Source organism: Colius striatus, chromosome 1 (assembly GCF_028858725.1).
Source record: "Colius striatus isolate bColStr4 chromosome 1, bColStr4.1.hap1, whole genome shotgun sequence".
NCBI lineage: Eukaryota > Metazoa > Chordata > Aves > Coliiformes > Coliidae > Colius > Colius striatus.
The window spans coordinates 171,698,786-172,275,501 of NC_084759.1; the positions used below are offsets into that span (position 1 = coordinate 171,698,786).

General features: G+C 41.2%; 9 protein-coding genes and 1 non-coding gene across 22 annotated transcripts; 4 read left to right on the top strand and 6 right to left on the bottom strand.

Moving 5' to 3' along the window:
- Positions 1-554: 554 nt before the first annotated feature.
- TBC1D30 (TBC1 domain family member 30) lies at positions 555-57,079 on the bottom strand. Of its 2 annotated transcripts, XM_062016723.1 has the most exons (14): positions 56,187-57,079; positions 53,727-53,891; positions 25,278-25,339; positions 24,846-24,911; positions 21,575-21,700; positions 20,299-20,484; positions 17,394-17,562; positions 15,793-15,961; positions 12,793-12,898; positions 6,888-7,000; positions 6,582-6,721; positions 4,732-4,938; positions 4,475-4,531; positions 555-3,166 (listed from the first exon to the last, which is right to left on the bottom strand). In XM_062016723.1, the coding sequence occupies exons 1-14, from the start codon at positions 56,440-56,442 to the stop codon at positions 2,385-2,387; spliced, it is 2,604 nt and encodes an 867-aa protein (XP_061872707.1). In that variant the 5' UTR covers positions 56,443-57,079; the 3' UTR covers positions 555-2,384. The 2 variants fall into 2 exon arrangements, with proteins under 2 accessions (XP_061872707.1, XP_061872714.1); XM_062016730.1 differs by lacking the exon at positions 4,475-4,531.
- A 404-nt stretch (positions 57,080-57,483) lies between these two features.
- On the top strand, positions 57,484-79,620 carry GNS (glucosamine (N-acetyl)-6-sulfatase). Its single transcript, XM_062016740.1, has 14 exons — positions 57,484-57,768; positions 58,366-58,425; positions 59,113-59,319; positions 62,341-62,406; positions 62,812-62,910; positions 65,274-65,441; positions 68,740-68,822; positions 70,038-70,156; positions 70,707-70,810; positions 71,189-71,290; positions 72,478-72,585; positions 73,221-73,331; positions 75,046-75,206; positions 76,028-79,620. The coding sequence occupies exons 1-14, from the start codon at positions 57,628-57,630 to the stop codon at positions 76,101-76,103; spliced, it is 1,605 nt and encodes a 534-aa protein (XP_061872724.1). The 5' UTR covers positions 57,484-57,627; the 3' UTR covers positions 76,104-79,620.
- Positions 79,621-93,746: 14,126 nt separating this feature from the next.
- On the bottom strand, positions 93,747-143,140 carry RASSF3 (Ras association domain family member 3). The gene is made up of 5 exons (XM_062016752.1): positions 142,830-143,140; positions 98,142-98,249; positions 96,546-96,813; positions 95,344-95,459; positions 93,747-94,625 (listed from the first exon to the last, which is right to left on the bottom strand). The coding sequence occupies exons 1-5, from the start codon at positions 142,938-142,940 to the stop codon at positions 94,476-94,478; spliced, it is 753 nt and encodes a 250-aa protein (XP_061872736.1). The 5' UTR covers positions 142,941-143,140; the 3' UTR covers positions 93,747-94,475.
- Positions 143,141-203,830: 60,690 nt separating this feature from the next.
- TBK1 (TANK binding kinase 1) lies at positions 203,831-235,207 on the bottom strand. 4 transcript variants are annotated; one of them, XM_062016795.1, is made up of 21 exons: positions 235,126-235,207; positions 230,401-230,522; positions 228,468-228,608; positions 227,555-227,684; positions 226,784-226,965; positions 225,826-225,986; positions 223,900-224,010; positions 221,918-222,097; positions 220,300-220,496; positions 219,019-219,077; positions 217,788-217,879; positions 217,277-217,378; positions 214,621-214,699; positions 213,980-214,101; positions 213,781-213,857; positions 213,382-213,421; positions 210,765-210,866; positions 210,586-210,682; positions 207,830-207,936; positions 207,438-207,509; positions 203,831-206,679 (listed from the first exon to the last, which is right to left on the bottom strand). In XM_062016795.1, the coding sequence occupies exons 2-21, from the start codon at positions 230,485-230,487 to the stop codon at positions 206,634-206,636; spliced, it is 2,184 nt and encodes a 727-aa protein (XP_061872779.1). In that variant the 5' UTR covers positions 230,488-230,522; positions 235,126-235,207; the 3' UTR covers positions 203,831-206,633. The 4 variants fall into 4 exon arrangements, with proteins under 4 accessions (XP_061872779.1, XP_061872788.1, XP_061872770.1 ...); XM_062016804.1 differs by lacking the exon at positions 235,126-235,207 and adding an exon at positions 234,599-234,689; XM_062016786.1 differs by lacking the exon at positions 235,126-235,207 and adding an exon at positions 234,525-234,608.
- A 6,504-nt stretch (positions 235,208-241,711) lies between these two features.
- XPOT (exportin for tRNA) lies at positions 241,712-270,780 on the bottom strand. 2 transcript variants are annotated; one of them, XM_062016765.1, is made up of 25 exons: positions 270,689-270,780; positions 266,940-267,073; positions 264,426-264,508; positions 263,227-263,283; positions 261,626-261,695; positions 260,829-261,047; positions 260,108-260,292; positions 259,574-259,742; positions 258,055-258,291; positions 257,692-257,730; positions 254,693-254,755; positions 253,604-253,728; positions 252,692-252,836; positions 252,415-252,534; positions 252,154-252,248; positions 251,258-251,327; positions 250,590-250,828; positions 249,005-249,290; positions 246,970-247,159; positions 245,972-246,088; positions 245,770-245,885; positions 245,214-245,261; positions 243,734-243,805; positions 242,254-242,310; positions 241,712-241,800 (listed from the first exon to the last, which is right to left on the bottom strand). In XM_062016765.1, exons 2-25 carry the CDS (start codon positions 266,997-266,999, stop codon positions 241,774-241,776), a joined length of 2,889 nt encoding a protein of 962 aa, XP_061872749.1. In that variant the 5' UTR covers positions 267,000-267,073; positions 270,689-270,780; the 3' UTR covers positions 241,712-241,773. The 2 variants fall into 2 exon arrangements, with proteins under 2 accessions (XP_061872749.1, XP_061872756.1); XM_062016772.1 differs by lacking the exons at positions 263,227-263,283; positions 264,426-264,508; positions 266,940-267,073 and having other exon boundaries at positions 270,689-270,768.
- A 1,960-nt stretch (positions 270,781-272,740) lies between these two features.
- Positions 272,741-276,324, top strand: RPL18A (ribosomal protein L18a). Of its 2 annotated transcripts, none has more exons than XM_062016025.1 (5): positions 272,741-272,820; positions 273,266-273,445; positions 274,046-274,175; positions 275,654-275,763; positions 276,182-276,324. In XM_062016025.1, the coding sequence occupies exons 1-5, from the start codon at positions 272,803-272,805 to the stop codon at positions 276,272-276,274; spliced, it is 531 nt and encodes a 176-aa protein (XP_061872009.1). In that variant the 5' UTR covers positions 272,741-272,802; the 3' UTR covers positions 276,275-276,324. The 2 variants fall into 2 exon arrangements, with proteins under 2 accessions (XP_061872009.1, XP_061872069.1); XM_062016085.1 differs by lacking the exon at positions 272,741-272,820 and adding an exon at positions 272,873-273,177.
- LOC133624724 (small nucleolar RNA SNORA68) lies at positions 274,758-274,889 on the top strand. The gene has a single exon (XR_009818075.1). It is a non-coding gene; the product is annotated as a small nucleolar RNA SNORA68 (small nucleolar RNA).
- A 1,583-nt stretch (positions 276,325-277,907) lies between the features above and the next one.
- On the top strand, positions 277,908-297,651 carry KICS2 (KICSTOR subunit 2). 5 transcript variants are annotated; one of them, XR_009820750.1, is made up of 6 exons: positions 277,908-278,230; positions 280,397-280,685; positions 285,249-285,867; positions 286,698-286,824; positions 296,719-296,855; positions 297,492-297,651. XR_009820750.1 is itself a non-coding variant. In XM_062016936.1 (4 exons), exons 1-4 carry the CDS (start codon positions 277,996-277,998, stop codon positions 286,812-286,814), a joined length of 1,260 nt encoding a protein of 419 aa, XP_061872920.1. In that variant the 5' UTR covers positions 277,908-277,995; the 3' UTR covers positions 286,815-287,143. The 5 variants fall into 5 exon arrangements, 4 of the variants coding, with proteins under 4 accessions (XP_061872920.1, XP_061872926.1, XP_061872916.1 ...); XM_062016936.1 differs by lacking the exons at positions 296,719-296,855; positions 297,492-297,651 and having other exon boundaries at positions 286,698-287,143; XM_062016942.1 differs by lacking the exons at positions 296,719-296,855; positions 297,492-297,651 and having other exon boundaries at positions 286,411-286,787.
- A 10,717-nt stretch (positions 297,652-308,368) lies between these two features.
- Positions 308,369-456,619, bottom strand: SRGAP1 (SLIT-ROBO Rho GTPase activating protein 1). Of its 3 annotated transcripts, none has more exons than XM_062016823.1 (22): positions 456,074-456,619; positions 384,203-384,398; positions 381,060-381,222; positions 372,709-372,771; positions 363,199-363,381; positions 362,638-362,766; positions 355,216-355,437; positions 354,348-354,449; positions 352,465-352,662; positions 352,258-352,342; positions 346,886-346,913; positions 343,824-343,857; positions 340,605-340,665; positions 340,365-340,442; positions 338,697-338,831; positions 327,566-327,671; positions 323,999-324,223; positions 322,690-322,769; positions 314,857-315,037; positions 314,150-314,284; positions 313,683-314,028; positions 308,369-311,406 (listed from the first exon to the last, which is right to left on the bottom strand). In XM_062016823.1, exons 1-22 carry the CDS (start codon positions 456,138-456,140, stop codon positions 311,029-311,031), a joined length of 3,195 nt encoding a protein of 1,064 aa, XP_061872807.1. In that variant the 5' UTR covers positions 456,141-456,619; the 3' UTR covers positions 308,369-311,028. The 3 variants fall into 3 exon arrangements, with proteins under 3 accessions (XP_061872807.1, XP_061872822.1, XP_061872815.1); XM_062016838.1 differs by lacking the exon at positions 343,824-343,857 and adding an exon at positions 344,368-344,470; XM_062016831.1 differs by lacking the exons at positions 338,697-338,831; positions 340,365-340,442; positions 340,605-340,665; positions 343,824-343,857; positions 346,886-346,913.
- Positions 456,620-490,952: 34,333 nt separating this feature from the next.
- RXYLT1 (ribitol xylosyltransferase 1) lies at positions 490,953-502,271 on the bottom strand. Its single transcript, XM_062016993.1, has 6 exons — positions 502,089-502,271; positions 501,481-501,651; positions 500,372-500,474; positions 496,040-496,354; positions 492,983-493,153; positions 490,953-491,893 (listed from the first exon to the last, which is right to left on the bottom strand). Exons 1-6 carry the CDS (start codon positions 502,231-502,233, stop codon positions 491,476-491,478), a joined length of 1,323 nt encoding a protein of 440 aa, XP_061872977.1. The 5' UTR covers positions 502,234-502,271; the 3' UTR covers positions 490,953-491,475.
- Between the last annotated feature and the right edge of the window lie 74,445 nt (positions 502,272-576,716).

The window sequence follows — 576,716 nt, forward strand, 5'->3', positions numbered from 1 at the left end:
ACACAGAGGTTTATGGCAGAGACTCCCACTACTGTGCTTCCCAACATCCTCAGTGCTGTAATACCACAAGCCCAGCTGCATCACCAGACCCTGTTTGCTGAAGGGGTTCTTTAGGGCAAGACAATTGGAAACTTCTCTGGAGTTTCCTGGTGCTTCAGACCTCGTCTTAATGTCCCACTTCAGTGCTGAGGGATGACATTGCTTTTACTTTGTTCAACGGGCAGACTTCAGGAAGAGTGAACATCCTTTGACGTGCTGAACAGCTAAAAGGACATTCGATTTTCTCATCTAGCAGTACTTCAGTTTCCTGCAGAAAACACCATCAGACCAATGCACTGAGTGCTGTGTGTAGTCTTTCACCTCAATCCGGAGGGTCCAGGCAGCGTACAAGACCCTCAGAGCACACTCATCAATTATTATTGTCTGAATCGCTACAATTAGCATTCTATTGGCATTTCTTTCCCCAGACCACTATCCATGCAGAGCTTGCTAATTTGCTTAATAACAACTTAATGTGTCTAAAGCCCATGCAGATACTTGCAACGTCTTAGCAGTTTGTGCAGAACCACAGTTCTTTTATTTGTCCCAATTCAGTATACAGCCACCTGATACACTGAAGCTAAGAAAAACTGGGGATCCACAGGAAAATTCTGAGAAGTCAATTTCTTCAAAATCAAGGCAGAATCAACTCTCATACAGTCTGTGATCAGTGACTAAATTCTACAGTATTTTAACGTACTGAGCGCTATAAATAATCATCTGTGACGAGACTACTATAGCCTGAAAATAAGGCTGATTTACATCTGGTTTATTTATAGTGTTCTTACTTGTCTATTATTTCATATGCATACACCTGTATAAAACAACAACAGATTCAAACTGTCCTGACAACAATAAACAGGGTATACTGTGCAGCTTATAAGTTATGGTATACAGTAAAACTGACATCAAGTCCTATGGGTCATGGGGTACATTAATAAATAGACAATGACACATGAATTTGCAAACTTAGCAAATAATTTTAAAAGGGGAAGTAAGATATTACATACCATGGGGCTGGTCCATCGTTACTGCCTTTACTCTGGTGTAAAACAATGGCACTTTGCTGTCGTGGGAGCCTTGGAAGCAGCACAGTAACATATCACAGTCAATACTCCCATTTTAAGAGCAACCTGAATTGCTTGAGTTTTAGTGCTTGATTTTGCAACCCTAAAGTTGAATTGTCCACATTAAATTTCTCTGCCTGCCTGTTCAATACACAGATTTTTAAAACTAAAACTTATCTGTCCTATAGTGTTCACCACCTTTGCTTTTTGATTTGTAAGTAGACGTTCAGCTTATTGCTTTGCTGTTGCTCTCTCACCAGGACCAGCACCAAGCTTTGGAAGCCCAAGGCAGTCCCACGGTCCACCCCACTTATGTAGCGGCTGAGTTGGCTTCTAATGGTAAGTGGCACCCTAAGTATCTAATCACTCTATTTATAGAATTTAAGACCCTAAACTACTTGGGAACGTTCATATATTTTACCTACTCCTAAGCTGGCAAATATGATTTTAATCACAACTCTGTGATCTAGATAACAGATAAATGCACTGAAGCCAGGACGTGCCGTAACAGCCATACAGCTGCACCTACAGTTGTACCTAGTTCCTAATTTTGCAGTGCTGCAACTTCCCAGCAGTAACAGAAATGCACTTACATATGTAACAGAAAAGGAGCAAACCCGTGCTGGGGATGGTCTTAGGTCTGCTGCTTTCATGCTCACTGATGACATCTGTATCAAACATGGTATCAGCAGAGGACTGCTGTGGGAAGAGAAGCACAAAATGCTGTTCAAGGACGTCTGAAGGCAAATGGCCCAGCAAGGGAGTGGTTGTGTCGGACACAGAGCGATGCTTGTGCTTGTGCTTCTGTCAGCCATGGCTTCTCCAGCCACCCGCGGAGCAAGAGGTCTAACGGGGAGCAGCACAACAGTTACAACTGCTACACATGTGTCGGCTGCACCAGACAATTTGTCCTTGGAGCTTGGAAAGAGGCAGGAGGCAGCTGTGGGGGGCTGAGGGGTTAAAGGCAGCTGGTGCTTTTACGCCCGAGTTAGAGTCAAAGGAATGGTATCCTCAGCACTGCAAATCAATGTTTATTTAACCCCAGAACCATCAGAATCGACACGAGGGTGCCAGAGTGCATCTTCACTAATCTATCCCAGAACAACACGGGAGCACAAGTTTCTAAGACACATATTTATACACCTGGTAACCACTTTTGTCCTCATCAGCTAAAGATCAGAAATGCTTTGGGACGCACACACACGTTAAAAAAAAACACCAACCAAAGGCAACAGAAATGTTTGTTACTGTCAGAAACAGAAAGTTCCGGGTAGAAGATCACCGTTTCCTGGTCCCACTGTTGCCGCTGGCAGACTTATTGAAACTTCTGCTCATCTGTGGGAAGTGTACAGTTGGTGTTCTTTCAGTGGGGCCATACAGCCCTAAATTCCTGGCTGTAGCTGACTTGCGAAGGGGCTTGACGCTGGGAAAAGGGTTGAAAACTTGTGGCTTTGGGTTCCCAGGCTGGGGAGACTTAGCCAGGTTTCCACTGTCACTGGATGAACTGGAGGACTCTGATAAACGTGGCTGCCCAGACGGATGGCACGTGGACTCAACCTCAGATTTGTCATCTGAGGTGAGATCCAGGGCCTCTAGTTTTAGCTGAACCACTGACACACTCGTGCTGCTGTCCGTAGAGGCTGTCTCAGATGTCTGCTGCTCGGCTGCTCCGGCAGTCCTGTCATCCAAGCCACATCCTTCTCCTTCTCCTTCGTCAGGCCCTTTGGAAGTCTCCTCCTTTGCCCCAGGACTATTTGTTTTACAGCTCTCGCTCTGCTCATCTATCAGTCCTATGGTATCCCCGTAGCCCAGGTGGCCTTTGGCCCGAGCAATGTTCTTCCGATGCACTCGTATGTGAGTGCGCCACGGGGAGTTCAGCTTCGTTCTAAGGTCTTCCTGAGCAACAGGGGACATCTTCCCTGTTGCGTGACTTGGGATGTGAATAACAGCGTTTTTCAGAGACCTGTTATTCAGTTTCATCTTCTTTCCTAAAAGGAGGTGGTTTATGACTGGAGAGTGGTTTACCTGAGACGGGAGGAGGCTGGTAACCGGCCCTTTGTCTGAAAGAAAGTGTTTAAAAGAAACACAGTATTGTTAAAGACCAAACCAATTTAACGTCCTAAAGATCCTCCACTAAATTCGATGTCTTTCTTGTGGTACAGCAAAGGTTTGTAGGACTGACTGCTATTTAATAAATACACAAATCAATTGCTGAATTTCTCTTACATCTTGGAGCCGAATGCAAAGCTGTAACTTCTGTAACAGAGACTTCCTGGCCTCCCTCCCTGCTTGGCCCTGAACCCGGAAAATGGCCCTGAACCCGGAAAATACACCAGAACACAAAAAGCTGCTCAATTTTTGAGACTGCACTGTAACTGACAGATTAATATTGGCTTCTGATCTGTCCCCTCCCCTTCATTTCTTTTCCAACCGTGAGAGGCAATTCAGTTCGCCCACACAAGGCCAGTCAAAAAGCCTCCCCATGAGGCTTGTGTGACTGGAGAATGAACCAATATCTTTTTAATGGAGAAGGCACACCAACTCTTTTCCAATAGATAGTGTTATGAAACCAGAGCAGTAGACTCAGAATTAGGTAATTAGACAGTTTGATTAAACCACAAACCCAGCCCCCTGCATTGTGATTAGTAAGATTAGAAAGGTTTGTGATTGGGGGTGGGGGTTGGCAGTCCTTGGGAATCAACATTTTACTGTTTGCACTGTTTCTGCTCCCTTTGTTCAAAGCAAATACTTTGCCAACATTTTCTTTAAAAATAATTTCCTCACACATGATGTTATTGAAAAATGTACAGGTCTATGTATTTAAATGTTCCTGCTAGGACAAGTTTAGACAAGCTAGAAGAGGAATAAAAAATTCTCCCCATTGACCCACCTGCACAGTTCAATGTTGACTTAGAAAGGCAACACCTAAGCAGGGAGGAGTGAGTGGGGTGGGCTGTGCTCAGCTTGCACCCCCTCCACGACCCTCAACTTGTGCTAGCCCCCACGTTGCTGAGTTTGCCAGCTGGGGACACAGACTCTGGCACAGGAGTTGCCAAGCAACAGACTGATGTCCAGCTCAATCCTCTCACAGCAGTATCATTATGGTGGGGTAAACTATCAGCCACAATGGACCATCTCAGCCAGTTCTTCAGCTGTGTAATTTGCCATGCCCAGATGAACTCAGAGGAGTCAGGAGAAAATGGACTAGCTAGGAATCTACCTGCCACTCAATCTGAAGTGTACTCATCTCCTCATGTCACTTTTTCCAGTGCATCAGTATGTCAATTCCAAGAACGCCAAAGACTTTAAAGTTTTGAATCAGAGAGATCAACACAATGCACCCAGAGAGCAAAGACACTTTTAAATACCATTGTTCAGCTGGTCCCTGGGACCTAAAAAAATCCCAGGGTCATCATCTTCAGATCCTGACAAAAGAAGAAAAAAACATCACCTTCTCATTTACAATCTGTTTGTATGAGGTGGTATCCACTCTACTACCAAGGTGTTCTATACTCCTCTTGCTTTGTCTATTTGGTTAAACGTAAAAGAATGTTATTTGCCTTGTCTCTTATGATGAAGCTAGCTTATAGAGACTCGGTAAATGAAGCACATTTTGATATGTTACCTGCTCTGATGTACACGTGGTGAACCTGCTGTTGCTGCTTCTTCTTTATCCTGGAATATTGCTTTTTCAGTGCATTAATATCCGTGGTCATGCGCTCCATCATCATGCTGTTAAAAGCAGCGTGATACTCGCTTCGGCAAGAGTTTATTGCTCCCGGGCTTAATTCTGCAATGTTACTGGAACCCAGACTTTGTTCTTCATTCTGATCTGCACACAGTGGGAATAAAGTGGAGATGAGGAGTAAATTGGCATACTCAGGAGCTCCACAGATTACCTACAAGGGAAGTCTATGGCTGAGTCCCATCATTCTATTGAACTGTGGCCTTTAATTAAAAATTTATTATTATAAGCATATTTAACAATGCTGCACTACTCACACTAACAAGTACTACATTTATAGAACTACTGCTGAAGAATACCAAGGGTTTGAGGGGAGTTTAAAGACTACAAAAGACAATTAACACAGCAATTCAAAGCTATAAGCAGAGTTCTTCAATTACCCCAAAGTAAACCAAACCATCACTGAACTAATTCAGAAGCTGATCATTTAAGACACTCAGCTGGTCAAAGAGGAGGTTAATGATGCAAGTTATAAAATACATTACAGCCAAGCAGGCACAACATTAAACAGCCAGCCTAGTGATACCAGCAAGGACTATCAAGAAGCAGTTAGAGCACCAGAGGGAGAAAGCTGCTAGTAGCAACAAAAGGGACAAGGCCAGAGCAGCTGAGGATCAGGGCACTTGAGAGCGTCTCTGATCAACAGTCGCAGAACAACAGCAGCAGTGCCATTTGTTTTCACAGCTGTTTCTGATGCACCACCAAACTGGCACTCCAGGGTCAAGGGGATAATTCTTTTTCAAGAGATGTTTATTTGTTTTTGGCTTAGTTTGCAACAGCTTTCTTAGTTTGTTTAGCTTGAAGCAGCAGGTAGAGACTTACAGTTCCTCATGAAGGGAAAAACAAAACATCACGGCAATCAAGAGGGAAATAGTAGCTTAAAGTTCTCAGCAAAATCAAGCCACAAGAAGGATGATGTGTAATTGGGCAACTGCTACCTCAGTCTGGGTTGGGAGCGGGGGGGGGAAGGTGGGAGTGGGTTGTGGATAAATAGCTATAGCTTCTCCAGGATATCATAAAATCACTGTTAATTCAGGACCATTTCATGAAGGCTGATGCAAATTAATAAATGATCTGCTTTTCTTGTATGTATCAGAACTTTGCTGTGGCTGTAGAGCTTGCACAGGTGAACATCCAATTCTGTCTCAAATTTTATTCTGACATGGAGGGATTGGAAAAATAGTGACATTTTGTCAGAATATCATAAACCTCATCCAGTTCTTTAAAAACGTGAATATATCCAAACCACACACCTGAAGGTTTGGCTAAAATGGCAAAATGACCTGCAGAATTCATTGCTGATAGGTTCCAACATTAGCCATAAATATGCTAATAAAGGTCAAGGTTATTTCTTACATGTAGTCTGCATTCTTCAAACAGTGATCCCTACCTAACAGCTGCCTTGGAAAAGAGCATGGATTGAGGGTGGACTTTTTTTTCTATGCATGCTTTTTTTGTTTGTGGGCAATACAGTGGGGTTGGGGATTTGACAATTACTGCAGCCAAGTCCTTAACACACACTGTCATTTACTGTACACATACAGCCTTCAAGCTTGACTTTGAAGTCATTTTCAAGGATTGCAGGGCAAGTCCTTTTGTACCTGCTGTAATCTCTGCATTCATGTAAAATACCATTTTCATAGCAGCTTTCACAGAGGAAGCTACAGATGATTTCTGCAAGGTCAGGCAGATTTAAGTACATTTGGCAAAATGAACAAAAGCACTTTTACCTTTCATCTGTTTTTGGTATTTTTGAAGCTCTGGTGCCAAAAACCCACTTAATGGTCCAAGACAGCCAATTGCATTAACAATTGAGTCTTCATCATCTAGGTCATTCTCCTCATCACTGTCTCTGGTTCTGCCTAGCCTTCTGTCAGACAACAACATAAGAGAAATAAGAGAAACATTCTTAAATATTATCATTACCAAACATCTTCTTTAGAAGCATGCAAAGGAGGATGCCACCTGCCTTTTCACTGTCTATGTCAACACTAACCCTATATGCCATAAGCAGTGCATTTCCATTTCAAACTTACCCTGAAAGTGAAGTTGATTTTATTGCTGCAGGGAAAGGAGTAATGTTGTATGTGTATTTTTCCCTTAGTTCTGCCAGTTGTGGGAAGGGAAACTGAGCCATGGTATAAACAGTCTAGGAAGAAAAAAAATGCAGCTTTTAGAATTTTTTCTTTAAGTAACAGTTCCACAAAAGATTTTTCCATGATCAGACTTTCACAGTCCTGCAGGATTAAAGGTTACATATTCTCATGTGCCGTAAGAAAATTTAAATGGTCCCTAGTTTTCTGATTCAGTCAGTGTTTTTTGTAAGGAAACTAGAAAAAAACATGGTTCAGAGAAAAAAAATAGTTAGAACCAATAACTTGAGCCGTAGGGTCCTTTTCAACTCCTATAGTTATTTACTAATCATTGTCAGTCCTCTCTTCTTGCCAGAATGCTGCAAATCCTCCTCCTCCAGTTATGATTTCACATACATAAATGCATCATTGAGGTTTTGGGGATCTCACCAGAACATATAAATTTCTGCTCAAGCGTTCAACAAGGTATTGACACTAGCATAGGTAAGAAGGAGCAGATCCTCACTTGCTGTGGACTGCTAACAGATCCGTTACTTCACCTGAGTAGCCTCAAGAGCTTCTGTGAAGGAAATCACTTTAACAAAAAAGTTACAGCCGAAGAGGAAGGACCTGACATTATCCAGTTGACTTTTCTCCTCTCAGTTTCTGGTTTTGATGGCTGGTTGAGGGGGTCAGCTGGGGGTGGGTAGCAGTGGTTGATTTTTTTAAAAGTGAATTTGGTCTAAGGTGAACAAAGACATCTCTCTTCATCCTCTCTGAACTCAACATGTAGTCCCTAGAACTTAACACAAGGACTTAAAGGACTCTAATAATTTCATTTACTTCAACATTCAGAGTTAAAGAAGATAAACAGTTGCAAATACATTTGCTTTCAGCAGTATTTTTGCTTTAAGTAATTTTGTAATAACAGAACACATGTCACCAGCCAATCTGGCATAAAGACACATGATATTCATTGCTCTGTCATTGCTGATTTGTTCATACCTATTTAAGTTGCTTTTGCTTTTTTTTCCTACTTTGGTACACTTACAACCATTCAGGACTTTCAAATAACTGACACACAATTCATTGGGATTCTCAATGTCAGAATGAAAGAGATAAAATAGCCAAAATACCATTTATTGTAGTTTCTCTGAAATATTACACCTTTTCATGTATATTACTGTATATTAATGTATATTACTGGCTGATTCATCAGAAGGCTGTGCTGCCATTCAGCGGGATCTCGACCGGCTTGAGAGTTGGGCAGAGAGGAACCTCATGAGGTTCAACAAGGACAAGTGCAGAGTCCTGCATCTGGGAAGGAACAACCCCGTGCACCAGTACAGGCTGGGGGTCGAACTGCTGAAGAGCAGCTCTGCAGAGAGGGACCTGGGAGTCCCGATTATTGATAAACTAACCATGAGCCAGCAATGTGCCCTCGTGGCCAAGAAGGCCAATGGCATCCTGGGATGCATCAAGAAGAGTGTGGCCAGCAGGTCGAGGGAGGTTCTTCTCCCTCTCTACTCTGCCCTGGTGAGGCCTCATCTGGAGTTCTATGTCCAGTTCTGGGCTCCTCAGCTCAAGAGGGACAGGGAACTGCTGGAGAGAGTCCAGCACAGGGCCACCAAGATGATCAGGGGACTGGAACATCTTTCATATGAGGAAAGGCTGCGGGAACTGGGGCTGTTTAGTCTGGAGAAGAGGAGACTGAGGGGAGATCTTATTAACATTTATAAATATCTAAAGGGTGGGTGTCAGGAGGTTGGGACATCCCTTTTTTCTATAGTAGATAGTAACAGGACAAGGGGTAATGAGATGAAGCTGGAACACAAAAAGTTCCACTTAAATATAAGAAAAAACTATTTCAGGGTGACAGAGTAGTCGAACAGGCTGCCCAGAGGGGTTGTGGAGTCTCCTTCCTTGGAGGTCTTCAAGACCCACCTGGACATGTTCCTATGCAACCTGATTCAGCTGAACCTGCTTCTGCAGGGGGGTTGGACTAGATGATCTGTAAAGGTCCCTTCCAACCCCTACCATTCTATGAGTCTGTGATTCTATGATTTCCTCATCTGGAAAATTAAATGTCTTCTGAAAGACAGCAGTGTAAAAATTTAGTTGTGACAGGAAAACTTCACTTTTTTTTCCTGTGCTCTTAAGTCAGTGACATTTTCATCTGAAGGCAAATGGCCTCAATTCAGATGAAAGGAAATTTGAAACAATTTCTACATAATCCATTTTTCAACCGTGCCTTGTCTACGCTAAATGCAGTAAGGAAAATTGCAAACATTAATTCAGTACTAAACCTCTCCTGACAGGAGAAGAGGAAAAAATTCATTTCTCTAAGAGCAATGGTGTAAGCGATGAGGAGCAGGATGGACTCTGCTGGTGGATGAGGCACAGGGCAACACTGCAGCTCAACAAGTCTCTGTGTGAAAGTGCTTTTACAGTTCGAGTCATGCACAGACTCTAAGGCACAGAGGATGCCTACAAAAATCCAGAGCATGAACTGAGGCTTCCTTAACCATCCCATCAAACTACGATGCCACTGTGAATGACAAACACTCTCTCGGGCCTGAAGACAGTTTGTTAGAGTCTATTGGATGAAGGAATTATATGATCTGGAGAAAGACTTGCCTCTGGCCCAACATGTCTGCCTGTTTGTTTCTTATTATCCTATCTGTGGATGCAAGGAACAGTTTCTGGGAATAAGAAACGAGACAAGGAAAAAATCCTCACTTCTCACCTTAAATCGGTAGCATTTGTCAATACTTTGCCTTACTCTAAAAATGCAAAGCCATCTACACCCTCAGCAGAGCACACACAGAAGGTAATTGCTTCCAAAGGAGGGTAAGTAGTTTCTCAGACAGCTCAAACATACCCTCTCTTTTCACTGTCACCAAGAAAGCAAAACAAAAAGCAAAGGCAAAGATAAAATAAAACAAAGCCCTCCTCAAGTAGAAAGTTAAGGGTGAATACCACCAATTCAGAGTAACTGTCTATGGGAGATAAACTAAAATGCTGGGGTACTACAGAGGGATTAATCCCTGTTCCCCTCCACCACAGTAAACAGGCACAGATGCCTCTCCTCCTGTTTGCTTCTCATCTCCTCTATGCTGCAATGTTTCTAGGTGTTCACACTGAGTTAGCTCAGCAGTTTACAAAAGGCTCACTGGCTGTGACTGGATGTCAGCGTGCACCCACTTGGCACCCACCGAACTTTCGGAACACCCGCACCCACCGGCAGTGTCCAAACCAGAGTTTATGCACAGGCCAGTTTCATGACATGACTCAATACCCTATTTGTTTAACTTCAGGTCCTGAACACATACCCAGTCTGGCCTCTCAGGCACACAGCACTTTCCTTTCATTTACCTAAACTGTTCAATCCGCAAAAGGAGGAAGCTGTAGGCTTGCCTGCTCTTCCAGTCCCTCTGTGCTCTCCTTGGTACAACACGGTATAAAATCTTGCCATGTGAGGGCCAAATATGCAAAGGCTTTAGGCTCTCAATCCTGGGTATACATACTGTCTGCACTGGAGGCAGGGAAGCATTTTTAACTATGAAATTGTACCAACTATACATGCTGGTGGACAGAATGAGGACAAGAGTTCTCTGATCTACTCTAGACATATGCTCTGTCAAAACTTGACCCCTGAAGAATCAGTTGCACTTCCCTCCCGGAACTCCCAAAGGAAACAGGCCTTGTAGAGCACAACTTGCTTTCCAGCGACCAAGAAGCACCTGTTACTCTTCACTGGCTTAAGTAAGCCTGAATAGATAGTTCAGATGCAAGTGTGTCATGTAAATCTAAATAAAAGTGAGATGATTGCCACCAGCATCCTTTACTGAAACATGTAGAGAAGGCAAAGTAGGATATTTACCCTTTCCCACAGTAGGATATTAATCCTTAAGCTACCTTGGAAAAGTGTTAGATGTGAATTCACCGTTATGGTTTTGATTAGGGGAAAAAAAAAGAAAGAATGTTTTGAAAATAAAACAGTCTAAATATTCATCTCTAGCTGACTCCTCTGAAAAAGCCAAAAGCAATTTAGCAAACAGCATCTTCAAGCAGCCTGAATCTTTTCCTTAATGCAGTGGTTCATATTTTTTATTTACTTTTCTGACACAGACAAAATTGCTCAAATCCAGCAGTCAGACACATGGTGGCATTCATACTCCTAATGGTAAACTCCCATAGTGCTTAATTCTCTCCACTTATGGTAAAGAGAGCCTACAATGAAGGGCTCAGAGAGAGATGGTTACACTACCCATGCCTGCCTTTGCCCTGAAGAATGCTACCTCAACTGTAGTATGGTTTCTTCAGCTGAGAGGACACACATAAACCTACACACTGCTTCTCTATGCATAAACCTTAAACCTGCCTCATGACCCGTATCAATGGCAATGCTATCCTACCTTAACTCTTCTGTCAGTGTCACAAAATACATATGGATGCTACGAATACACATCTACTTTGCACCAAGTGCTTATTTTTTCACCGAAGCACAAAAAGACTGCTAATTCAGCACATGTGTAATCACCACAGTGAAAAAATAAAGAATGAACCTTTCATCCCTCCCACCAGTATGTCATCTATGCCTTATCCACCACCACACACAGAGACAAGGAAACAAATCCACCACATGCATAAATGTTGGTCAGTTTTCCCAACATTATTCTTTGTCACAAATGCCACGTCTTGATTTGGTACTACACTTGAGACCAGGAACTGAAACATAATGAATATGAGAAGGCATCAGCTTGTGCCTCCTGCTGTACATATCCTCAGCATCTGAGCTGCATTGTGAGAAACCTTAACATTGATTTCAGAAGTTGCACTTCAAAATAAAGCCACAGTGCTTACCTCTCCCATTGCTAGAGCTCCCTCATCAGACAAAGCAACAATAAGAAAGCTAAAAATCTGAAAGTAACTCTTTGTACTTCAGGGTGGTACTTTACCAGAGCAGGGAAGTGTGCTAGCCCAGGCAGTCAACAAGCGCTTTCAATAACAGATAACAGAACTCACCCGCTAACTACTCTTAATAAACTCATGCAGCTTCACAGACTGAGACTGACTGCTTCTCCTTCCTCTAAGACCGGTAAAAACTATTTCAGGTGAATGCTGTGCTCTGTGTTTGCACCCATTTAATCACCATGGTCTGACTAATCAAAAGCAAAGTTCTGAAGCTGCAGCATGAAGTCTTTATAAAACATCTAAGTAGACAACACACGGAGGATATTACACGAAGGAGCGTAAGGGGGAATCAATACAATTGTGTCTGCAACACTAAAGGCCCTTTCCCATAACAGTGTGGATCTTTGTCCTCATATGGTGACGTATGCTTTACAAATTCAGGGACTGAAATTATCTACAAATGATTTTGTTTACAGTTCACTGTTCAAGGCTTCCTTTTTTTTTAAATCATGAAGGATTTGTTCTTTCCTTCTCACTTGATAAGCTCTTGTCACCCACAGGATCTGCAGAACGAAAAGGACACAGCGAAATAGATAACTGACCAAAACATAAAAACAAAATAAAGGAACATCCTAAAAATTGTGACTACTAAGAGATTCTACATCTTACTGCGTTAATCCAATTGGGCGTTAGATCACAACAGACTTTCAGCTGTCAATACACTATCAATTCTCATCAAATGGAGCCTAGTGGTTCTCTATACTTAACTCTAAAACTAGTGTTAACTGCAGGTCATCTGTTTCACTGACATACTAGCTCAACTCACACCTTAGACTCTATTCTCAGGGGAGTTTAGGTTTCTGCAGTCTCTGAAAAAAAATAATCAGTCAGAAATCATCAGCTGACGGATACAGAGAAAAACACAAACAATAATTACATCACAGTTACTCACCTGCATGAGTTCATTGCTGTCAATCAGACTGTCTTCCAGCATCTCCTGGGTCAGTTTGCCCATGGTACTATAAAACTCATCTGCAGTTTCACAGCACTCTATTTGCCTACATCAAAATACACATTGTTTTTTAATTTGGCTTTCACATGTGATTACTCACCCCAAATCAAAACTGAACTTTCTGTAATCTCAGAATATGTGCTTCCATTATTCACCTTAATTCTTCAATTTATTGCAATCCCCTCTATAATTCCAAATTAAAAAAACTGTGCATGTCATATTGGAAATGCTGGTGCAGTAACAGGATGTACTGAGCACAGCTTACTGTCCTGACTGCTCACAAGAAAGGATTCCTGCATGTCCAAGAAGGTTATTCCCACTTTCACTTGTACAACAGGAGAATCAATCAATCAGTTAATCCTGCATCCCTGCTAGCACATGGGAGCTCTCCAATCAGCTCAAAAAGGGAACATAAAGATTCCTCAACTCATCACCTATTCTTTACTATGCAGCAAACAGATGAATTCACAGGTTGAATTGGTTTTCTGCCAGACAGGAACATATCCACTGACCAGAACACGTTCTGGTGGATTAAGTATAGGTGCATTTATATGTGTCATTGTATTCAAAAGAGCAGGGGAGTTGGACTAGATGATCTTTTGAGGTCCTTTCTAACCCTTAAGATTCTGTGATTCTGTGAAGGAAAATTCAGTCATATCCTGCATATTTGTGAATGCTATTTCTAAACTAGAGATGCAGACTTATTTTGTTTGGTTGGTTTGTTGGGGTTTTTTTTGTTTAGGTGATGTGGGTTTGTTTTGTGGTTTTTAGGGGTTTTAGTGTTTTTTAGGAGTAATAAGCTTTTGTCAGTTTCTGTTCTACATACATTAGGGTCAACTATTAAACATCCTCTCCTGTCAAGTGAAAAATTTTTTACTTCTATTCCAAACAAGTGCATTTCTGGCTACACAGTGTAGCCTCCCCTGTAAAACACAGCTGCTGGAATAATCAAAAAAAGTACTCTGCCTTTTCTCTTACAGATTAAAAGAGGAAATAGTCCTTGATCTTCAGTGTCTATAGGGAACAATCATTGGACTATGAAACTCCTAATAAAATCTTAATAGCTCAGCTAAAAGAACAATTTAGCAGGAAAAAAATAACCAACAACGAGTATGTGGCCAATGATCACAGACATACTGCTTACCTTCCCCCAATACCTTTAGTCTCCCATGACCTCCACACACTGCTTTCTCTACAGCACCTATTTTTAACCTCGCCCTTCCTTCAGCCTCCCTCAAAAGAGAAGACTGAACCACTCACATTTTAGGAAAAGCACTTCACACCCCATTTTTATGTCTAGAAAAATAGTCTTGAGAAGTATGAAAATCACAAGACTATGATCACTGTTTCAGGCCCCACTTCTGTATATCCCCCTGTTCTATTTCTAGGGGAGAGAGGAATAAAATCAGTCTTCTCCCAAACCATGGAGCCCAATCTTTTACTTCTTCATCTCATCTGATATCATTACAAACTTACTATAGTTCAATTCTTGTTCAGCTTTAGCGACTCATCCTCTTCTGGATCTCTAGTTATCCCACATCTGCCAGCCCTTCTCCCCTTCCCCATTGACAACAGTTACAATATGCACAATGTGATTAGCTTATTCTTCTGGACATATTCTCATAGATTTCTTCCTTCTGTTTCAGTTTGTATAAAACACATTTCATTTTGGTTTTAAGATTTATGGCAAAATCTTCAAAGCAGTGATTTTTTTTATCATGTTATGAGCTGTAACATCTGTAATTACTGCTTTTAAGTGCACAGAGATCCACTGTAACAGGACCTTTTATCTAAAGGTATGGTACCAGGTAATAAAGCACAATGGGACTATATATAGCTTGATCCTAATGCAAATGTTTCATGACAAGTTTCATTCATGGACTGAACAAATAAAAGCTTTTAGGAAATTATTACTATTATTATTATTGTAATTAGAATTCTCCAGATTAAAAATTAAATATACTAACTAAAGTATCTTACAATGCTACTGGTTGCAGTGCTGATTTATACAGAAAGAAAAAAACAAAAAAGAAAATTCCAAGGGCAGAGCTGAACATAAGTCACAGTGCTTCAGTCTCAGGGGAAAAAAAAGAAAGTGAGTGTTGATAGGCATGATAAGAAAAATTTGAGGCAGATGCTGATGCCAGAGAAAAACAATTCCAGCTGAACTAACAACTGCTCAACCTGTCAGAGCCCACACCTCCCACTGAAATCAGTGACAAAACTCATTTCTGTGGGAGGGCTGTATGCTCTTTGGAATGCAAATATTTGCTATGACAACAGAGGAGTTGAGAGGAAATAACCACCTCTTGTGTTTTGTCCTATATAGTGACTTTCCAAGGCCATAAAGGACTGTAACAGAAATGTAGCTAAAAAGTGCTTAAAAGCAGAGAATTACAGAAAAAATTGTTTGCAGGCCTTAACAGAAAAGAAACATGTCACACTAAAGCATCGTCTTAGTAATACTGTACTTTTTTCTTGGGTATAGCCAATGGGCTCAATTCCTTAATTCTCCTAAAATGAAAAAAAGAGAATTACTATCCCCAGCTTCAGGTACCCAAATCAATTAGCTAGTCACCTTCAATCAAGCCTCTCTGCGTGTCCTTCCACAGAGTATTTACCAGCTCCTTCAGAGGTGTCTACTTTGGAAAATCCAACCAACCTTTTAGCACAGCATGAAGACACTATTCACAGAATAACACAATTGGAGACATTTTCTGCAGCAAGGGTCAGTTAATTATCACATCAGTTCTGATGTGATGTCAGGAGCACATGTTTTTGGGGAAGCTACAGACAGGCTTTGTGTAGCTTTTTCAAAGCAGAATCATTCTCCTGAAACACCACATGTTGTTTAGAAATGAGAACATGCTCTTCAGAGCAACGGAACTTACAAACATTGTTCATACTCAAAAGAAAAATCACGCAGGAATGACCACTTACTCTCCTAATTTTGCCCAGATAGCCAAAGCTACTCTCAGTATAATTTCAGAGCCTTCAAAGAATACTGAATCCCAGATCTTCAGAACTGTATGGTTAGGCAGACAAGTGGCAAAGAGGGTCAGAAACCACTGCATTGTGAAGACATTTGTAAGTGGGGGTTCATAGCCTCCTGAAATTAAAAAAAAAAAAAAAAAAAGCTTAAAGAAATTGTCATATACTGTTATTTTACAAGGAGTATAAACTGCATACTGAAATCCAGTAGACATTCTAGTACCTCTGTTAATACTCAAAACTCACGTAGCCTGCAGCTGTCCAAAGATAAGCAGAAAAGAAGAAAGTGATGGAAGAATGACATTCTTAATTGTCTTTCCTTCTGCCACACTGCAAAAAAGCTCTAAGCAGTAGCATTGTTTTTTGGATTGGAAACCTTTTGTCAGAAAGATTGCTTTTCCTTCCCCAAAGCCATATGAGTTAAAAAGCTGTTATTAAAAAAATCCAACAAAACAGAAGAACAAAAAATCACACACCCTCCAAAAAATCCTACATGAAAACACCTCCCAAAATCTTGCATTTCTTTAGAAACTAATAGCATAAGAAGCCTTTATCTACATGAAGGTGAAGGTGACTGTCTCTGTAAAGTTTTATCTATTGTTTTAATATCCTAATGCACTGACAGCTCAGCAGAATTGACTGTAACAAATTTAGTTTTCCTTTTGGCTTATTAAATTTCAAACAAGATTCAGTATTTCAGGCTGAAGCTCTGAAGTTTTCAGATAACACTTTGTGCATCTTAGTATCAACTAATGCACTGAAGCTGATAACAACAGAGGCTGCTGCCCATAACAATGTTTTCAAACAGCAAATACGACCTTGGCAGCATTTCTTTGGTTTTATCCAGTTTGGGCATAGTTGCAGTTTATTTACATGGAACATGCCAGCAGATCTTTTTTAAGATAGCACTCAGGGTGCACTTAAGTACTAGACGGAAAAACACTCCAACCAATCAACAACAAAACATGTATCCTCCCCAAAACATTCCCAAATACAAGAGCTGCATTTTGTTTTAAAAGAGAGGAGGTCTGGATGGAATGCTGTATAGCAGGGGGAAAAAAAAAGCCAGTTTTCAGGGAGCAACCCAAGAAGTACGTGTCGGTTTTGCACCTGTGTATTGCTAAGCATCCAGGTGAAGAAACACTAGTTCCCACATAGTAACTCTTCCCAGGAGAGCTACATAAGCTAGAAACTGCAAGGAGCTACGGTAGGACGGGTATCTTGAGCTAAGGCAAGAAACAATCTTTTCAAGGTAGCACTTACACTAAGGTGTGCGTTACAGTGTCGCTGCCCCACACATTTTAGATCCTTGTCAATATGACTGCAATTAGTGGTGGGACCAAATTATTTCCCTTTTTTCCTCCTGAGAATGCCACCTATTTATATTCAGGTTATCAATAGTGGAAAGGTCATCTTTCACCTTAAAAATTTAAAATATCTATTCTAAGCAATAAATTCATGCAAACACTTTAAAGGCTATCTTTTTAGAGCAGTGCTCAGATGAAACAACAGAAAAAAACCAATTTAATAGCATTTTCTGTTCAACCTACCTCCACTTTCTCTGTTAGCAGCTCTTTGCAGGGTGTCCAAGTGCTGGGACAGTTCAGGAAGCTTCATTCGTAACAGATCTCGGAAAACAGCCATATCCACAGAGAGAGCACGGAGATTATTGACAAAATAGCTATCAGGAAGCACCTTATCAATTAAGTAGATCATAATCTGTGGGCAAAATGAAATATAACCATGTAGGACTTACAGAGCCACTTATTTTCTAGGGACAACAGAAAAAAAAATACAGAATTTTAAATTTCTCTGTTCTCTAAAGAATGGGTTAGGGACAGTGGCAACACGAGCTTCTGGTATCTCCATTTACCTGGGGAGAAAACATTATCATTTTTGGCATCCACAAGTACTCCAGGCATCCACAAGCAATCAAAGTGCAAAGGCCTCATAAGCTGTCCAGAATTTATGAACCACTAATGACCAAAATTAATGCCTGGTAAGCTGTGCCCAAATTGGAAGCATTACACAAACCAGAGGCAGCTTTTAGCACTTCTGATGCTAGTCGTGTTGATGAGATTCTCTGCACTGTTGGGAAGTTCCACTGTCCCCTCTCCGAGGACACGTAACTGCCACAACTAGACCAGGGATGTTCCAAATAATCTTTTTCCTGTCTCCAAAATGCATGATACTGTTCTTAAAATAAAAATATTTCCACACATTTTACTGTGATGTGTTACCATGTGCTGCACTTCATCTTGTCACTTTAAAAGGTGTTAAATTAAGAAGCATGAGACATTTTAAACGTCTGTTTCAAGTAAGAGGGCTCAGCTACACGGGTGGTAATGTATTAACTGGATACCCTCAAACTTTTGAGAATAAGAAAATGCAACATAATAATGTGCAGAAGCTGGTGATTATCATCAGCCAAACAGAAGATGCTGAATTCTGCTTCAGGATCTTTCAAAACCTCTATGGTCACTCTACAAACTGTATCCAGAGAGCCTGCATCTGGTCATCTCGTCTGCTTCAGCTCTCTATTACTCTTTGTTAATATTTCAAATGAACATCTTTATCATCTTTTTCATACAGCCTCTAATGCTTGAGGAGAGCATAGTACCTTCACACATCAGAGACAATCCTCCTTCCAATCCCTCTCTTCATAAGATGCTCACAAAAATAGCTTGTCAGACACTGGACTTCCAAGACCACCACCTTATATAGTCTTACTGCTTCCTTTTCTTTCCCAGTTGCTTGTGACTACACACCACCACTTGTCCTTGCAAGATTTTTTTAGGCAATAACAGTCTTCAGGGATTTAACTTAAACATGCTTAATTAGTGCAGACTCAAGCATCCCTGGCTGGGCATTCACTGAGGTTACCCTGTTGGGTCTTGTGCTGTTAAAGCCCCATAGTGTCAGTAGCACCAGTTGTTTCCCAGTCTCTGAGAGACAATTCCCACACACGTACTTTTGTTTGTTTTCCAGAAAAGAGACCTGCCTGGCAAGCCCTGAGAATTCTGTTCCTCCCTTAAACTCCTAGACTCTGCAATAATCCAAACATAGTTTTCCCATAGCTCCAATCCTGAGGGCAGCTTTACAGGCAACAGCCCTTGCAGCTGTTCCTGTTCCCATCACTTGCTGTTCGAAGTCACCCATCACTTACTTTAGGCAGCACAATGCCTACAACAATGAAACAGTCACATGCTAATCCCCAACTCCTTTTTTATTACTGCTCCTGGCTCCTGGGGTTTTTCCTTCTCTTCCCTTTTCCCTCTCTCTTCCAGCCCATACTAAGCTTGGAAAACAAATTTCTTTATTATCCATTCTTATTTTTGCCAGGTAAGACTCACTTTGGTGCTAACAGCCTTCAGTGCTTTATGTCCTCAGGACAGTCCAGTGCCGTTCCACCGTCTCCTTTGCACAAGGAGACTGACATCATTCACGGTAAAAGAAATTCCAATAACACAAGGATACACACAGTTCTTGCAATCATTTTGAACTTCATAAACCTTGGGCAATCATATTTCCTATATTATCACAATGTGTTTTAGTTGTTTCTGGACAGTATAAGATCACAATACAATGTGACGAGTTACAGTTAAAAATACTGAGGACACTTTTAGCAAGAAATTTTGAAGTGAGATTTTACCCTCTGATATAAAGTAGTTGTATTATGGTATTCTTTTGTTATTACAGGCAGCTCTCTAGAGTGAACTATTAAATAACAGCTAGCTGAACTCTGTTACCACAAGCCCTGTATTTTAGGAGCTCTGAGTGAAATTAAGGCAGTAACAGCTCAGTATCTCGAGTCACAAGTCATCTTTTACTGATTTAAACCCAACTCACAAATACGAGCAAGTTTACCGGAGGAAATTTGACATGGTCTCAGAAAACATTCAACTGTAGTAAACTGTCTTTTCATTTTCTGACATATAATAAATTTCCCTTACGCTTTCTTTTAATTAGAAAAGATCAAAAAAAACCACTGCATGACTACTCCATCCCAGAAAGTAATTTACTTGTATTTTCATTAATTATTTTGTAGTTTTCTAGATTTTGCTTTAAAATGCAGCAGATTCATTAACTGTCTCACATGCAACTGCCACGTAAGAGGCTGATAATGGCATCTGAAGGTTTCAGCTACCTGTGGTGTTTGGAATTAGACTTGGGATTATGGGATAAGACATTCTAAAGTCAGTGGCAGCATTCCCATTTATTTTTATTATGGTCAAGCCCACATTGATTTCTGTTTAAAAAAAAAAAATGATAGTAATAACATTAAAACTAGTCATCTTAGCCCAGACAGGATAACAAACAATCTGCAGTTATAAGCTGGTTAACTCCTTTAAGTCCTGCTCTTTTAGGCTGTCTACAAAATTCACTCATTGCTTTATTATAAAGTTCACTAACTAAAGGCAATCTTCAACACTGAAAAAGAAATATTTTACTCACTTTCAGGGCATCCCCTTCATTGCCTTCCATTACTTCCAGAATAAGTGCAGCTAGTATGTTAAATCCTTGACAATAGCCAACAGATTTATTCCATCTGGCATAAGCCAGCAAAACACGTTTTAATACCACTCGATCTTGCTCTGCCTCCTGGCCACAGTAAGAACTGCAACCAGTTCGGTGAAGGTCCTGTAAAGAAAAACAACCAACCAAACAAAAAGAGGTGAATAGATGGAAAAGATGTGCATTTTCCTTCCTCTGTTAGTTCTCCTGCTTGTCCGGTTTTCCTTCCACCTCCATCCTCCCAATACATACCCTCAGAGTTGAAAACAACACTTCTTTTTTTAATCTCTAAACCTTTAGCCTACTTAAGAAAAACAGATTCAGCAAGCTCTTAAGTAAACATGTTACCTAAAAGATGTTCATACGAAGCTGTCACAGAAGATATTGACAGATAACTAAGTTTCAAAAAGGCAAGACATAACAGCTACTTAATCAAAGAAAAGAGCAACTGTTCTTATCAAAGAAGTACTAGGCAACTAGGTTTTCCAAAACATAAAAATCCAGAAACAGAGTCCTTGAGTTTCAAGTAATTTATAAGTGAAAGGCAAAATTTGTACAATGTTTAACAAGTAATGTCTATAAGCTTAAATTATGAAGTACAGATGACAATTGTTATCATTAGGAACACAAAGTATTTTGCTTTGCATATTCTAATTAAAGTGAAAAAAATCCCTCCCAAATAGTTATCTCCTAAACAGCTACATAGACTAATATTTAAGCCACTGCAGCAATAGAAATCTATTAAGCTCTTCCTTAAAACCGCCCACTGCTTTAAATATCAAATGTTTATTAGCTGAGACTTATACACAGATAAAGGTGTTTCACTTCTTAAAATAACTGAAAAATGCTCAATTGCTACGCTTTAAACATACTTTTTAATCCCAGTAAACATTTGTGTTTATTTATAGAGAATTAAAAAAAAACCCCACTTCTGTTCTTTTGTCTACACTTAACTCCAGTGTTTCTTGTAAAATTACAAAGTAACAATGCTGCAAAACAAACAAGTAATAGTATTTTTTTCCCCCAGCTAACACGAACCAGACCAGCACAGAAGAAGGATCAAGAAGAAATAATTTTGGTGGGCAAAAGGAATTAAGATTTAATTTTTTGCCAAGGCAGTGGCAGAGCACAAAATAAATCTAAAATCCATCAATTAAAAAAAAAAAATCAATTTTTCACTAAAAAGTTACAATCAAATCAGAAATAAGCTGTCTACCTTTACTATCTGGATGCCCATAGAGTCATCATCAGGATTACTTCTTTCATTGAACGTGAAACGCATGGTTTTATCCCAATCAATGGCTATACTGTGTAAGTACTGATCAGCCAGGGTCAGCCAAACCTAGAAATACACAATGCAAGTCAAAACAATTAATTATTTGTCAGATAAAATAAGGACAGTTTTTGATATAAACCATCAGATGAACCCCATCAGCTTCACCCATACATGATCTGCTGTTAGACTTGAAATATGCAGAAAAGGGCTAAACCTGAAACAATTTTTGCACCATTAAAGTAATAGTTTGCTCCTTAAAACAGAAAGGAAGGAAGGAAACATCATTAAGTGTCCAGGTCTGTTAACTGCTTACAAAGACGTCCACTGGGACAAACTGAATCCACAGGGGCCCTCCAAGACAGAAGCACACTCTCCTGCAAGGACTCTCTTTATCAGTTCAGCCATTCTAACCTCAGCAGCAGCAAGGAGTCTTATAAAAAGATAATGCTGCTGCAGGCTTTCTTCAATCTCAACCATGGATCCATCTACTGGGAATTCCAGAAAAGAAATCTAGTGGTGCTTGTCTAGCAGAAGTCTCTTCCACTCAACTTTGCAGAAGAAATCACATCTAGTATTAACCACTTGGGACTGATCAGAGTAACTTTTAAAGGAAGACTTCCTAAACTGTTGGTACTACAGGAGTCCTGAAAAAAACATTTTGACTATTTTTTAAGTATAATAATTACCAGTACAGATTTGTGCATATGTATCTAAGACAAAGGCTGGACCTTTACGAAATGTTTGAAAAGTTCCTGAACCATGACAGACATGTGACAGATCAGACAACGACAGTAGCAATAATGGATCTTTCTCTTCAGGAAACTGAAAGAAATCATGAAAGCAAATTGGTCAAGTTTTATATCAGCCATTTTCTCACCAGAGTAAGAAAAGAAATTCAGATGCTTCCCACAGACTTAAACACTTAGATAGTTGCATGATGAAGAAATTTATAGACAGCTCCCAGAATCTCATGTTTTCTGCATCTAAATGTCCCTTCCCACACTCCTGAAAAGCCACCCATGCGTAGGAATGCCTCTATTCTGCCTCCCAGCTGCCTTTGGCACTGCTGACATCCTACTGATGATGTTTGACTGAATTCTTTATCTCTGCCAGTCCCAGAAAACAAATGTCACATGCCACAGCAATAATGCAGATGTCACCCTGCTTCTTCTGCTGCCAAAGGAGGCAGTCAGCACGCCGTCCAACACAAAATGCTTCCTTTAATTTGGTATCAATCTTAAAATCATTGGGAAATCAGGGAATGGCAGTGAAAAGACTACATCCCGTTTCTTAATGCTACTTCTTTGTTTAGCATCATGTGCAAGCAAACAGAGATGGGCAGAATGAGAAGGAAAAGACCAAGATCTGAGTTGGATGACGTGGCGGAGCCTACCTTCAGTCAAGTCTGCTGATGACAAAAAACTGGGAGGAGTGTATGATAAGCCCAAGGGCACCTTGATAGGCTGGAGAAATGGGCTAACAAGATTCTCGTGAAGTTCAACAAGGGGAAGTGCAAAGTCCTGCACCTGGCGAGGAACGACCCCAGGTACCAGGTATATGCCAAGGACCACACAGTTGGAAAGTAGCTTTCCAGTGAAGGAACTGGGAGTCTTGGTGGACACAGTTGCTGATGAGCCAAGAATGTGCCATGGTGGCAAAGAAGGCCAACAGCCTCCTGGGCTGCATCAGGCAAAGCATCGGCAGCAGGCTGAGAGAGGCAATCCTTCCCCTCTGCTCAGCATTGGGTGAGACAATCCCGGAGTGCTGGGTCCAGCTCCCGACTCTCCAGTGCAAGAAGGCTATGGAGCTACTGAAGAGGATCCACCAAGGGGCCACTAAGAGGATTAAGGGACTGGAGCACCTCTCCTATGAGGAAAGGCTGAGAGATCTGGGGCCATTCAGCCTGGAGGTTCGTGGGGAGGGAGGTAGCAGATCTTATAAATACACGAAGGAAGGGTACAAAGAGGTCAGAACCAGGCCCTTCTCAATGATGCCCAGTGACAGGACCAGAGACAATGAGCACAAATAGAAACACAGAAAACACTTTTTTTACTGTGAAGATGACAGAGTGGTGACACAGATTGCCCAGAGAGGTTGTGGAGTTTCTATCCTTGGAGGTATTCAAAAGTCAACTAGACATAGTCCTGGGCAATGAGCTGTAGATAGCCCTACTTCAGGTGGGATGGACCAGATGAACTTCAGAGATCCCCTTCAACCCCAATCGTTCTGTGAGTTTGTGACCTTTGTCACTCAAGTACAACATAAAAGTGTCTGAAAGACTTATTGGAGGAACATTTCAAGAAAGAAAAAAGGCTGATAGGTGGATGTAACGATCCACTAGAGCTGTAGACTAAAAATAAAATCATAGTGGCGTAAGGAAAACGATACCATTATAAGTCCTTCATTTTCTTCCCCTCGATTTGTAAAGGAGAACATTTTGGTTTGGAAAGGTAGCAGAAAGAAAACAAGAAAAGGAAATTAACCTAAGGCATCAGAAATATACAGAACCACATATAAGGCTTTAAAAATACTCTTTTATTAAAATTGCATTTATACAGCTGAGATGGTTTGACTCAGCTACACACACAAAAAAAGAATCAATATGTCTTTTTTAGGCTAGGAAACTTCAAATGTTGTAGAAAAAAAGCAATAAAGTAAGTTTAACAAGGTCCCACTGGACCCTTTTCTACAACACTGACTCAGTGCAATTTCCCATTAATGGCCAACTGTACCATTCTACATCACTCCTGACTCTGAACTTTCCTAAGTTAGGCAATCTGCCTTTCCTCCATCAGAAGTTTCTATGAACATTCTTGTCAGTACTACCATCTATCATCTTCACCTTCATAAGATAAACAGCCCACACTGGAGATTTGCTCTCCTTTCAGTTGATCATCAGCTGCGGGAACAGCTTCACTAATGCAGTTCCCTGAGATTGACTGAATGAAGCAATAACATTTGCACCAGAATAATTTGCCTAAGCCTCAAGCAGAAAGACTATAACTATTGAACACATCAGCTTTACCTATGTCCTCAGTTTCCCCAGCTGACCTGTCAGGTTACCGCTGAACAATGTAAACTAGGACAAATCCCCAGTACAACTCAAACTTAAAAACTATTTGTTAAAAAACACTGATAAATATTGATGTCATTCATCTCTCCTCAGAAACTCACAGGCATTATGTCCCAGAAAGCACACCGGTGTACCTACCTTTCTCCGCCATTCTTTTGGTATGCCCGTCGGCAACCTGGCAACTGCTTTGAGTGCATCGTGCCACTAAAAGAAAAAGCATCCAAAAATGCATAAAATCCACCACTAGTTTAAGACAACAGTAGAGTAACATTTACAACACTGCACACTCGTTTCACTTTACTGCACACTTCTCAGCATTTAACTGCTTAATCCACTCACAGGGGAAAATATAGATGAATTGCTTAATGATGTAACACAAATATAATGAGATATATGAGTAAGCAATGAAAGCCTACTGCATTTTCCAGTTACTAATGGAACAGCTCTTGATGCAATTGCAAATAATATGCTGACATTATGATGACAGATACACTTTTTAACTAGGGCAAGTACCCTGAATAAAGAGAATCCAGTCCTTCATAAACTCAAGAGAAAAAAGAATCAAATTACCTGCTGAAAACCATTTTGACCTAAAGATGGTTCAAGAGTGAATTTCAATTTTGTATCAACACCTAGAAACAAAACAGGGGAAAAAAAAGCATTATCATTATTTTAATTTAGCCCAGATGGGGGGGAAAAAAAAGGCAACAAAATTTAAATAAAACTACAAGATTTCAGCTGAATGTTTGAATAACTATATTTCAACCCGTTTCTAGGAATTCTTGTCTTCACAGTGGAGTTAAGGCACAGGTTCAGAAGTACGTGGACAAAACGTTTTTGAAGTGCAGTAATACTTTCTTTAATGATGTTGTTTGGCACAACTGCACTAAAAATTATGTTGTTCACTATTCTACAAACTGTATTTGTACAATGCAAACTACCATATGCATCCACAGGAAAAAAAATATTTACAAACTGCTCATTTTCATCAACTTCTTGGCATTCAATCATTGAAAATTAGTTTCTACGTTTGAGGTGCTAAAACTATCTTATTCCTTAGACCATAAAGCACATTTCTCACTGAAGCTCAGATTTCATTTCGGCCGCACGAATATATTATTTTCTTTGTTTTAAAGCACGCCTGCTAATAGTCTGTAAGATACAACGTTGGATAAAAGGCCAGGACCTCCCGCTCGGCCCGGCCGGGATGCCGGGGGCGGCACTGCCCACGCCGAGCTGCGCCGCGGCATCTGCCCGAACCCCGACCGACGCTCCGCCCGCGCGCGGCCCTGGTCCCGCCGGTGCCGCTGTCCACAGCCCGGGTGCTGAACGCCGCGGGCCCGGGCCCCCTTCCCTGTTCCCTCAAGCCTTCCTCCGGGAAGAATAAAGGCTTTCGCCTTTTCTTTCCTCCGTAATTTCATACAATCTTATTGCTCCGTAGTTAAAATTAAGTTTTGCATAGTGTCTTGTCTTTCTAGAATATGAAGCCAAACTTTTTTAATATGTATTTTAATAGCCATACACATCTCTCTCAAAAATATTTCAATCAATATTTTAAGCACATAAAATCCAAGCTAATGGACTTGCCAGTAACACTCAGTGCTTTGGGGGACTGACCCTGCGAGTCTGACAGAAACCCAAACTGTAGTGGCATTTGCCAGCTATGACATGTAAAATGCCATACACTGATGTGCCATAGAGCGGTGATAAGTAATTTAGAAGCCTTACTGCCCAATAAACACATTTTTAAAGGCAAAATCCTCTCCTTCAAGGCCTTTTTTCATTTTTCTTTGGTGAGGGGAAAGGGTAAAGAAAGACATAAAATTCATACAAAATCCAGTATTGTTTAGAATTTGAGCATTTTTTAATTTCATCGCTGAGACTTGGGGATTGGTGCTTTCATTTCCTTGCTTCAGATTTAAAACACATGCTTGTCAAATCTAGAAAAATAAAAGCTTCATACCATAACAGATATGTCTTAAAAAACATTAAAGGATTAGCAGTTATTCCTGGAAGTAACTGTTTATTAGTATTCTTCCCCATGACTCCATGGCGCTCAGCAGGGACTCCTAATAAATAAACCTCTTTGTAATAATTCAAAGCAATGTGACAATGACAGTAAAGCTACTAAAATGAAATTGTATCACATTTGCTGAAAGTGCAAAAAGGCGAGTCTCATTCCCAAGCAATCTAGTGGTACATGCTGGAAAACTCTAATACATACAAAAAGATATCAGGATGAAGAACTCCTTTTGTTAAGGTAACTCATGTTGACATGTTACCTAGCACTGCCCTTGTAGCTGAGAAGCAATAGCCTTCCAAAATAACCATATTCTTTTCCAACTCAGCAGTCAAATAGTTAATCACTTCGCTTTTTTCTAAGACTTTGAGAGGCCAGTTACAACTCCTTTCTCTGTCCTGTAAGCTTCCCAAGAAAGGTGCAAGTAGAGACAGGCAAGTCCTCAAGAGATGAAGCACAATAAGACATAACCTCAGAAGGTGGCAAAATGTATCTATCATTCACGTGAACATGATGACCAGGGAGCTCACATGGGGCTCAGATAGGTGTCTCTCCTGATTAAATGAGACTGAAATTAGTCTCTTGAACCTCCATCTACAAAAGTGTATTAAATCATGGCAGATAATTAAGACAGGTATGAAAATAACTAGAAATATGAATAACATTGTGTGATAACCAGAGACTACACAGTGCACTCACTCTCTTCAGTATGACAAGAAACCTCTTGGTCAGGCCATGCACTGTATCCTCTTGTAGAAGTCACAGGGTTCTGTGCCCTTTTATTTGTTTCCAGGTAGAAATATTCCCCAAATCAATGGCTTTGTGACATGGGGAAGTGCCATAGGGAATGGGACACAGACCACACAGGAATGGTTCCTCATCCCCTTTCATTTTAAAGAATTTACATTTCCTAAAACAAACAAAATTACAACCTTGTTCAATAAGAATGCAGCAAGTAAATAGCTTTTTAAAAGCTGCAACATAAATATACCAGGCAGAGCAAGGAAAGGCTATACTCACCCAGGAACTTCCTGGGCATCTGCAGAAAGGCAAGCAGTGCAGCAAGCTGGGAGGAGCATTTAATTGGCCATTGCTTATTTCTGGCACAAGAACTATCTTGCCAACTGCAGTTTCTGCACTCCACTGAATTTGTCCTTGGACTTTAGTGCTTCAAGCAAATTAATGCCTATCCTTATTCCAACTTCTCCTGGTTTCCCAAACATTCCCACCTCCATTGTTTCCCTTTTCCTCACAAACCTCTCATCCACGCACATACTACTACCTTTTTTGTGGCTGTGTTTGCACTCAGTCCTGTCATTTTCATCCTGCCCACTTTTGCATGAAATCTGCCAGGGCTCCTTCCACATAGCGTTTTCTCCCATACACTTCCAACATCTGGTACATCCTATCATCAGTTCCCTTTAATTCCACATTCAGCTGCCTTCTTCCCACAAACTAACTCAGATTTCCCAACAGCTTCTTCCCCTCTCAGTACTCCACACCCATTCAGCCCTACCACCTCTGCACCCATTTTTACTGGACTTCCCCCTTTTTGTCAATCCTCCATCTCTGAGCTACATTCCTCTCCACTCCAAAAAGGCATGCTCTTCATGGAAAAGACCCTTTGGGGCCTTATGGGAACTTTTCTTCCCAGCTCCTCTGCATGGACAGCCTGGCAGAAATGTCCCGTATACACATCAATGGTTCCCACTCTCAGGGACTGTAAGCACTGTCAGTACAACTCAGTCCTTTTCACACCAAGCAGTCAGGCTGCTGTCTTATTCTATATATTATCACCTCTGGTTCATACACCTTTGTCTGATGCTTCATACCTAACAAGAGTATTAAACTCACATCAGCAGGAACGTGTTGGGAACACACATACATACAGGCTCACACAAAGGTATGTATGTTTGGCATCAGTCAGATTTCAGAGAGGCAGGGGAATGCCAAAATAAGGCCTGTTCAATGCCCTTGCAACCAGGTCACCAGAAATCATTGCAGAAAAACGACTTTAAGAAGAACAAGGGGGAAAAAGAAAAAAAAAGATCAAGCCTCACAAAACTCAGTCCTGTGAGCTTTTCTGTGTAAAATACACATTCTCTGTAAAATACACAAAAGGCTGTAAGAGGGAAGATTATACCCCTACAAATCCCAAACCCTAGCAGTCTTCCACTGCATAATGAAAATGTAACACAGAACCACAGAAAGAGTAGCAAGAGGGGAGAAAAATGTGGTCATCCAAGTAGCTGGGTGAAGGAATCAAATCCCTGCTCCTCAGCAACGTTAAACAAAAGGATGGGGCAAAGTCTGGGATTTTTTCAGAAATACTAAACCAGAAAGAGCATGGGAAGATCATCTGTCCTGATGTATGTATGTAAGCTATAAAGCTGTTGCTTCAAACTTACAAAGTTCATCACTGCAGGTTCTTGGCAGTGCTTAAAAGCAGCTGTTGAAACCTCTCCCATGAAAAGTCAATAAATATTTTATGGAAAACAAATGAGGAAAAAGGCCTAAAGCAGCTTTGTGTGCAGCGGGAATCTGAACTTGGGCAAAAAAAGTGGCAACGTAAACTACCACCTTGCTGTTGCTTGTTGTTTCAGGAAGATTCTTAGCCTTTCCTTGCAATTTATCTCTAAACATAGTATTCTTTCCCATCTGCAAAGTACGAAATAAAAGTAACATTCTGAGTAACTCTGCACAAAATCACTTTTGTCGGGAGCCAGAGCTCCCGATACAATAGGGATGTATCAAAGGATATCTAAAATCTGCAGTCTACAGGAACTTCTCAGTACAAACAGACAGTCAATACACACTCAGAAAAGCTGAAGGAAACTTTATTCAGTTCATTTTTTTGCAAGTTCATTAGGTGTCCCAGTTTCATCACTCTCTGAAACTACGTTACTGTATTTTTTTACATGCAAACAACATGGAAGTCCCAACCCAGTGGGCTTTCCTAGCTTTAAGACTATGGCATTTGTGGTTAAGCCTCTGATCATCTCCCCCAGTCTTTGTAGGAGTGCAAGTAAAAGAATGTCATCATCCATATAACACCATTAATCAGAATATTAGAAGACTATTGTAGGAGCTGGGGTCTGTGAGAATTCTGCGTCAAGAAAGCTCCTCTATAAGAGCAACCTCATAAACCTTCAAGAGAATATATCTGAGAGCATATTAATAATAGCATCTGAAACTCATCTCAAACACAGAAGCAGTCAGCATTGTGTGCCTGACATACACACGGCTAGTACAATGGGAAACTGAATTCTGTGTATTTCCATGCGTTGCTCTGTGTTTCAGTAGACGTCAGGCTTGCGTGTTTGCATTAGGCAACACATCAACATTTTAGCTACAAGTAACAGCTCTAACATTATAAACTGCATTTATATTTCCAATACTTCTCAAAAAAATAACCCAAATGATCAAAAATTCTGATGGCAGGCAAGTAATACCTAGCATTACCCATCAGCGTTTCTGCTGAGCACCTATGTCCCTGGAACAAACACATGCTATTAGTTGACGACCCACCCGGTCCTTAACAGACTTCGGTACCGAAACAGGATCTTGGAAAAAAAGCCGCAGAGCTGATGCCTTTTCTCTTTGGAAAGGCACGGTTGCGAATTTAGACAACACCCTGCCGCAGACAGACAAAGGCTGGGCGGGAGGAGGGCTCTCCGGCACGTCAAGAGTTAGGTTCAGCAGGAAAGGTTTGGTGAGGCTGAGTGGAGACCGCGCGGCCCTGGCGGCTCGGTCATACGGGGGGCAGCGGGGAGAGGCCGGTGGAAAGCAGCGGCCCCGGGTCCCAGGAGCAGGGAGGGGAAGCGGACAGCAGGGACAGGGCGCTGTTGAACGGCACAAAAGCGCTTCCAGGCGGCAACCCCGGATGGGTGCCGCGGCGAAAGGAGACAGGAGAGCTGCAGATCAGGGCCGAGATCCGCCGGGCTGAGTCCCCGGGAGCGGGTCAGCCCGTTACCTCCCGCGGGGCCCGCGGACGCCGACGGCCTCCCGCCGGGGCCGGCCTGGCTCCCCCGCCGCGCCTGCCTCGCACCCGCCGCTGGAACCTCCGCCCGCTCCCCTGCCCGGAGCGAGCTCGCAGGCCCCGCTCCCCGCCCGGGTACCCGCGGCCGCGCCGCCCGCGCTCCGCACACCCCGCGGCGCCTCAGGCCGCGGCGCCTCGCGCAGGCCGGCTGCCGCCGCGGCTGCCCGCGCCGCAGCGGCCATTTGCCTCGGGCCGCCGCCCGCCGCCGCCCGCGGGGCGCAGCCGCCCCTCGCCAACCCTGGGGGTGCAGCCGCCCCCTGCCGCGCCTACCCGCGGCCCTCATCGCTCTCCGGCCGCGTCCTCCTCGCCGAGCTTCTCCCGCGGGCAGTCGGCGGCTCGGGCCCCGGGCGCCCCCCCCCCCGCCGCCGTCCCGCTAAGCCGCTTAGGGGTTTGCAGGCGCCGGGCGGGTGCGGGGAGCGGGTTACCTGGCTCCAAGGTGCAGAGCAGGCGCGGCGCGGTCCGGGAGATGCAGCTGCGCTTCTTGAGGACATTGCTGAGGATGGTGCCGACGCCGCCGCCCGAGCTCTGCCGCTTCAGGCATCGCCCCCCGCGCCGCAGCGAGCCCGTCAGCCTGTCCTGCCGCATGGCAGCCCCGGCACGCCGCCCCGCCAGGAGCTCGCTGCCGCCGGGACCCCGAGCTCGCCCTAGGCTAGCGGCGGAGCAGCGGGCATGGCGCGGTAGCGGCTGCCCTGGTTAGCGGCGATCTGCAGTGCAGAGCGAAGTCGAGGTGCGGGAGAGAGGAGGGAGGACAAGGAGAGGAGAAAGAAAGAAAAAAAAAAAAAAGAGGAGAGAAAAGAAGGGGGAAAAAAAATCCAAACTTGCTCCCGCCCACAATCCTAGCATCACTGCCTGAATAAACCAGCAGCCTCCCTCCCTTCCTCCTCCTCCAGCACCACCTGGGATGCAGCAGCTCCGGTTAGAAATAAAGGCAGTCCAGGCGGCAGTGGTGGGGCGAGGGGCTGAAGCGGAGCTGCACAGCCCGGCTGCGCACGGAGCACCCGCCACCCGCAGTGCTGACACCCCTCTCTTGCCGCCTGTTAACCGGCAACGTTGACATTTCTGCGGAGAATTAAATGAAGTAAACATTCTGCCACGAGACTTCTCACGTGGGATTCTGGCCTACAGCTGGCCATGTTCCTGCTGCCCCTTTCAAAAAGCTGCCCTGGGAAGGAGTCCCACAAATGCTACCGGACCTCGGAGAGCAAGGGAAGAGAAATGGATGTTACGGCAGCTCAATGCCAGGGCAGGCTGGGGTCAGGTTCTGTGGCTGGGGTGGCGAGGAACAGCCGCAGCAGCTGCAAGAGCAAGCGGGCTGCAGAGTTTCTATGTTACTGACTCCAGCACACAGACTTTGAACATTCTCAACTAAAATAACAGCCTTTTCTATGAATCTAAACTACACTTACTACTAATGACATACCATGCACGAAACAGTTAAAAGAAGCTATTCAGCAGCATGTTATTAGATACATTTGTCAGTGCTATTTGACCTAACAGCATCCTAAAAGGGTTTGATACAGAATTTCAAACTAGTGGTTTGATAGCCAAGAAAGAAAAGTATTGGAAATAATAGTTTTACAATCTGAACCACTTAGCATTTCTGTGGGAAGAGTGGATTTATCACACCACATTAGTCAGGCTCAAAGACCAAGCTAGCAGAAGTCTGAGTCTACCTGCCAGCATCTGTAGATTTGAAACAACAATTTGCTTCTTTATTAAAAAGATGTTTATCTCGGCCACATTACAAAGATAGGAGAAAACTGGCAACAGATAAGCAGTGAAGCCAATTATGTGAAAGATATACAATTTAAACCACAGAAGCAAGCTCCTTTTTTTTTTCAGATCAGTTATAGCTATCTTTAGAAGTTACTGTTAAGCTTTCAGAGAAGCGTGATCTTGATCATGCCTCTTTAAATATCTGGTTGGGTTTTGGAGAAAAGTCACTACATTTGAGCTGCTAGCTTGCACTCTGAATAGATAATTAAGTCTGTGAGTCGGTGGTTCTTTTTTTAACAAAGGTGACACTTCCCTGCTGATGTAGATGATGCAAATCACTTCACTTCGGTGCCAGCTGGAGATGATGGCTTAGTGGTTAAAGCATCAAATTTGAAATGAATTAATCTCCCCAGGTGTACAGATTGTACCAATGGGACTGTAACAGAAATATTTAAATACAGAAATAACCATGTGATCTCTCTTAGTACTATTCTCCTCTTCTTTGAGCACCATACGCAAATAGCACCAGATCGTTCTTGGGTCATTTCAGTACCAGCAAACCTAGCACCACGTGCCATAGTCCAAAGTCTCAGGAGCCAGAGCCAAAGTGCCACGAATCACTCATTAGCCATACAGTCAGAGTCAGTCATACGACTAAACTGAACATAATCATATGCTGCCTTCAATGTTTAAACCATTACAAATCATCCTTAATACAGATATCAATATTTAACTGATGAGGATAACCAGCTCTCAAAGTGAGAGTTCAGTGTCCTCATTACTGCTATTTCTCCTATTTGTCATCTTGTCACTCTAAAAGAAAACTGGAAACAATCAGGACAATCATTCTGTGACCTGGGCTGTGTCTGCTTCGGAGGAGCTTTCCAGCATGCCAGCCAATTAACACAACATTGCTCTTAAGAAAAAAAATGCAAAAATGACCTTCTGGAGCCAAAAAGAATTCAAGGCATACTAATGGGTCTGATGACTCAGTGGATCATTAGCACAAATGGATTTAGAGACAGGGAGAAGCCTCCTATTAAGCAGACATATACATAGCTTAAGGCCAAGAGCCCAGCTTCTAAAAAAGTGGATGGCATTGGGTTCTAACCACTGATCAGACAAAAGCTATAATTTACCTGCGTCCAGATGTGTTCTGCACCACTCCTTGGACTTGCAGACATCTAAGCATGACACTGCATGTCACTAGCCTGTACACATTTGCCATATTCACCACTATTAAGCTGTAAATAATCTTCACCAATGATGAAATTTCAGACAAATCATCATAGTTCCAAGTTGGTGAAAACGCAACAGATTTGAACTCAAAGATGTCAGCAGCCATCATGAAACTAATTTGATCCACCAATGCAGGGAGGTCTGGCCATGTCTGTGAGTCCTCACTCACAATTACTGACAAGACAGATGACACTCAAAGGATTGGGGGCGGGGAGTGGGGGGGGAATCACAGCATTTTGGCTAGCCCAGAAATTTCAGCTCCAGATATTTTGTAATAATTAACCTGAGACTTTGCTTTTTCTACCTTGTAGTTCATTTTTCCCTCCCACACAACAGTTACTTTCTGAAAAACCTTATCTCATCATTTGGTATCTCTTTGCAATCTTACCACCACCTGGTAACTGGGCCTGTTTAAGGCCAAAGCATGCTTCATAAGAAATAGTAGTTCACACGTATAGCTTGCTGGATTGTTACCAGCAGCCTTATGGTGATTGGTCCTGTGATCACTGCCAGGTTTTGACATAGAGAAACCAGCTCCATTTACCCTAAATTTCCCCATTCAGCAGCCCACTTCTCCATCAGCGCTGGGGCAATGAGGTAAGAAACAGGCAGCTAGAAAGGGAGAACTGAGCACAAGCAGATGGCCACAGACCAATCTTGCTTTTAAAGAGAAGGATATGTTTGTTTGCACAGAGTTTTACTACCCAAATCAGGATTACTGGAATGCACAGTTCACTAGTTCTCTCCTGATGCATGTAAAGAAGACTGGGTATAATCAAAAGACCAAAAATGGTAAGACAACTTCAGCTGGGTCACTGTGTTTCATGAACTCCAGATCTTCCTCTTTATTTCCCAGAAAAGTGTATGGACCACCCATAATTCTGATTTGCATCACAAGATTCCAGTAAAATGCTGAACATTTGGGAAAAAAAACTTGTTTGTCATGCTTCTAGACACTTGTGTTAGCAAAACCTCTTAAAGCAACATGCAACCATGAAAAAAAATTCCCTAAGACATATTTTGTACAATAACATTGCAATATGTTTCATCCCAAAGCATTTCAGAAAGATGTTGACTATGATGACTACACCAACCACTGATAAAGCAAATATCAGAAAGAACTCTATAGCAATATGATGAGAGGAAAAAAATGTATTGCAACTACAAGCCAAAACCTATTGACATCAACAGGGCCATTGTCTGCTAAGGCCTAGAGTTGCTGGCGTTTACTTACTACGTTTAAGAGCTCACAAAATGTAGCTGGAAAATGTAACTCCATTAACACTTGGCTTCAGATAGCTCTACAGAAGTTAGTAAATCAAGAAATTTGAAATCTGTACCAACATATGTTCTGGTGTGCATTCTAGTTCATCATGAACTTATAAAAGATTTCACTTTCAAATTGCAGTGTATAAGAGAAAACACTCAGAGTGAAATATGTCCACTTTTCAAAGGCCAAAAGAATAAGGCAGTTTGAGAGTCTCCCAGGCAGACAAACTACTTTAAATACATTTACCTATTAAACCATCTTTACCACTGAAGCACAAAATTCCTATCCTACCCACCTCTATGTGTTCTATTATAAAACATCCTCTCTGCCAAAAAAAAAAAAAGGTTCTGTTTCCTTCTGTGTGATCCTAAAAGTCTAAAAACAAGCATGACCCACCTGGAGTTTCACACTCCTCCAACACACAAGATGGAGTCACTTCTGACAGGTTGAAAAGAGGCCTCTGGCTTGTTGGGTCCTAAACACTGAAAGGGCAACAGGTGCTACAGCATGAAAGCCTGAAAGCCTTCAAGGTGGCACAGCCCAGCACTCCTCCCACCTCAGCCTGCCAAGTACAATACTGCCTCCTGCACTGCCAGTACTGCTCTCTAGGCTCTGCTACAGACCACAGGCCTGTGGTTGCCACCTAGTTGACTGACCCACCACTCAGCTCTAACTACTGTGCAGCCACCAAGCACAGAGCCTGTAGCAAGCACTGTTTCGCATATCCACAGCTGCAGGAGCACGTGAGGAGGGAGTCTGTGGGTAAGAGTGAACAGATCTGTGGTACACCGAAAGAGAAACATAATTTTGGACTAATAGATTCACTTCTTTCACCAAGTTGGTCTGCTCTCAGACAAGTAATCCAGGGCTGTCTTTACTGGAGAAGAGCTGGTCCGAAAAACAATACAAAAATTAAGTTTTGCTACTGTATTTGTGCCTAGAGAAGGTTTCGTTTTACACAGTTTCAACAAGCAGGGCTCAGGAAAACGGCACAGTATGTTGACACACCACAGCCTCATCAACACAGCATTAATATTTTAAACTTTTCCATTGCATTAGTCATCATTTGTATCAGTACATAAATGCCACAAAAGAGGTCAAGCCCTCCAGTGTGTCCCATATTAGATGTCACAGATAAAAAAAGCAGAGCCAATCCTTGCCTACCAAGGCCTTCATCACCAAGATAAACTACACAATGGACAGGAAATAACATCTATGATTTTCAGAAACAGGATCAAGATCTGAATTATTACTCTCAGGAAGCGTGCAGCAGAGCTGAGAAACGAACGCAAACAAGTTCAGTTGTAGTCCAGTGCTTCCTGTTCCTTTAGACTTCAGGCACATTGCCTTCTTACTTATTTCCCCCTTCAAAACCTGACAACACAGTAACAGAACCTTCTCTGGGTGGAAGCCCTAAAACAGCCTACTTGTTCTTGGAGAGCTTAAGACAGAGGATCTTGGAAATTAAGAGATTTTTCTTATGTTTAAATGGAACTTTCAGCATTTGAAGGAGCATTTCTTATTTAAACATAAGAAAATTCTCTTACTAGAGAATGCTCTCTGGCCAATGGAGCTTTGTTTAGAGCTAAGATGTCTGAAAGAGAATACTGCCTGCACAATTGTTTAGCCATAACTATTGAGGACTGATATAGAGAATATAATTAAAATAGCAATGCTTAGTGTAGTGTATGTCTCTCAACAGGAAACTAATCAACGTTCCTCACAACTTTATAAACACCACATGATGCTTCAGCATATCACAATCAGGATTCAGCCAAGAGAAGATTTCAGACTCGAAATACTTTGTTACGACCTTTTAGTATTTTCTTGTTTTTCATTCTCCTCTTCTCTCCCATACCCACTATCCATGTCTGCCTCCTGTACTACACATGCACAAGACACTAGGACAGGACTGATGAGAAAACATAAAAGAGAAGGTCCCTCAATAGAGCCAGGTCTCCTTGACCCCAACAACACCTGCCCACAAATGTGTGTTGTACTTTATCTGTTGGGACTGATGGATAGTTATATCTAGAAAGTGTGTTTATAAGTTGAATAATACTCGTAATCGTAATGATGCTTGAAATTTTTAGCAGGTACGATACCAGACTCTTCCAGCATCAGCAAAAACAGTTGAAACATCATACATCTGTAATGAAGGCACCTGTATGCCAGTTGTGAAAGCTGTTTCTAGCAAGTGACAGCGCAACAGGGTGGAGTGGTGATGGGTAGCTTCTCAGCTAAGGAGGCACCACATTCGTAGGCAGTGGTGCAAACTGATGCAGTCCCTCAGTTTGTAGATTGCTGATGCACAAGATGATTATGCAATTGGATCACATGGGGGAGAAAAAGAAAGCCTTCAAAAGCATCACAGGTTGCTAAACCAGAAGCATAGACGTGCCTGTAGCCCCCTTGAACCCACCTATAACCTGTCTCCATTGGTAAATACATAGCTATTTCCATGAATGAGGGAGGTGCCAAAGGCTTTACAGCTGTACAGTACCAGGGTTAAGGCCAGCAACAGCAGAAATGCACATAGAATCATAGAATGGTAGGGTTTGGAAGGGACCTTTAGAGATAATCTAGTCCAGCCCCCCTGCAGAAGCAGGGTCACCTAGGAACAGGTCCAGGAGAGTCTTGAAGACCTCCAAGGAAGGAGACTCCACAACCCCTCAGGGCAGCCTGTGCCACTGCTCCCTCACCTGAACAGGGAAATAGTTTTTTTCTTATGTTTAAGTGGAACTTTTTGTGTTCCAGCTTCATCCCATTACCCCTTGTCCTGTTGCTAGCTACTACAGAAAAAAGGGATGTCCCAACCTCCTGACACCCACCCTTTAGATATTTATAAATGTTAATAAGATCACCCCTCAATCTCCTCCAGACTAAACAGCCCCAGTTTCCACAGACATCCCTGTCCCCCAGACTTAACATTTTATCTAGCAGAGCATGAAGCTACTATTTTCCTGAGTTTGTTAGGAAACCACTCAGCAGTAAGCTACAAGCTGTTCTTAAACCTGTCTCTACAACACAATCACAGTGAAAGGAAGGACTATCTTAATATTGAAATGCTTTACAACACAAATTATGAACTTTCCTATGTCACCAACTCTCACCATCACACCATTAAAAAGCTAGTATTCTGCAGCATCTGGAGTTCCTGGGTAAAACTGGTTTGAAGAACAAAATAATTACATTTGCTGATAATTCAGCAACCCCTCAATGTACCAGTGGTAGCGACCAGTGCCAATGGCCTGGGCACAAAGGGCGGCCTAGTCTACTCCACATCTATGGCTGGGAGTTGATTGTTCCCAGAGCTTAAGAAGAGATAATTGAAAGAATTCCTAAAAAGTAGAAACAGATCAGAGGCACTTAAAATATTTCAGAAGAAAAATTAAAAACTCTACTTTGCCATTACAAAACAGATGTGATGTGGAAACCTTCATCTTAACATAGGGCTTCACAGCTACACTGAAAGGACAGCGCAGAGATTTGACTCAGAACTATCCATGCAGGAAACAAAAAGGGACTTAAACGTGATATTGCTTGATCACAAGACAAAACTAAGTTACTTCCCCTTATTATGCCAGTAATAGAGGGCAAGAAGCTCAAACAACTGAGTGCACCTGATATTTTATCAAAGCTATTTGTATTCACTGCAGTGCCCATAAATCCCAATTCTGGGCTGCAGCATTATTGCAGCAGGTGTTGTACAAGCACAGCAAAACACAGACTACCTGCTTTAAAAGAAAGAAGTAATTAAAAAAAAGCACATCAGCACAAGGGAGACAGCAAGATGATATTGGAAAGTAAAATGGGCAGCAGTCTTAATATAGGAACTGCTGTTGTGTTTCATGGCTTTATGGCAAAGGTGAGTACCAAGGGACACACGTGAAGTCATAAGGTCAATAAGAGGGCTGAGGGATTAGGTTTTAATCAACTCAAGTTTAACATGGCTAAATATGTACATGGAAATGCCAACATGGGGGAAAATTGAAAAGGTGCTTGTTTTAAAAGAAGTCTGGCATGGAGGTAGGAAGCATGAGCTAACCTTGAATACTGAGTAAGAAATTACAAGGATGTGACAACAGGGAAGAGTAGGTTGTGAAGAGGTTTAGATGTTAATGAGAGCAAGACATTGGCTACAATGATTATAAGACACATACATAGGCACTTAGCACTCGTGTGAACACCTGTCTACAAAACTCTAAAATATAGGTGTGTTAATCAGAAGCTGAAGTCCACTGCTACATTTAAGTCTGTGTACATACACATGTTGTCTTCCAAAAGAACAAAAGTATACCCAGCAAAAAAAAAAAGTTGGCAGAAACTTCCTAGTCCATATGCTTCCAACAAGCTCTTAATCAGAGAAAAATGATAGATAAGTAAATGGATATAACTTTTAATGTTCTTAAATGTGTGGGTGTGGGGGGAGGTATTATAGTGTGTGAAGTTCAACAACAGCATCCAGGTTTCTTATTTTTTTCTAATTTGGTTCAACTGTATAAAGAAAGTCTAAGGTTACAATTGCTGTTTGAGGAACACAGTCATCTGTGTTGTCCTGATGAAGAAAATAAAAGAAATAGTAGGGGGCAGGGACCCAATTTATTTTACTTATTGCTTTCATGTGCCAACTATAATAGTAAAGCAAATGATACCCAATTAAATTAAACAGATAATTGCATCTCATGAGCAAGGGAAGAGACATATCATACAAGGACTGTTAAAGTCATCATGTATTTTAACTGTCATAGTAACCAGCAGCATAAAGTCTAGAGTTAACAACTGGAATAAAAGTCATAGCAATGCTTACATGCTGAATCAAATATATAGAGAGGATCTTACAAATTAAATACAAAGTAATTAATTGAAGGGAGGTTTCCAACAGCAAATGCCTTTTTTTTTAATTTAAGAGAAATTGCCTCTACTGAAGCATAAAATTTAAATTATTATTTTGGTAAGAAGCATATTATGAAGAAAAATCACTGAAGGGTCCTACATAAAAATGTTGCTGAAAATCATGATTATAAAGAAATATTCCCCAACATTGCTAAATAATATTAAGTACATGCACATCTTTGGCAGTATTCACACCCCAGAATCTTGCTTAAATGCTACATTGTCATTTTAAAAAGCAAATCACCAAGTTACCAGAAAAGCTAATGCAATATATGGAAAAAGAATTCTGACAGGTATGATTTCTAAGCATGCTTTGAGATAATATTTGCAGAAGAATGGAGGCCATAGCAGATTGCAGGCTTCTAGCTTTATAACTGAGCTGCTCTTCCTTTATTAGAAGCTCATTATTTGCTTTGCACCTAGCACAGAAATTGAATTTCACGGTGTGGATTGCCGTCTTCATTGGTATGAAGAGTTAGTTCAGAAACAGTAAGAATTTAATCCCCTCAATATAATTAAAGAAAGCAAATCACCCTATGTCCCCAAGACAAGATTTATCCACAGACAGAACACTTTCAAAGATCTTAGATTAAAAAGTAACTATCAAAGTTAGAAAAATGACTAACCACAAAAAGCCTTTGCTTTGGGCCAGGAAGCACTATGGGAACGGGACCATGTTTATACCTTGAGGTTTTTGTCTGCTGCTTAGTACTTCTTGTAATGCTGAAGACATCCATCAAAGGTATCTCAGGCTGTGCAAGGCTTTCATTAGATGTGTAACAGATACAGTTTGCTTCTACACTACCCAAGGAAAAGAGAATCATGCTTCAGCATGGATTCTCCCTCTCCCAGTACATGTTGTCTCTGCAGACAGAGCTCTGTTACATAGGAACAGAAACAAACACCTTCCTGGAGCAGGGAAAGAAAATGGGGTTCCCTCCAAGGGAGGTTCATATAAGCCCCATATAGGTCTTGGAATGACAAGAAGTCCTCTGCCACTACTCAAATTATCGGCTCCCCTTCCCCCAAAAAAGTACATACATTAGTAATTTAAGCACATTTGACAGACACAGGCTTTTTGCTGAAGTTTGTGGGATCAACAGGATAAAATAGTTCTCAGCCATGACAACATTACTACTCCAACCTTTTTTACTCAACAGTTAAACGACAAAAATTCAGTTCATAACCCACTCTCATAGGACAAGTTTATTGAACTGAATGTGTTTAGGATTAATCAAAGGCTCATTTAGTACTGAAGCCTTTAGCCATTAAAATTGATTTGGAACATGTACAACACCATGCAAGCATGAGTTTTGGTAACAGTAAAGCTCTGGTTGTTTATTTACTACTGTATAACTTGGGACAATTCACTTTCTGAACATGTGCTGCTTCTACCAGCCTTAAGTAGTCTTGTCTCATTAGAAGTTTGGTTTTCAGCGAGCCCTGTACCATGTGTTTGTGATCAGCTCATTAGGTTGCTGACTTCACTGGGCCCCTCTAGGCATTACTATAAATATTAATAGTATTTCATTCCTTAGATTAGTACTCTTCTTCAAAAAAATATCAGCTATGTATATTGATTACCTCCCTATTCTGACCTCCTTTAGTCTCACTGGATAACTGTTTTTCCTTCAGAGTCTAAGATCAAATAGCTATTGCTGCCAATGACCATTGGATGAAGTGAGAAATTAACAATAATATACTGAAAAAAAAGGCTACAAACCTCACATTAAACTCTTAGTTGTTGATGATGCCTGATCCAACCCCTGTGAATCAAATTTTGTTCATTCTCTGTATCTTGGCCATATGTTTTGTATGGATGGTAGGGAAAACATTGATCAGGATCAGGTTGCTGTGATTTTAGGGAGGTAACTATAACTTACAGGAAACTAAATTCAGAAGCTGTTTCACTGCTGGCAAAAGATAGCAAGAGGTTTCCAGTTTTTACTAAGAGACATAAATGGTAGGTTTCTGTGTCTCTTTTATGAAGTGTTTTAGTAAGGTGATGTAATGCAGTGATGGAACACAGACTTGACTTCCTTGGCCAGGGTGTGCGAGCAGCACCCATTTACTGCTCAGTAAGTCAAATTTAGGTTACTAACAGCTTCAAGGAGAAAAGCATTTTAAAATCTAAGGTTCTTGTTTAACTCTTCCTCCAGAGCTGCTTCAGCACAGAATTATAAACAGGACTATTGATTCAAGCAGTTCACAGCCCACTTTCGTAGCACCTTGTTTTTAAATGTCAAGCTTATCTCACAAAGCTGCAGAAATATAGCTGCTAGCACTGCCTGATGCTCCATAAATCAGTCTATTCCTAGTCCCCAAGCAACTGTTATCCTCCATTTGATCTTCAGTATCCAGGAAATCTTTTCTTCAAAGACTAACTCAAGCAAAGAATGTTTAGTGTGTGCTACATTCGGAGATAAAATGCATCTGTGTTACTTAAAGGCCATATACCCTATTGGGCATTTTCAGTGAAGCCCCATTAACCCTCCTACACGTTCACAATGGTAAGAAACTCAAAAAAGCAGCATTTCATTAGGTAAAAGAACAGCACTATTACTTGTACTCACGAAGAATAAAAGAGGAGGTAGTGCTAAGCTAGACAATTGTGAAACACTATGTGTACAATCTAATTGCACAACCCTTTCTCTCAGGCCATTCCCATATTCAAAAGCTTGTCAGAGAAAGATTAAAGATTGCAATGACATAGTATTACAGTTATGCAACTCACACAGCCACCCCTGCTGTGAGCTTACACTCACAAATAAACCCTTCCATCTTGATTTTCCAGCATTTGCCATAAACACTATGGCTTTCCACCACCTGCAGGAATCAGAGCAGGATCTGCAATTGGTTCAGAGGTGTCTAACAGATTTGTGAAATATGAATGCACTTGAGTACATCTCTTGCACATCACTCCTTCACAGATGGCTCTTGACAGCACCAGCTGTACAGCCAGCTTCCTCCCAAATGCTCAGGTCACGCAATGAACTCCTAGGTTATACCCTGGATGCTGACAATGCCTCACAGCAAAGCACACACAACTACTTTGGCTCACAGACCTGCCAGTTGAGCCGTTTGCTCAACTGGGCTGTGTACCCCATCCCTTCCTCCCTCCCTTCTAGCCAACACTCACACTGTCCCAGGGAGATGTGCTGGGTGGGAGTGGAATAAGCTCAGTTTCATGCTTTTCCTGAACGTACATGGAAATCAGCACCTCACCTCATTTAACCACAATAATACCAAAAGCCTTGCTTTTACAGTTTTTCAGGGAACTATTAGACTAACCAGACCTTACCACTGCTCAGGTATCCATCTGAAAAGCTGCAAATGAGCAGAGTGAACAGTGGTGTCTGACAGTTATCTCTGATGTCATGACAGACTGACAGGGACTGTAGGCAGAGAATAGGCTGTTCTGACTGCTGCTGTCAGCAAACAGCAGCATCCTTCCTTCGAGTGGGTGACTACATGCCTCCTCAGTTCAAACTGATCAAATCTCACCTTCCAAAGTTACTGCAGTACTAGAGGAATTAGGTATCACTGGTTTGAGAACTACTTTGCTCAGGCAAATCAGTATGTAAGTAGTACAAGTATTACCCGATAAGTACTACAAAAAAAACCCCAAACCCAAAAACCAAACCAAAAAACAACAAAACACACAGTAATCCGACATATTAATCCCTATTTCTAATACTCAGAAAGTATTTTATGTAACAAGTACTATCCAACACATTAGTTTTTCATGGCACAGCTGTTGTGAAAAGTGTAATTCAGTGCACTCAGAACTCCACATGCATAACAAAACTAATCCCACGAGGTCAGCTACCATTTTGCAATAGTAACAAGATTACGGTTACACAGAAGACTATGAAGAAGAGCCAAGCAGGCAACCTCTGAGCTGGGTATGCATATCCAAAATAAACACAGTCTCTAGGTGTAGCACTAATTCAACCATTTCACTGTTGTTGCAGCTGCTGGCACACTGACACAGTATTTACAGTCCTCTATACCTAACATTGTGGGACAAGAATTTGGTACTGATTCTGCGATCTATACATTCCTACACTGTTCAATCTGCATTTTCTGTCACAAACTGGGCCCAGATTCAGCAGCCAGGTTATTGCTTACAAAAGGACTTAATGAGTTTACTATTCAGTTCCACTATAAGAAATGAGGTATTTATTCTGCAAGAGTGATTTTTTTATACTGTAACCATATTCAGCTGTTCCTATCCCATCAAGTTTCTACATAATAATAAAAAAAAAAGTAGAAATATTTATTTGGGAGGTAGAGGAAGAAAGAAACCTAGTTTCAGTTAGATAAGCTGTGGCTGATGCTCTCACCACCTCAGGTGACCCTGAGGGTACCCCTTTCACCTTAGCAGCTGAGGCCAACTACAGCACATGTCTATACAACACACTGTAGATGATTCAGTTGATCCCGCCTTCATCTGGATGTCTGTCCTTTTCCAGGACATGTACTCAAAGCAGGGGTAGATGGAAGGCTGCAGGAGTATCCTGAATTCCACAGGGCCCACAACTTACACAGAAGCGAGACACCACAGCCAGCTGACCAGAGTCTCCCAGGTCCCCACCACACTTCTATGGGCAAAGGCTTGATATCTCCCAAACAGTAAATCACTGTACCACACAGCTGCTTGCTTCTGCGTGAGGCACATTTTGGGGCTAAGTTTGAGACTCAAGAGGTGGAAGAGAACTGGCAGCTGAAGGCTGTCTTCTCTCAGAGGCAAGTGTTTGAAGTCAGCTGCTCATTTTGCTCAGTTTCCACCTAGCCCTGAACTCCTTAACGTCTCCATTTCCCAGGAAAATCCCACCCCTCCAGAGAGACAGTGGCTCACTGAACTGGAAGAAGAGGAGCAACAGTGAGCCAGGAGGTAGCACCTTCCTCAAGGGGGTAATGGCCTCTTCATCAGCAGGCTCCACATTGTCCCCAGGAATTTAGCAGCAGTGACCTCAACTCTCAACACAGCCAAGTGGAATGATACTTAAAAGAAAGAAAAGGTCGGTCAAGTATATTCTTATATTCCCTGCTGATACCAAGCACTAGCCAGTGTCACTTGAATCTGAACAGACCCCCAGGGTTTGTAACAAGCAATCCTACCTCTGGATCCTGCCACTAGCAGAAGCAGCCACCAAGACAGTTTGCTTAGTCAGTCCTGAAGAATGTAGCTGAAGGAGCCCGCGACAAAAGCCATTTTTGAGAACTATTCAAGTTTAGTCAATGATAAAATATGAGATGGCATTTGTTCAGATGGGGCAGGGAGGTATTTTTGATGGAGGTAAAACACTTCAGCAGTGAAAGTTAGGGACAAAGAAGCATAGCATGAAGTATGTGACACAGAAAAGTAAGGATTCATATACTCCCTAAAGATATAGGAGGAAAATATATGGCTTAGGAATGTACATTGGCTCCTCAGCTCCTTAAACCAGCCTGGACACCCCAGTGTTGTGCAGCCAGGGAGTGAGCTGCAGAGGTGACTGGCTGCATGATTCCAGGAAGATCTCACTAAGAAAGTTGGTTAGAACCACTTTAATGGAAAACTCTGCCATAAAATACCAGCTTGTGGAGAGCAAAGTCCTTCACAGCAGAATGTTGTCTTTGCTGAAAACATATTTCCAAATGCTAAAAGCACAATTTTCACTCTTTTTAGGATTAAAATTTCAACATATTACTTGAAAATGGCACGTTACATAACACAAAATGAAAACAAAAAAGGGAAAGTGTCAACATCTGAACAAAGAATTTTAGTTCAAAATCTAAGTTTTCAGAATTTTGCTGAAAAAAAAGTCAATTAAGCAATTGACTTTTGTGAGTGGGTGTTTTATCTCATTCTGGAACAAGATATTTTAGTTGCTGTATTCTTAGAGCAGAATTTCCCTGTAAGTGAGGATTCCAGGTTCTGTACTGCTCTAAGCACTACTTTTTGCCATCTTTTGAATCTAATACTCTGCAGTGACACAGACCACAAGAAACTCTTCAGTTGAGATATGACAAAATCAGACAGCAAATCCAGCATGCTTCTTTCTAGAGAAAATATTATCTCCTTTTCAATACTAGAAAAAAAAAGACATTTTACTTCATCTTGGAAGTCAAGAAACTGAAATTAGCCCTAAAGTGGCCTCTGAGGAATACCAAATGTGCACAGTCACATGATTTGCCAAGTTTGTAAAGAAACTGATTGGACAGTTTGTCAATTTAGAATTTACAATGCAGCTTTTTCTTTTTTCTTTTTCTCTTTTTTTTCCAGTGGAGAATATCAACAAGAGAAGATGGCAGTCAGATGAAGTATTTTGAATTGAGCTTCTATGGACTCACACACCAGTCAGCTTTCTGAGGCTAGCACATATCATGCTGAAGACAGCTGGTTGGAGACAATGAAGTGGGGTGGTCTCTCCCCACAGAGCTTACTCATGCTACTACTCACCAAAGGATCAAAGATGTAAAAATTCATTACCTACAAGATCCATGCTCTGCATGCACATCCCATCAGCAGTACAATCACACTTTAAGTCTGGGAACTCAGTCAATAGTTTTCTAGAAGAATATCCCGTGAGAGGCAACGGAGCTTTGCTGTACCAGGTTTTTTGCTGCTCTGTTAAACTACTTTCCTCCACACTGCTTCCCTGACTCTCGGCATCCTGGCTGCACTGCTGAAAGATCAGCTCATATTGTCATCGAAAGAAAGTAACTCTGGAACTCACTACCTAAAAACTTCCCAGGATTATCCAGTTAGTGAATTGTTATCAGCCTTTAGCACAGACATGGCACTTTTCATGTGGATAATTTCCAAAACTGCATAAAATACCATGATAGTAAACTCCCAACGGCATTTAAAAACAATTGCTGCCTTTGCAAAACATCGACATCTTGTTCAGCGTTCCACACTGCTGGTATTATGTTGGTAACAATCACTTTTTTCTTCTTTCTCCCAGACCCACTAACAGTTATACAGCATACACAATCTAATTCACATTAGCAAATACTAAACATGACACACTCCTATTCATTGAAATAACTCTTCGTGACCTGATGCATGCCAATGAATGATGCTGTTTGCAATTGTCCTCCTCCAAGTCTACTGTTAAAAGGAAAATAATCCTCCTTAGTCCAAGCTCCCATTGCAATGGAATAAGCTTTCAGATTTCCCAGAATCTCAGCTGGCTGAAGCTGAATGAAATAGGATAATCAAACAACATTTACTTTTATATTCACCACTATAGGTGGCTCTTTTGAAGAGTTCTCCATCACTATTTTAAAGTATCACACAATTTACTAATGATGTTGGATAACAAGGAATAAGTCAGTTAAGACCACACTTACAGCTACAGTCATCTCCCCTCATACCCAAGGGACTGGCAGGTGAACTCTCCCATCCAGATCAAAAGAACTCCTTGCCAGTGGCCCAATGCAGCTTGTGGACCAAGCACACAGCTACCATCCCCACCAAGCCAGGCTCCAACATTCCTTCTATCTGTCTCACTACTTCACTCCTTGCAAATCAGCACAGAACATAGAATGGATTACAAAATCATTGCTAACCAACCCTCAGCCCACCTCCACATCTTGAATCATAAGTAACAGAGAAAGCCTTCACTCTATGCAGAATAACTGTTTGATGAAAATAGCAATAATTAAAAATCATTAGCAATATTCCATTTATTCACATATTTATTGCTACAAGTAGGAACTGACTAAAGAAAATTTGGCCTACTTATGGCAACAGTTCAAACAAACAAGATGACTATGACATTTTCAAGCTCATGATTCTATTTCATTACATTTCTCTTTCCCCACGACATGGCTTCAGAGGACAAAAGATTAGGTAGAACTACACTAAGAACAATTCATTAGGAAAAACAATAAGTAGTCACAAGCAACATTCTTAAGTGTGCATTTCAAAAAGTGTTGCATCAATTTAAGGGATCAAATTCATTAACATCAACGAAGGATAGAGACTAGTAATGTCATCAAATACACAAATACGGATGAGATAGTAGGAGAGCTACTGAACTGAGACATGCATCCAACTGAGTCATTTGAGGATGATTCAGATGAAATCAGACTCCATAAGAAGTAAATATCCTATTTTAACTGTATCAAAGGAGGAATATACTTTTGATAGATCAATTAGACATTTCTTGCTATAAAAAGTTACTGAAGTAGATTCATCTGGCTTCAAACATTAGAGCTACCAAGTTCAACTTAAAATGTACTAGACCAATGAAAATGAGATGTGGTTTTCTAAGTGAATGACCTGTTTCACATCCACTTGGAAATCGAAATTAGAGTTGGAGATGAACACTGCAAGTACATGATAGTCTCTCTTTTAATTACAAATGCAACACTGGAAATTTCAGAGACACTAATATGTTTGTTTTTTAATATGAAACATCCTCCTCAATATATACTTTGAATGTTAAAGTGGGGAATGTGAAAAGCAAGTATAAGCTTAAAATATGGCCCCTAATCTACAACATTGCAGATTTGGGAAGGGGGTGAGGACCAAGACTGCCACAGTAGCAGCATTCACTGAGTAACTCCTTTATAAAGAAAGAAAAAAGTTAAAGCAGAGTGACTGAGGTGTTCCTGGTGAAAGCATATCTGTACACCTGCAAGAGTACATCAGACTACTGGGAAGCAAGGGGGAAAAGACAGATAAACCAAATGTACGATTTGACCTGCATGAATTACTATACACGCACACAGGTATTTGGCCCATGTTACAATACATCTGATCCAGAGTGACAATCACAGAATCGTGTCATAGAACCATAAAATACCAGGTTGGAAGCGATCTCAAGGATTATCTGGTCCAACCTTTCTTGGCAAAAGCACAGTCTAGACAAAATGGTCCAGCAGCCTGTCCAGACAAACCTTACAAGTGTCCAATGTCGGGGAATACATCCCTTCCCTGCAGAGATTATTCCAATGGCTGATTGTTGTCATTGTGATAAATTTTCCTTTCCTCCAAGAACTTTATGAAGTTCAAGCTCAATCAAAGCACTATTAGCTATATTGACAGTCCAGAGTATAATATTGTATTAAGGATGTTATTTACACCTTTAATCAGGCTTTCATCCTATTAACTAAAATCTGTGAATGTCTGCCTTGGGTTTATACCAAATGTTGAGGGAAGAGAAAGGATAGAGAAAATGAGTGAGTAAATAATTAGTACATGCAGGAAAATGACAAGGAAGAACATATGAAAGAGACCAAATAACAATGTCAAGAAAACTTGAAGACAAGGAGTAGTCTGACTGAAAGCCAGTGGTAGACACTGCATGGTAAACAAGACAGAGAGGGGGAAAATGGAACAGGGTCAAGAAGTCCAATATTTAAAGACTGTGACAAGTGAGAACAGCTAATGAGGAGTTAGGAAGGGGGAAAAAAGGTGTAAGATGGATCAGAACACACAGATGCACAGGACCAAAGCTAAACAGAAACTGTAGAGGGAGAGGGCAAGAAGAGAGAAAACACATGCAAGTATGTTTGCATATCTAAGTTACGCTTATCCAGAGACACTTGATGGTGATCTTGCCTAGTCCTCTCCTAACCAACTCATAAAACCACATCAGGCAAGGCTTCTCCAGTTTCCTGAAGAAAACCATACCCTGTGAAGACAGTTGATGCTACAGAGACAGTAACACACTCTCAGAAGTTCAGGAGACTTCATAGCTCTGAATTTCTGTGGCTGGGTTCCAAAACATTCATTTCACTCAATCAGGAGCTTCTGAATAACCTCCACCACCATGTGGGAATTAATGATGTCAATTATAACTAAGAAACCATTTGTCATAACTCTTCAGCTACTTCACATATGGAACCTAATATTTCCTTTGCAAACAACATTTATTTGACAGCCTGACCTTAAATCTTTTCATCCAATTACTGGTTGACCACATTGGTAAAGCATTTCCCTTCATATATAAGGAAAGGATATGAAAGCCACGGACTTACTAAAACCAGAGCTACACGTCTCTCTCTGCACAAAATAAAATATTCTGTCTCCCTCTGCTGGCTCTGCATCAAATCAAACCAAAAGAAGAAAGAAAAACTGGAAAGCTTAATGTATATCATTATCTTAGAGAATTCTAAACAGGAGTCAATGATGAAATAGCAGAAGAACAAGACATCTTTAATCATAGTTTCTGAACAAGTATTACAACAGAGAATACTCACAGTTTTTCTGAACACAGCACGAGACCCATTTGAAGTTATTGTAAGTACAGAGCACCATAGCTATATAGCACTGAATTAATCATACAATCATATAATGGTAGGGTTGGAAGGGACCTTTAGAGATCATCTAGTCCAACCCCCCTGCAGAAGCAGGTTCACCTAGATCAGGTCGCATAGGAACATGTCCAGGAGGGTCTTGAATTAATGACCTCTTTGGGAAATTCTCTACTAAAATTATTTCTCCATTAAAAACACAAGAGATAATTAATGAACTTTCTAGCCAGACTCAGTTACCATTGAGACAGATTACTTCACTTGTAGGTAATTTATAGCTAATACATGCTTTTTTATTAATATGAAAATGTCAGGCAAGCAAAAGTTCCGATTCAAGAAACTTCTGGTTTGGAGTGTGATCAGTCACAACATATTTGGAAATATAAGCAAGCTGTCAATATACAAAATACTAAATACAGGAAAAGAGAAAAAAAATGTCTTTTGCATAGTCTTTAGACAGTAGCTGCAAAATCGTTATTTATTCTTTAGTGAATTCTGCTTTTTCAAATGATATAATTAAGCACATAAAGCACTTTGCTTTCTAAGATGGATTTGAAATACTTCACAAGGCTACAGATCAAACATATCTTGTTACCCCAAACAAGTGACAATCGCAAAAGTAAGAGAAATGTGTGCTGGGAAGTTACATTTGCCATCAGGCCATCACTGAAATTTCTCTCTTACTGCTTTCCTTCACTGGTGTTCTATTCAAATTTGTTTTTTTAAAAAGAGTTATTAAAATGAAACTAGTCAGTCATAGATATTCAAAATCAGAAGTACAGCATGTACTTCTAGTAAATTACTGTGGTAAAGCAAAACAGTATACTGCTTTTAGCATGTATCCAACAGAACAATTTATCCATTTCATCAGAAAATAAGGTATCAAATTTATCAGCCCTGTAATTTCCTAACTAACAGAAGCTACCACTAGGAGTGAAATTGTCAGGCAGTGTTCAAAAAGGGTCTGACAAAGCCAGAATTAAGCATCAAGCCAGAATTTCCATCTTTTCCTGAAACAGTATTTGTCTGCAATTGGTCTGTACAGATAGCTTAAAGGTAGCATTCAAATCTGAATATGAAACTGAGGTTAGTTTAAAACTAGAATCTACTTTTACATTCTACATCTATATAGAGATTTTATGATATGTGGTGGGGAAAAAAAAGTCCCAGTGCAACAACAGAATAAATGTACCATGAAACTCTATATAAATATATACTCTATATAAAGTTGAAGAATCACTTATTTTGGTAGAAGAATCACTTATAATGGTAGAATCTATGGAAACGTAACTCCAAAAAACTTTGACACTAAAAACATATCTTAAAACGAAAAATATTTTAACAACCTTTTGTTGGTAGAGATTTTAGTACCACAGGATAATGTCAGTGCTGTATGTGAAAGCAAATGATAAAGCTTTATGGCATACAACATTATTTTGCAAGTATAAAATTTCATCAGAAAAACCCGGAACAATAGAAACTTCTACAATTTTTTAATATTTAAAAATGACAGGGTAGTCTAAAGAAAATTCTATTTTCCAAGAGCCTTAGTGAGCAGAAAAACTCTTTCACATTTTTTGGATGGAGAAGGAAGTGTGCATTTTTTAATGTTCTATCACATTAATTGTTCTTTTTTTAAAGTTGAAAGAAGAGACAATAGATCTTTCCACTATCAGCATGACACTTTTGCTGAGACTTTAGGACTTTTCTACATACTCAACAGCCACACTTCTTAAGTTACTCTAAGCAACCACCTTCTCCTGTGCACCCACTTCTGCCACCCTCTCCAGAAACTGGAAACTGTTATGGAAAAGGAAAAACAAGTTGTCTTGCTGGATCACCCCTCCAATTCAATTCATGACATCCCACACCGGGATTCCTAAAATTATATAGGAAACAGTACAAAGGCAAGAATGAGTGATTGGAAAGAAGACAACTAGTGGTGCCTGCCTTTGGACAGCTGTTTATCAAATATTGCCTCAAAGGCACAATTACCAGGAAATTTGGAGTTGTATCTCCTACGGTAAAAGCTTATTCCCGCATTCTCTGTACAGTGCTAGTACCTTTACATTGACCAACAAAACCACAGTCTCAGTATATTGCAAAGCAACTGAAGTTATCAGAAGTCATTCAACAATTATATCTTAAAGCAAGAAATAACTAAGTTTTTGGTGCTCTGAAATACATACATCTAGATTTTCAGAAATACAAGCTAAAATTTAACACTAGGTAAAAAAATTATATTGATAGTAAAAATATCTCACTTAAAGAGATGTAATATACAAACCTACACACAGTCTTCAAAAATCTGCATGCACACACATGGACATTAGGCCATATCTCAGTCAAGAGGTTTATACCTAACAAATGAAGTCAGGATGCTCAAACTTTCAGAATGTATAGTCAAATCCTCTAAATATTTAAACACATGCAAAATTCAAACAGTCTTCTTTGCAAAGTAGACTACAGTATATGCTTAAGTATTAATGGTACTGAGGACTCAATAATCAAGTTGATGTTGAGAAAGAAAAAGAGCAAATGAAAAGAAGAAATATGCCTACACAGTGCATGACAGACAAGAACTTTCATGCTAGGTTTAAGTAACACACAGGAACATTTTTAAATGCTTAAAAATTAAACTTCACAGTAATAGACAAACCCTTAAAATCTACATTAGCACATGCCACTACAGTAAGATTCTTTTAATACAATGTTTACATGCACCTCAAAGCTCTTACAGGCATTTTTATGAAAAGACCATGCTGCTTTATTTACTGTACCTGAACATTTCTGTACCTGTCACGCTGCATGTTAATGAAAAAATAAAACAGTAAACATTAGGTTATTTTAATGCGTCTTTCTAAAGGTATCATTTACATTTATTTTTAGAGACAACATTACATACAGTTTCACTTTAGCAGAACTAACAAAAGCATTGAGCTTATCTTTAGATGACAACTCTGCCAAGTCAAATAAAAAAGTTTCATTGTGCTGGAAGAAAAGGCTAATTAAAGAGCAACGTTCTTCCTCATTCCCATGCACCCTCTCTGAAACCCCAAAAAAATCCCAGGTGCTGAGAAAGAGGTTTAAGGAAAGTATGTTTATTTTTTACTAGTATTCCAGATCTTGAACCAACTTGACAGAAAGGAGTTGCGCACTACTACCAACACTCTGGGAAGACAATTGCATTTGCCATCTATAGCTCCCAGTGAGAACTTCCACTTCTAGCATCTCCCTTATAACCATATATGAAAGCACATGGTTAAACAGAACACGTGCACCAAAAAATACAGCTTGGGCTTTCTGAAACTTAAAGCTGAAAAAGCCTGGCAGGCAACCTGTAGGAAGGGTGCCACACCAACACACAAAGCTGGGGCCAGGGCAGCAGACCTAGCAGAGCGGGTTGAACTTTTGCCTGTTCCCAGGTTCCATCGATAACCACTGGAATCCAGTCATACCTAAGGAACAGCACAGCCTGGCCTCCTGACTTTAAGTCAAGTGCAAAGGACTTAGTTGAAGCACTGCCCACATTAATGAAACAAACTACTTACACGAGTGCACCCATATACAGAAGGCACTTACATCGTTTCTGGGAAACGGCCTGTAAACAAGCTGTGATGATATCGCAGTTCTTCTGGACTTCCTGTACAAGCCTGTCTTTCTGTTTCAGAAGACGAAGCAACTTCGCTGATTGAACAGAAATTCTGTAATTCAGTTCTCGTTTTATAGTTGTCAATTCATCGACATCTGTCAATAAGCAGAGAAAATAACTTCAGCACAAGCCAAAACAGCTTATGGCAGTTGACATGTAAAGGGACTTGCCCCCACAGACATTTACGTATACAAACTTTGTATAAATTACAAGTCCTATTGCCTGGGATAATTTCAATTGTAAACACTTTCAGGATCTGAAAGTCTTTTATTTTCTTTTAAACTCAAGTACTTCAACTTGTATGAATCTTAATAATTACACTGTTACAAATTAGAAACATCATGATAGACATAACCAGAATATATCTGTAGTAGTGCAAGCAGGGGCTCAGTTTGAAATGTAGTACCTTTCAGAGGCTGCCTGTGGAAAATATGCATGGAGAATAAGCAAATGGTAACAGAAAAAAGAACATGTCCAAGAAGCTGCCTGCAAAGACAGAAACACAACTGCAGGATGAGTTCTAAGTAGGAAACTCTGTCCGCTAAGATGCAAACTAGGTGGCTTCAGTCACAGCCTCAACTGTTTCCACTGGTCACTCATGGTTTCATCGCACATTCTTAGTTCATCAAAATAGCTCAGCTTAACTTCTAACATTTCTGTTGTCCCCCATGTGGTTGACAGGTCCATCAGAAAAGGGAGTTGGTAAGGAGGTGTCTTAAGTTCATTAATTTTTGAGCTCTCGCTCTGTTCTCAGAGGCACAACCCACCAGTGAAAGCTGAGGTCTTGCCTATCACATGCTAAACACCTTCAGCTCTGCCCTGCAATAGTGTGGTACGGCTATTAGATGCAACCAGCATCTGAGCAGCTGGCTGTTTCCGGCAGCTAAGTTTTCAAATCCTGTTGCTTTCAATCCAGCCATGCCCACTGATGCTGGAAGGAAAATCAGTCAAAAAAAATCCATCCTTCAGTAAACTGATCCAATGAGAAAAGATATTTCTGTAGCCAGGAAAAGTTACTTTTAGTGGATGGTAGCTCAGGTCATACAGCAAAATTTTTTTAGTTATTGTGGAGAGCTTAAAGAAAAATGAGGCTGAAATGACAATTGGTTATGCAATAGTGAAGAGTAAGGTATGAGTGCAAGGGAAGAGAGACACTGATAAAACAGTGCTGTATTTTATAAACATTACCCTGCTTCAGCACCTGCTGCTCAGCTGAAACTACCAGTCACTATTACCAGGCAAGGTGGTTTAAAAACACGTCTATGCATTTTGAGAGAAAAAATAATTTATTTGTATTCCTACTGACTTGGTACAGTCACCACAAAAGTACTGAGCTGAACTTTATCCTTTCCTGCTCACGTAAATTATCTGATCCCGTAAAAACAATTCTCTTGGCATCAAAATTAACGAGTTTAATACTGCAAAATCTGTTCCTAAATAAGCAAATTCTTTGTTGAGTGCCAGATTGCCACAGTACACACAGAAGAACTTGAGCTACATCCTGTAACATCAGATGGCATATTATCCCATTAAAAAGCCAAACACGGAAGCAGAAAGCTGTTTGCCCAGGTCTGAAAACCAGGCATGTTTATTCACCTCTTGCTTTTTTTCCTAGTCAAAACCAAGAATGATTTGATGCCAGGAGACAAAAGGCCCTTGTACATCCCTCCTCACCGAGGTCAATTTAAGAGTTGCAAGTCTTGTTCTTTCACAAACATGCAGTCTTGGGGCTACTCAGATTTCATAAGAATTATTTCATAGTTTTATTTAGATTTTGATTAGTTGACTATTGCTTTTACTTTCTTTTATTACAACTTTTTTTTTCTCCTGTTAGACACGCCTACCTGCAAATAAGCTTTACAATTACCAGGTTTAGTTTAAGTCAACTAGAACTAAAAAGGATCTGAAAAAACCCCAGCTACCTCTTACGACACACTACATGTAGCATCTCTTCTAGCTTGGAAAGAAAACTGGTGATTGATTCATTACTGCAAGTGAAGAAAAATACTGAACTTACAGATGCACAAGAGCTTGTGCAATTTGTCACAGGAGCTCTAGTAGCAGGTGACCCCATTTTTGCTCCTACAGCACCTAAAATAAAGGAGGGAGGGAATGGCAGATGATACCTCAGTTTGAAGGCGGTATTGGCTAACTATTCACGGGAAGCTTCTGAGAAAGATGGCCATGCATAAAGGCTGCTATAAGAAACGAATGTGGATACACACATACACGTACGTGTGCGTGTAGCTGTGTGCAGACAGGAGGGAGAGGACTGTAAGTTTTAAGCAGGACCCGCTTGCAGGCACAGGGAGGAAAGCGAGGCGACAGAGGCAGCTCCCAGCCCGTGGGGAGCGGCGGCAGAGGGCAGTGCAGGGCAGGGCGGGCTGTACCTTTCAGCCGCAAGTACTTGACCCGGCTCGGCCGCTGGTGCAGCTCCCGGAGGACGCGGGAGCGCGCAGTGCCCGCGGGGGCGGCCGCCTCGGCAGCGCTGTAGAGCTCGGTGAGCAGCCCGCTCACCAGCGACGAGGTGCGGCTGGTCCGGCCGCTGCCAGCTCCCTCCTCGTCCTCATCCTCCTCCTCCTCTTCGGCCAGGCTGTCGGCGCTGCTGCCGGCCCTGCCGCCCAGGCCGGGCTCTCCCGCCTCCATCTTCCTCAGCCGACACCGGCAGCTCCGAGTTCCGGGCTCGGCCCGTTCCACAGCTAGACGCGGGGGAGGCGGGCAGGGAAAGGAGGCGGGACACTCCCGCGCAGGCAGGCGTGCCGCGCGCGGCTCAGCTCCCTCCCCACGCACCGCGCGGTGTGGTAGAGGCCGGCGGCGGGTGCTGCACCTGCCGAGGGGCGGGGAGGGCGGTCTGGCCTCGTCTCGCCGAGGGGCCGGGCCCGCAGGGGGTTGCTACCGTGCCGTCGGCTGTGCCGCCAGCCGTGAGCGGCGGCGCGGTTCTGCTAGCGCCCCGAGCCTCCTCAGAGGAAGGCTGAAACAAAGGCGTCAGGAAACGTAGGGTGTAATCTCAGTGATGCAGCCGAGAGACTGTAATTACGCCGCTGTAAGTCACCGTAAAACAACGTGAAAATCAGAGCTGATGGCAGGTCTGTGCAGCCGCGAAGCTGGGTGCGCCCCAGGCTTGGCCATTCTGGGGAACTCGTGGCGTTGCCGCCTCGTGTGATGCCCAGAGCTTGTGCGCTGCGCCGAGCGAGGAGCCGCTGCCGAGGCTGCCTCCCACGCCAGACCGGCCTCAGCGTTCCGTCTGCCTGCGGCGGGGCGACCCTGGCAGCGCCCGCCCCTCCGCAGCTCACGACCTGCGGCTGCCGTGAGCGTCCCAAGTGTCCGACGTACCCCATGCCCCCGCCCCGCTCCGTGTTTATTCTCGCCTTTTACTTCTCTTCAGTACCAATAAAATACTTTCCTTCAGGCCTGAGATGCACGAAGGCGATGGCACTGAAAGCAGGCGCGGGCCAGCTTTGCAGCTTCGGCTAAATTAACGTCAGGAGTTTGGTAGCAAAACGCAGCATTTCCCAACTGACACGAGCCCCCTCGGACCCCGGCGCGCTGCCGTCCCGCAGCCCGAGGGGCCGCCCCTCGCGCCCGCCCCCATGGCAACGGCTGCCCGGGGGCGGGGCCGCGCAGGGGGTGGGGCCGCTTCCCCGGCCGCGGCGGCCGTCAGGGGCACGTGACGCCGCCCCCCCGCCGCGTTCCCGGGTCATATGCCGGGGGCGGGGCGGCCCGCGCACTGTTCCGCGGGGCTTCGCTTGTCGGCCGTGCCGCGTCTTGTCGCGGGGTCGATCGGCACCGGCTCCTTCCCTTTCTCAGTTCGCTCGTCCCTGCCGGCGCGCCATGGCCCTCGCCGCGGTGGTCCAGGGGCTGGCGCTGGCCGCGCTACTGGTGCTGAGCCCGGCGGGGGCAGCCCGGCAGACGCGAAGGCCCAACGTGGTGCTCATCCTCACCGACGACCAGGACGTGTGCCTGGGCGGCATGGTAACGCCGCGGAGCGCTCGGCTCCCCGCCACCAGCCCGGCCGGCCTTGGGGTGCCCGCCGGGAGGGAAGCAGGACGCGCGGGGTTGTGCGTGGGGGCCAGTGGGAGTGCGGGTAGAGGCCTCCCGCGGCCGAGGGGCTCCGAGGCTGCATAGCCCGGCTGGGGGCCGGGGAGACCGAGTGAGAGCGATGAGGGGCCGGGGTGACGAGCAATGTCGGCCCGGGCCCAGCCCGTGGCCGCGGACAGGTTCTCTCTCCGCGGCCTCAGACGGGGTTGCCCAGCCAAGGGAGCGTCACGGTTGGCTTCCTCGCGTGGGTGAAGTTTCTTTGGGAAGGTGCTGATGTTCAGGTGGGCCCCGACTGGGGCTGCAGCGTAACCTCTGTAGCTGCAGGTAGTCCCTGAAAGCTCACCGTAGTTCGGGTCTCTTGGTCTGACTTGCGTAACTGCTGTGGTCACAGGCCGCGGTAGGGAAAAGGCACACTGAAAACCGTGCAGTGGGCCTTCTGTCAGGTAGTCCGTAGCGCTACTTCAACTCCCTTTCTTTGGCTGGCATCATTGCCAGTTTTCACTGATTTCCTTTTTGGTGTCTTTCTTCCAGACCCCACTAAAGAAGACTAATGCTCTCATTGCACAGATGGGAATAACTTTTCTGAACGCGGTAAGTGTTTACCTGAGCTCTTTGAACTTGTGAGAGATGTGTGTTTTTGTGGTTTGTCCCTTAGGTCACCTAAAGTCTTGAGACTGACAGTGGTTTTACAAAGGCTGTACAGACATGTGTATGAATTTTAAATTCAATCTCTAACAACTTTTAGGTTTACAAAATGAACGTAGCTCAAAATAGCGTTCAAAAGCTGAGAGGGAAAGTTTCGCTTCCTAAAAGTCCTTGTGGTAACTTGCTTAAGCTTTGACATAAAACCAAGTAATCTGACTATTTTTATTGCAAACTGAGAAACAATCGAGGAAGCTACTTGAACCTTCTGGCTTCATGCATGCTGAAAACCCACTCTTTTAATGTTCTAAAGTATTGCCATGGCTAAACTAATGGAGCAAATCAACTGGCAAACACTATTTTAATAGATACTTGCTGCTGTATAAAAGCCACATCTAATTTAGACGGAGGTGGTGGTCAAAGGACACATGCTGCAGGAACCTAAAACTGGTCTCATGTGCAGATTTCTGCTCCCGTGAATACTGGGGATGTAGTTCTGTGTGGCCGGAAAGAAGTATGCCTTAATGTTGGGGAACATTTTAACCAGCCTATTGGCTGATAATTCACAACTAAAAATTCAGTGGAAAAAAATATTTTACAATGTCAGTGTTTTATTTCTTCATCCTATCTTTCCAGTACGTTCCCAGTGCGCTTTGCTGTCCCAGTCGCGCAAGCATTTTAACAGGAAAATACCCACATAATCATCATGTTGTCAATAACACTCTGGAAGGAAACTGTAGCAGCAAGTCGTGGCAGAAGATTCAAGAACCGTACACCTTCCCAGCGCTGCTCAAATCTATGTGTGGTTATCAAACATTCTTTGCTGGAAAGTATTTGAATGAGGTATTTGGTGCTTATTTTCTTGCTGTGACGCGGTTCGTTTGCATTTCTCCTTCACCTTTCTGAAACAGTGATTTCTGTATTTGTAGCTGAGGGTGTTTTACGTGGTGTTACTTGGATGAACAGCTCTCTTTGCGGAGGTGGGATAAGTGAGATCTAAAGTTCAAGTCTTTAACTTAACTTTTTTAAAACCAAGTTCTGTAGGTATGTGCTTTGAAAACTGATTTTTTTGAAAGGACAGTGGAGTCCAAAGGCTTTTTTAGGATGTTCAGGTGTGTGAATTTTTAGAGATGAGGACTTTTAATGACCGGAGAAAAAGTCTTTTTTATCTCAATATTCCTGACTGATATATCTCCTGAATCAGGAGACACTTGTTTTTAGCAGTTAAAATGGTGTTTTAAATATTTTAACATCCACTGAGGCAAATTAATTGAAAGAAAAGATATTATCAGAGGTCTTTACAGAGGTTACCCAACTCTTTATTATCAAATCACTTGTATATGTGTGGGTTTGGTTTTTTCCTGGTTTTAACTGTGCTGTGGTGTGCAGTATTTCATGGTCAGATGTAAAACTCAGAGCTGAAAGCTGTAAGATCAGGCGTTCATCTCGTGTGGTGGAATGGTATTTGGAGCTAGATGAGTCACAGGGTTCTTAACGGCATTATTTTCCTTGTGCTTCTTTGTGGAAAATGTTGGTGATATCCTAGAACAACGGGACATGAGTTTTCATATGCAGGTTCAGATTTGTTTCTGCTGATGTTACAGAGGCAGACAGGGGAAGGGAAACTCTTCTGGCTTCCTCTGAGCATCCCTTGACTCAGCATAGTCTCCTGTCCCCACAGTTAGGCAAGCCGTGTAGTTGGGAGAGAGCAGCCTTGAGAAAACCCGTTGTATTGCTCTGAGGCTCCCTCTGTTTTGAGTTGGGCACTGATTCAGCAGCTGCTTGCCTTTTTTGCCGTCTTAAAGGCTCGCTGTTGTAGATTATTTGGTGCTGAGGTGACAAGAGGCTGGCATTGCTTCAAATTCAGACCCCCTTTTGCAGGAGGATGATGGAAGTAGGCGGTCTGTGTGAAATTTTCTTTAATGTGAAGTGCTATCACAAACCCTCAGAGAGTCTGGTCACACATGTGTTTTGATCACCTCTCATCACCTGATTGATGTTCAGTATGTTCTCTAGGATCTCTGCACGCTTTAAGGTGCAGAATGGAACAGGAAATAAAATTCAGGGGAAAAACCCCAGGGAATAAAATCTAAACTTTTGATGAATGTCAAGCTTTCAGTTACTATCTCTCTAGTTATTTAACCCCAGCTTTTCTCTAACAGGCTACATGTTTTGTATGCATTTACATTTGGGGTTTCCCATTCTGAAGCAGAATTTGGCGTAATGCTGTTTCTAAATGTGGTAGTTTGAGCCTGGCTGGATGCCAGGTGCCCACCACACCGCTTTACCCCCCACCTCCCGAGAAGCAAGCCAGGGAAGGGGAGAAAATAAGATGGGAATCTCGTGGGTTGAGATAAAAGCAGTTTAATAAATAAGCTGCAAAGCCGCTTAAAATGCCCCCTGAAGCGGCCAGTCCCTGGGTGGCAGGGTATGTGGATGAATTTAGGCAAATTCCTAGGACGGTTATCACCTCCTGTAATCTGGGATTTTACATCTGAACAGATAAAAAACCCTGCTTTACTGACACGCTACCTGATAGAAGGGTGTCTTACCTACCCTAATGAGGCCCATCAGGTTCAGGCACTATACTGGGGCCTAGCCTCTGCCTACCGAGCTGCATTCCAGTCCTCTCAGAGAACTGTGATTGAAATGGAAACTCAAACGGTACCTGAGACCAACATAGTTGAGTCAGTCGCAGTCCAGCCCTCTCAGAGAACTATGGCCGAGGTGGAAATTCAAACTATACCTGAGACTACCATGGTTGAGTCAGGGAACCAAACAACAACCACAGTGGTTGCCCCAGTAGTGAAAAAGAAGCAGTGGATAAGGAGGTCAAGTCCATATCATCGATTAGTAAGGGCAGACGAGGAGGAAGAGGAAAGGCTAGAAGAAGAAACTGGTCCTTCGGTAAGGAGATCAGGAGAAGTGAGAGAAATCGAAAAGGAAATGGAAACTACTCGGTCCCTCACCTCAACAGAACTTAGAGATATGCGAAAAGATTACAGTCGCCAGCCAGGTGAGCGGATTGGTGCCTGGCTGCTCCGATGCTGGGATAACGGGGCTGACAGTCAACAATTGGAAGGCAGAGAAGCCCAACAGCTAGGATCTCTTGCTAGGGACCGGGGAATTGATAAAGGCATTGGAAAGAAAACCTCAGTCGGTAGAGCATGGGACTCTTAATCCCAGGGTCGTGGGTTCGTGCCCCACGTTGGGCGCCAAAAGGGCTGTGGTAGTTTGAGCCTGGCTGGATGCCAGGTGCCCACCACACCGCTTTACCCCCCACCTCCCGAGAAGCAAGCCAGGGAAGGGGAGAAAATAAGATGGGAATCTCGTGGGTTGAGATAAAAGCAGTTTAATAAATAAGCTGCAAAGCCGCGCGCGCGGGAAGCAAAGCAGAAGCAGATAAGCTGTTACTCTCTACTTCCCATCAGCAGCGATGTCCGGCCACCTCCCGAGAAGCAGGGCTTCAGTACGCGTAGCGGTTGCTTTGGGAAGGCCAGAAATGAATCTCGCCTCCCCTTCCTGCTCCTTTCCCCCAGTTTATATTCCTGAGCTGACGTCATATGGTATGGAATATCTCCTTGGTCAGCCTGGGTCAGCTGTCCTGGCCATAGTCCCTCCCAAGATCATGCCCACTCACAGCTATTGGTGAAGGTGGGGGAAGGAATGCTGGAGGGACAGCCCCGATGTTGTGCAAGCGGTAGTCATAATATTGATATCAACAGTAAGCACAGCACTGCAGGACCTGCTGTGGAAAATCACTACCGTCCCAGACCCACTACAGTAAAGCACTTGAATATGAAACATAGTTTCTGACTTTTATTCATTGTAATTGAAACTGAGTCATGGTCTATCTTTTTTCAGTACGGAGCAGAGGATGCAGGGGGAGTGGGTCACGTCCCTCCCGGATGGAGTTTTTGGTATGCTTTGGTATGTGGCTGTTCTTTTTCTAAATTACTTCATTTTGATAGCTTTGTCGTCCAACTGGTGTTGCAACTTTGCTGGTCATGAAAGAGCAGGCAAAGAGCATTTGAAAACTTTATGGAAATTTTCTTCCCTTCTTTCTTGTTGGTGTATCAGATCCTTGGCTTTCACAAAGGCTGCTCCTACTAAAGTGCCTTGGGAAAAGCCCTGATGGGCAAAGCCAAAACAGCATAAGAGAGGGAACACTAATCTAGCTTTCATTGTTGGAGAACAGTTTTGAGAATCCTTGCAGTGTCCTCATGACAAATGCTTGTAGCCTATTTGAAAAATTCTTGTTTTCAGCTCATTTTGATTATTTCAAGGAATCATGTTAGGTTGTTTAAATATGCATGTGGCTTTTCTTTTTCACAGGAGAAAAATTCCAAATACTACAACTACACTCTCTCAGTAAATGGCAAGGCACGAAGGCACGGTGAGAACTACAGTGTAGATTATCTGACAGATGTACTGGTAAGAAATTTTGCAACACCTATGACCAGATAATGCCTCATGTTGGGGGCTTGGGGGAGCTTGGGGATGATATATTAAGCTTTCAGTTACTGTTAGGCTGTATTAGCTCATAAATACGTGATTGTGCTGTCATGATGGTGGGTGGGTGTTATCCAGAATCTTGCTCTGCTGGTTATATTTAGAAAGGGCAAGTTTGTGTGTAGGAGCTGTGGAGAGGGAAAGCACTTCCAGCTGCCCATTTGCTAGCCAGTAGCCTCGCTCAGAGGTTAGTAGTGACCACTGCGGTGCTTGAGGAACATGGTGTGTGGTAAGCAGTGACTTAAATTGCTAGATAGAGGTAATTCATTGCAGTGGACAGCTTCTGTAACAGATTAGCTGGGCCAAGATTTCAATGGGAAGTTAAGCATGTGAAAACAACTTTACACCATGTTTTGTTTGTAAGATATTACTATGTGCTGGTATCTTGTAATCTCTAACTACATCAAACTGCTAACTTGGAAATGGCAAAGCCTCATCAGTCCTCCATGATGAGAAATATATACACAGACCCTGCAACGTGTGTAGCTGACATGGGGAGTTTTTAGCCTCTTTACCCTTTCAAGGGAAAGAGAGGTAACAAGGATATCAAATACTTAAAGTTGGAAATGTTATTTTAGCTCTCCTGAGGCCCTGTTTAGCAAGCAGCATTAGCTTGTAGGTTTGAGGGAGGCAAGGGGAGAGGATGTTCCCTCTGCCTGCCAAGCTGGAGTCAATTTGATGGGCTGTTGGAGCATATGAGTTGGTGGTGCCAGGAGCTCACATGCAGCACTTGGGAAAACTCTCCTCTGGGAAATCTCCTCGTGCTGTGTATTGCTAGCTCTCTGCTGAGACCCTGATGTGTTTCATTCCAGTGCGTTCTTGAATGCAAGACAGGTGCTTACAGGAACAGACTTGATGGATGTTTCCCAGGACACTGAAGGGCTGTCTGATTAGATATAGATTTACACCATTTAAAGCTAGATTGGATTTGATAACCCAGAAGTGAGGCTGTTCTGTTACTGGCATTGTACTGGCCTTTTTTGATCCTTGAGCAGCTCATAAGCATTTTGATCAAACAGCTTATGGCCACATACACTGCCTGCTTGTGGTGTGTTACCTGCTGGTACAGCAGCGTGTTATGGCTTTCAGCGTGGTGCATTCTGCCTTCTGCCTGGAGTTGTCAAATATGCATTTGTTGTTTCACAGCTAGTGTTTGAGTTTCATTCACTTGATAAGCAGTGTACAGGAGTAAATTGCTTATGCAAAGTTGCTGTGTTCCTTGATATGATGCACAAGTTTTCTTGTTCTGATTAAAGACATCTGGCTACTTAAGGCTGATGTTAAGAATTTGAACACTTGGATCTTTCTACTGCAGTGCTGACATGTGGCAGCTCCATGAGTGCCTAAATCATACTGGTTTCTGAACCAGGTTTCCAAACTTCTTAGTTCTTATCCTCTCTTAATACTGTAACTGAAGTCATGCTCTACTCAGATATACAAGTTAGGAGGAAGGAAGAGGAGGGAATTCCTAGTGTGGTGTTTCTTCTAGAGAAAGAAAAGTGTCCCCCAAAGGGGGTATACTGATCAAATCTTGCAACATTTTCCTTTCCTATCTGAATAGTGGAGAACTCATCTGCAAGTAACACCTTTGAACACCATTTCAAAGGCTGACCAATGGAAGGACAACATGGAACTTGCAATCTCTTCTAACTTGATACTTGCATATAGACCAAAACAAAAATGAAAGTGCTGTGAATGGCACGAGTCCCTGGAGTTTGGCACTGTCCTTCACTAAACCTTCTGGCTTCACCAGCAGAAATGTGGCACCCCTTATAAACTAGAAGCTTTCTACAGAATGAGCATATGCTATATAAACAGTGGGGGCAAAAAAGTTTTTCGTGGCTGTTGCTATTACGGAAGACAACTGAAACTGCTGAACTGGAATCTGTCAGGCAGAAGGTGGCACCTGAGAGCCATAGAAAAACTCAAACTGTGTTAAAGATGGCAGCAGTTTTACTTGATGAAAACCAAGTTTAAGTCGATTTTGTTGAAACTTGAAATAGGCACAAGCTTTTGATGAGCTTTCCACCTCTAAATAACACAAAGGTCTGAAGTAAAAAGCTATTTAGAGATGAGGGGCAAAGAATTTGTTAAACACAAACACTCTGGATTCTTTTTATTGCAAGCTGCTGTCTGGGCATTTACAGATGAGCAAGAAATAAGTTTCTGACATGGTTTAAATGTTCCCAGTACTACCAAGCTCTAAGTAAGTTAACATTAAGAATTTCAAATGCTTGCAGTTTTCCTTTGGAGGTGTGACTTTTCTCCAACTAAACTGTTCACAGGCCAACATGTCATTGGACTTTTTGGAGTATAAATCTAACTTCGAACCTTTCTTTATGATGATCTCAACGCCAGCACCGCACTCCCCTTGGACAGCTGCTCCACAGTATACAAAGAGCTTTCAGAATGTCAGTGCACCAAGAAACAGCAATTTCAACATTCATGGCAAGGTAAGCTAACCAGCGAGTCTGCCTCAGCTCTTCTACTAGCACCAAGCACCAGTTGTTCTACTAGTTGGTGGCAGCAGTAGGCAATGACCCTGGCTTGCATGTGAAGTTTAAACAGGGGATGAACACATAAGTATTGTGCTGCAAACAGGCTCAGGTGAAGAGCACCAAGAGCCCTCTCTCCCTGCACATATCTGCTCGTGTGGGTGGGTGCTCCATGACTTGAGGTCATGGCAAAGCTGCCCGTTGATGATAAGCAGGTTGATCTAGCCAGGGGACTTCACAAAATCATTGACCACGGGTCCAGGGTCACCCAGGACTTGGAGAACTTGCTTTTGGTTTGTTGAAATAGCCTGTAACCAGAATTGCTGAGCCCAATGTTACAAACTCACAGACATCCTTGTGACAGGGCAGTACCGTTCACTGCCAGTAAACTCAGCCAGATATAGTCCAGCTCAGACTAATCTGCTGTGACTTACTCTGCCAAAAAATCAAAGTCACAAACAGTTAATCTGGGGAGATATTTACTTACAGAAGTTTTGAGGTTTTGATCCAATTAGATTTAAACACAAAACTTACTGCTGCTTAGTGTTCAGCAGATTTGCTTCAGGACTTGCTCCTAACCATCAGACTGAGATAACATTTTCTGCATGTCTATCTGGAGCACAGTGATGCCTCCTCTAAGGTCACTGTGACTCCTGTAGTACAGGGTGAAACTTGTTTTTCACTGAGCATTGTAGCTTGCAAAATGACCGTGTGCTTATCAGTGTGATACAGAAACATGAATGAAAGGGGAGAAAAGGGCTGTAGGCAGTAACAAAGACTTCAGCCCAACCTGTTGGGTTTTGAACTAGGGAGTGGGAATCGGACTTTTTTTTCTCCATAAAAGGTTCCTTAACTTTGTCTTAGACTCCATTACTGAAATAACTGAATGCTTTTAAAATAGTGACCCAGAAATAACTTGACCAGCAAAGTCAACAGCTAGCCAAAAAAAATGCAGTATGTGAGTTCCTGTATTTGGCAAAAGTTCTGCATGTGCCTGGATAACACAAAGTGGAATGACAGACTGTCTTGGTGTTTGGTAGTTAATACACCTGTGAATACGGCAGTTATCTGAGGTTTCAGAGCAGGAACAGCCTAGTGTTGCCCTTCTTCCCAGGCATGATAGCTACAGTTACTGACAGCGTGCCTTTCTGTGATAAGCTTCCAGACCTCACCACTGACAGACTATTCTCACTGTGTTCTAGGGCTCAGACCCTCAAGCAGTTGATGTTGCAGTGCATGCTAGACAGTCTGATGTTGTACAGTCTTGATTCTGAAATCACTGCTGCCTATTTTCCTCATACAGTACATGGACAAAGGGGGCTAAAAGCAGCCTTCTAGACAGAGTGTGTGAAAAATAGGAGTGAAGCTGTTGTCAGGCTCTGGCCAGTCATGTGCATGTTCACTTCTGCTAAGGATCCTCAGCTGTGAACTATGTCACTAGTGGGTAGCCAACAAATTTCCTAGGCAGTGCTATTGATGTTGGTTTATCTCAGCTGTTCTGAGAGAAGCTGATGAAGATACCTGCTGGATATTTTTCTTGCATGCCTTGTCTTTCCTCCAAAGTTGGAGCACAGCTGAATTTGTGTTCTGCTGGCAAGGTCTGGTTTTCTTTTGAGAGTGGAGCATAGGAAGGCAGTCATATTGATGGACAGCTTTGTGTGGAACCAGTGAAAGAGACTTAACAGAGACTGACAGGGGAGCAGATTCAAGGGCTTGGTGTTAGTGCAAAGTTTACAGAAATCCACAAAGGTGTTTAGGTGCTGTGTGAAGTTTTTGGAACTTCAGAGAAAAGTAGAAAGAACAATACCTCCGAAAAAGAGAAAGAGACTGCACAAGGTGACTTATCTGCCTGAGTTATCCAGTTGTGCCTCAGGGCCTCTCCTAAGCCCACTTCTTGTGAAAGATGCCTGGTGCACAGGTGACATTGCCAGCACCTTTGTTCTCTGAACCACTTCTGCTGAGCTGGGGATGGTGTTTCGGATGTCTTTGCTTACTTTTTCCTTTTTCAACCAACACAGAAGTCCTAGATGCTTAGTCTTGATTATGTTGTGTTTTCTTGCTGAGATAGACTTAGTGTCCCTCCAGAGAATTGTTTTACAGCTGCTAGAAAAGACAGCTCTGAATACAGCTGAATTAAAATAAACTGGACATGGTGTTAAGTCTCCATGCCAAAAATCTTTCCTTCAGTCAACAGGAACAGAAAACAGGGGAACTGAATAATTGCAGGAGATCTGAGTCACTTGATGGTGAATCCCTAGTGCTTGTGCCCATTCAGAGTCATTTGCTTGTGACAGGAGGGAAGTTGTATAAGGAGAGGCTCTTAAGAGAGGAGTAACCAACTAAATACAGGCTTGAGCTGAGGGCGATGAGTGGCCGTCTCTGACCTACTAAATGGCAAAGTGCAAAGCCATGCCGGCAGGACTTTCTCCTTTGTTCTGCTCCCCACTAACACTGACCTTCAGGCGAGTCACAACAGACCTGCCTGTGTATTTGGAGAGCAGCTGGCCTGGGTCAGGCTGGTGCCTTGGGTAGGGAGTTAGATCATCCCATTATTTTGGGGGAAGGGGTGAGGGCAGAAGGGGAGGGACTGGTTCTGAGAGTTGGGGATGCAGCTAGAAGAATCAGTAACATGTCAGTGAAAGAAATGTCTTGTTCCAGAGTCAAAAAATCCAAATCAAATGGTAATGTTTCTGCTTCCCTCAGTGGTCCCCAGCCCTGAGTTCATAAGCTACCAAGGATCCAGTAGTGGCACCAATACAGATCTTTGTCCTCCCCTGTCCATACAGTAGGTAGTCCTGTCTGCTTTTGATGCGGGAGTTTCTCCCCACTGCTCTGTTAGGATGCTCACCAAGCTTAGTCCCAAAAGAACCTCGCTTTGACAACCAATTCCAATCTTACAGTGCTGCTCAATCCTTCAGACCTGTCTCAGGCCCTCACAGTGCTGTCTCTGGGACAGCCTTCCCTAGCTCCTTTGACAAATTTCTTCCCAGAACTGCTTTGAAAAGCCTCACTCCTATTTTCTTCTCAACAAGGGCTGAGAATAATGGAGCTGTAATTTACCCTTACAATTTAGATTTTACATCGGCCAAGAGAGAAAATTTGAGTGGGGTCTGTTTGAGAGCATTGCCTGGCTATTTTGCAGGACTCACTGGATATTTTACTCCAAACAACATGTCTGTTATAATTGGCCTAAGAAAGGTTTAAGTGCTGGTACTTCTACACTAATCTTCTTGTCTTTTTTTTTCTCTTTCTTTAGAACAAGCACTGGTTGATTAGACAAGCAAAGACTCCAATGACTAACTCTTCAATACAGTTTCTTGATGATGCTTACAGAAAACGGTAAGAGGGTTTCTTTTGTTGCTTAAGATTTCTACTCAGAGCCTTTATTGTATTTTAAAAAAGAAAAGGGTTGGATTTTTTTAAAGGATTCTAGTAAGTTTAACAATAGATGTCAAATTACCTGTAATAGTTCTCTGGCAACTGTCCCTTTTCTCTTTACTTTTTGCAAAGAAACTTGCCATTGATTTCAGAAATAGTTTTCTCCCAAACACTGCCGTCATTTAACGAAGACTAATCAGTATCTCTACTGCATCTTTTAATGCACAATGGGTTTTCATTAAAAATGGCCTTCTACATCACTTGAATTACAGATTCTAATGTGATGTACATCAAATGTGATTGATTTATCTGCCTACTAATCTGATTTATTAACTGTGGCTCTGAAGGGAAGGGCATTTGTTTACACTATAGGTGTATTTTCTTTAAAAGCTCTGAAACAAACATTAGCTTACTTTTAGCATTAAACTTCACTTTGAGTGGTTATCAGGCATTAGATTGTCACTTTGGAGCTGGAAAACCAAGGTTCTTCCTTCATAAAACAATGAAGGTAAAATTATGCAACAAAAGCTTAAATTAAGCCTAGAGACAACAGGATCCAAGAACTGAATCCCTCCAGTTAATTCAGCATAATACTAGGCTGTGGAGGCTTGATTTTGACTTCGCAGCAGTTGCTTGTCTCAGCAGCAAACCTGATAACAAGGAAAGAGTAACTTGCAGCAGTTCAAGGCTTTAGAAACACTGGAGTAATGGACCCTGATATTACATGAGTAATACAAAAGAGCTGACGTAGTTCTCAAGCAGAAAGGATCCTACGTAGACAAATTCATGGCAGTCTTGTATTTTAGTATTAAAAACTACATATAAAGACCTAATGACAAGTGACCTTGCAGGAGATAACTCTTGACTTTTTACCACCATGTTGCTTCAAAATTGGTCTTGACCGTCTCCAGATAAGAAGTAATCAGCAGTTTGACGTCTTTCTTAGACACTACAGACTAAAATCAACAAGAACTGAAGACAGTCTCCTTCTATCTTAAATTGCAGCCTCAAAGTAGAGTGTAGTAAGCTATGATGTTTGTTTTCAGAATTTGCAAGCAAAATAATCTACTTGCAGTGCACACAATGTTGGCTTGAAACAGAATATGAATGCCTACCTGCAGTCAGAATTGTTCTAATTTTTCATTCTCTAATACAATTTACTTTTTTCCTGGGTAGGTGGCAAACTCTGCTGTCAGTAGATGACCTGATAGAGAAACTTGTGAAGAAACTGGAACTGAATGGGGAATTGGACAACACATACATCTTCTACACATCTGACAATGGCTTCCACACTGGTAAAATTTTAAGTGCTTACTGACCTTTTGTAGAAGATCTACAAACTACATAAAATTTCACCCTCATGACCACTTCAGAAAGTGGGAACAGCAGCTGCAGAGAACCCCAGGCATGAGAAGAACTGATTTGAGTTACAAAACAATCTGGAGTTGCAATGTGGAGATTTGGGGATTTTATTCTTTTGTTGAGACTTGTAGCATTAACCTCTACCCCTGTATCCTGGTATGCATGAAAGGAGGACAGAAATGGAGGAAGAGTCTCTCTTTTGTGGGAATAGTTGCTATGAAAGAGTTAAGCAGTAAAAATCCATCAAAGATCTGTCTGTACCATATTGTACAACTAAAAATGCAGGATCCAAGTTGTTAAACTCTGTAAGATACAGCTGATACTTTGAAGTTCTGTTCCTATACTCTACTTTGTTAATGTAGTTCAGGTTGAGAAACTCTTCTGACTCCTTCAAAAATTATCTGCTGGAAATTCTATAACACTTAAATGGCTTCTTGTTTTTTGTTTCAAGAGTCATAAACTTTTTCCATTTCTGTTGTATAGGCCAGTTTTCTCTGCCAATAGACAAACGGCAGCTGTATGAGTTTGACATCAAAGTTCCATTGCTAGTTCGAGGCCCAGGGATAAAACCAAATCAGACAAATAAGGTAAGAAAGAAGCAAAATCAGAGCATGGATTTACTTAGACATTGTTTCACAGTTACCAACTTTAGGCAATAATTTATCCTCCTACATCTATATGTATCGATGGAATGAAATAGATGGAGTGGCAGGAAGTGGAAATACCTCATTCTAAAACCTGTGTGCTCTTGCTTGAGTTGTTAAATTTAAGTAATTGCAGGCTACAAAAGTAAACCAAGTGTGATACTTACTTTCCAAAGACCCTGCTGTTGTCTGTGACTGCTACAGGGTCCATTTGCCTACAGAGATGAAACGAAGTAGTGTTAAGGAGTACTTAAAAGATAAGTCTGGCTGTTGCATCTATTAGGTTCTGGTCTTCTGAAGTGACTTTTCCTCATCCCGCAGATGCTTGTTGCAAATATTGATTTGGGTCCTACTATTCTGGATATCGCAGGGTATGACTTGAATAAGACACAGATGGATGGAATGTCACTCTTGCCACTGTTGGTGAGTAGAGGGACAAGGGGAGTAGCTGGTGATAATTGCAGGGGTTATTCTTCCAAGTGAATACTACTTCCTTCGACAGACTGGCTTGACTCTCAGTGCAGATTATTCCCCTGATGTCATTTTCACATGGGATGGTTATAGCTTAGAGAAAGAAGTTGGTATCTTGTTAAAATGCAATGTATTTTCATAAGCCCTTCAGCTTTATGGTCCTTTTGCAATAGAAAGTTGTCATCCTTCAGCCAATCCTGCCTTTTGTAAGAATTCCTGTGTTGGAGGCTGGGTAGTGTTTCTTCTTTGCATCTTCTCTCCCCCTTTCCTTGAGATGTCTCATCACAGACATGGGAGGAAAGCAGACTGGCCTGTCTTACCTTTGGTTTGCCTCAATTTTCAGTAGAACTAGTGTTTCCTCCTAAAGTTTAGGAAAACCACACATAGTTTTATAACATAAACCTGACCTTTCCAATAGGTGAGCAGAAGCCTATTTAAATAAAGCTGCTTGTGGCTGATCCTTTTAGTTTTAATTAAATTTAGTCTATAAATTGAAGGCAGCTTACTTGGAAAGGTAGGAGATCATCCAGATTTAAAACAGTACTTTGCTTTTAAAACCTTGTATCCAAACCTTAAGCTGTTCTTTAGACAGAAGCAGGTAAAAGGCATCAAGTTGAAACTGATGGAATCAAAATTGTAAAACTGTTTTGCTCTATGCCTCTGACAGTGCTCTATATGATTTTTAAACTTCCTTTTCTGCCCATCCCTTAAAATGCAGCTACAGATAGAACAGCTTAAAACTTAGTTGCTTCTTAAAGCAACTAAGGATTTTATCAGTCCTCTGATAAAAAGCAAAAAGAACCAGCCTTGCTGAAGGGGTCTTGTCTGTGATACAGTAGTGGCTGACCACCTGGCTCCTAGCTGGTATTACTGTATGGTTCTTTATGAAATGGAGACAGTAGTTTAAACCCTCACAAGAAGATATACTAATATTTTTTGGAGTTGGGTTCTTATCTTCCAGTTTACCCTAAGGCGAAATACTGAGACTGACTCAAAGCAAAGACCATGACTCAAACTGCCTTGGAGGCCTCAGGCGGTGTTAGCATTATACTAGGCAGGGTGAATGTGTCTGAATGTGAAGTGTGTCTGAATGTGTCTGAATGCAGTGTGTACTAAGCCATGTTAACCTCTCGTTGTAGCGAGGAGACAAAAATGTGACGTGGAGATCAGACTTCCTGGTGGAGTACCAAGGAGAAGGCTACAATGGCAGTGATCCTACCTGTCCTGGCCTGGGACCTGGAGTCACAGTAAGCAAGACACCACTTGTTAATATTAGAAAGTAGCTGCTGAGTTAAAGCTATCTGTTGCATGGACTAACCTGGCTCTGTAAGCTATCTCTCTAGTCCTGTGCAGCAGTTAAGAACCAGCCACCTGAACTGATGTGTCCATATCACCATACAGAGCACAGTCCTCCTTTCAGTGGAAATCTGTAGGGCCTCAGAGCTGGAGAAGTATGCAGGAGGTGTGGGCAAATGAGTGGCAGGGACATCATAATGTTCTTTCTATACTTGCAGGGACCTTGTCACACAATTCTTATCCATGACTATTGTTTAAGTCATTTGCCTACTTCCTGAATCAAATCTTTAAGTGAAGCATCCCATTGGTGGTGTCTTTAGTAGCATGTGCTGTGCTGTTCTCTTCAGTATAATGTACATTGGCTTCCCAGACAAAACATGCTTAATTGTGGTGAGTTTAGTAACAATGCTTTCTCAGATTTAGAGGAGCTGAGTGTTAAATCCACAGTGGAGACCTGCATGTGTTAGACCAAGGTCCTGGTCAGTTGACTGCAGTTGGCTTCAGCTGGTACAGACTCTAGGAAAAGGATTGTTAGGTCATCTGTTTCTTCCTGCTCTGAAGCTTTTGTTCACTGCTCACTTGCCAGCATTGCTTCCCAGACTGTGTCTGCGAAGATTCCTACAACAACACTTACGCTTGTGTACGGACACTGTCAGCATCCTGGGATCTGCAGTACTGCGAGTTTGATGACCGGGAGGTAAGGCTCTACCAGCTGCCAGCGACAGTGTGAGACTGTCTGCACTCTTATCTGCTCTCAAGGTTTCCCTAAAGCACTCTGAAAAGTAGATTGCAGGATAAACACTGAAGTTCTTATCTCCTGCTGAGAATGCTTGACCAAAACTCTGGTGGTGTTTTGGGAAGAAGGGGGGAAAAAAAAAAGAGGGGAGGGTGGAGAGGAGAATGAAGAAAGGAGGGATAGCCCAAACTCTGATTATTGCCTTCTAATATCACTTACAAGCCTCCTGGGGAGCTGTGCTGGGACTGGGTTCAGTGTTCTGTCCTACTCAATCTTCTGTATGACAAATATTTTCTCTTATGTTGTACCTCTGCTGTTCCCATGTTCAGCTGCTACTCTTTTCCTCGGGAAGAACTGAAATCCTAGGCCAATCGCTTTTCTGTCATGCACTTGTTTGCCTGGCAAAACACATTTCAATTACAACTGTGAGAAAGGTCTCTAACCTTATTGTAAATTGTCTGGGTATGAGGGACATAACTTCAGAAACTGTTCAAATCTCACTAGTGGAGCACCTGCTGCATGCACAAAACTTTGTGTTACAGGGCTGTTCTCTGCTTGTGCTCATTTACACACAGTTGCTCTAGCAACTGTGTTGTGCCACAACACATCCTGGTAGTCTACAGTGAACAACTTAAACCAAGGGAGAAGTAAATCCCACAAGACATTTTTTGCATTCAGATAGCGTGAAAAGGGAGACCAAGATGGCAACTAGCAGACTGCAATTCATTTTTCTGCTTTCTGGAACTTTAGGATGAAGTTGAGTGTTGCAGCTTTCTTCATAAAAGTAGACTCCAAAGTTGATCTGATATGTTTCATCTGGCTTGTTTTTTCTGATAAGGAGGTATGGCTGTGGCATTTTTGGGCTGCTCAGCTAAATTAAGATCAATGGTACTGGGGAGATACAGCAATGTGGCTTTTAAAATCTTGCCATGAAGCTTACAAGAAAGCTTGTAACCAAAGTCTGTCCGCATGCATCTTTATCTAAGGTAGACATAACCCAGCCAGTTTGAATCAACATCATCTGCAGTTGGAACTCCTATTTCAGCACAGACAAAACCTCAGCTGAATTCTTGAGATAAGCTTGACTAGTGTTTGTCCCACAGAATGATTTAGAGATTTAACGTACCAAAAAACAAACCTGCCCTAAAATGCTACTGACAAACCTTTTCAAAGCACACAGAAAACCTCCTCAAAACACACACACAAAGAAGGCTTCTCTAAACTAGCATATGGCATACTTGCATTCAGCATGTTTTGTACACTTAGCCAAGACAGCTGTCTGTATTTGACAGCTCAAAGTACCTGATGAGCACAAAATGCTGATGTCTGGTCCTGAAGATGTATATTGTGAGCTCCCTTAATAAGAAAAAGACAGCCAGCTTAGCCTTGGCCTCTTCCTGTGGTCTTAACAGTCATAAGATGTGTTAGAAAAAAATGCAGTGTAGCAGGTGAGTAGGTAGAAGTAAAAACTTTTCCAGCATTACTGTGCTATCACAGAACTTAGGTTAGTGTTTGACCACTTAGCCACGTGGCTAAACACAGCTTCTGTTGGGAGGTGTAGGGGAAAATAGTACTTGAGACTATCTGCTGCCATAAAGTGGTCTTCCCAAAAAATTATGTTAAATGTTAATTAGCATGTAGGAGTAAATACAGTGCTGGAAACTTTCCTTTACAGGTGTTTGTGGAAGTGTATAACTTGACCGCAGATCCACACCAGATCAACAACATCGCTAAAACAATCGACCAGGAAATCCTAGAGAAGATGAACTACCGGTTAATGATGCTGCAGTCCTGTGCAGGAGCAACTTGCCGTACACCAGGAGTCTTCGATCCCGGGTAAGCACTGATTCAACACATTCTTGTAATACTTTTAAATACAACCATAGGTCTTTTTAAATCAAGTTTTTATAGAGGGCGTTTGTGATGGAATATAATATTACTGACATATGTGCTGTTGTTTAGGGGAGATGCTCTCTTGATGCTTCTATTTTTTTATTGTTTAATCTCTATTTTAATTTAAATTACTAAATATAACTTGATGGTGTTAATACTACTGCTTTAATCTTGTCAGCCACTGGTGGCTTAGAATAGCTGAAGCTTACAGCTATGCCAAGTCAGGGACTAGTGACCTCAGATTTGCCTGCAAACAAGCCAAAGCTGGGCAGGTGTCTGCAGGCAGGCATTTTCCAAATACTTGCTGTGATTGTTCCTGGAGATGCTGTTAGCAAAGACCATTTCCTGTAGGACCCAAGCTGCCTGTATGAGCTGTTGGAAATAAACAGCACTTCTTACCTCAAAATTCAATCAGTGATCATTTGGACTGAAGCTTCTTAAAATATCCTTACAGTTGTGCTCCAAAAGTTTCTAATTTAAGGTAAAAAAGCTTTCAGTTACAATGCATGTCCTAAATGCTTCATGTTACACATGCCAACGTGCTGTTGGTATGCTGCAGCTAGTAAGTATTTCCTTGGAGGCTATCAGCACTTCAGTTGCACGTTGTCATTCTTCTGTTGTAATACATAGGGAGGTTGTCATTACTGTTAAGAAAGCCACTATAGATGTAGCCTTGTACAAGAGCTATCCCAGAAAGACACTGTTTCTAGATGCGTTGGTGACTGTGTAACAGTAGCTCACAGGGACTCTGTTCCTTCCTACAGGTACAAGTTTGACCCACGGCTCATGTTCAGCAATCACGGCTTACGGGCTCGGAGGTTTTCTGCACAGCCTTTGTAGCCCTTTAAGGGCTCTTTGGCACAAGCTGCCACCGAGCAGTTTCTCCAGTGACTGCAGCAGGTCTGTCTCCGTAACTCTTGCTGATTACTGCTGGAAGACCTTCAATGGGCTGTTCAAACCCTATTTGGAAGAGAAACCCTCATCTTTAGCTGGTTGCCTTGTGCAATATGTATATTTTTACAGCTGAACTGTAACTCTGAATCATTAGACACACCTAATCTGTCTTGCTCAGATAGTTGATTACCACCTTTGTCTTTCAAGTACCTTTTCATATGGCAGGCACAGAGGTGAACCTATGCCTATGGATCTGAACAGTTTATTTTGTTCTAAAAATCAACAAATGTGTATTTGAGTCAGGTTAGGTAGGCGGGTGCTATTGCACAGTAATGCTCACCCATATTCAGTGTCATTGGCTTTCTTAAAAGCTATGTTTAATTATAGGTTTTCTGTATGGAGCTCAAAGCTGATAACAGCAGTGAACTAGCCCTAAAGAGCATGGGAAGGTGTTAGTCACAACTGTAGGATATGACTAGCAAGTGTCTTGTGCAGAATTTAGAATCCTTATACTAAACATTCTCTTTCAATGAGGCCATTTCACATGAGACCAATGAATTCTGTAGGATGCCTTTGGGGGCTTGCAAACCAGAATGTTATTTCAACCTCCTTCTAGTTGCAAGTGCTGGAATGGATTACTGTGTACTACTGAAAAGCCCTACAGGGTTTCATCCAGGCTTCCTAGTGAGTTAAACAGAAGTGTTGAGACTAACAAGTATTCAAATATGAGTGCCTGTGTTTTGAGCTAACTCTTAGGTTTGTCCTAATGCTTAAAAAAAAATGCACAACCTCCCCCAAGAGGGCACCACGGAGTTGATTTCTTTCTAACCTCTAACTAACTTGAATTATCTAACAACTCCTGTTGGTTAGATTCATGAAGGTAAATTATTTTTAAAGCAAACTAGATAAAAATAAATAAATCCTAGCAGTTAGGCTGAGAAGGCTGTTTCAGGCAGTTTAAGTGCTTCATAGAACGTTGCTTTTTGGTTGAGACATAACTACTTGGAAGCTGCAGTAAGTGGCCTTCAGCCTGTGCGTCGAGCATCTGATGGCTGGACATCATCCCTTGGCTTCCCTTTGGAAAGATGATGTTGTCTTTTCAACCTTCTGATTAGGCTCATTTGAAATGCAGCCACCCCTTGCACAAGTGTCTTTCTAAACCTTCAATAACACCCAAACTTGCATTAGTGTGTAACATCTGTGTAGGTTCACTGGCAGAACACCACCTAGAAACGCTGAACGGTGCATCTTTTGCTAGACAAGTTCATGTTGTTTGTTGGCAAATCAACTGTGCTACCAGGACAGATAATCATTCCTTTGTCAAACTGTGGTACATCTATTTACTTTTCAGTTAGTTATTTCAGATCTTTTACCCAAAGGGGAGAGATGGTGATTTCAACTTCTGTCATGTAAAACCCTCTACTTAGTACTAATTAAGTAGGCAACAAAGTATGACTCTTTCCAAACTGTGAAGGTGCATGCCCCAGTGCACAGACCCACACCCTGGCCACACACAATGCTACAAGAAGAAAAGAAGTTGAACTTGCTTGGCTTTTAATTCTGAAGCACAGAAATTGTCCTTCATGTAGCTTAGAGTTGCAAAGTGAGTGACAGGTTAGATTTTATAGAGCTTTTGTCTGAACTCATGGTTTCAAATCTCTAGAGTGACCAAATATTTGGAGAAAAAAATTGCTTGAAAGGTAACTTTTCATCTGGAGCATGTGTATAAATGCAGAGGGGTTGGAATGTTCAAACTTCTTGCATGTGTTTGAATACTCAGGACTTTTTTTTTCTTCCAAACTGTAGCTTTATCCTGGTTTTTGTTTCTCAAGCCTTAGCAGTGCCCACCAAGAGCCTTCAGACTCTGGTTTGTCTTTTAAAAACAAAACCAAAGTTGTTTTCACGCTTTTAGCTGTTTTCTTGCACGCTGAGCTAAAGCTGTAGTTCATTCATGCAGTGTCTTGCTCAGGTGATGGTAGCAGCTTTGACTTGTTCTTTGTTTAAACGTTGTGTTGGTGGCTGGCTGGAGGCTCACGTGGAATCCACTGATTGCTGCACAGGAACCCCTCCTGAGTTGCATCAGCTAGGTCATATGACAAGTTTCTACTTGAGTTTCAGTGCAAATATCATGCATTATGTTGCTGCTTAGTAGAAAAAAATTTGCTAGGGGTACAGATGTGTGTAACTCCAATATTATCTTTTCTTAAAGTGATCTTAAGCCATAACAAGGAAAGGTGGGGTTTTTTTGGAGTGATTTACTTTTTGCCTAATAACTAATATGAAAGTTGATGGAATTGATACAGATTATTCAGTATCTGTGGCCAGATGTTTCACTCAAATGAGCACTCTTGCTGTCTGCACGCTCCTGTAAAGCATTTTGTAACTGCTCCAGAACTGACTTACTTATGCACCCACTGTCAGAACCACCCAGTACCTGCATCTGTCGTAGGTCATAGTAAATGCTGTATCACATTGAAATTTGGAACATTAGTCCTTCCTCAACTGGAATAGCAGTTTGGGAAGATACTTGCCTCCCTGCCCCATCTGATAAAGACTGAAGAGCAGTTCAGCAAAAGTATGTAGCTGAAGGAAGAACAGGAGCCCAGGGCTGCCTGCCTGCCACTGCTGTTGGACGAGTTTGGCAGCCGCCTGGTGCTTGTTGCCAGGAAGCAGTTAATTCTCAGTATTTTTACAGCATTGAATGAGCAGTGTTAACTCTCCCAGTGATTTAAAAAAAAAATCACTATGAAGGAACTGAAACTCTTACCCAGATCTAATTCCCAACTAAGTGATTTTAAAACTAAACGTTGGTCTTGGCCATTCCATTTCATTTGCTGTTTGGCCGTGGCTCTGTCTGGACCTTGTTAGTCAAGGCAATTGTGTAAAATGGCAGGGCCTTACCAGGACAGAGTTGGGTTTAGGTAAAATGTGATTATTTTTAGTTTTTTAATCATTATTATCAAAAGAAGAGCTGTGAAGTTTAATGATCTGATCTGGTAAAGTAGATACTATACAGGGAGAAATACAGTTAATAATGTTATCACATCATTCAGTATCATCACACTTCAGCTGCAGTGACTACAGTTAGTGCATCCTCAACCAGCATGGGGCCAGTGAACTGGGCTTCTTCATGTTGAGGGGTAAAGCTGTAAGAGGGACAGGTACACACAACCCCACACCCAAAGCAGGTATCATACTTTTTCAATCGAGTTACAATTAAGACTGACTTTACAACCTACATCTCATTATTTAATCCTTACAAAATAGCTGCCACTGATTTGTGATTTAATGAAAGCAAAATTCATTTGTATTACTCTCTCTGTATGTGAGCATACTTTGCTGTAGCATGTTGTGAGTGTACTTCTGCTGTTTTGAACGTGTGTTTAGAAAGTGCCCTTCCAGAGGACCCTGTTCACTGCTGCACTTTTGGGGAAAGAAAAAAATAAACTGCCTATCAAACTTCCTGGCTTTCTCTTCCTGAACTTCAGTTAAACCTTTTAACACAGTCAAACTGTCACACTGCTAAAGGCTGAATTCCTAATTTACAAGCCTGTTCCCTACTTCTTGCCCTCCTACCTACCCCCATGCACTAGTGAACTTTTATATGGTCAAAGGTAACCTTATGTACTGTCCCTACCATGGTAACACTTGACTACTTTGCACCAGGAGGAAACAGTGAAGTGGGAAAACAGCTTTAAATGCAAGTTACACTTGCTTGTATTCCCTTGGAAACTGAGGTAGGTGAAGAGGCAATGGAGAAACTGCTGTTCAGGAGTGGGAGCAGCACATTCTGCCTCTGGGAAAGAGCAAGAAGAAAAACCCGTGTAATGATTTTTCCAAAAGGGGAATGGTGAGCAGCAATAAGACAGTGCTACTTGCTCACCTCAGTCCCTGCTACAGTGCTGAATTCCTTGGATGATTCTGTGCAACTGTTTAGAAATATATATAGAACTATGGAGCAAGGTGATCTGGTATCTTTAGGGTGTTTAAGTCTCAGGTTTTCACAAGCTTCTAAAACAAGTGTTACATTACATTTTCATTTCTGCTTAACCATGTGGTATCAGTTTCATTTCCCTGGTGCTGTAGCAGTCTTCCACTGAGTAGAGGAAAAATGTAAAATCCCACCCCACCACCTTCTTCCTTTTGTAGTTTTCATAAGCAAGACCATCAAAGTTTACTGCAGCACCACAAGAAAAGACAGCTCTGTATTACCTAGATACACCTTCTGATCATGTTCAAAGTCATCACTAATGGCCCCAGTGATACCACCATCAAGCTCATGGAAGCTTACAATGCTCTCTCCCTCATCCTCTATAAGAACAAGCCATGTATGTGAAGAAAAATGCTGTAGGTGCTGGGAGCAGTACTGTTCAATATATTCCTTAATGACCTTTATGAGGGAACAGAGGGCACTGTCAGCGAGTTTGATGATGATAATAAACTGGGTGGAGTAGCAGACACACCAGAAGGCTGTGCTGCTGTTCAGTGAGACCTGGAGAGGCTGGAGAGTTGGGCAGGGAGAAACCTAATGAAATTCAACAAGGGCAAGTGTAGAGTCTTGTATCGAGGAAAGAATAACCCCAGGTACCAGTACAGACTGGGGAATGAACTGTTAGAGAGCAGTGTAGGGGAAAGGGACCTGGGGGTCATGGTGGACAGCAGGGTGACCATAAGCCAGCAACGTGTCCTCAAAAGCCAAGAAGGCCAATGGTATCCTGGGGTGTATTAGAAGGAATGTGGATAGTAGGTCAATAGAGGTTCTCCTCCCCCGCTACTCTGCCCTCGTGAGACCACATCTGGAATATTGTGTCCAGCTCTGGGCCCCTCAGTTCAAGAAGGACAGGGAGCTGCTGGAGAGAGTTCAGTGCAGGGCCACAAAGATGATGGAGTGGAGCATCTCCCTTATGATGAAAGGCTGAGGAATGGAGCTCTTTAGCTGGGAGGAGACTGAGGGGTGATCTCATTAATGCTTACAAATATGTAAAGGGAGGGTGTCAGGAGAATGGAACCAGGCTCTTGTCAATGATGTCCAATGATTGCACAAGGGGCAGTGGGTACAAGCTGGAACATAAGAGGTTCCAAAGAAATACAAAGAATTTCTTCACTGTGAGGGTGAGGGAGCACTGGCACAGGCTGCTCAGATGGGTTGTTGAGTCTCCTTCTCTGGGGACGTTCAAAACCCACCTGGACAAGCTCCTGTGTGACTTTCTCTAGGTGGTCCTGCTCCAGCAGGGGGGTTGGACTCAATCTTTTGAGGTCCCTTCCAACCCTTGAGATTCTGTGATTCTGTAAAGCTGACAGCCTGGTAATCACTCACTTATTTTAAAGTGCCTGTTTGCTCAAGAAGGTGTGGAAGTTGTATCAACTTACTCCAGCTGCCAAAATCCACACTTTTTCCTGAAACTATATATGTCAGGAACTTGATGGAACACACCTGAATCATCCACCCCAGTGTTTTTCCTGTGAAAGGTCTAGTGAAAAGGCAGCATGGTTCCTAGAAAAAGAAGCATGACTAACCATGACCAGCTCTGTGATTCTTGCTTTGCAACAATGACTTGGCAGAGTTTGATTCCTATAGCAAAATCCTCGCATTTTCTGTAAAGGATTCTTCACCTCCCTGCTCCTGCTGACAACACTGTCCCTGATCCTGTCCAGGATGCCATTGGCCTCCTTGGCCACCTGGGCACAATTCTGGCTCAAAAGACAAAGACACTGTGGGAAGCAGTAAATAAAGAGGGACTAAGCTTGAGTAACGATGATTAGTCAAAACCCTCATTTTTCTACATGGAACATAACCAATAGCCCCCAGTTCTATTAAAAAGAATATTCATAGAAAACAGGCTTGTTAAAGAAAACTAATACTAAATTTGGCTTTAGGAAACAGAAAACTTTGGGAAAAATGGGATGTTATGCTAATCACCACATTCATGCAATGACACTTGTTCTCTGAAGTCCATGTTAACTGGAATAATGAATCATCAGGATAATTGTAATTAAGTCTGGTAACTGGGGTCAACTATATCAGTAAATGGGTATAAAAAACCATTTGGCAGTAGGAAAAACAACTGTTAACATCTACACAGAATTAACTAAAACCTGTAACTCTTGCAATAGAAAAAAAGTAATTTAGACTGTTTCCAGCATCAACCCCATTAATGGCACATCTTCAGTCTACATTTTTAGAAAAGGAAAACCAGAAACTTAACAACTTGATGAAAATCATGTCTACAAACTGATTGAAAATATGCAATATAAACTAACATGATATTTTATATTGAGGAGAATGCCATTTAATGTCCCATATGATTTTATATATGCTGGTTTCTGCTAATAAGGTGTAATCTTCATAGTGAGACAGTGTGACCCCACGTGCCACGTACAAGCCACTGAGCACTGTTCTTTCTGTCCTCCTTGCAGCGTCGAAGGCCAAGAGACAACTAAGATGTTGGTTTAAATTACCTTAATCAATACATCTAATGAAAAACAAGGGTGTCAAAATACCCGGTTTCAATTAGAAAATATTCAGAAGTTGTACTAATATAGGTCAGATAAAAGCAGACTTTACAGAATGGCAAATGGCATCTTCCTAAAAACAATAAGCTTACACCACTGAAGGAGCAAAGGAGTCTGCTCATTTCATTTCCCAGGCTGATCACATGGTTCTCGAGAAAATGTAGAAATGTGGCCGTTATAAAGCTCAGAGTTCAAAATCTGGTATTCTGCAGCTCTTGCTGTAGCAAAATATTGAGGCCTATCAGGTTTCTGTGAACTACAACTTCTTAAAATCAAACCAGAAAGCATTCATAAGTGTTTTGCTAAAGCAGGCAAACAGATGACACTTCTGATATGAAATAATTTGAATACGTTTCTTCCGCTAAAAATCTGCAGAGCAGCTGTAGACAGATACCAGAGAGAAACTAACCCAGACTGGCCTGTATCACATGATATTTTTTTTGAGTAGTCACACCCGGAGGTTGTTGAGTTTTGGGTGGGGTGTGATTGGGGTTTTTTGTTTCAGAAAAGCAGTCACAGAATGGCACAGCCCGTCCTCCACCTCGGGGCTGGAGCAGGCAGCATTCATATCCTGCCTGGCTAAAAGCACAACCCAGAAAAATCTTGTGTCTTCTGTGGCATAGTACAGGGTGCTGCCAGCACGGCAATTAACACTTGAGTTGCCTGAACAAATGGCTACCAAGATCTCATCTCAGTGATGATGTCTTTCCCACTGCTACTTGAATCCATCAAATACATCGATTTTTCCTTTGATAATCTGTTTTAGAATTTGAAAGGCAGCCTGTCCACACCTAAATTGTGTCTAGTTAACACAAATGGCTGCTGGTTAAAATAAGTACAAAACCACCAAGTGTTCAAAAGGATTCAGATCCACAGGATCTGAACTACAGATCAGACATTGCAATTCCAAATCTCATTGTTGAATCCTGAATTTGTCCCAAGCTAAAATCCATACTTTCATTTGCAGGGAACTATGTTCAGGTTGCAGCTCAACAAAACAGATACCAAAAGCCTCTGATGAATAGAATTACTTTTGTTTTCTTCTTTAAAAAAAAAAAAAAACACAAAACCCAAAGCTTAAAAATGTAAAGCCAACTGGTTTTCATTCAGTCCCAGGCCCCTCACACACTAGTACTGATCTCTAATCAGCACCTTGATCCTCTCATTTTTATGTAAGCACAAGGATCAAACCCAAGATCAATCCACTTCCCTACAAACTGGAGCATCATCATCTTTTTCACTGGACAGCAGGAGGGTTTTTTCTGTTCTCCTTGGGCTGACTCTGTACAGGCCTAAATAAGAATCCACCACAATCACATTATTGTCCTGATCCATTCAGACTTCGTGGGGCCAGCCACATACAGGTTCATAGTCTGGAGTTCCCGAGATACAAATGGGAGGATGTGTAAGACCAGGAGGTTGACAAAGATTTCAAAATGCAAAGGCTGAAAAGCACTGAACTGTCATCTTTGAATAAATCAGATCCTTAAAAGCTTCCCTAAACTGTCCCTAAAAGTAACTTGCAAAAGAAGTGATAGTATAACATCAATCTAATCATCTCATTCTTTTTGCTTCAGGAAAATTTTGTTCCCAACTTGCAAAGAAATTCAACTCTACTGTTTTCCTAGACAACAACGACGGAAGAACAGGCAGGATTACTAAATTGGTAAAAGAAAATGGATTAGCAGCTGTTTCTCTTACATCCCCAAGAAAAAGATGGGAGAAAACTACTTTTTAACTAACTGCTTCCTTTCAGCCGAAGGGCCTCAAGTTCTACAGGTCACATGAGAGCACTAGAAGTAATCCACAGGTAAAAGTATGAAACCCAGATCTACCATGTTTTTATAGTAAATAACTTTCCCAAGAGCAGTGACATCAGTAAAGCTTGGCAACCCGTAGTGTGATGACCTAATGACCTCTGCTCCCAAACACACCTCCCCGCAGTACCCCAGTAAGCAATGTATGACATCCATTACAGCTCACTAGAGGTGTAACACATCAATAACACAAGCTGATTGACTGACCCACAGCTGCCAGAAAGTTAACAGATGAGTCTTGGTCTCATTCTGAATGGATCAACGACTTTGGCCTCATTTTTGGTTTCTGAACTCCCACATAGCCAATCATTTACATAAGACTCAAAAAAGGTCAGTAATCTTTGAGCATTCTTTCAAATTCAGTCGAGACTAGCCCAGAGCACGAGTACTTTCCCTATCCCCTGAATCCCTAAGTAACTGTCACAGAGGCTAAATCAAAGCAATCATTTTAATGGCCTTTCAGGCCCATGTGGTTCATCAAAAAGGCACAGGATAAAAAGGTAAACATTTCAGTGGCTGTAGTTCTCATTTACAAGGGAAGAGAATGCAACCTTGCAACAACCATGGTGAAGGTACCATGTGCACTGTTCTGAGTCTCTGATTCCTTTGTAAGGTTTGAACTGTTTCTAAAATACATTTTGATCTTGAGGAACTGTGTCTTTAGACCACTTTCAAAAAGCTTTGTATAGAAAGACTTCTACAAGATTTTATTCTTTTTCAAAATGGCAATCCAGTCAGTCTGTGTGCCACTATGCCTCAATCCTGCCTACATTAGGAAAAACCACACGAGAGCTGTCGGCTTCTTAGAGGTTTGCATAAAAGGATCAGAAAAGGTTATCAATAGCTAAGACAGCACTTCAGCCTCTCATTCAGTGGCAATTATAAGAACAAAGTTGCTGGCATTTTCACGTCACAACCCTCAGCACATTCAGGCATACCCTGTCTCATTTCAGTAAAGAAAAGCAGCTGGTCACCACCCAACATCCACAGGTTCCCACCTCCAGTACCAGTGTAGATATTACCTGAAAATAAGTATATAAGATGACTGTTTCAAAAGGCACCGAGGAAAATAAAGTTTACTATAGAAGGAGGACATTTCTCTTTATGGTGAGCCCTTCCTTCTTGTTCTTACCTTATGCATTCTATGCACACACAAAGCAACAAAACAGACAGGAAGCCAAACAGCTTACTTTAAATATATTTTTATAAAGCAGAAAGAGTAATAATAAAATGGAGATTAGGAAAAATAAATATTATTTGTTCATATGTTTGCTTTACATAACCATAATAACCAGGGGACTGGAACATCTTTCAAACAAGGAAAGGCTGCGGGAACTGGGGCTGTTTAGTCTGGAGGAGACTGAGGGGTAATCTTAATAAATATCTAAAGGGTGGGTGTCAGGAGCTTGGGACATCCCTTTTTTCTATAGTAGCTAGCAACAGCACAAGGGGTAATGGGACGAAGCTGGAACACAAAAAGTTCCACTTAATGACGGAGCAGTGGCACAGGCTGCCCAGAGGGGTTGTGGATTCTCCTTCCTTGGAAGTCTCCAAGACCCGCCTGGACACATTCCTATGCGACCTGATCTAGGTGAACCTGCTTCTGCAGGGGTTGGACTAGATGATCTCTAAAGGTCCCTTCCAACCCCTACCATTCTGTGATTCTATGATATATTAAAAGCTACTTTAAAGTCTCCTCTAGTTTTCCAGCAAACAAAGGCATAAAGGACAGGACTTAAAATTCATTAAAACATTTTCATACTGTCAAATCAAAACCTGTGAAAGCATAAGTAGAGCTCACACAACCTATGCTTTTGTCCTGAGGGTTCTGTCACTTTATCAGCTAGCTAAAATGGTTCAGCAGACAAAAGGAAAACATTGTAATGACTGATTTAAACCAAGACAGCAGCAGACATTAAAATGCAAGACAGGGGGGAAAAAAACCCCACATTCAACTAGTGTGATTTAAGCTATGATGTTTTGCTTTGATTTTAAACTGTCAGAATAATACCAAAAGTGTGTAAGTTTGCATTGAAGGATTAAGTACATTTTTTCACTGGCTACACGCTTGGCAGTTGCTTGCTCCTCTGCTTTCTAAAGTGTTAAAAGTAGCAAGGCAAAAACCTCACAAGAAGTCTTCAAAGCTTTTGACATTCTACTGTAACTCCAAAAACTTCTGTGTAGAGTATCAAAGGAAAAACACAGCAGTGATTAAGCCTCACTTCTGAAAAACAGCATCCTCATACCTTTTGACTAGTTCCAGCTCTGAAATAGTACAAGACATGACTAGTCCAAGACTTGCAGCTCAACAAAACACACTTTTAGTGTAAAATCTGTTACCTTTCTGGAAATGTCCCTTTGATTAATTTTATTTACATGGATTGTGCTCAAGTGGACATTAGTTTCCTTACACTTAACTTGCATTTTCACCTGAGCTTTGTTTACATTTGAAAATGTGCACTGTCACTTAGCAACAGGTGTTCAAGATACTCCATAAAAGTTCTGCTGCCTTTCTGTGACAATATTACTAAAGCCACACAGATTCTGACTTTGCCTAATGAGCACTTAGACCAGAGCAGATAAACAGATATAAAAATGTCTACCATCTGCTCATTCACACGTATGGAAAAATGTTATGAGCAAATAGGATAGATTCTCAACATATCAGTTGTCAGATATAGATTAAAAGAATTGTCTAGGATTACTGGCCTACAGAAAGCACCTGTTTATTTGAAGGGAGCACTTCAGGGCTGCTGTTCGATACAAAAACCCCAAAACAACAGAGGCTGAAATTTGCTGTACGAAAATATACCAGCATTCTAGTACCTCCTGAGGCATGTCAGGAACAGCTGCAATTTCCAATCACATACCAGATTCTGTATTTAAAGGGAGAAATCTTAGGCTTGTGATGCTATTTTCTATCATGCTATGCACTAGGCTGTGATGATATATTTAGATTTATATAGCTAGTACAAGTGGGTTTTGCAGACTTCTCTCATCAGTATTTTGTAGTAAAGTGAAGGCAAACCAGAACTACTCCAATTACCCATCACATCCTATCTTTTCCATATGGAAAGCAGCATTTACCTAAACCAGGCAACACCACCACTACACTTAATACAATCTTGGTCATACTGTATGATTTCAATCCAGTTTCTTAAACATCCTTAAATTCAGAGAAAATCCATGGTAGAATTAACACACTTAAACCAGAACAAAACTACAAAACAGTACTTCACACGGCATCACTTAAGAGGTTAGATTTGGCAATACAGAGCATTTGCAGGATTAGTCCTCATATTTGAAATACACTCTGCTGAGCTCCAGTTGTGAAAGCTACCCTTTCCAGAAATTGTAGAGGAAGAGGTGGTGAACAAAAAGAGTGATTAAAAAGACAATTGAAATTAGCGCCTTTGAGGAAAGCAAGACGGGAACAGCTTTGAAAAGATGTTTGCTAGGAATGGGTGCCTCCAGTGCAAGGTGTTGAGCTAGGTCCCTTCCAGGCCCACGCTGCTATAACTGAAAACACTTGTAATTCCAGCTTGCACAGTTGCAAACAGCATTCCAGATGATTACCTCTCACCTCTGTAGCACACAACACAAGAAGGTATCTTTCAGACAAATATGTCCTGAGCTAGTCAGTATTTCCTTGAAGAACACCTGAACACCAGCAGCAGCAGCAGTAAGGGACTGGCCAGCTCAAACCGCTCTGGACTGGGAGTTGCTGACTCCTCTGTACTGGTTACTGAAGGAAGCTTCTTACACATCAAGAGGAAAGGAATTCCTTCCAAACAGGTGAGCGAGTCTCAAATCCACAGCACTAAACCTGTGTACTAAACAGAAGACCACAGTGCCTCTCTCCTCTCTTTGGCTTGAACTTCCATTTCAGTCCCTCCTTTGGTCACACTCGGGGTGAGTTGTTGGAAAGATGTAAAATGTGAACTCGTTTCAGCCCTCTGCTCCCCACCATCTGCACAGTTCCCATACCTACCATTTTGCCACCTCGCAGCTGCCAGCCAACCAAAGTGAATTACATGGATTACGTGTCAGGAGAGGTTTTATATTACAGTGAAAATATATTACAATGTTTTATATTCCAAGTTGCTCTAAAAATATGGGTTTGAGAACTATGCAAATTTAAAACCAATTCCATTTGCCTTCCCTCTTTGGCTCCATGTTCAGTAACAGCTTTTAAAATAAGGGTATACTGAACTCAGTGCCTGAGCTCAAGCAGCAGATTAACACTGCTTTTGGAAACCTGAAACAGAAAAAAAACCAACTCACAAAAAACAAGGCAAGCTTATCACTAGTTCTATGTCAAAAGTTTAAGCTTAGACTCGCATGTGGAAGAATTCCCACAACAATCTTTAGCTGTTTTCACATGTTATTTCTAAAGCATATGCTATTTTATACCTTTTAAAAATTATACTTTAATAAAACTCCTGTAAGTCACCAATTTGTGCGCCTGTGTTTTTTGATTTAGCAGTAGGACATTTGCTGTGTCCTTAGGAACAGCAGATAACAAAATGTTCTGCAATATTTCCAGAGAACAGTTTTTACAAATGTGAAGATCTGGAAGAAGATAAGATTATCTTAATATTTTTGGAGAAATCATTTAGCAAACATTCCTATTTTTCTTTGTTTGGATTTAATTCTGAAGTTGATTTAATTCTTAAGTCTTGGACTTCACTTTTTCACCTTCTCTTTTAATAACTTGACGTAGCAGATGTATTATTTGACCCATTTTTAAGTTATCTACTCTCCTTCATCATCAACAGTAAAACACTGGGGACCTTTCAGTTGTCCTGCGAAGACTCTTTGTCCACTCTGAAGCTTTTCATTCATTTGCAATGCTTCAGTTGAAACAAGAGTTGGCTTTTCAAAACTGCACCAAATGAATTCTAAAAAAGATGTTAAGAGACAACATTGGACTACAAAAATTATTTGAAGGGAAAAGTAACAGGGCTTTATTCCAAAGTATTATCTTTTAAAAAATCATTTGTTAAGACTATTAGTATTTGTCAAAACTATGACTTCAAACCAAATTAACAATTCTGTAGGGCTTGCAGACCCTGTTTTTTTCTAAAATCAATAAAACCACAAAATTGCCACCATCCTAGGGAGCTGTATTCCCTATCATTATTCAGAGGTCTGCTAACAATCTCTACGTGTATGTATGGCTACTGGACTGACTAGCATTGTTTTGCTTGAAATTCACTTGTTTAAAAAAGGTGTTTGTATTTTCTAGGTTTGTAGCAACACAGTTTTTCCTGCCTGTGAACTGAAGCAGTATGCTTCTTATGCTCCTGTGGGATGAAAAGTACAGGAGAAGTTTCAAAAGCACAGCTATTTCCCAGCAAACACAAGCACGGTACTGAACTTTAAAAAATGAAGCAGGGGAATGTACGTGAACGGTTCTGGATCAACGGGAGATGGTGAGAAGTAAATGCTAGCAAAAGTCACAAGGACTGCAGCTGCAAAACACCCATGCTGAGAAGTGAGAGGAAAAGAAAACAATTATATACTCATACACATACAAGAAGAGGGTAAGACTTCTTTTTCTAAATTAATGAATTTAAGAGTGAAGGAATACAAAGCAGACTGCAACAACCAGGTGATCCCTGCCATGGAAAGGAGTGGCCCGGTTGTCTTGCTCTGTCCCTACATTGGAGCTCCTCTGGTCTCCAGACAACTAATACAGCCCCTAAACCAGCACAAAACCATAAGGTTTCTCTTGCAGAGTTTTATCTCTAGTGGCATGTAACCGTTGTAGGCAAAGACACAGAGCCCAGTGACTTGTGTGGTGAGCAGATTTGCTGATTAGTATCTTTAAGGCCTCTCACCAACCTTACTTTGCAGTATTTGCTATTAACAGATTTTACCAAGTGCATACGTAGCCATAATGTGGGTTTTTCACATATGAAGCTATGAGGTCTCACATGAATCAACCTTCAAAGAATCGGTCAAACCATTATAATCCCCTCTGCTGCAGGGCTGCAATGCCCAGGGAAGAGCACAGTGAATGGCAAAGATGCTTCATTCTACCAATTTGAGAGGACTGAACACAACCAGAAAAAACATACGTGTTTCTAGAGAAAACCACTTCAAAAACAAGAACCTTTAGAGACCAAAAGATGTGAAATATGCTTTCCGAGGAGGACTTCAACATCGCCTCTAGCCCAGGACACCTCACTGCATCAGCCTCAAGCTTCTGCAAACTTATTTTGTAGGAAGAAACCACTTGCTAACGGGCCTTCCCACCCAGCTACGGTGGGCCAGTGCCCACTGCCGCCTGGCTGCGCTCCTTCAAGGTCAGAGTCTGCTCTGGCACCCCGCCTTTTTCGTGAGGCAAAACATGGCAGGCCCGGGGTAAAGCTGAGCTCACCCACGGGTCTCCTCCCTCCCTCCTGGGGAGCCCGGGCCACACTCTGGGGCGAAGCTGGCAGCCCTCAGGGGAGGAGGCAGCGCCGGCGGCGGGATGGGCTTGCCTCAGCCCTCAGCGCCACTGCGGCGGGAAACGGGAGCAACACAGAGCCTGGGGTAAACGGGGAAATAAAAGGTGCATTTCAAGGCATGTGTGTAAATGTCTAAGTATTTGTTTGGGATTTTGGTTTGGTGGTTTGTTTTGGGTTTTTTTCCCCCCTTTCTTTCTTGTATTTGAGAAAATTGATTGGTTTAGTTTTCCTGTATTATTCTTTACCAAATTCAGGAAACAAAGTTATAATATAATGTTTACAAATAAAGGGTGTCAGGAGGGTGGAACCAGGCTGTTCTTAATGATGGCCAATGACAGGACAAGGGACAATGGGTATAAGCTGGAACACAAGAGGTTCCCAAAGAAATACAAGGAAGAATTTCTTCACTGTGAGGATGATGGAGCACTGGCACAGGCTGCCCAGATGGGCTGTTGAATCTCCTTCTCTGGAGACATTCCAAACCCACCTGGACAAGTTCCTGTGGTCCTGCTCTGGCAGGGGGGTTGGACTAGATTATCTTTCAAGGTCCCTTCCAACCCTTAAGATTCTGTGATACACAAGCGCAACTGGGACACACAGACTGAAACGTATCCCTTGTTCCAGGCAAACATCCTTAATTCAAGCTGCGTCTCCCCACCAGATTTATTGCTAGGAGATGGTCTCATTCAGCATGCAAGTGATCACCACACCAGCTTCAGGAAAGGGAAAAAAATAAACACACATCACACATAATTGTTGCCAACTTCAACTTTAATAATGGAACCATCACTTTTTTTTTTCATTTCAGTAATAACTTTAAGGGGAATAAAAATTTCCCTATAAAAATAAAACTAAGCTTGTCAAAATTATAAATAGTTTAAATGTTTGTTTTTAAAGACATATATTTTAATGTTTCCCTGCATTCGCCCTCTCCCACTTCATTTAATCATTTTGGTACCATATAATGAAATGAAAAGTTTTGCAACAAAAGCTTTGACAGTTCAAATTGGTGCTAAAATTAAAAAAACTGACTAGGCATGATCATTTCTTTTAAATTAAAGCTGTTTTAACTGCCAGTGTGTAAAAAAAAACCAAAAAAAACCAACCTCAAACACAACATCTTATAATAATTAACTGTGGACTAAGACAAAATTAAAATAAAAGTTTATTTTGGTCCCCCACCCCCTTCACCCCAAATCAAGACTCATAGTGCATACAACACTGATTGAGGTTTTTTGGCTAAAGTAAATGCAGATGTGCCTACTTAAAAGACCAATAGTTTAGTTCAAGTAAAAACAAAATTCACATATTTTTATGCTCCACTTTTAAACTCAAACAGTGTTTAAATCTGAGCAACAAATGGTTCAATATTGACAGTGATTATGTCACGATTATATATTTATGGGCAGATACATAAATTAAATAGATGTTAACAAAATACCCATCGACATGCTGCTGCATTTCTAGAAAAACAAACCGAAACAAAACATAAAAGCATTCCCTGAACCATTATAAAGTGTCTCACTTGATGATAATGTTACTAACTCACACATGCACTACAATGTTACATGTGAAATTAAACAACAAACAAGATATGCCTTACATATACTTCATAGTTAGTCCTACTCTTAATTTCTTTAACACTTTAAAACATTATGATTGTCTCATTAAGCTTGCAAATTCTTTTTACCAAAAAAAAAAACCCAAAAACCAACAAAACCAACCTGTGAAGAGGTTTTTAAAGAAAGAGTCTTACTACGGAAAGGAAACAAAGGCACAGTTACATCAAAATACGAGGAAGAACAGAAGCATGTTGAAGTTTCACACAGTATCCATTAGATGTCACCAAAGATTTAACAATTCCTTGGGAATTTAAAACAAACACCCTAAGAGTGGAGGGGGGAAGAAAACCCCACCAACTTCTGCTTCTCTTAAATTGCCGCAATTCCTCCACCTCTCCCTTCCAGGCCAGCCCCTGCACCCCTCCCCCACCCCCCAAATATATTTCCTCTCTGGCATGACTAAAGTATCAGTTACTCAAATCTGCCTCATGCTTCTATTGCACACCCACTTCTTTGGTTTCTTTTGAACGTGCTGTTTTAGATAAATAACTCTGAAAGAACAACAATTATATTTACAGTAAAGTAAAAAGTTTCCTTGCTACATTTTTTCTTACTTTTAAATCAAGTACAACAGCAGTGTGCAGAATTTGGTAATTATTTTTTCAATTAAACATTTTAAAACCTTAAGGAAAAAACCTTCTGAATTACTAAAAACACGAGTTACTAAGCTCAGTCACCAATATAGCCAATACATGTGTATTTTCTGCTAAGCTGGAAATATGAGTAAGAAATTCTACCTTCTTTGCCTGACTGAGCTTTTAACAGACAAAGAAGCAGAGGAAGCTATTTTTGTCTTTCAGATACGATAATTCAAAACTATCCAGCCTAAAAATGGATCGCTGAGCCAGAGGAAAAGTCTGACTTACAATAAAGTCCAAAGGCATCTGTAGTTATAGCTTATGTCTAAACACTTGCTAGACACTAGGTATTTCTCACAGAGTTATCTGAGACATTGACCACTTTTCAGAATTCAAGTAAAGAGCTTTTCAGCTTTGCTGCACTTCTCCAACCCTACGAATGCATTTATGGAACCAGCTTCTCCAACAATGTCTTGTATGTGCAGCTCCATTTCCATTCTTACTTAGCTTTTGCCTCTCATCCCTTCCCATTATTTCTATTATCTTTATTTCTTTTCCAGTGTGGATTTATGCAATTAAACAAACATAAAACTTATTCACAATATTATAACATCCTAAAACTTTATTCTTGTAGAATTAGTATTTTAACTTTCCTCTGTATAAATACTATTTCCATTTAAAACCAGTTCTCCTCTGTCAGCTGTTAGTTCTTCCCCCTCAGCTCTTACCTTCTTTTCAACTTTCTCTTTACCTTCTCCAGAAAGACCACTTTAAAGCCTTCCACAAATTTCACCGAATGAACCCCAAGATCTCATATGCCTTCCATCTATAGCAGTTCTCTCACAAATTATACAGTAACTATTTGAAAACAGAAAGGTAGTGCAAATCAATTTCATCTCAAAAATAGTGCTCCAACTAACTCCCATCCAGGCAGTTCTATTATTTCTTTTTAACCCATCAATTTGCACATCCTTACCTGTAAAGCTATCATTAAAGCAAAGAAGAAGAAAAAAATAATCTTATTTCATAGCATCCTAAATAAATTGATTACAGTTTCACAGCTTGCACCAAGATAACTTGGAAAACTCTGGAGGCACACAGAGGGTGGCAAACTGATGTACAAACATGCAGAATCCCTTACTTGTGGGTGCAAGATGCTAAGTGACCTGGCTTATGGAACTAAGTCTATAGCAAAATTCAGGTACCCTGACATCACAAAACAGTCTTCCAAATAAAGAAAACTACTCTCTGCTGCTCTTTGTAGGTTGAGTTTGGCATGCTATACTGACAGTTGGGAGCGCGCGTTTTTCCTGAGCATCCTTTGGCCCCCTTTTTAACCAGGTTTCCACACCCCACCGAGGGCTTCTTCAAGTTTGTCTCTGTAAGCTGCGTAACGCCTCTTTAAGATTTGCAGCTGCTCATTTTCCTCTTTGTCCAGTATACGCAAGAAGTTCTGCAGTTCAGGAATAGTAAAAGCTTCCCACTGGAAGGAGAAAAAGAGAAAAGGAGAAAAGGATGGATGAGATCACAGAATCATAGAATGGTAGGCGTTGGAAGGGACCTTTAGAGATCATCTAGTCCAATCCCCCTGCAGAAGCAGGTTCACCTAGATCAGGTTGCATAGGAACATGTCCAGGTGGGTCTTGAAGACCTCCAAGGAAGGAGACTCCACAACCCCTCTGGGCAGCCTGAGGTCTTAATATTTACAAATATATAAATGGTACATTCAGGAGGTTGGGACATCCCTTTTTTCTATTGTATCTAGCAACAGGACAAGGGGTAATGGGATGAAGCTGGAACATAAAAAGTTCCACTTAAATATAAGAAAAAGCTATTTCACTGTGAGAGTGACAAAGCAGTGGAACACAAAATACACAGTTTATGTAGCATTTTTAAACAAAACCTCAGACACTCAAAGCAATTTCCAACTGAAATGGTATCAGGCTCCCTCCTTGCAAATCTCATGGATCTGAAAACATTTTACTCTTTTAAACTGTTTTTTTGTTCTGCAAGTAACAATGGGACAGTCTAACCACAAATGAAATGTTTACACAGGACACAAAACAAATATAAGAAGAATAAGAACAACAAAAAAAAATCTGCTTCCAAAAAATGGATCCTTTTGTCAGTACGGGACAAATATGGGCACACTCATGCATGAAGTAAAACAAACACACAGAACCAGCACCAGTGTCACATACCATGACTTCTCCAGTTTCATGCTCACGTAGAACAAAACTGAGCATTTCTGTTCTGGGGCCTGCCACCAAACGCAGGTAGAGAGGATGTTCTCGATCTGACAGCTTGCATGTATAAACTGCAGGAGAAGAAAATCTCAGTACTTATCATCTTTACTGACAATGTTTCAAATGCCAGCTAATATCAGTAGATTTCAGATACCTGCATGTGTAGCCACAAAATTTAAACCACCTATGTACTGTCTACATATTAAGTCTACATACTGCTTTTGAACAAATGAGTTTTAAGGAGAAGCTGAGCAAACGAATGATGATAACAGTACAATGCTACGTTCATGTAAGAATGAAATGGTCTCTGGTCACCACAGTACACTATCTGAATACGTTCAAGGAAGAAAACCAACACAAGAAAAAATGCAACACAAATCTGTTGCTATAACTCAGCATTTAAGACATCACAGCGGTGATATTACCACTCTGTTGCCTTTTCCACTTAAAATCTCATATATATGAAGCTTAAAAGACAACTCTGCCTGCCTGACATGGTTGGCCTAATAATAGCCAACTAATAGCCAGAAACATCTGAACTCCTGAAACCGCTCTCAGTGTTCACAGAAGAATGTGAATTCCAAGTCCAAGAACACAATGTTGCAAAATGTACTTTTCACTAAAAATTCCTTTTGCATCTTCTGATATTTCCAAGCACAACATACAACAAAGAACCACCAGCAGTCAGTGCCCTAGGAGAGCCACATGCACTAAACAAAACCCCACAGTACAGGTGCCCATAATGCTCGTCATCTCAAGAGCTGCCTGCCAAAGCAATGACTTCAGCTATCACAGGCCCCAAAGGTTTCTCTTTGTAAGAATCTGTTCTATAATTTAATCTCACAAATCTGCAGTGTATCAGGCTAGCCGAAATTCAGAGCCTGATAAAGAGGCATATTAAATATGACTGCAAGGTACAAGAGATCTGTGCAGATGGTTTAGTAGGTTACTTCATCTTTTGTGAGTTATCATAAAAAATCCCCAAATCACTGACTCTTACACGTGCTATTCCTCATAAGGAAAAAAAGACAAGAGAGACCAAGATTGTCACCTCTCTTTATCTGAGTTCTTCCACTTTGCTTATTTCAAGTACTCCTACAGCACAACTCCCTCCTCAAACCCCTTCACTATCAAAATGCCACAAGCTGAATTTATACCTTGGTCTTCCTTGTGACAGCGTTTATAAAGTGCAAACTTCGCAGGGTTGTCAGCCACAAGAAACTTTTTGAGCAAGGCCTCGATAACTTCACGAACAGTATTGGTGCTGCTGATGTGAAGGGTATTCACGCAGCCATCCGGCAAGTAGAAAGCAGTGTCATTATTGCTGTGAGCACACCTCCCCTGGTTCTGGGAGGACTGCACAGTGATCGGTCTGCATAGTTCCAGCTGAACTTTGATGAAGCCAGTGTAAATCCCATTTGCATTCTGCAACAAGAGGAGAGCATCAAACTTAAAATTAGCAATGACCACTTGTGACACATTAGGGGAGCAAGCACATTGACAGCAAACGCAACTCGTATCTTCCCGTAATATGTGACGTTTCAGTCACATAATTCAGACATTTATTCTTTCTGGTATACCTGCTGAATATGTTTTTTAACAATAACTACTGCATTCTAAGAGTATTCAGGATCTCATCAAGAAAATGGTACTACCAACTAGTTAAAAGTTTTCATGCTAGAAGAAAGCCATGAAGTGAAAATGGCCACTAACGCACATCTTCAACAGATTTTATCCAGAAACACAGAAATTCTCCACCACATATTAACTGTGCTTCTCAAATTATAGACACTCAAAAAACTGTCTCAAAATAAATAATATTAAAATAAAATATTCAAAATAAAAAACAGTCAGAATAAATGCCAATTCGTAAGTCATTTCAAATTACTTCTTCCAGTCACTTCTCAAAGATAAAACCGCAAAACTGATCAAACCTTACCAACCCACAAAATTTTAGGCACAGTAAGTCCTGACACACATGCAAACACATAAGAAAAATGGTTTTGGTGCACAGTTGTACTCCTATGGTTTAGGATATAATGTAATTTTAAAATTTCCATACATTATACACCCACAGCAATGCCTAATGTATGAGAACATCTGGACAACGCAGCAACTTATAACAGCTTGCTAGGCAGACAGATGTGAGCTTTATTAGCATGTTCAGCAGTAGGCTGGACCAAGGCTTAGACCTGAGAGACAGTCCTTGGAAACAAAAACTCTAAAGGCATTCCACTGTCTGTATCGTCTGTGTTCTGGAGGCCAGCAGCATTAAGAAGCCTCCTCATGCTGGAAACCTGTGGGACTACTCTGAAAATTAAAGTCTCCTATAAGAAAAATTGCGTATTTTAAATTTTCTCATTGCTTGAGCACTTTTATCAGAGAGATACCTGACAAAAAATTATCTACAAAAACAAGACAACTATAACTTAATTTTTACCAGCTGAGGGGTTTAATCTGAAAAAATTGTATCTTAATGTCAATCAACAGTTTATTTTGAACACATGTCAAGTGACATACACACACTTGTTTCTAGTACAATTTGTTTCAATCCATATAAAACAGCTACGTGGATAAAAACATTTCAGGCTTGAGATTAATTTCCAGATCTAAGAAAAAGCCTCTTACAAAGTTATTAAACTGAAGACAGTTTCATACGTAAGATGCTGAGACTGAAACAATTCACAATGCTGTACAAAGTTACACCTCAACTGTGTCTATTAAAGATTACTGGAATCCTATGCAAAACTTACCAAAGTCATCTTTAATTTATCCGTGACAGACGAATTGTAGCTTTGTATCTTCTCTTTAACTTCTTCTTTACTGAGATAAACATGAGGTTCTCTCTCCTTCTCAACATCCTTCAATAACAGAGAGAGCAGTTTTAGAAAACAAAATTCTTTTATGACTTTGGGTATGAGCATTCTTGCTCCAAACAGTAATTATTCCGCAGAGGCTCAATGTACAGTCATTAGCTAGACGGCAACGGAAAGGATTAACACGTCAGGCAAATTAAACAGAACACTTGGGCTGAATGGAGGCAGTTACATCAACACACCCAAAGACACTTGTGTCTTTTTTTCACCAACCGCTTTTGTTCAAATATTTATCAGCAGTATGTAAAAAAGCTTTGGTCGTTTTATGGCTTGATTTGCTCACGTTAGTGCTGTGCAATATTGTTAAGAACACAGTTGCAATTTTCATGAAATATTACTTAAGGGCATAAATGTGTACTTTCAAACACAGGAAGGTTATATACATGAAATGGCAGCTCATACTAACAAGCAACACCAACAATCCCCGTGTGCATCAACAACATAAGAGCATCCCTGCACTCCAGTGTGACAAGCAGCATGTCAAGACACTCAGAGTCACCGACTACTACCACCACAAGTAACTCGAGCTATATGTTACACCAAATTCATGTTTTTTCCATGGGGAAGGCCTGAGTGGATTTTTTCAACTGCTGCTTTTACGAGCTTGCTATGGGTTTTACATGCAGCAGTAAAACTAGTCCCTGGAGTTGGATTTTATCCAAACAAACATTTGTTCCCAATCCATACTCCTTCAGCAAACTAGTGTTATAAATACACTCCAGTTTCTGCCACTAGCATAAACACCATATATAGCATGAAAGAGTTTGAGCTCTCAGCTTTAGTGATTTAAGACTTGACTTAGAAACGGAGAAGCTTTGAAGAAGCTTTAAGATGTCAGAGTACATCTGAACACCAGAATATACATTTGCTGTATGGACAACTGTCACATCACAGTGTTTCAATCTATGCTCAGAAGCACATCCCAGCAAAGCTTATCTTTGAGGATCTCAGCTTCAGTGGCCAGTTCTGCATCACAGTCCTCTAGACACCGTTCAGCGTGCACCTTTGCAGGCACTTCAGTTTGCCAGAAACGACCCCAAGGCTGAGCACATCTGGTGTGGAACTGTAAGATTCCATTTACTGGAAAGAATCTGCAGAACGTTTTCTGTCTCCTAATTTCAAACCAGCTAGTTTTTGGGCTTAGTTTTGCTTTTCCTATATGGTATTTTAGTAAATAACATGCTGGAGTGGACTTTTTTCCCACAGCTATAAAAAGAAAGGTGTGGTCTGAATGGAGAACTGGAAGCCAGAAACCTTGAATTCTGATCTGGGCTCAGATACCAGTTAACATACCTTTATTTCACAGATCAGGAAACTGAGGCAAAAACTAACACAAGGACTCAAACAATGTGGGAGCAGGCTGAGACAACCTTCTCAGTGGATACTCGAGACAGGGAGCAGCTTGCAGGCCTCTGGCCATAAAGCTCTCACAGGGCATTTTCCATCTATAAAACCGATTTCAAGAATCCCAAACTAACCCAGAACATTCCTAGTCTGTGTAGCTGCAGACAAGCCCCTTCACAGGAATGCCAGCCAAGGCTCATTTCTCAGAGACAAGCATGTTGTGGAGTTCATATCTCTCCAGTCTGCTAATGCTATGGATACTGAACTGCCAATAATAGACACCTCACTTTTAACGTTCATTGTTGCTTCACTGCCAACTGTTCAAGCAGGTATCTCTCATCTATTCCCTTGGAGCTGATTGCAACCATTACTACTGAAGCCATGCACAACATCCATCATTCTCAAGAGAAAATACTAAGCAGAAAAGAGGAAAATGGTCATCACTTTTCCTATGTTCAAACTCCAACCTTCACTTAGTAAAAAGCCAAAAGAAAACAAAAACCCAAAACCAAACAGCCCCAGTTCACATTAACTTCTGTGCACCTCAACAGGCTTAATTTTGCAAAAAGTCCTTTTAATAATTTCAGATGACAAAAAGAACCCATTGCTTTTATTGGCGAGGTCCCCCCTCAGTCTCCTCCAGACTTTACAGTCCCAGACTCCACAGCATTTCCTCATAAGAAAGACACTCCAGTCCCCTGACAATCTTGCACCAAATACAGCATCAAATGCTAAAAAAGCTCTTGATCAAGGTGTTTGCTAGAGTGGGCTTGAGGGTGCTGGAATGGATGGGAATGATGGGAGAGAAAGGGGTGGCTGCACATGTTGGTGATGAGCCAGAGATAGCAGCTCCACCAGGCTGGTGGTGAGGAAGACAAGGAAACAAACAACTTTCAGAGTAACGTGTCTTTGGCTCCACTACGGAGCCATGGGTCACTGGGCATCACTGGGCAAGCTGCCCTTCCCTCAGTTGCATTAGATACCATTCCCTACTTCAACATACCACTACAACTTCCACCTTCTTGAACTGACACTAAAAGCCAGGTAGTTTTAGCAAATTTTAATTAAGCATAAAGAAAACAGAGCCCTGTTCACACAAAAGCTGAGATAACCTCTTTCTGTAGCACACTGCCAACAAATGCACCTATTAGTCATTTTCTAAAGAACCAAAGCCTGGGCTTGGTTTCAACTGATTTTAAAAGCATGTAAATTACACAAAACGATGTAAATTACACAAAACTATGAGCTGAATATAAAAAAGGATGACTAGGATTAAAATATTAAAGAATAGACCCAGATTAATTAATGAAAAAACGCTATACACTGGAGACAGAAATGCTGTTTACTTCAGTTATCATTTTCAATCCAGTCCACCATCCCTTACCATAAAGACTACAGTGAGTAGAGGAAGGTATCTGTCACAGAAAAGGACACACAACTCTACCCTATTGGAAATCTAAGTCAAGATCTTCACAATTCCTCTGGAGATAGCTTCCTGCTCACAAACAAAAACTCAAAACACTCCAAGTGTACACACATTAGGGCACATCACTTCAACCATGCAAAGATCAGCCCTCCTTGCTAGCTAGACACCAGGGCCTATAGAAAAATCACACTGCTGTCACAGATTGCAAAGATAGTAAATCCAACATGACTGTTCTCAGGAGAAAGCCAACACAGGAATATCTCACTGAGTTCATTGTGAATAAGAAAGCCTCATCCTACTGTGATTCACCGGGTCAGCTGCTACCAGGGAGTATCATTAAGGAGCACACAGAGATTTGAGGCACCCGTGTATTTTAATTTTCCTAATTACACTTAACCAACATGCAGAGAGAAGTTGACAAGATGGCATCTGGGTTTGTTCCCAACTTTCCTGGAGATTAATTTATCTCAGTATAAGCTGTCACTTAAGTTTTGCCATACAGCTTTGTCTCACCACGTTTTAAGTTAAAATAAGTAGGTCTTCTTTGACCAGCACACTTTGGCGTGTGGAGGAAGGCTTGGCAAACTCACTTCCCACAGTTCTCTTATTTCTCTTTGTACCTTGTCACCTCAAAACAGAACTCACTAAGAGAAAAGTTCCCTGCTAACTCTGCTTCGGTCCAGCAGATCAAATTCCACTTTGTTGTTATCTCAGCAGATAAATTTACTACCTGTAGAAGACTTTCAGTTATCCAACACAACAGCAGAAATTAATTCATCTCTACCATGCTTCACAACATGCTGGTATCACATTGCTTTGAAATAGCCAGAGTGGCTAATGCCACACCTGCTCCAAGGGGGACTACTGGGAAGGGAATTTCTCCAATCTCAGCTGTTTCAAACAAAGCAACAAGGGCATTTTAGAACTGAGACTTAGATGCTATAAGCTAAGTATGTATATCATCAGTTCTTGTGACAGTTCTGCCTGGCCTGGTGAGAGGAGGAGAACCACCCAGTGGCTCACTAAGCACAGGACAAAACCTGCTTTTTCCACTGCAGCCCTCCTGCACACCCACCCCAGTGGTGCTGAGGCATGAGGAGTGGCACCCTCCAGCAGCCAATTCATCTCTAGGCAGATTCAGACATAGTTGATTCATCTCCAGCTCCCTACGGAACACCCAGCATGCACACCTCACAAATTTTGTATGCTAGGAATTGTGAAACCTCCATTCTGCAAAAGTTAGGCCTGGTGATGAGTCTCCTAGCCACAGTTCCTTGCACATGTCACAGCAACAGAGTCAAGTTCAAGTGCAGCCAGCAGAACAGTGCTGAGAAGTTTTGCGGCTCTTAGTCTAGGGTCCGATCCTCAACTGGGTGGGAAAAAATCCAGTCCTACTCAATGTGAGTGACAGCAGAAATCTTCACTTTATTGAAAGCAGGCTCTAACTTACATACACTGCAGGCTTCAAGCTAGCTCAGCAACAGCAACCGATAGGTTACATTTTCATGTTCATTCTACTTGTGGTTTCTGTGATAAGCAAGCTCCCTCATTTTTTTTACATCTTGCTTTTCCTCGAAGTAGTCTACCACCTTTAGCCAAGAACAGTCTGACCTTGAGGGAACAGAAAGCAGCCTGCTGTCTACGTGACAGCAACTACTTCAACCATGTCTCTGACTCTGGTCTTCATTGTGCACCAAATCCATATAACTAGAGCCCAGGCTGCCTTGCCCCAACGGGCCTAGCATTATACCCCGGGATCCATGTCCATGCTCCCTCAATTCTTCTCCACAGAACATCTCATAATTGTGCCATCTTCTGTCAGCCAGGACCTAGATATTACTGGGCTTAAAACAATGACACTCCTGGGCACTTGTGTTCAAAAAAGGAATTTTCTCTACAAGACAATGAAAAAAATTTAAAAAAAAAAAAAAAAAATCAAAGCAGAGTTGGCATTTCCAGGCCAGATAAGTGTGTTTTCCTCACCACAGCTCCTGCTCCCGTTCCATTCCCTGCTTCTCATGTGGAGTCTCCTTCCTCGGAGGTCTTCAAGACCCGCCTGGACATGTTCCTATGCTACCAGATCTAGGTGAACCTGCTTCTGCAGAGGGGTTAGACTAGATGTTCTCTAAAGGTCCCTTCCAATCCCTACCATTCTATGATTCCTCAACCCAGCACAGATGTGAAAGATAAATACTAATCTCAAGGAGACAGATGAATACACCAGAATCCACACAGGTGATATTAGCTGGGTCCAAAACTACTTCTAGTTGGAACCATTAACTTGTATGAAAATCACACTGTGCTTCCCAACATCTACAGCACACACCGCAGGCAGACATCTGAACTAAAGCCATTCCTCCCATAGACCAAAGCAACATTTCATTCTCAAAATTCCTCAGCAACAGCTGCCTCTGAGAGGGAAATGAGGCAAGTGCTTTCATTTTCCCAAGGGAAATAGCTGGTCTTTCATTTGAGCTCATGATGCAATGCCTCTTCACAGTTGAGCTTCCTCTCAACAGAAAGGGCAGAATACTTTTTTTTTTCTGTATTGCCTTCATCTGCCATGTACCTCTCATTTATTGTATTGCAGATATTCAGAGAAGCAGCACTCTCTTTCTAACATTTATGCTCAGTACAAAGCCCCTCAGAGACCAGCTCAGCATAAATCCTCAGGGAACACAACTAAAACTGCATAGATCACAATTAAAATGAACTGCAAATCAAGTTGTGGTCCCCAAAAAGGAGACTCACGTCACATCTGGGTCTTACATAAAGTCCAAATCTCACAGTTACTGCCAAACTCCAGTCCTGCCTACAGCAAGCAGGCACTAAGCTCAACAGCTAGCAAGCTGCTAAGGGATCAGGTTGAGAAGTAGTTCCACAAAGAAAACCCCAAAACTCTGAAGTCTGTTTCCTCAGGATCCTTGCCTTGAGACAGATATATGGCTACTCCAAACTAGTACTATAGGCTTCTGTTTATCTAATCTCCTGGCTTGACAGAACTTCTAGAAATTAGCATCTCTGGAGGAACGGGAAACCAAGTTGCTCTTAATATTTCAGCTTGACAAAGGAAAATATAATAGATGAAAGGTTAACCTATCCCAGGAACGTACTCATTTCATAACAAATCTGCAAAGAACCAAAGACATGTGGGAGCTCATGCCAACTTATAAGCCATGTCAGTCTCTATGCCCTGCACTCTCACATTCTATATTACTCCCACACATACAGTGACCCTTGATTCAGACCTTGCTTTAAATTGTGGCCAGCAATCACTTTTCAGGTAAAGCACTGAGGCTTTGACAAATGAGAAATGCAGCTCAATATATATTAAGAAGAAGAAAAAAAAAATCTAAGTCTTGATTGGTCATAAATATTGCAGTTAATGCATCCTAATTACATCAATGTTTGGATTAAATAAAGCATTTAACTAATAGTGGTCCTATACAACAAAAAAGCTCAGCAGAGAACACAGGAAGGAAAACAGAGAAAGGTACTTCTGATCTCAGCTGTTGCTACTTCTACAAGCAAGAACACTCTTTTTCCTACAGCCTGCCAGCACTCCCACAGGAAAGAAAGAAATTGATGCCTTGTAATTCAGTTATTTTGAAACAAACATCTTGCTTCTTCCTTATCCCAACTCTCCTGAGGACAGAGCAGCTTTGCCAGCAACAGCAATTTCTCCTTCCATCCTGGGGCACGCCCATACTCAAAAGATGTGCTCTTTCTTAATTTGAAAAACTTCAGAATCACTGGGTAGGCCTACTATTCATGTCCATCCACAAATAGTCAGCGGCATCAGTAGCCAGAAAGCTATGGAGAAGACCAAATAGGGGCAGAGTGGCCAGCAAGAAGAATTAGTATCCAAGCCGCTCCAAGCACCTCCAGCATCTTCTCCCACAGTTGCATCTTGAAATGTAGGTTTGTGTGCTCCTGAATGGGGTAAGTTTACTCTCTGGGTCAGGGAAAGGGGAATGTTCTGTAAGGATGGATGTGGGAAGAATAATCTTCGTATCCTCTTTAGTACCTTTAGCTTTCTGCACTCAGTGTAACACACCTCCCATCCCTGACAGCAGCACACAGGGCAAGGAAACAGACTCTTTGTTAGAAAAATATTTGGGGTTTTTTAAGCAAGTTTGGCTGACTTGAATCTTAAATAATTATTCCGACAGTCACAGCAAGTTCTTAAACAGCCTGCATCAGGCCTTCCTGAGGCAGCAAGAGACGTGGGTTCTCCCAGGTCAGGTGCATCCAGCCTGGCTTTCTGCCTCTGACAGCAGCAAAAATAAAGGCTATTTCAAGTGAGCACATGAGCCTTTTCTGCAGCCTCTCTGCTGGCACGCACAAGTGTTGCAGCAGGAATTCAGAGGGCACCTCCCTTCTGAGTCTGTTAAGTATCCATTTATGGACCTGATGTCTATGCCTGCACATACGACCTTTTTGAACCTGCCGATACTGCCCGTCTCTACACCTCCTGTGGCAAGTTCCAGAAATTCGTGACTGCGTGTGAAGAAATACGGCCATCTGCTCTAAACTGATCTTCTGTTAAGACAGAAGATAACTTCTGTTAAACAATACTGAGTGCCCCTTAATCCTAACACAGCAGAACTTGGTGAATGCAAATTTCACATTCAGCTTATACATCATCACCTTTGTGATTTTGTAAACCATGATGGCACATCTTTTTTCTTCTCCAAGGTGGGGAGCCCTTGACTCGGTCTTTCCTAAGGTAGTTGCTCTACCCTCTCAATCATTTTAGAGAGGGGTGACTAAATGCAGGAAGCCCTTCCTGCCATGTGGCAACCAGAGCTACATGCAGAACTCACAACAGAAGCACACTAAAGCTTAGGTGCTCTTTGTTTATTAATTTTTACACTACAGGTCTACGAAGAATCTTTACCTGAGATACTGTGATGCGATGCAGTCTCTCTTCCAGGGCACTTCCACAGTGGTTAAAGAAATCCTCCAACTACCACAGCTTATAATTTTAGCATGATTTTACAAGGTACAGGCATTCCAGTTAATGAGTAAATACTTGTTACTTTCAGACTATTTTAGGTGTTTCCCCAAGTGTCACCACACCGTGTGGCCTGGCACGCTAAGGAAAGCACTGAATGACAGAGGGTAAAGCATTATGGCTCCTGTCTGATCTCTCTCATGTAAACACTCAGATGTTTATATGCTGAATATTTTTAAGCTGCACAGAAACAACACGAGAATTCTAACTTCCCTTTATTCCTTTTAACAAATTATTTTCCTTCAAACAGAGGTAATATAAACACAACGTTCAGGCACTGTGAAAGGAACACCAGGAAAAGAAATCTATTTGTTGGTGATAGTAACACTGCTGCTTAAGTTTCATTTAGGTTTATGGTGACCTCACCTCTGAAAATCCCTAGTTACAAACCCTATCATACCCTATATGGCTGTACTTTTTAACTACTGGCACACAACCCCATTTCAAAAAGCCAGTCATCTTGTTTAAAGTGAAGAACAGTATCTGAAGCTTGGCAGTAGATTCTGTCCAAAAGATACAGCAGGTTTTATGCAGATTTAATTTCTTTGCAAATTTCAGTAAAACTAGATGTAAGAAACATCATGAACTGTAAATAACCTCCTTGAGGTCTCCTCTCCAGAAAGTGCGTGAGTTTTGACTGCAGGCTACTTAAGCAGATAAGAGGTTTAATGAAGTAAAAATGGATTACCAGCCTCTCTGTGACCCCTACAACAAAATCTAGCTTTTAGCAGACAGTTAGGAAACAAGCTTATACAAGATATCCTATAGAAAACTAATTAGTATATCCTGAAAAGAAGGTTAAGTATGGTCAAGAACCTGAGCTATTAATACAGTTAGCAATCAGACAATTAAGTAATATCAGGAGCCTGGGTCATTACACCACAGTATTTGCATGTGACCCTGCAATGCAAGAATCCAACACTCTCCATCTAATGACCCCTCCTAGCCCTGTCTTCAAATGTAGCTATCTAAATTTTACATTACAATTGGTATTGGAAACCAACCAGCCCTTCCTGGGGAAGGCCAAGGACTGCAGTCTTCTCCCTGGGGTTACTGCCAGCGCCTCTCATGTCTGAGGCAAACTTGGCCATGGGCTTTGTCCCAGCAGAAGCCATTTTATCTTTAGAGCAACATTCCCTTCTTGGGTTTGGCTGGACAGTTCAAAGATTGTGCAATTGAATTATTTTTTATGCCTTCTGACAAAACCTCCTCATATCAAGAAAAGGCAACAGCTTCTTAACCAGATCCAGCTTCATGGTCTGCACATGGTCATAGTCCCACCCATCAAGTCATTTTTGTTTGGATTTTCTCTCCTTGAAAGAAGAAAAAAAACCCAACCTCTTAAAAATTGCACAGCAACAATTCTCATCTAGGAAACATGATGTAACACAATGACTCTTCAGACACAGCATGACTCTGACCGTTTATCCTTACCAACAATACAATGAAAACAATGTTGTTCAAAAATATGTGCCGTCTTCTCAAGCAATGACTCGTCATGGGGGGAAGTTCTTCATTTGAGGAACACACAGTTCCCCAAAAAAATCAAGAAGTTACTGTTATATTGTCTCTCTCGGTCAACCTGTCGCTGATCTCATATCTGAAACTCTTGTGCAGCAAACAATTTTTTTTTTGTTCTTTCCCACCTTGTATTGAATATATGGCTGGAGTTTCAGTTTGAACTTAGAGCTTCAGAGCCCAGATTTGACTGACATTCTAGTAACAAGGAAAAGAAAGAAAAGGCTTGAACTAGTCTTGGATCTGATTTTCCTGCAGTTCCCTGATTTGTTTCCCATTCCACTTGAGGGGCTCAGATGAGAAGAAACTGGCAAAGGCAGGAGTGGGCTGGCTGTTGGGACTTCAGCTATCCCATTTCAATGCCACCACCCACAAAAGTCCACAACCTAGCAATATCAAACTCATGTTGGTAAGGGGGTACTTGATCCTCAGACCTCTGCACACCATGAGGGAACTGAGAAACCGATTCAACAAAACTATGCCTTGAATAAACTCACCAGGACGGTAATGATAATCTGCTTTTATAATGCCTTGGTTTTCTACATTCTGCTTTCATTACTCACACATACATTTAAGTAGGTTACTAGGCACTTTGGCTGTGAGCAGACTGGGAGTGACAAAAGGACAAGCCACTTCAGAACTTGTATGTTCTCTAAAAGAGAAAACACACTACCACCATTATGGAAACAGAAAACTGCCATCAATTTACCTAACTCAGCCCTTTTTGCAAAAATACACTTGTTGTCTAGATTCAGCATGAACTAGTTTTCCAGAAAATATACACACATATCTAGTTCTCATGAATTAATCTTGATGACTCAAGCTGGCATGCTGGGACAAAGTAAAGATTACTGCTTTTAGCTATATGTAAGCCTGTTTCTCTGTTGGATGCTACTGCTGCCTTAGAAACCAGCATCAGTTGTCACAATTCTCATACAGTAATGGACCCACTACTAGGCTGCAGATCAGAGAATCACAGAATGGTAGGGGTTGGAAGGGACTTTTAGAGATCATCTAGTCCAACTCCCCTGCAGAAGCAGGTTCACCTAGATCAGGTCGCATAGGAACATGTCCAGGTGGGTCTTGAAGACCTCCAAGGAAGGAGACTCCACACCCCCCCTGGGCAGCCTGTTCCACTGCCCCCTCACCCCCACAGTGAAATAGCTTTTTCTGATATTTAAGTGGAACTTTTTGTGTTCCAGCTTCATCCCATTACCCCTTGTCCTGTTGCTAGCTACTGTAGAAAAAAGGGATGTCCCAACCTCCTGACACCCACCCTTTAGATATTTGTAAATGTTAATCAGATCTCCTCTCAGTTTCCTCCTCTCCAGACTAAACAGCCCCAGTTCCCGCAGCCTTTCCTCGTATGAAAAATGTTCCAGTCCCCTGATCATCTTGGTGGCCCTGCACTGGACTCTCTCCAGAAGTTCTCTGTCCCTCTTGAGCTGAGATGACTTCTATAAAATCAGGAGGCTCCTCTCTTAATTAGGATGAGCAGACTAATTTTTCTTTTCACAGATGAAAAATAATAGAATAAACAAATTGAAAATTTAAAAAAAAAGGAAAGTGTGGGGTTTGTTTTATTTTTGTACAGTGGCAAAAAAGGCAGCCACAGATTACATTAACAATCACTAACTATGATTCTATGATTAAACAAGTCTGTAGCATAAGGAATCTACAGTGCAATAAATACTTTATCACACAGGTGCCAACTTACCCAAATACTGTGCTAGCCTAGTGCCCTGTATCAGCAGACAGTTCACACCACTAACATCTCTTGTGGTGATATGAGCATGCAGCTGCCTCCCAAAGAACTCACAATTTGTGTCTCGGGGCAGACAATCCTGTAGTAGTGAATCACTTCAGAATTACAGGGCAATTGTTACAATCAGAGATTTTTTTAATTACATTGATACAAAAGTGAGGTGCTACCAGTGCTATTTAGATCAATGCTAGTAGGACACAGGGGAGAGAGGAAAACAGAGTAGGAGATGACAATGGGTAGGCTTTCAAGAGAGGTGTGAACAGAAGACTTTAGAACTTGGTTAATAAATATCCCACTGGAAAAGCTGGATAAACAAACCTTTCTTCTGAGGAAAGGTCAGAAGAACGGCAATTAGGCTGCGCTGGAGAACAGGGCTGGCTTGCTTATAACCTGGTGTTATGGCTTAACTCCAAACACAAGTTACTTTGCCATGCTGGAGAATGGCCACCAGGAAACCAGAGAAGGGGGGAAAAGATTACATGCTTTGTTCTTAAGCAGCAAATGGGAGAATGTGTTGATTTTACAACAAAAAGTTCAAAAGTTGTTCTTTTTTTCTTTCCAAACAGCTATTTCCCTGCTTTTATGGGCAGGATGTCACAGGCACAAGGAAATGCTGATGTTACTCCACCTTTCCTTACGCCCAACTTCTGCTTCAGGAAATGTAATTATGAAGCTCATGAAAGCATGAGATCTGTTAGAGCTGATATGCATTTCAGATGGAAGGAGAAGAGAGTCTGCTAGATTTTTTTGTACAAAAATCACCCTTGTTAACATTAAAGAGAATAGGAAGTATGGGTAACCAACATATCCTCTGAAAAAACATTCTCAGATGACAGATGGGCCACCTTATAGATAAGCAGAAAATGGTAGAATTAAAGTTTCCTCAAATGAGCAACAAATTCTACAAGGTAAGACCACACATTAATTGCCTTTTAATTAAAAAAAGTGGCTGGAATACTTATGTTAACCTTTCCTGTACTTTAATAAAAATACTAAGAATCTTGATGTTTAATTCATGGTTTTAGTGGGCAAAATAAAGCAAACAACCTGTTATCAACTCTATTTTGACAAGGGACCAAAAGGAAAGTTTAAAATAAACCTCACAACTCAAACATCACCCAACTGTAAACTGTGCCTATAAACTTCAACTTTTAAGTTACTAAATTATACCATTCACTTATTAGAAGTCTCAGGAGCCATTCTTAGCTTACAAATATACACATGCACACCTAAAACTATCTGGAACTTCTGACAATATGAAAGTATTAGTCCTGTAAATAGATCAGTTAGTTTACATCCACTCTTCCACTGAGCATGTTATAATCTAGATCCACTAACAAGACCTCTCTAACTCAGACTTGCCTCCTGTGAAGGACCTCAGCTCTGCACACCTCAATGAAACGTTATGAATTAAAAAGGGGTTTTTTTCTTCTGTTCCAAATCTGTACAGGCAATTTACCCAGAAAACTGAAATTCAACCAAATTTCTATCAGTAACTCCTCTGTGTAACCTGATAACAAAAACTCTTCAAATTAACAGATGTCATATATTCATGTAAAAAAAACCTCTTCTGCAATGCCTAGTTGCATGGGGTTGGAAAGGATGAGAGGAACACATTGTTGTTTCCTATGCAGTGTCCTGGCCAGGCAATACTGTATTATAATGCCAGACATAAAGTGCCAGGCTCTGCGAACTGCAGAAAACAGAATAGTGCAGAGAAGGCATTCAATTTTCTAGTTCTTAAAAAGTGTTCACTTAGCATCTAGTAATTTCCATCTCACCAGCTTGTATAATGAATGCAGAAAGTTACAAAGCATAGTAAATACCTTTGCACATAAACTACAAAGCATCCCTGAGCCTAACAAAGTTCCCTCAAGATGGCAGAGCCTGGTCCTTGATTATTAGGACTAATCATTAGTAAGCCCTAATGAAATCAGTAGTGTTATTCAGGCAGTCATTTATGAATTAGTAAATCTTAACAAAAATGGTATTTCCTTAAGTAGGCTCTATAAACGCAAGTAGGTGACACACACTCGTGTCCACATGTGAACACACACAGGGAAGAGATGTTTTCAGAAAAAATATGGTGACAACATCAAAGTGTGGAAACACATGGACTTAAAGGGAGCTCACTACATGCTCTTAGTCAAATGGTTTTTATGACATCAAGTGGGAAGAAGCCAGCTACAGCTGGCTGTGGTTATTAGAAAATCAGCATTTCAGAAAAAGAGCAGAGGCAATCTAAACAAGCAAACTACAAAGGATGCAAGTGATCATAACGAAAGATAATGCTGTGGTGTGTACAACTTCAGATGCCACCACACCCCCCAGTTTTGCTTCAGTAAGCTGCATTTTGTTTGTAATTTCTCAGTCCAGGACATCTTACTAATTGACATTACTGGAAAATTAACAAGCGCCCCAAACGTCTTACAGGCTTAACCAGACTAGGAAATACCACATTTCTAGTAAGTTTTAAGAAGCTTAGACCTACCCTAAGAAAAGACACTGATCAAAACCAGAACGTCTTGATGTTAGCGGTAACAAAAGCAGACTGTGCTCTCCCCTTGTTATACTCCTAAGCAGTTTTACCTGGCCACAGAATTATACTAGAAATGAAGCACAGCTGTTTCCCAGGCACCCTCCCACATGGGCACGTGGTGTTTCAGGTCATACAGCCCATAGGCAGGACAGCCAAGAGCCTGCTCTGGGACACGGCTGCCCAAAATACCCTCTGCACACAAGGGAGGTGTAGGCACTGTGCAAGACCCTGCACTGCAGACCCTTTCTACCACAGGAGTCCCAGCTCCATGCCCCAAGGCACAAAGGACCAAGGTGGGCAAGAAATATTTATGTTTTCCAAAAGAATTAACCCTCAGAAGTGCCAGTTACGGAGCTGCACTCTTTTCCTGCCCAGCACATCTCTTAGGAGGCCATCAGCCACTACTATTTCTTCTTCCTACCCACACAGGACACCTGCACTCAACTGATTCCAAAATACTTTGAAGGAAATTCGTGTGTGTATAAACAGGCAGGTGTAATGCCATCAAGGAGCCATGCTCTTGTTTCAGTTAGTTCATGTGTTGCTGATAAAATGGGTAACAGAATCAATTTTACCACAGAAGTAGATTCTTTCATGTACCAGTAATACACACTAGGTAACCGATGGACTGACTGCTCCAACTGGTGATAGGCTGGGATCTGGTGGGTGTCCAGAGGCTCCTCACCAGCAGGCAGGGGAGCACCAGCCCTTTGCCAGGTCTTGCCCATGACCTGGGGACATCAAACACACTTCCTTGTATTGAGATTGCTCATAACCCGCTCATATCTCCTACTCCCTCTGGGATCTCTCTGCAAAGTAATACTGGTTAAAAGAATTATCTTATCAGGATGGCTGGAGATTCCTGGGGATGTTCTGCGAAGCAGCTGAAAACAGCAGGCTTAGCAAATCCTTTCTAAACATTACATGTAACAAGGAAACGGCATCTCTGCACCCATAACCCCAGCATTCTTGCATTTCAGCTCACACTAAGTCCAATTTATCTGTTTAACACAACGTTTTGAAATATCAAGTTATCAAGAAATGCTGGCAATAGGATACTAGATTCTCTCATTAACTCTTCTAACACTACAGTATCTTCCAGATCTGACTGCTTCAGTTCAGAAAGAGCACTCCCACTGCAAGGGCTACCGCCGCCTTCCACAACAGCTGTTTGCAAAAGGTGATCCCTGTCTGCGACCAAAACCTCACTGATACTTGCTGTCTTGATCCAAACTGTTTAAGTGACTATGTACTGCCAGTAGCTCTGGAGTGGAAAAAGCACTGAACAAATTCAGTATAGTAAGATTAAAAACTAATAATTAAGGAAAAACCCCAAACCCGACCCAGAAGAGCACAGAAATCCTCATTTAGATTTTCAAACACCAGAACACAAGTTTCCCCACACCCAGACAGAAACTCCCAACACCCAGCTGGCTTATTAGAAACAAGTCATCAAAATGCTGCCAAAGGACACCTGGCCCCTTAAGAGGCCTCTCATTTACTTTCTCTGCAGCTGGATTATGAGGAAAGTCATGAATTTTCACTCCTGTACTGAAAACCAGGAATGAAGGGCCAGTTCAGATTTTGCCATGAACTGCACGTGTAGTTTCAAGGAGATAATGTGCTGAGAGAATGTAGGTTATAAGCTTTACTAAGAACTTGAATGCAATCGCTAAGTAATGGATTTAAATACATTTCACTGGAAATAAAGACTATGGAAAGGTATTAAATATCCTTTCAGGTGACAAATACAGTACACTTCCAAGTGTCAAATTTCCAGCAATGACTTGCAAGCAGATTATTTAAAAAGAACATAAACCATTACCTCTGTGGCACACAAGTTGTCTACCACAATTTGAGTCAATACATACAACAGCCATTTTTCAGTTGATCACAACTTCAAGTGTTGAAAAACCTGAGCCAAGGTCCACAATGTCATGTAGCAAGGAGACATTACACCCCCTTAATGTCTTAAAACTCCAACTAAAACTGCTTTGTTGCAGCAGAGGGAGAAGCTACAGGGAAACAGTGGGTTTGTCCATGATAGAAATTCATCAGAGTGTCTCTGGAGCAGCTGTGACTGCAAAGGGAGATCTGTGGAGTCCAGGAGGATGATAGGGAACCGGCAGGGATAGGCAGCACAGGCAGATCAAGTCAGGCCCAAGTGCTGAAGGAGATGCACTCAGCTGTTTCAGAATTGTTGCTCAATTCAAGGACCACCTACTGTTTAAATAAATGCATCCATCTTTTTGAGCAGCACTATTACACTTTTTCTCATCAACCACCAAATAAAACCTTAGAACAAATTAATTTATAGTTTATCATCACTGTATTTTTTCTCCATGCTCCACATGGCACAACTTTCCTCACACATTTGCAAACATGAGCATTTTTAGCTATTTTCTGGCAGTATTTTCACCAAACAACTGTGACCTTGGGTCTGCTGGGTCTCCTTGCTGCAGAAACTGGAAGGAGCCCACAAAGAAGGCAAGGAACAGTGGGAGGAACCTCTCAAATGAATTTGGCTTTTCAGGAACTGGTTCCACCCCTGTGCTGAAAGGCATTTTAAGTACACAAATATCCACAGATAATTGCTAATGGTATGTTCTCTTCTTTTAAGGGAGCTAACTTGAGACCTGAGAGTAATTAAGATTTGCTGGGTCATGAACATTCACATCTGCAAGTGAAGCAAGCACGTGCAGGATCTGTGTGTTCCCTCCAATGTGAGGTATGCACAGAAATCTGTTGCAGCTGTAGATGTAACCAGATTAGAAGACATTTTTAACTACATAGTGGAGGGAACAAAGAGGGCATAGGATCGGACACAAGACACTGGTCTGGATTAAAACACCTGAGCAGTTTCATTCCCATGCTAAGTGATGCAGTAAGACAGGAGGAGCCAATTCCACCAGACAAACCCAACTGCCCTATTTGTGAAATCCTGGTGCACTCAGGGCTGGCAGATATGTCAGAGGTTTAGCAGGATGCCTGCAACCCATCAAGTGCCAGGAGGCCACAGACAGGATATACATCCCACAATATCCAGAATGACACTAGATACATCTGGTTTATGCAATTGAGTCCCAACCTATATACTGAGCTGTTGGTGAGCTGAAGTGCTCTCAGCTCCACTGCCAGTGAGACACTTCCATTCCCACATCCATATGCAGGTGTTTTAGTCCAGAGCTGAATCCTACCCCAATGACACTAGCAAAAGCCAGACTCAAAAAAAACCCACAGAAATATGGGGTGGCTTTTGCAAGTAGCAGTTAATCTGTGGATTTACATGTCACAGGACTCTGGGGATGCTACAAGTTTGCACAGGTGCAAAAACAACTAGTTAACTCTGAAGAAAATAATATAGCCTGCAAACCAAAGAGGCCAGAAAAACATCCTGGCAAAACCCCACCAGGTATTTGTGCCATTTCTCTACTCTTCCCCTGGCATGTACCATCAGCAGCTGCCAGGGGTCTGGGCAGATCTTCCTTTTGACTCCGTTATGGGCATTCACACATTCCTTATGTTTCAGCACCCGATAGGGAATGAGTATATCACCACTGCACAGGAGTGAAGCGCTTGCAGATGGGAAGAAGCTGTTAATATGTTATTACTGGAAAGCACGTTCACAAACATTTGTGAAGCATCATAAGAAAAAAAAAATCCATGTTGAAATGATTAATTCTTCTTTTAAAAGCAAGCTTTGAGCACCGTGCAGGAAATTTATGGCCTTATGCCACGTATTCCACAATAAGGAGAAGAGGAAAGACTCATCAAGATTAGCACCATATATTCTGTGTGCTGGATGAGGCAGAGAGTCTGTGGGAGGGATGCTGGCAAGCAACAATGTACTTCAAAATTATAACCTAACCCAGAGAGACAAAGAGAAATACCACTGGCTTTTCCAAAGTAAAGACAACTTGATTTAGTTATCCAGTGTTTTTAAAAATAAACAAACACCCACTTTAATGTGGTCACTTATAAAAGAATTATTTTATTACCTAGAAAGCACAACCCAGAATTAGAGTACCATGGCACTCATGGTTCATCAAAAATGAGACTTTACACTTAAGGACAATGAAAAGTTTTCAGATGAAACTTAACTTCATATGACTAAGCCCTGGCATGCATATATATACATACATATTCTCATACTTCAACAAGAACTCTGCTAAACAACTATTTATTTCTAAAAGATATATGATAAACTAAAAGATGTGGGAGTTGGGCTTGAATGAAAAAAATGACAAGAACAGATGAAACACTGCAAAAAGTGATCATATTTTCTCGCTTCCCTCCTCATTGAAATAGACTGCAGCACATGTAACTGCTCTAAACAGACTTTTTTCAAGAGCTCTTCTCTTGCGGGAAGAGTTTATTTACCTTTCAGCACAAGTTTTCTTTAAAACATTTTCTTGCTTTACTATAGATGTTTTATTACTTACACTGTCACTTCTGATGAAACACCGTTATAGCAATTGTTTTCTTCTTGTTACTGATGCTCTCCTCTGCTCCTTCCCAGCACTGCATTAAGGCATTGTCCAACCACCAAACAAGATGGGAGCTACATCAAGCTCAGGAAGACTGTAATGTTCTTACCTCTTCTGTTTGAGTTGCATGAACAATTTTCAAGCTTAAGTCTTCAGAGCTCTATTTGAAACCCACAGAGAAATAAACAGTGTAAGTTTTCGGTTGCCCTGTCTGGAGAATGTGTGGTCAACTCACCATATATACAGAAGGCGTTTTAAACAGTTTGCTATTCAGAAGTCTCTACTGAAGAAGAAGAAAAAAAATAAGCTTCCAAAGATACCTCTACTTTTCCAAAGAAAGATTGGCATTCCAAATAACAGGACAAGCCTCAGAGGAGTCAGCTTATTTCAACCCAAGAGGAAGATACAAAATTAGTACAGCTGGCTTTCATTTTGACAGGTCAAGAGAGATCTGCAAGTCCTACATACTTAAGGAACATACGAATTAATCTATCTAGCCAGGGCAAAATGAAAAGCAAGAATTCAAGAATTATCCCCTCTGTTTACAACCTTCAAGAAGGACAGAGACTCATATTTCCTAAGATCTCCCTTTCAACTGCAGCAAGCTTTAACAGCCTTCTGTAAAAGACAATAAAAAGTAAAAAAGGGAAAAAAGCACCATTTCTGCCTGAATACACGCAGAAGAAGAAACAAGGGAAGCTAAGACCATAACATATATGACCTTATCTAAGTAGGGATACCAAATAAAGAGTGACCTAAAAGAAAAATTAGTTGAACTACCATCCATCATGCTGCTAAGGATATTAAAAAAAACCCAGCCAAACAAAACCACACTTAAAAGGATAATAAAGAGTATGAGCAGACAGGGTATCTGGTCAAGAGTTCAGGACCACATTCAAGTTTCATTGCATAATCAGATACTGCACGGAAGCCAACCTAACAGGATGCCCTTCCTGAGCAAACAAAAAGTTATCAGCTGGAAACTAGAAGAACTGTGTTACTGGGTATATTGGGAGGACCAAAATCTGGTTTGCAGGGTAACCCTCAGCCAATTCCAAACACTGCCTGCAGCTAATCAGCAGTTAAACCCCTTCTTCCAATACAAACCTTTTCCCAACTGAAAGGAACACTGAGGACAGTAGTGAATGGAAATCCTACAACATACACTGTACACATTAAAAACACAGAGACACTCTCTTGCATCCCACTTGCATAGTTATTTACATTTCGGTAACCTGGGTAATATAGCAGAGTGGTACTGGTAGAGACAGAGCTACATATACCACCGCATAAAAAGGAACCTGAAAGTTCCATGAACTTTCCTTTGAAGCTGCAAAACAAAATGTAGGAAAACTCAAAACACAAAGACAAACTTTCTTTGTCCATTTTCACACTTTTCCCAGAAACTTGGGGTCTAACTGCTGAAGAGCAGCTCTGCAGAGAGAGACCTGGGAGTCTTGATTGATAATAAGCTAAATATGAGCCAGCAATGTGTCCTCGTGGCCAAGAAGGCCAATGGCATCCTGGGATGCATCAAGAAGAGTGTGGCCAGCAGGTCGAGGGAGGTTCTTCTCCCTCTCTACTCTGCCCTGGTGAGGCCTCATCTGGAGTACTGTGTCCAGTTCTGGGCTCCCCAGCTCAAGAGGGACAGAGAACTTCTGGATAGAGTCCAGGACAGGGCCACCAAGATGATCAGGGGACTGGAACATCTTTCATATGAGGAAAGGCTGCGGGAACTGGGGCTGTTTAGTCTGGAGAAGAGGAGATTGAGGTGAGATCTTATTAACATTTATAAATATCTAAAGGTTGGGTGTCAGGAGGTTCACCTCCAAGAATCCCACCACCATCTGTTGCAATTTATAGCAGAGATGTATTTTAAACCATACAATCCCCCTGTGGCACGCTGCTCCTCTCTCTGGCCTCTCTTGTGCGATTCTGAGAATTCTGCCTTGAGTAGCACCAACATTCAGCTACAGGGATTGAGGGAATCAAAAGACACAGGAACACAAGTATCTTCCATTCTCATAATTTTATAAATTCTGCTACTGCCCTAATTTTGCAACTTTCCCACAGGAAACCCTCAGGCATGTGCGGAGAGAAGATGGAACACTAACTTTTCCTGAAGTAAACAACAGGCTGTGCATCGAGACAACAGGCTGTGCTACTCCCATCTCCCAGCAGCTGCCAGCAGGTCAGAAGGGCAATATATGCTATTTGGAGACAGGGTAAACTGAAAAACCAACCCAGTGATGGCAGAAAGACGTGGATGGGGAACACCCAACACCTCTCCTCTCCCACAGGGGAGTGGAAGTCTCTTTGACAGCCTCCCTGTGGGAGAGGTTTCTCTTCATGCATCTTGTTTTTGCCAGCAGAGCTCTGAAGGACAAACTCATAGCCACCCACAGAGCAACTGGCTCTGTGCCTACCTCCTGGGAGCAGATCTGGGGAAGCTAAGAAGCCCAAGTGCAGGTGTCTCAACCTGTGATGTGGCTGCACAAACACAGGGAGGGAGTGAAGGCTCCTGCAAATTTAACTGCTTGAAAAAAACACAGCAGTCTGCTACGAAGAGCTTCTGAAAGACAGACTCCATGAATGTAAATTAGCTGTTTGTGCCAAAAGAGGGTGGCTTAGAAAGAAAAGTGCACCATCTGACCTATCCCACAGGTATTAAGACAGAAACTGGCATTTGGGAAAGGAAGCAGCTACAGAGAGTAAATGGAGAGCGGGTAAGTAGCTGTTATCCTAACAAGGGAAAGGAGTGGCTGTAGGAGGTACCAGAGATCAAAGATATAGTAAGTAGAGCAGGGAGGAGATTAAAGGGCTGAGCTGCAGACACCCATCCAACCCAGAGACCCAGACTGAGTCAGTACAACAGCGTAGAAAAGGCTAGGGAGAGCTCCAGTCCTGGTCGAAGAGAGAGTCCTGCTGCCCTCAAGAGACATATGAGCAAAAAACCAGCCAAGGTAAGTCTGGGTAGGAGGAATCAAGAAAAGGTATGAGCCAATGGTGTGAGTGGAAGGCAAACACTGCTACTGTTCCTACATCACAAGCCCTTCACAGCACCACAAATGCCTCAGCATCAGGGTCCTCTTTGGACATGGCAATGGTCCACGATGTCAAACAGAATTGTCTTCTGTGAAAGTCACAGCAGCACTGCCTCCCTGCCCAGAGGAGGAAACATTTTAAAGAAGCAGTTGGTAAGCCATTTACACTGTATCCCAGTATAAATGTCCAGTGGTCCAGGACACACAGGTACTTCTTAGCTCAGGTTAAAAGTTTGCTATAGAAGGCCAGGAAACCCAGTGCTAAGCTTCAGACTTCCAGCTCTCCAGAAGACAACACCATCCCAGGGAAGGCTCTGCCTTGGCTTGCAGCTTACTCTGCTATCTGGTTTAGCATAAAAAATGTGATTTGCTGTCCCAGCAGCAGCTCCTGTCTTGCTTCCCACCCTGGGCCACTGGGAAAGCTTTAGCAGCCTGGCCTGCAAAATCATCAATTCAATTCTCCTTTCTTTAAAGATACTCTTCACACTGCCTAACAAGCAAGAAAGGAAATGGAGATAAAGAGCAGCTGATTGCATCGAGTTAAAAGACTGGTAAGTAAAGTAGCATAGTTTGCTTGGTCATACAACAGAGTAAGTAAAAACAAAACTGGAAGCAGTACAGCTTGGTGACCTAGAGTACAAAAAGCACATCAAAGTCTGTTGCCACTAAAAAAAACGGAGATGATTCTCCTCACTGTAAGCAAGGAAAAAAAGCAGCCCTTCACTTTCACAGTTAAAAAGCTAAAAGGATTTTAAATGCACGTGATGAACAAAATGGAAAGCCAATTCTTCTACAGAGGTCCACTTTAATTCATCCATTGTCCCCAGCTACCTGGAGGCAGCCATCACTTTGAGCATGCACATCCTAAGTATCATACACCTACTAAGTATCTCAAGAGGAAGCTGCTGGCTGTCACTAACTTTGAGCTAAAGCGTGACAAGTCAAAAAGTAGGGCTGTTCCTATTGCTATATGTAAAGCAAGCTTGTAAGAAAGCACTGCTGTCAAGTCTATTTTTAAAAAAAAAGTACCCACCACAACAGCTAAACCATTTTAGGATTGGTTAAAAAAAAAAAAAAAGAACAAACAAGCTAAATGTAGTGCTACATTTGAGGCTTACAGACTTCAAGGACTTTTTATAAAATACCTTTCATTTCAATATCCCTTTCAACAGGCCACTAAATGTAAAGGCTTTTCTGAACTTCAAGAGTATAAAGCCTGCTTTTTACAGGTGTCAAGTGCTTGCAGTTGTCATCAACTTTTCTGAAGGCTTGGGACTAAGAGCTCTCAGTTGCACTAAAGAAAAAAAAATCCTTTAATCCTTTCCTTAGAAGACAAAACAGAAACAACAAAACTTATTTGCACAGTTAAGACCAAAAGGACTATAAATTTAAAATTGTTTAGTCTTGTCTTTACATTTAATACCACAGTGTGCCTGCAGTAACATTGAAAACAAAACATCCTTCATTGCTGGTTGCAAGCTTGATATTAGCGCATATTTCCTATTTCTCAAAACATATTTAAGCTAGCTTTGGCAGGCAGACTCAGTGTGTTTACAAATGACTTCTGCATAGTGTAGATTACCTGCTGATAGGTATTTTTTAAGTACTAAGCAATTAATAGTTAGACTTCAACAATGAAACATGGTTTCTTTCTGATAAGCAGCCATTTGCAGTGGCAAAAGGGAAATATGAATGTATGGAAAAAGGCTACACGGTAGCTTTGTTTCAGTTTTTTGTGCCTGTAAAACAAACAAAAAAAAGATACATATCTTGTCATTTTTATCATGTTATCTGCTGTCAGTTTCATTTGGCTAAAAGAAGATTCTTCTTCAGTCTGTCAGACTAGCCAAGAGACTACAGCACCTAGAAGAGTAGTTTATGGGAACAGTAATGCTTCAAAGGACCATTGGGTATGTATTAGAATATCAATTCAGAGTATCCATGGAAATTACTTCTGGAAAAGAGACATTCTTCAATTAAATCTCTTCAGGAGACAGACTGCATATAATTTTAAATTTCACAACAAAGTTAATTCAAAAATTGAAGCTACGATTTATTTTCTTAATGCACGAGACTCAGGAGCAGTAGGTAGCACTACACGGCACAGAGCATCACTTGAAACCACCATCAACAGGGAGATATTTTTTAAATGTTTTAGAGTCAGTCCTCAATCATGGGGAGCTGGGAGAAGACTATGGGGAGATGCAAAGCACAAGCTGTCAATGGTATGATGCAAAAACCACAACGTAAATAGCTTCCATGTTCTGACATGGCTGGTAGCAAGCTACTGTCAGGAAGCTCTGCTACCCCTAAGTCAGCTCCCAGAGAGACACAAAGACATCCCTGCAATCCCACATCACTGCAGAGAGCTACAGTGCAGGTAGGATCTAGTCCATGCATTGCAAAACTCTCCACACCCCAAGCAGCCTTCTCACATCCCAGGCATCTAGACTGGCAGGGTTAAAGCTCCAAATGAAGATACACTCTGCTGGCAGATCTACTCAAGCAGCCAGCCCCACTTCCTCTTTTTTCCTAGATGAGTCATCTTACTGGAGTTCTCTGATCTTATACACTACAGCCTTACCAAAAACTGTATTGGCTTAAGTGAGAGACTGAAGGAACCAGTTAACACCAACCAGGAACTGGGCAACATAGCCACCAATTCATGTCACACCGTACTCTTTGGGAGTAAACACACTGTACTCTCTAGGAAACAAACACTAAGGCATTATTACCCAGATTTGATAAAAAATAAGTATTACAATTTTCCTAGGTGTGACACAACCCAACAATTTGCTGCTCTCAAGGACAAATTACATATTTCACTGCCCCTTCCTGTAGCTGCAAGGTCTCACCTCCTCCCTGGCTCTCAGCATTTATTCAAACATTGGTGAGGGAAACTCAGCTCACCAACCTGTCAGGAAATTAAGTCTGGAAGAAAAGTTAAACTAGCAAAATAAAGTCCATGCAGTACAGGAGGCAGAACATGGGCAAAGGATGTATAATTTTTCTTCCAGAAAGGAAGTCAGACTTTGGACGTACTCATGTGGGTTTTGAAAGAGGATTTCTTCACCACCAGTTAAGCTAGTTGGGAAAAGAAATCGTATTGATTACATTAACTTTTTGCTTCCTTATTTTCTTCTTGAATTCGGAGAGATTGAAGGCCTCTAGTATGAAAGTATAACAGACATTAGGTCTGAAGCTGCTTGTCTCATCAACAGGAAACAGCTCAAGAGCCCAAATTGTAAGAGAAGACAATATTGACTGCAACAGCCCCAGTGCATGGACAATACTCATCCAGATAGAGAACTTGTGAGGCCAGAGCTATTAGGCATCCCTAAGCAGACAAACAACAGCCTTAGAAATTTACCATGAACCTTGAAACTTGGCAAACCAACCCCTAGTTGATTTTTTTTTCACCAGGAGCTAATGGACAACCTCACAGGTTACCTCTGCACCACAGCAAAGTGAAGCCTGTGTGGTTTTGCTCACCCCAGTCCATAGTATTCCTTCAGTCAGATGATACATTTCCTCTGCAACCGAAATGAACTGTCAGCTCTTCAGCAAGGGACAGCTGTGATGACTATTAAATAAGTACCACTCAAATTTTTACTTGGTGCCTGCAGTGATAAGAATCAGCATGGGAAAACACTACTTGAAATTATACAAATCACCGCATGCCCTTTATGATATAACAGAGTCGCTGAAATAAGTTTAATGCATTCCACAACTTTCACACATTCACGTAAAAAGATATATGCTTAATGAATTTAAATGAAAATCTCTCATATCCAGTACTTGACTACTGACATGAAGAACAACTATTGGAAACAAACAATAGGAAACACTTATCCAGAAAGTACTTTAAAATTACAGAACTGTGAGTATCATACTGTGTTTCTGCATTCAAAAGTCCTTCCTTTATTAATCTTTCTAAGTCAGACTTAACGTTTTGAAAGTTTCCTGCTGCATTTCATAATTTGCCTATAAACCATTCCTTTACAATGCATCCTGCAGAACAAACCATCTTTCTTTAAAGCATCAAAGTAATCTTACACAGTCGATTACATATGATAATGAAGCAACACATCCTCAATGGAAAAGGATGCATGGTATAAAAGGCAGGCCTACAGAAGATACCAAAATTTAATCAGCTGGCAAACTCAAATATTCTCTTATTTTATTAAAAACTATTTTCCTGCTTTAAGGTATTTTTGCTGAAACTACAAGTACTCCAGCTTTCCTCAACAGCCTCTCACTTTACTGATACCTCTGAGTATGCTAAAAAAGAAGGTAAGAATTAAATATGCTTCCTATCAACTTGCAACTAAGGACAAACACAGCCAGTTGCATGATCCAGCTAAGACATGTAACGAGACGCTTATAATAACAAAGAATTCAAAAGGAATCCTGTTTTCCAAAGATGGAAGTGGTAAAAGCAGCAAAGAGGAGAAAAAAATAGCTTCCTTTGCTCTGACATGTATCTACAGCATATGATTAAATCCCAGGTCATACACAAATTTTGAAATGAAAACTTTTTTTCCCCCTTTTGAAATACAGAAGATTGCATCAAATGGAAGGACATTCTGTATATTTGCTTAAAAACCACAAAGTTCTCAACCTTGTCTCTCTTACATCAATTGCTGGGTTAAAAAAAAAAAAAAGATAAAGTTTATTCAAGGCAGACAATTGTAAAGACCGTGATATGCTGTTCTCTTTGTTTTATTCTAGAAAAGACTGGTGTGACTAAGATGAAGACAGATTTGATCTGTTCTTCCTAACAAAGGATCTTCCATGTTTGCCTCATCTGAAAGCCATATCTGGTGAGGAGCCCTTCAGTCTCTGCCATACACCAAGAAATGGACCTACACACAGATTTTTTACAGGAGGTATCATGGGTTGTTTAGAGTACTGCTGACTAATAGCAGATTAAGCTGTTAGAGAAAATTATTTCTGTAGAAACAAATAATCTTGCTTCTCACAACCAATCCTAAATCCCACTCTCAGAAAATTTGTGCTGTGAGAGTTGGGGGACAGAGCATGCAGCGATTCTGAAGCAACCAAGGGAAAGCCAAAGCATGGAAAACCAGATGCCTGCTGTGAAAGAAAGCCAAATCCTTTGAGGTTTATAAATTAATTAAAGATGTATCTGTCCATTTTTATCTATGTCTTGCAATAGGAATGGTTAGTGGAAAGCAGGCATTCATAATCCTGCCAGAACTGGTCTGCTGCTGAGAACCGCTAACCCAGGAGCCTCCTGGCCAAAAAAGCCCTTTGAAGAAAGTCCTGCAGCACTTCATCCTAAAGGAGCAAGTCCTGAGAAGTGTAACTGGGAGACAAGAAGGAAGCTTGAGTATCTGTCACTCCAAAGGGAAAGGGGGTAAAGGAGTAACCTCTGTACTGCAATAAATACAAAGAAGTCTGGGGAAAAGGTAATGCCAAGTCTCCTTCACTGGGAGCATTCACAGCTCTTCACTGTTTTGAGTTAAAAGCAGATTGCCTTCTCTAACTATGCAGACCTTGGGCTGTCTACAGCAAGAATTTAACTATGCCAAACAACTGCGTAAGAGTAAACATGCATAAGATGCTTACTCTTCTCTAGATAAACACAGAGAACCGACAACAGCAGAGCCTCAGTTAGCAGTCAGAGACACACAACCCATTTCCTGCCCCCACGCAGAGCACTCACGGGGTGCCACCAGAGCCAGAGGGAAAGAGAGGAAGGGCACTGGAGAGGCAAGCCAGAACAGAAATGTGAAACAATGCTCCTGCTATAGTCCCTGGCATGAAGAGTCCAAGTTGTTGCAGGCCATACAAACATAGTCTTATTTACACAACTTCTCAAAACTTGCGGGTCCTCCTTTGTTCTAAAAAAGCAAGGCTATTCTAAAAACATTTTCTGACTCAAATGAACCAAGGTCAGGGGCAGTATCGGTTCCATTTAATACTGGAAAGTCTTCCAGAAGCCCCTGAAAGGGCAACAAAAATCCCCGAGTGGTTTGCATACAAAGGAACTGATAAAGCCTGGTTTGCTATGGTGTCATGGGTTTGTGTGGAGCTGCATTTTGCTTGGTAACAGGGAGAGGGGGCTGCAGTGCTGGTCCCAGTAAGCAGTTCTTGAAACATCCCCTGGCTCTGAGGTGGACACACCTCTGGCCCAACCAGGCCAATCTAACACCTCTGCCATCACTATTTAAGAAGGGAAATCTGAGCTTGAAGAGGAGGTGAAGTGGTACAAAATGGAGACGACCATGTGGACCTCACAGTCAGAGAAAGAGAAAGGAAGGAGGAGCATCAGACTGGTGACCCCTCTGCAATCTATGGCGAGAACACAGGCTGTGCCCCTGCAACCCACAGAGGGCCATGGCAGGACTGAGAGCCACCAGCAGCTCTGGGTGAGTGCATCTGGACAGGTGAGAGACTGTGTGAGGGGGCAGCCATGGTGCAGGCCGTGCTGGAGAGCCTGCGGGCCACAGAGACACACACGAGAGGCAGAGAGGAGCTGCAACCCTCAAGATGAAGACACGTAAGTGCAGCCCATGCAGGGCTGCCTGGTGTGTGAGGGACCCAGCACTGGAGCAGGGAGGACCAGCAGGGAGCCCACCTGCCCTGAGGAGAGACAAGCAGCAGGAGCCATCGGTAAAAGACTGACTGAAACCCCCATTCCCTGCCTCCCTGAGCCATTCATGGGGGGAGAAGATAAAAAGACACCGGGATCAGGGCTCTGAGCCCAGGAAGAGGGGAGAGGTGGGGAGAAGGTGGTCTTATTAAAGGGCTGATTGTGATCTTCATCACTGTTGCACTTTGTGTTGTTTTCTGTTTGTTATGTTTTGGGGTTTTATGTTTTCGGTTGGTGATGGATTAAAAATAATTAATGTTTTCTTTCACAAGTTGAGTAGTCCGGTCTGTTTTGCCTGGTACTGTAAGTGGCAATTGCACTCTCCCTGTCTCTCATGCCTCTATGTTGCCACATACAAACAGTTTTCAGCCTCCCCAGGCACCAGCCAAGGGCTCTGCATAAAAGCTACAGATGTCATGCCATATAATTTTACAAGAACAATGCAGGAATGAAAATGGAGTTTAAGAGTTTAAGCAATGTAAAGGGAGTTTAAGAGTTTCAGAAACACCACTCTTCTAGCAGCTTCGTGCAAGAGGCTACAGTTACATTAGTAACATGGATGCAAAAGCACAAAGCAAAAATTCCTCATGCAGTTCTGTAAATTGTTCAAGTATTCACATAAAGAAACAAAGACAACTTATTTTGCTCAGAGAATTAATGTTTCCTCCAGAGATAAATCTAAGATGTCAGGTCACCTTGAAAATAAAGCATATTGTTAACACACAACATTTTCAAACGATGAGGGAAAAAAAAAAAAAAAAAGAGGCATCATCAAGGTTCAAGGCAAAAGAACAAACTGGAACTGAAAAAAGAAAGACTTCCTTGGAAGAAAAGCTTTAATTGCATAGCCTCTGCAGCAGGGGGGAGAATCTGAAATGGGACACAGAGCTCTAACTGCATGGGCGTTTGCTAAGTAGGTCCGTGTATTCTGCTGTGCAAAATTAAAAAAAAAAAACCAACAAACTCATCAAGAGATAAGCACTTCTGTCTGCAAAGAGTTTGGACACCTTCCCAGAATTCAGGTCATAAGCAAAGACTCTCTCTCATAAGCAGTGAAGGGTGCCAGAGCAAACACTTTCATGCAATTGGTCTGCATTTGCCTGTCTAGCCAAAAATTAAACGATGTACTTTTTTCTTTCTATTGGCAAACACACAATGCAAAAAGTGCAATTAGGACAGCAGCTTTACAAATTTCAATCTCTCATCCACTTTCACACAATATCACTGTATGTCCACACCCAGATTTCAAATACTGTATATCTCATGTATTGGTTGCGTTAACTCAGGAAAAAATAATACCGAGCAGAGGCTCAGCCACTCATGCAGGTGGGCTGGAGCATGCAAGGGGTTTCCTACCTCTGCTCACATCATCCCCATTGCTTGGGACAGTCATGTAGGTGCTGCATGGATAGAAGCTTTGAGGTAGGGAAGATGGAAGAGGCCACGCAATTGGAGATAGGGAAAGAGACAGAGGCCACGTAATTTCCCCTGGTCTCATCAATGGCCAGGATACACCATAGCCCCAGAGAGCCAGAAACAAGAGTGCTCTTTCGGTCCAATGGCTGCTGACGGTCATTGCTCCCTTTTTGAACTCTCAATGAAACACAAGGCACTTAATTCCTAAGGGATATTACAAGCTGGCAGAACCAAAATTAATTGTACGTGAATCTAAATATTTATACTCATTTCTCAGCATCCCACTGCATTGCATCCATCTAAGAGCTGAGTTCAGAGACTATTACAAGAGATTGTCTTCAAACTGCAAAATGCTTTCAAGTTTCAGTAATGTCAGTCAGGCTTTGGCCAGTCTACTCAGTCTGCTAGTTGCCATCCACATTTGCTCTTTGTTTTAACAAAGTACCCAAAGCACATTCACACATTTGCAAGAGAAAGATCTAAGAGATGAAAGAAGGGAGGGAACGTCTCATGTCTTGTACAATAAAAACAACCAAGGTAAAAAACTAGATCTAATCTGCCAAATAAAAAGGTCTCACTTTTTATGTATTTTTTTAAACTTGGTACTTTTCTCACATTAACAGCATACATAGCTTTGCTGTTTACTGTGATCCTGACTATGCTTGTGCCTTACTCATCTGAGCCCTGCCCTATTTCTCCTCATTGGTCATGTGAAAGAATAAAAAAGAAAAATCTAAAAGGATAGGAAAAAAAGAAGCAGTAGCTTTGCCTTCCAGTTTGTCCAGAAGCTTCTCAGGTGATGCTCTCTCTCCCTCTTTGAAATGAGCAAAATAAATTATTTAAGAGTCAGGAGTCAAGATTCTCAAATGTCCCCATTTCATGATTAGAGAAAGGCAGGAAGATTGTGCAACCCAGCCTTCCCTCCTTCCAGTGATCCAACAGCAGAGTAAGACCTCCTGCCAAGAGGAGCTGCCTCTTCTCTTGCTGTAGCTTCTTTTACACCTTCATTTTCCCGTGTCTTCCATTCAGTAAAAGGCACTTTCTTTCTCTCAAGCAGTCCTGGTGACCAAAAAGCTGTAACTATCATGCCATAACCAAATAACAAAGTACAATCATGGTACAAAGTTTATTGCTGCAATAATTATGACAGGCAGAGTGGATTCAGCCATGAAACTTTTTATGAAGTGTCACAGAAATAGATACGGATGATACATTCATCAAAAAGATTAATAAATCCCTTCCAACCTCTCTCTAAACTAGCAAGCAAAGGAATTTACCTACAGTTTTAAAAAGCAGATAAAGGACTAAGACTCAATTTCCATTAACAAGTTCACACTTGCAGTGGAAAATTCTTACAACTGCTTGAGATTGAAGTTAGTGATGGCACTGGGAAGAGTGCAGTTGCCTTTTGGTGTGGCATAACATTAAAATACACTTCAACGTGTTTAAAATACTGCCCTGAAGTTTATGCTCTAAATGGATGAACTGGTCTGTTAAACCTGTTACTGGGAACAGTTAAGGGAGGATGCTAAAGCCACAGAAACCATTAAGAGCTAGAAGTACACAGAGAGTTCTATTTTTTAAATCAGGACTCTGCAAGGTTCACACAGAAATCCTATTTGCTGCAATATTTTCTGTCAGATACTAAAGCACAAACCATTTTTTCCATTCAGCAAGTTCTACTGCTTTCTCCTTATCTCCTTCAGAAGCATTAGTCATTTTAAACAAAACAACAAAAAAAGACAAACCAAAGCCACAGAAACATAAAAATCCCAGACTTTTCCACCTTCTGCTTACCTGTTGCATCTCTATCCAGTTAAGAAATCTGCCCAAATACTTAAAGGTGTGTCTTTGCTGCACCATCTACTGAGGCTCTTTCTCCCAAAGCACAGCTCTGCAAGGTAAGTCAAGCCTAGCCAGGGTTTCTTGAGGTCCCACCCTCTCTGTCAGCCTCCCCACCTCCACATTCCTCCACCTCTAGCACCAGAACTGCTCATCTCGAAGCCACACAGAGATCTGGTTCAAGGCAGGCATCTGGCAAAAGCCTAACTTAATTAGTTTAAAGGGAAGCTGCAGTGGCACCACACCCTGTGCTCAGGCGATGACAGCCACAACTTGCAGCAGCCACCTCGCAGGTGTGTGGTGAGATGTTACGGGGCACGACCAAGCAAACTAGGATGAACTGCTCCACGATAATCTCTTTGGGCTCCACCTTGGGAGACACTACTTGTTCCTCTTAGTTCACAGGATGAAAATAGAAGACTGAAAACCTGGCTGTGCTCAGTACCTTCTACAAAATGTTCAAACAAAAGCACTCCAAGTTGCACTAGGCTTGTGTGAACCAACCTGTGTTTAATAGTTTACCATGTTTTCAACAAAATGTTTTATATACACATGCTTCAACAAAAGCAGAGCATGAGCTGATCCTAAGGGGTAAACTTCACCAATGCAATAACTAACGTGGGTAACAACTTACACCAGTTAGAGGATTTCTTTGTGAGCAGACAGTCATGAAACCACACGGAGACTGTGAGAACAAAAAGGGAAGACAGCAAGAGCTGCAGACAGAGGTATGTCTTGGTACACATCTGAAACAGAATGTGATCCAATTCCAGCACCGTTTCTGGAGGCCATCCCTGCCATATTGCTTTTGTTGGGAGCAATCAGATCAAAGTGTGGATTTCTCTGGGAGGGCTGTATGGAAATTAATTTGGCAGCACATAGTGAGGGGACATGGAAGAATGAGAAAGTGTCACTAGAAGTACCTAAAAAAGGCAGCTCCTTCCCACATCCAGTGAACAAAGTTTCTAACGATTGCATTTAGTGTACTGCAATATCCATACCTACAAGATGATGACATACCGATGCTCGTACTCACATTGTCGCTTCTGTAATCCTTATAATAATAAATATTCCTCTGCTGCCTTTTGTTTCTGACACGGACACTACCAAATGTGAAATGCCCTCTGAAAGACAGTTTCTACTTTCAAGATGAAAACCTACGGGCTACTTCTTGTCTAAGAGGTTAAAAACCAGACACACAGCATGGAGCTCCCATCTTCAATTCTCTACATAATGTTTTCACAACTACATAGTGTGGTAAAAGTTGTATTATATATAACAAGATTTTTCCAGCATTGGCCATAAAGGCCTAGCTCAAACAAAACTTATTTTAATACAAGACCCTTGATTAAAATTTGGGCTGGAGTGGGGGGTGTGGAAATAAAAAAGCAAGGGTGGCACACTAGCTTACTCTCCAAGCTGCTTCAGGAGCTGTTTTGGAAGTATAAATTACTGAGAAGTCTGCCATCAACTTTGGCTGTTACAGGAAAAATTACTAGGTTTATGACTTTTTTTTTTTTCCAATGCCAGGCTATTTTCGAATTTTGTTGTCATATGTGACAAACACTTCCTTCACTAATGGTCTATTACCATCACAACTCAAAGCTACATCTTCATATTCCAGTGGTGAGTTAAAATGCCTCACAGAGGAAATCTCCAAATCGTTAAAATCAAATGCTCTTTGAAGAATATTTAGGGTCTGTATTTAGAGGTGGGGAAAGATGTGTCTTTTAATTAGTTTTTAATTAAATCAGCTGTGAGTTTCAAAGCACAGAGAGAAACTGCTTTGATGTTCCACTTCACACAGTATCAACCTTTTAGCACAGTATAAACAACCATGTTCCCCCATCTTGAGATAAGCTTCAAATGATGTGAACAAGTAACTGAATCAAAAGCAGCTGTCAACTTTGACAGACTCATCAGCTCTATCCATAAAACAAAACAAACTGTGATATAACTCTATTAATCTGTTTTGCCCATGACCAGGCAAATGCATGGTATAAGCAGAAGATGTTTAGAAAGATACTAAAGGCATTTTGTAACTTCTATTCTATTGGAATAGTCTGTAACTTACTTAAATCCTTTGATACTCATATTAAGGCACACCTTACCACCTGTCAGTCATAGGAGAAGCAAGAGAAGAACAGCTGGGATATGTGAAATACAGTCAAAAGTCTTCCTATGACCAAGACATCAAAGGTCTTTAATAGAAGAGTCCTTGAAGCCCCCAAAAGCGGACAGACTCCTTCCAGGACAGCATATTAAGAGAAGAAAAACAATTCTGTCCTAGGATTCAGCTCAGCAGGTGGAACACTCCTCCCAAAAGCTTCCATGCCCGTTGCTGCCATTCTGGGACACAGTAACAGCAACTAGACAACCAAGGACACCCATCAGGAGTGAGCCAAGACAAAAGGGTGCTCCCGAAAACTTCACTAGGTGAAAACGTACTTCATAAATTTATCTTAGGCACGGGTGAGCACAGGTTTGGGGAGGGATTTTTATGGTCAAAATGCAGGATTAATACCCCAGCAACCTCACTGTGATCTGTCACCAAAGCAAAGTCAAATTGATTTGCATTTTACCATCTGCCATGTTACAAGCCACTTGATTTCTGACAGATGGACACGTCTATAGGGTTATTTCACACACAGCTCCATGCTTATTCAGAACTCAAGGTATATACCTGGAATTGTTATTTCCTGTATTTTATAACAAACCTGCTGTCACAATATCAAGGCAACCACAAACACTCTATGGCTTAACAAACCAAAAAGTAAGTCCTGATGAAATATGCTCCACTAGCAACAGCACTTTGATTTGACATCCATCAACTTCAGAACTTGGTTCTCCTCCTCGTCTAAATACTTGGCATTTATTTGGGATAATGTTATGTAGGCTGTGATCAGATCTAAGATGTAGGAACTGTCTACACTGTGTGCTGGCTAACCGGCATCCAGCCTAATCCACAATACAAAAATCTCACCGTACTAAGAGCATGAGCTGTCTGCTTCGTTTTACAGAACATCGGGAATTCCACCCACAGTGACAGAAAGCCAGAAATTCCACAGCCAAATCCACCTCATGAAGTCCCCTTGGACACAGGCTTGAGGTGGCAATAAGGACATTCTGATTCTTCTACTCTTTGATTTCACATTCCACTATTTTCTCAAGAATCAAGTTGCAGCTTACAGCACAGAATTAAAAAACTTGAAGATATTTACTTTAGGATATTTCAATTAAAATGCTTTAGTGACTTTAAGAAAGATGATTTTTATTTTGTCGACATTATACTTTTAAAAAAGTAGTATAAATACCTCCTAGGCAAGCAAGGGACCATCAGAGAAGTGGATCACATGGTCAGCTGAACACTAATGGCATTTTTCAAATTCTATGAAAACAAACTGGTTCCCATGAAGGCCAAATCAGACCTCAAAGCAACACTTTGCAGCTGATATAGAGAATGTTAAGTGGGGTATTTAGATTTGTCAGCGATTCTGTTATAAACCACCACAGTGCAGTGCAAGTCAGTCTCAGACTAAAAAGGGAAAGTGATTTGTACACAAAGAATAAAAGAGGTTCTCAGTTGGCTGAGACCCCACAGAAAAAAAGGAGAGGGGGAAAAAAATAAAACCGTTCTGTTCAGGAATAATTTTTTACATATTCATTCATGAGCTCAAAGAAACAAGAAAGGCAACTCTTCATGTACATTGCATTTTTCTATTTTCTTTGAATCTAAAGTTGAAGTAGTTTAAAGCAAAGTGAAGATCCAACTCAGGTTTATCTGAGTGACGTCCAGAAGCATTTACTGTCTCCTTAGATAGCCATATGTATGTACATCAGTAGTCCCTTACCACTACAATGACTTAAAAGGTAACTAAAGCAATCAGTGATATTTTAGGAGTCACTTCCTCAGGTAAATAACTAAATTATATTAGCAAACAGAAAAAGATAGTGCAGTCTTTGAACTCTACAATAGTCACATTCTATGAGAATATCTTATCCCGTTACTGTGAATCCATCCATTTAGATCCTGAGATCCACTTACTGGGCTCTCTAAGAGCAGCTAAGGAGTTTTCATTACAGGAAGAGTTGATTAAGACTCCTGTCATTAATCATTACCTCAACATTGCATATTATTTGAAGGGGAAAAAGGTGTTACCTTAATTCAGCAACTAAAGGGTCTCTGATATCAAGTTAAATACTCCAGGGATTTGGTTTATTTTAGCCTGACCTGCCAACTTATGCAGAAAGTGCAAACTGACTTAAAAATAAGTTTTACATAAAAATTAGATCAAGGCTTTAGAAACACTTGTATATACAGAAAACAAGACTTTAGAGTCACGGGCTACAGTTTTGATAGACATTGCACAAAAAAAACCAAAACAGCACTGTGCTAAGTTAGGCTCCACGAAAGCTGGGAATATCACGGCTAGAGGAAGACTTCTTTAGTGAAAGATGAAGTTTTTAATAAAGCAGACTTCTCTTGTGCAGATTACATGGGAGTCTGGTCACTGCTCAAATCAGGTTGCCCGCACAAGTGATGTTCCCCTGACTGCCCGGTGTTCTTGCACTGCCAGCGTTTGTGTATGGGCACCTGACGCAGCAACTGTGCCAAGTACAAACCTTTGATGAAAGTGTTCATTGTTGTACAGGACATAAAACATCGCTCCTTGGTGTGGAAATATGAACAGGTCATTCCTCAGTCTACACTTAACAACAGGACAGACATACTACTACTTCTCCCTTCTTTCAGTCAAAACTCCTGACAGATAACCAAGTCACAAATCAACTCCCTATCTCAAATGAGACTTTTACAGTGCCTCACCTGCAACCAAGATAATTTGCTCCAGTTTGCTCTCAGCACTAGATAAGTGCTCCTATTTATCATCCCACAACAGATGGAACAAGTCTTCTACACAAAGATTCCTTCCTTCTCATCCTCCTCTTCTATTCCTAGTTATCAGACATACCTACTTAAAGCCTTCTGCTGCCAGGTCCACAGCTCATGGAGAGTTAAGGATTTCAGCAGTTTTCAGGAGCACCACCTTTTGAGGCATTTACCTCTGTACTATATCACAAAACAAAAGCTATCACATGGGTCTAATTTCTGGATCACAAGTACTCCTGCTGCTGGAAATGGGGAGCCTGCATATTTGACAAGATTAAAATGAACTTTTCTCCTGCTCGTATTTCTTCTGTTCCTCTGTCTTCAACACTCAGGTTAAACAGTCTAGCCTGATGGATCCATAAACTTCTAAGGAAACCTTTTCTCCCCACTGCTTCTCCAAGTTAAACACACATGCACAGTAACAAACAAAGGGGCTTTAAGTCACCAGTCTGGACAGGTGAGGAATCAGCTCCTGCAGCTGGCTACAGCCTATACCTGCTATGCACTTTAGGCACAGTCTCAGTCACCTGTCACAGGTCAACTTTTTTACTACTAACAAGCTAATTAGAGCAAAAACACAGGTTTGTTGTGGGTTTTTTTGACTCCTTACCTCATGAAGGATAACGCAAGATGCCTATTTTGAAAAAACTGCACTGACTCTTATGCTGATCTCCCAATAGTACTGAACCTTGAACCTATTCATTTTAGCCATTAGGAAAACAATGAAGGTCAATTCTCCCGTTATGCAACATGAAACCACCACATTCTTAATTTTTTAAGCTATGCCAAAGAACATACCAGTTTCTGTGTATGTAAGTACTATGGGGTCATGCTGAAATCCCTAGTGCAGTTTCTAGTTTATGCAGCTTTACCAGATGCTTCTCAGATGAACCATGAAGATATTTTGCAATGAAGCGAGTAGCTCTGAACAAAAAGACTTCCATAATCTCAGCTTATGTATCTCTAAGTCAACATACTAGATGATGCTGCTGGTGGATTCAACGGGAAGATGAGCAGGTTTTGTTCCTGAGGAGCAGAATTCTTCAGAAGACAGCAATCCAATAAAAGTAATGCTCTAAAAGCATCTGAACTAAACTCTTCTAAGTTTACAGGCTAGTGTGAACCTAAGCACAGCTATGCTGAAGAAGTCACTGGGCAGAAGTCCTCTACAGTAGAGGTTACTAGGCATCAATAAAGGTGTTAGGCTACTTTTGCAGTTATTAACAAATTTGATCTATCCCAAACTTTTCTTCAGGGGCAACAAGCCAAACCACAGAATCCCCGCTTCAGTGAAAATAGGATTAAGCACTTAATTATTTAGCAAACTATAATCTTCAGTCAGAACAGAACTTGGTCTTCACTTTTTCTTAATACTCAGGTGTTAGAGAGACCATATTGATGGGGTACTGCAAACACAAGACGTGAGTGCAGTACAAGGAAGAGTACAGCACGGTTAGACTGCATCCATGCTCTGATCCTATCTCAGATCAATTAGGAGACAGAAGACAAAATAAGCAGTCCTAGTTGGGGACAACAGGGATAACTGCAAAAGATTACAGACAACTGCCTTTTAAAAATTTCATACAGTAGTACAGTAGGGGTAAATTACAAAGAAACACAATTGTGAACAGCAAGTCGTCTCGGGTTTTATTTCCACAGTTACTTGGTGGGTAAAGAGTGAGATGGAGAAGCAGACAAGTAGCATACCAAGTAAACCTACACACTCAACATTAATCCTTGATACTTCCTCTGAGGCAGATGAACCACTGCTGCTTTTACTACTATTTTCAGCACAGCATAGATTCCTCCGTATACAGGAACATAAATTCCTCCCCAGCTCACACACATAGATGAGTAACTAGAAAGTGATCTTAATTGCTACATAAATCATATTTGGCTACTTAGCATAGCCAAGTACATGTCTGCCTAGGAAGCTCTCTCCTCAAAACTGCAGTATTTCATCAACCTCACAAAAGAGCAAACGTGCCAAAAAAACAGGGAGAAAGCAGCAATTACTCCTCCCAAGACAATTCATACCTTCCTACAGGAATGTGCAGGCTTTGTTACAGACACCTAAACACATACAAAAGCTTGACAATATTGTAGCCAGGTACATAGTGTACAGAAACTGGAGTGGATGAGGGTACGAGCTTTAGTCCCACTGGCACATGCTCCTGAAGCCTGTGAGACGTGCTGGTTTTAAGACCTTTTCTGAACACTGGTCTCAAAAGGCACAAATCTCTGTGTGTGATATATATATATATATAAAATATATTATATATATATATAAAATATATTTATTCTATTTTAAATAGGAGTATATATATGCATGCATACATAAACTCCCTACGATTTCTCATTGGGAAGGAAGCACAATAGGTATGGAACATCCTGGCCTGGTGCTGCGTGAAGTCTCCAGAGCCTGAGCTGCATGTCTGTGAGGAGAGGTGTTCAACAACTTGTCACTCTCACTTCTCTCTTCACAAAACTTGTGTTGCCTGGCTTGGCTCACAAGTATACTGTCACAGGGAAACAGGTCTAGCACTTCATCTAAAATCCTGTTAATCGGTTTATTTGCAACTGTTAATCCAACACTGGTGCTGCTGGTTTTTACACAAAGGACAGGCTGCAGCATCACTTTTTCTGCAATTTTCTTCTTGCACTGGCTAAACGTTAGCCAGCAAGCACCTCCCCCAAAACAGATATTCTGATACTGTTCTTACACACAGCTCTGCAATTGAAACAAGAGATCACAAAAAGAGGTACAAAGTTCTTTCCTTCCTTATTTATGGGTTGGTTTTCTTTAAATCTCTTCAGTGTATTTAGATGATCCTGAGCTCAGTTGCTTTGCAGAGCATTCCCCTGAATTCACCAGACCCTGCAGGTCTATTAATATGTATCTAAAGAAGTCTAACATTTTGAACCATAAGGCTACAGGTGCCCAATACTTTCCCACATCAGTGAAAGTACAAAGCTTCAGCAGTTGTCCTGCCCTCCTTAAACCTTAGATAAAGCCACAACTACTCCAATTCAACTACATCACTTAAAAATCACAAAACACTCGCATATCCTAGGTACTCCTGATCTTACCTGTGAGAAGCCTAGCTACTGTAGTCCAACACTCAGAGAGGTGAATCAAAGTCTTCTTTGCTCCAAGGGAAAAAAAAAATCCAGTGTTTTATCTGGCAATATCCAAAGATCAATAACAAAGCTAGTAATGCACTGCTGTTGCTTCAAAAGTTTATGCTAACAGAGAAGCAACTGCCTGAGATGCATCTACTACAGTATTAACACAATAGCCTAAGCAATAAAAGTAGAAAGTTGAATCTCCTTGTTTGAATACTACCTGCCACTGTTGCTGCACTCGTGACACTTAATATTACTGAATGTAACAGCACTCATTAGATATTTTAGTGACTTAAACTCTTCTTGGGACAGTACGTTAATCCCTTTCTCCTAAACTTGTTAAATTTTTGCATGCTAGTAGTTATCGTTTCATATATGTCCCCAAAATTTAAACTGATGATTCTCAGAACCAACTGTTACGATAAAACAGTGTACAGCAATCAGCATCCTCTACACAGAGCATAAATCCCATCATCTCCCCTCCAGACACCAGAAGGGGACTCAGAGTTCACCCCAAAATGGCCACCATTTATCTCCTCCAAGCTACGGATGCGCACACGCCACGTCAAGCGCTCGGGGAGAAGAGCGAGGCAGAAGCATAAAGCAAGGACTGCTGGTTTACTCTGACACGGGCTTAAAATAGACACAATCTCTACCCTGCTCATTCCTTCAACTCTTAACTTTCAAGTATTTTACTTGCGACAAAGTTTATCCCGTAATATTCACTGCCTGCCAAATGAATCAGAACAAAAAAAGAGGAAGACTGAAACATTACTGGATATTTTTAGGGGGTTTGTTTTGTTTTTTTTTTTTTAAATAAGTTTCATGACTACACGTCAAACACAAACCTAAACTTCTTTTGGCTCCAAAGCACGGCTATAATTAGAAACCTCATTTGCTGTGGTAGTTGGGAGAGCCATTTTCCCTAGGGAATGTTACTGAAAGGAAACCCAGGAAGAGTCACAACGGCCAAACAACGTGAAACTTATTAATGACGGTCACAAAGCCTTCCTAACTAGACCTAAGCAGTTACAAATTGTGTTTACTCCAAGAAACAATTTTCTTCCCAAATAAAATACTTTTCTTGTCTCTCTTCCTCTCAACGAAATGCTTCAACCCACTGTGCAAATTCACATGAAGCAGACCTAAAAAAGGGCTTCTGCATCCAGAAGTTTGTCTATTTTTTCCCATTTGCACCAGCTCACCCATTAAAAAAAACCTACATTGCTATACCTTTCCCTGCAACCCTCCTCTTCTAACAGTGGAATGAGAGATGGCTGGTTACCTTGACAGGACTAGTTAGGGATGAGATTTTCATACTCTGCCTCCTGCTTCTCCCCTTCATACCTCCTCTGCATTTTCATATCTGCTTCCCATTTCCAGCTTTTTTTAACAATTTCCTTTCTCACCCTCATTACCACACCTGCAAATTCCACTGACTCGAAGAAAAGGCAGCAGTAAAAACAATGTCACAGCAAGGGGCACAGCGTGTGGGTGCAGGGGAAGGAACCCAGACAGTGGTTCTGGAAGCTGTGCAGACCGAAATCAGTAAGGGGAAGAGAGAGGGAGAAGAGAGAGGCTTCAGATGGGGAAGGACTAGTGCTGACAGCGAGGCAAAGAGCATGTTTGCTCGTGGTGCAGGAGGAGTGTGCATTTCAGTAAGCTGCCAACAGAAGCAACTGTGTTTTTTCTTGCAAGCACTTTTACAAAGACCTATATAAAACGGTGAAAAAGAGTACAAACCCACAGTTGCTTTCCTCTTTAAAGAAAAGAGCAGCATACAAGTGTTAAGTTTCACATTGCCAAGCTATTTTGCATTACACATCTAGCAGAGCTCTCTCACATTTTAACTATTCACGATTCAGATGCTGAATACAAGCTGCAGGATTTGCCACCTCTAACAGCTGGGACCCATGACCTTCACAGCACAGCCACTTTCTGCAGCAGTGTTTCCCAAAGTACAGTGGTGTCCTCTCTCACAGATCCCTTGCACATCAGGACAGTGAGAGGGAGGCAGACCTTGCCCATAGCCTCTTCTCATATTTCTGACCCTTCTGTCCACGTGGAGGTGGACACTGACATGCAGAACCAAGCACATGAATGTCCCCAGGTGTTTGCAGGAACCCTCACTGAAGACGTGAGCTTACCAAGGCTGAGAACTAACCCACACAGCAACCACATCACTTGAAGAGCCACTGTCTGTCAAGCCATCAGAGACAGGAGAAGTACTGCAAGGATTTACAATTTACTGTTCAAAGTGGGAGAACACGGGGAACTGGCACGGGGGAGGGAGGTGCGCATCCCTCCAACATATGGCAGGGCTGGCAGGAGCAGGCATGACTGTTCTCACTTTTCCTGAAAGGCCAAGGGTGGGTGGGAGGAAAGAGGGAGAGAGAGAGATCAGCTTTCAAAAGTTTTCAAAACATCTTACTTCGGTTATTTTCTCTACAGGGAATGGACAATTTCCAAAGGCTTGATCATACAGAAGCAGGGGTCTGATCTTGCAAAAGCCTATGCACATGGATAACTTTACCTCACATGAGTAGTCACACTGGCAGGACAAAAATATTTACAGTTCCGCCTTTTTCATTTATTAAATGAGTCATTACAAACACGAAACAGGCCACACTGAGCTTCATCAAGCCTCTATACTTCAATTTTGCAAGGGCCACGGAGGATAAGAAATCTTAAATAAAGCTAAACTTTCATGAGCACCAACACAGCATACAGCAACCTCCATTTTATGCACATTGTCCTCAGATTAAAGTGTATCTTGTTTAAGGAATCACTTTGGGACCACTGCTCAGCCCAAAAACACCATGCTATAAACATCCATGTGCTGTAATGAGTTTTATGCTTCAACTGGGTTTCTTTAGAAGCGTCACAGAGAGAGGAAGAAGTGTCTCTACTCCACAGAAGACTGAACATCTAAAAAGCAAAGCCTAAAGATACTATAAGATTTTTACACCAAAATTGGTATCAATCCACTAACCCTGTCTTACTGCAGAAACTGAAGTGCCTAAGCAAGCCCTCACAGAACCCATTACATCAAAGACAGAAATTCATTCAGCTATGTGATTTCCTTTTTTTCCTTCTTTTCTTTAGAAATCAATACAAAACAAGTCCAAGTGCTACTACTGAGATTTTCCTGCAGGCGCAGCTGCAAACCAAACACTGTAACCCATTTCCTCACTGCAAGAAGGGGGGTAGAGGGAGCTAAGAGAGGGGTAAAAGTAATTGCCAGCACTTACATTTTCTACAAGAAAAGAAACCGGCACTGCAAAATCTAGTATCCGTATAGATGAGAAAGAGAAACAATAACTAACAGCTCCTCTTTTCTTTTTGCTCAAGGGGACATAGTATGCATTTTTTGACTAAACCTCAAATACAAACCAAGAGTAACATCCTCATCCGTACAAAGAGGCTTATTATGATTGTTATTGCTGGAAGGGAAAACTCACTCTTACTGGCCACATGACTGTTGAAATCCACATTCAGCATTGTTTGGACATTTTTTTTTTTTTCTTTATAAACTCAGCAGCTCAGAGCAACTGGTAATAACTTTATGACCAGAAACATTAGCTGAGCGTTTCTGATGCTGCAAAGTCAGCAATACAGATGAATTTGTTCTAGGCTACCCAAGACATACCCTGCAGCATCTCACTGTACTAGAGCATAAGTCAATTTTAGGGGTTTTCTCCATCCCCTCCTTGCTTGGGAATTTTAATATCACATACAGTGATTTATGTGTTTGCACAACTTACTACTGATACAAGTAGTATTTAGTAAGACAACTCTTACAACAGCATTAGAAAGGCACATAGATGTTTTTAGGAGCGGAATCAAGATCTGGGCCTTGTCACATCTCACAGTCTGACAGGAGGCAGGTATCTGCTCCCACAGTACCACCACACCATGGTCCTCCTCTGTAACGGCCAGGTGACAGCCAAAGCTGGATGAACACGTTAGCAGATGAAGTACAAGGACATTCATCAGGACTTGTCGACTTCCACAGAGTCCCCCAGGTTAGTGGGAAACTGAAACTCAAGATGGGTGAGAAAAAGACAGCCCCTGAGGAGGGACACAGTGAAACGTACCCTGGGGAAGCAGCCATGACCTGACAAAAACCTACTTCTAGCCTATTTGCACAAGGTTCCTGAGCTCAGGTGTAGTGAGAGGGTGCGCCCAGGCTTTCTGCCAAACTACGCAAAGGAAGCTAGAGCTCAAGAAAGCTTTGTGCACTTCCTCAAACGGGAGCAGGAGTTTCCTGAGGGGCTGTTGGAGGGCTGAAGTTTTAAGCAAACCACAACCAGGGAGTAACAGATGCACAACCTCAGAGAAAGAGAAACCAAGGTTGGTTTTCTGCAGCACAACATCACTTAGAGGAACGGCCACTGGCAATAAATGATGGGTCTGGACAACCACCACAGGTGGACTAGAGGACACTCAAGGGATCCAGGCTTTAACAAGCAAGTTTATAACTAGGTCTCCACAGCAGCAGTAATACACTAAAGTCCAGTGGGGAAAAAACACGAGAAGTTTGTACAAAGAAAGTGGCACTGAACAGAGAAAAAACAGAGATGCTGGTGGGAGCATGGGAAGAAGACATACCATAGACAAAATAGGCTCGCTAACTTACAGTTTCCAAAGATATAAACCACCTCTAGAAAGCGGTCTAGAAAAAGAAAAATGAGAGAGGCTGGACTGCTTAGCTAAAGAAATGTGACCTTTTTACCCTACATGGTATAGTGACTGCTCAGGATTGGTCAGGGACTATTCCATTTTGTATTCCTGATGCAAGTTTTGCTCCTAGGACTGAAGGGCTGGTTTTGTTATAGTAAGGCTTCCTCAACTTACCAACACTTCTCACTCTGCCTGCAGCCCCGTAAGTCCTCTGCCGAAATGTCAACACTGACCACAAAAGAGGTTGGGTCGGAGTTTTTGCTTTATTTTTAATCAGTTCTTCACTTCAAAGCCCACTTGTAGTTGATTTCCTGAGCCTGAATGCTTAAACCAAGACACTTAAAGACTTCTGAGGGCCTTTCTCTGCCAACAAAACAGCTGAAGAGGCTGTCATTCACCTCGAAATGAGTTCCGAGAGAAGTGAAGGGGTGGACTCCGCCGTATCCCAGCGGAGAGCTGCCGGCAGGACCGAGAGCAAGGCCGGTAGCACGGTTACTCACAGCAGAAACATGCGATGTTTGATCACTTCTCCAGCCCGCCGGACCCCGGGAGGTCACGGCTTGCAGCCTGGCTCCTCAGGCCGGCTGCCGAGCGGGGCTCCGCGGCGGGCTCTCGGCGCCGGCCGAAGCTCCTCCAGAGAGACTCGTAGGAGCCTCGCTCGAAACCCCGGGGGGAAGCTCTTCCCCGCCGTCTTCCTCCCTCTCCCTCCCGGGGCCGTGGGGGAGGGGGAAACGGACACGTGGAAGCCGAGGCCGGTGGGAGAGAAGGTGGGAGAGAAGGCGGGAGGGAGGCGACGCGGCCCGGCCCGGCCCGGCTCGGCTCGACCTGGCCACTGCGCGCCCGGCACTTACTTGCGGGGTGGCGCGGGTCTTGCCCGGCGGCCTCCTGAAGAAGGAGGTACGGGCGGTGAAGAAGAACTCCTCGGACTCTTCCTCCTCCAGGCTGCTGTAGCCGCTGCTCATGCTGCTGGTTCAGGTCATCGGTGGCGGCGGCGGCTGCTGGTGCTGCTGGGGCCGGGCGGCGGAGAGCGCCGTCCCGGCCGCCGCATGGGGCCCCGCCACTGCCGCTCCTCTCCCAGCGCCGCCGGGCCCGGGCGCAGGAGGAGGAGGAGCCGCTGCTCTGGCGGTACCGCTCCCGCCCTCCGCTCCCTTCCTGCCGCACAAGTTTCCGCGGGCAGCGTCGCGCCCCGCCGCTCCGCGCGCACGGCGGGACGCCGGCCCCGGGCAGCAGGTGAGGGGGCGGGCACGGGCCGAGCGCTTCCCACCCCCCGGGCCTCGCAACTCCCGGCGCCAGCGGGGATTCCCTCCGGCACGGCGGGCGATCAAAGCGCTGGCTGAGATGGAGGAACTCACTCTCTCCCCCAGTCCTCCGCCGGTACTTCGGCACCCCCCGCCCTAAATGACAAGCAACGAGGCAGTTGAGGAGAGCCTTGCTAAAGAAGGAAGTTCCCAAACTTCTCCCCCAAAATTACCCGATTTCACTCTCTTGTGCGCCTGTAAGAACAAAGTTATTGAAAAATAACCAACAGCAAAATAATTGAAAGCCTGTCCTGTATTGTTCTTCCAGCAATCTTTGCACTTGCAGCAGTAACAACCTGGGATCCCCGCAGCTGCTGTGGGTGGCAGGCCCTGGCCTCGCCCGCAGGATCAGGCCCAAGGACTACGAAGTCAATGGAATTCATCGCCCCAGGATGCAGCAAGAGGGAAGGCTTGTGAAGACTCAGCAGAGATTAGATATGTGTACAGATAGCGAGGATATCCAGCGATGCAACTGGGAAACATATTTAAAAGCGCAAAAGCTGTGATAAGACTCAGGGCGTACCTCAGACTTGTCATTAATGGGGGAAATGCCAGACAACGCCTGAAGGCCAAGTCACTCAGTAATTACCTGCTTCAGAGTTTCTCATGTCTTCCCTTAATTTATCGAGGGCTGGTCACTGTCACAGACAGGATACTGGGTTTAAGGTACGGCTTCCTAAGGCTATGCAGCCGCCTGAGAAAGCAGATTTGCCTTTCCTGCACGCCCTCAGCCCGGTGTTCCTGCTGTCCCCCCTGTGTCGAAGCAGTTGGTCTCATGGGGGGAAGTGAGTCACATTAGCAACTTGCTGCCAGAGCAAACCCCCAGAGATGGGGCTGTGGGGATCAGGAAGGAGGGCAGGCTACACCTTTCAAGCAACAGCACAGCCTTAGATTAAACAGATTTGAAGCTTCATGTTTACCAATACATGGTTTAAAGCAATACTTGTGGTCTCAGTACTCAGCTGCAAATGTATCTTAGTTGATGTCTTCTTTCCCCCTTCCCCATCTCCATCTCCCCATCACAGATCCCTCATCTGCTCTGTGCGGCTATTCCTATCTCCTCACCCAAGTGGGGACTGGCTCTGTCTCTGCCAGTTAGATGCTATTCCCAAATCAGTACACGTGTATATATTGATAAAGTCACCTCAATACCAGCAAAACAACTCACATGGAGAAGAAAAACCAAATTATCAGTTCAGGAGGTGTTAAATCCTTGTTTTTCTATCAACTGATTTTCTCAGACTTTTGCATGGAGTTTTGCACCTGGCAGATTAGAAGGTGGCATAGCTTTAAAAAAAAATAATAATTGAGTCCAACAGCACAGATGCAAATATCTCAGATCTTGAGTCTACCTTTTGATACTGTAAAGCCTCGTGGTATGCAAGATAGCTTTAAGTTGAATGCCAAGTTGCTTGCCTGCTACTAACGCATTAGACTGCTTGCTTTAGACAGATGAGCTTTGTGTTATCTGTCTTGGCAAGACCAACCCCATGTCAGAAGGAGATTCAGAAGTTTCAGCAGAGATCTCCTGGGCTTACTTCCGAACCTGTCCAAAACTCAGTAGCCTCGGTTTACAAAGCTTTTGGATAAAACACCCCTGACCATGATCAGGAATAATGTGAAGGACTTTTAGTGACTCAAGTATGCTACACAATAGGATTTGTGTTTTCAAAGTACAAAGATGTTTCTACATGTTACCCACTGCACACTTGATGGACACCCTGGCAACAAAAGGCACTGTGTGCATAGCTTGTTTGCTTGGCTGCAGTCTCAAACCTGATAGTGTGTGGGTGGACCATTGAGTTGGCAAAGATCATTGAGACAATATGCTGCTGCAAGAGAGCTCAAGTCCATCTGTGCAAGATCAGTTGCAAGTCCTGGGCTCAAGTTCTTATGTTCTCTGGCAGCAAGGCACAGCATTCATCTTGTCTGTGAAGCATCATTTATATTGATTACACTGAAAGATTTACAGTATCGTTTTCTCCTGCAGAACCGAAGAATGATAGAGAAAATATGTCTAACTTCTTTATGCTATATCTTCCAGTATGAGTTCACTCCTCAGCTATAGCTCTGGTTTTAAGCCTACCAATTTTGATGGTGATTTTTTTCCTTGGATTTCTAATCTGACAGTGGCTTTTTAAAAATTAATTTCTTTTCAAATATGACACTGATTAAAATAACTCACGCAAAGGTGCAAACACATTTGATGCCATTCAGTTTTGATTTGCTTGGAGCTTGCAAATAACATGTCCAAATCGTATCAAGTATTTTGCCAGGCTGATCCTTAAAGATAATTGGTACCCCTGTGGATTTCAGTGTTCCCACGCTACTCTCTGTTCAGATTTTTGAGGTCCCTGTCCCCAGACAAGTACTTTTCCACCTTCTCAAATTGACTTCTTGGTCTTACCTAGGTAAAATTCATCTAAGGCTCTTTGTTAGGTGCCACATTGAAGCTTCTACATCACCAGCTCTGTATTATTTTTGGTTCATGCTGATAGACCTCTTAAATAGTCACCCCCTCCCCCTCCAAAATAAAAAAAAACCATTGCATAATGAAAACAAAGGCAGCCATGTCTCAAAGTTAGTAATAAGCTTTCTAAAGGCATAGTTTATTATTGGGGAGAATTATTGAAGCATTAGGTTAGAATGACATTAAAAGCCAAGGTTTATGGCACGGGAGAGAGATTTTAAACCTAGACAAGCACTATGAGGCACTCAATAAGTTGTGAGAAATTAAGATGACAATCATGTAGAAAATCGAGAAGAGTGAGACCTTTTTTGTTTGAAATTAATAATTAAGTTTGAGTAGCAAGTAGTGCTACAAATACACCTGTGAGGAAAAGGAGAAGAAACTTTTTTTGTTGTTTTTTATCGAAGCTTGATGATGCATAAAGGGTTTCAGAATGTTTTTAAACTATAGCCCATTCAAGCCAGTTAAAAGTAGTGGCTCAAGTAACACAACTAAAAATATTCATGAGCACTCTGTATTTCAAAGAGAGAGTCTCACAAATAAAATATCAATAAAAAGCAACTGCAGGCAATGATAACCATTGTGACATATAGTTTTGAGTAGGGAGAAAAGAAAAAGTTGATTTATTTTTAAATCACTGTTACATTCAAGGATAAAGTTAATCTTTAAATCACTTTGGGGGTTTGGACAGCCAGTTCAGAGAAAACAAGTATCAAGCACAGCTTCCAGAAGAGTAGAAGTGAAAACCAAACTTCCTAAATAGCAAAGAAGGTTTGAATAGTTTTATGAATCTGGAAGGGATGAGAACTTAGAACCACCGTAACCAAAATAATCTTTAGAACCTGACATCACATTGCAGAGAAGTGGACTGCTTCACGAGTCCTGCAGCTTCATTTGTTTATTTGCATTAAAATATAACTTTAATGAGGTATTTACAATACCACAGAAAAGTATGGTTGAACAGGATCACAAAGGGTGGTTCAGTAAATACATCTCCTGCTCTGAAAAAGAACCAAGGCATTTATACCATTCCTAACAGACCTTCAGCTAACCGATTCTTGAAGACCATAGGGCAGCACAGATCCCTTCCAGGGTTTAAGCTATCTATCTAGTTGGAAAGTTTTTCTTAATATCCCATTTTAAATCCTTAACCTTGCCCATTTGCTTCTTAACAAAAGAAAGAGAGGGAGAACAGTCCATCACTGTTTTTTCTAGCAACCTTCTGGGTATTTGAGGACTCTTTTTGTTCTCCCCAGTCTTCTGCTTCACAGACTAAATAAAGGGACAACTGATAAAACATCCTATAGAGTTTACATTAACTCCATCAGCAACAGCACGGTGTTTACATGTTTCTAAAACATCCTCTCAGCCCTCTGACATAGAAACTGGGAGGACTCATTCAAATGAGAAAGCTATGAAACACTCACTCAGCCAGTAAGGCCACTTTGAGAGGCCTGGGACCAAGACGCTCACTTCTGCACACACGCCTTGGTCTTTTCTCCAGATTTTTTCCACACTACATCAAAAGGCACTGGTCAAAGGAGCAGGAAAGCTAAAAGCAAGGCAGGGCATGGACTTGGAGAATCCTGTAGCATCGAAGACCACGTTTCTATTAAAATAAAAACAGTAATGTGATGATCTCGAGAGTCTACAGATTCCTCCTTTCCTACCTCCCCTGACTTCAGTCCCTGTAGGGTGAAACTCTGCAAGGATGCTTACACACTCTGGCAAGCAGGACCTGTGCTGGTCCCACAGCTGCAGGCAGCAGCCTCCAGAGGCATGGGAGCAGTGAAGGGAAGCAGAGAAGCAGGATGTGAGGTGTTGGAAGGAAAAGGTCAGCATGGGACCAAACTTCCTTACTTGCCTCTCCCCCACCCCCCGCCATGTAGCATGTCCCAAATTTTACCACTGTTTTGCAGAAAGAGTTTCATTAATGACCCTAGCAGTGTTGATAATCATAATTGCTATGAATTTGCAAGTTGCCCCCCAGCCCCTGGCTTCTTCTGGTCACTTCTGGAGTCTTGCAGCTCTCTCCCTCTCATTTTCTGCCTTCACGTGTCTTTGCAAGCCCTGGCCTGATCCTCTAACACCTTGACCATGGATATACTTTATCAATGATTAGTCCCTATGGGACATATTAAATATCAAGATATGCTTATGACTGAAATCCAATAAAGTGCCTACCTAATAGCACATTAGATTTGGCTTATTTGTAACATATTTACAGGTAAACATAACTATTCCTTGATGTTTATTATATAAATGATGGCTGTATAGCAAAGGCTACCTCAAAACACTTTGCAGAGGAAGAAAGTTTGTAATAGACTAACCCTTTAAAATCAGACTAAATAATTCAGAAATCGTATGGGTTTAGTTTTTTCTACATTCCAGCTGAAAACAGTGGTAATTTCAAATGATCAAAGCAGAGCAATAAAGTTGAAATACAACCAACACAGAACATCTACTCAGGCCTGTAGTTTCCTTATATCAGTAAACTTTCTGTTTACTCATTTCTCCCATTTGTCTTGAATTAATAGCTCAAGTCTGTTTAGTACCACTGGCAGCAATGACAACTACCCTTTGATTCATACTCAGCGACTTGTTAATTCAAACAAGGTCATTCCAGCCACACAGGCACATGAGTGCAGACTGAAAACAGGAGCCAGCTAAACAGCCTCTCTCCATCTCCTGATGAGGAAATGCCATGGGGACATAAACTTGCCATGGCAGATACAACCTCACACAACATTGTCAGGAATCCTTTTCCAGCTCTGAAAATTCTTAATTCTGCAAAACCCTTAAGCCCCCTGGTGCAACTCTTTCATCCAAAATCCTCAAAATTAAAGGGACACCTGGAAACTAAAAGTAACTCATCTAACTCATGTCTTACTCACATGTTCACACACTTGCAGTCACACACTAAATCTGTGGTCTTCACCTTCCATACTTGGACTAATGAGATGATACTAGAACCCAGAGCAAGTTCACCTCCCCCATCCCATCTAGGGCTTGTGCTTGGAGCAGTCAGATCTACCTTATTTGGAAGGCAGATAGAAAGGGGATGGAAGGAGGAGATTGCATTTGTCTCCTTTTTACAATACTGCATACATGTGGCCACCTACCCACACGCAAAGTCTTGCTGAAATCAACAGAGCTACTCATAATTTTAAACACGCACGTAGTTTGGAGGACTGCGGACTTTATCTTGGCTGATACCTAAAGCTATAAAGATAAAACCCAACCTTCCTGCCAGTTTTGGAATTACCATCGTCCTTGGGTTAGAGTTTGACAGTTTCCCAGAACATTCAAGAAATAACCTTTTTCATCTCAAAAAGATGTGTGAGTGCTGTCGATCCAGCTTAGCAAGAGGACTCAAGATTGGCCAGTGTTAGACTGCAAGTACAACCTTCTTTCCGTAGTTTGAAGACACCGCCATGGAGTCTGGCCTCATCACGTGTGGTGCAAGCACCAACCTTCACACATCCTGCCCTGCCTCAAAACCCACTGGGACCAACTGAAAGACTCCCATTGCCTTTGAAAGGATTTTGATAAAGTTCATAAAGCAATCCCCTGCTCTACTTCTGTGAATTTTTCTTTCAGGCTATTTATATCCCAGTTAGGCAGAAGTGCTTTCCAAAACAAACGCATTTGCTAGCAATTTTCCTTTCTTCCTCTCCTGCTGACTGTAAACTGCGTTATTGAACAGGTATTTTCTTGTCACAGATATGAAAAGGTAGATTTTATACTGCAAATCATTAACAACCATTTAATATCTGCCACACGTTTAATCAGAGTTTCACAGAGCTGTGCAAATGTACCAAAGCGAGTCTTGCCCCGCCCCTCACTCGTTCCAAAGGCTGGATTTTCATGGCACAGACATAACACTGGATGTGCCTATAAAAGTTCAAAGCAGACATTCTGGCAATCTGTTCCCTACAGCAATGGCCTTTTTAGTTTACGCTGTAGCCATCCCTAATGATATTAGATCACAAGTCTATCAGCACCCAGATGTATGTAGCCCAGAAAGCCTGACTCAATAAACAGGTGAAAAATTCATCCTTACTTGCACAGTCCTATTGATGTGAGTAGTCAAACATAAGTATAAGTTACGGTTGGAGTAAGGGAAGTTCAGAGGCCTGGGAGTGCTGTCATCTAATTCTCTGTAAGCACCCATGTCTTGTCAGGGTAAGCAGTAGAGCTATTATACAAGAAAATATAATCTTAAGGAAATATTCTATAATAAAGTATACAGAAAACAGATATCCTACTTTTAATTCTGTTCCTAATTGCTAACAGTATGTAAAAATACTCGGGGCAGTAAAACTAACTAGGACCTTCTGTTTTAAGTATAGAAACCACAACTGTGGAAGCTCAGCATGCTTTGTGGATACCACGAAAATGACAGCCCTAATGCACTGTAGCTGCAATCTGATTCCCAGCATCTGTCCTCAAACTGGTGAACCGGTGGGGGAAGGGGCCTTCTGGTCCGAGAATCACGTCCACATTGTCATTTCCTAGACAAAGAACAAGAAATTGTCCTGTCATACTGCGTACTAGATGACATTTTGCTCTGTTTAACTGTGATAGATAGTAGAAACTCCCTAGAAACTGTCCGCAGGAGTTCAGGACTTTCTAGTAAATCATCTTGACATCAGCCTGCGAAGACGAGCATCCCATAAAGACAGTGCCATTTGCCAGGACAACACATCTGACAACGTGTTGCTGAAAAGCCTGTCTAATCCATCCAGCCCATCCTTAACTGGAAAAAATCTGAAAAACTCTGCCTCGAAGTGCAGTGGCCCTCTGTCTGCCAAGCCAGCCCTGCCAGCTGAAACGCTGGGGGTTGCTGCTGGGCAGTCCCGCTTGCATGTCTGTGCCTGCCCACTTGTTCCCGAGTTTGCCAGCCCAGCAGGCAGTGGAGGAACTGCCAGCTGCTAATACCAGGTAATTTTTTCCCCTTTGTACTTCTGCAGTGCTGCACCAGATGAACACTTTTCACGCTTTCAGTAGGATATGACCAGCTTTGAAAATTTCACCCTGAGACAGGGTTTATGATCTAATCTTTTAGATTTTAGCAAAATCTCACTAACTCCTTTCACATTTGGTCTGTGTCCCATTCACTGCCTCAAGAGCCTTCTGATTCCCACCTTTGTTGTGATGCTCTTCCTCCCCCACTGCAGGAGCACTGACGCAGGAGGGGCAAAAAAAGGAGGGCAGTTTAATGAGGAGACAAGAGTGCAGGGAGTGGAAAAAAACAGGAAAAGTGCAAAACAGGCAAACTGCAAACTAAAAAACAAAGGAAAAAAGGTAATATTTTGAATCAATAATCACATTTTTCTCTCCAGAATTCCTGAAAATCCACAAACAAATGATTGGGGGGGATGTGAAGGATGTAACAAGGAAAGCTGAGATGTATGTTTCTAATTCTGAAGCAAGTTTTAGAGAACAAAAACCCTGGAAAATTAGAAAGAAAAATTATGGGGAAAGCACTCCAACGTGAAAGGGCAGCTAAAGAAAGCATATGTATCAGGGCTGAGAAGATACTAGAGAATTAGAACAGAGATAACAAATAAAAAGGAAAACAGAATACTCTTTTTTTTTTGTTCTTTCAGAATTATTGAATGATGCACACACATAACCTCAAATCCTCAGTTTAGGAGATCTGAAGTCCTGGCTTCATGTATGGAGGAAAGAGGGAGGGAGGGAGGGAGTCGACACCTTAGGTCAGTGAGAAGTCCAGCCAAGCTGGGGACCACATGCGACTGTAGCCTTATCAGAGGCTTCCTGCTTCTGTATAGCTCTTGCTCTACTGTGCCTACTTTTTGTCAACCAGATGTAGTGACAGCATGTTGGGGGAAAAAAAGAAGAGATGACCAGAGGGATAAAAAAAGCAACATTTGCACTTAGAGGCAGTAGAAGCACTATCCTACCCCGAGGGAAAGAAGCTACTTATGCCTCTCCCTGCTGCCACGTCTGGTCCTTCAAAGGGTGAGGAGGTCAAAGCCTGAGCCCTGGGCTGATGCAGGGAACTTGATGTTACATATTTTTATCTACTTCATTAATGGAAAACCCCTGATGTTATAAAAAGTAAACCACAAAGGGGATATACCAGGGCCTCAAAGGCCACGTAATTGTAAGCTGGGAAGTGCCTCTCATGACTGACTGCCTCGAGCTTAACATCCCACCAGCCTTTTGTGCAGGGCATGACCAAGACCCTCATTCCTTCTCTAGCCTGAAGCGTAGGTCAGACATGGGTCAGGACTGGGGTCACAAAGGAAACGGGAAATCTGGCATTTAATATACTTTTGTCTACTATAGACAGCCTTTTAAACATATGTGTATGTACGAAACATGTATATGGCCTAGAATTTGTAAGACTTGGACCTACACTGCCAAATAATTGGCTTAGCTCAGTCCCAGGGTGTGATGCTGTGATAGTCTTAATTTACATGTTAGTTCATTTTTGGGCCCTCTTTTACAGCAAACCAGTGCATTTCCTTCAAAACAACCCCCACGGGTTCTTCCAGGGGTAGTTAGCACCAGAAGTCACATCATCCTGGCAGCATGGACCTCCAAGCCTTCTGCTGAAGAGCCTCTGCTCTTCACCATCCTCTTACACTATCCCAGCCAGCCTCACCCCCTCAGCCTCCCTTTAAGTTTTCCAAGCAACATGCACCCCATATACATTGAGTCCACGGGCACAAGGGTGTAGGACACAGCCTGTTCTGCCAAATGTGGACCTGAGCAGCTTTGCATTGCGTGTCCTGAGGCCAAGGGTCACTCCCTGAGACAGAGGACTTTGGCCATGGAGACAAATAGCCATGGCTGGTTCAGTTTCTAAAACTTGTTTCTAAAATCAGAGGGAAAGAAAAAAGGACTTTATTCTTTCAAAATAAATTAATTTTCTCATTTTGCTAAGCCTGCATCATTAATCTTCCCTGTGACTTGAAATGGGAGGAGGATCTGAGATTTTAATGGACAGAAATGGTGGAAGAATGAGTAAAAAGAGGTTTTACACTGCAGAGCTTCTCAAAGGAATTTTTGCCAGTTGCAGAACATACAGAAAATTGCACAGAGATCCTACAGAAGCAAGGGCTCTGGTATTGTCTCAGGGCAGCAATGTTCAAACTCTGATGCCATGGGCGTAGATTGGTTTTGTTAAGGCTTTAAACTCTGAGCTTCTGGAAACTCAACTAGTTGTAAAACAAGCGAGATTTGTATCAAATTGCTTGGAATTGTTATCCAGCACCTGGGGTTTTTTTTCCCAGCCATGGCCCTGGTCTGACTGCACAGGAGCACTATTTACAGACCACTGATGGAGATGACAGGTGGGCTTCAGTCAGGCACGAGCACGGGGGCCTTAAAGCAGAAGGGCCTGTAGCTGAGCGCTGCCTTTCCAGCACGGCCTGCGCTTTATGGAAACTTGACTTTATGGTTAAAAATCACAGCAAATGAGACATCTCAATGAGAAGGCGGGGGAAGGGAAGCAGAGGAGGCAAAGCAGATGTGACTAACACAGGCTGCTTTACAAGCTATGACTCCTGCACCCAGTACCCAGCAAATGCTATATTTTCTACTTGAAAGCCAGCTACCACTTCAAATGAAAATGCTTTTGTATATGCTGCACCCTAAAATTACACAGACGCAGAGGTGCACACTAACTAGCTGTTTACCTCTATGCTTCTAGCACAGCACATAAGTTATAATCAGAGGAAGGAAACTCCTCGGAGATCTGAAGGCTTTAATTGTTTCAGCATGCAGATGGTTTGCGTTACAGCAGATCGACACAGCTCAAGGTCAATTCATGGTTCAGCTATAGCTGCTTCAGCAAGTGAATTTGTTTTGTTTACACCTCTTCTGGGGAACGTTTAACTGCTTTGTTACTTATTTTACAGATATTTCTAGGCTTAAGAAACACCGCAACAGGTGAAACTGGACGGGTGTAGGTTGCTACAGCCATTTCCTTGGTGTCTGGTACTAAGCAATTTTTAGAGCAGCTAAATATAGCTGTTTTCCTACAACATTTGAACACTTTGTTTCAACATGTTCTCTTTTCTGTCACTAACATAAAAACACTGTCTTACAGGCCCATGAAGACATCTCTCACAATTGCAATTTTCTTTGCTATGTTAAGACATGCCACACAATCGTTGCACCCAGAGACTGTGGTCTGACCCAAGCAGTTACTCTTGCCCTCAGCTACCAGTCTGAGCTTCCCCTCTCCCAGAGGTTCCCAGTGCCTCTGCACAGGCGGCTCAGCTGTTAGTGAAGCAGCTGCTCAACTGCCTCAATTTAGGGCTTAGACGGTTAGGATAAACTGGAACTAATTTTGATTTTTTTTAGTAGCACCAGGCTGAAATCTGTGGCAGCACAGCAGCTGCTTCATCAATTGAGCCATCCCTCCAGGTGAAATGGAGCTCCCCAAGAGGAAAACAGGCTGGGCACCAGGGCAGGGGGGGACTACTGTAGTGATCAATACCAAGGGAAGGTGCCACTGGTCAGAGTTTGGAAAGCTCCATGTAAGAGAGGAACACAAAGTACTCTGGGACATAAAGCACCAGTCTGTGAGCCACAGCACTTCCTTTTGTGTCCAACTGGATTCCAGACCTGTCTGGGTAACTACCATTGCAAATGCAATCCCACCAATGCCAACTGTTAAAAAACCTGCGTTCTGTAGAAACTGTGCATGATTTGTGTTTTAAAAGGGATAGTCCTTGTTGTTCACATCTTGCCTTTGAGTTCTGCTTATTCCCATCAGTTTAGGTGTCTCCTCTATCTCTATCTCTATCTCTATCTCTATCTCTATCTCTATCTCTATCTCTATCTCTATCTCTATCTCCTATCCTGTGTCCTCCTGCCTGCATTCAGTATCTGGAGTGCCAGACCTGGAGAGAAACCACAGCAGTGCATTGCCAAAGAAAAGTTATGATTATGTGACTCAACGGACGTATAGATGTGTCCCTATGTCAATATGTGCAGGTAATTTAACACTGCAAGTGCTCTTCCCCTCCCCTGACATGTCACTAAATTAGCAGTCACAGGATTATTGAAAGACACACTGTACCTCAAGGTCAGAAAGCAATTAGTGAACTTGCAGTCTACTCACAGCCCTCAAAATGGGTCAGAAACACCACCGAACTAATATCACAGCAGAACAATGTTAAAAAGCTCACGCCCCTTGCTATAAGCATTAGGGCACCCACCTTTAGTTTGTTTGTGTCTTTTTAAAAACCACCTGTTTCAAAGTTCTGTTTTTAAACCCTGCAAAACTTTCAGAAGAGGCTTGTGGCAGGTCTGTGAGGATTTGAACCGGAGAGACACACCAGTGCTGTGAGCTGTACCTAAGAATTTCACATCCACAACCTGGAAGAAATCGCCTGCTACAACACCCCCACACTGCACTCAGTCGTCCTCAATGCAGCCTTAACATCTGTTTTGGCATCTGCTCTTTCAGGAGGATCTGCCTCTCTGTGCTCTGCTGCTTTCAAAGGCCTGCCTGCCTGCTATTGCTCAGGCTGGCAGCACGCACCAGCGCTCTGCCGTCAGGCAGATATCCTTAGAAGGAAACACAATGGTTCACCCCCTCCTCAGTGGGAGTCCAGCAGGCACATCCACCACTGTAAATCTGTAATCCAGCTCTGATGGGTCCACTTGAAATAACTTTGGGAGGCAAAAGGCAGCCTGAACTTTAGGTCTAATTCTTCACATAGATAATAAGCTGAGGCGCATTTACAGGACAGTGTGTAAAATTTGTCTAGCTCCTAACTTGGACAAGAGGCTGCAGGCCTCTGTCCCAGGAGGCACATGGCTGCCAAAATGAAGCAGGCAGCTGGAAGCAAAGCAAACTGCCTTCATCAGCCCTGCCAAGAGATTCTGCAGGTCAGCTATTGAAATGATTTGCACATCAGCATATTTCAAATTTCAAATGCAGCCTTTTCCAAAAGACCACAGAAAGGGCATTTGTAAAGAAGGGGCTGTTCTCAAAGCAAAGCAGTTTCCTAAAGAATCCATTTCCTTACTCAAACACCAGAAAAATGGAAGGTTTTCCTAAAACTGGCACCAAGGGCATATCTGTGAAATGAAGATAATTACTGGAAGTAACCAGTGAAACTGCCAAATCTGACTACAGCAAGAACTGCCAGGAATTTTTTCCCTCTTACATGTAGCCAAAAACCACAGGTGATTTAAAAGAAATGAAAGTATGGGGAAGAGCGTGGAATGACCAGGAAAGATTGCTCTTACACACAGTGCTTTAGCACAGTCTAGAGGACTTGTCTATGAAGTGCTGCCAACTGTTGGACCATGGTCAACTCATCTTAAAATTTGGGTAGTCTGGGTGGGATGGAGGCACATACACTTTCCTTGCATCAGGCCTCATGTCTGTTAATCACTCTTTCTGGCTCAGGATGCAGGGCAGTTCCTGTCCCCAGCCCTAGCACATGCTGTACTCCCTAGCAAGTGATCTCAGTCCAAAGAACGCCCAAAACTGCAAGTTGAAGACACTTTAAGGAGAAAAGAAGATGGTTAATAGAGGTTTACAAACTTAATGAAACTGTATCCATTACGGCAACACTCTGCTCTCACTGACTCTGCTGGACCCTACATCTCCTTTTTTAATGTCTCAACTAATGCAATGACTCTGAAACCAAAGAGTAGGGCCGCCCTGGGAGGTCAGACTGTGTGACAGCAGACAGATGGAGGCGAGAAAAATACAGATGGCTTGTGTTAGCCTCTCTTGTCCCTTTTCTGTTCCTCTTTCTCTACCAGTGAAGGTCTCTCCAGCCCCAACATGGGGGATCCACATATGGCATGAGCTACTCCTTCATAGGGCAGAAGGACCTGGCAGCAAGAGGTGAAACCTGGTGGCTTTGTGGGTGAAGGTTGGTCCAGGGGAAGCTGTGAGAGCTGTGCAGTGCAACACAGTTTGGGAGGCTCCTGCTGGGACAGAGTGCAGGACCTCCGAGAGGTGATTCAGCCAAAGGACTACTCCTGATGTGTTAAGGACACTTCTCAGGCAGCAGCTACCTAATTACAACTAGAAATACATGTTTCCAAAACATCGATTTCTTGTATTCGTCCACTCCAATAAATTGTTCCTATCTCTGGCTATATCTGTTAGTTGTGGGGAAAAGAACTTAAATCAGTAAAAACATGGTTCATAAATGCAGCTGTCAGAGATTTTACTCCTCCTACTCTGTCATGCTGAGTTATTTACCCTATCTGTAATCCTCAGTTTATAAGAACTCACCCTTGCCTTCCTTCTCCAGATCATGGACTCTTTAACAAATTGAGGAATATTCATGGAAGTTACTGGTAAAGCATAAAGAAGAAACAACCAAGTTCTCAGCATGTAACTCTGTGCCACACAGTATACTTATTCACCTATAATACTCTGCAACAAAGAGCTCACCCTTGTTGCAATTATGAGCAGTAGATAGGCAAGGAAGGCTATTCACAATCTCGCCATTTCCAAAAACTACTTCTACTTCTGACTCCCCTAACTTAAAGAAATTTGAGGTAAAATGAAACAGCAGGTTTGCATACCGTGGGCACTTCCCTCTCCCTGGAAGAAGGATGAAAAGAAAGCTGCAGGCGAGAGACTAAAAATTAAATCAGCACATCTGAAAACCAAGGCCAAATTGACTTGCTGAAGGCCATATCTAATCAGTCATTAGTAGAGCAAGGACTGCAAATCTGGCTTCCTCAGTCCCAGTTTCACGCTCCAATTCCTACCTCCAACAAATTGCTTTATAACAATCATAAGACCTTACTGATTAGTCATAAATGTAGATAAGGAAATCTCTCTTCAGGAAAGGAAAATATTAGTCAGGATGGCAAAAAGAAGGTTGAGGGGAGAGGATAATGCAAATGGAAAACTCAGAGTGGAGTATGGACTGAGCAGTGTTTGTCTAAACACAAGTTTAGGAGTACTGGGAAATGTAAAAATAGTGTTCAGCTTTGCTATACACTCATCTTTCTTCCCCAGGGAATAATGTTGCAGAATTGTCTGATAAGGCTGTGGCAATAGAAGAGCTTAGTGAAACCAAGACAACATAATTTTATCCTGGAGTCAGCTAGGTGAGGTCAGCCCCAGGCAGGATGTACGGTGCTGCCCTCATCCTCCTGCCCCATGGTAACTATCGCTTGGTTCTCACCAAGGGCTGTAAAGCAAAATAATCAATGATGGTATTTATCTTGCTGTAAACAAACACTCTGTCAGAGAAGACTAAACCTTAAAAGGGAAATGGTCATGGCTACATACGCATTTGTAAATATTGGCAGAGAAAGAGATGGAGAAGCATAGGATATGATTTAGGCAAAGCAAATAATTGTATCCAGTTACCCAGCTGACTGCAGCACATCAGTAGGCACAATATCTGAAATGGGCATCCACAGCTCTCCGTTTGTTCACAAGTCAAGCTGTAACGTATGTGTTTGAAGATCTCTTGGGGTCTCATGGTGAAAGTTCTCAAATATAAAGGGGAGATGATTTTTTTCATTTTTCCCTACGGATTAGCCACACAAGGCAGGCACACAGAGACCACCTGTGTTTATCTTCTTGGGAAAGAAGATAAGCCCAGCTTCCAAGCAGCATGGCTCCAGGCTCAGCTTGGCCAGGAGCTGATCCAAAACTCGTCCTTAGGAGAGGCTTCTTGATTGAGAACCAGGTCACAAGTCATAAGAAATCTAAGGTCACAGATGAAAAGTGATCAAGATGCAAAACTATCTCTGGATCAAAAATCTTATCTGGAGTATCACAACCATGATCTAAGGTGTAATACCTTTAATGAAGCAATGAAGGGACTTTATATCATTTTTTGAATGTTTGTGACATAATTTGTGAAATGAACATTCACAGGAAAAAAAAGAAAGCCCAGCTCATCACCAGCCTATTCTTTGTAGAACAAACCAGATCTGTGAGGGTGATGGACACTGGAACAGGCTGCTGGGGAGGGTGTGGAATCTCCTTCCTTGGAGGTCTTTAAGACCTGCCTGGACATGTTCCTATGCGACTTGATCTAGGTGAACCTGCTTCTGCAGGGGGATTGGACTAGATGATCTCTAAAGGTCACTTCCAACCCTACCATTATATGATTCTAAAAAGCTTGTAGGTGTCTACATTTTGTAGCTCTGTCTCTGTGTTCAGACGAAACAACACAACAGCCTTTCGTATCTGGGCAGCTTCTTTTGCTTGGCAGCAAAGGATCAGAAGGTCACAGGAACCAGAGAAGCTGGATCTCCACTGAGATCTCCAGAGGTGCAGGATATCCACCTATGCTGCAGAACTGGAGGCTTACAATAGTTTAAATATAAAGGGAGAAGTGAAAACAAAGTGCCTGTTGCTCCACAAGTGCTATGAGAACCCAGTATGTTTTGATCCTGGGAAAGACAGCTACTTCTTTTTACACTTTGGGTAGAAGAAAGACAACTGCTCCCCAGAGGTTTAGCTAATGTGACTTCATTGCCTTTGCTTAGAATTGGTGACAGTTTCCTTCTTGCCTGTAAGTACACTGAAGCAGCAATGCTTACTATATCACTTGTACACACTTTGCAGAGTAAACACAGAATATGGTAAGCCATTATCCACAGTTCCCGTGGAGCAGGCTGACATGAGATAATGCATACAAGAATGGAGCTTCACTGCTCCAAGTGCATGAGATAACACATCCAAGAATGAGATCCCTGGGGGAAGAGGAACATGCAGCACACGTGGAGCTGGGGAGAAACCAAGCTCATACACTGAGGAAGAGTCTGGAAGGCAGATTACAGGCAGATTACAGGCAGCTCCCCAGCTGGAGGAAGCCATGAACCACTAAGGAAAAATGCTACCTCCTCCTCCATTGATTCCCACTCTCTGGGAAACAAGGCCTTACATTCCTGTAAGATAAACAGGATTGCATCAGAATAACATAGAGCTCTGTTCTCTACCTGGTTTCCTAACTGCTGCTGGTTGACAAGCTATTTGGATCGAAGACTGGGAACAAATATTTTCTTATCTTCACCCAGCAATGTTATCACTAAAAATAATCAAAAACTATTCTCCACCTTCCTTCCCCACCAGGGAAGGTTTTGCATCATGCCCTTCCTGCACTGAGTCAAAAGGCAGAGCAATCTCTTCTCTGTACGTTTCCAACAGTTGCTAACACTCTAAGTCAACAAAAGAAGCCTAATACTGTAAAAAAAAAGGACAAAAAAGATAGTCTGAAGCTCTGAGAATATTTTAGGCAATCTGGATCAGAAAATGGGATGAGAGTTTCACAATAGTTCTGACTTTCTCTTCTAATCAGATCCTGCTGCCATCTTGTTATTTCATTATGGCAGGTCTATGTGGGGTGAATTATGTAGCCTGCAGTCATGTCACCAGCCCAGCTACCCTCCTGGACATCAAATGCAAAATAAAATCACTAGAAACTGCATGATAGTAAATATTTCTTAGGACTCTCGTCCTGCTTGGAAATCAGTCACCCTTGTGGTTTAATGGATTAGGACAGATCTGACACGGCTGCTAATAATTCCAATTTTGGCTAAGGTGTTTTATGGGTATAAAATAAATAAACAGGCAGCCTGTGAGGAAGGGAATGAAAATTGTTGTCACCTTGTTTAGCAGCCTGTCTCTAACAGAAAGGTGTAGTTGTCCCTTTGCCATCTGTGGCATATGGACTTTTGAGAAAAGTTGGTGTTAGGATTGCACCAGGACAGACTCACAGGGGCCAGTGTTCTCCTCCTGCTTACCAGTTTCCCAGCCAGTGCTCGGTTTCTTTGCATGTTTTGAGAGCAGAGTAAGGCACTCCAGATGCTATCACAGTGATTTATCAGCCAGCAACTGGGCAACTTCCATGTAAAACCACAACCTACAACATGTAAGTGCAAAATACCCCTGTTCAAGCACGCACATTTTGCTGTAGGCAGCTGACATCCATTTGCCTACACACGTCCCATCAAAACCAACCCTAGTCCTAGTGATCGTTGTCCTGATCTGTGTGTTGAAAATCTACCCTAAAGATAAGAAAGACACCATGCCCTGATCTCTTCACTGTAAACTATCACAGGCCCAGCCGTCAGGATCCTGGCTTATTGTCAGCCCCTTGGCTTACTCAGGCTGAGCTTAGCTACCCCTCACTTTGACATGCAACTATATCAGGTTATACAACCTATACAACACTGAAAACTTCAAGTTTTAGAGGATCAGTTCTCCCTGAACTTTTTCCCACCACAATTAGACAATGCTATTTGAATATTTGAGAGCCACTTGCAACGCACATGATGTGCAAGCCTCTATTACTTGTATTAAATTTGTAATGTGATCGTCTGTGCTGTGCTGAGGCTGCTGAGATACTGGGAAGATATTAATAACTCTGAATTAGGGAGAAAACTGACACAATAAAAACATGCAGCTGGTATTTTACATCCTATACCCAGCTCAACAGGAAGAACAAGGAACTGGAAAGGATTATGGAAAAATGTGTGTGGTTAAGAATAGTCTGTTATCAGAAATAAATGGTGGAAGAAGAACATTGATCTTACAATGACAGCTGACCAAATGTCAAGTTGAAGCTAGCCACATTACTAGGGAAAACCATATCATCTTCTAGGGAGACTATACAAACCTTGTGAATACGAAAACATGGAACTGTGCAAAAATCGAAAGTGCATTTCAAATGTTGTCTTCATATAATTGCAGTAGTTTCCTGTAAATCAAAGCCCTGTCTGCGGCTTCTACGCAACTAGAAAATCAGAGCTGCTTGACTGGAATTGATCTGGTTGCTAAACAACTGATAATTGGTCTTCTCTGGGTTTCAGCAATGTGTTCTTTAAGCAGTGAGCTTGCTACCTTTCTGTTTGAAAGGTCAGGCTGTATATTATCCAAGTACTTTCAACAGAAAAAAACCCAATAACCCCAACTTAAGAAAAACGTTTAAAGATAGATTTACTGTTCACAATGTGTGATATTTAAATAACATTTAAACCCCATAGGCTTGTAACAATGTGACTCTGATTGTTTCTATGGGCTGAAAATTCCCAACAGGTGCCAACAAGCTGAAGTCCACTCTGATAAAAATATTCATTCCAGTATTACGGTATTTAGTGGTATGATGACACAGGTCCCCTTATCATGTGCCTTATCCAGTCTTTACTTGTGGGACTCTAAGATCCACTTTTAATTTTAAAAAGCCCTCCGTGTTTAAATATGTCATTTGGATCTGTCCTATTTATGATATTCAACCACTGCCTCAGTCATCATCAGTCCCAAGCATTCATTCGGTCTGCTCTAGCAAATCTGGCAGACTATTGCATGATCCCTACAGCAGAGAACACTAAACAACTCCAAACATCTGATACATGTGATACAGTAAATCAGACTTCTTTAAAACGTTGCAATTCATTTATAATGTAAAGATCTTAAGTCAGCATTGTACAAAGCCCATTTTAATAATACTCCTGCAAAAGAAGGTTGCACATGGTAGTGCCCCAAGAACTGCTGTATATACTCTCACATTATTTTTTGAAAGCTTGAACTGATTTTGGTTCATACATAAGTTGTTAACTTATTGTTGTTAGTTGTCCATCTGAGATGAAAAAGAAACAGGAAAGAATGAAAATCCACTTGGATACTTCTTAGACTTTGAGAAGCCCTTGGCAGTATCAGGTGTTGCTCCTGAAATGGCCTATGTGCTAGCAGAGGAGAGGACTACTCTATTCACCCCCTTCTGCTCCTTTCTGGAGGAATCAGGCAGCTCTTTCCATAGCTCGTTCTGAATGTTCTGTTGTTAGATCACAGAGAATCCATATCATAATGTCTCTTTAACCTCTATAAGAAGCCTTTTCAGGAGGGAAACGTTTAAGGCCACACAATTTGCAAAGCAACATCCCCTTTTCACTTAAGCCATATATTTCTACCATAGCGTACTTGCAGTATGTTTGGAATTGTGTTTCACTTACAACTATTTAACCCCGTAGCCTCAGTGGTCTTGTGGAATAGATACCTAATAGAGCTTCCCAAACCTTTTTATAGTTATATATGTATGCATATATACACACACACACACAAAGAAAGGAGCTCAAAGTTCAGGCCTTTTGAGCTCCAATGACTAGTCAATAAGCAGCATGTCCACATTCCAGATTCTGAGACTATCTGACCACTCATGGGTGCACCAAAGCACTCCTGTCGCTGGCAGAATTGCACAGGTTGGGAATCCCTCGGAAATCAGCTGACTGCATTTGCAAAATGAGCAGTTAAGAGCCTATAAGAAATTCCTCATCCCCTATAAGGGAAGTCCTAAGCCCAGATCCTCAAACTGTGGTCCAACAAGATGTTCGATATGGGTTATTTGGAGTTTAAGGTGTTCCAGTCACACCATGACACTCAGCCCATTATGCTGACAGCTGTGCTCACAAGCTGTCTTGCAAACTAAAGAGTCGATCAGGCTTTGCAAGAGCAAACAGTAGAAGCCGTGACACTTTGCTGGCCAATATTAAAACAGTGCTGTCCAAAAGTAGCAGTACTGGCACTGCTGGGAATGGAAGGGCCAGGGGCAACATGTGATGGGCACAAACGAGCATCCAGGACTGGAAACCACAGCTGAGCCTCAAGCTCTGCTGCCCTCAGGGAGCCACAGGTCATTGGCAGTGGGACGAAGTGCAGTTAATATCACCTGGATCAAGTAGGAAATATATTGGCTGACCGGTGTAAAATGGTCTTAGGCCATACAGAGTTACGTCTCAAAGCATTTGTCCACCATCACACTCAGAGCAATCACCTCCCTGTGTGGAGGAAGTTACGCAAGTACAAAGGTGCCCCTAGAAGAAAATGCTAAGCTGGACTAGCATAAGAGTGCCAATATAACAGCTTCAGACTAGTGCTTTGCCCACATAAAATTATTTCACTTAATAAAAAGTAGTACATTTCAAACCAAAATGGTTATTCCAGGAGGAGGAAAATCCACAAAGCCCAGGACTAAGGCTTGTTAGCAAGACATTCTTCTCCATAAATACTATAAATTTCCTGCAGTTCTCCTAAATCTCCTCATAATTCCAGTTGATGCTCAGTGTAGGGGTGAGAGATCCCCAAACTACATGCATGGTCTTTGCAGCTATGTGTTTTACTAGCATAGCTCATGCAAGACTAAGTGGTTTTGCATACCATGTGATTGCAAAAGTCACAATGTAGATAACACAAAAGAAGCAAGCATCACTGGAACACTTATCAGTTTGCTTCTCACTGGGACTGTTCTGTGCCAAGTATCTGATGCCTAGGTTAGCAAATACTGTGGTGCAACATGAGCAGCTCTGTAAAGCAAAGTAAGTAGTGCTGAGAAACCAAAGTCCTCAATATAAACACTTCACAGGTTTTACTTCTTAAGATAATCTCTGTTTTGATCCTGTGGTCCAAGTGGGCTATAATAGGCTCCTGGAGTGCCTCTTCTCAGAGATTTCAGGAAACACCTTAAGTTTTCTTCTGAAAGGGAATTAAGTGTTCTAAGACGGCTCTCTGATATTAACCAAAACAAGGGGCGTGAGGACAACTGGAAGCACTCCTGCATCTAACTAAACCCCTGCAGACTACATCCACAGAATAAGAATGCAAGAACAATTCTGTAAAGGAAATAGATCCAGCTTTTTCCCCATCCTCTGTTTCCTTCACTATCTGACACCAAACACCTACTCAGTTGTATGTGTGAGACAAAGGTTCAAACTTTAAACAGAAGGGAAAACACATCTTAAGGCTGAGATTAAGTCCTGAACATTTTAGCATAAAAAGGGAAGTGATTTTGAAAAGGCAGCTGAGCTGGGAGAGGTCTTTCATTCAATAGTAACCAGCTGTAAATGCCAGCTCTTGTAACAATGTTTCCATTCAGAGATGTAACATGTGGGGTTTTTTAAATTCTAATTTTTTACCTCCAAGAAAAGTAGGTGAGCTCTAGAAAGACAAAGCACGTAAGTACCAGAGGAAGGAGTGAACTCAAGCCTTGTAGCCTCCAGCAGTAGCTGTGTCTGCACCAGGCACAGGGGACAGCTGCACATAAAGAAAACTACTTCACCCAGTAGGAAACATTCCAGGTTTTGTGCACAGAAACAATTGTTCCTTCAGGACCAGTGGATGATGGATACTGGACACAGCATCTGAATCCTCGTCTTGCATGTATCAGTTGACAGACACACACCGACGCAGACAGCGAGTGAGGAAAATGGAGATCTGCAACAACTATCATCCACAAGAACCAGCTGAGTCATGACTTATTCCAAGAGGAAGGAATCGGTAGGAAAAACACAGTACTTCTTTGATGCAGTCTTGTTGCACACAAACAAAAGCACACAAAATTCACCTTCCCTGAGTACTGTAAGACTCAAACAGCAAGAAGCAGTTTTCTTGCTCAATATTCACAGCCACTTTACCCAAGAAGGCACTAGCTCTCTCTTAGATCACTCATTGCTAAGTTAGAGAAGCCTTCTTGAGTATAAATGTCGTTTAATGGCCTTTTCTTTCTGCTTTGTGGTATTTTCTTGCTGATAGTCACCCAAACTTCCGAAATCTGTGTTGCAATGTCCTTCCTCCTCCTCATCCCTTCTACTGCTCCTTTCAGCATCTGAGTTATTCCCTTCTACTCTTCCCAACAGCAAGTCATGAGGAGCTCATGAGAGACACCATGTCCTTAACTGCAGTTTGGGTAGCTGGAGCAAGCATCTCCCCTACCAAGTAAATGTTGCACTTGTGAAGAAATTTCAGTGCTGTCTGGAGCACATGCAGCAAGCTCAGCAAGAGCACAGAGAAATTTTGGTGCCATCTCAGAAGTTTCTGCTGCTTAAGTGTAAATGTTCAAGGACCTACCATTCAATTAAGTTTGTGTGGACCTTTATGAAGGACAAAAGGCAAATGTATCTGAAAATGCAAAAAACCCCATGATCTAATTAGCACAATACACCTTTTATCACAGCACTAAAGGTATATGGGGCTCATTATCACTGTATGAACCTCCACAGAGGAACATCCCTGCATTCATCTGCAGAAATGTGCTGCTTTGATGTGTTCTCTTAACAAAGAGAAAGGCTCTGATGGTGAGAATGGGAAGTGATGCTCTGTGGTGGTTTAAGGAAGGAAATGAGGAAGCACACTGTGACCTATTGAAGCTGGAAACCTAGGTGAGGAAATAGGAAATTACCATAAGAGGGATTTGAAGACTACTGGGCGATTAATACCAAACCCAGTAGGATCTTTAACTTGCAAATAGCCAAACTCTGAGCTTTATTTGCTTCCCTGTGGCATTACACCCAGCAGCACAGAGCACCTGGGTCATCAAGCTCACTATATGAGTTGCTTCATGTGTGAGTCTTTCTGAAGAGTAGCTCTGTCCTCATGCTCTCATCCCCTGCCATATGTACCTGAGCCCACAGACATCTAAACCAACAGGAAAAATACCTTTTTGTGGGACTGCTTCTCCATCAGATTAGTCAAAAAGTAATGGGAGCAGGAGCGACCCAGCTGGCACCAGCCAGCTGCAGCTCGACCCAACCATACTGCACAATCACAGCACTGGGTGGCAAATTTAGCATTGCTGGCCATGCCCGAGTGAGACACTCTTCCCAAGCAGCCAGGTGAGGCAGGCACACTCCACGTAATGACAGAGCTGACAAGAACAAGTAGTAATTAGAAGAACACAAGATCTGTTACCTGCCCGTTGCTGTAAGTTGGATCTAAGGTGTCATGTGGAGTGAGGCAGTCCATCAATTTTCCATTCTGCCGGCAGCCCAGGTGCACCAGGTCTTGGCAGTGAGCATGGCAGGTGTATTTGCAATCTGAAAAATACACATAGACATGAAAGAAAAAAGAAAAGGAAGGAGAAATGGTGTTTAGATACAAAGTTGGCGCAGGCAGAACCTAGGAGGGAGATGTGTGGAGACCTTATTGATCTCTACAACTACCTGAAAGGAAGCCGTAGAGAGGCGGGAATCAGTTTGTTCTCCCTGGTACAAGAGGAAATGGCCTCAAGTTGCACCAGAGGAGGTTCAGGCTGGAGGTGAGGAGAAATTTCTTTACTGAAAGGGTTGTCAGGCATTAGAACAGCCTGCTCAGGGAGATGGTGGAGTCACTGTCCTTGGAGGTGTTTAAGAGATGGGTGGATGTTGAACTTAAGGAAATGGTCTAGTGGTTCGTAGGGCTGGGACAAAGGCTGGACTTGAAGACCTTAAAGGTCTCTTCCAGCTGAAATCATTCTATGATTCTAAAACCTCGGAGAAACTACCACATCTTGACTGAAAATCCCTGTCCATACATAAAGATAATAACAGCTACATTTTATTGGAGATGTAAATTCCCTGGAGCAAAGGTGATAGTGCAGCATGCCTCCCAGTGTCACATGAACAGCGCTGTAGGGATGCAGTTCCCTAGTTAGATCAGGGCTGCCACAGTGAGATGCTCTCACAAAAGGTGGGTGCTACATCCTAGGAATTAGCTGTTGTAACACAAGCATGAAAGGGAACGTTCTCAGAAATGACACAACACTTCACCATTTACAGAAACAGAATTCTACCCACCTACAATCTCTAAGTGGTTTGACGGCTCTCTTAAGAATATGCATATGAATACTGAAAACAGAATGAGAAGCTGTAAATAAAGTGGTAAATCACAAAGCTGCTGTCAAGACCAATTCTGAAATTTCCCTTGTCAGTCAGCAAAGCCAACTAAGATGGCTATTGGAAACATAAATTCATGATAACACAGGCAGATGGCCTCATCTCTACTAAGAAATCAGATGATTCACATGGCCTCTAATCTCAAAGACAGAATCACCTTAACAGTATTTGTGAAATCAATCTGTATTTGTTCTGAAGCCATGTCGTGTTTGCCATTTTTCTATGAAAGTTGGGCAGATTTCATGGTATCACCTTTGTCTAGCACTAAATGTCACTTTCTATTTTTAGTTTTTAAATTGCTTATAATTTTGCCAAACAGCAATCACTTGTACTTCAAGTTTCCATGCTTGGGAACATCATGCTGTTTGTTTTAGAACATTTCGGCTACATCAATTCAGCCATTTCCAAGAATTGCTTTTGGAGGAAATGCTTCCCTTTTCCCTAAATAAATTACACTTTAAAATATTTTTTATTATTACAAAGCTTTACAATTTCCAGATTTATAGCAAAAGCTGAATTCTGCATGGGTTTTTATTTTTGTCCTCCCTTATCAGCCTCTCAAGTATCTCATTTTCCCTCATGTTGGATTAGATTCCTGTTACAGTTCCTGAGGAATAAATTCTTGAGGGTTCCCATTTCCAATTCACATTCCTCAGTGGTGTTAGGCAGCAAGGCAGCAGAGTGTTCCCTGAAATGTTGTTCCTCTTGACTAGGGACTGGATCTTACATTAAAGATTCCTGCACCGGCAGATCATACAAAAGTAAACATGACAATGTGGATAAGGTATAAATACGCAATCAAATTTCTGTGCCTGATACAGAATTTATGTTAGTGCATCAAGACAAGACTAAATATATGGGTTTTGGCACAAAGTCTGCCAATATAAAACCAACCAATCAAAACTTTTCCAGCACCAGTAACCCTGCAGAATGAGTCCAGCCTGAATCAGCACTCTAATTCAGATAACTAGGATGTTTCTGACCTTAAAACAGACTAACTGCATCACAATAATATGTCTCAGGTCACACTCTTCTTGGTACATAACAAATAGCTTCCAGACAATTACAAGGCAAGAAGGACCTCGTTGCAGGATAAATCAAAACAGTGGAAAAAAGGCCCTAACTCTCTAAAATCATCACTATATTTAATGCAGAATTTTGAAAATATGAAGTAAAATAGACAGAGTACTACAGGACGAAAAAAAAGGTGGTTAAGGCAGCTGCGTGGTGCCAAGGAGAAATGATAGCTGTCCCCTGCTGTCCCTTGTGGGATGCTCGCCAGTCATGCCAGACTTTCCTCAGTTGCTGCCCACTTTCTCCTGGATGCCAGGTTTGAGCTACTTCATCTGATTTGCAGGAAATAGGGAGCATTCACAACTGAAAAGTGTGGGAGTACTGTGCTTTTAACCCAAATCAAGTTTTTCTAGGGTTCTGTTTTATACTTATGCAGCAAGTGTTATTTTTCAGATGACTCAGGCACCTCAGAGGGGAGTTCTGGAGAAGGAAAGACACCCACGTTTGTGGAGTCCTTGAGAAGAAAGTGATTTTGTATTTCAGAAGGGACCCCATAAGACACAGTTGAAAAGCCTCACCCACACCCAAGAGGATTAAGTAAAAGATGGAGCTGTTGTTCATCAGATGAAGAAATGGAAACTCCATGGGAAAACCAGAATGGGAGCACTTAATTAAAGATGACATTGTAATGCTTATGCAAAAGAAGGTCAAATGAAAAACCTAACACTTTAATTTCTCTTTTTTTTTCTTAACTTCTGAGTCCTTTACTTGGCAAGTTGAGTTATTTTCTTCCTAAGAAAAAATGCTTCTGATAACACATTGTTATGTCTACCTTTCTATTCACGCCTCTCGATTCCAAGAGAGCTGACCAATTTCAACTACAAACGGTCTAAAAGTTACTTAAGTTCATATGAGTTTGTCTCATGACTAAAGGAGTGACATCCAAATCAATACCCATGCTTGCACACTTCAGCTGTTATGCCAAGGTCTGGCAATGTCTGGACAACCAGCTACCGCAATCACCTCCATGGTGAGGAGGTTACGGGCACAAATCTGTAGGAAACCAGGCTTCACTAATTCCCTGGCTTTCTGTGATTACACAAACATATATACTGAGCAGGCACCAATTCTAAAGACGCATTTTCACAAATAATATTAGGAGAAAAACTGTTAGCTAATCAGTATTCTGAAACAGGACTACTAATTCAGTTAGGAAACATTATCTCTCGATGCTATTTTGTTTGTCATTTGTATTCATTTTAATTTGCCAGTCAGTAATGTCATTTCTAAGACAAGCCCATAACTCCTACCTGGCTATTACAGGCGTAATTATAAAAGCTTCATCTCTGAAACTCTCTGGATCTTAAACTAGATTTTTAAAATACTGATTATATGTTTAACAAGCAAGAGAAGAAAAAAAAAGGATGATTTTTTTTCTAGAACAGTAATACTTATACTTTATTTTTCCTATGTACTTTAGTTTTAAACATATTATTTCATTTTATTAATGGCATACAATGTTTTAGGTACAAGGTCTGAGTAGCATCAAATTAAAAAGAATATATTTTTTGGCAATCCTTTACTGGACTACTCCCAAAATTGCCATGAGTTCAAAATGTAGCTATTATTTTGGAAAGACTGGCTTGGTCATCAGGTTATGGATTATATTATTTCTGCTTTGAAGGCAATCAGAACCCAGTGCTCTTTCCTGATGTGGTCTGAAACGAATGCTGTCCTTTGAATTGAAAGATCTTGGGGCTTTAACTGGGCACAGTAGATAAAAGCATTCTCTTATATCTAGACAAGCTAACAGGTTTATTTTGCTAATGCTCAGTCTGTCCTGTACACTGAAGTTATTTATGGAAGTGATGCATCAATGCATGTTGAACACACATAGTTTTCCTGTGTGGATAGGACATGTAAAGTACGTATTTATTAAGCATATCAATGTTATGCTTTAAAAGCTGCATCCTCAACTACTGAGACATAATGCAACACATTATTTATGATTCTGTCACAACAATGTCTTGGCTAGAGTAAAAGGAAAAATAACTTGGCAAATTATAAAATTACATGAAACCAAGACTACTCCTGTCCTGCCTTCACACAGGTGAACTGTGGGACTTAATGCACTTATTTTACATGAATAGTCCCTACCTGATGTTTGGGTTTTCTTCATTCGAAATGTGATTTTGCCTGATAGCTTGTAAATAGCTGTTCCCATAACGGATTTGCTCCAGGGCAGCACAGCAGAAAGCAAATGAACGGGGCAGACAATCCAACAGATGCTCCAATATCAGACCCTAGCAGACTCATTACTGAGTCAGGCAGAGGCTCAAAAGCAAAGTGTCTCTGTCCTGCCCAGGAAATGTGTGTATGCATTTCTGAGACGGCCCAAACAAATTTACCTTCCAAATGGATATGCAAAACGTGTGTTGTACCTGAGCCACTGAAGCACATGGAAAGTTCAAAGCCATATTTGTGTTATGTTTGCATTATTTATCAACCACAGTAAGACTGAAGAAGTCTTTATTAGAAACAACTTGGTCCTGCTACTGTGCATGTTAGGAAGTCAGCAAGTAAAACCATCTTGAGAGCCTGTGGCTTGGTTCCCAGCAATCAGAAGAGAGATTATCGCTGTGCTTGCTTGGTGGAAAGTATGCCTGTAAAGCTTCTTGGAAAAAGCCTCAAACTAGTAAGGTGCTTAATGCTTTAGTTCTTAATCCATTTTCAGCCAGAAGGTCACAAAAAGGAGAATGAAGTTCAGCAATATTTCTCCTGCAAAGCAGAACTGCATTGTATTTCTACAATACATTGATACCAACATCTCACATTTTGGTTTGGGCTTAATACGTGTTGTGTTGGTTTCCTTTTTGCTAATGCTCAAATGCCTACATTCCACTTTGATGCTCAAGTTGTTACCAAGATCTCTTTTAGCAGTTTCACTAGAAGACAAAATGGAATGAGAAACCTATTTAGATAAACAGCCTTCAGAAACTGCTAAGCACAGCTTCTTGGGGGTGGAGATCTGCTATAACACTGTTTTTCTCTCTAGGAAATTGCCTTTATTTCTGACTATTTGTTTATTTATCATTCTCACTTAACATCAGATGGAGATTAAAATAAAATACACTGTACCATATTTCCCAATTAATAAGTCATGGGCGATTTTTAAGGGATCACAATCACTACAGACGAGACAGATTTTATAAGCTTCTTATAGACATCCTTTTCCCTGAAGGATCTCTGTGCACATTTTGTGCTTTCTCCCTGTTGTGGAGATAGGCAAGGCTTACATCAGTCTGTAGTGCAGCAAAGCCCACATCTTCCAAACCCCTGTAAGGTTCTATCTGTCCACAAGTAACCACTTCTAATCTGCTGCTTCAGCCACTGGCTTTGAGGTTCTATATGGGATACGCATTTCCCATAGAAAGGATCCTCTGCCATTTTCCCAAGAACAGAAAGATCATAGAACTGTCTTAACTTGCTTCCTAGGGAAATGCTCCAAGAAGCCTGCTACAAATACCTCTAAAAAGAAAATGAAATAATTTTGTTTCTGGAGTGGCACTGGAGAGACTGAATTAGACCAGAAGATGTAACCAGATGTGCCTTCTCCTCTCTTATTCAATTCCTGCTTCCTACAGCTGTTGTAACCCATTTATAAATATTAGCAGGCAAGCAGGGACAGAAACAGTAAAAGCTGAAGACTTTCAAAGTGCTGGTGCTAAAACTAGGCTTCAAGATTTATTATTGAATCACCCACACAGAACTGTAGCCATTACCAGAGGCAGTGACATTCACTGATTATAGAGCACTCAAAAGAAATTTTGGGTGCTCAATATCCTGGGAAAACGAAGCTATTACTATGCAAATGCCATAGCTGGAAAGTTGCAGCCATTGTGTCAAATTTTCCACTACCTGTTACCCTCCTGCCCTACAAAATCAACCCATTTCCTTCCCCATGCAAATATATGAACTACCATGGATAAGCCACAATTAGGTGAAGGATCCCTAATCACCCTTTACTTGCAGAATAACAACAAAGAACAGAATATCTGATATACCACTTCTCAGAAACCTAAGTGATGACCACTCTTCAATAAGCACTACATTGAACTCCAAAGATTATTAACGTTCATATGCATCTTAGGGTCAAAATGATGGCAGACCTGTAAAGAAGACGAAAGAACATAGAAATCCACGATGTTTTGAACATGATTGCCAAGAACCAATTTAAAGTGGAAGGAGTTCAGCTGATAGAACAGACTTCATTGTACAAATGCACTTTTTCTTCCAATTTGCTAAAAAACTCATCTTCTGTTTTCACACAACTAGCAAATATAATTTGGATTACAATCTCTGATCAGTGAAAAAAACCCACAACCCTAATGCCTCTCAAATGCTCATCTATCACCACATCTAATATATTCACATATTTTACTAGTTATATCATAGTCTGCAAAATGTTAACTGTGGAAAAGCCCTAAAACTGAAGGTAAAAACCAAAGTAATATAAGTACAGATAGATGGTTTATCAAGAAGAGTTAAACCACCAGTGACTTTAAAGAACTGCAGCTTTGTTAAGTCTAGCCCATGAAAAGTCATCAAATTATACAGTACCCTTTACGTTTAATACCAATTTAGTGACTAGAATAATTTTGAATGCATAAAGTAATAATGAAAAACTAAAGTGAGACCATTTATTGACTGCACCAATATTGTCCTTGGTGAAATGTGGTAGGTACAGGAGATTTTATATTACAGTATAAACCAAATGCAGACATGGTACATTAAATCACACTCTGTTCAGCTGCATTCTCTGAGGAGAAAAAGTTACATGTCTACATATGACACAAAAGTTACTTCCAAGTTTAAATGACGACTTGGAAATAAGGTATTTCTGCAAATGTGTACCTTAGACTGCTGTTTGATTTACATCTTTGTGACTTCAACAGAAATAAGAATTACTCTGGACCCTGACTGGAGAATCAAAACTTCAAAGCTTCTCTTCAGAAGAGCAGGACATTGTTATGAAGACACTGCAAGTTTCATTCCCACCCTGTGGTCCCACCAAGCCAGAAAGGGCACTGATGGAAGTTTTTATGCTTTTGAATCATAGAGATCATTTACATGTCTATACTGGTTTTTCAAAGATAGCAGTTGTCCTTTCTTTCTGGCTGTCATTTTTTTGAACTCTGCATCCCAACATTGTGCAACCCCAAACATTTACATACACAACAGATAAAACTGAACCTCTGCCAGGCTTGCAACCCCATCTGTAACTGCCAGAGCCCCATTTAGGGTCAGGAGTCCTCACCTGGGAACAGGATAAACTCCTGTAACAGGCTCTATTAGGAGCTACTCATGGTGACTGAGATAAAATAACCAGACAATCTATAGCACAGACTTGCAAAATCATGTATTTGCATATATTTGCACCTCCAAAGAAGGCAGGTGCTTTAACTCTGATAAAACAGCCCAGGACTCAACCCAAAAGCTCATTGGGATTTTGTTGTAAAGCATCTTACCAAGCTAGAACTTTGGTACTGCACAAAAATTCCTGCATTACTCAGCATTTAAGTATTTACTCAGAACTGAAGATCAGAGTTTTTGATAACAGTATATCTATCATACAGGCAGGCAACAATCTGACTTTGATACATCCAGAGGACATTACATTTGCAAAGCAGGAGGGAGTGATCAGCCTTTGAGTGAGGAGAAAACTTCATTTTGAGGGAATCACTGACCGAGAACTCCAGGGAGACCCGCAGGAGAAGATGAGGTATAAAAATCAGAAAACATCATGAGCCTGGGACTGTCTAACATCCCTGCTGCCTGGGAACACAGGGACCACCTCTCTGATCACATGCACCAGAGAGTAAATAATTGGTTAATGAATAAATTCAGTTTCTCATCACTAAAACAGCATGGAATGAGAGGCAATTTAGATTAAACTGCCTAAATCAGATTTTTTTTCCAGTTTCTGCCACTGGTACTTTTATAAACCTCTACAATCTTGTCGCTTTTAAATACTTATTTTGGTATGAGCTTATCTAAACATGGTTTGTGCCAGAGGGTTTGCTAGATAACTGGCAAACACCAAGACAGGCGCGGTTTGAAGACACGGCCATCCTTAGCCAGGGGTAATGAGAAAGGCTCAGGAGGACTGATATGTCAGGGCAGGTAACCAGCCTACCCGAAGAGTGGAAGGAGACACTGCCATCTAGCTGCACGTTGAAGAACTTGGATGAGGACTTTTCACGTCCGAGGGACCACCGTTAGCCAGGTACACTAGCTGATTGTCCGCTCCTCATGCCAGCCACTGTAAAAGCCATGTGTGAGGAAGGGTTAATGCCTGTCTTCAGCTACTAAAATCTACTCGGGTTCTCAGATGCTTAAATGTCTCTGAGCACCTGGCCCTAAGTGACGTAGGAACATAAATCCCACTGATTTACTCTGGAGCTATTAAAGAATTAAAGTTAATTTAATCTGTTTGCAAAGCTCTTTTGTATTTTTATCAACATGACAACAGTCTCAGGCCTTCTCACTCCTCCCAGTGCTTGCCAACAGGCTCCAGCTAAGACTTGTCACAGGAGACTCTTGCACAAACCTGGGATCCTATACAATCAGCTTATAAACAGGCCAATGCCCCTGCAAACTATTATAACTCTTTGGGGCAGATAACACTCTGTGTGCAGTCCTGTTTATAGTCACAGACTGTAAACAGTCTACTCCCACAGACACAGAACACCCAGTGTTTGCCAGACCACCCTGAAATAATCACAAAATCTGTTTGCAAACAAGGCTGGAAATGTTTACTTCATCCAATCAAGGTAAGGGTTAAAGCATAATTTGCAATAGCAGAAGGTTAAAGCATCAATTTGCAAGAGTGGAAACACTTTTAAAAGAAAGGCACAAGACATGAAAATACATTTACTCCTCACAATCTCCTTTATCTGTCTCAGTATCACAGTTACCTGGACAGCTGGGCCACATCCCCTCCTCAGGCTACCCCAGGGCTATCGTGCTTTTAGGAGCTCTCAGATCTGCCAGTTTCTGGGAGGCAGATTGAGAGGTCCAGGGCTGAGCTCTCCTTCCCCAGCCTGAAATGCATCCTCTCTGTAAGGGCTCCCCTGGAGTTAACTGGGCACGGGACAACCACATGGTAATGTCAGTGTGTGAAGGAGAGGAGATATCTCATTTCTCCTTCCTCCTTAGGTCTTCTTGATATACACACATCTATGGCACTCTTTAGTTAGCCTAACTTTCAGACTACTGCTTTAAACTGACTCTGCTATACAGCCTTCTGAAAAAAAATGGTCTGAAGTGCAATGCATACCTTGAGAAACAAGCTCCTCAGGCTGATAACATTCCTTCTGCCCTGAGCTTTGAGACTAAACACGAAATGATGAAACTGAGAAAGAGGGGTTTCAATCAAGCAAGCTTCTCCTCCCCATGCACCTATCTAGTTTCTGAGGTCCCTTTCTAGGGACATGGTCACACTCTGCCGAAAGCTTTACGATAACCTTAAGATTTAGCAGATTTTTTAAACACCCTGTAGCACTGCAATTCCTACTATCTTCCAGAGCTCTGCACATCAAAATGGTGAGACCTGGTAAGAATCAGCCTGTATATAGAAGTCTAGCAAATCATACCCACATTTCACAGCAAATGTGAAGGACACATCTAAGCGTTCAGCTCCTACTATCACCTTTCCAGAGGTGAGACCTCTGAGAGACAACTTCTCATTACATCCCACACACAGGAGCCTACAGCTGCTACTTCTCCACACCAGATAGGGGTGGGGACATCAAATTCCTACCTGCAGTGATTTCAAACAAGGCATTAGAAACAAACCTCAGAACATATCTTAATGTATCACCTTGTCTGTCAAGACAGACTTCAGAGAGTGCTTTTTTTACTGCTGGCACAGCAAACCATGCACCCATCGCATACAGGCTCATGAGAGAAAAGTCCAGCTATACTTTGATAGACCTGGAAACTGACTGGCTTTACAGTGTGGGAGTGACAAAATCCAGGTTTGCCATAAAGCAGCTGTATATCATAGAAACATAGAATGGCAGGGGTTGGAAGGGACCTTTAGAGATCATCTAGTCCAACCTCCCTTCTGAAGCAATTCTACCTAGACCAGGTAACACAGATGCATCCAGTGAGGTTTTGAAAACCTCAAGAGAAGGAGACTCCACACCCTCCCCGGGCAGTCTGTGCCAGGGCTCTCTTACCCTAACAGTAAAGAAGTTTTTCCTTAAGTTGAATGTTTTGTCTTCAAGCTTATGTCCATTACTCCTAGTCCTATCGCTGCACAACAGAGCAAAAAGGGTTGTCCCATGCTCCTGACATACACCTTTCAAATACCTGTAAATATTAATGAGGTCTCCCATCAGTCTCCTCTTCTCCAGGCTGAACAGGCCCAGATCTCACAGCCTTTCCTCGTAAGAAAGATGCACCAGTCCCCTGATCATCTTGGTGGCCCTGTGCTGGACTCTCTCCAGAAGTTCCCTATCCTTCTCGAACAGGAGAGCCCAAAACTGGATACAGTACTCCAGATGAGGCCTCACCAGGGCAGAGTAGAGGGAGAGGAGAACCTCCCTCAACCTGCTCTTCCTCAGTTCAAAAGCAAAATTATATTTCTGGAACACAAAGCACACCTTGTTCTCTGAACAAACTGCAGTCATGTTATACCACAAAAGAGACAAAAGTGCTTTGTACATCAGATCTATGTGCAACCTGCCCTGGAAAGCAACATACAATAATCTATTTCCCTTTGATTTCCCATAGAACTAGTAATTCTTCCTCTTCTGATTATTTGTGTAAACCTGCTGTAGTCACTCAGCCTCTACACATTGCTGAGCAGCATGGGGGAAGCATGGGCAGCCAAGACCCTGGCTGGTGGCCGGCTGGAGGCCCTGTGCTGAGCCACACACACAGCCCCACATCTGGGCTGAAAGTTGTCAGAGGGATAGACACCAGCAACGAAAAAACAAAACACCAGAAGCTTGCTGCTTCTCTCTGACTTTTCCCACCTGCTCCAGAAGGCTGAGCAACCGAGAAGAGCTGTGGCATTGCACCAAGCTATGCTTGCAGCAGTGACATGGCAGCAGCGGCTACCATGGTAAAATAGGAGCTACAGCTCATTCCTCCAACAAATCTGCCCACTGGCATTTGCACCCTAGCTACCAACCTAATCCACCAGGTATAGTACATTCTACCAATCGCTTAAAAGCAGTCCAGGTTGTCTCTAAATTAAAGTTTTCATATGGAAACCACAAAATGCAGCAGCATACAGCACGTGCTGAATTCCCAGCCTCCAAGGGAGCAGAGCCTGAATGAGAGCAGGGATGTGCGTGCAGCAGCTTCTCATGGCTGGTTTTCCTTTTGTGGTGGTTTTAGAAAATGCATTTGAAATACACCTTTGACAGAATTAAAGGCATCAGATTTGACATTCAGTAAACACTTGGCTCAGGAGCACACGGCTGCATACACTTCTGCACTGCAAATGTGACACAAAGTAATTTCTGTTTAAAAAGTCAAAAACTGGTCCACATTATTTATGCAGTTGCATTATGTGTCACACTGGTATTTTGCGACTTGCATTTGCTCTGACAGCCTCTTTCCAGCGTTAAAAAGCTAAACAAATGGGGAGCAAAAGAGCACTTTCACATTAAAAAAAAAGGATCTCTCTCTTCTGCACGCAAACCCAATAAAATACTCTATAAGCTCAACCAAAGTGTTTAGTGCCCTCTATTGCCGAAGGCCCAAAACAGCCAACATGAAGTCAACTCATCAATTGGCACTTTCTTTGGGTCTACCTTCAGCAGAAACCTGACAAAAAAGATAGAAATGGAGAGAAAGCTACGTTTTAGGTCCAGCTGCCAACGAGCTGTGACTTAAGTGAGTAAACTCCCTCTTCTTGTTGGAATGAACACTTTCAGTTCACAGAGGGGATGAACTCTAGAAAAGTAATCCTGAGAGCTGTACTGACCATCTCTAACACTGAGCAGAGCTCAACTCTGAGCACATCTTTGTGCTCTGCATCCAAACTCAGTCTATGTTTACATGGCAGGCTATAGTGTTACAAAGGCTGGACTCGATGATCTTAAAGGTCTCTTCCAGACAAAATGATTCCATGATTCCATTCCATTCCTCTTTAAAACAGGTAATTCCACACTATTAATTTATTAATGTCCTTCCTCATAAATGACTAGTCCACAATTTTTATTTCAGACATTCTAGGTCATCATTCCCACTCTGATGGCGAGAGGTGCTTGGTTTAATACACAGAGCAGATAAATGGGGGAGGTGCTTGGTTTAATGCACACAATTGGTTAATTTCTTTTCTTCATCTTGTTTTCCTACAAGATCCTAGGGCAGCAAAGAGATGCAATGGAGAGAAACAGCATCTTCCGACAGCTACTGTTTGATGTTGTCAGAAGAAACGAAAAATGTGGCAGCAGAAAAACAGAAAGTAAAATGAAATCTTCCAGAGTACTTCTGAAGAACAAGCCCACAACAGGCATAGTACCAGCAATTCCTGGTAGTACTCTCACATGGCCTGACATTCACTTCAGTAATCCTGATCCAAGCAGCAATTGGGGATGAAGTTCAGGCTATGATCTTTCCCCCCCCCCTTACATTTATTACACACTTGTGAAAATCTTATTAACTCTCTGGGTACAAATTGGGATTTTCCTTGGAAGGGAGGAAGAGTAGGCACAGACCTTCATCTTGTTGCCTTTAAAACTGGTGGAGCTAAGGAAAAAGGAATTTAGTGGGATGCCATATTCACTTATCTAATTATCTGAGAAATGGAATGAAACAACACATGATGTAATCTGCAAAAGCCATATGACTGGTAAGCTCTGTGAATGATAACCACTATAAAAACACACCATGGATTACCCAGGCAATAACAAAATGCATCTCCCTTGGAAAAATACAGGCTCACAAATAACAGAAAAATGAAACAATTATTTAATAGGTGGAGAATTACACTGAAATCAACAATAGTGAGAGAGGTTTTCATATTCCCTTGCCTTTAATGGTGTTGCACTTGAAAAGCACAAGAACAGACGGACTGGGTTAAACCTGGAACTTAAACTAATGAGACAGAGGCTGTATCTGCATTTTTTGTATTTAACGTCCCTGGATGGCTCTTTCCTCCATGAATTTATGGAATCCCTTCACAAACACATTTAATGTTCCTAGTTGCCTAAGCATCCTGTGTCAGTCAGCTCCACAACTGGATTATGTGCATGTGTATATATGTGTATATACGTCATATGTATATATGGCTTGTTTATGTGTCTTGTGTATATATGTCTGTAGCTCATTCTAAGCACCTTGTTTGGCCATCTCATGGAGTGGCCCTGACTTTTACAGGTCAGGTCAGAGAAGTTGTAAACTATATTGTTTTCTATGCTTCACTTCCCCCCCTAGTGCTACTATTATTAGTACAGAGGTATATTCTCTTACAGCTGCCTCTTAACAAGCAGAAAAGTCCTCATCTGTAGGGATTTACTAAAGTCTCTGATAATCCAAAGTCTTGTATCTTCAAATACTACTAGATAACTTTTGATAGGGTGAGGTGACTAAACGGCTTCATATGACTTGTGGGCACAGCGGGGTTTCTGGGTTTTCACTGTATTTCTTTCCTAATACTTCCATATGTTCAGCTCCCTTTTAGCTTGAACATTGAGGAGAGTCTCTTCAGAGAACCACTGACATGATTAATTCTGTTTTCCAAGTGATAAAAGATGAATTAGAAGCCATTGTTCTATTAGAAGCCACTGTGTTTTCCCCACACAGTTTAGCTCATATTTATGGACACTGAATTATGTTTTCTGCAATTAACTTTAAACTACCCTGATGACTTGTTAACACGGACATTTTGCATCCACCTTCTTTTTTTGTTTTGTTAATAAATGCTTTTTTGTTACAGATGCTGGCACAGCTTTCTCTACAACTAGGTAAGAGTACTTTTTGGCAAATCATACAAGAAAAAAATATATATACTTACAGGGAAAAGTGATAAGAAAAGCACATATAGAAATGTTTTTGAAAAGGAGACTAGAAACTAAAAGCATGCTGTCATAACAAAAAGGATCTTTAAATGGCATGCTTCCATTAATAATCTAAATATTCTATAATGAACATTGGATGCATGTTATTAAATGATAGGGAAGAACGTTCAAATCAAATGGGCTGAAATGTCTGAAGCAGATGAACAAACATGAACTGAAAGGACTGCATCCAGCCCTAATGAAGGCAGAAAACTTGCATGATGGTAAAAGGCCATCATCTCCTACCTACTTCCAATCTGCTGCAGGATCCCACCCATTTCTAGCACTATACAGATCACAGCCACAAACCAGATGTTCAGGAAGTAAACAGAGCAGTCTGGAAACCTTGTATTGGAAGCCTTGGTTACCCACCCCAGCAGGTCCCAGAAAGATGAGACCCTGGGTTGCTGCATCCACACTCCAGGAAAGCTACCTACAGTCATAAGCTCACCTTGTCAGATATCACATTAGGTTTCAATACAACTTATTTCCGCCCAAATTGACTTCCACTGAGACAGTGTCTTTTTGTTCCCTCTCCCAAATACAGCTAATGAATTCTTCAAATTATATGCCCTGGGAGAAAACCATCTTGTCTACCCATGGTGAGCTTGACTTCTCCACAGTTCCCAAATGACCCTACACTCCATTTATCATCTGTGTTGGGCCAAAACTCTCTTCATCATTCCCAGAGATGGAGAGTTTCCTCCTGAGTACCCATCTGCAAGCCCTGCAAGCCCTAGCTCAGAGCCGATGTATCCATCACTCCACAGGGCATTGCTCCTATGCACAGCACAGATGATATTCAGAAGAGCACAGGGGCCTCTGTGAACAGTGGGGATGGCCAGGTGCACATTTTTAAACTAAAATCACAGAAGGCACATAGGCCCTTACTGGGCAGCTGGAGGTATCCGTGTAGGAGACACCAACCTGACTACAGTGACTGTAGAGGTGTTACATGCCACCGACCTGAGGGAGCAGGGGAGGAGGTGGCTTTGAACAACTGGTTTTTGACAAGAACACAGAAATACAGTGATGCTATCCATTCATTAATTACTCATCTATGTATTCTCACTAATGCTAGATATGCTACCTCTACATACCCAAACTATTCCCAGAATAACCCCATTAAAGAGGTCACATAAGAACACAGGTGCTGACAGCATAAGCCATCAGATGTTAGCTGGCCAAATGTGAAAACAAGAAATGAACTCACAAACATTTTGAACTAAGGTGCTCTACATTGACATATGCCACTAAAATTATGTTGATCCTTCCCATATGTGTTACAGATTTATTTTGTCAGATGGGTATATTCCCCATAGAGTTCAAAGGCCGACTTTACTCTTTGATCACTTAAACCTTTACATGTAGATTGTTTTAGGAGGCAACAAGTTTAAGGGATATATCTCCATACAGGTTTCCATTTACTTCGGATAACACATATTTGTACACAAACATGATCTTACAGTGGAGGCTTGACCATTCTGACCAAAAATCCTTCAAAATCAACAAAAATATCTCTGCCAACTTTAATGTTAGAGAAGGACTAAAGGGGTAACACGCTAGAGCAGAACAGTTGCAAAAAAAAACCCCAACAGCGAAGGGTCAAAATCAGCCTTGGGCTGTGTGAAATACAGTTTGGTTAAGATTTTGTCAATAAATTCTTTGTTCCCTCTGAAAGAGCCTTCCTATGCACTCAGTAGGACAGTAGCTCAAACTGATGAGAACCTCCAAAGAGATGAGAATAAAGCTCTTCATGAGCCAGCAGGATCTGGCAAGAGACATGACTACACAAAATTGCCCACCTCAGACTGACTTAATTTTCTATGTTTATTTATTTAGTTATTACAATGGCTTCAGAGCAAGCAGGGTTTGCTACTAGGGCAATTTTGTCAAAGTAAAAAGAGTGGCAGCAAGCATTGTGCTTTCCATGTTTTCCACCGGATACTATGGGATGCTTTTGTGAACAGGTCTAAAATCTGGTTTTCGCCTATATAAAGCCTGAAAAATGTCACAAAGGTTCAAATAATTCAGATCATAAGGTCGTCTCTGCCGAGGGTGAGCCTTAGTTGCTTTGGAAGAAACTACAAGAAACAATAACAGCTGTGGGATCTGAGAAACAAAATTATCTCAAACAAAACCCTAATTGTTAAAAATTAACTTAAACCTTGAAGCAAGAAGATTCATTTCTCTTTCAAAGCTTTTCTTGTAGCTTCAATTGCTGTAATACTGAATATTCTTATTCTTCCAGACCCTCTTTAAATCTTGTTACATTCCTGACCTCAGCAGCATCCTCTGGTAATGACTTCCACAATTTAATTACATGCCAAGTAAAAAAAATGTTTATAAATTTCCTTTTATCTGCTTTACATTTGTTACCCCTCACCTTATTCCTCTGCAGTAAGACAGAGAAAACAGGAGCTACTACTCTATTTTGGTTTTTTTGCTCATCCTTTCTATAGTCTTATCATGGTTCTCTATCATAATATTTTCTAATTCCTTTGTTTCAGTACCCCTCCCTGACTTCTGGTTCTGTACTTTATCATTATAAAACTTCTAGTTGCATTATATACCAACACAAATTCTATGAAGATGTTATAGGAGAAAGTCCAAACACAGATCAAAGAAATACAGGCTACAAGACCCAAAATACTGCATCCTTTAGTTTAAACATTTTACAAAATGTTATGTACCTATGATCAAACTAAGGGAATGTAAAATATTACCAGCTACATTTAGTAAATTCAGAATCTCACCAAAGACGTTATTCTAGTCCTTCAGTAAGTAATTGAATCAAAACCAGTTCCTAAAGAGCACCCTTACATTTTTTTTCTTTCTTTTAGAGCTTAGAAAGGAACGTGTTAGCTGCGGTCAACAATCCCAAAGCACCCATCCATGGACAGGCTGGAAACTAAGGTTTTTTTAGGAACAGCAACTGAATTACGCTTTGATAGCTCCTTCTAAATTGACATCAAATGCAACCTTCTGTTCTGAATCAGGCAGAGAGGACAAAGCATCCTGAAACATGGAGTGACGACAGAGGCAGAACGGAAGCACCAAGTCTGAGGGTACTATACAAAGGCACAGTGCCCACCTCTTGGTTCGAATGATGTATGGTATCACACAAAATCTATCATCAAGCAGACTAGAGAAGATAATCTCTGCTCTTCCTAACACACTCAAATCATGAAAGTTTCTCTCCTGTTGTTAAACTATTTATTTATTTGTTAAAGTGTAAGTGGCTAAAAACTACCAGTAAGTATTATTGAAAGCTTTGATTATTAGCTGGGCTATGCAACTGTGGAACAAGCCTAGGGATGCAGAATTACTCTGCTGACTCATCCAGGCTGATGCAACCTGAAAATTCTGCTAGTGCCCAAATACAGAAGCAAAACCTGGCACAAAGACAGAGGCAGAGATAAAGTCAGAATCCCTTTGTGTACCAAGGTAACTAGATTGTCAGGACTGTTCAGACCAGACTCATGTCTGAGAAAACTCTCTTAGAATGACAGAAGGGCAACCCAGTTAAGAGTTACCAAAACATGGTGGTTTGGAGTTAAGGAAGCATGTGAGTTATTTGGTAATTGCTCAAGAATCCAGGGAAACTTTTGGAAGGCAGGAAAAGGCAAAAATGTTCCCAGACTTCAGTGTAGCTAAGGTTTCATGTCACTTGCTGCCTTTGTAAAGACTAAACAGGAATTGTCGGTGCAAACAGGAGCTGCATCCCCTCCCATGTGAGAGGAGCACTGGGGCTTCAGCTGCCAGTTTATTACAAACATTCTTGATGACATTGGTGTCTCTAAAGTTATGAGAAGTCTGAGCTGAATTTTCCCATTGAGTCTTTTTCCTACTTGGATGCAACCTTCTGCTAAAATGTCATATTTCCACCAAACCCACAATTTTGTGATAATCACCTCATTGCACAGGTAGAAAAGGACATATAGGACACTTCTGACATTCACAAATTCAGTTCAAAAGAGATGCTAATATAGGTCTTAAAATGATGATAGAAAAGCAAATCTTAGTCAAACCACTAGATGCAGAGGGTGATAGGAGAAAATTCACAAAAAGTATTCTTTTTAAAGCACTCATAGTTCACATTGTCTCTTGTTGCAAGTCACGGTTCTTCTGTAGTATTGAGGGAAAAGATAACTGGCATGTAAACATTTTCACGTGTGTAACTCAGCTAGTAATTAAAGCTTTCAACAATGTCTATTGATATTTTTAGGCACTTGTTCTTTTGCAGTAACAAAAGAGCTGCAGAAACTATCTGATGTGTTATGAGGATGATTTCATTAGGAGGAGAGGTTAAAGCTCTATTGTTAGTCAAGGGAAGTTTTGCCACATACTTCAGTAAGCTGGGATTTCCCTCTGGATGTGTAAAACTCGTGGATTCCTTCACATGGGAAGAAGTCACATGTCATTCAGGCATGTGGCTCAACATTTCTGTGACAGATTTCAGATGGTTAAGACTTGTCCTTTCCCTCTCAGAGTCACAAATCTGTTATTTGAAGCACACCACTAAATGGCAAAAATGCAAAACTGACCCAAATTCCATCCCATACAAACAGAAATTTGGAATTCGTCTTGTAACACTGGCAGAATTGACAAGTTCACCATTTTGGTCAAAAAGACCTCCTCAAAAGAAAACAGTTAGTACTCTAAAGAAGAGAAATAACTCAGTTTCCTAAGCCATGGCAGTGCAGGTTCATCTAAACCCCTGTGAACGTGCCTCACCTCCAGTTTTAACAGACCCTACTAAAGGCAGAAAACAGTCTCTTGGCTTTAAGGGTGTTTATAAGGATGTTACTTGGAGAGATGGAAACACTTCTCTGCCAGGACTGAACAAGCACTAAGTTGTCATCAGGAGCAATGCCTTTTACTAACTGGTGAGCTGAGAAGTACTGCATTTCAGCTGATAAAATCGATAAGGACAGTGCATCACTGCTGAACACAAGATCTCTGAAAGCTACTCATTGCTCTGTGTGAACACTGGGACAATGAGTTAGAGTCTTTAGTCAGTTCGATCTTCACACAGCCTTCTAGATCAAGTAACAGATTAAGGCCATTCCAAATAAATTTCTGGCAGATATTTCAGTCGTATCAGAGCCCTCATATAAATATCCAAGTGAGAAACAAGGCCTACAAAAACAAGACACCAAATACCACTCTCATGAATATTAATAAGAATAAATTATACAGCTGCAAGAGAATTCTTCATCTGAACCAGACTAATGAACCTTCTATTGTGTTTCCAGACTATCTTTACTATTTTGCCTAACGAGCTTCAGAGAACGGAAAAATGCAAGCAATGCTGGCCTGGAGAAGTTAACCAGCTGAATGGAAATGAATTATATTTCCTTTTGAATTTCTTTTTAGCAGGAAAAACTGTCTTGAGAAACAGCAGCAGACTTACCAGCAGACTTCCAGAGAAGTTTTACTGTTCTCCTCCTCGAACTGCTCAATGATTTAGGAAACCAGTAAAAAAAACGTGCTATCCTCCTGATGGTTTTCCTCAAATCATTTCTTATTGCCATAGCTGAAAGGGCTCCACAGCCACACCAGAAACAACAGGCACATGTATCCACACACAGAGAGGAAAGCCCACGAATACCCCCACAGAGTGCGCTGACTCTGAGCTCAGCGTCAGCCAGCACGTCTCGGGACCACCTGTTAGTCCTAAATCCCCTCCCTCTCCGTCACTCCGCTCCCAGCTCTCCAGACCTCCCTCTTCATTACAAAAAGCAGCTATATTAATAGATGCCTTGGCTAAAGAAAGACCAGTGCTTCACAGTCTCAACCTGGTGCTGTGTTTCCAGTGATGTTAAAACAAGATGTGTTTTCCACAGAAAGGTTTTAAAGGGCTCATTTGTTCAGCTTTAGCTACTTTTCCTAGACTGTAAGCAAATAAATTCCCAAACTCACAGGGACAAGTCCCCTTTCAAAAGCCCTTGCTTTAAATCAACAGGATTTTCTCTCTAGAGAGTGTTTCTCAAAGACCTTCTTATGAAGGTTCTCAGCACTAAATTTAACAGATTTCTACAGATACACAGGGTATTAAAAATGTGACCTTACTCTTAATGGATTTTAAGGCAAAAGCAAAAGTCAAATCATTCACTCCCATATTTTACAAAAGAATAGATCATCTATCAACATATTGCTATCCACAGAAATTAACAGCATCTCAGTACTTGTACTACGCTTGCTTCAAGAGTGATACATACTAAACTGTAAATCCAGAGATGTTACCAACTAATATGCCATCCACAACATTTATCATGAATTTGAGCACACACTTTTTAGCAAGACTTTTTAACCCTTTCCCAAACTTAGTGTGATTTCCTCAACTATGTTACAAGTTTCTCTTCAGCTTCTCGTATTTTACTTGATCTCTTTTTTTTTTCTTGTGGTAGATCTGAATGGTAAAAAACACTGAAAAATCAAGATCAATGTCATTACAAAACAAAGGCTCTTTTATACTAACCTATACAGTTAGTGCTTTGTTACACTGGCTACATTCACAGCACACAGTTAAGATCACTTCTAAAATTTATAATGTATTCTTCTCAGCCAAAATGTGTGATGTATTTAATCCTATTTTATGCATACGGCATTTTTTACATACTACTGCTTCTCAGGACTGAGCTAGATAGATTGTGTTTCCTCTAGTCAATACATCTCTGAAAACAAACATACATTCCCATTTATACTGTATCTGCCACAATTCTTCAGCCAGTGTCAATGGAAGAGCGGAAGGCAGGACTCGGGTCACCAGACTTGCCTGGTGTTTGAGCTCCACCCCTTCATACCAGCAGGAATTTAATAGCAAAGTGACAGTTTTAGCACAAGGAAGAGGTCAGCCACCAAATTCAGCACATGCAAGGAGCAGAGTTAAAGGCCCAACAGCTAACTTGCTCCTTTTAGGAAAGAGCATGGCTTTGACTGTTTAAGAGCATCCACCAAATACTGCATCAAACAGTGACTTTTTCTCTGAAATGTCTACAACTAAAAGTTTAATGAAAATCAAAATGTCATTAACCCCCCCTCCCATACTATTTCAGACCACAAATGAATGTATGTTGAGATGACTACTTTTATAATTTGAAAAAGAACCCATATGGATACGTATCATCTTCAGGAGGGTGTGAAAGCTGCAGGAAGGGTTTTTTTCACTTAACAGAAAACAGCAACACAATCTTTTTGTTATACTGACATTTTATGAGGCTTAAAAAAAGATGCAGTAAAACACATCAAAATGTAACAAGGTAAAGAGGCAAATTGACTTTGCTGATAAGAATAACAAATCTGTGGAGGTTTACACCTTTACAGTGTGTAGTGCCTTACTGGAACAAAAACCAGGCAAGAGCATAAAACGTTGCATACCACTTTAAGGCAAACACAACTTAATTCTATACCAAAAAAAGAGTCAGTTGGATGAATGTGACAATTATGTTATGCGACAAAGCAGCTAATACAGATGAGAACATGGAACTGAATTCAAGCTGTGCTGAACAGCAGTGGTAGGTAGCCTTGCAATATTTTCATGACTTGTCCATCACTTCACATTTTTAGGCTCTAGCTAGGCCACAATGTCAACCTAATGGGTGACAGCCTGTCCTCCATAGCTCACAGATGAGGAATCTGTGCTGATGATGAGGGTTCCTCTCAGCCTGAGCTGATAGCTTTAGAAAATGAGCCACTGTGCTCTGCACAGCAATGCACTGCTGTCAGCCTGCATCAACTGCATCCACTGGGTTAGGGAGAGTTTACATAGCTCCTCCTAAATTGACGATTGCCTACATTACACTGAAGTGTTACTAAAGTTAAGAATTCACTGTATTAAAAAGGTACTATAGAGTTACATGTGTACCTTTCAATCTACCCTAACAAAGAGATGGTGCACTGCAAATGCCTTCCAAGGTGGACAGAAGGACCTGAAATGCGAGCAGAGATACACTCGATCCTTGCCTCCCTTTAAGGAAGAAAGACATGTAAGGCTTTTTCTTGCAGCAGATTTCAACCCCCAGGTCATCCTCTGCTCATCTAAGCAGTGTGCTGGAGGAGGGGAGGCAGTGCTCGCTGCCCGTGCTGCCGTCCCACTTGCCTGGGAAGGGAGGTGAGCAGCTGTCTCCACAGCCACGTGGGCAGCTTCTGACCCCTTGCCTTCCCACAACAGGACACAGGTCAGAGCTCTCCAGGCACCTGCCAAGGGCAGATCCTGCAGGCGCAGACTCCACACGTGTGCTGCCCACCCTCTGTGCTGCTTGGTTAGGTGTTGGGGTGCGTGGCAGGTCCCCACCTCAGCCGGTGAGCCGGCCACACACCGTTGCTCTCAGGATCTGCCCCATAAGCTTCTACCACCTGGAAAATTGTGTGCCCTGACTGGAAAGCAAAGGGGTGCTTATGGAACATCCAGTCATTTAGATAGGTCATTGCCTACCCCAAACTACAGAGCTGGGCAGAGCAGAGCTACACAATGACCCGGTGAGTGGCTGCCTTGCTGTAGCCCTCCCATGCCCACTGCCAGAGCTGAAGAAATGGAAACTACCCAACAAACCTTTGCTATTACATGAAACACTCTTAAACGACGAACTGGAGACAACCAGCTGTGTCCAACTGGAAACATTCTCCTGGAGTCTGCTGAGTTTATATCGTTTTAAAGGAAATTCTTTGCTGATAAGCATTTGTTAGTGCAATACAGCAGTGCTGAGATACCACAAAAATGATGTCTTAACAATGAGGAGTCGTACAGTCAGTGGTTCCAGATGGAGGGCAGTTGCAAAATTTGCTCTGCTCTGGGGCTGAAGAAAACTTTTCATCTGTGCGGGGTTACTGCCATCTCCACTCCTCCCAGCTCTTAGGTAGCAAATGACTGGGATGAGCAAAGGATTTCATTTGCTTTGACTTAACTGGAACTTCTCCATCTAGTCTGGTTTCAGGAACAAAGACTCCCACACCTCTATTTAGAGTGAGAACTGTGTGCAGGCAAAGCTAAACGCATTAAGAGGTATCTGCTTCCCTGCATTAGCAAATGAGTTTTTGCTTTCTTTGCAGACAGTACTGTCCTTGGAAAACAAGGTGGTGTCTTTCTGACCTATCACGGTGTGGGTATGTGATGCTATACCCTATGCCACACTGACACTGGAGAGGTGTTCCCAAGCCAGTCTTCACAAGGTTATTTTACATATCAATGGAGCTTGTACTTCCAGAGGAGGAGGAAGAGACTTCCAGGCACTGCTTCCCTTTACTCTTTGCCTGAGAGAGACCTGAAATAGACTAAAAAACCTTTTAGCAATCCAGAACTGGGTTATGCAGAGACATATTGGATCTGGTCACTGGACAAAACTGAATGGGTGAAACATATTTACCTAGAAATGATAAACAAAAGCTGTCACCTTCCTTAAACTCTGCTCAGCTGTGTATCAGAGGAAATGTTATCCAAATAGAAAGAGAAGGGTCCTGCCTAACTATACCCTCTGCACTACTGCCAGTCAATGACACTGTCATGACACAGTATCACAGATTTCATACTAAAACATAATTTACCACCATTGTGTGTGACAAAGCTATGCAGTTGCCAGGAAGCTTAAAGAGAACACAATACAACTACTAAAAGTGAAGAAACAAAAAACTGCTGCATTTGAGCTTAGTTCAGCAAAACTAGCATAATACTTCCGATTTCCAGCTCAGCTGTTCATCCCTCCCTAATCCAAATAAGTAGCTATATTTGTGAGCTTTCTAAAAAAACTTCTGATTCTCAGCAGCTGCACATACACAAAAAGAAGGGATCAAAAATTAACCAGTGACTGGCAATCTGCAGTTTACAAAGCCTTGCTTCCATCTCAAAGATGGAAACTGAAGAACTGCAGTATTTGAACTGATGTGAACCACTTTTGTTATCAGAGTCAATGAGCTATTATTACTTTGCAGATAAAGAAACAGATAAAATAGAACTGTATAGACACCTTTTTAGCTGTGTCAGTAATTCACACGTTCGATCCTCTGTTATTAAGGCTCTAAATAATTCATACATCAATAGGTAACAAAGATCTCTAAAGGTCCCTTCCAACCCCCAAAAATAAAAAATAATAATAATTTAAAAAAGAAAATTGACAAAAGAGAAGGAGGAAAATGTTGAAAACCTTTCACAATGCACTATGGTTGACAGTCACACTAAGAGACAAAAATACCATAAAAAGACCACACAACTCAAACCTTGGTGCACCTCAAACTGCACCACCACCACAGCTACATCACCAGAAATGCCCTTCCAGTCCAGACACATTCCTACAATTAGAACAACATTCTGGTGAGGGAGCCCTGGCACAGGTTGCCCAGGGAGAGTGTGGAGTCTCCTCCTCTGCAGGTTTTCAAAACCCGCCTGGAGGTGTTCCTGCGTGACCTGATCTAGGTTGACCTGCTTTAGCAGGGGGGCTGGACTGGATAATCTCTAAAGGTCCCTTCCAACCCCTACCATTCTGTGATTCTGTGAAAGCAGCATAAAATTTGGATGAAACTCACATAAAATGAAGAGGAAGTAAAGAAGCGTTAAACCTGGGCAGTTTCAACCCTTTTCACGGGCCTATGGAAGTCTCTCTGTACGAGCAGGTTGTTGGGCTTCGTCTAATTGAATACAGATGCCTGCAGCTGAGCTGGTTGTCATGACTCCCTTTACAGACAGTAGACAAAGACCAGTGCCTCTTGGACATCTTCATTGCCATCCTGCAGTAAAGCTGTAAAATCCAGAAGAACTGTGCCCTGCACAGTTTCTGGAGAAGCCAGGATGCTGTCATGGAAAGCAGGTGGGAGGGAGGCTGGGAGAGTATTAGTCCTTCTTGGTGCTCGCTCCCAGCAGCAGTAGGGGCAAGAAGCAATGTCCTGACTCTCCTGTGGCACACTGAGTACATCTTGCATGGAAATCCCTGAGGATTTTTGAGGATGCCATCCCTGTCAGGGATGGAGGACAGAAGCTGGAATGACTGAATCCATAGCAGACAATCAACAGCCACAGGCCTCAATTCAAGAGCTCTGATGTACACATATGGAAGCACTCTCCAAGTACTGTGGGATTTTGGTTCTTTTTCTTCAGGTATCTAGTGCTGTTTATTCAAAATAAAATATGCAACACAAATTCAGGGTATCAATCACGTCTCAAGGTCTTCTGAGATGAGTCACTTACTTTTCTACAGGTGTATGTATTGGGGAATAACTAATTTTTTTCCCCTCAGAAGTAAGGAATGGAAGGGTTTCTTCTGAGCAATACCTTCAATGAAATGCATCCTGGATTCTGAGGAAGAAAATCACAGTGGCAAAGCACACCTGTTCACATCTGGTCAGTTGTTATTTCACTCTACAATATATTACACAAACATTAAATATTTCCACACATTGTTAGATGAAAAAAAGAATATCTCTTTGTATATTTCAGTGATATTTCTGCTTGATTCTTTTCAGTACCGTGTGTGTATATATCTATCTATATATATATAGTGTATAGCTGTTCCCTGCTTCATTTCAAAGACTTTAACCTGTAAAATGTGTTGTAATTTGCTTTATGTTCTTTTCCAGATGCAGAGAAAGTGCAGAGGCAGGCAGGATCAGCACAGTACCATGATGGGAATAAGTGCATGAGAGAGGGCATTGCTGCCAGGTCCAGCTGAGCATTGGGAAGATAATGCAGTACTTTCCGGAGACTGCTGCTGGTACAACGTGATGCACATTGTCATTTTTAAGGTAATATAGTTACAGAATTACTGTACATCTGGATGGAGGCTTGTGCATCAAAATTAAAGTTGAGTATAAGTTTAAAAAGCTGAATACAGAGAATGGCAGTGCCACATGAAAATAACAGATTAGCATTAACTTTAGCTCTGCAGTAGATATTAACACTAGTAGCAGTACACTCAGGAAAACGACTGAACAGCCTTTAGGAAAACTGCTTTTGTACATATACAGCTACAATTTAGAGTACAGCAGAAATAAAACTCAAGGCTAAAAATGGAAAGAAGATACTGAGTTGCCTTGTAACGTGGTTTGACACATTGGATTTGACTCGGTGTACGACAGACCAACCTGCCTGTGGGCTTCGGGTGACTTTGTGCCAAAATTAGTAAACTTCTCAGTGAGAGCTTGCACGGAACTATCACTAAGCGAAACCAGATTGAGGGAGAAGAGCAACAAACGTGTGTTAAATGTTGCTAAAACAATGCTGCTTCACCCTAATCTGGTCTGCTTAAAACAAAGGTAGCCTGATCATTTTTAGGGCAAAGGAAGGCTCTGAGCATCCTTCTTCAGATCTCTGCTTGCAGTAGGAGTGATTACATGCTGTTTGCACTTGAGATTATCAAGGGTGCACCTTCTACATGTATTCTGTATTAGAAAAGTACTAGATAACCCATGATTATTTAGAACTGGAGTATAAGAAAAAAATACACAAAAGAGACATTACAGAGCTCAACTTTCGTTGTAGCCCTTTATACTTTCTTCCAAGCTGCTACACTCACTGTCAGGCTACCACACCCAAACTACTGTAAGTGATGTGCTGCTCTTCCTTTAGTGAGCAAAATGAAAAAGGCATTTGTCAGTACTCAGTACAGTGTGCAGAATACAGACATGTCTAGCTGCTCATAAAGCCACCTGGCCAAAATCAGAATTGTTATTTTCTCTCTGTTGTGCATGCTGCTGACCTGCATTTAACCATCTGGATAAAGAGATTCATCCAAGCAGGCTGGAGGTTTCAGGTCAATGCTACTCAGCAACAGAAGGAAGAGATGACTACGGTCCCTGAGCTCCAATGCTGGCTTGGCCAGTGACCTCCCGGGTAACCTTGGAAAATTATTTCACCTCTCAGTGCTTTCATCTCTATCTGCTTTGCTCACAGCACTTCAGAGCAGAGGCTGCTTCTTCCTGTGCAAGCATACTGTCTATGAAGGACTTAATGTGGCTGACAGCTCCTATTGCTAACAGCAAATGCAGAGCAAACCCCAAAAAAATCAGAAAAAAAGAAACATAGCAATGAGCTATTTATCAATTTATCAAAAAATCCATTACCCGATAAAAACTTCAGATTTACCTTCCTCCCCAGTGTGTTAAAAACACAGCTACTAGCAACGTGTAAATAGGCACAATGTCATTTAAAAGGTACCTGCATCATTACTTCCCACAATTCCCCAAACTCCTGTCCAAGCAGTGCTAATCATCTGTTGAATTTTAGGCATGGCAAGGCTGTATACACCAGGCATCAAGACACACCAAGCTCTCCAAAATTTTCACGTGACAAGGTCCAGTTTCTCCTTGGTTCCCCATAGCTCTCTCAGCAAAGCAGACCATCAGGAGGTATCACACTGGTGTGTAATGGTAACATTTTTACTACTAAGATCTTCTTTGCTTTTGTAAACAGATCATTGATTTAATGTTCTATTACACATCTTAAAGACATCTTAGGTTATGAACACTGCCTGCAGTAACACCTCTTGTACCACTTTTTCATTAACAGACTCCTTTCAACTCCGATATCAGTTTGTTCCAAGTGCTGCTGCTTTCACTCTCTGTAGTCTCTTAGGGTGGCATCTGAGACACTGAAACACCGAAGGATAGCATAATTAATAATTAACCATTCATGAGACGGTGAAAATGAGAACAAAGAAAGAGGTGCTCAGAGAAATGGTGAAAGCCTCTATGTATGACAGTGTATGACTTAGGAGTGGAAGATGGGACTCTTACAGGAAGAGAAATGCCAGAGGCCAAGAAAGCAGGACCCACAATAACCAAGAAACTCAGTGAGGAGTTACTGTTCTCTGCAAACAGCGGGGAAAAGGGCTCAACTTTGCAGTAGTGGGAGCCTTGCTGTGACTGTGGAGACCACAGAGATGCCTCGGCAGGAACTGAGGAAGACAGCAAGAATTAATCTCAATGGGCAAGCTCCATCAGAGCTACTTCTTGCTCTTCATTTACACTCCTCTTCCTTCCTCCCTGCACCGGCTCCAGCAGCCTCGTGAGCTCTGCAAACACCTCAGTGAAGCACTAGATCATCTGCACTCCTTCAAACACAACAGGGAGGAAAATGGGGTTTTCTCTGAGATGAGCTCCAGCACAACTCAAACCCTGTCATCTCCTGCTCCCCCAGCCCCTAAGGATTCTGAGAAAATATGGCAAATTTGGATTTAAAAGAAACAAAAGAAAACAAAACAAAATGTTAGGAACTGTGCATCATTCAACAGTTCTCAAGAAAGAATGGGAAAGGGAAGCAGGATCCCACCACCGCTATGTCTAGTCTGCCCATATTCTCTTTATAGAAAATTTTCAGAGGCTCCTTCAACCTTGAAGAGTTTTGGTAATTGAAGTTGTAACTCTAGAATTAGCTGTAGCAACTCAACCCCCTCAGTTCATGAAATTAAATATGAATGTACTCCTACTGTAGAGATAGCAGACAGACAATGTCTATCCCTTTCTTTAAAAACATGGAAAAGTATGTTCCACAAATTTGCTGGTCAAAAGAATTCCCTTCTGAAGGAAAAAAAAATCACTAATCCCTGCATTTGCTCCTTCATTCCACATTTTACCCTCATTCCTGGGGAGGGGGGGGGGGGGGGGGGAGAATCTATTTCTTTACCATTCCTGACAGTTGGGAGGCATTTAGATAATATAACCTAATTTGTTCTAAGAGGATAAGGGCTTGGGTTTTTATTTCAGGTTTTGTTTTGTTTGCTTTTATAGACACTAAAAAAGCCTTCTATTAAGGTAGCTATACCACAAACGAAAATGTAACACCTCCGTCCTTCAACTACACTAAAGCAAGAATCAGCTACTGAATATTCTGAGCTAAAAGAAAAAAAATGTTAGAAACTGAACAAGTTCCCCACTAAAACACACATTTCAGCAGAGAAAAAAACCCCACAAAACAGGAGGCCCTGATAGGTGCCAGAACTGTGCTATTTGCTTCACAAAGGAAAGCTGCTCAAAAACAAAGTCTGAAAAATGGATAAAAAAGATATTGAGGACATTCAGTGAACAAAGGTGAAATGATTGCCTCGTAGATTTGAGAGGAAGAGGACACACTTGCAGTCTTGTCAGCTCCCATGGGCTTCTACACCTCTGCAGAGCCTCCTGAAACTGGAGAGGCTTCTGTGCTGGGACAGGGGTGTCTGTCTGTGCACAGATCACACTACAGCTAGATAACATTACAGGCCTAATGTCACAGGTATAGAAAGAAACTATAGTGAGGAGGAAACAGGCTGAGGGACATCACTTCTAACTGTCATATAAAAGATACCACTGACTCGAAGCTCATCAATTGCACCTTTATAAAGGACTCCAACCACCAGAAATCTGACAGAAATATTACAGGGGTTTTTAATTTAGTAGGCAGTTTAGCAAAAACTGTGAGTCTCTGTTTGTTTTGCAAGGGCCTTATAGTATTATAATGTGCTGGTCTTCTCACTCCTGCAGCCCCACCAACCTTGCCCAAAACGTACACCAACTCATATGTTGTTGCATGGGCAACGTATAGATGGCAATAAAGGTCAAGCATCCATGAATTCCCAACCATATCCTGCCATTAAACACTGAAAGGAAAGGAACAACTTGTTTTTCATGGTACCTCTAAATACCATCTGCTTAAATATCTTCTAAAAGCTTGAACCAGAAGTCATGTATATTGCTCTATGTTCTCTTAAATGAAGCATAGAACTTCTGAAAAGTTCTAGCAATGTGTCTGTTTGCTTCAATGCAAACATGCACCAAAAAGTGTCAAGATGCAAGGTAAAAGAGAAGCTACAGAAAAGAACTAGGAAGTCCAGAGCAAATAGTCCACAAATCAACTCCTTTCACACCCTGACCAGATTATTGGGGAAGTAAAATTGTTCAGAAAGTGTATTCCAAAGCCTGGCACTATAGACTTTCATCAATACCCATGAGAAATGCCTCATTTCTCAAATAGAATAATAGAATCACAGACTGGTTTGGGTTAGAAGGGACTTTAAAGATCACCTAGTTCCAGCCTCCCTGCCATGGGCAGGGACACCTTCACTAGACCAGGTTGCCCAAAGGCCCATCCAACCTGGCCTGGAACACTGACATGGATGGGGCAGCCACAACCTCTCTGGGCAACCTGTTTCAGTGCCTCACCACTCTCACAGGGAAGAACTTCTTCATAGTATCTAATTTAAATATCCTTTCTTTCAGTTTAAAGCCATTTCCCCTTGTCCTATCCTTGCATGACCCTGTAAAAACTCTCTCTCCAGTTTTCTTGCAGGCCCTTCTAGGTACTGGAAGGCTGCTATAAGGTCCCCACGGAGCCTTCTCTTCTGCAGGCTGAACATCCACAACTCTCTCAGCCTGTCTTCATAGGATAGGTACTCCAGCCCTCTGATTATCTTCATGGCCCTCCTCTAGACTTGCTACAACAGGTCCATGTCCTTCTTACATGGGGGGCCCCAGAGATGCCAAATGATATGGTGAAATAATGCAACAACTCCAGGGCTCCTGTACTTCGTAACGCTACACACCACAAAACCATCAATATGACATAAGAAAATCAGAATTTTCACTCCAGAGTGCTCTCAGATTGAAAGAAAAATTAAACGCTAGGAAAGGAAAACCACTTTACTGTAAAAACATTTTACTGTATGTTTTTTCATTGGTATATGCTGGAATAATCCCAGCTGCTTCTGTTTCAAATCACTTTGTGCAGAGATGTCAGGCCAGGCAACGGCATTCTGCATCTGCACAGTATCATCACGTTTTTACCCCAAATAACAGAGGTGAAAAGGTGAAGAGTGGAGCAAGTCTGGACTACTAAACCAATTAAACTCTCCTGAAAAGGAATCCAAAACAACAGCAAGAGCTCAGACACTACAAAGCATCCTTTTCAGAGGTATTTCATTACACTTGGCTTTCTTCCTGGGCTGAGGTCACGAAATATCAGTGCTGCCTTAGTTTTTTTCCAAGAAATAAGCTGTTTGAGTAAGGTGCACCTTGTGCACTGCATTCAAACAGATGACCATTCATCCCCTTCATTTTTTTTTCCATTCTGATCTTTCTTCCCTGAGTTATAGGAAAGTATTTTTTCAATTTTTAGCAGAAGCCTGAGAACAAACTTGTGATTACAAACAAAAATCTCACAGCTGGCAGAATTCTCTTTTTCAGTAGTTCTTTATTTACTCTGGGGATGTCACCTCATGAAGTGAGTGAAAAAAAAAAACCAAAGACTCAGCCCTGCTGCAAAATGACCAAAGGAAAGTCCAGCCTCTGCCAAGGCTCAGCTTGGGCATCTTCCCTGTCTCTGTGGCGACAGCAGGACAGAGGCACTCAAAGGAAACCCCTGCTCTCACAAACACAACACAGATCTTTTCTCTTAGGACAAAGTCTGCACTTAAATACTTTAAAATTTTTCCTTTGATGTGCCCTTTGACTGCTTCCTTATCCCAGAGGGAATTGCACATGCCTCTTAATTCTTGCCGCCACACTCAGCACCTTTGACTCTGACCTTGCCTGAGGGCAACGATCTAGCGAGAACTGACCTCAACCAATTCTCAAGCAGGGTAATCTAAATAAATATAATGTCTTTATGACTCAGAATCGTGATTTAGCACGTGGCTCTCTATTTATCAGCAGCAGACCGTTTGGAAGATATTGTGTTTTGCTTTTTAGATGACATGAAATAAATGTCTCTACTACTTGTTGCCTCTTGAAAACAAACAGTTATCTGGGAACCTTTCAGCACTGTCACACCTTGACAGGTAGATTAAAATCTTTGAAAGGCACTTGCAATTTTAATTGCAGTTGAAATCTCTGCTTCGCAAGGAATAGCCAAAGGAGACCACGGGGTTTTCATGGAAGCTACCACAGTGGCCACAAACACAGCTGTAGTCCTGGGTGTATCTGCTGCAGCTTTCAAGGCCAGTCCAGATACACTTTAGACACTGAGCAGAGGTGTATCTGCTGGCTTTCCAAACAGGGGACATCTTTTTCTTCTGTATTCATTTACTCACAAAGAGCCCAAGACTATGGGTGCAGACTGATGTCTGGCCGCAGAGTGGATTTAGCAGCTCTGAGCTGTGAGAACAGCCAGACACACACGTTCCTTCACATGGCTTAGCTGTCCTCACCCAGTCACTGCTTTTGTTGCCCTCAGCCAATTTTTCAGCCAGATCTGCTCATCAGCCTGGCTTGCTGGTGTGCCTGCAAACTGGGAAAGAACAGAGGCTCCTGCAGCAATCCTTGCGTGCTTTAGCTATTGTTTCTTCCCATCTCCATAGCACTTTACAGCTTTTAAATATTATATTCATGCTAGGTCATAAATGTTGAATGCCTCTTCTGCTACTTAAACAGCAATTTAAGAGAGTAGATTGAAGTACTATGCCTCATAAAAATGGAGCTTGTCATGGAAGAGAAAGAAAAACATTGTAAGCTGTAATTGTTCTGAGAAAACATTGCTGAAAGACACATAATCCAATGTGACACTTGAAGCTCTTGACACTGAGCTTTTGATCATAAAAGAAAAAATATGATTTTTAAGGTCTATTTTCACATCAGTGCACCTTCCATCCTGTCAGAACAAATGCTGCTATAACTATAAAAAATATTTTATTTCCACAGTCAAAGTATTTACATTCCAAGAGTAACTGTAAGAAATAGAGCTACTAAAACTGACTGTGACTGAGACCACCGTATCATACCAGAAATTTTATACCTCAGCAGAGGACAGTATGAGGTTATTGCATCTCCTTAAGCCACAACAACACAACTGGAAAAGACTGGCCTTTCTGTCCCACCTTTGCAGTTCGAATAGTGCCTGTAAAACAAAGGCTCGGTGACATAAACTGAAAGCCAACTATACACCTTAACATGTCACTCCACTAGTGATAGCACTGGATTGTCCTGAAAAGCACAGCAGCACAGCAGCCATGAGTGAGGAATAGAAAGGTAAGCAAGCCTGCGGGGCTCCACGCTCAAACCACTCTCAGGGTCACCATGAAATACAACAATGGGGACAAACGTTTTTCAAAACAAAGGATGGCCAAAGAGAACTTTCCACCAGCACTAGATTATGTGTGTTCTCCTACTGTAAAGAACAGGAGCTAGCAGGTGAATGAAATAATAAAGTCATAGAATCATTTAGGTCAGAAAAGACCTTGAAGATCATTGAGCCCAACTGTTAACCTAGCCCTGTCATGTCCATCACTAAACCACGTCCCTAGAAGCCACATCTACACATCTTTTAAATACCTGCAGAGATGGTCACTCAATCACTTCCCTGGGCAGTTTGTTCCAATGCTTGATAACCCTTTTGGTGAAGAAATTTTTCCTAATCTCCAATCTAAACTTCCCCTGGTGCAACTTGAAGCCATTTCCTCTTGTTCTACAACTTGTACCTTGGGAGAAAAGATTGACGTGCACCTCACTACAACTGCCTTTCAGGTAGTTGTAAAGAGTTACCATGTCTTCTCTCAGTCTCCTTTTCTCCATGCTTAACACTCCCAGTTCCCTCAGCTGCTCCTCATAAGGTTTCCTTTCTCTTGGTTAAACACCTCCAGACTTCACCAACTTCTTTTGTTGCCCTTCTTTGGGCATGTGCTTTAGAGCGTATTTTAGATTCTAGCAGTAGTAATGAGCAGGCTGAAGAGCAGAGAAGTTGGGTTATTACGCAAGGCAAGGAAAAGCTTTTTGCCTACTATGAATCAGCAACCAGAGTCGTGTACATAGTGTGTATGTGGATTGTGTGATACTCCAAGACACATCCTCCTCCTCCTCTTACACGAAGGAACAGGGAGACCGCGTGGTTTGTACCAGGGGCAAGAGCCCACAGGAACCCTTTGGAGAAGCACTACCTACATCCCCAGCAACATGCATTGCCGTATCATATGATCGTATGAACATGCATTGGGTTCGTATGAAGTGCTTTGCCCTATGCTGCACTGTCACCCCATACTGCAGTCACCCCACGCCGCACTGTCACCCCACTCTGCACTGTCACCCCACGTCGCGCCGCCGCCCATCCGCACGGCGGGCAGGCTCGACGGGCAGTGCCCCTCACACCCCTCGGCTCCATGAGGGGAAAGCAATTTGGTGAGACCCGTCTCTCCCGGCGCGCCGAGGCCGCCGCCAGCGAGGGAGCGCGGCCGCGCCGCCCGCTTCCCGCCCGCCGCCCGCTTCCGTGGCCCCGCCGGGCGCTCACCCGCGCAGCGCAGGGCCTGCGAGAGGACGAAGCGGCAGCAGAGGTCGCACCACGCTCCCGCCGCCGCCGCCGGCCCGAAACGGTGCGGCGGCTCCGGAGGCGGCGGCGCCTCGAAGATGGTGCGGACGTGGCGGGGCCGCGGCGGCGCCGGGCGGCGGCGGCCGCCGTACGCGGGACCTGGGGCGCCGGCGGGCGCCTCCGGCTGCGGGAACATCGTTCGCGCCGCCCGGCGCCGCGGCGGCTTCCCTTGTCTGGCGCCCGCCCGGGCCGCCGCCAGCCTGTCCCCGCGGAGCGGCTGGGGCGGGCGGCGGTTGACGCCTCACGCACATGACACCCACGGCCGAGAGGAGCGGCGAGGCGGCGGGGGGCTGGGGGTGGGGGCGGGCACCCCACCGCGTTCGCGTCCTGCTCCCACCTCGGCTCGGCTCCGCGCCGCGGACGGCACGGCGCTGCGTCGCTTCCCGATCTCACCGGGAGAGGAACACCCGCAGGCGGGGACTCGGAGATGCTCCCGGTCCGCCGGCCCCGCGCCCTCGGCCCGCCGCCACAGCAATAGTCGGCGTGACCAGCACTGCTACTCTCACTTCTGCTCAAGGCATTCCCGAGAGCCGTGTGTCACCTACAGAAGGTGCGAAGCGTTTCCAGGAGGTACAAGACCAAATGCTTTGTGGTGACTTTAGGGTGTTTGTGGCGACTCTGGAGTGTTTGGTTTTTTGTTTGTTTGTTTCCCGAGCTGAAGGCTCCACGGGAAGCGTTTCAGAGCGGTGAGAGCCGGCAGCTCCGCCGCTCCCGCACCGGGACCGCAGCGAGCGCTGTGCGCGGCAGAGAGGCGGGCGCAGGGCGGGCCCTGGCCTCAACGATCGCTCCTCCCAGCCCAGCAAACTGGTGGCGGCACCGTAAGCAAGATAAAGCCCGAATCTACCAACCTGGAGCTTCAGAAAACATTGCCAGTGAGCTCAGTGGTGCGTTTGACCGTGACGCCTCCCACGCGTTACAAACATCGTCTATTTTAATGCAGCCTTGCATGGATTAGCAAGGTGCACAACACAGATTAGTGGTGTACAGTGGGATGTTGCCTGGCTATAATGTGTTTTCAGGATGGGGAGGTACAGGGTTTATGAACATCTGAACATTTACACACAGCATTCCAAGGAATGAAAGTACAAAAAAAGAGTGAAGTCTTTTTACCTTGTTTCGTTAAAGATTGTAAACTGCTCCTGTTTGCTTCGATCTGCAACTGCTCAAAGGCTGTCTGGTTCGGTTGGGAGAGAGTTAATTTTCTTCCCAGCAGCTGATACAGGGCTCTGTTTTGGATTGTGCTGAGAACAGTGAGGGTAACACAGGGATGTTTCGATTATTGCTGCACTTGTGCAACATCAAGGTATTTTCTGCTTCTCACCCTGCCCTGCCAGCGAGCAGGCTGAGGCTGCAGCGGGAGCTGGGAGGGAGCACGGCCAGTGCAGCTGATCCCAACTAGTCCCAGGGCTATTCCATACCATAGAGCTTCATGCCCAGTACATGGACTGGGGGGAGTTGGTGGGGAGGAGCAGGTCGCTGCTTGGGCACCAGTCAGCGGCTGCTGAGCAGCTGCAGTGGGCAGCACTTGTCATGTTCTTGGGTTTTCTTTCTCTTTTTTCGTTGTTCCTTTTCATTACTCTTATTATATATTTTATTATTGATAATTCTATTTACTAAACTATTCTTATCTCCACCCACAAGTTTTATTTGTTTTTCTTTTTTTCCCAGTTGTCCTCCCCATCCATCCCACTGTGGGCAGAGCCAGCGAAGGAGCAGCTCTGTGGTACCTAGTTGCTGGCCAGAGCAGCAGGGCGACTGTGCCAGCGTCATCTCCTTTGGCTGTATAAGTTTTCAAGAGCAGATCATAGCTCAGAACACAACTCGTACCACTGCAGCGTGCCCGTGGTTGTAAGCACACCAGCAGTTCTACGTGCTGCTGTCAGTTTTCCTCGTCAACAGGAAGCAGAGTTCTGCAAAAGATGCACACGTACTCCACCTGCTTCCCAGGCTTGTACCACTGTCCCAATGGCAAACTCCACTGAAGGGTACTACCCCTACCACCTTTTTTTGTGATCAATGGAACAAATAAAGAAGTCTATTTAGAGCACAGGGAGTGAAAGGTCCTGGCAGCCTTGCCAATGGCAGCAGCAGCCAACAGTTCCAAGCAGTTAGCTTCTTCCTCAAACTCCACTTCAACTGGCCTTGCTCACTTCCCATAGAAATACTCTTTCAGACTCATAGTCTGGATTTGTTTTGTGCACTACAGTTTATCAAACTGTTTCATTACAGACATGATGTTGAAGGCTGATCTTCTGTAACAGGCTTCAGATCACTGAAGACTTTTGCCTGCCCTCTCTTAGGACCTTCTTTCAGCCAACCAAGTCCCATTTTTTCCCAGTCTCGCCTCAGCTCAGTTTTGTAGCCCCTAGCCCTTCTTTTTTCCCTCCTCTAACTTACCTTCAGGCAGCCAGTATCTTTTAAAAATTTTTACCTATGTCATCAAGTTGGTCAGAGGTAGATGAAGCTTTCACCTGCAGACTGGGCATCCGTCCTGCTCTTTCAGGTCCCCAGTGAGAAGCTATCACTGCTGTAAGCCAACCAAATGTGGCAAGCCAAACCAGCTACCCTGCTCTCTCTGGAAAAGATTTCACAGTAACAGCAGGCTGGGCAGCTACTGTGCTCTGTTTAATTGTAACCAAATGAGTTCATGCTACTGCAGTTTATTCCACAATAGCCCTCTCCTAGGCTTCAAGTTTAAAAAACCTCAAAAGTCTTTTCCATTCAGCCTCTTTAATCCTTGCCATAGTATTGTATCTCAAATTCCTCTGTGATTTCCACTTCTAGAGTGATTAATTAAATTGAACTCCACCAGTGGACTGTTTCACACCAAGCAGAATCTTGCCACCATTAACAGAGAACTAATACTGTTCAGAAGACATGAGAGCAGCAGAGTGGTTAAAAAAATAACTAAAAAGGATCAGTGGCTCTACCATGCAGCCTGTGCTAGCGATTCCGTTGCATGGGGTGCATCTTCTGGTCAGCTGGCTAGTGCAAGCTAAGCTGCAGTTTGCTACTTCAGATTTCAGGCTTTTTATTGTACCTAAAAGGAAATAAAAATTATAAGGTAATATTGAAATTCAAGTGAAAATATGGAAAGACACAGAAGTAAGTACACACTGTAGGATAAGTGGTTGATGATGTATTTATGCCATTAAGTCATTCACTCATGCATTTTCACAATTCATATGAAGACAGGTTTGTTCAAGTAACAGATCATTAATATACTAAGCTAACCCCCCCAAAACAGTAAACCAGCTTCAGGAGGAAGAACCATGTATTACTTTCTATTACTTCTTTTGGCAAATCAGTAGCATGACCGATAGTATTAGGACACTTTGTTTGAGCCAAAGATTGATGGTACTACACACCACGCTCTGACCCGAAAAATGTGTTTGCTTCATAAGAACTGATTACTTCAAGTTCCTTAGCTACTGCTTGGTTAAATTTCAGAAAAAGAAACTGTAACAAGATTACTGATGTATTCAGCTACACTAAAACCAGCCGTTTAAAATGAACATGAAATAGAACAAAACCTTTTCAGCTATGGAAAAGAATGCTGCACGTACATCAATATGCACACCACGTTGATACTATGACTAACTGTCAGCACTGCTTCAGTATAAAGAAGTTGAAAATGATATAATTCCAGCTGGCACTTGATTTCTTTCAAAATGAAGAACCACGGATACAACAAAGCATTGCAGACGTAACACTATGAAAAAAACCCCTGCAATTTAGGCCCAGTTTGAGCACACAATTCCTTTCACACTTATGCATGTTTTACCGACACTCGATGAGACTGCGGGCATGAGTGAAGAGATGTAAAAGCAGGCACCAAAACATTCCAGCTCAGCAGCACTGCGGTGTTTCAGAATGCAGTGGCTAACCAAGGGAAAACAAACCGTTGCACTCCTTTTGCACAGCTGATTTCCGAGGGGGAGTGAGACTTGCAAAGAAAGAAGCTGCTTGCATGGCTGTAAAAAATACCTGAATTCCCTTTTAATATTTGATTCTTACCAAGAACACTCTGAAGCAGGTCTTGGACGTCAAGACAGTGAATTTCCTCTTCTTTTAACAATGAAAGAATTAATTGTATATTTTGTGCTTGTATGAAAACATTCCTTTAAGACACTGCAATGGAAATGTTTGTATTTTGGCCTGTGCAGATAAACGGGGAATAAGCAAAACTATTAGGTGCTATCACAGCTTACTGCTCTTCAGTTTATAGCTAAATGTTTCACCATTGATTACGGAAAACTCCAAACCCACTTGGTGCAGGTCTTCTGACAAATGTAATATAGCAATGACAAGTGCTATCGGGCACCACTAAACACCCATGGCCAGGTTTCTGCATGGAAAGATTGAGTCCTGCAGTATTTGCATGCTCTTTATCTGAAACAGGTAAGTACATCAGTACTATCCAACCAAAATGAGGGATGTTTTCTGAGTTTCTGTTTGTCTTCCTCTTCTCTGTCTCCTCTTCTATGTATTTTGGAGCGGACTGTTTGATTCTGCATCTGGAGGAAGATGGAGGAAGAACCCTCCTCTTCCGGCTTCTTAAAAAGTGATCATGGAGGCGTCTAATTGGCTCAGCCCCAGAAGTGGGTCTGTCTCTGAGCTGGGGAGAGTTGTGAGCAACTTCTTACAGGAGCCATCTTTACAGCCCCTTCCCCCTTACCAGAAAAGGCTGTCATGTCAAACCATGACAATCCTCATCATGGAGTACTGAAAGTAGTAACACCTGATACGGGAAAATAAATATGTAGCCTTACTAAATTTTCCTCCCAAGTTTGAGATCTCAGTTATAGAATCATAGAATGGTAGGGTTGGAAGGGACCTTTACATATCATCTAGTCCAACCCTCCTGCAGTTGTAAATCAGCTGTGGGTGTGCCTCTCTTGGATCTAGACTGGAAACCTAATTTTTCCAATTTTCAGTTACCACTGAGGTGTGATGCTGCCCAGTCTACTGACTGCCCTCAAATGCTCCTAATCCAATTTATAACCTTTTTTTAAAAAAAATATTCCTGCAAACAGGATTCTGAAAAAGCTGTTTCATTTTAACAACCTGCTTCTCTTGTGGTGAGCAACATGATTTCAGGGAAACTCTGAAAGTGCTGTATTCTACAAAAGGGCGTTTTACATTCAGGATCACAGAATCATAGAATGGTAGGGTTGGAAGGGACCTCTGGAGATCATCTAGTCCAATGACAACCTGGAGTGCAAAACTTCCATATACAGAGCAGTCAAACGATTACAGACAATATGGCACCAAATATGGAGAACTTAAAAAAATATCATTATTTTTTTTTATCAGGCAAAAGTGAACTAACAGTTTGTATGTGAAGGAAGGAGGAAAAGCCTTTCCACTCTGTCCTGTCTGCTCTTTTAGTCCCTGTTCACACCAACTTAAAAAGATGGCATTTAAAACTGTCGTCACCTTTTGTGATGGTCAGAGTCATTCGGCGACACTCCCGAATCATAGTGGCGGTTACAGGATATCCAAAACACTCTATTCTTAATGTTTACAAGGTCTGCAAGTCTTCTTGCAATATAGATTAAATTGCATTCTGGAAAAAAAATCCCAAAGGACAATATTCCAAGCAAACAAATGTCAATGTTATCAACAGAGCTCTTTCCTTAAGGACTTTGTCAGAGATCCTCCGAGGGACTAAATTCCCTGCCAGGAGTAAGTCTATCCTAACGCTGACCATAAAAACCACAAAGATATATCTTTCTTTTATATTTACATATTATACATATATACATCTTTTTTAATACTACAACTGTAGAGGGGAAAAACCCCCTGGATACAAATTCATTGTCTGCCTTTAAAAGTCCCAAGAGTAATCTTTGTTTTTCTCTTTGAAAAAAATGTACAAGTCCTCTTCAGATTCTTTGGCTGCTACATCAGTCCACGTTCCGCAGGCCACCATCCCTAGTCGACACACTGAACCTACAATGAGAAAGCAGTATCTTCTGAGATTATGGACTACATTAAAGAATCAGTCCTTAATTCATTATAATGTATTTAGGGATTTTTTTCTTGCCCTTGCCACTTGCCAACACATATATTTTTATCTAAGTTTTGTATGTTGAGAGATAGAAGAGAGGATACTACGGCTTCAAGTATGGGACTGAGGGCAAGGAACAAACTGAAACCAATCCAGCTTGAAGCTAGACTCATCCCTACCAGTAATTCAGCCCAAAGCTTTCAACAGATCATTATCTTAAAATATTTTATCATTATCATAGGGGAAAAAAAGCCAAGACAGTCTTTATATGGTAATGGCAATACCCTCTGAGGATTTTAAGGGCTGTTGGCCTCTTCACTTTAAATGATCTTAAAACTGCAAAATCACTCATCCAAAGTGGTGTAATTCCACAGTTGTTAAAAATTATGTCCAAAAGCGAGGAGTTAAAAGACATAATTGGATTGCTGCAGCAGTGTTGTGCTTAAATTTGGAATGATCTGTACAACAGATGTTTTTACTAGCTAAACATAAGTAACATGAAACAAAAATGAGTTTACAATAATGTTTCCAGGTTTTGAATACATTTTGGTTTTGATTACACCTCAGATCAACACTTCAAAATATATTTACTGTTAAAGAGATTATAGAATTAGCCTTTAGTTTAATTTCTGGACCTGCAAAATGTACCAAATTAAGCCTGTTCCTAGTATCAGCCAAAAACAGTAAAATAATTGCTTGCCTTTCCAATAAGTGATTGTTCTCAGCCAGCTCTTTAACAACCCCTGCCATTTCCTCCTTTAGTTTCTTCATACTGCAGCAACAAGAAGTAAATTAGGGACAGTTATCTACGATGATCACCCACCATCATGGAACTTTCAGCAACTTGTCATTACATGCAAAATAAGGGACAGGTAACAGGTTGGTTATGTAGTACAGGTGACAGATGGTATGTTAGTGTTATATTAGTGCTTCCAAATCTGTACCATCACTTTAGCAATAGAAAATATTTTTCTACATTATAAAATTCTTGATCTTAGTACAACAATCACTAAGTCAACTGTACATTTTTCTTTCAGTTTGCCTGTACAACAGGTACAGAATATTCCATCAGTGCAATTAAGAAATTCTCACCCAACAGTCATTTCCACTAATGTGTTTGAGCTTAGATACACTGTATTCATGGTATGTTTCATCCCACTGGAAGCTGCAAACATTTTCTGAGGCAGAGCATCTTGTAACTGTAACACATAAAAAGGAAATGTAAGTTACAATATAAATTGTCAAGTGTACCTCAATGTCCACCTTAAAATCCTTCTTTAACTTCTCCACTGCCATGATGCCTCGTAACATCATTACAGGACTAAAGGTGGCTGATTTGCAGTCCCTAGCTTGAGATCATCATGGCAGGTTTTGTATCGACACAACTTATAGTTCCCTGATTTGTTCCAACTTCTTAATTGTCTCATACTTTCATCATAAACTCTCAAAAGGAAGAATTACCTATCTGTAATGTTTGTAGATATCATAGAATCACAGAATGGTAGGGGTTAGAAGGCACTTGTAGGGATCATCCAAGTCCAACCCCCTTGCCCAAGCAGGTTCACCTCAATCAGATCACAGAGGAACATGTCCAGGTGGGTTTTGAAAACCTCCAGAGAAGGAGACTCCACATCCTCCCTGGGCAGCCTGTGCCAGGGCTCCCTCATCCTCATAATAAAATAGTTTTTTCTTATTCTTAAATAGCACTTTTTGTGTTCCAGCTTCTTTCCAGAAGGATTCTAATTGATAACTGACTTTGGTAGCACTACAAACAAATAACAAGTAAAACAGTGCTCTCCATCATTCCTCAATTGCTTTTACACCTATCAGGTGTTTTTCTTTCATTTGGACTTTCTTATAAAGACTAATAATTTTGCTGCATGAAAATCCTCTCATTCTTTCAGTGTTGAGGTGGTTCTGGTAAGTTTGCAGCCTAGAGAGTCTAAATTTTAACATAACATTTTCTTTCACGTCACAGGCATCACCAGTTTAGCACGTATCCTTAAGGAGGTATCCCCTGATCTTGAATATAAGAGCAGTGTTTTTATGCTTTGTAAGAATATTCATCTAATGTTCTAGGTGCTGAGATACTATTATGTCATGGTTTGACATGACAGCCTTTTCTGGTAAGGAGGAAGGGGCTGTAAAGATGGCTCCTGTAAGAAGTTGCTCATAACTCTCTCCAGCTCTGAGTGACAACCACTTCTGGGGCTGAGCCAATTAGACGCCTCCACGACCACTTTTTAAGAAGAAGCCGGAAGGGGAGGTTTCTTCCTGTTTCTTCTTTCTTATGTCCATTCTCTTTTCTGGCTGGTGGTGGTGCAAGGAGTTGGAAAAGAGAAACAACCATGCGGACCTCAAGGTCAGTGAGGGAAGAGAGGAGGAGGTGTGCTGGAGCAGAGACTCCCCTGCATTCTACAGAGAGGACTGGTGAAGCTGAGATTTGTTTGCATTTTGCTAAAGACTCCACATCAGCAGTAGAGACTTATTTTGATAATGACCCCATATCAGGGGCAGAGACTCATTTTGCTAAGAACCCTGAGCCAGGGGCAGTGATTCATTTCATTAAAGGGCCCGTGCCAGGGACAGTGACTATGGCTGGAGGAGCCCATGTCCCGTGGAAGGGACTCAATCATTTCACTGCAGACCCCAAGCCAGGGGCAGTGATTTTCTTCTTTAAAACTATGGCCAGAAGAGGCTGTGTCCCAAGGGAGGGACCCTTTATCACTATGGCCGGAGCAGGCTCTGTCCCAAGGAAGGGACCCAATATTTACAGAAGCTGTAACTGTGGGAATGAATCCACGATAAAGCAGCTCATTAAACTTATGCCCAGAAGAGGCCTTGTCCCGAGGGAGACATCCTGTATCTGCAGAAACTGCAACGTGGTGAAGAACCCACGCCAGAGATTCACTAAGGACTTTGTCCCGTGTGAGGGAACCTGTATCAGCAGAAGCTGCAGCTGCTGGGAACAGCCCACACCAGAGAAGTTTGTTAAGGACTGTGTCACAGCGGAGGAACCCCGTGTTGGAGCAGGGGAAAAATGTCAGGAGTCATCTTCATCTGAGAAGACAGAAGTGGCAGAGCCCATCTGTGAGAGACTGACCACATCCCCCACTCCCTACCCCCCTGAGCCGTTGAGGGGGGAGGAGGTAGAGATAGCAGTGAGCTGGGCCCGGGAAGAAAGGAGGGATGGGGGAGGGAGATCTTAAAGTGCTGGTTGTAATTTTCTCATCATCCTACTCCCTTTTTGCTTTTATTCCATTCTGTTTCTTGTAGAATAAACTTTCCTACTTTCCTCTCTAAGTCAAGTACCGGAGTCTGTTTTGCCCAGAACCATAATTGGCAGCGAGCCCTCCCTGCCCTTGTCTTAATCCACAACAACCTTGCTTATCTTTTTACTCCCATTTCTCTGGGGCCTCTGCCATCCTAACAAGGGTGGGGGTGAATGGGGGCACCGAGCGAGAGACTGTCATGGTGCTGCTGTGCTAGCTGGGCCAAAACACAACACATTATAAGTTACCCAGAACACTTCACAATGAACCACATTCATTTGCACAATTTTTTCTGGGGGAGAGAATGCTAACACTACCAATGAAAACCTCTACCAAAACCAAACCCAAGCTCCATCAAAAAAAAAACCCCAAACCAAAAAAAATCACAACATGGTCTAGGCCACTCTGACATCAGTGATGAAACTCCTATAAACCAAACACTACATCCATGCAGCCTCATGTTTTAGTATGACTGCATTCGTGTAAGGCTTACTATAAACTACACCGGTGGCATTAAAAAATGTGGACAGGTCTTTTATCTCTGCAAACACTTGACATAATTTTGAAGCATTCTACCTCATTTATATAATCCTGGTATTTGGACACCTCTTCTTCAATATCAAAACACTGGTTAGTGATAGTCAGCAACTGCTTCCTCGTGTGGATCATTTTCCTAAAAGAAAAAAAGGTTTCTTTTAAAAGCTTCCTTTACAAAAGTAGTGCAGTGAACATTACTAAAGAAATTAATAGCTTGCCTTGTCCAGTCCTCAGCCTTGTCCAAAAATGTATCATACTTGCTGACACATTCATCTTTGAATAGAGTTATGGCTTTTGTAGCATACAGATACAGCTTCTGCCTGCAACACAGGAACAACCAGAACAGCGTTACATTGCTTTTAAAACCCCATTGTTCTAACTCATTTTCTGAAACTTGGAGGTGTGTGGACTTAAAATCCCTTCAGCCACCTTTATCCATGCTGTTGTACTGTGTGAGAATTCAATACATTGCATGAATTGACAGTTTATGTTTCAAAAAATATTCTCTATCAGGGAGACAAAAATAAAAGTGTTTGAAGCATTTAGTTGCAATTCTTTGTATATTAACAAATGCTCAAATATCTTGTCTGAGTCAGTATTTATCTGAGCGGGTGTATTTAAGGAAAAGGGATTCTAAGTGGAAAGGGCAGAAATCCTTGTTGTTTCTTATTTGCCTTCTACAGATACTAGAACTTCCAGCATAAATGAATAATCTTTTGCAATAAGTACTATACATGTAAGCAAAAACCCAGGATTTTTGTGTCAGTTTAGATTTATGGCAAGAGAAAAAAGCAAGCAGATAAGGACAGGAAAGTAAAGCAAAACCCATTTACTGTTAGTGTTGCAGACTCTCAGTGTAACTGCCTTACCATGCTATGCATCACACCACTGTGCAAACTAAGGCACACCTGCTTCTGGTGTTTCACGAAGTCTTGTACGACAGCTATTAGTTAATAAAATTCTGGCTACAGTGTAGCTGGACTTTCATCAAGCATGCATATCTGTCATTTAACCAGGAAAAAAAAATCCCTGCAATGAGTGCTGCCTCCTTGCCTAGCTAGTGGTAAACATTACAAAGGCCAGCCTCTGATGCTAATGGCAGGCAGTTCTTAACCAAAAGCCCTGCACTTCTCTCTGAGGTGAATCAAGTAAAGTAAGATGTAGTTAGGATCTCAAAGACGCCTGAGCAATCCCAAGGAGATGCTTCTGGTAAAAAATGTACCAATACTTTAGACAAAAATGCATTCTATCTATTTAAAGTTATTTGCATATTAATGCAAAGATGTGGTTTGAATAGTAGAGAAAGCCCTAAAATGTCTTTAATTTGCCAAAGTAATGAAGTTTTAAAAGGAGCTATGGATTGTGTCCCAATCTTTGCCTGTTTTTCAGTTGTATCCTCAAGGGTTAATGGGATGACGCTAGAACACAAAAAGTTCCATTTAAACATAAAAACCCCTCTATTTTACTCTGAGGGTGAGAGACCCTTGGCACAGGCTGCCCAGGGAGAGTGTGGAGTCTCCTTATCTGGAGGTCTTCAAAATCCACCTGGATGCATTCCTGTGTGATCTGATTTAGGCAGACCTGCTTCTGCAAGGGGGTTGGATTAGATGATCTCTAAAGGCCCCTTCCAACCCCTACCGTTCTATGATTCTGTGATCTCTAAAGGCCCTTTCCAACCCCTACCATTCTATGATTCTATGAACTTATGACAAAATTATGGCTTGCATTATCTCTCAGTGCAGGGCAATGATGCATCCAAATCTCCTTCAGTGTATGAAGGTGTGTCTTACGGGTTTCCTGCCTCTACTGTCCTTTACCTGCCAAACTCCACCTGGCAGTTACCCAATTACTATAGGAAAACCAAGTGGAACAGTTGCAAGAATGCCAGTGCCTTGTGTGTGCAAGCTTTCTATCTGCAACTGTCAGTGAAGCCACACTAGCGGCAGCAAGAGCAAGAATATTTAGAAAATGTCAGAGGAGATGTCCAAATTCATAGAGCACTCAGCAAAGTCTAGGGAACCACTCAACTGACCAGCCGCTAGGAGAACAGCTTCACAACTCAAGCATAAGCATCTAGCATCATTTGAGATGCACACGGATACCCTGCCCTTCTTCCCACTGCCTATCCAGAAAGGTGCAGGTCTCCCATTTGTCTTGTGTCCCACCTCCCACTCTCAGAGCATGTCTCGGATCCCTTAGGGCATCTTAAATAGTATCAGGCATCTGTGTATGAGGGATTGAATCATCTTGAGACAAGTATGGCAGCACGAGCAGAGCAGCTGTTTACAGTCAGTCAGTAAGTGGAACCTAATGGCCACTCAGGTCACACATGGACACTTTCTGTGGCCACCTCTCATAAGTGCTAATTTTAAATAGATATGGAGAACTTCATTAAGATCTATTTTGCATGCGGTATTTCCTGGAAGTTTAATCATTCCAGAATTTAATTAAGCTAGCCCATATTTCATTCATCTGTAGAAAATGATTTCCACCTTAGTTACAAAGTTATCTCACTCTATTGAGAGCTTTTTCCTCCCTAAAAAAACCAAAACAAAATAGGGAAAAGACTGTACTTCATTTATGCCCAGATAACAAAGAGGATTTTCACATTTACATTTAGAAGATCTATCAGTGAAGAAACTCCACTGTCAGAAAGTACCTCACAATCACATGCTGGCACTCCCATGTATTTAAGATATTGAAAGGATTTTTTTTACAAAGCAATCCTAAAGAGGTTGTAGTTTACAATTAAAATCAACAGAAGTTATTGGCAAGAGTGACTGAAGGACCTGAAAGCAATCATGGTTATTTCCCAAAGGTAACTTCAAAACTTACTTGTCAAACTTGTGAATTTGTTCTTCATTATAAGGAAGCCCTAGGAACAGAGCAGATGACAGACATTACCAGTTTAATTCTGTTAGCTATATTTATGTAAAACTCCACTAAGTTTATCCATTTCCTATATGGTTTCCTTCTATCCTGATAGGTAAAAGTGGCAATTTACTGGGTTTTTTTTTTCCTCCTCTCCAGACTTGCAACTCAAATTTATGAGATTAATAGTGATATTTCATTCGTGTGGGCCGTAAGATGGGTTCTCACTACGACAGACCTACAGTCATATTCAGCATTGCTCCCTGACTCCCCATTCCCTCCACAAACACTCTAGTGGAACAAGGCCTGATCTGTTCTTTACATTATAGTTTATGGTAACAGTGAATCAATTAAGTTACTTACTTCGTTCTGCTTTGTCTTTTTTGAACTGATAATAAATATTTGTGATGGAACACAGCAGTGCCTGCAGCCTTTCTGGACTAGAGTAACAAAAGAAAGAAAAGGAGACATATATAAACTTAATTACCTATGAATGAGTTTTATGACCTACAACTCACTCTAGAAATAAATACATTTTAAAACAATTAATACAGTTACTCACTTTCTGTCTTTTGGGAGCATGCCTTCCTGATTTGCCCAGGTGTCAGCCAGTAAACCACCAGGAGAAAGTTTGGTTTTGATATCTTGAAGATTAGTTTCTATCATGCCCTGAGAGCTGGAGAGCTATGTGAGAGTAAGAGAGTTCAACCTTACCACTGGGAAAAGTGAAAAATTGCTTGAGGGTGAAAACAGATTGAGCATGGTAATAGTATAGACACATTTATCTCAGTGATAAATTTTTTTAAAGAAATATGCCCAATCATCTGCCTAGGCTTTGCTAAAAGAAGATAAAGTATGGTGTTATTAAAGAAAGAATCATCTTTCACGCTGGCATTTCTGCCAGTTAATATTTATTTTCTTTCAACAACAAATTTCTACCTTTCCTATATTCCCTACTTACTTTTACACTAAAAATTGATTTTGTGGTTATTTTTTACTCGAGTATTTTAGAAAATGAGAATGTATTTTCAGGACCTTATTATTTCCATACTACAGTGGACTGACAAAAGGATTTACTCTGTTTTCAGAAAGGTATCCACTGAAGTTAGAAATTACTCTAGAAAATTCTGAGTTGTTATTCACAGCAAAACTCACCTTTTCTTTAGAAACCCCATTTTGAGAATGACTATGTAAGACACTTACTCGTAACAGTTTTGTTTGTATCTCGGAAATTTCATCCACTTCTGATGCTTCCAAGTTAATCTGCATTAAATTCTCATATCTGACCATAAAAAAATGTACAGTTAAAAAAACCCCAAAGAAAACCAAGCAGTAAATACATTCAAAATAATGCCTTGAATCTAGACTGTAACAGTAACTACTTTTTTCTTTTATATGAAAGACAGTACCCATCAAGCAGTGATTATGAAACAGTGACAATCTTAAGTGGCCATTAGTAATAGAAATTTGAGTTACAAAAAAACCCCATTTCCTTGATACTTTTTCCTACATTTGAACAGTTAAAAAGAAGTTTGGAACTTCCGTTCCTGACTTCTGTATTCTATTCTCCTTACTTGAACTTGACAGGGAGTGGAAAACTATTTCCTCTCATCAAATAATTTTTAAAAGGTGACTACTTTAAGTAATTTAAGTTTGGGAAATAATACACGACAAACCAATACTTCGGTGTACCAAAACACTCTTCTATGGAGACTGAGTTTCTAAAACCTTGGTCTAGTTGAGTTATCAAAACCTTAAAGGCTGGGTGAGTAGCACCACCTGTTCGTACTGATATTTCCCATATGACTATAGCTCAAGTGCCAAATAAATTGTCCCAGATGATATTTTCCCTGGTTAAGACTCAGGCATATTGTATTTTAGAAATCACCATCAAAACCAGCTCAGCTGCTTTCAAAATACAAACTTAAGTTCAATACCTTGTTTACCTTTTCAAATAAAAGCTTTGCATTGTCAAGCTTTGAAGCATAGCTTTGAAAAGGGAAGACAAACAAGAGGACGTGTCCTTTGCTAAGTCCAAAAGAGTCTTTTGAAATCAAATAAACTTCCCTTCAGAAGAAGCTGAAAGACCACATGGAAACACATAGCAAAATTCTGTTCTAAGAACAGCTGCAGTTTGCAACTGAATGTATTTTTTGTTCTCTGTTGGTGCTCTCAGGTACTTCTGAATGCACCAGTCACAAACCAGAACCTACGGTGGTTTCTTCTGTGGGGAGCTGGCAGATTGGAGAAAGAAGCCATTTGAACCAAATATAGAGTTGAACAAGAACCGGTCCTGTCAACTAGTATAAACTGGCTTGAGAAAGAGTTTGGATTACTGTAACTAGGCTACACAGGGGTAGTGTCAATTTGCTAGTTATCAACTTTGCTAGTTTCACTGCTGGGTTGAACTGCTTGGTTGTTTTTTCAAAGGAAGTAACCTCAGGTGTGTCAGTTTGTAGATGTTTGGTATGTACTTAGTGAATCTGACAGATCCTTGGGTGTCCATAATTACTAAATTCAAGCTGTTCAATCTGCACATGCAATGGCAGCTCCATTATGGCTTAAATCTATTGTTAAGCCTACTCCACAAACTCAATGGCCCTGCACGTGTGCGTTAATTATCTTGTGGGCATCTGCATTTTCAGGGCAGCCTGGAAGCAAGTTTAGAGAAACCTATGGCCAAGGCAACATTTGGGGCAGACTGGCAGTAGGCTGAAAAGGAAAATGACTATGCATAGGAGAATTCTTTGAAGAGCTGGGGTTTAAAGCTTGAATCAAACTGCAGGAGTAACACATCTTAGATATGGAACTAATGTTAGCTTGTGGAAATACTGACAAGACACTGCAAGGTGACTGAGAACTGGACGCTGTAGTGGGACTTGGAGATGAAAGAAAGATCAGGAGAGACAAGAAATGAAATTTGGAGGGTGAATTCAATGGTGCAATCCCATTGCCTACACACAGCACTTGACTGAATAAGGCAAGGCAGAAGAGTCTGATGACTGGAAAACATTTGCTTCCTTGGAATGGAAGAGAAACAAGTGTCTTCTGTGGTCTTTGAAACTTGGAAATCCCTATGCTAAAAGATAACAATTCTCCTAATTATATATTTGGTTGGTTTTAAAGAAACCCCTCTACAAAACTTTCTGCTATAGAGGTCTAAATAGGTCCATATGGGCAACAACAAGATTCTGTGACACAGATCTCTGCCATTGGAATTAACAGACAAAAATAATAGTCAGGTATTTTAAAAAGCGACAGAAGTCAAATTTGCTGTATAGTTTACTTTTGGCATCCCTATGTGCATGCACTGTGATTGAGTGATATCCTAATGCAGCTTTCAGTTTAGGAGTTTTTTGGTTGGTTTATTTTTTGTGGGGTTTTTTCCAGCTTCTCTGTGTTATATTTCGACTTTAAAACTTCTTCCATGTAGAAATTGCTACATAGAGTCTTAAAGCTGTGAGAGGGGCAGTATTTAAAGTAATCCTTAATAAACACACACAAGCAAACTCAGTGACAAAAGCACTAAAGAAAGGAAAGCTACTTGATTCTTTGCCCAGGTGTTACTATAGCTTCGAGTCAACAACAGCAAATGAGCTAAAGTCAGAGAAGAAAGGAGAAAAAGAACACATACAATTCCTACTCAATAGTAACTACTTGTTCCCAGTAGGTTAAACAGCAAAAGGAACAATCTAATTTGAGTAAAGCATATTACTAAATCTGCTTAAGTCACTGCCACCATCAAATCCACGCTTATTCAAACTCAAAACCCCTGTAAATAAATGCAGCTTAAAATACCACCATCATTCAAGATGACAATGAAAAAAATCAATGTACTCAGTGTACTGCTTCTACTCACATTTTCTCAGCTTTCTCAATGTTTCTGCTGCAGAAATCCAGCCTGATGATAACCTCTGTCTTTTTATGAACCATTTCATTGTAATCATCCTTGATTATTTCACTAAAAAAGGGAAGCATTGGTCTATAACACAAGCATTCAATGCCATCTTATCAGCAATCAGTAATACAATAATGCACCTACAGTAATCACTGCTAGTAAGAATTGCTTTCAGTTAGAGATACATTAGTATAATCCTCACATAAAACTATCTTGTGCAAGGTGCTCAATTATAACTACACGCTACCACAGGTTAGACTTAAATTATCCACAGAAGAAACTCTAATTGCAAATACCTAAACCTTATTGTCATAAAAAACGACACAAAGGAAAAAAATCGGAGTCTCTTCATACTAAGAGAGCAAAAACAACCTCCCAAGATACCAGGAGATCACAGAATCATGTATTGATAATCAAGGCACACCTCAATTTTAAAAAAGAAAGGCACAATGAAATCTAATCAATCGCTTACATCAGCCATCGTATTCCTTTTCGCATCAGCTCCTGGTAAAGTAGCAAAGAACTGGCAACTCTACAGGCATAACATACGATACCTGTTACTGCCTGGTGGGAAAAACAACACACAACATCAGTACTAATCTGGCATTCTCTTAACAATTGTTTTGAGTCAATCACAACAAAGTAACACAGATTAATAAAAGAAAGAGCAACATGAAGACAGTAGTTTAAAACATGTAACTTGGCCCAAACTTTAGTCGGGACATCACCAAATGCTTGTTATGGAGGCAGAGCTAAACACGGGAGTGAGGTTTTCTAGTTATGCTGAAATATCTGTAAGCAAGTCTTTTATAAACAAAAATGACACCACTTACTCTCAAAGTTTGCTTTAATTTCTGGAAAGTCACAAGTATGTTTCTTTAATAGTTTAAGAATTAAATACACACATCCAAAGGAAAACATAAAAACTTACATATTTTAAAATTCTACAGCTAAAGCCTCTCTTCAGTCACCTAATTTCACTTACCAGTTTGCCACATTACTGAGACTTGTGAGTAAAGTTTTGGAAATTGTAATTTACAGTATTAATAAAATTACTATCAACTGATGACTTTCAGTTGATTGATTTTCAGTATTTCCAGGAACTCCAAGAAACACATGCTTTCAGGACTACCACACTATACAGGCTCCTGAGCAGCCTGTATTTTAAAGGCACAGTATAAATGGTTGTCCAAAGACAAAGCACAGCAATGTAAGCATTTAGAGAAATGGCCAAAATCATGAAACAGATTCTGATAATTTGCCACAGAGGCAGCAGAAATTCCATGCTTCTGCAGAGTCCTAGAGTCTCCTCTCTACTGAGTGATGAGTGTTATTTTTCTTACGTTAAGTTTTGCACCATCACAGGAGATGTTATGAATCTTCTAGCTAACCTCAAGACTCCAAAGCAGCAGGTTCCTTTTCCCCTATCCCTGAACTAAGCAGTAACAAAGCAGCTGAACTTTAGAAGGCTGTTTTGGGGGTTTGTTCTCCTTTAAAAAAAAATACACAGATGTATTTTGTATACAAAGTATAGCTTAAAATATACTTTTGGAGACCTTGCTAACATACATTTCTGTGAATCAAAATCCTCACTAGCATATTAAAAATAGCTTCAGTAACATTATTCATCTGAAAATCAAGTAGTTTTTATTTCAGTATCATTATCCGAGACAGGTGTAGAAATTAAAATCATAATTACTCACTTTGGCCATACTGGCATCCCCGTCCAAATCATAACGTTGGTGTACTTTGGGAAGCAAAACTGAAACAGAGAAACGGTTGGATTTTCTTACTTTCCATAAGAGACTTCAAAAGTTCAGACTGTTTCCCCTCCCCCACCCTGTACGCTGTTTTGTGTGCATCTACATGGATTTTTATCTCATCTGTTACTGCTAAACTTTTTAATATCACGTGCTTCTCATGCACACCTTCAAACCAGCCTTTGTCTTAAATGCTTTACATCATTTAGTATCTTCAGCAAACTGACCTTCACTTCCTTTTCCAGACTCTCTTTTGAACATGCTGCACAGCACAGATTTCATGCAGGTCTCCACTGGTAATCTCTCTCCATTGAGAAAGCCAACCATTTATTTCTGTTCTTCAGCACCTTCCTTTGCCATCACAGGAGATCACTCCCTCTTATCTGTCTCACGGTTACTAAGCTTCATTGAGACTCTTAAGGACAGGATGTCACCAAATAGCTTTTCAAAATCTAGAGTAGCCTCTATCAGCTCAATCTCCTTTGTTCTCGTGCTCATTGACTCCTTCAGAAAGCTCTGACAAAATATAAAGCCTCTGTTGATCACAGCTCACCTACTCACACTTTGCAGCACCTCTGCGTGAGTGCCAGCTGCTGTGTTAGTGCAACATAGTGACAAAAGCAACAGGGACCTCTCAGCTGGAGGCATGTCCTCCCGCTCATCTCTTACAAGAAAGATCTCTGGCACAGGACCCTCTTTAAACCTTTCAATAAATGCAAATGTAGAAACTTGATTTTTTCTTTCCTGTTATAGCATTACCTTATCTTCTAAGCAAAGGTAAGTTGTAAGACCTCCTCTGTTAACTGAAAGGTTAATCACATTCATGACAAATTGAAAAAAAAACCCAAAAAAAGTAAAAATTCCATTTCCACTTAGTGAGAAACTGAACAAAAGAACCAGCTTGAATTATATTCCATAATGTTCCTTTCTGTTTGTTAAAAATGTTACGCTTCAAAAAAATATCCTAATTCCATATGCACTACTACATCTTAACACATAAATGCTCAGGTTCTCAGCCCTAGGAACATTACAAGCAGCTACTGTTTCTATAAAAATGTGCTGGATACTCAGGCTTTTGGAAAAAAAATTGGACTGCATACTTAGAACTTCAGATATCGACTAAGAAGATTTTCAAACACTACTTCTAAGACATAACAGATAATTAAATAACCCAAATGATTGACAGAAGATACCTATAAGAAAGAGGAAATGACTTTCCTATACCTTCTTCATAGATTAATCCGATGATGTTCACAGCCTCCCTGCTTACTACAAAGATAGGATTCTCCTCAGTGGTTCTGGGGAAGTGCTGTGCCAGTCTGCCAGGCTCCAGTATTAAACGTCGACCTTCATATATTAGTTCTTGATTCTGAGATGGTATTTTTGTCTGTTTGTAGACCAACTCATGAAATATAGCAGCTCTATAATGCAAACAATATATTCAGTAGTAGTTAGACTCATTACAGTAGTTCATTTAACCAGATTTTGTATTATTTAAAGAAAAACATCTGTTATTTCTGATTAAGAACTGGGTTTGCACATAAAGGTTTTGACTTACAAGCTTAACAAAAGCTGCACGCTGCCTAAGGCGCCAGGTTGCTCTGTTGCAAAAATAAATTCTACCTCCTGCCAAATATCAAACTTCCCTTTCTAACTCTGATTTTCCATCAAAGCATGTCTGTGTAAACAAATTTGTTTTGGCCTGAAGCCTGAAGGTCAGTAAAAACAAGGCAACACCAGATGAGAGGAAGGAAGTATAGTTCTCAGGCATAGCCTTCTCAGGCATGCCTGTCTCTTCCAAGGAGATTAACAGTCTCTCCAGGAGAAAAGTCTGGAGTTTTACATGTCAAAAAGCACACATCCTAAATTCAGACTGTAAACTGACAGACAGATTATCTCTTAAAACAGCAGTGAATACTTCACTATTTTATTTCCAGCAATCAACGGACATGAGGCAGTAGAATTTGTAACAAATCTCCCCCTCTCTGCAAAAGTCCACAACCAACAACAAACAAAACCTCCCAGAAAAAATAAAAGCCTTAAGCACACTGACAGGAAGGACCACTTTGTCTCCTGTGTGGCACTACTATATTATCACTTCTTAATACTATGGCTTGTATATAAATAATCATAAAGGTAAATATTTTTTAAAGTACTAATAGCAGTTTGAGCTACATGCAAGACTTCTCTGCAACAACAGTATTTGGGCTCTCTCAAAATACAAATGACTGAGTAGAAAAGAAAAATTGTAAAAGGCCAGAATCGTATTTATACAGTTGGTGGAAAAACTGTATCTGTTTGCATAGCAGAGAACAACACATGCTCTGTATTATCTGTAATGAGGCAGAGAAAAGGCATTTAATTTTGTATCAAACTGCAAAATCAACTTTACAGCTTTTAACAACAGCCCTTAATGACCATAAAGTGAACTTCATATAACTAAATTGTACCAATTACGACTTCAGAATCCCTGTAAGAGATAAAAGTCAAATAAAGATAATGTGTACATTTTCTGCTCTTGAGAATAAGAAAAGTGAGTTGAACAGTCTCTGAAAAAATGCTTCATAAATAAGTTACATATACACATGTGTCATCACATGTGTTGGTATCTACTAAGAACACAGACATGTTGCAACATGTTAGGGATTAAGCCTGTGTTCTGTCACTGACTAAGACAAAGTCGAAGATCAGGTGACTTGACCTTCAATGATCTTATTTTTATTTTTAGTCAACATGCTTCTATGCACTGTTGACTACACAGAAGAATTACAGGCTTTCGATTCCTCGGATGAATGGCCAAGGAAAGGCTACTGAATTTGTACCACTGGTGATTTGAACTTACGTATTGTAGCTGTGAATATAAACTTTGTGCAAGGTCATTTGCTGTAGCGAAAAGATGTGGATTATTATTCGGTGCAGTATGTCGCTCGTCTCTGCAAAGAACTGGTCAAATCCCCAACATTTCTCCTGGTCTGCTTCAAGAATATTCGCAAGGACAGGCGTGAGCAGCACTTGCAGACCCCTAGGAGACACCGGGAAGAGATAAGACTACTTGGATCTTTTCACCTTGTAACCAATTGCAATACTTCATTTAACTTGTCTCAAGAATGCAAATCTGTGATCCCTTCAAGAATATGCCAGTGCTTTTTTTTTTTCTCTTGACTGAACACCCAAATGGTGATGTCCATTGTTGTTCATTAATACACATATCACAGAATGGTAGGGCTTGGAAGGGACCTCTAGAGATCATCTAGCCCAACCACATACTTTCTCTCTTTCTTTTTTAGGCTCAACTATCAAATGAGTTATCGGTAACTGACAAGTTTCACAGGCACTAGAAAAACAGCAGGCAATTTTATGAGCCTGCCTTGCAGAGCTGAGGTCAGCTTCTACCACTGCTAGGCAATAGTCTTTTTTACTCAGCTCACCCCACACACCTACCCCAGTTTATCACTTTGAAGGAAGCTACTGCCACTTATGGTTTGCTGGCTGAGCTGCTTGTGCTTGCACACTGGCTTTCAATTAAAACCAGCGGGGTCAGCGAAGACTCGTTATTTAAATTGACAACACTAGCAGAACTCATCCTGATTGAGACGCGGCTAAATAAGTACTCCACACATGCACCTCAACTAACTGCTGCACAGAAAAATGTGCAAACATTGCCTTATAGCCATTTCTATGAACAGACATTTCTATGAATAGACACAGGAGAAAGCCCAGCTAAAATCTCTTGTGTTTCTACTTTGAGAAACTGAATTGCATGGAACTTTATGGCTCCTAATCCTGTGTTACCATGAACCACTTCTTCAAAGTTTTAACATGATGTACACGTCAAATCTGAATTCAGCAGTAAAACTGGTAACGTTTTGAAGCAAGTTCCAGTGGCTTACAAGCACAACAAGCCCCACTACAGGTCAGTGAATGCTGTGCTGAACCTCACTTTAGTACTAAACTTCTAACAGCAAACTACTTAAATGCTATTTGAAAATATTACTGTGAACAGTTCTTTAATGAAAAACAATCTGCTTCCTTTATTATTCAAGCACTTTAATTATAAGGAATAAGCAGAGGAAAAAACTGAGCATTACCATGAAAAACATACATAAATTGCAAGTTCTGCACATCATAAGCTGATGAATTGATACAAACTAGACCTTTACTCTATGCCCCTTATGGATCTACATTTTTGGCTTTCAGAAAAGTTTATTTCTAAAGCCTGTTCACAGAACAATTTCTTTCTCATTTTAGCGTGAAAGAATAGTAACTTCGAAGTACTGAAGCAGTCTCAGGAAGATAAATGAGTGGGTTATGGGAGGGGTTTTTAAGATCATATTGAGACTATGGCTCTTACTGTTATGACATACGAGGGAAAAATAAGATGATAAAAGCATTTGAAAAATACCATGACAACATGTTAAAATGTGCTGATGTGATTTTTTCTTTTCCTGGCAAAAATGTGAGTCTCTGAATTGTCTTTTCTTATCATTCCCTTCCTAGTGTTTACTCTTTATAATGTCTGAAGTCTAGAAAAAGAGGGGCTGTCAATTCAAAGGTGTTTATATCACACATATATAGCACTAATCTTTGCTGTACTCATAAAACTTCAGATTCTCGGGTGCTCATTTGTAAATTAGCAGTCAAAAACCATTTGGACAGCTGGGGAGAAAAAACACTTGATAACTTCACAGTAGACTATATTGGTCTATTGAAAAGTTCAAAGAAAACAACTGCGACAGTCGAATTGCAAAGAGTCAAACCTGAGAGAATAAATGGAAAAGACCAATCAAACAGCATTGAAACGCTCTGTGAGAAGTTCAGACTTACTTTGACAGGCTACAAGAAACAGGCATCTCCCAGCTCCACTCAATTGGTCCATTTTCTGCTTTCTGTATTCCAGAAATAGCACCAGAAGGCTTTCCAGTGATTATTTTATACCTGTGATCCATTAAAAAAATAATAAGACTTCAGTTACTACCTCTTATACAGACATAAGGAGTATCAATACTATGAATCTCAATGACAGGTTGGTCTAAATTTCTAGCTGGTACAGTAATTAGGAAGCTTTGCTTATAAGCTGTCAGAAAGTGGTGCTAAGCCATTACACAAAGAAAAGGAAACACTTGGTGCTATGTTGGAAAAGCAACTTTATCAGGTATCACTGAAGGAAAGTGACAATTTTTCCGCAAGTGTTAATTAATCAAAGTCAGATTTCCAAGGCAATTCAATATAGGCATTTACATGACTAATGTCTAGCACGTTCTCTAACATCTAGCACGTTCCAGGGCAAGGGATGACATTCAGTCACCACAAAGTCACTTGAGGATACAGATGGAACAAACGGCAGTTAGTGGGCTTTGAGAAACTACTTTAACTTGGAAACATGGAGCAGTGTGGAGACAAGCTGGCACTGTCTAACTTTGTACTGAATTGGCCAGCGTGTCTCAAATTTCTCATAAAAGGGAGAAGGGGCAGCAGGCTTTTTGAAACAGAAACTTCAGTTTTGCTTTCGCTTTTTGAAAGAGGATGTATGTACAAAACATCTTCCTTGCATATCTCTCAAGCAGATACAGCAAGAATGCCTGTGGGATAATCACAGGATGGGTGGTTCCTTAAACTAGGAAAATTGGAGTCGGTTTTGCCATGAGGCAAAGAACAAAGGTGGTTTTGGCCTATTAAAAGTTCCCAAGTACCACCTCCCATTCTTTTTTTTTTTTTTAAACACAACACACGGAACAACAACAGAACAGAACTACACTAAGATGAAAGAGGAATCAACTCCAACCAGCAAGTCATAGATAAAACATCTGTTTCCCACTCAGGAGCTACATCTGCTATCTTCAGCCACAGTTCACAACCATGCTACTCAAGAAATGTCAGTCTCTTGAGTATCATGTGCATTCCAAGGCTGCCTGGGAAGACAACTATTTAAAGGACAAAAAAAACCTCCAGCACCAAAACCCCATTTCAGAATACCATAGTTTCACCTGTATATCCAAGTTATATACACCACACAGCAACACACTTGAAGTCCCACACAATAAAATCCTCGTTGAAGCAGAACATTTGTACCAGTTTTGACTGGGACAGAGTTAATTTTCTTGGTAGTAGCTCTTATGATGCTGTGTTCATAACACAGGGATGTTTTAGTTATTGCTAAGCAATGCTTACATAGAGTCAAGGCCTTTTCTAATTCTCACCCTGCCTCACTGGTGAGCAGGGCAGCAGCGCACACGAAGCTGGGAGGGGACACAGTCAGGACTGCTGACGCCAAGGGATATTTCATTCCACAGGGCAACATGCTTAGCAGTAAGAGCTGGGGGGGGAATTTTGCCAGGGTGGCAGTTGGCCAGAGAGTGACCAGGCATCAGCTGAATGAGTGCTGAGCAATTGGAAGTTTTTTTGCATCACTTGTTTTTCTTGGTTTTGCTTTCCTTCGGGTTTAAGGGTGGTGGGTTTTGCTGGGTTTTTGAGATTTTTTTTCTTGCTAAGCTGTCTTTATTGCAACCCACGAGCTTTCACACTTTTACCCTTCCAATTTTCTTCTCATCCACTGCAGGGGAGTGAGCAAAGAGCTGTGTGGTGCTCAGCTGCCTACTGGGGTTAAACCACAACAAAGTTAAAGAATGTTTTTCCTTAAATATTTTCACTATTTTAATGTTTACTGTATGTGTGTAGGATTTCTTGCTAAAAACCATTTCAAGGAGTGACTTATTTACAAACTAGATAAAGTTGTCCTTCTAAATTACCTACATCACTTCCTTGTTTCTACGAGGTCCTTCAAAAGGTCGAAAAGGCAAACTCCCTGTTGCAGCATGGTAAAAGGTCACTCCTATGCTCCACAGATCAACTCTTGCTCCATACTTTTTCTGATGCTCTTTCCTCAAAACTGCTCGCTCATACATATCAGGATGCTAAAGAGAAAAAACCCCAGGAAAATCCAGAAGTTAGAATTGTTTTGTGAACAACAACGTAAAGAACAAAATCCCAACCTGCCATTCACACGGCAAGATAATTTGCCATTCTAAACTTTCAGCTCTTTAATCAACAAGCAAAGCTAGCTTGTATCACAGAACTTGGTTAAGTTATTCTGACAGAATTTCACAAAAGTGTTCCTTTGAAGGAACATTTAAAAAGCCATTTTTATTAAAGGCTTGCAAAAAATAGTTTAAAATTAAGCTAAGATTAACTACTAGAATAAAACACCACTAAGGAAGCCAGTATTCCTCCAGATAATTTTGAAACAACAGAAACCAAATTGGAAAAAGATCCATAGCAGAGGAGGGAATCTGTTACAGTACCATATGTGAGAGAACATGGCAGGAAGAAAACTATGCCTAAGGTGCATGTATTGATGCTTCTCTTTCATTAACTAAGATGTCAAGTAAATCTTAACTACAGCTAACATCATCCAAATAGCTCAAATACAAACTAAAAAATATCTACAGAGATAAAGGCAAAGACATTCATAACTAAAATACTGTTGTCCCTCCTTTCACACAAGGCAACATTAGAAGTTGGACCTCGAAATTATTTAAAGGCTACTGTGCTCAGATCAGCAGAAGAACTAGCATGATCCAAAGTGGAAAAGGCGGAAAGTCATATAAACATTTGTATAACGCCAATCCTCAGCAGCCCGACCTTCACCTATTCAACTCTCATCACAAAGGACTGCAGGCTTCAAACAGAAAGTGAAATTGTATGAGCTTACTAAGTACTCTTCCGTGCCATAGAGAGAAACGAACTGTTCATCGTCTTCGAGTTCTCTTGCTGCACCAAAGTCTGTAAGCTTGTAAACAGACTGACCATCTTCCCCTATGACACGCATTATATTGCCTGGTTTGATGTCACGGTGCACTATTCCATTCTCCCGGAGATGATTCATCCCAGCCACTTCACCAAAAAACAAAGTAACACAGAATATACATATGTAACTTGAGACAGACTGAACAATCATGGACTTGTAACCGAGGTTGGGAAGACACGTTAGGTTTACTTTCTCATTGGGAAATGGGAATGAGGAGGGACATTCAATTAACAAAAAGACCAGGACCAGAAAATACTTTCAACATTTTTGCCTTTTTTTCTTTCAGACGGCTGAATCACAGTATTTCTTGCTCTCAGCAACATCTTTGCCATCCGGCAATGGAGGAAAAGTTTATAGAAGGAATACACAGGTAAGCCTCACTATTTTTCTAATTTACTCTTCTGAGGTTAATTATCACTAGGAATCGGTCTAATGTCTGACAAAGAATCTTGAAGCAAATCAATGTAAAATAATTATAGAGGTGCTTTAAACAGAAATGTCTTCTTAATGCGGCTATCTATACCAATATAGACATACATAAAAGATATGATCCCATGTGACCATATTCATTTATTCAATTAGTTGACATCTAAACCTCTGGCTGTTTCAAGATAAACAAAACAAGTATGAGTTCAGTCAATCAACAAATTAGGCTAAAGAGCAAAATCTACATACCCACATCTCTCAAAACAATTAAGAACTCGGACTCTGGTAGACCGAAGGCATTAGATGGCTCCTCTAAAACTGTATATAAACTCCCACATGGACAAAATTCCATAACCAGTACTTTGTGTCTGCTCGTTGTCTGGAAACAAAAAATAAAAAGATAAGTCTGTGACTATTGTGAAAACAATGTCAGAAATTACATATAACCACAGAACCTTACATTGAAAAAAAGAAAAGCTGTAGTTAAATCATAAATCCCATTTTGATGACCTTCAAAAGAACTGCAGGCAATTTTTTATATTGTTCCACGTATTCTAACTTGGAGAGGGGGAAAAAAGAAAGTCTCAAGTTCTAGGCATTTTGAGAGTTGACAGCAGTATTGATAGGTGGACAAATGAGAAACTACAGCATAGAAGAGCAGAGAGCATCAATTGTCCTTCTTTCCTCTTTATCAATCTCAGCATTTGTATCATTTAAACTGATAAGTCTCAGCTTCAGCACTACAACTGCAATTCATACTAATATACAGTTCTACGTGTCCCGTGTCATTATTTCAGTTGGTTGCAAAGCAAAAGCATAAAATGGTCAGGGTTACTGAAACACATCTAACTGTCAGGATGTATTAAATATTCATACATATAGGTATCTTAAAAATCCTAATTCCAGATAAAACTTTGGACAGTAGCTTCTTGAGATGGCTTTGAAGAATCATAACCTATGCCTAAACACTGAAAGCAAACATATTCTTTCAACAATAAAGAAACAAAAAACAGTGCTGGTCGGATCAGAGTATTTCTATTATCATATATGTTACTATTCTTTAAAAATGTAGCTTTATCCTCTACAATTAAGGATAAAGTAAAAAGACAGTTACTGTGGTTACTATCATGCACGTCAAATCACAACTACAACAATTCATTACCTCTTCTTCAATGGCAAACAATTTGACAATGTTCTTATGGTTTAATTTCTTCAATACTTCAAACTCTCGCATCTGAACATCCACGGGACGAAGGAAACTTATACTGTTAAATACTTTGACAGCATATAAATCCCCAGTTTTCTGTGCAAAACAAACAAATTTAGTAATCAAATGGAAACATAAGATTGTAGAAGTACACATACCCATTATCCAAGCATTTTGAGATCATCTGTTGAGCATACTGAGATAAGAAATAGTTCACAACAATACATTGTGTTAAAGTGGAAACCAAGAATCTACAAAAGTATGTATTGGTTTAGTTTAATATAGACTAGAAGCAGACTAGCAGAATGAAAACCCAATGTTAGCTTACAAAATCCAAGTGGATTTTTGTGAAATGGCTAACGTAAGAAAGGCTAGACATTTAATAATGAGACATAAATTTAGCTGAAAAATAATTCTGCAGGAAGAGGTGAGTCATTTGCACAAATCAGTGAGATACATGCACATACTACAACTGAGAATCTTGGCTTATTCAAGAGACAACTTTTGGGAACTGAACATTGTAGTCTTTTTCTTTATTGTTCTGCCTATACTGGAAAAGCAGTATTTTCTTTTTTCAACGAAGGTAGCGTGGAGCACTACATACCACTCACACAATAATCCTGAAGCACCTCAACCTTAATGTAATAAGTGACAGGAGCACAGCCATGAGCTTAATCAGAGACTTAAGTTCTCAAGTGGGACATGCTTAGGCACCCCAACATGCTCAGGTACACACATCACCAGCTGAGAGTGCAATTCCTGTTCCTTTCAGGGCAAAATACTTTCCTGTGCCCACTCCAGGCATAAGTTTATGTTAGCAGTCTCCTGTGCCACAGATTCTTTCTATGAAAGGAAGAATCTTCCTGTGCGTATACTAGGCGTGTTGTACAGCACACTTAAATGCACTACAGGTGCCCAGGTAAAAGTTTCCTCCCGTTGACACTGAGCTGCAGGTTGTGAGCTCAGACTAGTGAGGGTGATGAGGTGCAATCATAAAATGATAAGCTTTACAGGGGAATAATTCTGTGTTGAAAATCACTTACCCAGAAAATCACATGAACTGCTAAATTATTGCTTACTGTTGCTTCACAGTTAAATGGGGAATACAGAAAAGACTGTAGCTTGTATATAACTTCATATTGATTTCACACAAGCTGTCATTAATATAACGGCACATTACTTTCACAACTATCTTCATCTTATGAGACACACCATGAAATATAGAGGAACAGAATGACCTACAAAATCAAGGTCATTTTAGCCCCTCACTGAGGTTACAACATACACATCAATGTATCGTTTTCATGGCAAAACAGCCCATAGATGTACTATTTTGTACTGATTACTCACAAAATGTCACCAAGATGGCATCTCAGACATGTATGAAGCACTGAACTACAGATAAAAGCTAGAAGCAACTTCATCAAATATGTTAAGAATATTCCATTTATGGTACAAAATCATAAAAATGATAAAAACCAGACCTTAAGAAACAGAGGAAAACTACAAAAAGTTAATTTAACAAAGACAAAAATAACATATCGTGTAATAAAAACTGGTAAGACTTCTACTCCTATTTAAATTCTTAACCAAGGAGTATTTTTTTTCCATAAAACCAAAGAAGAGAGGAATAAAGAATCAACAACAGTTAATATTTTACATGGACAAGTGATATATCATTAGAACAAAATTCATCAGAAACAACTGTATAGAGAACTCTAATTCAACAGATGTTTACTAAAAATTAAAAACAAAGTATGAAAAGTTACAAAGATATATTTGCTTTAAGACTAAATCTAGAACAGCTTTTCATTAATTTCATGATGCTACTCGAGTATGAAGACATTTCAAGTTTACATGTTACTCAGATTATTAATTCCTCACAAACCTTATGTCGTCCCCTGAAAACATTTGCAGTAGCTCCTTGTCCTAGAATGTCAGACAATAGCCAGAGATAATTTGAAGTGCTCTGCATCTTTGCTCTGTTAACTAGAGAGTTTTCTTTTCCACCTTAAAAACAAAAGGTTAAATATATTGAATTATTATTCAGTAAAATATATAAAAGGGACTTATTTTAATTAGAAGGGAAAAAAACCCCACACTAACAAAATCAGCCACAACTCCAAAGACATAGAAATAATTAAGACCAACCAAGTAGAGGAATAAGAGATGAAACAAAGAAACAAAACCAAGCTCAACAATCAAAACTAATGCCACAGATACAACACCTCTCTGCATTTGAGGTCTTTTTTTTAATACAAAATTTGGAGAGTAAAATCAACTGGAAAAGTGAAAGATTTATAATCCTTTTTCTGCAGAACACAGGTGATAGATTAAACAGTAACAAAAAGCATAGGAAAAAGTAAAAAAACATCTGCACAAGGTCTTCTGAAAAGAAACATGACCGATAATCAAATTCTATTATTTGATACATACATGCCAAAGAACAGATATTAGAGATGATGGTGCATATAACTCTTTGAGATCACTTTGGCTCTGCAAGTTGCACTTCAGTACAACTGTAAAGGAACTGGACTAACTACTTACAGAAAGCTATTTTTACATGAGCTAGATAAAAATCACAATTAAGCATGAGTGCTTTCAGGAACTTGCTAGAACCACCAATTACTACCGGAAGAAATTAAGGGACTTTTCTCTCACTTCTAAAATTCCACATTTGGTATGTCACATCATTTCTAGAAAGCCTGGCCCTCCCACCCTTCCTGAGATGTAAAACTGTCAGATGCTCAGGGCCTCATAGATTTAAAAGGAAAAGAAAAAAAAAATTGATTCAATGAAAAAGATTAAAAAAACCCATTAGAACTGACAGATTTCCCCTTGCCAAAACAGCGGGAACTGCAGGTGAATACCCATACCTTTTTGGTTTAATTAAAACACTGATTTTGCCATTAACTATAAGAAAGACTCTAAGATGAAAGACATAGCTTCCTGAATCAAAAGAATCCTAAGAGCAAAGTAGCCACTGGACATGGGGAGGGTCCAGGAGCAGCAGCCTGTCCTCACATCCTGGCAGGGGAACCTGCATCTGCCCCCATTAACCAACAAGAAACAGCTCAAAAGAAACAAAAAAGACTTTCCTGTAACTTCTGGAAGAAGGCATATGATAGTATTTCCTGCACCTGTTGATTCCAACAAGGTGGTTGACATTTTTTGAGAGCTCCCTAGTGCACACGTGGCCCGCAGCAGAAGCCCAAGAGAGTGCAGGCAGCAGCAGCCCCAGCAACCCCCTTTGCCCAGCCTCCTCCACAGCCAGCTGAAGCCCTCGCCTTTGCTCCCTTCCTGGTCGCACCTGTGCCATGGCACAGACACACAGATGTTCTCCTGCCTTTGAAAACATTTCTCTACGCGTAGCAACTGCAGGTTTCATACTTTCATTTAGCTATTGGCTCATGTCAGACATGCAGTTTCTTACAAAGCTGTCCCAAAACATCCGGGCAACACCACAAAGCACAGAGAGTGCAACAACACAGTGCAAAGACCTGATGTTCCTCTGAACTAAACCAAGCCTTGCAGCGACACCGTCTTTCAAATCTAGATTAAGTTCTCAATGCCTATATAAGAAAGGTTTTATCTCAAATCTGAATCAAAAAGACACAACGCTGCTCCCCAAACCTGTACAATTCTCAGTTAACTCTGACAAGACAATTTGCAATGGTAGAAGATCATTTTTCCCAGCTGGCAATTACCGTAGATGTCAAAGAGCTGGTTATGATGCAAACATAGAAGGTGAGGAAGAGGCCTGCAAGGAAATGTATAGCCCACTGTAAAACTTTTGTAGTATCTCCAAATTAAAACTTTGCTTCTAACAAGCCAGCTGGCACATTACCAGTAAACATGGATTTCATCATTTATTTCAAAGTAGCATTTGTTAGACTCATACCAAGACACAGAAACATAATGAACCCTTTCTAAGCACAAAGAAAGTGTGCAGAAATATCAAGTAAATACACGAATTTCTTCACCAATGTCTATTCAGATGCTAAAAATTTTAGCCTATTGGAGACTGAATTATTACGTTGCCCAAAGGGATAAAGATGAGGTAGCGTATGTATGAGATCAGGTCTCTTCCTTTACCTTCTTACTCTCTAATTAAATTTGCATGAAGGTTGATGGGTGAAAACAAAACAGCGACAGATGGGCTTGAATGTAATTCAATGGCTTTAAAGAAACCCCAAAACCAGCAAATCGCTTCTGGGTTCTCAAGGTCTGTTTTTTTTCACTCCTAAAACTACATGTATAATTATACCAATATTAATCCCCGGGTTCATACCCAGCACCAAACCAAAGTCAGTGTTGCACTATTACAGCTTTCCTGTCAAAATAGTATTTTTATAATAATAACAAAGTCTACATTCTTTTGACAGAGTCTTCACTTTTAAGGCATAAAGTCTCACTCAGCTTTAATCTTCATATTACAATAATTTAATAACTTTTATAATGTATTAGAGCTCCTTTAATACCTTTCCTTTGTTAGACTGATTCAGAACTGATCTTTGACACTAAGCATGTCAAGTTTTCTTCTCACGTCTTCCATTTGCTTCCTAAATCAATTAATAAAGAGTTTCACATTAAAAAAAAAAAAAAATCTCTGGCTGCAGTTGGCCCTGTCACTAGATTTACTGCTAAACTTTCTGTTTCTTCACATCTCACTTATAGACGTTGTCTGATGTTAGATGAACCAGAAGTTTTTCATGTATATCTAAAGGTACTTCTCCTACCAGCAGTTTGATTTGATTTATGGTCCCCCATGACTCATGAGCATTTCCAAGGTTCAGAGGCTGCTCTTCGGATTTTTTTTTAATATTATTCTGTCTCTGGTGGTGCTACAACTTCTTTGTCAGCAGGGGGAACTGCATTGCTAACGTCATCTTTTTCTTTTAAACTCCCAATGTTCTGAAACAGGAGTACTGACTACCTCTAATTAATACAAAGAAGTCTGCTGTTACCTCCGGCACGTGGGATAAGCACACAAAGCAAGTACTTCCCCTGATAACGGTACAAGCTCACCAGCCAAGTAGGAACAGATGATGAAGCTGAATGAAGGCTCTTTCTGTCCACAGGCTATAGACAGTCACTAAAGCTGACAGGCAAAGTGCTGAAGTTTCAAATGAATGTTATGTTGGCATTCTACAGACTGGTAAATATGAAGGTTTTATACTCTCCTGTATGTCTCTAAATACCTAAAGATGAAGTTTATCCTCATGAAGTTCCTGCTTCTAGTCCTGTTTGCTTTACTTAACCACCTTCCAGGAGATTCAGGTCCAACAAATAATACCTGAATTATCAAAATATCCTGCCCTGGGTCACACAAGCTGCTGCTTGAACCCCACATATGCTCCCAAAGGCCCACAAAAGGCAAGCCTCGTTCTAAATGCTGCTCATCCCCATTGTTTTCGGCGTTTCCAGTCAGTAATGAGGGAAAGGGACTCGGCGAGTCAGGGACAGCAGCTCCTGGAAAGCTATGGAGGGCCAGAAGCTCGTCTGAACAACACAGCCCACCTCACGCTCAGAGACGTGAGGTACGGAGGGCACAGCACCGGAGCTCATCTTCACATCAGAACATCTCTCCTAAGACGGAAGTTTAACAACTTATACAGCCACGAAGGAGACGCTACTACCTGAGGAAAGCTTTATACAAACCACTGCAAACTGATGTTTCACTTAGCGAGGGGTATTTGCCTCTCTTCCAGCTACAAAAGTAGTTCTGAGGCGTGGCATCAGCTGCGACCCGCCGACATTCACGGGAATAAAAGTCATGGAGAGCGGGGCAAGGGACGGGCCGCGGGCACCCGCCGAGGCCGCGGGCCGGCCGCCGCCTCGCTCCCCCGGCCGGGGCCGCTCCGCCTCTGCCCAGCCGCCCGCGACCCTGCTCGGCAGCTCCCGGGAAGGCCCCGCCGCCGCCCGGGAAACCGAAACCACCTCGCCCCGGCGGCGGCGCGTAGCGAGCCCCGCTGCCCTCGCCGGGAAGACGGCTCCCTGCCCGCCGCCCACCTCAGCTCAGCTGGACGCGACTTCCCCGCTGAACTGCCCGGCCCAGCCCAGCCCACGGCGCCGGCCCCACGCACCGATCCGCTCTCGCCCTGCCAGCCCAGCGCCCGGCCGCTTCCGGCTTCCTGCCGCGGCGCCGGGGAGGCGAGGCCAAGCGACGGAAGCACCGCCTCGCGCCGCCCGCCCGCCCGCAGCCCCTCCTGGCCGTCGCCGCCCCGAGCTGCGGGTGTGTGAGGGCGCGGCGGCCGCTCCCGAGGTAACGGGACAGGCAAACAGGGAAACGGCTGGGACACACCGAAAAGGGAAAGGAGGATGTTCGTTAAAATGAGTCGCTCGGGGTATTTTAGCCAGCGCGGTGTTGAGGACGCGCTCAGCCTGGTTCCGGGGAGCATGGCTGCGGTGATCTGTTGCGTAGGCGCTTCAGCGCTGGCATGGTGTGTCCCGAGGTAGGGCTGCCAGCCTCCCCGCGCCCCGGCAGCACCTACCGACCTGACCCCTTTTACGGTTTCCCCGGAGTGTCTGATTTCTCAGTTTCATCCTTTTTATAGCTCACACAGCCTCGGTATCTGTCATACATGCACGCTCTCCTTGATCCTGCATGTACCTGAAGGTCCTGTGGCAAAGCTCTTCGCTGATTTCTCTCACGCCTTATAGTGTTTGTGTTTTGGTCTGTCCAGTAAGTCGCTGTTCCAATAAATGCTCTGTATAGCTTCTATAAAGAAAAATGTAATAATTTATGCATAATGTAATGTAGACATAATTATAATGAGCAAAGAGTCAAAAGAATTCTTTTCACCACGACTATCCATTTTTTGATCCATTTTTTTACCATCCTTCCAAATCTTAGAAGCCTGTTCTCTTGAGGAACTGACACATAAAAGATAGGAACCTTTTGCTTAACAAGCTTTGTTATTGTTGCTGTCTTAACAAGTCCAAACTTCCCCTGGTTCGCTTGTAAAAGGTCACTATTCTCATTCCAGATTTCTGCATAGCTAAACTGATAAACTAAAACTTTTTATCCCGTTAATACAAATGCCTAATTTGCTTCCCACATATGTTAGCATTTGAGCTTTATTTCATAATGCTTCTGCAATTACAGAAGGAATAGTTCCCCATCACATGGGTGTTCTTGTCTCTGCATCTTTCAAAATGCTACAGTACCCCTCAGAAGTTGATAGAATCATAGAATGGTAGGGATTGGAAGAGACCTTTAGAGATCTAGTCCAACGCCTACAGAAGCAGGTCCACCTAGATCAGATCGCACAGGAATATGTCCAGGCAGGTCTTGAAGACCTCCAAGGAAGGAGATTCCACAACCTCCCTGGGCAGCCTGTTCCACTGCTCCCTCACTCTCACAGTGAAATAGCTTATATTTCTGCTCCTCTGTACCCAGATTTGCAAGCCTTTCCACCACCACCATGTGGATACCTGTGAGTCAGCTTTATCTTCTTCAGCCATAATTAATCAGATCATTCAAGTAGATTTTAGCAAAAGCCCTCTCAAAAAAATCAGGGAAATGGCAGTGAACTTTTCTTTGTATCTTGAATGTGCACTTGCTTCCATTTCTGAATAAACCTGAGCTGTTGGCTCAATATGTTGATGGCTTTTGGAACCAGCCCTTTTCAGTCATAGTCTCATTCTGGCCAGACAGGACTTGAGGAGGTCTCTCGCTCAATCACGGCCACTCAAAGTAGGGTGAGCACTGGCTTCAGACCAGCTTCCCCAGGACTTTGGTTGCCTCAGACCTAGAGTATATCTCACATCCAATGTCACCCTGCCTCCAGCTCTGGCTACCAACCACTCTCCCTGCAATTACCAGTCCATGTTTTTTCCCCAAGTCTTGAATTAATAAAGATGATTCATACAGTTTGTATGATTCAAATTGCCCATTTTTTAGGGTATATTTGTAATGTAATTGGAGATGCTTATGAAAGGAGGATCTTCTCTAATCTTTAAATGTTTCACAGTATGAATCACATCAAGACAGTTTGTTGAATGTAAGAATAGGAGAAACAGACTCTAAAAAGGAAAATGTCATTACCATTTCACTCTAGAAATTTCTGCTTTGCTTTCTTCCACTTCTTTTCAGTGTATTACTAAAATTGCTATTTCTCACCTCTCTTGTATTTTGATTCTCATTCATGTTCACAAATTCCGCAGTCTGTAGCTCTATACTGTTACATCCCTTCATCCTAACAATACATCTGTAGGAATTGCAGCTAAAGCTGGTGTGTTACATGCAGTCTTCTCCCACATGTAGCTATGAATGCCAGAACTCCAACCATACCTCCCCCCACCAAAAAAAATGGGACTGAGCATAGTCAAGCAGAACTGAGGGCAATAAACCAGGCAAAATACATTATCTTCTACCAAATATTTTTCTTGGGACCCTGTGGGCAACCTCACAAAAGTGACACAAGAATGGGGGAGACTAGAAATTAAACACAGCAGATATCTCCTAAGAAAAACCACCTGACTTCATTACTGGACATCTAAAAATTTTGAGTGAGAAATTGCATCTTACCAACCTTACCAAAAGGACAACCGAGAACTTTACCAGTAAGTCAGGTGAGAACAGTACCTCTAGAAACTCCTAAGCAAGTGAAACATTGAATCTTGTAAATCTTCTAAATGAATCTTCTAAAGAAAACCATAGCTTTTCAGCCATTTACTCTTGTAATCAAATTGCATTCAATATTTAGTTTAAATATTTAGGAGGCATCACAGCTGAACCAGAAGCAGCAAACCTATTCAGCAGCCAATTTCAGCTGGAACTGCCTTTCACAGTTCCATGTTATTTAAGCCATCTTTTCTTCTTGTGTAGTTCTGCAGAAAGGAAAGGGAAGCAATTCTGTGACGTGAGACAGCTTTTACTAGCTTTGCCTTGTTTCTAGCTTGCCACCAGAGAATTCATTCCAAAGCTCTTTACAACATGTAGAGATGAATGCTCCCAAACAAACTTTAGTCCAAAAGTCGTCTATAAATAACTCTTCGCTTCTGTCCCATAGTTATGAAGGCATCTAGGAGAGGTCAGTGGAATAGTAGCTCGTCTTATCAGTAATAACCCCCTCCCCATTATTAGATTAAAAAAACCCTCTTCTTCTGGAGCCTGGTATCTCCCACTTTTCCAAAATGCCTGGGATATATATAATGAACAACTAACACATGAAGGAAGAACAGAGAAACAGAATGAGAGAGGGGAAAAGCCTTCATGTTAGAGCCACAATCACAGATTGTGATAATGCCAGGGGATTATCCTGCTGGGTGCCTGTATAACTTGCATCACTCACAGAGCCTGCAGGGACTCACTTCACAACAAATGGCAATCACCCAAGGCAACACCCCAAGCCAAGCCACAGATGGATACAAGCAGCCACTACCCATCTGTCAGAATGAATGTGAGCGATCAGAGTGGGACAGAAAAACCCCTGGAAGAGCAGGAAAACATTTCTCACTGAAAAACTGCTCCACCTCTGACTTCCCACTTCTTCTGTCACCAGGAACTGTATCAGTCTTGTCCTTGGCAGAAACACACTTTCCAGCATGTTAAATTTTTTCTCCTCATGTACCAGCTTTTGGCACCACCACATTTCTCAGGGACATACCTCCCTCCTCTTCCTGTTTATGGCTGCCCCATACAACTTCTGTCATTTGTTCTCTTCCCTACCCCTCAGTCCTGTCCTTTCACTTGTTCTGGTTCTTCACAGCAGTTTCAGTGTACTTAAGTTGAAACCTGTTGCTGTTTTCCTTCACTGTCTTTTGTTTCCTGGTGGCTGAACCTACTGAAATGGCACAACTGAAATGCAGTAATTACAAGGCCAGAGTTATGCTGCAACTGAAAGTTATGCTGCAACTGCTGCTGAAAGAGGTTTCTACCCTCCTCCACCTTTATCCCCACATCACAGCCACTTTCCTTGAAACCACAGCAACACAAGTCTCACTTCATGGAGCGAGTTCCTGCTGGAAAACTGTGTCTCCCCCAAAGGGTGAGCAGCTTTCTAAATAGCTCTAGATTTATTTTTAATAGCTTCAAAGTTTTTCACAAATTTGGAAAGTTACTTTGCAAGATTAGGTTCCTACCATTAATTGTCTTGTTACAGAATCAGGCAAGTGCCAGTGCTGACAAGAGAGTGGAAGAGGGCAGAGTGGCTCTCTGAACACCACCTACCCGCTTAAGTGTCTTACCTGCATTGACAAACCATTCCCTGAGAAAAAAACCTGTCCCTGACCCTGGCCTGTATGAACTTTATTCCTTCTACTTCACACTCAGAGCAGTGCTTGCAGGCCCGTCAGCTTATCTGCCTTTAGTAATTACACGAGCTTGTAAAGAAAAGACAGTATGTCTCTGCAAAGGTTACTTGTATCTTTAATTAAAGATTAATTAAAGCTATGTTTTCTACCTAAAACAGACTTTGCAGGAGGAAATAATGTTGCACACAAAAGGAGTTACCACCCTGATGATGGGTTATGTAACTTTAGCCCAGAGAGGGGCATCTCACTCAGTGTAGGTTGACAGCAATAGTAAGTCACACAGTAAAGCTGCAGCTGGTTGCATGTGGTGTACCCTTTAAATCAGATGATTGATTGTCTGAAGAAAGAAAACATGTGAATGTCAACCTAGTCTCCCAGGGCAGTGTTCTCTATTTTTTCCCCTCCTCTTGTGCCCCACAAGTAGTTTTCATAATATGGTCAAAGCCTCTAAACACTGCCTGGACCGTCTTGTTCACACTCTGAATACACGTTGCATCGCCAGATTTCTCTTTGGAGGTGAAGTGCACTTTTTTTTTCCAGTCTGGCTTTGAAAAACAACATGTAGAAATTAATCAGTTGCTTTCCTAAACCTTTATTCTTTGCAGAGATAGTAAGCACTGCATGCCCACCACATCACCCAGCTACAACAGCTGCAGACCTGCAGTCTGCGCTGCTGAAGGAAACTGCAGCAAAACTTGCTAATAGCCAGAATATAGTAGAATATAGAAAAAAATGGCTACCAGCCAGTTTATATGTTTATCTAAAAGTACAGAAACCAACCTACAGATCCTGTTTTACAGCTCACACCTTGCATAACCCCTGACAGTACACTATACAGGCTCAGAGCACAGGAAAGGATCTTTTCCAAATTCTGCAGGCTGAACCAAATCAGTATCTCCAAAGATCCAGACTACATCATGGTTGGTCCCACAGGATACTCTCTCAGCTATGGCTGGAACGGCAAGGCCCAAGTTGGTCCTAGAGCCAGGCCAATGGCTGCCACGCACAGCTTGCTCCTAAGCTCTGCACACTCTGCTTCACATCACTTCTCACCAGACACTACCACAGTGGGCAACACGCTCTGAGGGATGTGTTTCTGGCACTAAAGAGCTCATTAGGGTCTCAGACGAACACTACATTTGGCACAGAGGAAGCTACAGGAGGGTAGTGGGGATGAGGAAGGAGACCAGTTTCTTCTGGCCATGCTCAATTTAAGGACTTTTCTGATGAGAGTGGAACTTGATAACAGCTAAATCAAGCTCTGTGAGACAGATGGCATAGACAATTACACTAACAGAATTAGTAAGTGTACGCTTTTTTCCTGCTTTTACACAGTACTAAAGGTGGCAGTACTACCTTCAGAAGGCAAAAGTTCAATCATGTATGAAAACTAAGAGTGACTCCATTCAAATAACACTATTTCAAAACAAAAACTTTGCTCAAGACAGAAGAGCACTGCAGGTTCTTGTTCATGTCAGAATCTGCCTAGTGAAAGCTCTTTCCTCCTTGAGGTAAAACCGTCATAACTGCAGGAGAAGGAAACCAAGACTGACAGCAAACACTCAGCAAACCCCTCAGGCCAGGGGTGTAGGTGCTCCCCCTCAGCCTGGGGAGGGGCAGTTGAGGGGTGCAGAACACAGCAGCGTGTGCACAGCACCAAGTTAAAGATGGAGGGAGAAATGGAACAGATATTAGGACCTCCAGCATTGGATTGGCAGCCAAGGAAGGGAAATGGGACTGTGAGACTAAGGAGTATAAAAAGCACCATGAGCACTTCAAATCAAATCAAGTAACAAGAAACTTCTGATAAAATATACAAAAATGAGGAGCAAAAATCTTGCAGAAATGCTATTATTGTACCGAAGAGCAGTAAAGGTAAGCAGCCTCCACTTCCTTCTCTCAGTGAAAAGGGAGGGAATGACACCAAGTATCCTCAAAACACAACCATATTCCACTCCTTGCTGCTGTTTCTGATCCACCTCTTCATTTATTTTCTATTTAAATTGGATGAAGAACCTAGCAGCACACAGTCTAGAAAAATGCTCACCTTGAAAGTGTTAAACTCCTAGCTTCCCTCTCCGCCTTATAGGATAGCTACAAGAACTGCTAACATCGCAGAAAAAAAAACCCCAACAAAACAACAAATAAACAAGTGGACCAACCAATTTTGGGACAGAAGTTGCAATGCTCTACTCAAAATCTCTGTATAATACAGATCATTGACCTTACTGAAATACCGCAGTGAATGCAATTCTTTCTGTCAGCATCTTCTACATGCAGAATTGCAATACAATTTATTATCCAAGCGTCAGAAAAATTGTCAGGTTCTATCAAATATAACAGACTGAAGGTTAAAGAATGCTGCAGTTTCTACAGATTCAACCAAAACGATTCCAAGAGACTTAAGATTTTAATGGTTAAATTTTTATTTCATTTTATAAAAAAGATAGAACCAGATACTACTTTTAAATGAAATCATTTATTAAACCAATCTGTTTTATAGGAGGTATATATATATTTTATCATTAAGACAACTTCAATGAAATTACTATCTACAAGAATGACTTTGATTGTTTTATTTTCATGTCACCATACATGAACAAATGAATTATGTCTTATGAAAACATTTTACTCAGTATCAAAAATGTACACATTTTAATAACCATTGTTATGGTCTGAGGGATTTTTACATTTAATTTCAAAAATAAGTGTCATTTAATTGCTGTGTGTGTTACAACATAAGCTTAAATCATCCTATACATCATAAAAGTTTGTGTAGGTATACAGTTACTTTTCTATGTTGTCACATACCTTCATGTTTGAGAGACGGGTCGGGGATTTGCATTTCTCTTTTTTGTGAAAGGCTAAAATATGTACTGACAGGAGCACAAAGCAACATTTCTTAAAACCAGTTCGAATGGCACAAGAGTTAGCATTTTTATAAATTAACAGCAGGAGTTCCGGGTTATGGAAACAGGTACAGGAGATTCCAGTACTTTCCTTAGGGCTTCGCTCTCTGGAAGAATACCTGATAAAAATGCATTGAAAAGATACATTTTAAGTCAAAGGAAATACAAGACATGGAAGGGTTGAGGTATAACAGTTACTTCGACAGAGCTCATTTTCTTGTTTAACATATTGGTTAATGCTGGTTGAAGGTGTTGACTTGTGCTATTCCATTACACTCACCCTCAAAAATGAAGTCTTCTGACACACTCTACAATTACAGCATCTTTTTTTTTTTTTTTTCTATTTCAACTACTAAGCATATGCCCCAAGATTATCAGGCTCTTGATATGGCAAGGTGCTAAGTGACAATTCTACAGGTAGAAGTGGTTTGCTCCTTCATTGCAAATCACTGCTTTTGCTACAGCTAAAAAAATACTAAATATTTCAATTTTAGTTCAGGTCACTATCACAACTGAATTGTATGAAAAAGTTCAAGTGGAAAAAAAAAAGCTATTTCAAGAGAAAAAATTACCTTTAAGTAATTTTTAAAAACTTTAGCATCAGGCTGCTGAAGTGCTTGACAGAATTCCTGTGAGAGAATAAAGAAATAGTAAATAACTAAACAAAGCAACAAGACAAACTGAAATACGTTGGGAGTACATAGAATACCTAGTATGTAAAGCCACTATGTTTGTTAGTGTTTTCCCTAATGTGTAACCAAAGAAAGGCATGCTATGGATAAAAAATTGTAATACACTGACAGGCTAAATGCATTCTGAGGTGAAAAAAATGTATTTTCAAATACAGTATATCACATTCACTTTTAGCTGAATAATAACAGAAACAGAAGTAGGAGAACTTACAATCAAGAAGACTGTAAATCACCTACTTTTCTTGTACTTTTGGCAGCTATGAAGTGAATGCTTCAGAGAGACAATTATGCTTAAGTAGTAGTATGTACACAGTGACTGGATTACAGCAGAACATGTCTGTCACGTGAAAAAGTTATAATCTTGGATCAGAAGACATACGGAGCTCCAGCAAGATATAATACTTGATCCTTACATACATTGAAAACCACTTATAAGTCTTATAATGAGTATAGCTGTCTCTTAATGCAGCAAACCTAACTACTATAGTAATTACAATTAGAGAATCTTCAGGGTTGCAAGGGACCTCAAAAGATCATCTAGTCGAACCCCCCTGCCAGAGCAGGACCAGCTAGAGTAGGTTAAACAGGAACTCGTCCAGGTGGGTTTTCAATGTCTCCAGAGAAGGAGATTCAACAACCCATCTGAGCAGCCTACACCAGTGCTCTGTCACCCTCAGTGAAGAAATTCTTCCTTGTATTTCTTTGGAACCTCTTGTGTTCCAGTTTATACCCATTGCTCTTTTTCCTATCATTGGCCAGAGGGTTCTCCTAAGTGAAACTTTACACCTGACCATTGTCTCAACATATTAAGCATTACCACGAAGACACTATTAGATGTGCATTTACAGCTTAATTATAATTGCTCATCTAATAGCGTCTTCATGATAATACTTAATATGTTGAGACAATGGTCAGGTGTAAAGTTTCACTTAGGAGAATCCTCTTATACTGCTTCAAAATAAGCACACACACAGCCTCCCTAACACTTTTTGACAGTAAAAAGAGTGTTGTAGCTTCAGTTTCTGTAGTGTTAAATACAGCCTTTATCATCACACTTTCTATACATTCAACATTTTTTGAGCTAATACTCAAAGTATTCTGGTACTTTTTCTTCAAGTTAAAATCTAAATTAAAGTAGGAGGATGGTTTAGACAGTCACATGTACTAGACTTTTGGGTTTTTTGCAAGGTACTCTTGCAGTAACTTTCCTCTTTATGCTAAATCAGTCCCATTCTGATATGCAATATCAGAGTAGGTTTTACCGAGGGACAATAGGTAGTTAACTTTGTCAGCATTCATTTTGTTCCCATTTAACATTTGTGATTAAGAGTTTTCCAAATGTTCTTTTGGGAATTCCTACCTGTATTATCTCAGGAGCTACTTGCAAAGAAGGCAAATACTCTTGCTGAAGATACTGAATGCACTCAGGACCCTAAAGAAAAGTAACACAAAACTTGTTCAAGTACATTGTCATACAAATGGAAAGTCACAGTCCTATACTGTAAGGTACAGAAGATTTTGAAAACAGGTGGTCTACTTCAAGGAAAAGTTACAGAATTCCCATACCAAATGCTCATGTTATTCTCAGCTGTCAGAAAACAAAAGATTTCTCAGCCTTGGCCTGAGGTTTTCTACTGCAATTTGGAAATTTTTGTTACACAGCAGAAGAAAGCATGGAAAATTGCACTAGAAGAAGAATTACCATACAGGCAGTTTGTAATATGACAAGTCACAAATCCCATTACCTGACATGGGAAAGAAAAAAAATTGGCAATTAGTATTTGCCAACTGCTTTACCATATTATTCCCATTCTGTTTTTCTTTTTGTATCATTGACTGTAATTTGTGGAGGACTAAATAGTAATAGAGTGGAACTTACAAACATTTGGTAAAAACAGACATAACGTAGGTTTTGATTAACAGCTTAGTTTTTTTATTTTTTATCTGCATTTAACAGATACCTGTCATTGTGAAAGCGATTACTGCACTGTGGCAGTATACAAGCAAGACTTAATAAACTTTCCCTTGGTAGGTGTATTAAGTCACACATGTTACCCTAGACTAGAACGTGGTATGCAGTTGACATGAGGGGGAAAGATTTCAGATCATTTCCCTATATTTGTATCGGTAGTGTAAAAAATAACAGTATTTATAATAGGAAGTTTTCATTTACTGAAGCTTGATTTCCTACAGATTTACCTCCCCACTGCTTTTGGGGGAAAAAAAGAGAACAAACTCAGAAGCTCTCCTCAATTAAAATACAATCTCTGCTAGTTTAGAACTTGTTACAATTTTTGTCTAGTTATGACTTCAATTTGCATTTGACAGCAAAGTTAGCCAGCAAGTTAAAGGCTGTAGCAGGAAACAGTAAAACTAACATAGTTACTATTTCATTTCCCATTACAAATATAGTGGTTGGTCACTAGAGGATGTAAAGTTGTTTTTCTTTCCCCCCCATAAATGTTTTCCCATCTAGTCTCCTACATATTGAAAGACAGCTTTAGTTTTCACAAAAGTACTCTATAGTACATCTCATTAGAGATGCTCTTTTATGTTAGTACTACACTGAAAATTGAAAGAGGTCCAACTGAACAATTAAACATAGTAACAATCAAGTGAGTAAACTTTCTCTCCTAATGAAGAATCAATATTTTGCAGTAATTTATCAAGAGGTAGCACTACTGGATCCTGTATTGTTACTGAGTGTTATGCCCATCTTATTGTTTTATATGAGTAGAATAGTAATTTGCCTTAGTAAATCTCAAATTTTTTAGAAATGAATAAAAGCACTAGAGGGAAACCTGCAAGAGTTATCCTCTGACAAGTATTATGAAGCTTACCCTTTTGAGATGAATTGTTTTTAAAGTCACTGCACATTCTGATAAAGCCTGCAACATAATACATAACATTAGACTGGTTTATTAGTCTACTGGTGAAGTATTTAAAGCCAAAGAACTTACTGAGGCCCAAACCAAGGGCTAATTCATACCAATATTCCCTCACTTCCCCCCCAGAACATTGCTGAGCCTCAGCTTTCCAGTTTTTGTTCCACCCTAACCAAAGAAACTTCTGTTACAGCTGAACGCATGGACGCAAAATGAACTAAAGAAGTCACCATTGTGTGCTCACTGTCACTGAACGTTAGTTAATAAATAATATAGGTCAGCGTTAAATACTCAGATCTGCAATTCTCTAGCTTGATTTTAAGCATAAGTGAACTAGAAAACACAGTACCATAATATTTAGTAATTAACAATCCAGGTACCTCAATAAAAAACATAAGGGGTTTTATTTATGAGATCATGATCTTCAATACCACATGGCCGTTGTAGGTTTCTTAGAGCTTGAGTCCTTCCCCACAAGAATGAAAGCAAACAAAAATGTCCATATACACACCAGTACTGTCTGGGCATCTGCTAAGTCAAAAGTTTGCTTCAAAGGTGCTAAGAAACACGCAGGAACAATGTGTTTGTAGACAAAGTCCGCAAAACCTACTGGTCCATCTTTACCTCCTGAAAAGAAAAATAACATTCCATGTTCTATTATTGCTTCATGGTTAGTAACAGCTGCACAGGAATTAGAGAAAGACAATTCTTACCCCAAAGCTCCACCAACTTAGAGAGAATAATAAAACAAGTCTTCTGTGCAATAGGATCTGGGTAATCCACTGCTCCTTGAATGACAGTGAACAACACACGCTCCACATTCTCTGCCCCTTAAACAGATTAAAATAAGCTTGTTATTTCAACTTGCAACATTTCTAAGCTCATAGACTATTTTGTATAAATAGGGACCTGGAAGACATGCTTCAACTTCTAAATAGTTGCTCTTTGCATAGTTCTCAAATATTTTTGGCAAGTTTTCCCTATGATGCAAGACAACTCTGATTTAGGGGTTTTTTGGTTGGTTGGTTGTTTTTTTGGGTTTTTGTTTGTTTGTTTGTTTTTAAAGTTTGGAGATTTTAGTTGTGCTTCCAGTCTTTAACACACACAAAGGTGAGGAAAGTACTTTGACCTGTTCCTCTGTACCCCAACCCAACAGAGTTAATTAAAACTCAGCAGTATTCAAGTGGTTCTCTTATCTTCCAATATATACCATGTATATAGATAGATAGATAGATAACCCCTGCCCAGAGGGGTTGTGGAGTCTCCTTCCTTGGAGGTCTTCAAGACCCGCCTGGACATGTTCCTATGCGACCTGATCTAGGTGAACCTGCTTCTGCAGGGGGGTTGGACTAGATGATCTCTAAAGGTCTCTTCCAACCACTACCATTCTATGACTCTATTCTGTGTGTATACATATATATATATATATTCATATATATATATACACACACACACATAGTATCACCTCTAATTCACCAATCAAATACAACTATGCAGGGGGGTGTATTACACACCATTCTTGTCATTACAGATGCAGTGGTTATATGTAGGCTGAAAAGATTAATAGGAAGAGTATGCCTATTATAGCTAGATTTCAGAAATCCAAATTCTTGCACAACAAGTAACAGGTAAGTTAAATACTGTATGTACATTAGTCTACTCTACCTTAACATAATCATAGTACTACCCTTTGAGACATTGAACTACTTACCTTGATTAGCTATGACTTCACTCATTCCACTGCCAGTTACTGTCTGCAGAAAAGCAAAGTAACTCCTCCGTAACATTTGCTTTTCTAAAGCAGCAGACTGGTCATTTTCTTCTGCGGGAAGAAGCAACACCTCAAAAATAGCATGAAGTAGTGGCATAAACATCTGCTGCAGAAAAGGTGAAACCTGTGTCTGTGGAGATGGGGAGCGGTTGTCAACTCAGAGTTACATAAATCAAATATTTCAACAAACTCTTAAGTTATAATTTTACAATTCTCAGCTTTGACTCACTTCTAAAGTTAGTGTTTTTCATGTACCAACTACTTGCAAACTGAGCCACATCCAGGTCACCATGAATATCACCCTATCTTGCCTTACACACCACTTATTTCAAGTCTTTTGCACAAACTTATCTAGTCTCATTCTGAGTCACAACAGAAGCTTTTTCAGGATTTCTCATTGTTCTGTTCAGACAGACATTATTTCACATTCCCTGAAATATCAAGGGAGGCTATTGTAAAGTTCCTGTTGTTACAGAAAATGCATCTCCAAGATGCTGAAACTGGCAGCAGGCCACCTTTTGTAGCACTTGTACTGAAAGACTGCTTAAAGCAAAACATTTTTGTGAGCTGAAACACTACTGGGACTACAGAATAAACTTGTCATGTCCAATTTGCAGTGAGAAATATATGTAAGGGCACTAAATTAATTAAAGACTTAAAAACTGAAGACTGGAAGGTGTGCTGTTCAGCCACACTCTGAAGTTCTACAAAGATACAACTCATGTTAATTTCTTAATGCTTAAGCAAGGTTTTCTCTTTAATCTGCTCTTTACTGTACCTTGAAAGTGTTCAAGGTGAGATTACTAAAGCTAGGATCTTTATTTTAACACATTGTAATGAGACTAGTACCATATCACACAAAGTTAAACATTACTCCTGAACATAGCATTTGTCCAGTCTTGCTCCTGTGACTTCTTTCCATCTTCCTTACTTTACACAGTCTACTCTTAATTATCTGTTATCTTGAATTACTTGTAGAAAAAGTTCCAGAAAAGACTAGTAAGTGTCTTCCTCCTTAATCTCTGAAATACTTGATTTTTCAAAATTCCTGCTCTCTACTGTGCAGATGGGACACTCAAAACAGATGTCCACATGCTAGATTCACACAAGAATAATTATGGCTGTTCTCCAGCTCACAAAATACACTTAGCTTTTAGTAATTTTAATTTTGCATTCTGCTGAAAGAATTACTTAAGAGGCTTCTGAACCTTCTCATCCAGAAATGAATTTCCCATCCCATTCACAACAGCATAATATTCTTGTGGAAGCTCCAGGGACTGAACCACAAGTAACACGTTAATAACTTCATATATTTCGTTGACTATGTGTTTGAACTGTTTGAAAGTAAGAAACTCTCTAAGGCTACACTTCCAGAACCTGTGCTAGATCACCAGCTGACAGTCCTCCCAACACTTAACACATTATCTCCATGCCCCCAATTAAAAATCTCCATATTTGTAAACCTATTTGGAATAACAATGCATGAATCCTCAGCATACATTATAACGCAACATCACTGTTATCAACATCTTGTAAATCAGTATTTCTCCCCATGTGTGCATCTGGTATTTCTGTACCTCCTGGAAATCTCATTGTAAAAAATGAGAAAATTCACTTTGGAGCTTGCACAGTTTTTAATACTAGTTTAAGACTTTGGTGGAGGATATTAATTTAATTGTATCAATACAAAATAACTTTGTGCCACAGGTGGTATTTTGTTTTAAAATATTAAATCACAAAATTTAGAAACAACATAAAATTCTAAGACTAATCAAAGAAAAATATTCATTTAATTACTGCAAGTCCAGTAACATACAATTGTGGTTGAAAATCATGTTTCTCAGTAGCAGCCTTAGAAATATACTTATTTACTGTGAGATAAGGCTCTTACACACAGCTATTTTTCTGGTTCCAGAAAAAAAAAAAAGAAGCAACAGCAACACTTCAACCTTAAAATACTTAAACAATACCATACCTTAAACTTAGCTGTTATTTGGTTTATAAGAGGAATGAATTCTTGAAGATCTTTCGCTTCACAATCTTTAAGCATGTGTTCAGAGGCAGAAGGAATGAACGGAAGTACTTCTTCCTCTAGACAGATAATCATACGGTGAAGGAAAGTGCGGACACCACCTCTCAGAACTTCCTTTTGTAATGGACAACTGAGAGCTGGTAAAAATGTTTGTAAGCAGTCCAGATAGACCTCTGAGCAGCCACATTGTTTTACAGTTTGTTTATTGCTGAAAGCCTTGCTGGTTCGACTGTAAAAGCAACACACCAGGTTTTGGGTAAGCTCATGTTCCATTACAATGAAGAAGCAAGAACACAGAGAATGACATTTGTGTTAAAACCCATGCACTAAAGGAGAACATTGCATTTCATGAAATGGGAGCATGACGTTGGAAGCAACTAACAGAACTATTTGATAAGAAGTAAACTACTCTTTGGCAGTTTGAGAATTAAATCCTAATGACTTACAAACAACACAGAGTTGGGCAGAGAGGAACCTCATGAAGTACAACAAGGGCAAGTGCAGAGTCCTGCATCTGGGAAGGAATGACCCCATGCACTAGTTCAGGCTGGGGATTGACCAGAGGAGCAGCTCTACAGAGAGAGACTTGGGAGTCCTGGATGATAACAAACTAAACATGAAACAGCAATGTGCCCTTGTGGCCAAGAAGGCCAATGGCATCCTGGGGGATGTCAAGGAGAGTGTAGTCAGCAGGTCGAGGGAGATTCTGCTACCCCTCTACTCTGCCCTGGTGAGGCCTCATCTGGAATACTGTGTCCACTTCTGGGCTCCCCAGCTCAACATGGACAGAGAACTTCTGGAGAGAGTCCAGTGCAGGGCCACCAAGATGATCAGGGGACTGGAACATCTTCCTTATGAGGAAAGGCTGCAGGAACTGGGGCTGTTTAATCTAGAGAAGAGGAGCTGAGGGGAGATCTCATTAATTTTTGGAAATATCTAAAGGGTGGATGTCAGGAGGTTGGGACATCCCTTTTTTCTATTGTATCTAGCAACAGGACAAGGGGTAATGGGATGAAGCTGGAACACAAAAAGTTCTACTTAAACATAAGAAAGAGCAATTTACGGTGAAGGTGAGGGATCAGTGGCACAGGCTGCCCGGGGAGGGTTTGGAGTCTCCTTCCTTGGAGGTCTTCAAGACCCACCTGGACATGTTCCTATGCAACCTGATCTAGGTGAACCTGCTTCTGCAGGGGTTGGACAAGATGATCTCTAAAGGTCTCTTCCAATCCCTACTATTCTACGATCTATGAACATACGATTATAATGGCTCAATGCAGTTATTTGACGAAGGGAATAGATGCTTGCTCATTATCAACTCGCTTAATCTTCTCTGTATCTACACCCACAGCAGCCTTTTTTACGGAGATTTAACCCATTTTTTGGGCGACTATAAGAAATTCTACCACCACTGGTAGATTTTCTAGGTCTATAATGCACAGGTAGAAACTCAGCCCCTCCTTCCAACAAATCCTTTTTATTTCCCTTATACTCAAACCAGGAAAACACAGAGTCACTGTGCTGTACTTACCTAGCAAACCCAACAGCATGATTGAGGCAGTCAGCCAGAGCCATCTGTCTGTCTTCATCTTGTGCCATCATCAGTTTTTCTAATAATACTTTGAACTTCTCCATCAGTGGAGTCAACAAATTCCTCATTAGAACCTGTTTTCTTTCTGCCGAGTACTCACTGTTAACTATTAATACTCCAGCTGTTTCATAAATGAAAAGTTGATCATCACTGCTTAACAGAGCCTGGTAACCATTTTCCTAAAATGGAAGACAACAGGAACAATTCACCAAATGTCCTTTATCAAAGCTGTCTTCTTAAAGTTTAAATATGGTACCCTTTCTTTAATCATGCCTAAGTAACCTCTATAGTACATTTACAATAGCTTTATCCTCTTTCTACTTAAGTAGAAGCATCAAATAGAGATAAAAACGGTTGAAGAAACAAATATTTTTCTACAGTTTAGATAGTCTTCTATTTATACACCCATTTCTAGTCTATACTCCCAGAAACTCACATAAAGATTATTAAAATTAGGTCCAAATATAAGCATGCAAATGATCTCACAGCAAAAATGCAGGGCAATTACTTGTGTTTATGTGCTGAGCTTACTATTCAGTAAATACTCAAGCACACCAATGAGTCGCTGCAAACCTTATTTATTACAAAAATCTGCTGTAAATACTCACAGGAGGAGAAAGTTCCAGCAAGTCCTGTATTCTATTCAGAACATCTTCAATAAAGGGATTCATCTGCTTACTGAAGTAAAACATAAGTACATAACAGTATTTAGAAGCATCTGAATTTTTACAGGTTGCCTGATATTTCACTTAAGCTGTAAAACTAGACATGAAACTACCTTCTCAAAATTCAACCCCACTTTAAGTGTCAAAGTATTGTTGTAGAAAAATCTGGCTTATGGTGGCTATGGTAGGCCAAATACATACAGGGCATAGCAGGAAATAAACATTTCTTTCTTCCTTTCATTTTTGTTTTGTGTTTTTGTTTGCTTGTTTGTTTTCTTAGAATGCATAAACAGCCTCACCTATCTGAGTGAAATATTTTCAGTAATAGTTGAAAAATAAGATCCTTCTGCAATCTGAAACACCTTGGAACACCTCCCACTTCTACATTAAATACATGCCTGTGAGAAGACCAACAGGATAGGACCATTTGAAGGGCTCTAATACACCAAAATAAACTTCATCAGTATAAGCTCTGTAAATACTCAGAATTTATGGTCAGGGATATGGAAGAGTTACTCTTGGGAGTCTCCAAATCCACTCACTCTCAGCTCTGCTCACTGAGGAAAAGCAGGACATACATTTATACTGTTAATAAATTTTAACATCTAATCAAAATAAGCTAAGTGCATGTATTCCATTTCTTTGTTCTGTGACAAAGTTTTCCACTGCAACATTAGTATTACACAAGAGGCCAACCCTGTCAGAGCATCATTTTGATACATTACTTCCTTGCAGTCTGTTTGAAGCCCATCCTGTTTCAATGACAATCGTGACATACAAAAATGTTGTGTATGGTAAATTCAGTGTTATTTGGATACATTTGTAACAGCTTTACTCACTTAAGAGACTTGACAAATCTGGAGAAGAGGTAAGCCGTTCGACTTCGTACTTTGGGACTGGTATGACGAAGACCACGGTGATCTAAAAATGCCATCTGCAATCAAGAAAGTATCTCAGTTTTAGACTCCCTAAACAGGTAGGAGGGCAGAAGCTAATCATCCAACAATTTGAGAAATCCAGCTTCTTTAGTGAAAAATAAAAAAAACTTCCTAAGTCTAAATAACTTATGTAGTAAAAACTGTAAATGAGGTGCAGCTCACCAGAACTGTTGGAATGTGCTGAGGTTCAACAGCAAAGAATTTTTCATATCTAACCACCGTTTCAAAGAATTCCAGGGTCACTGATGTATGTTGATAGGCACTAACACCAGAAGTCACCAGCTACAAATAAAAGCATTAGCAAGTTAGTACTTGATCCATTTATAACACCAAACTACAGCGTTAGCAATGGCTCTGATAATTAAGATGAGCCATTTGACCTGGAACGTTCCAACCTTCCTTTTTATTTTTAAATAGCTCCAATAACACACACACTTACCGTTCTCATCATGTCTTGTAAAGCTGTAGCTTTTGTAACATCACCAGAGAAGTGAGCACCATGAGATACAGGAAGAGCCTCAGCCAACATATACAGCAGCCTTATTGCTACTTCTACTTCCATAAATCGTGTAGTCTGCCAATTCCTAGAGAAAGAATATAAAGATCGTGTTGGCCTGTAGTATGAAATAATCCCAATTCTACCATATTAGTGTTTTCTTTTGAGCCTTCTTCAGATGCACAGCATAAAAGAATCACAGATTTCAACTACGAAATACAATCTAAGACGAAGGCATTTCTTGAAGTGCTTACTTAGGTAGAAAACCACCTACTATGACAGTGGGCAAGCCCTTCAGCTTCACTTAAAAGGAGGGCCTACTAAAGAGCAAGGTACAAGGAAGCCACCAACAATACTGGATTCCCATTTGTATACCCATAACTGTCCTAGTCAGGCAACCAGTATATATTTACATGCATAGTTTTCAGGATTGGTTCTGGTCTTTCTGTAAAAAATATTTCACTTTTTTGGTTCCCCCCTCCACCCCAATCCAACCTCACTTTTCTAATACCAATATCACATAAAATTATTTGCCACATCTCAAAGCGGTTTCTTGAGGTGTAAAGATCTGTCCAAATGGCTGTTGCTGTGTGGGTAAACGATAAAGATCAAAAAGCATCTCTGGGGAAAAAAACCCTGTCATTTAAGGTTACAAAAAGAAAGCCTTTCTTTCTAAGCATCTGAGTAAAAGATTATGCAAAGTCATGTTTATCATGAAATTTTAACAAGTGAATGCTATCAAAATTGGCTTTGCCTTGCTATAGTCAACTCACATTCATCCCAACTCTGACAGTTACAAAGGGCAAAAAAAAAAAGCTATGGGCATTGCGTGAACAAGTTGAAAACCCAACTTACTGAAGTGTAGTGTTAAAAACTCTGCGCACAGATGCCAACAGTAACTCTGGTGAGACCTGAGCAAGTCTATCCAGCAACAGTTTCAATTGTTTTCTGTACTCCACAAACATTGCTTCATCTTCACCCTACAGAACATTCACATTAGTGAGGTCCATATTGTCATGTTTAAACTCAACCACAACCACTTCAGACAATTACACCTAAACCAAAAACTTGAACATACAAGAACAGTATACCACACCCAGAAAATTCAGTGATGCTCACCCTGTGTTCCTACAACATAACAGCAGGCTCCTTTTTTGGCTGGTGGCAATATGTTGAGATCCACTGCATTCAGTCCAGAAACATACTAAAAGTTTTCCAAACTGAAAACTACCCAAAAGTACAAGAAAGAAAATGCTCCTGGCAAGGCCTTATTGACCCAGTTCTTGAAAATTGACTCGCTCCACAAACATGTTTTTTTCTCAGCATCTAGCTTAGTATTAAAATTACACTGACAAGAAACATTTATGATGGACTGCATACAGTTTAAGTTAACCTTTTTAAGACTACAGCTCTCCAAAGAGCCTGGAGCAAAAGTAGGTCTGTTTAGCACATCCAGTCATCAATGCTGTTTGACAGAGATGTAAGCATGGGAGGAAAGTGAAATCAAAGACACTTTACCACTTTCACTTTATTTTTGCAGATGTTTGACCATGTAGATCAAGTAGCAGTTCTTAAAGAATTTCATAACACAATGTTTCTCAAATCTTTTTGCAAGACAGAACTGATATGTAGAAACACGTGAATCCATGCTGAACAAGCCAGCTCTACTTGCCTAGGAACAGTTCTGCACAAATACAGTTAGAAATATTCTGTTAACTGAACTGGCATGGATATCCCGTTACTATATTGTTTTGTCCTATGCAGATGTGCCCAGAGGTTAAAAAGCTCTCCACATAGGAAAAAGAAAAAAGTATCAGCCTATAGATCTTTGCTTCCTACTTTCAAATCTCTAGTTTATCTTAACAATGGATTTCAAAAGCATGAACAAGTTTTACTACTTGTACTTTAAGTTGCATTTCTCTGTTTATTCATACAACACAATACCTCATTTTCAAAGTTATATTCTTCATCGTATGTCAACTTCTTCATAACAGCCAACATGATTGCCTAAGATTAAAACACAAATGTAAATTTAGACGCAGACTAATGATAAGAAGAAATGGTTGAAATCCTACACTAAGGGAAACACTAAAGCATGTTAAATGTTTACAAATATTTTAAATCCCATTTGAATTTTTATTTTCAGGGTTTCAGCAGAAGTAACAGTCCAAATTAAAACAGATGGAATATATCCAAACAATACACAGATGCCGTTCTAGATACACAGCACTGATGACTTGGAGTTCACTCTCCAACGGCATCATCTGGCTTTGTTTCCTGCTTGTAATCTGTGCTGCTGGGTTCACACTGAAAACAACAATCGACTGAACTAGGCAGAGGAAGCTAAACAAGTTGTCCAAGATCCTGCTTGAGAAGGGAAGGTCAGCTTAGCCGTACACTTCTCTAATGGCTGAATATCCTTGAAAATTTTTTTTTGTGACAGGTTAACAACCTGAATTGGTTCAGCAAAGAATCCAAGACTAACAGCCAGGAGCAGCAAATAAGTAAGAAAAGCAAAACCTTCCCTTTTCAGCAGATACAAGTTAAAAATACCAATGTGCAATTTTACCATAGTAGGGATTGCTGATGAGTCCTAAAACAGCACTAAAGACTTTATCTCAACTCTACTAGAGTCTCAAACTCTAAATGTATCACTTTGACCTTACTAAGCATTTACGAGTTCAGGTTTTTAGAACTATGATTTAATGTTTAAAACATATGGAATACTCAATTCTATTCATGCTTCCCAGGATGGAAAGAAATTGGATTGACACGGCTGGCTAAAATGTGTTTTGAAAGATATTATGCTTTGATTTTCACTTTAACTTTTGTTCAGGGGAACCTACAAAAATGTGCATTAAATTTAAAATAATCCAGATGGACAGAAAGCTATCCTGAATCATTAAAACTGAATCTGAGGCAGACAATTTTATATCTATGACAACAGTAAAGTGTTAGAAGTCCAAAAGTAGCAACAAATAATGGAGCAGGACATATCCTTGTATCTATTACAAGGAACAGGTTCACTGAGAAGACTTGTAAATCATATGAGGTATTTGATCAGTGTTACAGAACACTTGATCACTACACCTACTGCCAGCTGAAAAAGTAAACATCTTTTTTCCCCCATAAGGGTTAAATTCAGTAGTCAAAAATTAGAAACTATGGCAAATTAAAATGCTTTTCAGATCAGCAAGGATTTGATTATCATTTGGTAATTCCCTTCCAGTACTGGAGATTCTGAATGTGCTTTGTCACAAATTTCAGACAAATAAAGAAGGGAACGAGGTAAATCGAAATAAAACGTCTGTCAAATGAATCACAGTAACAGATTTTTCACTGTAAGCACAAAACCTGAAGTTCTTTAACACCAAATGGAGCAATGAATTAAACTTAGGCTATTGAGTTGAAATTCTTGGTCATCCTGTAGAAACAGACACTTGTAGTTAGTTTGAGGAAGAACATGGTCGAAGAGCAAGAATGCGTTCAGACTTCCTGTCGACATAAAGTGTCAATGTTATCTGTGAGAAGTCTCTCCATAAGAAGTGACATTAAAGAATTAAAATAATTGCAAAACATTCATGTGATGTGCTTGTAGGAGATGTGCTTAGAAACATCTGTCATTTTAAGAATTAAAAATGTGATCCCTCTGATGAGAAAAAGTTTTGGGACTTTAAAGGCACAGTAAACAAGATCCCCTTTTTCCTGTTCAAATAATAAAATTGAAAGTGAAAACTTCTTAGGTGTAAAGCTTTAAAGAAATGTTGCTAAGCACCCATACATGTCTTAAAACAGACAATAAGATTTAGACTCTTTCCAAATGCTTTCTTCTGACAAGTTGGACAAAAGAAGAAAGATTGGTATGATCACTTCTCAGCTTAACCAAATCCTCAGGAAATGCTCAATACAATTATAAAATAATTTGAAGAGAAAATTCTTCAGTATGAAAACAAGTTATGAAAATAACAGATTTTAGGACAGTAACACATTCAGATTCAGTGCACTGCAGAAGTAATTAGGTTTGATCCTGTTACAAGAACAAGAGATTCACAGCAACAAAAAGAAAAATTCAGCCACGTTAGTAGCTTCTCTTACTGTGTTACATCATCCAATTTAAACAGACATCAGACAAAGCTGGATCAAGATAATCTACACTGCAATTATCCAAATTCAACTTTTCATGTTGGAACAGGTACAGAATTCAGTTTTCTTTGTACAGGAAAAGGAATCTCAGCTGTCAGCTGTATGAGCTTACAGAATACCCACACCAAGCTAACCAGTTCAACACCTAAATTAGTACATACATGTTGCTGCAGAATGCTCATAGGGAAAACACTAAAAAAAGGACTGTGCTCAAAAAACCAAACAAGTTTGCTACCTCCAAAACTGGACATAAACCTTGTTTTACTAAAGTTAATGCTTTATATATAAACTTAAGTTTATGCATAAACTCAAGCATATAAACTTAAGCTTAATGTATAGTTTAATGCAATGCTTAACATATAACTGCTCATTATACTTGAATTCCTACTTCTTTCATAAGTCTAACTTATGACACTCTCAAGTGCTGAATTTTATAAAAACCTTTCCCATACAAAGCTTCAGGAAAAAAAATACTAAACTCTTCTTCTATCTTAAGAACATTCTATCAACAATAGAGACCATACAGGAGCTTACCAATATATGCTTAAGAGTTGCTTGGGAAGATCAGTTCTAAACTAGCTTTCATCTTCATACACAATTCAATATAGGTTTACTATTTTAAGAAACAGCAGAAGATGGAACATATTATCCTTAATTTTAAGTCTTCTCTTTTAATTATTGTCACATGCACATTTTAAGGCATATAAATAAAATATGACTTGTTTCAGCAAAATGAAAGGTTCTGACCTAACATGTTCTTGAAAAAAATAAAGAACCTATACTAAAAAGCAAATGCTTACCTCTACGTTAGCTTTTTGTTGGTCTGAAAGTGCAGAAAGCTGTAAAATAAATTTCAAGTGTTACTTTTTGTATAGTAACTCCTTTATTACTGGCTAATAGTAAAAGATAGATTTGGTTTAACAGCCATATGATCTGCAAGCTTTCTTTCCATTTAACACAAGATTTAACCCAATTTCTTCAGATTTCTAAACAACACTATAGAAATAGTATGACCACGACCACTAAAGATACTGAATACTAATTAGTAAAAAAATTTATTTGGCAAATCAGCTTGCATATAGTATGAGAGTTGTATATTCCCACAAAAATCAAACAAAACCATACATCAAAAGTAATATTAAATTGAAGCCAGGTATCTTTACTTGTTTCAAGATGTGAAGGTAGTCGTAACAAAAGCCAATGATATTAGATGAAATGTCATCATCTTCATGAATAAGTAGTTGCAACATTAGGGCCACTTTTGCTTCAATAGCTTGCAGAGTGTCTTGAGCACTCTTCATGTCACCATTTTTTATCAGTTTAGTCCAGCTAGCTATTAATGCTTGCCCCATCCCATTGACCAGCTTAGAAAATCTGGCCAGAAAATCCACATCATCTTCCTGCAAGAAAAGACATTTAAAAACATGATTAAAAACACTAGTAAAGCTCACTTTTAAGTAGCAAGAACTTATAGACTGTAGTACCAATATCTAGTATATGCAAGTAGCAAAACCAACATTTATCTCCAAGATAGAAGTACAGTAGCTGGGTTTGTTTTCCCCGAGGAATGGAGAGAAAAATAAAACCAATGCCAGATTTAGCTGTCCTCCATTATACAAGAGGAGCTCGCTTCACCTCTTCAGATTAGTTTTTCTTCCTACTTTACAGCAAGAAGCAGGTTCCAAGTAGAAGCAGCAGCAAACAACTACCAAAAATTTTAGGCTGTATAAAAGGAAAAAAATTTTGGTGGAAAACTTCAAAGAATTAACATCTGTAGCTCACTTCAGAAATACTGATAATAAGTAACTTTCAGTACTGCCTGTAAGAGGTAATATTAAAAATGTATTGCTTGCTTTTGCAGAAATACATTGACCAAAATTGAGAAATATCCCTAGACCAGTCACCCCAAACAGATGCTTTTGCCCCCTGCCATAAACTCTACAAAAGTAAAAGAACAAGTCTTCCTCAGAAAGACAGAGGCAATATTTTTAGAGGGACAATTCCTAAACCGATGAATACGTATTTTCTTCATTTTAGTAGGAAAACAAATTTGACAAAGGCTTCCACATGAAGAGATAACTGTCTTGCAATCTAAGTACTACAACTTCATTAGGACTCATTCCTCTTTCTCCGTGGCAAGTAGCAAATAGCTGTTCCCTAAACACTGCAACTGCCAGGGAACGCGTAGTTGGTTAGTGAGTATATTTTTCCAGTTTATAGATGAGTTTCAAGCCTCATGTCTGATGATGTAGACATGCAGAACAGCATACACATTCTTAAGAAAACTCTTTCCCACACCTAATTACGTACAGTTGATCTCAAGTCTCATACTAGAAAAATCTACTTTGGCTACAGTACCTATCATTCAGAAGAGAAGATTTCAGACAATGAAACACAGAAGCAGCATTAACAGTAAGCATAACACACTTTAGGAGTGGAACAGAGGAGTTACAAAACACCTTGCTTTTGAAAAAAAAAATGCTGAGGACAAACAAAATAAGGAATATTAATATAAAGCTGTTAAGTATAAGAAAATGATAAGCAGCCTTTAGCTCTGATGCAGAAGCACAACTAACTTCACCTAACCTGTGGAGTTAGTTTTATAGTTTTTTGTTCATTTACTTATTTAAAAAAGGTCAGAGACCTATGACTCATTCCTATTGTAAAAATCAAAACACAAACCTGATCAATACTGAAGAGGCCAGCAGACTGCAATACTTGACATAAAGATTCAACCAATTTTGTTTTATCAATTGGGTCCATTCCCTTATTTACAATTTCAAACAAACAATCACAGGCTTCTTCCCGGAGAACTTCCACAGACATGTGACCTAGCAGCATATTTATAAACCTTTAGAGAAAAAAACCAAAAAGTTCATTTTCACATGTACACAGAAGCATCACACAGAAGCATCACATTAAGTGCATATTTACAATGGTTTATTTTTTATAAGACAGGTTTAAAGTCTGCTGTACTCACTAAACACAGTATTTTGCACATTTTAAGGAGAAACCACCAAACTGTAGTGTCTCTTTGGCCCTTAGAGCAGCTTGTCTTGCAAAGTCAATCACTCTACTAGAAACCCTAAAAATTCTAAGACTTATCTTTAATTGAAGTTCTTTTTCAAATACAAGTCTTAATTCTGTTTCATAGAAATAAACTGAGCATGCTGTGGAGGTTATTTTTGCAAACACATTCTACTGAAACCCCCTTACCTTTCATTGGCTATCAGGCTCAAATCTATCCAGGATACATAAGCTCCAACTACTTCAAGGCACTGACATGTCAACTCTGAGTTATTGTATTGATAGTTTTGTAAGATTTGGTACCATGATTCCACCAAACTTGGAATGCACTGTTCCCTCATTGTATCTTTTAATAAGGTGTTCCTACGAGCTTCCTATCAAAATAGGAAAAAGGATAAAATCAGTCTTGTGGTAGATTAGCATCTTGTCAAACTAGCAATATTTTTGTATTCACTATCACTTGTCCTAGCAAGATAAATCAGAATTTCAAAGAGAAATAAAACCAAAATAGCCTTGCGTTCACTTTTTTTTCCTACAATGCCCAAACACTAAGTAAAGGCAGACAAAGGGGAAAAGGCCTATATATCAAATGGATTTTTGATGTTATGACTCTAAAACAGGCACTAGAAAAAAAAAAAAAAAAATTAAAACTTTCAAATATAAATTGGTCAACTCAGTCCATTAGTTTTTGTTTTCTAGCTCTTACAGCAAAAAATATATTAACTGGGAAGTATGAAATCCTAAAAAGCATTAAGCAACATCTGGGTTTCGGATCTCAACCACTTAATGTCTCTAAGGCAGAGAGGTCATAGGAGAAGAACAAACATCTCTGCAAGCCTTCTGCTTTAAAGAAAGAAAACCCCCTTCCTGTAAATTTAAAACAAACATTACTGTAAAAATAACAACTTGCCTCTGATGTATGAACAACATCACGGTCTACCAGCTCAGCATCAACAGCCATCAGGATTCTGAGGTACATATCCACACCTCGTGGATTAAGGTCAACTACTGATAGAATATCAAAAAAAAACTTGGGCCATTTTGTGAGATATTCAGTAACAAAAAGCAATGCAAAGACTTGTGCTGCTTTGTTGCGGATAAAAGTCTTCTCAGGCTGGGGGTTCAGCATCTGGTAGAAAGACGACATTTTATTTGCATAGTCTCACAACATTAGAGATGAATCATACACGCTTGTTGTATACATACATGCTGTAGAGTGATTAATGTACTGGCTGAGATCAATAAAAAGCCTTATCTTTCCAATGATTTTGAAGAAAATTTAACTGAATTGAAATGAAACAAGGAAAACATTTAATAAAAGAGTTAGGCCAGGGAGGGTCTTAAAACCAGAATTACTGTTCCTCCTACAGACACTCAGGAACATCGGAAATCTGGATTGGATCTTTCTAAAGGGAAACTTAACACTTCTTATTTCACACACAACTGATTAAACCATAGTCATTACCTGACACCACATTTTTATATTCAGTAGTAAGTTCAAGCACAATCTTCTTTACAACATCCCATGGAAAGAACTTCTAATAAAGATTAGCATGTCAAAAGCTTTTAGCCATCAGAAACCATGTATCTTCATAAAGCCATCTTTAAACTCATATAACAGTTCAAACATTTGGCTCATGCTTAATGCCTTTTGTTGACCTCCTAATAAGTCTACTATGTAAGACTATTGTGAAAGGACATACTTACCTGTGCTTGCAGCCATGTTATGAGTGTTTCCCTAATTAACTGTTGCTGGACTTCGGTAAGCTCGGAGTATCTGAAACAAAGCATAATTAGATCAAAATACAAGTGTTTTGTGACATGCACAACATTCAGTAAGGCAAAACCTCTTCATATTATACAGAATCCTGCACATTAGTGTAAGCAAAAGATTTCTAGAAAGGAATTTACACAGCTATTTGCATGTTAAAATTTTGAATCGAAGACATACAAATAAGGGAAAATATTTTGCCCATATTAATGGATTACATTTTGAGGCAATACTGCCTCCTACATTGGCATAGGAACTTGAAATTTTGCAGGAAGGCTGCTCTATGAGGGCCAGGACTTATCACCCTAATAAAAACACAAATTCGACCATAAGCCATAGGGAGAAGGAAGACACATCTGTACATGCTCCGACCTGTTTGCTACACATTGAACACTGTCAACAGGGAGCACAAGGAGGTCCTTCACTGATCTGACCTAGAGTATATTCATTTTTAGATATAAGCCAAAACAAAAAAGCAAACAAGTAGTTCTGCTTGAGCTCATACATACAGTCTAGGCAAATTTTTACATTATATGCAGCCCATCTCAGATACTACCCACACAACGCGTTTCTTCCCAGGACTAGCTAAGAACAGAACACTCTCCTTGCAACGGAGCTAACTATAGGTTTGGTACAGTCCTTGACAGGAATGACTGCAGAACATGAATCTGGTGTTCCTGTCGTAAGTAACTATCCATCAAGGAGAAGAAAAAAGCAACTTCACTGAAAATACTCAAAGAAAGTAAGAAGCAAGAAAACAAGAGAAACCATACTTCAGCAAGCAGGTGTCAAGAATGACACAGGCACAGGAAGAGGGACAATGAGGCAAAATTAGGTAAGTTAAAAAAAATAAACCACAGAAAGTTCCATCTTTCATTTTTGCTCTGATACATAATTGTGAATATAAAGCCATAAAAGACATCTTATTCCTATCTTAAGCCTGACCCACATCTTCAGTGTACTGCAACTGGTCACAATGATGTCCCAGGGGCAGACATCTTTGCCGTGATGACCAAAGAAGCCAGAAGTGTGGAAAAAAAAAAAACCCAGTTCCATATTATTTCAGAGTATTTTTCCCTAAAATTATGTTTCTATGAAAACACCACTCAGTGAAAAGACTACTTTCTCTTAGCATCTCTGCCATGGTTATTGAATGAATAGGTCTTTGTCTGAAGTCCAGAACTCTGTACTGAGCAAGGCTGCTGCTTGCATGAGTCTTTTTTGCAAAAATCAGCGAGAGTACAAAGAAAGGTCTGAATCTCCAGAAAGCAGTGGCTAAGTTTCAAGTAATCCTTAGTCACTGGGTCTGTGTTGGGCCACACACGGGTGTTAGGCTAGCTAAATGGAGCATGCTACTCAAACCCCAACTATTATTCTCGCAAGAAAAGGTGAAGAAATACAAGAAAGTCCTCCAGACCAGATTGAAGCCATTTCAACCACTACACTGAGGTGATAGATACCATTTTAAGTTTCTTTGTAAGCAGAATAAAAAGGAAAAATTAAATTGATGTGTATGGCTGATGTCAAGATTACTCACTTGAACTTAATTTGATGTTCCAGAACTTGAAAGCAAAAGAACTTGATATGATCATCACTAGAACATAAAATAAAAATCTGTTACTGGCAGTGCTATGGTACACCTCTCAGGGAAGAAAAAAACACCTCATGAAATATTACAAGGCCATTCTTTTAACAAATCAAGAACTACTGCGCACCACCGGAAAATGCTCCTGCTGTTACTTTAAAGCAAAATACTCAAGCAGCTCATTTGGTGAAAACAAGCAACTGTCAAACTAATATTTGATATAATAATCCTGTTTTTATACAGCCACTAATTTGTTATGGTTTGATTTCAGTATCAAACATACAATAGGATAATACCTATTGTAATCCGCCTTTATAAAACCTGTCAGGCTTCAAGGACATTGTACTAACAGGCCTCGAATGTAAATACAAGTCATACATTACATTTTAAATAACAAAGCTAAGGACAAACTAAGGTATAGATTAGAAAGGGACATTCCACATGCTATACAATCTATGTGAGTTTTTGTCTTTTTAATCTAAAAACTGTAACAATCATAACTTATTCTGGTAAATATTATAAAGTAGTGTTTCAAAACACTGGGCAGTTTCATTAGTTACTGAGTACTCTGATGGAGCTGGACATTTTGACAAATCTTTTACCAAAAAAAAAAAGCATTCACTATAAATCACTGTTGTTATTCAAGATATATACATTCCTCAGTTTCCTTCCAACCTGAGTAATGCTGTGATACAGCAACAATCTACTGTTTGAAGTCTATATACACAATTTTGTGCAAAAATGGTGGTAATAACATACTCTTTGCATCCTGAAAAATGGGAGGGCTTATTCAGTTGAAAAGTGGCAAGGAACTACTTTGGAGATTACTGCAAGTAAAGCCTATAGTTGCATATTGGGAAATTCTCGACACTCATCTCTTCCCTAAAAGCTAGCACTAGAACTAATTCCCTTTCCCTGGATTTCGTAGAGTAGCAGTCTTTGGACTACTAAAGCAATACAGAGTTTTACTTATACATTGCTCTTCCTTGAAAAGCATTATTCAGAAGCCATGGGTCAACTACGACAGTAAAACTAGGACAAAGATGATAATAACTGTCAGCAATTTACAGTTTGCCTATTATGCTGTAGAGTTAAAATCAGACCCAAACATATTAGTAATGAAAATTAGAAATGATTTTTATCTACGTTACCTGTATATACTCTGAGCTAATGCTTCTGCACACACTTGCCAAGCATCCTGAGATATCTTCAGCTGCTCAAAGTAAGCTAGGGCCTGCAAACATCCAAGTAAGCTTCATGTAAAAAAAGAACAAGCCAACCTCACAGACATTTCATTCACACTTAGACTTACATTTAAACAGCTCTCCTTCAAAAATCAAACAGTATTTGGATACATCCAAGTATTTATACAGCTCCCTAACAACCATCACACAAGAGAGTTTCTGCAAATGCTAATATCATAGGCACCTAATTAGACTACATATTCAATACAAATACTTTTGTTACTTGAATTTAAAACTCAAAATCAGAAATGCTGAGGTTAGAAAAGACCTCTAGAGACAAGGGTGAGTAGATGAAGTTGCTCAGGGTCTTTCCATTTAGGTGGAAGTTCACATCCATGTTAAAATGCCTTCCACAACTTCTAAAGAGAAACCAATTTAGATTTTTCATTGAAAACAACTAGCTATTTTTGTTGTACCGCTTTGGCTGTATTTGACACCTTAAGCTCAAGAAACATTCAAACAATAATCACCTGACAATTGCAGTTTATGGATCTATTACAGACAGGGGCAAAAACTTCTACTAAATTTTAGATTATGAAGTTGCTTATCAGAGCTTCACATTGAGAAGCTTTTGACAACAGCTGACTTCATCCACTTCCTTTAAGATTTAGTGTGTCCTGTTTCAGAAAAGGAAAGTAATTTTTGAAACGAGATCAGATCAACATTATTTTAACTCTATGGGGTGGGTTGGCTGGAGTTTTTTTATTTATTTATTATTAATTCATAATTAGTTCTACTTGATAAAAGACTTCAGAGATTTCTCATCTGTAGACCCCCTCCCCAGATTCCTTAGATTTCTACTCCTCCTCATTTATAGAGCCCAAATCCCTATCCTCATTTACTATTTTCTACATGCATGATTTGGACTTTGAGTTACAAATGAGAATTGCAAGCAAAGAATTAAAAGTATTTAAAAGTGCCAATGTCCTATTATCTGTTGTGCAGACACCTGTGAGCAGGAGGCCTTCGAGAAGCCTTAAGGGAGCTTTAAAGTGGGAAAACAGTTACGTTTTGCATATAGACTGCAGGACTGAGCAGATAATTCAAAACAGTTTCAGCAAGGCCACAGTGCCCAAAGTGAGATAAATTCTTCACTAATAATGAAATTAATATTACACTTAACTGTGTTCCTCAGCTCTCCACCCAAATAATGTTGAATGTCTCGTTGTATTGCATGTGTAACAGTGAGGGGGAGAGTTCATTTTTCTGTCAGTATCAATGGAGTGTTCTTTTGTTTTTTTTGGGGTGCGTGCATTGGGAGGAGAGCTCTCCCGTGCATCCAGTGCTGCAATAAACTAATGTCGGCTTTCTAAACTATAAAACCAGTTTGGAGAGTGCTTTCCTGTTACATGTTTCACTCAAGTAATATCCCAAAGTAATTATTCAGGGAGTTGAAAGAAGTTCTTAGAATGAGTATTTACTTCCTGTAGGTAACACTGGTAATTTTCTTATACTGAATAGTTTTACTAGAAATCATTTGATATTCCATTTATAGGTTACATCTTACATGATTAGTGAAAAGGTAAGTCACTTTTTACTTAAAATATTTGAAAGCTAGGCACACTGCATTGTTAAAAGATCAACACATCTATAGGCTTAAAATTTTATTGTGATAGTTGATTAACAAAACACTAAAGATTAGCTACATCCATCCTTCCAAACAGGACAAACACTCAGAATTGACCTACTTAACAGGCTGCTTAGCAATACTAGGCTGCATCAAACTTGTGTTTTCAACTTTCTAATACATCCTAGGATTCGTTTTATGAACACAAATCCAAAATATTAACATCCTCATTTCTGAAAGATTTTACTGGAGGTTATCTTTTAGACAGTTGAACCACCCTGAAAATCCATCACTAAGCAGAAAAATATTTACTCATTAAACAGTTACATAAATTGTAATGCCTTTGCTCAGGAGCACCTCTTGTAAAGGAACTGTTACCCAAGTATCAGGGTTACTTAAAACTCCTCTATGCCTCACTACAGTTAAACACAAGCATTTCATTAAAAGATACTAAAGGTAGGTAACCCATTCAAATTACAAAACAAATCAAACAACAAAACAAACATCATTTAAGAACTGAAATGGCAATTGCAGACAACTCACTGTTTCCAGTGGTTGCTTTTCATTCTATTGGAATCTACACAAGAAGCTGAGCAAAAAGTATAAAGAACCAAAAGGACTGAAAAAGTTACGAGTCCAGAGAAATAAATTCTATACAAGTGTAATTTCACAGAACTGATAACGTGACCTTCAGTTTACATGTTGACTTGGTTTCACTCTTGGCACCATGAGCCACGTGTATTGGTTAACCAAAAACACCCAGCAAACCCTCAATCCCTCATCCAAGAATATATGAAACTTTTGCACTGAAACAACATCCCCAATGATTAGAGATAAGCAAGTTAATTACATACTCTTTGTCTGAAGTCTGCATCAGCATTTGGGTTTAGTCCTAAAAGGGCTTGTTCATCCATCTCTATCGCTATACTTTTTGTTTCCTACTTCTAACTGGTTTGCCCACTTCTTCTACAGGGGAAACTACGATCATCTGCAAATAGAGAAAGAAAAAATTTATTTGTTCAGTAGAACAACAAAGATTAAAAGCAGGACAGCAAACAGCACAGAAGTTTGCCCACAAACCTCAAACACATAGTATGAGCTTCACTAAAACACGAATGCACATACTTCCGATACAGATATCAGAACTCTAAGGCCTTTAATCAATTTTTAGTAGTACTAAACTTCTTATTGAATAAGGAAAATTTGAAGTGTCCATGTATTTCGTCTCTCTTGAAGAGCCAGTATCGTCGTAACTAACAGAAATGGCACGATGTGTACTATTCAACTGAAAGGCTTGAACAAATTTCAAGCACACAGAGAAGGTTTCATCAAGATGCGACATAAGCATAAATCAGCTACTAAAAGGATAGACCACTGTGCTTTTTTCCTACCACAAACTTTACAAAATTCCCTACTCATCTCTAATATTATTAAGATGCATCATAAAACCATTTATGAAGTATTTCCCCTAGGGGGACAAAGCCATTAGGAGGCCTTTCTTCTAAAACAAGCATACATAACAGAAGTGTCTTAGAAATTAACCACATAATACATCATACTGAGCTGTTAACAACATTTTCTACTTTTTCATCTAATGAGTACTGATTTACTAGCCATGATTTTTATGTAAAAAAACCAAGTGGAAAATTAACAAGCAAGATAAATATTCTAAAGATGATGTGCCTCTACAGGCTGCTCTGCGATGCTCTGGTAAAACACAGAGAATTAAAAAAAAAACAACAAAAAGCAACCCTACTAGGATGCTGTGAAACAGCAAGAGGGGTCAAAAATTCATCTATCTTTCAAAGCCTCACCTCCCTCCATGGTAACATAGTTAATTAGGCCTGAAATGAGGCCTTGTTACATAAGTATGTAGGAGGTAGGGAACAGGAAGACAGGCAAGAGGAAGAGATGAAATACAAAGGAGCTGTGGTTTGAAGCTGCCTACATGCCTATAGGTAGAACTTCTGATTTCTTAGTATCGTGTGACTCGTGCATGCTCCACTGTTCGCCCTCCCCCACTGGGAGAAAAGTGACACAGTGACAACTGACAGCAAGCACGCCAGAAAAGGACAGACCAAAATTTAACATAGTAGCGGACAAATGTTTCTATAAAACCCACTGCAGAATATGCTACAACTAAACGCCTCACCAAAAACAATTCAACAAGTAAAAATGACTTCCTACCAAAGAAAAAAAAAAAAAGCAGGTTGCAGAAGTACAGAAATGAGAAAATCTGGAAGAAAGCAACAAATCGGGGCAAAACAAGCTTTGAACAGTGCCTTACGACACAGAGCAATTCTGCTGACGGTCAAAACCTGTGGGGATTATAGTAGCTCTCCTGAGTCTTCTCCCTCTGCAGCCCCAGCCTGTTTTCCCAATAATCAACATACAAAACAGCCAGATTAAGCTAAAGGTAAAATGCTGCAGGGAATTCTTCTTCCCCCCCCCAGTTTTTGATTAGGATCTGGTCCAGAGTTAAAGTTTTTTAATATACAGAAGTATATTTTGGGCATTATTTTCCTGCTGCCATCACTACATTATTAGTTCAAAAGGTAACAATCTTCTTCACCTGGGCAACAAGTTTTGCTATTAAAAACAACCTGGCTCATGCACTCTCTTCATTTGTTTAGCTAACAGTAATATCAACCAGTTCTACTAATTTTGTACATGAGCATATTTAAGATATCATCTTCTACCATATATCCTTTTCAAAGAGTTTCGGCTTGAGTAAAACCCTAGAGGACACTTAATGAGACAGAATATTTGAATGAGCCTTTTGAGAAAGCTATCAAAACAGCTTCTCATGCTCTATGGTTGTTGTTAAGCAGGTAACATTTCCACCACAAACGTTTTACCAGGCACTTACACTTCAAAAGCAAAATCAAACTGCAATTTTAAAGGTATTTACTATTTATTTCCAAAATCTATTAAGAGACACAGTCAGCCATAACATTGATTATGTCATTAAAGCAAGATTTATTTATAAAAAAATAATCAATAACATGAATAGCTAATATGCAGCTGTGTAGAAAGTACTGTCTTTTTTTTGTTAAGTAGTACACTGTGTGTGGTGGTAAACTGATCTTATTGTAGTCTGGAGGGTGTAGTTCCTTAACACTGAAGTCATGCAGGTATATCTGTCTCTCAGGATATTTTATTTCCTTTCACATATTAAATGCTTATAAACACATTTGATGGTAGAGACCACTTTCATACAGGAAAATGAGGAAAAAAATATAGTCACACTTCAAGCCGGGAAGACTGCCTTGTCTAAAGCACTAATGAAATAATGCAGTCAAAGGTGTGTAACTTGGTTTCAGATATGCCCTAATGAAAGCATTGAAAGCATTTTAACTGCAGGTGCTAACCACAGGAATAATTAGTAATTAAAGAATACTAAATTTCCAGTACTCATTTTATGTATCTACAAGATTATGATAGCACACAGGCTACCATGACATGCTTCAATTTAATCTCCTCAAGTTTTCTCTCTAATAAAACAAAAACGGTAAAAGATCATCTTTCACATTCCTTTTTGATCTCTGTTTCGCTTGATACAAGTCTTGAGCACATTTACAGACTCTTAGGCTCTAGAGCCTTGATGCTGACCTGACACGCATAAAATGAACATCTATGTAGTTTCAGCTACTTCAAAAACTTTTTGACTGGACTAATGTGTTTTTTTTTTCCTTGAAGGGACACATTAGGTCTTCGTTTCAAGCACATTCTTACTGACCAGGAATTCCCTGGGAGGAGTAAGGCCTTCTTGCCCTCCCCCCCACCTTAACATGCGACTTGGTCGAAGAGCCCAGCCTCCTCTAGCTGGAGAGCCAACTCCACTGCGTGGCTCAACGTCTCAGCCGAGGAGGACGATCAAGCATGAACACCCCATCGCGTCCAGATCTGTGGCGAAGACAGGGGGGCTGCAACTTAAGCCCTTCCCGGGTCTGCTGCGGAGTGACAAAGCAGTCCTGCAGCACCCGGCAGCAGCTCTCTCACGGCGGGACGGCGGGGAACCGCCGTACTGAAGCACGTCGAGAGCAATGGAATATGGAGGTGCGGGGGAGGTCCCTCCCCTCACGTTGCCGTTTAAGAACTTAGGGTTACTTCCTTCGCGCACCAGAGCCGTAACGGAGGACGGCTACCGAGGCAGCTCCCTCAGCACACTAACACAACCGCACCGTAAGCTACAGCGTACATTAGAAAAGAAAAATCCCGGTATCTTTCGCGGCCGCACGTACGCTCTCCCAGCCCCCCACCCGCTCACAGAGGACTAGCCCAGCGGGCACCATCCGAATGCGGCATCGCCCACTCCTCCAGCCCCGGGGCTGGGCGGATGAGGAGGCTGCGGCGTTTCTCCCCTTCCCCAGAGCTTCACGGCTGCGGAGGAGGCGGCGGCGCCGGGCTGACTGGAACCGGCCGGGTGACTCGAGGGAGCCCGCGCCGCCAGCTCAGCGGCGACGCCCGCGGGCGCCCACACCGCCCCTTCCCCGCCGCGGCCCCCACTAACGGCCGGGAAGGCCCGGCACCCCCCTACTGCCCCTGAGCCGAGTCACCCCGCGCCGCGTGTCCTGCCCCGTCTCCCTTCCACCCCCGTTACCTTCCCGGTCACTCCTGCATCGCGGCGGCGCTGCCGGCTCCCACCCCAACAGCTCCACGGCCGCCACGAGCATAGGGAACGGGCCAAGCCAGGCCGCGCCGCCTCGGCTGGCGGCGGGAGGAGGAGGAAGAGAAGGGGGACGCCCAGGGGAGGCGCCGCAGCCCTCGCGCGTGCGGAACAGCCTCCACGCCCCCGGGAAGGGAAGGAAAGCTGCCTCTGCCCCCGCCCCTCAGCCCGCCCGGCCGCCCGCAGCAGGGCAGCAGCACCTTAGGACTACAGCTCCCAGGGTGCCATGACCTGCCGCGCTCAGCTCCCCTTCCGGCGAGACCGTCAACCGTAGGGCACGCCGGGACGTGCCGCTCCCCGGCACCGCGGCACCCTGGGAGCCGTAGTCCCGCCCTCCAGGGCCCGGCACCACCGGGACCGCGGCGAAGCCTCGGGTTGCTGCCGTCCCGCGGCACTGTGAAACCAGCTTCACCGATTTCATAAACTGAGACGGGCCCGGGCCGCCCCTAGACTCTCTCCGGGATGCGGAGATCGTGCTTTGTCAGCGGCAGCGAGGCGGGGAACGGCTGTGCCTCTACAGATTCGTGCCCAGTGTGCAATAAGCCAATCTACACAGAGAACCGAGATACTGCTTGTTTCGTATCTGCGCAGAGATGGGTGGAAGGGGATAGTTCCACAAAGCCAGCAGACCCAACAGTACATTCCACACTCTATTTATACAAAATCCTGTATCATACATTGTTACTTTGTTTGATGGGTCCTCTGGAGCCCGGTTTGTATATTTGCATCAGCCCCCTGGTACCTGATGAGGCAGGGGGTTCTATCAGTCTCTGATTGTTCTTCAAGAATACAGTCATTAAAACATACATATAAAGTAACTAGGCCCACATCAGCGAGCTGTTGCTAATGATCTCAACCCCTTGGGTAGGGAAATCTATCACTATTCTGGGACATCCTTTAAGAGGGCGTGTTCATTTTTATCTCACTTCCATGTTTATTTCTATCAACACCATCTCAATAGTAGCTCTAACTACAAAGTACCCATGGCTTGTATATACCATTTTAGTCTATGATCTCTTTATCTGGTTACAAAGCTGGTGCCAGCTCTGCAGTCAGGACCAGAATGGCCCGACTGGTGACTGTCACGAGGGTGGAACAGAGCTCCTGTGCTGAGAAGCGTGGGCTCGCCCATGAGTGATCCGGCTGGTGTCCACCAATGCGACGTGCCTTCTGCAACTTGGTCTGACACGAAGCAGTATCTACGGGGGCTGATAATGTGCGTGACTGTACAATCTGACTTAAAGGAGAAAAAGAACAAGTGCAAATAATTGCAGCAACGAGACACAGCTCTTTACAAAGTCGCTGCAGAAATTTATTGCCGTTATGGTGCTTTTTCAAAGCAAAACTCGTTCACATCTCGTGGCCGTGGCAGTGCAGCTTTCGAGGACGTGAGGTGCACACCACTGGAGACCCCAACTCGCCATCAGTGCGGGGCCCTTCCTAGTTCGTGGTGCACAGGGCCGCGGGTCTGAGTACGGTGTGAGGGCCGACCGGCTGCGAAAAAGAGGATCCCACCAAAATGAGCTGGTAGGGGGATCCTGAGGGGCAGCCTCTGGGTAGCCAGCAACCCCAGTGTCTTCCGGGATCACGAATGAGAAAGGTTCCGCCAGCGGCCCTCCGCTGCCTGGCAGCACCGCGCCGGCTGCCATCGCCTGCGGCTTCCCCGCCACGTCCTCCCCGGCAACGCCAGCAGGGCCGGCAGGAGACGAAGTCACGCGCGGTCCGCTCTCATCCTACCGGTACCGGGAGCACGCACCGCTGGCTGTAGTGCGCGGGGCGCGGCGAGCTCCAGCTGCCAGTCTGGCCACCCGCCTCTCGGAGCAGGCGCCGGTCTCAGGCCAGCCCCGCAGCGGACACGCCGCCACGCTCGCCCGGAAGCCGGAGCCTGCCACCGGGAGGAGACTGACGGCCGCCTCCGCCAATCGTGTTCTCCCTTTAGCCAATGGGAGGCGAGGGCGGCTGGGGGCGGGGCCACTGGCGGGCGGGTGACGGGGGGCGGCGGCGCACGCGGCCTTTCCTTTCCTGCGGGCCGCGGTGGAGGCAGCGCCATGAAAGCCTCGGGCACCGTGAGTGAGGGCTGGGGACCGAGGAGCACGGCTGCGACCGGGATTAGGGCTGAGGTGGTGGCGGCGGCGGTTGTGAGGAAGGTGGTGGCGCGGGCTTGTGGCCCTTGAGAGCAGTCTCTGCGCGCCCGAGCGGCTCTGCCTGGCCCTTGAGGGAGACGAACAGCCAATATGGCGGCGGCGCCTCTCCCGCAAGACGCGTGGGGAGGCCGCGCTGCCCGCGGGCGCAGGGCCGTGACCGGCGGGCGGCACAGCTGGGCCCATGCAGCGATCTGCCGGGGCCGGTAATCTCTCCCTTCCCTTGGGTTGGCCTACTCTCGCCGCGGTGCTTTCCACGGGGTTGGACCGTCGCAGGTCGGGGTGAGGCTCGAGCGGGGGTGGCCCCAAGACTGCTGGGCCGGCGGCACGGAGCGGCTTACGCCTCAGCGGCCTATCTTTCGTTTTCTAGCTGCGGGAGTATAAAGTGGTTGGGCGATGCCTGCCCACACCGAAATGCACGACCCCTCCTCTCTACCGCATGCGGATCTTCGCTCCGAACCATGTTGTCGCCAAGTCCCGGTTCTGGTACTTCGTTTCTCAGCTGAAGAAGATGAAGAAATCTTCTGGAGAGATTGTGTACTGTGGCCAGGTGCGGGATTAAAAACCTAGGAAAAGTGGAGAGATTTGTAAGCAATTCCAGATGGTATATGTAAGGGAATGATATGAAATACTGTTATTGGAAGTAAGATTGAAATTCATTTATCCTTGACTTGCTGTGCAGCAGAATGCAAATCTGTTTTTTCAAAGTGTTACTATCTGTCCAATGATGTAAAAAAAGAAACTTCCCAGCACTTCAGAGTTAGGAACTAGTCAGTGCTGCTGTATAATTCTTCATGCTTGCTTCAGAGAGGAATATACCTTTTAAGAGGCATCGGGACATTCATAATCCTTGGAAATTAGATACTTACATGCTTACACTCCTTTACCTTGATGCTTAGAGGATGTTCTTCACAGCTGAAGTCTTGTATATATTTTTCTTTCCCCAGTGAATTACTAAAACCCTTCACTCTGCATTACCAAGACTTAAATGTAACCATGTTGGGGTGGAGCAAGAGAGCAAATAACTGTTTTTTACAGTAAAACTTAAAACAGTGGTTTTATTAGAGCTCTAAATATTAATTCATAAACTTGGAAAAATGCTGATGATGTGCTATCTCATAACTACTTTTGTACTCTCTTCTAATTCCAGGTGTATGAGAAGTCCCCTCTGCGGGTAAAAAATTTTGGTATTTGGTTACGCTATGATTCTCGTAGCGGAACTCACAACATGTACAGGGAGTACAGGGATCTGACCACCGCTGGTGCTGTCACTCAGTGCTGTAAGTACATGTAACTCTTTGAGGTATAACATGTCAGAACCAGTATATAAGTAGAAGATACATCTTAAACTGAGCATAAAGTGTGCCGACTCGGTCTTTGATATCTGAAACACTGGAAAAAGGGAAGTGGAGAGTTCCCATAGAAATCCATAGGTGTTTATTGATGATGTATGTGGTATTTTAGTCATTACCACTCTCTATACCATTTCCCTATCTGAAAGTACTTCCACTTCATCTTGGTGTTACTTTCTACAATTCTGGTACTGAATTTTGCTATACAAACCGAATTACATGACCTTTTAGGTGCACTATATTTATTGTTTGTAAATAACTTGAGTGTAACTTAGCAAGTCTTGTGGAGAGATAATTTCAGATATCACATGGACCATAATAGCATCTGTTCTCTGAAGTGCAAGTAAAAATAAAATAACTACAGGGTTAAAAAGGAAAGTGTTTTGCTCCAAGATCTCATTGTCTCAGTTTGAGGAGAATTAAAATTGGTCCTGATTTCAGCCTGTAAAGTGTAGCACTTGAGGCTGATGCTGTTGGTATTTTAATCTAAAAGTATTATAAACACAACAGAATGCACATAAAAACCCAAAGAATATTGTTCTTAATAATGATATTCTTGTCATGTGTGCAAATATTAAATGTATCTTGTCGCCTTTCAAAAGCTGAAGTGCTGTTGAAAGTGAAATTTAAGGTTCTACATTAACTTACTGTAATTCCTGATAATTAACGTGCTGAAGGACTGCTTAGTTTCACATGGTACAATGACTTTGCTTTTATGGTTAATACTTCTGACAGGTAAGTTTTTAATAGGTACCTCAGGTCTCCATGGGAAGTGTTGTAAACACAGTAGTATTTCAGCATAGGTACCTCAGGTCTCCATGGGAAGTGTTGTAAACACAATAGTATTTCAGCAGGCATATCTGATGGGAATTGCTGTGGACATCATGATGGCAAGGCACTGATTTTCACTGGAACAGCCTGTGTACAGAGGGATTCCTCCTGTTCTGAAAGCCTAAATGTATGGGCCAGATACCAGTTCATGTTTCCATTGCTTGTCAATTTTTCATTATCAATTTCAAGAAAAATTGACCTCAGATCCAAGCTTTACTTGCACTTTCCTTTGGGAAGGGATTTTTTTTTTTTTTGCAAGTTTGCTTGTCTTTCCAGTGATGATATTTCGGTGCTGATGCTGAATCACAGGTTTTTGGGGGGAGGAATAGTCCCATCTAGGTAGGGACTTTTGTAAGTGTGTACCTTCTTGAAACTGGGCAAGAAGAGTAAGACAGCACTTTCCTAGAGGTGTTCCAGGAAGAGGTTGCTGGTATGTGTTGTTCTGTCACGTTTCTGGCATTAATTCGGGCACTAAAACCAATGTGATTGAGTTGATCAGAAATTTTAAAAGTTGTAGCTGTATAAATATTTCCTGCAGAGATGATGGTTAAGATTTAACTGTTCTCTTGTTACAGACCGCGATATGGGAGCCCGTCACCGTGCCCGTGCTCACTCGATTCAGATAATGAAAGTTGAGGAAATTGCTGCCAGCAAGTGCCGCAGACCAGCGGTCAAACAGTTCCATGTGAGTGAACTAATTGTGTGGTGGCTGATGGGTCCTAACCTCACACTGGACTGGAAGGGGGCAACTCTTGGGTCTGGTACAGGTTAGCTTTGCAGGCAGAAGTAGGGAGGGAACCAATTTTGCATGCATGGGTTTAAGATGTTATATTGAGAATTTTAATGCTAGAACTGTTTATAAGAAAGTCAAGTTAAACCAAGTACATATTATTTTGCAGAAAACTTGCCTTTAATAGACTTTTCTTTGAAAAACAATTGCAGAGTGAAAGGATCTGTTAGCTTCTATGAAGTATATCTAATGTGTGGGTGCATTACTTCTCTGTACGTATGTTAGCAGTCGAGTATAGCTTAGCTACTTATTGCAAACTATGTGCTGTTGCTCATGTAATATCTGAATTAACGTTACACTGGTTTTTCCGCAGGATTCTAAAATCAAGTTCCCTCTGCCACACAGAGTCCTACGTCGCCAGCACAAGCCACGTTTCACTACCAAGAGACCAAATACTTTCTTTTAAATAAGAAATTGTGCTGTCAACTCTGTGTTGTAATAAAGGTCTTATTTGAACCTTTTGACTCCTGGATGTCTTCTGGAAACCGTCTCCTGCATAGCTAGGAGTCCCCCTTGCCACTCTTACTTTCTGGAAACTATTGGCAGCCTACCGTTTACAGCTGTGATTGCCTTGAAATGAGTGGATGTTTGAAGTGCTGACTTAGATTACCAAAAATATCCCATAATTAACCCAAAATTTTCATTACCAGCTTTCCAGGCTAGAGTAAGGCTGTTTTTGAGCAGCTAGGAAATCTAGCATTCATTTTGTCCCTCAGATGTGCTGAGTAAATACAGTTGAATTCAGGAAGGAGGCAGCTTTTTCTGCATGCAGAACTCAAAATTGTCAGCTGTAAGAGTAAAGACTTCCTAATGTCAGTTAAGGTACTTCAAATTTTAAGCACTTAAAGCAAAAACTTTAGTTTGAACCTGAACCTTTTCAAAGATATTACCAGCATTCTGAATTCACTCATGTATGCCTACAGGAGGTGCCTGCATGGAGAAATGGAGTGACGAAGCACTTCACAGCTTTATCTTTGATGTTGGACCAATTGTTCTGATGAAAATCAGTCCTTGTATCCAGACCCAATCCTTAGACTACCCTATTTCTAACATAATGCCCAGTATGAGAACTGTTGTGCTCACTGCAGAGTTAAAAAAGCTGCCTCTTACCTAAAGCTGTTCTTTGGTTCTTATTTTAGATGACAGCATATTTTGTGTATGCTGTGGACAAGAGGGAGGCAGGTAGCGTAAAGAGTACAGGGCTGGCCCAGAGAACTAATGCTGTGTTTTGTCAGTTTACAACAAACACAGGTGGTGTAGGGTGCTGAGAAATACTGTCTGGAGAGGAAACTGGAAATGTTTTATTAGTTTTGGAATACTTGGAAAGCTGTGTACAGAAGAAGTGTGTTGAATTCAGATGAGAATCTTGCTCAGTGAAAGGGAGGAAGCTGTTTCCCAACAGCAAGACCAGTCAGTGCTGCCACAAGACTGCCAGGGCCTGGTGGCCTTGTGGCTTAGCTTTGTGCTCTGCCTCCATCGGGAGCTGGCTCAGGAATCTCCTCTGTCCAAAACATAATAAAAAAACCCCAAAAAGATTACTTTAGACAGTCCATGATCTCCCAGTTGTATGGGAGGGGAAACTATAAACACCAAATGGAGAAGCTGGAGGAGCCCCAACAGGGTACACACCAAAGAGGAGGAATAAGGTCACCCACAAGACACTGGAACTTTCTAATTGAAAGAGCTATTTAGCATGAAAATAGCCTTCGGATTTAGGAAAAATAAATGTGACGGTGGACAAGAGCTCCTTAGATGAACCAGCAGAGGTGTGGCCAGCGTGGAAATCCCAATGCGCGCTGGGATACTGTCTAGCCGTGAGCCGGTGACCAAAAGCGGCTATGGCTCCTTGAGTCTGCCCTCGGGCCCGGAAGCCTCCGGTGCTCCGGGCTCCCTGCGTGTCGAGGCTCAGGCGCCGCCGGGACCCGCGGCCCCCGCTCCCCGCGCGCTGACAGCCCGCGCCCGCCACGTGACCAGAGCCGCCTCCCGCCGCCTCGCTCGTCACGTGACGAGGGCAGGCGCGTGGGGAGAGGCGGCGCGAGTTGCTTCCCTCACGCGGTGGCGGCGCCGGACCCGGAAGTGGTGTCCGCCGTGGAGGGGCCGGCGGCGGCGGCGGCGGCGCCGGGCGGGATGGGGGAGGCGATCCCGCTGGGCGCGCCGGTGCCGGTGGAGCAGGCCGTGCTGGAGACATTCTTCTCCCACCTGGGCATCTTCTCCTACGACAAGGCGAAAGACAATGTGGAGAAAGAGCGGGAGGCCAACAAGAGCGCGGGGGCCAGCTGGCTGGCACTGCTGGCCGGGCTGGCGCACCTGGCCGCCGCCGAGAAGGCCTACCACAGCATGACCTTCCTGGGCCAGAAGCTAGGTACCGCCCCGTCCCGCCCCTCTCCGCCCCGCCGGGAGGGGTCCCTCTCTGCCCCCGCGTCCCTCGGGCCCCTCGTCCCTTGCCCTTTCCGAGCCGCCCCTTGCCCGCGCCTGAGGCCGGTGCCGGGGGAGCGCGGCGCGGCCCGGCCCGCTCACAGCCTGCCCTGGGTTTCGCTCCGCGGGTGCCGGCAGCGCAGCAGGGAAGGGGCGGCAGCCGTAGGCAGCCGTAGCCCTGTGAGGTAATCTGCCAGCGGTAGTTGCACAGTGCTAAATGCCTGAGGACCCTGCTCTCAGCGAGGTGCATGTCTGCGCATCCGAAACGTAGATGCTGGGCCAGCGAGTGACCGCGGCCCACTGAGAAATGAGCGACGCCGTTTAGGCCGCTCCTAAGGAATAAACGAGCGTACAGGTAGCACAGGGGCTGTACATCTCTTTATTGGCAGGTAAGCTACCGACCTGCCGTTCCCAAGACTTATCCAGAAGGTTTTCTCTGCTGGCATGCTCTGGCTGAGATTCCACAGCTCAGTCAGATGACCACATGGTTTCAGCTTTTTCACATCACAGTTACAGGGCGTGATGTTAGAGCTGTGTATGTCTAAGTACTTGAGGCTGGAGATAGCCAGCTAAAAATTATTATTCATGTGGAATCTGCAGGGTCTCTGGAAGTTTTGTTAGTGATCTTATCTGCTTCTCACTCTCAGTATGTGAATAGCAAAATCCCAAACTGGCACAGGATGAGCTGTCGTCATGTTGCCCTCTGGGCAAAGCTGCTTATTTTCTCTTTGAACTGCAGACTGACATGGAAAATGGATCAAGGGATATGAGTCTGATGTGTGATGCAGCAAAGCATCAAGAATATACTGCTTTAGTGTTTAAGTGGTGACTTGAAACTATTTTATAAGAAGATCTTTACAGACAAAACTCTTTTATCTATAAAGCTGACTTTAAAAAGTGATTTTGGTGCTTACAGAAAGGATACAATTGACAGTGGAAAGGACAAAGTGTTGTTGGCATATTTAATGAGCAACAGCTATAGAAGATTCTTCATCCTGCCTGTAACCTGGGGACAACTTTTGGCTTAGGAAGGCAGCTGTTTAACCATGATAACCAATTCTCTGCCTTTCTGCCTCAAATTGATAAAGTCGCTTTTGAATATTATGTGTGTAAAATGGATATGGAAAGGACTACCCACCATTACAAAATTTATAAGCAGTTTCAAAGGGGAACCTGAATTTGGAGTCTCTAAAAGTTCTACAGATTCAATCCCTGTGATCCTTACTCTGCTGCAGCTGTTGAATGCCACAGCGGCACATAAGGCCATCTGTAAATAGAAATTAGGAATGAAGGTTAGTACCTTTGTACAGTCTTTTGGTAGCGTCAAAGTTAAATATCGCTTACTTTGACCCTCTACTTTTCTCCCTTTTTTTAAAAAATTATTTTTAAAATTCCTCATAGTGTTGAGCAGGGAGAGGAGAGGGAAGCACAGACCTTGTATTTTTTTTTCTTCTTCTCAGTTTTAGTTATGGATTAACTTGCACTGTGGTCTCACAGAGATAAACAGTGGTTGTTTTCCCTTTGAATCCCACTTTATATTGTGTAGGGACTGGAAGTATTTCGTATGTAGATACAAATGTCATGTGGCTCCCATTTAAAGGTTGCTTTGCAAATTTGAGTGCTTTATGATTGGAAAAAGTGTTGTTAAGGGAATTATCGTGAAAAGATCTGGAGTTATTAATAGGAGTGGTGATTATTAAAATTTCACAATGACTTGATTCTTCTGGCTTTCACAGTATTTCCAGGTCATGTGTCATAGTAGCAAATTTAACCGAACCCTTGTTTTCTGAAAGGTCACACCACAACTGAGGCAGATATGAGGTAGTTGAAGTTCTCTAGCAGTCCTTGGCTGCTGAAATATGAATTGGGACGAGTGTAACTTACACCAAAGTGCTTTATGTAATTTTATACAAATGCTATGTGTGGTTCAGTTACTTGCAGAATAATGCCCAGAAATTTGTTTCTTGATTCAAAAAGCCTCACCAAACTGTGATCAAACAACATTTGGGAATACCTAGGGGAAAACCAGTATGGTTATATACAGTTTTCCAGTATTGCTGTCTACCTTGTGTGTCCCTGGATTTTGGTAATACCTCCATATTTATCTGAACAGGTGGTCAGTCATTCTTCAGCCGAAAGGACTCCATCCGAACCATCTACACATCTCTGCATAATGAGCTGAAGAAGGTGGTGGCGACGGGTCGCAATGCACTAGGAGGAACAGCTCCTCACTTAGAAGAGCTGCTTTCTCACCTGTCTGAACAGCTGTGTTTTTTTGTTCAGGCTCGGATGGAAATTGCTGACTTCTATGAAAAAATGTACACGCTCAGCACCCAAAAGTTCATTAACTCTGAGGAACTGGTAAACATTTTGGAATCCATCTTAAAGAAATACAGCTCAAGGTCAGTGGCTGTTTTTTGGCAGTAAGTACTCAGACATATGACCTGTAATAAACGATGCTGAGGTTCAAAGCAAGCCTAAAGACTGTGCCGTCCTTTGACTGCTGAGCAGCACAGCCCCTTGCATGAATTGATGCATGAAGTGAATGTCGGTCAGCAGCATTGCGTGTGTAAAGTCTCAAAATATGACTCCTCTGAAGAAGCAAAATAAAAAAGGGAGAATGTTTCTGCTCATCGTGTTCTAGGAGCCATCTTCCCTTTTCCTTAATACTTGGCATGTTCATATGCAGCAGAGAGAAAGTGTCATTTTCTTATAAAAGATGTAAGAGTTCGTGTGCTTTTTCATTAGGAATAGAGGGAAAACAAGACTTAGTTCCATGTGGACTTCAGTAAAATTGATATGTAAATACATAAAACATATTTACTTGATAATTTTATTTTTAGACCAGAATACGTGTCTGCTTAATTCTAAAAGCTACACCATAGCTGTCTGGTCTACCTAGTAAGGTTTTGTGTTCTCTGACCAGTTCTCTTGAGAGATATTGGAGCCAGTGAAGGAGCACCTTTGAGTCTTTGGTCCCTGCCATTATGGTTTCTTGAAGTTAAGATCTAGTAGTTCCTGTTGCAAGAAACCCGGGATGTTTCTAAATGACTGGAGTGGGTATTTCACATCTAACACACATGAGCCTGTAAAGTGATGGCAGTTTTAGAAAAGAGAATTTTTGAATGCTTGTCAACAGGCTCAAATTCTAGCTCTTAATTTTAAAGCAAAACAAGATAGCCATTGTAGGAAATGAACTTTCAAATGTAGCTGAATTTTAAAAAAAAATCTTTACTAGTGAAATAATGTCTTAAGATGGCATTTGGGGAGCATATTTTGATGTTTTTATTTTTTCACTTAAAATTTTTGAAGTGTACACCTAGGAAAAATCAAAAGAATTCAGTGCTACTTTCTGACATTGCAAATGGAAGCACTATAGCTGACTTCCTTGGTATATTTTAAGGAATAAGTTAGCAACATTGTATTGCAGTTCACTTATTTGAAAGTCAAACCTAGTCTATATGATCTTACTAGTGGTTTTGGATTGGATTTTTTTTTTCAATTCTTGGTTTGTGAACCCTTGAAATGTTAGGGCTGTTATGAAAAATGAAACTTGCATCTTTTTTCCTTGGTGTACATTAGAATAAAGGGAGGCAAGTTGTTTGTTTAAAGTCGATTTATGTTGTACACTAACCATCACCATCTGTTCTTAACATGTGCTGAGTCAACTACAGTGTTAAAAATCCAGACCCCAAAGCTGGTAATTTGACAAAGTGACTGGAGACTGTTATGTATACAAAGTTTTACCAGGTTATTTAAATTTCAGTCACACATCTGTACTTCTGAGGAGCTGCTGTAACATAACTTCTTTAAAATATTAAGTAATGTCTCACTGGGAAAAATACCGGTGGTCTTGCTTTGGGTTAATGAGCAGTCTCTATGATGGAAGCATTCTGAGATGCTGTTGGAGCTAATTCAGTAGCAGCTGTACGGTCTTCCCCAGTCATGTACAGAATATATCTGAGAAAACTGAGGATAATGATATCTTCCTTTAGTCCTCTCTTTAGTTTCTTCACATCTCAGGTCAGTTTCTAGGGGCTGTTATGTTGATGTGTGCTGCTTGGAAGGCCCTTCTGATCTACAGTCTGTTGAACCTCTCAGGTGAAAGGTCATATAACCACGTCCTTACCCAGGCTCTTCCCTCTGTCAATGTATTCTTCACTTATAGCTGAGGATGTGTGTCATTATTTCAGCCAATTGGGCTAAGGCCAGGTAGGGCATCTGTTCTTTAGATAGGTTCTGGCCTTGCTTTCTTTCCTTTACACCTAAAAGCTGCTCAGGTAAATAACTGCCTGCTGGTAAAGGAATGACAGAATTAGTCGATTGTCAACAATCATGTCATATTATCTGCATCTGAAAAATCATGAACTCTTGAACAGTTTTAAGCTATGTTGTTACTACTTATTGTCCAATGTCCGATAAATGTCCAATACTGGACATTTTCCTGTTTTTCTATAGAATACAGCTGGATAAGTAACTTCTAGAATTTTTTAGCTGTTGGTTTGGATGGGATCTTAACTTCAATAGTTAACAGCATCAGAAGCAGGATCCTTTAAAAGCTTAGTATAAAATGAATAACTAGTAAACTTAATTTGATGTAATTTTTTAGTGTGTTAAATGGTTTTTGTCTAGTCAGCATTTTGTAGATACATACATGCATATGTAATCTATGGAAGGAAGTAAAAAGTTATTGAAATGTTGAAAGTATGTTGAAATCTATGTTGAAAAGTCTTCCTAGTTTACAAACCAAAACTCTAGCATCCCTCTGCTTTTGAGAATGGCTAGAGGGGAAAAAACCCATTTTTCCAGGGTGTTTTTAAGTTCTTAACACTCTGGCTTATTGGAATATGATGAAAACCTGTCTGCCTTGTGTGATACTGGGCTCAGTCTGATGCTTCTGTGTTATGAAACTTCATTACAGCAGATATACTAAGTACATAACCTGTTAGTTTACTCTGTAACTATATCAAGCTTCTCAGCTGTGACTGCAGCATATATTTTTGCGTTAAAGATGTTTATCAAATCCTGCTATGCAGTGAAAGATGGAAATTGCTATGAGCCATGAAGGAAAGTAGAAGTGGGAAGCCGATACATCATCATGTTAATCCAGGACACCTGGCAGTACTGCATTAGTATGAATCTTTTAATTGCTTTTAAGACTGAAGAATGATCTTCTTGGTCTTGACTGCGCCAAGTGTGCACTTGATGGGACTATGCAGAACAAAGTGCTGTATAATGCTTTCTCTTACCCCCTTCCCACACATGGCAACAAAATTCTTTTTCTGCTGAATCCCAAAACAATTGGAAATGTATAATGTTAAAATATATAGTATTGGAGATATATAATGTTGACTGACATTATACAATATATAATGTTAGCAGTCTATTATTTTTAATTGACTCTTGTTTGTTCAACAAAATATGTAAATATGCCCTGGACTTCTCATCCCACCAAAGTAGCCAATAAGCACTTTCTCTGATATAGCAAGTAGATAGGATGATTGCTGACTTATACTGTGTACAGAAAGTGGCTGGTCACCCAGCCTGGCATGCTTGCACGACATGGTGTGTCAACTGATTTGTGATATTCATCATTTCATTTTCCTTCAAATAAATTTAGACTTGCATCTTAAAGGGCACATCCTTTCAAAGTATGTATTATGACTATCAAAAAAAAAGCTTAAAAATAGTGATAAACTGACAGACAATTTTATCACTAGCCTAAGAACCGATGTTTTTGCAAGAGCTTGATGGAAACTCAAAGAAAAAATAGTCAAGGGAGAAGGGATGGAAAGCCTAAAATTCTCATTCTCCCTTCTGGTCCACAACAAAATCATCAAGTCTTGTCTTTGAACTATTGGTTGTTCCTTGTTGGAGACCTCTTTAAGGGTCCTAAATGCCTATTGGGGAACACATTTACTGAAAAAATCACTTCTGTCTTTGCTGAAGACTCGTTCTTTCTTAAGTTTTTAGCTTCTGTAACAATTTTGCACAGTTTGAATTAAGTATGTGTTTATCAATGATGTTACAAATTTACAAGTAATTCGAGTATCAAGGGAAGTAGACTGGATCTGTCTTTTTTTCCTGACGTTTAGAAAAAGTAAGGTGAGAAGAGAAGGCTATAGAACGAGTCTATAAAATTACATTTAAGTGAGATTTGTTCTAATAGTAGGAGCCCTCTTGTGAATAAGATGTGGAGTGGCACTTCTGCCTGGTAGTTGAGGTGGTGTTTGGTTGGTGTTTGTTTTTTTGTTGTTTTTTTTAAACATCTGTTAAATTGAGAGTTGATCTTGACCTGAATTTTCAGTGAGAGAAATTGATTGTGAACCATCATCATTGTGATACGATGAAATCCTGGCAAATGTTATTCCATCTCACTGCTTTTAGTATACTGAGGTTCAAAGGTTGAGATCTGCTTCATTGGTAAATACAGTTGGTCATGGTCCTATTGACTATTTTTTCTGTTACAATTTTACTGTGGGTTTAAAAAAAAAAAAGAAAAAGAAAATGAAAATCTCCTTATAGCTTCCCTTTACAAACAGCAAATTTATGACATTATTCTTTTGGTTTAACTCGATAATTCTAGAACAGCAGTAAGACATTGAGACCTGTTTTATCACTAGAAGGAATTTTGTTTCAAATTGAAACAAAACCACCTGAATTTAAATAGAAATGGTGTTAGAGTAGTTTGTGGATCAAGATAAATAACGATTGTTCTTAAACTGATCAAATGTAACTTTGATGGGAAATGTCTGACAGGTCTTTTTTTGTCAAGTGCAGTGCCATATGTTCATTAGAATATTTGCCTTAATTATGCTAAAAGAACTATTTTTTTAAATTAACAAGGTTATTCTTTGATTTACACTTTACTTTGGTCTTCTGTCTGTGAACTGACAAACACTATCTGATTATTTCACTGTTGTGTACAGCAATTCTCATGTCTTGACTAACGTTATTTTTTCTAGATTTCATCATCCAATCCTCAGTCCTCTTGAAAGCAGTTTCCAGCTGGAAGTAGATGTGCTTGCCCATCTCTTAAAGGCTCAGGCTCAGATCTCAGAGTGGAAGTTCCTTCCATCCCTGGTCAACTTGCACAGTGCTCATACAAAACTACAGACTTGGGGCCAAATTTTTGAGAAGCAGCGAGAGACCAAGAAGCATCTGTTTGGAGGGCAGTCTCAGAAGGCTGTACAACCTCCACACCTCTTCCTCTGGCTGATGAAGCTCAAAAACATTCTCCTTGCCAAGTTTAGCTTTTACTTCCATGAGGCCCTTAGTCGACAAACAACAGCATCTGAAATGAAAACTTTGACTGCTAAAACAAATCCTGATTACTTTGGGAAGATTTCCAGCTTCATCCGGAAGTATGATGCCATCAATGTTTCCTTGATTTTTGACAATCGTGGATCAGAGAGTTTTCAGGGACATGGTTATCATCATCCTCATTCTTACAGGGAAGCTCCCAAGGGAGTGGATCAGTACCCTGCAGTGGTGTCTCTGCCCAGCGACAGGCCCGTAATGCACTGGCCCAATGTAATCATGATTATGACTGATAGAACCTCTGACCTCAACAGTTTGGAGAAGGTAGTTCACTTCTACGACGACAAAGTCCAAAGCACATACTTTCTGACTCGCCCTGAACCTCACTTTACCATTGTAGTTATTTTTGAGTCCAAGAAATCAGAAAGGGACTATCATTTTATTTCTTTTCTCAATGAAATTTCACATTCCCTTAAGAACTCCAAAGCTTTTGCGAGCTTGAAGCCTGGATCCAAAGGGTAAAATACAAACCACTTGACAACCAAGTTGTCAAGGCAGTATGGCAGCCCTGGGGGAGCTGTAGCTTTCCAGGATTACATAAATTTGTGATTCTCAGAGTCTAATTAAAAGGAATAATTATTTTTAATGTTATAAGTATTTTTTTTAAGCTAACACAAACTTAAAGTGTATTGGGGATGTACTGAGTGGGATGACTTAATTGTGGGGTGCTAAATGGCCACAGTAGGATTTCTTTTGGTGTTTTCAATTTTCAGTATGATTTATTTTTTCAGTCCACAACTTTGTTGCCTGTGTCAGAAAGGAATATGTGCACTTTATCTTAGTCTGATCCTTGACTGTCTTTTACAGAATTTATTGAAAATACGGTGAGAATGGAAGATACTATCTTTTCAGAAAACCTGAAATTGCCTGAAAGGAATGATTTCTGGGAACTAGACACTGATCTAAGGGAATATTAAGGGAACCTGCAAGGATGCATTTTAAATAAAAATATGATAATCACAAAAGGCACTATTGTTAAAACTAACTTAATTTTCAAATGCTTAAAAATGGTAATTGAGATCCCCGACCCTTCCCATTAAGCACGAGTCTCTAATCTGACCATCCAGTCTCATTAAGCTTTGTCATTGCTCCAGAACACAGGCTGGGACGTGAAAAGCTGCAGCACAACCTGGAAGGCAAATGGTCACTGGGATGCCGTGACATATGTCAGTACCAGTCTCAGCTCAGATGAACTTACAGAGACAAGCTGAGGTTGAGCAGGTATTCTGGAATCAACAGCTCCATGGAAAGAGCAGAAAAGCTCTTTTCAAATGTTATTTATGTCTGGCTAACTATCATTACTATATACTAGTGTTTTCTTTCTGTTCAGTTTTAAATAGTTTCACAATTAAGCCAAGTGACTTGGGGAATTTGGATTTCAATATATAGCCTATGCAGTATGTTTACCTCATTCTAAAATGTCTCTTTCACCACTTCTAGGCTGCAGGTTTGGAAGAAATATGTATTCTAGTTACCTCGAAAGTGCTTTATTTCGGAAATCCGTGTTTCCAGATACAATAAAAGGGTTGATTTGGCTGCACCTGTAGCCTTATATCGCATGATTCTTCTGACTTAGCTATGCAGAGCTGTTGTGCAAGCACTTTCACAGGAATTCAGGACTGATACGGGTCTGCTGTGTGATATACGTGGGTGTAGTAAAGATCTTTAGTTGGTACCATGTGAGATACAACATGGTTTGTTTTAAAAGGGAATTGAAATAAAAATGTTGGTATTTGTGAAGACAAACATAAAAGATACCACTTTTATTGATTTCCTGGCGCTCCTACAAAAGGTTGTGGTAGCTTGTCTTTTGCTGCAGTACTGATTTGTTTACAGTCACGTATGCAAGTTCTGTTCTCGACATGCAAGCTCTGACTTTCCACCTTGTGCTAAATAGGCCTTCCATGCATTGCTGTAGTTAGCTGCTGGCCTGTTGTGAGTAGCTGCGCTACTGCCTTTCACCTAAGATTTTAGTCTCACTGCAGTGTTGCGCTCAGAAGTTTAGAATCTGCTCATTGCCACTGGAAAATTAACTGCAGTTGCAAATATACCAGCAACTAGAGAGCACCTGAGTGTAACAGTTACATTTTGCAGCTTGATTTGCCTTTTTAATAGGACAAAGTTGCTAATGGCAGTAATGAGTTTGCTCTCCTCTATGGCATGGTGACCTTGTAATAACATTGTGCTGTGACTTCTCCAGCCTCAGTAACAGAAAAGAGGCTGTATCCAGAACTCATTTCCAGTCTTCAACGGTGTAATAAAGTGTTGTACAAATTTCATTTGCCTCTACAGTATTTCCCTCTCCTGCTAGCTATCTGTGGGAAAGGGGAGAGGAGACTGAGGGAAGAGATTGTGTGTGGGACAAACACCTTCCTCATCTCTGAGTGGCAGGGGACGTGTTGGAAGAGGTGAAGAAGAAATCTGTCGCCCTTTAGAGCAAACTAACAGCTTTTACCTGAAATGACTGGAGGCTGTTCCCAGTGTTTTTTGGGGGGAGAGGAGAAGGAGTTGACTGTTAGGAGATCTGGTCGTTCACGCTCTTGCAGCTGGTTTTTTTTTGTTTAGATTTTTTTTTTGCATGGTTTCTCTGGGAATGGGAAAGGGATGCTAGATGGTGGTTCTGGGCAGGAGGTGGTGAGATTTGCATTGCACCTCTTCATTGCTGGGGTGGTTTGCTGTGATTTCTTCAGATGATTGTAGGGAAAAGGCCAGAGGAGCCATCTGACTTGTGGGTAAGAATTTCTGAATATTGAGGTTGATGAAGAACCGAAGGGAGCCATAACCATTTCTCTAATGATGTGTGAGAAAGGGAGAGAATGGGAGAGATGTGCAGGCAAATGATGGAAGAGAATTGGGTGCTGGGGAAACTTCTGTGGTGCTGTCTCTGGTTTTCAGAAACCTGTCCCTGAGACTCTCTACCTCTCAGCCGTAACACAAAGTGGAGAGCAGAAAATCCAGGCTGTAGGAGAGAGTTTGGATGAAACCTGCAGCTGAAGAGAAGTTACACTACAATTGCTATCAAATATCAATCTTTCAGACTTGAGGTGTGCTATGACCAAAAATTAAGGATGGAGGCTGTGTGAGTACATGTGATGAACAAATACTTACAGATTTGTTAGCTTCATGCACACTTAGGCGAAGTTTCTTATTTGATGCTTTGAGGAGTTAATGTTTTAAATGACAAAAGAGGTAATGAGGAGACCAAATTATTGACAATGTGGAACTGTCTAGGCCAGTAATGAAAACCTCTGTAATTAAGGGGAGGAACATGTCTGTGGAGTAAGTAAAGATAACCAGAAACTCAGTAACTGAAAAAAAAAAAATTAATTGGGAACTTTGGTGCTGGAAAGACTGATCAGCCTCTTTAATATAAGAACTGGAGAACAAATGCACTTTTGTTGAGCTGGGCAATAACCCACCTGTCAGCTTTTCCCTTCCACCAATGCAGCTAAGCAAGATTGAATGTCCTAATGTATCTTGAAAATCTTGTGTAAATGATTGCTTTAAATGCAAGATGTAAAGATATTTATGATAACATAATGAAAGCCAACTCTTCCAGACACATTTAAAAACAGATACTGAGATTTCATGTTCTTGGTGCCACTCAGATTGCTTAGAATAGCAATGTAGAGGCTTATGTTGTAGGAAATTTCATATACTTCATCACTTACTTGAGTCCGTGAGGATTTTGGCAGAACATTTAATTTAGTGTTTGCCTTGAATGTGGATTTGACAGCAAATGTATTCTCAGATCTCTTACCTATTTTGTATTTATGTCTTGTAAGCTGTTTTACATGCGGTCTTCAGGGGTTTTTTTTTCTTGAATAAAACATCTTTTCTTCCCCTCCTCTCTTTGCATAAAGACAATACAGGGAATGGAAACTGTTGTTGTATTTTGTATTGTGCTGCAAAGGACTGGAACATACACATTGTGCACATAGTATTCAGATTTTAATGGTCTAAAAGTAACATAAATTCCTGGTATCTATTTGAATATAAACACTCAGTGTTTCTCTAATTCACTTTAAAAAAATCTGCTCTGTAAGTGGAAATAATTTTATGGCACTCTTCCAGTTAATTACTGCTCTGATCCACTCCCCTTCATACATAAGCCTGTTGAGACACTTGTGATCATTCTAGTTGTTGCTCTGTATTTAATTATCTTAGCCTTCCTTGTGTATGTGTCGGTGATGCCTGCTGCCTTTTACCGCACTGGCTCCCGATCTTCTCGTAACCAGGCTCTACTTAAGAAAATCAGCTGCGTGCTATGCTTCATTCCTCAAGTTCTGGGTTTTATCCCAGTATCTACAACCCTTCGTCTTGCATAAGAAGAGTGTCATACAGCGTGGCTGGTCCAGGGCTTGCAGTTAGCTCTGTGGTTGCTTCCAGAAGTGGTGGCACTAAGCTAACTAGCTTGGCCCAAACTTCGGTGTTTCTGCCCTGGTTTCTTCAGGAATCTGCTTTTCCTGAAGACACAAGCCAGCCCTGCCCAGGTGGAGCCAGCCGAGCCCAAGCACTGCTCATTTGGTTGGGCTCTGCCGCAGCCTCAAGAGCAGTAAGTTGGTGTCCTGCCCGCTGGGGACAGCTGTCATGCTACTTGGCAGGGGTGGCCTGCGGACTGCTGATGTGCTGAGGCTGTTTATGGGGAAAAGCAGGAGAGGGACTGGGAATGGGAATGCTGATGGACAGCAATAGCGTAATGCTTCACAGAGCAGGCACCAAATACATCAAATGCGAGATGGAATGGACTTTGATTTCCTGTTAGTGAAGGACTGATTAAAAGATAAACCTCCTTTGGAGGCTGGAGGTAACGGATTCTTTTGCCATGAAAACACCAAAGTCCTTGGCCTGTTTTCCTCTCTTATGCATGTGTGCTTTCAACACATTGCCTGACTAACTTTTGTAATTGCTATGGAGCTTTTCTGGGAGAGTTTGCTCGTTTGAGTTGAGTTTCCACCTGGCATTGCAGCTACTGGGTTTGTGGTAGGGTAACTGAGCTCTCCACTTTGCAGCTGGGACTTGACCGTGCCCAAGCTGTGCATGGCAGCGGTAAGAAGAGCCAAATGCAGAAGAGAAGGCAGTTTGCTACAAGATGGGCTGGGGTGTGGATGGCAGCTCTGGGAAAAACAGGCACAAAAGGACTGCAATGCAGATAGACCGTGAGCAGAAGGTTCTCGTTGGCCCCTCTGCTTTGCTGGCCTAATTTTGCAGGAATCTCTGTAGATTTCATACCCTGCGAAAGCTGCGCTATATCCCACCTGTAGCTGCAGCTGCTGGGTTTATGTGACTGCTGTAAAATAACTACAACTATTTCCAGGATGACAGTGTTCAATCTTTAGGTACCAGCAATCTTGGCAAAGCAGCTGTTTTTGAACAGCTGATTAAGACAGGCTTTGCTGTATCTCATTTTTAACTGAGATGTGCTGCTGTGATGTTACGAGCTAACGTCTGAAGCTTCAGAGCAGTGCAATGTGCTTTATTTGTGCAGTTCACGGCTGATCAGATAAAATATTTAGCGATACTAAAATTTGGCTCTGTGGAGTGTGCATCGTTTGCTACTAAAGTACTGAGAAGTTTTTTAGTGTGTGCAAGTAAATTCCTCAGGTTAGAGCCATAAAGAGGCAGGATTACCATACTGAGTTACATTTTCCTGTGGGGAGGATGATGTGGTCCTTGTCCATACTGGTCAGATACAAAATGAGGAGGGCCAGTGGGAGATGAGGGGCACTTGTGTCAGGCTGCATTCCCAGTCTTTGGTTTTGTTCTGGAGTTAGGCCTCTTTGGCAATGCAGGCAGAAGAAACATCGTCTCTCATTGTATGGAGGAACCTGATGATCTCTTTAGCATTTACTTAGTAAAATATCAGACCCAAGTTCAATACTGTGTATGACCAGGGAAATCCAAGTTGACGTGTCTCTTCTCCCTTCTCTGCATGTTTGTACAGATGTTCAGCAGAGCCTCCAGGTATTTCCCTGCTCTCTCATGTGAGAACCAGGTTTACTGTCCCAGGGCCTGTTACTTCAAAGTCTTTCTGGAAAGTGCCACAGTTTCAGCTGCATGGCAGGGGTTTACATCAAACACAAGAACACGTATAGGGCCATTCTTTTGGCAGGTGGAGGATGAGAGATTAACTGCCTGAAGAGGAGAAACTCACCTGTTTTCTGGGTGGGTGCAGCCGTCACTGGGCAACCATGTGAACAGTAGGGAAAGGACTATGGCCTTCAGCGGGGGCAGTGGTGGCTGCTGCAGCCTTGGGTTGTGTGTCCTACCAGTGTGTTTGCTGGATCTGTGAGTGATGCTTCTCCAAGGGCTCTTGGGGACTGTGAGAGATTCTGTATCACCTGGAGATAAAACTCCAGGAAGACAGTAGACTTAAAGAGTGAAAACTAAAGTTACAAGACCATGCTTTTCACCTGAGGGCTCAACATTAGACTTCTAGTGGGACAACTGAGGCTACTTTTGCCCTCATCAGTACAGCTGGACCATGTCCCCGTCCTGAGAGATGGCAGCACTTGCCAGAGGGATGGGGTGAGTGGTTCTGAGCACTAATAGGTTTAGCCTTCTACTTTGAATCTGATGTGCAAGTCTATCCAGACTATTTTTAATTAAAGAGTTGGCTGATTATTTTCCATTATGAGTGTTGGAAACCTTTAAGTAGAGCTTGCCTTCAAATAAAAGCACCTGGAGCTCTGATGTGACCCAGAGACTGCAGAATGTGGATGTCGGTTCAGCACAGCTAAGGAAATTGCTGTTTGCAATTTTTCTACCATTTCTTAATGCATAAGATTAATATGTTAAACTACGGTTTTGCTTCAGTAAAGCAGAAAAACTGCCACTAGAGGGTAGTGTTAACACAAAAAGAAAAAGTAATTTTGGACTCTCCCTGGGATAAAATAATTCATACTCTCCTACATACTTATAAACGTAAAATAGGATTTACTGCTCTAGTCAGATTTGTTTGAGTCTTGTTGGCTTTTTTTCCCCATGGAGTGATTTATGTAGTTCTCTTTCAGCTGTAAATAGCAATAGCAGGTATCTAGTTTCATACTTTAATGCATATATGAATACTGAAATGATGTTGTTTCGTCTTCTTTTCATGGGACTTTTTATTGAACTGCAAAAAAAAACCCCTCTAAAAAGGCTTTTATGATTTTTTCTGTTAAAAACTACCCATTCACTTAAAATTGCATTCCATTTTAGAAAAGCTAGTAGGGTTTTCTTTTTTTCTTCCTCCTTCCTCTTTTTTCCTTCCTAAACAGTGGGAGAACTAAATTATTTTTTACCAAGGCAGTGCAGTATGATTGAGTGACTGTTTAAGTCCATTTAGGGAGCCTCAGGCTGGAGGTTAAGCCTCACACAAAGTAAAAGGGTTTTAATAGTCTAATGTGGCAGAGCTACTGTGGTATATAGCTACACAGCATATATATCTGTATCTATGTTATACAATATATGTTGTATAAATATGGTGTAAGCATCTATAGTTTTTTTATACATATATATAATGTACATGTTATGTATGTATTTCATCTGGTGGTATGTCTGTGTTTGCTATGTTGCTATGATGTATATGTATGTATACAACACCAGCCAAAGTGAACCATCCCAGGGCTGGGGTAGTACACGGTGAGGATGACTGGTCCCAAGGTGGGTGACTGGCTCAGGCGCTGGGGCTGATACTGCTGCAGTGCTCTGGGCCCTCTCGAGTCCCATGAGATACTGCTGGCTGTGCTCAGGCATGAGGGTTGTGGGCAGGTGCCTGTGCAGCCCCACTGCTGCCCTTTGGCACTAAAACTGAGGAGTTTCACCCATGCTGCAGGCTGCATCAACCCTGAGGAGAAGCTGCAGGAGGCAAAGAAGGAATGTGAGATGCAGAGGAGAAGTGGAGGGGACCCGAGGGCTGAGGCTGTTGCAGAGACCTCACCCTCTCCCAGCAGTTGACCAAGTGGAGACCTAATTTCATGGCACTTTCAGCGTGACTGATACACACAGGGTGGATCTGCAGTGTCTGGCAGGGACACAGGCTTGCTGTGCCCAGGAGCCAGGTGAGGATGCTGCTCCTGGGCTGTGAGGGTCCCCCCAGTCTCCCACCACAACTCCAAACATACTGCATCCTCTGTGCTGACTGCCAAGCTCACGCGTTGCCTCTGCTTCACCTTCTGCCCCTAGCTGGGGTCAAAACCCAGTAACAATTGTGTTTCTTTTTCCTTCTTCTGTGTTGGAAGATAGCTGGAGGAAAGGCCTTATCTCACCACGAACTTTTGAGCTTTGATGTGATCTGAGAAGTGTTTGTGGGTGTTTCCCCTGCTGCTGTTTTACATCACGCCAACTGTGCCAGGGAGGCAGCAGCCCGGCCCGAGCTGGCCTGGTAAAGTGACAGTCGGATGGGGTTTGGTGGTGAGCAGTAAACACATTCTTTCACTGTGACGATACTGAAATCATGGCTCTTCAGGGGCCAGGATGGTGCCTTTGAACTGATACTGAGACTGCGTGGGTGGGATGCAAATGCAGCGTGTAAAGCCACCCTGTGGTGCACTGGTTTAATAGAACAGATTTTCAATGACTCATTGGGAAGATGAAAATTTTCAACTCATATTTAATTTTAGCCTGATAAATCACTTAGAGGGGGAAAAATAAAGCAATAGTAAAATGCATGAAATTGTTCTTCTGGTGGTGACTTGAGTTTGGAGAACTAGCAATGGTGAGGAGCTTGGCGACCAGCATGGGCCCAGGAAACATGGAAGAAGGTTAGATTAAACTACAGAGAAGGACTGGGTTGGGACCAGCTGTGGGTCAGAGTCGAGTGCCTGGTCATGGTGGCTGGCAGGCTGGCCACTATGCATGTGGTTAAAAACTAATAATGTTCAGACAGTTACTATGGCAATGATGTAGCACGAGTTGTCATGGTGACAGAGCAGAGTTTTTCATCATGTTTTCAGGAGGGTGATGGGTGCTGTTTTAGGGGGGCTCTGAACTTGACCAGTCACCTTGTATCTTTTTCCTTGATATAAATACTGCAGTTGGTGAACATATCTGTCCTTCCAGTACCTGGTTTTCTGCATCCCAATGCTGTATTTTTCTTTCACGTTTAGAAAATAAAGAACAGCTCTGGTAAACCATGAGTTGTTGGACCTAATCCAGTTATGTGCACTATTATACAAGGTGTGTAAATAAAACATAGTTCTGGTAGTGCGGCTGTTTCCAGATGCTTCCTTAATCTGTGTGTGCTCTTGACTTCTGTGTCTGCCTGCAATAAAATTCAATAGGACGTTGGGTGCCCATTTGGAAAAATAATTTTAAGCTGATCTGAGGTAAGTTTGCTTCAAGTACTCCCTTTTAGTACAGAATAATGTATGCTCTGCCTTGGAAATACATCTTTTTATAATACATATTTTGCTTTCCTTTCCTTCTCAGGCTTTAAGAGCAATACGTAATCTTTTTCCCTTACTATGCATCAATTCCTCCTTGTCAGGGCCTTTTTCCTACAGGTCAACAGGATAACTACATTGTATGTAAATGATACTGCTTCCAGCGGCTCTTTCCTTCAGATAGCTGACTTCACTCCTGTTTCACCCCTATAGAAGCCAAGAGCATACCTATCAGCTCTGTCTTATGCATTGTGCAAGAAGGTAAACTTCTGGAGTGTGGTGCATAGTCAATTTGATTCAAGATGATGACTGTTTTTCAAAACCAAAACATTCTGCTCATAATCTACTTTCAAAAATCCTTAAACCCTTCATTACATGTAAGTTTCTCTGCTAAACCATACACTTCAAAATGAAGCTTGAAAAAGTGACTTTAGTGGTGTTTCACAACAAGACTTACGTGCTTTCATAAGCTGTCACTTGCAGGCACCAGGGAGTCTGGGAAATGGAAAAGCTGAAGTTGGACTGTACAACTTAATAGCACTGATATTTCATAAGTGTCTTAAATATTTTATTTAAATATGTCTTGTGCTTTTTAGCAGGTAGATTTTGGACGTGCCAGCAGAACTGTATTTATTGCCAGGGAGCACAGGAAAAAAATTGTGTCAGAAACATCTTGGAATTTGGATCTGTATAGTGCTGGGTTGGGATCTGGGTTGTGCTTGAAGCTGTGTAGCTTTTGGTTAAAGAAAATAATCACAATTATATGTTTCAAGTCCTTTTTGCTTTAAAACCCACCTGGATGTGTTCCTGTGTGACCTGATCTAGGTGGATGTGCTTCTGCAGGGGGATTGAACTAGATGATCTCTAAAAGTCCCTTCCAATCCCTACCACACTATGATTCTGTGATTCTACTTGCACTTGCAGTGTGCTTCAGTGTATGACTGATGTGAGGAGCTCCCACTGGCCACATGTGCTGGAGGGCTCATTGTAGTTCCTCTAAACAAAATGTAGCTTTTACAGCATCACTGAGGCATCTACAGATGACTTTTTTTGTTGTTTTTTTCTCATATTCACAGTTTTATAATTACTCTCAGAAGTGGTGTTCAGAAACTCACTGGGCTATGTGATTCCTGTCTGTTTAAGCACAAAAATGCAGCCTCTGGGTGAGGTAAACTCTCAGCTGCAAGTTGCTGGGAAGCCCTGAGGTTACCACTGTGTACTGGTCCTATTTTTACAGACTTCTTTGGATATATCCTGAGGTCCTTGTTAGACATGCAGTACAGAGCTGCATGAATGTGTAGTCAAGTGCAGTGCAACCTTTTTTGCTTGCCTTCTTAACACAGGCTTCTCAGAGACATTAGTTGTACAATAAACTGTAAAATATCGGGGAAATGTTGCTCTACCTCGTTAAAGATCTTGCAAATGTAACACTTCCCCTGTAGTGTCTCATCTTTCTGCTTTTCATAGAAAATATACTGTGCTTTTTCAAGTGCTGGACTCAAATCCAGAGCCTCCTTGGGTTATCCCATTGATATGAAATATATTCACAAGGTGGGGGGCCTATGCAGTGCCCATCTACTTCTTCAGGTGTTTCATCAGCCCTGGAAGCCATTCAAAACCTCCCTAGATAGTCCCTGCTCTCCACTAGGATCTGCTCAATCTGCTTTTGTTTGGCTTAATGCAAGTCTGTGGTCACAAATAAATGAAGTATGAAAGACTTCATGGGATCTTTATTTGGATATTTATTCAGGCATAAACTGTGATGTGAATCCAGCTGTGTCCCAGATCCGGTGACGCCAGCGAGTGAAGATTTGTAAACTGCATTATTGTTCTGCAGATATATTATTGTGAATGGTTGTTGGCAAGTGACCTCAAGAAGTCTCATAGGTATGGTGTTTCTTTTCTTTCCTAACTTACCAGTCTTTCTGATGATAAAAGGAAACTGACTTTTGAAATAATGATTAACTCTGGTGTTATGTTTGTATAGATTAGGAGATTTATGCCCAGACTTGTTGAGTACTCTCTCCCCTCTCCCTCCCAAGTGAAAGACACAGTATCTGTCACCATATCTTGAGAGGTGGATTTAACTCTGTTCAGCTGCTGTAAAACTTAAAAGCTCACTGGGATGAGGAATATTGTTTGAAGTCACACTAGTAACTTATAGCAGAGGCTGCTCACAGGATTAGAGGATGCACAAGCCTGCTAATGAGTAAAGCTGTTGTTTATGAGCACTGAGGGAACATTTCAATGATGTTAAACTCACTCTAGCAGATACAGTCAAACCACTCACCTTTTGGGAAAGTATTTATTTTCAGGGACAGCACTGGTTCAGAAACTTGTTCTCTCTCTACAAGGGTGGCTTATGAAATTGCTGCAAACATTTTAATAGAAATCTCTGATGAGTCAATGTTTGTTTTAGAGATTTTTCTAAGATGTTACAAGAATTATTATAGTCAGATGAGTGGAGATTATTTTCAACAGCAGTAGAACTCTGTCAATCTGTACATCACTGCTTCTTTACAGAGCAAAGAGTGTTAATGATATGCTGCAGCATACTACAAAGAGCCAATAAAAGAAACTAGCATTATGGCCCAATCTTTTTCCTTCCCTGAAAAAAGTCAAGCAATAGACAATGGACTTTTGATGCTCTGCAATGAACATATTGCAGAATGCTGCCTGATAAAATGCAAAGAATGTCCAGGAGGGAGAAGTTGGCATCAACGTGAAGGTAACTGGGCTGCTCATAAACTAGTTTTGATGGTGGGAAACATATGCACTGCATCAAAAAGGATTTCAAATTTCAATTTCAGCCTTCCTAAATGCAAAAATAAATGTATATCCATAAACCACCTGAGGAATGTTATCCCTGTTTGATGGATCTGTCCTCCTGTGCTCCGGCTTTGTGGTAGGGATGTGAAATCAGTTTGTATGTGTGTGTTTGTGGGTGTATGTAGTGGAAACTTGAATGAGAAGTGAAGAGCTATCGATCTTACGCTTGCAGGGATCCAAAAGTAATTGGTTGCACAATAAATGCGAGAAGTGAAAAATGATGTTGTAGCAGTTTAATCAAGTGGCTGCTAAAAAAATATATCTATGGGGATTATTTCTCTATAAAACACTGTAAGAGTCCAGCGAGGGATGCTTGATGTTCATGGTTACATTTAAAAGAAAGTAGTTTCAAAAAAGTGATGTTGGTGAAAAAGTCAGTGGCTGCAGGACGTTTGCGAACTATGGATGATTAAAAGCTGGAGTTTAAAAGCCTGTGAGTTTCCATCCCTTCCTGAGGTGCTGTGACTCAAAGGAAATGTGCAGGAAAGCACAGCATAAAAAAAGGTTAATGTTTTAGATAGGTAAGAGCTGAGAGTTTTGAGTTTGAGCTAAGACTTGCCACTAATAAGAGTGTCACAAAACCATCAGTTTATATGGCTTATATTTCACTGTGTGAACTCTTTCTTCTCGGGGTCCTATGGAGCAGAGGGCAGCGTGCAGTGTTGGAGGAAGGGAGAGCAGTCGAGGTTCAGTGTCCTCAGATCGCTGAGCTGAACTCCCTAAATAAAACACACAGCTGCTAAATTTTTCATCAGTGTCTCTCAAATAGAAGTACTTAGTCTGATGGTTTTTCCTTTGCGTTCTTAAATATTCCTCTTTTGACAGCAACATTGCCCACCAGCACCCTGGCTTGGAGCCTGGGGTTTCTCTGTGTGCCCTGGGAGCACAATGGGGCCGAGACATCCCAAAGCTCTTTGTCAGAACTGACTTTCTGAATTTTCCTGCTAGTCGTTGTCACATCAGGAAATGATGCTTTGTGAAACTTGGGATATTTCCTGGAGACATACTTCTTAGCAATATTTCATTCTAGAGGAGCAAAAAAGAAGTATTTGCTTATGCTAAAGCAGCACTGTTTTTATGTAAGATGGTACAATGAAGTGCATTTATCCTATGAGGATGCAAAAAAATTGCAGCAAAGCATTTCAATTAAAAAAAAATGATTCAGGGACAAGTTGCAGAGATTCTTTTGTCTGTTTTTATGATGGAAAATATATTTAAGCTTGTAGAATTTGCTGTGAAGGGAAAAACACTGTTACAAGCCAGCTTAGTTTTCTCTCTCTGTGCTGCTTCATGTTTTGTTTTATGTCTTGTATTAATGAGGTGTTCAGCTGTGCAGGAAATAATGTTTTCTCAGTTTGAAGTTGACCTTCTGATTGCTTAAACTGATTTACTATATGACATCTTTACAGTCCAGCCTTTGCTGATGTATAGCTTAGATACACAATACCTCATAAAGAAGAAGAGTTAACATCGAAGGTACAGAAGAGACGCAGTTAACTCTGATTGTTGAGTCTCTTAAATGACTGTGGGACTTACTGGCTTAATATTGTCTGTCACTTGTGAAATAATCGGTCACATTTAAAGAGAAGCTACTCAGGAGCAGTTGAGACAGTTTGATTTAGGCCTTTTGGAGGATTACAAAAATCCAATCAGTGTATTTTGGAGCATGAGGCAATAGGGTAAGCCCAATGTTTTTATATAGGTGAACTTGGTGGTGGCTGGGCTGAAGGCCAGTGCTCCTGCCGTGAGGTGTGCATTCAGCTCTCCTCAAAAGGCAAGCCCTACAGAAAACACACACAAATATTGAGCAACTGTTATGAATTGAACCATGAATTTTTAATATTCAGATACCCCGAGGAACAAACTAGAGCTTAAAATAAATTGCTTTATATTTCATACTCCAAGTAGTGCATGAAGGGAACAGAAGTTTCAGAAGGACACTATGCTTTGGGTTAAACAGGGAAGTTTTACAAACAATCATCCTGGAGACAGGTTTGTACGAGATCTGTGTGTGGGGAAATAACTTGGTGGTGCCTTTTATTGTCTATCTGTGTCTGCTGTCTCACCTCCTGCTTAGTCAAGACTTCTTGCATGGCCTTGGTGGCCCACTGCAATGTGAGCTGTCACTCCTGCCTTCAGCAACATGGTAGTGGACACAGAAAAACTTGTGTTGGATAGCAAGCTTGACAGGAATTGAAGCATTGTTTTTTACCTGAATTACAGTGATTATTGGTTTTTTTCCTCCCTGAGCTTTTACATGGTGAAATATCAGAGAAAACTGGGCTTGAAGTGTCCTGCAACTTCCTCCAGCCTCTGCTGTGTCCTTGTGCCTGTCCTGTCAGGGAGGAGACCCTGACATGAAATACTCCCTGGCAAGTTGGGTACACAGGAATAAGTTGGACCTAGCTTATCATCTCTTTGCTGGGATCTTTTGCTAAAAAAAAGAAAAGCTCTTCTAAATGAGTGTGTTGCCACAGATAAACCCAAAAGCTTTCATCAAAGATTTAGTTTCACCTTTCATAGAAAGCGGAATAATCTCCTTGGAGGGAAATGCTGAGAAGTCAGCAGTAAACCAGAAATCTGGTCAGGAAGCTTTATTTTTGTTGTCGGTGCTGCTGTGACATCAGATGCCACAGCAGAAAGCGAGTGGGAGTCTGGGGCTTGCCAAGAGCTGCCTGGTGGAAACATTGGCTGTTGCAGGAGACTGACACAGGTATTGCCCAGGTCGAAGCCTTTGAGCAGTGTTGTTTTGCCTTCCCTGTTGATGGGCAGAATGAGACATGGAGGTGGCCGAGGGTGAGAGTGAGGCCAGGGTGGGAATGGGCAGGAAGGGAGGGCAGGGATGGGCATCCAGCCGGGCCCCTGCCCAGACACCATTCAATGTGCAATGGCTTTCCTGTGTTGCTGTCCAAAATGCCTGTCTTATAGAAAGAGAACAGTTTTGGCTGCAAGATTACTGGTTTGGGCTGCCGTATTAGAAAGTGGTTTCTCCCTGACTCTTCCACAGCCCCTCTCTTTGTTCTTCCCTGAGATGTGGAGATTCGAGAGAAAAAATACTAAACCTCAGTGAAATGAAGCAGCATTTACAAAGGGATGGCTTCCACAAAATGTGGCTTGGTTTCAGTGCATTTGCATGCAGATACATTTTGTTATTGAAAATTTTGATTGATATTTATATCTACTGAATTGCTGCTTGTTTCTTTTTTCCATAGGTAAGTGGATTTTACCCTATGAGGTACCACTTATATCAGTCTCTCCCTCTCTTTCTAATGTTTTGTCTGGGGAGAAGCAGAGCAGCTAAAAATAATAATAGAGCAGGCAGCTGCAGACAGATGCTCATTTTATTGAATGCTGTAGGAGCGATGTGGAGGAGAAGAGTCCTGGCTGGCTAATTGATGGTGTGTCAGCTTCCCTTCTCAACTCTCCTGCATTTTTGCCACTCTAACACAGAATTCTCTTTTGACTGCTTTAAGAGTATCCTATATTCAAGCCCTTCCCCTGACCTCTGCCTCTGTCAGACTGGGATGCCCATCCATGTGCATGAGGTAGCTGGAAGGGGCTGCCCAGCATCTCTCCACTGGGGCTCGCAGCTGCGCAGCCAGCAGACATAATGAATAATATTTCTGAGAGACCAGGACCAAATTACAAATGCCTGGACAGAGAAAAGCACCTCTCTCACTTCAGCACTATCTTGACAGAAGTCATGAACAAGCCAGATTATGTCCAACCATCCCACAGTGTAGTGCAGGCAGCACTGAAAAATATTGCTGTGATTTAAAAGTGATTTATATTTCCTTTGGCAGAGTTGCAGCACCTCATTCTGAGGGGATTTCTGCCACAAACAAATGTGATTTTCCTTCCTGATGTGTGTTTGATGCTGGGATCTTTCCTTTAGTCAGCTGAGGCATGGCTGCTCCCAGTGCTTTGAATGGGCAGATGCCTGGATGCAGGGGGAATCCTGAGCCACTGCAGATGCTGGAGACACTGGTTTTAGCAAGAGGCCTCAGGGATGATGTATGACAGTCAGTAACTTCATAAAGATGGCACAGGTCACACATTTGCTTCTGATCTTCCTCCAAGTGAGAAAAATGAAGACCAACTCCTACCATGTTTAAATGCTGCTTTACTTGGACCACACCACACAAGATTCAGACTCTGTTAAAGGAGCAGATTTGATGTAGAGATTTGATTGCTCTCATGTATCTTCTCATTCCGGTTGACAGAAAGACAGAATGTCCCACCGATGTTGCCATGACCAGAGCTGTCAGTAGGGCGAGTGCTGGAGGTTGCAGAGCAGGGCCCAGGTCAGTGCTGCCACCCAGCACAGGCATTCCTGAACAGGGCTCCTTGGCCAGCTGGCATTGGGGGCAGATGGCAGCTGCTGGGAAATTTATAAACCCTGAACTTATTTTTTCACAGGAAAAAAAAGAAAGGGAAGAAATGAAATTATCTACAGGAGCTGCCTTCTCATCAATTTTATTTAATTAAAAATGGAAACCATGTTAAACACGACTGAATTATTCTATGGCTAGCATTGCTAATATAATAGTGTACCCCATATTGGAGATGGAACTGTAGTGCACACAAAATGTGCATTTAAAGACATGAGCTCACTGGTACACCTTTAAAGCAGGAAAAAGTAAAACCAGTGAAACAGTAAACACCAAACCTGATGACTTCTAAACCGAAAATCAAATTGTTTCTATAGAGGTCAAACCAGAGACCCAAAATTACAGTGCCAGTACAGAAGAAACTTGGGTTTCTATGGAAAGGCTTGTGAATCAGCTGCTGCCTCACTGAACATACTACTACAAAGAGGACTGGAGCATCTCTCTTCTGAGGAAAGACTGTGAGACCTGGATCTGTCTAGCCTGTAGAAGAGAAGAATGAGGAAGAACTTCATCAGCACTTGTAAGTACCTAAAGGGCAAATGCTGGGAGGATGGGCTGATGTTTTTTCCTGTAGTGTCCAGTGACAGGACAAAGGGTAATGGACATAAGCTGGAACATAAAAACTTCCACTTAAAAACAAGATGTGAGAGTGAGGGAACCCTGACACAAGCTATCCAGGGAGGATGTGGTATCTCCTTCTCTGGAGGTTTCAAAACCCACCTGAATGCGTTCCTGTGGACTTGTTCCTAGTCCTGTTGGACTGGATGATTTTTCGAAGTCCTTTTCAACTCCCACCATTCTGTGATTCTGTGAACATAGACATTTTTGTGTGCACACCTCCTGGATGTACACAGACATGAATGACATTTACGCTGCCACTACATAAGAAATGATATTATTCCTGAACTTGTATTTGACAAAGTAAGTCCTTCAAAATGATCCCAGTATTAACAATGAACTGAGGTATACTGACAGCATCAAGGCAAACATTGCTCTGGGTCTGGCTGGAGAAAGCTGTACAGGACCCATGACGCTGCCAGCCTGGGGAGCAGGAGAGCAGGGGTCCAATGGGGGTGTGAAAGGGGGTCCCCCACGGTGCCACCCACCTCCCTGCACCCCTCAGCCTGTATCGAGGCTGGATGAGGAGGGGGAGCTTTTCCCCCAACACATTGCAGTTTTAAACCAGAAATAAAACATGCAGCAGGACTTTTGCCATGTGCCCAGGGCTGTGCTTTGAGAAATTCCATGTGCATATATACATATTTACATATATTTATTAAATTTGTAACTTTGAAAGGGGAGTGGAGGAGTGTTCATAACTATGTGCTCTAGAAACCCCAGATTGGCTGTGTTTTAATCCCAAGTGCAACCTTGTATGTGAATCGATTTTGTTTGGAGTAGCTTGGATTTAGCCATAAAATAAGCCTTGTGATGTGTGTGACAAATTAAAAGGCCTCGAGGCTAGGGCTGAAATTAAGTTTTAACACCTTCTTGGAGCAGAGTTCAGGACAAAACTTTTAAAGAGCTGAGAAAGCCATCTGAGTGAAATTCAGCTGAAACCTGGGGGTATTGGTGAATAACCCTGTTGTGTTCACCTTGGTGCTGGTTACCAGGGCTGCTGGTGTCCTGCAATAGTGGCTGTCTCTGTAAACACCATAGGCAGGAAAAAAAAGGATAAAAAATGGAGTAATTTTACAGTATTCAGCAGTTCTTGGCCAAAGTTGTGAAAGGTTTTAGGTATTTTCCACCTTTCACACACTTAAAATCACTGTTCCTGGCTCCATCAACAACCTCCACGTTCATGTTATTTCACTGCAATTGAAAAGCCACTGCCAAAACCCTGACGTTTGAATGACTGTCTTATTCCCCTCCAGAGCAGGGCTGGGCTCCGCCATTTGTCCCTCCTGGAGAGTAATTAACTCAAATAAATGTATATCACTGTTTTATGTCTTTTGGTCAGTGTTTATGGATGTCAGTGTACGCTACTCAAAATGCACATGGCAGATATTAAGGGAGGAATCGATGTGCTTCATGGAAATGAGAACAGGCAGAGTTTGGTTTCGGTTTATCCATGCTGCTGTGCTGAGTGTAGCTACTATTGATTTCAATCCCACAAGTGTTTGACCTCCTTTGTACAGCATAACTTGTCTGTCTTCATATTTTACAGCTGAATTTGTTTCACCTTGTCCTTTGCACACTTATTCCATTGCTATGCTACTTGAAAAAAAAATCAATAGAGTTTGTTAATTAAAAAAAGGAAAGCCCACAACCTCCAACCCCAGGCCAAGACGTGTCTCTCAGGGGTCTGCAGTGGCTGTGCTCGGCACTGGTGAGGCCACAGCTTGGATAGTGTGTTCAGTTCTAGGCCCCTCACTGCAAGAAGGACATTGAGGTGCTGGAGCGTCTCCAGAGACAGGCAACCAAACTGGTGAAGGGTCTGGAGCACAAGTCTTATGAGCAGCAGCTGAGGCAACTAGTTCAGTCTGGACAAGTGGAGGCTGAAAGGAGACATGATCACTCTGGAATGATCTGAAAGGAGGTTGTAGTGAGGTGGGGATCTCTTTTCCCAAGTGACAGGACAAGAGGAAGTAGTGCCAGGGTTGGCTTAGATAGGAGATTAGGAAGAACTTTTTCACTGAGAGCGTTTTTAAGCATTCAAATGGGCTGCCCATGGAGGTGGTGGACTCACCATCCCTGGAGGCATTGAAAAGATGCATAGATGAGGTACTGAGGGATATGGTTCAGTGGTGGATGTGGCAGTGTTAGGTTAGTGTTGGACTCAATGATCTTAAAGGTCTTTTCCAGAAAAAATGATTCTATGATTCTAAGACCCTGCTTGGAGATGGCAGAGACACAACTGGGGATGCACCATCCCGCTGCTGCCATGGGGCATGGGCTCAGCTGTCTCCAGAGTCAGGTGTAAAAACTATATTCCTGCATGTTTTTTCTTTGCATGTATGTATTGAGAAAGGCAAGAGAAAACCTGCCAACTTGGCCAATTCAGCCAGACTCAGTTCATGTTATAAACACTATTCAATCTCTCTGTCAGCACCAAATTGTGTCTGTTGCCTTCCAGCCCATGGGCCTGCTGCTCTCATTGTGTCTGTTACGTGAGTGAGAAGGGAAGGAAATATATCACTCTTTTCTCCCTGAAGTCCCCCTTTTGTGCTGTCACACATTTCCTTCTCCTGCCTGGCTCTGACGTGCATCAGGTGACCTGGTCCATGACCTGCCATTTTCTTTTTCCCTCTCTCCATGAGATTTGGACTCATTGATGAGTAGAAAGGCAGGATGAGAGGACCTGAAATGCTATGTTAGGGCTACAGTTCTGCAGGGGCTGTCAGGGAGGGAAGTGGGGTACCCTGTGGGGCTTTGTGGAGAGGGGGCTGGAGGCACAGCACGGTGTGAGCCAAGCTGAAGCTGCTGTGGTCCAGATGGGCTGCAGCCAAGAAAATTGATGGTACCTCCAAGTCATGAGGATCCTGGTGTCATGGTCCTCCCTGGCAGGAAAATTTCCTCAAGCTGATTTTGCTGGGTTCTTACAGATCGGTTCTGTAAGCTGCATCATCTGCAAATGCCCTTGCAAAAACCAGCAAGGCAGTAGCTGCAATTACAGTGGCATATCTAAACTAGTGGTTAGTTAGTTTGGGTTTTTATAACAGTGATTGAATTGTTTTAGCTAACTGGATTTCAATATGCTAAATTTCTGATCTTTTTAGGGCTTTCATATATTATATCTTCAGGTTTTCCCCTAAGAGCCAAGTTCATGGAGAACGTAACGTTCCTACTTACGAGAAGAATACTTTCTGCACCATCACCAGTTAAAACTGATTTCAGTGGTGCCCTGAGTATCAGTACCATCCGGACCAACACCAAGGCTCATCTCATGGGGTAGCAGTGGTTGAACAGAGTGACTGTGGATCCTTCTGGGCAGGGTAAGTCACCAAACCCACAGAGTAGGTAACAAACCACGTGTCTTTAGTAAGGAGAACTTAAAACCTGGGCTGAGCTTCCATGGTTTCCTCAGGCCGACTGAGGAAGCATTCGTGCAGGCCATGCTGCACGTGGCTTGAAGCAGCGATTGCCAGCGGTGGCCTGAGAGCTGAACACCTCATTGCCATGGCTCTTCATTGGCTGCTCAGTTAACACACTATTTTTTTTTTTTCCAGCAGAAACAACTCATCGGTGCTTTGCTTTTCTGAGTGCCAGTAAAGTCAGCAGTTCCCTAGTCACCTGCCAAAACCTTTGGCTGTCTCTGTGAGAGTTGGACTTTTTTTCCACTCCAGAACCTGGAAGCAAGCTAAAAGAAGTCAGTGCAGCACAACACCAAAACTTCATGTTACACAACAGGAGGAAAACCCCTCTTCTTGTGTTTTCTTATTTATTTTAAAACACCTTAAAAGCCACCCCACAAACCTCTCTCCTCACTAGCTTATGGGCTGACTGGAAATCAAGTTACATATAGTCTGGGCTGCGCAGGACCTTGAATGAGGAACGACCTTTGCCATCCCCTCCTGGGTTTCTTAGACGGCTTTTGTGCAGTAAGGGACAAGAAGAAATACTCAAAGTAGGTCACTGGACACTGCGACACAAAGGCTGCTGCCACAGCTGATCGATGAGCCCACTAGTGACTGGTTGCATGGCGGCAGCTTTCCCAGCGTGAAGGATGAAATATGTCCTCCAGGCCGGGGTGGCTGTCATGCCTGTGCCCCCATGCTGCCCCACACAGCCTGACATCTGTCCACCTCTTCTCCTCGGGGCAGATGGTGGTCCTCAGCCACAACCAGAGATGACTTTAAAACCAGGCCCTCCAGCTGTGGCTCCTGCCCCTGATTTTCAAAGCATGGCTTGGAGTTTCCAAGCAGCTCTTCTCCCTGGAAGCACATGTAAGTTGGGCAGCACAGTGGGCCTGCCCAGGCAGCAGCGGCCCAAACCCAGGAATCACCCTCAGCAGCGCCTAATCCATGGCTGAACATCTGTGGTTCAACCCCTCAGCCTGAGGCTCCCAGCCCCCTGGGGCCCTGGTTTTTAAAGTGTGTCAACTGGAGTGGGTTTTTTGAGAGAGTTTTTGGTGTGGGGAGCAGGTGGGTGTTAGCAGGGTGCTGGGGAGCGGGTGGCTGGGGCTTCCACAGGCCCCCGATGGGTGCTTGGGCAGAATCGCACCAGGCAGGTGGCTCCAGGGGAGGATGTTCAGGTGTGGCGGGAACTGTAACAGCTTGTGGGGATTGTGCTCTGCAAGTTAGGTGGGAGCCCGTGCAGGAATAAGCCCTTCTTCAGGTCAAGGAGATGGGATGTGATGCAAGGCGGGATGAGGGTGGCAGGGGGATGCTGATTGTTTTTCCTTTATGCAGAAGGTAAAGGCAGACTGACAACCCATGTTAGAATATGTTGGGGGTTGACCCGCTGAAAAGCAGCTCTGTGGAGAGGGACCTGGGAGTGCTGGTTGACAGCAAATTAAACACAAGCCAGCAATGTGTGCTTGCAGACAAGAAGGCCAATGGCATTCTGGGATGCATCAAGAAGAGTGTGGTCAGCAGGTCAAGGGAGGTTCTGCTCCTGCCCTACTCTGCCCTGGTGAGGCCTCATCTGGAGTCCTGTGTCCAGTTCTGGGTTCCTCAGCTCAAGAGGGACAGGGAACTGCTGGAGAGTTCAGCGCAGGGCCACCAAGATGATCAGGGGAATGGAGCATCTTTCATATGAGGAAAGGCTGCGGGATCTGGGGCTGTTCAGCCTGGAGGAGACTGAGGTGGGATCTCATCAATATTTAAAAGTATATAAATGGTAGAGGTCAGGAGGATGGGGCACTGTTTTTTTTCTGTTGTATTGAGTGACAGGACAAGGGGTAACGGGATGAATCTGGAACACAAAAAGTTCCATTTAAACGTAAGGAAAAAATTTTCACTGTTCAGGTGAGGGAGCAGTGGCACAGGCTGCCCAGGGAGGGTGTGGAGTCTCCTTCTCTGGAGTTTTTCAAGAGCCACCTAGATACATTCCTGTGTGACCTGATCTAGGTGAACCTGCTTTAGCAGTGGGGTTGGATTAGCTGATCTCTAAAGGTCCCTTCCAATCCCTACCATTCTGTGATTCTGTGAAGACACAGTGGTTTACCCAGTAAAATGAGACGCACAGACAGAACTATCTTCTTTATTATAAAGATACACTATGAAGAACAAACCTGAATGTATACTGAAGCTTGTAATGGTACATGCCAAAAATGTACAGTACTATACATAAAAGTGCATTGTCACAACAGATTAACAGTACATTTCTCTTCCAGAACCAGGAAATCTCCATGTTTTTATTTGTTCTTCAAGAGTGGAAGGAATGCGATGGGAATGCAGCCATACACGAACAGGTAAGGATGCAATGGAAATGCAACAGTACAAGAGCAAGGCTAAAGCTCCTCTAAAATTTAAAGGCACTTTCACATGTACATACTACAGATGTACATTGACACAATTAGGTAACAGTCAACAAGCAGGAAGCTACCAGTACTGCAATTCATCAAACTTGACAGTAAAGGACAATACTGATTGTATTAGGTGTGCAGGAGTTACCCTTTAGTACGTCTGTAGTTGTAGCGGTCTTTCCTGTTACATATCCACTTACTATACTTTTAATTACCTAGAATAACCATCAAACTACACATTTAACTGTGTGAATGCACTAAGTGGATGCATTCACTAAATGCACTGTTTCTAATATTTTCTTCTGCTAAACAATTTCTAATATAAGCATTATGGAGTCCAGTACAGTTATTCAAACATACAAAATTCCCTATGCAATTTAAAGATACAGGCATCCATCTCAATTATGCCAGGTGAGTTAATTTAAAAAAGCTAGACTAAAACTGCATGTAAATGAAAGCTGAAATTCCAGTTTGTTCCACTGACTGTAGTAAGTTGGGGAATGACTTGAAAACATCATCTTCTGGTCCCAACCAAATGAACAGACCCTACAGGGTTGTGCTAGGGCTGGGGCTGGCCTGGCTGAAGCTACTGCCCTGGGTTAGGACTAGGCAGTAGAGCTCAGAGGGCTAGAGGTTTGCAGAGCGATGCTGCACAGTCTGCTGTGGTGGATTAAGTCCTTGACTCTAACCCAGGTGCATGTGAAGTCTGTGGCTGGGCTGAGATGGGTTTGTAAATACCAGGAGCAGTCTGGCTCTCAGTGGCACTTCAAGGGGTACTTCACACACGGGGCTTTGAGTTACCCATCTACAGGGTATAAACCAGAGCAGGAATGAGTCGCTCCTAAAAAACAACTAACTGGAAACTGCTCCTGTCACCTCAGTAGTTATGCCTACCAAGTTTGGTCACTACTCTTCTCCTCCCAGACTCAATTGTTCATGAATAGTGAGTGGTACAAGTTCAAGCTTTCCAAAGGTGAGATCTTAAAGAGTAGGTGGAAAGACAGATCTTACTTTGAGCCAGTTGTACTCCTGTAGGTAGGACCACAATGTATTTTTTTCTCTCCCCATCTTATTCACTGAAACTTATTTTATGGATTGGATGTTGGAAAACGTATTCACAGAAATAATATTATGGCTTACTGTTGCAAAGTGCAAACCAGCTGTACATCCACACCTAACAACGCTCAACGACAGCGCTAAGCAAAGCTGACAGTCGTCACTCACACAGACAGCAGGAAGGGACTGATTCCCCTCATCTTAAAAAATAGGGGAAAGCAGGGGGGAAGTGGTTTTGTAAAACATGAGTCAGCTTGAATCTAGGCAGTAGAAACAGCTGCCTGCCCTGGGAGTGACCCCTGCATTGCTGGCAGGAGGTTGTCTATCTTCAGAGAGCCCCTGTCTAGCTGCCCTCAGCAGAGGGAAGGACATGTGGTGTTTGTGCTGTGCCAGGCAGGACCAGGCCAGCTCCAAACCCCACCTGGCACAACTGCTGGCTTTAATGGGACACTGAGCAATAAAGCCAATGGGGTGCTTTGCTGAATTACTGCGTAGTTGATCCTTTTAATGGCCTATCAGCCTGCCTAATGGGCCGACAGGTTCACCTGCTCCCCAGAGCCTGGCTCCCTCAACTAGCAACTTTAAATGAATGTAGGTTTTGTGAAAAATATGGCATCAGGGAATGAAGGTCTGGCTTCGTGGGAAAAGGTACACGATCACAGAGGCGTTTCTAGATGCTACCCTGGAGATGTGCTTTAGCTGTGACCCCGAATGCTGCTTTCTATCAGTGAGAGCAATGTGATCTCCAAATCCATCCAGCACTTGTCTGTAGTGAGACTGCCAACAAGAAACCTAAAACTTGGTGCCAGTTACGTGAGTTGCGAGGGTCTGGAATATTTTTTTTGGTATATCTTAAATAAGGAATGTGGCCTGAGATGACTTAGACATTCCACACAGACACTTAATCCTCACATGCTAGATTTCAGCTCTTACTAACCTGCTTGAGATTTGGTTTGGTGACTCACATAGGTGAGGTTCCACCTGCTGTGACCCCCACCCCCCCCTTAGTTTTGTGCAGGATCTGTTATGATATAGCTACAGTAAGACTGTGAAGTACGGTACGACGTGGCAAGCTCTTTGTGATCCGTGTTGTTTTTATTACAAATGGTGCAGCATCAAGTTTTCAAGTAAGTCTATGTTTGTTTTTCTAAAACGATGCACAATTGTCCAGTTTTTCTTTTAATTGAAACCATACAAAATACAAATGCCCATGTTAATGTAGCTAGTTTCAGACAATACATTCAAAAACACTGAAAAAACTAAGCCTCTCCAGTTACAAACATGAACAGACGATGTCATGGAGCCCTGACTTCTATTGTTAATCCATCCCTTTCCCTAGCACGCCGCAGCCGGGCGCTGGGGGTGGCTGAGCTGTCTACATCGTGCAAGATTTGTCGGCTGCACCCTGGGAAGGAGGGGAAGGCCCAATGCTAGGATTTGTTTTTGGAAGAACAATAGGTTTCGGCCTAAGAGCAGGAGGTTTCAGCTGCACTCCCATTCTAGGGGCCACCATGGGCTTGAAGGTACTCATGGTGTCGCTGGAAGAACTAGTGCTACGGCGGATCTGAGGCTCGGAGCTCCTCAGAACGACGCTGTGGAGGGGGCTGAGCGACTCGGTGGAGCTGGCAGGGGTGGGAGTGTTCTTCATCTGCTCCAGGGTGTCTAGTACGACATCAGGCGCGTGCTTCGCCGAGCTCTGCCGCTCCAGCTCCCGCAGCTCATTCAGCGCCGTGTTCATCGTCTCCTCAATGTCCTGGGGCAGGGCACAGGGAGAGGGGCACGTCACTTCGGTTGCTACTGAACGCACAGCAAGGCGAGGGGGCGAAAAACCCTGCAAAGCCATTTGCCACCCCCCCCCACTCTTTCATGAATATTATGGTGTTAAACTCAGTTTCCACCAGACTTATTGGAAAGATGCTATGATAGACAAGACAGCGGCTTGGGCTGGACACTGCAAAGATTTAACCAGCTTTGTAAGGGTGAGGGAGCCCTGGCACAGGCTGCTCAGGGAGGGTGTGCTCCGTGATCTAAGTGGACCTGCTTTATCAGGGGGTTTGGACAGGATGGTCATAGAATGGTAGGGGTTGGAAGAGACCTGTAGAGATCATCTAGTCCAACCTCCCTGCAGAAGCAGGTTCACCTAGATCAGGTCGCATAGGAACATGTCCAGGCAGGTCTTGAAGACCTCCAAGGAAGGAGACTCCACAACCCCTCTGGGCAGCCTGTGCCACTGCTCCCTCACCTGAACAGGGAAATAGCTTTTATATTTAAGTGGAACTTTTTGTGTTCCAGCTTCATCCCATTACCCCTTGTCCTGTTGCTAGCCACTATAGAAAAAAGGGATGTCCCAACCTCCTGACACCCACCCTTTAGATATTTATAAATGTTAATAAGATCTCCCCTCAGTCTCCTCTTCTCCAGTCTAGACTCTGGTCCCTAGAAGTCCCTTCCAACCCCAACCATTCTGTGACTCTATGTTTCTGTGGTTTACACGAGAGAAGGAAAAAAAATCAATTAAACCAAAACCTGCAAGCTATTTTATTATGTGACTACCAGGACAACAGAATAAACAAATAGCTTAGCATCATGTTTAACTGTGAAGATTTCTAAGTACTGCCAGCTGTAAAGATTTTAGTCCATTTGATATCTCTTAGCTAACTGTTCCCCTCATCTAGTGCCTCAGGTGTTCAGTATCTCTGTTCCCTCACTTAGATTACAAGACCTGTTTTTGTAAGGAATTAAAGCTTGCATGTCTATCAGATCTTGTTTCTCTGAGCTAAATCTTAAGCAGAATAACCTGTGAGATAGTGTTCACTGAGCATACCTAATAAATTATTCTTTTCATTAGGATTGCTGGCACAAATGCTAAAAAAATGCACCAAGATATAGGTTTACTACTTTTCAGTGTTACTGAGATACAGCCAAGCTTAAAATATCTAGTGTCTCCTGCTTGTTTGCAGTGATTTTCATGTAATCAAAGTGTGTGTCCCCTCACTGACAAATCATCACTAGTCTAGACCTAACAAAAAAAAAAGCTTAAGCCCAGCAGCACTGTACTTGGTTCCAATGGTTCCAAAAAGTAAATAAATATCTTAGAGTAAAATAAAACAGTTACAGCATTTACACTTTCTCTCTCTAATACATGTTTCAGCTTTCTGACCCCAGCATGACAGTCCCTTCTGTCCCTTGTGGGAAGCAGAGTTTGAAGGCAAGCATTACCAGTACATTAAATTTTAAAGCATGAGTGCCAGAGTTATTGTAAAATACTTTTGCAATCACATTGTGCCCTCAGGGTGCCCCTAATAATCACGTTATCCTACCTAGACAAAATGCTTGTTCTGGAGACAGCAGTATCTATTTGCTCAAGAGCTGTTACCAGCTCTGTACGACAGACCAATGTGATGATAGGGCTGCTCCCTATTCCATCCCTCTCACCTCTTCACTGCCAGGAATGAGACTGGGGAGCGTTCACGTAGGGCTAGGATGGCCCATGACTTATGCAGGTGCAGCAACACCTTGCTTGTTGTGTTCTCAGGCACAGCTATAAGCATTAAATCAACACATGACATGAACTGTCTATGAACTACCTGAAAACTATGTAGACCCTGGAATGTGTGTGCTTTGAGCGCAGTGCTCACCACCAGCCAGCCAGAACACTCCTCTGTATACTGTAACACTGAGAAATAATTGAATGCTAATTACATGCAAGTTAGAACAGGCCAGCCTTCATCAGAGCACAGCTATTTACGTAGCTGCTGTAATCATATCCTACCCCAGTGCTCCGTGTGGCAGAGGCAATCTCATTACATTATAATGGGAAATCATTTCTTTCTATTGCTTCTGCAACGTCTATGCCCTCTCGTGCTCCTGCCATTCAGGCTCTCCTAATGCATCTTTTAACACACACTCTGGTCAGAAAGCTAAGTAGGATATTCTCCTGCCAATGTATGTGCCCTGTGCTATGCTGTCCATGCTGACTTGCTGCTCAGAACATCAGAGTGACATAAAACACAAGAGAAAGATACAAACCTGAGCTATTGACTCTGGGTCCAGTGGTTTATGGTCATTAAAACCCGTGTACTGACCAGATGATGTAGATCTTCTAATGGGAGGGCTATCAATCTTCTTCAGAGAATCGTGCCTACTGATGTTGGTGAGACTGCCGTGCCCAGGCCTGCGCCGCCTCTCAGGGCTGTCAGCATTGAGGCTGCGGTTCTGGAGGAGGGCTCTGGGGCTGCAGTGAGTCGACAGGTTGGGAGAACTCAGCTCCACAGATGAGTTGGAGAGAGGGTGAGGAGGGTGTACTGGACAGTGACCATCACTGCTCCTGCCGGGGCGTCTTAGAGGAGGTGGAGGTTCTGACCTCTTTCTTTGCCTGCAATGAAGTGGTTTATAGGAGGAGTTGCAGTGACCCATGGTAAGCACATGGAGAAGTACCTGCTGTGTTACCCAAGCTGTGAGCAGTGCTACTGAAAACATGTTACACTCAAGCTTACCTTCCTAAATACCCGTCAGAGTGACGGTCCGTGGGAGAGTTCATGTCCTTTGATGATGACTTGTCCTCGGTTACGGGCCCGCTGCTGGCCTCACTGTCTGCTTTTTGGCTCAGTGTATCTGAGAACGTATCATCCCTGAACAAAACACATGTGGTGAGATGAGAAGTCAGTGAATTAAGCGTGACAGAAATCACCTTGGCACTCCCAGGTTTTAATCCCTTTCAGAAAAGCAGGCACGTTACACTGCATTGCAGCCCCTCCAATGTCTCCAAAAATTGCTTACGCTCCTTCTGTTGACTGAGCTTGTTATGTTCTAAGCGCAACAAGAACTTTGTCGTCCTTGGCAAAGCACATGCTTAAGTACTGTAAAACAAAAGTTCGGGCCTGCATTTCTCTAGCCCTTGCTATTTGGAAGTTAAATGTCAGCAACTGCCACAAAGAGATGGTCAAATTAAAATAGGTGCAGCAGCATCTGTCTCTTAATGTACTGGGAACATATCCATAAACAAAGTAGCTTAGTCTAGTGGTAGCTTTTGATTAAGAGCTGTCACTTCAGGGCAATGAAAACAGAGAGATACCGCATAGAAGGCAAATGCTTAATCTATCGGAGCCTTCAAACCACCATCCCATTTGAAAAGCACTTTGTTAATTGCTTCAGAGTACGTTTACACCCCACCAAGAACCTAGTCACGGCAGACACTGCTTACATATCCTGCACCACTATGTACTGGTGAGGGACAAGGCCATCAATGCCGTTGTGCCTTCCTTCCCACCAGTCTTCAGATGCTCGGTGATAGAGGAGAAGGGAAGCTCCTTTCTTGAAAGAGAGTTCTCGTGCAGACCTTCCAACGTAGTCAAACTTGGCTATCGCTTCTATGGGCTCGCACTCTGGGCAGGGAGAGAGGAAGAAGAGACATCAGGTTCTACACTGGCTTATCTGCTCATTTTGGATTCCTAAAACCCATTTATGGCATTTTCTCAGTGCTCATTCTTACTTGAGCAGAGCTGATAGAGATCAGCAGAGCTAAGGTAGGTTTCAGGCAGCAGTTATAATATGTCCCTTTATAAAGACACATAATCAATCCTTGCTCCGAGTGTGAAACATCTCGGTTGCTTTGCAGACTGCAGCAAACAGCAAATGTTACAACAGCTGCTGCCGGGAGAGAGGTCTCTGTCTCCTGCTGCGAGGGCTTCTTCCTGGCTGGGGAGTAGGATGGAGGCCAGGCAATGAAGACCTCCAAAAATAAGATGAATAAACTCAGATGAATAATCAGAGGCTTGAGGAAGCAGTGTGATAAAGGAAAAGTAAATAGGAGAGCCTTTAACATCTACAGTGGCAAAGGAAGGAAGACAGGATTTCCAAGTGTGTGAGCAGGGACACTGCCTAACTAGGCTATGAGATTTATGTGAGGAGTATGCAGACCCAGGGAAGATCGAGTATTTTGCACAACACTGAGGCCTGCTGCTTTAATCTGCTTCCTTAACACCCTTTTTGAGTGAGGCAGAAGGCCCCACGCTGCCTGAGGATGGCTCCTCTGCAGGGGCAGGTGCTGGGCGGCCTCAAGTTGCCCATGGCAGCTCTGCCTGCTCCAACACCCCAAGCTCCTCTGCTTTCTGCAGGGAAGGACTATTTTTGGAAGCCAAACATCAGTTACAGCAGTCTTGGCTAATCTTCTGTCAGTAAGCTGGCAAGTTCAGCTTACACTCATAATGGACTCCATCCTGTAACCTGTGCTTGGGCCAGAAACCTACTGATGTCGTGTCTGCCTGTAGGTATCTTCAGAGCTCTGCCCGGACATCAGCCAAACAGCTGTGATTTTAACAACCTCTTGTTTCTCCCGCACAAAATCAAAAGCACCTGAGCTCAAACAGATTAAAATTTGTCATTGCAGTCTCAAAACATAAAGAAAAATGTGCAAAATACAAGTTTAAACATCACACACTTTGTTGATTATAATAACTCAAGAGTTCCCGCATGACAAATTTCCTTACGTAATTAAAGCAATATTTAGATGGAAATTAACATCTGGGCTAATGAGCAGCATGGCAACTTTCTGTCTGGTGCAAATTAAAATTGCTGAGGTTGTAATTCCCCAAAGAACCAGGCTGGTAATGAAAGCCACTGTCCCTTTATGACAATATTTTGCACAGGGATGTCTTTTTAAAATTAACTTCATCCCGCAGCATGAAAACATAATGATAACACCTTTATTGAGGTCACAGTCTGCAGCTTGTCTTTTTAATAACTTGTCCATCCTGCAGAAGGCTGTCTCACAGAAGGTTTGCTGCTTCTGCAGTCAAGCTAAAAGCTGGAACTGCAGGGTGTTTAGGAGTTAGAAACTTGTAAACTTTCCAGAGATGGCACGCAGCGGTAGGGAGAATTCACCATTCCAAATGCAAAAGTAATGTACGCTGGCAGGAATGACTTTGATTATATAAATGCAAATCAGTATCTAGCAGTAATAGTATTAATTCCTGAACATGCATCCCTACTGGATGGCTTGCTGGCAGACACCCCCTGGTGAGTGGGGGGTGAGAGGATTGTTGTTTTTTTTTTTGGTTGTTAAACAAAAAAAAGGTAAAAATGACATAGAAAGAAAGAGTCTGGAAAAGTGAGAAACCTTTAATTCTGGTGTGTATGTTCTAATACACAATCTTGTCCTCATTTCCAGATACTCTGTCTACAGTCTGTTTCTAAGAGAAAGTATGGATGTAACAAAGCGTCTGAAGGCATGGAAAGACATTATTGCCAAAGGAAAAGAAAATGAAACATGTCTGCTGGTCTTGCATCCTGTTTCAGTAGGCAATATTAAATGGAATGGCAAGAGTGTAACACTGACAAAAGAACACTGGTTTTACACATATCATGCACATTGCTTGTGGAATTCCTTCCCAGAAGGTATTGCTGGAATCGGGTAGGACTGAAAAGGAGCAGACATCTATATGAACACACTGTTCTCAGATTGCAGGTAAGTTACAAGTTATGGAAGAGTGGGTCAAGAATTCAGAAGTAAAAGCTCCTGGGTTTCAGGGAGCCAGTCACTCACTAATGGGTAATACTTTATAATGCAAAAAATCCCCAATCAAACAAAAAACCCTTTACAGCAAGCAAGAAAATCCCAAATTTCCCGAATGTTTTTCCCTTTGACATTCTCTGGAGATAACCAATAGCAGTCACAGGTACTGGATTGATGGATAAACCCTTATCCCAGCTAGATATGGAATTTCCCATTTCCCTGCCAATTTCAACAGACAGCATAATATCCCACATTTGAGAACACAGGTCTTTTCATTCACAAATTAATGGACTAAACTAGAAATAGTTCTACATTCATCAGTGGAATTACACTAATCTAAGTGTGGTGCACGAAGGGCTTCTGTTTCTTGTATCCATCCACTGCCTACAAGACTCACCTACCTTCTCAGAGGTCTGAAGGAAGTATGAATTGGTGATGTACCCACCATGGATGCGACTTTTGAGACATGTTTGTTAGACTGGAGGTAGGGTACAAATCCCACCTCCTCAAGGAGGAGTAGCCAGCAGATCTCACTTAGTTTTCTTAATAGAACCAAAAATAAGTCCAAACAGGTTTAACTAATTTGAAAGGGGCATTTTCTTTGGTTAAATGTTGATTTTACATGGAGAGAATTTTCCTATAGCAAACAGTACTGAGACTGTACTTAAATAGTAATTCACTTTGTTACAGGTCAAGGCTTAGTAGTTGAAACCAAAGTATCATGACAGTTACTCCTAGAAATGATGAAAAGTTAAGCTATTTAATAACAAGGTTACTGAATGACAGACAAGCATTTCCAAAAGCAAAGGTGATGAAAGCTAAGGCTGGGATGTGTAACTCAAATTCTGTATGGTACTGAATGTCTAACAGTAAAACTGACAGCTGAGAGGGAAATGTAATTGCACTGCTCTGTCCATACCTTGGGGCATTTGCTTACATAGCAAGAAGTATTTGATGACATATAGGATCTCTAGTGACTCTGGCAATGCTAAGGAAGTGAAAAATTAGGACAAACTGAAGAACTGTGGGGAAATCTTCCACTGCTTGGAAGAGCAGAAAGGACAGAAGAAAGATAGCTGCTAATTTTAATTTTGGGATCAGAGTGGCAGACTTAGTAACCTCCCCACAGAGGTGATGGCACTGAAGTGGCACTGCACTGCCCTCTGTGCCTCAGGGCACAAGGAGGGGACATCATACAAGGGAAGACTGCGGGAACTGGGGCTGTTTAGTCTGGAGAAGAGGAGATTGAGGGGTGATCTTATAAACATTTATAAATATCTAAAGGATGAGTGTCAGGAAGTTGGGACATCCCTTTTTTCTATAGTAGATAGTAACAGGACAAGGGGTAATGGGATGAAGCTGGAACACAAAAAGTTCCACTTAAACATAAGAAAAAGCTATTTCACTGTGAGGGTGAGGGAGCAGTGGCACAGGCTGCCCAGAGGGGTTGTGGAGTCTCCTTCCTTGGAGGTCCTCAAGACCCACCTGGACATGTTCCTATGCAACCTGATCTAGGTGAACCTGCTTCTGCAGGGGGGTTGGACTAGATGATCTCTAAAGGTCCCTTCCAACCCCTGCCATTCTATGATTCTATGATATCATCCCCTGCAATTTTTTTGGTGGGGAGGAGATGGGGGTTTGCTGTTGCTCTGCTCTTCCTCAGTTCTCCCAGAGGCACCCTGGCTGTCAGGAACAGGGCATATCCTTGAACTCCCTGGGAAGATGCTGTCTCCTGATGCCTTTATCCTCTTCTGCACCCCATCAGAGAACAGTGGCTTTGCAATACCCAACTCCTGTCCTCAGCACAGTAGTTCTCTGACTGGGGTACAGCAAAACCAGAGAAATGTTGCAAGGTACTGGCAGAGAGTTTGGCAAAAAGTGGATCACAGTGTGCGCTACTGAAAAGCAGCAAAACTCTAATGTTAGGGACACAACACTAACGTACAGTCTTATATGTCCCTGTAATTATTGCTTCTAGCAGCACTACCAACTCATTTTTTACACTATGTCTACAAGATATCTATGAACAGTATGATATTAATTGTATGTATGTTTTCCCAGGAAAAACCCATCTGTTTAACTTCCTCAGGAAATTCTTACTTCCTTTGAAAACAAACCTAGTCACTCTTTTCCATATGCCTCCAACAAGAATAAAAGATCTCCATCAGGCTGAAGGTAAAGGAAATATGCTAAAAAGTTTGCCTCAGTAAAACTTGAACAATATCCTTTGAATGTTTACTGCAGAGGAACTTTCAGGTAAAGGATCTTCTGTAGTAAAATTACAGATAATTTTTTTTTTTGTATCTCAGCTTGAGTACAAATATTCTGAACTTTACAAATGAAATCTTCCAGATTTAGGAGAGAGAAGAAACTGGTGTGTTTTTCTTATCAGGGATACTTTCAGCACACTTAAAAAAGACTGAAAACACTACAGTAAAATGCATTTCCTTGCCTCTTCCCTTTCCAGGGATCAACTGAAGTGTATGAACACCAGAAACCTTAGAAAAGAAAAAGGCAATTTATATGCTTAAAATTAAGCAGTTACACAGTATTTATATGCTCAGTTATGAGTTCCAGCCTTCATTTCTCCAACCTACCAGATTTTGCCACTGCAGATATAATTCTTAGTTCTAAAAAAGTCTTGTTTTCTAAATTGTAATTACATGTTCCTTGTGCTCCTGAGCCAGCCCATACAGATGGGTTTGTTCTAGCAGGCTCAGAGAGATTCACTTGTAGTTTAACTTTATACAGCAAATAATTCTTATAACAAGAACTAAAGTAGAAAAAGAAATCCTTTTGCTTTTGATCATAACCTCTGGATCATGTTTCAATAACCCTGTAATTCCTATGGGGTTAGCTGCTTGGTCTTGCACATGTATGAAACATTTTAGCATAAAATTAAGTCATATTTTCAACATTAAACAACCCCCCTCTTCTACAGAATCTGCTTCTTCCATCTTCTAACAGAGGAAAATGTGCAAGTACCATGTGTCTGATAAATAACAGCAGAAACATTACACCTCCCTTTTTCTCTCTCCATATAGCTGGCAGTAATGCATTCAGCTTATAATCAATGAATCAACCACATTACTCCCCCCAGACACTCCATACCATTTTGTAGAAGCTTTTTTTATGTTTTGTCCACCACAGGTCGATGGATGACTCTCATCAAGTTCAAGATGCAAGCTGAAAATTTCCCAGCTATTCTCGTATCTGGTATCAAGAATATTTCTTAAAAGAAATTGCTCAAAGGCCAAACACATGAATGTATGTGCAAAGAGATGGTGGATGTGTTTAATTTAAAGCCTGTAACCTACATTAGAAAAAACATGCTATTACAATGGGAAGCCATATCCATGGAAAAAAATGGGTTAGAGCTGACAGGCTGGGAAATGAAGACCAATGCTGTTTTGTATGCAACCTAGGCTTGCTAATCTTCATCTTTGCAGCAGTATTTTCCTAGACTACAAATACTTTTGTGCAACAATTTTTTAGCTGTAAACACAACTGTCCACTTCCTTTTGGCACTGAGTCAATTAAAAAGGTGCTGCGAGGTATCTAGAATTGAATTGCTGGCCAATACGGTGAAGAAGAAACCATGTTTTCAACAGTTATATCTTTTAACAGGACTTTGTCCTGTTGACAGCTATTCTCTTCAGGATTTGTCTTCACCAGTGACATAACTCTAACACAAACAGGACCACAACAGGAATGTAAAACTGCTATCATGACAACATTGTGTGAGAGCACAGCCCAGGACTACTGGGGTGCAGGGGATGTGCTGTGTGATGCCATGGTTCCGCTCCTCTGGACTCTGATAATATTTTAATCTCTCCTAGGCATGGTTTTGAAGGAACTGCTTTTGATTGCTGCTGGATAGCTGCACTTCTTTTCCATGCCCACTCCAGTCTTTATCTCTCATTCTGGTCATGGGACCTCAAAGTTGGCCCCAATATGCTGAACTGCTGTGTTGCCTGCATTTCACTGTTCACTTGTGCTCTAAATGAGAGACAGACTTCTTCAGCTTCCACCCTTGCTTCATATCTTCAATGGAAAAAGGAGATCTTATGAAGTATAGCTATAGTGTCTTGAAAAAAAGCAAGTGCAATTATGAGTTTGTTCACAGCATTTAACATGGCTGTGCCATGGAATGATGGTGGGTTTAGCTCTGCAGAGCTGGTCAAGAGGAACCCACGTACAGGCTTTCTTGAAAACCTGTCAGTATTCCCTACTGTAGGTTCAGGCATAAGTATACACCCCAGACGGAAGATAAACATTGGCTTCTCTCCTACCCTCAGTTTTCCCCCCTTCTGTGATGCCTGCCCACCCAACTCTCCCTCCTCTCCGAACAGCTGCACCGTTAGACTGTGCCTGCCCCTCCTCACCGCAATGAAGGGGAAGAGACAGGCAATCTGTCACTGACAGCCTGTCTACGTGACAAAGCAGATGGGTACAGCTAGAGTGGAACTATTGTTTACATTGTTCTGTATGCAATGGGACGAGTGTCGACAGGTTCCCTATAGATATACCTTCCTGTTCCCCTTTCCTATGGCAATCGTCCCAGCTCCTAACCAGTATCCCTTATGACATCCTTTTTAAAAATAAACTCCTCTGTTGTAGCTCTTTTCCTTCCCTTTCCCCCTCTCTGTCTCTTCCTCTTCCTCCCTCCATGCATCCTCTGAGATGGATAAAGGGCAGCTTTTGTTTCTGCCAGTGCTAAAGTGCATGTATGCTGGTTGCTCTCCCTGGGCTGCCCGCTGGCCAGATATGCAGAGAGCTCACACTGCAGTTCTTCTCTACGAGGAGCATTATTCTGAATCCTTCCCCTCTTACTGACTAACTGTCAGGAAAATCATGGCAGTTGCTAAACAATTTTGACACCTCTTTCCATTTATTACATTTGCTTGAAACTGGACTGAGAGGGATATCTGAAAGACAGTCCAACTGAAAGAAGTCACAGTCAAGCACACCTTTAGGAAACCTGGCTGAAAGCAGTTGATAATAAGATCCAGCCACTGAATTTTTCATGGATGTATATAGCACCAAGAACCATCAGAGTATATGTGATTAATACTGTTCCTCAGAGGTCCACTGTGACAGGATACACACATGTTTTTGAGTAGTTATAAATCCTTAGATGGAACTTCAATCTCACAATAGAGCCCACTGAATGGCAAATAACCCTTAGTTGAAATATTTAAAGACATGCTTTTGATAAGTTTAGTTTTTGCAGACAAAAGATAAAGAGTCACTAAAAATCTAATATTATATCAGAAAATAATATGTGCTGACTGGAATAGTTTCTCTCTTGCCCTTCCTGTGACTGGGCAAATCAGGAGAGAACAAGGAAACAGCTGGTCAAACACAGATGAATTGGAGTGAAAAGCACACAAACAGAGATTAAGGATGTCAGCTTCGCCACAGAACACCAGGACTGAAATCTCCTTCTAAAAAACACAATTAGGAAAGGAAGGTCTCCCACATGAAACACCTGTAAAACTGAACCCCATCAGAGGCACATACCGTCTTCACTGGTATGGGGCTCTGTACTGGCATCCTGGTCCACTTCCTCTAGTGTACCGTGTTCACTATATGGGCTGTCACTGAAGGGAAACAAAAGGTCAAGTTGAGACAGAAACCCCATATATAATAAATATGTCACCCCCATGAGATTATTTAAAATGATTCTTATAATGCTATAAGTTTATGCACAATGTAATTCTCATGATGTCCCAGGAATACAGTTGCTGCAGAAGCCTATACATCTCTCCTTCAAACAACACCTTCATTTACTAAGAAGTTCCCAGAACCTTTGAAACCCTCATTGATAAAAGTGTGTGTGTGTTGCTAAGAGAAGAAAGGAGTGGGGGGAAGGCATCACAGCCTGAAATCTGTTAAGGTGGTTCACAGCCAGAGAGGCAGTTTCCTACCTGGCTGTGTGCTCTGCACAATACACCTGGAATTCTGCTAGTGTCTGGTTGAACACAGGAGTAGCTTCCTGCACAAAATGTTGTAAGGAACCTCATCATAATTGCCATTGTTTCATTGTTTTTTATGGCTAACAATTTACTACGTTGTCCTGGTTTCATCTGGGATAGAGTTAATTTTCTTCCTAGCAGCTGGTGCAGGGCTCTGATTTGGATTTGTGCTGAGAACAGTGTTGATAACACAGGGGTGTTTTGTTATTGCTGAGCAGCGCTTGCACAGCATCAAGGCCTTTTCTGCTTCTTACCCTGCCCTGCCAGCGAGCAGGCTGGGGGTGCACCATGAGCTGGGAGGGAGCATGGCCAGGACAGCTGACCTCAACTAGCCCCAGGGCTATTCCATACCATAGAGCATCGTGCCCAGTACATGGACTGGGGGGAGTTGGTGGGGAGGGGTGGGTTGCTGCTCAGGCACTGGTCAGCAGGTGTTGAGCAGCTGCATTAGACAGCACTTGGGGTTTTTTTTTCCCCCTGGGTTTTATTTCCTTCTCTTATTTTGGTTATATTACTTTTCATTCCAATTATTATTATGTATATTTCTATAAATTATTATTGATATATTTTACTCCATTTATGTTACTAAACTGTTCTTATCTCAATCCACAAGCTTTGGGGGTTTTTTTTGTGATTCTCCTCCCCACTCCGCTTCATGGAGAGAGTGGGCAAGCAGCTGTGTGGTGCCTGGCTGCTAGTTGGGCTTGAATCATCACATATGTGAACCTAAATGCTCTTCTCATTTACCTTCATACTTCTATTGTGTGTGAAAGTAATTCTGTATCACGGGGGTTACCCAGACAACCAGTCTAATGATTTTGTTAAGGAGATAGAAGGGGAATACTCTGACTTACCAATAGTCATCTCCAGCCATGCATTTTTCATACACTGGGCCATCAAGTTCTTTAGCATCTGGAAAAATAGCCTCATGATGGATGATGATAGTTTTGATTATCTCATTCACGTGTGCCTGACAAGACACCTGGTCTTGCATGTCTGGAACGGGCATCAGGGTTGGCCCAAAACAAATGGCCAGGTTGTACGGATCCATCATGTTTTCATCACTGTACTGAGAGAGGCTGTTGTAACAGAAAAACGAAGAAAAAATGACTTTTCCACTGCGACTAACATCCTGAAAAATGGAGAAACTTTATTTCCCATCACAATTTAGAGATTTCCTTTTCTCCTTGACACTTAATCCCACATAAAGTAACAAACAAACAAAAAAGGTGATTTCTTCAATAGGCCAAATGCATTATGGAGTGAGTTACAGCATGTGTATGTATGTATTTGTATGCACTCCCATACTATTACATTTAGTGCACAGGGACCTCATGGGCTCATGTAAAATGCATCAACTACTACTGCTTTTATCTCATCAGTGCTTATCCTTGGAGGCCTGAGTTGACTGGATCCAAAGTAGGTATGTATACATGCCTACCATTTCTCATCAGGCCTTGATGCATCTCTCCCATTAATTGCCCATATAACTTCGGCAGGCTGAATTGTCTTCTGGAGGCAACTAAGTTCCTGTATCTTGCAAAGGCTTTTGTGACTTCTGGTTTCTAAAACCCCTGAGCACATTGCCTTCTGTACATTAAGTCCCACAAGAGTTTGATTTTCAAAGCATCCAAATCAAAGGCTTCTATCGTTCATATTAATCAACCTTTGTAAGCTCTCCTTTCCTCCAGAAACTGCAACATTACTCATTTTCTATTCTGTTTTTGCATGAAAGGTTGATATTTTTTCCCTTTGTTTAAAAGCATCTGACATTCCAAGTGGAAATGCTGGCTTTTGAGTGGTTCTGTGCAGGGCCAGTCAAACAGAATCTGAAGCACTGGGATGCTCTTCACCTCAGTGTCGTTCTGCACTCTGAAGCAGCACATGAGTTATTATATCTGGTTGTGTTTGAATACAGCATCATATTCCCTTTAGAAATGGAAATTCAGAGAGTGTTCTCTGGGTATAAACAATACAAACTGAAGAGGCAGAGCTTCTAAATAACTCCCCTCACAACTTGCTTGTAAAATTAACCATGCTCTCCCCTTTCATGTGCCATGGTTTATTATCATGTCCCATGTGTTAATTAGAGTCACCTTGTTCTACTGATTTATAAGGTGGTTCAGCATTTATATGTGTGCAAGATTGTAACATGTGAAGTTCTGCTGACGGCTGGTAAGATGTGGTGCTCCTCAAGGCTCAATACTGGGTCTGATACTGTTCAACATCTTCATGAATAACTCAGTCAATGGGAAGGAGTGCACACAGAGCCAACTTCCAGATGATCATTTTGTGTATGTGTGTGTATGTGTATGTCTGGGGGACAGTAGCTATGCTAAAGGTCAGGGTTACCATTTAGAATGACCTTGACAAGATGGAAGAATAGATGAAAAATCCTATCCATGGGATAGAATAATCTCACATATTATTACAGTCTGGAGATGACTGTTGGACAAGGGCTCCTGAGGAAAAGCCCTGGTAAAAGCGCTTCTTGGATAAGAAGTTGAAAGTGACCCATCAACGCATCCTCCCACAGTGAAGGATAGTTGCATATATCAGGAAGAGCAAAGCCAGCAGGTCAAGGGAATTATTACTTTTCTTCTCAATGTTTGTGAAGCTGCACATGAGGTTCTGTGTCTAGTTTTGAGACTAACTGGTACAAAAGGACTACTGAGACATTGGGGAAGGTGAAGCATATGGGTTATAAAGTGAAGTGGAGAGAATCGGGTTTGTTCCACCTTTAGAAGAGAAGGCTAGTGGAGAATCTAGCTGCAGTCTTCTAATATCAACATTATAAACAAGAGACACTGGTGCCCAGCAAAGGGATGAGAAGCAACAGACACAAGTCACAGCAAGGGACATTCCAACTGGATGCAGGAAAAAAAAATCATCACTGCATGGATGGCCAAGTAGTGGGACTGACTGCCCAGAGAGGCTGTAGATTCTCTGCCCTTTCAGGTTCTTGACTGGACAAAGCTTTGAGCAACTTGGTCAAACTTTAGAAGCTTTGAGCATGAGGACAGACCTGATAGGTCTGCCATGAGATCTGATACTTCATATGGCCAAGCAGGTATAATTGCGTATGCAAAAAGCAGAACTGGATTTGCAGAAAGTCAAACTATGGGAATGTTTTTTCCTGTGGATGCACCAGGAACAATCTGGGGGCAGTAAGGGATTTAGCCTGCTTTCTGAATTGCATTCCTGTGGAGAGCACAGATGTAGCTGACATGACCATGTAACAAGTACAACCTCACATCAGTCTGATCAGCCAGTATGTCTCAATAGAGATGAAGCTGTGATATAAGCCTTTGAGACATGTGATATAAGCCTTTGAGACATTTACACAGTGCCACTTTTGGGGGGATTAATTTTTCAAATGGACAGCTATTTTCATGCAACTTTAGATCTCTGCCCTTCTTTTCAATATTTCTTGAAAGTGGTTCAGAAATCACTAGAAGAAAGGAAATGGGAACAGCTGTGCATACAGGCGTGCACACATAACCTGGCTGCAAAGACCCTGTTTCTATAGGAACAGACAGGATGGATGAAATGGGGAAGGTCACAAAGACAGAATGAATCAGCAGAGGGCAAATTTAGGGAAAAAAGAGGAATATAGCAATATGAAATCAGATATAACAGGAAATAGCCAATCTGACAGCAAAAAGAGGAAAGCTAGAATCCAAGTGCACAAGAAGCAAAATTTTCAGTGAAAATCCTGAGGTCGGCAAAACCAGAGAAGGCTGTGAAGGACTGGAGGGAGATTGCTCAACCTGTCTTCTATTTTCTCTTCAGAGAATTCAGAAGTTTTTCTGGGACAATGAAGACATGAACACCACTTTCCCTTTCTCACACAATCTTCCTTCCAGCAGCTGCCTGTGGTTTTCAATGTGAGAAACAAGCTCCGTTGTATCAAAGCACACCCAGGGGATGTATGTTCTCTGCACTGGTAGGTAGCCCTTTTGCCAGAAAATAGAAGCTGCAACATAAAGTCTCATCCTGGCAGTGCCTAGCATCAAGTAACGTTTATGTTTCCCATCAGGAGATTAAAATAAGCTTGAGATAAGGAAAAATACCTTCTACTTTTAAATTATGTAAACTATTTTTAATGTAGTTACAGTTTGTATTTGTTATTTTCCTTATCAGATTATTCAGTTATCAGCTTTAATGCTGTAGCCTGCACTCTCCATTTCAGACAACATTTTAATCTGGTTTATTAGAACCTTGCTCAGTTTTGGACACATGGAATTTTAATTTGAACGAAAATGAAGGTTTTCCTTCTATTTTTATTGCCAATTAGATGATCATCTTGTGTGTTAAATGGAACTTAAATGTAAATTCTACATGGCAAACCGAAAGAACTTCAATACCAGCAGAGGAAGGCAGATAAAGATACAGTACTGAGTGAATTATAAAGCACTTACTGGTTGAGGAAAGCGAAGAGGTATCTCATCACTATAAGGACCGACCTGGGCAAAGTAAGGAGGAGTTTGCGGATCTGAAGAGCCCTCTCATAGAGATTGTCTATTCCTGCAGACAAAAGAAAGTCTTATAAGTTCCATGTCATGTGATGGCCTAAAATAATATTCAGTCAGTTTACTCCATTTATTTTGACTCTCTACCATCACACAGCCCTAGCTAGTATCTTCTCATTTTAGCCTATCAGCAAAATAAGGTCTAAAAGTTCTTCTCCCTCTCATTAAAACCACACAGTAACATCTTTACATGTAAGAAATCATAAATCTGCTTAAGTCAAACCCTGGCCATTCACTGAGCAAGACAGCTCACAAAACCACAATATCAGTACAAAAGTAACCTAAGGCAACCAAGGAGAGATGTTTGCCATCAATTTCAAATACAGGTTAAATTGTTTTTATACATAGAACCATAGAATCATTTTGGTTGGAAAAGAACTTTAAGATCATCGAGTCCAACCACTAACCTCACACTGCCAAACCCATCACTAAACCATGTCCCTCAGCATCTCATCCTCATGGCTTTTAAATACCTCCAGGGACGGAGATGCCACCACCTCCCTGGGCAGCCTGTTTCAGTGCCTAAAAACCCTCTCAGTAAAAAAGTTCCTCCTAGCACCCAATTTAAACCTTCCATGATGCAAATTGAGGTCATTTCCTCTTGTCCTGTCACTTGTTACTTGGGAGAAGAGACTGACGCCAGTCTCGCTGTAGTCTCCTTTCAGGTAGTTGTAGAAAGTGATCAATGTCTCTCCTCAGCCTTTTTCTCCAGACTAAACACCTCAGCTCCCTCAGCTGTTCCTCATCAGACTTGTTCTCCAAACCCTTCACCAGCTTTGTTGCCCATCTCTGGATGTGCTCCAGCACATCAATGTCCTTCTTGTAGTGGGGCCAAAAACTGAACATGGTACCTGAAGTGTGGCCTTACCAGCACCAGGTACAGGGGGACAATCACGTCCCTGGTCCTGCTGGCCACACTATTTCTGATACAAGCCAGGATGCCATTGGCCTTCTTGGCCAACTGAGCACACTGCTGGCTCACGTTCATTTGCTGTGAACCAACAGCTCCAGGTTCTTTTCCACTGGACAGTTTTCTAGCCTCTCTGGCCCAGGCCTGTAGCACTGCATGGGGTTGTTGTGGCCCAAGTGCAGGCCCTGGCACTTGGCCTTGTTGAACCTCATACAACTAGCCTCAGTCCATTGCTCCAGCCTGTCCAGGTCCCTCTGAAGAGCCTTCCTGTCCTTAAGCAGATCAGCGCTCCTGCCCAGCTTGGTGTCATCTGCAAACTTACTGAGGATGTATTTGATCCTCTCATCCAGATCATCGATAAAGACGTTAAACAGAACAGGCCCCAACACTGAGCCTTGGGAAACAAATAATATTCCAGATATAACAGTCCAGCCACTGAGCTTCTCTAAATCAAATGTGCAGCTATAACTCTCTTAATGGCAGAGTAGGAGAAAGACTTTATGTTTTATGTGTGCAAGCAGCAAACACAAAGATTACATGTATTTTCCCAAATGATTTTATAGTAGTCCAACAAAATTCTTCTGAAGTGGGCAAAACAAGGTCAGCTTAATAAAAGCATCAGTTCCTAATGTCTTATAACAAGGATGCATTACCTTCTATGTTGTTCAGAAAGATTATGTTGCTGCAAATGGGGCAGCGATGGGATAAAAGCACAAATTGCTTTTCAAAATAAATAATATCTCAATTTTTCACTCAATGTCTTTCCTGTATAAATGACAGTGTTAGCAACAACCTAAAATTTCAGTAATGCTTTTTATGTCAGCCAAGAAAGAATGCTGCAATTAACAACATCTAGAGGAAATCCTAGCAGACAACATAAGAAATACTATCCAGCGGCCCTGAAATGGATATTCAAAAATTTAGACCTGAGAATCAGATGATGACTCCCACAACTGAAAAGCCATTTGGACCACAAAATGTGGTACTTAATAGTACCCACCGCAAAGAATTACTTATGTAAAAACACAACAACTCTGAACTGTTCCTGGTTTTTATTTGTGCTCTCTGGTATGTCTCTTTTTGTCAATCAGCATTTATTTGCAGATGCAAAATGTGTGTTGACTTTTGTTTCTTAGAAGAACAACTAGTGCTTAGTCATCAGTATTTTGGTATCAAGGACTAAGCACAAGCAGAGCATATTGGCAGCAGGACTTGTGTTTACCATGCAGAAGTGCTGTAGTTCATTAGGAAATGCCAGTGTAGTAAACTGGGGGTGGAGGGGAGGTAAAATCTGTTCTCCCATCTGCATTTATAGGAGATTCCACTGGCTCAGCACCACTAGTGTGCTAGGGGACAGAAGAATCTGAGACAGGGTGAAATTCAGCTCCTTGAGAGTTTCTGCAGGAGGAGAAGAGCCCACCATCACTTGCATGAAAGAAGCCCATTTGGATTGAGACAGCTAATGCAGGAGCAGCAAAGCGAAATGCCTGCTGGATGTAAAAACCTACTCCCTCACCAAGAGGCTTAAGGCTGGATGCTGTGGTGTCCCTGGGGAGCTGCCACAGAGCTGGTGGGCAAAAGGACTGCTGACATGATGTATAATTTATAATCTAAAGGGTCACACTAAACTCAAACTCCAGCCAAAAATCAGATCAAGCCATTCAACCTTCTCAAGTGGAGTATGGGATTTGAATTTTTTTTTAATGTTTCCATTAAACACGGACTACATGATTCAAGAAGTATTTCTGCTTAGTGGTTAAGAACCAGAGTCCATGGCAGGGAAGTGCTAAGCCTGGGAACTGCTTGACCAGTGAAGATCTGCAGAGCAACCACAATTCTCCTCTCCCTTTCCAGCGTGTACCACATCTTGGGGATGCCAATGCCATGTACCTTCACTTCTGTGCTGCAGTACCATGCCACTGTTCGAGACAGCCCACAGAAATCAGTTGCAGTGCAAGGCCCTTCTCCACCTGCCTAAGCTAAGCCACTACCAGTGTAAGGAGCCTGCCCACATCTTCAGTTTCTGTTCCCCCAGCAAAAGCAGCTTCTGTTCCAGCTAGGGTGCCTTGAGAGTCTCCAGCTCAGCCAGCCTTCCCCATAATGAGCCCGTCTGTGAGTCTGTACACAGAGTTGTAGGCCTATGTGGTTTTGAGCCTCTCTGTGTGCGCACTCAGGTGGATTTTCTATGGGGTGGATCTGAGGGAGGAAGGTCCAAAAGTAGTTTGGTTATGTTTTTCAACACTCCTGTGCTGCAGCACAGCTTTCCTCCAGCCCTTCCACCCTGTGTGCTGGATATGGGAAGCTAGAGGGAAGTTGTGATGCAGCACCAAGACTGCATTACAGCCTTTCTTGGCTAATGCCTTGTGTTGCAGACCTGCCTCTTCCAGCCAGTTCTGGAGACAGGCCCTGGACCGGGTTCAGTCACTGCTGAACTCAAATTGGCTCCCAGATGTGTCAGTGGCTCCTTGCAGCATTGTGCTGCCCATCTTGATGCAATGGCACTGTCTAAACTAGTGAGCTAAACTGGGATAGAGTATAGTCTTGAGTACCGGCAGGCAGCTACCACAAAGCAGTCATCACACTCTCCAATGTCCCTGTGGTCTGTACTAACTACAGCTATTCCAAGCAGTTCCTAGACATGGTTCACAGGATGCATCAGCCAGGACCTGGTCCCAGCAGGCAGCACACACATGGCAGAGTAGGTCCTGAGAGTTTGTCTGTCTGGCCATGTGTTCAGCTACCCCAGCTGCTCTACTAGGAGCATGATCAGTACTGGGTCCTAGCAGGTCACCTTTATATTGAAACAGTTACAAGCTACACATGCTGGAATGAGATGTGTGTATTTCCAATGCCTTCCTGGTAACCCAGTCCCAGTTTCCATGAAAGCCTCTTTATTGAAAATCCAAACTCCTGCCAAGTGGTACATTCATATGCTTTCCATGTTATTTCAAAAGGCTTGTTTTTCTTTCTCAAGACTGATTTGGTTTAAAGGAGATAGGTAATAATGTTATGTATTCATGTATCCTTTCAAATGAGGAGCCAAATTTCATAGTTGCATGTATGTATGCAGTCTGTGAGTGTTTGTGTGGGGAGAAAAAAAGGAATGAATACAGAATGATCTTCCTGCATCCAGGCAGAAAGAATATGCAGCTCTGTTGCTTCCCATGCAGACAGGAGAGAAAGTATTGCTTTGCCTCCACTGGCTTTGCTGAAGACAGCCTTGGGGCAGAACAGCCATTCAAGCTAGAAGCTGGCTGCTGCAAGGAACCACTGGCAATCCCAACACTGTAGAAAGCTGGCTGTGTCTCCACTCTCACAGCCCTTCTGTTGGAGGCCCTCTCTTCATTACTCTGATTTTCAAGAACTGTAATTAGCCCTACCTCAGCACCCGGTGAGGTATTACCCATTTCTCAGCTAAGAAAACTGAAGTGCCACTATTACATCACTTGCCCTAATAATGCAATTAGCTGCCAAGCAGAAATAAAAATCAGGGGATTTGAAATCTGGTTCATTACTCTAATGATAGGCTGAAACTCACATTCCCAACCACAAGCAACAGGACAAGCCTCTGGCAAGGCCAGGCACACTGAGAACTAATGTGTTTTTTTCTGACTGCAGAGCGAGGGAGGGAAGGGAGATCTGTGTGAAGGACACATGCATATCCACCACAAATTGAGGCTACCATCAGGCAAACATAAAACCCCAAAATAGTTATTACTTTATAGTTCCTATTTCTCAGACCAGACCAAAGCTTTTGTAGTTTCTGCCAGAACAGACTAGGTGTTTGGTGTGGCAACACTGTGCTCCTGTTGAAGTAGAACTACAAGTTCAGCTCAGAGCACAGGCAACACTGGTGGCACGAAAGAAGAGAAGGAGAAGAGGTCAGTGTCTAGGGCTTAACGACTCTAGCACTCTGTGGGAGAACTGAGAATCCAGAACTATTAATGTATTTTTGTCAGTCAGTAATGGAGCAAAGCATCCCAATAATATATAAGAAGTTTGGTTTTCTGTGTCTCCATAAAATCAAGCGTTTGGAATCTAAGGAGCCTCCACCAGCTACTACAAAAAATAGAAAACAGAGACTTCAGAGAACTACTCAGAAAGTCATTTAAGTCTACAATATCATCCTTTGACTTCATCTTAATCTTATTTGAGAAAAGTTTGTCCAACCTGTTCATAAAATCCTGCAAAAAGGTTGATGATCACAAACTTCACAAGAAAATCTGTTGAGGTATAATCTTGGATTGCTCTCAGAAAAGATTTACTTATTTATCTCCCATGGACTTGTTCTGCAACCACTCCTCATCCCTGAACTGGATGAAACCAGATGAGAGTAACATCATTGCATAAATGAAAGAATTATTTATCAGCTAGCTGCCCCTTTGTCAGCCACAGGCTAAGGACCAGTTCTCAGTAGCATGAGATAGGCGTAAGTTCTAGCTACTGAAGGTGTGGCCTTCAGCCTCCAAGAACACTGGAACCTATTATGGAGAGGCAGCATCTTGCTTACTGCAGAGACACACAGAATCAATGAACATCCGTTTTTCTCTTCCATGGGAAACAACACATTTTAACCACCTGCTGACTCACAGTGAGGTTTTTACAAAGGCAGACTCTAAAGTGGAACAGATCAAAAGTGAACAATCTGCCTCAGAGTAAAGGAAACCTGAGAGAGGAGAAAACACAATTACTAACACAAGCCCTCAAATACAAATAAAAGAAAATTAAATTATGAAAAGAGGGATACTGTCCTCCTAAATAACATTAAGAAAATGTAAATGGAAGTTTAATTAAGCAATAACCCTGAAGTAGTGGAGCATGTAAAAGGCAATAAATATTCAAAGACACAAATGCAGCGGTTTGGTGATAGAGAACAGAAGACAAGAGAGGAACTTGCTGGTGCTTCTGAAATATTTTGGGCCAATTAGATAGCAACATGCCTTTATAATTCTAGTTTAGTTAAAAATGCTACGTTTCCTGTCTTGGTTCTACACACGGCCTCTTCTGCACTGGTCGTGAGACACAGCTACCCAGTGAGGAGAAGATTTGGCCTGGGAGCAGTCAGAGCTCAGAAACAAGAGTTCTGGACTGTGCATGTTCTACTACTTCTACTACCCTCTGTTAACAAGACAGCCTCCACAGGCCAATCTCAGTAGTAACAAAAAAAAATGCAAGCACTTGGCAGACAGGAAGATATTATTGATCAAAACATGTGGAAGAAGAAGCCTGGTGTCAGCGAATGAACGAATTGTGTTACACTGTCAGCTTGTGCTGCATAAGCTAAGCGTATTTCACAGGCAAAGGTGGCACAGAGAAGGAAGAAGAAAGCAAACAAGAGCACTGTAAGATATTTCTCTCCTACAGGACCACTCTTTTGAGGGATAAAATCGAATGTAGTATCTTTGTTCTGGGGGTCATGTGTTACTTCCACTTGGTGTGGTGCCTCCTGGTAAGAGAGTGTATGACTAATGCGTATCTTACACACCCACTGAACGTCAAATGGGACTGAGTTACACTTGCAGATGTAATTTTTATGGTCAATTTGCAGCTGACAAGTCATCTACGTGAATATGTATTAATGTTGAAGTTAACAGTTTGTGTCCAATCCACCTCAAAGATACGGATGTATTAACTCAGCAATGCCACTTACAGCCCTTTCAGATCTATTTAAGAAGGTATTACAGGACAGACACAAGGGTCTCCACTGTCATTTAGAGAATGAAACAGTTGCCATTTTGTTGAAACATTTTCAGGGTTGACAATTCAGAATACAGTTTTTTACTTTTTAGGTAATAGGCAACAGTCTGGAAAAGCAATAAAATAACTTCTTTTCACAATGTTTGTACCTTTCTGTAAATGAGCACTGCTGGTGGCAAGCTCATTTCAGATGAAAATCAGAAGGAAAAAAGATCTAAATCTTCATCCATCCTGGCATCTTAGTATAAAAGATTTAAGGCAAGGGAGACAAAACTGTGAAGAATTATAAGGACCTGAGCAGAAGCTAAGCAGCCTGGGTAGCTGAGATGTGTCTGCTGCTGCAATGCACAGCTACGTGTCTAACGGTGAACTGTAATTCACGTGTATAAGAACTCACACTAGGCAAGGAACCGCAGTCCTCTTGCAGTGAAGGTGAATTATGGCCAGCTCTAAGCACAGCTTCAGTACCTTCTGCTTCCATGGAACTCCTGTTACAAATATTTTGCTTGCGTTTGGCCCAACTTATTTCGACCAAGGGGCAGAAAAAAAGTGTGGTGCAACTCTACTCCCTTCTCCCTCATTTTATCTTACCCTCTAGATTGCTGAGTGCTGCTGGGAGTAACAGTATCCACTCCTTTTGCTGAGAAAGTAGAATTAAGATCCACAATCAGATGGATTCTTTATGTTCTGTCCTACCTTTCACGCTTGCTTGAAATTTTATCTAAAACAGTTCACAAGCCCAAACAGAATAACGCTGTTCTTATGGGTCTAATTAATACAAATTGCCCTAAAACTCACAGTCATTTTGCACTGTTTCCACTGATTTTGCAAAAGAGGGAGCAATAAATCACAATGCTCATTTCATTTGGAAATATATGCATAAATGCAAAGGAATTCCTCAGTGGCTGTACAGAGGAAAGGTTCATTTTGCAGCTGTAGCCTCAATTATGCTTGACATCCATTACTAAGTACTTCAGTTTCAAGGGTTTTTTCACTGGCAATGTTACATTTCCATATAAAATGTGTGACATTCTGCCCTTTTACAGTTTTATGTGAACATTAACTTTATGAATTCGCTTTCTCCCTCCCCCATTTTATAACAATTTCTGCCAACAATTATAAAAACCCCACTGACAATTATCTTGAAAAACTATCTGGAATCAATTTAATGTTTATTCCTTTCCTTGTTGTTTACCAGACATGAATGTCATGAATGTAATATGAATTAAGAGTATTTAAACCCTCTTAATTAAAAATATGTAAGTTTTCTGGGCTTTATATATCAATCATGATCTCCTCACAGAGGAAAGGGAGTCTGGCCCTGCTCCCATTAACATGAAGACCAACATATTTAACATGTGAAACCATATGAGCACAGGAAAAGAAACTAACGCAACTATGACAGGTTCAAAGTCTGAAATGGAAGAAAAATCTTGCCTAGACTGTCTTCCTTTTTGCAAGATATATAAAGTACTAAGGTTAAAAGACAGCAATAGAAAGAGTCTTTGAGATTGGACAGGGTTTGATAGCATGTGCCATGTAGGTATATTCTGAAATGCTTGTTGTTTTTTCAAAAACCCAGATCCCCACAATAACTTATTCCCTGGAAGTGATGGAGCACTTAACAAAGTGCATAGAGTATGTACACAGCTGTCAAACCAATCTACCTCAGCCTTCTGAGATGAAGACACACAGCCCACAGTTCCCAGCATGTAGTTCTGGAGCTGGATCTGGGTGCAAGGCACAAGAGCTATTTCTTTCCTCACACCACATTCAACACCACGCTGCACCCCCCCCAGGTCCCACCCCAACACAAACTAAACTCACCAACTCACTCCAGTGTGCTCGGACAGAAAAACCATTTTGTCCTGCCATGTTCCAAACTTTCCTCTCCTCCCAGGTGGAAGGCATTGGCATACCATTTCAGAGTGCCCTGATAACCTTGTGGAAACCAAACCAACCAACAAAATCATCCTTCCCTGGCTTCCTCCACAACCTGCCAGAAACAGATCTGGGACTCTTAGAAAGAAAATCCTCTGCTTCCTTCTTTAACAAAAATAGCAGAAGTCAAATCTAGCAAAACTATGCAGTCACTACTGCTCGTTTTGACAAGATGATGTATAGATGATAATACAAATTTCTGACAGTCTCAGAGAACAGTCAGTCCAAAGCAGGATCGGATGGCAACACCTCTTTCCAATAACTGTCGCATTTCAAAATGTGGTTGTGGAAAGCAGTGACTTTGTTCCAGTCTATTGGTTCTTACTGATTTCAGCTCTGTTGGATGATACTATCATTTAAAAAAAACAGGTTGTCAACTCTTTTCCAAGAAAATACTCCGCTGCCTACCTTGAACCATGCAATAGTTGGACATCCTCTAAGGACGCTAAGACCTAACGCTAGGGATCTAGTATTCATTGCTATTTCTCTTGAAGTTCTTAATAACATAAGGCCACTTTGGGATAACTGAACTGGATCTCTTCCAGACAGTGATGCTCTGAGAAGTTGGTCAATCTCTCCTGTCTCCGTGGGTGCCATATACACATACTAAGCCCCTGAATTTCTACCCCTCTTTCCAAATACTCCATCCAGTCTTCAATGGTGAATGAGAACTCTTTGAAATCATCTGGGTTCCTCTTCTTGGAACACATTTAAAAGGTTATTTTGGGCAAATGCTTTTGCATCTCCTGAGTGCTTACTTGTATAATCTCTGTAAGCTGAGTACTCTACTTACAATCCTATTTAAAGCACTTCAACACAGCAGAGTGCAATACCATCTCCACGTATGATAACCACCATTTATAGTTTTCACAATGCACAGTGAAAATAATAAAGCCATAAAGAGATCCAATGGGGAGAATTTGACAGAAGAAATTTGGAAAAGGAAATCTGGTACAAATGTTTAACGATGAAAGTGATTAATCATGTCAACAGCTTATCCAAGAATGTGGTTGATTTTCTGTCAACTGAAGCCATTAAATCAATAAATTTTCCCAGCAGATATCCTTTAATTCATTCAGAAGACATGGAAATCAGCACAGGATTATTAAAAGTTCCATCATCCTTGTCATGCAGAAAATCATTCAGTCAAAACCATCTCTTTTTAGATTTCCATTTCTATGACTCACAGACGTTTTCTGGGCCGCAGTTAGCTAAAGCTCAACTTGAGCAGAACTGAGATTATGCATCAGGGATCAGACTGTCAAATTATGGTTTTGAGGCCCTTCAAGACTCCTCAGTACCACCATGTCTGTAAATAGCAACAGGTGCAGAAAATTTTGCAAAAAATAAACTACAAAATGCTGCACATAGCTCTGATCAGAGCAATCCATATATTTCCAACCTCCAGGGTGAGTTTCTGCAATCCTCCCTATGTGAGAAGGAAATCACACACATTGCCTTCCCCCAGTGAGGAGGAGAAAAGCCATTCTGATGGCCAGCCCAGGCCACGGTGTGTGTGTTGCTCTGTGGTCCTGCCTGCTGGGCTGAGACCCCTTTCCCAAAATCAGAGAGAGAGTTTGCCCCAATTAATATCTCAAAAGACTGGCCCTCGATACCTGTGAAGCTGCCTCTGTCTTCATTTGGTGGAAGAAGGCGAGTTATAAAGGAAGGGTTGAAAGGAGGAAATTCCTCCACAAAGCTAGCACCTCTCATCACTTCTAATGGACCCAGAAGGAACAACTATGTCTACTGATGGGTGGTGTGGCCTCACCCTTCCTCAACATCTGCAGGGATCTGTGAACTGCAAGAGGTTTGTGCGTGCCAGAGCAATTTTCTCATCCACCGAGAACTTCCTAAATTACCAGAACCTCTGTGTGCCTGGCTATGAACAGCAGCCGTGCACAGGCCCATGCAACGCTCCTCCAAGGCATCCCATTCCAACTCATGTGTTGGAAGACAAAGTGGGCTCTGCTGCAGACAACATCCAGCTGCTCCCCTCCATTCCTGAACTGAAGGATTTTCCTCCTGGAAAAGGGTTTTAAGCTGAGTACAGTAAAGGTTGAGAGCCAAACAACACTGAGCTGTTAGTTACTTATTCACCAGTGCTGACTCCAAGCTGTGGGGCATGAAAACCTTTGTGGAACGTCACATACTCTGTTTGCACGGTCATGACTTCTGTCTGCCCCAGTGCACAGCAGAAAATAATAATAATGCATTTAAATTTAACTATCTCTTGTAGACCAAAAGATATTCTTCCTGCCCTATTAAACAAAGAGTTGCACTGTACATTAATCCCACTGGAAAAAGGGAACAACCACAGCTGTGAGTATGACTAATAACTGACCTAGACTGTTACAGATGGCAAACAAATTGTCTCAGAAAAATCTGTGAAGTTAGCTCTTTTTTTTCAGGCTACTACTGTATATATGGAAGTAAAATTCTATTGAGAAAGAAACAGAGATTTCTACTTACTGATACAAGAAATAAGATCATTAAATCTTTCCTTAGGAAAGACAGGATTTTCCAGCCCTCGGAAATAGAGCTTCAGTACTCCAGCAACTGAGTTAATGTCATGGTTACTTTGGTCATCTGCCAAAGGATTTTCACCTTAAAAAGTAAATAAAGTGAATGAGACACACATGCAGGAGCATTCTCGTATGCAACATTTTTACAAGTGAGTGACATTCTTTGGTTTTAGTGTGTGGGAGGTGGCAATGCAAGCATTCAAGTCAGATAATAAACATTGATTTAGAAATCCCAGGCTATGATTAAACTAAAACTGGCAGCCTAAATAAAGCTTCCTTTAAATTACATAACCTAGTGATCTCTTAGGTCCTGAACTTCCAACTAGGTATTTATGGACATGTTGTGATTTACGGCTAGCAAAACAAAAAAAAGCCAAACGTTTCTCATTGAATGGTGCTTCTCAGACTACTCTTTGGGAGCTTACATAAAGCAAATTGAGTCAGTTAACTCTTTGAACTGGAAACTTGTCTTCATTCCAAAAAATTAAAACGTTCAGAATTATGTGCAACCATTTTGTGAAAACACTCTATAGGGACTGAAACCCTAACTGAAACCTCAGCCATGACTCAGCTATGTGTAATTTTAAAGACTTAATCTTTATTTTGAAACACTTATGTATACACTACCTAGGAAAAGCAGTTACCAATAAGCCAGATTTAAAAGCTGGAGAAAAGGAGGATGTGGCTTCACTTAGCATGTAAAAAGAAGCTGCTTCACATATCTTGTCAGAGACAAGATCAGGTTTAACAAGACACATAACTAACCCTGGCGAGAAAAGTACTGTGCATATCTTTTTGTGCATTTAGTCGCAAGACTTATCGCTCCAAGGGTTCTCTCATTAGCAGCTGATCTGCAAAAAGTTGGTTTTGGTTCTTTTTTTTTAAATTTGAAATTAAAAAAAATCCAGCTTCTAAGACCCAAGGAGAGAGAATGTAAGACTTTTTTTATAAAAAATAATTACTATAATTTCAGCACAATTAGGGGATTGCTGGGTCCTGGCTTCCTTAGCAGAGCAATTTTAGGCTGGGTGTTTCAAGCTACTCATGTTTAAAAAGCTGTCTTCACCTCCTAGTATCTTTCCCATAATTCCTCCTCTGAGGCTCAAGTTTCATTTGGGAACGAAAAAAATGTTTGAAAACAGAATGGCCCTTTCACAGCCTGTATTGTCATTGATCACGATGCCACTTTGGCAGAGGGACCAGAAAGTTGAGCACTTCTATTCTGAAAGATCAAGTAACAGAGTTCTCAAATGGCATTAGGTAGACTCCTCAATCTAATTAAAAACCATAATCTTTCCTTTCTGCAGATTTTTAAAATAAAATTCAGACAAACTACTATTTGCAGTTTATCATTAACAAAAGACTAAATTTTACCGTTGATTCAAGGCACACGCCTTGCCCAAACAAAATGAAATCCTATTTCAAACTCCTAGGACATATCAGGGGAATAACATGTACAAGTCATCATTATACTTCATCTTTAAGCACACCATAGTGCAAAGTTTGAGGTGCAGTACACAAAGGGCACACAAACTTCTTCAACAGACAAGAAAGTAAGTATAATTCAGAAGATTTTTGAATGGCAGATATTAAGGTCCTTGAATAACACAATTACCTCTCTCAAATGAATTTTTAATATCATTGACTTCCACCTGGGAACCGGACACTCTAAAAATTCCCTGATGCTGAAGACCTGCAGCAAAGATGGGAGACAAGGGTGAGACATTAATCTAGTTTTTAAAATGCTTTTAAGCTCTGTTTTAAAAACAAAGATGTAGTGGTAAATGCGTTCCGTAAAAGATACCAAAAAACATCAGGGCAATAACGAAACAATATGGTATGTTTCAGAGCTTACCATATAAATTGATAAATCTGATACAGCTTTCCACAATGAGAGGAATGACTTGTCCCGAATCCTGAAAAAACAGAGGCACAAAGAGTGAACTGCAGATTGGAAAGAGGAAGCCTCTCTACTCTGGGCTGAATATGAAAATGCATTTTCTTGGTCAATCCAGATGGACATACAGTGCTGGCAAAAAAACATGTAAGAAAAAATGTAACTTCTAACAGAGTTCTCTTCCCATTTAGGCAGGGAGGGAAAGGAATGGGTGAAGAAAAGGGATTGTGGTTCTTCATTAAGATCATAAAATTGGGAAATTCAGAGGCTTCATTCTCTCCCTCTGCACTGAATCTGGCTAACACTGTATGTGACATCTAGCCTCATGCATGTGCTTTAGATTTTTGAAGCAAAATGAGTTAAAGCAGTGAATATGCCTTTTGAAAAGTTTATTACTAAGAATAACAATTCATGATGAAGATGATCCCTCTGCATCCACTTAACTTACCTTTCTTTTCCTGGGGATGAAAATCCTACATGGACCTAATATCATGGGAACCAGTTCCTTCAGGTGCCTCCTTTTTTTTGTCTTTTTGTAAAAAATGTTGATCACAAGCATTTGCCAAAGTGTTTTCTGGACCTGCTGGTCTGTCAGATATGCTCTTGGAGAAGAGCCACCAAAACAACACTGCATGGGGTACCAGGTGCCTCCCTTCCACCTGAAAGTGCTCTTAAATGCTCTGCTGGTCTGCCTGTCCTAACATAGGGCTGATGATGGCCTGGCATGTTGTTCCAGGCTGCTCTAACTAGCTGGCAATACACTGGATGGTGAACTTCAGCCACTTTGAGCTGAATGTGTGGTTACTGAGCCGCTTCTTCTATAGGCACACATATATTGGGAAAAGGAGGTCACAGCCTACACCTCCCACTTGCAACTGGCAGAGCTCAGGAATCAAATCTCCTGGTCTCAGCCACAGTCTCTCCTGGTACAGCAGCAGGTGTAGAGCTGCATCTTCAGTTAAGTAGAGGTGTTTCAAAAAAGGAGAAAGAATGCCTGTGACTGGAGCAGGAGAAGATAACTATATGCTAATTTTCAATGAGTTATTTGCCTTTTTGTTTTAAACTGCTGATTTTCCAGAAAAACCATCACAGTCCTTCATCCATGTGTTTTGGCACTTAAAAGAAATGGATGTTTTACCCCAAGTACATTAACGGCCACAAGTCATCAGATATCTATCAAAGCCACAAATCATATGATTAAAAATTATTTAGAAAAGTTGCTTTTGCTGGAAAAATTATCGTTTCATAAATTATAGGTACCTTTGAAATTCTTGTCTTGGAAGCTATAATTTTTCTCTCCAAATGAATGTCAAATATGTAAGTGCTCAGAGAACTGACTAATTCGTTTGAAACTTAAATATAAAAACGGTCTGTACTAGAAAACCATGAATTCAAAAGAAGCCTGTAACTCAGAATACACATTTTCTCTTACCAACTGGTCCTTAATTTTCATGCTAAAGTAGACTAATGGGAAGTTTATGAGTTAAGCCCAAGTAGAAGGAAAGCCAACCACTAAAATGGTTTGAAAAATAAAATAGTGAAGCAATGAAACAATGCATTTCCTGAGATAACCTCACCCCTGGTCTTCTGTGTACTCCATGTTGGTTTAGTGGGGTTCACAAAAGACTGCACTGCTAATTATGCTATTTAATTTGTGGCTTATTTGTCTTTCAGTTATAAAATCTAGCACAGATCGGCTAGCCAAGAACCACTAACGTCTGGATAAGCATTTTCTATTTGAGTTGTGACATGATTCAGTAACTGATGAGTTAAAAAACCCCCATGGAACAGGTCAGTTGCTAAACCCAGGAATACTGTTATCTTCACCAGCACTGAGCAGCCTGTCTCTCCAAAAACGCAGACTATTAGAAAACATGCACAACATGCACCCGTATCTCCTGTTAGTACATTGGTTCATGCAGAGACTGTAAAGCCTTGGGAAAGATAGTGTTTGCAGTAAGAAATTACAAAAAAACCCATGAATTACTTTCATACCTAGTTTTGGAGAATCTGTTCAGAACCACGCATAACTTTACAGCTGAGTAATTCCCTGAAATAATGTAAACTAACAGCTTTGGATTTTGGATCTAAAGACAGGAAAATAATTTGAAGCAATGATCTGTGTTGGTGAAATGTCAAGAACAGTGACTCTGCTGCTGCTGTGAATTTAATCTGATGTGTGTAGACAGTGAAGGTATGTTTGGGACAAATTATAATTTTTTATTAGGCAAAAATGTAACAAAGAGTAATTTTGTGCTATACTGTATTTCAGGAGCTGTAATCATTTTGTGTCTATCAAAATGATTCATCCCTATCAGGAAATGGTCTTTGGGCAGGGATGCTTTCCTACGTTAGCTCCCACACTGCCAAATCTGTTGTAAGGCTGCCAACTTTCCTTTCCTCTTTCCCCTTGAAAGACTAAAGCTGTAGGACCCTCCACTTGTAAGTAAACCCTGTCACCCATACTGCCATGTAGCATCTCCTCTGTGAGGGAAAACGACCATTTCTTCTGATTTGCTCTGTCCTTCCCTAATTTAGGTGCTTTTTGTTGTGGGAGTTTCTGCTTCCTTGCTCACTTTCATCCTCGAGTAAGAAACTGTTAATGAGATTCAGCTCTTGCATCATGTGGTGATTTCCTGAAAGTCTTTGCATCTCACAGCCACTGCCTACATAATAAGGATAGTTTTCTCTATAACTGTACTGAGGCTGGCTGTAAGTTTAATTCAAAGACAACTAAACTGGTGTGGTGCCACAGAGCACAAAATTTGTTCTGCAAAATATTTGCCACTAGCGATGTTGCACAGGAAGAAAAAAAATTCCCTGTAACATTCAAACCCAGTTCACAGAGCTTGCAGTCAGGAATTTCATTCACTGCTTTCATAAATGCATTGCTACTTTTTGGGTTTTTTTAGTAAGATTTCTTTCCCTTAGCTCTGTCGGGGAGTGTCCAGAGGCACTAATTGACTGTGATGGGCAAGTGCTTGTTAATGGATAAGGAAATACCCATCATTTAAGACTACAACGACTCCAGAGTTATGCTCTGTTTCAGTCTTGCCTGCTGCACTTGTACATTCATTTCTTAATGCAAACTTTTCCCTCGAGGTCTTTGAAAGAACTAAGGCGTGAATGCGACCCGAGCGCGAGGCGGAGAGGGTTCTGTTGTCACCAGAACTATACCTGATGTCTCGTGTGAGAGTTCCTTCGGCCCCGGCTAGAAGCATTATTAGAAATAAAAGTATGAGAAAGAAGAAGATAGTAAATACAGCAAAGATACAAGATCCAGAATAGTGGTGATCACAATTCCACACAATATAATAAATTCCTAAAGTCATAGGAAATCAACAGCTGGATATGAAACCCAGGGTAATACTGCTTCTCCACAGACTTTGAATACTGAATGGAACGAAAATGGCAGGTAGGAAATTGTGCTGAGTCGTGGGATGCACCACTACATCCTATCTTCTACACAATGCTAAGTTTCCTAATGAAACCAGGCTGCCAATACTATCCCTACTTGATTAACAAAATCACAGGGAGGCTAACATGAGAAATGAACCCCCCTCTTTCCCTCTGACTTCAGGAAGTATTATATTGATCAACTGGGAAAGAAAAGAGCCCCAGGACAGACTTAAACATAATGATCTGCCTCATCTCACATGAGGTGGTGACCATTATAGTAAGAAGTGTTGAGATCAGCCACCGGGGTGGCTGGTGCCAGTACCTTGATGAATGACTCCAAATCACCATTAAACAACTTAGCACTATACTGTGATCGGGGTCTGGGCTTCCTGTGTTTCTGGGGCTTAGGGGGAAGATTTGGAGGCCTAAGGGAAGGGAATATGATTACTGAGTACGGTAGAATGATGTCACACAATAAAATGAAATGCCTCTAAGTTTATGGCAAAACAACAGAACATTGCAAAGAGAGAAATAAACACAGTACTTATAAAATAAAGACTTTTTGTCAAATCTAAATGTAACAGTGATTAAGGAGTGGAGAATTCCCACAATAGAAACACATTATTTATGGGTAAATATTGACATTCTTTATGAAACTCTGCTTTGCAGTTTTACCACACACATTTCTTCTGAACACTGCACAATTGGAATAGCCTTTTTTCTTGCAGTCACGCATGAAATGTGCAGCAACCACTGGAATTCATTCTGCCAACACAGGCCGCTTGAAGCACCTCTTATCAAGCAGAAAAGTTGATTCATGCTGGAGAAGCTTCAAATGCAAATTAAAGCTGCTCAGCACACTCTTAAAATGCTTCAAAACCAAAAGGTCTGCATTTTCAACTAGAGCCAGGAAGGTTAAACAGCTTTAGCTTTCTGCATCCAACCATGGACATCTTCACACACAAAAAAGAAACATCTTGCAAATTAGCTAAAGGAATTAAAATATCATCAACTTGAGCAACAAACAAAAGCAGCATAACGCAAAAAAAGAAAAGGAAGAACATACAAAACTTTGGTCTGCAAAATGTTTACCTAGTGTGTTATGCATGTGATGACTACAACTGAAAGAGATTACAGGAAATAAATGTTGTTCTCTACATCACCATTTATTCTGTGAACGCCAGGGCACACTACATGGCTTCCCTACTTCCCCTGCACCAATAGTCCAATGTTTTTATAGCTTTTTTTTTTTTCAGGAATCAGCAAAAAATCAAATGTTTTGGGGGGAAACAGTGAGGAGGAGAACCACATAGAACATTAAGTAGTGGGACTTTGGTCTGTTTGGGTACTACCTGCTATTTTAAACTCACTTTTAAAGACATCCACTTCCCTTCTACAATTTAACTTTGGCCTTGGAAAACATTTCTGTTTGCATGCCTTACAGTCTGGAAACGTAACTGAACCTTGGGGCAACAGGCAGGTCCCAGAAGGGGCACGGGAACTGGTGCTGAGGAACGGATGGGCAGGCCCTGCTCCCTCAGTGCTTCCTTCTATAAGTGACTTGCTGTGAGAAGACAGGAAGTAAGAAGGCTTCAAGCTGCTCCCCCACTTTACTAAGTAAAATCGTTGCCTAAATCCATTATCTTCTTTCAACTGCTTACACAGCAGGGAATTGACGTGTGCCTGATGGGTCACCTGCTTTGCAGTCAAGAAAGAACATTTTTCTCCTTAGACATAAGTTTGCTGACTTCTGTGCATTCATAGTAGCATCTGGGGGCAGAGTTAAAGGTGCAGGTGTCAGAATTAATTCAGCAATTGGGAAGAATGCTCTGTTTTGTTACCACTTTTCAACCAGGGTCATGTAAGGAAAGAAGGTGACCAAGTTTACAAAGCTAAACTGGACCACTGAGTGGTGGGAGAAAGGCTGGTCTGAAGTCCATAGAGATGTCCCTAGGAATGTGGGGAACAGGCAGAAGAAATTATACAAAACAGAGTGGTCCCACAAATGCAGAGCCAGACCTGGATCCAAACTTCTGGTGGCAAGGCCACTCCTGTCCAAGAAGCAAAAAAAAGAAACAGAAGGCATTGAATAAGGATGCATTTCATGGAAAGGGAAGGGAAGAGTGAGACCAGGAAAGCTGGGCTGGGTGTTCCTGCTGTCACCAGGACAGGAGAGTGGTGCCCATTGCAGTGATACACACAAGTGGCAGCTGCAATTGCCATTGACTCCTCTGTGTCTGCCTGGAGACAGCATTGCAGGTGTGGCACTATACAATTGAGAAAGTATGAGCTGCACAAAGCACTGAGATCTAACATTATATCCCTTCTCTTTTGTGAACATAGAGACCTATGTATGTATCATAGATGCTGGGGGAGGCAGGTATTCCTGTCCAGAGCGAGGTGATCAAAGATGCAGTCTATCCCCTAAACTCATCTTTCTGTCAGGTTCTTCTGAACCACATATCCCGACCAAGTGAACTACAAACCATGAGAGGCAAGGTATCTCTAGCAACCGAACAGTATTTTTTAGCACCAAAAAGCCCTCTGCAACTTCCAAATTTGATGTGCAAGTCTCATATACTTTTAAAGACCTCCTAGCTTGTCCCACCCTTGACACTGGCCTAAGCAGCTCAGAAGGATGAGGAAGATGAACTGTCTGGTCCTTTACTTATCAACATGCAAAAACAGAAATGATGACTGTTAAAACATACAGGGCCTGGACACAATTTACATAACAATAGCAACAGAAATAATGTTATATAGCTTCATGAACTTGTCCTAAAACTTGAAAGTTCTATTACATGTACTATGTTAAATCGAGTCAAATGAAAATATCTTACCTTGTTGTCATGTATTCAGCTCTGTGACCTAGAAAAGTTAAATAAGCAGGAAATAATCATTTGTAGCTTTTATCTAGATTTTTTTGGTACCTGAATTGCATTTGGCAAATTATTTTTAATGCTAACTTTCATGTTACCAGCAAAAGATATATGATTATACAACAAACAGGGCAGCGCAGTTCTCTGTCATCTCCACAGCTCCATTTAAATACAAACACAACCCACGTATGGAACAACTTTTAAGAAGCTGGCCCACAGATTCAAGAGTCACTTGATACAAATAATTTGAAATAAAACTTCAAACAATGTCTGTTGTTTCTGCTCTTATATTTCAGTGGCTAAATCAGTATGGAAATAGAACTGCACCAAGATTAGATTATGTCTCGCCTTGTGCTTTTATGCCTAAAACTGTTCAGTGCTGAAAACAGAGCTATAGACACCAATGGCTTGCTATTGAAAGACTCTTTCCTTTCTTTTGTCTGTGTATTGCACGAAAAAAAAGTACAATTGGGAAACATAATGGAGAACTGCAGAGGCTTGTAAAGAAGCAAGTAGTGTACTCCATAAAGGTTCCTGGATAGCCTTTGCAGAACAACAGACCGGTCAGTTAGGCATATGCATCGCATCAACTCATGATAATAAAAAGTAAAACAATGAAATGGTAGGAAGGTCATGGCATGATAAGTTCCAAGCAATGATAAGTCTCCAGCAGTGTAGTTTCCCCAAAGGGAGAATGTGCCTATTAATTTATGAGAATTCTTTGAACGTGTCAGTAAAATATTGTATAAAGGAGAATCAGTTGAACTAATTTACTCAGAATTTCAAAGATCCCTGATAAGTTTCTTCACAAGGGGCAACCAAAGCAAATAAACAGCCATGGATTGAATGGCAAAATAGTCTCATTGATCAAAAACAAATGAAGGGAAGTCAAGAGGAATTAAATAGTCTTTTTTCATCATAACAAAAGTACTACTATCACTTACTCAAGCCTTCCCATTAGAACAATTCACATAATACATTGATTAATGTCTTGGGGAGATCACAGCAGCTACAGAGGCAAAATATTGTGCAGATGACTGAAATACTTTTGTATCAATTCCTGACAAAACTGTGAAGCCCTTCAGAGAGATTCAGCCACATTAAGGAACAAGACACTCAATGGCAAATGAAATTCTGTATGGAGAAGTTTAAGTAAGATATCAAGGAAGAAAGAATTAAACACCTATGCAGCTAAAAGAACAACAGATAATTATACTGACTCTGAAAACCATTTTGAGCATCACTTGGGCTAGGCCTAAGTACACTGTTCAGTTTGAAAGTGACACCAAAAAAGTTTGTCAGACTGCAGAACGAGAACCAGTGATATGCAAAATGTAATATTATGTGGCAATGTCCAGGTGCACCACAAATTGCACAGTATTGAAAACCCTAATATGGAAATGCATTTTGCAGTAGCAGAGTGGTGATCCACAGAAGATGGCACAAAGAGTAAGCTCTGGGAAAAATCTCTGGTGCAAATAAGACATGTAAACCTTGTTGGCATCTATTTTAGAGTAGTGAAAAAGAGGCATGAAAGAAGAGCATGTAAGATACCCTGTGACAGAAAACAGGTAAGTCAGAGACATCTCTCTGGTCATGTAACCAAGTTCATTGAGACTAAGAATCCCAATAATAAATGCTAGTGAAACAAAAGATGTTACAAATCCCAGATCCAGGGGATTTTAAACACATCTTTGATATTTAACAGATCAGGCAGAAACTATCTGGGACACGTCAATTTCTTTTACAGCTTCTTATTCTTTCTTGCATTTCTGTTTTCTTTGTTCACTCAACAGATGAGCCTTGGGTCAGAATTGACTACCAGTGTGCTTCATATATTTAGTATCAATTTCATTTGAGTATTTCTTATTAACTTTTCCAAATTAGTAGATGCAGCTCAGCACAGAGCACTTCATTTATCTCCCTTGTGCAGATCATGAACATGTACCTGCTGTGTCCATAAACAGCAGCAGATTGCAGTAGAGAGATGATGAACAGAAGTGAAATGCTGTCAAGGTTGTGGACACCAGGCTGAAATATGGATTTACTCAGCTTACATCCTTACACTGTACTGTACTGTACCTTGGCAAGAGAAGATGCCAAAGGAAAATTTGCAGTTCAGACAATTCTCTCCCTCTGCTCCCATTGTCCCACACATTACTTAATATGGCACCTCATGTTATTTGTCTGTTGTCTTGTTGACATGGAAGTATGCAGAAAAGGTAGTTTGAGTGGACCAGTGGAGCAGTTCACTTCCTACAAACCATTTCTATAATAGTTACAGCAGTAAAGTTCCTAGTTCCGCTGTAATTCTACTCTTTCAACTATCCCTATTCAAGGAATGTACAGAATCCAGGTCCTCCTTCCCAGGCATGTGCATTTTAATGCAGGACATGCCTCAACAGATGTGTGTACTTCAACTTTTTAGTCTGTAAGAACAATGGCTTTTGCTTCAAATATCAGCTCTGAAAGTAAATGTGTACATTTTGGGTACTATTTGTATGCATTATGTCGTGATGATGTGACAAAAACTATGTGCAAAACCACAGTGGGCAACACAGATTAACTACTTGCATTTACAGCTGGTGGGTCTAAGGGAAATCTTCAAACTGAAAGGCCCAGGCATGCCCAAGTATGACAGAATGGCCCAGAGCCTTAGGTCACTCTGTTGAGAAGTTTTCCTTTGGATTTCCTTTCATAGAGTTCTTTCCTCAATTCTTTCCAACATATATTAGGCAACAGAATCTGTTGCCTTTTATCTTTCTCCCTTCAGCAGATGATCATGCACTTAACTGGGCTTACAAATAACAAACATTCACTTTATTTTTCCATATTCATTTTCTGTGCGCCTTTAAAGTTTTCCTCTATTTTGAGTAACATCATCTGCACATTGTCTTGCATAAATAAACTTCTCAATGCACACATTAAAAAAACTCTTTCCTATTAAATGAAAACTTCCACGAGAAAGAATATAATGAAGTTAGTTGTCAAAAAACAGCTATCACCTTCTACAGTCCAGCTTTGCAAGAAAATGTGGTTCTCTAGCCTCAGACACTCCCAGGACAGAATCACAGAATGGTAGGGGTTGGAAGGGACCTTTAGAGATCATCTAGTCCAATCTGCAGAAGCAGGTCCACCTAGATCAGGTCACAAAGGAATGTGTCCAGGTGGGTCTTGAAGACTTCCAAGGAAGGAGCCTCCACAACCCCTTTGGGCAGCCTGTGCCAGGGCTCCCTCACCCTCACAGTGAAATAGCTTTTTCTTATGTTTAAATGGAACTTTTTGTGTTCCAGCTTCATCCCATTACCCCTTGTCCTGTTGCTAGATACAATAGAAAAAAGGGATGTCCCAACCTCCTGACATCCATCATTTAGATATTTGTAAATATTAATGAGATCTCCTCTCAGTCTCCTCTTCTCCAGACTAAACAGCCCCAGTTCCCACAGCCTTTCCTCCTATGAAAAATGTTCCATACCCCTGATCATCTTGGTGGCCCTGTGCTGGACTCTCTCCAGAAGTTCTCTGTCCCTTTTGAGCTGAGAAGCCCAGAACTGGACACAGTACTCCTGATGAGGCCTCACCAGGGCAGAGTAGAGGGGGTGCAGAACCTTCCTCGACCTGCTGGCCACACTTGATGCATCCCAGGATGGCATCGGCTTTCTTGGCCACGAGGGTTCATTGCTGGCTCATTATCAATCAGGACTCCCAGGTCTCTCTCTGCAGAGCTGCTCTCCAGCAGGTCAACCCCCAGCCTATACTGGTGCATGGGGTTGTTCCTTCCCAGATGCAGGACTCTGCACTTGCCCTTGTTGAACCTCATGAGGTTCCTCTCTGGCCAACTCTCAAGCTGGTTGAGATCCTGCTGAATGACAGCAGAGTGGCTTTGTTTGGGTCATAGCCACTGAACTTAATAGCTCTTTAGACACCTCTACAACTGGATTTGTGAATCTGGGCTTTTGTATTAAAAGCAAGACGAGATCTGATTAGCAACAGATACTTAGCAGTGAAAGGAAAATAAATTGACACATCCTTTAGAGACAAATTCTTTAGAGAACAAGTTTCCTTTCTTGAGTCTGAAATTTGAATTACAGTCTTTAACCTTCAAGACAGGGTTTTTACTCTTTGTGGTTTAATCCACTTCCTTTCAAGTCTGTAATGCTCTGGCTAATCCTCAAGGCTTGCAGTGTGATTCTCCTCTTCCTTTTGGTCCATGAGGAAGAGTCTGTTGGTAAGGCTGGTAAGAGGCTGGCTGGAGCTGTGCACTGTGCCTGACTCATTACTGCCCTAATTCGGCTTTACCTCATTTGATCATGGACATCTGCTGATTTGGTTTACATTTTAAGATGTATTTTTAACAACTGTGGAGTGTTCAGGACAATAGATAATTCTCTACTATCATAATTTGTAACGTAATAAATGTATATGTAATAATGAAAATAGGTTATTCATTCATATAGTTATTAATTCAGTTTTCATTCATAGAATCATAGAATGGTAGGGGTTGGAAGGGACCTTTAGAGATCATCGAGTCCAACCCCCCTGCAGAAGCAGGTTCACCTAGATCAGGTTGCACAGGAACATGTCCAGGTGGGTCTTGAAGACCTCCAAGGAAGGAGTCTCCACAACCCCTCTGGGCAGCCTGTGCCACTGCTCCCTCACCCTCACAGTGAAATAGCTTTTTCTTATATTTAAGTGGAACTTTTTGTACCAGTTCACAATACGCAAATACTTTGTAGAAACATAACATTAAATTAAGACTATAAGAATCTCAGTACTGACATCAGTGAGGTCAGGATTTCACCTTTTATCTTTCATAAATGCTTCACTGAGTTGTTAGGCTGCAAGAAGGACATTCATGTTCATGTGTCAGAAATGTTGCCCTGGTGAGGCCCGTGTAAGACATGCACCCTGGATAACTCTGTATGCTTAAAAACACATTACTCTTCCCCAATCTTTCAAAAAACCTCAAGTCAACAGAAACCATAAGGAAGTAGAAACAGTATATTTGTCACAGCTCTTAAATCACCCTGCACTGACTGTGTCAGCTCTCCTTTCAGACATGACATATTTCATTCAACAGTTCCATTTCAAATATAGTCCCTTGTCTAAACGTCTGTACAGTGGAAATAAATGTCTGTTGAAGAAATAAAATCAATTTACAGTGTGTACTCTTACCACTGTACCAAAACTATGACTGGTAAAAATCAAACCTACACTTACTAGACAATCAAGCTTCAAGTTTTCTGATTTATTTTTTCCTGCATACCTTTGGCATTTCAGCGGGTTCACTGTATAGTCTGGAACCACCTTTCAGTTTACTGTGTGATATTTACCTTCTCCGAGCGTCCTCTGCAGCAAGTCATGTTTTGCTTGAAGTTTTGTGATGAGATTACTACCTTCCAGATATTCTCTGAATTTCTGTAGAGATGCAGATCAATCTATTACTATGCACAGCACATAAATTCCAGGAACTTCTGCATAATGTTTACTTCAGGTAAAGTTTGGTCTGTATCACATGAACGAGGAAGTGGCCAACATACCATGAAATAGAATTGCTCTGTTTCCTGCTGGTTGGCTCTTCTCTTGGCAATGCTTGGCTTACTCAGATATGTCTCTGAGACTGTTGACTTCACAGACTCTGTTGAGCGACTGTGCTGGAAACACTCTGACACATCATAGTCTTCGATGGTGACCATATCCTGTATTGTCTGCAGGGTGGCCTCTGTTGTTTTCTTAACCTGGTGTTAAAAGAGCATAATTTGCCAAATGAAGGATTTATATACATCAGAACAACTCAGAAGGGAAGCTCGTTACTCAAAACAATTCTCTGGCACAGTCCCCCAACCAAACAGGTGCTTGAATGTGAAAAATTAGGTGTATTATAACAGGTGTCTATGTAACAGATGAATGACACAAGGATTAGGTTTCCTGTCTAGTTCTCTGCTTTACCATGGTCCAATCCACAAACATGGAGGTACTCTTGTGTTGACTGTATAGCAGTCTCAAGCATTTCGTTTCCTCAAATTAGAATCAAAATGATTTTATGTGATTTGATTATGGTCCCTAATCTGAGTGGCAAAAGAGATGATACACTGCTCTGAAGGGTAAACTTGTATGCTCAACATGTTAGATTGAATATGTACATCCAAGGATCTGGCTGTTGGAACAACATGTTCTTCCAAGATAAAAATCTGTGATGCTCTTCTATGGAGTGCTATGATGAGGAGCACAGTGATGTTTAGACTGCAGAAGTGGAATACACAGCTGGAGGAGAGGGGCTGGAGAAAGAATTTATGCCAGCCTCCCAACACTTCTTTTGAGCTGTGGAGCACCTTCATGCAAACCAGGGCACAGAGGCCAGGGGAAGAGGGGATGCGGTGTTTCCACAATGCATTAAAGTAACTGGCAACATTCACAAGGATGTGATTTACTTCCCAGTTCTGCTTCAGAAGTGTGTAGTAGAGTCAACTTTATCAAATCATGCACACTTCTATACACATCTCCAGTGAGGTCAAATATCCTTTCCGTGCCTGCCAACATGATTTCTCTCCCTATGCCCTTGCACTTGACTTTATGGAAAGAAAGAATCTTTCTCCTTCTTTTTGTTTTTGTTACCTTGAAATATGTTCTGAATTCAAGTGGGATTTTTTAAGGGCTATTGTACATGTCTCATGTCTCATGCTTTGTTCTAGGCATTCAGTATGTAACACAGAACAAGAAAAACTGAGATCCTGAAAACTTATCAGAAAAGTCCCCCAAGAAACCAAATGATCATTATGTTTTAATTTAGAGACACATTCTCATTGAAACTGAGGGTCTTTCTTTAACACTGCCTTATATGGAATGAAATTTATACCCACTGGGAGGCCTCTCTCTGCTACCAGAGCAGGGGAAAGAGAACAGCATAGCTTTTCCGTATTTTACAAAAAAGAAAGTGTTTTATTTTACTAGGTGAACTGTTCCCACCACAGGCATTTAGCACTCAGACTTATAAATAGTTGTAGCTGAGAGGGTAAGAGATTTTTGACTCAGCTACCACAAAAGACAGTCCAAATCCCCTTGTACTACAGAAGTAACAATTTGGAGACTGGACAGAGGAAGGTCACAAATGACAATAACTGTTCAGTGGCTTTCTACCACAAAACTTTAAATATGTGCTCTAACTAGTTTACACTGAAGCACCTGCAAAACACAGAACTCAGTAATGTGAACACATGGACAGTTAAATATGAAGTTCCAAACTTGTATAAAACAGACAAGAATCTACCTTAGCACATTTGCCAGTATTTGATTTTTAAAATTAAAACAGCTCATACAGATCAAAGCCATTTAAAGGTCATTTATATGCTTCTGGCAAGGTAGAAAACACTGCACCTTCCTGGAAATGGTGTTCAATATCTAGCCTTGTAGACACAGATCTTACCTCCTCGTTCTCGATTTTGAGTGTGGCCAATCGTGACTGTAGCTGCTGATACCTAAGCAGAAGCTCTGCTTGCACAGGTTGCTGGGCAGTGACCTGACAAACCTAAGAAAGAATAAAAAAGAGCAGTGAGATGCCAGGAATTAAAAAAACAGTCAATATTCTTTGGCTGTTCTCCCTAAAGCTAAGTGAATTCCTACCAAAGCTATTAAAACTTAATAAAAGAGACAATAAAATGTGTCCATCTAAACTTAGAGTATTTAAGCGTACAAGGTGTGGAACTACGTAGCATAGACAGAGCACAGCCTTGCTGTATGTCAGCTTTGTGTTGCTTATCTGTCACACAGAAATGCAAACCCTGGAGTTACCTTCAGACAAAGCATGTACATGGGTGACTGTGCGTTCTACTTTGCTGCTGGCCTTTGGTGTAGCGGGACAGGGTATAGCTGGGGCGCTCTCTAAGCTTGAAATCTCCAGATGATAAAATGAGGGAGGAAGAAGGGGAAAAGGCTGCACTTCAGTATGCAGCTGCTCTCAAACAGCATCCACAAGCTCTGTTATGGGTGAGTTAGGTAGTGAAGACATAAAGCCACTACTAACACCAATGCTGGGCTGGGCACAGGTTGTCCATCAAATTCCCAGTCATGTCATTATGAATAATACCGAATATAATAACACACAATGATTTTTACTTCAGAACTCTGAAGCAACTCAGAACACTGTTGCCAGTTTTGCACGTTATTGTCGATCCACTTGCTTTTGGGTAGCAACAACTGCTTTTACCAAACTCTTCGTAAAAGGGGATACATTCTTTATCTTGGTATACAGAAACAGAAAGAGTCACCATGGGAAGACTTGTCAGTATACAGACCTCATCGCCCATATGAGACTGGAACTCAAATTTCATCGGTGGACAAAAAGCAGTGGGGTACATTTCCATGAATCTCTGTTTGTCACTTCTTGGCTCCAAGCTGTCGACTGCATTTTCAATGATGTCTAAGCCCTCATGCCTGGAAGTTTCAAGGTTATACTCTGCAGAAAGGTATGTTCTTAGTGCTCTGTTCAGACTAGCATGGTACCCAAGATCGCAACACTAAAAAGACAATAAAGGGAAAACAAATTAAAAAGGAGTGACATCATTCCAATATCTCAAGCCACAAATTATCACTAAGGTTTTCTGTCCTGAAATTCTTCTGTCTTGGAAGTATTTTACAAAATATCTTCTACATTAAAGTATAATACTGGGGTCAGGACAGTATTTGTTATGCTCATTCTGTTGTAAAGATTAAAGGATAGTTTTAGAAGAGATCAAGTGTACATGGATAGTGATATGTTTGCATTTGTTTATCAGATACAGATGTGCAGTCACTATATTTACAAAGAAAAGGTCTGGGATTCCAATACTGAAAGTGGGCTTTTCAGTATTACTGTCATATGTAAGCTGCAGATCACCTATTTAAACTTATCCTGACACGACTCTAGCATTTAAATCAACACCAGTATCCAACTGAAAAGACAGTAATTCCTGCTCACCATTTCTGTGCCCAAACAAAAACCCTCACAACTGGTTCCAGGAATAGGGACCCACCTAAGACACCTTTTCGATGCATCAAGAGTGGTTTAACATCTTTTCCCTTGATAGTGAAAATGTACTTACAGTAAACACTTTATTTTCCATACTAAGAGAGGGTCAGCAATGTACATCATGTTACTAAATGCAGAAAGTCATAATTTATATCTTTTTTTCTAAGGGTAAGAATAACACCAGAATGTAATTGAAACTTAATTGGTAGAACATAAAGTTGTGTTTGTGCTTGAATTTGAAACATCCTCAGTTTGCATTATTCATGGTTGGTTAATATTTTAGAGGAACAGCTGGATATATTTTTTAAATGTCACGAGTAACATATCAAGTGCTTGTTTCCTTAATTTTTCACCATATTACAGAGTAAACAATATCCTCAGCTTCTGCTCAGTGAGCTTCCAGGTAATGGCAGATGTACCTCAAAGCTCTCCACTACCCCAATAATGATGTGTGCTAATAGTTGCACACAAAGCAGTGTTCTTTATTCAAACGGGAGAGATTTGCTCCAGTCAGAGGCCAACGCCTGGCAAGGGCAGTCAGGAAGCATGCTGCTTTAGGGCATCCCTCAGCCCTCAGACACCTGTTCTGGGTGCTCACCTGCTGTTTAAAAATCATCCTTCCTTGCAGGACTCACAAGTTAAGCAATGGAGGTGGATAAAGGAGTCTGAGTTCAGTCCACTGCAGACTATATTTACATGCATTTGTCCCTCACAGCTATTACAAACCCTTAAAGACTCATGGGATCACACTCCCTTTCCTCTTATTTGAAAAAAGGAAAGACAGACAGACATACATACAGAGGTACACACTTTGTGGGGAAGAATTTTCAAACTATTTACCATACCTAAACCTGTGTGTAGAAGAGAAAGAAACTCCTCACACCTTGCCTTCGGTGTGCTAGTGAAATCTGACAACAGAGACCTGTTTCATTTGCAACAAAACTTCCAGAAACACTAAGCTTTCAGACTTAGTGAGTGCTGCAGGCAGTTACAGCAGATGAGACAGTGGCTCTCAAAAAATGAGTTGCTGAACCATTTAAAGAAAACAGAAAAAAGATGTCATGTTCAATCAAATACACAAAGGTTAACATCTCTTTTTTGCATGTATAGAATGGAAATCTGTGTTACACTTATTAAAACAGAACTCAATTTTTACACTAAAACACATCCATATTTCAAAGACCTAAGAAATGTTGTTTCTAAAAGGAAAAGTTTCTTGGTGTTTCTCTCTTGTTCTGTGTCAAATCAGATCTCATATTTAATTCAGTATCCTGGATGAAAAAGACAGACTAAAAGTGCTGATAAGAAAGTGGATCAGGACAGCTGTTTTATTTCGTCTCCGTTAGTTTGAGAGAGACCTTGTGGAAGATTAAACTGAGAGGAAATGAGAAATAGAGGGCAATGTCAGGTTTAGCATAGCCAACTATCCTCGTATTATAAAACTACTGGCATCTAGAGCATGAATTTTGTCTCTAGAGGATTTATCCAAGTATTAATAGAAAGCTTATTGATTTCCAGTTAGAGCTGTGTGGGCTTCTGATGCAGCTTCCTTTGCAAACTGGAATATAAGATTGCAGCCGTTATACTGTGAGAGTACCAAGAACTTCATTGTTTAACCCTTAATCTACTCAGTAACTGTCACCATGGTCATCTTTTGCAGGTGATGAAAACTGAACAAGGTAAAAAATACAGCTTCTCAATCAAGAAGAATTCCTCAGAATATTCTGCCAGACTAAGGCATTTTCTTGCAATGCTAATGCCAGTAGAGCAAACCAGAACTAAATCCAGAAGCTGAACTAATGCTCCATCACCACTAGCTTTTTGAATGGAATTTAAATAGAATTCATATAAGTAAAGCTATTTTTTAAAGCAAAAATAAACACTCAGATGTCACAACTCTTAGTCCTGTCAGACTATAGTTCATGTTCTCCAAAATCTGGAGATAGTTTTAATTGGGGAAGTGCTCTCTAGCAATATCAACTCAGGGCTCCTCAGAGAGAAGAGTGTTGTTTTAATCTGCTAGTACCAGTGATGATTTAGGCAAAGAGTTGTCTGTAACAGAGATAGCACTTTGAGTACTTGTTCATTACTAAGGCTAAAAATATAAGGTATTGACACTAAACTGTTGCCCTCATCACATCCTGTCTGACTGCATTTGGAAAAAAAATCACCACCCATTCTGGTGTTTCAAAGAAGTACATAAGTATGCAGATAACAAGCACACACATGCGTGTGTGTTTATACAATTTCCAGGAAAAATCTGTGGATTTCTAGAAATATTTGGAAAGTTCAAGTGAGCAAACACACTTACAGCCAAAAATAAATATGAATCTTTGAGGTTCGCTAATCAGCACACCAAGGCTACAGCCTGGATGGCTAATGAGATTTGCTCTTAATCTACAGGCTAGAGAGACAAGCTGTCGGTGCAGCAAGACATGAAGATGAGAAATGAGAGAATGAAGTCATAGACTACGAGTTTTATTGCATTTCTGGATTCATAAAGACTTTTGGTTGGACATAGTGGAGGGAAATGAGTGATGCATTTGGGATATATGTGAAAAATTAATTTTGTAATTTGCATTTTATTCTTATTTGGAATTAAATCTGAAGCAATCTCAAGAGCATTTACTGTCTTTATTGCTCCCCAGAGTATATTTAGGCTTGAACAAAACAAACTGTAGTGCTTAGCACAGAGCTTCAACCAAACACGCAAGCTGCTCTTCATTTCATTTCAGGAATAATAATAGAATTCCAACGCCAATGGAGTGAGAAATTAATAAAAAGCCACCTTAACTTCTGACTAAGTCACTTTCTAATCATCCTGTTACAGAGACATCAGCGTTCAAAGTAAAGAGATCTGGCTGTACATATCATATTTATGAGAACTTACGTAATAAAGACTGTGAGATGCACACACTCTAGCCTAGTTTTAAACTTGGTTCTATGAATGATTAACAAAGAACCTTTACAGAATAAATGGAGTTCATAATAGCTAAATGTTCCCTAACTTCCAAACCATCCAAAGCATGCAGACTGCAATTAAGATTCAGTAACTCCACTCTAAGAAAGACCTACACATGAATATTTTATTTATTCCAGAAGCAGAACTGCAGCCAGTTTTGATCACTATCTTCGGATCATGAGTGCATGGCCAGTCTGAGAAAAGGTCCTTACCTTCCTCTTATACCCAGATAAATCTAATAAACTCAATTACATGGAAATCTTCAAGGAAATGAAAAATAGCACGTGCCATATGGACAGATGTTGGTACTAACAGTCAGATTAGCAGGAGTGTGTACTGTGTTGCTCCTCTGAAACACACAATCTTAAAAAGAATAACTTCTGCATACTAGATCAAGCTTATTTAATTCAGCTAATAAGTAATCTTTGCTACTTTTTACATAATATAAATAAAGAAAAACAAATCATGTCCTCCACTTGAACTAGATCCTACCACATAGTCAGCAGTGAAGAAATATTAACCCAAAATTCAAATTCCTTAGCACAATATGCAGAGGACAGAAATATACTGTGCATATCAAATTCTGTTTATTCCTCTACTTCTTTGCACATGCAAGTCCCAACCCTCAGCTCACTAAATACATTAAAACATCCAGCTAAGACTCCAGCAATATTTTTATTTTGCTTTTATCACAAGAGCTTAAGATGAACAACACATCATAATTTTAAGTCAGAAGCTCTGAGCCTTCTTAATGAAATGAAGGAGTAGAACAGTTCAGATTGAGTTCAGCTGCAGAACTCCAATTTAGCATTTTCCACATGAGCCTCACAAATGAAGCTGCAGTAGAGTTCAAATGAATAAAACTATGAAAGTTTTATGAAAAAAAAAAGAAAACAACACAATGCACCCCAATCTGGTTACAAAAAAAAAAGATATTGAACAGTTCACTGCATTCCTTGGTATATTTATTTTATTTTTATTAGACATTTTTTTCAGTAATGTAGGAAAATATTCAGTTTCATTTACAGGCAATACCAACAGCTCGGGGAGATCTAAATCCTTTCCATGTTAACTAGAATTCAAACACAGAGGAGAAGTAATCCCCTTCTGTACAGGCAGAGAGAGAGCTCAGGCAAGCACGGAAAGGCAGGAAGGCAGATGGGAACAAAGTAGTGAGGGCGAAGAATGAAACTGCCACCACTACTCTGCAAACTCTGAATCAAATCATTACATTAATTGATTTGCAGAATGAGATAGTCTGGACTGTTGCAACATATGGTCAGTGGGAAGCACATCTCACATTCCAATGATATAACCCCAAAATCTTGCCAAGACCCTTGCATTTACAAAAAGCACTTCCTTTGTCAAGTAGTAAACACTCTGTCTAGATACCAATGCTTTCACAGCATATTCTGATTAAATACAAATGTCTGAAAAACACTTCATTTAAACAAGCTCAATCGGATTAAATTGGCTCTGAAGCAAATGCTGGTTGCACATGTTTACAAGCCTACTCTTACAAAACAGTGATGCAAAGGGCAGATAGATTTTCCATTGAAATTCCTTAGGGAAGAGTAATTTCTCAAGCCATTTTGTCAAAGGAACGTTATTGTCTACATTGTTCCATGGCTTGAAAAAAGCCACACGAAGTAGATTCTCCTGCACTGTGGAATGTATCTTTCTATTAAAAACTAGTGTTGGAAAGCTCTGATCTTCACGGTTCTTTACATACACTAACTCCAAAGAGTGTTGTCTTTGCATATGTATACACAGAGAGCTTCACTTCTCCTTTCCTTGCAATTCTTTGTGAAGATCCAGGCCTGTGGCTCCTCCCCTCAGCTTTCACTGCTATGACAAGCTCTGTTGGATGCTGATGAAACAGGTAAGAATCAGGTGTGTTTCCCACTCTAAGAAAGTTTTGACCGAATAGAAACATGGACTGGAAACATTCACTAGGGAATGAGAGCCCCAAAAGGCAGGAAAGAAGACAAAATGAGCATCTTTCCAGCTTCTGAAGAGGCGGGGGTGCTGAGAACACAGAGAAAGGGATCTTTCCTTCCTTCCTTCCAGCTGTCAAGAAGAACTCATAAAGTTCACATTTATCAGATATACTCCAACTAGAGGCTAAAAATCCATCAACCCTTAAGCGGTTTCAGGAAAATCATGTCAGGTAGGGACAACTTCTAACTTGAGTTGTATCCTAGCAAGTATGCTGCTTGTTCTTAGTTTTCTGCCCTGAACATCTGTCTATTGTGATCCTGGTAAATATTTTCACTGCCCAGGCAGGCCAGGTGGGTGGAGCAGGACATGCAGGTGCATGGGTGTAGACTGGAACGGCAGAATAAACCAGAAGAGAGAAAATGTTCAACAGTGAGGAGTGTAGTGGGTCTGGGATGGTAGTGATTTTCCACAGCTGGCATCTAGCCAGGATCAAACTACCACAAGGAGGAAATAAAAAAGATGTTGAGATAGAAACAGCAAGAAATACTGAAAACACGGAAAAGATACATTGTCATCTCTTAAAAGAAAGTGAGAAAGAAATGAAACAAAAACAGAGACAAAAAGTGGAAAGGGAAAATGAAACAATTGTAACAAAATAAATCAAGATTTTATGAATTAGAAAGAATTGAAATGACAAAGAAAAAGGACTCTCAGTATTTAGAAAATATAAAATAAAACATATATATGCAGCTATTTCAATCTATTCATCTCAAGAAGGTGTTTTTCCCTTTCTCTATCAAGCTTTGTTTCTCCAGACAATAGAAGCGGGAAATCTCCTGTTAAATGCTGTATTAATTTATTCCATATTATAAACCAGAACATAACTGGCCTAGTTTTGTGATGAACATCCCACCAGAAATGACTGGTATGTGAATGTTCTTTTACAGCCACAGACAAATGCTACTGTTGCAGCAGAAATGGTATTCAAATATCTCATGTTTCTTATGGGCCACAGGGGTGTACCCACTGACTTATTGAACACTGCAGTGCTACTGAATGGGTATTATTGAGCTTGTGTTTGCTGCCTCCAAATTTTCTCTATCAAATACACAGCTTATGAAGACGGTGAGACATGACAGAGTATGGCATGCCTCATCTGTATTGTGTAAAAATGTCAACAACACAAGGTTCTGGAGATTAGAGGCTGGTACAAGTCAACATCAGTGTGTAGCCTCATTCTCCCAGGAAGTTCTCAAGGGAATAACTTACTGAAAATCAGTAACAATTCTGTTGACAGTACAGAGTACCAATTGATTGAGTCTGTTCTGCAAACTGCATGAAATAAGACAAAAAAGCACTGTCAACTTGATTCAATGACTAAATGAACAAAACTAAATGATTCTGAAGACACAGAGGAAATGCCTTCATTTTAGTTAAATACCAATATCAGATGCCCACTTAAAAAGCGTATCTTCTAAAAAAATATTTGTACTCCAGAAATCTCTTTATAGTACAAATGGAAACATCTACCTTTTTTGAATTATTCCAGTCATATTTTCTCTTGCCACATGGGGGGAAAACATAATGTTCTAATTTTAAAGGAATGGGTTCAGTATGTTATTGGCACTTTATTTTGTGAATTATAAAGCCTAAGGGAAAATCTGCTGATTATACCATACAGTATTATAAATGATATGCATCTTGTAGGCAACCCATATGACTAATGTATTCCCTTTGACAATGAGGGAAAAAAAAGGTGCTATTTCTGAGTGTAAAAAACATGAAACCAAATGTGCCAATACTTACGTCAATTAAATCCGAAAGGTCGTGAATATAATACTTGAAAACAGATGCATTGGTTGCTTCAAGGGTGAGCAGGTATTCATTACGGGCCTTAATAGATTTCAGCTTGTTTTCAGAATACTTTGCTTGACGCTAGGGAAGAGATGATATATTAATGTATTTGAATTCATTTGTGGTATGTAGCAAAACCTGTAACAATTCAAGCACACATTCCTATTAACAAGACCTTAACAAGACCTACAGGTCTTCTATTAACAAGATTTCTACTAACGAGAATCTTAACTGCCAGCTTGTAATACAGATAATAAAGGTAATACAAAGTGAAAACATACTATTTTGTTTCAAATGCATCAAACCATACAGTAAGAATTATACTGGGAATAAACTGTTCCCCTCTCTGAACTGCAATTAAGTCAAGCTATCTATAACCCAACTCCTAGTTTATTACATGTATCTTGTTTAATTTTATTTCCCAGATGGAATTCTCTGTCTAATATCATGCTAAAGAATGTCAGAAATGCACTGAATTTACTTCAAATGAAGGTAAATAAAAGGACTGTTTACCTTTTCCTTCATTTTTTCAATCTTTTTCACAGAGCTCCGTCTCTGGTGCCTTTCTTCTAGTCGAATATGAAAAACGGGGTCTCCTGACCTCCCAATCTGTTTTTCTTCTTGCTTCTCTGCCTCCTTCAGTTTGCTTTCTGCACTGATGCTCTCTGCATGATACATGTGGTATGTTTTCATGACCTACAAAAGACAAGAGTCAAAGGAGAGTGAGGAGAAAATGAAAATACCAAGACATGTACAAAAGAACCATGGGGTCTTTCAGTAAAACGTTTTCTTATAAACACAGGCCTTGCACAAGTTTCTTTGCCAATAGAGACTGAGGACTTCGGGTTGCATTTTTCTTTTCTGATTTATTTAATAGTATTCCAATAAGGATCATTTTTTGTTTGCCGTGAAAGGAAAAAGCAAAATTCTTCACATTAAATGTCAAGATTTTCGTCTTTGAATAAAACTCTGAAATAATGAGCAATAAAGCTAAATCTATATCAGTGCCCTATCTAGCTGACTTTTACAGGGCTAAGTTAACAGCTTGGCTGTGGACACCGAGTGTTTGAAAGCAGGAGGACCCCTTCAGCACTCAGGAAAGGGGAAGGAAGCAGAGGTAATGGGAAGCTTTGCTCCAGAAGCACTTCCCTGCCAGCTGGATGGCTGTCCATAGCCTGGAAAGAAGTGGCAACCAATTGTGTGTCCAGCAGATTGGGTGAAATGTAAAACCAGACAAGAGCTGGAGAAAGAGCTACCTGATAACTAAGTTGTCAATGTGCCTTCCCACAGCCCCCCAGTTAATACCATTATCTTCCCTCCACAGACACACTCACTCTGCAGCCAAGAGAGCTTAGGCTCCCAGCCTGCAAATACGTGCTTGCACAGACCACAAAAAGAGAGACTGGTTCAGCCTAGTCCTTTCTTTCCTCTTTGTGAAAGAAAAGCCTCAGCTTGAATGTTGTATAGCGGGCAGCAAGCAACCACAAACCACCCACCTCTGCTGGGGAGGGCTGCCTCTGCCCACCTCCAGTAAAGAAAGCCTCTTTCTATATTCCCCAGACATTTTTTTTTTAGTTGCTGTTTTTGTTTCTTTTTTTTTGGTTTAGTTCAGTTTAAAGCAGAAACAAAGCCAAAAGGCATCCTCGGGTGGCCTGCGGCCTCCTCTCTTCTTCACAGGGTGCCAGAGCCCTTGCCAGCAGATGTTATCTTTGAGCTGAGGCCATGGGAGCCATTCACATCTCCTTCATAGGACACTGCCAGGGCTGATCCTCCTTCAGCACTGCTTTGTGTGACCCATGCAGGAGACAGCCTAGTCTGGGGAGCTGCCTTGAGATATCCTCTAGAGAAAGGAATACTTTTTGTAACTGAGTAGTTATGCCAGCCTAAGGAGCATCTATAGAGTGCTAACACTGAGGACACTAAAGCTAGAACAGAGGAAATTCACTGCAGCACGGCTTAGTGTGGATGGTCACAAATCAACTGCATGCCATGTTGGGTGATGGTAGAACTGATGCATATTTAAAGCCTTATGTAACAGAAGGAATTATGCTTTTATAGAGTTGCAATCTTGCACAAGCATGTATAATATGCACGTTATACATCACAACTGTGGGTGCTACTACTTAATTCTGATGCCATGCTGTTGATACAACTTCAAGAGTATTGATACTAAAAATGAAACAAGTTGCTCTTCACTAATCTTCTGTAGTAAGGTAAAACAGAGACACCCATCAAAAAGATTGGCCTTGTTTCCAGTTTTAGAAACATATGTTTGCAGCTCTCTGCTGAAATAACCCAAACTGTCCAGAGCAGGGATTAGTGTTATTGCTGCTGCTGCTATTTTATAGCACAGTTGTGCTACAAGGCTTGACCAAAGTGCACAGCTCCCTGCCTGAGCTACCTGCACCCTCTGGGAAGAGCAGCTGTACAGCGCCTCCCATTCTGCATGGATAAGGCAAACACCCAAATGCGAATGCAGCTGGGCTGGGAGGCAAAGGTGAGTCTGTAGAGCCCAGACCTGCACAGCATGGTCCACCACCTATGTCCTGCACCATTACAAAGGCATTCCTGAAGTTGTCAGTAATCTGTGTCCAGAGAGTCTACCACATACAGCCACACAGAAATAAAAGAATGACAGCAAAGAGAAGAAATACGCATTTCATACCACAGAAAGTGATACGGCTCTATTAAAAATGATGGGAAAAGGAAATGAAAAACTAGGTTTTGTCCTTCTCTTCCAGCCTTTTTATTAAACTTCTGAGTACTTCTTTAAATAAGGCTACAAGTGTTTGCTTTTATTTTTTAACTTGTGTCCTGTGCCAGCTCCAGAGACTTTTTAGGTGATAGGACAAGGCTAAGCCATGTGACTTACCACCTAGAAAAATTATTTTCTTTTGTACTGTCTCTGTTTTTCTGCCTCCAGAGAGCACAATATTAATATCTCGGAGTTTCCTGACAGCACATCTCAAAGCATGACTGAAGTGGTGAAGTAAGAATTTGTTCTGTTTGCCAGAAGCAAAGGAGTAAGCACTGAAGTTCTACATTTTTTTTCCTGAGTGCCATGTAGCACAGCAGACTAGGCATAAATGTCCTTCTGCAGTGGCTGTGACATTTCGGCTTGCCTGCTTGTTGAGTGAAGGAGTACAAGTGCATCACTACCAGCTCTCACCAAGAGGCTCAGATGTCTCCATGCCGACTCCAATGACTGCACATCACTGAAGAGTATTTCTTCCTCTCACTGCCCACTAACAGCACATGCTACCAGATCCAGTGTGTCTTGTTACATAGACTGGAAGTCAAGTTTTGTGTGAGAACTACTATAGAGCTCACAGTGTCTACAAGTAACCAAGACGACTACTTGAAATCCATGTTCTTGCAAGAAAGTCTGCACAAGCTTTGGGTAAATGATTCCCAAGATAACTAAAATGGAAAAAGAAGCCCTCTCTCTGGTAGCATTCATAGAGCTGGATGACAGTCAGAGTCTCTCCCACCCAAGCCACGCTGGCTTAGAAATCAATGCAGACTATGTACAGAGCAGTGATCAGCCTATGCATTTGACTCCTGTCCAGTTTGTTATGTTGATAGCATTGCTTATCTCATGCACTGGTGACATCATTGTTTTGCAAGCCTCTGGGGAAGGCTGACAGCTCCAGCCTTTTTCACGATTCGATGGTGGTTTTTAAAAGCTGATACTGCAGCAGCTAAACTTAAAACTGTGAAAGCATTAGACAAATACATACAGAAAATAAATGGGAAGAAGCTAGGGAGTTGGCTTCAGAGTATTCCAGTGCACGCTTCCTCGACAAATTAGCTTACAATCTGCATGTTAAGTTGCATATATGACTCTCTCCCTTAACGTTATACCATCTTTTCTCCTTGGAGGTTTTAAAAGACTGTTAGATACTGCAAAGGACAGTAATATTCTTGTAAATAGACTTACTGTATGAAGAGTTCTGAGATCCACAGATCTCCAATCCGTGACTATGTAACAGATCCATAGAGCTGTTACTCAAACGACAAATAACCCGATGAAATAAGCAATACTACTTCTCAAATGTCCACCAAACTGTTGAATGATAGACTATACTGTGAGAGTATCTATCACTGAACCGACTTTAATTAGTCCCTAAAGTGCTTATTGATCAGCCATCAAGTATGCACTGAAAGGAGAGAGCAAGGTCATAATTTTGCAGATGCTGAACTGTCCCTGTGACATATGCTGTGCTTCTCTGCTGTAGTAAACAAGACTTACTAAATGCATACTAGTTCCTTTCTAAAATTAAACGGTGAGTTTACCTCCTATTAATTTAGCAGCTTTATTCTGCAGATCTAGTGATGGAAAATATAGATTTCTGTCAGATAACTAAGTCAGACTACAAGCAGATGAAAAAGATTTTGCTACCCAAACTATGTGCTTTCCCACTTGTAGGTGACAGACTGTTCACTTTAGTGATACAAACGTCTCATTTTCTGTGCCAAATTTTCAGCATCTTTCATAAAAGCTCAGCAAGCAGGCTTAGGGCAGCAGACAGCACTTACCACTGAGAAGGACGCATTATAGTAAAGCCTTAGAGAATTATTTTATTGAAACCCACAACAGCTATCTGGGCAAACCCATCAAGAAGACAGTAATTAGTGCTGTACTTCAGTGGGCTACAGGAGAGGCATGTCCCTGTAGCAAGGCGGTGGCTTTCCTTTTCTACATGCTTACTTCTTCTCAAGAAACTTTCTGAACCCAGTGGAGTAAGACTGAATGCTACAAAGTTAAAATATATGGGAATTACCATGTCTTACTGTGTGCTTTATTTTTATAATGAAGCTGCACGATTAAAAAGCTTTTTTTCCTAGTGTTTCTTAGGAAACAGGCACTTAATGGAACAGTAGTTCATCCCCGTTGCAATTACAGTGCTTGAACTGTTTCAGAATTGCCTCTGCTAAGTCGTGAGTTTTTATCAGAAGGCGGAGCTGCAAGGGACTCACTAAATCAGGTTAGCTAGTACTTTCCCCAAGAAATAAGCAAAATCTTATGTCAATTTTACTACATTAGTGGTCTCTATCAGTTAAGTAGGCTCAGTAGTATTAGCTGTTTTCAGCATCCTCAGATGCGGTTCCAGGAATTGTCACTGATATATTACTACCAATACAGAATTAATGATTTCACCTTCTCAGATCTCTGGTGTGTTACAGTAAATTTGATTTAACTTCTCTATAGAGAATCCAGATTCTGTGTTATTTCAGCAAAGAAAAAAGAAAATCTGGCAGCAACAACCTTGAGAAATTAAACAGCCAAGATTTTTAAAGAGTAAGATAAAGCAATGGAAAATGCAAGTGGCACAGCAGCCCTATCTTACCTAATATTAAGTTGTTTGCTTTGGATTGTCCCTACTTTTTCATTTCTCTGAAAGCCTTAAATTTGTATTGCTTGTGAAAAGTGTGATGCCAGTAGAAGTAATTTGGAAAACCAAGTGGAAGACGTGAAGATTTTTATGATGTGCACCACTTTTCTCCACCATTCATCCTTATTGCCAGAACAGCTCTGTATTTTTAGCAAACTTGTCACTTCGCTCACTCCCCTCTGACTCCTTTAGAGGTCATTTACGCATATGCCCTCACCCCCTAATAAATCCAGTAGAGCCCTCTCTTCATTGCAAGAGAAGACTGCCTACCTTCTGTTTCCTACCACTCTAAATCACCCAGTATTTACTGTCATATTCCAGTATTTGATCTGACAGTACAAGGTGTTTTAGCTTTCCAGAGAAATAGAAGAACTTGACTGGGGAGCTCTCCCTGTTCCAAAGACGACTTATTGTAAAATCAATAATCTGTCACTTCTTTGAATCAACATGTAAAAAGGTTTTTAAATCTCTCAGTTCACAACCCAAGTCTCCTGTAGTATTCAGTTTAACCAGCATTTTTCCCTGTCATTGTCAGGAAATAACCTCCCCTTTGTGACTCCACCAAACTAACTGGGCTCCTCCTCCCCCATCCCCACTGGCTCAAAAGGTACACCTTGCTCCAGTTTCAACAGCTTTTCTCCGTAGGTAGGTAAAACATGGGACTAATTACTAGTCTATATTGGCTTAAAGTGTAACAGGGAGAGGAGTAGGAGAGAAATGCAGCAGCGTAGATGCTACGGACCTGAAAAGACTGACTGGCTGGCACAGACATGGAAAAATCCTGCATAATTTAAAGTACCTGCCACTAATAATTTACTGAATTTTCAAAGATACAGAGTGAAGCTTAGCTATTAAACTGGTTTGGACTCATAATTGGAGAAGCAGTGCATAAAATACTAAGAACTGAAAATATAGTCTTGAAATGCATAGTCACTATTCCTGTGTGCATTGTAGAAAGCATATGAATATGTAACATAACATGTAAGAAAACCTTCTCTACTGAAAAGGGATGAAAAATGAAAAAGTAAAGTTTCCCTTACAAAATTCTGGTTATTCCAGTAAAATAAGTCTGCTTTGTCCATAGGCTCTTAGAACACCTTCTGAAGTTTCGATTCACCTGCTTCTGTTCTTATTTTTTCAATCATCCTGTACATGATTTGAAATTCTAATGAGGATGGCACAAGGCAAAGTCAACACAAGCTAAGCTGCTCCCAGGGAGTAAATAAAGATCTATTGTAAAATTTCTTATTTCCATTTTAATTCCTAGCAATGAAAATGGGAAATTAATTACAAAAGATGTAAGCAAGGATAAAGGTCTCTTAATAGTATGCATTTTTAAATAACAGTAGGTATTTAATCCTCCAAAGTGTCTGATATTTTTTGTCATTTCATTGCAGTTTTGAGCTTTTCCACATCAAATAGACAACCAAAATGCTTTCTACCCTCTCTTAAAAGACTAAGGTTCAAAATTTCACAAGTTAAAGAAATACCTTTGAGCAGAAAGTTTAATTGAAAATCTTCATAATACACCTTTTGTGGAAGGTGGCATGTCTCTTCAATTCCTCAATGACTGATTATTTTCTTCTCTTAGAACAGTTTCTTCTTTGCAAAATCTTTGGCACTGTTTATTAACTTGTTTGATCTAAAAACACTTCAAAACCAATGGACATACCTTCCTAACTACACCAGGTTTTAGCTCTGGCTCTATGAATAGGTTAAAAAGGATTTCCTGAGGCAGAAGTGCAAGACTAGATTGCAGAGATGAGTCCCAAAGTCAGTGTTTGTTCTGGTATCTTCTATGACACAGAAGACTAGGACACCTCATACAGTGTTGTCATCTGAAGAAAAGTCAGATGTTATTCTGGTACTTACTAGGCTGTCTTAGAACTCATCTATTAAAAATATTTGGACCAAATCAGTAGCCATTCCTTTAAACACCCCATTTATTCTGGATCATTCTAGAGGAACTGGGTTTGAGATATCCAGTGCTCAAAAAGTCTGGAAGCAGTTTTCAACACACTTTCTTGCACAACTGTTTGTTTTTTATTTCTGGAGAGTGACCCTAATGTACAAATTTTTCTTATAAGTAATGATGATAAGAAGTAAATAGATTATTAAACACTTCTGCATACATACCCTTGTTTCACTAAAAGCTCTGATACCTTCCCCTTACTCAAAGGCTTTATGGGTATTCAAACTCCATACGGCTTCACAGTTTAACAGTTAAACTTCGTGAAAGTAACAGTCCTTTTAAACACTCCAGAATGGATAACAGGGAAAGACTTCAATATTAGTGTATTATTCACTGACTTGAAATTAATTTGCTTTCTTTTTGACAAAAAAATTTACCTCACAATAGTAAGACTGAGTATTTTTTTCCTTTCCATAAATCATAGGGCAAAAACAGGAAGATGACTTCTCCTTTTTGCAACTGACTGAGAAACGTACCTCTTGGATTTTAGAACTGTAGATACATGTTTTACTAAGATCACTGTGATCTTATTCTGTAAACATGAAATGTCATACTAAATTAAAAACCTATGTATGAATTTTCCATGTGTCTAGATAGCTTTCCACCTTTATGTACACAAGCACGTGTATTACAGATGTGCTGATCACTGTTCTAAAGATGCAACCAGTAGAACTCACGTTATTCCATATCGTCACTTTACTAAGCATGGGTTGTATTTGGCTAAACAGGGCATCTACAGCTGACCAATGCCCTTGCAATCAGTGAAAAGCTGGACAACGGAGTTAATGGTGTAGATCATTTCAGCTGCAGCAGATGCTTGCATCTGATCAGACAGAGAGGTCCGATCTCCCCTTATTAGATTTTCAGTGACTATAACTGGAACCTAGATGGCAAGCCTGAAAATTAGGTGAAGTAAACTCCATCCCAAGAAACCATACTGCAGTGGTAACCTAATTCTGCTAACTTCAAAAAAGTTCCTATTTACAACAATCTTAAATTCTATGAAAGCAATGAGCATTCACCAGAATCCGTATGTGGAGGTTAATATCTGAATAAAGCTGTAGCCATCAGTAGGAAGATACAGCACTAGTGTAAAGAAACAGTGAAAATGCCAAAATCCAGTTCCAGAGATTTTCACGAGTGATTCACCAAAGCATTTGAGCACATGCTGGACTGTTTTCCTACCCTGGGAGCAGGGCACTCATCCAGCACCTCACTGGGCGCTGGAATTATGCAACAGTGTAATTGAAACCAGACAGATCTCCAGGGGTTACTCAGGGCTGAATCCCCTCTTGTGCAAAGGCTCCAGACTCCTGCGGCGGCTGATACCCTGCAGCTGTGTGAATTGCCTGTGGCTATCGCTGCTTTGCAGGAGCTGATCCCAGCACATTTCATCAACTACAGGCCTGAGCCAACAAGGTTTTGCAGTATTGCACCCTACAAACTCAGTGGTCATTTCAAAGAAAAAAAGAAGGTGGTTTATGTAAGTTTTAGGAATGTGTGTCCATAACTGCAATCCAAAAGAAACCCAGGACAGTGAGATAGACCTAAATTCCTTTGGATATTCTTTTTGACATGAAGGTTGAATGTTCTTCAACTCACCCATTGATGGGTACACAATTTTACCTATGCCAAAAGAAAAACAGACAACATTCACAAAAGAAATGTTTACCTGATCTCTTCCCTGGTCTCTGATATCTACCTAAACTTCCTTTAGAATCACGAGTTGTTTCTTGATATATATATTATGGGGTTTTTTTTTTCTGGTCCCCCAAATCTTGAAGACTGGGAAGGGAGCAGTCAAAAGGCGGTTATGCAGGGTACTGGAGCACAGATGTTTCAGCTCTTCCAGATAGAAGGGAGAATTTAGATGTACAACTTCCTCAATTATTAGGAAACAACACACTTTTGTTAAGAGGTGGATGTCACCAGTTCCTGTATAGCTATGTTTAAAACAAAGTGTCATTCTTTTTTTGTTATTTCTCAGAACATATCCCCTCAAAAATAGTTTCAGACATGTTTTTTAGGTAGACAAGATCTCGTCCTCTAGTAACAAGTTGTGTAGATGAATTTCAAAGAGGAAAAGAAGTTCAGACTTACCTTTTTCTAGATTTTCTAACAGGTTATCAGCAGCTGGCCAGAATGCCTAGTCTGTCTTTTTTCCCTTGACCTCTCTGAAGAGTATGGACAGCCTACACAAGTCTACATTTTTTTATTTTTCTTTTCATTATTTCCTTATCCCAGACAGGGAGAGGAGACAGTAACATTTACTAATTTTTACTGAGTGTTGTCCGTGGGTCAAACCAAGCAGATGGCAGTATGGACAAAAACAAGGCAGAAAAGGAAGAGGCTTTTCTCTGGTAAACTCTGTGTAAAAGTGTCTCATTAATAATCAGCAAAACTTATAATAAACTGGTTTAGCATAGTCTGGGGGGAAAAAAGGGTTGAAAGAGCAATCCTGAAAACATTAGCATATGTATTGTAAACAAGTGAGTAGTCTTTTCAAAACAGATAGTTTAGACTTGTGTAAAAAGACAAAAATAAGCATCTCCACTGGGGGGATAAAACTTGCTAGATAAAAGGCTACTGAAAGCTTACAGAAGCAGCCCAATATGGAATTTGTGTAAGATAAGCTAAGTAAGTAACTGTACTTACTGTGTAAAGCTCATTAAGAACTTTCATTAAGTCTTCATGAAGCTGAAACGCAATCTCTTTGCTCTGTAATTAAAAACAAATCATTAGAAAAAGGCATGCAAAACCTACAGCATATATTTGCTTCTTGGCATTTGTACTCATTGCTCATCCTAGATAGCAAATGCAATATTGCTTGCAAAGACACAGTTCTGATGGAATTCAGTACATGAAAAATCATGATTCAGGCAAGCAGAGGTAGACAGATGACATCTGGACAGAAGACTTCTAAAAGGAAACTCAGAAGTAATTTGAGAGATTTTTCCCAAGAAGCCATCAGGAAATTAGGTGCCAAAAGAAAGGGTGAAGTTCAGGATGAATGCTAGAAGCCTTTTTAATAGAACAAACTGTATTCTGTTTGATAAATGCTATGATATATGCAAACCCTAAACCATGTGGAATGTGACATTCTAGGGAGACATCCTGCTCAGTTTTACATCTAGAATAGTCTTTGTTTCTCAGCACATGCAACTATGCAAATATTTATGCAAAAAGTAATTGTGGCTCCTCTTTGAAACAGATACACAACTGCACAGTATTCCAGAGAGTGGGCTGCTGAAACAGCTTTGTTTAGCTTTTCTGGACTGCGTCTTTACTTTCATTCTGACCCAGAAAAAAAAGAGAAATGCTTTGCAATAGTTAATAATGGAAGCAAGTATGTCAAAATAAGAGTGTTTAATTGAAGTCTCATTCAAATATATTCCTTTGTTAGCTATCCACAGCAGTTCAAACAGATGAAAATTGTGGCAACTGTGCAAGAGTTGAAGGCATTTGTACCATAGCCTTTGGAAAACAGCTATAGAACAGAGCTACGGGACTTGGCAAACGGCCTGGCTACATTTCTTCTGCAATGCTCAGCATTGTAACATCCATGCTGGAAATGTCAGCTCTTTTTTCAGTGAATAAATTGATAATTAGCCCAGCTTCTAAAAACTCCAACTTCATGATAGATAATGGCCTTAGCTATGAGAAGTACTTTGTATTTGTGTAGAAGCCAAAGGAAAACCCTCAGGGATAATTCATCTCCAAAGCTGCTAACACATACTTGGCCATCACTAAAACACCTGCAGGAATAATGGTTTCTGAATGAGAGTTTCCAGTGCAACGCCCACATACGAGGAGCAAGAACGCCACACATCCCACCCACTGTGTCTTCCAGGAGGATGAAACACACACATACAGTAGCTGCAACAGAAAATTTTGACTTTTTTCTCCTCCTCCTGCTGTCATACTCCTAATTCTGGACAGTACTTTCAAAAACCTACCATATCACTTCACAGTATTCACTCCAATCCTTCCATGCAAGATGATTTTTAACTGACAAGAAGCTAGAATATATAAATTAAAAACCAATTCCGTGAAATTCTTGTATTCCCAAGGGCATTAGTTGTGGTAGCTAAGCCACAGTGAGACATTCACTGAAGCCAAGTTACACAGAAGTGCTGTGAAACTTTCTTTATTGCTTATACTTTTCAAAGACTGATATTTTTCATAAAGTATGCTCTGCTACTGAAGTATCTAGAACATGAGGCTTACTACTTTCATTTCCTTGCAAATATCAGGTTATTTTCATCTAATCTTAAGGACAAAAAAAAAAAATAATCATATGCTGAATAGTACACAGAGTGCTTGTAAAGAATTGGAAAAGGATTGCAGATTTGCAAACTGCTGTAGGGAGACACAGCACAAAGCTTTAGCAAAAATTCTGAATTGCTTTTCACTGCTTTACATTGGCACCTGCCTTTAAAAGTCATCAATGCAGCTCTGACACAGCTTACACATCCCCTCAAAGCTCCAAGAAGTGGAGGCCACCTGTTTTCCCTTGGATAGCTCCCCTTCTATACTGCTGAATATGAGTGGTCTGTTTTCTAAATTACTTTAGGAGAAAGAAGGACAAAACACACAAATCAGATGGTTGACATTAAGACTAGAAGATGAAATCATATGAGCGTGGGAAAAAAACTGTAGATGAACTCCAGCTTCCAGCAATTTATACCTTTCAACTGTTGGCCACTACCATCTTAAAGCTGATGACACCTCGAGCCCTACATACAGCAATGCTGGCTACAAAGCAGTATGCCTTAACCTGGCAGTGCAAAAGTTTGTTTGAGAAGGTGAGACAGAAAACTCTGAACTAATCTTCTCTTTACTCTTTGTAGATTTTGCTGTAAGCAAAACACACAGCACTTCACCCTCCATTTCTGCTCTTCAGTTACACCCTAATGCAAACTTATGATCACTATTTACAAGGATCCATTTCTTCTCTTTGCTCCTGTAGAGTTTTGTGCAGCACTGAAGCAGAAGCAGTCCAGCCCTCAGGATTTACAGGCCACCATGCATTTACATGATCTTTTGCAGGCAACACATTGGTCAATAGTAAATTTGAAAGCGAAGAAATCACAGTAGAGGAAAGAAGGAGATGTTTTTAGGCAAAGACAATAGGCTTTAAAATGGGAAACAAGAGAAGGAGGCAGGGAGGGAGGGAGGGAGGGAGGTGATCTGCAAAATGAGTAAAAATTAGGAAGAGAGAGCCCAGGAATGCCACCCGACCACAGATGAGTCATTCTTCCACCAGTTCATCTGGGGACTCCAGCCCACAGAGGGAGCCTGTAGTGATGGATAACATGTCGGCTGCTGTCTCTGATGAAAGATTTTGTAGGAATTGTTCAATCAAAATAAGAGATTTGGTTAACCTTAGCAGTATAAAAGCCATTTCTTTTTCAAGAACCATCTTACATTAGCATTTAACATCAAGAGATACTGACTCGAGTGGCAACGACACAGCTTTTGCTGTGTAACATATCATGTGTTAGAGCATCAGATAGGAAATGCATTTTCTATCAGTGGTCAGTGGCTCTCCTATTTCTCTTTTAGGCTACCTATTCCTCACTATAGTGCAGCATCTTTAAAGGGTGTGCTCCTCTAGAAGTCTATCCTGAGAGTAGCGAAACAACAGAATGTAAGATGAAGCACACATGTTCCTGGAGCTGAGTTGATAGCTCTAATCAGGCCACTAAAACCTGACAGACTGAGCTGCTTCTTTATTCACTACATCCTACAAAAATGTATTAGCATGTATTAACCAAAAGCACAAAGAACATCATAAAAATGTTAGAGCACAAACTCTTGCTAAAAATATTATATATGTAACTAATCTGGTTCAAAGCATTAAGAGAGAGCAGTGTACTTTTTCTCACCTGATAGTAGGACAGATCACGCTCATGCAACACACAAATAAATCTACCTAAACCACTCTTTCAGTATATGCTCAACTTCAACCACATCAGTGGTCCTCCTGATGTTATCAAGATTTCTGGATTAATGTCTGAGAAACTTAACATTTTATTCCACAATAATACCCTTTCGTTGGAACCTGTACGAATTTTTCCTTCCATTTCAGTTAGGCACCCAAACTTTCCTCTCTTGGGGTCTTTTAACTGAAACGTAAAGAATCTGTTCAGTTCTTCTCAGAACTCTTCAGTGTCTGTATTTAGTACACTCAATGCTCAACAATTTCAGTTACGTCATTTAGGGAAAATATTACGTGACTGTTGCTTTTAAATGAGTCTGCTGCTGTCCCTGGGGGAAGTGATGTGCAAACCCTTCTTGTAAGGAGCTTTCATGAGCTGCGGTGACACTGACATAACCAACTCAGTAAAATTTTGTCCCAGATTTGCCAGTCTATAGCAACAAATATCTTTGCTACTCTTTTAAATGTTTCAGAAAATGATGCAAAAAATGTCTATATATGCCACAATCCTTATAAAGTCAAATAGATTTGGCAGGTAGTCTTATTCCTTGTTAACAGCTAGATTATGAACTAAAATATTTATTGTGCCTGGCTCCTCCAGCATCTTCTACTGTAAACATTGGAAGATATGTTCATCTTGGCTCGTTACGGCTTCTGCCCAAAGAAAATACATGTTTATAAATTACAAATATACAAATCTGCCTAAGGATTTTGTGGGTATGTGTTTATACAGTTGATTATTAATGCTGGGGTAACCAGAATCCCTGCATGAAATGCTCTGTGTAATACTTTTCCCTTCTGCTTGACATTTTTCCTTATTACTTTATTCTTTAATTGTCCCCATGAGGCCATCTACCCCATCTGCCTGAAGAAACACATAACCAAGCAAGGTTTGAACTCTGCTACTTCATGTTTGTAATTTTATGTGCAGCATGAAGGCCAGGCATGAACAGCAATCTGTACTGCTTTCATATGCCAGCAACCAAAAAGAAGAGGAGCTTAAGTGCCTATCTGGAAGTATAAGGCCTGACATAATATCATCAGATCAACAAAATCTCTGAACTAGATTCTAGTGCTGCATTTAGTACGTTTAAACAGATGCTGGTTCCAAACTACTGGAAAAAAAAAAGTCAAAGAGCTCCTGGGAGAACAAAAATAATGAATATCTATGTGTTAAGTGAGCCAGCCTAGACAGGAAAGCTATGGACAATCAAATACCTGAATACAATATATCCTGTCCCATCAGAACATGTAAGAAAGAAACAGAACCAATAAGGATCATTCCACCAAAGCAATCTAAAGGTTGAGACAGATGTATAGATGCATACAAAAGGAAGAGCCACAGTGAGGAAGAACAGTTAGACACGGGCAAGGTACAAAGACTAAGGAGCACAGACACCCCTCATCACTACATTTCATGTAGACCAAAATGAGGTACCTCACACACCTTTTATAGAAGGACTGGAAAAGAGCTTGCCACAGACTTGTAACTTTGTGCTGTATCCCACATGGGAGACATCAGCAGGAGAGAGAACAAAACAATACTGTACTGGCTAGATTGGGCAGGAAACGAGGAAATTGTTTGATCTTTTCATTACGGCAATTCAAGTTGGAGCCAATCTTAGAATAGCACACAAACAGCATCTCTCTAGAAAATGTTGGGCTCATTTAATGGAAAAGTTTCATTTGAGGACCTAGTGCCCACGAGTGAAGTGGAAAAATCTAGTAAAGGCTACCACTGAGAAGCAGAATGGGCAGCCTCATCCTCTAGGGAGGAAAGAGGGGGAGAAAAAAGAGGGAGCAGAAAAAGCCAAGAAGCTCAGACTGACTTTGCTGATGTCTCCCTGTATCTTGCCTGTGAGCAACAGTGCAATCGCCTCTGAGATACATTTCCTTTATGCAACAGGCAGATTTGGGAATCAGAGCAGAATGATGGAGATCTGCTCTGATCACAGGCTTAGTGTAGTTACTCTCCAGACTTGGAACTGGAGCTAAAACACCTCCAAAGATGCAGAAGCTGCTGCTGTAAGACCAAAGGAGAAATAACACAAGATGATAATAGTGATAATGAAATTATCTAGTTATTGGATACAGAGAATCTTGATTAGATGGTATTTGGAAACTACTTAGAAAAACATTAAGTGCTTCTATATGCAATGCTGTGAGAGGCAATGAGTACAGATACATTAGATGACTGTATTTCCTGCTCTTGGCTGTGACTGCAGTAAGATACTAAGCATGCACTTGTCAGTCTTTAATTTTGAAATCCTCACATTACTACTGTTCTTCATATTTACACTTATAAGAGAGAGTGTACATATTTCATAGAACAGTATGATCAGACCCCAGTGTAGAAGTACCTGCAGGATATGATTTGTCTCTACTTCAACCTGAAATCTGTATACAGTAAACATATCCCATATGCCTTCATAGAGATTACACTCTTTGAGATTGATTAAACATTTCCCCAACAGAACTTTACTCCAAATATAGTGTTTTTCAAAAGTAACCTGCAGAAAGTGATAGAAATTGGTTAAATAATCTATTTGATGTTTATGGATCTCCAACAAATTCTACACCATTTTCTTTAGGGAGAATATGATTTTGATGGAGGAGAGTGTTGGATCTCACCTTTCATGTTCACACCTTCTCTGTGTTCCTATGACCTCTGGAGGCTGTAGCACAGGACATATGCATTTTGCACCTAATCTCTTTCTGTTGCCTGGTGAACATCCATTAAGCAGTACTGAGACAGTCTCTGATGTACCTTAAGTTAGACTGCTCATTCACATCTGACAGAAATTATCACCGAATCATAGAATGGTTTGGGTTAGAAGGGGCCTTTAAAGAACATTATGGCTGAGGCTTCCCATTTGTACTAAACAGAAATGTAGACAGCTTATGTTCTTCTTCAATAAAGCAAGGCAATTTGCTACCAGCTTCACCTCCTGCACAGGGCTTGGTTTATTCTCTGTCCAATGTTGTTCACCTCATTGTATAACTCCCTTTATAACTCCTCTTTTCACAGAAGAGAAACTGGAGCTACATCATCGTTCAAAGCATAATCAGTTCTTCAGCTAGTAACTAGCAGCAAATAAATCACTAGTGCTTGGCAGCAAGCACCACAGCAAGAGAGACACCCACTTCTCCAAGGAAAACTTTATCTAGGTACTTTTGTACAGTCCATCTGGAGACAAGGGAAGAGAAGTTCTGGAGAGAGTCCAGCGCAGGGCCACCAAGATGATCAGGGGACTGGAACATCTTTCATATGAGGAGAGGCTGCGGGAACTGGGGCTGTTTAGTCTGGAGAAGAGGAGACTGAGGGGAGATCTTATTAACATTTACAAATATCTAAAGGGTGGGTGTCAGGAGCTTGGGACATCCTTTTTTTCTATAGTGGCTAGCAACAGGACAAGGGATAATGGGATGAAGCTGGAACACAAAAGGTTCCACTTAAATATAAAAAAACCCCCTATTTCACTGTGAGGGTGAGGGAGCAGTGGCACAGGTTGCCCAGGGGGGTTGTGGAGTCTCCATCCTTGGAGGGCTTCAAGACCCTCCTGGACATGTTCCTATGTGACCTGATCTAGATGAATCTGCTTCTGCACGGGGGTTGGACTAGATGATCTCTAAAGCTCCCTTCCAACCCCTACCGTTCTATGATTCTATGAAAAGTAAGATTTCTAGTTCTAAAGAACGACTACGCTGAAAGAAAGTAGGCTAGTCAATTAATGTACATCTAGCGAAATAGAGATTTTCAAGACATGACAAACAACTGAAAAACTATTCCAGATTCAATACTGAAAAATTTCTACTGGTCCAAGCAAGTCCGAGATATCTCCACACAGGCAGTACTGCAGCATGCTCAAATTGCTTTTCCCACTATCTTTCCAACTTTTAAAATAATCTTCCATGAGTACAGTGGTTTGTGAACCACTTTATGCATCAGACATATTACATGAACAGACCATTACTGATTGAGAAACTTTAAATTTCAACTCTGTCACCATTACAGGGTTTAATGCACACCAATAAATGACAAATGTTTTTATTCTCCTCCAAGTACAACCAATGTGCTCCCTAAGTGATTCTTCTACCCACCCCATTGCTACCTATCTGGGATTGACATCAGGTATTTGTGAATTAGTTCCCTAGTTTGAAAAACATCATTCAGTCACACACTTTACATTCTTCCACCTTGATTCTCTTTGAACTCCTCTCTGTATGACGCCTGTGTATCAGCATCCCACTGTGACTGACGGATATGCATTTATAACCTATTTTTATTTTGGAACATTACAACAATGACTGCAAACACATTACGTAGGTCTCAAACTAAGGCTTCCCAGAGTGCTTGCTTAGCACAAGAGGGATTTACACATTGTATGTGTTATGAAAACACGTAACAGGCACACATAATGTATAAGGACAAACAAATACAGAGACAATGCTTAAATGATGTAACAGAAGTAGTTATGTTATCAAAAGCGTATGCTCATATCTAGCATTGGGAAGGAAAGGAAACAAACACGTACAGAGACAATGCATAAATGATCTAAGAGAAGTAATTCTGTTATCCAAAGTGTATGTTCATATTTAACATTGGGAAGGAAATGCTTTTAGGAGAATTGCAGCATACTCTACCATCTTTATGCCAACACCCTTACTTTGGCTTGAATCTCTTTCTCTCACGATGGAATTACAATGAAATACTGTTTTTACAAATAATTCATTAATACAGCATTACTATTTTGGGATTCCTAAGCGAAAACAGTTTCCTTTCTACATGGGTAGACAAGTATGCTTTTGAGAGGAGCTTTTTTCTCTGCCTTTTGGATACTTGTGATTCGGCTCTTAAGGTCACCAGCATACATAGCAGGTTCCCAGGCATTTCAGCACTGAGGATTTGCTCCGTGAGAACAGTCATGAAGAATTTATACATGTGCTAAAATAGATTTTATGCTATGTGTGCTGAATCTTCTCCTCAAATGCTACCCATTAAGATACTTTTGCCTCTCTCACACATCTTACAAGCCCAGCTGGAGGACTGCAGCAGAGGCATTACCTTCTTGAACATTCTGGTGGAGTCTTCGCTGATCTGCATGAACCGCATGATCACGTTGTTCAGGTAGATATCGCTCAACGTTGCATGGTCTTTGCTTTCTCTTCTCACTTGGTTCAGGAGTAAGTACCAACAATTCACTGGTGACAAGAGGTTCTGGTCTTTCCTAAGAAAGAGATATACACAGGTATCATGTATAGAAATGTTACATTATATTATGTTACATTATTAACACGAACATCTGCCTGACATTTTCAGTCTTAACTTATTACGTAAAAAGTGCTGCTTCTGAACAGTCTGTCAATCTGTTCTTGGAACAAGGTTGGGTTAAGGAAACTTCAGATCACTTTTAAAACACATGCTACAAATCCCAGGAGGCACAGACACAAAAATATAAGAAAAGTGTAAGAATTTAGAACACCGCAAGCCATCTGAGAGCATATAAAAAACATCTTGCCACAAAGCTTACGGTTGCTTACAGATATCCAGAATGAATAAAAGTCTGAAAGAGTACTGTTGAAAGAGTAACAGTATTTTAACTGTTGATATTAGAACTAAACAAACACTGTAAGTGCACCTCAAATCCTTTCCAAGCACAATTGGAGGTGTACCTCCTTTATGCAATGGATTTGTAGAACTGTAGAAGGAAATGCCCCCAGCATTCATATTCTGTGATCACCATTCATCAATTCAAAGTACCCATAAATACACTGCTACTGCCAGTCCCACACAGTTCAAATACAAGACAAACAGCAGGACTGGACTTTTCCCATAGTGGCCCTGTTCTGAATTTCCTTGACAGCCTTTTTGCATTGTAGGCCCACTCCAAACTTTTACTATTGCAACCAGTGAAATCACAGATGACCTCTAATTTCTTTTACACAAAGCAAAAGAAAAATACATGTAGTTCAATAACTGTTTCAAAACCAATAAAAACCTATACAAAATTTGCAATATTATTTTATTGAGATTTTAATTTCAAGTTTGCCTTGCAACTAAATGCTCAAGAAATTTGCCGCTCTTATTTTTTCACTCTTGTGCAGGGATTTTCCTATTGTCAAAAATGTCAAGTATGTGATGGTAGAACAGTCAAAAGTGGTGATGAATTGAGGAAGAAACTCCTTCAACTCTTGGTAAATTTTTCTAATACTTAAGTATTCTCACTGCTAGAAATATGCCCTTTAATTACTCATCTAATTGTCTATGCTTTCACCCTCACAATCACAGCAATAAGTTCAAGATCCTGTGTGGAAGAAGCAGGAAACAAAACCAGGTTGTGACCCTGGACTTCAGGTGAGTTAACTTTGGCCTCTTCAAAGACCTGCTTGGAAGAATCTCATGGGACACAATTCCAGATGGTGGGAGTGCCCAAGAAAGCTGATTGATCTTCAAGCGTCACTTCCTGCAAGCTCAAAATTGGTGTTTCCCTACAAGTAGAAAATCAAGAAAAGAAGGCAAGAGGCTTACATGGTTGAAAAAAGAACCACTGGAACTACTCGAGGAGAAATCTGTGTAAGGTGGAAAATGGTCTGGTTGCTTGGAAAGAGTATAGAAACATTGCCAGAGTATGCAGGGACAAAACCAGGAAGGGCAAAGCCCTTCTGGAACTAAAGCTGGCAAAGGAAGTAAAGAAAAACAAGGGCTTTTCAAATATGTAAGCAGGAAAACGAAGAGTAGAGAGAATGTGACCCCACTGATGAACAAGGAAGATGCCCTAGTGATGGAGAACGCAGAGAAGGCAGAACTAGTGAATGCCTTCTTCGCTTTAGTCTTCACTGCCAAGGCCAGCCTTTGGGAAACCCAGTCCATGGAGGATAGTAGAATGGTTTGGAGAACAGAAGACTTTCCCTTGGTGGATGGGGACTTAAAAAAAGGCAAGAAGGAGGACCCAGAAAACTACAGGCCAGTCAGCATTTTGTCATCTAGGACAGCCAACACGAGTACCCCTAAAGACCATGCTGACATTACTTGGTCCTCACTGCTTTTGCACGTCTCAGGGCCAATCCCACAGGCCTTCCTGTCTGTTCTTGCAGGAATGGTGGGAACAGTACACGGGATCACCAGTTAAAGTGACTTTTGCTGCAATCTCTTCTCAAAGCAGAGAACTGGAGAACAAACCCAAAGGCAGGACTGCAGTCATAACCCCCATGCACATCTGTCAGTCCGGATTTAACACATTCAAGAACAAGCAAAGATGTTTGTATGCACAAGGCAGAAAGATTTTGCCACAAGCTGAATAAAAGCCAAGGCTCTCTCTGAAGTGGTGACATATGCACATGTTGATTACTTTAGAAAATCATTGAGTCACTTCACTGAATTTTATGAAATATATTTACTGCTCTTTGAACTGTGCACTCTGAATTTGGATTAACCTTTCTTTGCCAGATGTGTTTGGAAAAGACTTTTGTCCTGAAACAAAAGCTCTGTGTATCCCTAACACAGCACTGACTGGATAGTGGAAAGAGGTACTTATTTTTGAGTTTTACAAATAAAAAATGTAGTTTTATACATGCTGTACACATTTGACAAGTTTTGGTTTGTACACAAGTTACTAGGCCATGAAAGGGATACATTAAATTGCAAGCAATGTATAACATTCACATCATATGCATTTCTAGGAATAAGACACAGCACAACAGGCAGCACAAGCTCATATGCAACAACAATTGAAAAGTTTTTTTTCTTAATGCCATTTTGCCAAAATTTTTGCCTTCTCCTCTTTTTTTTTTAATGGCGATTGACCTTTATTTAGACATTTTGAAATCCTATCAACTCTGCTACAAAAGGTTAGCATACAGCTTTCAAGGCCTTTTTGGGCTCTGCATGTCTTCCAGATACTGGCTGTATTTTGGGTGGTTTAAATTCATACAGTAAGTTAGAGATAATATTTGTGCAGCTTACCTTCTAAGAAACTGAAACCACTTCTCAGAAGCTTACATGAATAACTGTAGAGGGTCAAATCAACAAAACTGTATTTAGGCACCCATCTACAATGACAACTACTATGCTACTGAATAGGGGTGGGAATCTGAAACATGCCTTTGAACCTGGGCTCCATTCAGCAGGACTCAAAACCATTAGAAGCAAAGGGCAGCGTGGCACTCCAGCAATGGCTACCACAGGAACAAGGGGGAAAGAAGTCTTACTTATACTGCTGATGATCCTTTGTACTTCTCGTTTTTGCCATGAACCTCTCTGCCAGTTTTTCCAGGTTTCGGGAATACTCCATCTCTATTTCCGACTTCTTGCGGAAGAAATCCTGCAGATCCTGCAGAAGTTGCACTCTCATTTCAGTCTGCTGCTCCAGGCATTTCTGCTGCTCGACGAGTTGAGCTCGGATCTCTAATGAAAGAAACACACTCAGGTCAGTGAAAGCAAATGAGACTTGAGTGGTACCAACCAAAATGACAAACATTCCAGTATAATTCAGCCACACAGCTACACCAGTGGGATCTGGATTTCAGGTCCTGTGGTGAGATGCAGCAGTGGCAGCTCTCACTTCTGCCCTAGCATCCTCTCACACGCTACCTCACAAATAGCTATGGCAAGGGCTCAGGATTCTGCTGGGCTGAGGTGAGTAGAAGACCTGGCTCCTCCTTCCTCTCCTATCCTCTTCCTGGCTTCTGGCATTAACATAACATCTGGCTTGGAGTGATCTCCTTGCAGGAGCTAATGTGCAACCCTTTGAGCAGCAGCAGCTCCTTCTTCTGGCCTGAAAAATGGCATGAAAAATGAGCACCCTTTGGGCCTGAACCAGTCTGCTGACTGCCTGGTGGACCACACTGATTGGTGTCATCATCATGTACACCGTGGAAATAACCTTATGACAAACTCTGGAGGCATTATCCACCATAATTGCACAAAGATGAGCTTCATCTCTGTCAGAGAGGAAACTAGCGTATTATATTTGCTTTTATTTTACAGCAAATACAGAGGAAAAAATGTACCTATACTCAGAGATAGCTATTTGAAATTTTGGACAGGTTTCCAGAGACTGGGCTGTATTTATGAACATAAAGCAAAATCAGTTAGCTACATTATAACTGCAAGCATACACTCTCTTCTAGAGTAACAGCAAAAAGTCCCACAATTTCTTACCAATGTTTGCCATTTGCAGAGCTGCTATGTGGTAGGGTTGTTCTTTTCATTTTTGCTTGGTTTTTGTTTTGTTGGGGTTTTTTTAGCACTTGTATTTCTTGAGTGCTAAGCAGTTAATCACATCCTGAGAACACTCAATTTAAAAACATCCCTCTGGTTCTTATGAAAGGGTAGTTCATTAGAGTTTTGTCAGCTGCCCAGGCACAGCGTAATCCAACATCGTGGAGTAAGCACAGGCATAAACATTTTGTGAACATTATATATGCAGATATATTTAAACAGTTTAATGATACAACAAGGACTTATTAATAGTAAAACATGTCAGAAGTGATGTCCATGTAAATGCAAAATTGTTGTGAACTTCTACTTGATTCCTAACCATGCTGTGGGCAAGAAGGCATTGGAAATCTTAGATGCTTCACTGGTGTGAAATAGAAAAGCATGCTAAAAACACTAACATGACAGGGAACTGCAACTCAGTAAGTAGTAATAACATTGCAAAAAAATTATCTGATGCAACTAGGAGCTAATGCATCCTTCTTGATCTTAAAGCAGGTATGAGGGAAGAAATCCTCTCTGCTGGGATTCAAATGTGTATACTGAAATAAGGCAGTATGAGCACAGAAAACCGTTAAGCTAATATATTTATTGGAGAAGGGACACACTGCAGTATTTTCTTCCAGATCTCCTTAGAGCTTCCAGCTGTTGTGTTAATCATTAATGAGACCATCCATTTTTATCATCTGAGAGGTGAACCAAAAATATTCATCATTTGGATTTCATTTCATTTCATTACAAATCAGTTCACTGGAAAAGGACCATGCCTCCAGCAAGGATGAGCCACTGTAATACGACACTGTACAACACTGTATCAATGACATTCATATTTATAGAGAAGAAAATCACATTGGAGCAGGAAGGTTATTAACAGAAACAAAAGCCCAAGACTGTTTTTTTCGGTGTCCACTACTTTTAATATTGCAATTATGGAAAATCCCTGCATAAAGGAAACCAGTTGTACAGATTTGCTAATCAGAAACAGTAATTTTGACCCCCAAACTGGGGTTTTGACTAAATCTGAATCCTTGTACATGGTCCCTGTACTTTGGCCATCTCTCTTTCCCACTACAGATTTTCTACCAGTTACCTCAAAAGCAGAGCTCTGTACAGAGCAACTACATTCTGATTATTTTGTAGGTCAGTGGATCTTGCTGCTATAATTCTTCCTTTTTAGGCAGCCTTTTACCATAGCAACAGGAAAGAGAAAGATTTTAGAAACAGGAATATATGCATAGAGATACAAGAAACAATGAAAAAGGGACAACACATACAATATGAGAAATTGCATTATCTCCTTGATGCTGCCTGAATTTCCAGTAAACAGCAGTGGCTTTCTTCAAACTTGTATATTAGATAATAAAATGAAGCACGATCTCTGAAAGCTGCTGGTGGCTGAAGGTGTCCAAGCTCTGAGTAAAGTTCTAAGGGTACATGGGGACTGCAGCTTTACGAAGGAAGTTCCACAATTTCTGTCTATTTAAGTCTTGGCAAGGAGAAAGAACATGCTGGCTCCAAAAGGCTGAGCCTCTGGCCTTTCACTGGAGGAGAAAAAGAGGAGACGTACATCCCACCCATGCCAGCTGACCACAGTCTGTTCAGAAGAGACCTCTGCAGAGCAGCTCTTCTTCTGCTCTTGTACTTTTTTTCTTGTACTTTTTAATTCTTCTTTTATTAATAATGTGGGTAATGCCATACTGGCAGGTTGAGGAGATGGTAATGAATAAGAAATCAGATCAGCAAATGTTGCGATTTTCAGTTTCTGATAAGAAAAAGCCGTGGATTTACAAAACCCCAAAACGATCATCATAACAGCCAGCCAGTCAGCCTGAGAGGTTGTGCATCAGAAAATCAAAACTGTCCAGCTGCTATGGAAAAATGCACCAAGGCAATGTTGTCTTCTTTAACATGTGTAATTGCCTTAATGCTACAAAGAGTCAGTGGCAAGGAAAATTGTTGCACTGTATTCAGAGAAATAAATATCCAATATACTGAGAGAGTGTCTAGTTAAAAACTGGTAGAGCTGTGCAGCAGGCAACAGAAGGGTGCCTGTCTTTATTTTGATGGCACATTTAAACTCAAAGTCAATCTGATATCAACTGTAATGGACAACAACATTGTCCTATTCTGCTTTGTGAGGTGGTTGATGTCAAATGATTGCCAGGCTATTTTGTGCTAGGAACAGGCACATTTAAACCTTGGATGAATTAACACCTTCTCCTTCTCTGTATAGTAGCTTTTGAGTTTCCTGGTTTCCTGGCCAAGGAAAGTAATCCCATCCATTTATACTGCATCTTGAACAGACTGAACTCACAAGCGGAAAAAATACCCCACCCTTTGTCCATATCCTTTGCACACATGATCAAAGCAAGGAAGCAGCTAATGTGACTCTAAGTAAACCAACAGTCTTGGCATAAAGTTTTATTTCTAAAGATTTACATGTTAAAAACTATTTCCATTATGCCTTCGATGACATCATCCTCTAGAATCACTGTATTAAGTATAAAATTAGGTTTTGTTTGTGGCAGCCTTCAAGGTATAACTCTAACATTTCAATAAATCTTCATTTTTTTCTGACAAGACGTTAAATCAGTGCATTATGAAAAATAAAAGCAGACAAGATCATAGCTGTTCTGAGAGTTAAATACAGAGTGGGTGAAGCTGAACTACTGACATCACCCAAACCATAATCAGAAATAAACTCATCAAGGTTACCTCTTTGCACACAATACAGTACTAAAAATAATGACTTATATAACACTGTAGTAATACACTGTGTAACCCTGGAGAAGATCTGCGTAACCACCTATAGGTCAGTGCCCCACCTGAAAGCACCCACAGTGAGTTATACCGCAATGTGACACACAATGATGGTGCTGGCTGGACACCAGCAAAGAACAAAACTCATTACCTTCACTTCCAAATGTACTAATGCACCAGGCTCCATAAAACATTCCAACAAGCCACAGAAAACCCCCTCCTGATCTCAGAAGCTAGACACCTCATAAATACACATTATTAATCAAATTAAACTGCTACCAGACCAACGCTTTGAATGCAGAGTGGCACTCCACCACAGCACTCCCCACTGCAATGCCCACATCCCTGCCCTGTGATGCTGCAAGGCTCCTGCCATGTCACACTGGGCTGTGTGTTGTCTCTTCAGCTCTCAGAGACCTTCTAGATCACCGTCAACCCTCATTACCAACTCTCAACCAAAGCAACTCTAATGATCGCTTCACAGTGCTGTTACACACCTGTTGTGAGCTGCTTCTCATCTGAGCCACCCTGGGAGATGTTGGGGTTTGTAACTCCCGTGTTACAGGCCATGGGGCCTGCCACCCATAACTCCTACACAAGAGGAATTAACTGTTGTGCTCACAGAGCAGCCCTGCCATGGTTGTTTGTGTTTGCTGAGAGCTCTGGTAGGTGTTCTGGAGCCAGACACCTCACCCTGGTCACCCCTTCGGCTGCACTGCAAGCCTCTGGCCTCCTGCCTCATCCTGCTCAGCAAGGAGCTATATTTAAGTCATGATTACAATACACAAACTACGCAGACACATTAATCCAGTAGTATCACTGGAAAATAATACAAACAGCCTCAGGGCCCCATCCTGTGAACGATTACAAAAGCAACTAGCTTGTCAGAACTATTTGAGAGTACAAATAGGCTCTCGTAAGGCATAGTTATGGTTGCAGGTTTTATCTGCTTGGGTAACTTCAGACAAAGCCATATACCTCCCATTTTTCTTTCAATATCTTCCTAAAAAAAACCCAGTTTTAATTTCTTTTAAAACACTCAGAAATGTCTCAGCAAATGTAGCATGGACAATAAGTGGTATCTCAGACTTTGTATTTCCAAGCCACTACAACTTAGACATTTTTTTTACCCACGTGAGCTATCAACACACATATCCCTCATTCTCACATTTATGATATCCAAATCATATTTCAGAGGAAAAGATTCAGACCTTAAATTCAGTCTAGATATCATCTGGTGTCTGACATGTAATTAAACAGATATTGGAGCATTAATTGTCTTGCAGTTCCTCCTTGAAGACATTTGAGTCCTACATGACTCTCACTGCACTTCAATTTTTTAGTGTAAGAATAGCTCACGTGCGAGCTTGCTGCTAGAAGCTGGAGTGTTACACCGAGGGATTGATCTTTCCAGTTTCATCCCAGCCTTCTGCTCTCATAAGGACCTGATTTTGGCTCCTCTGTTGAGATGGGCAGAGCTTTTGTTCAGTTGAAGGCAACTGGCCAACGCTTTCAGTTTAGATTTTGTCTCAGAAAAGCTCCAGCCCACCAAGAATGCTGCCAGTAGAGAAAATACAACCACTGAATGGGGCTTGGAGGTGCCTCTGTACACAGTTAGTAGTCCTTAATGCCATGTCACCCCTCAGCCCTGGGATGTTATCCCACCTCTCAAGAGAAGACAAATATGATGCCTGGTATCAGTCTTGTGGTGAGTGCTTTGGCCCAGCTGCTGACACTCCTCTCTGAGATTCACAGCCTAAAGGTACTACTGCTGGACAAGCTTTTATTTCTCAGAGCTATGGCTAGAAAGCTATTTAAGTGTTTGTATGACAAATAGTGAGGGAAGCTCTGTGGTCGGCAGGGAGTCTGGCTCATGCTCTCTTCCAGGTCCTTGCTGCCATTTTCCTGGACCACAAGTATGAAATTCCACTTTAAAAGCCAGGAAATTCCACCAGCCTGACAGCTGATGAGAGATCCTGAGGTGAGGATCTTGCAGGCTACTGCAGAAATGCCTTTAAATAGATCATGAGCCTGGCCCACAACATTAACTTTCTATGACAGTGGAAATCACTTCCCTGTATTCAACATGCAAGTAAGAATGTGGCTGCATAGACAGCGATGCCCTTGGGCTTCTGAAAGCAGGACTTTTCTACCTCCCAACTAATTTCACTTAGGACATTGAGTGTACAGCTTTATGCATGTTCCCACTTGAAGTGAAGTCTCTGCAATGCACACTCCAGCTCTAAATACATTGGCATGCCATTTCTCAGAGAATTCATTTCAGACTTTTTTGGTTGTTTGGGGGTTTTTGGGGAGGTGGTTGAGGTTGCCTTCAACAGAATACAGCTCCTGGCTGTAGCAGCCCGTGGAAATGGATGGAGAGTGAGAATCATGACTGGTATCTGAAGGACTGTACTAAGTGTCAGGAATCTGAAGTCCTTGTTCACATTTATCAGCCCCTGTTGACATCTATTCAAGCACTTTGGCACTCAGAGATAAAAACAGCCCTTGTATAGCCACTAGAGGGGAAATCTGGTGTAGAAGCCATTTGCAGGATCATGTCAATTGTTTACAGGTTCCTTCAGTTGTTGTGCTGAAACAAAGAGAGCATAGAAAGAACAAATTCTATCCTGCAGCTGCAAACTTAATTCTACACATTCCAGCAAACACACTCCTATCTACTGCAGTCAGATTGAGCAACAACATATCCCCAACCAGAACCATGTAACTGGGGAATCCCAGTGGACATGATCCAAAAGGGGTGGCCACATAAGAGCACCTACTACCACTTCCCTTTGAAAAGGGAAGACATGTCTGGAAGAGCCATGAAAACCTCTATATGTAGCTGAAGAAGTTTTTCTTGTTGTTCTTGGACTAGCTCTCTTCTGCTATTCACAGCCACAGCTGCTGGTCACTTGGCTGCCTACAGTCCCAGCCTGAATGGAGGGCAGCAAGCCAGCTTGCGACTTGGCAGGACACTTCTTGCCACAGCACTACTGCCAAGCGACCGTGGATTTAAGCAGGCAGTCTGCCTACACCGCATTTTGAGTGTCACAGCTTTTGTGGCAACTGGTCCTTTGCATCCATAACTAAGTGATGAAACTACATCCTACCAAACCTTGGGCATGGTACACTTTGTCCTTCTGGTCACGGGACCTGGGACTTTTGAGGACAAAATCTATCCCTCAGAGGAAAGGGAACTTTGTTTTGCTCGATGGTAAAATCACAGCTCACCCCAAAACACCGCTGACCAGAAGACAGCAAAGTGCAAGATCCTCCTCTGCCTTAATGGTCTGATGCACAGTCTTTCACTAATGTTACCCAGCCCTCTCCTTCCACTGTGGCAGCAGCTGCTGTCCTGCAATCCAACTGCCCCACCTCCAAACAAGTAAATCACCTCTGCAAACCACCAGCACATAAAAGAGCAAAGAACCCACATCAGGTAAGTCCCAAAACATATTTGAGAACAAAACAAAGCAAAGACTGCTCCAACCTGGCACTCATGACAAGGGTCTGTAGCCTGAGAGAGGAAAGAAAAGAAAAAAGAGAGACAGATAAGGAGCCTGTGCGCATCTTTCTCTGCCAAGTAGACTGGCAATCATGCAATAGGTGTCTAAAAACCTATTTAGGCCATCTAAACCGTTGAGATCTATGTGTCAACTTATTCTGAAGTTTCTTAAGGACTTTGACCATCTAGGTTTTACATGCTTGTTAAAGATACCGTGAGTCCTTCCTTGTGGACTTAAAATCTTGGGCACAGGAGAAAATTAAAGAGAAACTCAGGACACCCAAATATTTCTCCTCACTAGTGGGGTATGTGGTTTTCTATTCTGCCAGCAGAATAGAAAAAATGACTCATGGTTCTCCTCTGAACAGCTCTTGAGAGCAATGTCTGGAATGTTGGATTGACACGAGCACTCTACAAGAAAAAAAATCCCAAACAATACTCCTTCTCAGAGACAGATTTTTATAAGTCTATTATTTAATTTGGTTATTATAGACTTCTGTGATTGCTCTGATCAGTAATGAAATGTATCCATCCTTCTGGTTATTTTCTCTGTGTAGAAAATTCCTTCTTTATAGAACACAGATACTCTCTTAACTATTTAACACAATTCATCCTGCACATGGTCCATGTTAATATTCTTGTTACATACTTGCTCTTCTGTGTTTAGATTGTAAATTCTACATTTTAACTTGCACCTAAGGAAATGTGGTTTCAGCCAGCTGCTTCAGAAAGTGAAAGAAAAGTGGAAATGAACTCATTCATTTCCACAGCAATAAAAGCAGTTTTAGCATCAATTGATGGTTAAGCTCACATCTGGCAGGAAATTCATATCAGCAAAAGACTGAGCATTGTGAGCTAAATTCTGATCTCCCCAAAATAGAGACGTGTCACTAACTTTACTCATGTTGGGATTACTATTGTTACTTAAACTTACAAGAAGCTTAACACTCCCCCAATGGAAATACTGCTATCACAGCAGGTAGTATTTTTCCCTCTTACATCCAGCTACACAACTCTCCCAGGTTACCATGTCTCAGTATCAGAACTTCTACAGACACAAGGACTAATCTATAGAGGAAAAGAAGTGTTTCCTGCTAGTTACGCCCCATGGGTATTGTCAGAGCAGGGAAGACAGCAGCAGATATAGCTCTGACAACTCCTGTTAGTGCCTCAGTCTCTTTTGAAACCATCCCAAAAGCTGGCAGCTATAGCCAAGATCCTTTCCCAGCAGCAGTTTGCCCTGGAGAGTGAAATACTCTGCTCTCACCAAGCTCAGCCAGAGCATGCATGAACTCTTTGGGTTTGCATTGATGGCAGCACACACACGGGCAGGGGGAAAGTGGCCATGCTGAGGAACAGCAGAGTTTGGCATATGTGTGTCATTGCCACAGGATTGCGATTTTGAGAGAAACTCAGCCTTACAAACAGGGTGACTGCTGAGGATCTGCAGAGAAGTTATTCTGAAGTGAACAAACCACTGCCAGGCAGTTGGGGTGGTTTAACTGCTCCTCAAATGCTGTTATCTGTTCTGCAAATTAAATCAAACTACAAGGTATCATTTTCTTGGTGACAGTCAATTCTCTCACTCTCCACAGACAAACTGTTAGCAGTTTTTACCTTCCCATTAACACCTAGCTGTTGTGCTTTAACTTCAGGTCACCTGGAACTTCTAAAATGCAAAAAATCTCCTTATTTTTGTAGAAACTGTCTGTGAATTCACTTTTTTAATGAAGAACTCATAATATTTGCTTTTTGCAAATCAGAATAATAATTTTTGCTTGGTTAGTGTTCTGTTACTGTCTTTTAAAGCCAGAACAGATCTGAGAACATAGTTACAAAGTTTCCTATTGCTCAGGGGTCTGTTCATAGAGCTAATTACCTCTACAATGAAATAGGCAATGGAACAGAACCCATCACACCAGCTCTCCCAATAGAAAAAACGATCATGGGAGTGCAAAGAAGTTAAGAAAGCTATCTTAATTAGCAATCCCCTAAAACAGATTGATTTCAATAAAACTTCCAGGCCCATTGCTCCACCTTTAGAGGTATTTCTGGGTCGACAGCCCTAAGCTTCTCAGCTACTAGATGCAGAGGCTAACTGGCCGTAGAGTCTCCTTATGAAGTGGTGTAGACTGCTGCCTTCCAAAGGAATCCTCTGAGATGAATGGTGTACCCATCAGACTACAGTAGCAAATGGCAAGAAATGGTTAAGAAAAGGAGCAGCAGCTGATAGTCTTAAAGTTGATGGTAAAATGTAAAAGCAATACTGGACATACATAGGTTTACTGACTCTGGGATCACCATCCTTGACTTTGTACTAAAATGCAGGCATGCTAGTTAAACTTATTCTTGCCAAGGAGGACTTCTAGTAACCTTTTGTTTCCCACATGCAACCGTATTTGGTCACTGCTATATTGGTTCTTGCAATTTCCCAGCAGTAGAAATGAGGAAACTGTAGGACAGACAGAAGATGCAGTAATCCTTTCCTTTCCCATTTTAATTTGCACTTTGGAGACAGCATTCTGAAGGTGCAGGAGCTGCTAAAGCATTGGGGAACTCTGAGTCCTTTCTGACATTACTTAATTATCTCAACGTGGCAGATTTAGGTCCACTTTTTCACTCCTCTCTAGCACTCAGAAATTACTGTAGTATTTTTACTAACTCACATCTCCTCTAATTAAATTCAGATGGTAAAAAAATATCTAAAACTAATTTTAGACTTCCATAAGTGCTATGATTTTGCAGAATAATATCCAAGTGCCAGTTAGAAAATAAGATCTGTAGTGAAAGCAGTAATTCAAGGCAACTCCACTTCTTCAGCTCCCTAATTTTAGATGCCCTTTCTGCTCCTTGTTTCCCAAGACTTCAAGAGCTTATTTTTTTGAAAGACACAATGAGATAATTCAAAGAAAGTTTCACATAATTCAGAAATAAATAGCCAACTACTAAGTGCTGCACTAGTACTTCATCAAGCAGCATATGTACATCCTCCCTGTTGAGTCTGTGCAACAGGCACAAAATATTTGGTAGCTGTAGCTTTCAAAAGCTTCTTCTAAAGTTTCTCTGACATGTTGAACACAGTATAAAGGCAACCATGCAGCACAAAAAATGAGTGTTTATCATGATCCAAAAAGTAACGAAAACCTGATAACTTGAATTACTTGTAAGCTGGGTAAAGCCAAGTTAAGTTCATGGCCTGGTTGCTGCATGGCTGGGGATGGGGCTGACTCTGGGCAGTGCAGTAATGTCTGTTCTTCAACAGCTACTGCATCATCCATCTGCCAACACCTCCCTGAGATGAACCCAGGCTTGGTGCTGCCACACATCCTCTACCTCCAGAGAAGCAGACACTTCTCTACCACACAGACAAAAGCATCATTTCATTTTGTTAAGTTCTGCCACAATAAAACCTTTCCTTCTTAATATCTCAGATGGACAGCTGACAAATGAAAAATTCTGAAAGCTTCTTCTAGAAATTAAATGTTGAGAGATGTGTCTCCTCTTGACAAAAAATAAATTATTCTGAACCTTCAGCAGGTGACATAGCTGTTAAGATGAGATTTAATGCTGGTTGCAGCACATGGCAGGAACTCCAGAGCAGCAGAATTAGCAGGAAAGCCACGAAGTCTGCACATCAATCAGATACGGTGTCTCCTGTACATTGATGTCTATAATTGCAATAAGACTCAGGAATTAGTAACTAGAGAAGACGCCCTCCCTATATCCTGTGAAAATAATTCTCCATGCATGGCACATCTTTAAGAGGTCAGTAAAACATTTTTAGTATGACACACACCCTGCTGCATGTCATAAATAAGAGTACACATTTGACCCAGCCATTTGACCCAGCCATGACTTGCAGTGGCAGCTTTTTAAGTCCCAAGGTGAAGTCACACTCCAGTTAAGGACAAAAAAGGAAGCCACAATTTCTGCTCTGTGTGCCAGGATTTTACCCACATCCTTTTTCAGTCCAATCTGCCAAACATGCAGAAAATACTTCCACTCTTTCTCATGTATCTTTGACACATTTAACTTTTCTAGAAAATTACAAATTTAACACATTGAGCACTTTTGTAGTTTTCTTCTAAAAAAACTTTGTACTTTTTTGCTGTGATATATCCACGATGCTCCTCCTTTTCACTGAGATAAACAGCTATGCCACTGTGATACTTTTAGCATGAGTTTTAAAACTTTACATCTACCTTCTATGCTAATTACTCACATAAGTATATCACTATAGTTGCATAAGGTTCTGTCTCCTCTAAGCAACAAAATGGGGCAAAGACACCACCTTGAGCACCATGAGGTGTCCCTGTGGCAGTGAGAGGCTGAAGCTTCTCCCTCACCCATTCAGTGACGAGCAATGGATCATGTCTACCACTCAGTAAATCTTTGAACCACATCATATGACCACACTTCATAGTCCTTGTACAGATTTATCTGTAGAAATGCAAGCCTTGCTGGGGAATGTGTCAGTCAGACCAGACAGAACTTTGACTAATTTTTTAGTAGAGACATAGCTTGAGTCTGTGAAATGAAAGTCCCAATGTGTGATTGCTGGTGTTGTGGTTTAGGCTTATCTGGGAACAAAAGACCACAATCTGCCATAAGTAACAAGGACCTTTGGAACTCTCTAAGGATAGGTAGAGCTCAATTGCCACTTAAGGTCCCAGGCAAAACAGACAGGTTTACTTAACTTGGGGATGAAACCAAAAACTAATTTAATCCACTACCAATCAAAACCATAAAACCCCAAAACATAAGGAATAGAAAACAACAAAGAATGGTACAATCATGGAGAGCACAAGCAGCCCACTTTCTCCCCACCTTTCCCCTCTTCTTGGGCTCAGAGCCCTGATCCCAGTGTCTTTATCTCCTTTCCCCATGAACAGCTCAGGGGGACAGGGAATGGGGGTTTCAGTCAGTCCTTTCCTGATGGCTCCTGCTGCTTGTCTCTCCTCAAGGCACACAGACTCCTTGCCAGTCCTCCCTGCTCCACCACAGGGTACCTCACAGACTGGGCAGCCCTTCATGGGCCACTCCAAAGTGCGTTCACCCTGAGGACTGCAGCTCCTCTCTGCCTCCTGTGTGGGGTCTCTGTGGCCCACAGGCTCTCCAGCACGGCCTGTACCATGGCTGCCTCCTCACAAAGTCTCCTGCCCGTCCTGTCGTTCTCTCACTGTGAGTCTGCATGGCTGCCTCCATCTTGTATCACTCCACCTTCTCCTCTGGCTCAGATTACCCTTCCTAAATAATGATTGCAGAGGTGTCATATTGGTCTGGCCAGGCTGGAGGTGTGTCCACCTCTGAGTGGGAATGTTTTGAGAGCTGTTTACAGGGACTAGCACTGCAGCTCCCTCCCCCTATTACCAAGCAAAGAGTGGCTCTGCATCAACCCATGACATTCCACCCGTTGCCTCTGCAAATCACTTATTCAAGAAGTATCAAGGAAACCTGCACAATCTTCCATACAATAACTTACAAACGGAACAAAATACTTCTACATACAAATAATAAATTAATACAAATACTCAAATAGGAGATGGACAACAAACATTAAAAAAAAAAATTAAAAATCCACCTCTGGTCGAAACGCAGCCTCAGTAGCCCATCAGCCTGTTTTGCCTGTTACCTCTCCAAGTTACTATCCTCATTTAAAATTCCAGTCCCCACTGCCTCAAGGCCCCATGCTGCAGTCCAAAAAAATTGTTGTGGCTTTGCCCAGCCAGGAACAAGTAGCCACCAGATTGTTTGCTCACTCCTCCCACTCCTGGTGGAACAGGGAGGGGAATTGGAGGAAAAGGGGAAAAAAACCACGTGGGGTGAAACAAGAATAGTTTAATAGAACCACACAAGTTAGGAAGAAACAGTTATCACAATAAATAAAAGAATATACAAAGAGAGTGGTGTGTGACTGCAGTTGCTAACCACTCAGAACCCGACACAGTCGCTCTTGATCAAAAACCGTAGTTTCAAGAGAGCTCTTCCTGGCATCTCCTTACCTATATACTGGGCATGATATCAGGATGGTATCGAATACCTGATGGCTAGCCTGGGTCAGCTGCCCTGGCTGTGCCCTTTCCTACCTTCCTGTACATGTTAACCCTACCCCAGACAAACCCAAGACAATCAGTCCTCTGAGCATGACTATGATATTGTAAAAAAAAAAAATTATTTCAGTGTTTTGTCTTGATTTCCCATTGCAAATAATACAGAATTTGACTCAACAGATGATTTATGAAACATGACAACACCAAATTCTGTGAATGAAAAAGAAGTTTTGTATGCCAAACTTTTGAGTAGAAAAAGTTAGTATTTTTACTAATTAAACAAAGAAATAATCCCTATGATGATGGAAGAATTTCTTCTGTCTGTTGGAATCCTAAAACATGTAAAATGCTAATCACCGTGGGTTTTGATTACAACTATCAAACAAGTAGTACTAACAATCAGGTGGTTTATGTCACTGAATTAATAAGACAATACAAATTCTGCTGAAGTTCAAACAACATGATATAAATTCTGTCAATCTTGAAATACATTTGCCTATGTAGTGCTCTGATTTGGTAAAAGATGTAATTTCTAAGTGAGAAAATAAAATGACTACATTGAAGGTCTTCTGGCAAGTTTGAACCAAATTACTAAGAGCCCCAAATTCCACTAACAGCATTTGGGGAAAATCCTTCAGTGCCACAAAACAGATTCCTTCTTTCATCTTGGTGCTATGGGGAAGTATAAATTAGATTGAGGATCACATTTAATTAAATTTATCTTCAGTTTTTACAGTAGGAGAAGAAACTCCTTGCCCAGGTTCCTGCTAAAGAGACCAGAAGAAAAATATGCACTGTGAGTCTGTTTATAGGTAACAGTAAGTTGAAGAATAGTATCTACTAGTAAGTGAACTTTGGGCTAAAATAATTTGCATATTTCCAGCTCTCCAGGAAACAATCTGCAATCTGTCAGAAGAATTAAAAAAGAAAAAACCACATTTTTAATGAGATGAAATATCACAATCGTCAAAATTAAAAGTTGATGATTTGTGGAACCCACTATCTGCATCTTCTTCCTGCACTAATCTGCTAGTTTGTCTATTTTGCAAATGTCTCTTTCTGAGAGACATATGGGCGGTTAAGGTTTCCAGCAGGGCTCCAATGACTGCTCTATGGAAGCACAGACACCAAGAACAGCTGTAGGAAACAGATGTGCCACTTAAGGCATCTTTGGTGAAGGGCCAAGGGATGAATCCTTCACGTGCTATCTAGTTCAGGATCCCTTTATGTAAAAAACCCTATTTTGCCTCTGTTTTTAGCCTAGCTTCACTTGGAAGTAGACATTCTGGTAGCAAAAGCCTTGCTGGAGTGAGTAAAGGAGAAGGGTTAAAATAAGCAGAGCGGGAACCTGGATCCTAGATCCTTTCTGTGGCTAAACATGAGCCACTTAATTTTCATATGTATGAAGTGCCAACTCTGAGAAACACATCAGCAGCCATAGCAGCTGGATGGCAAAGTGATAACCTGCAGAAATAGTTATTTGTTATTCTGGGAAAAAAACCCCCATACTTTGGTAATTTACATAAAGCAGCAGGCAACTTGGTGAAGAAACCAAAGACATGGCATCTACAATGGCAAAATCTCAATCTTCTAAGAAGCTCATCCTTCAGATATGAACAAAAAACTAGGGGGACTTTTGGAAAGAATGAATTCAGTGAACACAGGTCTGAACTGGGAAAAAATACAAGGGTACTGAGAGAAGGACAAACCAGAGATGTCAGCAAGTGATAAGAATCTCATAGGCTTCTGACAACTTGCCATAGATGGCTTTATCCTCAGTTAAGGATGACAGGAATCCTCTAAATACTCCTGTTACTCATTTGACAACAAAGTTAAATTTTCAAATTATTACATTAGGCCTGCTTTTTTTTTTTTTTTTCCTGTAAAAAAAAACATTGGAGAGCATCTCCTGCAAAGGGCAGGGGAAGCAGGCAGATATACCTGCATGTTCTAGGCAAGCAAATCACTACTTTTGTATCAAATAAGTCACTGAAGCTCACATCAGAAATATTTACAGAACAAAAGTAGGTCGAAAGAAAACAGGGAAATTCCTGCAAAAGAAAATTGTTTAGTGGCAAGCTATTAGAGTTACTTGAGCTTATCAACAGATAGCAGATAAGCTAAACCCAGCTGACCTTCAGCTTCAAGTTACCCGCAGTCCTTAGCCTCAAATTCTTCTATTCCAGGCCCATTTAAAATTTATTAACAAACCTTAAAGGTCATAAAAAATATAGACAATCTGGTTAAAAACAATTCAATAGTTCCAGTTTCCACAAAAAAAAACCCATTTGGGCCACTGCTTCCTTCCTGCACCTAGTCTGTCAAACTACAGAGAGAGTGTTTACTCTCTACCTGAATATACATTTTCACCTTAGTATTGATCTATTGGTTTGCCACTTTGGTGGTAATCTGTCACAATCCAGTCACCTAAAAATCACAAAGAAATGAAGACTCTATTTACATGAAATTCAGGTCATCCTAGTTGACTCCATAGGCACATCATAGATATCTAACAAGCCTAAAGCTGTAGATTACTCATGTTTGAATTGGGTATTACCTGGAAGACCTCTTCTGCACCTTCTCTATTCAAGAACAACCATTTTCCAATCATCTGCACCCTCCCAGGACAGTCATCTATAAACCAACTTCCTACTGTGTGCCATTTGTAGTGCTGAACGAAGTGCCAAGCCCAGATGTGGCTAACACTAAGCCATGCCGGTCTACAGCTCACTCATCACTATACAGGTGTCATGACCTATTTGGGTGCATGCGCACAACTATTGTTCAGAAAGGTATAAGAATATTACTGTAAACTTTGTACCACCTTTTCACAAGGCAGGAAATGGTATGATCCTGGTGACACACACTATGTTTCTAAACACCACCATACTACAAATAGCAAGGTCCAGACGTCTGAGGTCCAAAGGCAAGGTACAAGTTCTAAACTAAGTAGTCTCTTAAATAACTCTGGAGATGTATTTTTACTTGTTTACACAGAGTTTCAAGTTATCAAAAACAGGAGTAAGATAGCCAGGAGAAGCTGAAAAAGGGGTTTTAATATAATTTGCTTTTATCTACATTGAAGGAACAAACTGCTGACAAGAGTGGAAAAAAAAACCCCAAACTATATAGAATGGAAAGCAAATAGAGTAATTGCTCAGTTAGTACTAAAATGCCCTGAAAGTGAAGCCTTTCTGTTACACGGTTCCAGGTAATAGTTCCTTCCTCATCTGTAAAACCCAATTTCATCCCAAATTAACATTGGTTTTGACCAATGAACTTTATATGTGAGAAAAGTTGATCAGAAAATGCAACAGAACTGTAACAGCCAGAGCCTGCAGCAGATAAGCCCTGCTAACTTCACAAAGAATGTCCTTTCTCTACCTCCAAACAACAGTAAATTTGCTTGGAGAACAAACAAACCTGCCTACAACTGCGTCAATTATTCTGAATCTGTTTGCAAATATAACTTAAATCTACTGAGCAGTTACAACTAGACTGTTTTTGTTTGTTGGTTTGGGGTTTTTTTTTTTCCCCCTAGGGCTGGATTTATGAAATTGTTTGAGAGGCAAGACAGTCAAGAGCCTCCTTCGGTCTGGGAAGATCACTGAGCATGGCACCTTGCCAGGCTTCTGAGCTCAGTCTCCTCATCCTGCCAAGCTGAGCAAGCTTTTTCCACTTTGATAGAGTCCTCTAACCACACAGGTATATGGCATCCTTGAAGGAAGGATTCACAACACACAAGCCAGTAGCTCAAATAGAAAAAGCTGTTTGTAAGCCAGCTTGCCAGGAAAAAGTTTTCCAGCAGACCTACAAGCAATTCTCACACAAGCCAAAAAAAGCTGGTGGAGCTCCTCAGAGTGGGTGGAAAAGCCACCCAGAATTAGGGTACTCTGGCTGAAGCAATGTGAGGAGATGACAACTGGAGACCTATCTCATGTCCTTTGAGTTGAAGCACATCTGCAACAGTTCAACTCTTCTGAATAATTACTTGTTTCTCAAAACACCATAGGGGCTAGATATAAAAACCGCATTTTGACAGAAATGCATCAGATTTCAATTTAAGGGGAGGACATTTATAACTTTGAAAAAAGATCTTTACTCTAAAAACACCTCCTCATTATTGTCCTATCAAGGGCCTTGCTCATCTCAACCCAGCTCTGTCCCTCAAGTGTTTCACTGACAGACAGCTTGCAGATGGATGGACAGGCTATGGACAGGACAGTCTATGGATGGACAGACAGCCTGCAGATAGATAGACAGTCTGCCTCACCTGTGCACTGGCTGCATGGATGGGTTCACTCCCGCTGGCACTACCACTACCAGTGCTGCAGATCCACCAGGTTTGTGGAAGAAAAGGAAAGATGCTTTCAAAACAAATCTCAACACATGAGGATGCTGCCAAAGAAATTTAGGGGAAGAAAGAAAAGCTTTCAGTGACATAATAGCAGCAGATCCAGGAAAAGAAGCAACCTTGCAGAGGCTGCATTTGGCAGGGGGATACCTGACAAACCCATCAGCGTTCTCATGAGTCCCAGACTTTTTCAAATTTGCATCTTCAGATCTATGCACTTGTTCACCAAAATACAGAAAGAATAAAGTGCCTCCCTTGTTCCTTGTGCTGTCACTCAGCACATACTCCATCAGCTCAGTGCTGTGGCACATCTCAGACACCCAGCCTTATTAGAAATCTGTACTCATTCACAGCTTAGCTATGCAAGAGAACACACTGTCTGGCCAGCCACTGCTTGTATAATGCCAAATATATCTGCTTCTGCTGTGGGCTGGATTCATCACCTCCTACATCCTTCCTCTGAATTCCTCTGTGCACGAGTGACTTCAGCATGGTGCTCCCAAGCAAATTAATCCAAAACTAACTTTATATCAGTTTCAGGTCTCCTTTCAGAAATGGGTTTTTGGATGCCTTCCCTGTACTCCCCCTTCTCTAGAGAGACTCTCAACACCTTCTGCCATTGCTCAGGAGCCTCCGTTGATGCTGTCTGAATGTGGGGAGGAAAGGATAGTAAGAACCTTAAGTGTTTAGGGGCAAAAGGAACTCCTTTCATTATCTTTTTACAGAAGCACTAGACAGACATGCAGAATGCCCAGATTTGCAGGATACTCCTCTCTATTTACCAAGATGTTTTACTCTGCAGGCATATGCTCCCTCCGTATTCCCCATATGTTTTAGGGGTTTTTTTTAAAGAAATTTTGAGGAGTGGAATAATTTGCTCCATGGAAGGCAGCTTATTTGAGAAATAGTTGGAAGAGAAGAAGAGGGTAGAAGAATCTACTTGATGAATAAACAAGATTTTTAATCTTTAAGTTTAAAAACTCTTTTGTAAAAATACAGAACAAGGTTTTGCAACATTAAGGACATTCCTTATTAAAGCCTGCAGATATAAACATCTGAATAGGGGTGTGGTACTTACCAGAAAACATATAGTAAAAGTCAGGTCAGCTCAGAAAGCTGTACCTTTCCTAAATAAAAAGACTGAATATTGCACCCTCTTCAAGATGTCTTTTGTTAAGATGTGGTCAAGGAAGCCATTTACAGCTCACAACAACAGCTGTATTGATCAAATGAATGGATGTGCAGTTGTGCTCATTCTTGTGAGTTACACAGTGGTGACCTTTCTATCAACCATGTCCATCTAAGTCTCAAACCGCTGTTTGACAAATGCTGCACATACAAGAGCAAGATGTTTTTCACGCTGCATGAAGTATCCCATGCCAGAACCCTTGCAGGAAAAACAAGAGCTGCCCGGCTGAGGGTGAAGACAGTACAGACGCAACACCTGGGAAGCAGGGATTTTATTCTCAGTTTTCACTAAATTCTCCTGTGATCTAAGGAGAAGGTGTTTTGCCACCTTCTGTGACTGAATTCATAGTGGCCCTGCAACTTATCCTTTTCAAGAGTTTTTTAGTACTGACAATTTTTAAAAATCCAGCTGACCTCAGACAACAGCAGACAGGCAAACTCAAGCTCTGACATTCAGACAAAGCAATTTGTGGGGGGCGGGGAGGGGGTATGACGAACACACACAACACAGGCACAAGTCTACCTTTATATTCTTTGAAGGAAAAGGAAATCCAGCAGAACAAAACCCCAGCAGCCATCCTATCTAACACAGGTACCATAAAAAGCAGAATTGTTGGTAATATATCAACTTTGGTTATGAGAGAGGGGAAACCTTATTGCCAATCTTTGCACTTGCTTTTAAACGCCAATCTCCCTCTGACTCTGCGATGTGCAACTTAAGCTGACCTAAGCTGAATCCAGAGCAGCACATCTGTGCTAACACCTGTTACGCCTGCTCAGGGTGTTGATCTCGTGAAAAATTAACAAGGTAAAACAGATTATCCTTCATATCAGCTCCCACTGCAACCACATTGCTGCCAGTGTGAGAAGAAGGAGAAGGCAAGAATGTATGATGGGGGTACGAAGGTTATTGCAAACCAGACTGGTCATGGGACCTGATGTGCAGATGGAGTGAAGTCAAAATGAAGTTTCATCTGATTTCTGTTAGCTGTTTAGCTGTGGGCTGCTGAGGAAATATATGGTTCCACTTTCCCTCCTGTCCCTGGTTGCTCACTCCTCTCTTTTCTTCTAGACCCTCCAGAGTAAAGAAGCATGTGGCTGCATGAGACCAAGGCCTGAATCCAATCAGAAAAAAAAAGGGAGTGAGGGAATTGAGGGTAAGGTTTGTTTTCCATCTATGTCAGTTCCCTTATTATAGGTTTGCATTACTGCTCAAGCCTAGGAGACCTCATCTTCTGCTCTGCTTCTCTTTCAGCCACCAGTTCAGAGCAGCAGCCATATGCCACATGCTCCAGTCTGCTCCTTGGGATTGCTGCTCCTCTCTCCATGGCTGACAGAGGGCATCCAGACAAACCAGCAGCTTTCCAAAAAAGGATTTGATGACTATAAACGACTAGTCCCATATAATCAATTTTTGCATTGGCACCTAATAAGGCAAGTGGCAGTCCCCCAAGTCAGTGAGTCAGGGAAGGGCAGAAAGAACAACTGCACAGAGACAAAAAATCCTGTACATTATTCAGATGTGTGGTCACATATGTCTGAAAAAAAAAGGGTTGTGAAAAGCCCTCTTTGCTCTGCATGATACACTGCCATCTGATAGTGTGCTCCACCATTTCTGGCAATGCCTCACACCAGGGCTGTGTTACCTGTCAGTTGTGCATTGGGCACCCCCGTGAATAATTTGCAAGGATACATGTCCCTAAAAATGATGCTCCAATGCCTTGGCCAGACTAACGGCACTAATGCCAATGACTGTCTTCCAATCCAAATCCCCCAGCACAGGGGAAGTTCCTCCATTCAATTTCTCTGTCAGTCATCAAGTACAATGGATATTGTCAAGCACTTGAGTAAAAATGCACGTGTAAAGCATTAGCAAGAAAGATGATGCAGCTTCCTCCTTGATAAATGACTGTCTTGCTTAAAGCCTGCAGCAGACGCAACCACATATTTCACCTTGTTTCCTGTGCTAGAATTCATTTTGGTTTTGTGGATCACATCATCGTTTAACAATTCACCCCACTGCTAGGTTTGCAGTAGTACAGAGCTGTGCCTCAGGAGGGTAAGCACCTGTGTTAGGTACAGTGGTACCTGTATTCAGGAACCTAATTATTCCTTATTTAGTAGACTACAGAAGGAGTCTTCTCATAGGGAATTCCGAGCAGGTACAACACCCATATTGAGTATCTCCTCCACCACCTTTGTGCAGGTCACTGGTCCTGAGAGTCCTGGACAACAGTGACAGCGGACAGGTCAAATAGTGGTAGGAGTACATGGGAATGTGAAGCAATCAAATCATGGAGGAAGCTGGGGAGGAAACAGTTTGTCATATAATTGCTTCTTCATATGTGTGTGTTAAGTCTGAGGCATAGTTGTGTCAGGATGTTACTCACTTCAGAGGAAAAGGAATCCTGTAGGTCTGGTCATTTTTACTGGGGAGGGAGAAAAGGTTCCCATGACAGCAGCTGGGTCTCTGCAACGGCCAGCCCCGGAGAGGTATTGATATCTATGGCATTGCTCAGGACTTCTCCCTTTGTGAAGGCCTGGGTACAACAGTAACCCATACATCAATACATGAAAGAAACCGTTTTGCCAAGCAGGAGCTTGGCCAGGTCACCAGCTGGCTAATACACATATGCTAGACAGGGACACACACTGCTCTCTTCTGGAGCAGAAACATGCTTCCTTGCTGGGCACCACAGCAGACTGATTTGAATCAACCTCTCCTGCACCAGTGGGATAGAAATGTTACTGTAGTAACAAAAGGTTTTTTTGTTACAAGTCTTTCCAACTCAGTTTTTTTCCTCCCTATTAGGAAGATGGGATGCAATACATTTGATGTTCCAAAGCAACTGCTTAAGTAAGAGCCCCATGGAAGATGATATCCAGCACACTTTAAGGATCAGAGGCACTTAATAAAGACCTCTAAGTCCTGATGTTAGAATGCTGACAGAAAAGATGTTATGAATGACTACAAACATACTAGTCAGGAGACAATGTAGTCACAGCAATTAAATAATGAATGAAACCAAGTATCTCTTTGTTCAAAGGGACTTAAAACTGTAAAGTGAATAGAAAAGAAACACTATGGCAAAAACTCATTCACAAAAGCAAAACAAAGATTTGTCTCCAAAGGAAGGAATTAAAATTATTAGTAATGTCAGATCAAATGCAATGGATAACTTTCTTCCACAAACAAATGCATTTGTGGGAATTCTACAAGGAACTGAATCCTATGTTAATGCTTTCCAGGTGTAAGATAATAGCTAGAAAATCACGGTAATGACAAGCCCATAACTATAGCAGAATGAGAAGCTCTAATGGGCCAATAATCTTCCCAGAATTGCCTTTCCGAGAGCTCAGTTGGCCTGGCTTGATTTCCCTTATAATTTACAATCTTAAAGGCATACCATCAACTTCAACTCAGCCAATCTCCAAGCCATCAGGAGTCAATCAGGCTAAGATTTGTGACCTTACAGTTTGGGTTTGTTGCTTTTTTTTGACTTGGTAAAAACATCGTTCCCAACAAAAAATGGAAAAGCTCCTGGAGGACCAATGCTATAGGAGAAAGGAGAAAAACTAACTAGGTGTGAAATGCACAGGGATCAAAAGGCAAGAGAATGAAAAGCATTTCTCTCTCTAACCTTTTGAGTTACAGTGTTTCCCACAAGGATCCACTGCTACTGTTCTCAGTGTCTGCCATGACCTCTCCCTGGCTGCTGGTTGTCAAGTAGCGTGCCCGATGGACCCTCAGCTCAGAGCAGCTCTATTCCACACACAGTCAAGTGGCAGGGGCTGTACCACTGCTGTTCCCATCTCAGCTTTAATCTTCCTATCCCTCAAGTGCTCTCCTTTATGTGCTCCAAAGACACAGTTGTCTCTTTCTTGAATGCTCATTTTCAGTCCCTTACACCACTTTCCCCCTCATTTGCTCCTACTCAGCTTTTTTTGGGCTAAGGGATGGAGAGAGTGTGGGAGAAGGCTTGTAGATCTCATCTCTTTCTGTCTGCCTGCTGCTAGGGAGTGAAAAAGAGATGACAGGGTCTCCCTCCTTTTGCTACCATCATATGCTGAGGAGGAAAGAGTGGTTTTGCCTCTCTATACACACCACAGTAGAGGAGGAAAGGTGCTGATGTGTTCAGAGTATCTTCCTTCTTTATCCCAATGTTAATGGAGGCACAAGGGACCTAAGAGCTACAGAGATTATCATATATCTCACTGTCAGAGTTCACAATCCATTCTCCTTCCTCAGCTGCTCCCCTCTATCATGACTGTATTCTAATCTCCTGTGGTTAACACAAGCCTCCAAGGTACAGGTGCTCACTTGTCATGACAGAGGCAGCCCTTACTAAAACATCACACAATTAATACTGCAATGAGCTTCTACATGTCTTTATCTCACTGTATAAAGTTAGACAGCTATTGCTAGACCTGTACGGTGCCTGGGGAGCTGAGACAGGCATGGGGAAAGAGGACTTGTCTGAGGTCCCACCAGAGGAAAAGAGGGCTCAGAACCAATGAAACAGCTGAGTATCAGGACAAAGAGCTGTGACTGAGTGTAGATTTCAGACACCGAAACCACCTGCTCTTGCCAGCTATAGGTTTGACCTCATAGCACACTGACAAACACAACACCTGGCACTGACGGTAAAGGAAATCCAGGAGTCAACAATTTGGGTATAAAGAGAATACAAGACACATTTACCCACACACTGGTACTTTCGAAATAGCTCATTTGAAAGGACTGCTGCAGGTTTGCATACTAATAACTTCCTCCTGCTTCCTATGGAAAACACTTTGTTCTAGATGTCAAGAAGCCCATTTCTACAACTCAAATATACAGACATCTGTAGGATGAAGGGAGGAAATTGTGTGCAATGCTGCCTTCAGTGTGCAAAGCAAACATCTGCGTAGTCACAAGCAGTTCATTGTCTGAGCTCAAAAGCAGAAGAGCCCTACAGCTGTCTACATCTACTTCCAGCAGCTGGGGCTGTAAGAGGCTCCCTTACAGAAGGCAAAATGCCTAAAAATGAGAAAGAAAGTAAAAAAAAAAAAAAAAGAATGACACAACTAGATCACAGTCATGTAAAAATATCTGAAGTCTGAAAAGCTGCTGTAAATTGCCTGGCAATTCTTTAACCAATTTACAGGATGATTTGTTAATAACTTGTAACTTTACTCATCTTTGAAGGCTCCAAAATGAAGTTGTAGCTATTTTGCGCTATCTTGGCTGTAAGTCTAAAATTGTAGCTCTACAAATTTAAATGGTGCTTTTGAATGGTAAGAATTTTCTGTAGCATTTTCTGCTTCTTGTCTGAAAAATACTATCTGATCTTGAAAGCAGTTGATGCATACATTAGTGAGATGAAAAACAGTGGTTAAAGCCAATTCTGGTTGACAAATAAAATTTATTATTAAACTGCCCTCATGAAACTTTCCAACTTGTTTGACAAAACTCAGCAAAGGGACTGCATTTTACAGAGTGGAGAAAGTATTGTGGAAAATCCCTAAGTTTAAGTCCAAATCCTCAGACAGAAACAAATAAGCCTTTTCTGACTCTCAATTACCAACTGCCTCTAAAACGTAGGGTGACACTCTTGTTGCCTCACAAAAAGGAAAAACATATTTCCTTCAAAAGTAAAAGGACGTTTTTCTGATTGCAAGCCTGTCTGTTGACTTGCTCTGTGGCAAGCAGCAGAGGTGAAGGGTTAGCTCCTAGGCTATTGTGCTTTGGAATAAGAGCACCATTGGACAAAGAACCTTTCTGTTCACTTACTTTCAAGTCCATTGCATCTTTACATCCTAAAACTCATCTGTATTTTTTCAACAATCAGAGTTACTAGTAAGAGCTATTATCACACAAACACAAGCATACTTTAGAAACTGTTTTTCAAGAGACCCACAACTTAAGGCTAATCACAGGTCAGAATGCCAGAGCAACAGACAAAAACCAAGGTGGTTGAAAAGACATTGGAATACATTTTCTCTTAGCAAATCTTGACCTTACTAAACATAACACAGGAGAAGGCTGATTTAGTCAGAGCTTTTTTAAAAGCACTGTTGAATACCCTGCTCTGATTTTAAATCTTTCAAATTTTATATTAAATTTTGACCAATTGTACAAAGATCTTGTTTGACACACTACAAGACAGAATCTTCCAGTCTCCTCCAGCTTAAATGATTCTATTTCTATTTCTGATGAACAAGATGCTGATATGATGAACAAGAAAACATGCAGGATTCTGGACTCTTTTGTAGTAAAACTAGGCTCAAGCTCTAATCTCAGTTTTTAGATGCTGAAGCTGAATAAATTAAATGTCTTTTACGACTTACATCATCTACATCTACATATGTGACATCCAAATCTATCAGTCTTGCACATCATTACGGACACACTTGTCTTAATCTGTACTATGCAGAACAAGGCAGCACTGCTCTAAATCTTGATAATTTTAAAAAGGGAACAGTCATGTTCACTCCAGCTTCCTTTAAAGGAAGGTGCCCTGGTTTTCCAGAAAGAGAATTGATCAGACAGATACCATTCATGACACAGCCTAGACAAAAAGACATGAAGATTTACCTTTAAACTTCCCCTTCTGAAACTAATCATGTTCGTCATTCGGCTGAGACACTTCCTGCCTTTTCCTCTTCTCCCTCCACAGAAAAAGTAAAAGCTTTTCCATACATTTTTTGCATATAAATGTTGCAAAGTATCTGTGAATTCTCTAGGGTGAAAGCTATTATACAGTGCTTTGATAGATGTCTTCAGCAAAGGTAAAGCCAGAAATCATTATGAGCTGTTTCTGAACATAACAGTTTTATGGACTTACAATGTGTATAAACTAGGTGCTTTAATACCCTTCAGCCAACATACTCTTGCATACCTAATATATAGGGTGCTGAAAGCAATGGTGGCAGAAGTAAGACTGTTAACATGGAGTAAGGATTCTGATTTAGTTCATTTTCAGCACATACTATGAGGCTGGCTAGGAGAAAGTGTAACGGGAAACATATCTAATTAAGAGGCTGAAGAACACCTATTTAACTATCAGTCAGCTGGGAAGAATTAAATGGCTAACCCTGTCAGAAACGAGGAGATAATGGACAGCACAAGTGCTTTTCAGATAGGCTCAAGAGCAACAGTCTGGTGCTTAAGCTTCTGTCAATTTCCCAGCGTACTGCTGGTCTGGCTGGAAACTCTGAGTTGCAAAACCCCCTGCATTCTTTTCAATGACTTCTGTTTCTGTTGTTCTGTAATACTGAAATGTGTACAGATTAAGTTCCAGAAGCTTTTCACTTCTGCCATGCAAATTGGAATAATCTAAACTTAAATTGTTACCTCTGGATTTCATTTTAGCCCTAGCACAAATTTGGGGAGCAGCAAGGCCACCCAACACTGCCTGTTACAGTAATCCCAAATATCCCGGTTGACTAGGCACCCGCAGGCACTTACATGGTTGCAGGCCATGCTCTGGGCTAGTGGAACAAGTTAGTTTTAGGTCTTTTTCCAGGAAGTAAATACTATGGAAGACACGTGACAACCCTCAGAAGCAGAGCCAGGATTTTAATTAAAAACCTCTGGGCCTTTCACCCCAGAAGAGTCCAAACTCTGCATTATCAGCATTTTAATAATAGCATTTCCGCTAGAGGATGAGCAAATCCTGTTGATGGAACAATGCAATTAACCTGAGTGTAAAAACATAAAATCTACTTTTCACATCAAGAAAAGTGGGAATCGGTAAATACAAAAGTGTTGAAAGACGCCCATCTGGAGTGTGATATTTGCTGGTATGTAACTTATGTTTTACAATAGTAGTCTTGCAAAAATTGAGGTCTATTTTTTGTGCCACTACCCTTGCAATGAGACTGTAACAGCTACATCAGAAACAAAGGGTTCAGCACAGAGGAGAACTAGCTTTTCAATGAACTAATATTGTAGCCAAGACTAAACCACCACATTTCCTAGCAACCATTAAATATTCATATGCATTTTTAATATATTGCACCTGGAAGCAACAATCTTGGCACTAATCTAGAGTAAAACTACATTTTTTCCAGCGAAGTGAAAATAATGTACAGTCATTGCTACAATAACAGGTCTAATCATTTCCTTAGGCTGTCTCCATTCTCCGTATGTTGGCTGTGCATAATTCATAGGATGTGCCATATGTTGTCTGAAGCAAGTGTCCCTATAAGTGTTTGTGGTTCTACTCAAAGGCATGTCTTCATAAATTACGTCGTGATACGTTTGACATTTTAAAAAACAAACAGGGAAAACAATTCAGCGAAACATAATCAGCTTAAAGTTTACCACTAAGCCATTTGTTGAACGTTCAAGCTCACCAAAGTACATAGAGTTTTCAGGGCACGCAGACTGCTTCTGCTGGCACCATTTTCAAAGGCAAGAAACAATTTGCTGGCTCTCAAAGGAAGGACTTGGTCCAGCAGCTCCTTACACACACAGATAGCCTCTGCTGACTTCCCAGAGCCTGAGCACACAAACTAGGATTAGTCACTTGAGCGAAGGATGGCAGGATTAGACTTCCTGCTAGTCGTGGCCTCACAGTGGAGAAACTCCCCCCAGACAACTTGGGTTTCCTGTTTCCTGACAGACCTTACAGCTCTGATGGCTTTTCTGACTCCCAGCTGGCCTCCCTGCAGCATCTCCAATACTTTTTAGGCAAGTAAAGTTCAAAAGATAAGCAGCTGTGAAACAAAGACAAGAGTATTGGTCAAAATAACAGGATGACAAACAGCAGGATCTCCCAAGAGACCAGCATTGTTCCGAGAGGGGAAGTAAATGGTAAAAAGTATAGGCAAGGACAGAAGAAAGGAAAAAACAAACGCAGAAGTGATGAAACCTGTTTGCTTCTATCTTCTGATAGCTAAAGAAATATGAGCTAATTAGCACACCCCTCATCTGGGACGAGAATAAAACCTCCCTCCTGCAGACAGCTATGCATATTATAAAAGCTTGAAGGAGCATCCTGTCTTTCAGACTGCTGACGCTCTGACCCATGTGGCTGAGATCTGCCCGACAGTTCAAAAGGTGCTGGAGAGAGGAGGGCAGGCAGCTGGGCAGACAGACACAGCGGGATCTCGCGGCACATGTTTCTTTGGGAAAACAGGTTAAAAATCTGAAGGAAAATTAATACAAACAATCACTTTCCTCTTATACTGAGAGGAAACAAGTTATCTTCTGTGGCTTTTAAGAGCAAAATGGGAACTGTTTGGAAAATAGGCAAACTGAAATGCCGAGGTATAGCTTCACATATTTAAGAACTCAAAATTTTAAAATAGCATCTTGAAATGCCAGCATAACTGTGTTAGTAAAATCCCAATATAATGAGGAAGTCAGAAAAAGCAGGCGTGAACTTAAATTCTGAAATGATGCATATTTTCTAAACTATAATTTATTTCTGATGCTTATAGCAGTAGTGTCACCAAAACCCACTGGCAGCTAGCACAACAAAAACTTTCATGGATAAGAGAAATTTTTTTTTACACAGCCATGACCCTGTAAAGAGTCAGACATTTCCAGCATGTCATAACACAAGCAGTCATTATTGGCAACAGTGAGTCTACAGGCACTTAAAGTGAAACATAAGCTCACTACTCAGATAGTTTATGACTCATGAAAGTTTGACTCCCACAAAACCAACAGTATACTCCCCAAGTTCAGCACAAGAAGTGGGTGCTCCAGACTGCTAACTGGAATATTTGGGTTTTAACAGGAGCATGTGTCAATGTAATGCAATGAGATCAAAAAGGGTCAGCCATTTGAGTGCCCCACGCAGCACTATGTTTACCTTTTTATATAAAAAGTCAAGTAAATAAGTGTAATTAAAATATTAATGGTTTCTTTTGTTGAAAATTTGACTTTAGGAAGAGGAAACTTTTCCATGTATTGAGATTTAGGTGATCTATCTGAGATGAGCTAAGCCTCTCAGTCTTCATGTATGCAGAAATATTTGTAAGATCCAACGCATGCAAATTAGTGACACAATACAGTCTTGAAAAGGCACCACTGGCAGTTCAATACAAATCCAGTGCACAATTTCTTCAATATTTCAATGATAGTTACAGTTCTCACTGTTTTGATTGATTTTTTTTTAAACAGTGCTATAAATTATTAGGTTAAAAACTTTAAGTTCAGAAAATGATTAATATTATAGCCAAGACAAACATGCAAGAATGAAGAGATCACTGCTCACTTCAGGTACAGTTTTGCATCAATGAAACTAAAGCAAGTTTTACTGCTGACTCTGCTGAAGAAGCATTATGTCCTCACTTGGGGTTCTTCACCTTCAAGCCTCGTAGAGACACAAGTCTAACTTCTTAAGGTCTAGTAACACCCAGATCTAGGCCTTGACTCTGTGGCCATCAACACTACAATTGTCATTAACTTTTTTTTTCCTAGACAAAAAGTAACAAGAAAAAAGATTTGGAATCACTGATGTGAAGGCAACAATTACCATCAACCAACAGTATGCTCTTTGAAACTTCCTTACAGAGAAAACACACTTACACTTGAACATTTGCCTTCTAATAAATGGATGCTGAACTGTTAAAAATGTCATCTGTCATCAGCAGCTGAAAAAGAAATAATCATATAAATAACAGCTCTATTCCTGAGGTTACCACCTCAAGTATGAGGATGCAGCACAGACACAGCCACCTTAGGGCCAACTGTTGAATAAAATGAGAAATATTAAAAATGGAATCAAATAGCTCTAGATCTCACTGTGATTGTTACCAGGTAGGAGCTAATACTGCACAGGAAATGTCTAACATATTTCACAGGGTTCAGCTATAACTGAAGAACTCTAAAACCCATTACTGAAGCTTTAAGTACAGTGTCAGGTAACAGCACAGTAGCTCTCAATTCTGCTGTTGTGGTGGGCCACATACCCTTTAACAGGGGTCATTCTGTGAAAAGGGTGAAATGTGGTGGCCTTCACCTTACAGCAAGCCCAGTCTTTCCTATGTTTGCGGAACATATCACCTTCATTCCCTGCCAACGCTGGAGTTAAAAAGCACAAGTACATGCTTCTGCCATTAAATCCATACCTCCTCCTTTCTCAGGGCTGGAGAGCTCCAGGAGCTTGGGCACGAACCGTCTGTTGCCATCAGAATAATTTGTGTAGCTGCCTCCCAGCTGCCATTTTTTCATCGAATGTCCTGTAGTTATGGGCAGTTTTCAAGGAAATGTGCTCTTTGTCACCTTCTTTCCTGAGGCATCTATTGTTCCTTTCCCCTCTGTCATCAGGACGCTGGGGGAAATTCAGGTTGATATGAGGAATAAGTTCTTCGCTGAGAGGGTGGTCAAGCACAATAACAAGCTCCTCAAAGAAGCAGCCATGGCCCAAGCCTGTCAGTGGTTGAGAGGCGTTTGGACAATGCACTTAGATACATCGTTTAACTTTTAGGTTGCTCTGTGTGGAGTCAGGAGTTAGGCCCAATGACCCTCATGAGCTGGGAAGGATGATATGCTGAATGGGTAAGGATATTCTGTGATTCTGTAAGTGGTGATGATGCATGAGGACTGTCTTAATTTCTGTTACATGATGGAGGCAGAGATTGTTGCTTGTACCAGACCAGTTAATCCAACCTGCACTATGCTCACAACTTAACTCTGATTATATACCACAACAACCTCATGAAAAAGATATGGGATTTCTGTTGTGCTGTACAATATGCCAGCTTGATACCTCACTTATAAAATTACAGACAAGAAGAACTGGCATTTCTAGATGAAAATCTGCAAGAGGCTTTTCTAGAGGATGTTAATACTTACACTAGAAGCTTGATTTCACAGTAAAATTTCTATCATATTTTGTAATTACACAAAAGTTTTCACCTAGTTCTGTCAATTGGAATAAATGACGGCACACCTGAATTGTCAGAACCCCCTGCAAAGAACATCTTCTATGGAAGCACTCGAAGTGCACTGACACTGACATCTTGACTTTTTAAATGAGATTTGAGAATATCATTTCATAGCTTAACTCTTTCCACATTACAGGACTAAATCTTTTTCTTTCAAAGCAGATTTTGAGTGTAAAAGATTTGGGGTGATATTTCAGTTCAAGGTTCACATTCTTCAGTGTCAAGTGTATATTTAAATAAGAAAGCTAAGTGTACTCAGTTTGTTTCCATGGCACAAAAAAAATGAGCTGTCATCTTTATTATTTTAAAGATGTGCATGTTTTAATAATTTAAATAGATAAAACTATTTTATTCATTAAGCATAAACACTGCCAGGAACCCCAGCTGAGAAAGAACTCCACTGTACGAAATGATATGCAAATACAGAATAACAGCACAACATTCTCCCAAAGTTTGCCATCAGCAGAATGACAAAGAAAGTACCAATCCTGCTTTACATTGTTTAAGCCACGCAGGGAAGCTGAGCAAGGAATACATATCTACAGAAATATGATACGATGGACTTAATCACAACACGGTATATGCCTCTAGACATGGTTAACATCAATTAACGGCCTTCCTTCAATGCCCTTGTAACTCTCACAAGGTATGAACTCCTTCACCTCTTTTCCTCTTGTATTGCCAGACCACTTTTTTCCCTCTCTTTTTAAGAGTAAACCACTGAGTCATTTATCATTTTGGAGTCACTAGTAGTTCAACTCAAAGTGACCGATGCCTCATTTAACTCTTCCCTACTTACCATTAACATGTCATACATTTCATTGTGATTTTGTCATGTTCTTTTCTAGCTGGAAGTTTTTGTTCCAAGTGGCTTATTTTAACTGTTACTAATGCCCATTTTATTGGAGATGATGGAAGCAGTTTACCTGTAAAGGTAGGTCTTAAAAAAAAACTCCAGTAGATGCACAGAGATTGCTCTTTGCTTTTTCAGAAACACAGGTATCACATATTTTGCAAAGTAGCTATATAAAAAACCCCACACTGTGTTGTCTGACTCCAGATTATTTATTAGAAATGCCATGATAGGACCACATTCTGCCCCTGGAGTAACAAACATCAGTGTAACAGCCACGGTTTAAAAGATGGACAATATAAGCTGTGAAATAGAAGTGATACACAATAAAGCTATGAATACTAAGAAAGCTGCTATTCAAAAGAAAGAGTTAAGGCATTGGAACATAAGGCAGATGTTGAGACACTGAAACTCAGCATTGTCTAATACAGCAATTATTGTATGTCTTAATGCTGAAATTCAATAGGGCTGTGAGAAGAGCAAACATGAAAGGACACAATGGGTTCCCAGATAAGAACAATTAAGCTTACTCCTCAAATACAGTGGGCCAAGCTGTTAACTTCAAGGAACTTATTTTCTCTGTCTCCAAATAGGTGGAGATTTTGCTTTGCAAGAGCTGGTCCAACCTGATGAGAAAAACTTACCTGACAGGATAAACAGCACATTTGCTGCAAAGGCCAGGGGTTGCCTAAAGCATTAGTACTCCCAGAAACCATAGAGCAAAGAGAGAAGCTCCAAAGAAGGATTTGAACTCATCCAGTGTTGGCTAAACATCTAGTAAACATGCACCGCATTTAAACCATTTTACTGTTTTCAAAGCTAAAGTTTATTTTGTACAGGTTTTGTTCTAAATTCAGAATGTCCTTGCTCCAAAAAGAACAAAATGACACAGTCTAGGGAATAAATTAGGATTGGTGAGGAAACCACAGCCTATAATTGTATGACTGAAACTCAGGGCACTGCCTAAGAGTGGGAGAGTTGCAGGCTTCCTCCCTGAGAGGGGAGGATTTCAAGGTCTCCTGTTCAGACTGGGCATAACTAGTGACCCCAGGAAGGCACAGGCAGGATGCTGCCCACTCAGCAATCGAGGCTACAGCACCCAGCAATCGAGCTGCAGCAAGGCTTTTTGGGATTAGCATTCTGTGGAAATCACTGCACAGTACAGTATCATCTGAGGTAAGCAAAATGAGCATATAACCTGAATGAAGATTGCTATAAATATGTGTGGAAGTAAACCAACTAGAAAAAATTCAATGTAAGCCTAGATGAAGAAAACTGCTTGAGATACAGCTTTCAAGTCTGAGCAAAAGCTATCTTCAAAGCCCAAACCATCCCAGCTGTCATCAGAATTTGGGAGATATAAATCATCTAAGCAATTAAGTAATTTATAATGTTTATAAATGATCTAATAAGGTGACACTGTCAACCCAGTTCTTTTTAAATGCAGAATTACCATGTTCTCCCTGTTAAGAATCAAGGCAGTAAAGAATCAAATACTTAAAATTGAAGTTAATGAACTATCCCAATTCTCTCCATCTTGAGATTGCCTCTACCTTATAACCGTGGCAGACAAACTGATAGCTTATGAGCAAATTAGTGAAATGAAAGATTTATTTTCCTATGTTCTACTAGAAGACTGTCGTCTCACAGAATATGCTTCCACCATCATTTTATTTTTTTATCAGAAAAATAAAATAAAATCTCTTAAGTCAGAAGCATCTCCTCCTATTATTGAGAGCAAATAGTATATTGTAACAGAACTCTTGTGTTTTTTAATGAACATTTTATTAATAAGCTTGAGTTAGGGTGGTGTGTACGTAAGAGCATAAGTTCAGTAAGAAGTTTCAGCCTTGTTCTAAGCTGAAACACAGATCAGCACAAAGGCAGCTAGGGATATCATAAAACACAACTAGGATGGTGCCAGCAGCACCTGAAAGTGACTGAATTGTGAGTTTTAAGGCAAAACTTATAATAACAGGGATAATTTGATAATTTAAATTAAGACATCCCTTGTAAACAATGACAGCTTTGAACTATTCTGATTTTTTTTAAATACCAAAGTAAGATGAGTGCTTTTGCAGTATAAGCATGCAGTCCAGTAAAAAATGCCATAAATATTTCCTCCTTTGGTATTTTCACTGCAACCATCACCAGGCATAGTTCTTAAAATAGGTACTTCTCTCTCTCTAGTGTTACACCTTATGCTGAGACTGAGCAAGTGATACAACACTAAAAGATTTTCTCCCTTGCTGTTTAATTCTTCTTCCAACCACCATCCCAAGGAAAGCAGATCCATTCCAGCCCTCCAGGAACAAAGCACAGGCAGTCACCTCTTCCTACATAGACCTTCACCTGCTCACCATTCTCTTTGCACGTTCCCACTATTCCTGCATGGGCTGGCCTTGCCTGGACAAGTCACCCCAGCACAAAGCACCATGCCCCCACCAGAGCCATGCTCTTCTGTGACTGCTGTGGGTTCACCTGCCCTGCAGCTCCTCAGGAACCACAAAACCATGACAGTACTTTGGGGCATACATGGAGGGATCATGAAGGTGGCAGAAGTGCATCAGCATTCAAATAGGGTGGTCTGCAATCTCACATCCTGTTTGCTAACAGCAGTATAGGTCATCTTGAAGACCCTCTTAGCAAAAACTTAAATATAGCAGTCACTAGAGTGAGAATTGATTCATTGCAGAACTTAGAGGATGCTCCCACTCCAGAACAAATTCCAGTGACCTCTCTACTCATTTGTTTTATGCAAAGCTCATCAGGTCACAGACCAACACTAACATCTGTTGCGTCTTTCCACTACGGCTAAGTTTCATCAATACAAGCCAGACTGACCAATCCAGGCTGCAGCTCAAAGAGACTCATTTGGAAATGTTATGTAAGAAATGAGCTGCTGGCCTGGCTGCTTCGTTTTTGTTTATCCACACAAATTAAAAAGTGTGGTCATGCATAAGCTAATCAATAGCAGAAACAGCTATCCCCACTTCTCAAGCTGGATGGCCTATTTATTGCTCTCATTTTAAAAAGCAGCAATAAAAAGGCCACAAAACAGAAGATGTGTCAGATGAGTGGTCGACAGCGACTGGCTGGTGAGTGAGCCAGGATATGACATCCCCCAGTACACGCTTCCCAGAATCCAAGTATAAAATTGGCAAAAGTTACAGATAAACCTCATGTGAGCAGTATACATTAAGATTTATTATAATGAAATAAGAGTGGAGCTGTGGACACAGCAAAATAAACTTGGGGAAAAAAAAAAAGGAGGCAACCAAGAGGTAAGAAGAAATAGATGCAAAGATTCTCTCTTTCAAGAAAGCACTGAAAATAACAACAAATGGAAAATCTCTGACAGAGTTGGGATGTCAGTACCACTATTTAAGTGCTTCTAGAGAAACAGAGCATTTGGATCCAGCAGCCATCCTTTCAAAAAGCATGGAAAAATTGTTCCAGGATTTGCCAATGACACCTTGTGAATTTCTAATACCCTTCAAAACTTAATATTCATAAGAGTATCATGAAATATGTCCTCCTAATTTACAAGCTATGAATAAAACCAACATAAACAACACATCCTTATGCATATATTCAAGCTTTGTGTTTAATAACTCTGTGTCATGATTTCCAAAACAGAAGTTTGTCAATATTACATAACATTTCCCATTAAGTTAAAAAAAAAAAAAAGGCAGTGCCTGTAGGAGGCGGCAATTTATACATTAAAAAAGTATAGAAGCTGAAAGCTGTTAGACTATGGACTCATAACCAATGCACACTGTGTCTGCCACAACTACTTTTCACCACCACATGGTATCCTGACAGTTTATTTGGAGGTCTGAGACTATTACCACGCTAGCCTTATGTAACGATGTCTGTACCTATAAAACTTTTTTCAGCCATGATGGATTACTTTATTCTAAAGCATGGTGTTTTTCAGCCATTTAAAATACATTGAAATGGCGGGGAAAGGGATTTCTCAGTCGAAAGCTCAGTTAATCAAGATGGAATGTCTCCTGGTGCTCACATCTGACCTTAGGATTTTTAAGGATTTCACTGGTCTCCCTGGTGATAGTTGCTACGAGCACTTGCAGTGTGTCATTAGAAATACTTGAAATGAAATTTTCAGTGCTTTCACACAGTACTCCTAACCTTAGGTCTATCAGTGTTGTTACCTTAAAAAATAAGTTGTAAAATTCTTCTCATTTTTCTTTTAATTCCCTTGAGAATCTAAGCTCAATACCTGGACAGAGTGTGCCTCTGCCTGTCACAATAAACCAGTTTCCAAGATGAAAAGACCTTTTCAAAACTTGCCCTCCAAGGAATGAGCTTGAGAAGGTGAAGATGTCTTATTCTTTTAAAAGGCTGCTCAAACCAGATCAAACACATCGAGGTGTGATGCAAACTTAAAGCCATGGGGCTATGTTCATCAGCTTCCCACACTGGGCCCTAAGAACCTCATTGTATTTTATGCATCTGAACAAATAATAGTATTTCAGAGGCCATAATAAATTGTATTCCATTCCCTTTCCTTTCTAGTAATTTGAAAATACCAGGGTTTTTTATGTTTTAAATCATATAAGCCTCCAAGAAAATGTTTCTTTACAAACCTTAGAAGAAAAAATGGTCTCCTTTAAATGTTTGTTCCAAAATACCAAGACAGTAAGGTCCTGTTGTCAAAGCACCACAGTGTGCCTGCTTATGCATGTTGTGTTTTGAGCACTTAAACCTGTTTGAATTGATACATCAGAACCAAACATCACAGTTGCATATAGTAATTCCTCCTGCCTTTTTATTTTGTTTTATTTTCTGAATATTCTAAAGCAAGTACAAATTTAACATTTAAAAAAACAATCAAACCTACACTCATTTTATGCTCCTTGGTGTAGTACTAAATAAAGAAAAAGTATTTGGTTAATAAAAAGAGTCAGCAATTCCAACCAGGTAAAAATTGGTTGGAACATCAGAAACTGTCCTGACTTAGAATACACCAAAGATGAACTTTCAAACCATTTGGAAAGCACAATTAAGGGCATCATTTGCAGAAAACACTAGGGTAACAAGCCTTCTGGCAGCAAAAGAAATACATCCAGATATATTACATGTATTAAACATCTGCTTAAAAGCTTTTTGGCAAACTTAAGTCAGTACCAAATTTTATACCAAATGGTAAAGTTCAAGTTTTTCCTATAAAAGATTGCTTTACACACACAAGTTTTTGATATTTTGTTGGAAGAGAGCCTGAAAGAATGAAACACTTAAAGCTCAAAGTATCTGGATTCAAAATGGAACTGTAATTCTCAGAGAGACGTAATTCAAGTGCTTTATACCTTCCCCTACTAACAACTTCAACTGGACTGCACTCTCTCAAAAAGAGAGGGGAAAAAATTATTAGAATTAGAAATTAGAATTAGAAATTAGAATTGGAAATTAGAATTGGAAATTATAATTGGAAATTAGAATTGGAAATTAGAATTGGAAATTAGAATTGGAAATTAGAATTGGAAATTAGAATCGGAAATTAGAATCGGAAATTAGAATCAGAAATTAGAATCAGAAATTAGAATCAGAAATTAGAATCAGAAATTAGAATCAGAAATTAGAATCAGAAATTAGAATTAGACAAAGCTGACTTTTGAGGCAAAAGATGTCCATATTACCATTTTATTTTCCTTTGGAAATTGTAACTCGAATGTTTTTCTACTTTTAATCACTGACTAAAATACAAGAGAAGATATTAGTGCTGTCCTCAACTATCTAATGGAAGGCATATGGAAGACAGGCAACACTATTCTCAGAGTTGCAGAGTGACAGGAAAGCCAGCAGACATAAATCACATGACAGAAATTCTATCTACCTGTAAGGAAAAAGTGTTCTCTGTAATGGGGAGCAAACAAGGTAACAGACTGCCTAGAGAGGTAATGGAATCTCCAACCTTGGATGTATGCAAACCTCGAGCAGACATGGCTCTGGCCAACCTCATCTAAGGGGCTGATTGGAGCAGGCTGGACTAGATGGCCTCCAGATGTGTGCCTCAACCACAATTCTATACAGGCACTGAAAAGATATTCTGCAAGTTCATCAGCAAAGTAAACATACATATTCTTCCTCATGTACACCTAGCTCTCAATAGATAATTTTGCTGTACGCTTATGGTTACGGAAAACTTAACTGGACTGAATTTTTCCTTGCATTGTAGACAGTCCCCATGACAAGTAGGAATTTTTGTTCAAATGAACAAAATCAAGTGCTAAACTAATTTTGAAACAAGTACAATCATTTTCAAGGTTAAAATACTCAATATTATTGTGCACACAATTTGCCTAGATCAGGAAGACACCTAGACCTTTCTGAGAGAACAGAAAGTTCTGTAAGGATAGTGACTGCTAACTGCTTATTTGACATGCACCAGGGTAGATTAAAAGCTCTTTCAAACATTTTTAATATGACAAGCTCAATTGCCAGTGACTCATACCACTATGTGCATTAATTTTTGGAAGAAGTGTCATCCAAACGTTTAAGCATGACCAAATCAGCCTAACAAAATGCAACGGGGAAAAAAGTGTTTGCCTCTCTTCCTATAACTTAATGTCTGTGCAGGAATATAGGACAGTGTCAAGATAAAGGAAAAAGACTCTTCAGAAATAAAAATGTCCATGGTATTCATATTTAAGATATGTTTATTTTAAGTATTACTACTTCAGTGTGTAATCAACATACTGGCAATACCAGCAAAATTACCTAATGGAGGCCAGTTTTAAGAAAACATTTAAAATAAAGCAAAACTGCTCCCTGAAGATCTATCCTAAGAGTCCCTGAATCAGTTCATAGAATCATAGAATGGTAGGGGTTGGAAGGGACCTTTAGAGATCATCTACTTCAACTCCCCTGCAAAACCATGTTCACCTAGATCAGGTTACATAGGAACATGTCCAGGCGGTTCTTGAAGATCTCCAAGGAAGGAGACTCCACAACCCCTCTGGGCAGCCTGTTCCACTGCTCCGTCACTCTCACAGTAAAACAGTTTTCTCTTATATTTAAGTAGAACCTTTTGTGTTCCAGCTTCATCCCATTACCCCTTGTCCTGTTGCTAGCTCACATTTCTATAAGGCAACACTTCCAGACAATTTGGTGAAATGCTAACAGCTACCAAATAAAAATAAAAATCATTCTAAGCAACACATCAAGCACACAACTTTGCTACAAAGTATAGTACAACTGAGAAAACCTGCTCTCTTAAAAAAAAAAAAAAAACACCTAAGAAATAAATAAAGCCTTTGAATTAGTGACATTTTTCATAGTACAAGGCTACATAACAACATTGGGACCTTCCAGCATCCCAAGTACTTGTTTTCTTCCTTGAATTGAATATTCTCCTCTTAGTTAAGGAGTTAAACACAGGAAGACATAACAATACCCTATTCATGGTGCACAGAGGGATTTTATTCAACTGTTAAGTCAGAAGATATTCCCACCTACTTAACACCAAATCATAACAGTTTCTTAAGAAACTTCCATCACACAGTCATTTTTACCTGCAAATTGCAATACTTCACATCCACAGGCTGTGGAAACCAAGGTTATCTGTATGAAACCTAACATTATAAACACTACATAAGAATAGAAAACAGCCATAACAACTTAGTCCAAAAGTCATTGCAGCCCTGTATTGTATCTCTAACAAAAGTGAGGGTAAGCAGAGAAACAGCAAATGCACCCTGGCCCTTACATGTGATTCCAGTCTCTGACCACTGGTGACTGAAGAACTTGCAAGTTGGCAGTTGCTTCTGAGGTTAGAGATCACCAAGGGCTAATAACTGTTCTTCCCAATCCTACACGTGCATTTTACTCACAGTCTCCATGAAGAATGTGTTCCAGAACACTACCACCTCAGTCATCCTTAGTCATCTTCTCCATGACCTTCATTATTTTGCTGACTTCAGTTACACACAACTTCCTCCCTCTTTTCTCAGTCATTTCTTTCCAGGCTGTCTGGAATAACCTTCACACCAAAGTGGTTCCATACTTCAGATTTTCTTCTGTACATTTTTAGGTATTCTACTTTTTTTTTCTGAGACAGAGTCTACTACAGTGTTCAAGAAGTTCAGCACCATGGATTTATATAGCAGACTCTTTCTGGTAACACATTATTAACTTGGAACACTTCAAGACAAAACATTAAACCATAGCCATGGTTTAATAGCTTAATCCATGGTTTAATCCACAGCCTATTATGTATTTTACTCTTCCAGCTGTTCCTTTTAATATGCCTTTGATTGTTTCCTCATTTTTATCTACTTCCTTTCTGAAACATTATAGTGGGAAGTGTAAGGGTTTTTTGAGGCCTTTTAATTTTTAATGAGAAAAATGAATTAAGATAGATTACATCGTCTATTACAACTCTTCAGCATGCAAATTGTGAATGAAGCTCCAGGACAAAACCAGGGTTCTTGTGGGTTCTCCTAAAAAATCATTTATACTTGATCATTATTCCCACATCTGACCTTTTGTGACTTCTCCTTGCATATGTAGAAGTAAAGGAAGCACAGAGTCATTTTGGTGTGGGTGTGAAAAGACCTTTAAGATTGTTGAGTCCAACCATTTGAAGTCTCTGGTCATGACTGTTTTCTAACATCACAGCAATTCTCATCTTCCTCTTCACTTATCATTAACACCACTGTGTTATAACTGCTGGTATTCTTCCAGGATCATTTCTATATTTTCTATGCAGTTTTGCCTTCCTTAAAGCACAAAGTCATTAACATAACGGTGTAACTTACTCTTATTCTGACACATAAGCGAATATTACAACTTCTGGGATATTCACTGTGAAAGCACCCTAACTGAAATCCAGACATTCCAATCTATCTGCATTAGCTTGCAAGGGTGTGACATTTGTATAGAAGTACTTGCACACTGGCTCTTAGTTTGATTATCTGTTTTTATGTGCTCTGTTTAAATGTGACTGTCAGCACTGAAGGAATATTTGCAGTTTATTTCTTTACACAAAGAGATACATTTCTACCTGTTCTTCACAGATAATTTTTTACCATAGAGAACACATCATCCTGAAGTGCAGATTTGTTTGCATTCATTTATTTTCACAAGTTCTTAGGTTGGAAGAGGATTGGGTAGCAAAGCAACAGTTATTTGTTCCAACACAGTATTATGTAAATGCAGTTCTGATGCTTTCAGATCCCAGGATGAAGATTTCTGCCTTCCACTGTGATGTAGAAGGGACTTTGCAGACTACATCTCAGGATCAGAAGCAGCTCCCTGCATTGAGATACATGCACTTCAAGCAGTCACTTTGGAAGAGGATTCAAACCTCTAAATCTTTCAACACAGACAGAAAAAATGAGATTATATTCAAAAGCCTGTTGGGAAGACTGGTCACAAAGTATGAAACAGTCTAGGTTGAAGTTTTTCATCTGTCTGAAATAAATTTTCTTTCTCCAGGATACCTCAAACATTTTCCCTAGAGTAGTGGTGCTCTAGATATTCTTCTACTAGGGAAAACCTTCTGGAGAAACAAGTGTTAAGTTCTATAGCTTGTAGCTGTTCCTGTACCCAGATATACAGCAGCCATGGCAGGAGGTGCAGCTGGGCATACAACTAGAAGTTGCTTCTAATTACCACATGCCCAAATGCTGATGGTCTTCCACATATATCTAGTCCTGTGATGTGACGCATATCCAGAACACGATGGGATAGTCTTAGGATTTTGGTGGCAGTGGAAGTAAAACAGATCTCCTTGGAACAGAAGGAACCACAATATGATCTATGATGCCAAGTTGTGGTCAGCAGCCTGCTCTCTGCCTAGTCCAAAAGAGAAGGTGAAAAACGCAGGCTATGAACTCTGGAAATTACTTTGGTAAAATAACTTCTCCTAAACCAGAGCATTTCTAGAGGAAAGTTTTGCATCTCTTTTAAATAAGCAATCTACCAGAAGATGCAGTCCTTCCTGAAAGTACATTAAGACTTTCTCTTCTCCAAGAAGCCCACATGTACTTTGTAACTTCAGCTTGCCAAAGAAGTTTTGGAATCTAACAGGCATCAGCTCTCTGAAGAGGCAGAGGGAATACCTCATTACATGTCACAGCTTCAAAACAACATCAGTCTGACTAGACAGCCAAATCTAGTAACTTCTGTGATCAGCTACAACTGCTGTTTGTTACTCATCAAAAGCGTGTATGTGTGGAAGGCCTCACAGAACTTACTGGGGCATCCAATAGTAAAATTCGAACCTGGTATAAGGAGATTATCCTGGTCTACTTAAATCAAAAATAAGTTAACTCTATAGCAATTATTTCCATTGATGGTAGCAGTAAAGACTCAGTAGAAATGCAAAGAAAACACAAAGAAGTTCAGAAATCCCTATCAGGTACTTCCACACCAAACACTTCCTGTTTAGTAACACGAATTTTCATGGTCTGTGACACAGACATTACACAATACACACACATTAGGGTGGATACACAAAAAGATTCCTCTTTCCCCACTTCATCTACTACTCTACAAAACTATCTCCAACTTTTATTCTGACAACACAGCTTTAGTAATTACCATCCACCAATTCAGGGATATTTTCTTGTCTTCCATTTATCATATATAAGTACCTGCACAAAACACAGATGTAGTTGCTAACAGACCAACATGTTTATTGATAAATCTTTCTGTTTATAGGCAACATGAAACAACCATTGCCACTACAAAGTAAAAGCAATGATTTTACACTTTCAAACTGAAAAGGCTTAAAATGAAATTTAAAATATTTACTGTCTTCTTCCCATTGTCTTTCTAATGGTGTTTCTTTCCTTTGCAGATATCTATGCTAGTGTACCCTTCTCAGATGGGCATGAGTGATAAACCACATAGCAAGCAAACAGAGAAGTCACTGTCAGACTGGCTTCTTGGGCTCCCAACAAATTTTTTTTCATCTTCAAGCAAGTGGGGGAAAAAATAGAAAGAAAGGTGACATGGAATAATTTTCAGTATTTGTTCCTCAGCATCATCACAGTAAGAATTGAACATTATCACTCAGCACCAGTTTGTCTGATACCTAGAAAGATTAGCACATGTCCCACCTTCCCCTTCACAGCCTTTGAACATGCAGCCTTCAGCGGGCACCCACACAATGTCAGAGGAGTGCTGATACAGCACAGTTACAGTATAATTCTCAAGTACATCAGATTTTTTTTTTAAACAGTTTTCTAGGTTGCCACAAACATAGTAAAAGAAGACCATATGTTTAAAATGTCATCCTCATACTATATATGTCACATATATATACACACACACACATAGAAGTATGTATGTATTTAAGTTTCAAAAGGAAGTATAGTTAGTGTCTCTGAGCAACCAAAATGCCACTCAGGAAGTATGGAATCCAAAGTTTCATTCACAGTCTGCAGGTGCAAAGTTATTCTTTGCAATCCGTTCATTAAGCAGCTTGAAAGAAAGGTCAACAACCAGAGTAATGAGCACTGAGGTCTTACTAAATAAATTTAGTACATGTGGTAGGAACATATAGCACAATTCCCCTCTAAGTCAGTTAAGATACATACAGGCTTGTAACACACTGTTTACTTCCAGATGTCTCCCTTTTGGTTTTATCAACTCTGGGAACCTATCTGATTGTTGTCAATGGCAAATTGTCACTTTAAAACTACTCTTACTTCTGTAGAGGCAGGTATAGAGCATAATTATCACACTAACTTAGTACATAGCTCCAAAATTTTACACTTAATTCAAATTGTAATTCAGGTAAGAGTCTGCCAAGCTGTGCCTGCCATCGCTTGCAGAATTCAAAAGAATAAAAGAATTGCCAGGCAGAAGCACAGGAACCATAAATTGAAACGTGGGCTGCTTGTGTCCTCTTAGCACATCTGTTCTGGTTAAATGGAAAGGTTCAGAAAACACAGAATAAATGCACTAGGTACTTTCCCACAGACCAGGTAAAATCTCTTACTACAATTTAGCTGTTTTATTAGAGGTGACTGACAAGTAAAGAAACTGTAGGCTGAGATAGGCAGTGCATGATAGACCCATGTATGCCGGGTTTTAGTTTTAGTTGTGCTGTGCAAATCCATAAATATTGTTCAGAAGAGGAAATTCACCTGACAAATAGAAATGTGGTTCATTTGAGGACCAAATAACCAGGAAGCACAGAAATGGTGACAAAGCTAGTAAGACCCTTGGAAGAGTTGAGAAGACTTCATTCCTTTCAAATAAGTACTTCTAGGAATTACCCTGAGTTGCCAAACTATTCCTGCTGGGACAACACACCTACAATCTTGCTCAGCATATGCTCCTGTCCTCATCCAGAGTACAACATGTCATATGATATTAAAAGCCCAGAGGGATTGTGGAGTGTCCTTCCCTGGAGACATTCAAACCCACCTGGATGAGTTCCTGCATGAGCTATTCAGGTGGTCCTGCTCTGGCAGCGGAGGTAGACTAGAGGATCTTACAAGGTCCATTCCAGTCCCTGAGATTCTGTGATATATAGTATTTTTAAGTTGTTGTCACTTTAAAAACCTGTGATACTTTATGTTCTGGATAAAATATATTTTTAAAAGCTATGCTACTTTTTCTCTACAAAACTCAATGTTTTCTAGTTAATTCATAATAAAAAGATGATTGAATTCTCTTTTTAACTATCCAATTCCAGTAGTAAGAAGAATGCACCAGGGAGATGGCAGGGGTTGCAGGAAATAGAGAGAGTGAGTAAATTCTACTTTATTGAGTAGATCATCCAAGTGTGTGAAAATGTTCTGATCTACAAGTGCTGTTTGCTTCTGGAATCTGTTTACACACACATCCATCTGTAGTAGCTCCGGGGTACTGTTATGTTCTTTCAATACATAACAAAAATACATGTCAAGCGGCATAGAAAGAAGTCCTCATGTAAAGCATACATGAAAATTCCTTAATAGTTTGCCTCTTAGGATTTTGCTTTGAGATTAAAAAGTTTAATCAATTAAGTGAGACAGAAGAGACACATAACATACAAATGGAAATCCCAACCTAAACAAAAACGGAACTGAAGAGACATTATACAGAAACAGCTGATGTGCTAGGCTTGGTACACCTAACAGGAAACATGTCAAGTGGGATTGTGCTAAAAAGCAGGTTGAGTCCATCCATATAGACCTTTTAACATATACCACTTGTTGGCTCTCAAGATGTCCAAGGACTGGAAGACCAGGCTATGAATACTTTGGAAGGAAATTATGAAGCACAGAGATTCCACCAAGCAGAAGTGCTGTAGGTGTGCCAGGATATTATTCTACCTCCTTAAAAAAAGAAATCTTTAAGATAGATGGCTCAGAAGTGTCAAAGAGAAGCAGAACTACTCCAAGTGTGAGAAAACTTTTACTTATACAAAAAAAAAAAAAGTTGCTTCAGCATGAGTCCAAGGAAATACAGATGACATTGCAGTAAGAAGAAAATCACATCACTGAGTAAAAGTGAAAACCATAGCTGAATTAATCACTCTTCACTGTGAATCCCATAGCTGAGGTGAAGACTTGCACAGAGCACACACAGCAACTTGAGTCAGTAAACACACTCTTACCCATATTCCAGGGTGACACCAGACCACAATTTGGACTAAGGTAGAGTTAAAATGTGTTAGCGAATGAAAAGCACTGAACCTAAGTCAAGAAGTAATGCAGAGGCTCTGGGTTGGCCACCAAGACAGCATAGTCAGGAGGCTGTTTGGTCAATTTGGCTCTGTCCGACTGCACAGTGTGAGCATGTCTAGACGACTTGCCATTAAGCATACAGAGGACATGAGGAAAAGGCTGTTAGCTCACTCTCCAAAGACCTACTGCAACCAGAATGATTATTTTTTAAAAAGGATTAAAAATATATGCACTCTATCAAGAACAGTTGCGTAACTCCTAACTTCACTGTGGTTATGGCAGGAAGCTCCAACTTTACTCATCAAATCCAATAAAACCCTATCAGGAAGATAACATTGCAAATCAGCAGCAGACAATAAACCACTATGAATTTCATTTAACTGAAGTATTTTAACATTAAGTTCAATTTAAAGAAAAATAAATATTTTTAACCCTCTTCAGCTTCAGCAATATTTTTAGAGGCAAAATCCAAGCATTGTTCTCTGTCTTTTGCAAGTTCATCAACAGCTTAATTCATTCTAATTAGAGAAAAAAAAGATACTATCAAAAGTCACTGAAGATTCATGCAAGATACGTATTATTTTTCTCATCTTCAATGAGGTGGAATTTTTAATTGCACAACTCTTTGGCATTTAAAACCATAATCGGGGGCATGTGTAGGCTTTATTGTGTTAAAGGGAAACAATTTTGCCTTGCAGCCCTCTTGGCATCACAATGTATCCATTAGCAATTGCTGATTTTAGCTTTAAACAGAGGACTACAGCCCTGTCAATTCATGACGCTGATCTCTATTTTTCTGAATGAATTAAGAGGAAGAGAAAAATGTGGCTTCCACTAAACGTCCATTCCAGCACAGGAAATCCTGTGTGGCTAGATACTGTATGTGTCGTGCTCAGAGATTTCATTCTACTCCCCTTTAAAAGCCAACACGAGCAGCATGTCACAGGAAATTCTTCCTTATTTTCACTAGTTCATAGGACAAGGCTTCTTTGGAAACAAGGTCAGCATGAATAAAGCATTGCTTCCTTATCGCTGCTAAGCAGCTGTGTTGAGGATGCAAGACACAACACTGTACCCTGTCCCTGAATACCTCTTTTCAGAAACTTTAAGCATATACAGCTCAAACACTTAGAAGTTCCTTTGTGCTTCTTTATTTTGAGATTTTTTTAATGTCACGTACATTCCAAACATATTTCTTTAAAAATGTATCAAGTAGCTTTAAGGTTAAACTCCACAAGAAGGAAAAAAATCTAATTTCTGCAACTCTCAAACAGACAGCATCATACAGCAAGGCAGAAAAAGGAATTAGTTATTTCTTGAGTCAACACGATAAAAGACAAACTTAAAGAACACAGAGGTTTAGCCACCTCTTTGGGAAGTATGAGGCCCACTTCCAGCCCTTGTCGCAACATACTGTCCAGATATTACTGGAAATCTCCTACTCTCTGCCACTCCTCAGTTTTATGTAAAGCTCCAGCTATAATGAGTCTTTAACTTCATAAGCAATTTATGAAGGAATTATATGCTTAAAGAGTGAAAGCAAATTCCAGTTCTTACTGCTGCAAGACACACAGAGATCATTCTGTTTTCCCCAAGCTTTGTATCGGAATGCAAAGTAACCAAACAGCAATCCAACCCAGCAAGATTACTGCCAAGTACACTGATGAATAAAGTGTCACTAATGGCTTGAAAGATTTGCACTGATAATAACTACAGTACCTGAAAGGTTTGTATTTCTTTTTTTAAAAGAAATTTTGAAAGGAAGTCAAGGGATGGAGACAAAGGAGCTTTACAATTAACAGCAGTTTGTCACAAAGAACTACCTAACTGGTAACCAGTAGCAAACATCCCCAAAACACTAGAAGATTTTTAAAACTAAGATGCTTAAATCCCTCCCCAGCCAGACAAACACAGAGTGGGCAAGGTCCAGCCACCACAGAAAGATAAACACATCAGTACAGTGCTCTTGGCAGGCAAGACATGGAGGTAGCATACTTTCTCTCACAGCACACAGACTGATAAAAAATTTAGGTGGAAGAGCTCAGAGGTGAGACTGACAGTATTCTGCAGGCAACAGGATAGCAACAGCCAGCCCCCTTTGAGACATGGAATGTGAAAGGACTGAACACAAATGAAAGGAACCATCACTGAGCAGTGAAAAATGGTCCTAGCAGTTAAAATAAACCGTAGGTTGAAGTATACAGCAATACATAGCACCCTGGCTGCACTACATTTCAATCTCTTTTGAGTTGAGCAGATCTACAAGTATTTTCCAGAAGAGGTAGATACAGAGCAAATAAAAGCCTATTAGCAACAGGTTTGTCTTCCTAATTTTCTGGATGCAGATCTCATTAGAAGTAATTCACAATCTCCTAAGCATCTCCACACTGAAAGCTCTCATGTACTGACAGTCCCAAGCTGATGAATTCTAGGATCTCCTATCCTCCTTCCTGGCTGGAATGCTAAAACACCCCTCAGGCTCCCAGACAGTATGAAAATGGTCTGGTGAACACTATTACCTGAGATAGAATCTCTCCTTCTGAAGAAAAGCCATAATGGAGGACAGGTCATTGGAAATGCGTCTTGAAGGAAATGACAACAATAATGAGCATAGAGAACACTCACGAGGCATTTTAATTCTGTCACAGAATGTGATACCTTTTCTAAAGAGGATGGAGATTTTGTCACCTATACCATCAGCTAAGATGAAATACCTTATCTTGTTCTGGGTTTTGTGAATATATATAAGCCATTTTCAAACCTACAAAAAAGTTAAGTCTGCTGTGTGTGGAATCCCAAACTTGATTTTACAAGTAAATTCTAAAAGAAGTGGCATAGGATACAAAAGCAACATTTTATAACACTAGAATAGTAAGGAAATGCACGTAGAATAAATATTTTGGGGCATTTAAAAGGGTAATTGACTGAAAATTCTTATGACATTGGGACAACATAAATGAGGTTAATTTTGCAGTTTGAATAGCAACATCTTGGCTTTGTCCTAAACTGCAGAGTAGTAACTCCTCACAAAGGAGGAAGGTTGCTCCTTGAGGCATACAAAGCTTAAACCTGATAATTTTTTTCAAGACATTTTTTCAGATGTTGCTGTTACCTTGGACCTCAAACCTCAATATAATTTGCCTAGCCAGCACATTTTATTTAATACCTTTTACTCCTTTAGGATAACAAGTAGGATAGATTTTCCTTTAATTGTAACATAAGGCTAAAAAACCCAAACCCATCACCATCACACAAACAACATTTGATCTCACAGATCTTTTAAGAGTGTTTTTAGATATCCTGTTCTAACTTATAGCCATATCTGAAACCCGATAAATAAGGCACAAGTGGTTTAAATGTACCAGCATAGCATACATAGCCCCAAAGTTTTTCCTTTAGATTTATTTACCTTTAAAAATTTGACTCCAAGTGCAAAGCCAGAAATCAACAGTTTAAAATGAAACTCAACAAGTACTTGTTGTATTGGTACAACTCATGGACACGTAGACAAGATCCTCTGTTTGATTCTAGTGCTTTTGACGTGGCAAGATTGATTCTTCTTGATTTCTTTCTGGATGTGAAGTTAAATTGAAGCAGAGAAGTGCGGCTTAAGTGGTATTTTTGTTCTGACAGCAACTATGAAAAATCTGAAGTAGTTATTTTTCAGTATTACTGAATATTATCACCAGTGCCTGATCAGTTCACTGATGGGTTGTTTTTCTGTAGAACACAGAAATGGAGTCAGAAGAGCCCTTCCATATATGAGGCAGGTGCCGAAGATGCCAGGACTGTCTGGCACTGAGGCTGCTGAAGCAGCTATGGCTGTTCCCACACTTGCTCAGGCTGGTTCCACCTCACAGTGGAGGGATCAGGCTCTGGATCACGTCACTCGAGTGTCACCTCCAGCACTCCCAGCTCTCAGACCTCTGTGCTCTGCAGAGGCTGACTGTTTTGCACAAGGCTTTGAATTTGTGAAATTTGTACTTTTATTGCTTAGTCTACCAGCACTTGTACATCAGAAACAACAGAGAAAAGCTTCTACCTGAAACACACACAACGTAAGCTACACTGACATCATGATAAACACAGACTAGCTATGAGAGAGGAAACTGCCAGCCTAGAAAGCACCTCCCAGACAGGACGCAGCTTCCAGGAAGTCACTATTTACAAGTTTTAATAATTTACATTACAGATCCACAGAATCACAGAGTTGTTTAGGTTGGAAAAGACCTTTAAGATCATCAAGTCCAACCATTAACCTAGCACTGCCCCATCTATCACATTTGTTTAGGGATTATTTGCATGTAGCATACTGTAAGGCAGAAATGGGAAAACAATACCAGAGTTGAGCCCAAGTAGGGCAGCAGAAAGTATGATCACGCAAGCAAGAGGACATTGACTAAAGTCATTAAGGAAGACTAGTTGCACAAGTCACTTGGCTTCAGGTCAGTGTCAAATTCCTTTTGGTTCTTCCAAAATCACGAAAATTATCAATATTATTTTTTTCTGGCAAGAAGTCTCATTCTTTTGATTCCCTTGTTAACAGAATAATCCATGCAGAAGTTGGAAGTTTCTTTCTGCAACAGTCAGACCCATGTCTCTGCAAATGATTTTCACCTTATGGGAAAAATATTTCTCTTTTTCAGTTTCATCTTTGGCACAGAAATATTTAATTCTGGTGACTGCAAGCTGGAGCACATTACTAGGTTCATTACCTCTTACATGTAGCAATATATTCTCCTGTAACTTACACCTGTCATTTAATGGAGCAACAGACTCTCAGGCCAGAGGAAGGGACAAAACAAACAAACAAAAAATTCATGTACTCAGAGAGCTATGAAATTCCAGGAGCAACAAGCCACTCTGAGACTATGGACAGCCTTGGGGGCTGAAAAATTCCACCATAGCATAGGAGCATAACCAACAGACAGCTTCAGTGGCAAAAGGGTGGCAAAATAAACAAACAGAAAACCTCAACCACAAACAACCAAAAACCCCCACACCTCAATTACTGAAGCATGAATTCTAAACATCGTGTGATGAATCATTCAATTGGCCTTCACAGAACCTTTATATTTCCCATTTGGGAATAAGCACCCATTTCATCACTGTGGTTACTTAAATTTTAAGGGTTCCCTTGTCAGTAGCAAACTGATCTGTCAAAGGCCACAAAGGATCCCATACAACAGGAATCAGCTTTATTGCTTTTTTTTGTTCTTTCAGGCAAGAACTATTTTAATCTGATCAGAACCTTCACCATGCTGCTAACAAACAGGCAGGTCATTTGTGCAGAGGCTTTCACCCCACTGTACCACAAAAGGAGGAAAGTTATATTTAAAACTTGGAAAGAGTGATTCTCTTTAAAGACGAAACACAACAAAAAGCATATTCAGATTGTCATTGAGGAGGGTTTGGAAGATGTACTTACTAGCTGTAAAAACCTCACATTTTTATAGCATGAAGAGTAAGATATTTGGTACTTGGTTAAGCAACTTGCATAACTCGGGGAGACAACTGACTGAGCTCCTTCAGTCTGCATAAGGACACTTTAACATTTGAGGATTAAATACAGAAATGTAGCAATTAATGCCCCTGATGTTTTTAACAGTGTACAGCCAAAGAGATTTTCCTCTAATGGAATTACCAAACAGAAGCATGCCTTGTTTAGCACATTAACAAGCTTGAACTTACTGCTGACAGCATTAGACCTCCCAGTACAGCCATCATCCACATAATCAATGAAAATAGTTTGCAAAATGCCACTCTGATGTTAGTCAGACACAGTTAGTCACCCAAGGAAAGATCTCTTAAGTTTAGGAATAAGAGTAGCATTTTTTAGCATGGAAACTGGTTTGTCAACAGCCATTCTTCTTCTGCACAAAACCTCCGACAATGCCAGCTCAGAGCAACAGTAGCCTCATTTATTGGCGGGAAAAAAGGCGTCCCTTTGTACCATCAGTTTTGTGCCCTTTCAATAGCAGCTCCGGTGGTAGACTGGTATGGACAATCACAGTGACCATCTGTGACGATGAGACAGTTCGATAGCTGCAAGACTAACTTAGGTTCGACATCACCACATCTTGCCCTGCTGAGTCTTTCATATGGCTTTGAAAAACTTAATGAAAATGGATACATTCAAAGCTGAATAAAAAGAGGTCTCAACAGGCTTGACCCTAAACCTAAACAATGAAACTGTAGTGCCAGCACCATTGTAGCAACACCACAGATGTAGGTCGTGCTAGCTTTCATCTGAGCTGTGACTGATAGCTTGCAATTTGCTGACAACACATATAAATTTTCCATTTTCATTTGGTTTGTAGGCACGAGTTTTGAGTGTTCAATTAAGATGAAAGTGGTGCTTTTTTCCCCTCTTTGGCTGATCATAGAGAAAACTCTTGCAAAGACTACAGTCAGTAAATGTCACTGACCTAGCGACATTGTTGTCTGAAATCTACTCTGCAGAATTTATTCTAGAATTATTCAGTACAAGATTTGTTTAAAAAGTTTACAGAGGAATATCACTGCACAACCAAGGAGCTTAATTCACAAAATCTTTAGTGTCAGTCCAGACTTTAGTAGCAATATATTAGTATTTTCCTGTTTACTTTCATTATGTAATCTAAGTTATATTAAATTTAGTTAATTAACTCCACAAATCCATCCATCGTAAACACATGTTCACTGCTGGTACATCCTCACTACATGTTCCATCCTATTGGGATCAAGGGGAGGAACTGATTTGAAATTGGAACAAAACCAACAAAATTTCCTAATCTGCACAGAGGACTTGAAGAGCAGTCATGCAGAGCTTTACAAACAGTACATTTTTTCTCTGTTCTTCCTAAACAGAGTAGTTTTGGAAATTATTTGATGGCAGCTGAGCTAGCTCATGTTAGAGCTGCTCTGGTGTGACAAAACATCTCTAAAAGAGACACACAGAAAACTATCAACACATGATAGCAGCAAATTCCTGAGTTACTCTGAATTTGTAGGTGATCTCTTTGTGTGTCCGTGTGAGTAAGCAGGGGAAATGTTAGCAGACCTTAAATTGGTAGATATAGGACGTCAGAAAAGCCTCCTCTTTTTCTGTAGGTAGAGTAAGTGATATGCAGAAACATCTTCCAGGTTGAAAGCAATCTTCAAGAAAGCTGTTAGAAGGTTCAGGCAATGTTTTACTGGTTGGGGTCATGGAAATATATTTGCATTTCATTTCCAAAGAAAATGTTTCTTAAAAACAAACCCAAACTTAGAAGCAAAAACTACTCTCATTTTTTTCCCCCACTGCCTGTCTAAAAGGCAGGGAGATAGAAGTAGAAATCTACATGAGATGTCTAGGAAAGTTTTAGTAACTAAGGTAAAAATCATTTTACAGCACAGTCCTTGCATGTGTTCATGTAATGAATGTATTTTCACTTCATTAGGCACATAACATCACCATCATATAAACAAACCCTATATCTCAGTCCCATATAAGCTGATGGCAAAAGGATCTCTGACCAACCTGTTGAGGAGAGCTTTCAAACTGAAAAGACAGAGGAGGAAGAACACAACTACAATCCAGTGAGGAAGTAGTAGACCAGGATGACAAACAAAGGAGCCAACGTAATCTGGGCAAGAGACTTCGCAACCAACAAAACAGAGTTGATGGAAGGCCACCTCAAAAGGCACATACAGAAATCAGGAACAGTATCATGTGGAAGCTCACACCTCCTCTGTGAAATCAGCATGACTGGGATACTTCTCTGACATGTCTGTACACTCGTGATGTGGAGAACAAACAGGAGGAATTAGAGGTCTAATTACATTTGCAAGGCTACAGTCTATCATCAGGATCATAGAGATGCATTGGTGTACTCCAATGGGCAGATATAGGGGAAGGATAGGGAAGTGAGGGAGTTGTCTTTTATGTGAGAAAGTAATGTGAATGCCTGGAGCTCTGCCTTGGGGTATGCAATAAGCTATCTGGGACCCTATGGGTCAGTATTAGCACACAGAACATGGTCAGTCCTGTGATGGGTGTTTGATACAGACCATCCTACCAGTAGAGATTATAGTATGAGGCCTTCAAGCATTCATCTGGAAGAAGCCTCAAGTTTACAGGCTTTAGTCTTCATGAGAGACTTTAACCATCCTGGTAACTGCTGGAACGGCAGCACAACACAGTACAAACAATCTGGGGTATCTCTGAAGGACCTCAATAACAGCTTCCTTACATGGGTTATCAAGGATCCAAAGAGGGAAAACATTCCATTGGACCCCATACTTCTAAATAGGGAAGATCTGGACAGCAATGTGAAGGTTGTAGCAGTCTTGGCTGCAATGACTGAAAAAGAGCTCAGGATTGTATGGGGAGAGAATAAAACAAATAGCAGGATCACAGTCCTGGACCTCAGGAGAACAGACTGGTCTGTTCAGTGACCTGCTTCCAAACCATGAGATGCTGTCCTAGAGAAAAGAGATGGTTGATTTTTAAGGAGCATATCCTCCAAGCTCAAGAAGGATCTGCCTTTAAAGTCAGACAAGAGTGGCAGAAGGCCATTTGGCAAAACTCAGACATAAGGAGGCATATGAGAAGTGGCAACAGGGACATGTGACCCAGGAAGAATACAGAGACACTATCCAACTGGGCAGGGATAAAGTTAAGAAAACCAAAGCCTGGCTGTTGTTGTATCTGGCTAGGGACATGAAGGGCTTCCTCAAGCATATCAGCAACAAAAGAAAGACTATGGAAAAATATGGGGCCATACTTTTCTCTGAATGGAGCGGAGAACAAGGTGACAAAAGGACAGAAAATGCAGAGGTACTAAATGCCATCTTCACTTTGGACTTTAGTGGCAAGACTTGCCTTCAGCAGTCTCTGGTTCCTGAGACCAGTGGGAAAGTCAGAAGCAAGCAAGACTTACCTTTGGTACAAGAGGATTAGTCTATGGAATGTTTATGTAAACTGGACATACGCAAGTTCACTAGACCTGATGGGACACACCCATAAATGCTGAAAGAACTGGTTAACACCATTACAAGACCTCTCTTAAGTATCTTCCAAACATCATAGCTATGAGGAGAGATTCCTGAAAACCAGTAAAAAGCAAATGCAACTCCAATTCTCAAGAAGGAAAAAGAAGATGATCCAGGAACTACAGCTCAGCTAATTTCACCTTAAAGGAGAAAATAATTATAGAAAACATTTTTAAACATATTAAAGTTAAGGCGATTTCAAATAGTCAACATACATTTATGAAAGAAAAATCGGGCTTGAACAAACCAATAGCCTTCTTCCATGAGACGACTCACTTGGAGATGAGGGAAGAGCAGTAGATGTTGTCTATCTTGACTTTAGTAAGGCTTTCAGCACTGTCCCATACAATATCCCAGTTGAAAATCTGATAGATATATGGGCTAACTGGAAACTGAGGTGGACTGAAAACCAGTTGAACTGTTGATCTCAAAGGCTTGTGTTCAGCTGGAGGCAAGTCATTAGTGATGTAACCCAGAGACCGATAGTGGAACCAGTACTGTTTAACATCTTGTTAATGACCTGGATGATGAGTCAGAGTGCATCCTCAGCAATTCTACAGATAATACAAAATTGGGAGGAGCAGTTGATACACCATATGGCTGTGCTGCCATTCAAAGGGACCTCGACAGGCTGGAGAAATGGACAGACAAGAACCTCATGAAGTTTACCAAAGGGAAACGCAAAGTCCTGCATCTCCAAAGGAATAAGCTCAGGCACCAGTACAGAGTGCTGTCTGGAAAGCAGCTTGGCAAAAAAAAAAACAAAGGCTTGAGGGGAATCATGTTAAACATGAGTCAGCAACATGGCCTTATGGCAAAGGCGGCCAACAGCCTCCTGGATTGCATTAGGAATGTGTTGTCAACAGGTTGAGGAAGGTGCTTTCTTGGTATCTACTGAGCACTGATGAGATCTCATCTGCACTGCTGTGTCCAGTTCTGGGCTCTGTAGTACTACAGAGAGAGTCCAGGAAAAGGCCACAAAGATGACTGAAGTAGTGGAGAATCTGACATACAGAAAGAATCCGAGAGAGCTGGGATTGTTCATCCTGAAGAAGTGAAGGTTCAGAGAGGATCTTAACAATGTGTAAAAATATCTGGTGGAGGTCAGGGAAGAGAAGAGAGAAGATGGAACCAGTTGCTTTTCAGTGATATCCAGGGAAAGCACATGAGGCAATGGGCACTAATTGATATTTAAGGAAACAACAAAAAAAGACCTTTTCAAATTTCCACTCAAGTGACTAGTATCTCCCTTACCATACTGATCCTTGTGACAAACAAGAACGAGGCATGATCAAGTCAGGCAACAGGAAGTAATTTAGCACCACATGCTATAAATGCAACACAATGTCCCTGCCTTGCCTTCCTCAAAAAGGATCCTATATGTCAGTTGAGGTTGTTCCAAGGTGAGGGAGGACAATAGCTTTATTCTGCAAATTAGTTACCTGTAGAGGATGCAGCAAAAGGGATGCAAGACGTGGGCAGCAAATTTAAACAAATTCCAAGTATGGCGAAGTACCTTTTGCACCTTCACAAGTGAGATGCGTTGTATTCTGCACTTGAATTTACTGTTCAACTAATGAAACTGAAATGTTGTATTTTGTGGGCTGTTCTGGAAATACAATTCTGACCAATGAAGTTCATCGGTTATTTAACACAAAGGGATATACCTTTCCACTCCAAAAGTCTGATCAAAAGCCCACTGAAGTCAATAGTAGCTTTCTTCTGAATTTAATGAGTTTTGATTAGGTGCTTTAAAGAGACATATGGATTTTTCTCCTGAAAGCATTCACTTGATAGGAAAGAGTAGGAAGCTCTGTACCCAAAGAGATAGGTAATTGGAAAAATGGACTACCTCAAGTCACGTTCAAGAACTCTTGCATTAAAAGTAAAAAAAAAAAAAAAAAAAGACCACGAACAACAAAAAACTCAACAAAAACCTAACTCAGCACTTTCTGGTTAATGCTCTGTATTTTAAATACACACAGACACACAAGACATACACAAGGTACCTTTTCTATGACAACATTTAGGGAAACAGTATGGCACATCTGTAAAGCAATTCAGTAAACTTCTTTGAAATATGAACTCAAAGCTTTTTAATATTAACACAACTTTTGTTCATAAGGCAAAAATCATGCTCCTCATTCAATCTTCTATGGAATCTTCATTCCATCAATATTGCAATTTCACAGCTAAACATATTAATAGGGTCATAAATATTCAGATTATGTAATAAAGACAGTGAAAGCAGACGATAAAATGCTGTTAACATTCATTTACAGCAGCTGGGAAGGCCCTGCCAAATGTTGCTTTACATAACAGGTCATGACGCTCTGATTGCATTAAGCTTTCTGATCACTCTTCCTTTATCTGCTATGATTTTGAACACAATACGAGACACTGCAGCCTAACCAATGGATTTAGAAACCCTTTCAAGCACACCAACATTTTAAAGGTTTAAAAGATTAAACTGTAAAAAAAAAAAAAGCCTTGTGGTTACTATATTTGTGCTTTTGCACTTTATAGTGCAGATAAGAAAGTGACATTGACATCATTTATCTGCATTAGCTCCACAATTTCATTCAAAAAATGTTAAAAGTGAGTTTATTTCATTGTACCATACTTCCACTAAGCCACATGCAGAAAAGGAAAATGACACTCAGTAAACTGAAAACACTTCGACTATAGTTTTCACAAGGCATCTTGAGTACTACTGAAACATTACACAATGTTAAAGGTCTTTTTCAGTCTAAATGACTATGTGATTCTGTGTGCATAACCCTGTCTGCAACCAACATTCATTTTATCTTGAGAGTCGCATCTGAATCGAGTGACAGTTCTTGTTTTGCTTTAGGATATTCTGCACTACATTTCTTTTGTCTCAGAACAGTCTTTGCTACACTTAAGAAGTCAGGATTCCCAAAGCATGGGGCAGATCCTACAAGCTCTCAGACAAGAATCAGCCAGGCACGTGAACTGTGGGACTAGGTCAGAATGTTTTACTGTAAGAAACGATGACTCACAGTTTGATTCATTCATTTTGCATATTTCCATGCCAAAATTAAGCCCAATCCTGCAGACATTTATGGAGATTAGTAGCCCTAGGAAGGTTAAGAGCTCTGGTGAGGTCAACAAATTCATGTGTGTAAAGTAAACAAGGCTGTGCATAACAGGGCACACAGTTACTTGTAAAAGCAATACCACTTCATTCATCCTTCCAGCTCTGTATTCGTTAGCAACTATTCAGAGCACTGAATACCACACAAAGCCTAATGTTTTAACAGACTGAAATTTTACAGCAGTAGGTCTCAAACTTTTCCTGCAGCCAAGACTCATTAGAGAGCTGACATGTCTACATACAACTGAGGAGTTTCAGCATCATATACCAGCTCTGGCTCTCCCACAGCCATGTGGGACACTGTCTCAACTGTGTCGCTGCCTGGGAACTCAGAAGCTACAGTCAAGGGGAAGGGAAGGCAAGGGAAGGCGGGCAAGGGAAGGCAGGCAAGGCACCTTTAGAGATCATCTAGTCCAATTCCCCCCTGCAGAAGTAGGTTCACCTAGATCAGTTTGCATAGGAACGTGTCCAGGCAGGTCTTAAAGGCCTCCAAGGAAGGAGACTCCACAACCCCTCTGGGCAGCCTGTGCCAGGGCTCCCTCACCCTCACAGTGAAATAGCTTTTTCTTATATTTAAGTGGAACTTTTTGTGTTCCAGCTTCATCCCATTACCCCTTGTCCTATCACCAGATACAACAGAAAAAAGGGATGCCCCAACCTCCTGACATCCACCATTTAGATATTTGTAAATATTAACAAGATCTCCCAACAGTCTCCTCTTTTCTAGATTAAACAGCCCCAGTTCTCACAGCCTTTCCTCATATTAAAGACGTTCCAGTCCCCTGATCATCTTGGTGGCCCTGCACTGGACTCTCTCCGGAAGATCTCTGTCCCTCTTGAGCTGAGAAGCCCAGAACTGGACACAGGACTCCAGATGAAGCCTCACCAGGGCAGAGTAGAGAGGGAGAAGAACCTCCCTTGACCTGCTGGCTACCCTGACCTGACTAATTACCAGATGTTGGCAAGAACCTTAGCCATTACAGGAAAAATAAAATTCACAGAAGGAAACACCAGTTTCATCAGTAATCATTCAGTGTTGTGAAGTCTGCATCAGATTACAAGGAACACAGCATCTGTTTTTTTACTTGACTAAGGCAACCTTTAGTCACTTTTAGAGAGTCTTGTCAGTGCATTCAGTCACCTGAAATTAAGATCTCTCTTCACTTCAAATTAAGCACTCTTGCCCAAGTTAGAGGAGAGTCTTGTCCCAGACACAGAGGAGAGACTGAAAGTAGTTTGGTTTTCTTTCACTAAGTCATGTCTATTTGCACAAAAACTACAGAAGAGGTATGTCTTCCTAAAATGACTGACTCTTGAGATGAGATTCAAAGGGTTAATTTCAAGGTTCTAAAAACTCTAAGAGGAATAATGACCAATATGCTCCCAATAACTGGTCTGAATCCCCACTGTACTATATACACTGTGCAACTCGTAACTTTAAAATCTCTTTTAGAGCATCTTGTTAATAGATTTACCAAGGTGGAGGTTCTTCAACTAAAGGTAGTTACCATAGCGAAACCCATAACCTCACATACTACTGATGTCTTATGAACTGAGAGAAAAAAAAAGGTAAATCACAGAGATGTTAGCTTAAGTTTTTAAGTATTTAAAATTAAATTTTCTTAAAACATCCTAACATGGGCGATGCTAAGGAAACAAAGCCACATAATGTAAACAGCACATGCTCTGCAAGTCAGAAATTACAACATTAAATATAAACACTTAGTTAGGGAGCTGAAGTTTCTATTAAGGCTTCAGATATATTCTGTATCCTTATTTACAGAGTTTTTAATAAGCTTATAAGCATGGTCTAACCAGTAGGAACTGCTGCCAATTCAGGATTCATAAGCTATTCATTTAATACAATTGCCAATACTTTTTTTTTTTTTCAAGTAACCAAATGAAAAGCTAGATGAATTGCCAAGTAACGGAGCTAATAGAACAGAACTAATAATACATTGTTCTTTTCAACACAAAGTATGGTGGTGCAGAAGTTCAGACATGTACCTGAAGGGTCGTCTTAAATCCCTTTATTGAATTAAGTTGAAAAGAATTTGTGCATTTCCATCTTCTTGCCTGATTCTGAGCTACTGCACTTTGCATACAGCTGTTCAAACAACCTGGCTTTACCACATGCAGCTGAAGCCCTACAAGTAAAGAACAGGCATCTTAATACACCCAAGTAATGCCTGGTATCTTCAAGTGCCCTGGCTTTTTCAAGTACTGTCTGCAAAAATTCTGCTCCAAAAGAGTCCCGCAAAGAAAATATCCTGATCAACTGTCATGACTGATACAGAGTTCTTCACATTTCCCTCTTCTTACAGGTATATTAATACACTGCAATCCTTCACCTCTAGTCACTAAACCCCAAAACACTCACTGTTATTTGAGTAATAACTGCAGGTTTGCCTCAGTAATATTTGTAGACCCACTCCTTTCCTCCTTAAACCTCAGCTGAGGTAACTTTTCCACCCTCAGAAAACCCCAAACTGTACTCTTGACAGATATTAAATAAGTCAGGGATATTTGCAGAGTATGTTTCTGGTGGCTGCAATCCAAGCTGTTTGTGAATCTGCAACTCAGGCAACCAGGGAGCAGAACCACTGCGGGACAGGAACTGAATATGCTGTAAGAAGGGAATGCTGTGGGAAGAGTCGTTGGGGTAAAAATTGTTGGATGCAAACAATCATTCATTCGTGAATCTGTCAAATAGCACTGAATAGACATCTTTTTTGTAGATTGTCTGCAGAGCTAGAGACAATCTGACAAAAATTGCCTTAAATGCTGTCAGAGCATTACAATTAAAAATCAATACAAAGGAAAGGGTCAGGGTTTTTTTCTATATGCTGTATGACCACATGCAATAAATACAGTATCCTCTGAATACTCCTCCCTGCAAATTGATAAAGTAATCTTCATACAGAATGGTCTCACAAATACCTCAATCCTACACCTTTCCTCCTTTTCCATTTCTTTAAAAATGAAGTAGAACAGGAATACACAACTGCTGGAATACATGGTGAGACTAGTATCTCTCAGGTGACTGCTCTAATTACCAGTCAATGGATCCATAACAGGTCTGTAAATAACTAAATATTTGTTAAATCTTGGAAAAAGCAGGAGAGTTTGAACAAACAAGAATTTAGGGAGATTCATCCCAGAATCCTCTGTTCCCTCGTTCTCAGAGCAATCACGAGCATGGTGGTAGAGCTGGATTCAAGACTCAATTTTGAGTAAGGTAAAGATAACCAAGGTGTGAAATCGGACTCCTCATAGTGTTTTCAAGGATGCACTGATCAGATTTCTAACACCACAACTTCATACATACTTCCACATAGCTCAGCAAAAGAAGCTAACATTTCTAGGTCTTCTCTGGTAGCAGCTCCAGACATGCATGACATCAGCATGGATGAGGCCAGCACTTATCTCTTGCCTCTGACAGCTGGAGGCAAGGCAGTTTCTGGTCTATAAATAAGGGAACTATGCTAGTGAGATGTTGCATTTCAAATTATAACTCTTACAAACAGTCTGCAGAATAAACACGTAGATCAGCATATGCAGCCATATAAACATACCCATAGACACCTCTGAAGGGAGACAGCAGCCAAAGGGGAACTAAACACAGCATCTGAAAGGCAAACACAGGAGCTAGAGTTCTTGTAAGGATTTAATCTCATGGGATATTTTTCACTCTAAGCCTCTTGGAGCCCATATGGAAGAGTGCAAAAACTGCTGCTGTGAACCAAAAGTCTGTTCTCTCAGGCCTGAGCAGAGACCTCCCCCATTACAGAGGCCACCCTGCGGCTACCAGGAAATGACACAGAGCTGTATGGAACTGGTTGGCAGGCCACCAGCAAGGCATGCGCATGGTATGTCCTTGAACAGTCCCTCTGCCAAAACAGCTCCTCTCACCTGCAACCAACTACTCTGATAGTCAGGGTTGAACATACTGAAGGCTCTTATTTTCAATGATTTTTCCCTTTTTATATGAAAAAGAATGTTTTCTTGCTCAGCATTATCAAACCAGGAATCAGGGACTGTTCTGAAAGACAGACAAAAGTTACTAAGAAAATTTTATGCACCTTAGTTACTTAGTCTTTGGTGGTCAGTTACCCCTCAAAATTGGATTCCTAACAATCCAATATAAACCTCTGCTGGCGTAACCTGAGGCCATTTCTGCTATTACCTGTTACTTAGGAGAAGACACCGACCCCCACCTCACTACAACCTCCTTTCAAGCAATTGTACCTCCTGATGACCGTGTACCTCCTCAGTCTCTTTTCCTCCAAACTAAACATCCTCAGTTTCCTCGGCTGCTCTTCACAGGACTTCATTGCCCATCTCTAAACACACCCCAGCATCTCAATGTCTTTCTTATAGTGAAGGGACCGAAACTGAACACAGTACTCAAAGTGCAACTTCAGCAGTGTCAAGTACAGGGGGACAATCACTTCCCTGGTCCTGAGAGTCACACTATTTCTGATAGTAACATTTTAGGCCATATTCCCAATGTATAGGTTCTGGTTTAAACGGGTTTGTTGATAGATAGCTGTCTGTCTTGACTCCAGTGAAGGTCAGTAACTTCAGCCAGGTACATGGAACAAGATGAGCTGAGATGCTCCTGGCTGTTTGTATCTCACTAACATTGTCCAATCAAGTTTGTGAGAGGCAGTGTATTCCCACTGGTAAAGTTAAAGACAGAAGTCGAAGTACTGCTTAAGAAGCCCAGGATCTGATCCACGCTACAATATCATGGCATCGGAAGTGGCTGGCAATTAAAGGATTACAATACAGTCAGCAATAATCCGATGAGCTCAGCTGCAGATGCGCACAGATGCTCACAGCTGGCTGCTGGGGTAGAAACGAGGCCAGGCAAGTATGGTGGCACTCACTGCTGCCAGGCTCCTCCACTGCACCCTGGGAGGAGAGGAGCCTCTGGCACCTGGGGACCTGCTACCTGCCCCAAGATCCCTCATCTCTTCTGCTCAGGGGGCCTTCTGCCACTCTACACATGGTTGCAACTTCAATGAAAGGGTACGTGAGGAGATTAAGACTTTTATTTTCTGTCATGACATTAAGAATCTTACTAATTTGTGCAGTTACTTGGAAATTATGAAGGTACAAATAAACGAAGCCACCCTTATAAAAGAGGCACATAATGCAAACAACCCTATTATACTGGGTCTTAACCTCAAGTAGTCTGATAGGCAGCAAAGACAGCATAGTTGTCAAGTTCTGAAACTTAAATCAAGTTCTACAGCACAGCAGTTACTCCTTTGCAATACAAACCAAACAAGCCAGCTTTCCGTTACATAGCTGGCTCTTTGTGAAGCTGACACTATTTATGGCAATAATGTAGAGACACCAATTTACTTCGTACACAAGGTACCTATGAACAAGAGTTTATACACTTTCATTTCTACTAATCATTAAATTAGTGACTTGCAAGAGGGAAAGTATGCTGTGCCATCTAAACACTTACAACAATCTTGGTGTGTTAAGTATCCTGTAGTGAGGGTGAGAACTGTTTTTCCTTTTTAGTATACCTTTTGGATGCCTGCATAAATAATGCCAAAGGAGTAGGAGTAACTTTATGCCTATCAAGTTAGTCACAGGGTATCTTGGTGGAGAGGTTTGAATTGCAGTATCTGGAAGGCAAGGAGAGCCATGACTCAAGGCATGAGACAGCTGTCTGATACAGTACCCTGAACTACCAGGAATATAAAACTTTATGCAAAGGGACTGTGTGAATCCTCAAGTCCAGTCTGTTCTTGCCACAGGAAAGCCTATCTTATAATCTTTCCTAAAAGTTTATTTACTGAATGGATGGCATCTTAAAAAAAACCCCAAATCAGAGTTAATGACAAAGAGCTTTTTTTTTCATCAGAAAAAGCAGAACAATACATCTTCTTGTTGTATAATACATTAAAAAATGAACTGACTTGTAATCCTTTCAATTTCTCTGTTTCTTTTCAAGACAGTAACTTAATTGTTGAGTTAGAAAATTTTAGTTCAGATGTCTGCTCATCCTGGTACTGCATGAACACATCTTGCCTCTGACCTAGAGTTTTAGATTGCTTATCCTCTCTTCTCTTAAAAAAAAAAAAAAGAGTCAAGGGGGAAAAGCAGAGAACAGTAAAGCTTGAAAGAAGACAGGTTGTTGAAAGAATAGAGCCACAAAAGCTATCACTGCAGCTTATTAGACTTATGCTGTACACTACTTTGTAAACACAGATTCCTCTGATTTTCAGGAAGCAGATTCTCTGGAACCGGCTAGCACAGTAGAGGCTGGTTTCTTTTACCATATCAAAGAACATATACAGATAGAGCAAAGCCAAAAGTGTGCAGGACTCCACATCTGATCCCTCAGAAGAAACAGTCAATGGAGCATCTTGAAGACTCCCCACACAAGACAGCACCCACAAATCGCCAGCAGGTCCTACAAGTGGAGTAATTCAGATGAGTAAGCACTGAGTCAGTTAAGGAGTCTGGACAGTCTGTTTACATGAATCTGCAGTAGTCTGTTACATTTCCCACAACAGCTAATTATGTAAAGGGTTACAATCATTACTTCCTGGAAGTCATCATCCGGTAAAGCCAGCTGCATTTGCTTTTTATTCCAAATATAGTTAACAAGAAATACTACAGCATGAGTGTTCTAATTATACTTTTTGCAACTTCCATTTCATAATTAACAATAATTTTATGTCTAGTATATTTTAATAGTGTTTTGGTTAATATGCTAATGCAGTTCTCCTTCCTGCTTGTCAGCACTTCCACATCTGTAATAGGATGTCTCAGGAGGTCGCAAGTGAAACTCAAATAGGTTTCATCGGTCAATAATAGACAACAAAGTTAATGGAGATATTCTAATTGATGAATCCATAATCATGCTCCTAAGCAAATTTCACTGATAATTTTTATAGAAAAAAAATGATAGACAAAGAAAAGCTTTATTTGCTCTCATCACTCTGTAATTAAAAGCACCCTCCCAGATGCTATGATCAAGGTAAATGCAAATCAAGTGTCCACACACCTTCAAAGAGACATTAAAACCAAAACAACCACACTGTCATGTACTGGATAGGGTTACAAGTTAATGACACAGGTCATCCTTAACTCATTTTACAGATATGATTACTACAGACACAAATCCTAAAGCACACACTTTCTCCACAGTGTTTTCTGAGAGCATTTAGTGTTTTTGTTGGTGTTTGTTTCTTAGAGATTTTTCTGACATAGGAAGCCAGGCCATTTTCTTGCCCAAATGTTTCAAGTGAAAGACTATGAAGAACACCTTATCTTCCTACCCACAACAACTACTTCACTAACATGCATCGAGAGCTGAGATTATTTTATTGTGCCAACCACACACTAAAACAAGTGTTTTCTCCCTCTACAGAAGACAAAGTGTTCATTATAATGTTTGCACTCACTGACTAGCTGAGAGTAATATGAAGTCATGGCCATACAAAAGTCAGTTCTCGGAAATGCAACATTAGATTTCTTTGGGGTTATTTCCAAAACATTGATCATTTTTGATAAAGAGACTGCATCTCAATCTCAGGATTTATCAAATGGTCACCCCTACAGTAAAATCTAGGTTTCCAGTGGGTTGTGTGATGCAAGACTGAATACTGCATCTTGAAATTCATACAGGTATATGCCTGAGAAATAGTGATATGAACAGACGAGATGGAAGGGCACATTGAAGAGATTTTCCTTGTTCAGTTACTAAGCTCCAGCCAACAGAAAATATCTTGAGAATAACAGTGTATTGCCTGAACAAGATGGATTAGTGAGGAGAACACAGCTAAAACATAATACAGCACCTTTAGCCTACCAGGTGGTTGTAACTGACTTGTGACACACTTTTATGTCTACCAGAAGATAACTCCCACAAGCTGCAGAAAACAGTAGATTCCTGAGGAAGTGGTGCCTCAGGATTACTGCTCCCGTTACAACAGATCAAAGTTAATTGTTTGCCTCAGAGCACTCCCACAGGACCAAGTCACCACATAAACTGCCCAAACAGCCTGCAGTTGTTTAAGTCTTGGAAACAAAGGAAAAAAGACCAGTGATAACCACCTCCTTTGGTTTTGGTGCCAGATATATGCTTGTAAAACACATGTAGCAAGCAGTCTTCCTGTGCAGACAGCTCTGCCTTTTACCCAGGAGATGGTCGCGTGCCCTCAGCAATGGTTCTCTGTGCCTCACCCCAGTGTCTGCTACAGCACAGCTCACCAGTGTCGTCCCTGTTATATGCCGCACAAGCAGCAATACTAGCCATTGCACCTTCAACAACTGCCTCCAGTTTTCAGCTGTTGCTCTTCTTCCAAATGCTGCTTAGCCTGAGGAAAAGGAGGCTCAGGGGAGATCTTATCACTCTCTATCAACTACCTGAAAGGAGCTTGTGGTGAAGTGGAGGTTGGGTCTCTTCTCCAAAGTAACAAGCAACAGGCCAAGAGGAAACAGCCTCAGGTTGCACCAGAGGCGGTTTAGATTAGATATTAGGAAATCTTTCTTCAAGGAAAAGGATTGTAGCAGGCTACCCAGGGAAGTAGTTGAGTCACCATCCCTGGAGATGTTTAGATGTGTAGATATAGTGCTCAGGAACATGGTTTAGTAGTGAATGTGGCAGTGCTAGATTGACAGATGGACTTGATCTTAAAGGTTTTTCCAACCTTAACAGTATATACAAATATAACTACATAATGGTTAATGGAAGGAACAATCCCATGCACCAGTACAGGCTAGGGGCTGACCTGCTGGAGAGCAGCTCTGTGTAGAGAGAACTGGTAGTACTGGTTGATAAACTAACAATAAGCCATCTTCTGGAAAGAGTCCAGCACACGGCCACCAAGATGATCTGGGGACTGGAACATCTTCCTTATGAGGAAAGGCTGCGGGAACTAGGGCTGTTCAGTCTGGAGGAGACTGAGAGGGGATCTCATTAACACAAGTATTTAAAAGGTGTATGTCAAGAGAATGGGGCAAAATTTTTTTTTTCTATAGTGTTCAGTGACAGGACTAGGGGCAATGGACAAAAGCTGGAACACAAAATGTTCCACTTAAAGAAAAACTTTACTGTAGGGGTGATGGAGCCCTGCCACAGGCTGCCCAGGGAGGATGTGGAGTCTCCTTCTCTAGAGGTTCTGAAAACTCACCTGGCCATGTCCCTGTGTGACCTGCTTTAGCAGAGGGGTTGCACTACATGGTCTTTAGAGGTCCCTTCCAAACCCTACCATTCTGTTAATCTCCGGAACCTCATGATAGCCGGGCACAGAGCCAAAGAGACAAGAAGCGGGAAAGGAAAAGACATAAAGTAACTTCAGTCAGAACAGGTGATTCATGACTCAAAGCTTCCATACAGACCAGCACAGAGCCAAGGTCAGCCAGCCTTGCCTCAGAGATGGCCAGTGCTTGATCGGATCAGCCCAGAAAGCTCAGAGAGCACAGGGCTCATGGGAAGGTCAGATCAGTAGCTGGCAAGGTGGGAGAAGTCAGTTACGGAGTAAATGCCACCATGAGTCCAAAACCTGCAGGAAGCAAAGGAGGCAGCACACAGACGCTGGGCACAAGGAACCCTGATACACATTTAGACTAACTGCTCACACACAAAAACAAACCCCCGCACTCCAAAGCCTATTTTGCTCTGTGAAAGCTGAGCAGTAAGAGTGGATTAGACTCTAATAGGGATTAATATAAGTTAAGGTAGCACAAATTTCCACTAGGGAGACCAGAAAGGTTAGACATGGGATAGTGAGACAGCTGGATGTAGCAGGGGCTTTGGAAAAAACCAAAAAGGTAAAGGGAAGAGCAAGCACCACTGAAGCTTCCATTAACACCTGCCTGGCTCCATTTGTGCTCTCCCATACATCCAGCCCTGTCCAAAACAAGGGTTAGACATGCTGCACTGTCAAGTCATGGTCAGTGATTCCTAACAGGCTGTGTAATGGTCAGGAGGGGATTTCTTACCCAGTCTCAACAGCACTGACCCACTTTTTTCCAGCACTACCATCCATTTCCTCTGACAAGGAGATCAGTTTTCACAAAAGGCAAAATCTAACCCAAGTAAAGTTTGAGGCAGAAAATGCGATGAAATTCAGATCCCATTCTGCTTTACCCCAGCCGTTTTGAAGCTATACGTTTAATTTTATTAACAACTAGGACTTTAGTTCATAAAAAAGTGACCAATAAAAGATAACGGCAGGAAATTAAATGAACCTTAGCATGATTTAAAGCATTGCTCTGCAACAGTGAAGCTGAACAGAAAGCATGCTTGGAAAGGAAAAAAAAACCCCTAAGATGTGATCATAAAAGGATCCAAACTGCTTCTGAGTCAGAGGCAAGTTAAAGATTTCTTAGAGACTAACAAAAAAGGTGCAGGAATGCACAAAATGTACACATTAAGTGTGCATTATGGTTGCTACATTGCCAGAAAGAAATACTGGCCAGACCATTGATTGTGTGCCCTTTCACGGGTACTATAGTAATCAGTACTTTATTCATCTTTAAGTAAAATCATAAATATCGTTTCACTATGGTGCCAGAGACACCAGCTGCAACATGTGGTCTAACCAGGAAAGAGTCTACTTTCCTGGCTGTTAGCTGTATTTTCAAGAAGGTACCAAGAAAATGTGCTTTTTTTCTTCAATTATATAAAAAACTAGGAGCCCAAAACCACTAAAATTCCTCAATCATAACATTTTCTTCAGAGGAAAAAGTTTCTGCAGTGAGACAGGCATTCAGGATGTTATTAGCTCATCCCTCACTGTACCTGAGATACCCACACAGATGTCAGAGTATGTTCTTCTAGTATTTCTTTGCCACTGTGGACGCTCAATAACTTTACCAATGGACATTACGTTATCAGCAGTACCAAGGAGCAGCTGGTACTCAAAATACAAAAGGTAGGATAATAATAGGCTACTATAGTCACTTGAGCTTTAAAGTAAAGAATGCTGTATATAAATCTAAGTAGGGTCATGTATCTGAAAGTTAATACTCATATCACCAGCCTCTTGCTCATTTAAACAGGATTCCTCCCACTTAATAGCTCTAGTCATATCCCTCACCCTAGTTGTAAGGTTGATAGGAAATCTACCTCTAATGACTTCAGAAGACCTATAAAATTACCACATTCTTCAGCAAAAACTACATACAATTGATAGTCTGGATGATCAAAGATATTTTAAGAAGTAATTTTACTCAGTAATCCAATACACTCTGTAGAAAGTCTACAAGGCACATTGCCCAAGTCATTCTAACAATAATATAAATTGTTCCTCAGAACTGTCAAAATATTCTTCAATAAACAAGCTCTTGATGCCTTTCCTGAAGCTTTTGAATTGGAAAGTGAAGCATTGCTGAGAAATTGCCGTGGTGCTTCAGCAAAATCAAGTAACAAAGCCATACTGGAACTGAAAGTGTATCAAGATAGCTCACTTACAAGAAGAGATATAGACACAAGCAATACTTTCCACATGCCTTTATGTCTACAAATTAAGGCACCTATGTCATCATAATACCCTTACACTTCTCCAAATAATGGGTATCCATCTAGACAGATTTAACCTTGGTATTCAGATATCTTTAAGAAATATCCTTCTGCTTTCCATATGATGTGCAGGGAAGTGAGCACAACTCCCTTATTGCAACAGTTGGGATAGTTCTTGACAGAAGTTAGACTGAAGAACAGAAGTGTTGCAAAAAACAAACAAAAAATACAGTAAGGTTTTCTGCCCAACAAGTCAGAAGTCCCTCATGCACTTCAGATTGACAAACAGGTAACATTTGCACTGTTCCTGAGTATGATCTCCACTGAATCAACAGCTGACCTACTGATGCTGCTAAAAGTCCAAGGAAAGATGGCAGTTTACACCACCCAGGGACCAGGCAGAACAATTAGTTCCTATTTGAGGAATTAACAGTAGAAAAGCTATGTGAAGAATGACACTGTTAAAACTTCATTTCCAAAGAAGTCGCCATATACATACTCCACAGGCCATGTACATTAGATGCTCCTGTTTCTTCAGTATTGATACTCGGACATTTGATTTACAGGATTTACAAAGGCACCTATCAGTGGTATGGTTTCTGAAATGCCAACACTTGGTGTTCAGTATGTTGGGCGCAACGCAACCTCATAACAAGGTAAGGGATATGCATGGTGTTACACTCCTTTGCACGTGTCTGTCCAGAGGCCCTCAAATTGCCCGCCAAACTGCCCACATCCGTCAGGCAACTAAACATGTCGGCAGTGAGAAATCAGCTAGCCACTGCAAAAATCAGCAATCAGCAGCAGCAAAAGCCTTTTGGCCACACCCTTTCTCCTATCCTAATGTATGAGATTCCAGGTAGTATAGAGGGACCTGCCTTTCCTGCTTTTATGTTCCTTTAAAGTTACCTTGCTGGCTAATTAGGACTGATTCCTTAGCCCTTATACTCCCCAATATCAGACATATTTTGGAGGTATTGCACAATGATGTCACTACTTTGTTATAGTATCACTGAGCTAGCAACAAGCAGAATAATCTTGGTACAGGCAGACGGTTGTAGTGATGCTGGTTAAAGAGAAATCATCTCTGGCTAGAATTTCTAGCTCAGCATACTTTTTAACACATCTGCTAACCAACAACTCAGGAAAGACAGTTGAGACCAGACTGTACACACCCCAGACCACCACAAAAGAGCAAAGCAAATCAAATTTCCTAACAAGCTATGTTCACAAATGCCACCTCCCTATGCAATTATGATGGAGGACCATGACACCAAGGAAGAGCCAAGTTATTAGAGGTTCCTTCTCCCTCAATCTTTGCTGGTTATAAAGTGATCCAACATACGTAGCTGAAGGGCATGGTATTTTTTTCTTCACTATTCAGAGGAAAATAACAGCTTATATAGCAACTGTTTGTAGTTAATAAAGACTAAGCTTGTAACAATCATGTTAGGACGAGGAAAAGAACAGCTTGCACACTCTGCACAAGAGCTTAAGATCTTGAATGTTTTTTCTGTTCAGTGATCCCGACAAATCTGTACTGTTTCCACAAAGCACCAATCCTTCAAGAGCTCAATGGCTGTGAATCTACCAGCTACAAGAGAGCTGTCTCTGCCTTGCCCATGTCAAACAGACACTTAGAACACGGCCTACCTGCCAGCTCAGAGATGACCCCTCACTGCCCACCTATCTAGGTCTGTTATTTTAAGCCTAAATCCCTCCCTGAACCCAAAAAGAGTTTCATTGGTGACAGCTATTTTTCACAAGAGGTCAAGCTTAGGAAGAAGAAAACTCAAAACTACTGCTTTTCTTTTAAGAGAAAAAACCCAATGAGACTCTAGAAAATTCAATCTCACAGGATCAAGTATAGAAAGAAAAACACTGTACAATTACAGAAAGTCAACAAATCTTTGAACAGCTGAGTAGTGGTTCCTCCCACCACATTTCAGGCACCATGGTTTGAAGGTCCCCTGTCCTTGCCTGCATGGGGCACTCCGAGATCTGCATGGGGACACGCTCCATCTCTGCACAATGCAGACTGTGGACAGCATGAAGGAGGCTCCACCCCAGGTACACAAAGAGCACACCCATATCATTTTAATAAAGAGTTCAGGTATCACATAGCTTTTTAAACATTGCACTTTAGGTTTACCTTTATCCTTAAAGCTTGGATTGACTGAAATTTCTATATCATGCAATATATTCCCAGACAGCACTCTGAAGAAAAGGCTGCACACAGAAAGACTCACACCCCATTGCCCATGCCACTACTCTGTTCCACCACAGACACTAGCAGAGGGGAAAAAACACTAGGAAAGGAAACTCGAGGGTCTGGAAGTGCTTGTGGCTCGAGCCAGCGTCTGCCGGTGCTGCCCTTGGCACAACAGTTGGGTGCGATACAGCCGAGAGATGCGAGGCTGAAATACTTCCTGGGATAGCTGAAAGGGCTCATTCAATAGCCAAGGACAATTCTTCATTAGGCATTTTCTATAGCCCAAGACAGAAACTACAGCCCTGAGGGGAGGGTGGAGGACACTAGCCATGTGCCTTAAGAAAGAAGCATGGCTTGCTATTGTATCTCGCTTTAATTGCCAAGCCTTTTTTTTTTTTTATATACCCCCACCCCCAGTGTTGCTGAAGTCGGTGGAGGAAGGGAAGGTGCTCCGCCGCGGCCGGGCAGCAGACAATCGCGGCGGCAGCTGCCGCCCAGCCGCCGGCCCCTCACACAGACCGGCGCCGCTCGGAGCTCAACGGAGAGGGGCAGCGTCCGCCGCCTCCTCCTGCTCCCCTCCGCCTCGAAGTTCAGGCAGCAGGGAAAGCCCGCCCGGACGGCGGGGGCGGCAGGGCCGGCCTGGTCTCGCAGCCCGGGAAGGGGCCGGCAGGGCGGCCGGCCCGCCGCTGGCTTTCCTCCGCCACGGGCTCTCCCCGCCGCCGCCTCGCGCCCCGAGGCCGGGCAGGCGCCTCCCGCGCCCCGCGCTTACCTTTCACTTGACTTTCATACTCCGCTATAATCTCTTTGTCCTTTTTGAATCTGCTCGGGGTTGACATTATCCACTTGCTTCTTCCGCCTCTCCCCCTTCTTCTCCTTGATTTAAGTTATTATTGTTTATTACTATTATTTTTCTGGAGGGGCTCCCGAGTTGTACGAGATGGCCACGAGCCCGAGCGAGCGCGGCGGCCGAGGCGGCGGCGGGCAGTTGGCCCCGCGGGAACGCCGCCGGCACCGGAGGCGGCGAGGCAGGGAGGCGGCGGTCAGACTAGCCCCGGCGCGGGCACCATCGCCTCCCGGCACCGCAGCCGGCAGCAACGCGGTCCGCGGCCCGGGGCGGGGCGCCGGAGGAGCTGCCGCTGGCCACCCGCTTCCACTAGGCGAGGGCGGGGGCCCAGCGGCTGCGCCCCACCATTGTTATCTGTCCTCACGCACCCGGGAGAGGGGAAGGGAAGGCGGGCGAGGGCGCGGACGGTGGGCGAGAGAGAGGCAGGCAGGCGGCAGCCGACCGCTCCGGGTTCGTACGCCAGAGGCACCGGTTACCCCTGTCGCCGCGCTCGCCTGGGTGGGGACTCGGAGCCGGCGCCCCGCCGCGACTAACGCCAGGCAGCAGCACCGAGGCGCATGTCCCGCCCCAGCCCCGCAGCCCGAGCAGCGGCCGCCGCACGACCACACCCCCCACCGCGCCCCAGAGAGGTGTCTCCGGGAATAAACTTCTCCCCGCCCTCCCGCCGCTCTCTCCTCCCTTCCTGCCTGCCCGCTCGCCTCGTCTCCCGTGGCGGCCGCCCCGCCTCTCCGGGGCCGGCAGCTGGGGCGGGAGCGCGGCCGCCGCCCACCGCCGCGCCCGCAGGCCCCGCTCGCTGCCCGCGAGCCGCAGCTGCCCCGCGCCGGGAGGCCCCGCGGGCCCCGCGGGGAGGGAGGCAGTGAGGGGGCCCGCTGCCCGCGCCGCACCCCACAACCGCGCGTGCGGTGGCCGGGTGCCCTCAGGGGACAGCAGTGTGTGGCGGCCGTGTGGTGACATAAAGCCCTCGATCCGGCGGGGAAAGTTAAAGCCCCGCGCTGCCGCCGCCAGCGCCGCGAGGGGAGGGTCTGGGGGGAGATGTGTCCTTCGCGACCGTGTTTCTGCAGGGGCAGAGCACGGCTGTGCTGAGCGGGGCCGCGGTTGCCCTGGCGCGCCCAGGGCAGCACCCAGAAGGGCCTGAGCATGGTGGCACCAAGGGGAGAGCACAGCAGGTGCTGCAGCCGCCGCCCTTGCATGCATGGTGCTCGCCTTTGGATGGATGCTGCGTGTTCCCAACTGCCAGCACCCTAGTGTGGGACACTCATGGGAGAAATAAGCAAAATGGGGAGAGGCCACCTGAAATGCCACTCCCTTGAGCTGCTCTGTATGGCACATGTGGGAGCTGGCCCTGACAGACAGTCACATTCAGTTTTGGCATTAGGATGGTCTACAGCCCTGCAAGCAATGTGGCACAAAACTCCCTGCAGAGCTGGGGCTATGAAAGTGGAAGAAGGTGATCTGGAAGAGATGAAGTTGGGAGCACAGTCATGTCACCAAAAGGGAGAGGGTGACCCATGCATGCCCTTGCTCCTGGGTGCCTCCAATAGTGATGAAGACAGCATCCTTTACTGCCTGCAGAGCTGGCACCTGTCTCAGCCCTTCAGGGCTGCAGAGCAAGAGCTGGCTGCCAGCTTTGCAGGCAGAGATGAGGCTGTGCATGCCAGGAGTCGAGCGTAACTGTTCACAGACTCAGTAGCCACGCTTCTCCTAGGTTCAGAGCTCTAAGCTTGGGCTTCACCTGCAAAAGGAGTCAGCTCAGGTTGCATAGCCCCTTTACTCTGGCTGCACTGAAGCTTAGCCTTTGCCCAAGAAGAGCTTGCTAAAAAACCTTGGAAAAATCAGAGGGATGGACACTACTGCCTTGCAATGAGCAAACAACGTGTCTGTTGTTCTTGGGTCAAAACCAAAAGCCAAATGCCAAGCCCACAGCTGTAGGCTTTGGTCTGCAGGGAGGTCAGCTCTGAGGAGGATAAAGGCAGGCAGGGGACTTTCTGAAGGCAGGAGGCTTTCCTGATGTCATGTATGTCTGTGGGTGATTGGGCAAAGTTGCCAACTATTCACAAGGAGTTTCCAAATACATCTGTTGTATGATTTGTGTGGAGAAAGTGCCTGGAAATCCTATCCTGGACAGCTAGTCCTGCCAGGACCTGACCCTTCAGGCCAAACAGTGTGAATGGTGGGATCCTCTGCTGCTGGGAAAGTTCAAGCTGGCTACCCAGTAATTTGACTGGATTTGAGCTTTAGTGCAATGTGGATCTGGCCCTCAGAGGACAGTGTCAAAGTAAACTGTACTCATGCAGATATTCCTACCTGTGTTTATATTTAATACTTATAAACACATTACCTTGGTCTTGCAGTCACTCACTTCCACACCTCTGCATGTCAGCAGTAACTGTACATCTGTCCTTTGCAGTTCATCTTTCAGCTTCATTAGGTACTGTGCTCTCTCCCTGCTATGGGATCAGGGTAACGGGATTCCCGTTGACCCATCCCTCTTTGTGTGTTGTTCTCTGTAATTTCATTTTGTTTCTTTCTCTTGCCCTCCCAGCACAATCTCTTTCCAGTGCTGATTCCAATTCAGATCACCTCCAACAATCTTACTATGGGAGGTTATTGTCTGAAGCCAATTTAACTCCAAGCTGGATGGTCAAATTACATCTCTTGAATAAGAAGCCTATCGACAAAAGAGCAGTCCTCTCTGTAATCCCACCCAACTCTGATTTTCATCTCAGCCTCTGATGCCTGTATCTTGCCTCCTGTCTGTTCCAGTCCATCTGTTAGGCGGGGACAGGCTGATTTACAAGACAGTGGACAGCATTCCCAGGGGACACAGGGACTAGATGGAGATTAGCTGTGAGTCTTGCCTGGTCTTGCAGAGCATAGTGTTTTCACAGACAGTGAGGATAGAGAATGGTAGTCAAGTGCCCTTGTGTGCTGCATGAAGCTACACAGGCTAGCACCTACGGCCAGGCCAGGCCCCATCTCCCTTTCCCAGGAGCCAGGCACACGAACCATGTTCGAGATGCAGTTGGAGGCAGAGACATGAAGTTATCTGCCTTCTCCTCTCCTGGGAGCTGAAGGACACAGCCCCCTCTTGACACTGAGCCTATGCAGGGGAATACTGCCCAGATCTTTCTCCCCAGGAGAAGGGCGCAGTGGGGGGCTGAATGCCCATTCCTTCACCATCCCTCCTTCCCTCCACGCTAGATGCTGCAGTCAGAGAGTGGGCCTGGCCCCACAGAGCCAAACCAGAGACTGCAGTTGGAACATTTCTGTCACTGTACAAAGGCTGTTGCCTGTGACAATGCAGAAACCATCTTCTGGCTCTGGAGATTGACTTCCCTGCATTCAGCCTCTCAGCTCAGGGCTGTGCATCTGTAGCAGGACCACTGATCAAGAGTGTCCTAGCAGGGACATGGATGGTGTGAGCAGGTCAGGCTCAGAGCTGCACAGATCCATCAGTTAGGGTTGGCCTCCAGGACAACGAGGGTTGAGCCGGCTGAGAAATCTGATTCCCCCTGGCTCCCCCCGCTGCCGCCCTTCTTTAGGGATTGGCAAAGGATTGCACATTATTACATGGGTGTAATCTTCTTTTAAGATGTTTGTGGTAGCTCAAGTCTCTGGACTCAATTCCACAGTGATTTACGCAGCCTGCAGTTGCACTGTGAGGATGGTGCTGCACAGGAGCAGACCCTGCCTGGGCTCTGCAATGCCAGCTTTGAGGGGCCTTGTGGGACCCAGAAGATTGTTACAGAAATGCCTGTCTTCTGAGAATTGTTCCCAAAGAAGTTCCCACAGACTTCTCTTCAGTGTCAAGAACAGCAAGTGCTGGAGCTGTGGAACAGTCTTGTTATACAAACCCCTGTACACTCATGGATGATGCTTGAAAACTCTTGTTTATCCATGGTGCTGTTCTGTGAACTTGAAGTTATTGCATGCAGAGCATGTCCAGATTTGGGCAGAGAAGATGCTCTCTGCCAAAAAGTGTTAAGTTAAAGCTGATTGAGAGCCCATATGCTGTTGCAAGACGCAGAGTTGTATCAATAATGCAGTGTAGTAGGGCACTGCAGTGGTACAATACTGGTGCGGGGTTTGTGGACTGTATCTGGAGTTGAATAGTCTATTCCATCAGGGAATTGGAAATCCTGAATTATGTATGATAAAACAGAGATGTGTTTACACAGAGAGCAACTCCTGCAATACTTCATGCACTCAGTGCAAAAAGGGAATAACGTGGGAATGCTAGATTCAGCTTGCCTGAGAACTTCATTATTGCGTTTTGTTTACACAGCCTGATGAGCTGTGCAGTGTTTGCTTTCTTATGCTTCTAACAAAAAATAGACTGTATAACTGATTGCTGGGATATCACCCACCAAACCGTTCTCTGTGAGCACATAATAAAATGCATCGACCCCCTTAAACAACAAAACCTACACTAATTTTCTTTAGGTTGGAAAGAAGATAGAAATAATTCATCTTGTTTTATAATTGTAGTCAATCAGTCGTTTTACAGTTGGACAGTCTCTAAGTGAAAGACCAAGCTTTAATTGAAACAAAGAGTTGATTGTTATTGAAAAATAAGTAACAGGCACTTTCAAAGAGCTTGTTCAAATGTTTGTCACTGATAAGACACACATTTCTATAGAATCAAATCTATTTACTTGGGAATGTGATTATTTTCGTAAATACAGTTGCTTATCTAAGATATAAAACCAGCTTTTCTCTCCCCTGCCCCCAGCCAGCGCAGCACTTAATGCTGCTTCACGCTTACAGACTCTGGAGACATGGAGATGAAATCTGGGCTTATGGGGCTTGTCACAGGCTGCAAAATAGCTGGGACTTCACCCTGGCTGACCTGAAAGTGAGAGGCTCTAAAGCATTCAGCTGGACCTTCACTATCCATGAAACGAGGATCGTGAGCTGCCCCAACTTCAGTAGTTCAGGAACGATGTTTCTCCCACCTGAGTTTCTCTGTGAGCCTAAGCTGTCACTACCCTTTGATTTCCAGGAACAGTACTCCAACCAATGGCATGTGTGTATTGATTATAATGGCCTGTGGACACAATCTCTTCCAAAAGCAGAGTTGAAGGAAGAGAAGCCATTCTCATTTCACAGCAAGAGTGACTACGTGTGGAATATGTAGGATTGGCAATCTGCTTTAAACTTGTGCTATACCTGTATCCACAACCATTTTTGAGTACTTCTTGAGATTACTGTTTTTGTCTGATGAGCAATTGCTGGGTTTCTTTTAGACATAATGATGATCTGAGTGTACATTTTGTGAGCTTTCCACACCTAAATTTAGGCAACCAAGGTCATAGGCCTAATGTAAATGAGTAATTTAACAAGATCATTCAATCCCCTTCAAAAGTCAGTCAAGAGATGTGGGCATGCCCTTAGTGTTGATCACTACAGTTCACTTATTTTAGACATTTTGTTTAGTATGGATTTATTTCTGGTTTTCCTGTCTGTTGTAACCAGGAGTCTTATGAAACAAGCATGACATCCTTTTCATAAAACCTGAATGTAATATGCTGAGTGTTAACAGCAGTCTATTAGGAATACGGTTATTATTTATAGTCCCTTGCTCCTGAATAAAATGCACAGCTAAGCATATGCAGATTGTGTTTTTTCATTTACTATCTGCAGTCATGTTGGAAAGTAATCCTGCCAGGCTGTTATCTGAAGGAGGTTTCAGGAAAAATGCCATTAGTTAACCTTCTATATATGTGTGTGTGCATATAGCCAATTTGCCGTGCTCAAATGCATGTGATACCTCTCTCAACACTAAAGAGATCTGAGTCCAATGGAGAACCGTTCACGTCGCAGAAAAAAAATGATCTTCCGTGTGGAATCACTGACTTGAAATGAAAGAGAACCTTTTGGCTTAACAGAGTCAGATTTCAGCCATAGAGGACTTTTACAGTCTAGGACATGAACAAGCATTGTATTTCTTCTAAAGCAAAAAGAAAAGCACCAAACTCAAACCTCCCCATGATAGTTTCATTGCTTTCTTCTTTGAAGAAATCAACCAGATTTAAAGCAGTAATTGGTATGTTGTTATTTAGTCCTTCAGCTGTACAGTCATGAAGTGCATTTTAATGTTTCTGTGTGAACTTGTTCATTTTGAGCAGTGCTGATAGGACTAATGACTTAACTAATATATAGAAAGCGATGAGGCTACTTTATGCCTTTTACTGTTGTTAAGAATATCATCCTTTTTTTATATGGTGTTGCTATTCACTTCCCAATTAGTAATTACAAGGAGGAATGAATTCCGAGTTGTAACTTTCTCGCTTAATGAGAAGAGAATGAGACAGTCTTGCTGTTTTGAAGGAGAAGAAATATAGAAGTAATTGCATCTTCACTGCAGGCTTTATGTTCTCGGTGAGGCTACTTTTGTCCTGCTGGTAGCCTTTGAGACTCTGGTATTCCACTTCTCAACATAATAAGCTGAATGCCCAATTTGTAAGCTTCAGGGAACTAAATTTAAGCAGTGGCATGTGCCTTACACCTGCCAGCTTACATGCACTAGCATACGAGGAAAGGCTGCGGGAGCTGGGGCTGTTTAGTCTAGAGAAGAGGAGATTGAGGGGAGATCTTATTAACATTTATAAATATCTTTTTATAGGGTGGGTGTCAGGAGTTTGGGACATCCCTTTTTTCTATAGTGGCTAGCAACAGGACAAGGGGTAATGGGATGAAGCTGGAACACAAAAAGTTCCACTTAAACATAAGAAAAAACTATTTCACTGTGAGGGTAAGGGAGCCCTGGCACAGGCTGCCCAGAGGGGTTGTGAAGTCTCCTTCCATGGAGGTCTTCAAGACCTGCCTGGACATGTTCCTATGTGACCTGATCTAGGTGAATCTGCTTCTGCAGGGGGATTGGACTAAATGATCTCTAAAGGTCCCTTCCAACCCCTACCATTCTATGATTCCATGATTCATTATTCTGTACCTTTATCTTACTAAAATTTAACAGCTGTATTGACCAGAGACCACTAAGGTGTTTTTCAGTTTATCTTTTCTTTCCAAGCCTGGCAAAGGGACATGGGTATGTTTAAGAGAATTGTGACAATTAGCTTTTGGGTTTAAATTTTATGTTTGCATTGTTTGTGTTTCTTCCATCACTTCTCAGCTAAAGACTAAATGCTTCTGCTACTTCATTGCTCCTGACCTTCCTCTAATGGTTTTGAATGGAGAACATTAAATGTTGGGTTAACTTTAAAAAGAGAAGAAACTGCTTGAAGCAGCATCAGATAATTCAGAACACTGTATTTTTAAAAATCAGTCCTATGTACTTCATCACACTGCTGTTATTTGACTTTTAACTAGAATGGTCATATGAATAAAGCTGCTGAATTGTGCCTTCAGAACTTAGAGGAATGCAAATCCTGGTCTTGCTGTCCTTATATTGCCTTCGCAGGCCATCCAGATTTTGCAGGATCTCAGCTTTATGGGCTGCTTCGGTCCATGCCAGTAGTTTAAAGTTCCCAAATTGCCTTCATTTATCTCAAAAAGGCATCAGTTTTGAAGCCCAGCAATGACACTTCAAACGTCAGCCTTGTTCATTTTCACAGAAACATCTAGCTAGTCTGTCTTGTTCATGGGTGTGGGCTAGAAGAGTGGGAACCGCTGCAGCCTATCAGACTAAAAAAGTGCCTTGCTGCTGGTGGTCTGCCCAGCATGATGCCATTTCTCTGCTCCAGCCCCTTGGCACACCCTCTGGCTGAGCCCTTGCCCAAGAGAAAGGTGTATGAGGAGAGAAACAAGACTGGAAAAAGAAAGGCTAGTTTCGTAGCATTTTCTCTTTTTGTTATTGATAACATCAATGTACTGATTTCCTTCCCCGCCCCCCCCCCCCCCCCCCAATCTACTTTTGCTTCCACTGTTGCAAAAAGACAAACCAGAATCATATGGGAAAGTGTCAAGTGTCTAAAGGTGGTGATACTCAGGCAGAGGGAGGTAGAAAGGGATACAGGCACCAATCTGGGCTTGGGGAGACCCAATGCCTCTACATTTTGCCTAACCCCAGTTTAACATCACCAGCATCACCCAAGAGCACTCTAGGGTGAGCTGAGTGGTGGCAGCTCGAATGATTTCAGGCTGCAGAAGGAACTGATTCCAGTCTTGCTGCTGCTGCTCCCCTGTTATGAAAAGACATCACAATGTCCTTCTGCAGTTGGGTTTTAGATGACTTGATACTTGTGTGACTCTCTAAAGGGAAAGTAGGCCTTGTTATAGTCTCCCTCTCAAAACTCTGTGCTAAATGTGTAGTCCTGGGTAGTAGGAGGGAGACTTCAGGCATTTCTTTGTCCTTGGGTTTTCTCACTGCTTGGCTGTGAGTACTTCATGTAGCATGCAGCAGTCTGGGTGAATTTTGAGGTGCGTATGATTCTTTGAGCAATGCTCAAGTGCCTGCTGCAGAGGTGTGGACTTGCTGGGGGCTGTGAGGCAGGAGACGCTGTGAGTATTCACATCCTCTGTTGGACCTGTCTTTCTGTCGTATCCTCAGGTTGCAGTTGACTCTCTCTGCATACTTGGGCTGCTGGCTCTCATCAACAGCAGATACACAGTAGTTCAAAGGTAAAATATAATGATCTTACTCTTGGAACTGTGGCTTCAAAGAAAAGCTTTTAAGCTTTTGTTCCAGTGTCCAAGAAGATGTGACCCACATGGAAGAAAACCAGTAAGGAGTTGAAAAGAAATTTTTTCCCTTTAATTTTTGGCTCTTTTCTTAGTCTTACCTTTTGTTATTTCTGTTCAGCAGCCCAATGTCACAATAATTGGGTGTGAAAACATTGCAAATATTACACACAGATACTTGTTTCCAAGTGAATAGTATTTTTATGGTCATCTCGTATGCACACATATAACTGAAAGCTTTCTGTTAACATCAACTGGTCCGAAAATTTATTCACCAAAGACTTAATGTAAGTGACTTTATGTGTGTAAGACGATCCATAGTTTTCAAAGGTGCCGAAGACAAAAAAGTATGTAGAAAAATTCCTTCTACATCCAGGGCAGTTTCCAGCCGAGGCCGTTCGTGTTATTTCAGATGCCACAGCTCCCTCCAGTGGGAAGATGCGGGCAGCGGACTACTGCCAGCAGGAGGTTTCTGCACATAGCAAGCCAAACCTTTCAAACATCCACAAGAAAATATTCGTACCCTCCCACCGTTTCCTTCCCCACTGCCTTCCCCCCACCTCCCTTGAGCACGGTAGCTGATTCTCCCTTCTCACACTATATTAATTGAATCAAAGAGCTCTATAACATTTGAGAAAATTAACCTACATGGAAGACTTTTCATACAGCCTCAAACCAGTGATTTCCTGTTGACTACCATAAAAATACACTTGTTTGTGTTGAGCATGGTGTATGAAACCACAACGTCTGAGATGTACTAAGGAGAAGGAAAGTTTCCTAACATCCTGCAAGTATTATTCTCCAGCGTCATGTAACTGCGACAAACACAAAATACGTGTCCTTTATTTGAACATGTGTAAGTTGGTGTAGGTTTGCTTTCATAACACAAATTACTGGTATTTTAAACCTCTACAGGAGCCTCTTCTTATGGGTTTTCAAGGGTGACAGTGGATGAGGCCACGTCCATGCAAATGACAAGGTCTAGCCGAAGATAAGTAACAGATCCAGAAGGGAATGGGTACTTTTTTTCTCCAAGAATCTGACAACACAGAACAATTATTCTGGCACTTCTTCAATACTTCTGGGTATAATTATTTTTTGCATTATTTTCATATCTCAAAAATCTCTGTGGTTTCTGGGGAGATGATGCTTTGTGATATATGCTTTTTATAAAGATCTTAATTTTCCCAAATACGGTAAAAAGCATCACCTATATTAATAATGTTTAGATTGCAAATTTACTATTATTAGATTGATAATTTGATAGGAGAAGGATGGTAATTAGTGGCATTTAAAGCAGTTCATTACTGCTCCTTTCCAACCAACTTCTGCTCACATTGCTGACTATATTAAGTAGCAATTCAAGCTGTAGGTTTAAAAATGGGCTTGCAGCTGATGGATGATGCTGGTAAACCAAGAAATAGATGATGGTTCATTGGAACTACTCAGCTAGGTGGTGGCTCACCCTATGAGAATCTGCATTAGATACAACGGTATCAGCATCTAGAGGCACAACAGCAGCACCACGTAAATGATGTGCATTGTTATATGTTCTCAAGGTACATAAGGTGTTGCCTGGCAACTGCATGTCTCCCAGCTTGGCAAGGTAGGTGCTTTTAATTATGTCCCTCTGATACTGCATGACCGCAGAATTAAGAATACTGACTCTGCCTGATCACTTTAAAAGTGGCACTTGTTAAAAAAAATAAAGCTCCTTTTCCCAGTCATCAATATGCCTTGCCTTAAGCATTCTGTGCTTCTGGTGTTATTCCTAAGGATAATTATGCAGGAACTGTTTTCTTTTCTTTGACTATTTCAGGATTTATAAGGCATCCTTCATGTAGTCAGGGATTGCTGCTGCTTCTTTCTTCACTCTCAGTTTGTGCTTACATCTCTATAGCCACAGAGACAAGAAATCTGGGCTATGTTGCTCTCCTGTGGTTTGTACCTCTGTCTGATGTAAGAAAAGCCACTAATCTGCAGACCATCTTGAGACCTATGAGTAGTTACAATGTAGTTCATCTGGATTTAGGTAAAAATTAGATTAAATATATACTGTGTTTCCAGATTTCTATAAACTGTAACAACTGCATTGTATCTTAAAAAGACAAGAGTGGAACATATTAGTAAAACACTTAACTACAGCTCTCACGCACACTCTAATCCACGGTTTTCAGTGCAATAGCCTCTGTGAAGGACATGTGTAGAGAAGAAATTTTAGATCTCATGAATCTTTGCAGGTCCAGCTTCATCAGGAAAGGTGTCAGCAATTCTCTGAAGCGTGCTGTCTGGGACACCCCGTAGTGTGGGAGTCACCCCTTTATTGGAGCCCACCATGATGGAGTGCTATGCTCATCTCTAGGGCCTCCAACAGAAGGAGGACATGGACCTGTTGTAGTGAGTCCAGAGGATGGCCATAAAGATGATCAGAGAACAGGAGCCCCTCTCCTATGAAGACAGTCTGAGAGAACTAAGAGTGTTCAGTCTGGAAAAGAGAAGGCTTTGGGGAGACCTTTATAGCAGCCTTCTAGTGTCTAAAGGGGCCTACAGGGGAATTGTAGAGAGACTTTTTACACAGATCTGCAGTATTTGTCTTTAAACCAAAAGAGGGTAGGTTTAGATTAAACATGAGGAAGAAGCTCTTCACTATGAGGATGGTGAGGCACTGGAATAGGTTGCCCAAAGAGGCTGTGTCTGTCTCATCCCTGGCAGTGTCTCAGGCTAGGCTGGATGGGGCTTTGAGCAACCTGGTCTAGTGGAAGGTGTCCCTGCCCATGGCACAGGGTGTTGGATCTAGGGAATCTTTCAGGTTCCTTCTAATCCAAATCACTGTGATTCTATGACTTTAGGGTTGAATAGTCTAACCAGAAGGTAGGTGATAGAAAGTGTGTCACAATTTCCTTCTCTGCTTTATTTCTGCCTATTTGAAAATATCATTGAGACAACCTTTTGGACTGGACCTCTTAAGAAACTTAAGGAGATGCTTAGTTACTCATAGGTAAGAAATCCCAGATACACATGGAAATTCAGCTACACATGGAAATTCAGCTACACCAAACAAAAATTTTCAAGTTGCGTGGGCAAGTTTCTAGTGAGATAGGATGCCTCCAGCACTACTAATCAGCTTCTGTGAAGTCTTTGAATTGAATTCTTGGACATAGGTATTCAATTCTACTTTATTTCTATCATTTATCCAAATCTTATTTTGTTTTATTTGGGCCCAGCTTCCTATTGAGACTGTGTTTTGGTGTTTTTACACCTAATTACCTATTAAGGAACATGGGGTCCTAACAAGATCATTCCTTCTAAGAAAATGGCCCTGAGAGATCATCTAAGAGAGGATGGCATTAATAGTACTCCTTCATACCATACTCAGCTCTGTACAGCTTTTTCACTGCATGGTTACATGAGAACAAAGGCCAGATTTTCTCAGGCACTATTGCTTCATACTCAGAGTTCTGAATACTGATTTCATGTTACACTTTGTTTTCTTCTATGTGTATGGAGTCCTCACCTAATTTTATAAAATGTAGGAAATGCACTAACTTTATTATGAACATATACATTATTACACTCAGCATTGGCTCTGATCACCCAGGGTGGCTGTGGAGTCTCTCTATCCTTAGAGATATTCAAAAGGCATCTGGACGTGGACCTGGGAAACCAGCTCTAGGTGGTCTTGCTTGAGCACAGGACTGGGACCAGATGACCTTCAGAGGTCCCTGCCAACCTCAGCCCTTCTGTGATTCTGTGAAACATATAGGGAAGGGAGCCTAACCAGAAGACTAAATTACTATTTGTCTCTCCCTCCTCCCTTCCCCTAAACCTTATTAGCTAGCTTGAAAGGAGTGAAAAACAACCTGCCTCAAAACTCAGACCCATGGCAATAGGATGTGACTTGAGTTGGCAGGTTTGGCCTGTTGAACAGAGCAAAGAGACAGTTCTTAAATCTAGACTCAAAAGGGCAGCTCCTAAGCAGTCATAGTGAGCTGGGACATGGGCGGCTCATGTACCCCATTCAAGCAGTCAGGACAGGACAGAACCATCTAGCACAAGATATTTTTAGTTGGAGAGTTTTTTCCTTTGGTTTGAGGTTTTGTTAGACTCAGAGGACTTTATTTCTCTTCATAAAGAGAACTGTGAAGGGCTGATAAAGCATTATCAACACACTTTAAAGGTTGGCTTTTAGATACATCAGATTGGCCCAGCTTACGGTTTTGGTCTCTACAATGAAGAACTGCAGTGCCTAATGCCAAATGTAGTCTTAACTTTTCAGTTCCCTTCTATAGTGTGTGTGGAGAAGTGACTGCCCAGAAAATTCTGTGTGCTGTGTGGGAGCTGCCTTATGTGGGCCAGGAGACACATACATGGGAGTAAGTCTGCAATCCCTCCTCAGCTCTCCAGCCTGGGAGCAGGTGCCTTGGCCATATGGGGCAGATAACGTTTGATTCCTACAGTTGTTCTTTTAAAGAGTGGGGCATAGTCTGGTCTTTTCCACTATGTGGCTGCCTACACGTTAAGAGTATTCCCTCAGAAAGCATACCAGTCATAGCCAGGGGACTACACAGCCACATCTCTGACTGCCCAAGCATCTGTCCTGCCCCCATCTGTAGGCAGTGGTGTCCAGAGGAGCAGTCTCTGTTCCACTTGTTGAACTGTGTGGCTGATAATAAGGATAATAAAATTCACTGAAGAACAAACAGGCAGGACCAGAAGAGAAAGAAAATGAGAACAAGCCTTACTCTGCAGTCTGGTGAAGAACTGAGGTTGAGGAGTCACATCTGCTCTATATAGATAATAACATGGAGAAGAAGTAGAGGAGAGCTTCTCTGATCAAAAACATCTGCAGTGCTGAGGACTTGAAGGACTTGAAGGATTTTCAGGGCTTAACTTTTAAAATAAGTGGCCTATTCTGTACTTGTAACATTTTTTTTCAGCAACTGAAGGGAAATTTGAAGTTACAGATGAACTTTTTGTTGTTTTGTAGAAGGGTAGGTATCAGCCAGGCCTGACTGAACTACTCAACTCCTGAAAATAGGTCATTGTCAGAATCTGCACTAGTTAGGAGAAGTTGGCAAAGACAATCTTTGCAAGTTAAAAATGTGTGCCAGATCCTTTTTAGTTGCATAGTTGATCTGGAGGTGATTCAATGAACAGGTTTTGTACCAGAGTTGGACGTACTGAACAGTATAACTCAATTCTAGAAACCACAGGGAACAAGTCAAATCAGGTTCACTTTGCAGAGCTACAGCTTTTGCTGACTCTTCAGTAACATCAACAAATGCAGCTGCATTTTCCCAAAATGCCCCAGAACATATTGATATTTATCCATGCAGTTAAAACTTTCCTTGTCTTCTCTGGTTCAGCATTTGATGGATTTAAACTGTTACTTTCTTTGGCTAAATCCAGTGGAAGACTTCAGTACCGATGAGTCAGATGATGTACTGGCCTTTAGATGTTTGGCACACAAAATACAGTGTTAGTATTAAGTCAGGTATAAGGCTATGCAATGCATGGGGAGAGAGAACTGTATCAGGATGGAGAGCTATAAAACTGACTCCAACACCATAGTAGCCAGTAGGAGATGGTATGCCTGGCTACCTCTTTATATTCAGTATGAAGCTGTAGCACAGGCCTAGAGACGTTCAATGCTAAGACTTGCAGTGCTTAAGTTTGAAATTATTGTATCCATTTTAGACATTAAACCTTTTCTTTTCTTTCTCTGGCTAAGCAGCCTATATTTACTGGATCTGTTTAATTACAGCTCCAGAACAGTCATTTTGCTGCTCAGATGAGTCTGATCCTCTGCATGCCCAAAAGCAGAAATGGAGAGGACTTTTACGTCAAGCAGACAAGTGTGTACGCAGCAAAGTCTGGGGACTGGCCAACTGTTTAGTCCTCTTCTAGGACACAACTGTGCCCAGATTGGCATTTAAGAGCTAGACCATCTCTTTTCCTGTATTTTCATTGCTTTGCTAATGAAACTTTAATGTTAAGCAAGTATTTTACTTCTGCTAGAACAATGCCCTGGAAAAGTCACCATGCAAAGCAGGTACCAATGTGGAAGGAAAATTTGAGCTGGTCTTTATGTGTATGTTCCAAAGCTGCTGAAATCATTTGGCACCATTTTACTGACCTCAAGAAGCTATAGGATTCTGTATCTTGGTAAGTATCTGGATGATGGGAGAAGCTGCGTTTCTTTTATTAACTTCCAGCATTATTTCATTACATGAATCATTCCAGTATGCAAAGCTGTCATGAAAATTTACAAGCCTAGGCACACAGTCTGACTTGTCGTATGTTTCCCATGATGAAAAAAACTAATAATACCTTACTCACACATAAAAAAAACCTGTTTGCCTCAGGCAAACAGAATTTCAACCAGCTTGTCTTTCATTAGCTCTTTGAAAAACCCAGAGACAGTGAAAAAAACCTCCAGCACTTTTCTTCTTAGCAGTTTTTTATGTTAACTTGAGTCAACCCAGAAACTCTCTGAAAGGGTAGCTATGACTTACATTGACCTAGAAAGAAAGGACAGGAGCTCTGACTTGATATTGTCTTTTTTGAAGGAATACAGCAAGTCTATATCTAATATTTAGATTTACTTTTATTTGAGAACGTTCTTTCACTGCTGTAAATCTTGTTGAGTCTTTTTTAGCATGGCAACTGACATTTTAATGTCAGTGTGGAACAGCTTTTCTGAAAATTAACATTACTAATTTCATATATTGCACAGCTAAAACTGTGGATATTTGTCGTGGTTGACTTTATGGAGTCTGAAGCTCAGGCCTTTTACAGGCACAAAGGTGAGGAAAAAATTGTTCTCGTGAGAACAATTCTCTGCTTGTCAATATTCCATATTGTCTTTGCTATGAAAACCATGTTTTCCCCCTTCAGCTATGCTGTCAGCAACTTAGAATCATAAAATCATACAGTGTTAGGGGTTGGAAATGACCTCTAGAGATCATCTAGTCCAACTTCGCTGCTCAAGCAGGTTCACTTCAATCAGGTCACACATCTAGATAGGTTATGAAAACCACCAGAAGAGACTCCACAGCCTCCCTGGGCAGCCTGTGCCAGTGCTATATCACCTTTGCAGTAAAGAAGTTTTCCCTGTGTTTAAGTGGAACCTTTTACATTCCAGCTTGTGTCCATTACCCCTAGTGCTGTTGCTGGATACTACAGAACAAAGTGTTACCCCATCCTCTTGACGTGCAATCTTTAGATACTTACAAGTGTTGATGAGATTCCCCCTCAGTGTTTTCTTATGGAAGCTAAACAGCCCCAGGTCTTGCAGCCTTTCCTCATTAGAAAGATGTTTGGAATAGCTCATTTACTAACATATTAAACCAGACATTAATTGGTAACCACAACATCCCAGCTGAACCTCATTGTCAGAACAGAACATGAGGACTGCAGTGCCCATGTAAGGTGGTTTTGCTGGATCTAGGATCTCCCTCTATTTAACTTCAATTCAGTTACCTGAGATCTGATCTCATTCTCAGTTGCTGTGTCCTGCCACAACACTACAATTTTCATGTTGCTCTTCAGAATTGTTCAAATATTTTTGAACAAAAAAAAGTCTTATATGCCAGCCATATCTTTTCTTTCACCTTAGACTGGGAAGTAAGCCTTTTTAAATTCTTGTTTTTCAAGGTGAAATCTTGGTGGGTGAGAAGAGACTAAATGAGAGTGGGACACAGGCTCCTGCCTTCCCAGCACTGCACTTACTGCAGGGAAAGCTGTGTAGCTCCTGGAGAGACTAGGATGATTCATCTCCCTTCTTTCCCCCTGACACCACTCTGCTGAGGAACAAAACCCATGAGAAGGATTTCCACCTCTCTTGGCAACGAAACTCTGCTCCTAATATTTGCTTAATATATGACTAGAAAAAGAAATGTGATTCAGCACAGCTACTACCTTTAATGAAGAAGACCATGTGCATGCTTTAAAGAAGGAATTCCTCAAGGTATAAAAATAATTTAAAAGAGGCAGCTTTACCCATAGTCTTTTGACAAAATTGTTAAGGATTATTGTACGTCATACTTAGTTCACTGTATGCTGTAATTTTCTCAAGAAGCAGGGTTATTTAAAGCTGTCTGATAATAAAAAGATGAAGTAGAGGAGGAATAAGATCTTGCAGTACAATTTAGAGAAGGAGACAGCCACGACTGTTTCCGAGTGGTTGATATTTTGGGGTTTATGAACAGAAAAACGTCAAAATCTCCAAGGTGCTTTTGCATAAACCCACTGAAAGTCCTCGTGCACAAGCACTAACTGAACTTTCTGAAATGAATCTTTATTTTTTTCCTTGTTTATTCGTGATCCTTGGGGAACTTGTAATGAAGGAGCAGGTAGGACATAAAAGTAACTTTATTCTCTGCTCTGCAAGACCCTCATAAGAAGCTTCAAAGCAAGATCAAAATGCTTTGTGCTTTGCTACTGATAAGTTTAGAGCCAGTGTGTTCAAAAGGATCCTCCTGCAAGTTAAGCTTTAGCTCACAGAGGGGGCAAAAGTCTCATGTTATGTGGGTGTCATTAATTATGACAAACACACGCAATAAGATCCTTTTTTGTAGATGACTCATACTGTGAGGACAAATAAGATAATTTTCCTCACAATACCAGGTAAGAAGAAGAGATTGCTGTGCCTTAGCTAAAAGTTCATTAGGAAATTGGTGTGGATTTTTTTTAGCTGAGCACACAGTGATATGTGTGCTTTTTCCCAGCATCTTTTTTTTTATATTTTAATAACTTCACTCTGTAGTGGGAGGAATTAGGGAAAAAACACTTTGAGGAGAGGCTCCAGAGCTAGATGAAAAACAGTTCCTCTTTGTCCTAAGAGCAGGCTTCACTTTTCTCCTGTGCTGCCAGCCCCACCGTGTGTTTTCCCTTTTGATGGGTATTTGCACACACAAGCCATCCATATTCTCCAGGTATGTGATAAGCCTCAGTCACCAGGTCTGGAAAGTCAGTTCAATCCCTATTCTGACCCTTTCTGCCCCACCACACACTTACCCTGTCCTCCTGATTCACTGGGTGTTAGAAATGGCCATACTTCCCTGGAAGGGAAGGAAGTGTGTTCTAGTTTCTAGGGACAAATGAGGTCTCCTGCTACTTGCACTACGTGTCATCCATCACTGCAGCAGCCACCATCTCTGTTTCAACAGTGCAGGAACAGTCAGTAGAGAAATGTGTCTGTCTAGTCTGGTGGGTAGAGGCTAAGCCAGATACAAACCTTCAGAACCAGATGCATCCATCCTGCCAGGGGGATGAATACACTTGTGGGCGCCAGTGCCACTCTGCTGAGTTGCAGGGAGAGTAGCAGCAGTCATGTCACTTTGGACTAAGGCACAGAGCGAGGCAAAGCATGGTAGGGAGCAAGAAGACTGCATGGTGACTGCACACTGATGCTCTAAGACAATGCAGATGTAGCCAAAGCACCCTCCAAATATCTGCAAGCTCCACATTTGAGGAATGATTCAGAGAAAGCCAAAAAGCCTTTAAATACAAGGACCAAGCAATGCAGTTACTTTGCATCTGTGGTACCTAGGTGGCCCTGACCACAGCACCTCCTGAGCACCTGAAGCTCTTTCTGTGTGTCAGTCTTTGATGATGCCTGGTGATGAGAGACAAATTCTGCAATGCCTCATTTAGGCACTCTGATTAGAGACACAGAAATTGTCTTAATTTTTTGTGAGTGCTTTGGCCTCAGGAGGTCACCAAGCCTCACTGTGTGCTTTCTGTCTACACCAGAGGCCTGTCAGTCTGGCTGTAACATCTTTGCCGTACCTCAAGCTGAGCGTCTGTTAAATGGTTTACTGGACTCTACTGTACCTGCCACAGCCTAGGCTATCTGCATTCACACTGCAAGAGGATAACCTTAGGCCTGTGCTGGTGTTTGGCTTTCCTTTCATAAAGAGCTCAGAGACAGGCTGTATCAGAGACACTGTGTGCTCACATGTGAGGAGTGGCTTTGTCTCCATGTACACAGACTTACCCACACATCAGTTTCAAAATATGCCATAACATGTCTTTTGCCTGTATGCAGCCATTTCTAGCTTGGCTTTTTGAACCTGAGCTCAGGACATGAAAACAAAGCTATTGTTCATGATGAGCAGCCTGCACTGGGCTGTACAGGTGTAAAAGCACAGGCTGAGCAGGGGCATCTCCTAACCATGTAGTGGTCATCTAAAAGCCGTGCTTGGAAACAAGGATTTGGTAAACAAACTATTCCATCCTTTCCCAGCTTCTAAATGACACAGACTCTCAACCTTGTTTTTGGTGGTTTTCCAGAGCTCTGCTGTTTCAGACATCTGTTGCCACCTCTTGTCTTCTGGTTTCCATTATCTGAAAGGGATGAAGAACTTGCAAAGGTTATCCTCTTTCAAGATCTTTCCATGGATAGATTTGTAAATTCTCTGATGATACAACAGCACAGCATTCACTTTCACTGTACAAGGATGAACATTCATTGAGGAAGAAAAGGAAGGACAGACTCCCTCCCCTTTTAGATCATCCAGAGCAGCTTTTTCTTCAGTGGTCTTACTTTTTCCATGATCTTGCAGAAGACAATATAATAATAAGGTAGATAATAATAATAATAATAATAATAATAATAATAATAATAATAATAATAATAATAATATAGAGCAGGAAGGAAGGATACATTTTATGTCAGCTTCAGAACTAATTGTTTGATATTGTTAGGAAAGCTGGCCCAGTGTTCAAGCTGTGAATGTTTTTTTCCTTTCTTCTTGTCAGGGCTTGTTTTGATCACCTAGGCTGAGCAAAGAACTGCATACCTTAGCTAGGAACAAAATATCATCTCACTAGAAACCCACCTGTCATGGGGCAAGTTGTGCTCTGAAATATCAATAGAGTGAATGCAAATTTAGCTGTCTTGAAAATAGAAGCTGAGGGAGAGCTGGCACGCTTGAACAGCTATAGCAAACTAGCCCGAGCTTGGATGAGCACTGTAGCCATACTTGCTGAGTCTGAGTTATGAAAAGCCTGTGGCAGAACTGCAAACTGTCATCAGATCTCCCAGTTTCTAGGCTGGGGCTCTCTCCACCATCACAATCTTCACTCACATTAACAGGCAGCTACAGGACTCTTCCCTGTGTTTAATTTGACCTTGTGCTTGCGAAATGAAAACGTCTCCATATCTGAAAGGCTTAAACTTCTTCCACAAGCATTGATCAAGGTTATAGCTTTGCCCTCCAAGAGAGGGCAGATTCAGGCCCTGAAGCACTGAGCTGTGAGGGAGTGAACAGGATGATCTCAGAGCAACGTGCTGGATCCTTGACATGCCCAAGGCTGGAGGCCAAAGGCTTTTAATCACCAAGGTGTGTCACCATTAGATTATATATATCCTGTCATAATTTACAGCGCTCTTACAGCATTAATCTCTAAAGAATACACAACATGAAGAATATTTCTAAGATGAGTAAATTGCTAGATTTCTTGGTTTAAATTAGAGAACTATAATATCTTTAAAATAGCCCCATACAGCTGAAAAATAGTAATGATAAACTGACTGACTTCTGAGCCATCCTTTTTCCCTATAAGGATACAACAGCAAGACACTGTGTTGGTTCCTCAGTGGCCAAGAGTGACATGCGCTCCCTCCTCTAAGCTCCACTGCTGGGCCAGAGATGCTAAGGGAAGCTTCCCTTTCCTCCAGCTGCCTATGCACACTCTGCTGTCATCCATGAAGTCCACCCTCAGGAGGGCTTGCTTTTCATCTCTGCAGTGGAAACAGCAATCCTTTCTTTTTTTCTCTTTTTCTTTTTGGCTGCTAGAAAGAAAACGTTTAATTTGAACACTGAGCAGCAGTTTTGGTGCACACAGGGAGCACTCAGACTGTTAGCTGTATGAGAACAGAAATAGCACGTAGCACAGAGGCCCACAGTAACCAGTCAGAAAACAAGGCTTTAAAAAAAGAAAAAAAACCCCATTGCATGGTTAAATATACTATCACTGACATACAAGAAAAGCTTCTGAGCAGTATTTCTACCAGAAAGGATGTAATTGGGTTTTTTTTTCACTTCAGGGTGACTTGACTTTTCCTGTCACAAATGCCATTTAAGAGACCCTGCTGAGCAAGAATTGAGTCTGAATGCACTTCAGTGCTAGCTTAAAGCTCACTTCATGCTGTTACCAACATACTCCTGGTTATTTCAAACTGGCTCAACCTGAGTGTTTTATAGAAAACTTTGCTTTGAGTTTTTCCTGTGACTGGATTAAAATAAAAATGTGCCAGGAAGTACAGTTGATGAGAAACATAGAATATGGTGTTTTTGTGAGAGACAAGACAATATTTCTCATGGCACTAGGCTGACTAGTATAATAGTTTCTTCTCAAAAAAACGTTCAAAAGTTACAGACAAATAAAAGACCATCTGGAGTTTTGATTAGCTGATCTGGTCAATTGATAGACACGGGATCCTGTTTTGCCAGCAGAATAAAAACACCAACTCTGCTAACCTTTCAAGCTCCTTTTGATAGTCATCTGTAACAGTGAAGCTCACATATTGTTGATTGAATGATATTCTATAGAGTCTAGGAGTTTCAGTGCCAAACCACAATGATAACTAGCTCTTCTTCACAGTCATGAACCTGCAGTGTCAGACTACAGTATTTTCTTTCTAGGAAAAAAGAAAAGACAGGCATAACTTCCAATACCTTATTTTAGTGCAATTAATGCTATTGCTGACTGAACCATCACTGTTATTAATTGCATGTTATTATTCAGCTATGCTATCAGAGAGCATATTTTCTAAACATCTGGCTACAGCTCTGGAGATCTGATGCTTTGTTTTGACTGGAAATGAAAAAAATAAAGCTATCAAAAGCAGATGATCAAAAGCAGTGACAGGCAAGTGTAGGTTCTAGAGCAGCTTGCCACCACGCCAGTTCCTCCTTTGTTTTTGTAAACATGCTGGCTCCTGTATTCCAGGGGGTACTTGTTGATAGAGTATTGACTCTCTGGATGACAATACCCTTTTCCAGTCTTACTCATGGGAACAATTCTCATTATAATTATAATTATGATTCTATAATTGCCATGACATTCCATATCTTCTGGATGTTATAAAAGACTGGGATGATTTCTGTCAAAGTAACATATAGCATGTACAGCAAAATGTAAACTGAGCACCTCCTCTGAAAGGCAAAATTGTATAAAGAATCTCAAACACTACAATTCATTAATTTCTAAAGTTTAGCTTATAGGGTTTACACTGACAATACCAAGTGCGTGGGCATAGGGCATCACCAGTAAGTTATGACACTAGCCTACATTAATACTCATAGTTATTGAGGCTGAGTTATTAAGAAAAAGCCACTATGATCTCCTAGGCTTATCTGCTGCATTATACAGAGCATGAGATTTCAGGAATTAATGGCTGCTTCAGGTCCAGTCGTTCAGACTGAAACAGAACACTTCTTTTTTTCAGAAAAAGGTCCAATCTTGGCTTAAATACTTCCAGTGCTGGAACTCCCCCAAACCCAGACAGAGTTGTTACTGGGAGCAATCACCAAAGTCTGCAGTGCTGGCTGAGATTCTTCTCCACAACAAACAGGCTGTTTACAGCTAAAACACTACCAGTGTAACCTAAAACAACCCTTGTGCTTTTTTTGTTGTATAGTCCTTTCTCCTCTCCTCTGCAAGATAAAGTTTTTTGCAAGATTGGTAATCCCCTGATATTGGATGCAGAATTTTGCTGGTTAGTAAATAATAATTTATAATACTGAGGAGTTTCAAGGATACTTCATTCTGTCTTTGTGAGTTTTCTGTTTTAATCATTCCTGCTGAAATCCCTCACAGCAATGCTGATTCTTCTACCTGCATGTTACAGACAGCTGTTTATGGGCTGAGGGTTGTGTTTACCAAAGTGAAATGATGGTCTGTGGCAAATACCAAATTGTGAGGCTCTTTCTGTCTTCACAGAGTACTAATCCAGATGTAACCATGGCAATTGATCTTCAAGCAGTTAGTGACTCAGAGGGAAATGGTGACATGTTTGACATTGAGACCTACTCCATGTTCCTTTTTGCCCTCTTATTTCTTCAGCAGGCTGTAACCCATTGTTTTAATAGTCTGCCTGAATCATTCTGCAGGTTTGAAAAATATCAAGTAGGCAGAATTTATGTTCTTAAAGGAACATCTTTAATTTCTCTTGCAATTAACTTCTTTATTTTGTTTATATTCCTTGGCACCTAGATCAGTTCTTGTTCTTGGCCTCCTGAGTTCAGGTGAAATGAATGTTCATTTTTTCCTTCTTTTTGCCAGAGTGCAACGGAGACCAGGGCAGGGGAGCCAGGAGTGACCCCAGCACTGGCTGTGCCTGCACCAACACTTACCATCCCATGGGGACTGACTATTGAAGAATTTAGTCTTCCTCTAATTACAGAGGCACAGAAAAAGCTGCAAAGTGGCCACAATATTCCTCTACTTTCCACTCTCCTCTGAGTGCATTGTCTGTGAGCAGGGCCCACAGCATATGGCCACCAGTGCAGCCATACTAATTCAGCTCAAAATGTGTTCAGCTCTGCCTCAGCTGGCCCTGGGAACCCCTCAACACCCTCCTACTAACAGCTCATCTTTGGGATTACTTTGTTCTTTCTAGCAGAACACAGGGCCTGCATTCTCGCCACGGCTTGCAGAGAGGTCTCTGGTCTAGTGCTTCTCCTTCCTTCCTCCTTCTCTGGCTGAAGGGTCCGCGTGGTCACCTCCATCTTGTATCGCTCTTACACCTCCTGCCAGCACTTCAAATTCCCATCCCTAAACAGTGATGGCAGAGGTGCCAGATTGGCCCAGCTGGGCCGGAGGTGGGTGTGAACCCAGGAGCCAGGGGAGAGTCCAAAAACTCTTTACTGGGTCTTCACTACAACCCGCTCCCCCTGTTACCAAGCAAAAGCTGCTCCTTGCTAAACCAGGACAAATTTCCATGCACAGATGCATCCTGTGTGCATCTGCCAACATGGATCCTCTGCTCTCCTCTCACCATGGCTGTTTGTGTCCCATCTCACAAGCTTTCCTGGTGAACACTACAGCCAGTGCTCAGCCTCACTGTTGTGTGGTTTAATCTAACTGCTTACTTTTCATATGTGAAAGTTTATCTCAGGCCTTATAGGGACACCCATTAGCTCTGCTTCATTTGGTCTGCTCAGGTCTTTTTATTCCACTGCACAGATGAGTAATTATCTGAGAGAGTGTTCTGGAATACATAGTTTGAATATATTATGTAAATACGTAGTGGATAAATGAGGTTTACACCAAAATATGCATTGAAAGAAGATTTCCAGAAGAAGAACACATGCATTTTCCTTTGTAAAGCACCATATCAACAAAGTGCTGTCTTCATTTGATGAAGAGGTGTCATTTGAACACTGGCCTGGCTACTCATCACTTTTCCAGTCATCATGGATATGATCTATTTGCAAATTTAGGTGTAAAAAGAACTCAAAGCACTTTAATATTTCTAATTGCCTTTAACAACTGAAAAATGTCTTTTTTCTACTCATACCACCTGGAAAAACCTGCAGTCCAATATCCTAGAAATTACAGGGATTTTTAAAAAGAAAAGGATAGCACAAAAAAAAAATCCTGTCCTGCTATGTATTGCTTGATCTTTATAAATCCTCTTCATAAAACAGCTCTGAAAATACTCTGACGGGTATTTGGATCTGAGGTAGAGAATATGTTTCCATAGTGGTTCCAGCAACAAACCCCTTATCTGACCCAAGTTCTGTCAGGGTTGGCTTGAGTTTCTGCTCTTCAGAAACACAAAGATAGAGAACAAGTCCTCCAATGTTTTACAGGGTGCTCTTGATAACGTGGTCTCATTAGCTTCCCAGGAGTTAAATATTAGTAAGTGTCATCAGATAAAAATTACTGGAACAAACGTGACTCAATGGTTCCAGGGACCTGCTGCTTAGAGGAAGGCATTGTGCTTAGCAAAAAGCAAGACACAAATTTAATCCTCTTTTAGGACAAAACAACCTTTAAGAACACAAGACCCTGCTTCAGTTGTCACATGTCTGTGTATCATTTTAACATACCCTAATACCACTCTAGCCAATCACAGCTGTGTTGGGCATTGTGGGGGAAAATCTCCGGACAAAGCAGCATATAAACACTGTTCTGCATGTCCCTTCCCATTCCCACTCAAAGGCAAGCTGCTATTGAGAGATCTTGTATCTGAGGTAGAGAATATATTTCCAGAGTGGAGACAGAGGACACTGCTCTGTAGAAGCAGTTTGTACACATATGACCTGAGGGACTAGGAGCTGAAGAGATCTGAGCAAAGGTGGGTTTGAGAAATAATTCTGTAACTACAGTGATTAGTAGCCTAGAATTGCCAAGTGCTCTTTGTAATATTCTTCTACGATGATGCAATTTATTATCTGGTGTGGTGAAAATACAAGGATGAGATGACAAATGAGAATAGATGCTACCATATAGGCAATGTCAGCTCCATGTCTTCTGAGGAAGACACACCCTTGTATTTACTCAGGGGCACAAAAAGACGACTGGGAAGCTAACTCTAAATGCACTTCCCACAATGTAGAATTCTTCGCTGTCTTCAGAAGATGCTGCTGATTTCTGTTGTGTGATAAACTTGATATATTTCCCCGTTTGCTCCTTTATTGACAAATGTAACTCTTCTTGGAATAAAAGAGGTTCCAGCAGACCATTAAACCACATAATTGTCTCAAACTTCCTTTAATTAAGGATTGCAGTATTGCTTTCTTAATGCTTAAATAAAAGCTACCTACAGCTCTGCTCTCTGCAGTTTGTAGTTATTCAGTTTCTCCAGCAAACCAGTACTTTCCATGAAAAGTCTGGGGGAACAAATGGGTAAATAGGAGTTCACGCACTTCCAATTAATCAGATCTCACTTTAGAAAAGCAACCTCTGAGGATTTTTTTCCCTTTCATTCCTGATTCAGCTTTCAGCAGGAGAAATGTGAACCAGAATAATCTGCCAGAAGTAGAACTGGAATTACAAGCTTGGATGATAAACAGGGAATGGATGCAGAAGCACAGCTGGCATCTTCTTTGAGTCTATATTGCTCCCTCAGATAGAAGAGTTTGGTGTCTACAGTGCTGTCCATGTGACAAACTGTCCATCTGTTCAGTGTACCCACCAATAATCTGGACTGATTAATCTAGACTAGAGTCCACAAAGATCTCATGCTGTGTAATGTCTGTTACAACTTGTCTTTTGTTGTTCCAAGTGTTGTTCGTCCTTCTTGTGACTGTTGGGGATGTTTAAACTGCAGTAGACTTAGTACTGGACCTGTGGTGCAGAAGCACCTCTTCATGAGTTGGGCCAAAAACACTTGCACATGGGGTCTTCTGGTAAACCAGCAATGCCTTGCCTGAACCACTAGTCTTCTCTAAATGTGATTATGTTCATTGCAGCCTCATTGGATTCAGTGAACAGCAAGGGATGAACTGGTGAGGCTTGTCTTTTATGATTGTAATAAAGAGAGGCACTTTTGGAATGATTCCAGTACAGCTTCTCACCAGTCTCTTAGAGATCACCCCTGGCAGAGGTGAAATTCACGACAGCTTAATTGAAGCAAAAGCTCTTTGACTTTCTCTACCTGAAGTAACATGAAAAGCAGTCATCCCTGAAAAGCCATCACTGATCATTTGAGGGAAGGAGGATGTTTGGGGAAGGTAGGCAGCAGAAACCCTTGTACTGGCTCTGCCTGGGAGAGAGTTACTTTCTGCATAGAAGCCTCTGTGATGCTGTGGTTTGAATTTTGACTGAAAGAGTGTTGACAGCACCAACACTTTGGCTATGGCTGAGCAATGCTGGCACAGTCTCAATGCTGGCACAGTCTTTCATGCCCTGCCCCCTCCTCTGCAGTGAGTAGACTGGGAGTCGGTAAGAAACTGAGAGGAGACACAGTGGGGACACCTGACTCAAAGTGGCCATAGGAATCTTCCCTGTGATATGATGTTATGCTCGCCATTATAAACTGGGGATTTTGTCTTCCAAAACAACCACTGCTCCGAGGCTGGATGGGCATCGATCTGCTTTTAGGAGGTGGTGAATGACTGCTGATGCATTATTTAGATTTCCCCCCCTTTCTTTCACTTACTTAACTGTTCTTATCTTGACCTATGAGTGATTTTGCTTTTACTCCTCCTGTTCTCTGCCTTATCCTGCTGAAAGGCTGTGTGGGTGCTCAGCTGCTGGCCGTAGCCAACCCATAACAGCTGTCCACATCTATGGTTCTTTTTATGTGGATGGCTCAGGCAGTGCTGATGAGTACCTACCTACCTGGGACATGCTTTGGCTTTTAAAGTGTTTGCAGAGCTCAGCATTTTGTGGTATCTTAGAATCATAGAATGGTAGGGGTTGGAATCATAGAATGGTTGGGGTTGGAAGGGACCTTTAGAGATCATCTAGTCCAAAACTCTTGCAGAAGCATCTTGATGCCATGTATCACGTAGCTTCTGGAGAAGTATAGTTAGCAGGATTGCATGGATGATCAAATGTACCCTGTTTGTCAGTGGTCCAGATTGTACCAGAGTCTACTGTTAATACCCTCATTACAATCTGTAATGAGAAATGATAGGCCAAATCACTTGCACCTGGATGGGTAATGATGATTTATTGGTTTGGTGAGCAGGTTAGATTTCAACTATGGTTCCCATTCAGATGAATTTCAGAAAACTTCTATCTGTGGCTGGTAAAGCAGTAAGGATTATCTGCCACAATTTCTTCAGTCTCCTCTTCATTAGCACTTTCAAGTGTTCTTCACAGTGCATCTGCTGCAAATATACAGAGAGGATCATAAATGAGTAGAGAGTTTTGGTGAGGATTGATTATAGCAATCAATAATTCCTAATAAAATATCAATGAATTTATTGTGATCCAAGGTACTTCCAAAAGAGGGTGGTTTAACATTTATATTTGCTGGTTACATCAAAGTCTAAAGCAGAGTTGCAAAAGGATCCATATGCTGAGGTAGTTGCCAGATCTTTTATTTTCCTTTGTCTAGGAACTTGTTTCCTCTATATGGAAAGTTCTACATATGGTAGAGTTCATGATCTTGTAATTTTGCTGTATCTGATGTTGGACAACGCACCAGTCAAAGTGATGATTGCTTTGCACAGATTGAGTTGACCAAACTTGGAAAGGACATAAAGGTCTCGCTGATCTCATAAAAAGCCTCCTCCTAAAGTGGTGTCAATAACTACTGTTGCAGCATAAAGCTCATGAAAAAGTTGTAGACATCAGAAGTTCCAGGTACTGCTTTGCCTTAAAAACTAGTGTAAATAGACAACATTTTCTGCCACTGATTTGAGTTGGTTCTGCTCATATTTTGAAAATGGCTTCATTCTTATCCTTACTTTAATAATCGCCATCAACAATCACTGAGGCCCAGAAAGCAAAATGTTGTCTGTCTGAAGCTTACATTTGCTGTGTGTCAGATGATGTACAGCTTCCTGAAGAATTTGCAATATTTTTCACACATAATTGTTATTAGTCTTGACAACAGAATTATGAATCAGAATATTGTAAAAATGACAAACCATGGCTTCCAGGCTTTCCAACAACTGTCTTTCCCTCCTCTGAATGATCGCAGTTGATGAGGAAAATTCAAGCAGCATGCAACTGAATCTCTCAGACAGAATGGTTATCAACAGAACTATCTGCCAAACCCCAAAATTTGTCATTGAGCTTGCTGGGAATTTTGCCATTTCACAGACAGTGCAGATGGATCTTATTTGGGATAACACAAGTACCTCATATTTTTCTCGGGCTCCAAGTCATCAGCGCAGATAGCATGTGCCATTCAGAAGGTTCACTGCTTCAATCAACAACTCCCTTGTGGAACATCACTTGGAGATGCTTGTGGACAGCCTCCCCTGAGAGCAGCAGAATTACAGGGTGCTAAAAATATGAAAGATGGCCCAGAATGTCAATGTGTGACCAGGCCTCCTCCCTCACTCCCACTGCAGGTCAGCAGGGATGATGTAAGGTCTCTGAATACACACATAGTATCTTTTATTACAGTTGCTTGTTCACAATCCTGATGATCTGGAGAGGTATCTTCTCATGTACAGAAAGTTTCTTGCCAGTAGAACAGAGTTTAAATTGAAAACTAAAATAGATTTATGCAACATCTCAGCTACGACTTCTGTTTCTCTGTCAATCTTGAAGCACAGATTGAAGTGTCTCAGTGTTCAAGGACCAATTACTTGGCTCAAGTCTATTTGCCAGATCTAGTCAAAGAAAGGTTTTATGGAGAATGGGACGACTTTAAATGGAGAAAAGCCAACTCCAGTCTATGCTGACACTTAAAGCATTGTTCATTCTGAGAGCTGAAACATGTGAGTTCAAGTTTTCACAGACGGAGAAGGGAACTTAGCCTAATTCTCACAAGTCTTGGAGCAGTGCTCTCACGCCCAACAGTGACAAGAAAGAACAAGCATAATCCCCTCCTCCTGAGGTGCTGCTTGCTGAACAAAACCAGTTGCCTCTCTTTTTGAAGGATCAGACCCAAGAGGTGTGCAGTAGGTGTGCTCGGGGAAGGTGTAACGAGACCCAAGGGAAACAAATGGGAGACCACAGAGCCTGAGCAGCAACATATGGCTGGAGAAAGAATGAGGTCACTCAGCCTCAACCAGATCTGACAACTCAGGGGCATGGGGAGGCACAGAAGTAGTGGGGTTTCCCCTAGTTAGAGTGTGGGAACTCTAGAGTAACCAGCAGATTTTAAACCAAGGGAGCATACACCAGCTGGGGGGGCAGGGGGAGAAGCAGGCCTCCACCTTACATCACCCCACTCCTTGGTGATGGAAGAAATAATAGTAAAATACATAGCAGATAGATAATTTTTTTAAACAAAGTTGTATTTCATGTTTGTAAATGCTTTACTGAAAATCACAAGGAAGTGATGTTGTTTCACCACAAACACTGTCAGCAGGAGGGGAATGAGCATTTGCAACTGAGAAACACAAAAAGCAGTTTTTAAGGAGGGCTTTGTGGTGCTTCACAGCTCACCAGTAGGCCCAGCACCACAGGCTGTCTAGCTGTAGTTCAAAGGATTGATCCTTGGATGGCTCATCTGAGCAGAAGTGACCTGCCTAAGGTTTTACATCAAATGTCAATGTCCTCTGGTGGGTTTGGGACCTGGTAACTTAGGTTGTAGGGAGATGAACTTGAAAGTCAAGGGCCTGTGTTCAAGACCTTGGTGTCAAACATCAAAAGCTATGATCAGGTACCTACAGTTGCTTGTGAACTTTCATTCAGTAAATGAAGAAAATTTCTTGCTGTAAAATGCAAGCAAAGAGAACTTTGAAGTTAGTCCTCCCTTCTGCTCCTACGAACAATCCTTTTCACTGAACTTTTGAGACAGACAGTAAAAAATCTTAAAACAACAGAGTATGTTTAAGAACCAAGCACTCGGATGACGTGATATCCTAGAGAGAGAGAGAGATTTTGGCAGCGTGCTGTGTAACAGTGAGCGGTTTGCTAGGGCGGAAATACAGCAAAAGCCTAATCACATCTACCCTAAGACTGGGTATCATTCTCCATGGGGACAAGGAAATTATATCCCCAGCAGATAGAAAGCAATTTGCTGTAATCTGAAAATAACAGTGTGAGAAGAGGGTCAGCTGGGTAAAATCAGTTCACAGGGAGAAAAAACGCAAAGACACATAGAAAAAGAAACAATCAGAGTCTGATTAGACAGGGGAAGGAAGGAAAATTGGTACAACATGGCATAACTTGCAGATACCTGCTTGAATAATCATCAGATGGCATATTATCTTCAGTTTTCACATTAACAGGACTACCTTGCTTTCACTGTAGAACAATCATGATATACTATAATCATCAGCAAAGGGTTGCACTGTCACAGATTGATAAATCACTATTAAATGAATAAACTAAACCCTCCAGCACTAAGGAGGATGCAATTAAAGACTGCATACCAGAGAGCACACCTCACTAGCTGTCTCAAATCTATGCCAGCATTTGAAGGAAGCATGAAGCACCATTTAAATTCCTACAGCAATTAATCAGTACATTTCATTTCCCCTTGGAGGAAACAGAGCTGTCCTTAATTCTCCATTTCCATATTCACAGAGAATGAATATGGAGATCCATATTAAAAAAGAGAATCCAGGATGTGTTAGTGGAAGTTAAATCTCTTGAAATCAAACTAGCTGCTCTCTGCATACCCAATGGTAGAGACAACAAAACATTGTTAAAAAAACCCCATATAGTTTCTGATAGATTTCTTTTTGTCTAAATAATAATAAAGAAATCTTTGTGCTACACTCAAAGTAGCAATTGTCTAATTTATGTTACTAGCAAACAAAATAATAAGGCTATTAAAATCTACTAAGTATTTTATCTCAAAGTTTAGTTCTGTTACTAAATTTGCTCTGGGCGATTGTAACAGTCTAATAATACCAACCACAATAAAAAAACATATAACAATAATGATGATGACAAGAAATACAACAAAAAGAGAAATACAACCCAAGAAAAGACAAGTGCTGCCCAAAGCAGCCTGAGCAGTGACCTGCCCCTCCCCATCAACTCCCCACAGTCCATGTACTGGGCATGAAGCTCTATGGTATGGAATAGCCCTGGGACTAGTTGGGGTCAGCTGTGCTGGCCATGCTCCCTCCCAGCTCCTGGTGCACCCCCAGCCTGCTTGCTGGCAGGGCAGGGTGAGTAGCAGAAAAGGTCCTGATGATGTGCAAGCGCTGCTCAGCATTAACCAAACACCCCTGTGTTATCTACACTGTTCTCAACACAGATCCAAAACAGAGTCCTGTACCAGCTGCTAGGAAAAAAATTAACTCTATTCCAGGTGAAACCAGGACAAAGTGAAATGGCACTTTTCCCAATACATACAGAAGTCTGAACATTTTGATGAATAAAAGGTTGTTAAACAGTGATACAATCCTACACTGAATATGGGACAGCTTCCAGTTCATCTTGGAGTATTGCTTTTCCTGTAAAACTCATTAACATTAAGCAAGGTCCAAACATTGCTGATACTTGCCATTCAGCAGAAAACATTAGTACGAGAAAGAGAAAACAGAAATGAGATAAGAGAAAAAAGAATCGTTTTTTGTGCTAAAGGCTGTCAGAGATGTTTTGGCTCTTCTCAGTTTCTTCAGAAATGGTTTACTCTTCTGCAGCACAGGACTGTTTTAATGGTGCCACTCACAACAGACCTTCCCTGCAGCTGTGTTTCTGGAAGGGTGGCAGTGTCCCTGCCCTGCTCTCTCATGTCCTGCAGTGCTTTGTACATCAGCATCTGGCACTGTGGCAGCCTCACTGCTGACAAGGGATTGTTACAAACACTGAAAAGCAGTAAATAAGCAGCCATTAAGATGTTTAAGCATCTCCTATGTAAATACTACTTAAGGTGGATCTCTGCTCATGGCCAGGGATCATACTTCAGAACTCCACTGCAGAGGAAAAAACAGGAAAAGAAATAAATCACTTAAGCAGAAACCTTCCATTGGGACCATGAACAAAACTGATTCAGCAGTCTTCAAAATAATGACATGTACCATATTTATGCTCTTTGAATAACTCATCTGGAAAAATGAGGCTAATTTCAGTCATTCAGAGATTCCTTTTTCACTATTGGTGGCCACCTGCACAAGTCACTGTCTCTCAATGGGCTGCATCTTCATCTAGATCTTAGTGTGTGACTCATTTCTGTTTGATGCATTTATTTTGCATCTTGTTATCTCCTGAAAACACACACTTAATGGAGACTATGTGTAACAGTTTAGATGTGCCGTGTTTGTTTTAAAAATGCAGCCCAAGCTACAAACGGTACGTTCCTGAAGATGAAAAAAACAAAAAGGAGACTGGAGGAACGGCAAATGCTGTCACTTGGAAACCCCAAGCTTTGCACTATGAGATGGGACTGTGCAGAATATCAGCTAGGAAGCAATTTGAGGATACTACCTATCTTTCTGTGACTAAGCTGGTGTAAGACTGGCTGAGAGAATGAGTCATGTTATTTCATGGCATGCTTGACAAAACACATCTGCGTTGTGTGACTATGGATCAAAAACATCTTGTGTTCTGCTATAGCATCATACTCTGAACTGCACTCGGGTCCCAAGGGTGTTCAGAGCAGAGTATGTGACTAGCAAAGCATGTGCTGCCAGGGCCCTCTATACAAGTGGGAGGTAAGAGATGTTACTTGACAAACACCTGGTTGTGTGGCCAGAGCCCCTCAAAACCCCACAGTGGCTCTTGAGTATTGACCTAGAGAAATCATAACAGGTTCCCGATTACAACACGTGTGGAGCTTCTCTCTGAAAACTGAGGCCTCTTTATGGGATCCTGAATCACAGACACTTTTAAAATACTAGCCACACTCAGACAGCAGACCCTAGGGGACCAATATTACAGAGCCTGTTTTGAAACTGCCTCATCATTTAATTCCTGTGCAGTTCCAATTCTCAGATGCATTTCCACTTTGAATTAAATATATCACAAATTCAAGTAGCCATTGATTGACTTTTCTTTTCTCATTAGCACTCCTCTTGGTCCTCCTATTTCCCCCCTAGTACCATTTCAGCTTTTACCTCCTTTAAAACTAGTCACATGGAGACATCTGAACACCAAGAGCAGCCCTCCATGCTCGGATTGGTGGTAAAGATGCAAAAATAATTTATACTTACAAGATGAAAATGCATACTCATTTATGGTTTTATCTTATCCAGGAGACACTGAAGTCCTGACACTTGACCAACCAAAGACTTGAAGTATCAATCAGTCACAGGACCTTTTACAAGCTGATTTTTAAAATGGAGAGGATTATCAGTTGTGATTTATGGACTGGTGATAAGTAAGGAATCTGTGCAATTCTTTAACTGCTTAAGCTGATGATAAGAGGAGTTTAGAACCACTGCCACTTCTGCTGCACAGCACGGTTTCCATAGTATCACTTGCAGAGTGATTCCAGAAGGGCTTATTGTACAAACTATTTATCTTTGTGGACTCAGAAAGAAAAATAAAACCCAACAGCAAGTCCTGGGATCCAATGTAAATACAGTATGTCATCCCTTCAGGCACATTTTCATCAGGCCATCTTTTTTTTACTTGGCTGCTTCATCAAATCCTTTGTGTAGGAGTCACAGCACTACGTAAACACTGAACTCTCATCTTAACTACTGGAAAATGGCAGTCCCAACATGCCTTATGCAGCAATTTTCTTGGAAGGAACAGTTTCTCAGGGCACAGTTGGAACCGCACTTGAAACACTTTTGTCTCTCCCAACATCAGCCTTTATGAACATGCCAAAATAAGTACAATCTTGTTCAATCATTGTACAATCTTGTTCAATGATCATGCGTGCCTCCTATCCCAGCAGGAGGAATTACTTTGTAGAACCCATTCTCACAACAATTATTAAGGGTGAATTAAGATGGCTATGTGCTGGGATGACCAATTTCCCTCTTGGGTTAATGCCCTCACCAAACACTTGAAAAACCATAGAAATAAAATTTTGTTACTCCTTGGCAAACCCCACATGTTAGTAATAACCTCTAAGAGCAAAGCAAATGCAGAGTCAGACTCCGTGCTGCAGAGTCCTACAATATTAGCAGGACTTCTTTCTTCTGGGAAACACTGGCTCCTGGATTCCTGCACGGGGCTAAACTTCCAGGGCACTGCCTGTTGGGCCCAGCGGGTAGGCCAGTGCCATGTGTGCGGGTACATTGCGCAGCCCAGCACATGGGAGGTGACAGCATGCACTCGCTGCTGATGTACACCACTAGCAACAGATCCCCTCGGCTACACTTCAGAAAAACTGATGAAACTGCCTGTAGTACACACACTGTCACAAACATGCAACGTTACACTTCTGCCATCTTTTGGAGCTGACAAGTTTCAGAAGATTTTGAGAAACCCGGTAAGCCCCCAGCAAATTCCCATTTAAGGGACGGTGTTCACAATGTGCAGCTGTAACTGCAGGTATCGAATGCTCCTGCTGCAGAGCTGCAAAGAGTTCTGTCCTGAGACTCAATGGGAATGGAAGAAAGAAATTTTGCTATCTAACACTAGAGGGGAAATACACTGCTAGGAAATATTTCTAAGAAAGAGTTCTCAATTTTTACCTTGAAATACATGTTTTTATTCCACAGTATTTAATTAGCTTTATGGCCATTTCCTTGGAAATGAAATGTCAGTCAAGTAAACAGTTCACATTTTCAAAACAAGCACTTACCAGAACATATCTTAATGATTCTGCTAAACCTGGCAATTTTGCTATCATACTTCTCTTCGGTCTATGTAATAAATTATTCATCTTTCATTCTTCTCTTAAATCACAACTGTTGTACTCATGTTGGATCTCAATACATTCACGTGCTCAAAGATACTCTCCTCAAAAAAAAAATTATCAGGTCACACACCAACATGAAAACTGTAAAAACTGTAATAAAATTGTTGTCATCCTCACAGAGCACCATCCTGCTGTGTCAATAGCCTCTCTGAAAACTGTTAAGGATGGAGGGCCAAACGTAGCTCTTGATCAAGCTAGTGCAATTCTGCTGACTTGAAAAGGAACACATCTGACCTGTGAGATTTCTTTTGTAGAAAAGCTTCCTCTGAAGGCTAATGGAAATCAAGGTTTCAATCTATTCCAGATTTTCAAAAGAGACAATTTATCCCTTATCGCTGGGCAAAAATGAATTTTCCAAGGTATTAATGAATTTCTGTCTCATCCACACTTTGAAGTTTTGATACCATTGTATAAGCTTTTTTCTCCTTTGAATCTTTTCTTGTAAGTTCATTTTTTTCTCTTTCTCTAGAATAGCAGGAAGCTCTTTCCAGTTTTTAATAAAGATAAACGGAGCCCCCATGGTTTTTAATAATTGTAATGGAGCACTGTGGTACATTGATGAATTTCCGCAATCACCCGGCGTCATTACATCCTCTATAATGGGCAGAGATCCATATGAACAAGCTTCATAAATTCTATAGCATTCTGTATTTATTCCCACTGGGCACAACGTCAAATCACTCTGCAGCAAGGCATCTTGATAGTTTTTGAAACTTTCATTTGTTTCTTGAGGCTGCCACCTAGGAAGGTAAAGGAGTTGAAAATGAACGTTTTTCCCACGGGAATGAAACGTGATGAAAAAAAGAGATATGCTTTCATTTCAATTATTGATAAAACTCAAGATACTGTCAAGGTAAGAATTTTATGCTGCACACACAATCAATAGGCTTTTACTTTTAGTCTTAGCTGTCCTTAAAGAGTCTTTCAACAATTTATTGAAAATGTCACTGTTAAAACCAGACTGTAACACTTGTTAGATATGGTCCTTTTAAAAAAATTATGAATACTTAGAAATGTAAAGAGGTAAATGGAAATGCCACTTGACATCTTCTGTGTGACTTAAGCGACGCATACGTCAATTGCCTTCACAGCACAGTTTAGAAATAGATAAACATGAAGACACTCGATGGACTTTCTAATGAATTCTGGCCTCAAATACTTCAAATCAGTATAGGTTTGCTCATAAAAAGTTAGGATGTAAGGGAATCTGTTAACCTGAATCTACCTGTCTCAAGTGCCTCAGAATGTCTGTGAGAAGAGTTTATGTCACAGATAGAAACCACCTCCTGAGATTCACCATCAGGAGCTGAGGTGTTCCTACATACCGCTGTGCCTGCTCTATCAAACATTCTACAGGTGTTGCTTGGCAAAATTCAGAAATACAAAGAGAATCCTGTTTATGTTAGTCAAAAGATCTGTTCTACTTACTTGAAACAAAAGAAAGCAATGCTGTACAGACTAAATCCACTTTCTTATATGGGGGGATACCAAAATACAGCTGTCTTTTCCTGAGACATTAGTACACACAAGGTCCAAGACAAGTATTTATTCTCCCACCATAATCAAATATATATATATATATATATATTAAAAAAATGATGGTCTTCATATGTAGCATACATAGGAGATGTATTTAAAAACATGCTTTAAGTAAAATACAACAACAGAAAGGCTATTACATTACAAAGACCTATACAGAGAGTCTCAGCAGTGTTCTCTGTTTTAATTTTGACGGGTTACCTTTATTTTTAAAACTCAAGAAAAGGGCTGGTAACAATGAAACAGGCAAAAAGGTCTGAGTATTTTTATGAAAGAAATCAAAGTCTTACTGTTCTCTGGCTGCAATCCAACACAGTTTGTCAAGCCCATCCTGCTTCAGAACTTCCATTAAGGTTTCCCTAGAAGAGTTCTTATAAATTGTTCCTAAGAAATTACAGAGATATGATCTTGGACTGCGCAGCATTGACCAGCTGGGTTCTACAACTGGAAAATTCCTGTAGCTGTAAAAAACAATATATATGTTAGACAACTGTATCTTTTATGTCAAAGAATAAAACATTTTGCACCATTTCAAAATTACCACACAAGATTCTATGACTAAATCCACTTATTTGTTGCCAATCCACATCTGTAAATAGATCCACAAGAAAACCAGTGCAACTCCTGCCCTAAAAGTTGGTCTTTATTCTCTTTGCCCCCACTACTCTCTTCAGAGACTTCCTGAAACACTTTTGCCTTCTTTCAACATCAGAGATATTCTGTGAGCATGTTGCAAAATATCCTTGAGAAATTGGATTTTTTTCCCCTCTACTCTGCCCTGGTAAGACCGCATCTGGAATAGTGTCCAGTTCTGGGCCCCTCAGTTCAAGAAGGACAGGGAGCTGCTGGACAGAGTTCAGCACAGGGCCACCAAGATGACGAATGGAGTGGAGCATCTCCCTTATGATGAAAGGCTAAGGGAGCTGGGGCTCTTCAGCTTGGAGAAGAGGAGCCTGAGGCGTAATCTTATTAATGTTTACAAATACATAAAAGTCAGGTGTTAGGAGGATGGAGCCAGGCTGTTCTCAGCGATGTCCAATGATAGGACGAGAGGCAATGAGTACAAGCTGGAACATAAGAGGTTCCAAAGAAATATAAGGAAAAAGTTCTTCACTGTGAGGGTGAGAGAGCACTGGATCAAGCTTCCCAGATGGGTTATTGAGTCTCCTTCTCTGGAGACATTCAAAACTCACTTGGACAAGTTCCTGTGTGATCTACTCTAGGTGGTCCTGGTCTGGCAGGAGGGTTGGACTGGATGATCTTTTGAGGTCCATTTCAATCCTTAAGATTCTGTGATTCTGTGAAAAGTAGCTGTTCTTGATTCAACCACTAGTTTTGACTTGAAATGGCCAGGTTAACAGGAACTACAGATCTTACATCTCAGCTACCTTAATCTCTGGACATGCTTAACAACTGAAAATACTACTGGTAACCTCCTGAAGGGAAAATTTCACTTCTGTCTTCGTGGGTTTCACTAATTCAATCTTTTGGCTAGTAAATACCTTGCTGTACAAGCTATTTAACCTGCCTTTTTGGATCCAACAAAACCAATGCAAGGTCCATTGACCCAATGTAAACTGTACATCATCCTTTTACACAGGTTCTCACCATATCAGACACTTTTCTTATTTTGACTGATTCCTCAAATCTTACATCACTTCTTTTGGTTAGTATGACAGCCAGTAAAACACTGCTTCAGCTCAAAGGATGGCACTAACTTTTGTACTACACAAAGTTAGTATTTTTTCTGCAACAGATGAATGTTAAAAAAGCTTCTGCTCCTTTGCCTTTCCAAATTTAGACAGAAGATCTATTATTTTTTTTTTCGATGGATCACTACTTCTTTGTTTCTTTTATTGTAAGAAAATATATACCCTGATCCCAATTATTTACTGGTTTCAAAGCAGTCTCTATTTCACAGTGATTTCTTCATTGCTATGAATGGTTCTGAAAACATTCTCAATTTCTTCACCTTTCTAATTTTGACAGAACAGACATTTCCTCTTTCCTCTCCTGCATGGAACACAAAAAGTTCCACTTAAATATAAGAAAAAACCGTTTCACTGTGAGGGTGATGGAGCAGTGGAACAGGCTGCCCAGAGGGGTTGTGGAGTCTCCTTCCTGGAGAGACCCATCTGGACACGTTCCTATGCGACCTGATTTAGGTGAACCTGCTTCTGAAGGGGGGTTGGACTAGATGATCTCTAAAGGTCCCTTCCAACCCCTACCATTCTATGATTCTATGACTAATGTTAATTAACTTACTTTGAGAAAAACATTTTTCCTCATGACAAATATTTTTGCAGGATTCCACATCTTGTTTTTCCCCCTTCACTTAGAATATCTGGCACATTTGTCAACCTTTAACCACAATTTTTACAACCAATGGTGTGCAAGAGCTGCAAGCCCCATTCTGATCCTTGATCTTTCTCCACTCAGCTTTGCACTCCAGTTTGCTGCTGTAACTGTTGCTTCCTTTTAACTGTCACTTTAATCTTTGCATCTGAAAAATCAACTTATTTTTGCTTAGGAACTTCCAATGCCATCAATTCTCTGACATAATTGAGAATCAAAATTTACTGTATTGCAACGATACCATGAGTACGTTTAAACTACATGTAAAAACTCCATACAGTTTGCCAACCATCTTAATACAGAATATTGAATTAAAATTCAACAAAAGATATGAAAATAATTATTTTCATTCTTGTATTGCCATGACAACTACCTAAACCACTATTAACTCTGATAATAAGGAGTAAAAATCCATCTAACCAAAACAAGCTTTTATCTATTCCATATAAACAATTTGAAGAGTAAGCATAACAGATTTGTTTCTGTGAGTAAGCTGTTAAGCCAGGTTATGTTGGTGTGATACTGGAACACACCAATTCCAAATGGGAGGCATACAATTTCCTTTTAAAGGCCATAACAGGGTTTAAAAAACCCTACCACTAGTACCATCTTTTTCCTTTCCTAAACAACTGCAGCTGGAACTTAATTACACAAGTATCTTTTAAATCCTCATGTCATGGGTACATATTACATCAGCAGTTATGATAAATCTCAAGATTCATCAGAAGATAACAAGAACAAACAGAAAACTCCATCACACACAGGTTCATTTTATAAAGCTCCCTAACTCCTAGCATCCTCCTACCGTTTTCATTTTCATTGCTAAATACAAATTCCAGAGATTCCAACGCTTCACTTAGAACATCATTAATATGATCATGTCCTACAATTACTAGAATTGTTTTGGTATCAGCAGTAACATTCAGACTTATTCTCTACAACTCATGCATAACAATTATGTTTCAATTATAATTTGTGTCTACAGCACTTACGTAGCTACTCCCAAAGGCCACTGGAATATATCTTCTCCATTTACCAACACACAGTCATATGTCACAAAGAGCAGATTTACAAATCCTCCGTTTCTTTTCAGGTATGGTTGAATCCAGTCATTGTTGCAGCGCTCATTCCCAAGCAGCACAACTGCTACATGCTGTATTTTGTGAGTCTGAACTAACGTTCCTGCGTAATGCAACCACTGAGTGGCGTAAGCGATCTTTGCTTTTTCCCTCCCGTTCACAACTAGCACCACGTTTTCAGCTTCAACTGAGAAGTACCCAGGAACTACAGACGGACCAGTGATGAAACTGTGAAAACCAAAATACAAACAGTAAACACCCTTACGACAAACTATCGACCTTAATCCTCTAAACATCCTTACTGCACAGTCTGGACTCCAGAGAGGATTTTATTTTTCTTCAACAAAGTAAATGCAATATACTGCAAAGTAACTGTGCAAGTGTAACCTCAACTGTTTCTGTTGTTATTATCTACAGGTCAAACCCGAGGCTCTGACAAACAACCAGAAAATTGCATTTCTAGGTCTTGCACAATGTATTCAACAGAGGAATTTCAATCATGTCAGAATATCATGAAATCAGGATTCATTTATACAAGTACCTGACAACAGCCATTTATGAACTGCAAATGAAATAAATCAGTGTTTGCCAGCTCCTGCTCTTCAGTTAACTGATGTGTTAACAGACTGTTGACTGAACCCAAAGGGTTAGTGATTATACAGCTTGGGAAGGAGCAGAGGGGAAAAAACTAGCAATTTGTTTTTTCAAGGGTCAGCGAAGCATTTTGTTTTCCAGGTGTGCTGCATTACTACAGTTTTTTTCAGCTACCAGCAAAATCTTAATTTAAAATAAGCATGAGTTTTAACTAATTTAGAATGACCATGAGTTTTAACTCATGAACTGCTGAGATTGATGGCTAGTTTCAGTTCAAGCGAGCTTAGTGAAGAAAAGAAAGTTCACAGCAAAACTTGTAAAAAGTTCTCCAATGATGTTATGTGTGTGTTACCTTAGGCAAGCATATTCTAAACCTGAGTTAATGACATGCTGCTGCCTTGGTGGGAGTGGCATATTCTGGAGACAAGGCTCATGAGATCCATGATTTGGAATCAAGACTTCTAATTAAATGCAAATCAAGTCAAAACGTAAAGCCAAATTTTAACACAAAACAAGGAAAGAATCACTGCGGTTCATAAGAGAGAACACCTGGAGCATCAGAATGCCTAAAACAGTGAATAGGATATGTAGTTGATTCAGGGATCGTCTTGTAAAAGGAGACCTAGAGGAAAAAAGTTTCTATCGATGGACACAGTGTTGTGAGGCTACCAACTTTACAGGATAACACGATGTACAGGTAGGAAAGCAATGGCTTGTGTGTAGCAAAATGTGAAGTTTAACAGCATAAAAATCCAGTGCGGGTAAAAGAAACACTATGGAAATCCCACTTTTGTAATAAACCCACAGTGCTAAGGTTGCACTATTAACTCCCGGTCAGAACACAATTAGCCTTGGGAAACTTAAGGGAGATTACAGAAGATGCAAAATCAAGGCAGTAAGAGATTTCCACAACTCATGGGAAGACTCAGGAATGGTATGGGGAGGTTACACTTTTTGGACTCAATAAATGACGTACTTCCTATAAAGTCTTTGTTTTTTCCTTACTAGACTTAGAACATATATGAAAAGATGCTATTACAGACTAGGTCTTCCAGATCCAATTCCAAAGGTGTAAGACAGCCATTCTATATTAGCAATACGATTAAGTTTTACACTGCAGCAGGTGAGAAAAACACAAATGCATTCAGTGTAGAGATACTCCATATGTAATAATCACTTAAAAATGCAGCTCCTTCTCCACACGTTTTTAAATAAGTGTCACTGCACTTCATGTAGAAGTTGGTACTTCTAATATTCTTTAGGCAATTTCTTTGGTATAAACATGAAGCCATTAAAATCTGTACTAAATATGTGCATTCTCCATCATAAATATACAAAACGTGCTTATTCATGCATCTATGTTCAAGTAATATTCTGGCTTTTTTTTGTCTTTGTATTTGATATTCTTTAAAAACACTAATGATATCTATACTTTAACAATCATTAGATTTATCACAAAAAACTGCACAGCAGCACTTATTCTCCAAACATGTCACATCAGATAGCTCCCTCTACACTCATCTAGTAATCAAATGCAGATAATTTACCTCAGCCAGGCAACAGTCACCAATTATAGCAAATCTTACTATCGGTGAGCAGACAAAATCATGTACTAATTGCTCCTCTCAAAAAACCCCACAACAGCATTTCCAATTTGAGTTGTAAGTAGGACTTTAGCTATTTCACTTCAGAATGCTAATTATTAAAATAGTAAGTTATATTTACATATTTTCTATACTTTGCAAGACAAGTGCCTACGAGTCTGTTAAATTTTAACGCCTGTTATGTTGGTACTGACCTTAAACCTTCTATTTTTATAGGATCTAGTATCCAAGTTGAAGTCAAAATAAAGACTCTGTTATCCCTGGTTCCTCTAAACCAAAGAAAGATACTGAAATGTTAGTATAGAAGTTTGTCTTTGGGAGATGCATACCCCGAGGAACAATGTGAAGTTATTATTCATCTGCAACAGGCACACCAGAGAGAAAATAACCATAATCAGTCAACTGACAGATGCATTAAGGGAAGCCAACTATTTTCGTATTATAAACATGAAAAGCAAGGGCTTGAGAAAATTCATGTCCATACCAAGAAGACAATCTATCCGTCAGAGTGTCATTGATTTCTACAGCTTCTGAGGTTTTAATTCTGGAAACAAAAAAGTTCCCTCCCACTCAGGTAACACTACAGGCGTTGGTTCCTATTCCAAGAAAGTACTGTATCCTTTATCTCAATTTGTGAATGTAAAGACTTACTCTCTGTCAAGGAGACTACCAAGATGCCATAGCATCATTCATAGTTGATTTCCTAATCTTGTAGGACCAGGTTATATTTGCAGACAAGGAATATGGCTATTTTTTTTTCCAAAAGAGCTTATTATTTCATCTATTTCCTTAGATTAAAGACAGAATCTTTAATAATTGCTATGTTTAAATCAAGCCTACAAGTCTTTCTAGAAAAGACTTTTAATTGCACATGTGATGTAGGCATTACTGAAAAGATTCTATGATGTGTACCATGTCCAGAGTCAGATACATTCATAAACAACTCAAAGTGATAAAAAAAAAGTGATCACTTACTCCTTTTCAGCTCACAATCACATATTTATTTATTGTCTGCAAATTTTAGCTAAACCTCTTACTGTACAAGGAAAAAAGTATCTTTCTCAAGCAACACATTTTTTTCAGAAGTTAAATTCACTTGATTGCATCATTTATGATTTTAAATAAAACTTTTTTAATAGATGGGTCCTGGTGCAAGTGGCTAAATGTTGTAGGACAGCCACTGCTGGAGACTGGAAAACTGGCCAAATACATGAAAAATCCTTCAGCTTTCACTGTATCTTTACAGAAAGCTTTAAAATGGTGCTAAATAGGAACTTAGAGAAAAGTTCCGTACCCTCCATTAAATAACATAAAACATTTGGCAATAGTCAAAAATGTATAATCACAGGTTGAAATCCATTTTTAAAGCAAGCAATGTTTCAAGTGGAATCTTTCTTTACATGTAACATTTTTCTCTGCAAATCAAGCAGTTAACCAGATTCCAGGTCTCGCAGACCATTTTTGTTAGAAACATATCATAGTTTTGATACAATCCTATTTATGAACGAAGGAGTGAAGTCACTTTCCCCTAATACAACAGAAATTGAACATGCTTCTTTCAGTTGACTGTGAGCCTCAAACCTCAGTTCTTAGCCTTTTCTCAAGGTTGTATTTCTGACCTGAGGTCTCCTGGCTGTCCTCTCTATCAGCATTGCTAAGTCTTTCCACATTTCTCTCCAAGATATAAATCTTCATCAAACAGCTGTTGAGATGGGTCCCTAGTTTCCAGTTGTTTAACAGTGACATGTTTCAGCTACAACTTGCTGGTTTTACCAAGTACGTCTTTCCATGACTAAGTGTAACTGCTCCTTGTAATCATTTACAATGAGAAGTTGTGTGCGTATTCCATAGTTATAAAAACATGGCAAAATTAAAGTTTATTATTAACATAATGACATTATTATGATATTAAGATAACTGCAACTTTGAGATAGACAAAACACTGCACCTGTGTTCATGTTCTTCATGTTCAGTCATGCTCTTTTGCTTTCCAATGCATTGTTTGTTAAAGTCAACACAACTGACATCAACACCCTGCAGACAGTACCTGAAATACGTTTTCCCTGCTTTTTGGCTTCCTTCTCTCCACTGTGCAGTCACATCAGGTGGCTCAAGCTGCCCTCCAAAAATATGCTGCCAAAGGTAAAGACCTACATAAATGAAGACATGATGGAGAATTTGAATGCATGAATCTTGCCTACACTACACTCTTAGCAAATAGAAATATTTCTGGGAAACGAAAAAGCATAACAACAGAAGAACTTGGGAAAGAAATGCCAGAGCTTCTTATATAACATAGACATTATTTCCCAAATTCGGTATTACTTCAAATTAGTTAAGATATTTTGCACACTATGACATTTTAAAAAGATTCTTTGGCTGTCCAAATACCATTAGAAGATATTCCACACTATCACTTCCCTAAGCCTGCCTTTCCACAGATACCACTTAAAAAGAAGCAAATATTGATCAGCATTTTAAGGACAAACATCAGCTTTCTCTTAAGCCTCCATGAAACACATCACATTTTTGTGTTGGAATGCATCACCACATATGTGTTCTACAACACTACCAGGAAGTTCAACTGAAGCTGGAAGTTTTACATTTTCAAAAACGCTAAAACGGGAAGACTGGTGTATCTTCAGCAGTAGCTACTGAGCTTCTCAGCTTCGGTTTATGTAGAGAAGAAACTCAATGTCTTCTACAACAGAAGAATTTCCAAGTTTATCAATAGCAGTAGTACTGCAATACAGAAAATACCTTATTTCTCACTGTGTTGTCCTTAATTTCAAAAACTGTAAAAGTGGCAAAATAAAAAATTTCAATTGAGCCAAATAAGACTCCTGTCCTTGTGTTGTATTGTAAGCTACAACGAATTAAAAAAGTAACTGTTTCTCTGGCACTTGAGCCATCTGCTTTGCAGGTGTGAAAAACAGTCTTGAAAACAACTGATACAAATAAACCAAAATCTATACTATTCTTATATTAACATAAATCTGAGCAACAGCTCCCACTACTTTAACGCTTTTCATGTATAGATATCCATATTATTTACTCATATACATAAATTTTAATCATCAAGGGAAAAAAAAGGCAGAGAAAAGTTCTGTATCTCAAAGATTAAGCGATTAACAGACACTGATTACAGCTGCTTACCAATTGCTGCTTTACCCCAAATCTGTACTCTAAGACTGGGTTGTTCTAGCTGAGATCTTGCATTTTTTATCATCTTAAGATTAGCTTCGTATCTTTGCTGAGAGGCAACCAATTCATTTTTCTCGTCCCCTTCCCATGGATTCCACTCTTCATTTCCCAAGGCAGCATGATCTAAGAAACCCAAAAGCGTGATTTACATGAACAGATTTACACAAAACTGACGAGCTGTCTCGAGTTCACAATTTCGCGCAGCACCTGACAGCCCTCCCACCGCCCGGGGCCAGGCCCGCGGCCGCAGGAGACACTGGGAAAAGGCCGCCGCCACCGCAGGCCCGGCGCTGGCGAGTGAGGAGGCCTCGGTCTCCCTCAGGGGCGGCCTCCGGGCCCCGCCCGCCGTTCTCGGCGCGGCACGGACTTTCCAGGCCGGGGACAAGAAGGAGGAGAGGCACCGCCGCTCCCCACGCTGAGGCCTCAGGCGCAGGCCGGCGTTGACAAACCGCGTCGGCCCCGCATCAGCCCGGCCGATACCGGCAGCTGCATCGCCAGTCGCGGCCGGGCCGGCCCGCCCGCGGCAGGGCAGCTCGGAGCGGCCCCGCCGCCGCTCTCACCTCGCGGGCCTCGGCGGTCCCGGTGCTGCGGCCGGGGAGCGGCCGGGCGGCGGGGCCGCAGGAAGACGGTGTAGGCCGCGTAGATGGAGAAGAGACCATACGCGACGATCAATGCGGAGCACAGCCGCTTGCGAGCTCCTCGCATCCCGCCCGGCGCGGGCGGAGGCCCCGGCGGGGGGCGCCGTGAGGCGGCAGCGAGAGCCGCGCCCGCCGGGACGGGAGGGGCGTCCTCCCGCGGCCCCGGGCTTCTTCCGCTGCTAGAGAGGTTTAGAGCCCCCCGCAGCATGACCTCCCTGCGTCCCAGCGGCCCCCGCCGCGCATTGCCGGTGCAGCCTCAGGCGCACATGAAGACGTTTGGCCCGCGGCGGCTAGGCGCCTGGAGCCCAGAGCAGACCGTTCCCGGTCTCGTACTACTCAGCTGGTGCTGGCGCACGGGGTTTCGGCGGTGCCGGGGCCCTCTTGGCTGCGGCTGCTGCCCGATGCCTGGCAAAGTAGGCGGCCGTGTTTGCTCCGGAGGGCTTCCGCGGCTGTCCAGAGCACAAAACCGGTACGCAGCGAAGATCAGTTCAGGAGCGCCAGACAACATCAGGCCGCTGAACATACAGAAACACACGTCGCTGTTAGTACCTAGTTGATGCGGTCCCCTTGCGGGCCTAAGCTCCTGGTGGTTTGGTGCCTCAGGGGCACAGAATGTAGAGGGGTCCTGAGCAGCAGCCACTTTCTGAAGGGAGCAGGGTGATGAGATTGTGTAACGGGATTGTAAATGGGTAGGTGAACAGCACTGTCAAGCCATGGGAATTTTATATATGGGAAAGCTGTGGACTGACCATACTGAGTCATGTCACACAGTAAGAGAAAGGTGAAGCTCTTCTTAGGCTATCCATGAGTCCTTTTTAAGGCAAGATGTCACAAATTCTGTCAAGCCTCTGCTAATTGTAGCCTAAAGCACAGTGACCACCTATCTGAAACAGAGTCTAGAACAGCACAGATTATTGCACAGCACACAGCCCTGCAGTCTGCTCTGAATCTGAGTGGGTCTTTTTCCCAATAAACTTTTTTACCCTTACGAATACTAAACTTTGTTCTAACCCTGACCTATTTATCTAATGGACCTTGGCTTGGGGAAAAAACAAAAAGTAACCAATTGCCTTGGCAGGCCTTCTGAAATAAATTTACAGCCATCCCAGTCCCAAATCCTAAATCTAATTTAGTGACTTACACACATTCACTGAACTAGAAATCTAGCCTGATGACCCACAGTGTGAGCAACGCATCCTTTATTTTTACATCCCTTTCTGATTGTCTGCATTAGCTTGCCTCATTGCTTTCTTCCAACCCAGCTCATAATCCTAACTATAACTCATTTCATAGAACCATAGAATTGTAGAATGGTTGTTATTGGAAGAGTTGGAAAAGACCTTTAAAGATCATGTAGTTCCAACTGCCCTGCCATTAGCAGGAACACTTTCCATTAGACCAGGTTACTCAGAGTGTGATCCAGCCTGGCCTGAAACACTTGGAGGGATGGAGCAGCCACAGCTTCTCTGGGCAACCTGTTCCAGCATCTCACTACCCTCATTGTAAAAAATTTCTTCCTCTTGTCCAATATCTTTCACTTTAAAACTATTTTCCCTTGTCCTGTCACTACAGGACGTTAAAAAAATTTTCTCCATCTTTTTTATAAGCCCTCTTTATATGTTGAAATCCCACCTGTTTAAAACCTGCTTATAATGCAGCTAACTCTGGTCAGTATTAGCAGTAATCTGTTGCAGAATTGCAGGGCAATGCGCTTGTGCCTGTCAGGTATCATGGCCACTTTGCCTTGGTTGTAGTGATTTTTAATTTTATGGACAAAGTGCACCAGGTAAATGCTTTCAAGATGAATACTGAGCTGCTCTCTTGCCTTTCTAGCTTAGTGCATCTGTGTGAATGGACAGTGAAGTGGTACAGTCACAAACCTTGGGAAGATCAGAGACATGATGTCTATAATGGTTGATATTAAACTATTTTCAGCTTTACCTGCAGTTTGTTTTCTAGACTGTATCAGTAACTGGACCCATGTGCTGAGATGCAAAAATTAATAGAAAATATTTGTACAAAGGCTTTAAACAAAGTATGATAATAAGGGTATGATAAACACAGAGCCAAGAGGAAAGAAAAGGGTAATAGAAATGAATTAAGAAAGGCAAAGAACAAAGTGAAATGTTAAATCATTTGTGCACACAGGTTAAATATTTTGTGTGCACAGCTTTGCTGCTCTGAATGATGGTTAGAAAGTTCTCTCTTCTCCCCACATAGATGCAGTTAATTTGTTGTAAAAATGACAGAAGAGGCTTGAAAAGAAAAAGTGAAGGAGGATTAATCAGAGTTTGGATTATAGAGCATTTCATAAATAGAGTGTCTTGAAAACCTACATTTCAATAGGTGTATTTCAATAAAAAAATGCAGAAAGCAAATATGATTTGGAAGAGTAGTGATCATTGCTCAGAGGATTTTTCATAACAGTGATGATACAGTTGTATTATTTACAGCAGAAGAGAAAGGCACACCAACCAAAGTGAGGTAAACAGGCAATATCAATCAAAAACTGTAGTAGATGGTGGGATTTGATCATCTGGAAAGAAATTCAAATGCAGAAGTGAAAACGTGAGAAGGAAGAGTGTGTACATCTCAAGCATAACATCTTAATCTTACATTTCCTACCTGTATTAATTCATTATACATTTTGCAAGTTGCATTGGCTCATTTCATGGGTAAAAACAGAATGAAAAAAGCTATACATAATAGAGCATATATATTCCTTTTATAAAAGAAGATTTGGTTTCTTTTCAAAATATCCAGCCAGTTCAAAACAGACTCAAGTAAATGGTTTTCCTATACTATAAACTCAAATCATTTAGAAACTAATGGGATTTAAGAGTATATTTAATGTTAAAAATGTACAAAGCAGGGGTAAAGGGATGAACTTACCTGAAGGTCCACATGGATTAAGATCTTAGAGTAGACGCTTAGTTGAGGAGCTATAGAAGCAAAACTTACAGGAAAGTAGAACGGGAAAGAACAACCGTAACCATGGAGTTCCCTGAAATCGTGGGAAACTGTGCAGCAGATACCAAGTGTCTGAAATTACTATACTTCATGCACAGTGTGAGGGCCTACAAAGGCCTAGCAAGTACTACTTCCTAGTACTCTGTAACGAACTTCCAATATGTAGTAGAAGACGGAAAGCCAAGTGTTACATCTCAAGAAGGGATGAGAGATCAAAAGCACGAATGATGTCTTAGACCTCTTTGAAAGCAAGATAATAATATCTCCTAGGTTGTATTAAGAAGCAGATGTGCCCTAGATTGTAGAAGAGAATGAAAAGTTAAGCAGCAGCAGCAGCTGAGACTTGAAAAGTCTTGAACCCAGATCAGGTAAATCAGGAGGCTTAGATTCTTTATTAGCTTTGAGATAGCTTGCTGTTTGACCTTGTGGCAAATTATCTTGTCTCATGATGCTCCCAACTGGCTTCTTGTAAAACGTTCATACTGAACTTTTGAGAGTCTTATGGATCCTAGTTGATATAAAATAGGTAAAGTTTTCTTTGACTGACAGGTGCTCAATAAAGACAGGAAGATTTGTAAGGAAAAAAAAAAAAGAGAATCTACTTAATAATAAGGGCTTTGATCAGTAAACAAATAAACAAGTTGTTTATGTTATAAAGCATCATAAATTGGGAGAGACGGGGAAAGATGTATCATCAAGTTGAATAACTGTTAAGAAATAGGAAAAAGAACAAAAAAGAGCACAGAAATATCAAGTACATTTAACAAATTCCTATTCTGTTCAAGAGTTCATTACAACAAATGAAGATTTTCACGGGGTTTCAAAATTAAGATTATGAGTGTGTCTGGAAGTCTAAGTCAAAATACATTCTACTATACACCAGTAATTTGAGTAAGCAGCCATAAAAGTAAGCTTTGTCTCTCCGTGAGAAGTTATTTTTTCTGTACACATTATGATAAAAACAACACTTCCCGGTACTTGCATTTACTGCTCAGGAATGCCTACAATAAATTATTCTTCGGTTACAACCTTCCAACCAAACCTGTTGTTAAATTCTGTGATATTACTTGTCTTTTCTTAGTCTCTGCTTATTGACTGTTGGGTTGGAATTGGCTGACAAATGTCACTAGGAAGTTCTAAAACACTGTATGGATTAACATGTAACATACCTGAGCAAGCACAGCTACCAATGAAAAAAATCCCATCTAACTGGAACGTGGAACAAAGACAATTGTTGCTAGAATCCCTGCAGAAAGGTTCTGAAGTGTAATTACTGCTCTATTAGGCCTGTTTTCATTAATTAAGAAGTTTGCAGGGTTTTCTGCTACCACCTGTAGAATGTAGTAGGCAGCTGCTGTTGCAATTTTCCTTCTACAAGAGCCTGAGTCTCCTGTTAGACTGCACCGTACAAGACTGAATGAAAAGGGAGAAGATTGCAGGGGGCAATTAAGAATATGAAGCCAGAGAGAGGCCTCTGTGCTGGTGGCTTATTGCTGTGGATGTTCCTGGGCTTTGGCACAGGTTCTCCTGTGGACAGGTCTCTTGTGACAAGAGGCATAATGGCTCCTGGTGCGCATTACTGCTTGATTAATATAAATCCTTTATTCTGCTAGCTGTGGTTCCTATGAATACATACTGAAATCATCCTTCAGCCAGCATCAGGCTCAGGGTAGCTTCGCTTTTACCTGACACTAATTACAGTGGCTGACTTTCACCTCAGTGCGGTGATTGCAGGGAGGTGATGGCAAGGAAGTGCTGATAATGATGAAAAACTAAGGGCAGTTATCTTTTTTTTTCTGGCACAGCTGGATTAATAAGAAAGTGTCCTCCTGTGGTCACGTAGTTTCTTGATTTAAATGAGAACAGCCTCTTTCTGAGAAACTAATGCACTGTAGAAGCATCCAAAGAAAGGTGGTGGGTTTTTTTCAGCCTAATGAAATGCCAAAACCTGCAAATGCAAAATAATGCAAAAATGCTGTATTTAGTTCTATGCTTCTCTTAAATACCATACTGATCTGAAGACAGACTCTGCTCCCATGTTACATGTGTTACATTTGGAGTATCTCCAGGCTGTTCTTAGTAATAGACAACTTATCCTATCCTATTCCATTCCATTCTATCAGAGCATACAGATATTCAAAACACTGTGTCTCTCCCTGTAACACAAAGAAGGATGGACTCAGCTGCTGTTTTCAGAACTCTTTCATGTCTTAAACATTTTCTAATATCCATTTCAGGACTAGGTTAGACCTTTTCAGCAACCCAGATGGATTTGATGATGGCCAGGCCTACCTTCACTTGTGCTCCCCCTTGTTCCCATTATTTTTTTATTATCATACACTTTTAAAATTCTTTTTTTTTCCCTATTATTATCTCCATTATTTTGTTTAGTTGGTATATAATAAAAGAAGGCAGCAAAGTTAGTTCCCTGCTCCTTTAAGATTTCTTTGGATGTTCCCACCAGGTAAAAACTTTATGGCTTATTTCCTACTGCAATAGCTAACTACATGCTCTTGAAAATAATTGTTTTCACATTCTTTTCTAAATATAAGTACAATTCTAAGACAGAAAAATGTGTTAAATGTATTTATAAACAAAACACCATCACATTGGCTTTTTGCATAAATCTTCAAGGTTTTTCAGTAGTATAAATGATTGTTTTGTGGATAGATGGGATTATAATCTCTGCATTCTTGCTTTGAGTGGCATAAAGACACATATTTGTATATCACATTCAATTCCAAGGGAAAGAATTCATAGGAGGAGCTGTAGCAGGCTTTATACTAGCAGGAATGATGGCTGTATATTAAAATAAACTGTATTAGCATACCACATTGTGATATGAGTCACTGAGTTTCTGTATCACACGCTTCACTTGGGAAGGGAAGGATCATTTAAAGTCTACAGTATTAATTGAGGTGGTTTCAGTGCCATTTAAAAATCAATTGAAACTGCAATTTCTTTAGAAATTAATTTCCAGAAAATGAGTAATGCAATCTCTTATGAGAGAATTATAGAGCCATAGTTTGTGGTTCCTTCTGGCACAGGAACAGTTGTGCTCTGGCAGTTGATCAGTCTATCTCCTGTGATATTCATGTATGGGTCTCATTTACATGGCAGTTACACAGGTGATAAGAGAGAAACATAGAGGACTTGGCAAAGAGTCAGCATGTGACCTGTTTGAACAATTGAGATGAGCTGCAATTTATTCACTGACTGTATCTGGGGACTTTGTTAGAGGCAGGGCAGGTGTGTGTGAAAGTTGTTCTGGCCTGAAGGCTTATTGGCTGGGTATCATGGATTTGCAGTAGGCTTCATCCAACATACACTTGAAAATTTCACTTCGCTCTAAGTGGAGAGATTATGTCATGAAATAGGTTAATTTATGAAATTGCATCCATATCCAGCTTGAAACTTGGTCAAAGTTTCTGTATTTTTGGCACCAAATATTTCTTTGGCTGGTGATTTCAATATTGAACAATGTAGCCTATCCTTTAGCTCAAGTTCTTTTTAAAAATGGCTTTTTAGAATTATTTAAAACAATGAATTACTCAAAACTGGAGGAAGGCTAGAATAGTAAGCAGTGGAGTTTGGACTCTTTCAGGAGAGTAGAACTCTTATTTGTGTATTGCTAGACAGAATCACCTGGGAAGCTGCTGTAATGTGGAAAGATGCCTCACTATGTCAAGCTGGTTTTTAAGGAAAACATACTAAGCACTCAGAAGCAAGCTATCCTCTTGTGCAGCAAGACTGTAGAATTCAGCAGAGGGCCTTCTTGCCTAAAATGTAAATTTGTAATGATCTAAAAATCAAAGGAGCATGCACAAAATAGTAATCATTGATTCTGTGCCCAGTTAGTGTTTGGTAATGAGCAAAATTACCCAAGGATCTGTACCAAGGATTGTACTGTTCAGTTTGTTCATTAATGACCTGAATTATGAGAGCAAATTTGCAAATGTTACAAATCTGGGCAGGAGAGTAGGTGGCATGCTGAACTTTCAGTCTGGAGACAGCTTGAGAAAATTGAGAACTGTGAAGTTCAATAGAGAAATGAGAAGTTTTACACCAGGGATCAAGTAGCCCTATGTGTTAGTACAGTTTGGTACCAGGAACTCTACCAGAAGAACTTGGATGTTACAGTAGGTGCCAAATTGACTATCACTCAACCAAATGTTTTCCTTAGAAGTAAAGTGAACTGCATACTGGACAGCTCCAGGGGAAGGGTCAGGGGAAGTCCTGACATTCATGAAGGCACAGATGGATCTGGTTTTGAGACTGAGCTCAGAAAGGATGTTAAGAAACTGAAGGACCCCAGTGGAGGGCTATCAAGAGTACATGAGCCTACAAAAAAAGAGGGAGGTTAGGGAGCTAAAATTGTTAAGTTTAGCAAAAAGTAGAGTAAAGGGAGATTTAATAGCAGCCTACAGCTACTTGAAGGGCAGTTACAAAGATGATGGAGCCAGAATGTTTTTGGTACTGGCAGGTTACTTGGAAAAGGAGAGAGAGCCACAGACTGCAGCATAGGAGGTCCAAGCTGGTAATGGAGATGAACTATTTCATTAGAAGTGTAGTGCAGCACTGGAACAGCTTGCTTAGAGAAGCTGTGAATCTTCACTGTTGGAAACTTTCAAGACTCAACTGGGCAAAGCCCTGACTGATCTTATGTTGGCGATGGTCTTACTGTAAACTGGAGGTATGACTAGAGAACTCCAGAGACATTTTCTTGCCAAGATTTCTATGATTCTTCCCACCAGTGTTTCAGATTATTTCAAGATAAAGCACATAAGGCATGTTAAAGATTCAGTTTTCATTATCTTAAAATCCAAACCTCTTAAAGATCCTTTAGATGGAGGACAGAAATACTTGTAAGAAGAGTCTGAGGTACTGGGTCATCCTCAATCCTCAATTTAAAGGATTAAATATAGCTTAAATTTTAGATAGCATGCCCTTGCCTGTGTAGTAACTGATCATTCTTCTATAGTGACTCCCAGTTTAACATTACTTTAGTGGCAACAATAGTGGCAGTTTAGCAGTTCAGAGGCAGAGGAAGAATTAACTTTTGCGAGTTGGTCAGAATCTGTTGTTGCTGGAATCTGATTTCATTCTGATGAAAACAGATACGAGTGGCATATATGTCACTTACCCAAAACTTCACTGCCAAAAGCTGAATGAATTAAGGTCTATTAGGACCCAGAGTGGCTAACACAAGTTGTGGTTTTGCTGGTCTCAAGCCTACGCACAGGACTCTGTTGTAGAGATTCTGTTTTACTCATCTTGATTTCAGTATGCCTAGTCTCTGCCTGGAAATAAATACAATAGAAAAAGTTAAGTGTTCAAGGTCTCCTTGCCTCCTTATTTTACACATTATCTTTAAGTTGCTGTCTTTAAATCACAATCATCTGATATGAACTATACCTTCCTTAGGCTTCTTCCAAATCATGCTTACTGGTCTAGGGACTTGATTACTATTTGATCCATCTGGATTTTCTTCAAAGGAGACCTGTAACAAAGGCTGGAGACCTTTCCTCAGATGTGAGGAGTCCCGTGAATGCCAACCTGTTTTGTTGCTTCTGCTTAATCTCTACTCATATGTGTAAAAAGATCAAAGCTATTATTTTGGGTTCTTCGTGCTGGAGAGTTTACGAGTAATATGTGAAACCACCTAAAACATAACTTATAAACTGTCCAGTATCCAAACCGTTAATGTACGTTTTTTTTTCAGGAAATAATCCTTTATCAGCAGATGTGGAAGTGCTCAGATAGCAATCACATCTCTAAAGCACGACAAAGAGTACAAAAGCAAGGAGTGCTATCATGCTGCCATGGTTTCAGGGATGCTATGCTGTAACAAATACATATTTTTCCTAATTGATGTAAAAGATGTAAAATAAATCTGCTTTTAAGACCGTGTTGGTGAATTAATCTCAGAATGAAACATTATCTTTGAAGTAATTTTTCCTAAATCTGAAAGAATATAGTTTCAGATGTAACCATAGATGTGTTTGAATGTGATGACAGTATCAGAATGAAATGTGGTTATTCCCCAGCACTGGTGTTCCCACCAGTGCCTGTTCATTGTGCAATAAACATTTCAACAGATGCAATTAGAATAAAGGCTTTTGGGAATACTGAGCAAATATTTAGAGACCTTGGACTGGATTTGCAGCAGAGGTCAAGCTTCACTTCCTCCCTCAGGAAAGGTGGGGAAGTTGGTGGACTTGATAGTGTTAGGTTTATGGTTGGACTCAATGATCTTAAAGGTCTTTTCCAGCCTAAGTGATTAGGTGATTCTATGTTTGAGCAAGGAAAAAAAAAGATATCCAAGCATCAGCTTGTCGCCATGTGATTTACAGCAACTTAAAGCAGTCACCTTAGAGCTTAAGGAAAATCCCCTCACTAGTACATCAGTTCTACCATTCCTAACCAGTAAATCTTTACAGAGACAGCTCTGCATATAGACAGAACTGAGTTTTGCTGACCTCAGGAAGGCGAGAAATTAACAAAAGAGTTCAACTTTGTGTTGGCAGCAGAATGGCATCTATACCAGTCTCCCCAAACAGACCCAGGTATCATCTCAAATGTGCTCTTTGGTCCCTAGTAATGGCCCTGCTTTTTGTGTGACTTGCCCTTGCCAATACTGAGTACTTCGCAAAAGGGTGGCATCCTGCTGGCTGGTGAGGGGGAGATGAAAAGGAGACTCATCAGGCACCTTATTCCTTCTTCAGCTCTGGAGTAGGTTACTCTCTGCATAGCATATCCTTAGGCTGGAGCACAGACTTATGCGGACAGATAGCTGTGAGGATTCATCTCTTCAGCTGATTAGAAATGGTGCTCAGAAGCAGCTGCTCTTAACATTAAAGTTAATGTTGGGCAGGCACATAGCCATTATGTTACATTACATTGCATTACATTACACTGCATTACATTACGTAACATTACATTATATTACATGTCATCAACTAAAGCTATTTGTGAATCTGAGACTATCTGTGAGCACTTTAACAACTTTTTAAAAAGTGCAATAGTGTGAACACCTTACTATATTTTAAATTAACAGTTTGGTTTATTGTTTCAAAATAATAATGCAAAGAAATTCTGGAATTACCTTCTGGAATGAGATTGTTTCATTCTAAGCTCAATAAAAATGCATTTTGAAGAGGAGCTATTAATCTGTAGTGATAAAACAGAAGAAAATGAACCAAAATAAACTTATCTTCTTCCTTAAACATGTTGGCTTCACTCATGCATACACCAGTTGGGCTAGCTACTAGTTATTGCCACAACTCTGGATTTCATGTTAGTGGTCAGCCTGAAGGTGGTTTAAGTGAATCTTGTTTACTTCCCGTTGTATAAATCTTCAGAAGACACACAGAATCATTTAATTACTGCTTCTTAGCTGAGAAGCAGCAACATTCAGCAGAAAAAAAGATCATTTTTTGAAACTCTAACATCTTTTTTTTTGTGAGTGTGAGTGTTGCTCTCATTTATACCAGAACTACCTAAGGGAATGCAGCTGTGCTTTTCTCCTTATGTATGCAGTCTAAATCAAATCCTTTGTGTCTATTTTATCTTCCTAATTTTTACATTTTTTTTCCTACTACACATGGAAATAATGGAAGCCTTAGGCTTTCTGAATATATCCCAGTAGGAAGTGAGTTAAAAGAACTGAAAAAGAAGCTAATTATGAAAGCTGTAACAAATACTATGATTTTATATTTAGAAGCCACCTTTTTATTTTGAGCATTTGATTTTTCCCGTTGAGCTCTTTCATCCCATTGAAAGGTTTTAATTACATGACAAAATCTTTGAGTTCTCAGATAGACTGTAAATGGAAGACTATTAAAGCTGCTCTAGCTTCAGAATTCCTACTCTTCTGAAACTTTGAATATAAATCTGGAAATAAATTTATTTGCTCCTATTTTTAGAAATTCATGTGATTCTTCTATTATTGGCCATTTACATGACCTGCCATCTACTTTTGCATCTAAAGTGTCTTACTTGACCTCAAGGCACTTCGCTATGTGCTGGGCTGAGAAATTATATCAGTTGTACCTTGAAAGCCTGCTTTCAGCAGGGTAATTTATAGTTCGTTAGGATGGAATTTCAAGATACATTATCTTTACTTATCATCCTTTCAGATGTACTCTGCCACAAGGTAACAAATCAAAATGACTCCAGTGTTTATATTCTGAATGGCATCTATTTATGCAATCTCATAGTTCCTTAATGATTAAGTAACTTATGGGGGAAGTGAAACTAGATCAGAATAGAATGTTTCTCTTTTAATATGGGGGCTCTGCTTGTCTTTTCTATCAGGTGGGGCATGGTCTAACAGTGCGCCTAATCTCTTGTCCTGTTGAAGCCACTTAGGTATCCTGTCCTGATGAAAGTACTGATTTTGCATCTTTTGTATTGACCAGAGATAACAGAATGTGTTCTCTGCAAGGACTTCCTGTGACACTTGTCATTCAGACCTAATTGACAAGAACATCTGATTGAATGAAGTAATCTGTACCCCATATCTAGCCATTTAAGGAGAAATTTTTGCAACATCTCTCTGACAGCTTCCTTCCAGATTTCAGGAAGTGGTTAAATTCCATGTGTCCACACATCAATTTTTTAGTTTTCCTAAATTTGAAGTCCAGTGCTGATCCTCTGTGAATCTTGTGTTTCTGCTCTAGCGTGAGATAGTAACTCACCACCTACTGTCATGAGAAGGTAAAATCCAGCCTGGCATACTGGACCTGAGGAAGGGCAGTGTCTGATCATACTATCCTCAGGTGAAGATAACTCAGACCTTTCACTTTTTACAGGCAGTGAGTGACGCAGCCGGCTAGTAGCACCCTTTCAGAAGAGGAACAGGATGAGGGTGAAAGTGTTTCTGCACATATTTCTAATCCATTTAAATGAGTTTATGTTTCAGTGTTGTAGGCTTTAGCATATGTTTGATCTACTCATTTTGTATTTTTGATTGTATGTATTTGATCCACCTGTATATCTGCAGCATTTCAAAAAGTGTTCAAACAGAAGTGTCTACAGTTCACCATGCAGAGAAGTAGATTGTTAGCACAAGGATAATACCTGTTGACATAATGGATCTAATGCATATTGAAATTATCGGCATTTGAATACAGATTTAAAATTACTGGTTAAAGAGTTTGATTTTAATTGGATACAGAAGTTGGCATGTCAATATGGCTGACATTGGGAGTGCTTACACTAGTTCAGAAAGGTCATTTGCCATTTTCTGAGAGATTAATTCAGCCAGACTGTGCCACTCTTGGTGGGAATATCCATAACCTCTGCTGGCTTGAGCAAATATTTGAGGAGCATTAGATTACAAGCTGTCAGGTTCCTGATATCAATGCCTCTAGTTTGAGACCTTTGCAGGGAAGTGCTCCTAAGAGGAGACACAGGACCAGCACTACTGTTGAGGGAGAAGCAGATGAGTCTGATACAATATTTAGGGAAATTTTCCAGTACTTCCCAATTAGAAAGTCCTTGGAACTTCAATGAATGGCATAGTTGCAAATTTAGTAAAAGAGTTGCTCAGTGGTTGTCATAAGAAATGAAATGATAAAAAATCAAGAAAATTGGATAGCAAAAATCCAACTGGATAAAATTAGATAGCTTGCATAAAGCTAGGCAGTCAAAACAAAAAGCAAACGGAAAGAGATTCTGTTGGCACTGAGCCTTCTTACATGTTATGTTGAAGGTGATCAGGAATTTTTTCTAACATGTTTTAACATCTTATTTTTTTCTATATGCAAACATTGTTCAATATAAGAAGAAGGAAAAACCCATATTTAGCACTGTGATGATCCCCATAACTGCATATCTGGTCTCCATACTAGGGTACCATGACCCGTGTAAGAGAAATCAGCAGTGTTAAGCATCACTGCAACAGGAACAACAGTTGACTTTTTCTCAAGATTTCCTAGAAGGTAATATCTGGCGTATTTTTTCCTCCATTTATTTTGCATGGTAGCAGGAAGTCATAAGGTAAGTACTTATTTACTAGGACTGAAACCAGTGTGGTACCAGCTGACAAAGAAGTGATAATATGAGGTCAAATTACAGCAACCTTCAGTCTTTGCTGGGATTCACTGTTTTAAATGTCTCTTTCCTTATTTTCTAGTTAATTTCAGAGCAACTTCTGTTTTCAAGACAACAGTTCCTCACAAAAACTCATGCAACTAATAAAATAACCTTTTGAACATTTCCATTATGATTAACAGTATTTTTATCAGTATTCAGAAAGATACAGTTTTCTGAAAGCTCTGTAAAGTTGTTCATTAATGAATACAGTGTAGCCTGAACACCATTTGTACGTGTTATAACTGTAAAATGAATAGAGAGTGTTTTATTTCTAATTTTTGTTCATATGAAGTAACTGAAGGAATACAGCTCATCACATTTGAAATGTGTAGTGGTACTGATTACAACTTGATGATGTATTGAATATGATATTCTGTTCTGAAATATTCTGTGAAAGAGAGAAGTCCACCAGGCAACACAAGAGAAACAGAGTGAGATACATCTTTTTCTTTGGGTTACATCACGTTCAGACTATCATGGTTTTTGGGAATGCAAATTATTACCTTTGATTCTGTCGTGTTTTACATGATGTCTGAACAACGGTGTTATGTCGTATTGGCGGTTTCCTGTATGCATTAATATGCTTCATCTAAAGTAGAGAAAACCTCTGAATAACTGCACCGCCATATGGCATCTGAATTTCAGTGGCAGTAAGGGCAGATAATGCTTTAGGTTTGAAAAAGAAAGACTCTCTCTAACTAGGGATCCATAGTGATTATCTCTGAGTAAGTTGTTATGATCTGGAGTTATCACCGCTAATGTTCTTAAAACATCAGTGTAATGCTCACAGAATGTCAAAAAGGCTTCACATTAAAGATCATTAGGAAAGATGTAGAAAACAAAACAGTACTGTCTTTATGCCACTGAATAAATAAATAGTACATTCATAGGAATGAATCCGCACAGTTGAAATGATAAAAACTATGGGAATAGGAGCTTTCTGTGTTTCCTCTCTGGGCATCCACTAGCCTTTTTATCAACATCATTTTGAGACTCTTGTTTAGTGGCACCCCCCTGCCGTGACAGCAGGAATTTTGTTGTGACAAAGATAATGTGCATGCATTTGGAGTGCTGCATGAAGGTCTGCAGTTTCAAGAGAGAAATTGTTCCATAAAGATGCAGAAGATATTGGCTATCTCTGCTACAGGAGCCTGGCTGTCTTTTCAGAGTAGAAAGTTGTCTACTTTGGCTGTTGGTGGCTGTCTATAACGTTTGAAGTGGGTTTTGAACCTCTAAAAGACATTGTTTTTAGTCTTGTGGTTCTCATAAGTAGCCAAACTAGGATGTTTGCAGAAAACTTTTGCAGAAAATTTGTCTGTAGTTAACGCTGAGATCACTTGCACCGACCAACACGATTGTGGGTAAAAAATTACTTATTGACACTTTTATTAAAGAAAGTTCTGTTGGCTAAAAAAAGTTTGTAAACAATACAAAATGAGTAGCTTTGAGATTGGAACTTGTCTATTTTGTCCATTAAAAAAAACAAATGGGGAGACTGATTTGAGGCAGTCTGTTTTCTAAGAGATCACAGAATCAGACCAAAGTGTCGGTGTTTCCCTCAGATACTTTATTTAAGGTCCAACCTGTAATTTTTCAGACTTTCTGCTTCCAAGAAAATCTGAGGACAGAGTCTATGGCAGCAGGAACTGCTACACTTGGGAGGAAAGACAGAGTCTTAGTGACTGTTGATAGGTTTCTTAATCAGACACTGAAGCTCCACCACAGGCATTCACTTACCTTTTATAATAGCCCTATATATAGCAAAGTCCCAAAAATAGTGGTCTTACTGCTAATTTATTTATTCTACGTAAAATTAGTTTTTATTGTGCCTTGATGCTATTCTAAGCAGATTGCAAACACAATTTTAATGTAGGGAACAGGATTTAAAACTTAACTTCCCAACATCTCCCTTGTACCACAGGTCCTACTCTTACATTGATGGCATCTACATTAATATATGACCTCTTCTTCCAAACTTAGTCAACATATTCTTCCATTCCTTTATTACATTTTGTGAAAGTCTCTCTTGCAGTACATTGTAAAAATCCGATATGTCCAAAGGCAAGATTGCTTACGTAGGTATCAGATGAAAGACTCACCTTGTCAAATATCCTGCCAGTCATGAAGGGCACCAGCTGAGACACTGTGAGACTCTACAATGAAAAAGACCCTATCAAGTTGTCTGCAGCACTTGACAAACCACCCTGAAGAGCAGTGTACAGAGCAGCTTCTTCCTGAACACAAAACCTTCCTGAATTCAGCCTCAGCCCAGACTGCCTGCAAATTATATCCCCTCCAGCAGGAGTGTCCAGGGACTTTTGTGGAAGGACCCTATGTCACTGGACTATCTGATGGTGTCACCTCCAGGACAGGTAGCCCCTGCTTCAAGCATTGGACGTATATATGGAGCAAATAAGGAAACGCTACAAGTGTTGTAGAGCATGATCTCAAATCCCCTGTCGTTGCGATGTCATGATGTACCCTGTGACACACAATAGAGAGCAGCAGCTAATTTGGCTCTGAGGCCATGTGTGGGGCTTGTTGTTCTGCATGGCAGAGTGGTTGCAGCCACATGATCGAAGGTAGTAAAAGTCATTAACCTTTCAGCACAAAATGCCCGCATGCCACCTTCTTTGTTGATGTACTAGAGGCAAGTGGCTTCAGCAGCTGTGGTGACTGCAGGTGCCAGCACATTCTAAAAGGAGGCAGGCAGACATGCACTGCCCCAGGTAAATAGAATTTGTCTGTGTCTAACCTAGCAATGTAAAGTTTACAACTTCTTCTGTACATCAGGCATGTCAGCTTGTCTCCTTTGTGTACCACCAAGCTGTGGAAGTTTTAGACTTGTTTAAAAGTTAAAACCATCGTCTTTCATTATATTTGAACATAAATGGCAGCTGGCAGGGCATAGTGAACAGGCACTTGCAGTGAGAAGCATCTCTTAATATGTAAGACAAGTCAGACAAAGTCTTTGGTGATGAAAGCTTTTTCCAAATTTCAAATCGTTATGCTGATCATAAGGAGACTCTCTGTGGTAGATATTCCAGCGGCAAGAAAATAAAAGCTTTTAAATTGCTTCTTATGTTTGCTTTTGTTGCTAATAACCCTAGGAGTAGTGCTATAAGTTAGTGGGTAGAATACAGACGACATTAATATTTTAAAATAGATTTTGTACTTCAAGGTGTAATTATGGAGGCCTTGTTTTACTTACAGGTATCAACGTCTGTTATCCTGTCTAACCTGTCAGCTGTGGTCTCTACTTTTTGATTTTCCAAATAGTGAATATATAAAGAAAACCAGCAGGATCTTCTGCAACACCATTTTGACCTTTGCACAAGTAAAATGAGGAAACATTATCTTTTTGAGAGCCTCTACGTACAGAATGAAAAGCTTTTGATAATAAATCATGTGACTGATATTTACACGAGCATTAAATGTAAATTGAAATACCAAACATGTAAGGACTCAAATGGCATATTAATTAGGTAGCAAATGTCATAGGAATGCTTCTGTGGTGCCCTCATGACACAGATTACTTCTCTGTCTCAAGCAATGCAGACCCACAACTCTCTGGTCAATACTGTCCACTCAAAAGGTCCTTGGAAATCACCAAACTGGCTGCCAAGGCAACACCTCTGCATGTGAGGTAATGGTGAAGGACGAGGCAGTTGTAGCAAATCCATTCCCGTGGTCTGTGAGACTGGGCATTGATGGACCAGAAACATTCCTTCCCACTAGTACTGTTTGAGAAACCACACTGTCAAAAGGGTAGATTTCCCTTATTCATGTCAAGGCTGATAAGGAGAATTTTCAACTGAACGTCTATTTTTTGTTTTCTATTTCCATACCCTCTCTTAAGTCCCATCTCTTCCAACCTGCCACAAAATTTAGCAATACCAGACAAAAAGAGAAATCGTAAATACTTATACACACCAGCCCCACTTGAGATGTCTTTCAGGAGCAGGTTTACAATGCTATTGATAATTTCAGGGGCACACTTCTTGTAGAAAGGCCCCCTTGCAGGGAGGCCTCTGCTAGTGTATTACAGTGATGCAGAGCCTCTTAATTAATCTTTGCTGTGGAGGCATTGACTGCTGATTACAGTTCCTAGCTGAGAATGGACTTGCCAGGACAGCCTGCCAACTTCAGATCCCTCACAGTTTGCAGTAGGCTTACTGCTGAGCTGCAAATCATCAACATTCCTCTCAAGCCTCTGCCTTTCTGGTAGGAAATGTCCTGGGACAGATGATACAGAAATTCTAATTAAAAAACGAACAAAATTGTGGATTTTTACTTTTTAAAGACCTTGAATGCTCATAATGGATACTCATTGATAACATTTCCATCGTTCACCTGTATCTTGGAAGTTAACCCTTGGATGTTGAAGTGTTTTGGGAGGCTTGTGCCTTTTTAGTATATCATCATAACAGTCAATATTCAGAAGATATAAGAGGATTTTCATATGATACTGAGATCAAGTTACTGTGGTTGGGAAAAGCAAATGATGTGAATACAGTGTGTGGCACCACGGTGTATGCCAGACACAGACAGAGGGAAAGATGTCTCAAGAGAGATACCACAGGCAGTAGATATTTGGGACCAAGGCTGCTTAGAAATGTGTTTACAATTTGGTTTAACATCTTATATTGGATTTTATACTGTTACAAAGACACTGTTTAATTGTTAAGTGGCAGCTTGTGTAGGCTTTGGTTCACCTTGATATATCTATTGATTCAACAATCTGTTACTTCAGACTCTTGATAACTAGCAAATAGCAGCATTGCAGAAAAGTTCCCTGCAACCTCATGGATATGCATTATACTATACCTTTATTTCCTCACTGTGTGTTGTTTTTTCACAGGACCTCTACAAGTCTGGCTGTGGTGGCATGATATATTTTAAGGATGAACTGGAATTGTGCAGTGAAGGGGACTGTTATTTACTAACCCTGCCTCCTACACTACAGAAGCAAAAAGGTCTGTACTGATTGAAGGAGGGGATTTAAAAATAGAAAAGATTGATCACTGAATTAAATAATTGAAAATTGCCCTGTGGAACTGTGTTTGGACATGGAGTTCCTGTAGGTCTCTGCTGAAGGAATAATTCAAAATAATTTTTCATCCAGAAGTGGTCATTAATTGTGTAATCCTAATTTCTGAGTTTCCACATGACTTGATAGGGTTTGTTTTGAGGAAGTACTAAGCTTTCAGAGCCGTGAATGATGCTGGTAGGAGCTGTGTTTTAAAGATGCAAAGTGCTCAGAAATGCAAGGCATTTTGAAATATCACATACAAGCCTTTTGAATTGTGCATCTACCATTAACAGGTGCTTTCAAATTTCATCTCACATTGGTGCTTTTTCCCTAAAATACCAGCAATTCCATTCATCCATCCAACTAGCTTGCTGTACAAATTAATGTTGGTGCAGCATTCTAACAATGCAGTAAAAGAAAATCCATGAAAAAGGAGTATTTTGTAACCATATGAAGTTTTGAATAAGGTACCTGTGGTGGTTTAGTCCTGGCTAGGTGCCAAGTGCCCACCAAGTTGTAATATCACTCCCCTCTCCTAAACTGGACAGTGAAGAGAGAAATATAAAGAGAAGTATGTGAGTCGAGATAAGGACAGAGAGATTGCTCAGTAATTAGTGTCGTGGGAAAAACAGACTCAACTTGGGCAGAAAAGGGGCTTGATTTATTAAAAAACTAGCATAAAAGGAGGATGAGAAATAAAATCAAATCTTAAAACACTTCCCCCCTCCCCTCCCTCCTCCAGAACTCTCCTTCCCTCTCCTCCAGCAGCGCAGGTGATGGGAGTTGCGATCAGTTCATCACAGATGGACTTTGCTGCTGCTTCTTCTCAGGAGGAGGCTTCATCACACTTCCCACTGCTACAGTGTGGGGTCCCTCCCACAGGAGACAGTCCCCCATTAACTTCTCAAACGTGGGTCCTTCCCATGAGCTACAGTTCCTCATGAACTGCTCCAGCATGGCGCCTCCCATGGGGGCAGCTCCTCACACACTGCCCCAACATGGGTCGTCCACTGGGAGAGCAGTCCTTCAGGTACCATCTGCTCCAGTGTAGGTGCCTGACAGGGTCACAAGTCCTGACAGCAAACCTGCTCTGATGTGGGCTCCTCTCTCCCCAAAGACTCCCAGGTCCTGCCAGGAATTTGCTCCAACGTGAGCTCCCCATGGAGTCACAGCCTCCTTCAGACATCTACCCACTCCGGTGTGGGGTCCTTCAAGGGCTGTGAGTGGATCTCTGCTCCCCAGTGACCTCCACAGACAGCAGGGGCACAGCTGCCTCACCATGATCCTCACCACGGGTCACAGGGCACTCTTTCTTTCAGGGCCTAAGCACCCTCCTCCTCCTTCTCCACTGACCTTGGTGTCTGTGGAGATGTTTTCACATTCTCACTCCCTGTTTCTGCTGCAGTTTAGCAATTGTGCAGCAACTTCTTCTCCTTCTCAAATACGTTATTCACAGAGGTGTTACCTCCGTCACTAATTGGCCAGGCTTGGGTCAGCTATGGGGTCCATCTTAGTATGGACCACGTTAGCCCTATCAGCTACAGAGGAAGCTTCTGCCAGCTCTTTGTTTAAAGAAGCCACTCCCGTAGCACCCCCTGCTACCAAAAACATGGCCCAGGCAAAACCACTACAGTACTGTAAATAAGACATGGAGCCCCTACTCAGCAATGAAATGAAACAACATAGTCCTAGATCCTAAGTTCAGACATGATCATTTACTCTGACCTCCAGTGTAGGACAGGTCAGTTCTTCCCTTGATTAGTTTTTAACTAGAACATCTTTTTTTTTTTAAAAAAAAAAGATAGAAAATCTCAATTTACATATTTGCAGTATGGAGAAGATATCATTATTTTTTGTTAAATCACTGAAAGGATTAATTTTCATAATACTAATGCATGTAACATCTATTTCTGAATATCTCTACTTTCACCTTCCAGACACTTGACCTTGTTACGTTTGTGCTTTGGAGACTGAAAACCCATCAGTTATTGAATTTTATTCCCTCTAGAGGTAATTAGAAACTGTGATGAAGGCACATTTTGGCCTTTTCCTCAAGGTAAACAGAGTGAATCTCAGTTTTCCACTAAGGCAGATTTTCCAGTCCTTTACTCTTTCTCTTGGTTCATCTCTGAACCTGGGAGATCCAATTTCTCCTTGAGCTTTGGATGCTGAGACTGTGCATAGCATCTCAGAAGAAGACTTGCTAGTCCAGGTTTTGTAACCTTTCTAACCTTTTTCAGTATTATTTTCCTTGTTTATCCCAGCACCATTTTTTCTTTTGCTGTTATACCCTTTGCACACCACAGAAGGAGCTGATCTCCATCTGACTGACCTGGTGCCCCAGTCATTTCAGTTACTCTCAAGAGTTATCCTCAAGACAATGTCTCATTATGTCTAAGATTCCTGGATATTGTTGAATTGCAATAATCTGGTTCGCATGTCATTTGCTTGCAGCAGCTCATCAGTTCATTTTTATCAGTGCATCCTCTTCATGTGTCACATGTACACTTTAATTAGAAAAGGTTCTCTCATTTCTTCCAGATCATCAATAAAAATGGAAAGGCCACAAACTGACCTCAGTGTGGCCTTAAGAATATATTCCCTTAATGAGGCCTGACTGTTTACAAATACATTTTGAGACTTGTCAACAGCTGAAAAAGATTAATTTTCTGTGTACCCCATTGGTTTTAATTATCAAAACATTGTATAGTGACAAGTTTAAAGGACTCTGACTGTTTCATTGTCCTCGATGGAGCCTTGCACTTCACTTGTAAGAGTGAACCAACAATATAACGTCTTAATATAAAACAGTAAGTTAACAAAGTTCAGTGGTAAACGTGACAGCGGTTTAACAAGATTTGATGACAATGTACACTTAGGTATTTACCACCTAGAAGACAGGGTCAGGTGAAACCGTCAGGGAGACATTCCCATTGAGTCCATTGAGTCATGAGGTTCAGAGAGGACCAGCTTTCTTTCTAAACTCCTTCTCAGAAAGGAATCTAGGTTGGACTGTCTGGATCCAATCCTAGTCCCAGGCTTAGTCAACAGTTCATGTCTAAAGGATTATTATACACACAGTTAATCCTTTCTATTACTTAGCTAAGATTTCAAAGTTTAGCATGTTTATTTATCACTTTCCAAGAATTTGTTGTGGCAAGGAGTCTTGCAGCAGCCTTGGGGACAAACCTTGAGGGGTGTCCCTACTCAAGTGGAGGTCCTGGTCTGCAGCTTCCTGCCATGCAGGAGAGCTCAGTGAGCCCTGGGCTGTCCACTATTTATGGAGTAGGGTAATAAACTCATGGTCATATTTGTGAGCCAGCAAGATGTCTGGCTCACCTTTTCAGGTAGCTGTTTGCTACCGTTTTGCTATCTATCCCCCAAAATCCTGAGTAAGCTGGATGCAGCTATTATAACCTCCACTGGTGGTTATGGCTTAAGGGATAGAGGTGGTGGGGAGCACACTGCCTCTTCCATATAATCTCTATGCTCTTTCTTAGTGAAAGAGAGCTCATTAATAGTGCCTGGAGTGAAGGAGGCCTCTGATAGTAAAAACCGATGTGATCTTGGTAATTAAAGACTATCACAATGCATTGGTATGAGACAGGTGAATTAAAGATGGTCAAGCCATCATAATGTCCACACATCTACATTTTTGTATGTTGGATTTTAGTTCCTAATTTTTCTAATATAAAGGGTTTCTTTGTGTGTGCATGTGAGGGAGTATTTTGATATATACAAAAGATATGAGGAAGTGCATCTCACCAGCTTTAAATACTTACAAACTTGTAATGCAATCTCCCACTTTACCTAGTTGAGGGAAATAGGCTCACTTAGAATATTTCTCACTCATTCAAATGTAAATGTATAAAACATATTTCATGAACTGCTTTCCCTGAATACATATTTTTTGCTGCTCACTCAAGAAAGTGCACATAAACAACTGAGATGTAAATGCTGATGGGATATAGCCAAGGTTCAATAAGATGAATCCCAAAGACAGCACATGGACTTCCATCACTATTCTTTTTCTGTTTTCCAGTTTGGTAGTGAAGCCTATAAACAAATTCAATTTTATAGAAATTTGAAAATAATTCTGAATGTTTTGCCTTACTAAACAGCATTTTCTTTGTTATTCCAGTGGCTCTTTAACAATTGGATTAGATAAGTAATCACCATTCATTTTAAGAACAAGGTTAGGACACTTCTGACAACCTTCCTTACCTGCTGCATAGCCTCAGGACACAAAACAAACAGAGGTGTGCCAGAGCTCCAGCTCCCCTTGATTACCAGAGGTTGAATAGGTTAAAAGAAAGCTTAGGGAAAGCAATCTGAAAGCCATAGGATATGTGCTCTCCTAACTTTTCTTTGAAAACTCATAAGAATTCTTGAGTGAAAGGTAAAAAAAAAAAGGAAATAAATTTGAAATTTAAAATTGTTTTCTTTGTCTTACCTGTGGGATAATTTCCTTTCTCTAGCAGAGTTTTTGTTTTCTGTAGCTTGATTAAAGAACAATAACTCATGTGATGAAATGATCTGGGTACATTTGCATATGAATGCTTGATGATATGGCCTAGAAACTGATTAGGCTTCATCTTTCTCACATGCCTGAAGATTAATGGTAATAGCACTTAATACATTAAAATTTAGATTGAGGTTGACCAGAGAAAATGAAGTGAAAAAGAACTTTATTAAATCTTTTAGAGCCATGTAGATTTTTTTTCTCTTTAACTTTGGAGATGACATTTTCTTAGTTTCAGCTATTGGTAGTTTACACATTCTTAGAAACAATAATCTTTTCATCACATACACAATCTAGAAATGACATGAAGAAGATAACAATGTTTATGATGGGAAGCTCTGTGAACACATCTGACTTCTATTCTCATATTCAGATAAGGCAGGCAGTAGGAGTGAGGGTATTTGCTATTAACAAACTTCTTTTTCATAAACACAAGAGAAAGCAAACTATAATTTTAAAGCCTTGACAAGGAATGCTGAGGAGTTGCATTAAATCTTTGATATCATGATCATTTGTCTCAGATTTAAACTCTCAATATTTTGGTTATACTAGAATGATCTGATCCAGAGATGCTTACAGGGCTATGTACTATATGCTGTCAGGATGCCCTGGGAGTTTGCTATTTGAAAACTCACTGGACAGGCTTTGGAAGGAAGAGCTCAAATCATAAATAAGGTCAGAATAGAAACAAGTTTAGAGTAAAGTTCATAGAATCATTGACTGGTAGGGATTGGAAGGGACCTATAGAGATGATCTAGTCCAACATCCCTGCTAAAGCAGGTCCACCTAGATCAAGTCACACAGGAATGCGTCCAGGAGGGTTTTGAAAACCTCCAGAAAAGGAGACTCCACACTCTTCCTGGGCAGCCTGTGCCAGGGCTCCCTCACCCTTGCGGTAGAAAAGTTTTTCCTTATGTTTAAGTGGAACTATTTGTGCCCATTACCCCTTGTCCTATCACTGGACACTACAGAAAAAAGTGCTGTCCCATCCTTTTGACATACACCTTTTAAATACTTGTGTTAATGAGATTCCCCCCTCAGTCTCCTCTTCTCCAGGCTGAACAGCCCCAGTTCCTGCAGCCTTTCTTCATAGTAGAGACATTCCAGTCCCTTGATCATTTTGGTAGCCCTCTGCTGGACAAAATTAATCAAATACATTGAATTGAACATGACTTTCACCAGTGATTGAATTTTACCTCTGCAGCCTACTCATGGAAAAAACAACTTGTCTTCACTTAAATGAGAAGCTCCTCTATGACCTCTGAGGCTCACCTTCTCAAGTCTGATCTTGTTTAAAAGATCTGGTTGCCACTGGTGAATTAAACTTGTCTGGAAGTGAAAACACTGAATCTCATCACTCCTGAATACTCAAGCAGTTCATGTACATGCCTAGCATTTGTCCTTCTCTCTGAATGAGCAGAAATCCTGCATGCAAACACCTTGCATGTAGAAAGTTCAGACACTGACAAAACACAGCTGCTCATGAATCCTGAGATACTCTCACTTTCTAGCAGAGATGACTTTTGGATCACAGCATACGTGTACCACGTGTAACGCTCCGGTACAGAAATGCATTGATCTTACCAGGGTTCTCCTCAAAAGTTAATACAGGCTGTAGGGAAAAGATGCAGTGAAAATGTCTCTTAAATAAAGCATTTGTTACTTTGTGAAGCAGAAAGCACTAACAATATTTTGATAGCAGCAATTGGGTTATTTTGATCATAGGAGTGAATGTTATTTGTTTTACTCAGCTTCTGCAAGTCATAACAGCTATAATGGTGTTTTCAGTTTTATTTACTTTATGAAGTTTTTGGCTTTTTTCATTTTATTAAACCATGTCACTTTTTAATAAAAAGTGTCCTATGTTAATGTAACAGGAATTAATATGGTATCTACAAAAATGTAATAAATATCCCTTTTAATACCTTAAAAGGCAACAAGAAGTGAATATGTTTTATGAATATTCTTTTTGTTTTAAAGCATTAGTCAGCCAAGGTGTTTTATAACATAGATACATACATGAGGATTTGATCTTGTAATGTCACCAGCTGCTGAAAGTAAAAAGTTCTTGCTGCACTTATGGTATTACAGGAGAGTACTCCCTCAAACACTCATCTCTTCTTTTGAAACTCATCTGGTGCTTTTTTGGCCATGAATTTACAAATATTCCATTGGAACAGGAAACCCTTTCAAGACCTAGCAGCCTTTCTGTGGGTTACTGACTGAATGCCAGATGAGTGGAACTGAGCCCTCTTTTGCTGTTTTCCGGTGCTTTGTTCTATGAGACCACACTCTCACTTGGACCACCATTGTGTTTTAGCTTTATTAGTAGGATAGACAAGCAAAGACTCTGAGCAGACTTCCCCTTGCTTGCTCATTGTTGTGAACAGGATGGCATGGGAACTGAAAAAACCTATTCGTATATAAGTTTGTGGTTGAGGTTTTGGATATTGCAGTTGATGTGCCACCTGCCATGTGACAGAACACATCCTACATCTGTATATTCATGCTGTCAGCTTAGTTCTGCCAATACCGTCTCCCTTGTGGCAATATACTTCTATTTCACTTTGTAATTTGAATTTGGTGCTGGACTAAGCAATAAGTCAGTACATTATAGCTATATGATAGGAATATTTGATATTACTTTTTATATCATAAAAAGATACAGGTAAGAGTGATGCTTGATATACCTTGGAAATCCTCATGAATCCAGCTAAAATGAAAAAGAATGACAAAATAATCAAACCTGAAAGTCTCGCTTCAAGTAGAGCTGTAGTCATGCAAAGGGAGATGTGGCAAATACTCCATCAAAACTTAGAAAGGAGAGTTTGATGTGAGACTCGCACACCTAAACATAGGAGTTGGTATGTGCATACAAAAGCTCCCAGCAGAGTCCATGGGATCAAGCTCACCCAGTCAACAACTGGTAGTGAGCCGCTTGACTAAGCTGTCACTGGTGCCCTATCAGGACCATTTAGTGTCCTGAGAGGATGTGAAGGCATCTGTCTGACCACCTGCAGGCACTCCAGAACAGCACAGGTCTCATGGAGGTTGTGCCTTAGATTTGCTTGGTGTTGGCACTTGCATCAGAATCCTCAAAGAGCACAAGATGACTCTGCGTGGGCAGTGGAGTCAAGACCCAGTCAGGGCTGAATCACCCTCTTGCCTCCACTGACCAGATCTTCATGGAGTATGCTGGACATTTTAAGACCAGTAAGCTAACATTTACGTTTTTATGCCATAACTGGAGGTTAATCCCATTTCAAATTTCCTGTAATGTGATGAATAAAAATAAGAGGCCTCACTGCAATAAGCTTCACAGTAATATAGATTCTCTCCTTCTGTTATATATGCCAAAATTTGAGGACTCTGCTCATCGTCACTAACTTGCTAGTTGTAGTCCTAATGATATTGCTGGGAAATGCACACAGGAGCTGTGAGGCTGTGCTGTCTCTCCTGCAAATGCTACCTTCTACAAATAGAAAATCATGTACAACTCACTGCAGGAGCCAGTGACTACATGTGTACTGCAGTGATTAGATCTTGCTTCTGCTGAATAGGAATTCATCTAGGGATTCAATGGGAATTAATCTAAGGATTTAAATGCAAACAAGAACAAGCTTTGTCCTGTGAGACGACTTTCACAAAGTCAAGCTTGGAAAATGACAGCAACCCATGCAAAGCTTTTCTCTGTGACAGGATTTGTCTTCTGCACATTGGCTGCTTGGTTTCTGCTGTTGCACACTGAAGCCCCAGCTGGGAAGCTGAATTTATGCAGTAGCTGGGAGAGCAGTGGAGCCATGTGAGATCTGATGTCTTGTTCAGCCTGGCCAGTGGCTCATTCTCCTTAGCAAACAGGCACTCATTCTCTCAGGAAGTTTATATGGTTGCCCAAGGAAAAAATAGCTTACCTTTGGGGAGAAAGCTGTGCTTGTTCCAGTCACTGAATTGAAGTAAATGTCTATCATGGCATGTTGCATACAGAAGGGAAATGCCTTCAGATAGTTACCTGAAAATGGACTGAATTGAAAAATAGTATTGTCTGGGGTTTTTTTTGTGCAAATCCTGCATTGCAGTCAGGATGCAGACCTCTCATATTTATTTGGACAATGTATAGGACATTAACAGCTGGAAATACTTTTTTTAGAGTGTCTGTGCAGCCCTGATCCACAGCCCTGGAAGTGAGAGACCTCTTAGGCTCTTATCAGCCGTGGCTGGATAAGGTCCTGGTGCAAGATCTGATGCTCCCTCTGTCTCTTTGGCTTGCAGTGGTACTCAACATTTTGCAGTGCCTCATGCTCCTTTATCATCCACATCCTTCTTTTGTACCATGAATGGCCGGAGAAAACGCTAAACTTGAGGTTTTGGGTGAACTTGTAATGACTGACAGGGGAGTCATACACTTTCTGTTTATATTGTTATATAACTGTTTTTGTACGCTTGTATATAACTGTTCTAACTACAGCTCTAATCAACTGAGAATACTGCACTGACGCTTCTGAAATATATATATATATATATATATATAAAATTTAAAAAAAACCCCAATTTCTGATAGATAGGTAATAATGAAATGAGAGAGTTTCACAGTAAAACTGCAGACAATGTGTTTCTGTGTGCCACCTTTCCATGACCCTTCTTTCTCTTTCTCCCCATTCGTCTCTTCTCTCCTCACTGTCAAGGGAAGTCATTTGAACAAGCAATAGCAGGAACCTGCAACTTGTTTGGGCTAATGAAGGAACTGCGAATGAAAAAACTTACACACTTTTTCCAAGTCCATCAACTGATTTAAAAAGCATTATGTCTCTCCCTGCAAAAGCTGCTTAAATGACAGGTCACAATTTAAAAAAGTTGTAGCATACCCTATGAATAAAACATGTCATGGTAAAATTGGAGCTCAATTACGTTTGCATATGCTATGTTCTCTTTCTCTAGCTACTGTGGCATTTAGGGGATGCCACCCCACCTCATAAAAGTGCTTCTGGTATCTTCAGTGTCTACTGCCTACCTCTTTAATTTTTGGCATTTGGATGACAGAGAGAAGACTTGAATAATCTCCTCAGTAGGCTGGAAATACATTTGTGTGAGAGATTCCCATCCGTCTTTCACTAGCAGCTCACCAATGGTCTCATCTTTTTTTCCTTGAGGCAAAATTATCTGAGGAAAACGATGGAAGCTCTTGGAAGCTTTAAGAGCTGTGCAGAATCAGGAAAAAGAAAAAAAAGTTCTGTTGATTTTCACATTTACATCTTTATGCCTGAGTAAGTCTGGTAGTGAGTTGAGCAAAATTATCTTTCTACACACTCTGGGGTGATAATTTTTTCTTTGCTGGAAGGGATATGAGAAATGACCTGCATATCTAAGACACCTGTGTGAATCAGTTTCAATAGCAATTATGTAAATTATGGTGGTATAATGAAAGAGCCCAAATAATCTGGAGACAAAGCAGTAAGATTTTGGTCTCATGAAAGCATAATAGTAATTTCTGGCTTATTTTAACTCTGCTCTATACCAGAAGTAAGCTATGAAGTAGATGTTTACTCACTGCCATTGAACTGAGCCCTTTAAGGAATGATATTAAAAAGAGCTGGCTTTAGGCCCTGAATTGCATGCTCTTTCTATAAGCCCTATGATTAACTGGGAGACTAGATCTCAGAGCCAGAGCTGTGGTTACACTAAACCACTTATGAGGACCTAGCCACAAAAAGTGGCCTCAGAATATTCATCCTTATTGATTAAACATACTGTATTCACTAGGAAGCAAAGCAAATTGCTTCAAAAGAGGTACATCAGGCAAGGTTGGAGTACAATGAAAGGCAGCAAAAATCCCCTTAAAATAATTCAAAGGTATATGTGTCAGAAACAGGCTCAATATTTTCTGTTAATGCAGACAAGAGCAGGTAAGAGCCACACACGTCCTCAGTCTGATTTCCTCTCCACGTCAGGCCTTTCTCAGTCCCTCTCCAAGGTGCTTTTCTGACGCTGTCAAGCACTTGTGAAGAGGCACCAGAACTCACAGCAAGACCTGCTTTGCACGCCCGCTGCATCCCCTTGTGCCAGCCTTTCATCTCACCCTGTCTGAGGCAACCTCGTCCAAATCCCTTCCACCTCTTTGTAACTGGGCTCTGTAAATCACCATTTAGATGTGAAATTAGCTGCTTATAGGCAATAGAGGTGTTCTTTTAGCAAGCACCAAATACAAACAGGATGTAATTTGCACATGTTCCCACTCCTACTGGGAATGCGGAACAAAAATAGTGAGCCTGATCTATACCTTTATATTTAAAAGCTGACATGTAGGTGATTATGCCTAGAAAAGCAGGCTAGTGTCTGCCTTGAAATCTTCATCAACCTACTCTAAGGCTTCAGCTACCATGGGATGTTCTATCTGCACTGGAGACTGGCACACATCCTTATCAGCACCTGTCACTTGGTTGAGAAACGCTGGTTTAGATAATGCAGGCATGAATGATACACCACCCCTTTCAACTGGAGTACAGCAAAATTCTTGCCTGCCCACAGCAAACAAATGCTGATCCTTATGGTATACCCAAGAAGTTGGAGAATAATAGGCAGTAGAGAGGAAAGGCAAGTAACGATAGTCTGGGGACATGATGGAAATGTAGTGATTCATGCACGCAGCTTTTCTTAGAACAAATCAGAATATTGCATGCATTTCCCCATCTTTTTTAATATTTTTTTTATACTATTCTGTTGATTTTCATTATTCCCAGGTCAGTAGAAAATGTGCATTCTGAAATTTAACTGTAAATAAAATGAGGAAAATTGAGGCTATAGTTCTGTGACCTCATTGTACTTTGACTTCTCATTATGCATTTCAAAACTGTGCAGAGAAAAAGCATGTGTACAAAAATATGTAAAAAAAAAAAGGAAAGGAAAAAAGTAAACAAAGAAACAAATACAACAAAAGAAGCAGCACAGCACTTTGTGTAGGCTACATAACACATTGAGCATCCTAAATTGCTGCAATCATTTTCAGAAGTTAGCTTTAAATGAGTCAGAAATATAATTAGGGAATGAAGTGGGAGAATTTGTGGCACTTAACACATTTGATTTCTTCTGGCTTGAAGCATGGACTACCTGCTTTCTTAAAATTTGACGTTTTAAAATGCGAGCAAATTTTAGTCTGATTTCAAGATACTATCAGGCTCTTACCCCCATCTAGTCTTCTGCCTAAGTTATTCTAACAAAGTAATGGTTTTGTCCAAATATTTTTAAAATATTAGTACATTGTACTAATTGTACATTGAAATTGTACATTGTAATCTGGTTATGCTTAAATGCCATCTTCCAAAAAAGAGACAAAATATAAAAACCCACAATACGGTGACTCACTCTCATGCTTTTTTCCTTATTTCAATGGGAATGATGCAGCAGAAAACATTGCATAGCTTGATCAAAGGTACCAGAGCCTGATTAAAAGGGTTTGTTGAAGTATTTGTTAATGAACACTTTACTGAATTGCAAAATGCCTGAAATCTGGACATCCTTAACTGCCACAATACTCCTCAATGTATACTGAGATCGCTGGGCAGAGTAACCTATCATTTATTACTGATGTAGGAAAGCTGCTACGTTTGAAATCTCCTTGTTCTCAGGTAGGTAATTTACATTGAAATTGCCTTTCAACTTCACACCATTGATTATATTCATGTCACCCATTGACAGGCTAAATATTCTCTGGGGAAAATATATGCCTGGCAACATAGTGAAAACAGCACCTCATGACAGAATATTCAAATTTGTTTGTATCCATGGTTGTATGAAAAATGTGTGATGTTCAAGGAGACTGTGGAAAGGACAGGGCAAAATGAAACTTGCATCAAATGTCTTTAAGTCCCGTGTGTCTCTCCAGTCCTTTGAAAAATGTCAGATCGATGTAGAGTATTATCTAGTGTGAAGAGTGATCATTCCTGCTGGTAGTAGTATTTTTTAAAGAGATGAGACTAGATGCATCACCACCACAAAGCAGGACATTTCCATTGACTTTAGGGAATGGGAAGATAAGGAGAGGCCCCTTAGAATATTGTACAAGAAGAACTGAAAGGATTTGTTCTGGCTGTGTGAATGACAGATAAGAAGACAAAAACTCAGACCTCAAGGTTTGTATTATAGGGATCTGGTATTTCCTTGATGTGCTTTGCCTTTTGGACAGATGATCAAATACTAACAGTAAATAATAACTGTGACCTGAACATGTTGCTGTTTGTCTGTCTCTGAGTAGCATGATAAATACATGAGAGGATTCTCTCATTCTTCTCAATTGGTTGAAATAAAACCCCAAAGAGAATGCATTTCAAAGTTATTTGATGAGTGGGTGCTAGTGTGGATATTCCCATGCTAAAAGTCAATATTTCCAGCATATCTGGACAGACCTGAGAGTGTGGATGAAATGGAACCGATGGGCGAAGATGATGGGGGTCTGGCAAGTTGCACATCCTGGACAAACCATTCCACTCCTTATATCTGAGGTGATGTCTCCAGCCACCTTGTCCTAGGGAATGGAAAACATAATAAAATGCCTCTTTGCAATGTTTTAATAGAATTATAGAAGCTTAGAATAGTTTGGTTTAAGAGGGACCCCTAAAGGTCAGCTACAGCTGCTAGTTAAAGGCTAAGATGGAAGACAAGTCCCTTTCAGCTTAGCACACTGCTTCAATGAGAGTGGGAATGTCCTATGTGGCCAAAGGGTTTTCATTTCATTGCAAGGAAGAAAGTTTGAAGCTACACAGAGAGGTGTTTATTATCATAAAATTGTAGTGGTGTTTGCACTATTTCATAAATAAAGAATAACACAGCTTTTTAACCCAATCAATAGGTATCTCTCCAGTATATCAATGCTATCCTGATTTCCTAGGTTCTGAAAAGGAGCTGTTTCCTTATGCCATACAATATCTTCCTAAAACCAGGAGATGGAGCCCTGCAGCCAAAGGTTACCATCAATTGCCTTCTCTGCACCGAGAGGAAATAACGCTACAATTTAATTGCATTTGAGAAGAAAGTGTATTAGTTCTGCTACTCTGTTATAAGATTTAATGTGTGCCATTGCTCAGCAGATTTATTACTAGTGATTAAGGAAATTGGCTGATGGGCTTCTGTCCTCAGAAGAGGGACAACAATTGGAAGAGTGAAGGTAGCAAGTAGCCTGCTCCGTTTTACTCATATGAGTACTCATGGTGCTAATAAAGTCTTTGAGTAATGTTAATGAGGCTACAATGAAGCTATCTGCTTTGAGAGGCAAGTACAGCAATTCCCCAGTGCCAGGACAGCTGAGAAGCCTGAGGTCACCCCTCATCAGCCCCTGCCCCTCCAGGATCTGTGGAATAGGGTGCCTGAGAGAGCATGACCCAGCACCAGAGTGGCTGCCAAAGCTGGGCTCAGAGCTCTGTGCCACTCACAGGGCTTTAGGAGCTCTGAACCCCAGGCAGCAGCTGTTTAAGACTCTGCTGTTTGCGTGGTGTTTGTGTTTGGCCAGGCCGTGACAGTTGAATCCATTAGCAGGGCAATCAGGCTGCAGGGGGCCTGGTCCTGAGCATCTGGTGTGGCCTAAAAGCCCTCTGTGTACTCAGTGCTTGATTTACCCAGCTTGCCAAAGTCTGCCAAAACTTGCTGCTTCCTTTTTTTGCACTACTAGTCAGTTATTAACGAGGAGAGTGCTTAGCAACTTAATTCAGCAGCTTCAGCCAAGATGTTCCTGGAATATAGGTGACTAAGTCCCACTCTTTAGGTACACTGTTTGATTTCAGTGCAAGTGATGCACCTTAGTAGAAGTCTACTGCCTGAACAGTGGGATCAGCAGGGATGGCTTTTTATGTTGTATATATATCCATATACACACACAATGAATGAAGGAAAACTACTCCCTTCGTTGAATATATACATGAAAAAGCATATGAATCTTGCAAAACCATTTCCTCCCTGGACTCCATATAAATAGGAAAAGTACAGAGCAAGGAAAACAGATCACTGCAGTTATTTTGCTTTGTTTTGGCAACACAAAAATCTGGATGCTAGCTGGCTCTCTTGCCAGCTCAGGTGAGTGCAGGGCTGCTAGACCAGCATAGAGCAGCATTTACCATGCTAGTGACCCTAAGCTAATGCTGCGGGGTAATTTCAGGGCAAAGGAGGGAAAGGACAGCCTCAGTGTCAGACTCCAAGCCAACTGAGAACATTTCAGCTAGTGATTTCTTCTGTTTTGATTAAAGTCTTCTGATATGTAACAGTTTCAATAATCTTCACTTTGAAGATTATACTGTTATTGAAGTTCAATTAATCAATTCCTCCATTGTACTAATTCCCTGGATGTCAGCTTTCATTGTCATATAAATAGAAAACAGTGAAAAGAAAATAAAAAAATAAAAGTTTGAACTGTGATCCTTGCAAGACCCACAACTGGAGCCTCCTGAGCCTGTTGGCAAAGAGCGAGTTTTGAAGCATTTCTAACACAGTAGGATGTGCACACCACTGTCCTAACTTCACCAGGATTTTCAGCTCCTGCAATACTCCTCAGCATGGTACAGAACTAGGGTTGTGGTGCAGAGATTCATCCTGAAAATATTCTTTCAAAATACAATGAAATGTTATGTTCTGTCTGCCAGGGCCCACACTGGCTATGGAAAGCACCAGACAGCACCAAGCTTCTCTGCACCCTGCTTCCCCCTTCTGCAGCCACTGAGGAAACATGGCAGGGGGAAAAGAGCAACAATGTCATTCATCCGCCATTATCAATTAATATATCAATGTCTTGCTTCTATCTCAGTGAAAAATGTTTTTAGATACAAGTTGTTGCCTATTGTACACAGAAATAGGCTTGATCTTATTGTTTGGGTTTGATGATTTTACTTATCTTTACATCCTGTAAGGGGCACTTCACCTGCAGACTCGCTGACAAAAGTACTCTAAATGTTTGAAGTGATGCTTCAAGTGAATTGGGGAGTGGAGAAATGTCTCAAAAAAGAATGCTTAAAAGTAATCAGCTCAGCAGCCTTCACATACCAGCTCGTACCATCTGGCTGTAGGATCAGTAACTCAATAATCAGCTCATTGCTGTGTGTGCCAGTCTTGACATTCAGAAGTGGCAAGGTGTTTGCAAGGCTCCATAGATGACACTTAGGAACCAAGGGGAGTTTGTTCTCCTCTTTTCTGTTTATTTTGATTGTTAGAGATACCAGCCAGAAGGATACAAATACCTTCACAAACAATGCTAATGTAAGTTGTTAAATGCAAGCTGTAAAGATTTATTGCAAGAGGTTTGGACCATCTTTCAAGAAGTGTAGTTATCGTATGTTTCGTGGGGTGTGGGATTCAAGAAGTAAGATGTTTTAATAAAGCATCTTATTTGACAATGAATTTTTGGCATACAAGCCCTTTTTCACATGACTGTTCCTCAGTTTTGATGCAGCCCTAAGAAAACAACAACAGCAACAACAGCTTATCTTCTAAACTTAGAAATATAGTATATGAAAGATGTATTCTTAATATAGTTAAAGAATGTACCCTCATGCTCCACTGTTGGATGCATTTCATGGGAGTCTTTAAAGTAAGGGTGTGTTTTCTCCATTGGTTTTCTGCATTTGTGCCAGGTGATTTAAAGCTGCCTTGTCAAATGTGGGGTGTTTGTTAGAAATAATTGGTCCACAAATGCAGCTTCACAGCACATGGATTTCTTTGAAGAGCGTTGGGAGAAATTCACTAAAAGTGACTGTTTTGGGACTGAATAATTAAAACTTGTGCTTTGAAAAGAATGATCTTGTCATCATCCAAGACAAACTGGCATTATAGTTAGCTGATCCCATGATCAAATGCTTTTCTGTTGCTATTTATAAAGTGCCTCTAACCCCGCACTTGACTGTTATCGGGGAGGATAAAAAGAAAGATCTGCTACCCTTCCTTGCAATCTCCATAACTTCCAAACAAACAAAATTTCCCCTTTGCCTTCCTTTGCTGTATTTTCTGCAAAAGCCCATTGAATTTAAGTGAATGGCTTTGGGCTGAAAGTTGTGGATTTAATGCATCTAGTTGCAATGAACTTTGTTCAAACACACACACGCAGTGATTAGTGCCGTACTGTGAGGTGTTCTGGATTATCCCAGGTTTACTGAAAACAAACCTCTCCTTTGCTAGGTCATCTCTGGACATCAATTAACAACTGTTTTGTTTCATCTACAGGATGAACTGAGTGGAGCTCTTCATCACCTCTTATTGAAAGTCTGATAAAATACCAGTCCCTGAAATGATCTTCTATTCACACTCATATTTCAAATAGATACATTTCAGTGTATAAAAGGTAAATATTCAGAACTGAACCATAAATCTTGCTGTTCATTCTAACTTTTTTGACCAAATTCCTCCGTATCTCTTTGTGAATTACTAATGCCTTTATTTACATCCATTATTGAAAGTAAAACCTGAGCATGGGCATTTTCATATAGTATTTCTGAGACAATCATGCTGGTAAATTAAATCCAAACTAATGCATCTGGTACATGATGCTAACAATAGAGCTCTGTGAGTTTTCTGAGTACTCTGTTCTTTTACACTGAAGGAAGAAGCAGACCTCCATCTGAGTTCAAAGTGAGAGCCTGTAATATTGATCTATATGGGAGTTTCATCCTGAGGACTTATCTTTATCACACTACATTAATTTTTCTGAGGGAGGAAGGAAGTCATATTCTTGCCAATATTAACTTGGCACAATGACATTTGTCATATATGGGAAGACACTGCTGGGAGCTGAAGGAAGAAGGGTGAAGAAAGGTAAGATGAAGAGTGAATGGTCACAGATGTGGCCCTAGGTTGCTATATGTGGTCCCATCATGGAAGGATAAGTGTGTTTGATGCTGGGTGAAAGTTTTTCTGGGGTTGATTGTAATGAATTGTATTTATTTTAAAAAGTCTTTCCTCATTACTCCATTCACAGTAAAGGTCAGCCTAAAGTTTTATCTGACACAAATTTAGACAGAAAACATTTACTAAATATATTACTTCATTTTCTTTGTTCTTACAAGCCTGTTCTCCACAATCCCATCTCATTTCTGTATGCTGATGTGTCTGCCTGGGTAGGCAGCTGCTGGTCCCAGGAACAGCTGATGGGCTTGTCCCGGGGATCATTCTCTCAGCTGAGTAAAATTGCAGTAGAGATGAGTTGCCTGGGTAGCTGCCCAGCAGCTGAGGAGATGCTACTGCTGCTGCTTCTCTGATTTCTCCTGTTGACATGTCTCTACTTGTGCATGTTTCTCCTAAAACCGAGAGCAGGTCTTCCAGGGGCGTTATTCTTTCACCATTAAGGTTAATGATACACAGCTCTTCCCTCACTCTTTTGTATTTTATTTCTAGGGCGATATTTTTAATTCTGTGAGACAGTAGGGACTGTGAGAAATCATCCAAGATGCAGGCTGACCCCTCCATACAGCAGATGCTTCATAATGTTTCATCTACATAAAGACTTAGAAGTCCAAGAGGCTGTGTACCTGGTGCTCTGATACTGTGAAAGTGGTGGGCTATTTAGCAACTCTTGCTAAAGATTTATTGCGTACATTGAAAAATAATGTAAATAATTGTGGAAAACTTCTGATGGTGGAAATGTTATTTTTTTCCCCCTGTCTATAAGAATAAAAGAACAATTTATCTACTGTGCTTTATATGACATGGTTCCAAACAATGTTTTTTGGTGATATACATGATGTCATTGTAATCAGTAATTACGCTGATATATTTGTTCTACTTATGTTGATTTCCTTCTTCTTGTCATCTGATTTCTTAAAATTGCTCAGTGCTTGATTTCTTAACAGTGCTCAGGCACTGACTCTAGTATGAAGAAAAATGTGCAAAGTGCTGATACATTGCCTAGGATTGAAATTTAGCAAAGTTTTCTTTAAAAGTGGAGGGAAGGAAAAAAAACCCCTCTACTTCCTTTGCTTGTCATAACCCACAATACTAACCCTCTGAGTTAGGGAGAACATATAAATAACATACTCTGCCAGCCATGCTTTCACAAATCTACTGTCAAATTAAAAAGGACAGACTATTCCATATAGAGACTAGAGTGATTCAGTTAGTTGTCCTTTCTATGCATTTTATTTTCACTACTTTGTATAGAGTTGAATAGGTATTAGATCAGAGATTTAATATTTGGAATGGTTTCCTCCATTCCCTCTTGAATATTACTTTGAAATCTTATTTCTTATATTGATATTTTCCTGTATATATTCTGTAAATGTTTTTATTACATTAAGGTAAGACCTAAAGGTCTCTGTGATGATTAGGATGGCACTGAAGAGCTTACATGCATTTATTTCAAAGCCCCAGAAGATCACTCTGTCATCTGGCAAGTGTAGGTGTTAAGGGACAAAAAATTTCCAACAGGAGTACATGCAACAGGAGTAATCAATCTGCTGTGCTCTGAAAGTAAGTGACAGGAGCCTAATAGCATGCAGTTGAAACAAATTAAAAATGTTATTGCCTGATAAAGCGTGCTAATGGTGCCCTTCACAAATTAAAATTATGCTTCTCATTTGCATTTGAAAGTCTTATTTCATCTTCTTGTGTCTGGATTCTTCTTTGTATCATATTATGATCAATAAGGCAACACAAAAAGATGTGTTCCTGTAGACTATGTGTGAAAGTAAAATTAAAAGTAAAACCACAGTTTTTGTTGGTTCCCACTGTACTTCCCATAAGGTGTCATGGGTTAGTGACAGACGAGACAGTGTATAGACTGGGGATTGTATGTGTGATTTTTATAGAGAAGGGATTCCACATACATATTTCAACATTAGCCCACAAAACACTATACAGGAAAAAAAACACCCCACAACATTTCATACCATATAGTTTCTAAAAATGTACCTGAATAATGAAACATCATGGCCTTCAACATTGTATATTTTTTTGTAACTTTAATACAAAGTTAATAGGAAGCAAATTACAGGAACAAATTGTAAAACCAAGCATATATTAATATTTTAGGGGTTATAGATATGTAAACCAGCATGGATATATTTTAAAAGAATAAAAATATTTACTTTAACAGTAAAGCTCTGTCCAGCTTTACAGTCCATTTAGAAATTTACTTCTTCCAGAAAAGACATGCAACATCTGAATTTGCCCTGGAGTTACAATCTGACTTTCTCAAAGCAAACTTTGGCAAAACTTTAGCTTCAAGGAATCACTAGTTAACATTTATTCTTCGGGTCAAACTTAAAAGGAAAAGTACTGGAAGTCTCATGCTAAGTGGAGAACAGTGAAAAAAGATCTTGCACTTACGAATTAGGATGGTGTAAATTTTAGGCACCCCACAATTAAATGTGTTAAAATCCCACAGAAATATAGAGCTGCCATTGGACTGTCAGTTTTAGATGGCCTTTCCTAAAACACTCAAAATGGCATTTGAGGTGCAGGTGGTATAAATAATCCTTTCTGTTTACAAAACTTAGTTTTTGGGTAACCAGCTCATGTCAAGCCTACAGCTGAAGACCAGAGAGGCTCTCTGATACTGGATATCTGTGCTGAGATGGCAAGGGAGAGGAGAAATGGAACTGTGGCAGTCTGAGCTCCCTCTTAGGAATGTGGCCTGCAAGGGAAAGAACTGATAGACAAGAGGAAGAAATACATGTGGTCAGAGGCATTTATAGGTGTAGGGCAACACTGGAAATCTCCCCCATCACTGGCACTGTCCGCACATGGAAAGCAGCTGGAGGGGCTTTGCAAGTTACATGGGCAGATACTGGGGACTTTCATCAATCTTGAAGCATGTATTATTCCACCTTTGACTGCTTTGACCAATTTCCTCCAACTACCTCTGAGTCTGGCTGATTAACCTAGGAGATATTCCTCAGTTTGAGACTGGTAAGGGTAGGATCTTTCCTCTCGTCTCTTTTTCCAGCAACAAAATAACTTTCAACATTTCCCCAGCCTCAACTCCAAGTGCTTTTTAGTGAAGAAGCTCAAAAAATACACCACGTGTATTCTAAATATTATTAAAAAAACCCATCACAAGAAACAAACTCACAACTCAACACAGGTGTGATATTGCCATTCTGCTTATAAGAAACATGGAACATTTGCATACCTGCAGACACTCTCTTATTTTCACAGCTCTCTGACAACGAGAAACATTTGCAAGTTGTCCTGGAGGAGAGTTAGGACTCTAATGTAGATAAGGGTTCAGATAATCCATGGGAGGACTTATCTCCATATAGTTTTGGCAGGGCAGGAAGATATGACTAAAGGTTAAACTGACAGGAGCTGTCACTGACAGCTGCCAAGGAGCTGACCTGGTGGACATCAATGTATTTTGGAGTCTGAACTGCAACCAGTTTGTGGCCAAGTATAAGGAATGATCTTTGCACCTTAGTTAACACTTTTGTTGCTTCAGAGAATTTTAGTCAGGGAAGAGATGTGACTTTTCCTTCATTCTATAGTTGTTAATTTTTGATTACGTATTCTGAATGATGAGGACTTCAGTTGAACTGTCTTTTCAATGAATTAAGGGAAATAAGTGGACATACTCTGTGAAGTCCCAAGCTAACCAAAATTAGGCCTGATGACTTTCATCCTTTATAAAAAGCTGTATTTGTTGCTTGCACAAAAAAACCCCTGAAAATCTTTCCTCCAACTAGCAACAGTATTGTTGAAGTGAAGCAGTGGTCCTAGTTAGAAGAAAACTATTCAATTTCTTAGAATATTCTTATTATATATTTATAGAGTAAATACAGTCACCTGAATAAAGAATACTAAACCCCAAGCATTATAATATGTTGTAAAACCAGCCTTGCGCTTGTGGAGTTTAATGAAGTTTAGCTACAGATTTCAGTGGAGAAAGAGCCAAGTCTTATGTACCCTACTGAGAAGATATGGATAAATGCTAATGTAGTGGTTACGTTCAAATGTATCTGAATTACTTCACTAAGGAAAACAGATTGCATTTAATTAGTATCTCTGAGACTCAACTGGCTTCAAATCATGATTTATTGTTTAATTGTTATTACTCAGAAACACATTTCAGAGGTAATGATTTTCACGTTCAAAGAATTTTTAAATCACATTTTTCAAATGTAGCCTGCTATTATTTTTCTTAAAGTCATATACTCAATCAAATTAAGAAGCTGAAAAAAATGTACACAATTTGTTTAATGCAGAATTAAAGAAACACAGTATATTACTAAGCTCAAAAGGCACAGACACGTATCCACATTCTGGTACAAGTGTCACCCTTCTCAATAACAGAAGGGAACACTAAAGCTGAGCTGAGCAGTGAGGTGTAGAGTCATGTTTTTGAGGGTTTTCTTAATCCTAGAAATTGAAAAGTCAGAAATAAAGTCTTTAAGTCAAGACTTATACATAAAAATTGAGTTTGAAACAGCAAAAAGCTGATGGGTTAGTTGTTTGCATGAGTTTCTGAGACAAGAGGGTACAATACGGTAATATTTGCAAATTAGTCCATTCAAATACTATCATCTTCACAAAATAGAACTGATAGTCTTTTCTGGATACTCTGAAAGCTAAGATCATCAGGTAGCCTTCTTATTCAACAGCTGAAGGTTTATGAAGACTACATGATGTTCTAAAAAGAGTAAAGAAACTACCTCCAGAAATACGCCCTTCAAAATAATAATTTAAAAACTACAATAATAATTCAGTATAATCTATTTCCACATAGCTCTAAGTTTATAGTTTTTTGTACTAGAAATAAAATCTTGTAGCTGTAGGGTAGATATCTATTCGTTGTAGTTTTTATTCTCACCTACGCTAATGCATCACAAAACGCGATTTGCTCTTTTGCCACAAAAATGCAATAATCAATGTTTTGTCTGCTTCAACACATAGGTTATGATTGCTAATACTCCTTAAAGGCTTTCATCAGAACTCATACACTTGTCAGTCAAGGTTTACTTTGAAAATCCTGACTGAAAAACACATCCTCTTCAAAATACTGATGGTCAAACCAAGAAATAAGTAAACTAGAAATGTATGTACTTCATTTGAAGCCATAAGAAAAAAAGGTTTTAGCACATTAAAATATTACAGCTGCTAGAAAAAAATAATAATGTCACGCTTTAGAAGAAATTAAGGAGAATTTAGATGGGGTAAAAGTTAGAAAACGGTATTTAGCTACACAGATTTGCAGGAATGTTTCCTGACAATCAGTATTCTTATTTTTGCTAGTAAAAGTAGAATAAGCGGTTAAAAACTGTAATTTTTAGTTAATAGCATGAACTAGTGCTATTTATTACTACTTCAAAGGCATAGAACTTCAAAGTTATAGATCCTTCATCCCCCATTCTGGCATCCTTTTTCTGCAACATCTTCCTCTGTTCACTTTTTCTGTTTTAGAAATGAAAAAATAATTTAAAAGTAAAAGAAAGGTGGAAAAAAGTCTTTAAACTGTTGCTTTCTGGATGAATTTGTCATTCTCTTGACAGCCCAAACACAGTATCTAAAGTCAGTACTTTGCAGTTCTAAGGCAGTATTTTGTAACTCTGTGAAGTCATTCAGTTCAATCTGATTAGTAGGGTTAGTTATAAAGGATGAAAACATAACATGGATGAGCACTCTCAGACCCTTATTTTCCTTGATGAGCACATAAACTGCACTTGCTATAGGCTGGAAACTCTTGTGTAACTGCATATTGCAGATGGAATGGGATGCAGATGCAAAGATACTATCAGATGTAAATACATAGCATGAGGATAAGATAGAAAAGTGAAAGCAGAGAAACCCATAAAACTGACATTTATGTGCCTAAAGACACGTATTTTCTGGTAGGCAATACAGATGTGAAATTCAGGACTGCTGCTCTGTCCTCATCTCAAAAGTAAACTACAGACTACTATACCCCTCAGTTCCCCTATAAGATATTTTTGTATTCACGGACATTTGTGCTTTAGAACTGAAGGGAACTCAGAAAACACAGGAAAAAAAGCAGATCATAGGTGATTCCAGTGCCTTAAATCCTCCTGTCCCTACAGATGCACATCATCTGAATATACCCTACTGATACATGGGATTATCACACTAATACTTACAATGTAAAGAGTGTTGCAGTAAGGCAACTATTTGGGTACACTAGGAGTTATGTGAGCATCAAGTTGACTGTCAGTTGCTGAGTGAATGTTAAGATCTTGGCCTTAAAATCACATAAGAATAACAATCCCACTAATTTGAATGAGACTTTGAAAAAGATCATAATAAGTAGGATAGAAAGAAAACTAATGCTTGAGATATTTTTGAGCTTAGATGATTATAATAAAGAGGAACACTTTAGTGACTGAGGGATTATCTTGCACTTCGTGCAAAAATGTCCACAAGATCATTAATTAGGATACAGCAGCTTGGGACAAAACCCATACCTGCTAATCATTGTAACTGAGACATTTCCTCCTGCCTCTGTTGTGGCAACTAGCTTCACCTACCTTTGCTGCTTCAAAGGCTTTTGGAGGAAAATGACAACCAACTTTACTAATATACACATTAATATTGAGCTCAAAATTTTGTCTAATTCTAAGCTAAATCTTGAAACTGCAGGACATTTTTTCAAAAGTTGCCCCTACAGACCTCTCTGCTGCTTTTCCTTAAGGAGTCTGTGTTGGCAAAGGCCATAAATGTTCTAAGCACAGAGACAGGCTCATGAAAGATTAAGGCAGAAGAGGAAAGGCATTGGAGGCATTGAGAGGAAATTCATTGGAGTAAGGGTAGTGCAGGTGCTCTGAGTGCTCCACAGTCAGTCTACACAGATTCCCCTTCTTCAGCAAATCTGGCAGAGGCCAGTTTTAGTAAGTAAGGATGGATCCATCTGTATTGCTGGGTACATATTCACCCAACAGATGAGAAATATCTCTGGGACAGGCAGTTCTCTTTATCTAAGGGGAGTAAAGTGAGAACAGAGGGTTGGGAAGATCACGCCAGAGGCAAGATGCTGTGACCACATCTTACTGGACAGATGCTCAACATCTGATAGTCAGCTGAAAGAGACCATGAGGCCCTGGAAGGTCCTGATGATGCCAGGGAACACAACAAAGGCTTTGGGTTCAGCTCCTACTGCCAGCTACACCATAGATATTGCTCATTCTGGAGCTTCTCTGCTTTTATATTGTGATGACACCTCTGGAAAAGTTCAGTCTATTTCTCACCTCATGAGAAGAGGCTCAGTAACTCAGAATTGGAGACATAAACTATGAGATCTACAGATAGATAAATAAAACAAGAATAGTGGGACAAAAACAAAGACAGAATATATTCTTTCAAATCAGCCTGGAGGTTGAGAAACTGCTTAGAAAATCTGCAGAGACTGTAATCAAACTGTGGCTATGTATTCCTCTCTATTAAGAAATATTCAAGAAGGACAGGGAGCTGCTGGAGAGAGTTCAGTGAAAGGCCACAAAGACAATGAAAGGAGTGGAGCATCACCCTTATGATGATAGGCTGAGGGAGTTCAGGCTCTTCAGCTTGGAGGAGACTGAGGTGTGATCTCATTTCTGTTTACAAATACATAAAGGGTGGGTGTCAGGAGGATGGAGCCAGGCTCTTCTCAGCGATGGCCGATGACAGGACAAGGGGCAATGGGTACAAACTGGAACATAAGAGGTTCCAAAGAAACACAAGGAAAAGCTCTTCACTGTGAGGTTGAGGGAGCACTGGAATGGGCTGCAATTATGGGGACAGAAATGGTCTCTAAGCTGCTTTATTGGAGTAGAGGAGGCAACATAAAATTTGGACATTTTTTCAGTGATCCTTCTTGGCTCCTGCCATGTACCATAGCATGTAACATAGGTCAAATGGCAATTTAGAGCAATCCATGAGATAAAATACAGAAAATATCTCCATTAGCACCCTTAATATTTGTTCTCCATTGCTCTGATCTGATAGCAACTCTCCCATCTACCCCTGGCTGTATAGTGCCAGGCACTGCCAAAGAACAACCAGAAAGGCCAACTATTTTTGAACAAAGAGCTGGCTGATAATTTCTGAGCTTGTGAAACAATGCCATTAGGCAAAAATTGTGGAAATTTCAGGAAAGGCCACAAGATGTGCAAAATCCCCTACAGTACATCTGCTGTTGGGACTTTACAACCTGCTCCATATCCTTTCTCCAGCTATGGAAAACTGAGGACAAAAGACGTAAATTACATCTGAATATTCGAGAGAAAGCTTGTTAATTAATATATTAACTTAATAAAATACTGCCTTAAAGATCTTTAGCTGGGCTGTACCATGAGTTTAGAGCAGCTTCCAATTGAAAGCATAATGGTGAACATGTCAGCCTGTTCCTCTCTGCGAGTATGATACCGTGTGCCCTTAGTTCTGGAGAGAAGAAGGTGGGGGCTGGCAGCTGAAGGTTCAGGTACATTTGTTGATATGAAGAACTTCTTAAACCATGCCCCATGAGAATAAGCACATTTCCATGAAATATTTTGGCTGTTACCTTTAAGTGGGGTGCAGCTCTGTATGTTCCTTCCTGCAGGCATTGTCTCTCCACTGGAAGGATCTTTTGATTTTGTTCAATGTCCTCAGTAGCAATTAAGGGCTATTATAGTTAAATTTGGACTCTAATTACTAAAAAAAATCCCAAACATGTTGACATCCATACATCCATAAAAACTTTATAAAGTCCATTATGTTTTGTTTCTGCAATGGTATTTTAAATCAGTCACGGAGGCAGAAACAATCTTAGGTTTATGTGGGCTACCATGAGTTCCCAGCAGTCTAGTGGAGCTCCTGGCTATACTTGCCTTTATGAGATATGTTTTGCTCTGACATTCACAACTGAAAGGTCAAGTGGCCATCCAGCAAGTACAGTCCCACTGGATACGAAATTTAGAAGACAAATTGCAGTTTGATATGATCGAAGCGTGAACATAAGTGAGTCAGAGTATTGATGAGGAGAGACAGTATGTCATTTGGCTATTTGCTGCATTTATTTCTGACATTCAAAGAGTGATAGCTTATCTTCCCACAAGGATGTAGTAATATGTTAAATCAATAAGAAAAGGAGAAGTGCAAACCTCATTATTTGCATTTACTATAAATAACTTGGCCCCAGTTAACAAACCAGTCAGTTGGACATACGGTATCAATTTCTCAAATATTAATATTTGCTCACAATTTCAAAATACTCTGTGGGTTGTTGTAGAGTTTCTCTCTATAATTAAGCAAGAAAACAATGATAATGGCTGACATCAATATAGGCCGCAATAATTAGGAAATGCTATATTTTTCAATTTTATGCAGCTAAGTAATTACATAGAATGGGATGAATGGGAGAGTGATTATAAAAAACAGTAAGGCTTGAATTTTGAGTTATCTTACAGAATAACTCTGTGCAGCCAGTATTTGGTGATAGTCACTCTACAGTTACAGCTACTGGAGAAATAAAGGTAGCTTCTGAAGGGTTAAAAAGTTACAACTAACATCAAAGGCTCAAGAAAAACACAAAATAAATCAGTTACCTTGCTGGCCACAGAAAGAAAAAGAATTCTGAATATGACTGTCACCACCTGCCATCGTCACCACGACCAAAAAAAGAGTGAAAAAGCTCATGATTGAAACTCGGATGAATCACAAGAAAGGGTGCAAAGGTCATCCATCCCAGCACTGCTGTGACACCCTGAAAAGACGTCAGTTACAATCTCTTAACAACCATTCTCTTTCATTTCAGGTGGATAATTGGGCAGCATATAGGCTGCGTAATTAAGGGGAGAGAAGAATGTACACTTTAAAATACTTTCCATTGCAGAATACACAATGTTGCAAGGCACAACAATAATTCTCCTAATTTTTTTAGACAAATCAATGAGTGAAAAGAAAACATTAGGCTTTCTAGTACCACTTATTGCCTCTTTAAAAAGAAAAGGAGATGTATTAACTGCCTGCATGTTGTCTGTTTAGTACCACGCAGCTTTTTGGTGATTGATGGCACAGGGAGTAGATATTTTGGGCCTGTCACTGGAGAGCAACTTAGGAAAATTTCCCTGTTTAAATAAAAATAAAAATTTATACTGTCTCAGTTAAACTGCACTAGGTTTTGCATGTTGTATAAAAATGAAAGCCAAATTAATTCAGCTTACCTTAATTTCTAGTAAAAGCAGAGTCTTCCAAGAGGATTTGGTTCATTTTACTCAGCCCATTCTAAAAATTAATTCAGATCAATTTCATTGAATTTCTTAATGTGAAGAAGCCCTTTCTTCCTAATGCATAGCTGTATAAAAATACAAAAGCAAGGAGTGTTTATCTCAAAATAATATTGGATGTAGGAGTATATAGATAGTAAAAGGTTATAACAGTTCAGTGACTACCTTGTGCAGAGTTTAAGCTGTCACTGACTTAGTAACTGAACATGGAAGAACCTTGATTTACCAACAAAATCTATTGTGCAACCATACCACTGAGAGTCTCAAAGTGCTTGCTGTGATTCTGTGGAGTGAAACTGCTTTTTTGTTTGTCCCTGAAGGTGGTATCTGGAGAAGTTTTTTTGGTCTATGGTGGGAATGCTTGATCTCTGCCCATGGCCTGGAGAGAAGCAAACATGATGATTTGTTCATTTGTAGCTGATCTGTTCAGAGAAGTTGTCTTCATAGAAGCAATACTTTTTTTTTCCTCTGAGGCTTTTTTAGGCACCTGCCAATGTTGCTTCATATGTCATATGTTTGTGCCAGCAAATATCTTGTTAGCTTGACCTCCTCTTGGCTTGCACTACCCTGACAGGAGAGGAATGCATTTGGCCATGGGGGCTACTGGTCTGCAGGCCACTGAGCCAAATAGGCTGTGTTCTATTAATTAAAGTGTTTGCTTTGGCTCTCTGTACATGATTGAAGATGACCTGCAGAGAGTGGTTACTTAATATCATTTTTACTGCTGTTTTCTTGAGAGTAACTTAACAGAAGTTTCCTAAGAACTACCTTATCCAAGTTAATTCAAAGGAAGTGCCTATAGTAATTTTGTTCAGTGTTCCCTTCATGACTCACAGTCTGACTGATGCTTTTGTCCCATGAGCTTACTGGTAAAGACAAATTACTATTGCATAACATTTTGCTCACAGTAAAACAATGTATCACCTTCTCCTAGGAATAACTTTGTCTAGGTTGCACCCTGGTGGTTTTGCTCCTGCTGCTTAAATTTCTCCATTGGGTGTAATATTTCCAAACTAAACAGAATAACCATTTCTTAGTTTTAATAGAATTGGAAAAGAAAGAGAAATGGCTTATAGCTAGGAGTTCACAGGTGTTTTCCTTCTAATGCCAAGGCTGAGGCCATTATAGCTGTCAACTTGCAAGATTAACAACATCACAATGACATTATTAGTTTTCTGAAAGATCTATTTATAAAATAAATGATGTACCGAGAAAAGAAGGAACTTATCTTTTATAGTTACCGATGCAAAACCCTGTGTTAAAAAAATAATGGCTTCAGCAGACTTAAAAATTATTTTAATATTTTGATGAGGAAAAGATTGGGAAGAGTGTTTACATACTCATCTTTTAACTGATTTTAGATTCTAAAAATTCTGCTGAAATATAAAGATCTTCCAGGACATATGCCTCAGTTTTTAATTCTCCAAGGCACACACATTCTGACAGGGTCTTTAGGAGCATGACTATACCAACCAGTTTGACTTGCATTCAGTAGCTGAGATGACTTTTTTATGGCAACAAATGAGAAGTTCAACATTTTTAATTAAAGCAAAAATCGAGCAAGACAACAATAAAGTTTAAGAAATTTCTGTTATCAGGATTTTCTGAAGTCAACTTGCTTTGTACTATTGGGAGAGCTGCAGCCCATGGTGGCAGTCCAAGAATGAAGCAAGATCAGGTCTCACTATGTGGCTCAGAAACTTGCTTCAAATACCATGTCTCAGCTCAGTAAACACTCTTTGGTAATAGCAATGAATGCAATGAATGGTCTCTGTTGTTTACTTGTGTTGCTAAGCTACAAGCTGGAGCACTACAATAAAGAAGCCAGCAGATATTGAGAAAATAATTGGATTTTAATTTTGCACAACATTTTCTAAATCATTTCCACTCCTGTTTGGACTCATGATTACCAGGCCTTACGTAGCCTTGTGTTTTAGTCCTGTGTGAAGCAGACAGCAGCTCATAGGTTATTGCTCTTGCTAGGGTGTAAGTAATTGAGCCTTCACTAGGCAGTGCACTACCCAACTCAGTTGAGCTGGCAGACACTAAAGCAAACCAAGCGAGACATTGTTTGCAAGATGTTTCGCCATAGCTGCTCTTTACTTTTTATCAGAGCAGAGTAAGTTTGTGCCAGAAAACGTTGCACTATTGCCATCAGTGCACACCCCTGGGGTGCAGCTTTGCTGGGCAGTGGGCTCTGCTCCCTGTGCCCCAGAGACTGGGTGGCCATATAGTCTCAGATGTGGAGCTGTTATAATGGCAGTGACCCTGGGCAGATTCTTTTTCAGCAAAATTGAGCTCAATATGACATGTATTTTGCTTGCTGTTACTGAAATGTCCAAGTTCTTAATTATTTGCTATTTTCCCCTCTCAGAAGAATACTTCAGAGCATCACAGGCAGCAGGTTACCAACTATTTCTCATTGAGTCTGCCCAGACTCTGAAGCAATCAGAATGCAGTAATCAAATTTATTGACCAGGACCCAACATAGAATTCAACAGTAAAAAAAAATGTTATGACAATGCCTACAACAAGTATTCAAATACTGTTATTTCTTTTGTAACTTCTGGATGCAGTGAAATTCAAGAGACTCTCTGAAAGTATTGGATGTTTGATTCCTTTGAGTATCACACTATGGCATTTCTGGTCCAAATGATGTTTCTAAGAAGTTGTGTTGTTTCTGTTTTTAGTTTATTTTAATGAAAATAGTTGTTGCAGAAAGCCTCAGAGGTTTATTTGTGTATATCTGTGAACCACAAGAATAACACTGCATACCATTTTGTAAAAGACTTCAACCAGAGCTTAAAGTTAGTTATAAGGAGATTAATTTGGTGTTTGGATTGAAGGTATTCAGATAGAAATCTAGTTGTGAAAAACTAAACATGTGATAGAGAAATTAAGGAGGGGATGTGAAAGGTTTATTTACTACTACTTTAAGGAAGTGCTCAGAGTACACATTAGGCATATACTCCACTGATTTTCGCAAAGAAAATCAGGGTTATTTGAATTTCAGGATATCTTTGTTTATTATAAACAGAACTGACTATATTTTTTACATGAGACAGTTCAAGTTGGGTATTGAAACACTTTCTCACCATTATTTTTATTAAAGTATAGTGCAGGATGAGAAATAGGTATGTTTAGACACATCAAATCTTAAGAACACTATCTGTGCTTCAGGGCTGATTGAAAGATAATTGAATAGCATTACAAATGTCTATTTCTAAAAACATTTATTCATCTTAGTGATATCTTGCCAACTACCTTTACTCTCTCTTATGAAGTCTTCAAACGTTTTAACATTTATTGTTATTTTGTTGCAAGGGTGGTTCAATAAAACAACCTGTGAAATCTAAGATCAGGATGAGCTGGTCACACACAGTAACTTCTATAATGGAAAGAGTTCTCATTTGTTTAAATAATCTTCCCTTTCTATTTCATATATTTTGTACCTGAAGTGTACCTGAGTAGTGGCATTGTAGCAATGCCGTGTGATTAGTAATGACCTGTACTTGTATTGACTTTCCAAATACTATTGAAAGGACAGTCTGATGCCAGCACAATTAGGATGATGATGATGATAATGGTTAGTTTACCAAGTTCTAGGTATGGCTTCAGGGTTTTTTTTCTCCTATGCATTACAGCCAAATCAGATTCTCTTCCGTTGGTGGCATGGATTTGGAGGTAGGATTGTGGGTTATTAGGCTATAAATGATTTATAAAGAGATAATCACTGACTAATAGCTGTTGATAGCAAGCTGTGAATTTCAGTAGTGCATTTTACATGCATCAGTGGAAAACGTTCTTTCCCAGCCTTTTGTTTGGGAAAGTATTAATGTTTTTGAGTGGCACAAAAGAGCCATGTGCCACTCTATGGTCCACTCTGTGGCAGAAGCAGGCCCTGCTCAGAAGGGCTCACTGGCTCCTGTGGAGGTGGGGTACCACCCTTCCCTGAGGCTCTGGACAGGTGCACAGTCTGGCGTGGGATCCTTGGGCTGATGCAGCAGGACAGAGGCTACCTGAGAAGGTTTGTTTTGCAGTATGATTTCCTGATGCAGTGGCTGCACTGGAGAGAGAGGGTAGCTGGGTAGAGGTAGCTGCTGCCGAGCAGCACCAGCATTTTGCTTTTGGCCTCTGTCCACCCTGCAGGATTTCCAGCAGTGAGCAGGATGGGTGACAGACCTGCAGAATTGCCTGTCAACAGCAGCCCATATGGAGACACAGTCTTTTCCTTTGTGATTTGCAGTGAAACTATTGCTGCTGGTCGTCCCCTAAGTGAAACATATTCATTGGTTACTATTCTTTAGACTCAATTTTAAATATATATATATAAACTTAAATATTCTCTCTTTCAGTCTGCTGTATTATAAATAAAAATCACAGAATCACAGAATGGTAGGCACTGGAACGGACCTCTAGAGATCATCTAGTTCAACCTCCCTGCACAAGCAGGTCCACCTAGATTAGGTTGCACAGGAACGTGTTCAGGTGGTTTTTGAAAGCCTCCAGAGACCAAGACTTCACAACCTCTCCGGGCAGCCTGTACCAGGGCTCCCTCACCTTCACAGGAAAGAGAATATACTTTTTGCATATTATTCTTGTGGTTTTTAATTATCTCTACTTCACTGATTACATGGCTTAGTTAGTGATACTGGGCCTGCTTGTCCATACTGTTAATTATGCTAAGATCCTAGTGTTCTTGTCTATAAAGAGGCTTCTTAGAATGGGTGCTCATAATAATCTTAAGTGATATATCATTTAAACAGTAGCAACAAAAAGCTTTTGGCAGAGTACCCCTAAGACAGTGAATAAGCCAATGAAAATTGAAGCATAAAATAAAATGGTATCTGTACTACCTTTCAGAGAAAAGCAACTAAGCTGATGAAGGGTCTGAAGCACACACCTGAGGAGGAGCAGCTGAGGGAACTGTGGTTATTTAGCCTGGAGAAAATGAGGCTTGAGATCTTATCAGTCTCTACAACTACCTGAAAGGAGGCCTTAGCGAGGTCAGCATTGATCTTTTCTCCCAAGTAAGGAGTGACAGGATGAGGAAATGGTCTCCGTTGTGCCAGGGGAGGTTTAGGTTGGCTATTAGGAAGAACTTCTTCACTGAGAGAGTTGTTAAGCACTGGAACAGGCTGCCCAGGTAAGTGGTGGTCTTTTCCAACCAAAATGATTCTATGGTTATACCTTGTGAATTATTGATTTAGTAGTGACAAGTGCTACTTTGCTATAAATCAGAATGAAAATGTCGGTGCTGTGAAATCTAATTCTGAAATAAACATCTGGTTTTCAACTGTGCCTTTGCACAGAGGCTCCAGCAAGCACAGTTTACTTTTGTGGCAGCATCAAGCTCGGTCCCAGGGATGTGAATTACAGCACAGAATCCTAATCAAAAAGCCAGATTCCGTACAGAGTGTCTAGACATGAGACCCATTAGCTGTATTTCAAAGAAAGAGGAAACATTAAATCCCAATATCCAGCAGCTTATGGGTGATAATATTTCTATGTAAGTGTCTAAGATTTAAGTTTCATATAGAAGTCCTCATTCTGACTCATCCAGAAATACATTAGAGAATATGCCTAAATTTAAGCACTTGCATAGCCCCACTTAAGCATATACAACTAGGCACTTATTTACATCCTCTTCTGAACTAGAATAGAATACTATTCTGCGTCACTGCTCTTCTGTTTTTCATGCCATCTGTGGTTTCTCAAAATCTTTACTTGTTTTTCTGCCCTTTGGTGGTGTTTATATCCAGCCATGGAAGAGGCTGCAAAATTATGCCTGTGATTATTACACATATAAACAAACCTGGTTATTTCAGATTTAACTGTGGATTAGTTTGGAACAAGTGTGCCGTAGGTGTCAGCATGCACGTGGTCTTGCATGCTTAAATTTGCAAAACTGGAAGCTGCAGTACTAAATATGAATCCAAATAGCTACAATACAGCAAAGTATTAAAGCATGTATTTAAGTATAAGAATTACTTTGATGCTTTGCTGAACTGGAATACAAAAAGAAGAGCTGTACTAGGTACTTGCTTTATCAGTTCCTTTTATGGTGACTATCTGGCTAAGCAACATAAAGACAGCCTGATCCTTGTATTATCTTCTTGCTGACCCAGTAGTTTCACCTTCTTTTCCACATTAAGTAAGCTCTTTTTAGTTAATGTTTGTTCACTATATTTGACTGAACATCCCTCTCCCCTCCACTCACTATTGAAAGGTTCTACTGAAAGGATTGGGGATTTCTCTCCCAAGAAAAACTTCCAGACCTGGTAAAAAATGGTATGATTACAATTTGCAGGATGCTTTACTGCCAACAATTATTTTGTGCTTTAATCATCTTAAATAAACTGAATTTCTATTGAATGACAACACAAAGCTCCAGCAATTATTTTCTTTAATTATCAACATCTGTTTCCCAGATGGTGATCATTACTGTCTCTTGCACAGCTTTTCAATTGGATCACTCCATAAACTTTTTTTTTTTGCCATTTTTTTAGTCTTTAGTGTAACATCATCCCAGTAGAAGCATTACAGAAAACACATTATAAATGTTTATTCCTTGGTATCACAACTTGATAATATATTATATGTACTGTAGGTTTTGCTTTCGTTTTATTTTCTGCTCCTTTTCTATTTCAAAGCTACTCCTTAATTGTAACTGAAACAGTTTGCTCATAGCTCAAGAGCACTTTTGAAATCAAATGATACTCTCCATATACAAATATTCCCATTCGTTGTATGGATAGGTCATGCTTTCAGCAAAATATCAGCTTAAAGCAACTACACTGTTGAAATTACTGGAGTTGCTCCTGAGAAATGGATCCTAAATAGTTTTTGGCACTTTAGAATACTCTATACGAAACTGTATACTGAGTGTACGGAATTTTTTTGAACATTTGAACAGGTCACTATGCCATATCAAGGACAAATGTATAAGATGGTGAAGAGGTCTTCTATTTTAGCATATTCTTGGAGGTGACAACACTTTGATATGTGATGATTGGTTCATTTTCTCTCTACTGAATTAACTTCATCTTTTTCTTGCTGAAATAAACAGCAATACAGTCAGACAGTCAGATGGACCAACACTGTAAATCCTGGATTGGGCTAGGTCTTGAATGTAATGTTATTATGTGATGAGTGTACAGTTGCCTGTGGGAAATACTGAGTCCTTCTAATGTTGGGTGAACTAACTCTGTTGTTTTACCTGCCTTCGAACCTAGACAGCTGATGAAATTAGTGAAATGCAGAGCTCTGTTCCTCTAAGCCTTAACAATAATTGGTTCAAATGATTTATTTGCTTTGAGCTGCTCCAGAGAGGTGATGTCAGTATCTGTTGATCCTGTTGCATACACACGATGAAAGTCTTTACCCAGACACTTAATCATCGTACTCAACCACTGGAGTCCTTTCAGACGCAGTCAGTTTTATTGCACAGGGTAATCTCCCCAGTAGACAGCAAGGATGTGTTTTTAGGGTAGCATCTGGATGGTGACAGTCATTCCATCTGTACATATACCTGAGGAAAAGCACAGCAGTCCTGCAGGCTGGTAAAAAAGCCACCATCAGAAAAATGTGTGTGGCATTCATTCTCCTTGTTGACCCAGTCCGAACAGTGGTAACTGTAGAGACGTATATGCAACTCTGTCTGGAGGAAGAGGTTGGACCAACAGGTCTTGGTGACTCCTGGGCTTAGCTGCACATTCCTCACGTTGTGTGCGTACCAGAGATGGGCCTCCTGCTCTGACCCTGTGCAGATTTATCGCACCCTGACACCCATTCCAGGGTAACACTGACAAAAAGATTCCTTTGCTTACATGCCACACATACCACACCAAACCCGGAGAAAGGAGTTTGGTGGAGAAGGTAGGATGTCATCCCAAAAAGGTTTTATTCCTCACACAACATTTCTTTCTGATAGTCATTTTTATGTGTTGCTGTATAATTTTGGAATGATTTGAGATTGGGATGGAAAAGAGCAATGTTTGTACGTCATATTAATAAAAATGTTCTGAGACAAAGCAGCTCTGTGTTTCTGATGTTTCTCATATATCTCGTGTATATTATTTATCTGTATATAGCCCAGGCTGAGGAATTTTCTTCGAATGTGAAGCAAGAATAATAAGAACATGAAAGTGCCATTTATTTTTTTTATTACCTCCTCTTAATGTAACTGGAAAGAACAGTAAAAAACATGTTTCACACCTTAAGAGTAACACTGTTGGTCAGGGGAGGGAAGTGGGAAGATCTACTGCTCTGCGTTAGCATTGTAGGAATCATGATACTACAAGCAATACAAATGTATAAAGAATCTTCCTTAATTTCATTACTGTCATTGGTCATGATCAGAGCAAATGCTTCTGATGAGTACAACTATTTTAGCTGAATCTTTCAAGGCTGTATTTTATGCAGTCTGAGTATGATTTAAAATGAAACAAGGGAACATTTCTAAAATGAGAGAAGAAAATGGAAAGCAAATGGTCACACACGTTTACTTACTGAAAAAAAGAGAAAATTACAGAAACTTTTCTCGGCTACTCTGTTGCTAAGATGATATTACCTTTGCTAGTAATGCCTCTGGATACAGCAGTAAGAAAGGGTAGATGAAGCTGGATAAACTAAATGTAAGACCAGAAGCTCATAAAAGAACTAGATGTTCTCCAGACACTGTGGTGACATTTCTGTGTTTATGCCTGTAACAGACAGCAGTCTCCAGAATTTCTGAAGACACCTGAGAGAAACTTTGAGTTGCTTTGCTTGGTACAGTGATCTAATCAGTTATTTGTCAAATCTGTGTTTTCATTTCAAGTTAACATTACACTTTAACTCAAAAGTATAGTTGAAGTATGCAGAATTTTTTGGTGAAGTAGTGCAGCAGCCAGAGTGTCTTTGTGTGAATGTGAGCAAAACCTGAGTCCTCAGGAGGCTTGAGTCAGTCTGTGGCAGCTTCAGAAAAGGCCTCACCATGGAAAGATGGTAATTTTTCTAAATGCCCTCATAGAATCGTAGAATAGTTTCAGCTGGAAGAGACCTTTAAGATCATTGAGTCCAGGCTTTGTCCCAGCTCTGTCAACCGCTAGACAATTCCCCTAAGTGCAACATCCAACTGTCTCTTAAACACCTCCAGGGATAGTGACTTCCACCTCCCTGGGCAGCCCATTCCAGTGCCTGACAACCCTGTCAGTAAAGAAATTCTTCCTCACATCCAGCCTGAACTCCCCTGGCGCAACTTGAGGTTGTTTCCTCTTGTTCAATTGCTTGTTACTACAGAGAACAGACTGACCCCTGCCTTGCTACAACTTCCTTTCAGCTAGTTGTAGAGAGCAATAAGACCTCCCCTGAGCCTTCTTTTCTCCAGGCTAAACAGCCCCAGATCCCTCAGACTTTCCTCATATGAGACATGCTCCAAATCCTTTCCTAGCTTGGTAGCCCGCCTCCGGATCCTCTCCAGCACCTCAATGTCCTTCATGTAGAGAGGGGCCCAAAACTGGACACAGTATTCGAGGTGCAGCCTCACCAAAGCCAAATGATCACCTCCCTGCTCCTGATGACAACACTGTTCCTTATACAAGCCATGATGCCCTTGGCCTCCTTGGCCACCTGGGCACACTGCTGGCTCATGTTCAGCCACTGTCAACCAACACTCCCAGGTCCCTCTGCCTGGCAGCTTTCCAGCCACTTCTCCCCAAGCCTGTAGCACTGCTGAGGGTTGCTGTGGCCCAAGTGCAGGACCCAGCACTTGGCCTTATTGAAACTTATGGCATTGGCCTTGGCCCAGCCATCCAGCCTATTTCCTACCCTCAAGTAGACCTACACTTCCATCCAGCTTGATGTCATCTGCAAACTTACTAAGGGTGCACTCCATCCCCTCATCCAGATCATTAATAAATATGTTAAACAAGAGTGGCCCCAGTACTGAGCCCTGGGAGACACCACTCGTGACCAGCAGCCAACTGGATTTAACTCTATTGACAATGAATCTTTGGACTGGATCATCTAATCAATTTTCACCGAGGAAAGTGTATGCCCATCCAAGCCAAGAACAGATAATTTCTATAAGAGAACGCTGTGGAAGAGTATCAAATGCCTTACTAAAGTCAAGATAGACAACATCCACAGCCATTCCTTCATCCAACAAGCGGGTCACCTTGTCACAGAAGGAGATCAGGTTTGTTAAACAGGACCTGTATTTCATAAACCCATGCTGACTGGGCCTGATCACCTGGTTATCCTGCATGTGCAACACATAGACTTCGGATGATCTGCTCCATCAGCTTCCTGGGCACTGAAGTCAGATTGACAGGCCTATCATTTCGCAGATCATTCTTCCTTCCCTTCTTACATATGAGTGTTATATTGACTGACTTCCAATCAGATGATTCCTCAACTGTGAATTAACTCATATTTATAAATCTTTGCTTTAGAAACTCTCAGTGAAATTTCTGCAAATGTTCAGCATTGGCCCAACCTTATTCCTGCAGTTGCTGAATTCTCACACTGAATGAAAGCCCCATTGAGAAGCTTTGGACAGCCCAAATCTATAAAACAATATTGCCTTCTTTATAAGATCCTGCACTAGTTGCCAGTTTTCATGACAAGAAGTTTATGATGCCCTAAATCTGGGATACTCATTTGAGACAGGCAGAACAGACTGGTGGGTTAAGCTTTTCCAACAGTTATCTGCTTCAGCTTTGCTCTCCATGTCCAATTTCCAGCATGGACTTTGGTGAATCACCAGCACTCCACGTTGTAAGCACAGCATGCAATGGGGTCACACTTGCCTGAGCTGGTAAGTGCCCTGCATTCATACAGTGCAGTGTTTAAGCTGTGCTTCTTGGCTGTCTCACTCATGTGGGTGCCAAGAGACTGCTTCCACAGCCAAGTACTACATGTGGACACAGCCCTAGCATCTCCGTGTGGCACTCCCAATCTGTGAGATCATCTTTCTGTGAGATCATCTTTCTCTGTACCAATCAAGCAGTCACGCCCTACCCTTTGGCTTGATGGGGACTTCTGTGCACCGTGTACAAAGCAGAGAGTCCCCAGGCTCATGTAGAGTGGTGTTTGAATGATAGATGCAGTAACAGAGCTCTGTTCTCAAAGAACAACATTTTGGTAATGTCAAATGTCATTTTAACAGAATTTAATACACTGTTTGTGGATATACCAAATTTGTCAAAAGTACTTGCTACCTGTGACTAGAATTATAATGGCTGGAATAGTCACAGAGAAAGATCAGATATTTAAATAAACTCTTGTGCCTGTAACCATAACTTGTCAGAAAAAGATATTAATGAGCATGTGTGTCACAGAATAAATTATTACAAAAAATAAAAGCAATAAACAGTATTAATTTTCACTTAAAATTCAGGAAGTCAATAGATTGTACTTTTGTTGCCTTGCTGGTAGGGACATAGCGTGTTATTCCAGAACAGTAAAGCAAAAAAAGTAAAATTCATTTGAATAGTGACTGTGCCTGTTGGCAGGGAAAAGTTAGGTCAGAAAGAATATCCTTATTTGTTGCTGGAACAGTTTGGGATTCCCCCCCCCCCCCCCAAACATTTTATTACTCATTAATTTTTGAAGACATAGAAGGGCTTCACATTCTTTGGTTGCTACTTAAAATGGCTTAAAAAAAGGACACTTCACTGGTGTTCTGTGTGCAAATATTTTGATCGGTAAGTCTCATTTAGATTCCAAAATGGAACTGGTTACAATTTTTGTTTCACTCCGGAAATATCCTGTAATGCTAAGTGTATGCTGACCAATAGCAAGGGGATCAATGGGTCAGAGGACTTCCTGGGATGTTGCTGGAGGATAATCTCAGATGGCAGAAGGGAAACATCATGTGATTCATTCTCAAACAAGAAGTTTCCCTGCAGGGTACTGCCTGGTTTACAGGCAGATTTGAGTGATCTGCCACTGTGTGTATTGTGGATGACTGGGGGGAGTCTGTAGTTAAGATAATTGCACTCTCTAAAAGAGAAATTCTGCAATCCTTAAGGCAGCAATTAAAATCCTCAGCAATCAAAAGATTTCTTTTTTTCTGCTTCAGGCAAGAATATTTGCTGAGTATACACCAATATGCTTCTGAATGGGTGGGGTCAAGCTTATCACCCTCTTCTCACTGCATAAAGACAGGGTAAGTAGTCATGCAGATAGTCTAAAATACTCTGAAAGTTTTTTCTTTCCTGAAAATTAAGTACTACTGGAGAGCCTTCTTACTGCATTCCAGAGAAAGTCAGCAAACTCCAAATTCTGGCTTATCTCATTTCACATAATTCCGACATACTCGCTTTTCTTTATCTGCCAAACATATTGGCAAGAGTCTCTGTGTCAACATTCATTAATAAAATCAGATCATGTGGAAAGCAGCTAGTCCAGCTTGCCTCCTTTTAGGCATCTGGACTATTAAAGTTGCTACTAGAGAAGACTTGAGATACTTATTCTTTGATTTTGTTAAATAAATAAATAAATGCACATATAAAAAACCCTGTAAAAGCCTATACTTTCTTTTCTGCAACATAAAGCACACAAGATGTATCTATCTCCTGTTTTTAAAGAAAGAAAACATGGGTCTTTGGGGTAGCAATTTTATTTGCCATTCTATTGTTGGCTTGAGCATTACTCCGTGATATCCAGCTTTTTGTAACGTCTTCCAAGTGTTTTCTACTGCATCTGTACTCTCCCTTATCCCTATGGGCTCACTATCCTGTGAGATTTTTCTTATGTTTTTGACTAAGCTCTTCTCTGCACTCTTACACTGATACAGTTTCAAGGGAGATCCCATTTTCTTCAGCTTCCAGCGTCTTGAAATTAGGGAATTTACGTCTTTTGGTGCTTAATTGCAAACCAAAAGGAACCTTATACCTTTTTGGTTTATGTTTCATTTACCAAGGCAAAAGCCATAGTAATAGTATTTCACACTATGGTCTTACTCTTTTCTCAAATCCTTACTATTTTCTCCTGGCCATTTTTACAAGTCTGTAAACACTTTAAGCAGATTAAGAACTTGCTACATGTAGGTTAATTCCTGTCTGAATTTTGCCAGATTTAGTGATGACCAACTAGATCACCTCACTCGCTTGAGATTGCAGTGGAATGATTTTCTAAGGTGCTGGAAACACGGAGTACTTTGATCCTGGAATATGAGTCATGTAGTTGTAGCCTAGCAAACAGAGCCCTTATGGTCAAAATCCTTTATTCTCTGACCACCGTTCATATCCTATCCTAACAATCTACTTGCTATCAAAGTTCACTTTTATGGGCTCATTTTAATTATCTTCCTTTTCCTGTTTCCAACATTTACTATGAACCCCCCAGAATATTAGGAGGGTTGTCCTTGTGTGTATGTGCTTTTAAAGGTTATTGTTTATGTTCTCTTTGGGGTACCTTTGGTATAAACACACTTGCTATTAGTATCTAACAGTTTGTCTTTAACAATAAAAGGGCAAATGATAAAATCATGAAAATTTTGCCTCTCTCCTACTGACAGTCCTCAGGACGGATATAAGGACGGTGAATGTGTCATCTTCAGGTATTTTCCATCACTGATCTGCAAATTGGTTTATTGCAATAGGATGTTGCTATATTTAGCTTTTGCTATCATTTATTACTGTTATTATTTTTAAATCCTCTTTCTTTCTGACAGGGTCCCTTAGTCCTTCAATGGTTATAGAAATAAATGTATGTTGGCTGACTCACCACACTGGCGTTTACTAGGTTTTCTGCTTCTCTCCCTGTAGCCAAATAGAATGGTTCTATGTTGGTTTATACACCTGTCAGTGTGCTGGTGTTCATACTTACACCTGTGTGATGATTCCCAATTTATTGACTAAAAGGGCCTTTATCCCTTTAAAAGATAAGAGATAATCGGTATGCAAGGCAGGTTTTTGTCTGTTGCAAATATTGAAATTACTCTTTGATCCGTGTTTGTTGAGTGGAAAGGAATGTTTCACCCTTCCTTATTGTGCAAGGAAATTCTTCTTGCAGTTCCAGCCTCGGCTGACTTGAGGGAACTTGTCTGAATATTCATCAGAGATTCACCTCTCAAGACCCTTGCTTAGAGACATAACTCAAATCACCTGAATTATTAACGCAGCAGCACAAGGTAACTAGAGATCGTTCAAAAATTGTATGCTTACATACCCTTAATTAATGTAATTTTGCTCAAGATGGGGAAACAAGGGAATCAATTACAGGGAGCAATACAAAAGTATAATCACTGGATTTCAGTCTCTTTGAGTTACATGCACCTCTCAACCAGGTTCAGCTTTGGGGTATGGAGAGAAAGGCACACTAATCTGAAGTCAATTGGTTCACAGTTTGGAATTTCCGCAGAGCCCCGTGAAACTCAGCAAAATCCCAGACATGAATGGAATTACTGAGACGATTCAACACTGAGACATTCTTTGACATGAAGATTCATCATCCAAATGCAAATGTGACCATGAAAATTTTGCTGTTCCATGGTAAAATCCTAGGTACAGAGCTAACACTAAAGAGACTTGCTAGAAAAACCATGCTACAGGATTTAGCTTAGCATCTGCTAACCTCCAAATGATTCAGGAAGAAATACAGATGTGAGTTAACAGCTGGAGGCTTAGAGCATATCACGTTACTGGAGGTTAAAAGGCAGCTGGTAAAATGTAATTGTTTACAACAACCCTGAGAATTGCCTGAAATGCTAGGGGTCACAGATAGACCCAGAGCAGCTCTATTTAGCAGACTAGGCTGCCTTGGGTTTTCTTTGTTTATTGATTACGTTATAGTCAGGCAAGGTCTCCACAGAGAGATCAGGCTGTGTATCATATGCTTGGTATGCAGATGGCTGGTTTAACAGCTCCACAGCAGGATGCCTAGCTTCCTGTTGATGCATGTGTTGCATTCAGATTCTCCAATGTATTTAGCAAATAAGTCCCAAAGTGTATTCCTCCGCATTTGGTCAGTCATAGCATTTTCCTCCTAGATGCATTGTTTCTAGTAGGTTCTCAGCTATTCACCATGCCGACTGCATTAAATGCCTAGCTAGCTACCTGTTTACAGGAAACAAAGGCAGTATCTTTGAGGCCTCTACTTCCCTGCCAAACTAGCCATAATTGTCCCAATTTGGGATTCAAACAGGTAGAGTGATACATGCAATGCGATCTCCACTCCTCATTTCCTTAGCAATCTGCACTAAAGTCAGCATCTGCACCAAGGAATATGCCATCTCATCTAGACAAGACAGATCATATTTGCTCTCTCAGAAGTGGAATCTGGGATACATTTTCTTCTTTTTCCTCTCAGACTCCTTCTGTCTAACAACAACCTTGGCTGCCAACTCTGCAGGGAGTGGCCAGTGCTCCCTGGACTGGCTGCACTTCCAGCAATGCCTGTTTACCAGGTCCCATGGAGAGAGCTCCTCGGCCCATGACCCACGAGCCAGCTTGGGGTGTGTGTTCACACTGGTTTCGGAGAGGGCGTGGAGTGGGGCATCCTCTCCTGGATGCTCAAAAAAGTCTTGAGATCTCCTATGAAGAAACAGCACTAAGACCTGAATAACACACAAGGCATTTTGAAACAATCCAGGGTGTTCCTGTTCATGCTAGATCTGAACTACCAGAATATTCCAGGCAAAGCAACAGAAGTTGTTCCAAGTTTCAGAGGTCTCTAGAGCTTCACAGATTGCACTGAGATCTATGGGAGCTTTTTAGTTTTAGCTGTAATTCGTTTCACAATATTTATGTGCATACACATTATTTATATGCATATGCATAATTTATAAGTAATAATATGCATATTGCATATTATTTATTTACATATCTGTTTTGTGCACAGTTATGAGATAGTCATACTTTGGTTACTACTGAGTCTCATGGAAATCCAGAAAAGCAATGTCAGTATAATTTTTAATTTGACATCTGAAAGAAGAGTTTTCAGTCTCTAATTAAGAAAATGGAAGCTCACTGTGTCTTATTAGTAATCACACAATGAACTTCAGTAACCTGAGAGTCCTTACCTGTGTCTCATCTTTAGCTTTATCAACATTATTTTGAATATACTACACATCCTCCTCTTTCAGATGCTTCTTTCTTCCACTTCAATCCAGGGATAGCAAGATAAGGCTTACAATATCTTTTCAAGAACTAAAGAAACCACAGCTATTTGTCTTATATACCTGTCATGGTTTAACCCCAGTCAATAACTAAGCACTATGCTGCCACTTGCTCACTCCCTTTTGCTCCCCACCACCCAGTGGGATGGTGAATTCAACAAAAAAAGATAAAACTCATAGGTTGAGAGAAGAAGTTTATTAAGTAAAATGAAACAAACAATAATAACAACAATAATAAAACATATAATAATTGTAATGAAAAGAGAGAGAGAAATAAAACCCACAAAAAGACAAGTGCTGCCCATTGCAGCTGCCCAGCACCCGCTGACCAATGCCAGAGCAGCGACTCACCCCTCCCCACCAACTCCCCCCATTCCACATACTGGGTATGGAGCTCTGGGACTAGTTGGGGTCAGCTGTTCTGGCCATGCTCTCTTCCAGCTTCTAGTGCACCTGCTTGCTGGCAGTGCATTGGAAATAGAAAAGCTCGTAACTTAGTGTAAGTATTAATTAGCAACAATTGAAACATCAGTGTGTTCTCAATGTTATTCTCACACTAAATCCGAAACACAGCTCTGTACCAGCTACTAGGAAGAAAACTGACTCCCAGCTGAAACCAGCATAATACCTTACTGTCAAGGTAACAGTTTTGGGCCAGCTGTAAGGGTCCCTTTATTGTGTAGAAGATAATGACTTATTATTTTATTTTTGACAAGAAAAATAAGGTTTCTGAATTTTATGTACAGAGCACTGGGTAGCTGGTAGAGGTCTGAAAGTAATGATGGGAGGGTAAGATTGCTATGTGGAAAAAAAGAAAGTGCAAGAATGCTTAGCATAAACATCTGGAAAACATATCACTTCAGCAAGAAAGACTAAATTTTCAGCATAGTCACAAGACCTGGACCCATTTCAGATGTGATTTTATAATAATCTGAACAGGCTTCTCATGATGCACAGCCTAGCTTACTCAGTGCAATCCAAGTCACATTTGTTAATATTTTAATTATTCCTTTTTAGCTGATCAAACAATCAGTGGTGAAGCGTTACAGATTTACCTTATAAATCTCAAGAGTACTGTGCACCTTTGCACTGCAGTGTGATGAGGGATGTCCTCAGTAGTAGCTATAGATACTTTCTGACGTAGGCTTCTAAAACAGCCTCCCTTCAGGTCTGTGTGACGCTTACACCAGGGTGCAGTGGTGAGGAGTGGAGGCCAGAGACTATAATTAGGTGCAATATTGATGCAGGAAGATACTCAAGCTGGTACGCCCTATTTTTCCCCATTTTGAAGGCAGCTGTTTGTGTGGGAAATTGCAGCCTTGTATTTACATAGTGGAAATGGCTTTTCCATAAAAGCAAAAAGCAAACAAAGATATCTCAGGGATAGCTGTGTGTCTTCACAGCCAAGCTATGAGTAGGTGACGCAGCAAAAAAAAAAGCTGTTGAATGAAAAGCCTCAGCTAGCAGAGTCTTTCATTGATCAAAAAGAACAGGCTGAGAACAAGAATGCTTGTGCAAGGACTGTCATAGGACTGTTTCTCAGAGTTCAGAAGAGCTCCTGTCCCTCTGAAAGGAGCTAATGGAAATACCTCTTGAGATTATTTAGTTTGTGCAGACATTGCCATAAGAATTGCTTGACTTTTTCCACCCAACACCTCTCCACTCTTCAGAGTCTGGCAAAGCACTTAGTGACCAGAGACATGGGGACAAGTCAGGAGAGTGGGAATTTAAGAATATAATTGCACAAATGTCACATTTATAAGGACTCTAAGAATTTTATGACTTAAAATGCTGGAGAATTAAGACTAATTAATTCAGTAACTATAGCCAAGAATTGACCAAATCTTCTGCTACAGCTGCAGAATAAGAAATTCAGCATATGCATAGCAAAACTTGATTTTTCTAACATGCCCAGCTCAATGCACAACCCTCTTTCTGAAGGATCATCTTTGCTGGACCCTAAATCTTTTCACCTAGGATGGTTATAATGACTGTAGTGCACAATTAGATGTAAAACGCTCCTGAAAAATGTTTCATTTATGGTGAAAGGTTTTATTGTGGAGGAGAGTTCTCCTAGAGTTAGGTCTGACAAGCCATATAAAGAGCTTCAATTAGAGGTGGAGGAAGTAGGGGCATTAGGGACAGAGGTTTCATTTCCATTTCTTTAGAGAAAAAAGACTGCAAATAGGAATGTGTTTGTGGAGAAAGGAACAGCCTAGATCAGCTGGGAATGCCTAGTGCTTGTACAGACGTAAATAGAAACTGAAGTAACTTAGCTGGTAAAGAACTGTTCTGCCGCTTGGAAGTTAGGATTTTTTCTTCTCTTCTTTGGAAAAATAAAAGTTTATTTCTCAGTCATGACAAGAACAAAGACACAGGAGCAAGACACCCTGGAATCTCAAAAATCTAGTTCTTTTCTGATCTTAGCAATGGGCTTTTTGTTTAAATTAATTGACAGGTTTAGGGTATAGTCAGAGATTTTCTCTGAGGTTAGGCAAGTAGGCGTATGTTTCTGTCTTGTAAAACTCATTCTCTGACTGGAGGTCTGGCTTGTAACCCACTGTCATGTGGGAATATTTTGCTTGTTAAAACACTAACAATTAGGTCAAGAACCTTCCTTTCCTTATAACCTCATTCTCCTCCCTTCTGCTCTCACTTCAGAGTATATGAAATCGTCTCGGAAAAAAAAAAAATCTATCAGTTGAGCAGTTTTTAAAGCTCTCTCTGTAACGTGGCAACCATAATTACATCCAAACATCAAACATCCTGCAGTACTCTAGGGGGTGAGGGGGAAAAAAAAAAAAAAAAAGAGTCAGACACTTGATGTTTCATACAGTTTAAGTTAAGATAGTCATCTAACAGACCACCACCTCTACTCAAAGCACTGAAATGTTAATCAAGGAAGTAACATTTCTAAGTTTCTGCAGTCAGAGGCTTTGGGAAATATAATTTTTTATAGTGATTTCTGTGCACAAAAAATTATTGACCACCTTGATATGAATTTGAAACCATCTTTAAGTGTTGAAGGACCGAGCTCTAGAAAAAGAGGTGAGGCCTCATTTGGTGAGGCCTCATTTGGTGAGGCCTCATCTGGAGTCCTGTGTCCAGTTCTGGGCTTCTCAGCTCAAGAGGGACAGGGAACTGCTGGAGAGAGTCCAGCCAGGGCCACCAAGAAAATCAGGGGACTGGAACATCTTTCATATGAGGAAAGGCTGCGGGAACTGGGGCTGTTTAGTCTGGAGAAGAGGAGATCTTATTAACATTTATAAATATCTAAAAGGTGGGTGTCAGGAGGTTGGGACATCCCTCTTTTCTATAGTAGCTAGTAACAGGACAAGGGGTAATGGGATGAAGCTGGAACACAAAAAGTTCCACTTAAACATAAGAAAAAACTATTTCACTGTTCAGGTGATGGAGCAGTGGCACAGGCTGCCCAGAGGAGTTGTGGAGTCTCCTTCCTTGGAGGTCTTTAAGACCCACTTGGACATGTTCCTATGCGACCTGATTTAGGTGAACCTGCTTCGGCAGGGGGGTTGGACTAGATGATCTCTAAAGGTCCCTTCCAACCCCTACCATTCTATGGTTCTATGAAAAAAAAAATAAGGTGCTGGAAAGAACTGATTTATAACAGAACTTTGCTGAAAATGTTAATGATGGACTACATCAAATTAGTTAAAAATATCTTTAAATTATTGTGAAGATTACATTAAAGTGATGCATAAGTACTACAATTCTTATAAACTTAAAGTGAGTGATGTATTGTGATTTGCAGATTTTTTTTTTAAGTGTTGGAGAACAACCATTAGGCCTAAACTTCAGATGGCAATTTGCAAGGAAAAAAAAATAAGCTGTATGTATAGGCTGGGACCTGAGCACAGATCGCTGAACACAGAGAGGAATTCAATATCAGGGCAGAGCCTTTATGTCAAAATGCAATTACTAATGAAGAAAAATACATAATACTGCATTAGGTTTGCATGACAAGGCTTTGGCAGCAGTGGCTCCTGTAAGAGGCTACTAGAAGTTTCCCCTGTGTCCAATAGAGCCAATGCCTGGACCTGCAGCTGGCCAAAGTCCTGAGCCCATCAGTGACAGTGGTAGCACCTCTGTGATAACATATTTAAGAGAGGGGAAAAAAACTACTGGAGAAATAACAGCAGTGGAGAGAGGAATGAGAATATATGAGAGACCTGCAGGGACTAAGGTCAGTGAAGACAGACCTGCAGCCTGTAGTGCAGCCAGTGGTGAGTCAGATCCTGCTTCTGCAGTCATGGAAGCCAAAGAGGAACAGAGACCCACCTGCAGCACCGAGGAGGACCCCATATGGGAGCTGTTGGATGCCTGAAGGAGGCTGTGATCCTGTGGGAAACCTGTGCTGGAACAAACTCCTGGCAGGACGTGTGGACCTCTGGAGAGAGGAGCCCACACAAGAACAGGTTTGCTGTCAGGATTTGTGACCCCATGGAGGACCCACACTTGGAGCAGCCTGTTCCTGAAGGACTGCAGCTTGTGGGAAGGACTCATACTGGAGCAGGGGAAGAGTGTGAAGAGTTCTTCTCCTGAGGAGGAAAGAGCGGCAGAGACAACAGATGATGGACTGACTGCAAACCTCATTCCCTATCCCCCTGTGCTGTTGGGGAGTAGAAACCAGAGAAAACAGAGAGTGACGTAGAGCCTGGGAAGAAGGGAGAGGTGGGAGAAAGTGTTGTAAGATTTTATTTTTCATTACCCTTCCCTGATTTGATTGGTAATTAATTTCTCCAAGGTGAGCTTATTTTAACTGTGATGGAAATTGGTGAGTGATCTCTCCCTGCCCTTAATTTGACTCATTAGCCCCTTTAAGTTTTTTTTTTTCTTCCCTTTCCAACTGAGGAGGGGAGTGACAGAGCAGCTTTAATGGGCACCTGGCATCCAGCCAGGGTCAACTCACCACAGTACTTTTTGACGTCCAGCCTGTGGTGTGAGGAATTTCAGATAAGGTTTGTAACTGGGAGAGGTAATAGGCAACACATAGATTGAACATAGGTAGAGAGAAAAGAGCAAAGTGATCATGGGAATTTCTTTTGTTGTAATTGTGGTGAAGGGATAAGAGGTGAATTGTGTATAAACTGTCAACTTTTGTTTTCAATTATATTCTTTTGATTTTGGTGTGGCAAATTTTTTTGTTGATGTGGGTGAAGTTTGTGAAAATTGTGAAGAGCAACAAACGTGGGTTTTACGCTACTTCTTTTCTAGATGTTGAGATGAAGAGATCACTGCTTCTACTGTTATCCATGAGACTTTAAAATAAAATTTTAAGTATTTTTACTACTAACATCACTAAACCCCCTTCTGCCTTTCTTATATACATTTCCTCTTTGATATCTAGGTAAGGAGCAGTCTTTTTTCCTGTAAAGCACTTGGTGTACTGAAGTTGTGGGGAATGGCTGGAGTCTCCTACAGACCTATAATGAGCCTGCACTAGAGCCATTGAGTCTGGCTGTAGGTATCACTCTCTTTAATTTCCCCTTTGGTGTTCAATTTTCATGGTCTGATCCTTTCATATTGAATGACGGGTTTCTAGAAACACATTCTTTCTCATAGAAATGAATAGATCCTGAACTGACTGTTACTGCCTGGCCAAAGTTTAGGAATGAGTACAAAGCCTTCTGCTGACTTCTAAAACTTGAGTCAGTGGGATGGACATCATTTGATCATCTTCTTTGCAGGAGGTTTATTCTTTGATATTGCTATAAACCCCCTAAAACTGGTGCCGTGAAACTGTCACTGAGGCCTTAATAGGCCTTCTCTGGGGAGCAAGTCTCACTGCCTGCCATGAAAGGAACATCTAGCTGCATTGCTTGAGAATATTCCTATCTGCATCAGAGAAAAACCTGTTAGTTGTTCTGTCCAGGAAATATTTCCAACTTTTCAAACCTCTTGCTAAGCCAGGACCAGGCAAGCAGCCACAATGTTGGTGCCATAAGTTTGGTATATCTCACTGCACTATAGCCACTGGCTTTCCTTGACATGGATGAGACTGGTGGCCACCAAGTGATGGACCAGTGTGTCCGACTATCTGTTCCCAAGACACAGTCTTGTCCACAATTTATGGACACCTGCCCATCAACAACTGAGCATTTTGGGCTCAGATGGCACTATACATCTGGAGGAACAACAGAGCAATCAGTATTTGTGGATATAAAGGCTCTCAAGCACTGTGCTGGGAAGAGTTCCTGCTATCCTACAGCAGCATTTCCTTTCTTGAGGTCTGTGCCAGGTGAGAGGAGGTTATCCGTACACTCTGAGGACTCATTACCTTGACCCCACTGAAGACTTGCTGTGATGGAGTCCTCAGGGGCCACCTGATGCAGACACCACAGAAGGGAGATGTGCATCTGACACCACTGTTGGGACCCTATGAATGGTTTTGCGTGTTGTGGGTTGATTCAGGGCAGACATCTGCAGCCAAGACTGAATCACCTCTAAGGATGGTTCATACTACATGACAGCAAAGAGTATGTGATGTGCCCAGAGGCACGCCATGGGGAACAGAGTATATGAATGTGCAGAGACCTTAAGGATCATTTTGGTAGAAGGAGCCAAACTACTGTTATCCTGTCTGTGTTGTCTATAGAGAACAGCTTCTGAAAGATCTCTAAATTGGTCATCCCTAAGACAGTTAATTAGTTTGAAAGGACCCAGGAGCAGTCATTTTCCCTCACATCCAAAGTGTGCTCTCTGGTGCAGACACACTTTGTGATATCATATCCTGATACAGATTCCATCTTTTTTTCCATCTGATAAATCTCAGGTTGCAGCCATTAGATCCAACATTTCTGGTATGCTCTTATAAAATATCTTCTAAAATACTGAGGAGATGGAACATTAGGAAAACCAACTAAAATAAATATTGCATTGTTTCCTAGCAGGTGAGAATGCTGCTTTGTTACACCAAAAGCTGCTCATGTCTGGTTGGTTAATAAATTGTTCTTTCACTGTGTGAGACAAAACTTCCACTTGCACATTCTAAGATTAATAAGGCATGCCTCACTTTCAAGTCTTTCTGTCATCTGTTTGTTTATTATCAATCTACACATTAAAACATAAACAAATTTAAGACTAGTTCTCAAAGAAGTTGATTACCAAATCAACCCTTCTGGGCATAATTTGATTAATTGCCAAAATAAACTCCTATGCTTCTTTTCTGGGGGTACTGTGACAGACACTAAGTTAACGGCAGAAAAGTGCTGGCTTAATTAAGACAAATTTTATTTTTACCATTTCCCCACTTAACAGAGGCTCTTATCAACAGCAGACAACCTTCTTTTATTTCTGTATTGTAGACAATACGTGTCAGAAAATCCTATAGGATGCTGCATCTATTCTAATCTTTCTGGTATTGCCTCTTCATAGAGACAGTGGCAGTTCTGTATTATCTGTAACACATCGCAGGTGACTAAGAGCAGTTTGAAGATGGTCGATGTCATAGGATCAGATATTCTCACTGCACAGGAAAAATGCTAGAGCTATTACACAACTTGTAAGAAGATAGTATCACTGAACCCCAGAATTCCTTAACAATGTCTTGATCAAGGGCCTACCCTCATGCTACTGTCTCTCCTCTGCTGCTTCATCTGGTTAGACAGCACACAGTTCCTAAAACATCCTCCATCTTCACAAGGAGAAGTGAGCTCTGCTACAAATAGATGGGAGACAAGGTGATTTTGTACATGGAATTGGATCAATTTGGTCTGACTTCCTCAGTCTCTGATGGCTGTTTAGGACTATGCTTTCTGGAGAAAATAGTTACAGGACTTTGGTCTTAAATGCAACACAAGCAACTTAAAGTGGATTAAAAAGAATGACAGATCAGAGAATCAGCACAGCCATTCTGTTCCAAGCTTGGGCAGGCTAAGGCATGGCCTCAACCATGGTTTGCAACTCCTTCCTGAGTCCTCTTTAGCTATCCTAGTCTGGAATGTGGTAATTTTGGAAAGGTGATCTGACAGTATGGCAGCCTCTAAACCATGGGGAGATGGATGGGCCAGTGATACCATTGTACAAGTCAACTGTTTAGGGCAGCTCAGCATACTCATGGTAACTATGCCAAACTGCACTGGTTTGATATTTTGCATACTCAGCCCCTACACGGGTATCCTAAATTTTTCAGTTATGCTTCTGCACAGTGACTGGGCAATAGCCTGGATCCACTGCCTGGAATGTGATCTTCCTATAGAGAAGAACCTCCTGTTTCTGGGCCATCTGCTCTATGTCCCCAGTAAAGCATCTGTCTCTTTAGAGCATCACATATCCCCACAGTGTCCTTTGGATAGAATTGCTGTTGCTAACCCTGAAATGTACACAGGTAAGGATGACTGAGTTTCACTCCTCAGAGAGGTATTTTCAGAGCATGGCACCACATGTGCATACAGTGTGCTGCTCACAGTTTGAGTGTGTGCATGGGAGGGATATCGGTATGAGACAATGCAGCACTTGCTGGGGTTGCCAAACAGAGAATTTATAAGTTGTTAATAACAATAATAATAAAGTTTTTAAGGGACATTGTTCACCTAGTGCTCACTCAGCTGTTTGCTGTTCCCTGGCTAAGGAATGTCTCTGATTGCTTCTGAATCCCTGGAATCTCCCTATTTTTCTTCAAGGAGAAGCCTGTGAAGTCATATTTCTTCCCAGAGCACCCAAGACATTGAGCTGGGACATGCTCCCACATGTGTAGGAGGACTGGCTGATTCACCCAAAGACTGTGCTGCCATCTTGACAGCACCGAATTAGGCAGAGAGGCACCTCATGAGGTTCAACAAGGACAAGTGCAGAGTCCTGTACCTGATGAGGAACAACCCCATGCACCACTACAGGCTGGGGGCTGGCCTGCTGGGGAGCAGCTCTGCAGAGAGGGACCTGGGAGTTCTGATTGATAATGAGCCAACAATGAGCCCTCGTGGCCAAGAAGGCCAATGGCATCCTGGGGGATGTCAAGGAGAGTGTATCCAGCAGGTTCTCTCCAGGGAGGTTCTACTCCCCCTCTACTCTGCCCTGATGAGGCCTCATCTGGAGTACTGTGTGCAGTTCTGGTCTCCCCAGCTCAAGGGTGACAGAGAACTTCTGGAGGGAGTCCAGTAGAATGCTACAAAGATGACTAGGGGACAGGAGAATCTCTTTATGAGGAAAGGCTGAGAGACCTGGGGCTGTTTAGCCTGGACAAGACTGAGAATGGATCTTATCAACACTTACAAACAACTAAAGGGCAGATGTTGAGAGGATGAGGCCAATCTTTTTCTTTAGTGCACAGTGATAGGACAAGGGGTAACAGGCACAAACTGGAGAATAGGAAGTTCCACTTAACATCAGGAGAAACTTCTTTCCTTCTTTTCTGGCACAGGCTGCCCAGAGAGGTTGTGAAGTTTCCTCCTCTGGAGGTTTTCAAAACCCACCTGAATGGGTTCCCATGCCCCTTGATCAAGGTGAACCTGCTTTAGCAAGGGGCTGGACTAGATGATCCCTAGAGGTCTCTTCCAACTCCTACTATCCTGTGATTCCATGTGTGTCCTCCAGAGAGGTGTCTGCCCCGCAGTGCCTCATGCCTTCCAGGCTGTTGTGCTGTCCTTGCATCACTGCTGTGGCCACTCAATTGTCACTGTTTGCTCCTGTCGCCACTACTTCAGTCTAGCTTTTCTACTATTCATCTCTGCCTCACAGTGGTTTCTCCATCACTGTGCCTTGCTGCCCATTTGCAGCAATATGTCCAAACCTTTTGGTTCTCCCCAGTCTCCCTGATTCAATGGCTGCCACATTCATGTCAGTTATTTTCAGCACATACATGTTTCCCTGAGGAACAAATAGACACATTTTCTCATGAGGAAATGGGTTTATCTCCAAAGCAATCTGTCTAGGGGTTCCTCAGCCATGCCTGGAAAAGAAGCATGGAGCAGAGGCAAGGCAGGAGGGGCAGGAGACCGACAAAGGGCAGGAGGATGGGTGGGTGCTGCTGGCAGGGGCAGGGAGAAGAAAAGGGGCTAATGTAGAGTCAGGGAAGTGGAGAAGGGTCAGGGGAGAAGGAGGTATCCTTCAAGGGCCATGTGTGGTGGCTACTCCTGGTCTATCCTGCTTCAGTGGCAATGAGGACTATGAGCCAAGCTGCTAGTGAGGTTCCTCTGTGGGCTGAGCTGGACTGAAAGTGTTTGGCCACACCAAAGTGGTGGTGGGTGTTTCATTTCGATAGGCCATGTGAAGGCAGACATGTGCTGCTGCCTCCTGCAGTGGCAAGAGAGATCCCAGATGAAACAACGTCCTCCCACTTCTGGCATGCAAACACCAGTGACTCCTTCCTTTCCTGTGTGTTGTTGCTCTTTTGGAGCTGTCATGCTTCTCTCCATGGCAATGAGGGCATTTCTGTGTGCTGGTGAGGGTACATCTGATGTTGGATAAGATGTGATTGTGACTGGAGTTTTCTGCTCTGAAGAACAGCCTGTTGCTATTTTACTCAGCACTGTGGACATGTTCATGCATGTATCACAAATTTAGAGGAAATAACATGTCCATACAAGACATAGCTGATTGTTTAGAGATGGTAGAGGTGTTCAGAGCTTGCCCTGTGGGAGGTCAGAGATGCTCTGTCCAGCTTCCAGACATTGATTTGGATATTACAAGAGAACTCGTTTGTAGTATAAACTGTGCAAGGTCTGATCTGAGACCTCTAAATCATAGGGAAGCAGATAAAGCACTCTTAGCTTAGTACATGATGGGCATGGGGTCGTGAGATGACTGGTGTGGTGCAGATGGTGACCTGAATTGAGTCAGATCATACTCCTCACAGAAGTGAGCAGGCAGAGAGCTGACTGCAGGTCTGGACATCTTAGCAAGGTGAGTTTTCTGCTTTTTGATGTTATTCCTTGAAGAGTCCTCTTCCCAAGCTGAAGAGAGTAGAGCCAGCAAATCAACAAGTGAGGCTGAGGTAGACTTTCCAGGGACCTGCCTTGCTCTTTCCTGAGCATGTTACTGGGACAGATACTGCTGTTCATCTCAGAGCTGTGCAGGGAACTGCTCCTACTTGAAAATCTATTCCTGGACCTTGAAGGCACCCCATTAAGCAATATGGGAGACCAGGGAATAGAAACTTTGTCGTTGTGTTTTCATTTTGGGACCAACTAATAAATAATATCACTACTGTTCCTGTGTCGCTGCAACTTCCCCTAATGGCATACTGATTTGATAATGTTAATGGCCTTCTACCTAAAATAGGATTTACTGTGATTAAAGTCGGTTTCTGCTCAAGATATATTAGCTATGTTTTGGCCACTATATAGGAATAAATATTGTGGTTGTCCTCAACTATGTTCTTAAAAAGAGTGTTTAAACTTTGCCTCTACAGATGGATTGCATCCTCTCAGAACAACATAGAAAAAATTACAGTCAAAGCAACATGTTTGGAAACATAATGGCTTAAAACTGCAAGGTTACAGTTCCTTCAGAGCATTTTACAGTTTTGACTATGCTTATGAAACATCCAGCAGCACAAAAGGAGCAAGAGACATATTGCTATGCCTTGATCATAGGTCAAGGAGATACCATTTTTTTCCCCTACTTTGTTCAAATTACTGCTTGCAACAATTAGTCTGATAATGCAAGGCTTTTCCATCAACTTGCAAAGCATATAATAATGTATTTCAGTTACAAGATACACACTCAAAATCTGTTTATAAATTAGTTTCTCATCAAAGTGTCAAGCTTCCAGCAACTCTCTACAGAAAGCTACTAAATCCAAAAACCCTAGTCGTACTGGGATTCATCTCAGCAGAAATGACTTTGTGGGATGGCTCTATTGAGGCACAGCATAAAATTCAATACATAAATTTTGAAACAATGTAAAATTCAATTCTGTGTGAACTGAAACATCAAATGTTGAAATATTTACTTTCCTCAATATGTGTATTTAGTACCTTCAGAATGAATGGCTAAACTGACATTTGTTGAAGGGGAAAAAAAACCTCACATTTGTTCAATTACACTTTGGTAACTGTCTCTAGTATTTGGAGAAAGGCAAATGGTTCAACATGACCCTTTTTGCTGTTTGCTTTTTGTTTTTCCCTAGAGCCTTTGCTTGACACTGCTGTAGAGTGGATATCTAGTAGCATGTTGGTTGTCACTGTCAGTTGGCAGGCTCCTACTCCTCTTTTGTTCTGGCTTATCATTCCTCTCTACAAAGCTACCACCAGCTATAGACTAGTTTGTGGACAATGAGATGTGCTGCATTTTCCCTTTGCTATACCAGCCTGGCCTGTTCTGCAGGTCTGCCTGGCAGAAGGTCTCTGTAGAAGACTCTAGCCTATTTTTCAACACAAATATCCTCCACCAGTGTTAGGACACTCAGATGCTGAGTAATGGAGACCAAAGGGCTGAGGGATTGCTGGGGCTGAGGTGACCGGTGGGTGTGATGAACACTAGTTGGCTCAAGGACTTTGTGTTGATAATGGTCGCTATTCTTATAAGTCTCTCCACAGGGAATTTTTGGATGCAGACATGAGAACTGATGCCATCATATGTGCAAGGGATAACTCACAGTTTGTCCAAAACTTCTATATGGAGGACTGCATTTAAGCAACTTTTCTGAAGCTACTGTGGTGAATTAGTCCATTTCTGTTACCAGGCTTTTTATGGAAACTTTCAAACTAAAGCT

Bases quoted from the DNA above. Each gene is read 5' to 3' on its own strand.
- TBC1D30 (XM_062016723.1), bottom strand. From the start codon at position 56,442: ATGGAGGCGGGAGAGCCCGGCCTGGGCGGCAGGGCCGGCAGCAGCGCC. The intron at 15,962-17,393 runs GTAGGTTGAACA...TTTTAATTTCAG, and splicing joins TGCTAACAGAGAAAGTGGAG to GAGGCTATGAACCCCCACTT. The intron at 7,001-12,792 runs GTGAGTAACTGT...TTTTCTTCCTAG, and splicing joins ACAGCAATGAACTCATGCAG to ACTGTTTATACCATGGCTCA.
- GNS (XM_062016740.1), top strand. From the start codon at position 57,628: ATGGCCCTCGCCGCGGTGGTCCAGGGGCTGGCGCTGGCCGCGCTACTG. The intron at 68,823-70,037 runs GTAAGAGGGTTT...TTTCCTGGGTAG, and splicing joins GATGATGCTTACAGAAAACG to GTGGCAAACTCTGCTGTCAG. The intron at 71,291-72,477 runs GTGAGTAGAGGG...CTCTCGTTGTAG, and splicing joins TGTCACTCTTGCCACTGTTG to CGAGGAGACAAAAATGTGAC.
- RASSF3 (XM_062016752.1), bottom strand. From the start codon at position 142,940: ATGAGCAGCGGCTACAGCAGCCTGGAGGAGGAAGAGTCCGAGGAGTTC. The intron at 95,460-96,545 runs GTATAAATTCAG...CTTCTCCTGCAG, and splicing joins CTGTCACAAGGAAGACCAAG to TTTATACATGCAAGCTGTCA. The intron at 94,626-95,343 runs GTATGTGACACT...TTCTCCTTCCAG, and splicing joins ATGAAACTGGAGAAGTCATG to TGGGAAGCTTTTACTATTCC.
- TBK1 (XM_062016795.1), bottom strand. From the start codon at position 230,487: ATGCAGAGCACTTCAAATTATCTCTGGCTATTGTCTGACATTCTAGGA. The intron at 219,078-220,299 runs GTATAGGAAAGT...TCTCTGTTTCAG, and splicing joins CGGATTAATCTATGAAGAAG to TTTTGCTTCCCAAAGTACAC. The intron at 214,700-217,276 runs GTGAGTAGAAGC...TTTTATGGTCAG, and splicing joins ATTGAGAAAGCTGAGAAAAT to ATATGAGAATTTAATGCAGA.
- XPOT (XM_062016765.1), bottom strand. From the start codon at position 266,999: ATGGATGAACAAGCCCTTTTAGGACTAAACCCAAATGCTGATGCAGAC. The intron at 257,731-258,054 runs GTAAAGATACCT...TTTATTTTACAG, and splicing joins ACCTTCACATCTTGAAACAA to CTTTCTGCACTTTCAGACCA. The intron at 245,886-245,971 runs GTAAGAATTGTC...TTTTCTTTTCAG, and splicing joins TAAGTTGGTGGAGCTTTGGG to GAGGTAAAGATGGACCAGTA.
- RPL18A (XM_062016025.1), top strand. The intron at 273,446-274,045 runs GTGCGGGATTAA...TTCTAATTCCAG, and splicing joins AGATTGTGTACTGTGGCCAG to GTGTATGAGAAGTCCCCTCT. The intron at 274,176-275,653 runs GTAAGTACATGT...CTCTTGTTACAG, and splicing joins TGGTGCTGTCACTCAGTGCT to ACCGCGATATGGGAGCCCGT.
- KICS2 (XM_062016928.1), top strand. From the start codon at position 277,996: ATGGGGGAGGCGATCCCGCTGGGCGCGCCGGTGCCGGTGGAGCAGGCC. The intron at 278,231-280,396 runs GTACCGCCCCGT...TTATCTGAACAG, and splicing joins CTTCCTGGGCCAGAAGCTAG to GTGGTCAGTCATTCTTCAGC. The intron at 280,686-285,248 runs GTCAGTGGCTGT...TATTTTTTCTAG, and splicing joins TTAAAGAAATACAGCTCAAG to ATTTCATCATCCAATCCTCA.
- SRGAP1 (XM_062016838.1), bottom strand. From the start codon at position 456,140: ATGTCAACCCCGAGCAGATTCAAAAAGGACAAAGAGATTATAGCGGAG. The intron at 384,399-456,073 runs GTAAGCGCGGGG...TTCTTTCATTAG, and splicing joins GTATGAAAGTCAAGTGAAAG to AGATCCGAGCTCAACTCGTC. The intron at 340,443-340,604 runs GTAAGCTCTGAA...TCTTTGCTGCAG, and splicing joins CAGATTTATCAATTTATATG to GTCTTCAGCATCAGGGAATT.
- RXYLT1 (XM_062016993.1), bottom strand. From the start codon at position 502,233: ATGCGAGGAGCTCGCAAGCGGCTGTGCTCCGCATTGATCGTCGCGTAT. The intron at 500,475-501,480 runs GTAAGCAGCTGT...TCATTTATGTAG, and splicing joins TTGGGGTAAAGCAGCAATTG to GTCTTTACCTTTGGCAGCAT. The intron at 493,154-496,039 runs GTAAGTGCTGTA...TGTTTTTTACAG, and splicing joins TGGCCTTTGGGAGTAGCTAC to CTACAGGAATTTTCCAGTTG.